The 411,949-nt window shown below is 42.0% G+C and overlaps 2 protein-coding genes across 3 annotated transcripts; both read left to right on the top strand.

Annotated features, from left to right (window-relative positions):
• The first annotated feature begins 22,704 nt into the window (after positions 1-22,704).
• Positions 22,705-33,672, top strand: LOC116435046 (uncharacterized). The gene is made up of 17 exons (XM_031994143.2): positions 22,705-22,806; positions 25,097-25,160; positions 25,542-25,647; positions 25,720-25,818; positions 25,879-26,062; positions 26,408-26,594; positions 28,029-28,117; positions 28,507-28,780; positions 29,153-29,234; positions 29,636-29,788; positions 30,061-30,256; positions 30,511-30,689; positions 31,089-31,455; positions 31,868-32,214; positions 32,640-32,957; positions 33,148-33,264; positions 33,529-33,672. The coding sequence occupies exons 1-17, from the start codon at positions 22,773-22,775 to the stop codon at positions 33,670-33,672; spliced, it is 2,940 nt and encodes a 979-aa protein (XP_031850003.1). The 5' UTR covers positions 22,705-22,772.
• Positions 33,673-73,814: 40,142 nt separating this feature from the next.
• CARPA (Carbonic anhydrase-related protein A) lies at positions 73,815-322,133 on the top strand. 2 transcript variants are annotated; one of them, XM_031994020.2, is made up of 10 exons: positions 73,815-75,133; positions 211,268-211,315; positions 243,447-243,583; positions 266,481-266,672; positions 293,162-293,257; positions 296,991-297,057; positions 315,139-315,293; positions 316,083-316,208; positions 318,166-318,214; positions 318,319-322,133. In XM_031994020.2, the coding sequence occupies exons 1-10, from the start codon at positions 75,079-75,081 to the stop codon at positions 318,363-318,365; spliced, it is 972 nt and encodes a 323-aa protein (XP_031849880.1). In that variant the 5' UTR covers positions 73,815-75,078; the 3' UTR covers positions 318,366-322,133. The 2 variants fall into 2 exon arrangements, with proteins under 2 accessions (XP_031849880.1, XP_031849879.1); XM_031994019.2 differs by having other exon boundaries at positions 318,301-322,133.
• The last annotated feature ends 89,816 nt before the right edge of the window (positions 322,134-411,949 follow it).

The following is a 411,949-nucleotide window of genomic DNA, read 5'->3' as shown; positions in this document are numbered from 1 at the left end:
GCTGCGTGAATTATTTATCTTTCCTTGTATGCGTATCAGCAAACAGAGATGAATTAATCTATGTACTTAAGACATTATCGGAAAACCGAGGAAATTGTACTTCACCTGCAAAAATTAATCACACATAATTATTCACGAATATCAGATATCTAAAGTCGCTACGAGTATCAACCAACCATTAAATTTAAACTTAAAAATACATTGCCCGTAATAATTGTATGCACATCCGTAATACCAGATATGAATTAACCAAATCCACGAAAAACCACAATTTTATACGTACTATCTGGTCACTCATATATTTTAATCAGCACGTGTGATTACTCTCGAAAGAGCAAAATTATACCAAATCTTATAGTTACTTTTCCAAATATTCTACAAAAGACACCCATTAAAATTAACGAAAATATTTTAATCGAAGCGCCAATAACAAATATTAATAAAGCAAATCAAACCTCTTCATGTTCCCAAAACACGAATCAGGTCAACAACATATTTGCTTATAATTATTTATATCCTTCAAATCATCAACATATAAATCAAATCTGACTTATGTACAAATAAACATACATATTCCCCGGATCGTGAACCGATGCAATTTAATTCGCCGTCCATTTTTTACCAGCAGAACCGAAAGGATTCGATTAAACGAAACAACAATGGCGGACGGGATTTACCTCGGAGCCGGCACTCTTTTTTCCCGGTTCGACAACAAACGCGGTAATCATTTCGCTACGCAAAAACCGCAACTAATTTCCAATGCAAACCGCTCCTACTTGTTATTATTGCTGTGGATTTAGCGACCGGCGAATATAACTGCATCTCTCTCCTCCGTGTTTGCGCACGGCAGAATATTGCGGAGTTTCCCACTGATCCTGTCATTCGTTCCGCGATATGTATCAGGCGTATTGTAAAACCGCGGATCTTTTTAACCGTGAACATTCAATTTTTGTTTTCCCCCTTATCACACATTCACTCGCCCAACCCCTTCGCCCATTCTCCCTCGCCAATGCCCCTCATCCCACGTGACAGTCCTGCACGTGAATTATTAAATATCGATTATGGGAAACTGCAAGCTGCTAATGGAAAAATGCAATATTCAATCGCGACAAAGCGACGTCACCGCGAGTTGAATAAATTAATTACAAATCTCAGTGACTTCACGCTACGCCGGACGATCCATTAGAGGATGGAAATATAAATGTTTTCGGCCCCGATTTTTTGTTCTGCCATTATTTTTGCTCTTCTCCCCCACCCCCACCCCTGCTGGAATAACTGGCTCGAAAATGTAACTTCCGTTCGCCGGTTATGAGCTTCGGTATTGTAACATGGTTAATTGGCTCCTTGGCACGGACTTTATTAAACTCGAAAAGCTCTTTTCGGTATACTCTTGGGATCATTGGGAATTTAATCTGCGAATATTGTTTCGGTTTGTTGCAATATTGTCAATTTCATTCGTATAATGAAATAATTATTAATCATTCAATTTTATATTTGAAATGAGTGAATTATTTTTCTATAGTTTTGATGATTGTTCGAAAAACTGCGTCATCGTGTTTCAATGTATTTGTAAATAAAACATTTAAATGGACCATCTATAATAAAAGGAATTTTATGCGGTAATGTACTTCGCGACGTGAACAATAATTATTTTAGTAATTGGAATCTTAATACTTCAATAATTTATATTCCACTCGAAACGAAATAAATCAATAATCAATTGATGTGCGAATAATTAATTATGGAACGGGGCACACTGCACATAAGCAGAACGATAATAAAGTTCACGTTTAGCTTCTAATCGTCACGTGTAAATTATTCACCCCGTTCCTACCGATTCGAGTATTTCGATTAACGAGGCGCGTTTAATCATTGAGGGCCCCACTTGTTTCGAGTGTTTTAATACCGTCGGATATCTGTCGGCCGATGGACATTCATATTGAATCACGAAGATTAAGTGGAAGGGTCGAAGCGAACTGGGGTAAATGAGGGAGCAACCCTCCACAGAGCCTTCGACCCTCACAGAACAGCGCGTCCACCGGTGAGTTTGATTTAGACGTCTCGAAGGGGGGCTGCGAACGTGGCTCGTTATTCTATCGTTTCCGCTTGATCCGATTGTTTTGCCATTCTCCTCCCTAGATTTCACCGTCAATATTTATGTAACCATAAGGCAAAACTGTGTCGCTCGTATTTTCGATGGAATCTGCTCTCGCCTTAAATTGGCATGTAAAATACAGACTGTGTCCTCTCGCTTATACGCGAGCCACAGAAATTTATACATTTATGGCACGCAATAATTTTACGGAAGAGAATGAAACCAAAGGTTCGCATAGTAGATTTCATGTAGTCTCGTTTTATTTTTCGCTTACCGAGAAGATTCCAGGGTGAAAGGAAACTTTAGAATACACACGAAAAATTTCACTGTCTCCTACAATTTTCATATTTCAGACTCCAAATTTCTTAACACTAAAACTATCACAGATGTCAAGATGATCCATCTTAGACTTTTACTTTCGCGATTTCCGAAAATATACATACTGAGAAACTTTTCGGTGAATGGGTACGCTAATGTACATTATAGAACACAAATCGATCGAAATCGTAATAAATAGAGTTTCCCAGTTTGTCTGAAGACATACATATCAACCGTTAAACGCTCTTTAACTTTCTAACACCACTACAAAACCCCAACATACCAAAACCTTCTCTAAACATTAGAATTTCCCGTTACAATACCCTCCAAACCCAGCAACACATACTACTGGAAATTGCTGATTAAATAATGAAACAGTATATATATTTTCCAGTGTGACTTTGTTATAACGGCACTGAGAAACACGTCTAGCTCGTTCAAGTTCCCGAATGCGAATGATGCGGAGCACCCCCAAAGTAAGTTGTCCTCCGCTTCTCTTTACAATACCGTTTATGGCCTTGCCCGGAAAAGTCTCTTATCTTCGCGTGACAAAATCCAAACACACCTGGTTGCCTTTCTGTCGCCTTTCTTTAGACTAAAGATAAACGAACGTTGGGCATTTTTGCTTCAGCTAGCTCAGTATTGGTAATAATTCAACACACACCTTCATCACTACCAAACAAAACCGGAACGAACTGGAGAATGCCAAGGAATATTCCACAGCATTCTTTGAAAAAAACCGCTCACAGTTTCCACCGCGGTATCAACCGACAGAATTAACAAGCTCGCCGCGTTTCCGTGAAAGTAAGCAACCGGATCTCGTCCGGCGTTGACGCGGCAGCGTATCTCCGTTATTGACACAGTGGCCGATGTCCGCGAGGAGCAGGGGTGTGGGATCGGTTCGAATAGTCGACGGGGAGGCCGCGGTTAAATCCGACGTAAAAATAAAGGCACATTTTACGCTCGTAGGAGAGTAAACCGATGGAAGCCGGTGATGCCCGGAAGCTGTGTCGACCTGGGATTTACGCGTCCAAGGATGGACCGGCGGTCCACGCGAGGAGCCGGGGGTTGGCCGGCGCGTACCAAAGAAACCAACGGGATAGAGCAGAGTGAATCTCCTCGGCTGGCGTTTATGTAGCCCGCGTCTGCACTTAACTCTCTATGAGCCAATGAAGTGGCTAAATCACTTTACCGCGGACGTTTACAACACCATCGACCCCTATTTATTTATTACGCCGGGTCCCGCTCTTAGACCCGCCGCCTCGTGCGTGGAAACGATCCTTCCGGACCCCTGTGTGTCCTGGAGAACGAACTTAACGCACACAGAGGCCACCTAGCTGCTTCTCTCCCGCCGAGGAATTACCGGGATACGCTGTGCTTGTGTTCCTCGGCGGAGCTTCTGGGATTGAATTAGTTAGATTTTGATTTTATGACGGGGTATTATGGTTGGACCTTTCTGGGTTTGATAGTGGGAGCAGCGAATGGGTCAAATGGGAGTGTTCCCGGAGTCTTATGTTGCTGTTGTTGAAAAGATAACGGAGGATTGTTCGAGGGATCGGTAAGGAGATCGAGTCAGCGATGTGCAAGCTAAATTATGAATCAATTGAAATTTTGGCAGACGGAGTCTGAGAGTTGATGTAGGCAAATTTGGAGAAAACGTTATTAGGAGTTCTGGCGGTAGAGATGTTTTCTGGTAATTTCTACTCTTTAAACTTGTAAGAGCTGTTTTCATAAATTGTCGGATAATGCATCGAGGTCTTCAATGTTAGGAAAGAGCAAAAGATCTCTCATTATTCGAACATTTCAGTTATTAAGTTGTACCTCTCGAAGATATTACTGAAATACAAAGTAACCATTACGGTGTTCAATTCCAAACACTTAATTTCTCAAATATTATGATAATACTAACGAATAGTAACCGAGATTCTACTCGAAAAGTAGAAAATAATTTAATCTTTTAATTACCGAGTCATTCCTCATCAAAGCTCCACAAACTAGCACGGAGAACACAGAAAAAGTTAAGATTCCTTTCATTTCTCTCCCGCGTCGTTCAGCCAGCGTTCTTATCCGATATCGCTGAATTGAAGGCCCGTTCGCCGGCGTTAGTTTCAGCGTTTCCCGTTAAAACGGGCCGCGGTCGAGTTTATCGCGACGATACACGATAGAATTAGAGGATCCCCTGAACGCGACACCGGCAGATTACCGGCATCCGCGAGCGTGCCTTTTAATTCCGGCTTCCCGGGAACTTCCGGACGATTTGGTAGCGGCGACCCGCCGAGAACGAGAGACGAAGAGGAAGGGAGAAGAAACGGCCAGATAAGCGGTCAGATTACCAGGGGACTGGCGTTATCATCGGATCCTAGTGGATGGGACAACTTCAACGTCCACGATGGTTCGGAACGCGACGCCGGGACCTTCGGTCGAGCCTGTTTCACGAAAGGGGACTCGTTTCTCCGATTATGCTCCTATCGGGTCCATCTAATTGCTGCTAACTTTCCTTCGGCGCAATGAGTGAAGACCGGCGAACAATCCCTCTCGTTCGGATTAACGGAATCGCATTTCGACCGATCTTTATCGCGGTCGTTTTGTTACGCGACCTCGCGGGGCACGGTGCTCGGTTCCGTTCCACGGGAATAGCGGAAGTTTAATCTTCGACCGGGACGACGGGTCAACAATTTTGCGGAACTCGGTTTCGTACTTCCTGCGTTACCTTTATTCTCCTAGTTCGCCTGGTCACTACTTGGCTGGAGGAATTTAGAGGGTGGGGTTCGGATGTAGGTTTCTTGGATGATGTTTTTAAAAGATTCGGAATTCGGTGTATTTTAATCGCTGATTCGATGATACTCTTTTGCAAAGTTGTTCTTCGGTTTTTGTGGAGATTGAAGCTTTTATGAGACCAGTGGCGCAAATTGGGGTCGAAGAGAAATGTATTTGCGAGGAATAGGTAGATGGAAGTTGTAGTCGACTTGTTAACGGTGAGGGTTGTGTTAATTAGACTAATGTGTGTTACATCTAGCTTAGATCTGAGTAATAACTAGGTATCCATACTTTTGTATAAAAGTTAGAACACATTAGTTTAACAACGTATATTCTAAGTATAAAAACCCAATTTATAGTACTATTTCTCAAAGAACTAAACTTATTTAAAAAGCTTTCAATAGAATATTCCAAACTCTTAAATACCAAAATATTATTTCTACACCCATAACTTCCACAAGAAAATAATAATTCACTGTTCCAAGTATTAAACAATCCAAACAACCTACGCAATATCCCAGAACACCGTATTAGCGCACAGAACAAGACTAGGAAAATCGTTCGGTTTAGACTTCGGTCCACAGTTCGATACCGTCAATATAGGGTCTGATCCATCGGAAGAGATGTTCTTAACAGTAAGAGGGTATGGAAATCGTACAAAGACGATGAAGACGTCAGGGCGGTTTTTCAGGAAGCACGCCGATGCTTAATCGAGCAGATAAATCGTGCCGAGGTACACATCGCGAGACGATGCTCTTGGAATAAGAGTTCTCCATCAGAGTCGGCGAAGCGAGAACGGCGAGGGGGCGACGGGACGCGGCCGGAGCGGAACCTTATGCCGCCACAAAAATATTTGTTTACTCGAATCCTGTGCATAACAACAGGAGAATTTCGTTCGCGAAACCGCCGCGCTCGCTGCCCGTAAAAGCAAGGGCGATGTTCATTCCTTTGATATCGATACTTACGTCGCGCGCGTGTGTCCGTTTACCTCCCGCGTACGTGTGCACGCTGCCTCCGTGTTCTTCCCCTTTTTTGTCAGCGGCGAGCACCATCGCGCGCGCCGTTGCAAATATTCCTCGTACCGAATTCTTCTTCCGCGAATGCAAACGGGACGCAGACCGTCTTGCCATGTTCCCTCCTTTATTTTCCCACTGTTCCCCCCCCCCGATGTTTATGCGAGCACCGGCGATGCACGATCCCTCGCCCACGTATTTACGACTCGGCTCGCGATGGGGGACGAATAAAAAATCATCGTCGCTGCGCCACTGAGATCAATTCCGCGACGATGATGGAGGAGTCTGCGACTGAGTTTCCGTTTTGCGGAAATCGCAGACGGGCTTTTGGAAAAGGCTGATTGATTGGCGTCTGGGGATTTTGCCGGGAGTTTCGAACTTTCGTACATTGTTCCTCTTTTTCTTCAGTTTTTCGTGCTATGGAGTGTTGCAGTATTATTAATTCGATGGCCGAGAGACGGAAAGTTTGAAAGTTTGAAGACTCGAGAGTTGGAAAATTTGAATGTCTGAGGGTTTGATGTTTTTAAAGTTTGAAAATTTGAGAATTTGATGTTACGTTGTTATTTCTTATTTGAGTAACAATCACTTGTTATTGCATTAATATTTAGTTATTACATGTCCAGAGTCTGTAATATTTGATTATGTTCTAAGTAGTAGCGATGAAAATTTGAAGCTGGAAATTTTAAGCACAAACGAACGTCGTTATTGATTCACGAGTTAACATTTAAAAACTTAAACCTTTGAATACACGGGCGAACGATGTTGCAAACTTCGTTGTAACCGGTAACCAAGACGTAACCATTAACCAGAAATCGCTCAAGAAATCGGGCCCCCTACGCGAATCGGGGGCGAGAGCTAGAAGGGAGGATACTTCGAAAGTCCTTGAAAGTAACAGGCGGCCTCTCGGCCTATCCCCGAAGTATCACGAATTAGATCTCGAGATAAGGCCGCTTCGGCACTAATGAATCCAAACTTTCGAACTCCAATTACATCGTCGCGCAACTATACTAAAGTTCCCGTGAGAGAATGAAGGACGAACGGCGTACACCAACGATGAATATTTCTACATAAATTCTCCGGGCCGGTGTTTGCGATGAAATTAAAATTAAGATGAGAGAATTTCGCGACCCGAGTCGCTGCCGCCACCGCGCGCATGAAAATTTCACGTGGTCTCGGTCAACAGTTCCATCGACGCTCGGGGGCCACGTCATTTCCGATTCTTCCGTTAATAGCTGGCGCGGAATATACATATTTATACCGTATGGAACGGCTTTTGTAACACACGTGATTCGTAATAACTTTTCACGAGAAATACAATAATCTTGCTCGGAGTGTATTAAATTATAAAAACTAAATATTTGTAAAGAATTGCTCTATTTATACTATCAAAAGTGGATAAAGTAAGTTTCAACTGTTTAAGAATTGAGAATAATACTTTATCGTGTAGTCGATAATGGTTTTGTTTTTAATAAGATGGTTATATGGATTTTCTTAGAATACAGTAATATTTGAAGGTGTTCTACTGACGTTACGACGGGTGTGTTTTGGTTCGCTAAGGTTCCATTTCGATTATTGTCGATCCATCCACGTGAGTTGTCGAGCACTTGAGAGTGAAGTGCTTCACGGTGGAATCGAAACCCCATTATAATCCATATCCAATCACTTCAACTAGATTATCGACGGCAGCAAGTGGTCCGCGCCTTATTTCCTGACGTCCCTTTGCCTCTGAGCCTGCCATCAATCTCTGATAAACAAACGGCCATCGATTTCCCTGATGCCAGTGACTGATAAAAAAGCAGCCTTCGTAACAGGGGAAGTCGTATAACTTATCTTCCGTTGTCCATAGAATTTTATAGAATCACTGATTGCAGAAGAAAAATGGGAAAGATATTCGTCTAGTTAGATTTTTCCAAATTTCAATAATCGGTAAATAATATTTTAATAAAATCTAGAATTAACAAGAGAGCGTACAAAATAAATCACTATAAAATAGAATATAATAATCTTCTACTACATATCAAAGAAAATTTCTTACTCATCGTTGATGGCACAATAAAAGAAAATAATTTTCCTTTAATTCTAAAAAAATGAACTGTACACAGAGTTTCCTTGGTTAAATAAAGTTTCATTAACGCCGGTGTTCAACGAATTCCCATAAAATCGGGGAACGTAACCAACTGATAATTAAGCATTCCGCTAAGAGGAAAGATGAAACGGGGACTCAGCAGGAAATAAAACTAAGTAATCAGCGATAACAGGTCAAAATACCGATAAAAAGTTCGTCGAACGTCGCCCGGAGTCCCGACGTCCGAATGGCCGGACGGGAACGACGTTGATTTTCCGAAAAACTTGGTCGGTAAGAGGTCCGAGAATGTCACTGGATTCTGAAGTCCTTCGCAGAAATCGGACGGAAGGTTCTTTTTGCGAGCGATAGAACGCGATCAGTGCAAGCAAAGGCTGGTCTCACTCTCGGCTGACCCTAATCGGGCCAACCCACTGCTAAGTCTGACTAGAACTGGGCGTAACCACTGCGAGGAGCTCAGTTATTCGCAGCGACCGTCGATATCCTCTTTTTATTGTCCGCGCTTCCAATGTGTCCTGACAAGAGTTTCGGTTCCCGAGGTCTTTGACGGACATGGTGCGGTCGTCTACTGGGAAGTTCCTAGAATCCTTGAAACATTAGAAAAAGGAATCCATTTTGTAGTTGGTGTTACGCTGGGAGCACTAGAAACAATAGTATTACTAAAATTTTCGTTACTATTAGTTCTGAGTATAATCAAAGACATAAGAAAGGATGATTTTTCAAAAGTATTGGAAACATCGGAAATTTAATATAATCAAATTTAATTAATTGAAGTTTCAATGCTACAATTCTTCAATATTAATTAATAGGAACGAACCTTAAAATTCGCTGAAAAATATATCACACTACTTACACGCTTGATCCTCAAAGCTAAAGTAAACACCCAAAGAAGCATTACTCCAAATTCATTCGCCGATTATTCCAGGGAACAGTAATAAAAGGTTCATTCAGCGAGCGGCGTAATGTCTTGAAAAAATAAACACAAGCTCGTCCCTGCTATTTAATAAAAATAGTACAAATATCGGGAAAAGGGTGTTCGGCGATCGGCGGACCGATCTCCGGAAATTACGAGAAGCGAAATTATTTTTCCATACCGACGCGTCGGTGGTTCTCTGGTGTCGATGCGCGTCACCGCTGGTTATTTTCCATCTGGAAAGAAAACATTTGCCAACAGCTTCACCACTCGACTCGCGGCGGGATCGTTTTACGGCGGGAAATTCGAACTACGCCCACCTATATCGAATTGACTTCTGAAAGTGGAACCGACCAGGTGAAGGGGCAGAGGGCTGGCGGACGGCATCCGGTTACACATCAGACAAGTGATGGATCGCGAATAAATGGGAATATCGGCTGGAAATATTAGAGATATTAAAAAGGAGCTGCCCCCGCTCGTCATCCGCGCCGGCATCCTTTTAGAAAGGCCTCCCCTCCCGCGCTCGTCGAATCGCAGCGACGGCCCACGTCATATCAGTCATCTCGACAGATTGAAATCCGACGCCACCAAATTATTCTTATCGAGCGAGGACCGAGGCGGCGAGCTTTGTCGTCGATCGCGGCCTCTTTCTCGCGCGGATCTGTCGAGATTTCGGTGATATTGCGGCCACCCGCGAAAAAACATTCGAGCACGACGCGATATTTCTGCTGGGATTGAGATTGCTTTCGTTTTAGATCGCTGATACACTTCGGGAAATGGGAGCTTCTAATGCTGTTTTGATCGGGGATCGGTGTGCTGTTCGGTTGGAGATTAAATCTTTGAATTTTCGGGAATAAATGGTGCGACCGATTATTTAAATTTGGGGATAAATGGAATAGTTGATTCTTTGAAATTGAATATACATGGAACGATTGAATCTTCGAATTTTCAAGTATAATGATTAATCTGAGTTTAGAGATAACGGATAATTTCTTGAGTTTAGGTCTATGTATAATGACTAATCCCTTGAAGTTAGGTTTATAAATCCAGGTAACGGTAATTAAGAGATTCTACCTACCCTAAATTACTCCTTAAAAATCTGCATCCACAAAAGCTCCATCCCCGTTATCAATCCCCGCTGTTTTAATCCGCAAAAAATCATTAGTACCCCATTAAAGACAATTCGCGTCCACTGAATCACCACAGAAGGAGCCACTAAAACCCCACTCCCGAACCAGCGTCGATTAACCCATTCCCGACGAATTACACGCCAGGTGTGCAATGATCATAAATTTCTATTACTAGTTAATACTAAGAAAACTATCTGACTTTACTAATTAGCACTAAAAATGGAACCAGACAAATTAAAATTTGCATTGGTTTCAATCTGACATCTATACATGTAGCGATGGGAAACGCGCTATGATGAAAGCGACGACCATCGTCGTCAAAAGGGTCTGTCCATCAGTCGCGACGAAGTACGTCGTGAGGTTGAGTTTCTTAAGGTATGGATGAACGACCGTTTGGGCGTGTGACCGGTATCGCCTTGCGACGAGGTGGTGCCGGTATGTTTAGGGAAAGTATGACTACAGACAGGACGATATCGAGTGGCGCTAGACGGTGTCAAGGGAGAATGTCTGACACCGTGTGCCTGGTCTTTGAGAATAAAGCGATTAGTGAAGCGTACACGCGACTACGAGAGTTTCACGGCTTCCATACAAATTGAAACTCACGGTGAAACATCGCTAAAAATGATAGATTTGAGTTTTCCAAACTTTCATGATACATGAAAAATCTCAAACCCGTCGCATGTAGCGACGCCTGTATCGCCGCATGTTTCAACGCGAATTGGGACCTTTAGCTACAGATGCAAGAGACAGGGTGGAATTAAGAAGGGATGCGCGTGAAAAGAAGGAAAGAGCGATCAGGGATGAATGACAAAAGTGCGTGAAGGTTCAACGGGAGGGTAGTTTAAGACAGCCAAGGGAACAGTCAATGAGAGTCTAAAACGAACGAGTTTTAAGAGTGAATCTTCAGTGAGCGTCAGCGGGTGCACACGGGTTTCCATCTGTTTATCGTCTGTATCTTGTTAATAAACTTTGCGTTAATCGTTGAAGAACCGCTGCATTGTCCCAATTCGACATACATCTCGCGAAAGAGCTACCATCGCGCGTCCGCTCCGTTTCCCCGACAAACCGTCCCGAAGGCGAATTTTATCGCGCGATAGCGGCGATCAAACGGTCGTGTAGGGTCCCGAAAACGGCTTAATTAACGGCGGAACAGCCGAACAGATGCTCCGCAGGAAGCTTGTCGCTTCGCCGGGGCTGGCTCGTAAGTTTCGGCTTAATTTCGGTCGGATTTCCGAGACCCTTACACCTTCCCTCCGTTCTTTCCGGCTCCTTTCCTTTTTTCCTTTCTTTTATGGCTCGTACTAAACCCTCGTGCACACGACGAAACGTCCGCGGAGGGACAGGGGCGGAAGAATGGCTGAAACTGGAGGTGGGAACCGAGTCGCGGGCAAGGAAAAAAGGAAAGACTGGCTGGGTAGAGGGTGGAAGAAACGGGAAAACAGCCAACCCGAGCGAGATTGCCTGTTTTCTAATTTACAACTAGGCAGGGCCTGGCCTTAACAATTTACGTTGCTTCTTACAAGGCCGCCATCCACTTTCCACGTGCGCTCGTTCGTCCCTCTCGCCGCTCGCTCTTCTTACAGCCACCTCCTGTTCGGCCCTGCTTCCGAACGAACGTAAGGGGATGGAAGGGGGGGAGGGCGTCGCGACGACCCTATTGCAACGGCGAACACTTTCACCGAGGCTCCTTCCTGCTTTCCCGTCGCCGTTCGAGAGGAAGAATTACTACCTCGTTAACGGGACGATTGATTCCGATTATAGCCGGGCGTCCTCGATTCCCTCGACAGTGGCGCCCGCGTTATTGCCTCCCATACCACCTGCCGCCCCCGCGAGGAGGTGAAATGATGTAATCTTCCTTCTTCTCGCAGTCCATTGACGAGCCCCCGGAAATCTTCCGACGCGGACTGCATTCGACGAGCAACGGCCGGGGATATTATTTCGTATTATCGCGTGGTCGGTTATTGGCCGATTTTTCAGAGATATTTCAGCCGATGGACTTTGAGTGGGCTTGAACGGTGTCACGGGTGATGGGGTGGGGAATTCGGAAAATCGGAAGTTTCTTTGTGCGATGGACGTAGCTTGGAAGCTGCTTTCAGGTAGTTGGGAGGTTTTGTGAATTTTTTGGAAATCGAATGGGTAAGTTAATTTGGTTTAGTTTTATCTTTTGGGTCTCATTTTTGGTATATCTGGGAGTTTGGGAGCTGAAGTTATCCTATGGTTTGAATTTAAAATGAAGAATATGGAACCTGCGATTATCGATAGCGGTGACATTGGTATTTTATTTATTTCTTCCATAGAAATCTCAATTTGAACATTGGAAAATACTGGAGGAAGAATGTGGAGCATCGAGGGCGTATTTGGCGGAAAATTCGAGGAACTTATTCCGACGTTTAGGGACATTAGAAAAGGGAAGAGTACCGGCGCCCTGCGACCGGCGAATTTGCATTAAACGAAACGGTGCATTGTGATGAATTCGATTAAAACTTTGTTAATAGAGACCTTTGCGCACTTACCGGGCGGAGGGGAAGTTTGAACAGTCGCTATGCGTAAACAGCAACGAAAGTTAGATATGAAAACCGCAAACTTGCTTAGAGTCTAATCTAGTCAGTCGAGTTTCATAAATTTTAAAAGTCAAACACGTTTCCGGATTATCTAACGTTCGTACCCGAAGGAACTTCCGCCCGTTTCCGCCGCAAAACTTGCCCACGCCGAATAAGTAGTACTGACGGTGGATTAATTCTGCCGAAACGAACAAACAACGCCCGCCGCGCCTCCCGCGAAAGGAGAAACGAAAACACACCGAACCATGAATCATTCATTTCCGACGGTTTCGTTCCTAATTTCGCTACTTTCTCCCTTATACTTCATTTTCCCGCCCTAGTTGCTTGATATTCAATCTTACAGCTCAAGCGCAAGCGTTGAAAATATAAACGGAATAAATGGTCTTCAACTTTGGGAATGAAATTTTCGATCTGTTCAAAATATCAGCCAATCATTGGATAATTTTCCTTTTAAAAGAATTTCTTGTTACATGATACTAACTTCGATAATAAGGAAATCTATTTTAAATACAAATAGCTCAGAGTCAATCGGTCGATTCAAGGATAAAACTTGAAAAAATTTTTAATTTGGCCGATCTCGCTAATAAACGTTTCATTTATGTCTAGCAAGTTCCTTTCTTCAATGAAAGCCGAACACATTGATCGGCGTAAAATATTATCATATGTAAGCAGTACAGTTCGACAAAGGCCGTATCTGTAACGAGTTTCGGATTTCCATTAAACAACTTACAGAGCAGCCAACTTGTAACGGTTCGCAACAATAGAAGCCGTGTTTTATGTAGAAAGTTGTGCGATCCTCGAACGCAAAAAGTTTTGAAACCTCGAAAAACCTATAAAGTATCGACGGATGTGGCCGTCGGTGTCCGCGGGAACGCGTACTCATCCCCTGGAACCGGAAGTTCCGAACAATTCTCACCCAGAAAGGCTTTCGCGGTGGATGAATTTTTTAAACGCCTCTCCCGTTATAGTTAACAAACATCTATCCCGACGTCTCGGCTCCTTCATTTTTTCTTTAATTTTTAATAATCCCCCGTTGCACCTCCCGCGATCCTCCTTTCAGCTTTTCGCGGAGTCTCGCAAACGAAAAGGAGAATCTTCATTCTTAATTCAATGAAATGTTCCTCGCGATCCCTTTCGATAATTCTTTTTTAATGTATTCACCGCACTTTCGCGGAGGCCCGGTCAATTTCCTTTGAAATAAGTTACTGGGACTTCCATCGGTGGATGACAATCTACGGAAAGGAGGTTCGTTACGGAAGGTGGACCAGGGACAAGTTAATAACGAAAGTTTTTCAATATTTCATAGATCTTGCTGATCAATGTCTTTCATCCGTGCGGTAACACTTTCTTAGAATACGCGATATCGAAGTGGTAATATCAAGTTCGTTATTTCAGAATATTTTCATCGGTGTTTGTTGTGATTTTGATAAATTGTCAGATGCTGATCATGGATGAATGTTCTTTTGAACGCAGTTAAGAAGCTTGATTGATCGCTTCTCACTGTTGTAATGCTGCAGCTCGCTTATTTTACGAAATTTACAGAAACGAGCGACTGGAAGCTCCTTGAACGTTGAACTCCACGTTTCGGTCCATGGCGCTATTAAGAAAATGAAATTTACAATTCAGATCAGTAAGAAAGCAACTGCATCTCACTGCCGGATTGACGTTTGCCACTTTTCCGATGAAGAAATCGGAATGCGCCACGCAGAACCCGAACCCATTGCCGGGAGAACGAGAATTTCACTTCGTTCCGTCTTTTCCCCTTTACCGCAAATATTCTGTTACGTTTCCGGTAACATATGTGAAGCATTATCTTTCATTTTATTTCATCAGAAATCATGAAATCTTGAAACTTAATCTAGAGTCCTCGAATTGAGAAATCCTAATAACAGAGTAACCTAATATAATAACGAAGTAGAAAAGATCTAATCCATAAATTTCTCGACGTTTAGAATATAAAATACTTAATATTAAATTTTCCACGTGTCTCGAACAGGAATTTCTGCTTAAATGACAGAACCCAGGAAACAATGCCACAAAATGTCCACTCGCGAGAAAGAAGCTTCAGGATAGAACGGGTTGCAGGAGAGAATAATTTCTATCCGGCATCGAATAGTATTTCTCAATTCCTGGTTGCAACTGATAAATTTTCATTGGTCCCGGTAATTTCCATTCGACACTCGAAACACATGTTTCACCGAGGAACACCGTCAACGGTAGCCAATTAACTTTCCAGCCCTTTCAATTGGAAAGCGAGGGGAGCGGATGGACGGACGGACGGATGTGAAACGGTGAGAATTGACTTGGAAATTTTCAAGACTGCTAAATTCATCGAATTTTCCTTTTATTACAGAGGCGCGGCTTCCTGTGACCACGCCGTCGGAGTCGAAGATTTGATAAATAAAACATAGTTGTGCGCGTGGACGATGGGAAAAGGGAAGGAACGGGATCGAACGTCTCCGACAAGGTTCGAGCGGGCGGGAGAATAACGGGAGCGGAGAATAACGCGACGGGATTCGAGCGTGGACGACGATAACTTTCGCGATTAAATCGTCGGACCGTCTTTCTCGCGCCGCCTGTTCTCTGCAGGCTCGAATCAGTTAAAAATTCTTCGACTTTAATAGTCATTACGCGGGCAAGATATATCGCGCGCGATTTCGTTCGAGAATTTCCCTCGCCGCGGCGCCGCGTTCGCCGTAGAATTTTTATCGGGGATTTTTATTGTCTCGTTATCTTGAACGGGACTCGTTATATTAGTCGATCGGGTCGTTATTAAAAGAAAAAAAAAAAGAGAAAGAAAGAGCGGACACGTTTTTAGACGTAACTGTTGGAATCTCGGTTTGTAATCGGATTCGCTTGCAGCTTCCGCGAAAGCTCGCGCTCGCGCTTCCCGGAATACTCAGTTGTTTCATTTGTTTAATGGATAATTCGTATTGTTCCGTTAAGCTCTTCACTGTTCTTGTTACAATTCCTTTTTTCATTTGAAATTCAGATTTTTTGGATCGTCCTCCGCGGCGACGTTTAATACCTCTGTCGGAAGTCTCGGGGGGATTAACGTGAAATGAAAACTTTGTACGTTGTTTCAGCGCACTTTGTACCGGCGAGTGCTTTACGAATGCATAAAATTTGTAATTTACTAATTTCTGCTGCTGCTGCTGCCGCGCCATACGTGATTCCGTTTTTCGCGTTATTCTTCTGGCGCGTTTCATTACTGTTTCTTTAATTGCTAATATTTAGTAATACGCGAACCACAAGGGGATACGCGCTCAATCGAATTTGAATGAAATCCTGATAAATCTACTGATCCATGTAAACCTGTACCATGAAGAACCATTTCGTTGTATACCGCGTGAAAATAACGACGAGCCAAAATATGCTATTACATAAGTATATAATTATATAAATATATTACTAGAATCGTACAGGTAGTACGACTTTATTAGTATCAATGACGAAGATGACGTAAGTATAAGGTATTCTGAGTAGCGAGTCCGACAGAATCCTAAATCTAGGATTCGAATGCGTCGTACTGCTTCCAATTGAGCTACTTATGTACTAAAATATCGAAGGGAAAGAACGAGGGTGACCAAGCCTTAGAGATGATCCTTGACCGTCGAGACTGAGGGTTTCGGAGGTGGAGATAAAATACTGAATCATTAGGACAACGCGGCACGTTGCAGATAACTTGGATCGGTCATCAAAAACTTTATTAAAGGAAATACAGAAAACCAGTGTACAGAAAGGGACCGATAATTCGAACACAAAACAATAATTCCATACTGTTTGGCAGTATAGTAAAGTAAGAACACTTGAATAATAATAAATAAATAAGAAGGAACACTGAAGTCCTTCTGTCGCGAATAAGAAAGATGAGAAATATACTTTCCTATGTAACAAAAACGATCTGTATACTTATTTCTCTCAATCAGTCTGTGATCCAATTCTGCTCGCTCTACAATATCAAATATCCCTCACACAGCATGTACGATCGCAAGGAAAATCGTTCCAAAAAAAAAAATTGTGAAACGCTGCGACGCGCACAGAACTAGGAACAGCGGACAACTAGCGCGGCATTCTTGCAACTCATCTCCCTAATGGAGCGGCGCGTGTGATTTCGTTTTCATTTATTAATTTTCTTAATGGCATAATCTCCAGTTTATATCCGATTGCTGTCGGCGAGCGTAGCGAGCATTTCGAATCAATTTTCCGGGAACCGGGTTTCACCGTCTCCTTCACCTTGCCGCTGCCCCTTTCCGTCTCGACCCCGGCCCTCCTCCTTCAGAATTGCTTGTAAAAAATTAATTTTCTTAATGCAACACTATCTGCGAAATGAGGTGAGTGCCGAGATTGCGAAATAATTAGTGTTTCCCCGAGACTCGCTCGGTCGCACGCTCGGTCGGTCGCTTGTCCGGGGGAATGCAACGCTTAAGCCGCGTCGCGAGATATAACTTTGTAAGTCTCCGGGCTCTTTCGCTCTGGAAATATATTCCCTCTCGAACCGGGATGACCGTACCGCCGCACGCGTAAAATAAGATTCAACGGGCCGTTCACTTTGGCCCCGTGTGTTGTCCCCGTTGCCGTATTTTCCGGTCGAACAGCTCGCAGCATCGGACAACGTCGGAAGCGTTTTATTTCTTTTGGGATTCCCCGCGCGCGCTGTCGATCGAGACTGTGCAGGAACGCTGTTCGCTTTGACGTTTAGTTTCGGGGTTTGCGCGTTGATAAACTCATCCGGTGATTGTTTGACGGGTTTCATTGGTGAATTGGGGATTGGATTTGGTAGCAGTCGTATTAGAGATTAGGTTATGTGTCGAGGGAGATTATAATTGTGTCGAACGGTAGTCGAGATGTTGCTGGAATATTTTGAAGACTGCGGATGTGATTGTTAGGAGATCTATATAATATTTTTGTAATTGTATCTGATGTTAGGAACCAATAAAATTAGCTGAGAAATATAGGGGAAGAAAATTTGGCCTGTGCGACAATGTCACGGAAGGGGACGCGCGTGCCGGGGCGCACAAGCCGGATGTAATCCGATGCCGAAGGATCGGGTGAAATCCAGTCAATGGAAAAGTGCGTCGCTGGTCTTGAAAGCGACAGAGATGCCGTCGCTGCGAGTCGAAATCAAATCGAGGACTACGTCTTTGAGATGGATCCTGTGACGAATCCATGATGGATCCAATGTTTTCCAAAAGAGACGTTAACCATAGCTATAGTTTCGTTTTAATTAAACTACAATCGATTATATAAAAGATATAAATAATTTTCAGTGTTAACGAATATTTATACTACTTCATCCATTGGAATATTTCAAAAAATATTCTTACCATTTTAAGAATTCCTGCTAACAAGAAATATTTCACGCCTAGAATATTAAAAATTTCTATTTTAATTCATTACATTGGATCCTCTGTCCACGAACCACCTACGCAACGCTTCGGAAATCAAAACCAAAAGCACTGAAACAATCGAGATGAGGATTCCTAACGAAATCGGTATGCAATCAATATACACCGAGTGACGGCGAATCGAATAATTTTCTTCTGGAAGCCCTCGCAAGGGGGCAAGGGAATGTATTGCCAGCGAGCCGGGGCCATCTGCTCCCTTCGCAACGATTCCCTTCCGCGTTCCGATCGAAATATGTGCGGCACGTTCCTGTAAGGTAAACTCGAAAGGTACGGGGTGTGGGTGGGTGGTCGACGGAGGTTCGGCGGAGGGACCGGCGCGGCGGTATTTGTCAAGACTCGGGAGACGTGCCCGTTGGCATCCGACGGAGATATTATTCAAGATAGGAGATGGAGCCAGCCAAGACGAAAATGGTCGCTTGGACAGTTGGACAGTTCGTGGTTCGTGTGGGTGTAGACGAGTGTCGTCGCGCCCTCCTCCAGTCCCGCAAGGGTCGACGAGCGGAAACGAAGGAGAATCGGCACTGGTCCACGAAACCTCCGCTGTCTTCTCCCTTCTGCCACAACGAGTTCCGACGTTGTGTCGCGTCGGAGGAGACCGCTCTATCGAGTTACAGCTTTGTTTTTGGGTCGATCGGCTCCGTCGCGCGCCGACCAGGACTTTCTTTGACCCCCTTCGACGTCGTTTCCGGGGTCAACGATAACCATGATATTCCCCCGACCCACGGAAAATTGATTTCCCAAACATCTCGCGGACCACGGGCCGATCGAGGGATACACCGAACTTTCGTAGGTACTCCTAATAATACTTTGTACCGGGGATATATCGATTTCCGGAGATTCACTTTGCGATAGAGATCGGGGCAGTGGCTTTTCCGGCGGAAAATCGTTCCAACAGTGATAGACGGTGTTGGTTATATGTTTACTGACGTTCCGTGAATTGGGAAACTGCTTTTTTTCAATGATTCTTTCAGTCGGTGAATGAAGGATAGAGTTAAAATATTGAGAGAGGCGTTTTTATATTGCAACTTCTTTCAATTGTAACTGAATAACTGTTCTTATAGATCGTGTCTTCGCACCTACGTTGAACTTAGTATTTAATCTAGAATCCGTTTTTCATGGTTGAAGTACTGGAGATTTGGAATTTCGTTCCGATGCGCATCGAGTCATCGATTTATTTTCGCCGATCGTTCCATCGAATTCTAAAAAATACAAATGTCTTGTTAGCATCGTGTTTACCGTCGTACAGATGCGCTGGACTGAATCATTCAGTTTCCCCGTTCCCTTTCAGACGTCAGAAATTCAGATGCCGCGAAAGGGGCGACCTTTTCACCGGGCTAAGGGATTCGATTAGGCGCGTTCATTGTATAAGGGTTACAAGAACGGAACCTCTCTCGGTTTCGGGAGCGAAGGGGGGTCGGAACTCGCTGGTAACCAATAACGAGGGAGAAAGCTTTCTTTATCTGGGTTGCAAAATCAAATTGTCGTCTCTTCGCCCGGCCGCCCCTGCACCCCGAAGATTCCGGCGCCCTTTCACCCGAGGCCCGAGCTCGTGAAAACATTCCGTTCGAACGCCCGACCGCCTCGTCCGCCATTTCGTTGCCACGTAGAAGTTAACGGCTCGTTGCTCAATCGAATTGGATATTCGTCGACAAATATACCGCGAGCGACGAGACATTTTTATTATTTTTATTCCTTGCGCGAACGTTCCGATGAAATAGGCATCAAAATCGTCCTGGTTTTCGTGGATAAATATCCTATGTGTAAGAGAAAACCCTGGATTACATTGGAATTAATTATTGAGAAAAGGAATTTCCAATTTGTGCAGGAGAAATTCAAGCGAATAGAAATTTCCATTGAATCATTCATATCCCACGTTTGTCGAAATGAATTGTACGACTTCACCCAATTACCGACAGGGGGAAGTGATTTTTATCTGGCATTTGCTGAATCCCGATGTTTGCGGGCTTTTCAGACATTTTCTGCTTTCATTGCGTCTCTATATTTGCAAAGATTTTAATAATAAATGTGAATTCTCAATGTAGATTTAATTATTGATTGTCAGGAATGAACACAAAAACTTTGTAGAACTTTGTACTTTCGTTGCTACTAAACAAATCCAGCCCATTTTATCCATATTCATTAATAAATCTAAAGACATATTCACCGAGGAACAACAAACAAATTTACATTGCCACTGATCTCAAAAATCTACTTCCTACCTAAAATTTTCCACAATTTCGTACTTTGATATGACCAGCAACCACATTACGCGCCTCGCCAGGACCCAACAAGATGGCGGCCGCGCGGAGCGAACCCAATGGAGCATCGCACACTGGGGTATTCGCTCAATCTGAACGGCCAAAAGTCCATTTTAAACATTTTTTTTCTTATAACTTTATATCACTTTGAACTTCAGCAATTTTTCAACAGAAATACCGTCTTTCTTTAATTTTGCTCGCTAGTATAGAAAATTTGCAGAAAATCAATAAATTAAACGATTGTATATTATTTAGGATGTATTATTATGTATTATTGTATATTACATCATATAATACATGATATATAAATATACATTTTGTTTACGTAATTATATGAAATTATATACAATTTACTGTTATACGCCATGTAATTGCATATTATTGTATATTATTATATTACATTCTCATATTTTCTAGTAAAAAGTCGATGTAAACCTGTCTTTTACTTTGGCCGCTTAGATCGGGCAAATACCCCACTGTGCATCGCCGTCCTGCAATTGGAAAGTCCGTCGGCAGTCGATCCGCTCGGTCGATCTGTCACGAAGTTTTCCCTCCGATTAAACTCCACTCGTTTTTCCCGCCGTTCGAAACACCTTCCGTCGTTCGTCGAACGATACGCGTCTCCCGCTGGCAAGCCTTATCGGCGTAGTTAGCGTAGACAGAGGGCGAACGCGGGCCACGCTGACTGGAATAGAGAGGAAGGGTCGAGAGGCAACTTAAACAGCGGGTAACAAGAAGTAGCAAGTAATAATTGAGTCAGGCAAGTATGCCGCAGACCATACCGGTGAGCCGGCGGAACAGCGATGTGGATGTACCTGACCGGAATTCGAAAACAGATAGGGGTGGGCAATTCCGGGCGACTTCGACGATGGAAGATGGCTTCGCCGGGCTAGTTCGTCGATCGCGCAGAATTTCGGTGTTTCCTTCGAATATTCACGTGGCCCCCCTCGCCGATTCGGAACCAATCCAGTTCGTATTACAATACGGAGTTACTTTGCCACGGTAACTTGTTAACACTTTGATTGCTGGACAGTTTCCCGGGGATTGGTTGTGCCTTTTAATTAAATTCAGAATTGTAGGAGTTAATGGATGCAACTGTGATTCATGTTGCGTCTTTTCAATGGCTAAAAAAGGTTTTCGTTTAGAATGAAAACGTCGATTAGTTTTGAAGATTCGTATTTTCGAAAAGGTGTGGGACTTTTTAAAATATTCATTTTCAGGTGAGAACGAATTTGCACGTTGCTGCAATGGGGTATGTGTCGGGTGGAAGTTCGAGATAAATAAAGATGTTGCAGGTAAAAGTTTGTCCGCACATATTACGTCATTATCTATCGGGAATGTTGGCGGCGAGACCATTACTGTCAAAGGTAGAAGGTTACCAAAACCTTTGAAATAAAAATGCGCTGTACTACGTGCACCGTTTCCGAAACCAGAATGTCTGGGATCGTGTGCAGGAAACGCGGAAAGAAATTTCGACTTTCATCTTATATCAATTTCCCAAACACGAACCTTGGCGGATCAAAGGTTTATAGATCTTTCGGAATAAAGGATATGGTGCTGAGTCCATCGTTGTCGAGTTTAAAATTTGCCACACCGTGAATGGAGAACGGGAAACCGTACTTCCTGTCATATTGCAGCAATTCCTCAGTTTCAGGCGTTAAACTAGTATGTTAATTGAGTCAGTAGAGTTTTAGAAATGGAAAACTACGATTTACTGAGTACACAATTTTCAAATTTATAATATTTTGTATCACTGGCGAACACAAAATCACGACTAGATGGCTAGAAATAATCTACTTCGCGTCGAAAAGCGCAATTTTACACTTAATAATAATAAATTATCACCAAAAATGACAAATTTGTTAATATAATATCATAAGCTAAAAGATACAACTGTTAAATAATATAAAACATTCAACACGATCCCAATAGTATCCCCAACAAATTTCACTTCGAAAGGAAGATCCTTAAAGCCCACGAAATTCAAGAAATCATCGTCCACGAATTTCCCAAATTGGAGATTCCCGAGGTCAGAGGTCAATAGGGCTTTTGAAATGAGTGACACGGTACTGCACGGATCGTTTCCGAAGTTGCCCGTTTGGCGGCGATATTCGCGAACCGATTTGGGACCGTACCAAACGATTCACCGTCAGCGATCGACGCGAATCAGGCTGCGAGACGTCCACGTGGAAACTCGTTCGGTTTCGGAGGGCGACGCACGGTTCACGTTCGAGAAATGTCCCAAAATAACCTTCTGCAAGGATACAACTGTGAGTAATGGACATCAACAAATAAGAAAATAAAACGATTCCTCCGCGTCGATTTTATTTTTCTCGTTTTTTTCTTCATTTTTCTGTTTACCCTGTTACCCCTGTATCTCGCGAATTTGATAGCGTCGCGCGAGACCGGTTTACGGGTTCCAACGCGATCCGTCACTACCTCCGTTCTGTGAAAAATGAGCTGTGATAATGGCGGCTTTCGTTTATTTGCGAACAGCAGCCGGAAAAAAGGCGAGGGCTGCGGATTTTCTGCCGATCGCGTGCCGAAACTCTCGTCGGTTTGACAGTCTTTTCCTCGCCACCTTTACGATCGTTCTCGTTGGCTTACTGATGAAGCTTGGATTCGATGGCAATGGCTACCGATTCGATCCTGTGTTTCACGCGAAATTTGGATTTAACGAGACGCGCTGTGTACGTTGATAGAGAATGGCTTTTCACTTCGACTGAAATAATTTGTTACCATTTCCCGCATTTCTTGTTGTGACGTGTGCAAGAGTTTGTTAATTTAAGTTATTGAGGATTGTTGGCGAAATACGAGGAATTATTTTTGCAACCAGTCCTGTAATGAATTCGGTGTTGTGGATTTTTATGTGATACGAATTGTGAGTTTATGTAATTGTTGAGGGGATTAGTGATTTGAATACATATTTCGTGGCGGTAGCATTGATTCATGATGTAATTTTCGTGTGCATACGCGTTTGCGGGTAAAATTCGAGTAAACATTTATATTTCTCGATGGAAGTATTAATGTTTAATTTACTTTTAATTAGTCGCTTGATAGAAATGAATTTGTTAATGAACTCCAATAGCTTCTCATTGCGAAAAGAAATTACTCTTTTAACGTTGCCGGTGGAACGAATTCCTCTTTAAAATTATTTAATATTTCCGTTTCGTTTCATGGATATATTTCGCGTTTCCCGTATTCAGCATTTAGGAAAGAGTAAACGAACGAGTTACAGAAATAACCATTCGTCTGGGTGCAACATTGTCTAAGGATCGTCCGTGCTCGATAATCGCGATACATTGTATGAGGAGACATCTGTCCCAACATCGACAGTTCCATTTAAAATCAGTGTCTCTCAATCAGAGGATTTATACATTTTTTCATTAATTTCTTAAAACCTCAAAAACGATCGTCAATTTTTTCTTATTTGTCAAGATATTAATAAATTATAATTTTTTATTTTGGAACGATTCTTCCTTGGATTATTGAACACATCTGTTTTCTGGAAGAAGAAACGAATCAACTGATACACAGTTTTGGCTTGAAATTCATTTTCGGTCGCAACTTTGAACATTTTGATGTTTTTTTTACAGTTGCGTGAAAATGGAACGACCATTAAAGAATCAGAAAGGATTTTATCGGAGTTTAAAATGGAAACAGAAATTGTAACACGAAATTCGGGCGTTTAATCAATATCGAATAAGTAACGTGGTTTATTCATTCGTTCCCATTACGGATTCTTTTAGTTGAGCGCGATCAGATTGCGCAAAGTGCATAAAAGATTTGCTGAAGTAACTGCAGCTCCAGTAGGGAATGGATTATTAAATAAAAAAGGAGCCGAAAGACTGTCATGGCAGGTTTTAAAACACTAGAACGTCGTGCTCCCTTTTTCTCAATGGGAATCTTGAAAGCACCCTATTAGGAACATTGATGATCCTCCTTTTCAAATCTTCTTCTTCAAGATGAAAATGCTATTTTTAATTCATCAGTCGAAGCTTCACTGTCAAATTTTGAATGCATTGATATTATCTCAAAAGCACTCTAGATTAATAAATTGAATAGTTGCTGATGTATCTTAAATTTGTTTACCGGAAGAAAGAAACAAGTAAATGAAAGAAAAAACACGAAAGTATGAATCCTACTTTATGAATACAAGGAGTATATTAATCTATCCAAATTGTTACCGTTATCGTCATTAGTATAATTCAATAGATTCCATTCACTGTGCAAAGTGTTCGAATGAAACTAATTTTTTAAGGAGACTGTTATAGACAAACGATACTTTTCTGAAAACTTTAATCAGTTTTGCTATAAAATATCGAAGAAGGTTAAGAAGGAAATAAGATCCATCAAAGAACAGGATGTTCATAATAAAAGAAATTGCAATGTTCGTAGAATTTCTTCGTTGTTCTCCGAAATATTCTCATTAGAAAAGTTTATCCGCGTGGCAGGCAGTGGCGTAGCTTTTTTCTTAAATTATCCCGTTCAAGAATATTCAAAATGATTACTTCTACGAAAAGACAAGCAATTTTCATGAAGCGCCGTTGCACTTTGCAGGGGAGACCCAGTATGAAGATTCGCAGGAGCAATTCCCTCGTCCTATTCCGGACGAGGTTATCAGGTGAGCTTAAAACATTAACATGCATTCCTGTTAGGGCCGGGCTAGGTCAGGGTTAGACCTAAGTGATTACGGTGTAATCAGGTTTATTCTTGGATTTAATCCTAGATTTCTTTCTGGCGCGGTAAATAAGCTCTGATGTTTATAGATAAACGGAGCAGAGGTTTTTTTGCTTGGGAATTTTAATTTTGCATTCGCTTTTGAATGTTTTTGTTTCGTATGTAAATTGGACAATTTATTTCTTTACTGTTCTCTTTTGTGGTAATTTTTAGACTACCGATTTTAAAATTTTCGAATATTTCGATGTTTGGCAAAATTTTAGAAACATAGTTTGAAATTGCAATTTGATTAATGAGAGATGTTTGTTAATTATTGAATTACTAGTGTTTATGAAGTTTATGTGAAAGAAGAGAATACAGGTTCTGATGGAAGGAACGATGTCACTGTTGTACCTGGTTTGTCTTCTGCCAATGAACATCAGTTGATTCAAGTAATTATCAGTTCGATTCATTAACCAAACTTTCAATGCATCACTGGTTTAAATAATTTTCCCTGTGATTAGAATGATTGCATGAACCTAGACGTTGCCATTGATTCTGAAGTGATCAACATCGACGACAGTGTAACGAAATTTCTAGGGAAAGATGCGTTTAAGTACAAGGTATCCGACGAGATTCATTCACGAAAATTTCCCGGAATATTCACGGAAGACTTTCTTTAGATACTGGACCAAAATATCAATGTGCCGGAAGACAATGTTATGGTGTACTCACATCCAGTGGTCGAAGGTCCATCGTCATCGTCTACTCACATGATCGACAAAGATGATCCAAGATCGAAGCTCCATTTCGTGAAATATCTGAAACGCGATGGGAAGACTTTGAAAATTTGGGAGTGCGGGATCTGTGAGTAACATTAACTTTACGTAAACATTTAAATATTCCAACACTTACATGACTTATAATTGGACAAACTTTGAAAAGAGAAAGAAACAATGTTTACTTACAGAGGATCCCTCTTTCTTCGTTTTCGTTTAGTTTTCGTTTAACCAGCAAACAGTTGAGAACTCTTCCTTTTATTTCTCATAAAAGAAACGTTAAAACTTTTGCAACGACCCAGCAGTTACAGGCATTTACTATTTTTTAATGCGTTAAACGTCGAACGACGGAGCAGCATTCTATCCCCGATACGATCAGCAGTCGGTGGTTAAACACGCCGAAAAGTAACTCGGGGCTTAATATTCGAACTAGGTTCGAAGGAGTTCCGGCATCAGTACACGTTGATGAGGCATTTGCCGACCCACACCGACGAGAGGAACTTTAAATGCGAAGCTTGCGGGAAAGCGTTCCGGCAGCTATCGACACTGAGCCAGCACAAGGCGATACACAGCGACGCTCGGCCGTACGTTTGCGAATTTTGCAAGAAAACTTTCAACAGGTCAGCAAGTGAATCGATACGCAATTTCTTCATGACACTCCTCTCTGCATCCGAATCGGTTTCGCGTAACTTCGCGACCGTATGGAACCGTCAATACCCTGTTTCCCGTTTCCTCTGCCAATCACCTCCACCCCCTCGCCACGATTTCGGTGCTCGTTTAACCTCGTGCGCTGGAAAGACGTATTTACCATGCGCGTCGAGATGTTTTTGTTCCACAATTGCCAATCACGTCTTACGCGCATCGGTAGTTTTGTTGTGTTACGCACACCAGATTATTTTGAACTGTACCGCTCTTTATAAAGTGATGTAGAATCGTGACAATGTAGCGTTTAACAAAACGTTTATTAATAAGATAACAACGACGAAAAGATAAAAAGATAAAACTCTGCAAGTTTTAACATGTATGGGAGCTTTAAAACTCTTGCAGTCAGGTAAATACTCCGCGTCTGAGAAGTGTTGGCTATCGTTCGAGGAGAGAAGTTACACTCACGATGTTGCCACAGTTTTTGACGCGAAGTCGTCTTTAGAGAATTTTGCTTTCTGTAGTTCCATCTTACTCCATTACATTCGGCCTCGCTGCCGTCCTGTGCCATTGCCGCGCACCAATGAGGACTATGCGTCAAAAACCGAGGCAGCCGAAGCATCGTGAGTGGAAGAGTCCCCTCGCCTCGCTAACTTCTCGCTGAGAATAGTCGCCATCGCTTCTCAGCCGGAGTATTTATACGCTTCACCAATACTTTCATTTTCATGGTACAGTTGCTCGGTTCCAAACATTCTTTGACAACTCTCCAGTCACTCGAGATCATTCTGCTTGCAGCCGTACTTTCGTAGATCAGAATTTTCCTCTTGTAATTGTTTTCAAGTAATTTGGACGCGGCGGTCAACGTGTTACTGAACAAAATTAGTCTACACGCTTGTGTAAAATAGGTAAAAACAGAATTATTCGTGCAAGATTTTGCCAAATCTGTGAATGAATTTCCAACGCAAGAGATTAAAGCCGCGTTTCCCGTGTCTCGTTTCAAGCGTTCCAAAAATGCGTATAAAAATTCGGAACTGCAATCCGCCCGACAACGAAGGAAACTAATTATACACGCGTGCACGTGGAGCACGTCGGGTCATTAGCGTTTTGAATCGCGGCGAAATCGCGGACGGACGCGAGCCAGCGATCCTGGAATGGCGGAAGAAATTTTTTAACGAGCCCCACGTCCCTGTCCTTTTGTGAATTAGCGTTAACAAAGCGGTGGTTTTAAATGACCACGTTTAAACGTGGCTGATTCGGCTGAGAGGGCTGAAAAGTCCATTTTATTAAGAGTATTTTTTGAAATCATGATATTGGAATGTTCGTTAACCGAGGAGTTTTGGGGGACATTTGTTACTGATATGTTAATTGCTTTTTAATGGCGAATGTTTAGGTTCGTGTTTTCGATTTTATAGGGTGTCCACGCTGATTTCCCATCGAAAAACGCACTCCGAACATAAGCCGCACAAGTGCCAAGTTTGTGGGAAAGGATTTCATCAAAAAGGTAATTATCCTTTCACGAGAAGGATTATTTTTCATTAATTAAATGATTTGTATCGTCGCGAGAAAAAGTAAAATTTTCTTTTGTATAATTCATCCGATTGCCCACAATTTCAAAAACAATTGTAAAACTCGTCGAACTCACTCGCAATTAATTTCTCAAATTCAATAAAATATAATTTGTATACAAGAAAAATTTCACTAGAAAAATCAGTAGATAATATTGTATTCGTTCATTCTTAAATTCTTGAAGAAATATTTGAGCAGTGTTTAATTTTCCCACGGGACAAAAAGCCGAAATTGTCTGTAATCGGTCTCAGCGTGCGGGCATCAGTCAATATAATGCGGGGGATGATTACAAGCTTTAATGGTTGAACACCGTTTCGTTGCCAGGCAATTTGAGGAACCACGTGTTTACTCATACGAACGAGCGGCCGTACAAATGCGAGCTTTGCGGCAAAGGCTTCAATCAAATGTCGAATTTGGTGTGCCACAAGGTCAAAGCGCATGCACACGCGGAGAAAATGCAGTACGTGTGCGGAATCTGCGGCAAAGAGTTTCCGCGTCGATTCTCTTTGAGATCGCACGAGGAGTACAAGCACGGCATAAAGTATCGACATCCGGCCGCCTCTCAGCCCGAAATGAACGATCCAAACGTCATAAGAAAGTAGGTAGACGTCGCGGCGCGGACGTCGCTTAATTTGCTCCCTGACGGACAGCCTTTTCTCACGGATAAATGAACGCATCCTGAATGTTGATCTTTCTAGCTTTCCCCTGCTTTTATACTCTTTCCTTGTTTTCTTTTCACTTTCGACGTCTTTCTTTTCATCGATCCGAGCAAATCGACCCGTTTCGATCTCTAAAATTCTGGTTAAAGCTGTTGCCGATGGTAATAGAGTTTTGCTATTAAATGGATAGCCATTTTGTGAATATAGATTCTGTTTTACACACGTGAGAATTGAACTTGAATTTGAATCTTCTGTAGGAGACTAGAAATGAAAAAATTATGGAATTATACATTTGGAATATTTATTTTCAGTAAAAATGTTAGGATCGTTCAACTGCCGAACGGCGATCGTAATCAGACCATTGAAATTAGGGACAAGGACCCATTGCTTGCGGTTAGTAGCCCATCTAAGGTATCGATGATCAAATCAACTTTTATTAAAATTATGTTTAATAGGAATATGTTTAAAATAATTGTTAGTAATAGCGTAGCAACAATTTTTAATTAGCGGAATGTAACAAAAATCCAGTGAATCATGTTGCAATGATACAGTGATCATGTGATAAATGATAATACAAATTGATGTAATAATAAGATATATTGAATGAATATTGTTAAAGAAAATCTGTAACAAAGTAACTGTTATCTTCTTTTATTTTGTTAAAGAACTATTAGTGAACTGTTCAAATTAATCACTAGATGAACGCATGATCATTAAGCCTAATTACAATATATTTCATTGCGTAATGTTACAATATAGAAATAAATGTAATAATAAATACTATTTCTTGAAAGTCGGATGTCATGGAGTCCGTCGTGATCGACAAGATCGACACGAAAGCGATGGAGATGGCGTTACTCGAGAACCAAACGCCATTTGCCCTCTTCAAGCCTGCCAAGGGAATTCCTGTCCTTGTGAAAGTCTCACCAACTGGAACCCACAAAAATGTAATACATTTTCTTCTTTTCTTCTCGCCGTCGATTATCTATCAAATTCATTTTTCTACGTGTAACATATTAAGCATTATTTTCAATAATCTTCCCCATAATAATTATATGATTGATTTCTTGATAGACTCAGTTGATGCTTCCATAGAGAACATATTGTTTATTATTATTCATTATAATTTCCAATTTTTAAAATTATTTCCGTACATAACGTTCGCACATGACATTTCCAATTATTTTCTAACTGCAAAAATTCTAAAACATCTTTTTAGATCTTGACTCCAGCGACAGCAGAAGATCTACGAATAACAGGAAAGATGACTCTGAGCCCAACGATCACTTCCGACGTCGACAGGATCAAAGCTGTCCAGATAAAGGTGCCCGTAGTGGCCACTGTCATTCAGAACGTCGATCCCGACGGAAAAATCAATTTCATCGTTGAACCACCTGGTCCGGAAGACGAACACGGTGAGGATTACTTTCGTATGAATAATCGCAAACACAAGCGGCGCTCGGGAATAAGTGATGGCAGAACGTGAAATTCCAAAAAATAGATACTGCACGAAATAATTGAAATAAACCTTGAATCTTGATGCGAACGATTCAATGAAAGTCTCGCGGTTCTAAGTGTTAATGGTTTCATCGGACGCGAAACGTTTCGAGGTGCAATATTTTGAAAAATCTCGCGGCAACGTGGCGTTTATTTGGTGCATTGTCGACAGAGAGCCTAGTCACGGCATTGGATTCCCAGTTCACGTACGGTGAGGCCCCAAGAAACGAGCCGAATCGCCAGAATGGAACCGTTGTATCCTCGACGATGGAGGATTGCAACGAGCTGCTGGAACTAGCCGCCCAGGGCGGGATACAATTCGTGCGAGCCACCGAGGATGGTCGTTACGAGGTGATGAACAGATCGATCATGATTTTCCTGCTTATTTCTGCGCCATCGTTGCCACTTATCCGTTGCTTCTTGAACGGAGGAGTGATTTTTGTTTCCTCTAACTGCTGGCTATTTTTACGTTACACGAGTACGGAGAAAATATCAAAGGGAAAAGCTTGGTCTTAATGATTCGATTATTTCGCTAGTTTAGAACATTAGAGCATTCTCTTCTATTTTAAGGAACTATTTTAGAAATGTCAGAATTGATTGATTTATTTCATCGATTAAAAGATTCGTTAGATGTTGCGTTATTTCACTTTTGTGCCTTTACTACTATTGCTTTGAGTTTTCACGGTTTAGATTGCTTTCATTTTATTGTTCGTTTGCTGCTAGTTCGTTTACATTAATTCACGAACGCAGGTGATGACGAACAGCGAGGCTCGGGACTTGATGGCGCAGAATGCACATGACGTGACGATCCTCGACGGCGACGAAGCGGACGCGATTAATCTGGTGAACACACGCGGCAACGGGGAAGTCATCATCGGGGATTCGGATAATCAGATCATGGTACTTCACTCGACTTCGACGCAGAAACCCATGCCGATGGACGGCATCGAGATTCTCGAGGACAAAGACATTAGGATCCTCGATATCAAGAGCCTCGACGACCGTTTCGTGGACGGCATCAGTTTCCTCTCTCAGCCGAAAATCGATGATTTGATTCTAGGCCCGAAATCATTGTCCATCGACGCTGGACTGAACGTCAGCGAACACGACGACGAAGGTTAAAGTTCAATTGATTATGTCACATTCGTGTTATTCATGTTTCTTTTGAATCTTTCAGGAAATTATATATTTTTGTGCGGAAGGCGTCTGATAAGCGTGATTAGACAAATGGAATCGAATATTAAGTAAAGAAATATTTCATGAGTTTTATATTTGACGATGTTATAAATGATAATATTGATAGTATTCTATATTAAGTGAATTTTCTGTTTTATAATTAGTCGAATTTATAGCGAAGGTTTCGAGTTTAATTAAATAAGCGTTGTCATTTGTATCTGTTATTAATGTTTAATATTAATTTGATGTATAAATAATTCGATCCATTTCGAGATCACTGTGTAAGCGTTGCTATATTCACACTATGATTTAAAGGGTTATTTTAAATACGAATTGGCTGACTTTTATGATAGGTATAGGAGTACCGTCGAGTCAGCAAGAGTTAACAAACATTCTCAGCCATCGAAGCGACATTTCCACTTTATCAACCACCTCCCAACCTTCGATATCCTCCTTGTTATTGAAAAACCATCCCCCATTGTCAATCCTAAGTGAAACGCTTCCGTATTTGAAGAGCAACAATAGTTTAACTGAGGATCTGAACATTCTCGGTAGTTCAACGATGGAGGAACATCATTCGGTCTACGATAGCAAGATGAAATTGTCATCCGTTTTCGACGACACCGAAACCGACGGGAGTCTGATACCAATTAGTCAATCGGACATGAAGATTCTCGGACCGACGCATCATAATGCAAAGGTAATGACATTTTATTCAAAATACTTGAATGTATTTCATTAAATGCTATGCGAAATACTTTTTATCTCGATTCTGCTTTTCAATCTATCGTTTTAAAGCCACAACTATCAGTGTCTACATCAATATTACAAAATTGCCAAATTCATTGTTGATTGTTAGATCTTACGTATAAAAGTGATGATTAATTGTTATTGAGGATATTAATATTTAGAGAGTTGATGGAACTAATTTTTTGAAATTATGCAGTAGTACTTTCCATTCTTGTTCTTTCCATAAACTTCATTTGTTTGTTAAATACGTTTGGCGAATAATATACATTTCTACATAAATGCATTGCACAGCAGAATCGATGAAATATTTTAAACAATTTTCTAAGAGCAATGAGAAATTGTTATTTTAAACGTACGATGAAATTTCACACGAAGGTTCTCGGTAATATAACGAACAGTCTGCCGTCGTCGAAACTGTTCCCCGGCGTGGGCGAGGTGAAAATCTTGGGCCCAAAGCACCATACTCAGGACATGATGGCGTCGCAGTATTCAAACGTGAAATTACTTACCCCGTATGAACAGTTTTTGAAAAACACCGCTGCGAACACGAACGGCTGCGACACAAACGTCATGAACACTTCCAGCGGGTGCAGGAAGGAAGTGAAAATTCTAGGGAAGAAATTGGGAACTGGCATCATCACTAGCACGGAAGGTGGCAACGTTGTTGAAGTTGTCGAGGAGAGAACTAAACTGGTAACAGATTCTACTGTTCAATAAAATATGGTCAATAAAATGTGAACAACATTTTCAATAATTGGTACTGAATAATTCTCTAGTAATCTATAGAATCTATATTTCTGTAATCGTAGATACTTAATTATTTTGCAGTTATATATATAATATTAACTATTACAAAACGAATTTCTATAATTATTCCCAAAAGATGATGGATAGCGAGGGACTGGGGCTTTGCAACAGTGCAGAGAGCACAGTAATCTCGTCACCCCGTTTGGACAGGGAACTCACCGGAAGTAGCGGGCCCGACAGCTTCTTGATTCAAGTAAAACGCTTTCAAACGCACGAAACGAGGATGTTCATGCAACTGAATTTTTCTAGTTACTAATTACCACCGCCTGTATGTCAAAGATCGTTGTTCAAATATCATTTCCCCTCTAACGAAGATACTTTCTAAAAAAAACTCACACACTCTCTAAATACATTCCCAAAGAAATAACCAATGAAAAATGCATAAACATCCACTCTCTAATTAACGATATCCCGGAGATTCCTGGAACAAAGAGAACCTATTTACCAATCAATGCAGGCCTGCAGTCCGTGCGGCTCGGACTTTCTGAATTTCGAGAACCGACTGAAAGACGCTGTCTCACCCGGCAGCCATTTCGAGCGAGCCCAAAAGGATTCCAGAGACAGCTTCAGCTCCAACGGCGGTCTCCCCGATCTCGATTGATGAAGAATCCAATTCCACCCCCCGCCCAATTCCTCTTTTTAGTCTTGCTTCACCTCCGCGAAAGAGTTCCCCGAACGACGTCGAAACTTCGCTGGCGACCGTGGAAATCTTTCCGTGGCTGTGAAGGATTCAATTAGAGCACTTCGGTCGCGCGACTCGCACGTACGAGGAACGGGTCGATCCTGGTTTAAATTCCAACCGAAAGGCACCCTCCCGCCACGTCCCGCGACCCGGCGAATTAGCAAAATTTTGTTTTTACCTTAGAATACGCGCGGAACTCCCGCGTTCGACGATCATTAGAGCCTCCATCGGGGTAACGCTCATCCTCTAGAATGAATTTTTCGCGGTCCTTCCATCGTCAAAGAGAATACTTAGCCGCGGCGCAATGGAAATCGATGGTCCCGATGAAAAGTATTAACCCGTTAGGCCGTCCGAGAGGGTATCGCTCGTGTCAGGGTATTAATTCAAGGATTAAACGGTTTAAAGAAAATTTCGGTCGTCGAAGTGTGTCCTGTTCGACGATCGATGCGGCTTCCGTACCACGAAACGAATTCATTTCTGCACACCGAAAAGATAATAATCGGAGGGGCACGGCGCAATACTTTCTACGACACTCGAATATTTACATTCCGCGAAGGCAAAGCAATTTCGTGGCCTCGGAGCGGAATTTTATTGGAAATTGGATCGACGGGATGAAGTTAGATCGAATTTGTCTTCCCTGTTTTTCTTTTATTTGTACTTCTCCTTTAAAAAAAAAAAACTTAAACCAAATGTATTTTCGTGCATTGAGCGGCGTTTTTTTTGTACATTTGAGATTCGCGGCTCGGAGCTTGCCGAATGAGAATAACGTATAAAAAACCGGCGGAGAATGTAGCGAGGGGTGGGGAAAAGGGGTATCAAAATATCGCGCGGAGTCTCTATGAACCAACGCGCGCATCGGGAATGCAAATGAGGCTCGTAATTCGTGCGGATGCTAATGATTTTATTCATGGTGGAAAAACGTTGTATTTTTGCGTTCTCCTTTCAACCGTCCACCCCCTCCCCCCGAAACCCCACGCAACGCCGAGCGCGACTCGTCGACTGCTTGTAAATTTCGATTCTTGCGCGCGTGCACGCGTCCCGTGTTCAAATACGCGTTGTTGATTATTCCGAGTTACTATTTTAACATGGGCGATTACATTGTGTAAATTCGAGTAGTATTTTATATTTGAATTTCGAGGTTGGAGAATAAATTGTATGCGCAAAATAATCCGGCGACCCGTGCAATTTATTTCCCCATCGAGTCACCCGGCGGCATTAAAGCCCACCGAAGTTTGTTTTACACCCGGCCACGACCGTTTTACAACCTTTTATGGTGGCCCGATGAATGAGCTGAGAATAATTGAGCACGCGATTCCCGCGGCCGTTTCGTTCCTCGTTCGGAAGAATGAAAAGTTACGAGATACGGGATCACGAGGATTATTCAATTCTCGTGTTTCCTACCGCGATTTTATTATTCCCCGCTCTAAGCCTGTTCGACGTAACGCAAAAACAGATTTATTTTTTAATGATTTCTCTCACGGGAGAAACGAATTCCATGTTTATTGCGGGCGAGCGTGTGCGTTCGGCGCGAATATTCGAATATACGTGAACGCGGAACGGTGTTTGCTATTGATCAATATGACTGGAAGGATATTTATAATTACTAATCGTGCAAATATTATAAAGCAACAAGTTCATCGTGTCATTGGAACGGGAATGGTTGATGCTGTGCTGATTCATTTGGCGCGGGAGAGGTTCGAAACGTTTGAACGTGTTTGCTCGCGTGCACGACAGGTGGCGACACTTGCGCTGCTTATTAAGCTTTCCGTTCTATTTGTATAGAAGTCTTTGATTTTCCGGGGTTAATGGTTTGTTCAAACGGCTCTGTGAAATTGGACGAAGGTTTTGTGGGAAATGTGTAAGGTATGGAGGAATTAATTATTTATAGAAAGCTTGAGTTGCTCGCGATTTGTTTTGTTTTAGTTTTTGTACTATAAGTGTCGTGGTTCATCAATGTTTGAGTCGATTTCAAATGTAACGTTTGCCGCTTAGGTCTAGTTGCTGTTAGAGAAGCACATGTTTGATAGCTTGGCGATTATTAATTTGATTAAATATTATTTATTATTATGTATATTCTTGATTTATATAGCGATTAGTTTTTCCTTGGAGCATGCCTATAATTTTGTTACATTCGAGGATGAGTTGCAATGATATTTCATGAAAAATACTCTTTCCTTGTAGTTGGCCAAAGTTCAATCTCCCTCCATCTTAACAAACGAGTGATGAAAAGGAGAACCATTTTGAAGGCATCAATGTAAGTGTTCACCGATCAAAGTAGAAAAGTCAATTATTTGTACATTGCATGAAACCTTCTTTTATGTGAATTAATTTAACCCTCTATGGGCCGAATTTTTGTTCATGATTATAACAAAATCTATGCAGTACAAAATTAATAAATATCCACATATGAATACGAATTAACAATGTATTCAATAGTTTCAATAATACCATCAAACAAATATATTTTGTAACTTTCAAGTTATAGTAGTTAACTTTAACGAAAGAAAGTTTAAGTTAACTGGTTACTTAATTTTATTCACCACTTTGAGTGCAAAATGAAATAAATCAAAAAGATGCCAATATACTGATATGTAAATTCGAAGTCACATAGGCCTACAGAGGGTTAACATGTTCTACCGTTGCTAAATTTTTAACAATAATGCAATCCTTTTGTACCTATTCACAGAATAAGTCTTAAGGCAAAGAGACAATCTTACCAATATAAACTGAGAATGTTCTATATCAAGAGAAATTACTGTTTACCAAATTCGATGGTATTAAGAAATTTCATTGTCAACGTCGAAATGGAATCTTGAATCCGCCGTTGATTTCATGTAACACGTCTCTCGCTCCGTTTTCCGGTTGTCTCCGCGTAGCGCGCCAGGTAATACATATTACGGTTCCCTGTCACCGTTCCCAGCGTGGCTGAGGGATCACCGAATTCGATAAAATTTACTCGGCAGAAGGTAATGGCGTATGTTTGCCGCGCGAACTTCCCAGCTACCTTCATTTCCGGCCTGGTATCCTCCGTTCTTTCGCTCTTACACGGTCTATGAAGCAGACTTGAATCAAGTTCAGCCCGGGTTAGGTTCATGTCTCGCGCCTCGTCCAAGACAAAAGGAATCGCTATGGGAAAATTTCTCCCCAGTCCTCGGGAACCGTCTTTGCACACCTATCGCCATCTTGGACTCTTTCTTTGTATCGTTCCTCCTCGTTCCTATTTCTCCTCTGATACCGTTGAAGCGTGTAGAATTTCATTGCGTCGCTTGAACTGGGTTTAATAGATTTAACTGGATAGCTGCTGTGCCAGATTCTTGGAGGTTTGTTCGGGAATGATGCACTTGTAATAGGTACTTGAGATGTTTCTAATAATTGAATAATCAGTAGTATTTATGAATTTCATATGATTCATTTGGGTTTTTGAAGGAGTTCAATTATCATTTTACAGCTTCTGCGCATTAGAAGATGAATCTTTGTTTAGTACCTTTAGTACCACTTTGGTACCTTTGTTTATAATAGCTTATATCTAATAATTCCCTAGCAGTAAATGCACTGTCTCCTATAAAAGTTAGACATCCGTTAGAAAATAGTATTTATACTTATTCAATTCACAGTTTAAACTCGTTATTATGTGGATTTAACGATTCAACAAGATTCAATAAGTTTCATCGAGATTCAACATTCGAAGACACATATAGAAGTCAATCTAGTCTAACCAAGACACATAGATGGAGGATGGCATTTGTAAGATGTTCGTGTTAACTTGTTTCTGTAGCTATGGAATAGGGTACATTCGAAACAGGTCTAGCAAAGAATAGTAGAAAATCGTAGGATCCATTGGTAGGTTTTCAAAGGAAAGCCTGGCAACTTGTCGCGACGGAATCGGCGGCCCACCTATTTTAGGGTGGAATTCACTTTGAATTTCGTCCCCCGGCAACTTTTTCCGTTCTGCCTTCCGCAGGACGTCAGTCTGCGTCCTTCTCCGCCCGGCCACCCGCCCACTCCTCCCCTCGCGAATTACCTCGTCAGAAATTCAACCCTCGTGCACAGCCATTTCGCAAATTCGATCTCCGTCCGCGCACGGTGGATGCGAAACGTCTCTGCGTACCTCGCCGCTGGGAAGTAAGGCGAAACGAAGAAGTCAATGGCATTATGTCAAATCGTTGACGCAATTTTGGCGAATAAAAGTTCCAACGTGTGGCTGTCGTACTGTCACGACTGCGGGTTGAGACTCGACAACGGGTAATTTGTTAAACGAGTAGAAATCTGAAGGAGGAAATTTCTTGGAGGTTTTCGGTTGGCTATTTATTAATGAGGGTTCTTTAAACTAGTACACATCCGAAGGAGAATATTTTTAAAAGTATTTTGATCGATTTTTTTAATAATTAATGCTAATATGTAACCGTTAGAATCTTCAGTTGTTGATGGTCTAGAATCTTCAGAATAGGATCAATTACATTGGCGGACATTTAATGGATTGCAAATGTTGGCGTGAACGACATTTGTAGATTATTTAGTGAAAATGGGATTTAGATTGAAATTTAGTTCTCACGTGAACGGTTGAAGGGTTACAAATACGCTAAAAGCATGCTACATAGAATTCGGGGTGTGGACGGTAATGTAATTTCATTTGAACTTTATTTGCATTGTTGTACCATGGATTGTTTAAATTCATGCATTATAGATAAAGTTCACAAGGTGAACTATAAACGTAATAAATACCACCGACAATTGAGATGATAATTTCGAATGAAGTAATCGTACAAAGGGAATATTGCGATGTCCAAACGGAGGCGCTTTATTTTCAGAGAAAATATTAAAAATATCCCAGCAGAATCTCATTTTGAAATTTTAATAAATCACCCCATAGACGCCCATACTGCGTCTATTTGCGAAAAATCTTGATCGAGTTTCATTGTCAACGGGCGTGACGTTAATATTGCACACATTCAGAATTTTGCGCGATAGAATTTGAATTGAATCGTGGCGAAAACGCAATTACCAAAATTTAATTGTGCAGCCCCGTCGCGGATGTAAATTGCAGTCGCAATGACATTTAAAGGTGTTACAAAGTGTCCACTTTTACCAATTCAATCATCACGAACGTGAAATTACAGATTTCCTAGTGGAATATCTAATCCTTTCCTACGATCGAAATATTACACATCGAACTATCTACCGATCGAATTAGTATTACCGCGAACATTGATATTGCACACTGAAATTTATTATACTTGTACCTCGTTTCGAGTGATCGAGTGATCAAGTGATCAAAATGTAAAACAATCACGCGAATTTCCAATACATTACCAATATATCAGCATTATTAAAATGTTCATTTTTCGAAACGGAAATTCTGGAAATGCAGGCTTGGCAGCGTAGAATTTAATTGACATCCGAAACTCGACTATAATTCGTTTTTTACGGGAGAAAAAAAAGCTTCGTCTCGCAGCTCCTGTGCCTGACGGAGGAACAATTTTGAAAAATGGTCGAACCTTTATCCCCGGTTCCCATTGAGCGTAGCCTCATTTGCATGCGATCCGAATCTATGACGCGTGTCATGTTAATTAGGTTACATGCATTAAGTCGCCCTCGATTATTTAAAATTCATTGGCCGATCGATCGACCTTGTTTCCTAGGTGTCGGCAGCTGGTGTCGCACGCCGCGTCATTAACATATCCGTGGACAATATTCGTAAATAAGTCACTCGATACTCGTTTAATTAAATCAATCCGGTGGGACTTCGTTGCCACACTTGACCCGTTATCTTACTCTTGTTAATCATATCAGATTTCTTGACACGGAATTACTGACACGACAACATTGTATTTTCATTCGGAATCGTTAAACAAATTAATTGATTTGTTTATAAGAACAACAATCAATACCTCATATACTATACTAAAAATCTATTACATCTCTCATCTAAAAAAAAAGTATAAAATTATCTTTTATAGGAACATCGACTGTTTTGATCGCGTTGTAGTTTTATTAATATTTGCTGGTTACTATATACTAATATTGTTCAATATAAATGTAAATAATTAGAATATTAATGATGATTATGGTACTTGGTAATTAATTACATTCACGATTCACGTAGGCACAGAGGTGAATTTAGAGTGGTTCGCATTTTTTAAGGAACTATTAAAAGAGAACGGGTGGGGCAGCGATTATGGTAGCGAAAGGGAGGGGACGAAGAAAAGGGAGAGCAACGGTAGAAGCAGCAGCGTCGCGGTTTTCTTTCGCAAAAAGGAAAGGAGAATTTGTAGGGAAGAAACTCGGCGCTAATTAAGGCTGTTTCATCAGAGATTCCCTTTTTCGAGGGGCCAGGCTCGGCTTTTAAATAAATTATACCGCGTTAAAAGGCTCTTCGCACTTCCGCGGATAATCCGCGGGTCCGTTTCGCCCCGGAAGTTACACTCAGGGGTAGTATTTTCACAAGTAGGGAACTACGTAAGCCTTCTGATTATAAGTATGCCGTAATATTGTACGCCGCGTTATAGAAAATTACTTTCTGTATCAATTTGGAAGCTGAATAGCGTTTCGTGGGAAAATTCGAAATTACTTCAAGCGTTCGAAAATTATCGAAACCTTCGAGACTTATCAAAAGAAATTATTCAGATTTTCAAAAATCTCACATCTTCAATAAATTAAAATCTAGACAATATACATTCTTCTGGCATTCTTATTTTGATCCCGAATTTTCGAAACTTTCCGTGGAACATGGAAGTGTTTGATTGCATTTTTAATAATATAATTCAGTTTCCGAGGATGTTTAATTATTAAAATTAACTAATAAATATGTTAATGCGCTTTAATTATAAAACGAGCTACATTTGCGGTGATCGCGGAGTTTTAATATTAATAACGATTACTAAAGGATAGAACAGTGAATAATGAGATGATGGAAAACAGTGATAACGAGGTAAATAAAGGATAATAATTAAATATCGATCGATCGCAAGCTGAAGGTACGATATTTCCGTATTTTTCAAATTGTTTCGTTTGTGTCGCGCACGGTGGCTCGAAGGGAAGGCAACGTTCTTGTCAGTACGTAACCAAGAGAAATACGAAGAACGGCGAACGACAATGTTGCTGCTCGTAGAATTGTAAATTAGTTTTACGATTCGCGAGCCGCACGGTTAAAGTAACAGAGGCGCAGCCGGGTTACTGTTAACCGTTATGTTTGTACATAAATATAAAGCAAGTCCCTTGAACACGAGTCGACTACCAAGAAGCAAGGATGGATGCCAAGTCGATCCGCGAAATATTGCGGCGTATACTAGACTCGCCGTTGTGAATAAATTTATAAGCGTTGCTATTCTATTGCTCCAATCCGACGGGTAAATAGGTCTCGCTCCTTTGCTCCTTCGTTTGGAATAATTGCCTCTCGCGTATCAATGAATTTTCGGAACGCGAAAATTGTCTTGGAATGATTTGCTCTTTGAACAGAATTTATTTTACATAGAGATCAAGAGACGAACAGTTTAAGTAACATGAATTATTATTTGCTATCTCGCAACGATTACGTGATATAATGTTCTTTAACTCATCAATTTGATGAATTGTGTCAATATTTTTCGAAAGAAAAGGAGTGAAAAATGAGTAAACAAATATTTCAAAATTTGGAGTTTTTCTTGAAAATATTTCTGTAGAAGATATCATTGGTCTACATTTTCAAATCACTTTCTCATTTTGATTCTCCTTTTATCGTTTATAATATAAAAATCTACAAAAGTTTTATTGTCGTTTTTAATAGGTACTATTGGAACAGTTCTAGAAGTAGAATTTCTCAAAATTCGATTGCTATTTGTACCGTTCGAGGGCCAAGAAGGTGATCGATGCAGTGCCGTGATAGAGGGATCGCGAAAAAAGCGGATGAGAGTTAGGATTACTGTATGGGCCGCGGTATAAGACGAAGCTTTCGAATGGAAGCTGACTATCAAGTAGCGAGGATGGATGCCAGGGCAGATGGTATTAACCACTCCGCCTATTGGTATTGGCACATGCACCCGTGGAATATATCGGTGGGTCGAGGATTCACGAATAAATCTAAATAGCCTTTCACATACGACCGCAGTCTTTCGTATCTGTTCTCTTCATATTCCTTAATTCTTCGCACGCTGAATTATTCTAGATATCTGCTTTAAGGTTACATATAAATATTTACTACAATTACTAGAACCCAAATTTATATAGCGGTTAGATTAGTTTACATTAAATTTTATAAAATATGTAAACAAATATACTTCGTGGCGATATTTTAATGAATATAGTACCTTTCAGTGACATCAGTGTGTTCAAAATTCAAAACTGAGTTCTCATGTGTCGCTATACGTTGACTTTTACTACTCACACTTTGCTAGCGATTTATTTCTATAATCGAATTAATCAATTAATTTTTAATCCAATCCGATATAATTTTATCCAACCTATCACTGAATCGATCTCTCTGGTTATTACATTTCTCTTCAGCAATCAACTGATTCACAGAGAGTATTAAATTTTGCGAAGACTTCTACGATTATATACCGAGTGAACGGCATAGTTTCAAGGGGAAAAAAGTAATACATCAAAACATACGATGTAATCGAACACTCCTTGATAAATGACGCCTCTATCATTTTTTTCAGCGCGTTGTAAGCACGAATAGATTCACTCCAGGCTTCGTGATTGATGTTTTTTTTTTCGACAGTGTTTGCTACGGAAATCGTTCTTCACGTTCAGAAGAATTGTTTTCTAGCATTAGAAAAATTCATCGGTAATTTTGAGCGAGTATGTTCGTGAAACGATTGGTATTCGGAATCGATATTTGCTTTGGCGCAGTTCGCGCGCAATATTGATATTCGAGGCCCGGTAGAACTTCAATTTCGCGCGCAAAGTTTCTTCGTTGATCCCAGTTCGGCTGACCACAGGAATTTCTTGTTGCAATGGCGGGATCGCGGAGTGGTCCTACTTATTGACGACACTAAGCTCGATTTTGCGGGATATCCGGTTATTCGGTGGCCCCTTATTGATGTGTTCACTTACGTCATCGGGTTTAGAGAGTCCTACGTAGAGATTCATGATTTATACGAATTTCGAAGGCGTACTTTACATTGAAATGTTCCTTCGATATAAATGTTCAACGATTTTCAATATTGTTAGACAATTTTCCGATGAAACAATCAATTTATAACTTCTATTATTATATCACAGCACAGATCCATCGTTCAATGAGAAATAATAAGACTTTTCCGCTGAACCAATACGAACAAGCCATGAATGGCTTGAAAATATTATTCACTAACAATAGTTGGCTATTAAACAACGTTCAACAGTATCTATACTACAATGTCATAGAACATATATAACTTTTATGGAAAACCACTTTTTCCTCGCAAATTGCAACCACAGCGGACGCCACCCGTTACAACAGAATATAATTGAACAACTATCCATTCTCCAATAACAGCCTCCCAATTTTTGTAGAGCGAGGATTCCGTATGCCGAATTAATTAATAAATCTCAGTGGAACCGCTTAGGATGGTCCCAGATTTGAAAGTCAAATGAATCGGGGATCCTTGTTTAATTCTATATCTCCTGCTATATCTCTGAAATTAGGGATCTCGAACACGTCGCGCGGAGGATAGAAATCAGGACCAACGAGCTAGCGCAGTCCCTCGGTTCGGCGTCGAAGAAAAAGCAACGCGCACCGCCGCTCCGAGTGACAAAACCGTCGTAGCCGGAAGTCGGCGTTGCACAATCGTGCCAGACGATTAAGGCGGCAAAAAGGACGGCGGAAAGAGGGGTGCAGGGGGGGTGGACGAACGGAGGGCCAGGGAGGGGAAGAGTCAAGGTGTATAAAGTGCGGCGTAATCAGTATTCGGTCGGCACCGACCGGAAATTCAATTCCATCTTGGGGTTATAAATTTTTTGCACCGCTCGTAAAGGCGTGCTCGCGGAGAATCATCGTGATATACAGGGTGTCCTGCACAAAAGGGGGTTACGTCGGTCGAAGACAGCCCCGGATGCAAATTTTCCTGGCATCCTCGTGTATTTTCGCGTTGTAAAATTTCACCGATTGTATTTTTAATTCAACTTCAAGTGCAGGGTAAATTCGTATTTGTACCTTCCTCGGTTAGCTCCTGTCGGTTGTTCCTTGTAGGTACATTCAAATATGATTTCAGGCTTACTTTATTTCTATAACATTATCTCTATGAAATTACTACATATTTATAGACACGATCAATTACGAATTGATTAGGACGTTTATTAGAATTGATTAATCTCTGCGGTTTGTCTAATATGTAATTTTGTACGAAGATCTTACTAAGACATTCATTTTTAATATCATAATGTACCTGTTAATTATTCATTACTCATGTTACAGTAATTATATGCAACCTTTTATTTCACCCACTCTCGATGACCTAGTTACAAACTATCTCACTAATAATTCCGCGCCGAATGAAAAATTCAGATTTACAACCCTTTCCTGAGAAGCCCGCGTCTCGGCTCCCGAAGTTGCCGGCGATTATAGGTGGCCATTTTGTAATCATGCTCCCGACCCCTTCCACCCGGTTCCTGAGGCGACCCGATTTTACATCGCTAGTGAAATCAGGGGACGGGCATTAACGGCGATCTAGCATGACGCATCAAAAGTGAGATTCCTCGTTCCGCTCGCTCTTTGTCCAATTACCAATTAGTTAATGAACAGAGTGTGTTATTAATTAACCGGGCCCTCCCTGTGCCGGCCACGGCGATACAGGGTCTTTATGGCGACCGTCCGGCACGATAATGTCCCCGGGAATATTATATCGCTTTTCTAAATTTAACCCGGTCGATGGTGTCCCGATGGACCACGCCAATATTCAAGATCTTCGGCCGGCCAGTAAGGCTAGTCCATAGTTAGAGACAATTGAATTGTGCGCGAGTCAAAGCGAGCAACCTCGTTTCTTCAGGGTTTCCAAATTTTTGTACCAACACGTTAATCGATTCTTTCTTTCTGCAATAAATCATCCTCAACCCTTAAATTTTCATTCTCATTTATTTTCAATGATTCAAACTTTAATATTCACGAATGCGTTTACAGTTGTAATGGTTTCTTCTCAGGACATCAAAGTTGCAGTAAGTTACAATAGTGATCATTTATAATATCGATGCTACATTTTTATTTGAATGTTCACTTAATTTTAATATTCCATTTTTATTTCAATAGTAACGTTGAATTCTTCAATGTTAATAATTTATTGCCACGGAACGTGAATTCTTGATAAAACCAACAGATGTTAATAATTTTCCAATTGCTCTCCGAAATATTTAAATTGCCTCTCTATAAATTTTGAAAGACGCTACTGTAAACACACCATAGACGAAGTTCGTTAGTCTGGATTAGCATTTATGCTTTTGGAACAACCGATATTCGCGCGGATCATACAAATCCACTTTCAGTATTTCATCACGGATCACTGGGCGACGAAAATTCCAGCGCCTCGCAGCTAATGATGAATTATGGCCGTACGAAAAGGCTGGCCAGTTTTAAAGAGCCGGCTATTAATTGCGCCGCGAGGCTGGCGATGTTGGAAGAGCCGCGTAATATCGGCCGCACAGATGCAGGAAACATTCGCGAATTATACATGCATCTGTAGCTCTGATTTTGTCAAGCGAGGCTTGAGAGCTAATTATTCTGTGGCACTTTGAAAAGGGAGCTTTAGAATACTGAAAAACGAGACATCGTTCGTTGGGTTTTCTTGGAAGATTTGCTATCAGAAAATGCGATCGGTTATTTGTTCCTATTATCAAGCAATAAGTAGCATCTTGTAATTAGTAATTGTGCTGTAAGTTCAAGTAGAGCAGCTTCGTTTGATAATTAACATAAAAAGTTACGAATGTAACAAGCGAAAAAGGAAAACGTCTGACCTTCGAGCAAACGTGTCTTAAAATGATCGTCATAAGCTTTTTTCGTTGCATTGAATGAACAATTTTGATTCTCGTTTTCTGCATACTTTCCTCGATTCACTAATGTCTACCATTCTCGTGTTCTGCATTTTCTTTTCTGTAACAGAATTCGCTAATCCTATGAAATGATTTTTAGAAACCTTAGATGCTAAATAGATCTTAAATTAATTACACTTACAACATTCATTCTCGAAAATTCGACTTGTCAGTGTTCCATCCCCACTCATCGTGTGTATTTATTATTAATCGACGACAATAAGACCTATTTTTTCTTCGAACAATGTTATTATTAAATAGTACTAAATCCAACGTGGCCGAACATTTTTCTTTCGTCTCAGCCTCCCCATTACTCTGGACTTTGGGAAGTACTTATTTCACGTAGTTTTAGAGTTAAAATAATATTCGACGTTCCCGCTCGTTCATTTTGATATCTCGGCAACGGGAATTTAAAATTAATTAAAGATGCAGTATGGTCAGTTTGAAACAATTGCACAGAGAACACCTCTGTTAGATATCCGGCTCTATATCGGCGTTGTAGCAAACCAGTTCACAGCTGTTCCGACACAGACTCATAGAAAATTCCTGATATAATATTCAAAATCCTCGGGCATCGCTTGGAGAGCACGGCTCTTCTTAATCCAGTTTAATTTGACTTATTAAACTCACCATCTGGCGGTCTACATGCACCCTCCAGATTATCGCCATTAATTATTTTCAGAGTTTGTTTAAACCCGAGGCATATTATATATGTACACCTCTATACGTATATATTATAGATATACGCGCGCGCGTGTGTGTGTATACATTAACATCGGCCATCGGTTTCCGTGGGAAGCTTAAGCGTGTTATTCTTTTTGTTTCCTTTCAGCGCGAGGTAAAATTTCTATCCGCCGCACGTCAGAGATATCAGCATGAATTATAAAGCGTACAAGGTGTTTCGTTAGCTTGCATTATTTTTCACGTTACTGAAATTTACGTTGGGGAAAGAGGCTTTGCTTCGGTAGAATCGTTATTGTAATTAACGATTTTTCAAGGTTTTATCGTCAATGTTTTTCGCAGTTGACAAGAAACCGACGTTTAAGGCTCATTACTATTTATTTTAACTTCTGCACGTCACTTTTAATTGCAATGGAATTTTGTTGGTATCAATGTAATTATCATTGGAACAGTCGACGAAGATTAATGAACTTCAAGACCAATAGAATTACAATTACCACTGAAACAAAGCTATTCATTATTAACCATTCTGACAACGTTCAAGATTATAATCCAATTCATCAATTTCACAAAATAATCTCGTGAAACCTTAACATATCCAAAAATTCGTCATTCAGTATCTAGCAACTGATTCACTACATCTAGTTTATCTATAAAACTTTAAACATTGTTACCTATGAAACAACAAAAAGCAATTCAAAATCGCGTGTACGTGTCGCTATTCGCAGCATCAGCAACTGTAGCCACGTGCAAGCAGCCCAACGTCATCCGCACAACTGTCACTGATAAAAGAAAAATTTCTTCGTCGGTCAACTTTCCTCCTACTCTTTCTTCCGCCGCAAAATTTTTCATTTTTTCCCCATTCCTCGCGCGGGAGACAGTTTCACCCTCTAGTCGCGATCCCCAACAGTCAAAAACTTCCTCATCTAGTCGCCCCTGCGTCTTCATCGATACATCCCGCCCCTTCAGCTTCTCGCCTCCATCGACTTCGACGTTCTCCGGCCCCTCCCCCGGCCCGTCGCGTCTGACTTCCCGACTTTCCGGCTTTTCCACTATCTTACTTGTTTCTAAAGCGTATCAAACTTTTGTGCGCTGCTTTCAGTCCCTCCCCTTGCTCCGGCGACCTCACCCACCGCCAGGATTTTTCGTCTTCATCGTATTAACTTCCGTCGTTCTTGTTTTCTTGTTGACCTGCCGGCTGAGGCTTCGCCCTTTCCTTGAGCCCGTTCGGCCATCGAATCGATCATTGTTGTCCCCTGTCTCTGAATACTCGCGCTGTCCCCTCGGGGCTGCGGTTCTTTTATTATTTGGCCGAGGTACGGTGGCTCGCGATGCGGTAAGTTTCGTTTGCGCGGTACATTTGCGAATAAATAATCTAGGTAAGTGGGATTTTTCGTCGTTGCGGCTGTTGGTAGCGTTAAGTAGTGTTAAGTCACTAACTTTCACTAAATTTTTGTATAATGTTAGAGTATTCTTTGGTGGAAATTACACATTCAAAAGCAAACCATTGTTTTCACGATAGTAAAATTCTTTGATAGTTCTCCTTTCTAATTGCAAATAGTTGGGACGGATGACGAGTAAAGTCGTGGAAGAAATTGGGCAATTGAAAACTTATTAATCACAAAATTTAGTCCAAACGATAGCACCGTGTAGTAGAAATTTGATGAAAGTCGAAGTTTCCTTCTACCGTATGAAAGAATAGCACTATCTTAAAATGTAATACACACCATTTAACAAAGTCACAGTGGTGTCACAATTAAATGAAGTAATAAAAGAATCCCAACGCACAGTCTATTAGAAATTAACAAGATATCTGATAAAGATTGCGCGAAAGCGCGTTTAAACCGCGTCGCTCTCTCATTCCGCTCGGGTTTCCTCCAGCCGCCATTAGCCGCGTGCCCGTTGCCTCTTCGTCCCCTGTCTCTTCTGCTCCGCCGGAAGAAAGCCCGCAGAATCCAAGTGTGCAGTCGCGGGACAAGTAGTGCCGTCGTTTCTGAATTCTTCACGGTCTGAAGCGAGTTATAACAACACGCGAAATAAAATATTTCTCCCGCTGTCGGCTCTCACGATCGATAAATTATTGACGAGCCGCGCCTTCGCTCGATGCCGTAGCGAAGAAAAAAGAAATGAAGGGAAAAGGAGGGAAAATAAGGGCGACGGGGCTGGGAATACGGGAAAAGGAGGAAGATACAGGGAAAAGGTTGGATGAAGGCGCGGAATATAGACGGTGAAAAAAATGGCGAACGAGGGAACGGTACGGAACCGGCTGGCTTGGCTGGTTGGCTGCTTGGTATACCGCGCGCATCGGATAAATTTTCAATCGGACAAATTCTGAAGGAGAGGTCTTCTTCTCCCTTTCCCTTCCGCACGCGAGCGAACGAATTTAAAAATCGATGCAGTCCCGGCGAACATTTTTCCTTTCCGGTTTTCCCCTCGCTTTTGCGAATTGCTGGGCGAACGGGCCCGCGCCACGGGGGGGGGGGGGGGGGCGGGTGCTCGTGTAGATTGGGGGATAAAAAACGCGATGTAACTTGATGGGGTAAGTGAATTAGCGAATGGAACTTCACATGGGTAGTTTGCGTTGTTGATTGATTATAAAAATGTAGAGTAGGTAATGTTGATTGCTGGTTGATGTGTTGATCGTGATAATATTGATTATAACAGTGCAAAGTAGATAATTATCGAATAATACATTGATTATTAAAGAGTAAAGCAGATGACATTGATTATTGAATGGTAAATTTATAATAAAAGCGCCAAGTAATTCGGATTCTCTATTTCCCATTTTCATGGAAAATTAGTTGAATTAAGTTCAACTAATTAGTCAATTACATTTGTAGGAAGGCACTGAATTAAGTTTAGCTACTTTAACAATCCACAGAATTCAACTGACAAAATCCCCATAAAATTCTCCAAAATCCTGCATTTGTAAACCTAATTGGATTAGAAGCAAGATGATATAAATGTCCCCAGAATTTCATTCTTCCTTCAAGAACGGTTAATTCCATAAAGTGAGTACACTGCGCGGGGTGTCGTTCAAGGGGAACAGCATTAAATTAAAAGGTTCCCTCGCATTTTTCGGCGTAAATCTTATTTCTGTAGAGTGTACCGTCCCGATCCTCGTGTATTGGAATAGGGTTTGGGGCTTTGATATTTCGAATGCGGTCCACGTAGACGCTAAAACGCCCCCATGATTCAATTCGCATCAGCCATCCGCCAGTATTCTCCCCTTTGCCACCCCCTCCCCGTTCCCGCCTCTATTTCGCCGTCTCTTTTCGCTGCACATCCACGTCGCGAGCTTTCCACAGCGTGTCAAGCTGCACCCCTGCGAGCCTCGGACGATTGTCTACTTTTTGCGTATCGTTTGTGATCTTTTTCACCGGGGGATCGATGCAGTGACCGTTTTCACGTTCCAGCCGGTCATTCGTTTCGGCCCCGGTCACCGAATGCCCCGGCTAAAAATGTGTATGGTCCGCTGCTGCTTGTACATGCGGCCCCAGTGTCCGGATTTGTCCCGATAAATCGATCCTGTTTTCGAGTTCCACTTCGGAACTGCGCGCCGGACACTGAATACGCTCGGAGAGGGATTCTAGATAAACAGCGTTCGTTGTTTAATGAAATTATCGAGATTAGCTTGAATTTTTGTTACGTTTTGGTGGAACATTAAAGCCGAGAGTCTGTAGTTGGTAAAGTTCTTTAATATACTCTCGGTCTATTAGAATATTATCCCTTCCCCTTCGCAGTTTCATTAAGCTTCACATTAATTGTGTTACATATTCATCAATGTTTTACCCTTCTTGCATTCCAACGATTAGATAAATCATGTAAACAGAGTATAATATAATTCAATTGTTGTAGAAGGATGAATTCAATGAACAACATCGAAAGTGTTAACGAATTCATTGACCGAAAGAAAGATGAAAATGTTTCAATCCGTTATAGATTATTTGTCTTATTTTATTCTGGGGATTTGCATACGCCACGGATACCGAGAGCTCGCGGTCCAGGCGTGATTAACGAATACATTATAAAATTTCTTCGAGCTGAGGCCGCGCTTTTCCGAAACCGCAGTACAAGCGCTAGATTCGCAGCAGTATCCAAGATAAAGTTATTAAAAGTTGCCGACATACTCGACCAGAAGAGCATAGCAAAGAGAGAGGCAGAGAGACAGAGAGAGAGAGAGAGAGAGAGAGAGAGAGAGAGAGAGAGAGAGAGAGAGAGAGTGGCCCATTGAAATTAATTCCGCACGACTTTAAACTCGCCCCTCTCGCGTCCGCTTGATTTGCCAGCCGATTACCCGGCTCGCGAAGTTACGTTTAAAATCAACCTCTTATTTTTCCCCGTGACGAGGCAGACACACTTTTCGAGAAGAGTTCTCTCCTGATTTTTTCCTCTGACTCTGACGGTTCCGAACGTCGCCGCTAAACCCGCAAAGAGTATTTACTGTTTACAGCTCGAGCTGATGAACAGTTGTTAACGCGCGTTCCGCAAATAGTTTTTTTCTTTATTTCTGTGCAGTTCGACGCTGAGTACGATGAATTTGCATTTGCAACCCCCCAGTGGATGGAATCGATCATTAAAACGGAATTAAAGGTTAGCGAGTATACTTAGAGAAATTCTCTGACGATGAAAAGAGAGGTGTGTAAATAACTGTGTTATGTTTCCGTGGTACAGATTCATGATTATTCTTTGACAAAACGGAAACGTTCACCCATGCTGTTTATTATCCTCGCTACCCATAGGATATAACAGAGAATAATCCAGTGGCTATGAAATCAATGGAAAGAATTATTGAAAGAAATATTGTACAGAATATCGAAACGCGAGATCAAATAACGTTCAATGAGAATAAAATCTATTGCAACGTTGTGGATTATATATGGATTAAATATGATAACTATATAACATAACCTATAAAAAAATCTCACGATATTTCATCTTTATAAAGTAATTTACGACAATAAGATAAGTAATCTCCGAATAAAATCGTTTCACAAACATCCTCTAACTAAGCAGCTATTTCTAAACCTCGTATACGCCACTTACAAATCGATTATCCATATTTCCATAAAGTAATCTACGAATGAAATCATTTTACGAACATACTCAAATTAAGCAGCTATTTCTACACATCGGATGCACCATTCCCAAATCAATTATCTAGATCTCCATAAAATAATCTACAGCTTGGTATGAATCATTTCTGAATAACGTCTCTATATAAACATCGGTAGACTACTTATAAATGTCGGCGCGATGAAAGGGGCTAGCTAGAAACACGGGGGTTGCTTTGCGGCGGGATTCTGGGACGCTTGGTGCTTCTCGCGGGTCGGAAGGGTGAGAACTTGGCTGCGCCGGGCTTGATTCGAATTGATTCGCGGAACCGGTGAAAGACCAGCGGCGGGGTTTCCTGAAAAGGATGAAACGCAAACTTTTCAACCGGCGCTCGGGTGCGATTTTTTCATTCCCGTCCACCCCCTTTCTCCCGCGCGTCCGGTCTCCTCCTTTCTCCGTCGACGCTTCAAGCCCTTTCTCCGTGAATCACCGTTCCCCGGGTTACTTGAAACGGCCAACTATATTCTTCGCCCTCTTTCGCCCCGCGGATTCAGGAGAATTAAACATTGTTGCTGCGCGTTCCCCTTAATAAGTATGAAGACACTTACCCCGTCCCCGGTTTACCGTGGAAATTTACCACGCGGTTATCGCCGGGACTGAAACAATCGCAATGTTCGGAAGAGAACTGTTCTCACTGCTTCGAGTGACTTGTTGAATTCAGCTTGCAGGAAATGCAACGAAGTTCGCGGTGTTTTTGAGCTAACTTTGGTCGAGGGTTGCCGATGGCTAGGGGGTCTCGATGGTTCGGGCTGAGGAAAGTTGTGCTGTGGGAATTGATGTTTAAAAAATATTTTTGATTTGATTGTGATGTTTTAATTGGAGTATTCTGTTTATCGTTAGTAGTGATTGTTAGTAGTTTGTATTTATTCTTATCAGGAATCATTAGTAATTTTAAATATTGTTAGTTTTCGGAAAGTAACTCAAGAATATTGAATAACCTATGTTTTACAGTGTATCTCCAAAATTTCCATTTCGATGTTTGCTCGACCAAGCCTACCGAAAACGTACGTCGTTCAGAACGTTGGTGCGTTTTTCCGGCAAAGTTCACCCGCTAACGCTTCGTATAAGGTCGAAACATTGCGGTGCTATAATTAGCAGGCTTCCTCGCATTAATGAGAGTTGCCGAAAGCGGATTAAGTAATATTTCAATGGGTTCGTTCGTAGAAATTCTAATGATCAGATGATTTGGATGGTGGGTGCCCGACGCCGTTTTGAATTCGCCGGCTAATTGATCGACGTTTGCCGGTGCCTCGCGACTTCCTGTGAAAACATGAACTGCTCGCGTGTCGTGGCCGCGCTCGTAGGAAACAACGCCGGCAGCTGCTCATCAACGGAGTTGATTCAGCTTTGCATAGCACAAGTGATTCGCCCCGTTGTCGTGGAATTTCGGTTTCAAGCCTGTGATCATTAAGGCGCCATGTACAGACACTGTCTCTTTGACGATGCTCCGCGGAATGCCTGTAAGTTGGTACAAACGATCGTCCTAATCTTACACGGAACTTAGACATTCTGGATGTACAAAGGCGACAAGCTAACGTTCCTGTTCCATCGAGATTTTTAATGTTCCCGTCGTTTAGTCGATTCCTTGTCACTTTATATTAATTTCTGTTGATTTAAATTGCGATACAACCTTTGCTCTTCTTTTTTTTATGAATTCCAGTTTTGGTTTTTAAGATTAGACATCTTATCATTCGATTAACGAAGTAATCGATGTGTAGGTTTATAAAACTAATTTTTCGAATTGTTAGCTTCATACAATTGAAATTGGCAAATGGAAGATTATCCATGGAATTAAATTAGCGAATTGCAGATTGTCTATAGAATTATATCAGCAATCTGAATATTATCTATGGAATTGAATTAGCAAACTGAACATTATATATAGGATTAAATTAATAGTTTGAAGATTATCTATAGAATTTCTTTAGATTTCCATAACTCGCAATATCGATATTAAAAACAGCTGAGTTTCCTAGTGCATCTTCCTGTGTCCCAAAAAAGCTCTGTTACCCCAAGGATCGAAATCCAAAAATAGAAAACTCTCTATCTCGGAAAATCCAATTCTAGCAAGACCATCTAGAAATCCTCCACATTTCAATGATCTCGAACGTTTGATCAACACAAAACGAATGACTCCATCGAACGTCATCGAAGCGTCCATTTTATCGCGTTCCCCGTGTATTCGGATACATTATAAATACATAAAATCCACGGTCCGGCTTGTGTTTGCACGTATATACATATCGCGCGCCATCGATCGGCTAATGCATTGTTTGGCAAAGCACGAAGGAGCGGGAGATGCTGCACGTGAAGCCGAATGGAACATGGACGAGCCAGGCGAGCGCGGGCTGCCTGCATCCTTCGATGGGTCACGATTTTGGTACAGCATTACCGTTGGTATATATTGTAACCCGTTGTAACTGGTAATTCGAACTCGCGCTTCGGTATAGTCAATCAAGACCCCGTGCCGGACCGGCCACAGTAAATTGAAGCGATTCTGCGGGATACCGTTGTCGTGATTCCATTTCTTCCTCGGGATTGCGAATTCGATCATTTGATCGGCGCGCGCGGATGCAAAGGATCGGCGTTATCGATGGATACTTTGATTATACGATGAATTTGAACTTCTCTTTATATCGGGAATGAGATTTCAATCTGTTGACAGTGAAAAAGTGGATAATTGGTATTTTTGTTTTTATAATTGATATTTTTTATTTGGAGATGACGAAGGAAATCAATGGGAATATGGACGTTTTTTAGTTTTTCTCCCATTTGATTGCTTGCTGTGTATTTTTAGTGTGGTTTTTATGATCGTTGGAATATTTATTTTGTTGTTTAATTGGAAGAAGTAGTGCATTAAATTATATGACAATGTAATTTTTATTAATTCATTTGTTTCAGTGTTTGTCTAGGAGACGAGAGAAGACAGAGCTTCTTCACGAACGGCGACTCAGGGTGAACTTGTAAGTTTTCGAGACGTTTACGATTGTTCGCTGGTGTTCTCCATTTTTTGTCCCTTATTGGCGATATTCAGCGACTTTCGGTTCTATTTGCTAACGGTCCCCGCTATTCTTACTCTTGGATATTGAACTATTGGAGAAATGTAATGAATTTTACTGGGTTTTACAGCTGCGAAATGGACTAGTTACTTAATCTTACTCATACAGATTTTTCGGAACACCTATGGTTACCTGCGCGTTCGTAATACGAGTCGTGACCGCCGAGCTTATCAAGTTCCTCATCCTTATCGAATTAACCGACAATGGGTCGGAATCTGGTGCTAGATTTAGTTCACTAATTCAACTCATATGTTAATTTAATATTGAACGTCCACAGATGTTCATCGTTGTGCTCTGAAATATTCAGATTAGAATGGAAAACAGAATACTATTTCTGAAAATTTAAACAGAGAATTAAACTGAATTAATTCATTAGGAACTTGTATAGTCTCATGAACACGCGCGGTGAGTGATTAGAGCAAAGCGTTTCGAAAATAGCTGAGAATCAGCCCGCGGTGTGTGTAGGTGAACAATTCGCAAACAGTTGCAAACAATATAGGCGGTCGTATAATGGCGGAGCGTATTTAAACGCAACGATAACTCACCGAATGTCCCCGACATGCCTGATTTCGCGGAAACGGTGAAAGGGCAACGAGCAATGGCGCTCGAAAACGAGGTTAATCGTGGTAAGTTTCCGTTGTAACTTTATGCCGTTCCGTTAGTCCGGTATAGTTCACTGTTCCGCTGCTATATACCATATCGTCGCAAATGGGCTGATTTATTGGCAATTATGGATCGACGACAAATGCCAGCCGTTTGCGGCCCCGCCGCGGGTAAACCCGCTACGAAGTAATAATTACTGGAAAGATCTATGAACGGAGGCGCTTGACGCGGGAACACCATGGCCACAGGACGCTTTAACACGCGTATAAACACGACATCGTCGAATACGCGTCGAAGTATCCATTTTATGGAGCGTGGACATTGGATTTTCATTTTTCATATGATCTGAAGTCAAGTAACTAGTTACAAGATAAAGGTGAATTTTTGTTAGAAACGGAAACTCAAGGGAAGACGACAATTGAAACATTGATTAATCGAGTAATATAGGAATTGATGTAATGTTAAATGAACAAACGAAAACGCAGAATTTTAAATCAAATACAATTGGTCATTTGACAAGGTTCAGTGTCAATGTTCTTTTATATTTTCTTATAGGAGGTAGATGTATAGGGAATTAAGTTTCTTTCTGAAGAACTTCTTTTTGAACAAATAGACTTTACCTCACTGTTCATCAATTTCGAAAGGTTTCGACCATGATTGTTTCAGGTTTCATTGACGATAGCTTTCAAGAATTAATAGCTTCAGTGGACGAAAAACGATACGAAAAGTAACAAAATCTTTTGAAACTTCTCGTCTTAATATTTTCCGTACGTCTGAACAAACTTCTCCATCCATTAACAGCAATTTTAACATTGATCTGTCGACAATACCATATAATCCAGTTTAAAACTGCTAATTCTCAAACCAAACTCACATAATCCCTATTCAATTCCATTTTTCTACTACATAAGTATTCGCTAGAAAATCTTCGACCTTCCACTAACGCACAACCAACGACGTATAACAAAATTTACCACTAGCTTCACGGACGTCTATTGTACAATTTATTCTATTCCTAGAAAAATTGACGTTCGTTTAGATCTTAATAATTAGCGTTTTAAAAATAGACTATCAGGATACCTATTCGTCTATAATTCCATCAAACAAAATCGACGAAAAGATTGATCAAGTAACACTTATAATAATATAATTATAAATTCGATAGGCGTGAAATCTAGTGTTAAGATTCCAAATTTGTAATTCCTAATTTCACCGTACCAGAAACATCAGCGAGCAGCTTCGAAGTATAACCGTTACCGAAACGTCCATTATTATCGTCGTTACGAACCGTGGGGTGCGTAGAAATTCACCAGCAAAATTTCAATACCGCTCCCAGGGACCAAAGGGTGCGGGGCTGGGTTACAAAGGGTGGCGAGTGTGCGAGATGGAGGGCAGAGGAGGGAGAACTGTGTGTCGCGGCGCACGTGCGGCGCTTGCGAACGTGGACGAGGCTTAATAACGGTGGAAGCTCGCGGCCTAACATTCCAACGTGACCGCCGGCATACGCGGTTAGCACACCTGAGGGATTTTGAGTTATGGCCGGAAGCGGCAGTAGAAGGTTCAGCTGGCGGCGGAGGTGAAATGGAAGGAGAGCGCCCTCGCGGTGCAGTGGCGGAGGGGACGGGCTGCGCGCCGGGTCAGCTAATGTGGTAACGCGTAACGTCCGTCTCGTTCGCAGAGCCGCATTAATTATTTCGTATCCAAAACTTCATTTCCCGCGCAGACTGCCAAAGACAGCCGTCCCCCGCTCGCCCCCAGCCTGTTTCGTTGCACCCTTTCAATTATCTGCACTGGCCTCTTTGTCTAATGGCCACTTTGTCTAATGGCCACTTTGGGGATGATGTTTGGAGATCAGGAATATTTGGATTAGGACAAATTTTGGGGATTAGGGAAGTGAGATTGATGTTTGGATTGTGACGTCTGTAATGATGATAGATGATAATGATTTTTCGCGATTAAGAGGAAACGGGTCTTTAAGGGAGGAGTTGGGAATGTGTATGGAATGCTTTGGAAAATAGGGGATGTAAAAAGGAAACGTCTTATTTGAGTCGTGTCACGGGGAATTTAATCGCGTGGTTAGTTAACGAAGAAAGTCCTTCGTTTAAATAATACATTTACAGATTGAACTATTGAAATCTTGTCAAATTGTCTGCGATTTTAATTAGAATACAATTGAAATTGTTTATTGCTGTAATCAAGATAGTTTGTTATATTTTTTCCATGGATAATACTGGTAGTACTGGAAAAATGAAGTTCTAAGAAGTCCATTCTTCCCCCGAAATAACCGATCCCAAGACAAGATTCGTTCAGAGGGCTAAACGGTAGTCCTTTCGTAGGGTTATCCAAGCGTTTGACAAACGTTTTCTTGCGACGACTTGTCGGATTCGAGTCCGACAAATTGGCTGGACTAGCAAAAAGCCTCGCAGAGCTTTCGCCGTCTCGGGTGTCCCCCTACGTCCCGTTACACCAAAGCTCGTCCCAATCCGAGCCTTTTTGTTGTTCGAACTTTCGTGCCTTACGCAAGATTTCTCTATTCAGCCTTAATGAAATATCTCGAGCGGGTGAATGGTAAAAATGAAAGTCCCCGAGTCTGCGTCGTGTTATTTGAAACTAGATGGCTGTGCCGGGACGAGGGCAAATCCTCGACGAGATTACCGCTCGACCGAGCGGCCATTTGTCCGCAAGATGGCGGCCGATATTAAGCCGAACGTATAATTTTTCGAACGCCCGTGATAGGTCTTGATGATCGCCGTCGCCGTCGCCGAGTTTACGTCTACCCGCTTCTGTGTTTTATTTAGGCGGCCGTTCCAGGCTAATGTTGATTTATTCAACTACCGCACTCCCAGTGTACGTTCGCGTTTATTATTGTTCGCAAAGTAAATGTTTCAATTATGAACGGAAACCTAAATCACTTAGCAACCCTTCTGCACGGGAACCTAGGAATTTATTCGTGCAATTGTTACGTATCCCGTGCATTTCGCGTATGTTTTGAAGACAACGAGATGCCCCGACCTTTCGCGTAATCTATTAATAAACAAAGATATCGCGCGAATAACCGTAAATACGGTGGCACGGCGATGTTTATATTTTCCCGCGTGGACTTCGAACCAAATTTCTCGCTCGCGCCGTTGACGAATATTTAAGGGACAGTTATGCAAAACTGCGCGGCCGAAAAAAAACACATTTCGATTTTTAACGTCGCCGCTGTCGACGACACTGTCCGCCATGAATAAATTCATTAGAGGGCTTTTTTTCACGGAAAAAGAAGGGAAAATTGGAAGGAAAACCGAAAAATGTGGTGATCGTTGGCCGCTGCGCACTTCGCGAGCCGTTTTTTCTGGTTTCCGATCGAATTTATCGTCGTTTAAATTCACGAAGCAGCAATCGTATTAAACCGGTTGGCCGGCGGTCTAATCGAAAGTTAAATTTTACGAGACGCCGAATGAATCAAATTTAACGGGCCGGTAAAGGGATTAGTCTGCGTGTAACAACGCTGTTCAATATTTAATCGACGTCTGATGTAACGCCCTCGCAGCCACTAATATTTGACGACGTGGCTGAAACTCCTACGCTTGATTCTATATCATTATTATTATTATCATTAGCCGACGACGCAATTGTCGGCAAATTGCTGCGATTATCGGCCGCCACTTCGCGTTACAGTCGTTCACGCGTTTCAATTACTCCCACGTAATTGATGCTCGAAGTTCCCTCTACCAAAAATTTCGATTTACCCGTTCGCCGCGACTTCATGAGAACGAAAACCGCGGTTCAAACTGAAATTAATGAAAGTAGAATTGATAGAGCAATTCTCGAATCTACTGTTGATATCGAAGTTTAATTATGGTAATTAACTTGTGTCGATTCTGTCTTTCGGATACCGTTTCGTAGAAATCACGAGTAATGAATTCATTTTATTAATTAAATAGAGGCATCAATAAATACTAGTCTAAATCTATTGGAGTTTATCAGAGTATAGTCGTAAATAATTTGAACTATTGATTCACTGAAAATAAACACAAAAATAATGTAATATTGATTCAATTAATATAACCTTCCGGCGAAGTATCTGTCTCGTATTTCTTCATTTGAAAATATAAACTAGAATAAACTTCCACGATTTCATGATAAATCAAAATGTTTAATGAATAAATGGAAAGAAGGAAGCGACAAAGTAACTAAATTGAATTTAACGAATACAGTTCAACGAATTTTATAAATATATTTTGGAAATTTGCACAGCATGCACACGAAAGGAAAAAAACTTTCAGTATCCAAAGTCCAGAACTTATAACGTCTATTAGGAAAAAGCGTTTTCTATCGTAATTCTGTTTTCCTGACTACATCCCAAAAAAACTTGAGTTTGCATGAAGATCCGTAGTTTAGTTGCCGCGATCCGCGTTCCGCGCAAGGATGAAAGGATAACCGAGATCAGAAGCGTTCGTCGAGTGTTCCCCGTCGGTCGACCGATGGCAAAGAAGCTACGAAACGGGCGAAAACGATTCCGTTAATTGATCGATCCCCTCGATTAACACGCCGATACGAAATTCCCGCGGAACGACAGGAAATGCCGTGTACCGGTAATTCAGCCGGTGCCTCCTGACGAAATTGAAATGTAGAAGCACCGTCGATGCAATTACATCTGGTGCCGATATATCGAGCGTCGACGAATATTGCCGGCCGAAGCCATCTACGTGGACCACAACAATTACCGGATCCGTGCGCGAGTACCTTCAACTTCGAGGATAATTGAATCGCCTCTGGAATATCGTTGTTCGCTAACAATTTAAGGAAAAAAATAGAAAGGAATGCGATAAGACGACTTCCTCCTCGTTTTCCTCTGCGACGGTTCTTTTGTCGTTGAATTCGTTTCTCTGTCGTTAAAATTCTTTCAACGGCCAACGATAGATGACAGGGGAATATATTCAGTTTTCCAAGAGGTGGCTCGTTAATTTCGCGACAATTTTTTAGGTATTTTCTATACGAGTATAAATCGAGCACGGATCCGCGGATTCATAGTTTGATTATACAAAACGCGTCGAAGCCGAGACTTCATGAACGTTTAATTGAGAAATTAGCGCAGTTTCGATGAAATTGAATCCTTCAAGAGGAAAATTTGTTTAAGCTAATTCTGCCGATTCGGGAATTCATCTGTGAAGACTCGTATTTCGATAAACATCAGTGGACTAATTATAATGCGTCCTTTGCCATCGAAAATCAATTTTTATTTCGTTATGAATGTTTCAGCTCTGACATTAATATACGCCAGTATGATAACCGTGTTCAGCCACCATTCTAAATTAAATTAATCCATGAATCTGCTTGCAAATTACATCTAACAATCTTCGAAACGATTACCTTTCAAAAAGAACCGTAACAGAAGAACTGCCGCCGCTTTCAAAATCCCATTTGCCAGATTTCCGATCCCAGACTTACGGAAAGAGCCACGTTTCAAACAACTCCCATCACAAATTCACTCAAACAAATTAAAAGAGAATCAAGATTCTCTTTCCCGGAAGTATCCGACGCAAACGAGGGCCGAGTAAGAGCATCAAAGTGTTCCAAGATTAGCAAGGATCACGGATCCTTTTTCAGCGTTCAATTTCATCGTCGTCCCCTTCGGAAGCGGATGAACCGCGCTCGCCCTGACACTTGGAAGGTTCCGGCCGAACTACGGCCACGTTGGGGTCTAACGTTTCGATCGGGCAGATCGTCGCGCGGCCAATCAGCCAATGTAACGCCTCCATCAGCCAATACGACGGTTCGATTCCCGGCCAACCTCTGCGGCGTCTTTCCCGGTCCCGCTGACGCCGAGCGACGTCGCTCGTATATCGGAAACGACGTCGCGACGCCATTTTCCGCCGGCCGCCCGCAACTTAGCTAATCGGGACGAATGCTCGGTATCACGTTCGATCGGACAACTCGGCCTCGCGTTGCTAGCGGATTGTCGATTGCTGGCGAATGTTTCGTCGGATGATTGACGAGAATACGGGGATAGTGGAAAGTTGGGGCGATTTATTGCTGCTGCTAGTTTACAGTGTTTTTGGGCCGTTTTCGAGAGGATGGTAGACGATGAAGAGTGTGGGTTTTTTATGGCATGTGCGATGAGGGTTTCGAGTTTTGGACGATGATTTCGTTTAATAGCTGCAGTAGGGGAGTGATTAGATTGTAGTTGGCAAGAGTGTGGTAGCACTGAATGTAGGGCAGGGGAGCATCTGTGAGTGGTGTACAAACTTGGATTATTAAGAGTGATAGTTATAAAATCACAGCGTTAATGACTAGAGTCCTAGAGTATTAGAGTCCTACAGTCGTAGAGCCATAAAGTTATAAAGTCACAGAATCATAAATTCGCAGGGTTCTAGAGTCCTAGAGTCCTAGTGTTTCAGAATCCTAGACTCTTCAAAGCCTAGGGTCCTAGAGTCTCAGTGTTTTACAGTCTTAGACTCTTAAAAGCCTAGAGTGTTAGAGACTTAGTGTCCCAGTGTCCCATACACAGAGTCACAAAAGCATAGAGGTTAAATATCAAAAGCCTCTAAGTTGAATCTCAAACAATCAACAATCTACAACAATTAATTCATCACTTTTCCACCACCAATAAAATACTCTATTAACGAAACATCGAACACAACAACCCACAGCAGTCTTCCTTAACTCCTCCGGGATTAAAAATCGATGGAAAGGTCGTCGAGCGCACCCGGCCGGGCATCGGATCAGTAAGTCCACCGGCGGACGCTAAATAAAGCATGAACTTGGGACGAATTCGGTACGAATTTAATGGCAAACCGCCGGACTCTCCGGTATGTGGCGCCGGCCACTTGGCAATCCGCTTGAATACGCCGCATCCTCATCCAGTAGCCGATCGGCCTGCCTATCTTCTGTTCCATCTCACAATCTCGACCCTCGTTCCTCGTTCCACCCCATCCGCACACCAACCCCCACGCTTTCGGTGTGTCCTCCCGCGATGGTCGTGGGAAACCACGTCCTGGCGTGACTCCAAATTGCGTGCAAAACCATCAGTGGTAAATGTGAGCGACGAATGGGCCATTCGAGTGGCGGCGCGGTACCTACGACCGGCAGAGAGGTATCCGCCGATCACGATCGATCGTCGCCGACGACGCCGCGCCGAAAAGTGGCCACTCGTTAATGAATCCTTCGGCGAGGCGCATCGAAATGTTACCACCAGACCTCGTGGGATTATCTGCGACGACTCGCTTCCGCGTTTTTCGCCTCATGTCTCGGGAGAATTGGATCGATGCGTTGATAGAGGTGTCTGGATCTTGTGCGAGATCGTGGGGGTTGTTCATGATATTCTTTTGGAAGATGGAAGTGAGATTTGGCAGGCTTTTGTGGAATTTTTGTTGGAGGGAACTTAGATGATATTGTCGGTTATTAAGGACATTGTTTTGTTTAGGTAATGTTCGGTGCTTTATATGATTTTTAATGAAAGGGTGGATCTTTTATCTTTTGAGGTAGTTGGAATGGCGATTTGATGGAGTGGAAGATTTTTTGAAAATTATTATAACAGGACTGGAACTGATTTTTGTTTTATTTCTTTTTAATCATTATCACTTTATACGGCAATAATTTGTATTAGTAGACTTTAAGTTACTTGAAAATATTTCATATAAAAGAATGATTGATATGATAAGCGACAAAATAAGAAAATTCTCAAGGCGTAATTAATATAATATTAAGCCCATCACCAAATTACGGACGCATGAATCTCCACGTTGCTGAAATACCGAACGGCAAATAACATTAAGGGATATATTCAAGAAAATGATTGTGTTTAAATCTGTAAGCCGATCGGTTAGAATCGAAAAGGCAGATTTACAGTGGAATTCAATTTGTGAAGCTCGCGATGCGAGAGTGTGTCGGCAGTTGGTCACGTTTCGCTTCGTTCCATGCTTTTTTGCGGACGTGTTTAGCGTTGTTCGGCACCTAGCAAGCGTAACGGGACATTCGGGACGAAAATTTATTGAATACTATTCACGCGGACTGCGAAAGCAATGCGTACACCGCGCGGGAAATAATCAGCAAAAATTTTAAAGTCGGCCAGGACGCTTTTTTTCCACCGCGGACAAAAATACGCGCGCCCCGTTTGAAAGGGTGCACACAGATTCCTGTTTCATTCAACCGAAACGCCATTGCCCGTGTAAAATGGTGGGAAAAACGTCGAAAAATTACGGATTGTATTGACGAAACACGACCGGCTCGGCAATACCTTAAATTGTTCTTCACAGTAGCCTCGATCGCGTTGAATTTGACAAACAGATCCGTTCTGTTCACGCAGAATGACGAGAACAATAATAATTCCATTTAAAATTATGAAAAGAAATATACGGATGAATTACAAGATTTATTAATCCTTTGCACTCGAAAGTTATTCATTCGACGTATTCAACATTCTCCATATTCATTTGTTATACGAATGTTAATATTGTACACAAGACTTTATAATTGTGCAAGGTGTGAAATAAGTTAATAACAGCAAAATATATTATACTTCTATTTAATATTTTTTCGAATTTCGTAGACGGAGGATTTGTACGAAATAGCTACGTGGATAATTTTCTGAGATACGTAGGTTTATAAAAATATCGAAATCTATTTTCCTATTCATTTCAAATGAAATTCGTTAGTAGAAAAATGAAGCTAGGTAATTGCTAGTAGAGGGTAATATAATGCCCGGCAGAAACGAGGCGTGTGCCGCCATGAAATTCGCGCGTCCGAGCCGAGACCGATACTCTCGGCGTGTTCCATGCGCGTCCCCTTCGCGGTTCGCTTTAAATTGAATCAGTACCGTGTGCGACCGGCTTTTTTTATTCACCTTCCCGCGTTTCCGTTTCCATCGGTGTGTCTGTTTTCGCAAACGGCCGTCCGCCGCGCCATTTAAACTTGTCGCTTCCCCCGGATCGTACGTTTATTAACACTTCTCCCGCCGCGGGTCTGTCAAGCCTCATCTGGCCAATATCTTCGAGTATTTCGTGCAGTGACAATGGCTGCATTGTTAAATGTACGAAATTTATTTTATAAAATTTGTCGTGGAATAATGAAGTGAGAAATATCAATTTTTTTTTGGATATATTCTACATTCCCATAGATTAAGAACATAAAAATTGAAAAATATAATATTTAATTGCAATTTAAAGAATTAATAGAATATTTAAATTCTTTGAACTCAATTTAAAAATTTCATCTCGATTCAGATGAAATATTTGTATATTATTCAGCAAAGGGTTAATATCTTCATAACCAGTTTCAAGATCTGCAACAAATGAAAGACATATCGATCGATGTATTCTCACAAATTTTCACTTATCATAATTTATCATGATTCCTCTCAAACGCGACACAAAAATCGTGTCTCGAATGCATCGAAATATTCGTGGCGGATCAAGCCGGTATCGCATCCCCGAGTCGCCATTAAAAGATCCGCCTTTCAAGAATTAATTATATCTGACGTTGTGTGTCAGGAATCATTAATCCTTTCAGAGCAACATCTCGAATCGCGGACCGGTTTCATCGTACCGTGGCGCGTTTCTATGCGAGGCCACTGAGAAATGTTGTAAGCCAGTGCAAAAAGTGAGAGAGCGAGAGACAGGGGAAAAAAGAGACAGCGCCGAAAGATGAAGCATGAAAGGGAGGTCGAAATATTTCAAATAAAGACGAAGTGAAACAATTTCGCGTGTCGACGAAGTGGCGAAGTTCTGGGTCACCGGACCTCTATCGGCATTAATTGAATTGAAAGTTGGCCACGCGATAATTTAGCATTTCCGCTCGCCTCCTGATCCCAGGCTCTGCCAGAAGCTAAGCTACCATCTTTCCCTTTTATTTCACGTTCCTTCTGAATTTTTGTATGATATCTCAGTGATTTGTCGCAGTGAACTTGAATATACAAAGAGTTGTACGATATACTAGAATTTGAAGATTAAAAGGTACTGTAATCTTCGTTTATTACCCCTCAGTTCAAACGTTGACTTTCATGACTAAAGTAATTATTTTATTGTTACCAGAACATTTGTATTCGTACGTATAGAAGTTGTCAACGATGTTAACAGGTGGATATTTTTATTCGATACGGGTTGATTTGCTGGGTATTTCCTCTATTAATATATTTCAGTTGTGTACGGTTCTCTATAGAGGTTCGATTTTGCCCGGAAATATTCATATATTAAAAAATTTCTCTTATTCACAAATAAACCCGCGCGCTTCCATCGCAATGACTTTTTCCCCCGGAACATTCCGTCGAGGCACGCATACATTTGAATAGGAATAACTCGGCGAGTTGCAAATATCCGAATTATTCATTCGAATTGTCCCGCCCACCCAGGTATCAATAAGCAGAACTTGAAAAATGTACCCCTGCAACATTTGGCTCGAGCACCGGTCAGCAACGTGTAATCCGATCGCGGTGAATAATTAATAACTATACTTGTTTAAAACCGTGGCGGCTGGAACGTGATTTTATATAAAAACTCCTGGAATTTATTAGCCCGCGTTTCCCACGATTTTCATTGATTCCCGCTGCGATACGCGAACGAATGCATTGATCAATTCATTAATTCACGTTCCACTGTAGAATCGATCGATAATATTTAGAAACAATACGTGTTTCGTATGTAAATGCGATATTCGACTAAAATCCAGTTAATTAGCCAGCTCGCATAATTCACGTGAAAATCTAAAAATTCAGTGATTCAAAAGACCACGCAGCTTAAATATCAAATTTCACCATACTCTTTGGTAATCCTTTATTTCACAGATTCCAATGAGTTTTGTTGTAATACAAACGTAAACTCATTGATCGGTTCATTAACTCTCGTTTTGTCAAAGAATTGATTCGTAATTATTATACATATTATTATATACGATATATATGATTGATTGACTCATACGTAATCACGGTATTCGACTAAAACAACCGTCACAATTCACCGACAGATCCTCGAAACCGAATCGAATTGAATTCAACCGAACTCCTTCAGATGCCAAAAGTCAAACTATCAATCCCGCCGAGAAACGATCCGGAAGTAAGCGTTTGAAAGAAGGATCCTGCGATCCTTCACCCTCGTCGAAGCGTCAGTAGAACAGGGTTCGAATCGACTGGGTTGTCCCATAAGTAAGCTCGCAGCAGCCATCGGCCGAATAAATATTCCCGTGGCGCGCGGGTCCATGCGCTAAGGGTGCGACGGGCCGGTATAATGACGACGAGGAAAGGTAAGGGGCGACGATAAAGGTAAACGACGGTCTTGTCGCATCATTCACCCTCCCTCACCCTCTCAACCCGGTTCCCTATATATTTTTTCGTCGCTGTTCGTCGGCCGGTCCCGGTGATCTGTGCAGCGTCGCCGCCACGGTCGCTCGATTCCCCGACGAAATGGAATATCGATACGCGGCAACGTCCCGCGGGAAGTGTGGCGAATATTGAAAAGTTCTTCGCTGAAAGATTAAAAAAAGGAGGGAAAAAATCGAGAGGGAACCTGTGACGCGGGGAATCGCGAGTGTGGGGGTGATCGGCGGATTGTTTGCGGTTTTCGGAGAGTACGAGGATCATTCGATTTGTCGAGAGACGGATTATTGGTTTTGTAGTGTCCATTTGATGGGCGTTGGGATTTTGTTTTTATTTTTAATGTGGTCTGCTCGTTGTGATTATAGTTAAGCATAGCATTATTGTGATTCGATGGATAAGTTATTTGCGAGATACACTGTTTTGGATACTTGAAGTTGAAGTGTGGGAACATTTTAAATATTACTGTTGAAGTTACTTGTAGGTATAGGAATATTTGAAATATCAAAGTTGGAGTTACATAGAAATATTTTAAATACCACAGCCTGGAGCTGCCAAATGCAATTTCTATCGCTATGCGCTTCGATTCGTATACGCTAAGTTGGAATAGACTCAATTAAGAAATTATACACAGTTCACTAATCCACATTTAATTTGGTAAAATGTAATACAGTAGTTTTATAGCTGATGCTATACTTTCGTGAGTAACTATACACTTGATTCATTGCTCTACGTTTTTCTTTATACTGTGAACTGTAATGACCACCGATTATTGATCAAATAAAAGGTAGAAGGACGATTTTCCGCGGAAACTTTTTGTTACGAATTTTTTGTCGGTCGAGTAACTAGTACCGGGAAATCAGACCGATCGCGAGTTCATTCTCACAGCAGCGCGTTGTTCGTTATCAAAACCGACCACTGATAGTCAATCAAAGCGCAACACGCGATACTGTATGTGTACGGGCATGTGTTTGCGTGTGTGTGTGTGTATTTTTTTTCTAGCGAACGATCATTGTCCGCGTGACGAACCGACGAACGATTCCGACGGCACGCGTAACGGATAGATTTCTCCGCGATTAACCGAGGAACAGGATCGATGGATTATGGTAATCGACGCCCGCTACTCGGCTGATAAGCCAGGCTACGTGTTTCGCCGGTTCATTTTTCGTTTGTTTAGACGAACGCCGCGTAATCGTTCGGAATTGAATAGAGGACTGATCTCATAGAAAATATTAATGAATTAGAAGATATGAACTATCGTGGCAGCGACAATTTAGTATTGATTAATGCATAGTTTGTAGATAGTTCATTTGTAACGATAGAATAATTTTTGCATTAGTAATGATAACACAGAATAATATATTACGAAATAAATCACTCGCAGATCCTAAATCTCATCTTTGGAACTTCAAATTTCAAATTCCAATATCAAAGCATCAATCGATTCTTAATGCCAATTTCATTAAACTTCTCTTTTCCTCACTTATCTAATTAATTACGTTGACGAAGGAAACACTCAAACATTACTTACAAAACCATCAAACAACACCAGCCCTAAACCATCATATCAAAATACCAAACACCAGCGCAACATAAAGAATCACCATCTCATAATACAACTACAATCCTGAAGGAACTCCCCAAACAATACTGATAATAACATTCAAACGTCCAAGCACCCCCGAAAAATCGTTTCGGAGCACTTTTCCAGCGGAGCACGTATCCATGGATCACCCGGTGCCAATCAGGCTGAGTGAATACCTCCGCGCCGCCGAAACAAATCCGTAAGTCGCAGTAAATCCTCGATCCGAAACGCAACCTGCTCTATATATTTCTCCTTTCTCTTTTTTCCCCCCCCCCCCCTTCCGTTGTTCCGCAGCGAATTCGAAAGTGCGCGTTCCTGGAGAACGGCGAGGCGGAGTTGTAGGAGGAACCGGGGGTGAAAGGGGCACAGTAGGGGTCAACGGACAGCGCGGAGCGTGGCTCATCCGAAATTTCGATTAAATGGGATTTCGATATGCGCGAAACATGTCCCGAAGGGAAATTTACCGAGCGCTGTAGCCCGGGCCGCGCGTTGTAGCCGGACCTCTCTCATGGCGCGCGCTGCGCGGGAACGAGGTAGTTTTCACCGATAGAGTCATTGGCCGTTCGGCTGGATAATGCGAAATGAAATTGTCACAATAATCGTTGGCGAACGTATACGTCGCGGCTGGATAAACTTGGACAGTTATACGGGGTGGCTCGTTCATCCGCGCCCCTCGCCTGGTAATTCGAGCGATTCCGGCCGCGCAATAATATTCGCGGAACGATGTTGAACACATCGTGTCGGTGATTATTAAATGATAAGATGGTTGGAAGCTTCCTGTGATATGTTTCTATTGATTGTTGCTGGTAATTCGTGTTCTTTTTGTGTCGGGCGACTGTGCTGCGAGATTTTTCGAGGCGTTCCGTTAAAGGATGGATGATCGAGGGTAGCGGTTAGCGTCGACTATTTTGGAAATGTCCTGTGATCGAGCGCGGTGTATGGAAAATAATTAATTATCGTTGAATGGAGGGAGTGTGAGAGTGATTACTGAAACGACGAGTGCGTTGTTACGTTAAATTACTTTTGATGGAATAAAATTGACGTGACGTGGAATGATGTTCCTTTGAATGCTGGATCAATTCACGAATCGGGTGTGAGTGGTTTCGATTAAGCTCGCGACTGTCTATTTTGGAAACATTTTCTTGATTAACTATTAACTATTCGTAAACTAAATTTCTATTCGATGAATAAAATGAAATCTGGAATATCGTATGTGAATGGTTTCATTGGAAAACGTGTAATTATTATCGTAAATGTATTTAATAGAGTTTTCTAGAAATATATAGTAGAGAGAAATCAATTTCCAACAAATTTGTTCGATTAAAAGTAATTCGAAATGTTGGATTCTTTGATGTTCGGGCTTCCCGTTTCCCGCGGGTCATCGATCGAAATTTATGCCGTTGTAAATTTACGATGGTGTCGCGTCACTCAACCGGGCCGCGGCCATATTTAAATTTTTACTGGGGTCCGTTATTCCGTCGCCCATTCGGCTAGTGTGTAAATTTTTTAATTATATGGATTATCCGGCGGGCACAAGAGTGCATTTGTTTTTCCGCGCGCGGAAGCGCCTGGAATCGACGAACAGCCGGCCCGGGCCGGGCGTTAAAACATTAATTTTGTTCACGACTCGGAACAGTGTTAACGCGTCCCGTTAATTATTAACGGGTCTGCTTTCGAACAATCTCTTTACCCGGGGAAATCCGCGGCACGGCGTGATTCAATATCCCACCTGAACGTTCCTTCTTTATTAGGCCAGTAAACAGATCGTGGACGGTTTACTTGCGAACATATCGTTAACGCGTTACGACCCACTTGTAAATATTATCAATTCTGTCGGATCAATTATAATTGCGTCCATCGGCTTGCGTGCGATTATACTCGTTGTAAACTTCTGACAGATTCTCCGATTTTATGAAGAATTTTATTCGGAATCGTGACATCAGGGAATCGGAAAATTAAACTTTATTGCAGGCTTTCGAGACATTTTTTACTTTTATTAAAAACATTTTTTTGGGAGTTTTGAAATTGGAAAATATCCCCAATTTTCAATCACCTCATTGTAGATTTTTGATAAATTTCCTGTTTGCACGGGGAATTTCATGGAGAGTTGTGAAATTTGGACCGAATCAATTTTATTTTTCGTATTGATAGGTACTTTCAGTACTTTCCAAGGGATATAAAAAGACCGAAACTTCGTGAAAGGGAATTTTTGTTTTATTGAATGTTCGGTGAATTTATCTTAATTTCCCCGGGCTGTAAATAATTTCATTTTAAAAAATCGAGATCCTCTTAATACGAAACTCGATGTTATATGTTTGGAAAGCATTTTGTGTAACGTATTTGCAGGAATTTCGTGATTCGCTTTCGATCAAAGCGATAAATGTAGCATTCAGTTGCATTAAGTGGACGTTGCCTGAAGTATAATTGAGAAATCGGATAACGGAACTGGTTTAACTACAGTTGCACAACTTTTTAACTTGGCGAGTGTTCTTAAATTCGCTTTCTGGTCCGAAGAGTTTTAATATTGTTCGGGCTATACGGCTCAGAGGCAGTTTTATCGAGCAATTTTGTAATTTATTCCGTCAATATACATGCAAATGAATAATCTGCAATAATATGTGACCCTTGCGGAACAGCAAACATGTCCTCTGTCAACCTTTAGAAATATTGGCCGACAATGTGTGTATCGGACACAATAGACCGTTTCGCATAGTTAGCCTGTATCGCTGCCTTGTGTTTGGCTTAGTTGATAGAATCAGCGATTGTCTAAAACAAATTTGTCCTTGTCCAATTTCAGCTTAACGAGATTGTAATTCCTCAGAGCTTCGAAAGTAACGATATATGTTAGAAAATTCTCGTAATTGTGCATAAAAAATATCCAACAGAGAACACTGGAGTGCCGTAAGTAGTAACGGTCTTTATATAATCAGACATCTTCACTTCCGAACAACTTACGCTGTAATTCATTCTATTACACATTCCCAAGCATAATAATTATACCTGAAGTTATATTTTATTGTTAAATAGAAAAAACAAATCATACTAATAATTATATTAATAACAATTACACTTACCAATTGAAATAACGACTTCATCAAATCCATTTTTTCCATACCCCATTACCAATAAAACCTCCAACAGCATCAAAAACGAAACACTTTCACTCTCTTAGTCTCTCAATCTTAAAATAAAACGAATTCAATTCCCCCGCTAAGTTTAACCATTTTTTATTACAACCCCAGCGCGGCGCAATCACGCTTTTCCCTGCAGATCGATTCACCGCGATAACATTCAACGTCTAACCGTTCCGCGAAAGGAAATTTCACGCCCTTTAGCCCGTAACTTCCTCCATAACGGTACCAGCACCGGTTAATGAGAGATCGAAACGTCGCGTTCCCCTCTTTTTTCGTCCATCCCTTCGCGCGCGCACGTTCGCCACGAGAGGCCGAAAATTGGTCGGCGCGTCGAAGGCGCGAATAAAGAGGTGGGCGGAGAATAAAGCACGGGGGTGGGATATCGATATGCGGGCGAGCTAAAACAGAATCGGAATGAGACAGGGGGCCGACGCTTTGAGAGGCCGCCGATCAAAGCACGGCCCGAGAGGCACGGGAAACTCTTTTTTTTTCAACCCTCCTATCGCCGGCCCGTCTCCAGCATCGTTCCCTGCCGGGTTATTGCTGGGACTTGCTAAATCGCTGCACGGAAAACTGCTCGCCCCGTAAAAGCAACCGGGGAGAAGAACCTGGATGAAAATGGTCTCTCATTGATTACATCGGTGTGTTTCGGTAGTCGTGTCTTTAAACGTGGAGACGTAGGAATGGGCTTTTAAATGGCACGAGAGACGGAGTAGTATCTTTGCGAATGTGGTTGTTATGAAATATTCGTTTTCATTGGTCTGTTTGATAGTTCTTTTAGGTGGAGTGTTTGGGATGACGGAAATAGAATTGGGGAGATTTTTATGGGAACTGGGAAGGGTAATGGAATTTCTTAAGAAAGGTGATATTAAGTTTGAAACTGTATTGTGTTTGTAGTCGAGATATTTTGCTTTGAGATATTCGATAGGGGAAAGTTATATTTAGTCTAGATTAATAGTAATTATTAGGTTATATAAGTACTGTTCTGTTTCGAAAGTTAATTTCGATATAATACAGCTCATCGTAATTATCATATGTTTATTACACCTAAGCATTAAACATTCGAGAAATTCACAAGTCTAGCAATAGCAGTATCCACCGCAAATCGCACCAATCAAATCGTTAATATTCTCCGTTTAATCGGTACATCAGAATCCTGCATTAGCGAAAATATGGGGCAAGCACACCGCAGATCGCGGTAGCGTTCCTCGGGATCCTGTTCCTGTTTCGTAAGTCGCGTCAGAATCGTCCCTTTGTCGTCAGCGTCCGTGACAGGACGCGTCGTTGATTATCGGTCGCACACTGACCCGGCTATCGGATAATTATTTACGTCTCTGGAGATAGCAGAGTTCACGGAGTGTCGCTTTGATACGGCGGAATTAATTATTAATTACATTGATCGTGTGTGACGCGGCGGCTCGTTAGTACACGGCCGGCGCGCAGCTTGTATCGCTCTCGACGCGCGAACGCGTTATAGAGATTAATTAACGATCGCGATGAGTAGCGGGTCTCGCAGACCTTTTTTTTTTCGCGGAAACCGCCGCGACTGCTTGGCCGTCGATACAGCGTCGATGGAACGTGCGTGCGTTGGCAACGCTCGACGCGCCGCGTCGCGCCGTGTTTTCGTTTCAGTTGGTAATAAAAAGGGGAAACGCCGGCGCGAGGAGCGAAATTGCGCTTTTCAATACGGCAGCGATGTTTATTGAAACGTGACTGGTAATAAGTTGAGAAAATAATTAATACTCGTGCACGCTGGGTGATAAAATGTAGCGCGAACTGTACGATCTTGTTCTGTTTACTTTACATGTACCGCTGCCACCGGTGGGAAGTTTATTTTCATTCGATCGGAAGGATCGAAGGAATTAATGAAAGCAGTTGCGATAATAAAAGGTGAAATTATTCGCGTGCAAGGCACGAGTGTAATAACGAATACTTTTTGTCTCCCCGTCTAATGAACTAGATAGATTATGCTAAGATACTTAACTAGTAGGCAAGATACTCGACTAATACTAGATAATTAAATTTACCAATTCACTGTCATCATCTTCACTTTCGCATACGAAAGTTCGCCAACGTTTCACATATTAATTCATTATACAAAGCGTCATATTGCATACAAGACTCTAACTTTACCATATCAAATCAAGCGATGGCTGAGTCAGCTCTGAAACGCAAAGGGTCAACAAGCATCAACACTAGAGCTATCAAACAGGTCCAAATAACAAACTTCCTATCACACGGTTTAAACTCCGGTTCGAACATTTCCTCCCGAAAGCAGCGAAATCGAAAAGAACCTCCTAATCAAAATCTACCCTAGCACTCAGTATGAAAAAACAATCGGCCAGCAAACGAACGCCATAAAACCCAGCCCATCGCAAGAACACCAACCGGAGTCTAGGCGCAGAAGTAGAACCGGCGTTATACTAATTTGGCGGGCGCTCGTTAACGAGCCCTTTGAGGTCATAACTTTTGCCGCAAGTCGTACCCATCGTCGACCGTGTGTGCGTGCACACGCCCGGTGGCTGCGCTTTACGCGGCCCCAGCCCTCTTTGTCTCGCGGCCGGCGTCGGAGGGTGGCCGCCTTGACCGTTGCTCAGTCAGTCCGGCCGCTCGACGTGGAAGCGTCGCGACGCTTTTCAGACCGCGCCGTAGCCCGGAGCCGAGGGAGCGCGGTTGCTGCGCATGTTCGTCGGATCAGCGCGCGGCCCCTCGTGTGGCGGTCAGCCCGGCCCCTGGTGGGGGTGAGAAACGTGCTCGTCACCCTCGAGGATCGCCTCGAGAGACTCAGTAAGCGCCGCGAGTTCGACGTGGCCGGAAGCGTCTCGTGGCTTCCTCGATCCCAGTGTCTGATCAGCTTCCCGTCGCGCGCTATCCTCCTGCATACCCTAACCCAGTGATAAATCCTCGAATTTCGGAAGATACAAACGTGCAACCGATTCTGAAGGCAGTTCGAGGTAGACGGATAGTCTGCGGGAGCTAGACGAAGCCGGAGTGAATAGATCGATCGCATTTCAAGAGGATCTGTTTCCTACGGTGACCACTGATTGGAGAATAACCGGTAATGCGTGCTGCGAGGGACAAGCCGCTGGAGCGCGTCTGCTCCCCGGGATCATCGGTCCGCTTCGATTGGCTCCTTTGATCATTAAAATCGGACGAGCTCGGGACAGTCCGACGGGAGAAGTAATTACGTTAAAAGGACTTCGGGGTTTCGCGAAGCCGCCGGTCCCCCTTTCGCTCTCTACTCCGTTGGGGGATCAACTCTCATCCCTCGGTCTTGGGGTGGACCGAGCCGGGCAGCTGCCACGCTGAAGGATCGCGGAGGTTACTGGCTAGCTGACGTCATCAGGAACAAACAAGCGGATCAAGCCGGCGGGAAGGATATTATATATCCTCGGAGAAGGACGGAAGGGCAAGGGAAAGAGGCTACAGAGAAAGTAGTAATAGTCTCGGTGGAAAGGTGAAAAGAAGACGATTCGCGGGGTCGAACGACGGCCGACAGTTTAAGGGTGAAAATCGGATTCCGATCGGCCCTCTTTGATCGCGCTCAATCAACCGAGTTCCTCCTAATTAGCTGTCGTTCGAGAGTCTACCAGCTGACGTCGATCCTCCTTCGATCCTCGATCGGTGAACCCTCGGTAAGCACGATCCCCCGGTGTACCCTCGCGGCGATGACAACTGCCGTCGAGATGAATCTTCCTGCCGGGATGGCCGACTGATATTCCCGGGGATCGTCCAGTGAATAGAACAAGAGAGAATAGAGGAGCAGTTTCAAACAGCGAGATCCGAAAAACGATGTTCGACAGGAGCAAGTGAGGATCCCCCTCTCCTTTTACGCGTGTTACCCTCTTTTTTTCTGTGCTCCATTCGACCCCACCGAAGATGGGCCTGCGACACTTGCCGCTCTGCCTGATAGGCGTCATCATCGTCATCAACGGTGAGTTCTTGCGTCGGTCTCTTTTTCTAACCGCCTAGCCTGACAGCATATCGGCTCCTCGACCCGCGCGCCGAGTCAATGGGACGGATCGGTTTTACCTTCAACCCCCGGGTGACTGATGGTCGCTTTGACCCGCGACGGAATTCTTTCGTTGCGCCCCAGGCTTTCGGGAGTTTCACGTGAAATTTTATTTTGCATATTTTCGAGATTCGCGGCCGGTTGGGGGCTGGACATTGCTTTTTCAGTGTTCTACGAATATTTGAATTTCTTGAGATAGAATTGCTATGTTATTGCTGTTTGCTTTGAGAATTTCAAAAGAATTGAGTATCAAAAGCAGACAGATCTATCCTCGCTATCCAAAATAAAAAGTTGTAACAATTTTGAAAATATTTATCTCTACGTTTATTAACGCATTTTTTTATTATCAAGTACCAACTAACGTCTAAATTTTCAACATTTTTCTACCATTTTGCATACCACAGTTAATCACGAGTAACTTACTGTCGTGTCAAAATGATCTCGTACAGAGGCGAGAAGAATTTATTCGAAATTCACTTATTACCCGGCAAAGTGTGTCGTCGGTTTTTGGTCGGGCTAGGTGTCTTGTTGCCACCTGGTCTTGTACCAGCAGTACGGGCGGTTTTGTTCGGTGTGATTTACTGGGCAACTTTCGTGGATATTTCGCGAGCACCGCGATAATTCAGGAAAGCTGCGCGCGGCCGAATTGTTTGAACGTTGTGGTACTTGGACCGGTTCGTTCCTCCGTTTGCGGAAAGTGGTTCTGTACGATTGTAGTGCATGTACACCGCTTTTAATACTCTTTGTCTCCTGAACTCGCTAATTCCATTTTTCCTCATTATCTTCTTAATACTTTGATTCTTCAGAGAACTCTTAATTTACCACTGACACGATTGAATCTAAATATTTGCATAAACACTCGTGAAATTAAATGAATCTTTCAGGAACCCGATACGTATTTAATTTATAGCAGCGTTTTAATGAAAAGCAACGCCCAAGTATTTCCAGGATACGAACGGTGAAAGGAGCGTAGAATATTGGATAATATAAGTGCATTTCAGGAAATATTATAGACGTAAAATCATGTTGCAAAATTGCTGGTTTAAAAATATACAGAGCAAAAGGTATTGGAATATGTTTAAAAATACGAGTGCCACTTCAAGTCCTTTCTTCCATGTTAATAACTTTCTTTGAAATGCTAAACAGAAAGAAATTTTCTTTCTTCGCTCACTAAAGCTCGGAAAATCGTGAACCATAGAACAAATTTTCTCGTTACAGATTAGTCGTTATCGAATTCTAGCTGGGCCACGAAGTGGTTAATTATCGCACTCGCGCGAGATCGAAATTGCGAAGTGGCGTGACGTTTTGTTCACGCAGAAAGGATACCCTGAGCTGAAACGATAGAATTTAAACCGCGGGTGTTTATTATGTCGCGTTCGCACGGTGATGTCTGCGCGCACGCGAAAATTGTTGTTCGGCCACTGTGCCTTTTTGTTTTCGCAAATTGCTTTTCGCATTTTCAGCCGAACTTTCGGTGCGGAATCGCGCGCCATTCTTCGCGACTATTTTTGCGACTGCAATTGAATGTTCCAATTACCGAATGAATTTCCCCTTTTTTCCCTCCCTTGAACGGAGTAATTAAAGGGCCTCGTTTTCAGCGGCGGGAATAATGAACACGCGTGTTTTCTCGCCCGTTCGGATCCTGTGGTATGTCCGGTGAATCGGACTTTTTGGGAAGAGAACCGGGCCGAACGAGGAGGGGAAATATTTATTTCACGCGGCGGAGAGGAAACTCGGAACTGCCGTAAAGTGCCAGAAAAGTTTGAGCTTAACTAGCTTTCGAATGAAACTTTCCCCCGCGGACTACTTTTTTCGTGCTTAAGGAACTAAAAGGTTTCACGATCATTCCTTTCTTTCCGAACGCCGCGGAGGGATCGTTCGTTTGTGGGGCATCGATGGACGAGCGCTGATCGAGAGCTGAAGATGTCGACTGACACGAAGTGCGCGATAATTGATTTTAATAAGAAATATTTGTAATTGCTCGAACTTTGGAACCAGAGTTTTAACTGTAACGTTTATTCTGGAGAAATGAAACTGTACAACTAGAATAGTTTCAAGTTTAAAAAGATTAGAAGCTTGATTCTTTTACGGTGATTGAATTCAAAAAAATTGAAAGTTCGATTTCCTTAAAATTCGAAGCTAATATATTGGTAAAGTTGCCAATTATCAAATTTAAACGTTCAATTCTTCTGAAATTCAATGTTAATTCATCGACAAACTTAATTACAAAACCTGGGCTCTGAATTATCGACCTGAACCACTAGAAATACACTCAAAATCACGCGAAATACTCCTAAATATCGAGTTCACAATATTTTCAGAAACAACATCTCTAACTCAATCCTTTCCTTCCCCAAAGTTAACGCGATACCATCTTCCATTAAAAATCTCCCATTAAAACAACTAGCATTTTATTCTTCTCATCTCCGCAAAACTGAAGCTCTTCCCGTTCCAAAGCTGCAAACGCCAAAAAACAGTTGCCCGGGTCCGCGCGTAATCGCGCGAGAAATCATAAGGCGGCCGCGGTTAATCGCGGTTTTTCATCGGCGGTTAGAATAACTCGCGAGAAATTACCCCCGGCCGAGCTCGGACCGTAACAGCTGTTCTCGATGCGTGCTCTCGCGTGGAAACGCGGCATAATGGCCGTCAAGTCTCGGTGGACGTCGAAGCGTTTATGCCCCGAGATTTTTCGGTGCGCGCGGAGCGGCGCAGCGGTCGGCCGGCCGGCCGGTCGGTTTACAGCAAATAGTAACAAGGAAAATAAAACAAGAATGGCCGCGGGCTAACGCGAGTCGTTTTTACACGCGTCGGCAGATTTTACGGCGTGCCGACCCTCTCGTAATCTACGCGCCCGCTAGAAGAGACACGGCCGAGAAGCGAGAAACTGCCGGGAAAAAGAGAGCGAACCGGTAGGACTCGCAATGTACGAAGAAAAGGGGGATTGTAAAAAAAGAGAGAAAGAGAGAGAGAGAGAGAGAGTGTGGCGTTGCGCATTGTGGGGTGTTAACGCTCGCATTAACGGAGCTTTCGTCGGGGGAAATAAAAAACGATATGCATGGATGGACGCCGGTGAATTTCGACCCTAAAAAATGTGCAAGGTGAAAAGGTACGGGAGCCCGTGAGAGTGAATCAAAACGCGTCGTTTCTCTTCCCTCGATTTTTTCTACCCCTTTCTTCCTTTTCTGGCCTCTTTTTTCCCTACTCGCTCTTTCCCTGCTCTTTTTTCCGTTTCCCACTGGCCCCCTTCTTTTTCATTAAATCGATAGAGTGGACAGGCGATGTCCATTCGGTTTCGGGAACGAGAAAGTTTATCGCGTTTGACGAGTGAATATTCATTTCTTTGGTTGAGTGTCTCTTTCTTATTGATTCTAGGGCAGTAGGGGATGTCGGGTGATCGTGGGTTTGTGTGATTTTTGAGGGGAGGGATACTTTATTCGAATGGTTTGTGCACTTATTCAGTGCACTGTGGGAAACTTTAAGTTTGAGTTTAGCGGATTTTGGATTTCTTAAGTGTTACATGCTGGTGAGATATTCTTAGTTCCGTTGGAAGTTAGAATTGTGTAATAATTAACTTTCTGAAAGCAGTTCCTTTGAAAGTTTTGTACTTTGCAGTTTTCAAACTTTTGAGTGACGAACTTTGTACTAAAAATTCATTCTTTTGTCATAGAATTTATGATTTGACGAAATAACAGATTAATATCTTAATATAATATTTATCACAAATCTCGATATCGACGTTGTTTTTTCTCTTTTTGTATCCCTTTTTCCCCTAAAGGACGTTTCTGCCTAGAACATTTTGCATGGAATCGATCAGATTCTAAAGAAATATGAGTACAAGAACGGACACCCGGGAAATTGCTCTGTTTACATTCAATTACTTACGAGCGCACCTTGAAATAAACAAGATTATACATCTAATGAAATATGCGCTCGCGCTTCGTGTCTCGATTTCATTTGGCCGCGTCTTCATGCCGGCTCGTTTTCCGCCGAGGTCGTAATCGCCGTAATTTTAGTGCTACATATAAATTTTCTCCCGTTTACGTTCGGGCATCGAGCAGATTCGTATAATTCCTCCGAATGAAAATGTTATTACACCGGTTTAAACGCGCGTCACGTTTTCGCAATGAAACATTATTTTTTAATTAATTGGACGCTTCAGTTGTTTCGACCGCTCGTTTACGGTTGTCTTTCGTGTCAATGGTTTCAATGTACATATCATTTAAACGGACGTCAGTGACATAAAAAGAGTTAATATCTTAATAAATGTATTATCGCGTCAACTTTGCAATCCGTTGAACTTTACTCTCTAACTCTCTAACCTTTTGGAAATGTACTCATACGTGAACGTTATGTTATTTCTAATTATATTTGCAGCAAATAGTTCTCTGAACTCATAAAACAATATACGATTGTCTACATTTAAATAACAATATAAAATAAATAACAAGTTACAATCAGATATATTTCCTATTTCGCGAATCAAGATTTACGCCTGACCATTCATCGATCAATTCTACTCGCACTGTCATTTGAAGTTCCCTAAAATGTTGAAACGACGAAACGTAGAGCTAACAAAGGTGAATAAAACAGCAGAAAAACGAAACACGAGAACACATTGACATTTCATATCGTCATATCACTATATTAAAGTCCGTCAACTTTTAATTCTTCCAATTGAATGGTTCGATCGAAGATCATTTTGCGAAAAACAGGATTATTCCCGGGCGCGCATTCCGAACAGCACGGCGCATTTGATTTGTCGCCATGGAAACGCGTTTTTTTTATCGACCAACCTAAATCGACTCGTTCCGCGGATAGATGCGAGCGTAATCAATGGTCAACGTATCGGTTCATTTCTTGTCAGCGGAGATATATGATTAGCTGTTCCGCTCGCGGGGGAAGAACGATCGGGAAAAAAGGGTGAACGGTGAACGGCGGTTGAAATCAATCTAGATAAAACGAGGTGTTGCCAACGGTAATCTCAGATTTATTTTTATTAATCCGGCGCGATCGACCTGGTTGCTAGCCGAGCCGTGGCTACTTTTCAGTAAAATTTACGGAAATATTGCGCGCCGTTACGGTGTTTTCGAATATCTCTTGGCGTGCAAATATTTATAGTGGTTCTAAAACTGTACACCGGATCCGTTTCACACCGGGGAAGTATATTTTCACGTATTTTCCGGTATTCGATCTCCCGTACGCGTTCTCCAGCGCCGTTTTATTACTTCCTTTAATTCTCCCGGAACAACAAATTTCGGCTCTATCTTCTTTCGTTCAATTTCATCCTATGTAATTAAGCGTTGGTTTATGGCCTGAAAAATACAAACGGTTGATAGGTAAATCTAATCGGTTAGTTTATTTTAACGGAATTCCGTTTTGATAGTAAGTATTTCGATAGTATTATTTCTATAAAAATATTGATCTAATAATAAATTACTAACATTAAATTTCCATAATAGTATTATACTAATAAATATTTCAATAGTATTCAACTTCCATAAAAATAGTATTCTACTAATGAATATTTCAATAACACTAAATTTCTGCTTAATCACAATTACCCAAATGAATGGTAAACCTGGAGAAAGACAGAAGCTAACTTGAACTATTTTATTGAATATCTTGAATATCCTGTAAAACGATGTCTAACAGTCAGAAATCGACTGCAGACGGTCGATATCATTGTTCACGAAGATATATTATTATAGATGGCGACAGTAAAACGCTTTCGAATTATGTGATAACAAGGTAAGCTTTCAGCCGTCATAAACGACTCTAGGGTCATCCGAAATGTATGCATAATAGATCCGAGCAGTTTAAAAAGGAACCGCGCGTTGAAGTGCATGCAATTATCCGTGACAAACGTATCCTTCCGCCGACGAGCGTCCCGTTTAAGTACATTAATATTTAGGATGTTATATTTGCGTTTAAAAAAGCGAACTAACCGCGAGGCGGCCACTTTAAGAAGCATTATCCATAATCTCCCGTCACTTTTCATGCAACATAAACCAGGGACGCTAACCTGCCCGTTAATGCGATTGCTGCCTTACATCGTGACCCATTCGTACATGTCCATCTAATGAATCACCCGGGGATCTGATTTTAATATCAGGGTACATTAACTGTAAACGATCTCTGTAACTGCAAGCATTTTAAGCGGAATTTTATTATGGTAATCACCAGCGGAGAATGTTTTAACATTCCTTCATTTACTCGGATTCATTACCTGGAAAATTAATTTGCCCGATGCGTAGCGCTACGTAGCGCTAATCTTGCAACATCGGATGGAAGGGAAATTCGGCGATTTAATTAAGAAGTTTGATTAGTCATGAATGAAATATTAGCTTTTTAAATTTTTTATTTTCCACTGACGAATCTCCCAAATTTTCGATGAGGAAATTCCTCATTTATTAACGGTAAAACATTAAAATTTCCACTGATGACATTTCTAAATTTCCAATAACGAAGCTTTAAATATTTCCGTGGCGAAACTAAGCTTTTCAACAATGAGCTACCCAAAGTTAGAACCGAAACAAGTACTCCATTAACTTTCGCACACTAGAAATCCCTAATTCATTAATTCTCAATTCAATAATCGATCCAAACACCAGTCCAAATTTTCACGGATTAGCTTGTAATACACAATTTCGAACGCGAATTAAATACAAACCCATCTCCACGATAAAAAAGGGAACTTTACGTTGCATTTATTACATACACGATTCTCTTGTCAACGATAGAGCAACGTTGTATAATGAAAAGGGAACGTTTTTCATCCGGCGCCATCACTTTGTTCGATTCCGAAACGGTCGGGCCATAAAGGGAGACGGAATAAGTCCAAGATTTTTATTTTACTGTAACGGTGACCGTCGAAGTCGTTCCCGGGAAACTTTCCCGCTCCCCGTCAGACTCAAAGAAACGCGTCTCCCGAATTTATTAGACGGACGAATTGCACGCATTCCACGGCGTCGTGGCAACCGAGAGTCGCGGACCCGTTCCCTACGCTATGTGCGCGCTCCTCATTCAAGCGGCGTACAGATTACGCAGGCACCGTGCCGAGACAAAGCTGTTCCGCATTACGGAGGGCTGTGCAACGTTCGGTTGTTTGTTTGATTGCGTTTCAATGTATAAAACCCCGACGCGCGTTTCCTTTCGCAGACAGGCCGGCGCCGCGTCCTCGTTCCCATTCGCAGCTCGGCTCCAAAGATTCGTCGAGACGCAACTTCGACAAATGAATTGGGAAGATTGTTGTCTCATAACGTATTTTTCCGTAATATTTCAAGAATAAGACGGGGGAGTTCTGTTCGATGCGAATGAAATTGGCGCGTTAATGTCTGAGTTTAAAAAATGGGAATTTTAGTATACTGTTCTCGATGCGAATGATTTATTAATGTCTTCGAAGGCTTTCTATAAGTCGTTTCTCATCGTTATTTCAAAAATAAGAAGGGAGGTTTAGTTGCGAATGAAATGGTTAATGTTGCACATCAATAAGGAAAATTTGAGGATGTTTTTCGTATAGCCGATTCATTGTTTTCAAAGGTTTATTATGTTTTTTTCCTATCAAAAGCTCCATAAGAAGGAGCAATTTTTATAGAACTGATTAGCACAGTTTTATGTATGCCTCAATTGAAAAATGGAAATTTCATTATATTTGTTACAGGTGATTTATTAACGTTGAATGTTACTGAATAGGATTCAGAACATTTATGACTTCCTACTTTAATTTATTGTACCATAAAATATCAAAAATGTTCTGTATAATATAACAACAAAATTATTAAAAGAGATACAACGTAGATAACATCAGTCCAGTTCATTTTTGTGTAATAAAGGTACTTGAAAAATTGGTTCTTCAAAGGCTTCGTTGCTTATCATTTCGAATTATATTGAAGAAAATGAGAGTGTAGTCGAAAATATAAAATTCATTTATATCAGTTAAGGGAAACCGTCGGAGCGTACGCGTCGTCGGAGTCTCGTAATTTTCCATCTGACCCGATGGTACCTCTGGGACAGCAGCGTTCCAGCCTGCATCTAATCGCTCGCATTATCGCGTAAGCGTACTCCTTCGATCGAATCTCGTCGACTGTTATCGTCGTTATTGACGGGAACCACCTCGTAATTACGTGAGAACCTCGATAAAACGACCCGCCGGCGTCCCCAGCGCGAACTGTCTTGTCTAAATATTTCAACTACTCCCGTTCGACGAGTATCGCCATCCCATTCAATCTTATTTCTGACGTTCACGGTATTCGATATAATTATTCTCTCAACCTAAAATCGTTATGTTCAAATTATAATTCGATATTAAATCTGGCACGTTGAATATTACATCACTTTTAGACAAGAGAGTTTCTTTTAATATAATTCGACTTATTCACTCGATTAAGAACGGAAAATGGATTCCGCACTCCTTCCTGACAATTCGAATGTCGAGAATCGGAAAATGATAGACACGAAAGATATTTCGAGGAGAATCAAAATTGAATTTTACATTCATCTGATCGACTACTGCCGATAGACCCGTCAATTAATTGAACAACTAGGTCGAACTGTACTAATTTCTTTAGTCCTCCAATTGACAATTGAATACTCAAATATCTAATGATCAAACATGTATTGTTTGATTAATTACTGTTAGGCGACCCATCAGTTCACCTAATCAGAGTAAATATACTAGTATATACTAGAACATCCGACAGACAAACGTAAATCAAAACCGAGCCGTTTCTAATCCATAGTAAAGCATCTTACGAAACTTCAATAGTTAATCTATTCTTTCCGATTGTATCTCAACATAGTGAAAATAGTCGCAAATAAACAACGGTGAACCATCTTTTGTTCAAAAGAATAATATCGTTTAATCACCGGCGGTGATCTTCGTCCTCGCGAAAGTATCTCGAGGCCATTTCCTCGGGATCTTCTTCGTGGTGTCTGACCAACTCGAAACTGCCGTACGCAGGCCTGAACAGCTTCGCCAATTTGAAATGATAATGCCGCAGGAGGGTGGCCGGAGATAAATAGCGGTTGCATCAGCGTTCTTCTCCCCTTCGAGGCTCTCACGAGCCACTGGAGCCCACTCGAGGCGTAGCGTTGCCATTCTCAGGCCTCCGCGATGCGCGGCAATTGCTGCGGATTTCTGACCGGGATCGCTGATTACGCCAATAGGCGGACGACGGAGTCGTCGTTAACGACAGTTCCTTGAGACTAATGGGTAAGTTGTCCACGACACACGATGTGGTCAAATAAAAACCTTGATTGGTGTGAAGGTGACTTGTCTTCGTGAAAGGGGTGAAAGTTTAATGCGTTTAACTTAGATGTTATCGCGTCGAGTCATAGGTAGATTGTAGATTTTAATTATTTATTGAGATGATAGGAAAAAAGTTTGATTAATATTTAGTAGAGTTTTTATTTTACTTCGGTCTACTATAGTTTGAAGTTATTATATACAATTGACGATTCGATCACAATTTTGAAATGACAATCTTCAAAGGTGTTTTAAAATATTCTTTATCTAAAACTAATTAGAAGCTTGAAATTTATATAACTGTTTCATTTTATTTTACAATGTTATGATTAATAGAAAATAGAAAATAAAAGCTCAGCTACATTCTGCGGAAATTCGTACACTGCTTTATTCCTGTCGAACGTATCTGTTACGAGTGTATGGAAATTGCAGTCTTTTCGGGATTAAACGTAAGAAGTATCAGTCGGAACTCTATAATAATGGAAAACGGCGACTTGTTTCGACCGACACATAATTTTTCCGAAAAGGGGGGGAAAAAGTGTGCTCGATACCAGAGGAAGTGAAATTCCTCGCTCTCGATTCCACGTTAGCCGGCAAAGAAAGTCGGTCTCTGGTGAATGTTCGGCTACATATGCGGCATCGTATCGTTTCCGTCGTCTTCCTCCGCGTTTCTCGCAACACTCATGTGCAATACTCGTGTGCAATGCTCGCATGATTCCCGCGAATGTCTTTCGTGGAAGCGTACATTTCCGCACGGATGGGCGCGCTTATAGTCCGCCGGGTGGAAAGACGCTTTCGTCGCGTACACCGCAACCGAGAGCTGCACACGTTTCTATGACTCGCAGTCAAGTCCTTTCCGTGATTAGTGGAACCGATATATTATTTCCTGCCATTTGCTGATCTTTCCTTTTCTGCAAATCTGTCCGTACCAGAGAAACGATTATGTATGGATGCATGTAAATCAATACTGAGAATTAGATTTTTAGGTTTTAAAACTCAGGAATCACACGCACAATGTTTTAGGACTTTGGGATATTGGGACTTTAGAGCGTTGAAACTTTGGAACTTTGAGACTTAAGAACTTGGGAACTTGGGAACTTGAAAACTTGGGAACTGTGAAACTTTTGAAATTTGAAGCTTTGGACCTCTAAGACTCTAAAACTCCAAAATCTTGAAAACCTTACACTTTCACAAAGCTTTTAACGGTCGGCTAGAACACTTTATCACCCAAAATGATTACCAACACAGCAAACATCTACTTCCGCCATTCTCTCCCCTAAATAAATAACAGATAATCCCCATCCCTTCATGGAAACGTAATTTTTGGTGTTCGCACCTCTAGCTTACGGCGCGACAATCATTTCTCCTTTTCGCGGGTTCGCACGCCTTTGAATCCGCCGGTTTTGAATCGCGCCGCTATGAATTACGAATACGGGAGCCCTTCCGGCTCTATTCGGTTACCAGAGTTGCATATTGCACGGTGCATATTACATGCTGCTGCATTACACCGAAGGCATCCCTCCCTACCCGGTGTAAAGAATTCGTTCTGATCCCATTGCTTATGAAACCCTCGCCTCTCGTCGCAAATACACTTTCCCTCTCCCTTTCTCTCGTTCACTCTATCCTCGTTCCGCTTCGTAATTCAGCGCGGAATTAAAGTCTCACGGTGAATCTGTTCAGAGCCTTGTTCCCTGTGCACGTCACAGCTAAACAGTCGCGCCACTCCCGTATTCCCTGTGACGTGCCGTTTCGACCATTCCGAAATCTCTCGACGTTTTATAAACGCCAGAAAGAGCGTAACGGCGTCCCCATATCGGCGAATCTGGGCGTCGACGGTTTTAATCAAATATTTATATTCTACGAGATGTATAAACACTGAATTTTGATCAACCCCTGCTGAAATATTCATTTATTTGCAATATTTCGATGGGAACGAAGCTCCTTTTGACGAACACGTGTTTCCGAGTTAACAAAAGTGCCGTTAAATTATATGAAATATTGGATTGGCTGGAAGCCTCGCTTTTTCTCTTTGCATTGAAATATTTGTGACGAGTAACCGGCTGTCGGGCGAAACGGGCGACACGTAATTTAATGAAACTTACATTAATGAAGAGGAATTTGCTTTCGAACTTCTTCGGGAACTATGGCGAGTCTTGCCGGACAACGTAATGAAATTAATGGAAAACTCCACTTCTGGGTACATTGTTGTTGAATCTTCTTTGAAGTCGCTCGGGGAAACGATGATCAATTTCGCTGAGCAAAGGAGTTTATCAAATTTTTCAGCTCGTTTTCGAGATTGCTATTTAACCGAGCGAAATTCATCTTCGATCTTCCCTGGAAAATGTTGCGAGACCTTTCGACCAACTTAATGGAATTAATCGACATTTCTTCTAAGTTTCTTTAATCCGTTTACAACCACTACAACTATATAAATATAATTATGAAATATTTATTATATTTCACAATTAAAAAATATACCAAATGTCCAACTGTCTTTACAAAATGTTTCACAAGATTGCTTTTTCCCGACACAGCAAGAATACTCTCTCGAAACTGCAAATTCAGATCGAAATATTTCCAAACATACAAACTTCCATTCATCAGCCACACTAAAAACGTTCTCTCAATTTCCAAATCCAGTCGATTCAAATATTTCCAAACTTATTCACAAACTTCTCTTCATCAGCCACACTAAAAACTCTCTTTCAATTTCCAAATTCTGTCGATTCAGATATTTCCAAAATTACTCACCAGGTTCTATTTATGAACCGCGCCATAAATATTCTCTGTAAATTCCAAATCAAGACAATGCAAAGCTGACGCGTGTTACACGCAGTCCTGATCAATGCAATTCTATTCAGGGCATCGGTCGAGCACGTTAGGAGAATTCCTTCGTTGGAATTTTATGATAAAACCCACGGACTCTCCTTCCGCTCAGGTGAAAACGCTCAGGCGAGCATCGCGCGAATATTGGCAAGTAACGTACCGTAAAACAACGGAGGAGACGCATAAATACGGTCGCGCATTCGGATCAAGCGCCCCGGCGAATTTTTCCACGGACGTACGCGACGATCAAACGACGCGTGCGAGAACTGCGCTGGAAATTAAGAGCCCCTTTGTCAGCTTTTTCCGCAGATATTACGACCGGAACGAATGAGGATATTTACCGTTGCCTGAATTATTGGACGTTTATTTCAGAAATGTTGTTTGCGCGGCTCCATTTTTCTTTGATTTTCGAAGCTCGTTGAGTGACTAGTGACTTGTCTCGATTGAGTGCATGGAAAAGTGAATTTTTTGTAAAATTCATAATTTGGTAAAAGAAAATGTACCAGAGACGGTAATATGATTGACTAAGCTGTAATTATGACTATGAAACACGAGTTTTTAGTTACTTTATGCATTCGATTATTGCTTTAATCGCGTTTATTTACTGTGCGAAACGACGTTTTGTCTCTTTGCTTTATAATTCAGAGAAGAAGCTGGCGACAAAGATTTTAAATTTGATTTAACAAGTGTGAATATTGTTAATTTTTGTGCAGTAGAAATGCAGATATTTCCTTGTCATTATTAAATGATCAGAAGAAGTGTAGACCGAGGTGAAAGTAGAATTTCCTTTAATTCTAACAACTTTTTAACGAGAAAATAATTCCAGTGAATGCAGTTGCATCGTAAATCTTAAAGTAGGAGGTTGAAGGATGTTATGAACGAAATTTCACCTCATGAGAATTCCGTTTCTACACTTGCTCGCTGCTCAGAGAATTGTTACGCGAATATTTCGCGAATTAAATTGGACCACGCGTGATATACATTTTGCGGGAGAAAATGTAACTGCAACTTGATTGTACTATTTGTGAACTGGTGTTAATTGTATGTATTTATATGTGTATTAATGTGGAATAATATTTCGTACGATGATGTAATCATTTATTGTAGCCGCATTAAATCTAATTTATATGTTCGTCGAGGCGAAGAAGGGTCTAACGACTGGCTTGAATCGAGCCCGACCTGAATCGATATAGTGAGGTGGAAATGTAGGTATTTATGATGCGGAGGAAGTTGGAAATTCAAGCATGTCAGAATTTAGAAATTCGTGAATTCGAGGAGTCGAGAATTTCGGAAGAGGAACTTGAAAATGCCGAGTCTGCGAACTTCCGGAAGATGAGAGTTTGGGGATGTGCGAATTTGAGAAGAGGATAAGTTTCTGGTTTCGGGGAAAGAAGGTTCGATGAAGTGGCAGGATGATGGAATGAGAATCCGAGCAATGAAACTTTGACAATTTGAATGTTCGGATATTTAGAAATTTCTTATTTTAAGGGTTTCGACATTTCGATGCCTTTAACTTTAAGCTTAGGGATATTTCAACATTCTTCACTTTAAGCCTCTGAAAATTTTAAACTCTGGACCTTCAGAAATTTAAACATTAAAAATATTGAACCATTAGGAACTTAAACATTTGAAACTTCGAATCTTTGAAAATTTTAAAATCTTACGCTTTGAATCTTTGAAAATTTTTAAATTTGCTACTTTGAAAATTTGTATCTTCGAATCTTCGAACATATTCAAATTCAAAAGTATTCAGATTTAAAAATTTGAAGGTTCAAACACTCGAAACATCGAGAATCCACAGCTACCGATTCCCAAAACTCGCACCCCCAATTAGTAATCCAACATCCTCGTGTTCTCGCCTAACTTCTCATTAAACCCACCACTTATTTCTCCCTACCAACGCAAAAAGAACCTCATTTTTCCCTACAAACCGCGACCATCTCCAAATTTGTTCCCGCGTGCCGCGCGTGGCAAAAAAATTATCGACGCGCCGCAAGCAACAATGTATGTACTTCCACGGGACCGATGCACCGACGAGTTTCCATTTCGAATAAATCAAGTTCCCGGTTCGAGCGGTATATACCGGGTAGCCAACAGCTCGGTCGGCGGTTCGAGCCTCTCGAAAAAGCAGCAGAGCTCTCATCCTGGGGCCGGCTATCTCGTATTTTTCAATTTGCGACGCGTTCCCCTATTGCGGCTTAGCCACCGTTGCTTTTTCCCCTTTTACAAAATCCCTTTCATTTTCGTGCGTGTTCACACGTTAACGAGGAGGAAAGGGACAGGGGAGGCTGCGTACAGCGGCATCCATACTACACCTGTGTATCGGGTCCCGTTCAAACGGTTCTGCTCGTTTTGCCTCCTAATATGGCCGACTGCCTCTCTAAATAACGCGGCCGCGCGGACGCCAGCGGCAAAAACGCTCGCAGGACTTCGTTCCGGGCATCTAGCTTCTTTCCGATCCCTGTGGCGGTGTAACAATTCGACATCGGAGCAATTCCGCCGCGATAATTTCGCTTTTTTCGCGGGACGGCGACGGTTTTTCGCGATCCACGGACGAGATAGAGCCGGGAATTTCGCGGACGTCGCGGGCTCGAGCTCGTTAAACAGCAAACACGCGCACCAGATAAAATTAGATCGTTCTTTGCCGCGGGTACAAGCTGTGTTAATGCCTCGTAAATTCTTCTGTGCTACTGTCTGCGGAATATTTTCTGTGTGACAATGGTGTTTCCGTGTATTGCTGAGGTATTTTTGAGGATACGGAGAAAAGAAGGCTAGGGAGGTTTTAGTGGGCGATTCTGGAAGAATGTTGCAGTAATGGGGTTATAAGAGATACAGATCGGATTAATGTTTGGTCGATATGAATTGTCTGCATCGGAATTTTGTGTGTTTTTTGTCATTCGATGTGTATAGTATTCAATCTACATAGATGAATATTATAGAAGGATTGAATTATTTCATTAGCTCCGTTTTGTACTGTTAATTGAATATTTTTGATCATGTTTAGAATTGTCTAACCCCAATTAATATAATAATTCAGGAATTATAATTCGGATATTTGTATAATGATCGTTTATGCATGTTTCGCCAATCTAATTCTAATTGCTCACGATAATAGATATTTTGTGGTGGTAATGTAACGATTTAGGAATCGAAATTTCTCGGTTATTGTATTTGATGTTTACCGGCCGCGCGTAATCTATAATTCCGAATTAAATTAATATATATGCGCGACACTCGGCGTCCCTAATGATAACAATGTAACCGGCGATATTTGTTAATCGATTCTGCCGTATTTCCCGTAATTTCTCTTTCGAGATAGCCGTTGTATCGACCAGTATGCAATATTTAATTTTTAAAAGAAAAATAACTTTGAACAATTATTGTCAGAGGTACACTTTTTAATTTACATTTCAGCGACGCTAATCAAATGTTGTTAACATCGGTTCATAATTAACGAATCACCCGATAGAACGAACCATGTAGTTATTAAATTTTAATTTCAGAGATCGGCGCTAGGTACTTTAACCGGAAACACGGAGAAAATGGGGAAAGTATGTTACGGCAAATTGTAATGCGAGTGACACTGTGTCTCCTATAACATTAATTCCTTGTCACGCTGCAACGACCGCTATTACGGTCGCAATTTGCGGTTAAAATTCGCACGCAGACCCCGACGGTGTTCATCTTTGTTTTGCCATCGTCGCGGCTCAGTTTCATGTTTTGCGTGTTGTTAATAATAGCAGGGGACACGGTGTGACCACAGACCGTTCGAAACCTGTCGTTTCAGATAAACTGAAGGAACCGGGGTTTCAAACATCTGTGATTTGCAACGCAATTCTACATCTGATCCACGATTTACGCAGACCACTTTTACGGGAGTATCTCCATTACACAGCAAACTAGAACACCGTTCACGCAGCGGTTTTAATTATGCGCGATCTTAATTTACACGATCCGAATTTACTAACACCGAGTAAAATGTACTTCTGTTTTCTGAAACGTCATTATTATTATTTCTTTTCTATATTTTTGTTTCTCTTGCACCAACAGATTCTATTTACGCGATTTTCATATGCGTAACACGAATCTATGTAGAACGGATTTTCTAAATCGAGGGTCAGGTGTATCTCTGATTCCACGTGAAATCAGGCCACCGCGTTTTCAGCTGGATTTCTAGAAATCCATCGAATCGAACAGTACCGCTGCTAAAAAATAACTCTTTATTCAACTCCCACTCTTTCCGGTTACTATTTCCTTACACAGCTAATTTCAATTGCAACTTCCAGCTGTCTACGAATCGCGATTTTAACGGAAATATAATTTTCAATTGGAGCGGAATATTTAGTGTAAACAGCGGTCGTATTTACAAAATCATTGAATTTTAAGCGCGACAGAATCACGGGAGAGCTCCGACAACATTCAGTCTACATTATAAAAATATCGGTCCCCAACTCTCGCGTCCCTCTGTTATTCCCTGGTTTTTGAATTATTAACCGACCTAACTTGATTATCGCCTACCAGAAATTTGTTTTAACTCCGGCACTGTCTGACGGACGAATGTGACCCATTTCAGAACCTTCATTTTGGGAATGTTCGTGTTACGAAGACATTTCTGTAAACAATTCAATGAATGTAACAATGAAACAAGTCGCTCCGAGGTTCAAACCGGTAATATTCTAATTTTTCCAAGCAATGTTGAACGATTATAAACGAGTAATTACTTCAGTGTTAAATTCATTTTTCATAAAGAGTCGCAGTATGAAAATCACGAAAAAACCGGCGAAAGACTCGCAGATCGAACCCGGCGACTTCGTTTCAATCCCCACTCGGGAAGCCCGAAATCTACCGCGGAGAAACCGAGCGCGTCGGCGTTCCATAAAAATCTTTCAATCTAAATTCCGCGCCGTGGAAGTTGTCTAAGTCCAAAGCTTCCCGTGAAATTCATTAAATTACACGAATTCACCGCGGCGAAAGGAAACTCGCTGACTACCGCAGATTTTATATATCGTTCCCTCGTTCCGCTGGGCAAAGGGTGGGAGGGAAAGCGGGGGGGCGGTAGACTAAAAGCGGGGGTGGAGGTACATATCGTTTCTACCCGAGATTCCTCGCACTCGAAACGATTAACTGGATTCCTTGGAATCGCCGTGCACGTAGCAAGATCCCGGCCAGCCGGGGGTTTCGGGGGTGGAAAATAGCAGGAAAGAAGGAAACCTGTTTTCGCAATCTTTCTTCTTGCCCCGTCCATTGAATCCCGTTCCGTCCTGTCCTTAGCTGTGGTTTCCGGTTCAGTTTACACGACTCCCCGTCACGGCGACTAATTAATTTTCCTCGAGGAGCGTACGAGCGAAGGGGGACAGAACGATCGTTAGGCAACTGGTCGTCCCGCCATCAAAGATGATTAAAACGTGAAGGCGTTATTACGACGATTTCACGGCTCGGTCGAGGTCATTCGACGAGCGGCCGGGATTATGGTCACGGATATAGGATAATAAGGATCCAAGGAGGTAAAGACGAGAAGTTGCCTGCTACGTGACTGGAATCGACCCGGGACGCGAAGAAGACTCGAATTACTTTGACAAACTCCGCACGGCATACGTGCCTCTCTAGTTTGTCTTGCGGGGGCGTTTCGCTTGTTTCAAGGTGGCTTTTCTTTTCTGATGCGTCGGGCCTTTTAGGAATCAACGACTGCGAACGTGTCGCGGCACGGAAACAGGGTTAACGTCTGTCGTTAAGGGACTGTTCGTTGGTACACGTGGTCGCTTTATTGGCTGATGATTGTTGCCGGGTCTCTTGGGGATGATTAAGTTTGTTGTTACAGGACGCTTGCTTCTGGAACGAGACTGTTGGTTGATATTGGAGTCGTTTGAAAATTGCTTTGCGATTTATTCATAGACTCGAATTACAGCGGAGTTATTTTTGTATTTACCAAATGGAGTTTGACGGTCTGAGTATAGGGTATTTGGCTGGTCGAAATGCAATGGAGACTAGTGAATTTGATATTTGTCATTTATTCATTTGAATACTTATAATTCGTTACTCTTGTGTACAAACACGGGTTCAATAAGATCACGATAACTAAATAGCCTTGAATAAACAAATAATAATTATTCTTAGCGAAAGAACCATTGAAACAACATCCAAATCACTACCCCCGCAATCGTTACGCAGTCCCTTATGCCGGCCCATCAGAATAATCCCATATTCCATTAAAAACCTCCATCGCACGGTAGAATGGGTAGAGCCCTTAGCAGTATTCTCCAAGAAACGGTAAGTCAGTTGATTATATCGCGTTCGCGAACTTTCCTGATATCGGACCGGTCGAATTGATATCGACATCCCTGATCCGGAGGCTGCAGTGTCTCCCGGTGTCCCGGTCGAACGGTTTAAGACCGGATTTCCAGGAAAGAACAGAGAACTCAGCGGGGAAAAAGCGGAGGAAAGAGGATGGGTCTGTCGAGTAAGTCGTAAGTCGCCAGACAAAACGCGAAAAGGTTAGAAGAGTTACGACGCGAATAGGACGGGCGGGAAAGTAGTCGCGGCAAGAATAAAAGTAACCTTACGGCTGGTGTGGGGGTCGGCCGGGGGGAGGGGGGTGGAACACTTCGAACTATCGCCTTGGATGTAAACTTGCTATCGGCGACAGACAACCAGCCAGACGCTGCTCTCCCTTCTCTGTCGCATTTCCATCGGATGGTAGGGAGCGCGGTGTCTGGAGAGGGGACCGACAGAATGGCGGCTGCGGCGGTGGCAGGGTTCCTTCATTGTTTCAGCGAACTTTTCGGCGGGAAAAGTTGGTCCGAGCCGATACAGCGTCGGCAACGACAACCCTGTTTAAAAGTTACACGCATTTTCCTCGGAATTCCTATCCGGTTATAGGCGGCGCCTTTTAACGCTTCAATGGAAGGTATTATCGGAGGATTCTGTGTTCAAAGAGGATGGGGTACTTTGGGAATCATGTAGGGTTTAACTGGGATTTTGGATTCTTTGATGTTGTCGCGGGGACTGTTTTTATGAGACGGAGAAATGAGAATGAATGGAAAGTGATTGGTGTAATTATGTAAGTATGTTTTGGAATTTGCGAGCTTATGGGAATGTTTGAATATTTGTTTGGAGCTTGGAGAAGTTTTGTGTTTGGCACAGCGAAGTTGCGTGGATTTTTTATATAATTTCTATGGAAGATATTTCTTTGGGTGGTGTTGAGAAGTTGATTCTTGGAACTTGTCGTTAGATTCTTTATATGTTCATATTGAGAGAATTTTTCGTCTGTGAATGTTCAGAAGATCTTCATTTCAATTTTAATTTCAAGTTGTTAGCCAACGTTTGCTCTCGGAGCGTGTCGATAACAGTACAAGATCGGTTTTAATGATTCTCCGATAAATATTCATAGCGCATTCTGCGTTTTTTTCGCGAGGGGCATTTGCATTCTGTCGCTGGCAAAGAGAACTGAAAATCATTAGTGTTCTTTTGAAGATCGATGCCCATTAAATCAGTGACCCGAAGGATTACTCGCAGAACGGTTCCGCGACTTCCATTCCGTTCTGCGCCTTTTTCTTAAAGCGGACACGTTTTTGATTTAGATTCTACTTTGAGTAGCCGCTCTCTTCTTTCCCCGCCGATGGAACGCGGGACGAATCTTCTCTCATCCCGAAATAAAAAGCTTAAACCCCGTCTTGGAAATTCATACGTGAGATTTTTCTGAACGATTCCTTGCGATTGACTATTGAAACATTGATACCGCTAGCGACGTATACGTGATCTACACAGCTTCGCGGAATAAAGAATTCTTCAATCATATGCGTTTGTTAAGGCTTCCGGCTACCGAACTCGATCGAAATCTTCGAATTCACTATAAATTTTCATCTCTAATGTACTGTGATATAATTTTCGATCACATTTCGAAAAATTTGAAATTATCAAAATAATTCTCTTCGGTAGCATTCTCTTTCTGTTATGCTTCGTTTACTGTTACTAAAATTATGTTATTTACTGTACATTACAAAATATTGGAGAAACATTCGATTCAATATATTTTCCTCATTCTTGTCGCAATAATTGCATCACTCTCGTACAAAGCCGAAACATTCCATAATTCAGGCTGCGCGATGAGAACGCGAGACACGAGGTTCATCGGAAAATGCATTATCAGAACGAAGGGTCTCAATTTACGCGTGCGAACCAGGCTCCCTTTGTTGTTATTATTATTACGATAAATCTTATGAGCTCCATGAAAGTCTATAATTTCTCTGGTGGCCTTTTGTTGCAACTTCGCCCCCGGTTCGCTGTTAACCCACCCTCAGCCCTCCATCCCGCTCTCATCGTTTCCTCATTCTCCGTTAGTCGACTTACGACTTATCCCCAAATCCCATTTCTCCCTATTCAGCAGGAAACAGGAAAAGCTACAGTTTCGCAGACGTTCATAGCCGGATGTCCTATCGCGGGAAGTAGACGGAATAAAGTTCCAAAGGCGTGGAGTATACTGCTGACCCGACTGTGAAACATCTCGTTTCAATGGGAATAATCGGGACGCTTTAATTAATATCTCATCTAGCGGTGGTTATTTAAACATTTTTCAAAGAAAACGATTAATAGATTAAATCTTTTCGGTTGAGTGCCGCCATAACTTCGAGCTTTGATATCTACATTCGAAAGCTGCAAATGAATAATTTAATTATTCGTATCACGAGAGATTGATATGATTATTTTTCCTAGTATTTAAGATATTAATGAATAATGTAGCTGTTTTATGAGAAAGGTTCTCGAAAGTTTAACAAATTCTCGTCCGTAAAGGGTGATTGATTAATTTTTCAATAAAAATAACAATTGTAAGTGCGTGTCAGTATCTCGTGTAACATAATACAGTGATTTCATTCAGGATTATTATGTAGAAATTGCAGTTAATGAGTCAAGAAGTTAAAAAAAATGTCTATGGTAAGAGCTAACAAACGGCGGGGCAGAAGAATTTTATTAATGGGGACAAGAAATCGATATAAATAACTGCGATGAATTTCAATTCAGCGAATTTTAATAGGCACTGAATGAAAATTGGTTGGAGCATCGGGATGAAATGAAAAATTATTGATTATTGATTATTATTCATTAAGTTCAACTCCGAGCTGGTTTATGTAGTTCGAGGAACTTCGTCATTGTCGAACTTCATTTCATCTAGATTTACTTCCGACTGGTTGTAGACGCGATGTGGGGAAGTTTTGAGAAATATTAATAACCTTGTTTCGAATTCCATTAGAATTTAACGTGTCTCGTCGTTGATTAAGTCTTCGCTGTTCGGTTCTGGGGACTTGTGTTACCGGAATCGTGAGAAAATAATGGTGGTTTCGTGTTTCCTTCGTTCTGATCTTTCTACATTACTCGAGGCTGTTCTTCTTATTAATTTTTATGAATAATAAATTCCAAAATGTATCGGTACCGGAGAAACAAATTTAACTAAAATTGTTTCGAAGAGATTCAATAGAAAATTGATGAAACAAGTCACAAAGGATTGATTCATAAAAAAATATGTTAAAGCAACAGTAAATGATCTTCATCGAAGTTCTTGTTTCCACGCCGTTGCGTGTAAGCGTGTAATACCGTAAATGTGTCAATCGAGGAAAGAACGTCATGAAGTCTTTTCACACGTAAATGTTATTACCCGGCTGTATGTTTAAGAAAATAATTGAAAGAAGTTTACTATCGACTATGTGTCAGTCTGTGATTGCCGGCGGCGGCGTTAATGGGACCGGGAAAACGAAGGTGGAATTAACCAAAGAACTTTTAGAATCGATGGACCTTTAAAACGAAGTTTGCGGTTATAACCCAAGTTCGGCAATAGAATTCCTGAGTTATGGCTTGTTCACACACGCGAGAGACCCGCGTTGCGCTGAAAGGCGGAAAGAAAATGGGACGTAGATCGAACAGTTTCGTCGTTCTGATTGCACCTCTGCAATTTCTGCTATACCTTCGATAAATCCTAGAAAACCGTGTTCGTTCATTTATAATAGAATATCTTCCTTTATTTATTTTATTCATCTTACGTTGTTCTCCGGAACAGATATTCTTTATACAACAAATAGGCATTAAATAATATTTTGTGTTCACAATGTAGATTACATTGCGATATAAATTATTTTGTGAATTTTGAAGAAGTTAAATAGCTTTATAAATTTTTTATTACAACAGTTCAGTATATTATAGTAAAATGTTAAGTTTTGAAAATTATTAGACACGCGATGATATAGTTTTCAGTACATTCGTAAAGAATAGGGGGACATTTATCGCTTTCCGCATGAACCACTTTTATAAGGCGTTCAGCAAATCCTTTTTCACGGGTAATAAATAAATAATGTAAACTTATTGGACAGCGCCGTTCAAATCGACCTTGGAATAATCGGATACTAAAAATTTATCGTATATTTGATACGGGAAGCCGCACGACACCGACATTACCCGTCGATATTGCTAGTTAAATTCGAACGACACTTCCGAACGTGTCCCCTTGAAATGCTCTACATCCTTTCCCATCCGATTCTTCAATTCCCAATATTCTAAAACGAAAATCACCTCACGTTCCTCTATAAATCGAAATGGATACGAATTGCAATTGCTCACTTACTTAAGTTGCAGCTGAAAACACTTTTCATATACACTCTAAGAATACAAAAGAGTAAATATATATTTCCCCCAACCTTCATTTATTATCGCAAGTCTTTACTCAAAAGAAACTATCTTTAGTTTCTTATGAAACTGGATCTGAATACCCGTAAAAGAACATTTCTACTTTACAAATTCACAAATTAACATTTTCAATAACCAATACCAAATATTATCAAATTTACTATGCAAGACGTAACCAATACCAAAAATCCCCTTTACTAAGAAACATCCTAAAATTAATTAAATCTACCAAGAAACGACTAACACAAAAAACCACTAAATTTGCCAAAGAACAATCCTCCAATATCCTAAAAAATATTCACATTTCCTATCAGCGCCGGAAGGAATCAAACTTATACGACACCCTTCGAAAACGGGTCATCCCTTGATTTCTCTCCATCTCGCGAAGATGGCGGACACCTTTGAGCGGCGGTAGGAGGCGTCGTTCGAAGGATTATGCGAGGCGCGCGGCAAACGTAACCTCGGGCGCGTAAAAAATCTCATCGGGCAAGGGAAAAAAGGGAAGGTTCGGTTTAATTTCGAAGGAACTGCGGGCAGGAGTGTGACGCTCGGGCGAGGAGGTCCGTAAAGATGGCGGCCGGACGCCGCGGGAGCGAACGACGAGTTAAGGCAGCTGGGATGAGTGACAATAACGGCGGGGAAACCATAACGCGGTAACACCAATAAAACCGTACCGCTTCCCGCCGCCGGAAATGAAATGAGCCGGCAGTAAAAAGCTCCGGGAATGCGGCCCGATGCATATAAGTTCCCATTTGTTTCAATTTGCGTCGCTTAGCGCACGCGGCCTTCGCTCTCGACTGGGATCACCTCGTGCCTCACCTTTGACTTCCTATTACTCGCGGTTTTTGCCACGCGCTGACGAGAATTCGATGCATCGCTATCGCGCCTCAATGGGCCACGATTCTACCGAGGGATTCGGTGGATAAAAGTGATGGCTGTTTGATAGTTAGGAGGACTCTTGAGTAACGTCTTTGGTTTTGTTGGCTGGTACTAAGATGGATAACTGTTGAGATAGCGAAGTGTATGGGAGTTTAGGTATTTCTAGATAAGACATGGATGATACTTGTTGAGAATGTATTTTGAAAATGGAAATATTATAAATTTGTTTTTATTGCTTGGGACGTTGATATTGGATGATGTACTTTGGAATTGTGGTAGATTGAAATGGTACAAGTTGTGGATATTTTGAATGTTATAATAATATGAGTTAATAAAGGCTTGGAAGAGGAAATATTTCTAAATACAGCTATGGAATTGTCAGTAGTAATACATTAGAATTTGAAATTTTAGTCTCACTTTAAATTGAAGAATTGTCGAGTTTAAAAATATAAAATTCTGCAATGGAATAACGTATGAAGGTACCACGAAGAGTCTTCAAAAATGGGACTATTTAGATCAATCGCAGCGAGAGCTTACACGTGTACCTTGATTATCCTCGGTGTACTGTGCTAATTTGCAGCGCACCGATGGCGGAATTTCTAATAAAATAGATATCGTGATTCGCCCGGCGTTTCCTAGCTCACGAAGTAATAAGAAAGCTTTGACTCGGCGAGGAGTATTGTTCGTTGCACGGGGTAGGATAGGTTTCCGATCGACAGAATTATTTTCCAATTATTTTTCTACGCCTGATCGCACCCGGTGTGCATTACCTCGAGAAGGATATTGGTTATGGATCAAACGAATTCGTTTTTGTCCTATAAAGAAATGCCCCTTTGTATCCGTCTCTCTGGAAAATTATTTTTCTTGGGAAAAAGCGCTCTCAACCGGCTGGATTGCCGTGTTCCGTTTCATCGGTGTTTTTGTGACTCGCTGATTGTCGTTTGAAAACTTCTAGGTAGGTAACTGAAGAAACCGTAATTCATAATAATTGATAGCGATTGATACGAAGCATAGGCACCCCTTTTTAACCATCGCATTTCAATTTCACGTAAAATTTGAGAATGTAAAAATACATTTGGCAAATGAATTCATCGGAAGACCAATTAGAAAGATGGGAGTGAATAATTTTGTTGTTTCAATAGTAATAATAATAAGTTAGTCACTTTAAGAAAATAATTATTACTTTTGAAAGCACTCGAAGAACATTCTTCACTGAATGCATATTGTTTCTGATGTTTTATAAATAGTTTCATTAGCGTGCTGACCACGATAAAAAATATTTCAAATTATGGACGCGATCAAAGTTTTTCCCACTCGCACCAGGTTGTTATATTAATGTAGAACCCAAAGTATTTGCTCGCGAGCAATTTGCGATGTCGGCCACAGAGAAAACTTCGTTGCGTAAACATTCCAAGACCATTGACAAAGCTAATATTACTTTCCCGGCGTAATTTGCAAACTCGATAAATATCTGTTATAGCGATCAAATGTATCTGTTAGCATTTCATCCGACATACGGTGAAACGCAATTTTCTCCAGAGAACGAGAGAATACGTTTCATAAAAGATGTGTTGATTTCACTGGAAAATCTGACCGTTATTAGACCATCTATTATTCATTTCTTTCAGCAGCTAGATACTACTTTCAAATATAACATTGAAATTAAGAAGAATGAACCAAAATTCTAACCAAATCTAAGTTTAGAATTCGCAGAGAATTAGTTTATGAACATCGATGAATCAAGAACAGTTAAATATGTTTCTATCTAGAGTAGGTAAATATCTTTGATTAAATATTGAAAACTTGCATAGAAGTTAAATATTTATTATTAAAATCTACTGAAATTTACAATCTACTGAAAAATCGAAGATAATATTCAAGAATAAAACAAAGCTTAATAACACAAGTTATTCGAAAACAAAATAGAAATGAACCAGTTACCGAACATTTCGAGCACAGAGAAAAATGAAACATCCAATTCCAACAAGGCCACCATCATTCAAGTTCCAAACAATAAAAGAAAAGAAAGAGAAAATGGGTGTGCGATGTGACGTGTAGCGTGAATTCCGCTGCACGACGTCTTCCGGTCACGGGTTAACAATATTAATGCGGTGCTATCGTTGGCCCAGCGCATCGGGTCGGCGGCGTGGCTGGAAGAAAACTGCAAAATTGGCAAGCCGATGCAACCTGATGACATCAGCATCGGTTCGTTCGGATATGGAGTTTAATGGGACAAAATATCATGCCCGGGGAACGGATAAAACGATAGGGGCGGGAGGGAGAGGATCACCGACGGAAGCAAACGGATACGTTGAATCGGCAGCTCTCGCGCATCCGGAAGCACTTGATATTCGTGACCCGTTCAATCACGAGGCTGATTGGATCGTACTTATTAAATCGTATTCGCCGGACGATCGATGAAGTATCGTCTCTCTGTTATTTATTTGCCCCGTTCCAATTAAACTTTCCCCGCGCTCTATCCTTCGCTCGCGGACCGTTTCTCTCTCCTCCCACTCCACCCGTCTTCGGAAAATATTTCGGATAATGTAATTGATGGACTCGAAACGAAACTCGGGCTGGATAGCTTAATGTTTCGAGAAACCGTCCGTTTCTTCCGAACGTTCTTCCATCGAAGTTTTCGAAAGTTCGCACGCCCGGTAACCTAATTTAGCTCGTTCCTTCGAGTCTTCGACGCGTTTATTGATTATACATTTTGTTTTATAATAGCCACTAGGTGGTCCTTATAGAGTTCCTTACCCTAAATACGAATCGGAAAACCAAATTGCTAGGTCACGTTCGGTTTTCGGAAAAAATGGGTTTTCGTGAAAACGGTTGAATTTTTCAGAGAAACGAGTGTTACGTGAAAGCCAAAAACGATCGGCAGTTAAAATTTGTCGTGAAAAGTAGAGGAGAGCTGCTCGGATATGTAGCTATACAAATATTTAATAGGGAGTTACAGAGGGTAATTTATACTATTTTGTAATATGATGTGACATGAATATGTATTGTAGAATTGTTGCAGTGAATTTGTATATTTTTGTTTTCGTTATTTGCTTAAGTTCGCGTTCTAAGTTAATACTATTCAATTTTCGGATTCGATTTTAATTACGAGCTGTTCGAAACATTTCGAAAAAGACAGGCCCGAACTCGGCTTGTTATTTACGTTCTTTCCGGGTGTAATTACGCGCTCGCGTCGCGGAAACCAGTGTAATGTCCGATACGTTAATTTCAGTTTGTTTGTTTTCGTTCTTTTTTTTTTAGCACACAATGGGTTGGAAAATATTGTTATCGAACCCCCAACGCGTGAGAATTCGATTTTAACGAAAACTAATTGATGTTTTGAAATTATTTTTTCGGTCAGATAAATATTGTGTTCGACGAGAGAAATATTTTTCGAAATTTAGTTCCATATTGTTGAATGAAATATAGAACAATTGCACTATATGTCTATGTATATTGTGTAGCAAACAGTAGCACTGGGTTGTTCACATGAATTTAACGAAGCTGGATAGAATAACAAAGTTGAAGCGGGAAGATTAAGCTCTTGCTGTATGATTTATTTTTCAATTGATACAACAAAGTTCCGTTTGAAATCTCCACCATGACCCTGCCACGATATTACAAGGTAACAAATCTTCTCAAAAATATTATTTCACAAATAAATTTCCGAAAATCACATTTCCACGACGCAGCAAGTATTTTCTCATGAGAATGCCCGATAAAGAAAAATAGTCTGCAACCAGGATTTAAAGATTTCTTCGATAAATCTTATCCTAACATATATCGTTGAACGTGTATCACTGGGTATAGAGATAATACCGCGCTGTACGGAGTCGTCACGTGGGGTCGTCGGAATAAGAGTTACTTTGAAGGGGCCATTGGTATCGGCGTCGCCGGAATCAATGCGGAGAATTGTGAGGGAACGTTTAACGGAGGATCGTGGCCTGATCGCCCATACACCGGGTGCTCCGAATATTCATCCAAACCGTTCACATTTAACCGGGCAATAAAGTGACCAAACGAGAGCGTCCACGATGAGCTGCATCATTGATGACCACCGGAAGTCCTTAAAGTATCACCTCCAAATAAAATAGATGCGACTGTTTTAAATATTAAGCAACACCTTCTAACCTTTGAATGTCAGCCGTTTGTACATTTTTCATCGATCTCGTCGAGTCCTTTTTACATCCAATATTCATGCATACTAACTTGAGATGGGTAGACGCAGGGAAGGTAGGCGGAACTTCCGGACATTTAATCCAAATATAATTGAGGCTCAACTGAAAACTAAGAAGTACTTGATGTAGATCTAAGACGGATTTAACGCAAGTAGCAACTGATTTCAAGTAGCTTGTAAGAATTTAGATCAGACAGTAGATGAACCTAATTCGAATCTAGATCAAGTTAATTCTTGATCTAGTTCGAACCTAATGTAAACAGGTATCGACTTGAATTAGTCGTCGGAGACAAATTGGATTTGACTGGATGACTAATTCAAACCTAACTCAAATTTTACATAGACATGTATCAAATGAACTTACAGAATCTAACAAACCATATGAAACTTCCGAAATCCTAGTTGCAAACGGTTTCAAACAATATGAAACTTTGGAAAACCTAGCTCCAAACTATTTCAAACCAGATGAAACATCGATAAACCTAGCTCAAAATGATGTCAAATTTTATCATTGAATGATCAATCTCCGAACTTTCTCCAGAGATTCTGTATTTTTAGTTACAAAGGCAAAGTGTCCGGTGTTCGAAGATTAAATAGAATTATTATTACTCGAATATTGTGTTGACCACTGTACCGATCGCCTCTCCAGCTATACGAGAACTTTCGTTCAGCTGTTTCCTCGCCGGAGTCGAAGAAGTTCTCCAGCGATGTTCGACGTAGACGGTTAACGGGCCACCCTATATTCGCCGGGAGTTGTATCGAAGGCAAACGATCTCTCGAGTGGGCACGCTCGAGTTTCGCAAAGCGGGGGGGCTCTTTGGAGATCACTGATATCGGTTGACCGAGTTGGGGCAGACTGATTGACCGACTCTGGAACGGCTGGTTAGCCAAAGTGGCGGAAAATGAAGAAAACGCGGAATCCGACGATCAGTCTCGGGATTTCGAAGCTGTCCGGCAACTGCTAATTTCGTTCCGAGATCTACAAAGAGATTATGTAAAATGATCTCCCTTTGTACTCGTAGAACCACCTTGTAGTAACGTCATGTTCTTAATCATAGAGGTAACTTTGAATCTCGAAATTGATTAGAACGAAACGATTCACGTCGCGGAGGAAATTCTCCAAAAATAGACGACAGACATTTTCTATAATACCTTTTCCAGCGATCTGAACACTTGTCATTTTTTAGTAATTACGAAGAACAGTTGCTTGTACAAAATTATCCGAAATTTCGCGATTCACGTTGCAAAGGAAATTCTGTAAAAATAGACATTTTCTATAATAATGTTTCTTACCATTGGAACACATTCAATATTTTACTAATAGAGAAGAACAATTTTTCCTATAAAACTAGTATTTAAAATTTCGTCATTTCTCCGTTGAAATTCGAATATTTGTTTGCCATATAGTCCATACAAATTGCATGCTTTATAAAAAATATTTCATCCCAAATATTTAAATCGTATAACAGCTGACGTAGGCTTCATAAAGTGAATCTGCCTTGCGGGGAGAAAGACTTTATACGATTGCGGTTTATTCGGGACGTTTTGTTCGAGGAATAATTAACAATTATACGCTTTTCTCGTCGAATTAATAGGTATAAACGGGCCGTTGCGTAAATTCCATGGCTGGCAAAAGAGATTCTCATCAGAGCCCGGATAAAGTCCCTCCGTCGCACCCTCCGCGACCCCCTCGCTGTGCGGTCCCTCCTGCTACGCTTCCTCCTCCCTTTCAGCTCGTCCGTTTCCTCGAATATCTGCCAGCTGTCATTTGTCTCTCGCGCGAATGACACGCGGCACACGTGTTTCCTAATCTGTCTTTGTGACGTAATGAACGCGTGCCACCCCTTTCCCCCGCGATGACAGCCGGCGGTGAGATGGTACCCGCGACAGGAAGACTTTCGCTGCCGATGTCACTTGTGAAATGTCTGACGTAATTAAACTACTAGATCTCCTTTTATTGTGCTTAGGGAGAAGATGAAACGAAATAAGGTACTTTTTCCTTCTCTGTTAATTGTGAATGTTTCTTGATTTCAGGTGTTAGTTTTCAAGGAAGTTCGATGTGGTTTCGCACTATTCGTTGGGTTGTTAGAAACGATTGAACCTGTTTGATATTCAACGGTTCGATTCTTGAAATTGGACATTTGTTTTGTAACCCTTTGCACTAGAGAGGTGACACTCACTCACCATTTGATTTCGTACAGTACAACTGTAAAACGTGATATTTAATATTATACTTCGTGTAACGCATCAATTCGAGAAATATTGAAGTAAAATAGCTTCGTTCTTCAATGTACGTGCGATTTCTCTTCGAGTTAGTTTCATAAAATGTCCTCTTTATCTCATTAGAAAATGTGAAAATATTTCTAGTGAGAAACGTCTGAATGTAAAGAGTTAATAATCCCATTTGGAATTGGACGTTTGATTTTTGAAATTTCGAATGCTTCATCAATTAACTCTCAAAGTTGGACTGTAATTAATACGGAAGTGACCCTTGGTAATTACCCACTTCGTTATTATGTAATTTATACAACGTTTCAACGTACAAATGTATAAACGTAAACACTTACGAATTTCGAAACATCGTTACGAATTTTCACAGTCTCGATTCAAACATTCTCTTACATATATCTCTTACTGTATCTCTTACCTATTTATCCGCAGTTTCTCTTCGAACGCTACCTTCGACCCGAATCGAATCGCAGAATATTACCGCGAAGATTACCGTATCTCGAGTATAATACGCGCGATTCCCGAGGCTCGTTAAACCGGCGAGTGAGTCGTTTTTTCATATTTGCACTGAAAATATCCTTCTTTGACGGAAATATATCCTTCATTACGGGAACATTAAGGTACGCTCGAGGAGGTTTGTTGTTGCAGGTGTTGATTCCCAGCGAAGTTGCATCGGAGCTGTTCCAAGGTCCCTCCTCCTAGCGCGAGGGGGCCAGGGGAGTGTAATGGTGGAAATAAATTCACGGGCAACCGCTCTCGACCCTCGGCAACAATTTTTACCCCCTGCGCCGCTGATAAAACCTGTCGACCAGCGGAAAAAAAGAAACAATCACGCCGGTTAAGGGAAAACAGAATCGCTAATGCCGGGCAGATAGCGGGCGAATTGCGAGGTCGGAGTTCACCCCACTTCCGTGCTCGTTTCGCGGCTCAGAAAAAAAACGAAAAACCGCCGACGAAGATGAATTTGTAATTCGATACCGCCGAATTAGTGATGACCGGATCCGCGGGCGTTATAATTCATAAAGGGATCGTTACAGCGACAGTTTTGATTCTATTTCACCGGTTGTTAACTTATTCAACGGTTGAGTCGGGGGCGGTTACGTTTTTACGCTATATCGATTTTCAATGTGCCCTTTGAAACGGCCTCTTTAAACGGTGGAAAGACGCTTAAACGTTTTGTCGTTCAGAGGGACGGGGACGTTGTAAACGTCAGCCATTAATTGCCCGATTTTTCTGGAAATAATGGGGCGTTCCGTGCGGTTGATGTGTGTATTAAGAGCCAATACGAAAATCGTTTGAAAGATTCAAAAAAATATTTCTGAATTCTTTCCGTTTTTCGGGAATGCTTGATTCTTTGCCATATGCAAAGAGTTTCCTAGGAGAGACTGTTATCTGTGAAGCATAATTATTGGCAGCAAAAGAATAATATTCAAGTGTTATTCAAATTAATTGAAATTCCAAAAAGTTGAGCGACATTCGTGATTGTTAAACTTTGTTTAAAATCTTCACCACGAGTGTCACGCGTTATGTAATTGTTATTGCAGTTGTTATGGATCTAAAGGTCGATGGAGTTTCGAGTTTTCCGTGTTCATTATTTTCCTGCCAGTGTTCAGAGTACATGTTTCGAGAGTATGAATAATTTCCAACGTCCCACGTCGTATGGAAGAGTGATTTCAACTTCTAACAGTCAACAGTGAACTAACAAAGTGAAATAATTCGTGTTTACGAGTTTCAATAAGAAAATCAAATGTCCTTTCATCGAGTAAGCGACCGTTCGAATTTTTTTTATCGTTTCCACTTGTGGGCGTGAGGTGTTCCCGCTGATCGATTACGATTTCATGGAAATTCGTCTCGCTCTCCTCCCTTTTGTTAATGGTCCATCGACGCTGCCGAGCAACGTGTTGCATTTTTCTTCCCCTGTCAGAGTGATCGGCTTTAAATAATGGTGGTGTTTTAATGACGACTTCGGATCGACCAGGATCGGGAATGTTAGAGCGGAAGACATTAATAAAGTGGATCGACGTATTGTTATCGGATGGAAAAAGTACTTATACTTGCCCCTTTAAATTCCCCTTCCTAAAAAGAAGATTATACATTTATCTATACATATTTATTACGAATTAAATCGATACCATGGTATCATTGCAGCATTTACTTAATTTTCCTACAAGGCTTTTTGAATTAAACTCCCTATACAGGTGGACTTATACCAACAAATCTTGGTAAATTCAAAAACAATTCGCAAAAACAATAAAACATTTCATTCGCAATTCATAATTACACAATCATATTACAAACACCTTTAACATTTGAAAAACAACAAATATTTTAACATTCACATGGTCCACGGAATACATAATTTTTTCATTAACCATAGCATTTACTACGATCGCATTCTCAACGTCACCTCTAATTAGTACACGTCGATTTTTCGCCAGCAGAGGAACCTATCCGTCAGAATACTAAACCGAAAAAAAAGCAAAGGAAAAGGAAATAAATCGATGTCTCGTATTTGCGTGCGCGAAAGTGGAACGCTAAACAAGCGCGGCGCCACGTGACAGCTAACAATCGAACGTTTACCGTGATCGACCGAAATGCGAAATATTATTGTGATAAATCATATCGCATCCCGGGTCGACCGCGATTCCCCATTTATACGAGCCCCGGCACGCGTTATTGAATTTCAAAATATTTCCATCAGCGCGCGCCCGCGCCGCTGCCCTCTCGCGTCCTCCCCCCCCCCCCACTTTCATCCCGGTATCCTCTTTTCGTTTTAAACATGTCAACTTTTCGGGAAAAAATCTGACCGAAAACTCATATTTCTTTTTGATGTTGTTGTCGAGCGAATTTGTCCGCGGCAGGACCGCTGTCACGGGATTTTGTTTTTTTTTTCGATCGGCGAAACAGAAACCTCGGACAAAGCGGCAAAGAAAATGAAGATCGAACGTCCGAATGGAAACGCACCTGTGAAATGATCGAAAATTGGCCGCGATTCCGTTGGATGTTCTGTCGGAAACCGGATACCTCGGACAAAAGACTTTCTTCTGTGTGAGTGGTTGCTCATCTCTGAGATGAAACTTCGGTCTCGTCAAACATTTCATCTGGCACGGTTGCGTCTGTGTTATAGGATTGATTTTGGAAAATGTTTTGTACACTTTGTCGCGTTTCACGGAATTTTTGGGGAACAGGGTGAAAATGTTTCGGACGTGTTGATTGAGATAAAACTTTGATTTTGCAAAATATTTTATCAAACGCAGTTGAATCTGTATTACAATACTGGATCGACAAAGTATTTTGTAACATTTTTGACGGTTTAGAACATGTTTGAAACGTCAAATCTCTAGAAATGGTTTTGAACGAGCTGAGGAAGATAAAGCTTCGATTTTGTAACATGTTTTATCGAATACAGTTGTAATATTGATTGTGTAGAATAGTTGGTAACATTTTTGACAATTTTTGAAACGCGACGTGTCTAGAAATTGTTTTGTACGAGTTGACGGTAATAAACCTGTGATTGTATAAAATCGTTGACGTTTTAGGAAATAGTCGGAGAGTGATGTGTTTAAGAATCATTCGAAGCATGTTGACAATTCGTGATTAATCATTAACAACGTGTGCTCAGCTGGCCAGAGAAACCTGTTTCTGGTGGCACATACGCTAGATTTGATGGTGATCCAAGCCAGCCTGTGTTTGTTACGTTAAAGTGAGATTAGGCGAGCCATATATGCATGAATGCGTTGTCGCATCGTGAGGAACATGACTGTCAACCTGCCGGATGTTCAGACTGTTGACAAGGTTGTCTGGACAAATGAAGCTTCTGAGTGGTTGCGACGAATGGGGCGGTTTCCGATGGTTTCGAGGTTGTTTCGTAAACTAGGAAATTCTTGCGACCTAGAAACTGGATACTTTGCACCGTGACGAACGTGCTTGCATATGTTCCACCTCTAATAAGATTATTTAATAATGCATATAACACGAGAGCAATTTTTCTTCGAATAAATATTCTTAATTAAACACCAGCGAAGATTTACTTCAGCAATTTTTATCTTCAGAAAGAATTCCTCGAACGTTTAATATTAAAAACAAGAATAATTATTTTCCAACTGAATACCTTTAACTACAACTTGACAAACTTTAAGCTATTTGTATCTTTAGAAATATAATTGTTTGAAAATTTTAGTAGCTTGTCATAAGTGTCATTTTTAGTATGATCATTCTGTTCGTTTTTTCAGGAATTCGTAATTACTACTTTCTAGTCGCTGAAAACTTTCCAATCACTCGAATATGATTTTTCGAAAATTAGCAAAACAATCCTTCGAAAGTTTTAGAAGGCTGTTAAGAGTGTTTAACGTTTCCATTATGTCCGTCACATCTACCCCTCGTGCCAGGACTTGTACTCCCAAGATGGCGTGCTCGAGATCTCCGAAATAACCGAGCCAATCTCCATTATCCAACAGCATCATCGAAAGCACTCAAACATTTGCGATCGGACGAGTACACTCTTATTAATCCCCGAAATAACACGGGGATCACAGTCGGAATCCAATCGCAGGCAGCGTCAAACGGCAACATAATTAAACCATAAATATTTGCAAAGTAACCGGTGGCCCGGTCGTTACGGACGAATTAATGAAAATTCTATTTCAACGGGCGCGGATAATTCGCTAATCGTTTATAAGCGGTTTCGCGCGGAGCGGCAAGGGGTCACGGGCCAGCCAGCCGGCCGGCCGACCGGTCGGGTCTTAATTAAAAATATTAATTAATTAAATCTCCGCGTCAACGAGTTATACACGGCCGGCGAATTAAAATCGAATTTGCCGTTAATACCAGCTCGGCGATTATGGGCCCGTGCTTTTCGTACAAATAATTCGTACGGTTCGAGATATTTCCGGTGAAATTCATTTAACGGAGTGGGGGTTGGGAAAGGAAGGCTCGGAGAAGGGTGCAGCGCGATAGAGGCTCTCGATGATCGAATTTCATTTCTCCTATAGGTACCAGCGACCGTGAGGAGCCCTGTTTTCAGACGGTTGTGTTGGTTCGCAATGTGTTTTTAACGCTTCCAGTTAATTACCGAATTACGACATAGTAGAATTCCGCGAAGTAAAAATTTCCTACTCGTTGAAACGGAAAGTGAAAAGGTAAGATTCAATAATTCATCCTGGTAACGACTTTTCTAACTTTCTTAACGTATAATCTAAATTTCAATCCTATTGGGACTTTCACTTTGCTTACAAGCACATTTGAAACACTAACAAAAAGCGTATATAACAATTTAATTCAATAATATAATCTACCAATAATTTTCCTATGACTCTTTCAATTCAATAATTACAGTACTTTGAATTGTACACAATTCTCAAAATTAACATTTCAATTTCGATATTTCAATATTATAATATTTTCAAATTTAAAACCCTGCTCAACTATACATAATCAAATCAAAATATTTAGAACATACGAAACAGTGATACAAAAATAAGAAACAAGTGATACAATTGAACACTTAAAAAACACTAGTTAGACTCAACAAAATTCTCTCCGTTCCTCTTAATTCCATAAAAATTGATTTCCAAGTTAAGTGAAGAAGTAGTGTGAGCCACATTAAAATGAAAGGTTTAGCAGCGGCCAACCTGTTAATTATGTGGAACGGTGTCGATCGTCGCGCGGAGCTTTTAATTAGCGCGGTTCAATCCGTCCGGACGCCGCGCCGGAAATTGCGGAAATAATACTAGGATGATCGGCGCCTGCGTGTCCGAGAGAATCCGTCTTTTTTTCACCATCCTCCATGACTACTCTTTCAAGCTTCCCCCTTCCTCTCGTGCGAGTTTCCGGGGATGCTGAGCTCTGGGCGATGAAAAACGAACGACCGGAAGCTACAAGGCACGCGCGATCGCGCGCACTCGCACCGTTCGATCGTGGGAATAATTCATCATTAGGGAGCCGCTTTCAATCGCAAAGAGAATCCCGGCGCGTTAATCGTGATTGCTTCCAGCGGCCGTAGTGTGTTATTCTTCGCGACACCGTTGCTCGCGTAGGATCGCCAATACAGAGATCTATCTATGAATCTAGGGATATTAAAGGATTCAACGAAAACAAACGTCCAATTGGAAATAGACGGATTTTTTTCATGGAAATAGATACTTCTAAATAATTAACGGAACAGATTTTTACCAGAACAAGTACTTCTTAGGAAAACAATGTTTCCTAAATCCTGACGAAGTGATAATCAATGATTTTCGATTGCTGATTTGAGAACAGTTAATTCGACTTTCGCAAGATTTCGCTGTATGCAGTAGAAGTGATTGTAGTGTTTAAAATTGAATTTTATCGGTATACCTTACTATACAAATAATTGAATCAGATTTGTATGAATAATATTATTCCCATCTTTGATTGTAATACATCAATTTTCACTGTTCCATTAACATAAATTACCTAAACATCCCGTACCAAATTTTCTTCGTACGGAATGCAAAGTCATTCCAAATAAAAGACAGAATTCGAGTATCTCACTTCAAAGTAATATACTTCTGGAAGACTACGATCAAAGGGAACCGATAAGTTTGCCTTCGTTCCCCACGTCTGCGCAAGAAACTCGCGGGCAGGCTAACGCGTTCGAACGCGATACAGTGTCTGAGGCTGTGAAACGATCGCCGGCAGGCGAATAAAAAAATACAGGGGGTGTCGCGTCGGTGCGGTGCGGGTCGGGACGAATTTCTGAAACATTTTTGGCGAGAAAATTTCGGGAATTCCGTGGCGCAGCGCGCCGCGAATTCTTGGAGGAAATTTATGGATCCTCGAGGAAGTCTCGGTCGCGCTTCGTGAGGGGCGGGAGATATAATTACGAAGACGAGCAGATGTGGAGCACGGCGGAGTGAGGCAGGCCCTCTTCCATTCGTTAACCCTTTCGCTCCGAAGAACGTACGTATACGTGCTCGAAAAGTGCGCGACTATATACAAAGAACGTGTAAGGTAACACAGCGATAGATGTACCACGTTTGTTGCAAGAACAAGTTGGATTTGTTCGTTACAAGTATCATCGATAGCTAATAAAATGAAATCTATAAAAATAAATACATACAAGAAGAATAGTTAACACGTTGCGTACTGGTAACGAGGCAACTCGTTTTTATTTTCATTGTAAAAGATATTAGATTTGATTCGAATTGATTATACATTTCAAATATATTTCATAAGAATATGACGTCTGAGTTTTTGTATATATAGTGATATAAGTTAATCTCTCCGGAAATCCGCACAATTCTCTTTTCTGAAAATCAGTCGGTACGCAACGCGTTAAGTAGGCTTCCACGCAAGATTCAATGCATCACTGAAAAGAATTAAAAGTATTGACATATGAGAAACTGGGATCGCGTTACATACGACGCGTACAATCGTATGTGTTCGAGTAATTGTCGTTTGCGTAAAAAGAGCGTATTCCAATTAAACAACGAAGAGTATTTTCGGTGACACTGGACGCAGTGTTTTATGCATCATTACTGTATGTACTGGACAACATTTATTCGAATGTTAATTAGTCAATGTTACGTTTCGTATGTCATAATATCACGTTCTGCTGCAAGCGTACCGGAACCAAGGATTCACACGCGTTGTTTGGAAACAATTGTAATAGGTACGACGTGAAATGATTTAATGGTAAAATAAGTTGGTAACAGTGTAACGCAACGGTTGTACTTCGAAATAATGAATAATTGTTCATATTCGTCTGCGCCACGGAAGAACGAGTGTTACGTAAAACGCTGGAGATTTTCCTGCCGCTGAACGTGTTAATAACGAGCCACGGGAGGGAGGGGGGGGGGGGGAGAGTGCAGAGAGTGGAAAGGGGAAAGATGGAGGAGTTAAAATAACCCCGGGTGAATCGATACAATAAACTCCGCGAGACGGGAGGCGTCGTTTAACTTTTCAGCGATTGCTTGGCCGCAATTACTCCGATAATAGCCCGTTAATAGCGGCTAAGGACGATTCATTATTCGCTTGTAATTCGCCGGGTAATGCGGCGGAATATTTACCTGGAGATCCACGGGATATCGGCCGATTAACGGCCGCGTCTGAAGTTGAATAACACCCGGAACCCGGCCGCGTGAAATTGACTCGGCTCGAAAAATCCTCGGCGATGTGCCGCTTTATTTCCGCCGCCAGGGGGCTGATTAAGCATCGCCAAGCGAAAACTGAAGATCGTCGGAACTACGCGCATCTGTGTTTTTTAATAATCCTTTTTCCTTCGTGGAACACCGTGGAATTTATTGTTGATTCTGTGGATTCCCCGTTGTGAGGTATAAAGTGTGTATATGTACTATGTTTTTGGAGTAACAGTTAATTACAGCTGTTATCGCTGTTCTGAGTAATTACAAGAGTTGACCATTCGAAGTGTTGAATCGAAAAGAAATGAACTTTATCGAATAATAGTATTAATAAAGTTTCTAAATTCAAAGATATAGAAGATCCAAGTGTTCCAAATAGAGAGTAATTATTTTTCTGATATGAATAAGGTCAAGTGTATTTTCAGCCGAATGAAATTAGAGTTCGTAGCATAGGTTAATGAAATATAAATCCATCCTAACTCAGGAGTTCCAAAATTTTTCAAATATACCTTCTGAAATTCCGAAAATAGAAAAGCCAAGTGTGTCCGAGGAATTTTTTTTTTTTTTTTTTTTTATAAAAGTAAGGGGTCAACGGTGGCGGGGCATGCTGGTCGCAGGTACGTGCAGTAATATTTCTGGAATATCTAAAAATATTGCCGGCGAGAGAGCCGTTCGAATAATTCAGGGAAGCGCTTTAAGGCACGCCATTAATTACGAAGAATGTATGTTGGTCGCTTTGTGCATCGACACGGGGCTTTGGTAGTCGATTGTATTTCATCGATCTTTATCGCGACGCGGACGGACTCCTATTGTCGGAATGATTGTTCGTCGATGAATAACACGTTGCGGTTTCCAGAAGATACGGTTCCCCGGGATCCGAAGAAATATCGCTGGGAATTGCGATTCGATAATTTAATAACAGCAGTAAAAGATTTTTACGATGGGGAAAAGGAACGTAAAAAACACTATCGCCTCGACTCCGTTGAAATTCTCGCTGTACGGAGTATAAAATAGATCTAACGATTAGTCTATTAATAACATTACCCACCGCGCCGCGGTAATTGAGGCAAACTATACGCAAACGCTCATTAGGAGTAGTGTAAACAGATATTGGTCGGCCGCGGTTGTAAATAACCAAGTATCGCCGGACACGCGAGTGAATCGTGTATATAAAATAGAATTCGCTGGACGCGAAGAAACGATCTAACAAAAGGGACACGCGGCATTCAGAGACACTCAAGTGAACAATATGTTGTCCGATCATCGATTTCAGTATTATATAATATGTGCGATGCTAATCCATGCGAAACCATCGAATCTTGTTACAATATTTGGAATATTTATCTTAGCGGAATACAGCAGTCTGCATTACGAACGTTGTTGGCGTTAATGATGTTTACAAATATTATTGTTTGCTCGAATTTGAAGCTCTAATTAATTACATCTGCGGCCAACGACGGTCGGCGCGTTGACGTTACCACGGTTCTTATTATTAATATATTATCATAATCATTAGAATCGATATTCCTTTTTATCATTAATTCACTGCCGAATTCGTCAAAATCAATATTCTCAAATATTAACATTACGTTCACCCTTAATTTACTATCGCAGTCATTAAAATCATGTCAAACATGAAAATTATGTTTTCCACCAATTTACAGTCGTTACAATCAACATTATCGAATACCAATGTTACTCTTTCCACTAATTTACCGTCAACATTGTTACAATCAACATTATTGAATGCCAACATTACATGTATCCCTACTTCACCGTCGATCATCGGTGTAATCACTACCAGTTACAAAGTCGCGAAAACTGAAATACGATCTCAACGAATTCTCCGTTACGGTATTTCGGAAACACGTGTTCGACCAATCTACAGATTTTTCCAACGCGGTGCCCATGGCGTTTCCGAAAGTCGAGGAGTTATCGAAGCGTCACGAAGTCCCGACGCAGTTACCAAAATCGTGGAAAAAAGGGGGGAAACGCGATACACTAAACGTCGATTACGGTCCCGCGGAGTCGGGGGAAGTGGGGGGGGCGGCCGGAAATCGCGAACGCATTTGAAGTTTAATGGCAACTGGTTGTTAAATCGGTAGCCGAGCGCAGCTCGATCACTTTTATTTCTGTTTGCCCCGGGGATGTTATTTCGGAACTTGTTTCGCCGATATCTCGTATCGACGTTTCGGGACGCTAAATATATTCGCGGGGGGGTTTCCCACGGTTTGCCGGAGCCTCGATCACACGGTTTCACGGTCGAATATAAATCGGTCTGACATTTAACGACTTATCGGGGAAAGAGGACGTCCACCCGATATAAACTCATTTTAAAGGCGCAGATCGGATCAATAGCGGCCGTCGAGCGGTAATATTACACGAGCGAGCGAATTAAACATTCCCGGTGTAACAGGAAGCTTGGCCGGCCACGCGATACGAATTTTATTTTTATTTTTCCGCGAACGGGGCTGGAACATTTATTTTGAACTCTTTTTTTTTCTCGTCGCGTTACGCGACCGTGTGTCAATTAAGTATTTTATTTATGTTCGTAACGAAAGGGTAATATGAGCGAAACGTTGTAAATGTGAAGGAACAAAGGGGAGGGGGAATGGAATAATTGTTTTGGACAATGGGAACGTTTTGTTCACTGTAGAATGAAATGTCTGGAAAGTAAGTGAAATGTAATTTGTTTGAAAAATACAAAGGCTGGAATGATTTCAATGTATTTTTTTTGTAGCGAGGTTGATGTTTTATTGATTAACATCTGGTACGTTCCTTAATTGGAGGACACTCGACACGCTCATTTTTCAGAGTTTTCTCCGATAATCCCCTGCCCTTATCTTGTCCGGCTAATAACATAAATAGATGGCCAGTTTATGGGGTGATTGCAATTTCACTGAGGGGTGGAGCAACAAAAAAGCTTGATACGCACGAGCGTAATCATATTTAGGGGGTGGAAACTACTTTCCCTAGACAGAGAACGACTTGATAGATTGGCTCTTCGAGATTCTGCCTGACAGTGCTTTTCGCGTAGTCCGATGATCAACGTGCACGGAGAGGAAAGATTACAGCGGACGATGTGTTGTCGTTGCAGAATGAAGTAACGCATAGCGAATGAGTTCTGAAATTATTAATAACTGAAACATTCACCTTCGCGACACGGAAACTTCCAAAATCATGAATTATTCATTATTAACCACAAAAATATTTTCGCGAAATTCCAATTCCTAAAATCATTAACAACCAAAATATTCCTATTCGCAATACGAAAAACTCCAGAATTTCTAACAAATGAAATATCCATACAATCTAAAAACTGCCCTTCGGATCAAAAAGCAACTCAATCAATTCCTCCGAATCTTCCATTCCCCAATCCCCGCCTCGTCTCATTTAACACGGAAAACTACACCGCCAGAAAGAAAAGAAAACAATACAGAATACACAGCAGACATTTCTCCAAACGACCGGTAACATCATTTAGGGGGTGAAAACTGGCTCTTGGCAGGGTTAGAAAACAGCTCAACAGATTCCTCGGAATCCTCCAGGATGCCGTCCCCTCGCCCCCATTTCGTCTGACGAATAACGCAGGCAGACAGGAAAGATTGCAGGGGTCGAGGTGGAGATGACGATGGCGGCGGAGGCGGAAAGGGGCGGTCGTAACAGAAGAGATGACGAGAATCCGGGGGCAAGTTTCATCGTGGGGCCAAACTACGGGACATCGTTCACCGGGACACGCAAGACAGAAAGTAAGGAGCTGCTCGCTGGCGGACTGGAATGCCGCGTCAAAAGGGGTTGGGGTAGGTGGTGGAAGTGGGCAAATGGCCCGGCTGACGGTGCGAGGGTGTACGTTTACACTTGGCCCGTTAAAAGGTCCACGCGATTCGTCCACTTTTATGAGAGTCCAACAAGACGAAACGGAGTCACCAGGCGCGTCCCTTTTCACGACTGCCCGACACGGAGGCTTGCCAAACAAGGGGATCGAACGGGCCGTGATCGGGTCCCGGGCTGCTGCGGACACCTTTCGCCGGCCCCTCGACTGTGTAATCGATCCGCGGTGGGGAACCGGTGCGAATCATCGCTGAACTTGGGGACGTTTCCTCTGTTCTTGGTGGAGTCTTGATCTTTGGCTTTGGGTTCTAGTGAGAGATGGAAGGATTATTGTGGATGCTGGGTAATGTCGGATTTAGGGGATGGTGAACGTTGAATAGTTGAAATAAGTGGAGAAGTATTGTAACGGTACGGTAAATATTGTTTATGGAAGTGTGAAGGTGTTTTGGATATTATTTATAGAAATGTGACGGTGTTTTGGATGTTGTTTGTAGAAATGTTGTGAAGCTTTAAATATTATTTATAGAAATGTGAAGGTGTTTTGGATATTGTTTGTAGAAATGTGAGGGAGTTTTAAATATTATTTATAGAAGTATTGTGGAAGTGTTGTAAATATTATTCAGCGAACTATTGCAAATAACTGCAGTAAATGATGATAGAGAGTTGACAAATAGAATAATAGGTTAGCGAAGTTTAATTTAATGAAGGGAAACTTGTCTTTGAGGTTTGTTTGAAATATGTGTAACATAATTGTTTGGTCTTCTTCCATTTTAGTTATTTTGACTGTTAATTCGTGCTAGCGGTAGAAAGATTAATTGGTGGAAATGTTTGGTATTTAATAACGACGTTACAAGGGTGAAATTCAGGTATCAGTAAAATGGATTCGTTGCAGAAAGCAGACAGTGTACTTTATATAAAATTTCCATAGGAATCATTAGTTATTCAACCAAGGGAAACCCTGTAAATAGTTACAGCGGTTTACATGGACTTTCAGCGGGGTCGAAAGGCGGGAACCTTGAACGCGTTAATAGTCAAAGGAGGGTGAGCGTCATCTGCATGCACGCGAGGAGATTTTCTAATCAGCCGTCTTGGCTCTCGTCTTTTCAATTGCGGTGAAAAGGTTCCCGGATAAAAATGGATTCGTTCAACATGCGCCATCTTCCTCCCCTATTTGCTTAATTGCCGGCTGGAAAATGACTTTTGACGAATTGTAATGAGGCTGGGAGTAATCCAGCCGCAACGTATAAACGCACTTATTTGCAGTGGTATAACTCGAACATTTAACGCTTTCAGTGGAATAAAAATGTATATATTTAGTCGAGACTTTCAAATGCTATTTTTAAATGATTATCATAATCATCAAATATTAAATATAAACTAAATAGTATTTCATAATATCTAGACAACACATAAATAGTTCAATACAAAACAACTTTCATCAAGTTTTAATACCATTTTCAATTACCTCTTCCTCGCACACCAATTTCACTACAATAAAACTTCAATAAATCTCTTACTCCAAGAGTTTCATAATAAAAACACGCAATACTTAACATACAATCCACAACTGTCCATATAACCTCCACAAGCCCGACATATTCGAAAACTTCTCCAATCAAGCCCTTTTTCAATTTCAAGCAAACCCATTCAAGTTCGCTCGTCCGAAACTCATTTTCACCATTCAAACCCGCAGAAATTGACCCGGGTCAAAACGGACCCATCAATACCGTACCCTTCGAATCCAGTTCGCAATAGTAGTCCGTTGTATCGCCTGCCTGGTGGGGATGGATTTAATATCGGCTGGCTCGTTCGATCGATTCGAAGCGCTCGAACCGTCGAAGGAGGAACACGGTTCCACGGAAATTTTTGCGACGCCGAACTTATCGTGCTCGTTAGTCTCCCCGCCCCCTCTCTCCCGGCGCTTGCTCGCGAAGCTACGTTACCCTGTATCGCGGCGGCGTATATTTTTTTCCCCTTTTTCGAAGGAGGGATCGAGAATTTATGGACACAGAGGGTTTATAAAAACGAGAAAAACGCGCAGTTAGCAGAGGTCCGCAAATCGGGCAGGTCCGAGGGCTTTCTGTTTCGATCATTTGGATGATTTATTCACGGGCCGCCGGAGGGTCGCTGCTAAATAAAAATAGAACGGTCCGCGCTCGTCTACGTCAATTTTGATTCGCCGATAAGCGCGCTGATTTCATACCGCTCGTTCCTTTTACCCTTTTCGATATTGTTATCCGTTTATTCTTTTCACCTTTTATCCTTTCAGTCGTTATTGTTATCGGGACAGAGGGCGCCGAGCGTTTTCATGTAAAAGAATTTAATTTTTCCCTCTTTTTCAGAACTTGTTTAACGTCCGTGATGCTGAAAAGTCGGATTCCTCCCCGTTTTTGTCTCTATTCCGGGCGGTGTTCCTCGGGGCAGGGGGGCGGGACGTGACGCGACACGACAGCGTGCGTTCGAATTCGATTCGATTAACGTGACTGTCCATTAATCACGCGTTCACGTTGGCTGTAAATATTGACGGCGGTGTTATTTGTTTCTTCTGTTATTATTTTCTGTCAGTTTATGCCGCGTTATCGCGCGTAAAAAGGACTGCGACCCGCTGCCGCGGGCGACCGGGGTCGTTAGCTGAAACAGATACGCGCTGCATGGACGCGTCGATTTTCGGAAATCCACTTTGTCATCGCGCGTTTTTGGGTGTCGTTCGTCGGAAAGCAATCGACGACAATTACTTTTATTTCTGGGAGTCCGGGCGCGACCCTTTTTTACTCGTCTGAAAGAGTTATTCGTCTGATATTATTTCTAAAGACCACGTAAACGTTTGTGAACGGAATTGAAATTTTAGTGAATTCTCAATTATTATTCTGCTAAAATCGCAAATAAAATTCTACCTAATTTTCGACTAAATTTCCTACTCGACCGTTCGTCCACTTTTCCTCAAAGAAATATTCACTGACCAATTAATCACCGAAGCAATATACAAAAATCTCTTTTCTCGCTTCCCTTACAAAATTGACTCACTCGAAAATAAAATCCCAAGTATATACAACGAATCGCCATTTCCAAGTTTTCCCGATTTTCACGCAACGATTATCCTCGCGGTTGCCACTTCCTGTCCACGGGAAAACCCATTCGCGCCCAGTTATCCTTTTTATTCAGCAATAATAATCGTTCTATTGAAATTGTTTCGGTCGTGGCCGACACCGTGCCGAGAAGTTCATCAGCGTTAGTTCGGTTAACTCTTGGATGGCAATCTCGGCGAAATCTCGAGGCAACTCGGCGTTAAACGTACCGCTTCCTCATATTACTTTCACGGTGGTTTCCGGCGAGCGAGTAAGAGAGAGCAGGCGAGCGAGCGGGAGTGAGCGAGTGAGAGAGAGAGAGATTTTAGCACGACCGGAATAAAAAGGAAATACGAGGCGTTCCGTTTCACGAAGATACGACCGTGGCCGCACTTCAAACCAGAAGCTAACAATGCGCCACTAAACTTCCAGATTAGCATCGCATTAAAACTAACAATACTCCGCCGGGTTATTCGACCACTTCTTGGTTACAGTAAAAACTTTCCTACCGCCCCGTAAAAGATTCGGCGGACTTGTTTTGTCAGGAATCTTTCTCTCCCTCCTTTTTTTCCCGTACTTTTCCGCTGGGCGCCCGGGAAATGTTTTTCCGAGGGAAACTAGCGTCGTTTCGTTGCGGAACCTATTCATACTCACCTTTGCTTGAATCTACGAAGACTTTCTTAAGGAGAAAATATAATTAACTCCTTGAGACTAACGTCTACGTGGTGCTAGTATAAATTATCTTGGAGCTAAGCGAGGAAAGGAAAGATTACTGTTGGGGATGTTTTAAATTCATTATTCGTAACGACGTGTGATCGTATAATTTACTAATGAGATTGATTTTTGGATTCCCTGTTCGGTGATAATTGAAGCCTTCGTTGTAGGGGAATGTAATACTTTTTGACTGAGAATAACTCACGAGCATCGAAACAATCTGGCGTTTGCTCAGCAGGACACCGTGCGCGTGATCGACCAAAAAACGTACGATCCACAAATGAAAAAAAGGGAAGAAGGAGAAAAAAGAACGGTAACTGTGAATTATGACGTTCACAGTTTATCTGAAAAAAGCGTGGACTAGATTCCGTGGAACTCGGTTACGTTGGGTTCGAATTTCGCGTAGTTGCTGATTGCCTAGAAAAGGAAAAGAACGAAGCGCAAGTGAAAAAACGGTAACCGTGAATTATTGCGTTCGCTGTTTGCTTGGCAACACGTGGTGTAGGTTCAATAGTAGTCAGTTGTGTCTAATTCAAATTTCAAGTGATCGTTGATTAATGAAAAAGAGGAGAATGAACTAAAGAACAAAAATGATAAAGAAAATAAACATCAACCACGAATCGATCGAGAACGCTGGGTTCAATACAACTCGATCAGCAGCATTAGCTTCAAAGTTCAAAGTTCAACTAATTTCTGATCAGGAAAAAGAAGAAAAGACACAAAATGAACAAAATAAACGGTAACTCTAAATGATCAAACAGCATTAGCCTCAATAGAACTCGATCAGCATCAACTTCAAACTTTAAATCCTAAACTTCAAACTTCAAACGATACGTGGTCAACGAATAAACCACACGTAGAGGACAGAAAATGACAGAAAAATGGAAGAAGGAAACTAAACACCAGACCGATAAACGTCAGTCAAGCTTATCAGTCAGAGTTCATTAGTCCTGCGACCAGTGTCGCGGACCCAGGGAAAGAGAGTCGGTTGCTGGAGGTCGGCAACAAGAACACCAGAAGAAAAACCGGCGTGAAAAAGCAGTGGATGTATAATGGGGGAGAGAAGCGCGCGAAAACAAACAAGAAAAACACGCGGCACGCCGCAGCGTCGCTGTTCACGCTGTGTCGGCCGCGGCAAGGGTCGCGGGGAGGTCGGTTCGCAGGCGTATCGCCGCTAATGCATGTACAACGGCCGCCGGGAGGAAGAATTGGTTACGTTGGCAGCATCGGTGGATATACCGGCAAAGTAATTGAAAATCTGCTTTCTCGCCTGTGGAAACAGAGGCTCGCCGCGGCCGCGGCCGCAACACCGGCAAATTCTACTGGTCCCTTTTCTGAGGGCGCATCCCGGAATTCGCAGTGAATTCGAAACATTCCTTTTTCCCTTTTATTCGCCTTTCTTCTCTTTGCCGAGCAGATTAAACGCCGGTTTTCTTTCTACGAGGGTTTATCGTTTGTAGAACGGTAGTCCGGGGATGGTAGATTATGGGCTGACTGCGGACATTCGCGGACTCATGGTTTCGGCGGTGGCTCCGCGAATGTAGAATTAAAATTGATTTTCGTTTCTCTTGTTGGCGGTTTGTCGTTTTGAAATTAAATGGTTTCATCGAGGTTGGAAATCAAATTATCTGTTCCTTCCCTTTAATACGTTAAGAGGAGCAGGAAACTTTGGAATTGTTTGAGGATCTTTGCATTGGGAGTTGATATTGAAAGTAACATTATTCGCGGACCCATTCGATGTGTTACATCTTACTGCATCAATATGTTATTTCTACTGAATTTTCCAACACTTGACCTTTTCGCATTTGAAATTTCTCAAGCCGTCAGGAACCACGTTCCACCAAATCTAAAGATCACAGTACAATCTTATTATTCCAAACAAATCACTTCGATAAGTCATTACAATCTCTTCCCACTTACCCAACAACAATTACTCACACAGACTAAAAGATAAAAGGTCGAGACCTCGAACACCCATCTCTACAATTTTCACCCCTTTCTCCATCGTTCCAAAAAATCCAGCTTCACGCCTGTCTGCAACATTCCACGGTTCAGATGAAAATCCGAACAACCGGCTGCACAGGGTCAAAAGGCGAAGGGTCAAGACGCTACTCCCATCAATCAAGCCCTCGGACATCCCTCTCTCCCGCAGTTTGATTCGTTTCGCTCGAATTAATACGTTCGACGAGAGGTTCCGGGCGCGCCGCCAGACACGCCGGCACGGTTTCAATTTGCCCGTCGACTCAAACAGGTTCCCCGAGGCGTAACCACGATGCGTGCGCATACCGATGAGCCCTCGTGCACACCTGGAAGCATCAGGGCTGCGCACGTTTCGTCCCGCGTCACGGAACGGAGGGTGTTACACGAGAAGCGAGGGAGACGGAGGCGAAGGCAGCGTTTCATTATTCCCTGATTTCCTCGCAGTAGTCTATTCCCGGTGTCCTGGCTTCCTTTGGAGAGGAAAAAAAACAATGAGAACAACAACAACAACAACAACAACAACACGTTGGACGCGGCAATTTTTAACCGGCCGCGGCGCAAGAATGCTTTAAAAGGCATCGATCGCGTTCGGTTCGCCTCGGTTTCAATTTCCCGTGTTTTTCTTTCTCCTTTTACCGCGAGTTGTTTGCGCTTGTGGACCGGAATTTGAATTCATTCGGGGGATTAAGCTACCGTCGGATTTTATTAATAGGGGACGCATCGAATGCCTGGGAAAAAGGGACATCTCCCTCGTCCTTTCTCCCTTTTTTCTCCTTTCGGTCGTGTCAAGCTTGGGGAACTGGGCCGACGTTTTTAGGTCGTGTTTGAATGATGAGTATTGTGCTTTTATTGAGTTCGGTGGATCGCGGATCTGGCGATTTAATGGGAATTCAGAATAATTTGATTAATCTGTTGTATCATGTATCATTAATTTTAATTAATCTGTTCGATAGTCTGTCTATTCCAGTTTCATTATTGTCTATCTTTAACCGTCGTTGAATTTGCTTTGAACCAGACCTTCACTATCCCACGAAATTGAAGCAATTCGTTTAATCAATTGGGAACTGGAAATTCGAGATTTATCGTGGCTATTACTTTCTTAATCTTCTTGTATCTTGTAGATTCTAATGAAATTCACTTTGCATGGTTTGTGGATATGAAAACGTTCGAATCTGTTCTTTGTATCTATGATCTTCCGGGTTTTGGATACAAAGTTATGATTGCAATTCAAACAATTAAACGGTTCAAATGTTTCTTCGGAGAAGAGCTGGTTTATACCGCAACCGTTTCGGCGGATCCTCCAGCCTCATCCGTTTTTACGAGGCCAGTAAATCTCGTTTCACCCTCCGCTCGTTAATTACTTCTACTAATTGTCTTTTTATTGCTCGGGTATCTTCCATTCATACTCACATTTATTTTAATTCGCGCGTTTTCGCCTGTGCCGCAGACTTCAATAGTTGAGCCTCGACAAGCGGAGAGCTTCCCTGGTCAAAATGTTCATTGCTTGTTGGCGGAGATACATTCCGCGGTAACTTTGTTTTGTCAGTGAAACCAGTTTTCCTGAAACGAACGCGTCCTTTTTACTTTTTCTATCTAAATCAAGTTTTCACTTTTCGCCTAATACTTGGAACAAATGATCCGTTCTCCGTAATCAATTAACATATTAACTGCCACGTGATTCAGCGAAGAAAATGTTTCACGGGAAATATTTCAGCAGTTTTATGTTTAGGATTATGCTTTTAATATATGAATCTTTTTTAGACATTTAGGACAATTTGCAGTTACTCCACTATTTCAATTGGATTATTGGGAAATATTTTTATATAAAAATACGGAGGAACGCGAAACGTTTTGCTTTCATCGAAGCCTTTACAATCCCCACATTTTCCCATAATCAAATTGAAATATTGGATTAATTGCAAATTATCTTTGATGTTGAAACAAGATTTATACGTAAAAGTCATAGTCCTAAACATAAGACTACTGAAATATAATCTTCAAAATATTTTCATAATTCAAATGTGAATGATGATAAAAGGATTGAAGAAAATATTCAAAACATATCGTGTGTGGAAAATACATTGAAAAATGTGTTCTCGCAATCAAATGATGTCAGTGAGTGGTATAAAGTGAGTTGTACTGCGGAGTTAATATTTTTCGCACAACGATGGCGCTCAGTGCGTGGAAGTGCAATGAAATATTGAACTTTCCCACATTGTTCGGCGAGAATGTAAGAGTACACATCTCGAAGCAGATAAGAAGCATGTTTCACTGGAAATTATGTTATCTCCCGTTGTCCCGTCGGCGTTCATGTAATGCCGCTTTTATTCCGGATGATAATTAAAGTTTCCTAATAAATTAGAGGCGCGTCAGATCGCGAAATTACGCGGCGCATCCCGCATCTCGATGCGAAGGGAGGCCATTCATCCGGCAGAGGGAAAAGTTAGCGACAGCCTTGTAACCAAAGGGAGTTGCCGCGGGTAAAAAGAGACGGACGAGCGGGAGAGCCGGGAGACAACGGAACGGGAAAGTAGAGAATTAATTAAGTAAACAGGCCGGACGCGTTCCCTGCGACTCGCGGCGCTGTCGAAACCACTCGGGGAGCTGTACATTAATTTCCGAGGAGATTATATTAATTTTTGTCATTAATACTCGTGCTCGTTGATGGGGAGAACGATGATTGATAGCCGATATTTTATACCTCGTATAAGATGCTTAGCATTTACACGCGAGGACATTCGGATAATTTCGTCTCCGACATAAAACCAATCAGTTATCATAAAGTATGATACAGTAAGTATAAACACCACTGTTTCTACCAACCTTCCAATCTGTTGAGATAATATTTAAGACTTACATAACATAATCACGTGAAACTCGAACCTTAACTCCTTCCTTAAATAATTTCTACTATCATTTGTAAAACATTCTCTCAAATCTCTGCACCGTCTTCATCTCTAAACCCAACGAAATGTTCAGAAACTACAAACTCTTCGATACCGATAAAAACTATCCCGAAAATTCGAATTCACATAAACAGAATCTCCAATTCCATTCGAACCTGCGTCATTCCCTAACGCACGTAACAGCCCTTAAATCTACATCCGAGATAGCCCGAAGAACACACTGAAACACTCAATCTCATATAAAACCACGGAACGTGGCCTCAAGCATCGCTACATCTCATCAACAGCAAGTAGAGGACGTAAGGTTCTAAAGCACGAGGGCGAAAAAAAAACACAGAAGAAAAGCGAGGCAAGGTGGTAGCGTGTGATCGCCAGCTCGCAGCATGAGGTGTTCGAAAACGTCAGCGTATCGCGCGATGAGATAAAACGACGACGGTGTATGTCCATCAGCGGCAGCGAACCGGCTCGCCGTATCGCGGCCCGGTATCGTCTATCAGCCCCGTATTATCTCGGGCAGCGCTCGCGCAAATGGCGCGAACATCCGCGAGGCGCCTTCCTAACTTATCGTCATAGGAAGTGGCCCGCCCCGTCCTCCTTGTCGACGAGCCACCCCCTTCTCCCCCCCCCTAGACGCAGCCAGCGCCTAGCCGCTCGTCCCGCGTCGGCGAACGTTTTTCCGCTTTATCCGGTCTGCTGCGAGGTAAAAGACCCTCCAGAGGCGCTGGAACCCTCTCTTTGTGAAATACACCGAACCCAACTACCCTGCTCAACCTCACCCTCCCCCGGCATCCTACACCTATATCCCCCGAAAAGGAGAACGGTATTTTTCTCGCGCGTGCTAGCAACTTAGGGGTGAACCGGGGGAGACGAGCGCGCATCAGAATTGCGAGGATTTGGAGTTTTGTTAGCGGTCGATTTCGCGAATCGCTGGGAGTGTAATTTGTGTTGCGATGTTTTTCTGGTGATTCGCCTGGCGGAGTTTGTAGGTTAGGGGTTAGTTGGAAGCGGGATCTTTCATGTTAGCTTCGTGAGAGACGTGGTTTGTATCGTGGAAGTGTATTTTTACTTTGTGCCACTTATACGGTGGATTTGAGTTTGTAGTTGTAAATATAGTATGATGTACGATCGTTAGATATTTGTGATAAGTGCTTCGGAGTTGTAGGTAGAAAATGTTCAGTTTCCAAAATTATTTGAAGGTTCTTTCTCGTAGCAGCGCTGTAATACAATAATAGCTACGTCTAATTAGCACTGAAACTACCGAGCAGTTCAATTGACTTTTTAAAATTTCGCTATAGAAACTCCAAGAGCGCATCTGTTTAGACCTTAATTGGTTTACAATTCAATTTGCGTAGTGATAAATGAATTTCTTGAATAATTTCTCAGAGAAACATTTGTTGCCTTTCTAAAAACATCAGGCATGGGTCATTTGACCAGTCTGGTGGTTTTAGCGTTAATAAAATGATCATCAAATATCATACTCCCCACTTTCTCTGACTACAAGGATCAAACTGAAAAATCAAATACGAAACCCCTACTGCCAACAGTATCGCCGTTTGATTAATCCCAGCAAATTCCTTCCTCGTTCCACCGGAAACGTATGGGCACAAGGCCCGATGGCACCTTTGCGAAGAAATAACGTTCGTCGATTGGCTGTTCGATAAAAGCATTACGAGCTATCGAGAGGCAGCGCTATCGAAATGCACGTTTCCAGGAGTAACGCGCTTAATACCGGTATTATGCTTTATAGGGATCGTGCGAGTATATGGAGGGTGTAAGTCGTGGCTGTGCGCGCGTTCCTTCGGCCCCCGGTTAGCTGCTCGTATTTCTCTAACTTCGTTACCACAAAGAAGCGCGAGATTCTTCTACCTCGTACAATATTTCCCAGATGCCTTCCAGCGCCGGAGGAAATCTCGGCGGCGAAGCACATTCTCGCACGGCGGAACGCCCCGGTCCCTCGCTCCCTCCCTGATAACTCGAAAAAAGGGTTTGATCAGATTACCCGGAATTAATCACGTCCACCCTCTGTTTTCCTCGCCCTTAACAACCCTTTAGTTTCCTTTTAGTGCGGCGTTACTTGTCTTCTAGTTGTTTCTTTCGGGCACTGATTTTCATTGCAGGATTAGAATTCTTCGAAGGATTCTAGAAGCTTGGAAGAAGGAAACTTTATGTTTCGAAATAAAATTATTATACGCGACAAAGTTTTAAGCTAGGTTAGTTTCTATATAACAGTGTAATGTACAATAGTATAATATATAACAATGTTTAGTTTAGAAGTTGCTTATTAATGTTTATTTAAATCATGGTTCATCAACGCGTCGATCTTTGAAGCTTCGAAAGTTTCTTTCTTCGAAAGATATTCAAAGATATAAAGAGAAAAGATTTGTAATCTTCAACCAAGCAAACATTGATTAGAATCAACACTGGCAATAATAATTAGTGGAGAGCTAATGACTAAACACTATGTAAGAACTTCTGAAAATATTTCTAATTCGAGAATCTAGGAACCCAGAACATTCGAAATTCTCTGTTCAAGAATAACATCCGAGTGCGATTAATTTCCCCTAACGGCTATTCCTTAAATTCGCAATTACGAGAGCTGCACAATCCAGCGACAAATCTACAGCATTTAGCGGCAGCTGTAAAAAGAAAGAAGCGAAGTTCGAGGTTCGCAGTGTCTCGCATCGAAATTCAAAGCAGCTCCGGGAATGAAGGCCCTTACGGATCGCGTCCGCGTATTCCCGAAGAATAAATTGGTCAGAGGGCGGTTTAAGCAGTACATTAGCTTCCGGTGAAAACTTAATTCACCGTCGCTGAAGATATCCACTTATCCTGTCTAGCAACCGAATATATAATCTCTCTCTCTCCGGGTCCTCTTCTTCGCTTTGCGATATCCTGCCCCGGCCCTGCTCGTCCTTTTTCCATTCCTGCTCCTTATCCGCTTTAGTGAAGAGCCTTGGAAAGTCTTCCAGTGCTTTCAAGCTTTTCCCCGTTTCCACCGCTCCCCTGGCCACACTTCCATCCTCGATCCCCACCTCAACGGTTCCTTCATTTTTCCCCTCGCCGGCCGTGAATGATTACCGGCGACATTAATTACGACCGATTTCGCCCAAAGAGACATCGCTTTTCGGCTTTTCACGTAACTTCCGTTCAGGCGGAAGAGTTTTTCGCCTTGTTTCTTCCCTTTCTTCGACTGTTTATTGTTGCGCAGTGATTCTCGAGTTTCGCGACGTATTCGTTCGTCGAAGTTTTGCCAATCGAAAATACGTGGAGCGTGGAAGAATGTAGATGGGAGATATGAAGCGAGGAAAATTTGCAGGTCAGTAGTAAACCAGACAAGTGTGATAAGTGACTAGTACTAATCAAACGTTTTCACACTAAATTCGAAAATATTACAAGATCACATCCTTAATTGCATGTAATATTAACCCTTTGCACTCGAAGCTTTTTCTCATTGACATTACCAGCAACTGGATGTAATTTTAATAGAGAAAGCATATTAACATATAAATAAATGATACAGGCACGGAAAGAAAAGTCATAGATGTATTTTATTGTCTTTTATCCATTATAAATATTATAATATATTTAATGACAAAATCTTACACTTTGTAATGACAAATTTTAAATGGCTCTGCTCCGTAGCCCTCGAGTGCAAAGGGTTAAAAGAAATCAACCTGTGAACGACTCATACAACACTCGTTACTCTAAACAAAATAATTTTCTGTATAATTTCGTTCTCTCCTTTTTCCGTTCCATTGATAGTTGACTACTGGTTGCGCTGCCCTATTTTCTTTCTCTCTTTCCTTTCACCTTTCACCACGGTTCCCGACGCTGTCCAGTCTTCCGCGTCCCACACCTCTCGCACTCTTCGGATTATCCGGCTTAGCCGGGACCAGCGAAGTCACCGAAATTCTTGGAAAGTATTTCCATTCCCCATGCAATTGTTTTTTCCCTTTTCCTCCTCCCTTCTTCCCTGTGTCCCCTTCTTCTCCTTTTTTTTGTAGCCGACGGTTTCCCTCGCTCCGTATCCCCGATACGCGGCGCGAAACAGGAGAAGGACGCTAATGAATTCCTGCTCCCTTTTGCATTCTTCTCGCGCCTGCGCGCGATATCCATTTATGGGGGACCGACAATTCGACGCCCGGCGAATGTATAATCTCGCGATTCGACCGATGAAATTCGAGGATTGGCTTCGATCGAGACGAACGAGGAAATTCGTTTTGTTTGCGTGTTAATTAGCGTTTGTTCGGTGATCATACGAACTCCATTCGGGTTTCAGGAAATTTTTGTTCATTTCGATCGTAGCTCTATTATTTGATGCCGGATTGTTGAAGCCTCTGTTTATTTTGGAGTACGAACATTTGTTTGCGGAATAAATAATATATGATTGATCGTGGAATGATTTTATTTGCGTTCGCGTTCCAATGTTTGGATATTTAAGTGTTTTGTTCAGCTGTGAATTGTTTGTTCCTGGCGTGCAACACGGACCATCGCTTAAATGTATGGAAATGTGTGTAGTCGGATATTGTGTAGATAACAAAAATATCCGGGCGTGTTCTAAATATGCAAAAATATCGTTGGAGCTACTCCAGCGTAGCTAGCAGATGGCGAGTAATTAGTAGAATGGTGTAAAATTTACATCAAACTCGCATTACCAGTTTTTTAGGTCGACTGTAGAAACCGGGCTGAGGAAAAAAGTATTATAATATTCTTGAAAAAATGGTTCGCTTCCATTTCAGCTTCGGATTTCGCGCTGAAACGAAGTTGAGGAAATGTGCACTGTGACTTCATTTAGATATAACACACGGGGAATATTGTTCCGTTTAAAGACTGTAAACTTGCCGCAGTTGCTGTAGAAGTATTATTTTTACCGTATCGTTGAAAATGTTAGAAACGTTAGCATTCTTTTGATTAAGAACGTTATGATTAACAAGGATAGAATAATCAATTTTTTCTTTCGGAATTTTCTTGTAGAAGTAAGACTGAATGTGACGGTGTAGTAAATTGTTTAAGGATACGTATAAAACGTATATAGAATGACGGATAGTACACCAACGACATTCTCGTATTGGAAGACATTTTTAACTCGAAAGTAACGTTCGGTAATTTGAGGGGATTTTCGAAACTTTATGGCACGAAGGTTTTTCGAACTTACTCCGAACGTAATTCCGAAGTTAGTGAGTATGTACAGGATGCAGGAATCCGGGAACTAATTGCTTCAAACACTAAAACGAACCAAACTGCGAAAATCTCGAGTATATTCGTATCATAACTCCCCGCTAAGTGTTCGAAAACGTTGGAACTTCTAAATGTCTTGGAAATAATATAATATTAGCGACATCTCACTTCCGCAAGCCTAAATTTAGTTGAAGTCGTTAACCTATTAAAATCTCTCACAAATTTCTTCCATTGTTATTTCTATATAAGCTCTATTCTATAACACACTGTTTTAATATTTAAATCCCTTTACTATAACAGTACTTCGATTCTCAAAACTAGAAATTATAATTAAAAACTTATCATGATCTCGGTATAACTAATTAAACAATTTCTCGTCAAATTTTCCAAGAGACCAATCAACAAAATTGAAATCTAAAGATCTTCAATTTTCTTATATCTTCGATCGCATGAAAATTGACAACACAAAATCCTCTTAAAATATATTAAAATCCTCTTTCGAACAGATAAATCAATTCTCTTCCAATCGAAACTTCAACGAAACCCGCCCATGAAAATCTCGATCAGCATAAAGATCCTCAATCCACTTATCACTGGAACGAGTTACACTTCACCGGAAAAAGGAACATCAAAACGTCCTTATGATTTCGAAACGTGTTCGCCCGGTCGCTTCGAGAATTACTCCATTCAAGGATACAGCACTTGAACTTCCGGCGCCATTAACCGTTCGGACAGCAGCGATTCCATCGCGGCTCTTTGTCACAGTTCAGACGACCCGATAAAACTTCGCCGTCCAAAAGTACATTTATTTCTCGTCGGAGCAAGAGGGGGCGGGGAGGTCGAGGGTCGAGCATTATTCCCGCGGTATTCGTAACAATCTGTCAGCGTGAAAGGGGCGAGAGAGAGTCATTACGAGATAAAGGAAGGACTCGCGAAGTGTGTAGCTGCGGGTGGGGCTGAAAAATTAGAATGTATACCTGGACGCTACAATAGTGCTCCGAATAGATAATTCAAAGCGTATTATACTGGGTGTGTTCGAAGAATGTATTGTACAATCGACCACAGGATAATTTGTAAGAGGCATTTGTCAGTATTAGATACAGTTAGATTTAGTGGCTTTAAGAAAATATTAAGGAAATGATTTGAGAATTACATTTTGTTAACATCTATATAGAATTATATACTAGGTGTTATCTTAATTGCAGAAATTTGTTGTTACATAGTTTATAAATTGTGTTGTTGGTGTTATTTTATTCGGTATACTGTTACGTTGTATAATTTATCAGCTGATTACAATTACACTCTACGTGGTAACGGAACTTCAAATTCTGTTTTTTCGAATAGGAGGTCATAGATGAAACTGTTCTAATGTATATTTTCTTGCTATTTTCTCGCGAGGCATTTATAAATTATTCTTCGAAGCATCCTCCATAACTGGGCCACTTTCCTGAAAGCACAAGTTAACGTCATCGAGCTTCACTTCCGCGACACTGCCGAGAAAAATTCCGCCGGATGCGGAATTCGTTCCTCGATCTTCTCTGTCGGTCACGTGTCCCTCGGAATTGAAAAACCAGCTTAGAACGCTGTCAATTTTTCGATTCGCCGCCGTTGCTCCTAAGATTTCCACGGGATTTCCGCGGAGAGCGGACAACAACGTTTCGTTTTCGACTTTCGGAGAAGGTATCTCGAGACGTTCTATAATAACATTGAAATTTATATTAAAAAATTTCTGCCAATTTTATATAATATTCTCATGACAACAAATATTGTAAATATCTCATCCTTAGAGTATCGCCAAAGTTTCTTTTGAAACTTAAGACTTTTAAGATTTCTTGACATACGTTACAAATATTCCAAAAACGAACAAAAAGTTAACTATTACTTTTATAAAAAAAATACCTGTTACCTATAAATTGATATTCCTCCAACGTTACATGTTAACGCCAACATTACCGCGCATATCGCGCTCGCATTGGTATATTTATCGCAATTTACGCTATACAATTACATTTGTCGCGAACATCGTGTGGTCCCGATCAAGTAGGCCACCCTGTACATTAACACCGTCTCGGAGAAAATTACTCGATCACGTCCTGTGACTGGAACCTATCTCCAGAGCCCGGTATAGGCCGTTTTCTCGTTCGCTCGCCGAACCCGACGAAGGGGGTAGCTATTTAGGAGCTTAGCACCTCAGCGGGCGGTCTCGGGGGTCCGGGGGGCGCCGGCGGCGGGCGTGTAGCCTGGCGGCGTTAGGCGGCTGGTAGCAGGCTCGCAACCACTGTGTCACCTTTATCACCTTTATCACCTGCTGCAAATTGCCGCCATTTGGATGCTAAACCCGGCAGTCTCACCTCGCTGACGATTATTTGTAGGGACGTATCAGGGTTGAGGGCGACTTGTACGCCGGCGAAACCGGTTTATGCGGGGACGATCGAAAGAAACATGATCCTTTGGGACGGGGAAGAAACGGGGAACCAGCAAAGGAAGTGGAAGAAGCTTTGACGCTGAGAATTTCGAGTAAAGGGTTGAGAGGGTGAGAACAGAGGGATGCTAAAGAGAACTGCGAAGTGAATTTTTGATGCTGGGACGGTAGAATAGTTATGTTTTTGGAAAAATAGGGAGGACGTTTAGAAGTTTTCGAAAGTGGAAGTAAGACGGATTGTCAAATGAAAATTGCAGAAGAGTTTTATTGATTTATTCAATTATTCTGATCTCCTTAAAGTGACATTTAACGTTTTCCCTTGAATGCGAATATTTCAATGGACATTCATTTAGAATTTTTCTGCATTTTTCAGTTTGGAAATTACTATTAACCGTTTAACTATCAAATATTCTGTTCGAAGCTTCCGCTTCGTTCAGAGAATTTATCTGAACGACTGAAAGTCTCTTAGAAGAGTCCTTTTTTTTGTACGAGCGCAGTTTCATTAAGGGTGGTAAAGTATCGATTCTGCGGTGGCCGGGCGTCACCCGGTCGCAACACAATTAATCAGAACTGGTTAACGATCAAAGGAATTTAAATTAGTACCTAGTATTATTAACGTCGACCGGGGAGGAGCGCTTCGGCGAGGGCGGCGTGTATCTGTGCAGCTAGTACTCGAGGTGCAAATTGCATCTTCAGAAGGATCTCGGCGATGCGAATTCCTTGAATTTCAGGCCAACTTGGAGACGAGGTCTGCTTATCGCTTAAAGAGAACATTATAGAAACAAGCACCTTATTAGCTCTCTGCTCTTCTATCTCTATCTCTCCCCCCTCTCCCCGTTCTTCCTCCCTCCATCCCTTTGCAATTGAATGTGGTTCAGACAATGACCAGATTACGGAATCAAAAAGAAGATTTAGTAAACACCCGGCAACCTTTGATGTTTCTTGCTGAGATTGCGGAACATTTTGTTAATTACATTCTAATAGAGGGCAGAAATGGTCTCGATAAAATAGTTTTTACTTTGTAAGTGGAATTTCAAAACTCTTCCCACCCTTTTATTTCAATACTGCGTTTTCTACGCGAACTATTAATAATTCTGTATTTCAGCATTAGCGTGACTTTATTAATTTTGTGCAAAACGCAAGAATCTTTTCGAAGATTGAATTATAATTATCTAGTCGCTAGTTGCTCATATAAAAAATGAGTCAGCGTTGCTGAAAGGTCACATTCAAAATTGCTCGGATCGCGAAGGGCTGATATTATCTACAAGATTTGATAATTTCGTTCTATCGAATCAATTGGCGAGTCGCTCGAGAGCGAAAGAACAACATGCATAATACGAACGATTAAACTTCATAATTCCCCGGTATCGAGTGAACCGGTGACAGTCGCCTCCCGACTCGAAAGTGTAACAATCGCCCCATTCCTTCGCCAACATCAAATACCCCGACCCTCCCGCCCGAAACCCCATCGCCGAATACCACCAATTTGTCACCCCGTCGCAGCTATTCCGTCCGCAAGCCGTTCGGCAATCTTCTCGCGAGAGGCAACGCTCGAGATCCTCTTCCGCGGGGGATCGTCAAAGAGCGACGCGAGAAATTCACCGCGAAGGATACAACCGGTAGAACGGATGCACGGCTCGAGCGCGGTTTAAAGCGAAAATTACGTTCGAGAGAGGGAGCGCAGCAGCCAGCTCGCGTCTCGAGCCCTCTGTCCCGACGGTTGGCTTTGATTATCAGTTAAGGAGAAGATTATGGACGCGCGGCTGTCGTTCGGGGTCATTAGGCTTAGCCCGTAATTAGCCCCGGCTAACCCGTTCGGATATTAGGTTCGTACGTCATCAGAGTAGTCGGCTGCCAGCGAGTCTCCCTTGGAAAGAGGGAATCGGAGGATCCTCTAGCCAGGGACACTGTAATTCGCACGCGCGAGACCAACAACTGCGAACAGTCCGATTGTTTTCCGATACTGGCTGGTTCGTTCTCCGTCTCCCTCCAGCTGGCTGTCCATTCGTGCGGCACCTCTTCGTCCGATCGAATCGTTTCCTATCCCTTTTCTTGCCAGAGATACCTTGTGTCCCCGTGTTTACACTTTATCCATTCCCTGTCCCTCGCTTCCGATGCCCCTTATCTCGGCCATTTTATCTCGCGCACATGCTCTATCTCTTCCCTTTCTTCTTTGCCGTTCGCCGCCCCTCCCCGTCGGTGACTTTGTGATTTCGTACCTTTCGACGTGTTGCCGTTGCTTCCTTTTTAACGTTTTCTCCTCTCGCGCCGGAGCTTGTACTAACATTATTCTTCCAACGGGTTTTTCTGTTTTCCTTTCTTTCCGCGGTCCGCTGCTGGCGAGTTCCCCCTGCCGTGCTCACCGGTTTTTGCGGGCTTGTTGTCCTTCCGAGGCGTTTTTTGGCTGATTAACATTTTGATTCGGGCGACGGTCCTTTTTTCCTTCCGAGAGAATATTGGCGGTTGTCGGGGGACGAGGTGGATGCGGTTTGTTTGCGGAGAGAGGCTTGGGAGATTGCGTTTGTGTTATTTTAGGGATTTAGAGCGATTTCGAGGAACTCGAGAGAGTGATTGGATGTGATTTGGCGCTGTCTTTGTGAGGAATTGAAGTTAATAAATACGATTGATAAGTGTATCGATAGGTTGGTATAAATAATTTGGTTCAGTGGTTTTGATTAGTTGAATTCAATAGTAGCGATAAACCTCGAAACAACAGCGAAACTTCAGTATTTACGAGGAGAAACTAATTGGGTTATTATAAAAAAATTCAATCTCCACCTCACCATAGATTCAATGAAATTACCGTAAAAAAGATCCAATGCGATGTTTGGAAACGATTCGAGCAACCAATTACAAAAAAAGATGCAGTCGAATGCCCGCGAAAAATCCAATTAAACGGTACGAAAAGATCTGTTTAACCAATTAAAACAGAAATACAGAATCAACGGTGATAGAAAGAATGATTGTTTGAGACCACTCGACGAGTTAACTCGTCGTGCCCACGATAAATACGCGTATCTATCGCGTTAAAATCTAGTTCCATCACTTTCGAAGTTCCACGAGGAGTTCTCGTTTTACACTCGAAAAACATTTCTTACGGCGAGATCGTTCGTCGCGCACAATTAAAATGTTCAGGAGGAACCTCGCTGCTCGATCGAGAATGTCATCGTCGCGACTAGTACACGTCGTCCGACGTGACGCGAGATGAGAACGGAATACGAAACGTTGAGCGTCGTCAAGGGGTGAATATAGCGCACAGTGCGGGCAGGGAGGCTGAGTTTCGAGGTTCTCGCGCGGATGATCCCGCGGGAACCGAAGTTTCGCGTAGCATCCATTTCCCCGCGGCTCCCGGAAGTGCAAAATGTTTTTTGCGAGGCGGGCGAAGGTCGCGGGAACGTCGCTGGAAAATTTCCTGGGATCCAACGCTACTTTTTTCTATCTCCTCCCATTTTTCTTTTGTTCCTCCGTTTCAACCCTTTGGCAGCGGACTTTCTAATTATGCGATACGTTAATCTATTATTGACAGAAGATGCTAATGTCTTTCGACTTCCAAACCTTCTTCTAAGTTGCACCTTTCACTTCACATTGGCGAGTGGAAAGTTGAATAACTTTTCATCAAAATTTAATTATGAGATCGTTATTGTTCCATAATTTTATCAATTATTATTTATAGTAATTTCAATATTTATCTTTGATAAAATTGTCAACTTTCACTTTGTGTTAATATATTACTAACTGAAGCTATCGATGAATTTTCTATGAATTTTCAAATCTTGTTTAAATGTGTCTTACTTTGTAGAAGTTACATATAAACTGTATATAAATTATTATTCCACGACAAAGTAGTTATAAAACAGTTATACTGTTATGAATACAGGTCTACTGTTAATCAGCAGCGCATTAATTCGTGAGAATTCACAGATGAGAAAGAGGATGAGGAAGGAAGAGGAATGGAATTGGTTACGAGTTCATTTGGTTCGCGGATGAGAACAGCGTGCATAGGCTTGACGACCTTGTCGCCTTGAAACTGCGAGGTTTTCAGCGTTCATTCCGCGACACGGTGACGCGATTGTTCCGCGGCGAAGTGTAAATTTCGGAAGCTTTGGTCCCCTCATTGGCGCCGCGGATGTTAACGTTTTTTGCATTAAGGACACCGCGAGATAAGGAGACAATTGAAACTGATCTTCCTTTCTTCCCTTTTCGTTGAGTATCATTTGGTGTTCGCGATTATTAAACTGGAAAGTGTACACATTTTTGTGGTCGCGATATTAAATAATTCAATGTAATCAAAATCTCCGTGTATTCCCGTGAGTTTCTCACTCCACGTGAGTGAAATTTCAGTCTGGAAATTGTATTAATAATATTCGGGCGAATAATAATACTTCGAAAGTGTTTCGTAATAATTAATCGTACGTCGTATTAATATTTTACGAGACTGTACCTCCTTATTGACTGATAGGATTTATTTAGACAGACGATTTCGCGCAAACTGCATGTTGTTTGAACGAACATAGCGCAACGCGGCTAACTGCCAGTCGAAATTATTTATTTTCGAATGCTTTCTCAAAGTAAACCTCCACTTTCCCGGGAACTTCCGATCGCTAACTTGCGATGTTTGCGTTCGCGATACTTAGTTAACCCTTAGACAAGCGGCATAAGCTTATTATCAGCGAAACAAGACAGGCATAATCGCGTGTACCAACATCGAATTTCTTCTTCAAACAGACCAGCCAAACCAAACAGCACGCATTAATCCATAACTATTGGCCGGAACTTCGCCTGGAACGTTTCAACTTTTTATCTTATCAACTAAGTCTCATTAATGCGTCATTATACTCTGCGCGAATCGCGATTCGGTAACGATCGGATATTTATAGTTTCATCGAAGTATCTTCTTTTCGATCTCATCGATCTGCAAATATATTCCTTCAAATGAGCAAACAATTAAATAAATTGAATATTCAAAAAATTAGAAAGAATTTACATATCTAGTTCTATACTTGATATCTGAACGCACTTCAGTTTCATTTTCACTTTCGTATCGTTCAGACATTGCAAGAATGGATCGTTAATCGCCACGATTAACGATATTCCAATTAATTTCTTGTTAGAGACAAAAACACCATATTCCAAGGTACATCGAAAGAGAAACGCGACATTCGTAAGCGTTGAATCTAGCTCGCGCTCGATTTAAATAAAAATTAATCCATTTCTCGTTGATTTCCTTGGTTCCAACGCATTTCGCTAGTTCCTTTGATTTCTCCCGTAACGGGCCAGGTTTTTTCCTCCGATTGGCTTAGTAATTACCGAGGGAATTCGATCGCCGATTGATTATACGCGATCGTTCTTTAATCGGGCCGGTTTCACCGATTCAATCGCGGTAAAAGGCTTGCCGCGCGCAGGTCGCTTTCATAATTCCGCGGATTTCGTCCGGTCGTATTAATTAGTGCTCTCGGCCTCTGACCGTCGCGTCTCGGCTCTCGTTACGTGTGTGTCGTCGATTTGAAACGCGCGAAGTCGACGCTTGTTTCACTGCATTGCAAATTTACCGATCTACTATAATTTCTTCGTAATTCCCAAGAAATTAAATCAACATTCTTAAAATATCTTCGAAAATACAAGTGAAACGAGTGCTCATGATTATTATCGAACAGATTTAAGCAATTAAATTAACAAGAAACTGTCGTATTTCTATTTTCAATTTAGGCCTATATTAAATAAGAAGTTTTCAAATTACAAACATTATATTTCATTAATTATTATTATATAAATTCTTCTTCTTCTTCTTCTTCTTATTATTATTATTATATAAAATTAGAAATTCTATTTCAAAATTGAACATACATCACGATCACTAGAGAACACAAAAATTCATTTAAATCACAGTTGTTCCTAATTACCGAGCAAACCGCTTGATTTCATTATTATTATATAAAATTAGAAATTCTATTTCAAGATTGAACATACATCACGATCACTAGAGAACACAAAAATTCATTTAGATCACAGTTGTTCCTAATTACCGAGTAAACCGCCTGATTTCATTATTATTATATAAAATTAGAAATTCTATTTCAAAATTGAACATACATCACGATCACTAGAGAACACAAGAATTCATTTAAACCACAGTTGTTCCTAATTACCGAGCAAACCGCCTGATTTCATTAGTAGCAATCAATGCGTCAATACCGCTGTCATATTTATCAGTCCCTTTCCTTTGCGGTGATTGTTTGAACATGTCAGACCGGAACGATTAAGAAGCGCAAAATAGTAATTGAAGGGGGCGGGCTGGTGTGTTCCGAGCTGCGAGTCCGCGCGGATCGCTTTATATTGTAAACACGACCGGCCGGCCGATATTTGCCGTGGCAAATATTGATCGATCGCGATACACGAAAGCGATTGGCGCGAGCGTGATCGATGGGATATGTATTTGGAACTTCCGACCGCCGGGATTTCGGGGGTATCGTCGCCGGCCGCGGGGAACGGTCGGGCGAATTTTCAAAATTCACGGGATTCCTCGACGACGGCCGTCGCGGCTCGACGGGAAAGCCTTTCCGGTCGGTCGGGTATCGATCCTCGTTTTGTTTTCTTTATTACAGTTTATTAGGCACTTCCGCGGGAATCTTCGGCCGGCGTTCTTAATTAATTAACCGAAAACGCCGGGCGGGGAAACTTTTTCCCGCGGATGAAGTTCTCCGGCGCCGCGTAATGGGTCGCGAATAATGCAACTGATGATGCGATTTAATTCACGGAGACGGACTCCCCGCGAAACGCGCTTAAGAGATCTTAATATCGAATTATTTTGTGCTTTATACGGTGGAATTCTGTCGGCAGTTCTGTACTTTCCTTCCGGAAATCTGGTTAATTGTAATTTAGGCTGATTTGTGGCGGGCTTGAGTATTTTTCGTGGAATTTCATTCGGCAATTTGGAATTTTTCGTGATTGGACTGTTGTACTGGGAAATAAATATTAAATAAATGAGAAATGAAAGATTGAGAATAATAATGATAGTAAAGTAATGTATTGTAAAAGAAATATTAACAATTTTGTTAACTCTTGATCAACCCAATTACAATAGATTCAAATAATTTTAAATACTTCAAATATTTGAATATCTATTCTTTAATATCTATTAAATTTCAATAAATCCATAATTATTTCGTTCGAACCATTAAGATCTCGATACAAATGAACTCAACGATCGCCAAGCGAAGTTTCGACGAATAAAAATGGCGGACTTCGACGCGGACGAACTGGAACACAGTGTAAACCTCCGTAATATCATTTTCCCCGTTACTATCCGGAGGAAATGGACTCGCTTAAAAATTTAGGAGATTCCGGCTGAAGCACGGCCAGTGGCGAAACACGTAGCGGGGAATGCGAAAAACGCATTTAAGTAAAACTTTCACGAGAGTTTTTCGAGCACTTTCAGGAGGGCTTCTTTTATTCGGATTCCTCCCGTCGTTCTTCGGTTTCTCTGTTCCTCGCCGCCACTTCTCTCGCCGTTGTCAACTTTAATCGGGATATCGCGTCTGGACGAATCGCGGGATGTCGTTAACACTGGGTTCACGGAACACATCAGTATTGAATTGCATACTGAATTTCATAAATATTATTTAACATCCGCGGGATATCGTAAAACGAAATTATTATTATTGCACGTTCGTCTCGCCGAATATCACCGCATTGGGTAGCATTATTTATAATATAGAAATGTTTTCAAATAATACAGTGAACTATAGTAATTCGATTTGATTAGGGGCCAATTGAATGTATTAATAAATGTTCACGACAATTTTAATTGATTCAATTGTACGAATATGTGTCCTAATTGTCTATGTGTAAACCTTTGCACTCGATGGACGACGTTCAGTCGACATATGTTGATACATAGCCGGCATTAATATTAATATTGAAATGAAATACTAATATTGGTAAAAGGAATAAAATATTAATAAAGTAAAATAGGTTTGTTCCTTATTTTATGTGTGATTTCTCGATAAACTAGTTGTTCGAAGTGCTGTATGTATCTCGCCGGAAAATGTCGAATATTTCTAGTGAAGCAGTTTTATTAAATGAAAAGCTTTTCATTGAATGAACGAAGATGAATTTTTCTAAGGACAATGGAATCAACTGTACAACAAACGTCCGTAGACCTAGTGTTAAATAGTTTATTCCGGCGTGTAACGAGGCGATTGTTCGTGCAGCGAACCGCCATTATCGGTCCACTCAGTATCGAATATTTTCATTGCATAACGAACCGGACGGTAAACCAGTCCGGTATTTTTCGATCATACTAGAATAATATTTTTTTTCAGCCGAGTCACGTGTATCCATGATCGTGCTGACACATGAATTATAGGTATTGTTATTCTGCGGATATTATCCGGGGAATGTTGTTACGGGATCGTAAACAATTTCGCGCGGCCATTGCACGGTCGTTTGTGCAAATAGATCTGTTGCTGATTTCATTGTATTCTGTCAATTTAATCTTCTATAATCTGTGTTTCAATTTTCGTGGAAAATTATCTTTATCGTGTAGATGATAGACGGTTGTCGATCTAAATGTACTAATCACTTTTCAGCTCAGTTTTATCTAGCGATTGGGTAATTAAATTTGAAATGAAATTGACATCTGTTGCTTGACATTAAAATTCTTAATAACCACTTGTCATTGACCCATTTCTGATTTCTTCTCTTCGCAATTATTAAAAAGATGACAGGTGTTTCTGTAAGAAATTTTTAAAGAAATTGATTTACCAGTACGCAGACTGAATTGTTAATCAATTGATGTCTCAATGCACTCTTGGAGTTTCTACATATGATATTCGAGAAGTTAATTTAACTGCTCGATAGTTTTAGTGTTAATTCGTTGAAGCGCTAACACTTCCATTTCTTATTCACTATAACATTGATCATACGATGGTTATTTATCAAAATATTGCTGATATCGTTACAACTATTTATCCAAATAGTAATCTCAACATGATTATTCACCACAATGCAGCTCATATCATTACCACTATTTACCAAACTACTAATCACATCATTATTACCCACAAAATCACTGCTCATACCGTTACTACCATTTACCAACCTACTGTTCACATCATTATTAACCTCGAAAGCACCGATCGCATCGTTACAAACATTCGCAACAAACATCGAACAACCCGAGTACCCGCGACTCATTCAAGCAACCTCGTTCCAACGTAAGGATAACTCAATTCGATGCACAAACCCGTTAAAGCACAGGCTCCCGTGCGCGCGGCGCGGCGCATCGCGTTCCACCATTTTATTTTGCCCATTGAAAGCGATACACTCGCTCGCCCAATTATACGAGACGAAACGAGATGAAGCAAAAAAAAAAGAGAAGGTAAATAAAAGGCCGTTGCCGGATACCGCGTCGACGGTCTATATACGGGCGCGTCAAACAGAGGCCCGGCGAGCAGAAGCAAGCGGGCTGCTGCATCAACTTCCAATACAATTTAGTCGGGGGAACCGTTCCTTTCACGAGCCACGTGAATACATTCCGCGACACTTTGTCGGCCGCGGCGCCGTTCCACGGGTCAGTTTCCGGTGCGCCGGCCCCCTCCGGGACGAGAAATTAATTTTTACCTCTAAAGATTTCGCTGGCAGCTTTCGACTGTGCGCGAGAATCTTTCGTGAATTAATGACGCCGCGCGCGCGTGTGTGTGTATATTTGCCCGTGGGAGCGAGAGAGGGGATCGCGTTGCAAAATTCACCGGAGCTCGATTGAATTTGCATTCAAATACGTAGACTGGCTACACGCCAGAAAGGACCGGAGCCTTTTGCCGGCCCTTTACCAGACCGCGCCCATCCTTTTTGCGTTCGTCCCGCGCACAAAGAACATTCGACGATGCCATTATACATCCGGCCACCCTCTTCCGTCGTTGCAACCCTCTTTCATCCTGCCGTTAGCTCGTACAAACACGCCCGCGACGGGAAAAAGAGCGTGCTTCGTTTTTCCGCGGGCATACCTGCGTGGTACCTGGCCGAGTTTCAAGGTTATGGGTTCGCGGCAATGGGATTTCTTCGGGTGTTTCTTGTTTCCGGGTGGAAGGGGACTGGTTGATTGTAGGTGTGAATGTGTCGAGAGCCTTTGAGTAGAGTTCTGAGGGTTTTTTCGAGCGGTCGTGTTGGTACGCGAGGGGTTTTGTTTCGAAGTTTTGCGAGCGGAGGATTTGGGGATGTAGATTCTTTCGGGGTGGTTTTTTTCAGAGGTGAGAGAGTGTAGAGGAAGGACAGATTATGCTGATTATTGAAGAGGTAATGAATTATTTCGCTAATTAACCCTTCACACTCCAAGAGTTTTCTACCGTACATAACCAACACACGTTCTGATAAAACATACTCGACATTTCTTGAAACCAGCTTAATGAGAAATCATACGTAAATTAAAGAGGCTGTTTTATTTTCATTTTCACGGATTACTGCATCATACGAAAGTTAACATTAAATATTATACTTCGTTGTTTTGCTCTACCGAATCGAGTGGCGACTGAGAGGCGTCTATGGAGTGCGAACGGTTAACACTTTTGAGTTCTTAACAACTGATCCGGATTGAAGCTTCAATTTCTCTGAACACGTCTAAAAAAAAGATCGAGCATGCCATCAAGCGTAATTGATCAATTACAAGAGCTAATCTCTCGAAAGCCGATTAACTCGCGATAAAATCAGTGTCCACGGTTCAAAAATGATTTACGACGTAAAATATTTCTCGTGCGTCAAGGAATCGCTAAAATTACAGTGGAAATAGATGCGGCGGGTACCGCACGCGACAGCGATCCACGCGAATTTCAATGTAAATTCGTAGGCTAACGAACCCTATCCGTTCCCTCGCGGGGCCGGCCTAAGAGGTTTCGAGATGCGATCGCCTGTAATTCACGGTTCTAAACCGTGTAACACGATAAAACCCAATGGCTTTATAGCACTTTGGAAAGAAACCGGCGGCGGGGAATTTGAGGTCGACGCCGGCAGCTGAGGGCAGGGGTTGATCGGGGCCTCGGTGCAAATAGGAAAATCTGCATGAATGCATTTCCGTCGAGTCATTTGGGAACAGTAAGGCACGGTTCCGCGGCCGAACAAATTCGATCGAATCCGTGGGATGTCCCTTTTGCAACCCTTTTTTATCAACGTTCATGCTGTCGTTATTCCTCGATTGTAAAATAGAAGAAAATGTCAATTCTATTAATAACCAAATAGCAACCCGAACGCATTCATAATGTACGCAAGTATATTCGACATTAGGAATTCGAAATTTCACTAGGATCGGTTAATTAGAATTTTACTTAATTTTCGATTTCCCGAGACCACCGATAATAGGAGAATGATATTTTATTCATAACTAATCAGAACTTTATGGAATAGAGAAGAATCTGTATTTGCATAGAAATTCCCAATTGATCGGAATAACGGTGTCCCAGCGTCGATCGGTGGCAAAACAGGTGATCCGACGAATCATGGAATACACCGAACACCGTCAGCTAACTAAAAATACCAAATATCCTCATTGCCAGCCAATTGATCGAGCTCCGATCAATTCGAGGTGAAAAAAATGGGAAACAAGGGTCGGGCACACGGAAGAGATCGAATTATCCCAGAATCGAGCGGGCGCAGATTTCCGGCGGACTTTTAAATAGGGATAAAGCGGGCGGCTCGTTCATTGGCCCACGATTTCAGCGCGGCTCGTAAAAACGATGTCCAATCGCGGCGTTATGGGATCGAGTTAGTCGCGCATTGAACGCCGCGCTAATCACGTCGCGTTCCGCGCCGATTTCGAGCGTCGATTTTAAGAGTGACGTGTTCATAACGGGCCAGAGGCATTTATTCGTGGCGTTGCGACGTCATAATAAATTATTCGCGCGGTGACTTTGCGTTTCGTTCGCGTACACAGCTCCGCGGCGCGCGCGCGCGCGCGCTGGTGACACTCTGTCTCGCGGCTCGTTGCCGAACAATTGGTTATTTATCGGGTGCGTCGACATCGGCACTTCGAGAGTAATTTCAACGGTTATTAGCGGGGCAAGGGCCTTTGTAATTGCATCTGAAATGTTCTAGTTTCCTTGATCGAATTCGCTTTTGGCGTTAAATGGCCTGAGAAATGAATTTGGGGAAATTGAAAGAGGAAAATTATAGTTACTGACGGGCAGTTTAGATTTCGATTTGGAGGTTGTGGGATTTATGATTTTCATGTGAAATTGGTTGTTGATATGGTGCATCGTTTATTTGTTCATCGAAATTTCAGTAAATAGCTATATATTATACTATATTATATCATATGTGTTATTAATAGAAATAAGCATGTTTTATTTAAAAAAGAAACATAGGAATGGTTAGTAGAATAAGGTACATTCAGAATAAGATAGTCCATTATATTATATCATATTATTATTACCTCATTACATTTTATCGTATGAGACAAGATTGAATTCCGCATTCAACTTGAAGTCCCTTAACAAACACTGAAAGAATCAAAATCACAACAGTTTCTGTTAGAATAAAAAAGTGCCAACAGAATAAAGTATTAAACACTGAAAATAAAAGTGTTGAAAGAAACATGGTATTAAGCTACAAAAACAAAACATACTGCAAGAAGCACAATTCGGTCTTTGGAATTCGCAGAATCCCACAGTTTCTTCTCTAACTTCTAAGACGAGGAGTGCTTCGAGTTCTCATGTTAATAAATAGGAACGTCGGTGGTTCTATCGCAATCGATCAGATTCGAGTGTATCGAGTGCGCAGGGATTTCCTTTGAAAGACGAGCGGATAACTAAAAGGCCGTTACACGTTCGATTCCTCGATATCACGTAGCGCGGCGGTCTGCCGATCTTTCATACGTAAGATGCCCGGTTTCCCCTGGACGCCGCGCGTTCGCATAACCGGTCGCTGTCCATCGCTCGGAACGAAATCACACGGTGCAATTTCACGGGTCAGGGATCGCCACGCACGTGAAATTTCCCAGCAATATACAGATCGGCGGAGGAGCGGGAAGATACCGCGGAAAAATGCGGCGCGCACACTGGCCCAAGGAATATCGATAATTGCTCGTGGGGAACCGATCGCAATCCGTTCAAATGGCCGCTGTTCCGCTCCTGCCGAGACTCTACTTCACGCGAACAATAATCGGTCCGCGTGTTTTTACCGATCGACGGAATTATTGAAAGTTAATTGATACGCGGTGGGTCGGGACCGGTTGAAAATGTGACCAACATCGTGTAAGTGAAATTTGTAATTGAAATGTTAGCCGATGATGGAAGTTTTGAGAGTCCGTTGCTTTGACTTTTAGGCGACGCGACGTTACGTTGGGAGTTCGTTGAAATTTAGGGAAAAGTGGCTTTGATTATGGAATTTTTTGGGAAGGATCGAGCCCTTGGATTACGAACGTTCTAATTAGGAAGAATGGGAAGAATTGTTTTCAATTCAGCATTATTCACGGTAAAACGAGCTTAATTACACTTTAATTCACAATAATTGTTTCAATAATAATTATTATTTCGGTAATAATAATTATTTGAACACTGCATAAATCTCCGTTGCAATAATGTGCTACATCATAATTAAGATTTGATGGCCAACAGCGCAAATAAAATCTAAACGAAGTTATCTTTCTTCAAACAACAAGAAATTCAAGGAAGTCAGTGGGGAAAGCCAGCTTAAACCAATCCAAATAAATAATATATTCCATCGTAAGTAATTAAGGGTTGATGGTTAAAAATGCAACAAACTTATCTTTCTCCAATCAATAACAAAATTCAAAGAAGCAGCGAAGGAAGCTATCTCAAACAATACGAATAAAATCGATCAAAGTGTCAATTGGTGCTCAAACACGAAAATCACCCAGACGCATTCGAAGATCGTTTCCCGGACACGTTCCCCGTAAACACCGGCGGGGGTCACGTCGTGCGGGAACGACCCAATCGAGCGTTTCTTCGTTTCGCGACGACAATTCGCTTGATTTATCGGCCGGGCTGACACTCAACCGGATACGGACGGCAATCTCCAGCAATCGATACGCGTCCCGCGGCAAAGAGAATAATCGCATGATCATTCCGCAACTCCTGTTCCTCTGCTCTTCGCTTGCCATCCACCTACTGCGAACCAGAATCACCCTCATCCCCAAAGAATTACGATTCCCGCGTTGCGAAGAAGCGAGACTATTTCTGCATCAATTGAGAGAGTCTGCGTCGACTCGAAAATCAAAACATCTGCATCACGGTAATCAGCAGACGACAACTGAACTTTATGTTAATTCAAATTTTGTAATTTTTTCATTAGAACAAATACGTAATTGGAGAAACAGAACTATTGTAGAAAATATTTATTCCTAAACATCGTGGAAGTGAAAAATCACACGTTGATTATTTTATATATACAGGACCTTTCTCATACAATTTTAACGCAAAATTGCATCAAAATTCGCAACCCACTGATTAACAAGATCAAGGGTGAGTAAAGAAGAAAGAGATGCCAAGAGTCGAGGGACGACTTCAAATTTCATACAAATTTTCAATCACGAAACACCGGAAAAATATTTAAAAGAAAATTCTCATCATGCTTTCAACCCTTTCGTCCCTAATATTCTAGTCGAACCAACTTATTCTCCCTTCTGTTTCCATCTCGTCTTTCTAATTCACCGTTTCGTCGGTCGCATCCGGCGGAAACGGAATCGATCGAGCCCTTCCCACCCTTCCGACCGTTTCCACCGACTGTTTTATAATTCTTTCCCTTCTATTTTTTCCAGTCCTCTGTCCCGGTGTTTTTGTTTGCCGTTGGACGGGCTTAAAGAGGTCCCGGGCGCAGCTTAAAGCGCTCCGCTTAAATCCGACGCCGGCAAACGAAAACACTTGTGGTTCCGCGCCGGTTTTCTCGTTTTGTCCGCTCGTCCGCCTACTGTCCTCCCCTGTGTAATTTATTTCTGAGGTTCGGTGAAACGAAGTCGTCGCTCCCTCGGGGTCGAAACAGGGGTGGAACACGGGGCGGGGATGTGTGTTTCAACCCCTTGCACCGGCAGGATCACGGGAAACGCGTGTCCGGCACGGTTCCGCGTGTTTGCTTTGGTTCGCGACTCGTCAAACACGCGGCGAAACGAGCGATGCGACTCGCGTGAAACGTTGTTCCTCGAAGATCACGTGGACATCCGCCCTCTATGATGTTGTTCTCGTGATTTATAATGAGCCAGGTGCTTCGTGTTCGCGGGAAAGCCGCGGAGAGGTGGTTTCGGCGGGCGTGGGAACCGGGAGACGCGATTTCTACGTGAAAAACCGGTAGAGTACTGTTGAATGAGATTACTGTGGGTATAGGTTTTGTGACTGATGGAAGTTTTGTAAGGATTTTCGGAGAGATTTGTCGCTTTTAATTAGTGATTTTGGCGAAGCAGAAATATTATTTATCATATTTGAAATTTATTATTGTATTATGTAAAGTATGATTGTTATTCTGTCATTTGAATTTGAAATGTTCAGCATTTTCGAATGGAGACGATTGAAATTGGGAGGATTTTGAAGGTTTACCGATGTTTTCAAGGAACAGTTCGTTACCCATTTTATATTTGAGTTATTTCAAGCAATATACGATTACAGGAATCCATCGAAACCTCGTGAAACTTTGAAACGAAGCTTCTTTAGGCCCAGTTATATAAAATTCGATCAATATTTACTTTCTTCCCATTAAACTGAAAATCTCATCGCACTATCGCATATTTTCACGCTGAAGTCTCATATACTCATCAAACTTCTTACAAATCACTTGTTGCAATTTACCGTCGACAACACAGTCCACAATAACCTTAAACATCCCCCTGATCCCGCGTCGCATCGCGAAATTGCGTATCACAGCGTCGAATTAATCAGTCCTTATCGCGACACCAGTTTTCACGTGACGCGCGCGAGGCAGGCAGCGAGCTCGCAATTGCGAAGGAGGAAACGATACCCGAAGCGGCGTATAAAGCGAACTATATCAGACACGCCGGTGAATTTATGCCTGTATAGAATTGCAGTTCAGCGTCTGTCAGCAGTGATTTAGTTTGCATTGCAGGAGAATTTACAGCTGCCCGAAATACCTATTTTCGAAATTGACCTTCAAATCGAGCCGAGTGCTCGCCCGCGTATCGATTGATAAGCAACAACCCCGTAGCCGCGCGCCGCTCGAAACATCCCCAAATATTTGATCGCCTGTTTGCGGAGGTGGGAGTCCGAAAACGGTCGTACGAAAACAAAGCGGCAGGGAATCGATCATTACGTCAAACGGGACCATTTACGTCTCGTGACTCTTTGTCTTAGTTTCAAGTAACCCACAGACATTTGCATATCGTTTTTATAGCACTGATGTACACCATCTGATTAGAAGAGCGACGTTTAATTATAATCAGCTAAGACCAATCTACTTTTTAACGACCTCCCGCCAGTAACTCTATTCAGCGAACTTTAAACATTCGGACATTCAATTAGCTCCAAGTTTCCAAACTCGAAACCACTCGAACACACAATCCCAAATTCACCTGACACAAGAAAAAGTCCAAAGGAACCAATGCATACAAGATAAATCTGTACAAGGCTAAATATATTACAAACTATGCACCTAAAAATACCAGCAACCCGCAAGTATCGACGATGTTAAAAAGAAATCATAAAGATCGAAAATCTAATTTAGAAAGGGACACGTTACTCCACCCTCCGAGAAGAACACTGACAAAACAAATTCCCGAAACCGCGAAATGAATTTCCCCCTCGGTCCCGTGGCCCCCGGCGCACTCCGCCGAAACTGGGAATTTGCATGAACACCCGTAGTCTATTCATTACTCCGGCAACTATCTCTCAACAATCGAATCAACGTCCGAGTGCCGACCCTAAACACGTGGCGCCGCGGAGCCGGGTCCCGTCTATTCCCAGCGTTCGTTCCCGTAAGTCGGGCTAATCAAAATGCCCCATTCGAAACCCGTCGGAAAATTAAATTCAACCGGCGCTGGATGCAATTGGCACCCCGAGCCGGATAGTTAATGCCGTAAAGAGTGGCCGCGCGCGGAGCTCCTGCGAGCTCCCAAGTTCCGCGGTGGCTAAACGTTCTTGTTCAATGAGCTGGGCCGGCGAGGCGAGGTTCACCGTGAGGGGCCAGAGGGCGGAGGGTTGCGAACCGTGCGCTGAGGATACCGGTTTAATTGGAAAAAAGGGGCAAGGGATAATTTCTCTTTTCGGTATTGGGCTGCGGCGCGCTTCTTCCGTCCTCCGGCGTAAACTGTTTGCATCCTTTTCTCTCCGTTTGTGTTTCTCTGTATTTCTAGTTTTCCGAGGATGCACTTGTATCGTTGTCTTTCTAGGTTTCTACGTTTATTTTTTTCGATTTCTGTTCGTGCTTCTTTATTTCATGCACTTCTTTGCCAATTTTTGCTCCCTCATTTTGCTGTGTTTCTCTGATCGTCTCTAGTTTCGTGTCTTCAGTCTTCTGTTGTTTTTCCATTCGTTTCTTTTTGTATTTCACCGACTTTCTTTAGAGATTTGTGTGTCTCTTTCTATTTCTTTGTCTAGCTTCTTGTATTTCGGTGCACTCCTATATATTTCTCCATCTTTCTTTATTTCTCTGTTCCTCTATTTCTCTATACTTTGTCCATCTTCCCCTATTTCTTTACCTTTATTTTCATGTCTACCTTCTTCCCTTTATTTCCCTATTTCTCTATACCTCTTTGTCTATCTACTTCTATTTCCCTCCGTTCACTTCTCTGTCTTCCTCTATTTCCTTACTTTTATTTCCCTGTCCACCTTTTTCCCTTTATTTCTCTCTCACTTTCCCTATCTCTCGATTTTTCTTTTTTTTTATATCTCCATCCTACTCTCTTCGGTTCTGCGTTCTCCTCCCTCTGCATTTCTGTTTCCCTCTCCGTCCCTCGGTGTCCGCCAGCCGTGCTCTGGGGCGTCCGTCGAGGAAGTATTTGCAGGCGACTGTACAGAAACCCAATTTAGTCTGCGGTCGACTAATCCTATCCTACTACATACCATCAGTCGATAGCTCGGGGCTGAACCTTCTCTCGCTTCCGCTGTGTTCTCTCTCCGCCCTTCTTTCGCCTGTTTCGCCCGCCCCACTCCAGTCCTCTCAGTTTGCGCCCCTCGTTTCGACCGTTCCGCGGAACTAACTGTCTAAAACTGTTCGATGGTCTCGGCGCATCTCCTTTTCCTTTTCGGAGAGTCACGGTTTTTCCGATGATTTCATTTATGTGAATATTTCTGTTTGATGTTTCTTTTGAAACTTCGAATAATGTACCATTCTTTGGGAATATTGTGAGACCGGAGGGAGTGCTGCTGAAATTATACTTTGTTTTACGACGTCGAGACGGAAGATCTTCGAAAATGAGTTTAATAATAGAGGTGTTGCTGATTTTAAATAAGTTGAAGGGGACAGCGTTTAGGGGGTATGAATATTTAATTTATAGTTCTTCCACGTGGTCTCTTCGATCGTTTGCGAATTATTAACCGTGAAGGAACTTTTCGGGAATGATCGGACGAATGGTGGAACAGGGAACTGTTGAAGGTGAAATTGCTATTCTTGATGAAACCTGCACTGTTCTCAAGTCTTCTTTCACAAAGAGAAACTTCTCCTTAACCGAATTTTCTTGGATTCAATCAACATTGAATTTAGAACCTTCCCACCAACTCATATACTAATTATTATACTAAAATAATCTCTATCAAAAAAAGTCCTCAATAATCTAAAAATATCTCTTTGCCATTCCAGAAAATAATCTAAGCATCCACCTATACATCCAACTACCAACAATCTCCCACATTTCCAACATCCGTAAAGAAAGATTCAGTTGCCAAGTGATCATTCGCCATCCAACCCTTATTAATGTAAATATCTCTTTCTCATTCCAATTTCACCGAATGATCCAACGAAAGTCACCAGACATCCACAATAAAATTTAAACATCCACCTATACATCCAGCTACCAACAATCTCCCACATTTCCAACATCCCTAAAAGAAAATTCAATCATGGTGATCATTCGCCATCCAACCCTTAATAATGTAAATACTTCTTTCTCATTCCAATTTCACCGAATCATCCAGCAAAAGTCACCGAACACCCACAATAAAATCATCTAAACGTCCAACTATACGTTCAGTTACCGACAGTTCCTCACGTTCCAATATCTACGCCGAAAAAATTCAATTGCCCCGTGATCGTTGACAGCGACGAACCCGCGAGTGCCTCTCCACGCGCGAAGAAACGCCCCGGATCGTTTGCGAGGTGTCGTAACCCTTTTTGTCGTGGATCGTTTGAAGAGTCGCGGAGTGTTACGCACCCGGGGCAAGCTGAGATGGCATAAGGACGTCATCACCGGAATAAACCGACGCCGGCATCGGTTCCGGCGCGCCGGTTCAGACACGTTGATGCGACATAGTTCGCGAGGAAACGCTTGCGAATAGTTTCGCCAACAATTTTGCTCAGTATTTTACGGCCCCACCGCCAGAAACGACGTTGTACGTGCTAGCGGGTAAACCGACGCGGAAACGACGGACCGAGCCGCATTGCGTGTTTCTTCTACGCTCGCGGTTTCTTCCATTTTTTTCTATTTTCATCCGTTCCCTTTTTCTTTTTTTCTCGTAAGGGGAAATGGAAAAAAGTCGCTCCTCGTGTGACCGCGAGAATTTAATGGCGAGACTTGGGGTTTGCGAATTATTCAGACAGTATCGTCGGGAAACGATTTTTTAAGGGTGGTTTTGGATGGTTTTCGAATTTATTGGATTTTACGTGGAATTTCGTAGGTTCACTTCTCTTTAACTTTTTCTTTTTGTTATCTCTGCGGAACGACGTGGATGTTTTTCAAAAATTAAAGATCGCAACTAACTATTGTTGTAACGTGGTTCAATGAATTTACTCTAATGTTCGAACTTTAATACTCTATTATCAAAATAATCTATCCTTTAGTATTTCCTTTTGTCAATTACTATATCCGCCTTAACATTCCTGTATCACCTACTTGTTTCCCTAAATATCTCTTCCCACGCATCATATCAACGTGTACGCTTACCAAGTTCATTTTCAATATTCCCGACTCACGCCGACGAATGCGAAGCGCAGCTAAATTTTATTAATCACCGTCCGCCGAAGGAGAATGAAGATCATCCGCGACTTCAAAGGGAACCGTTCCGAACAAGATCCATCTTAGGATCAAGCGCGACGTGAACAGAGAAATTGCCGGCGATTAATGGGAATTCCGTTGTTAATGAAAGGAACGCGGGCGAACCGTGAGTGGCCGGGTCGCAATTAACACGCGGGGCCGTGCGAATTTCTTAGTGGCAGCGGTGTTTTAGCGGCGGTTACGCAAACCGGGATACCGAAGTTGTTTTGCGCGCGGCGCGCACAGAAGGCCATTATAAATCGATTAACTTATCATAGGCTGTCTTGGTCTCAGGCCCAATCCGGTTCAATTATTCAGCCGGTTAAACTGTAACCGACTAACTCGTCGACATAGTTCGCACGTTGCGTGGTCGGCCCCGCTGTCCCTTCGACCTCTGACCCCTGTCTGGATCGATCGCGTCGCGTAATCGATGAAACTGATTAGCCGCGTCCGGTTAATAGTTATCCGAATAAATCGATCGAGTAATACCATTGGCCCGGCCGATTTGCCCTTATAATATCAGCGGCCGCCGTCCTGTAATTAGTTGATCGCGTCGGACCGATCAATTGACTAATTGATCGGTTTGCTTAACTGGTCAATCACGGCGGCGTATTGGGTCCATTAGCCCCGATCGAAAAACAGAGTTTGATCGATTGATCGGCGATACTAAGTGGCCGGTAAACAGGTAATTATATCCTGCTCGCGGAATGCGTTTGGTTCTGTGCGGCTGCGATGCTTTGACTTGTAATCGTTATTTCGAGACTTGAATATCTGCTCTGTTTCTTCAATAGGAGGATTATACTAGTTTGAAATACTCGAATAATTTTGAAAATTAGATCTTCAGATTAGAAGGGAGGAGTTTCTAAATACTGGCTTGAAATGCTCGGATAATTTTGAGAATGACATGCTCAGATTAAAAGGAAAGAGTTTCCAAGTTGATATTTTCTTCTTCGAAACATGTTATTCTTTTGCTAGTATCTTCTCGGATGATTTTGAATGTAAGAAGGTGATCCTAGTTTCTAGTTGCTTCAGTCTTCTTTCTGGTAACTCATATTTGAACGTTTTCAATATTTTTGAATTTAAGGAAAGTACAAGAAAGTTATTAAGCGCGATTTCAAAGGAAAATATATTCAAAGAAACTATAATACAATGCGTACCGATTCAACGGATAAGGCAAAGTAACGTTTTGTGCTTCGGATTTCTTTTGTTTCCCATTCCCCATCGAATCAGCTTCTGTAAGTTTAATTAGGCAGTGCTTGTCCGAGATGCCCCTCGGTCCCACGCCTCAGTTCGAGAGGAAAAAATGTTCATAAACTTAAAAGACTTTGCCCGGTTGTCTGTAGGTTACACGATATTTAAAGCACGGACTCTTTAATTAGTTCGGCTATACCGAGGAGCGGCGTCGGGCGGCGAAGCTGCGGAAACCGGTAGACCTTTCAGTCGACCCTCTATCGCCGCCAGGAATCCGAGGAGCAGAGTATCCGCACTGCTTTGTGGAAATAACGATGCGCTGAATGACTATTCAAAATTCTGTCTGAGAATTGTGATAGCTAAAACGCTCGAATAGTAAAGCGAAATTGTGAGAACTTTTCAAGTGAGAATTAAGTGTTCCCTTCTATCTCGATGAATTTCAATCGATGTTCAGTAACAAGTTACCAATTAACTACTTCCAGTAATTTTTAAATAAATATAATAATCAAAGTATTACAACGTTACGACGAATGCAATAACTAAGCTACAAATAATTACAGTATAGAACGAAATACTCGAAGTAACTAAAATACAAATTCAAATTCCTTGATCTCAAATAAAAACCAATCAAATCTGTGTACAATCAAGTGACAAATGTTCTTTTTCCAATTTCACGCGATCTTCCGGTAACATCAGAACCTGACCCATCCCTGCTCAAACCAAAATGGCGACAGCAACAGCAATTGCTGTCAATTTAAAGCAAATAACGCGACGGGGACCTTAGTAGAGTTTGTTTATCCCGTAGAAATATAACCCTACAGTCGTATTTCTTCGCTATTCGCGCATACATTACCGCCTTCCGCACTTTCCACATGAATTGTGAAACAACGCAGCAACGTTATCGCCTCGATCGCGATTCGTACCCTGTCCGGAACACGTTTATTCGGTCGGGACCGAGGCAAAAGTTGCACATGTTTCATCGTTCGTCGCGGATCGGCCCGGCGCCGTTTCACAGCCTTCCATTTCCAAGTCAAATGCAGGTTCCACGGAACCGAGGGGGAAGGGGGAGGGACAGTCTGCAGAACTCGCGGGGCGCGCGTTATCCACGAACTCCTGGCGATCGTGTCTCGAGCACCGGGCCCGCGGATCCCGTGGACAGCAGCCATTTTTCAAGCGGACACCGGGACGCGCGAACTTCTTGGAACGTATGCGAGACAAACGCTCCGTGTCATCTTTCTTTCGAGTTGTTTTCCTTATTTTTTCGCCGAGCGGTATGGCGCGGATGACTGGGAACTGGAAATTCGAATGTTCGGCGCGATCGAAGGCTCGAGAATTGGTTGGGGTTCTTGGAAATTGCCTTTTGACGGTGAGAATTGAGGAATCGAGGAGTTGGGAATTTGAGACTTTAAAGTCTTTAATGTTTAAGTGCTTGAATGTTTGAGAGTTTGAGAATTTGGGAATTTGGGAATTTGAGGATTTATGAATTTAAGAATTTAAATGTTTGAATATTTTAATATTTGAGTGTTTGAATGTTTGAAAATTTGAGAACTTATAAATGTTAACACTTCATTGTTTAGAAATTTGATAATTTGGGAACCCGAGAAATCGAAAAATTCCGACACTAAGAAATTGGAGAATCGAGAATTCCCACCGAACTTATTGCCCTCTTTCCTCAATACGTCGAACACTAAACATGTTCTCACGGCGCCAACTCTTTCCTTCCAATTAACACGCAACAGAAGGCAAACCAAGCCACGCATCAGAAACAATCCACGAGCCACTCAATTATACGCGAAAGAATCCTCGAATCAACTCCAGCCGAGCACGCATAAATAAATCCCAGAAACTTGAAATCCGATTCCCCTCGACTGGATGCACACTACAGTCCTCTCGCCGCGAACTTTCGACACAATGGCCCTTTTGAATCCCGGAGTCTCGACTACCACGGTCTGCGGGAGGCGAGTGTAATCTAAAGTTCGAAGTCTCGATTAACGAGTGAAGCATTCGTCGTATCACAAAGACGAGGGGGGACGCCAGAAGAACGCCCTCCTCTACATAAAGAAAACTACTATGCATCGGCATTAAAATCCGCGGGAAAGGGTGAAAGGGAGAGGTTGGACGTGGAAGTATCGGGAAGTCTCGAGACGAAATAATATTCCCAGCCACGACAGAAGAATTCGGCGCGGAATAACCGCGTTTCTCATATCCGTCCCCCCTCCCGCCCCGGTTCGATCCCATTTTGTGTAACCGTCGCCGAATCGCGAGGAGCGGCGGGGTCGCGGAGTTCGAACGAGGATGGCGCAACCATTATCGTCATTATTATCGTTATTATCCTTACTAAGCAGCTCCCGTCGTTGAAACCCTCTTCCCCCGGATTCCCGGGAATCCACGAGGAATTTATCGGGCCGGAATACCGAACGGCAGGAACGGGGGCGGGCCGGCGAGAAAAAGGAAGGACGAAATAACGGTACGCGACCTTATTTCGAAGAGGTATTTGCATGGCTCGCAGGTATTTCTGTAGGGGAAACGAAGCTGCGCGCCGGGACCCCATGGGAGGAGAAAGAAATTGCGTTCCGTGTACGACGGTCACCGTGGCTCGACCCCCATTTTCAACGCCCAACCCCTGCGCCCTTTGTTGAACGAGGAATTATTCTTTTACGTAAACGAAAATTGGTCGGGCTTCGAGCTGTCGCGTTGGATGCTGGTTTTTAGCCGCGATCTTGGGGATGGTTCCGGTGATTTTTCGGAGTTTCGCGTGAACGAAAGTCGGTCGAGCTGTGCATTTCCATTAAACGGCGGTTTTTCCGATGGTTTTGGTTATTTTCTTGTTTATTCCGGCGTTTTAGGGAGAGGAGAGTTGGCTGAGGTAAGATTTAGCGTTAAGTGGCAGGTTTTGGGATCGTGGGGATGGTTCTGGTTAATTTTGTTTAGTTTGGTGTCTTTTGTCTTTGAATTTAGAGAATAGGAACGTAAAGTGCTGAGTATTTAATTATTGAAAGTTATATCTATAGACTATGATTAATGTTTCACTTATTCGTATGTTTATTTTCAGAGTGTTTCCGTGTAGATTGTCTGCCGAGCTACACAGGGATCAATTAAGGGTGCAATATTACTGAGGAGTACCTATCGCGATTGCAATTGTTCAATATTGCAAATGCACAAGTCGTGTACTTTTTTTTTGTACTCGAGTATAATACGCAACCTTGTTTTACCGGTTTAAAATGGGTGAAAAATACTGCGTATTGTGCCGGAGGTTTTTACAGTAACTGCTTGTGCATAGTGTAGTGAGGTTAACCTTTAAATTCGTGACTGTTTTCACGGACGTTGAAATATTAAAAAATGGTTGGTTATCTTTTACGTAAGAAGATTGACGGCAAAAATTGAATAATGTATCAGCTGGTAAGATTGATTGATTTCTTACTTATTTTCTCTAGTTTACAATAAGAATCTTGTTGACGTAGGAACTCCTTTTAGTTTCGCTTTTTCGTTTCGAAATTCAGCTTGTTATTTCAAGATTGCAAAGCGGGAATCCCCGACGAGTGGTAGTTGGATGTCGCAAAAATTCGTTGCCCCACGGGATCCTTTTACAGTCAGAGAAAACTCGGGAATTCCTCGGTGGAGAGGATGTAACAATCTGTTTACTAATAGTTGTTTCATTTTTAATCTTACGTGCATCCATATAAATTAAATGAATTATTCGCTGTAACAAAAACAAAGGAACAAACCCATATAGTAACTTTTATAATTTTCTTAATACACTTATTATAATTTTCTCCTGAAATAAAATATACATTATTCGATATTTTATAAAGGTCAATTTTCATTAAAGGTCGACTATTGTTTATAAGCATTAAAAATAAATACTATTCGCTACAACAAAGACAAAGGAATAAACCCATATAGTAACTTTTATAATTTTTTTAATAAACTTATTATAATCTTCTCTTGAAATAAAATATATATAATAATATATTCAATATTTTATAAAGGTCAAATACTGTTTATAAGCATTAAAAATAAATATTTATCGAAGAGCTTGGACCGAAGCAAAATTTAAAAAGGAATTGTATGAATATTCGATTCGCAGTAGGGTCTTAATTGGCGTTTTGAAATATTAGCTAGATATTAAAATTCATCAACAAGCGTAGCACGGAACGCAACTAAAAATAAAATTCTACAGGAAACTAGGCTAAGTTCCGTCACGATTTAACGACAGCTAATTAAATCCTACGCCAGCTGTACAGAATAAAAGGCTCCCGGAGCCGATAAGCGTTTTATATTCGAATCTCATTCATATTTCATTAACGTGCCATTCGATTATCAGTTACGTTTCACATATGATCCAATTCTGTTCACTTTACGGCTTAAATTAAATCGCGTTCAGAGCCGCAAAGCTTAATATTCTACGTCGTGTTCTGTCACATTACATTCATCTGAAACAACCGAACAAGACAAAAATTCATTACAATTTACAACCCGTGTCAGTAAGCAGTATAAATGTTTCCTTAGGGAATCATTGCTGATCGAAGTTGTCTCACTGAAGAAGAAAACTTCCTAGTGAACCGTATGAAACATCTGTTACACCACTTATACCCATTAGTATCGAAAAAGAACCGCAACAGTTTTGTTCTATGTTATATAGTCATAGTTGAAAACATACTGCTTGACATTTTAATTTTCTTAACTGACTTCTAGTTCAAAAATTGTGATTGAAGAATATTTGCACTCGTTGCATTAAAATCTATATCATTACACCTATATTATTAAATCCAAACTACCACGACATTTTCCATCGCAGAACTCCCCCGCCAACCCACCCAAAATTCATAAACAACAGAACCAAGATCCTTGCTGCTCGAATCTACCAAAAACCATCAAACCCAAGGAAACCCAACCAATTCGAACGCCAAGATCCAACGCAGCATGCTCGTCGATATGAATCAAGGGAACAGCACCATTCCCGTCCCCCCACAAATCACCGATTTACCGGAGCAAGGAGTATCAGAAGTGCAGGATATCCGTATCATTCCGCAGCGAAATGGAGGCGGAACGCACCGGGATCGCGCGTAATCCACCGGCTCGCTATACCCTTGCGTTTCATTGGCGCGATAATAATTATCCGACGAGCTGGTGCGTTTCGTCGCTCGAAAATATGGCGCCCCTCCCTCCGCCCGGGACCGTTTCATCCGTTCGGAACTGCCTCGCGTTACGGGATTGCCTAGGTGTCCCGCGATCGCTGCTGCCCGGCCGTTCCGTTCGCGCGCAAGTCGGGGGACAAGGTCCTGCTGGAAATTATCCGGCATTTCGAAACCCTTGGATTATCCTTATCGCGCGCGACCCAAATTCAAGTCCTTCCATTCCCGAGCGGATTACCAGCCCTCCCAACCGGCGCCGCGTCGCCTGCTGTTGCTGTTGGTGCCGTTGCCGCTGCGCGCGCTAGCGCTCCTAGAAATCCCGAACTGAAACATCCTGCGAGGGTTATGGATACACAACGGGCGGAACACGATCCTCCTACTCTGGGCTATCGCGCGCTCGCGAGCGATCATCGTTCACGGGGACCAGCGATTTCGGGGAGCGAGGTGTTGCGTTACGCGTGAAATGCGCCGGGCTGTCGGATCGGTGTATACTGGGTGGAGCGATAGATTTTCGCTGTTCGAAGCCACTTTCGTTGGGATTCTTTCGGTGCGAGGACTTTGATGGAGGGAGATGGCTTACAGCTGACTTCCTTCGATCTGTTTTTTTGCGATTGGAGAATTTTGGTGTTCTCTCGAGAAATTAGGGAAACAGTTGATTCAGCCCTTCGCGCTCGTCGAGAAGTTAGGGAAGTTCACTGGAGAAATTAGGGAAACAGTTAGCCGCTTTGCACTCGAACAGTTTTTCGCTGGAAATATTCAAGATTTCCCAATAAGATGTGGATGGCGTTTTTTAACTCGTGAGAAGGTACACTGAAACTAATTAACCAAGCTATTTGATTTCAGTATTTCGCGTATTGGTGCGTTACACTATGCTTAATGTTCTGTATAAGACTATAATTTCGCTATATCGGATCAAGTGGCGAATGAGAATCACCTGTCAAGTGTAAAAGGTTGATTATTCGGAATCTTGCACTTTTGTTATTTGCAGGGTGAAATGGCGAACGGGTCAATTTCATAGCTTTATAGAATACTGGAGTAACAGAAAGTTGCGCTTATAGATTGAAGATTTCTTCGCGATGCTATCAAAGTATAGACACCGCTGATATTCAGAATTATAAAGATTTCATCTTTCATTTCATCTGCCAATGCTGTACACGAATACTTCCTCCAAACAGCCTGCTTATTAAAGAACCACAGTAAAACAACCTATCCGCCCAAAAACAGCGTAGGTCTCAGCCAAAAAGAAACATCCCCGTTCTGAAAGGAGAGAAAGGCGAACGAGAAATACTCCCTGGCAAATGTATAAACCGTAACCCCGAAATTCCAACGGGAAGAAAGGACCTCCGACGTTTCGTGTCCCCTTTAATACGATTCACTGCGTAAAAGTTTTTTAATTAGTTTATGGAAAGTGGCTCGGGGGCCGAAGGCAGCCGTAGACTACCGGCGCGGCGAGAGAGAATGTATGGAAATTGGGACACCGTGTACAGCGGGGAGGATCGGTAATAGGTGAGAGCGTACACATGTAAAATGGGTCGGTGTGCGGGGGCTGGGGGATAGGGCGGAACGGCGCGCACACTCGGGACAGACGGAACCGCTCGTACGCACTCGTAAGCGGCCGGCCGGCGAAGGGGAAACGGAAATAGAGGCATATGCAAACGCGCGCGACGTCAACGAGGGTATTGTCGCCGGTCCCGTTGGCATTATTGGATTAAATACACTCGAGTATCCGAACGCGGAGACAAACGACCGGCCGCAAACGAAACCGCGCTTGTCATTCGTAATTGGCCCGATGAGCAATAATGATTTTCGGTCCGCTTGTTGTAATTTAGCCGGCGGCCTCAAAGCGGACGATAAAATCCCTGTCCTTCGGTGTATCCCGCGAGCACGGGAACCGTCGCGTCGCATCCCATCGCTCGCCATGCGAACGCCAATTGACTGGCGGTTGTCGGTCGGCGGCGCCTGCGTTCGGCAACGTTTTATCGCCGGTGTAATGTAGCATGTTGCCATGGAATTTCCATTGAATTCCTGGGCACGGGGATTTCGATGTTTTCGAATGTGCTCATGGGAATTTTTTAGGTTCGCTTATGGAAAGGGAATTTATGTGGACATTTTTGGGCACTGTTCGTGGGAATGGGTGAATAGACGTGGAAGTATTTGGAAATGTATGCGGGAATCATTGAGGTTTGTGTTCGAGGTTTCGGATTGGTTGAAATGTGGAAGTAGTTGTGTGTTTGTTCTGGTGGTAACGAAGCGAATTAAGTTGATCAGGTGTTCGGGGTAGCAGTTCCTGTGGAGAGCTAAATTTTTCGTGGGAGTTTTTGTGTTTTATGATAATGAAGAATCAAGTGGATTAGGTGGAGCACTAATCAGACATTCTGTTCACCATTGTTTGTAGTGATCTAATTTTTAGATAGAAATTTTACGTTTGCTTTCATTACGAGAAACTGCTAACTGGAATTAGTATCTTTACAGAACTCGTTCATACATGGTATATTTATGCATTTCTCATTAAGACAGAAATAATAAACGAAGCACGAAATGAAGAAATTACAATAGTGAATACAAATCAGGCATTTATGGAACATCCACTTTCCCATTGACAAAAAGGATTGTCTTACAAGCATGCCTACCCAGTGCCCTAGTTTTTTAATAACTGGACATTATTATACGTCCAACCGTCGTCTGTCGTATTAACCAGATCAGTTCCCACAGTCACAATCTTAACATGCCAAGTGCAGCGTGTGGCCTTTGGAATGTCACGGCTGAAATGTTAAAGGGCCTACAGGCGAGTCACGCGTACCCACGTGACACGTTAAGTGATAATAAAGTCTGCGATTTCGTCCTTTGTTACTCGAACAACACACAAAAATGATTTTTAATACAAGAATCTTATGTAACAATCTGAAAGTTACAATTTCATAAAATTATATCTTAATGTAATTAGATTTTTAGATTAAAATTCTTTGGTAATAGATCTTGCTGACTATCATTTAAAAGGATCATTTAGAGAGGCATTCTTAATACAAGAATCTTGTTTAACAAGTTGAAACTTACAATTTTATTCAATTATAGTATCCATCTATCCCTCTTAATAGAACTAGATTTTTAAATTAAAATTCTTTGGTAATAGATCTCGCTGATTATCACTTAAAAGGATCATTTAGAAAGGCATTCTTAATACAAGAATCTTGTCTAACAAGTTGAAACTTACAATTTTATTCAATTATAGTATCCATCTATTCCTCTTAATAAAATTAGATTTTTAGATTAAAATTCTTTGATAATAGAGGATCTTGTTAATTATCATTTGAAAAAGATCTTTAGATGGCGCAACGGTGTATGCGGGAGGCTTCAAAGACGACGAGGGCAAAAGCTTAAGTTAATAATCACGTATTCAACGGAGGCACGCGTGTGTAACTTCCAGCGTCGGTAAATGCAATACGTACATCGTTGATTAAGTAGTATGCGGCCATATAAGCCAGACATACTGACTGCGGCATTAAGGTTGATTCACACATTACGTTTAACTGAAAGCTGCCGGGAGGAAGTTCCCTCTGCGCGATACACGCACGGTATCCTGTTTAGAATTCATCCGACACCGTGCAAATTTCAACATTTTTCTACTTACCCGCATTAAGCGCGAAAAGTGTACAGTGTCGGATGCGTTTCTATGCCCTCCTTTAAATTCAAAGGTTTCCTCCATACCGTGTGTATTTTTGCTTTCACATGGGGAACTCCTTTTAGAGCTACTCCGTTCCTTCGACATCGGGTGCATTGATAATTTACGCGGAACTCTTCTAGAATATTACAAATATTGTATTAGTTCCATAGAAATTAATATTTCAACGATAATGCATCACTGTCAGAGAACAACTGACATCGGTGAGCTATTTTCGACGCTCCCCTAAAAGAGTCTCCTATGAAACGAAATAAAAATCTCATTAAAATCTCATTCCGCTTCAAATTACCTTTACCCATTACTAATGCAACAAATCAAATTCTGTTCTTAGCATCTTTGAAAATAAAACTCTCCTCGCTTCTATCATACATCGAGCGTCAACCGTTCTCTAGAATGTTTAAATTCATAAATATATTCCACGCAAGTCCCAAATAAGGAACTCTTTCGCCTTAATATTCGCACTGCATGCATCTCTCGCTTGTCTAACATTCAATATCATTCCGATTCCAGTGTTGCGACAAAAATTCCTTCCACGAAATTAAATCCCATTATTCCCAGGCATTCACGGTGCCTCCTAAATTCTCGAGAATAGATTCCAACGTTAGAATCTTCAAACGGAACGCTCGCATTTTCATGCGCATCCCGCTTATTTATCTATTATTCGGTTGCACTTCGATCCGAGCATCCTCGCAGCGATAAAAATTCTTTCCGCGATGTTAGATCCCGTTATTCCCCGCGCGTTTACCAACTACGCGGCTCGAGATTACGGTAGCGTGGAAAACAGGCGAACAAAAGAGTCCTAAGGATCCGTCTTTACATCTCATTTCCCGTCGACAATCGAGCACACGCGGGCGCGCGCGCGCGCGCGAGCGCTGTGAATGAACCCTACGAGCATCGCAGCCCTCGACGCTCGGATACACACGCATGCATGGAAGGCGGCCGGATGCACGTGTACATAAACACGCGTTGAATACGTAAACTCATCCCCAAACAGCTGCGCCTGTCCCAAGTGAGCTCGCGCGCGCCCCCGCCGACCGGAAATGGATGCATGCGCGTGCAAACGAGTGAATTGCCGCCGGTCCAGTTGGCATTATTGGATTAAACACGCTCGCTAATATCGACGACCGTCTAAACATAGAATAATCTGAAAGATGAATTTTGTTCGGATCGGTCACGCGATCGTTTCGCTCCGATTTTCTTCGATCCTCTTTTCCCTTATTATTTGATTTCCTATTTTTCTTCGCAAATTTCTTCCACTGTTCGACTATTTCTTCGTATATTATTTCTTCGTTCCTCTACTTCATTTTTTATCTGTTTTCCGTCTATTCTTGTGTTCTTGTTATTCATTGTTCATTTGTTTCTGTGATTTTTATTTTGTCAACTATTTACCTACGTTCTTTATCCGTTTCGTTCTTTATTCTTTTGTACTTGTGTTTTGTTCTACATATACTTCCTTAAATTCTTTCCTTCCATTTGTTTTTATCCACTGCGTCATCTCGCTTTTCTTGTTTCCTTGTTTCCTTTCTGTCGTGTTTTTATATTCCTCCTCTCTCGTTCGAATCGTTCGCCGCCGTTCGAACTGAAATTCCCGGAATTAGAACTTCCCTGGAGTTCTCGCAACCTGTACCTACGTAAGATTCACGCTGCGGAAACTTTTTTTATTAAAGTTCGAATTGTTTATGTTTACTCTGCGTAATGATCTCCGTTTGCCGGAAGTGGGCCGAGCGTGTGGCGGTTTCTCTTTCGGAAGTGGAACGACTTTGAAGATAGATTCGGTTCATCGGGGATTTTCATATTCCGGGTAACGTTCAGTTTGCCTTTTTTGCTTTCGGGTGTTGGTTTAGATGATTCGGGGAACTTTCTGGCTAGACGCTGACTCGTTTCACTGAAAGGTTTTCGCTTGAATATTTTATCGCGCAGAGAAGAAGAGTTCATGTATCGTTTAACGAGAAGTACACTGACTACACTTCAACATAACAGCGACATTTTAATTTCAGTCATTTAAATAATATTTAAATTAATGACTCACCAATATATCCAAACCAGAACTATCGCAACTAGAATAAATTCATCACACCACTGTTCCATAACCTACAAACGTAATACACAAAATGAACAATAAAAATTACCCCATACAAACGCGTTTCAACCTCTTCAAAACAAACACAGCGTCCAACAGACCCTTCTATACATCATCAAACCCTTTCAAACGTCCCTAAACATCTTCAAACCTCACACAACAGACTCAAACATCCTCATACCTTCTACAACCTCCCCAAACATTCGCAAACCGATCTCATCGATCCAATATACAACTAAAATGCCAACCGAATCCCAGTCTCTAATCAGATCAACACACACACACACACACACACGCACACACACGCACACACAAGCGCGTAACGCTCAAAGCAGCCATTTCGCGCACGAATCGGTCGTAATTCAATCTCAGACGAAAGCCGTCGCGCAAAACAAACCCCAGCCCGTGGATAGGCAGCGGCGCCGCGTCGCGCCGTGGCCCAGCGACAAAGTGAATACGTTACCATGCTCCGGAGCCGGCAGTAATAACAAAGACGCGTGACTAGTCGCGTAACGAATACGATTTCCAGCGGATGCTCGTCCGTTGATGGCTTATTCGAGTGTACGGTACCCAATAACACTAACGGGACCAACAATTCCCTTGTCGACGGCGCACGTACCAGCCTGTGCGCCACCCCTTACACCCCTTACACCTCTTCTACCCCGCCGATGTACACGAATCGTTTCGATTCGAGTCGCGTTCACCTGCTCTTAACAGTGCACTCACGGACCGTGACTATTCATACGGTGCGTTATGTTTTTCTGTACACTGCGCCTCTGTTTCCCCCGTGCCCCCTTTCGACTCTCTTTTTTTTCGCACACCCCCTATTATTTTCCCCCTCTGTTTTCAAACCTTTCTTTCTCAAACTCCCTCGCTTCTTTGCTCTCTTTATTTTCCTACTACTCTTACTTACGCTCTTCTCTTTCTATATATTTTCCTACCTTTCTCAAACTCTCTCTCTCTCTCTCTCTCTCTCTCTGTTTCTCACTCTCTTCACTCTCCTCTTTCCTCTCTTTATTTTCCTACCACTTTTACTTACACTCTTCTATTTCTGTAGATTTTCGTACCACTCTTACTCGCACACTCTCGCTCCTCTCTATATTTTCTGCCTCTCTTTCGCTCCGTTTCTCGTTTTCACACTTCTTTCTCTTTTTCCCTCCGCCGGTCTCTGTTCAGCCGTGAATCCGGTCCCGTTACAGAACCATACGGAAAATCTCCGCGCGTTTCCGTGTGAATAGCCGCGCGTAACGCTCGGTGTTCAGCGTTCTCTCTCTTTCTCTTTGAGTACAGAGGAGAAGGGAGAGGGGAAAAAAGGAATACAAACAAGAGAGAAACAGGTTCGAATAACAATTTTCCCGCGGAATTTCTATATCACCGGTCGTCTATTCTGGGTCGTCGGACGCTTAGCCTGTATTGAAATGCATCGCTCGATCCGGCTCGCGAGAGGAATGGCGGAAATATGAAGCGGAGCGACGCCGAAAAATATCGATGGCCTTCGATTATGGCTGATAGATTCTGTCTAGGTTTATTAGGATTGTTTATTAATTATTTTTATTAGCATTATTGGTTACCTTTATTCGTATATTTTGTTGACAACTGCTTTGTCGATGGAGCTAATCAAATTAATGGATGGTGGAACATTTAGAAAATTAAATAACATTTAAATCTTGGTAAGTTTGTTTTGCAAACATAACCGAATCGCTAGCTCGTATTATGAAAATTTAGAAATTTTTATTTTCCACAGAAAAATCTTCATTACTTCTATATAATGTAATTTAAACAATTTCAATATTACTCCACGTTACAAAATGTTTCAACGATAGCTTCAATTACTCTTCATTTACTGAAAGTCAAATAACAATGCAATTTCCACAGCCTCTGCGAAGCTCCCCGGTTTAAATGTTAATCCGTTTCGTTCCCCGAATGACTTTTTCGGGTGGCCAGCGAAGGGATCATCGAATTTAGAAAATAAATAACCCGCCACGAATTCCGAGTGTACGTATCACATTAATGGCGGACAAGCCGCGGCGCGCTGCGTTATTGGATCAACAGCACGTAACTGATCGAGTAGGCGCGAAACGCTCAGCGCAGATTATTATCTGCAAATAATCACGGGGATTCCGATTGTCACTGACTTCGCGTCGGGGTATTATGTTTATCGAGCCGAAGCCGGGCTCGCCGCCGCTGTTTACAATGAAACGCGAATAACGCCGAAGTTGAAGACCGCTGCTGCCCGGCTTCGCGCGATATTACTTTAATTTCACCGAGGATTGAAAATAATGGTAATCGTATATTCGATCAAAGGTGGAATTCCTAAAATGACGTAATTTCACTTTAATGCGAGCATAACGATGCAATTATGCCAAGTATAATGGCGCATGAATTGAGAATAACGGCGGCGTAAAGGTGTAAAACAAAACAAAATGGAACGTTCGAGATCGGTGAACGGAGAAGCGAATTGTTCAAAAACAATACGTGAATTTCGAATATTTTCTTATAAAATATTCTTCGTTAATTTCCTATCGTTTGGTTTATTAATAAATTTCATTCGCCGGTTACGCGATAATTCTTGGTTAAACGCTGTTGTTAATACCGATGCAACGGCGTGCTATAGTATTTTCGGTAATTGAGGAATTATTTGGCGGTCTGGCCATAAACTGTCCCATTTCATGTACAGTATTTCGAATATTTATTTCGCTGGAACGTTCTCGACGTGCTGTGCTGCACGTTGCAGGCCAGATGCACTGTCGCGTTAAGGCGCACGTCAGTAAGAGAATAATCGTCGTTTCCGTCGGGTTATTGGATTTAATGCACTCCAGTAACCGATCGTGTAGACGACAAACATTAACGCTCCTCGCTGGGACGGGGTCCGTCATCCGCAAATAGTCACGCGACCTGGCTGTCATGATAACTCAAACACGGTGATAAAGCGGAGACAAGCGTGCTTAAGATACACTTGACGAAATGTTCGTCGCACTTGCCGTGAATAAACGTTGAGAGTGGAGGGTGTATTCGTGCTCGAGCAGACGGTGAAACTGAGACTGTTTCTTAATTGAAAAAACATTATGATCTATAATTTATAATTGATCGATTTTTTGGGAAGCCAATGTTTTGGAGTATCTTTGAAAACGGATACATTTCTTGTCGAATTGGTGAATGAGAAATTTTAGGTCATTTTTTGGTAGTTTCTGTGTTTTCAGTAGTATAAGTAAATAATATTGGAAACATCTGACGTCGCATGCGTACGAATCGAGCCTTTAAAATAAAATTTCTTTATTTATAGTAAATACAAGTGCATGGTATCATAGGAAGTACTAAGAATAAGAAATTAATTTTTTCTAATACGAAGATATAGTAATTTTTCATTTCATAGAAACATAGTCTCAGTAATACAGATCAAGGTTATCTACTACCGTATCCCACAAAATCCGCAAACCTCTGAACCTACGAAATTGACACCAAAAGACAATCAAAACACACCCATAACATTGATAAAATACTTACAAAAATACTATCTCCGAATTGCTCAAAGATTACAAAATTCACTGAAAACTCTTTGTCAATATTTTCCATCGAAATTAACCCCTTGCTTTATAATAACGTGCGAGACTCGTGGTGAAGGTTTCACCAAAACGTAACAAACATAAATATTACTCAATTGTGAATACAAATGAAACATTATCCTTATCAATTATCATAATTTAAAGCAAACATAGGCGTAGAATATACCTAAAGTTCGTCTCTCTTTTCAATAAATTATCAATGGCAAAGTAGTTGTGTCATAGTTGAAAAATAAATCGTACGGCGAGGGGTTGAAACGACTACTATCCGACCGAAACAGCACAAGAAATTAAGACAGAATCCCTTCGTTAACCCCACAAGCAAATATCATTCAACTTTTCCAATTTATTCAACAACAAGAACAGCATATTACAAGCAAACTCAGGCGCAACTCCGGTGAAAGTTTTTCGGTGCAAACTCGCCTCTTGAATATCACGCTTAACAGTCGCACCAGAGGCTCTCGAATGCATGCGTCGGTATATCGAAACCGCCGATTGCCGGGCGCGGTGACCTGCCAATTAGCGCCTCCCGGGTTCGCGAAAACCCGACGACCAAAACGGCCGCCGCCGGGCCCTGTATTTAGGGATTATCGCGTTCTCGATTACCGAGGTGCATCGGCAAACATTGCGTTACTTCTTCCGCGGTCGAGCCAGCGGAGGGTGCGTTCCAGCCCTCTCTATCCCGTTAATAAACATGGCCGCAGAAAGGGTCTGGCGTGTCGCGAATGTTAATTAACCGGTCCCCGAGTGAAAATAAAACGGGTTAACGTCGCTTCCCTTGCTCGTTTTTCGACTGGGTGCTTCCTAAACGATTCGAACGAGCGAAGGTTGCCATTTTGTCCGTAACATCTTGGTGCTACGGAGGAACTGGCGAAGGCGAACAAAATGAATTATAGAAATACTTTCCTCGACACTGTTTATTGACGTCGGTGTCGCGGAGATTCGTGATGTAAGTAACGTGCGCTGAAGAATGAGAGCTCCTAAACTCTCGTCGGAAAATATGTACTGGCGCGAAGAAGGATCGAGAGGAAGAGAAGATTCAAAAGATAGTGTGATAAAAAGTGAAAGTTTCCAGGCCTGAAAGGGCCTGCCCGTCGAACTGGGCAGTTCCGAGCGAGGCCTGGAAAACCTGTGGGAAATCGCGCGGGTCCGATCGCCAAATCTGCGATTGTACGGAGCAGACTCGCGCGGAGGAACAGTTATAACGGTAGGAAGTGAAAAGGAAAAAACCAGTGGCGTAAGGCAGCTTTTCGGCCACAGTACCTTTAACCACTTGCGCTGGAAAGACGTGGCACGCACGACGAGACGATTCTGTTGCAAAATTCTCGATTATGTCTTTCACATTGACAATCTTGTTGCATTACGTCTATTAGATTGCTTCGAAATGTATTACTCTATACGAAATTATTAACGAACATATTGGCGTACATGTCAGTGTGAAATAGGTATAAATAAAATTCATCGTGACATTGCCAAATCTCTGAATTCATTTCCAGCGCAAGTGGTTAACTTGATGCAACTTCCCTAATTACCACAGCATTGAAAAAAATGTAAAATTTAATTCGAATTGATTATCTGTTTAAAATATATTACATAACAATATGATATCTGAGTTTTTCTATGTATAGTGATATAAGTTGACCTCAGTGAAAACTGCCATCCGTACGATTCAGTTTTCTGAAAATTAGGCGGTACGCAATGTGTTAACACTGCAACTACTGGACTGGTTAAGTTCACCCACTTCAGAATGCTTATTTTGCAAGCATGTCAACTTTGAAGGCGTTTTCCTACATTTTAAATGAAATTTGTGTATTTGTACGAGATTAGGAGACCCTTCAATCTCGAGTAGGATTGTTCTAATTTTTATCAAAAATTGAAGATAAGTCACTCTAGTTGCTTGGTAGATTTGGAGAAGTTAATTCGTCGTCAATCACTCGGTAGAATCAGACATTTGATAATAAATATTAATTTAAACATTAAATATTCACATATAGAAAATAGTATTTTCTATCAAGCTTCTTCAAAGTTTAATATTTCTGCGAATATAATCAATATAACTTTCCAATCCCATTTCGTATGATTTCGCTTTTTTCTCCAAACCTAGATAATTATTACCATACAATGATTACAACTACGAAAGATCTATAACCCAATCACGATACATTTATCAATCTTCCAAATTCCTATTCACCGGCGAAACAATCGCACGCAAGAATTGGGTCACCGCTAACTCGTCCGCCGCGGTCGGTCACCGGCTCAAAATCATCTAAACAACCTCTTCGTTAATAAACATGGTCGCGGTAACGGATCGACGCGTCGCGAATGTTAATTAACCGGCCCCCGGCCGTTGGGACGAGGCGCGGCCGGGCGGATGCCGGGCCATTAGGCTCTTTTACGGTCAGGTACTTTCCATACGATTCACGGGAACAGATGGTGCCCTTAACTCGGCTCGTTTGCGTGCCCTCCAATTGTTCCCTTATCTTAATTGTTTAAAGTAAATTCGCCGAGGTCGGATTTTACACTGTCCGACGCTTCGTAATTGCCGGCCTCCGCCCCCCGTTCCACCCCCTTCCCAGTTACCGAATGGACGTTTCGTTTTATGCTGTACTCTCGCGGCACTGTTTAAGCGAAACTGTCGCCCAAGATTTTTACGGAGTTAGTGAATCGTGGCCGGTCGAACTGAACCACTCCCGGCTCCACCGTGGCGTATTAATGGATCCCTTAAATTCATTACGCACGCCGGAAGAGATTCCCGAGAAATTCTTTTTTCCTTCGTCCCGGGCGAACGCGGGGGGATGGGAACTCGAAAGTGTCCTCTTTGTAGCGTTATAAGAAAGTTCGGACGCCTGTCGCCGACAGTATCGGGAAACGGATAAACGTTTTCTAATTCGATTCCTCGATTGTTTCAGCCGCTCGGTATACTCCGGGAGATCCCTCTTTTTTGCCGGCAGTCTGATTTATATTAGGAGTTTGTTAGTGGTGTTTGATCGATAATCGTTTTGTAGAGGTTCATCTGATAATTTCTTCGGAATTCCTTTGGATCGATGATTTCAATTGAATCGGAGATTTTGAGAATATCGTGTGACGCATTTATTTCATTGGTAACACATTACATAGTAAATCGATTAATATATAAGATTCACTTTAATTCAATAATCTTTGCTGCGATGTAAATGCTTGCTAATTATCACTCTACATCGCGAAACTGTTAATCCTTTCTACAAATATAGTAATCTCCTTCCTAATAGTAATGATTCCCCTGGAATAATAGATTTCCCATATTTTACATACTTTGCAAACGAGCCTCTCCAGCAGTAGCGTCCAACGAAGAAACATAAGAAGTACGTGCGAAACATATACTTTATTCATGCGCAATGAATTCCACAGTAGATCGAGCATGCTCTCGTTCGATCCCGGGGTTTTGTAAAGTAACCCATGAAAATAGAAATTCGCTCGTTCCCATCTCTCATCTTGGAACGTTCGCCGAATAACAACCCCGGGAGCTCGAACTCGCGGGCGGCAAACACTTCTGCCTCTGTTTTCTTCGGCACGCTTCCGTTATTCCGGGAATAGTGCGCTTGTTCGAATCGAAGGTAAACGGTCCCGCCTACATTGCGCCGTATCCCGTGTCATAAAAATCGAACGGGCCGAAGGGTGAGGGTGGTTGTCGTTTCGACGGGGCTCCGCGAAAGGTTAACAGCCGAGATATGGATTCGCGGAGTTAGAAGCGACCGGTATACTTGATAGAACCAGCCCGCCATGCTCGCTGGAAGAGATATAGCGGAGCCGTAAAATTAGCCCCCTAAGAGCCTGGCACATACCGATGCGTCAGGATCTAAGCAGGTACTTACATATAGCGATCATCCCGGGAAACGCTCGCGTCTTCATGCGAATTATGGGAATGCCGATTTTCACGGTGTTATTTCGGTTTTAGTGTTCTCGGTGGATATTCGTCGAGATGGTTTTTAAGGCTTTGTGTGGCGCATGAAGCTTTGGATTTCTTTGGGGATTAGTGTTTAGAAATTTTGGTACGATGAGTGGATTGAGAATGATTGGGAAGAGTTCGCAGTGGTTTTCGTTGTGAGGCATGCGTTGGAAAGTGGGATTTGAGGTTTGAGGTCTGAAGCTTGAAAATTAAAAATTTGAACTTTTACGTATGAGGTTTGAGGCTTGAGATTTCAGATTTAAAGTTTGAAGTTTGAAGTTTGAGGTTTGAAGTTGAAAGCTTCAAAACTTAAAATTTGGAACCTTGAAGTTTGAAGCTTGAGGTTTGAGATTTGAAGTTTGAAGTTGGAAGCTTCAAAACTAAAAATTTGAAACTTTGTAGTTTGAGGCTTGAGATTTCAGATTTAAAGTTTGAAGTTGAAAGCTTCAAAACTTAAAATTTGGAACCTTGAAGTTTGAAGCTTGAGGTTTGAGATTTGAAGTTTGAAGTTGGAAGCTTCAAAACTAAAAATTTGAAACTTTGTAGTTTGAAGTTTGAGGTTTGAGATTTGAGGTTTGAAGTTGGAAGCTTCAAAACTAAAAATTTGAAACTTTGTAGTTTGAAGTTTGAGGTTTGAGGTTTTAGGTTTGAAGTTGGAAGCTTCAAAACTAAAAATTTGAAACTTTGAGGTTTGAAGTTTGAAGTTGAAAGCTTCAAAACTAAAAATTTGGAACTTCGAAGTCTGAAACTTGAAGTTTGAAGTTTGAGGTTTCAGATTTAGAGTTTAAAATTTAAGAAATTTCTGATTTAAAGTTATCACTTGCCAAGTTTCAAATACAGTAACACAAAACTTACTACCACAACATCAACCTAACTAACATACTATCCAAAGTAAAACTTAAAATCAAGAACTCCCTTGCTCAAGTATAAACCAATTCTCAGAACCGAAAGAAAACATCTGAATAAACCCCACAAAACCCTGCACCCTTCAGTTACAATTGTCTGCCTGCCGTGGTTACACCCCCAAAATAACCAAGAAACCAGCGAATCAACACGAAGGACATCCTTCACTCCTAGCGGAAACAGGTTTCCGCGTTCCTTCGCGGTGGCACGCGCTTGCGTCCACTATGCGTGCAGCCTGGTCGGCCGAGGTTGCTCGAGAGGACGTGGCTAACTTCGTTCGGGTTAGCGGTGATTCGATTTACCTGGAAGGCTAGCCAGGGCCAAGTGTACAACACGCGGCAAGCCGGGACAGCAATATGTAATCCACTTTAACCACACACAGTGCACAGCCCTCACTCCTGCGTCACTCTGTGTCTATGTTTGTGCGTTTGCGCGGGCGTGTGTTGGTACATCACTTCCCACCGCAGGTCTCTTCCACTTTTCCCACCCTCTGGCTCCTCTCTTGACCTAACACGGCTTAAGCAGCGTGCTACCTTCGCCATATTACCGTACCGGAAATCGATTTTCACGGGAACCGATCTCGAAGGAATCGAGAAGGTGTCGTAGACTGCTGGTTTCGAAATTTACCGAACTTTCGACTGTGTTGGGTAATTTTCGAGATCGGAGAAAATGCTTGAATATTCGGCTGGTAATGTAATTATATGAATTTTCCAGGGACTTGTTTCGACTTGTAATTGATTTGTTAGTTGAATGCTTCACAGGTAAACTGTTGAAGGCTGTATGTATGGTATACATTTTTGCATCGTCTATAGAATTGCTATTTATATTTGTTTATTACACAAGTAGATACTATAGGATTTATCGAATTTTCCAATTTAGGTTAGAGCTTCGTAACGTCGTGGCATTGTTTAATTATTAGAAAAATAAATAGATCGATATAATTGCATATAAAATTATTTTAGATACTTCTAGATGACTTACTGGAAATAAACAGATATCAATTTTTATTGTAATACATACTATAATAGTGTGAAGATATTAATTTATTCCTCGAAATCTTTAAGAACTGTATTCGAGCAAGCGAGAATAGGTTTAGATTCGAATCGTGGAACGTTCCCGTTCGTTTTTCGGTAATGTTCCGCGCGGGAAAGTGTTTAGGGGTCGCATTTAGTTTGAATCTCGCCGTTCCACGGATTTCAGGTGCCGGCATTACGGGCAATTGGTATTGCCGCGGCCGTATCTACGGATCCGTAGTTCCAGAAACGCATAAGACGGGCACGTGATTGAAATTTTCATTTCCTTCTTGCAGGCTGCAATTCCGGCGTGCACGCACTGCGTCTAGATTTTTTATTTCACGCGATAGGAACACGAAGGTGGAAAACGAACAGCTTAGGAAAAATAGGAAAGCAGGGTCGGAGGGGTTAGGGCTATAGAACACACTGTGGAAAAGCAATTGTAATCTTCTAGTAACTGCAATGTTGCGGGATCTTGTCGCAATGTAAACACGATTCAATTTAGAAAATACTGATAGAAAAAGATTCGGTCGAACCGTTTCTTTATTTGTCGCATTCAAAAAATGTGGAATGTACGATAATATTTATTCTTCTTTGAAAGTTGCATAGATTTTCCTTTTTTCTTTATCTCTGGAATTTTATATGAAAACAAATGGAGAACGTTAATCTCTATCATACTTGAGATAGAAACGATAGAAACGATACATTTTCTAATAACATTTCATAGTCATAATTTTCACATTAACAATATGTAACAATAAATAATTCTCACATTAACAATATTTCGCAGCAACAATTTTCACATTAATAATACTTCATATTAACAATATTTCACGCAATAGTTCACAATTCCCTCGGTGAGAATTGCATCTTCCCAGCGCAAAGATTAAATGCCCGAAAATCCCGACGAGCCAAAAGACAAGATTCCATCTACCGGAGATCAATTAATATAATAGATCTCCCCGGAACGTTCCGAAGAAGCAGTATTCCATAAATTCCCCGACGAATCTTCCCCGGTTGCCCCGAGAGCGAAGGGAACGAATGAAATTTTCGCGAGGCGGCGGGGCAGCGGATAGAGTCTCCTTTAATTTTCGTAGATCACCGGGATTCGAGAGTATAATTCCGTTTGGGTTAGGAGCTATTCGATTTATTCGGAACGCCGGCGGGGTCAAGTGTGCGCTGTCCGTTGCAAGCTCCGGGACAGCAATATGTAATCCATTTTAGCCCGGTCCCGCTTCCGCGCCGTAGGCTTGAAAGAACCACCTGCGAGCAGTTTCATTTATAATGCCCGGATCAGCGAGGGAGGAACGCCCCCGCTCGCGGACAATTCGTGCTTAATCCCCGCCGATAGGAATAATTGCAATGAATTTGTCGTCTCCTTCGTTGGAACAACGTTCCCGCCGGATAATTGAAAACTTATCATTTTTCTAAATTCAAGACCGACGTTGAATTTTCGATAATACGGCCGGATTAACCGAGAATGAAAAGCAAACGATCCGATTTTCTTAGCTCTTGCAGATTTTTCGATCCGCTTCATTCTTCCCCTTTCGTCTCGGACGCGGGACTTTATTTCTTATTCCTCGGCGTCGAACGCTCCGAGTGGCTTTTAACCGGTTAACTGTGGAATTTAGTTGGAAAAACCTCTCTGTCTGCGCCGCGATGAAATAAAAAAATGGAGCGTGCGCTCATCGAACGCAGGACGAATGCACGTAGAGTATATTTTAATGAAAGATCAAAGCGAAACGAAGAACTACGTGTTTACGTGGAAAAGTAAAGAATTCATCGCTGAAAGAATTAGTATGGTGTCAGGCTTTATTACATGTATACTCGTCAAACACAGTTAATGGGTCTTGTAAATATGTTTCACGAGAGATAGTTTTTGTAATCGTTGATTTTTAATTCAGCAATTCAATTGAGAAGTTAATAAAGCTGAAGTATTCAATTACGAGGTATGCAAATGTAACTTTCGAATTGAATCTCGTGGAGAATCGTTGGAATCTTATTCCACTGAGACATGGGAGAATGATTTATGTTTAAAATACGATGTTACAGAATGTATAAAGCGTATACTCGTTCGATACGATGAATTTGCGGTATAACCTTCCGTCTAATAACGGGGCAATCGAACGCGGGATTCACCGAACATTGTCAAGGAAATGAATTCATGGGGAACGATGCAACAAGATCACCGTAGTGGACAGTATTGCAGCATCCGTATTCAGCGAACAGGTTAAAAGCTAGAATCTAAACGATCGATGCAGAATCGAGCGTAACGGATACCGTACGGCAGTGAGGTACGCATTGATGTCACGGCTCGTATCGGACACCCTTATCGTTGGTCTTACAGATAAATCGAATTGTTGGTAACGCGAACGACGTTATCCACTTTGTCCACGTCAATCACTCCGCTCTAGTGCATTGTATTTTACAGCCGTGATTCGTGAACATCGGGATTATGGCCGGCCGATCCACAAGCGGAACCGTAACAACCGGTAATCGGTATTATGAATAGGAAATGCTAATTCGTGACGGTTTGTTCGACACTGGATCACGTTTATCGGTGGAAAAGTTGAAACAATGCAGTTTCAGAAGTGTTTCTAAATTGAAATTCATTGGATCCATTGGTGATATTGTTAGCAATTTTAATTGACTATAATACCATGATACATATAGTCAAATTCATGTAGTTCTTAATATTATTTCTAGTACATTGTTAATTTGAAATAGAAGGTAATGTAGATTAACAGGTAGCAATAATTTGGAATCATCGCTCATTCGACCATTTACATTATTACCTAACTCGCTAATTAACTTTATTATTATACCAATCGTATTATACGTTGAGAATGTATTAATAACAATGAAATATTAAGCAAGAGATAAATTGTTTATAACACCTCCATATAAGAGGAATAAAATCGTGCTCAAAACGAAGGGAATCGTAACGATCAGTAGCGCCCCAATTTTTCTAAACGGCGGGATTCCTGGCGCCCGCGAAAATCCATTCAGACGAGATCCCGTCGCGAAACTTTTTACGCTTAATATTCATTGCACCGCCTTTCTTCGATTACTATTCAAATGATAATCTACCGCGCGATTCTTAATGGGATGGAAATTCATGAGACGAGCGGCCGTAGCCGCGAAGTAAAGTTCACGATGAGGGTGAATGAGAGGGGAACCGGAAGTGAGCCGACACTCGCTGCCTAACTCGTAAATTCTAAGCAGCTTAGTCGTGCTACTCGATCCTTAGCTAAGTTCCCGTCTCGAGAAACTGAACCGCGATTCACTTAGCTGTAGTTACGCTTATTCTTCTAATTAACGATCAAGCTACCGCCAACGGAGTGTTAATCGTTTTCAAATAAAAATGTCTGGTTTGGAAGTATCGAAAAGATTTTTAAACACTCCTGTGGGTTTAAGTTTGCGAAGCAATTGTTTATTCGTTTGGAATTTGACGATTTGAAGATTTCCGGATTTGAAGACTTGAGGATTTGAGGATTTGAGGACTTGAACAGTTGGAAGTTTGAAAATTTGCAGACGTGAATATTTGAAAATTTCAAATTTGGGAGCTTGTAAGTTTGGAAGTTTGAAAATTTGAACGTGAATGTTTGAAAACTTCAAATTTGGAAGTTTGACAGCTTGAAAGCTTGAAAACTTGAAAATTTTAAAACTTGAAAAATTGAAAACTTGAAAACTTGAAGATTTGAACATTTTCAAATTTGAAAACTTGAAAACTTGAAGATTTGAAGATTTGATAATGTCAAGCTTAAGAGTTTAAAAGTTTGAAACTTGAAGATTTGATAATTTCAAATTTAAGAGTTTCAAAGTTTGAACATTTGAAGACGTGAATGTTTGAAAATTTCAAATTTGGAAGTTTGTAAGTTTGGAAGCTTGAAAATTTGAACCTCTGAAAACTTGAAAACTTGGAGATTTGAAAGTTTGACGATCTGAAGATTTGATAATTTCAAATTTGAAAGCTTCAAAGCTTGAACATTTGAAATTTCGAAGATCTGAATATTAGAAAATTTCAGAGAAACGGTACTTTATGTTTCTTCCAAGAGAACTATGAAACTATGGTTAGTTCATCTAGTTCAAATAATTGATTACGTTTTCTACATTTTAGATAATTTCGATTCAGTATAATAACTGAAGAATAGAGTTCACAACCACGTTGTCTTGAAGTTTTCAAGCGTGGCCGATTGTTACTTGTAGGCTTCACTTCTAGTAGAAGTTCTATCGCAAGGTCTACAAATAGATTACTTCGTTGGTCGTTTAACAACAACTTCCCGCGTGGTTCGAACTCCTCGCGAAGTTGAATTCCTTTGCTCGCGGATATTCCTGATTGCAATCGATCATCTCGTATCCTTTACTCGTCCAGCACGACGATCTGATCCTGTTTCAAGTTTCAAAGCGGAGATTGTTGATACAGTTAATTGACACGATGAAACCATGACGTTTGGATTTAACATTTTGACGATGAAATAATTCAATAATTTATTAAAACATAAATCTCGTCACAAATGAACCACAGATTGCCAGTAGTAAAAATATTTCTATTATAATCGTGATAAAATATTAAATTCACTTGCTATTCTCTGTCTTCACTGAAATTTCTAAATATACATTCTTAAAATATTAAACAAAAAATAAAATAGTCATACTACGTGAAGTCCACAAGTATATTCATTTTTAATAACAATTTCGTCACTCTGTCTGAGAAATGCACTAAAAATTATTAAGTCTAATTTTGTACGTGGTCGATTATTTCGTGTTAATGATTTTGATTTAAATAACTCGAATATAACTTTCTTTCCTTTAATTCAATATTAAATACCGATGAATAATGACGAGAAAACGCAGGTCTGACGCACGGAAAACATTGTCGCGGCGTTAAAGCAGACAAATATTATTACTCGCGCCGTCTATACAGTAATTTTCGCTCGATATTAGTTTTCAAACAGTTGTGCACCGTAGTTTGTCGCCGCGGCATGAAGTTCTCACTGTGTCCGGACTTGTTACAGAAACTTTGAGTGGTACATAACGAAGGGAATCAGCGAGTGATTTCCTTTGTCTAAGACTTGCTTCTTAATGCAAAGTGGGACCGTCTCTGATTAAGTCATGGTTACACCGTGAATTATTGTCGTCGGCTGTACTTTCTCGCGACCCCTCGTGCATTCCAAGTAATAGATGTTTTCCAATCTTTTCTTCGGCTAACAACTATCACAGTTATTTAATGAAAAACACTTTCCTACTATCTTTTCTTTATTGTAAAATTAACCAAAACTATCCGATCTTTTGTTCAAGTAATAACTATCACTATTACTGAACAGAAAATATTTTTCTATTATTTTCCCTTCATCGTAAAATTAACTAGAACTATCCAATCTTTTATCCAAACAATCACTGTAGCTTAAGAATAAAATATTTTCCTATTACTCTTTCTTTATGGTAGAAACAACTAAAACTATTTTTTGCATCGTTAGTAATTTATTGAAGAAAATATTTTATAAACAAATAGTGAACAGACACTTTTTAAAGTAGATTTTACGAATTGGTAGAATGAAATAAACTGATTGAATACCGCCATGTTTTCCAATAATTAAATAAACATTCATCGTTAGACATAGATTGAAACAGAGAGAGTATTTCAGTTATATACAATCGGTCAACCAGACTTTATTGTCCCGTCTACCGCAGAACAGCGCAATGATCGTAATAAACGCGATTTTTCCATAAATTTTCTGTAGCCCGGTGATACATAATTTTTCTCGCGCCGCCGAACAACCGAAATCAAAGCCGTTCGTCACCGATTTCCGGTGGTTTTCATTTAACCCATAAATCGGCGCCAGCGCCGGGATTAAATTACTCGACATTAGAATCACGCGCCGCGCGTATTATTTTGTGGATAATTTCGGAGTGACCTACGAGTGCAATGTCCGCCGCGCGAAAATAATCGTCCATATGTTTAAACCCGGTTGCCCTGTTTGAGGGAAATGAAACAGCGGCGTAGCGCACGTTCATCGGGACCTTCGTTAGCCGTATATTGTGTAACAGCGAAATAATAATTCAATACTATTCAATTCCATCTAATATCTGCTGTTGACAATTATTACAATTAGTAGAGTAAGGAATTTCGACAATTTTACACAATGAACTTCGATTTCATGGATCAAATGGATCCAATTCCAGGTTTAACCTAGAACTTAGATCCTAAGGACCTAGGATTTAAATCCTAACATACACCTTACCAAAAGACATAGATCAATCGCTTTTAATCAAGAATCCTATATCTAACTTGAAATAAATTGCCTAATTCCAATATTATTCAAAATCCGCAACCAAACCACTCATCCAGTCGTCATAACCTTAAAATTCCAAAGACTCGTCTACAGCTTCATCATACATAGCAAACATTAAACAATTATACTAAGATTCCTCGGTTACATATTCAATCGAATTGAACTTCCAATCTATATAAAGCAATCAATTAACGTCTCAATAATGTCTATCGACGAAAGAATAGTTTTGACGGAACATAATCGTATATGAACTTCCAAGAATGTCAAATGAATTTTGAAAATCCGAATCTTTCGCGCAACCGATACTGAATCTATTTTAAAGCAAGCACTGTCCCCATTGTTCCCGTTCGATCGGCCTGAGCGTTCCAAAACGAGATTTCGGGTCAGCGTCGCATCGCGTCGCGGTTCTACGCCACTGAGTTAGGTTTGCGCCGGGAGAAAACGAGGATCAGGCGGAGTGGCGTGCAGTGTACACCCGTAAATATAGTCCCCCCCTGCCCCCGTCCCATAAACACGTGCTGGTGCGGTGACATTAGGACACGAAAATGAACTAATATCGCGTCCCCGTCGTGTCTCTCACCCTCTCGACGACAAGTGCTTTCTGGGCGTCGCCCTAATTACAGCTGTATAATGAACTCGTGGTCGCCGGCCAGACGCACGATCATTCCGTTTCGACGAATGGCGAGCCACGGTTTTCGGGATGTCCGCGGCGCGAAGCCAATGCCAATTTACGGGATTGTTCCGGGCAAGAGGAGACCGAGAGTAACATAATCAGGACAGACGGTGGAGTTAAATACGCTAGATCGCTCGATTAATTGAAGTTTTAAACCCTTTGCATTCGAGAGGTGACTCTCATTCACCGCCTGATTTCGCACAGTAAAACTATAAAATTTGATTGTTAACCCCTTGCGCTCCAGAAGTTTTTCATTAGAAATACTCAACATTTTTTAATGAAATACCAACGACATTCTTTCAAATTGACTTAACGAGAAATCGTACATAAATTAGAGAAAGAGGCTGTTTTATTTTAATATTTCCATGCATTGTACAAAGTGTAATATTAAATGTCAGACTCTATAATTTTGCTGTGCCAAATCAATTGGCGACTGAGAGGCGCCTACGGAGTGCAAAGGGTTAACCCCTTGGCTTACAATATCGTGTGAGACACTTAATGAAGATTTTAAATAGAATTTAGCAGAAGTAAAAGTTACTCGAGCCTCGTGAATGCAAATGAAATATCATGTTTCCGTTATCAATTGTTATATTTTCGAGCAAAGATGGACATAGAATGTGCATACAATTTTTCTCGTTTTCCGATGCATTATTAATGACAAAGTTATTGTATTGATCACAGTTGAGAAATAAATCGTAAGGCAAGGGGTTAATATTATACCTCGTATAACGCATCGATTTGAGAAATATTGGAATAAAATAGCATCGTTCCTCAATGCACGTATGATTCCTTTTCCAGTTGGTTCCACAAAATGTCGTCTTTATCTCATCGGAAAATGTTAAAATATTCCTAGTGAGAAACTTCCGAGTGCGATGTATTTTAGTATTCATAAATGTTCAACATTGGTTAAAATGCACGGGTCTCGTGGAAATTTTATTTTACATTTATAGGATCTAGAACGTAAGCTTATCAAATTTTCAGTTTAATAAGCTGTTTATGTCTAGAATGGTAGAATAATATTTATCGACGTTCGGGAGGATAGAAGTTTAACTACTTCCGCAGGAAATTAATTAAGGATTTGGCAGAGCGTTGCGCAAAGAATTCTGTTTTTACCTATTTTACGCTGATGTGCACACTAATTTCGTTTATATAATCAGTTTCCATAGAGTTCTACGGTTCAAAATGATCCAGCGTGCGCAACATAACGAGACTATCGATGCGCAGAAGACGTCAATGGTAATTTTCGAACGAAACTGTCTCGACGTGCGTCTTTACAGCGCAAAACCTTGAAGAAAAAAGATCGAAGGTCGTAAACATGATTATTCTATTAACGTTTACTATGATAAGACACATTTGTTAAAATTCAATGGCCGTTCGCGTCCCGAGGAAAAGACAAAATGCAAAGCAGAGAGGTGGATATTTCCATCGATCTTTGCTCAAAGGAACCCACGAACTTCAAAAAGAAAAATCGAAATTTTTGAGTTATCGAAATTTCTTGCGAGCAATGATTGCTTATCGATTTTCACTGCGCGCACAGCGGGAGCTCGCTTGTTCTAAGAACAGGGAGATTTATGAAGTGACCTAACAAGAACGTTAGCCGCGGGATTCAATAAATAACGAGCGATATTAACGTCACGAGGGTCAGGGATTTGTTTAACTTGCGCTCGTCAGTCGACCACGTGAATGTTTTCGCTGTCCTTTCATGACCCTATGTCGCTCTAATTTCTGAAAAGGAGAAATCTGATGCACGACCACGAAATAAATGTCACATATAGGTCAGTCTCAACGAATTTGTACGTAAAAAAAGCGCCTGTCACGAGTAACATTGGCCAAGAATGGCTGTTACGAGTTTCGAGAAACTGGGTAGCTGGCTATTACTAAATTTTAACGTCTCCATTATCTTGCGTTACGGTCAAATTGACAGTCGTTCCCGTCTGCTGTGTCTTAACGAATAATTACGAGCTAACAGTGGGAATCACCGAAGCTTTTAAAATTATGAACTCTTATTCTATTGCAATCGAGATATTATCCTTGTTATCTATTTATTCAGATGATTTCTTTCTTTGTGAACACAGTACAATATAAATTATGTAATAATTATGAAAATACTCTTTCATCGTTTTTGTAGGAGATCGAAGAATCGAGTATATCAATTTCTTAAAAATATATATTTTGAGAACATTCTTCAATGTCAATTAATTTCATTTTTCTGGATACTCTATGGATACAGCGTAGTTACGTTGTTCAATTAGTTTGTGTCTATAATGATATTTATTGTTCCATTTTCGTGAAGATTCGATATAATCAGCAACTTCATGATATTGCGCTTGAAACATAGTTTCGCGGAGGGATCATAAAACGAAGCACCATATTAACGGATTAATCATGAAGTAATAGTCTTTGTCCGATAATACCAAGAAAAATTCCGTCCGGGCCTCGGCTTGTCACAAATTTTTTTAATTTAGAAGTTTCTGAACACCTCGCTGCCATTACTGGGACGATAGATGTAGTCCGCCGCTCTTCTTGCTAGCGAAATTTTCCCGATTAATACGCGGAACGCCGGAACTTTCGACATGTTTAGAAACTTTCCGTTGTGCTTGACGGATTTGTATACAAATACGAATGAATGGCGCTCGCAAAATACCATGGATTGGAACTTGAGAAAGTTTTGCATCTCTGATATTCTCAACTCGTCTACATGAAAATGATAATAACGAAAATATTATAATTCTATTGCGTACAAATATTACTACATCTATATGAGAAATAATAACGGTAAAAATATTATAACATCGTTGTTTAATAATATTGCCAGATCAATGTCAGAAACGACAATAAGGAAAACAACAAAATATTATTATCTGTAACTATTAATGCAATATTGTTTATTCCAACAACGCGTTGAAAACGGCGAGCATATTTTAAACGAAATTTTCGAAGCGTGCCGAGACACTTCGCATTTTTATTGAAACTTTGCGGAACGTTCTGCTCGCGAGCAAGTGTGAACAAAATCGAACCAGCATAAATATTAAACTCCGTTCACAACGAAGGCGCGGGGCTTTATTTACAGCGTTCTCGTCTCTGACGAGGACGTCGTCACAGTACAGCGGTATATTGGCGGAAAACATTTTACAACGCCCTCCGATATTCTCCACGTGATTGCTTCCCCGACGAAGAAAGCGCGGCACGATTAAAATTTCATGATCGCCCTCCCCACTGAACGTGGAAAAGTTGGCTTTCCATGGTGAACTTCGTATCGACAAACATCGGGCGGCCGATGTAAATTTTATTGCAACTTTCGTCGCGCTCCCGCGACAGCCAATGCGACGTTCCCCATCATTGTGGTGGTATAAATAAGTAATGAGGCGGAATCGCTGCTTAAATATAACAATGCCCTGTATCGTGATCAGTTGCGTTGCTAGATCGCGTTATTATTGTACGGAGTCTCTGACGATCCGTTTTAAGAAAAATAAATTGTTACTTTCAACAATATAAGATAAAGATAACGAGAAAAATATATTGATACTTATCGGACAATATAATTGGATTTTACGTTATCCGATCAATGGAAACGTGAATATTCATGTGTTCTCGTTCGTTGAATTCGCGTTTAGAAGAATAGGGTGGTAAAAGTGTGAAAAATTTAATTGTTATTTAGTAACGGACAAAATGGAGAGAAAAATTTGCAATTTCTCCTTCAGCTTTTATTTCTTTTCACGATTTCGGATATCCCCGAATGATGGCAACCCGCTAGCAACGGTGAACGTGGCCGCCGGTAGGGACACGGGACTTGCCAGAAGATTCATACCCATTTCAGAGTTATAGTTCTCGTGAATAAATGCATACATTAGCATTCTTATTATGATATTAGACGATAGTGTAATATTCCCTCGGAATTATTCGTAATACATGATTAACCGTGTGTACACGGTGTCTACGAAGAAACGACATCTTCATTGAGGTCTGTTGGCTGTTTGTCATCAAGCATTTACCCGTCAACCGGTCTACATCTGTTCGACGCTTATGAAACTTTATTTGAGTTCCGTGCAATTCTGAAATTTTCATGCATACGTTTCGTTGGCCGGGCTGGGAAAGTTCAGTTCAGCCATAAATGTAGATCTGCTACTTCATGCAAATGAATCATCTAAGTTTACTGCCTTGTATAACTTTCGCTAAGTATGGGAATCTCTAGCAGCCGGGTTTTTGAAATTTATAGGTCACGCCGCTTTTTCCGCGGCATTTACGCAACTGTCCGCGATCCGCCAGTATCGTGTTACATAATTAAAATTCAAAAACGCATCCCGCCGCGTATTTTACAGGCGCGTTAACGATATCATCCTTGAAGGGCTCCTTCGGAACAATGTGCTCTAATTACGAAACTCGATACAAATTTTACGCCAAGCAAAATATTCATTCGACCCCTTCTCAAGGGTCGAGGTTAAACATTCTTTAAAGATTATTCTGCGTAAACTTAAAATTTAAAAAAAAACATTCTAATACCTCGATGAACGTTTTAAATCAAATATCGCGCGACGAAACACAATAAAACAATGAGTATAGTACAAATGATGAATTTTCTGATATTAGATAACTTCTCAAATTCTTCGTTCACGGAATAATTATTTTCCGCGCTCCAATTTTCCAAAAATAATTCTTGAAAACTAATTTCCACGAAGCTTTCGAATCCGCTAATTCCCTTCGACGTGTGCGATAAAACTTTTCATAATGCTGCTTGATTGAGTCGAAGCATCACGGATCGAACAAACAGGCGCCACGTCACGTCACCGAATCGCGTATGATGCGTTCCTGTTGGGCTGGAACAAACATAATCGCGAATTTCGCGTGTGAAACACGATAGCGCGCGTCCCGATCCAAGCACATTTGGACAAGGCCACTTGTGACTGCGGTTTGACCTCTCAAACTTTGCGCATTGTGACCCGGTGGGCGAGGACCCGAATTGAGCCGTTGTTTCAACTATCAACCCCGATACCTAACGTGAACGGAACCGGAGCATAATAAACAACAGATCTGATTCTCCGGGTAGCAGCGTGCCTCCTAGGGGACGAGCTCTGCCCACTGCCAACTATTCTAGAAATAGTTCGCTTGCGCGGAATAGTGTTTGGCGACGATTACCCGCGATCGTTCAAACATTCAGGATCTCCTCGAATAACAGACATCGTTTGTCTATTCCGTTGGCCACGATGCGTCCCAACTTCTTGTCTTGTAATTAAACTGTGGATCGGTGTGTGTGTTTCCATTTTCATTGATATACTTTGTATAAATACACTGCGATGGGAGAAATATTCATTTTTGAAGATTGGAAGTTCTCCGATCTATTGAAATGAGAGGAAAATTTATTTATATATTTATAGAAAATTTATTTGTGTACCTATAGAAACTTCCGACCTTCAAACGTGAAGTTTCTTCATGTATTGCGATGAGAGCTTGCAAAAAATTTATGAGAAATAGAATTTAGTTCGAATTGAATGCTACTGAGGTCACCGATGATCTCCAACCAAATTGAATTATTACAGTTCACTCAATTAAGCGACGATTACTTGGAAACATTTCCATATTATAAACAATGCTACCTGACGTGATGATATTCAGATAAATGAACATGTAACAATAGTAACGCGATTCGATCGAATGATTTAATATTATATTTTTTCCGTTTTGTGTATTTTGCTTTATAAAGTCGCGCGACGTTTAAAGCGTTAATAACTGCAATACAAATAAAAAATTCATCCCTTCCGACGACAAAGGGGAGTCAAAACAGTTGAGAATAAAGACGATCACCCCATAGGTCGCGACATCCAAATTTTCGCCCCCGGACCCGATCATCCCCTAATCTCATTACCCGTACACAAGGGAGGCGCTCTCGCGCGGGGCCTCCGTACTATTTGTTTCGTTCGTGAGTTAACCGGGGTCGAGGAAAGCCCAAGGAAACGTTCGGAAGAAAAGGAAAAGCTAATACAATCTCCAGTGGGGAGGAAACAGAGCAGGAAGATACGGGAGGGAGAGCCCTCGAGTAAACAAAGGAGGAAATGGAGTAAATAAAAGGCAGCCACGATGGGAAGGCTCGAGATTCGCGCGCCCTTGTTTCGGTCCACGTGTATGGTGCGTTAAGGAGAGCTAACTAGCGAGGGAGGGAAAGAAAGGCGAAGAAGATAGTAAGATGGACAAAGATAACGAGAAAGAGGAAGCAAAAGGGGCAGAAAGAGAAAGAACTAGAAGAAGAGAGTAAAATAAGTAGAAAGAGAAATGTTAGAAGACATCAAAAGAAACCGAAAGAGAAAGAAGTAGAAGAAGAGAGTAAAATAAGCCGGAAGAGAAATGTTAGAAGACATCAAAAGAAACCGAAAGAGAAAGAAGTAGAAGAAGAGAGTTAGAAAAAGAGTTAGAAAAAGAAGTAGCAAGAGCAAAGAATAAAAGAGTCAGTGAACGAGGGAAAGAAGAAGAAAATTAGATGGTAAACGATTAATAGAGACTTCCGTTTTGTTCCTATGCGAAGAAAGCGGAACAAGAAACGGAAACAGCAAGGAAAATCTAAACCAGGCAAAGAAGTGCCACGAAGAAGAGACTAAAATCGCCAGAGACAGAGTAAGAGGGAAGCTCATGGAAAGCGTACGGTTCGTCACACACCAATGCGACACGTAAACCACCCACCCCACCGGAAGCTGGGTAGAAACAAGGATGAAAGAGAGGCGAGCTAAGAAGGGGCTAAGAAAGGAAGAGGAGCCGGGCGCTTTAGAGACGGGGAACAGCGGAACGGTAAAGATTGCTAGGAAAGGGGAAATATGGCGGGCGAAGTCCGCGGCGAAGGAGGAAAATAGGGGTGGCTGGGAGAGGAAACGGAGGATGCGGCACTAGGAAAGAGGGTTGGTCAATGGTGAGAGGAGGCGGCAGTCGGAAACTTGTGGAAAAGTAATCCGAACCGCGAGCTTTATAGTTTTGTTTATTCCCTCGCATACAATTACGCTGATGACGCGGAGTAAACCCGGCTCAGACCTTTTACCCCCTCCTTTCCGCGTTCCGCCCCGCGACCGCCGTTGCGTCCTCGCGCCCCGCGAACCTTTCTCCACCTACTTTCCACGGTTCACCAGCGGCGGTTACGCTGAAATGTTTATACCGGGCGCCGCTGAAGATGAGGATTCCGGAACGAGACGCCGCCGCCGCGGAGGCGATAAATTCCGAGGTAACTGCGGGGCTTGGTTCGATGGGGATTAAGAACAACGTGTTACCGGGGACCCCCGTCCAATTGGAGCTTCTTACTGGGGGGCAGGTTTCGGTGGTTCGAGACGCCGAGTAATTGAATCCGGTGATTCGAGTGATGAACGTCTTGATGGGAGGAGGTGTCTTCGGGGAGAATTGATGTTTCGTTTACTGGTCCTCGGTGTTCCGTCGGGTCAGTGGTTTTTGAATATTTAAATGCTTTTTGTAATCAGTTTAGATCGTTGATATTGTAGATGGTAACTACTTGCTTGATAGGATTCTTTGTTGAAACGGATTTGTTAAATTAGCTTTCTATTAGAGATTCCTGACTACTGCAAAGAATGGGGTTAAACAGTATTTCTGCTAATGATTTTAATATATTAGCGACGAAATTTTTACTTCGCATTCGATCGTATTCCTCAATCACGCAGAAACCGTGATACTTCATGTTCCGCCGAAAACTTCCGTATTTAAATAATCCAATCCGAAGAAATGATCCGCAAACATTGTAAAACGTCTGGTGCAGTTTGTTCGAGCGATTGACAAAAATAAAAGTGAATATCTCTGGGAAGCTGGCTCTCGACCCTGCGAGCGCGGGGGCAAAGGGTGGCACGGCGCGTCGGTGGGGAAATAACGCGATGCCGGAAGCAATTCGGCTAACTTTTAGCGTCGCAACTGCGGGACTTGGTCGGAATAGTTGGCTGGTACGATTATTCGCGTAATGAATATCGTTTAATTCATGGCGTACGCGCGCCGCGGGAAATTGTATTCCGCGGCAAGATGTAATGCGCCAGTGCGATTATGTTAAGCGCGAGCTGCCGCCAAGCCGCGCGACCCGGCTTTTTAAAACCACTCGGAAATACTGTTCGCCGTTTCACCTCCCGCGACCTCGATGTCGGGGGCAATCGTTTTTCTGCAGTTTGAGCGATAAGTGGATTTATCGTGAACGTTCGTGGGTATTCTGAAGTTCTAAGCCGCACGGAATTGCGTCCGTAAGACGGATGCAATTTTCGAGCTGCATCGGAGATAAGATAGTCGAGGTGTAACGAATTGTTGGTTGTTCGGTGGAATTTTGTGCTGTGATCTGCTTTTAAAGGTGGATGCATATATCTTGAATCTTCACGCGACTGTCGGTTTCTTTTGATAAATTCATTGAAGATGATGGAAAAATTAATTCCCTTTCAGGTAACAAAAATTTCGAACTCTCTCGAGTTCAATAAATAAGAGAGTTCGCATGAAAGAGTTCCTAATACTCAAACAATTTTTCATGATTTATTTCATCCCGTACGAGGTCCTATAATGCAAATACCACTTTGTCTTGTTACCGCGCAGACTGTTAATGTAACTTCAACCTATTTACCCCAATCTCGCGAACAACTCATCTCATCAGGACTCTAAGGGAAAGCGCGCGCTAAATTCCCGAAGATCGCGTCGCGAATACCGGCATCAACAATCGGTCGACCTCGACGCCAACGAGACTACCCTATATTCTACACTCTCGACGTTCGCATCCCTCGATAAAGGGTTAGCGATGAATCACGGCATCTCCGAGGACCCGCAAGAAGGTCTCCGAATCAAAAGAGTCGAATGTCACTGGTTTCCGATAATCGATCACGCGGTCGCAAAGAGCCAACCGAAAAAAAAGGGAGAAACGGGAAAATATAAGAACCAAAGGGCGGGGAGTTGTAATATTCGCGGATCGATGGCTCGTTACGGGCGTCGAGCATTGTGTGTGTGTGTGTGCGTGTGTGTATGCGTGCGTGTGCCGGATGGTGCAGGGACGCGTACCACGCCTAAGTTCACAAAGTCAAATAGAAGGGGTTAAGGCGAGGGCTGGCGGAGGTGATAGAGGGTTAGTCAGAAAAGGGTGCGGAAGAGTTGCCTTATGCGGGCTGAATTGTAAACCAGCCTGAACTTTCTGCCTTCTTTTCTGGTCGTTGCCCGAGGATAGGTTGAAGTGGGGTCGAAGGGCGGCGGGAAAGGCTTCCTTCTTTAAATTACATTTGACCACTCGTTTGGACACCCTCCTGCTTCACTATCCTTTCGCCTTTCTTCTGCTCGCTCTCCCCAGTTTTTTTCTCGTCCTTTTTCTCGGTGCTTCTCAATTTCATCTCTCTTTCCTCCTTGGTCTCCTCCAATTTTCTCTCTCTTTCTTCGACTCTATCGTTTTTTCGTCTGACGCTTTTTAAATTTTCTCTCTTTCTCTTTCTACGTTCTACCTTCCTCTCTGATCTCGCATTTTTTCAATATCCTCGTTTTCTTTTCCTTGAACCCTATCGTTTTATCTCCTATTTCTCCTCGTGATAATTTCTTAATCTCCTTTCTTCTCCTGGCGCTTCTTTAATTTTTTTCCCCTTTTCCTTGTCACATTTTTAGAATCTTCTCTTCGATTTTTCTTCTGCTCAGCCTTTATCGTTTCCACCCTACGATCTCCTCGTTCCTTTCCAATTTTCCCTTCTCCTTCTCCTCGGAATCGCTCGTTTCTCCTGTTCATTCTTTTGCCTGCCCGCGCATCTCTTCGTGCCTGCACCGGCTCCCGGCTCTTCCATTCCACGCGGACCGAGGCAGAGAATTCGTTTACAACCACCCCCTTCGCGCGTCTTCCCGGGTCGGTTGCAGCGTGCATTCGCGCTGGATTGTTTCGGCCTGAAGCACCAATTGTATTAAGAAATAGAAGTGTAATATTAGCTCTCCGCCCGGCGGAGTTCGTCTGTGCGCGTATAGTAATGGATTGAAGATGCGAAATAAAATTGGGTTTAATTGCACTGTGGCCGAGAGGGTTTATCGCGAGTCCGGCGGCGTGGCATCGGGATGGAATTAATGTTCTCCTTAAGGGAGCATGGGAATATTGCTGTATCCTATCACAGTGCTGCATTGTTTTATCCGAGGTAACGCGGAGTTGTTTAAATTGCACTTTGAACGGAGTGAACATCGACAATTTTGAATGTACACACATTGCATTAAGATTTCGATAAAAACATTAACAGATTACCTACTTATCTGTCCAACAACAGAATTTAATAGAAGATAATACGACGGAAACAAATTCCTCGAATATTTCAAATTTCTCATAGAATACCTCACCGACTGCGCTATCGAATCATTCGAATAAGAATTCGAAAACTTACTCCATATTTTCGATCAAAATTCTTCATAACTCCATATTTGAAATTAAGAGTAAAATGACTGAAACTTCTCCTAAACTAGAGGAACAATTATTTCTAATTCGAAAGTGCCCATACTCTAAACTTTCGTCCCCACGTTCAACCCCAAAGAATCAATTTATCCTTGACGGTTCGCCGCGAAGCCACTCAACCCCAAATACTGTCAATTCTCCCGACAACGGTTGTTTCGATGGAGCCGATAACTTACACCGGGGAAAGGAAATCGGACTAGCGAAGGCCGTGTTCAACGAGGCTCGGGCCACGCGAACGATCCGCCGCATTATCGAATCGTTACGAACACCTCGGTAATTTCTGTCCGAGTCGATGGGGCGGGATGTGCATCAGCCTCCAATTAATATCACGAAAATGTTTCGTGCGGCCCATAAGTCCGAGCATGTCCGAGGCATCGCCACGGTCGGTTAGTTATAGACTGATTTGATATGCCCGTTGATAAAAGAAAGGCAGCGCCGATATTATCTACACCGTTATTTGCCCGGCCTTATCTGCTAGAGCAGAACGTAGTCGGCGAGGCGGACTGTAATTTCGTACGTACGACCGGTCGATATTATGTTTAAACAGTATCAAGCCCTTCCTCCCCTTTTCTCTAACTTTCTGTTCCCCCCTCGCGCGCCGTGCATTTGTATCGGGAAATATTTACTCGCCTTATCAGGCGGAGTTACTTTAATTCGCGCGGCTTCGTTTATCGAGGCGAAGGGGCTTGAATTTTGATCGAGCCTCTTCCGGAGGCTTCCGATACGCGTGATTCAATTTTCCCTCCCACGTGCTCACTTTCCCTTCGGTGAAATTAATTTTCGAGACTATGGCACATCTGATTTCGTGTTCACCGTTGTGGCGAGTTAGATTCCTTTCCATGGTCCCGGTTACGTCTGGTTTTCAATTTAGAGTTTCTTGAGATGGTTTCGTTCAGTTTAGAATCCATGAAGTGTTCCTATGTTTGTTTCATTTGAAATCATTGATCCCTGCGGTATGAGAGATTATATTCGCAGAGTGATGTTTTTCGTAAATAGTAATCGTTAGTGTTCCGTCGTGGAACAAGGGGCCTTTCGGGATACCGAGGACCGCGGCACGTCGATACACGGTTCTGGTTTATGACACGGGCGCAAACACGATCGAGCGTTCGGGACAGTTGATCCGGGGCCCGGCTTCGGCCATTGTGCAAGTCAGCCTCGCATTTTCTGTCCCGTACAAAAATCGCCCCTGTCATAAACCAGACAAATTCTCGCGCAGCGGCGAGGATTACCCGCGGCCATGGGTACGTGCCCGTACTTAGGTGGGCACGTGCACATGGGCCCACGTAACGGGGTTTTCGTCGCTGACTAACCGAACGTGCGCGCAACAGCGAGGACTACCTGCGGACAAGGGTGCGTACTCACATCGGGGTACACCCTTGCACGTTCGTCAAGGTAGCGGTATTTTCTCGCTGTTGCCAAATGTATTTTTTACTCGAGACTTCGTCGATCTCTTGTTCCCACTCCGTCAGCATCCCCTTCCGTACATCCGAAGGAGGGGTAAGAAAGTTGACTTGTGGGTGCAAGAGTTCCGACGAAGGTCAGTCATACATCCGCATTCGACAAGTCAGTCATCCATCCGCATTCGACAAGTTAGTCATACATCCGCATTCGACAAGTCAGTTAGACATCCGCATTCGTCAAGACAGTCATACACACGCATTCGACAAAACTGTTCTTTCCATAGTTCACGACACGCGTTCGACAAATAGAGTTCTCGTACAACATTCGGAAAACTCAATCACGCATCATCTTCGAGTCTATCACACGACAGACTCGTACAAAATTCTCGATTCGAACAAAACGTAACGCGAACACGCGACCACTGCTCTACCGACGGATCCAGGTGCCCAAGATTAATTTGGCGGGCATCACACGTCGATCGTAGCGTAACATTTTTGGTCCTTCGAGCCGGATTTGCTACCTACGATCCCACATAACATTTTGGTCCTTCGAGCCGGATCCTCGGCCTACGGAAGCAGTGCGTGGAACACGAACGAGCCGGAAACAAGCATCGAGACTACATCAAGGGAACCAGGAGGAATCCAGGCTACACCTACAAGGCAATTCGGGAGAAAATCGTCGAGGTAAGCTCGTTTCGAATTGTCGATCTCTCAAATATCCTTTCACAATCCTCGCTTCTATTAAAATGGCAACGAACGTAGAAGCCAATAGCAACGAACGCATCCGGATGCTCAAGTATAAACAACGGGCATTCAAAGGCCAGGTGACGGTATTTAAAGATTTTATTCACAAGCTACAACCTTCCGAAAACGCGCCGTTCAAACTTCGCGAGCGCATTGAGCGTATACGCAGTCTCTTCGACTCCTTCAACAGGGACCAAGATGAATTGGGGTACCTTGAAAATCTGGAGGGTTTAGACCCCGAACGCATAACAATTACGGACAATTACGACGATGCCCTCGCGGACGCCCGCCGTTTGTTAGATAGCCTTGAGAAACCGGCCCGAAACAGCACACCGGTCAACGCTTCCGACTCCTCCTTGATCGGGTCTCCGTCGCACCCGATCACCATCAATTTGCCAAAAATAGATTTGCCAAAATTCGACGGGAAGCTCGAAAACTGGACGACGTACAAAGACGCGTTTCTTACGATGATAGACGCCCATCCAGGTCTTGCAAACAACCAAAAATTAAATTATCTGCGTCTATCATTATTGGGCCAAGCCGCGGACGCGATCGGTGCATTCGCGATCACAGAGGATAACTATAAAACCGCGTGGACTCACCTCTGTGAAATCTATGACAACAAACGCGTGTTAATTCTCCGTCATGCCGCGTTGCTTATTGATACGCCGACGATGCAGAACGACTCTCCGGAATCCATTCGAGCCCTACGAAACCATTTACAGCTGCACATTAGGTCATTGCAGGCTCTCGGTCGGACGCCAGAAGATATCGGCAATGACCTATTGTGTAGCCTCGCGATTTCGAAAATGGGAAAGGGCACCCTGAAATCGTGGGAACGTACCCTGACCGATACAGAGGCGCCAAAAATCGAGGAGGTGTTCAAACACCTCCACATTGCGGCGCATCAAACGGAAAGCTACGTTTCCACGACCTCGACGCGAACCACGTTACGGAACCATCACGAGGTTCCAAACAAGGAGCCGAAAGGGTCGGGCAGGCATCAGAAGCATTCGAAACCAAGCCCGACGTACTCTCAAGTCACGCGACATCGGACGTACGTCACGAAGGAACGGACGCCACCGTCGTCACCGCGTTCGACATCAATCGCGCGTTCGACCTCATCGCGGGCGTCTACACCGCGGTCGACACCACCCTCGTCGCCTTCAACGCAACGACGACGAATCTCGCGCCCCTCTTCACCGCGACAGGAGGAAAACACGCCGCGTTGCCACCTTTGCAAGGGAGTCCACGCGATGTATCATTGCGCGAAATTTGCCGCGATGACGATAGCCGAGCGAACCGAAGCGGCTCGAAAGGCAGGGTTGTGCCTTAACTGTCTCCGAGACGGTCACAAAACTGAGAACTGTCGATCCGGGACCTGTCGTGTGTGCCACGGACGACACAACACGAAGCTTCACCGTCATAACGAGACAGCTAAGGCATGACTAAGGGTACCTACACAAACCACGTCACGTCCGACGGCTACACAAACCACGTCACGTCCAACGGCTACACAAACCACGTCACGTCCAACGGCTATACAAACCACGTCACAACCAACGGCAACACGAACCGCGACACGAACCGCGACACGAACCGCGACACGAACCGCGACACGATCGTCTCCGACACGAACCGCGACACGAACCGCGACACGAACCGCGACACGAACCGCGACACGACCGACTCCGACACGAACCGCGACACGACCGACTCCGACACGAACCGCGACACGACCGACTCCGACACGAACCAAGACACGAAAGGTACAACACGTTTGTACGGCCTCCGCGATCGACGTCCCTGCGAATAATCTGCTCGCCACGGCAGTCGTCAACGTTCTCGACCGCGACGGAAGGGCAGTAGAGTGTCGCACGCTGATAGACACGTGCTCCACCGCCAACTTCATGACCGAAAATCTCGCCGCGAAATTAAAACTACCGGCTCAAAAGAGCGCGACAACGATTGAAGCGCTCAATCAAATGAGCACGGTAGCTACGAAATTAATCACGGCAACGATAAAATCTAGAATGGCGAACTATCAGCGTGTGTTAACATTCTACACCATTCCAAAAATCTCGGGTCCAACACCGGATCAACAGATCGACCGCGCAAACATTCCCATTCCTCCGAACATCAGACTCGCGGATCCGCAGTTCCATCGTCCGGGAACCGTGGACATGCTCATCGGCACCGGACCTGCGTTGTCGTGCCTGAGCATCGGGCAACGGAGTCTCTCCCCCCGAAACGGACCGGACATGATTCTCCAAAAAACACAGTTTGGATGGATCATCGGGGGGAGCGTTCCGACCGCGAAATCACGTATCAAGGCCCAGACTTTCCTTACAAGTCTACAGTTCGACTTAAGGAAATTCTGGGAATTGGAGGACGGTCCTCATATACAACATCTGACTTCGGAGGAACGGGAATGTGAAGAACACTTCAAGGATAACGTTACACGCGACAGCACCGGCCGTTACGTCGTAGCGTTACCCTTCAACGAAAAGAAACGGGACATCGCGGAATCGCGATCGCGCGCACTAAACCGTCTAGCAGCACTCGAGCGGAAACTGAAAAGGGACTCGTCGCTCAAACGCGAGTATTCCAACGTTATGAAGGAATACCTCGACTTAGGGCACATGAGCCAGGAGGAAACCCCCGGCACGCACGGTTTCTACCTGCCTCATCACGCGGTCCTAAAAGAGTCGAGCGAAACCACGAAGGTCCGCGTAGTGTTTGACGGTTCCGCGAAATCGAACAGTGGAGTCTCCCTCAACGATGCCTTGATCACCGGACCGACGATTCAGGACGATCTGCTGGCGTTGCTTTTGCGATTTCGTATGCATGCATACGTCATCACAGGCGATATCGAGAAAATGTACCGCCAGTTTATCATACGTCCTGAGGATCGGCCGTATCAACGCATCTTGTGGCGAGACGAACACAACAACATAAAGACATACACGTTGAACACGGTCACATTCGGTTTGACCTCTGCTCCGTACCTCGCGATCCGGTGTTTGCATCAACTCGCGCAAGATGAACAGAACAACTATCCCGTGGCGGCAGATGTTCTTCGACGCGACTTGTACGTGGACGATCTCATAACGGGAGCAAATACATACACGGAAGCATTGAACATTCGCGATCAAATGCTCGGGTTATTAAAACGCGGCGGACTCAATATCAGACAGTGGGTCTCCAACCATCCGCGACTTCTCGGCGGACTCTCCACGTCGCAAATTCACCCGAAGGTTTTTGGCGACACAATGGTAAAAACCCTCGGCGTGTCTTGGGACTCGCGCCGCGACAACATCATTTACGTAGTCGACTCGAACCATAACCAGCGGGTCACGAAACGCAACATTCTTTCCGCGATCGCGAAAATTTTCGACCCCTTGGGCTTACTCGCGCCGGTCATCGTCACCGCAAAAATCCTGATGCAGCGATTGTGGCAACTGCAGTTAGACTGGGACGAGTCACTCCCAGCTCTTTTTCATACGGAGTGGACTACGTACGTCAAGGAATTGCCACGGTTGGAGCACGTTCGGTTTGAACGACACGTGTCTCAACGCGCGGCTAGACGTATCGAGCTCCATGGGTTCTGCGACGCGAGCGAGCGAGCCTATGGAGCTTGCATTTACATCCGCACGATAGATTCCGCGGAGAACATCAAATCTCAATTGTTGTGCGCAAAGTCTCGAGTCGCACCATTGAAGACCGCCACTCTCGCTCGTCTAGAATTATGCGGTGCCGTCCTCCTCGCATCCCTCTACACGACCGTACGCGACGCACTGACTTACCGACTCGACAAGACATACTTCTGGACGGACTCGACAATCGTACTAAATTGGTTACAAAAGGAACCAAACACGCTAAAAACATTTGTGGCCAATCGCGTGGCAGAAATACAGAAAAGGACCGACATTGCCGCGTGGAATCACGTACGCTCGAACGACAATCCGGCGGACTTAGTTTCACGAGGACAGACCCCCTCGGAGTTCGCTCGTGCCTCGATCTGGTACCATGGCCCACAATGGCTCAGCCACGACCGTTCGAGGTGGCCTGAGTCAAGGTTCGCGCCCTCCACGGAGGTACCGGAATCGCGGCCGGTGATGTGTCTCGCCACGTCCGTCGTTCGAGACGACGGAATTCTGCGACGGTTTTCATGCATAAAGAGACTTCAGCGTATCGTGGCCTACTGTTTACGGTTCAAAAAGGACTATCGCGCGAACGGACCACCGTCGGTTGAGGAGATTCGCCGCGCTAACGAACGCGTTGTTTTACTCGCGCAGGCTTCCGCGTTCGCGACTGACTTGCACCGCCTCGACACTGAGCGCGAACTCAGTCCCAAAAGTAAGTTGCTCCCGTTGCACCCGTTCCGCGACAAAAAGGGAATACTTCGCGTCGGAGGCCGACTACAAAACTCCGACCTACCGTTCGACCAAAAACATCCGATATTACTGCCCAAGGGACACTACATAACCGAACTGATCATTCGACAAACACATATCGACAACCACCACGCAGGACTGAACACGACGTTACACAACATACGACAACGGTACTGGCCCATCGACGGCAAAAATTCGGTGCGTAAAATCATACGACAATGTATCCGTTGCTTCCGCGTCAGCCCACCGAGCACCGAATATGTAATGGGTCGTCTACCCATTACCCGCGTCACCCAGTCTCGACCCTTCCAGAATTGCGGCATCGACTATTGTGGACCATTTTCCGTTAAGGAGAAGAAATATCGAAACCGGGCTCGCGTTAAGGTTTACGTTGCCGTCTTTGTCTGCTTCGCTACGAAGGCCGTCCATCTCGAGGTTGTCAGCGACATGACGACAGAAGCGTTTATCGCCGCGTTGAAACGCTTCATTTCGCGAAGGGGCATATGTCGTAACATCTACTCGGATAATGGCACCAATTTTGTGGGTGCCAATAACGAACTCACCCGGCTCTACCAAGATTTGCAAGGGGATGATGTGTTACGGCATTTCCTTACCGATAAGGAGATGTCATGGCACTTCATTCCCTCAATTTCCCCCAATTTCGGTGGTCTCTGGGAGGCTGCGGTAAAATCTTTTAAACACCATCTCCGACGGGTAATGGGTGACAATTTATACACGTTCGAACATTTCAATACCATAGTAATCGAAATAGAAGCGATCCTAAATTCCCGTCCGCTGACACCACTTTCGTCAGATCCTAATGATCCTTCTGCTCTCACTCCCGCCCATTTTTTAATCGGCAATTCGTTGACGGGCATGCCCGAGACGAGTTTTCACGATGTGCCGAGCAATCGCCTGTCATCCTGGCAACATGCCCAGAAGGTGAAACAGGACTTTTGGACTAGGTGGCACAAGGAATATATCCACCACCTCAACGTGCGACAAAAATGGACCCGAGGATCGCACGAAATCAAAACGGGATCTCTCGTGGTCCTCAAGAACGACCATCTTCCGCCGCTGCAGTGGGACCTCGGACGCATCGAAGCCGTACACCCCGGCTCAGATGGCGTCATCAGGGCGGTGACAGTTCGTACGGCAAACGGCACGTTCAAGCGGAATGTCAAGCAACTCGCGCTTCTTCCGACGGAAGACAACGCTTGACATCCCAGGGTGGACTGGAGCATCCACGCAGTCCACGGCCTCCACGAGAAGAAGATCATCCTCTCGGATCCTCACACGAATTTAGGATTAAGTCTTCGTCGTCTACACGACCCCGTATCGCAACATTGTATATTACATTCGCACATTGTCAACACTCGTACGCAAATTGATCGACAGGGTCTCTCAACGGGGGGAGCATGTTCCGTCGTGGAACAAGGGGCCTTTCGGGATACCGAGGACCGCGGCACGTCGATACACGGTTCTGGTTTATGACACGGGCGCAAACACGATCGAGCGTTCGGGACAGTTGATCCGGGGCCCGGCTTCGGCCATTGTGCAAGTCAGCCTCGCATTTTCTGTCCCGTACAAAAATCGCCCCTGTCATAAACCAGACAAATTCTCGCGCAGCGGCGAGGATTACCCGCGGCCATGGGTACGTGCCCGTACTTAGGTGGGCACGTGCACATGGGCCCACGTAACGGGGTTTTCGTCGCTGACTAACCGAACGTGCGCGCAACAGCGAGGACTACCTGCGGACAAGGGTGCGTACTCACATCGGGGTACACCCTTGCACGTTCGTCAAGGTAGCGGTATTTTCTCGCTGTTGCCAAATGTATTTTTTACTCGAGACTTCGTCGATCTCTTGTTCCCACTCCGTCAGCATCCCCTTCCGTACATCCGAAGGAGGGGTAAGAAAGTTGACTTGTGGGTGCAAGAGTTCCGACGAAGGTCAGTCATACATCCGCATTCGACAAGTCAGTCATCCATCCGCATTCGACAAGTTAGTCATACATCCGCATTCGACAAGTCAGTTAGACATCCGCATTCGTCAAGACAGTCATACACACGCATTCGACAAAACTGTTCTTTCCATAGTTCACGACACGCGTTCGACAAATAGAGTTCTCGTACAACATTCGGAAAACTCAATCACGCATCATCTTCGAGTCTATCACACGACAGACTCGTACAAAATTCTCGATTCGAACAAAACGTAACGCGAACACGCGACCACTGCTCTACCGACGGATCCAGGTGCCCAAGATTAATTTGGCGGGCATCACACGTCGATCGTAGCGTAACATTTTTGGTCCTTCGAGCCGGATTTGCTACCTACGATCCCACATAACAGTTAGATTTAATTCAACCCTTGTGTCCTGTTCCTTGATAGTTACATTCGTCATCCCTGTACAAAGTGATATATAAAAATTACAATAATCCAAAATCATTGTAAATTATTATATATGATATATAATCGTAAACTCCATTCCCCATCCATCACAGTTGCTTCAAACGTAATACACCGATAGCCCGAAAACATCCCTCCATTCCGAGGCAACATTAATTTTAATTAAATGGACCCAGCGATCCACCCAACTACCTCGTCACTCCCCGAATTGAATATTAAAATGTATTACCCTGAATTCTTCCAGAGCCCTTAAACCACCCCCATCCCCCGGCGATAATTCTAAAGTGATAATAGAATTCACGAGGCGCGGGATCTAAATTCCTTCTTCCCGGATCATTAGATCCTCTTCCGGGGCTCGAAACTTCCCATCGGCCGAACTTGCGTACCGGCGCGGATTATTATTAAACTGCGAGCCGTCGACCTCTCCGCCCCTGTTATCCCCCCGGTCATGGTAATCCGACACCTCGGGCATTGGGAAGCGCCACCATGAATTATTGAAAACTTTCGCCCGGAGAAATTATGCCGATCGAGCCTTACGGTAAACATGTTCCGCCGGTGTGCGGTACAAATGCGCGCGGAGAAAGGGGCGAGAAAAAAAGGAAACGGCGACGGGGGAAGGGGTACGGATAGGAGAAGAGGGGAAAGTTTTTTCCGCCCGCGGCAAACGTGTTCGAGGAAGCGGGATAATGGCCGGCGCCAGACGAAAATTGCCGTTTCCATGGGTTCGTAACAAGGTTAACGATTTGACGAACGGGAAGGTGTCGTACCGGTGATTGCGTAAGTGCACTCGCTGCAAACGTTGCAATTTCTCGATTTGCCGATCGAAGGGTGCGTCGATTTTTCATAGTTTTTTCGTAGTTCTCGATATTTGTTGCGCGAATGTTGCTGTTTCCTGTTTGAAATGGCGGAAGACGGGAATTGTTTAGTCTTGTTGTCTTAGTTTAGTGAACTTTGAACGGTGCAGGTGGTTTTAGATGTTAGAGGAATATAATTGACACTGAAACTGGCGGACGGGTCAAAATTATGCATTTCCGACGTCTTCTTATTACAGTTGTTAAGAAAGTGATGAATGTTTCTTTGAGGAATTATTAAAGAAATTGATATAGTAACACGTGAACTGAACTGTATCAATAAAAGTCTCAATAGATGCACCCTTGGAGTTTCCATAGAGGAATTTCAAAAAATTTTACTGCTTGGTAGTTTTAGCGTTAACGGAAGTGTAAGTGAATTGTAAGTAATGTGAATGAAGTAGAACTGTTATATTAAGAGAAAGTTCAATTTGATGACGAATTAAGATACGATTAAAACGATCGAGAGCCAACTAACTTCACCACTCATTGCTATTCTCGTTTTAAGTCTGTGTCTGTCTGTCTGTGTTCTTCGTCTTTGGAAGAATTCCCAGCAATTCCCTGGACCTTGCGACCCATTTCTCGATGGGCCTGTGTTATTGCTGTTGGCACTTTGCAGGCTGCTTCCTGGCAGCTACATATTTTATTGCTATTTATTAGAATCATCTAATAACTACTGAGAATGAAAATTCTAGATAAAATTTTACAAGCTCAAAAATGGCACAACTGTCTAAAACCTTTTGAATAATTCTTATACTACAGTATCCTAAATGTACCTTCTGTCTAACTAGATCTCTCTTAACCCTAATCAGACCTAGATGTGACTTCGAGTCACATTTGAACTTTTTACTTAAATTTTTCCTTATTTCATATTGCATTCCCAAAAGTTTTGTTGAGCTCTTAAAATTTGGGCCCTATTAACAAAAACAGTAACGTTTTAATCATTCCTTTTATTCTCATAAGGGACCGAGAGTCACATCATAGTATGATTCGTTATAAAAACACGTGGTACGATTAAGGTTAATACGATATCATCTATCTAACTTTCTGATCTTCTACAATCATCTTCCATATTCTATCAGAATAAGTCATCTCCTAAGATCTTTCATCGCCACATGCTCTACCAGAAGAATGACCAACATTCCCAAACCGAACGCACGAGCACACAGAAAACTCGATAATACCCCGGGGATACCTGAAACACTCGAAAAGCTACTTCCCTCCTTTCCAAAAGATCAACTATCCGCCAAATCGGCCGGACCGTCCCCCTCACAATTTCATTCGCAGCCGTAATACGATTTCCCTTCCCGCGCGCATTTTTCACGTTCCGCTTAAACGAATACCCTCTGAATAGCGTCGTTGCCGCGAGCCACTTAACGTGCCGGTTTGCCCGGCGTTCCGTCGGTCTTCCGGTTACGGGCGTAATCAACGGAAAGCATAACCGCCGCGGCCGGACCGTGAACCTTTTTCGGTACGCCGCGCTGCGCGGGCCTACGCGGGCATCGACGGGGAAACCCGCGGCGAACGCAGCTGCGCCGAAAAAAAAGGAACGGAAGAAAAAGGGAACCGGGGAAAAGGGAAAATGGAATTGAAGAGAACCGAGGGAAAGAAGCGAGACGAGGAGGGGAGGGGAAAAAATGAAAATAATTCCGGGACGAGAGCCACTCGTATATTACCCTCGCAATATCCGGCGAGTTTTCTTAATCTGGACTTTATCTTAGCCGCGTCCCGTCTGCGAATTAAACCGTGTTCATCCCCCACCGCGCGCCACCTTTTTCTGCTCCTCTTAACCTGTGTTCTCTGCGGCTCGGGAGAGGATTAATCTGACAGGGGAACGCGATATATTTCGCGTTGGCTGGCTTAATCGGAATGCGCGGGGTTTCGGGCTGGACGGAGGATCAGCCGAGCATTTTGGTGTTTAACAGCGGGTCAGTGAATTATAAGAGGTTGTTTTGCGGATGTGAGCGGAGAGGGATGTGTTTTGATGGGAGATTGGAGACGATTGGATGCGCAGAGGTGTGGGATTGTTAGATTTTTGGAGATCAAGGATGAGGTTATTAAGGGTCAGAGATGTTTCGGTTTTTAGAGGTCAGAGGTGTTTTTTAGAGATCTGGGATGTTTAGGTGTGTAGAGGTCTGGAATCTTCGGATCTTTGATGATTTGGGGTCTTTCAATATTTGGGGTTTTTCGAGGTTTAAGGTTCTTAGAAGTTTGGGAGCTATAGAAATTTGAGCTCGTTAGAGGCTAGAATTGAGGGATGTTTGATTTCGGTTTCATGTTGAGAGGTTGTATTTTGAAAATTAATATTTGTTTTTAATTCAAATATATTCCATTGATGTTAAAATAATGGCGAATGTGTCTATTGAGAATCGGACACGAATTGTCCAACATCGCATTCATTGTGTCTACATATTTACAGAATACTGTACTTCGATAATTACTTAGAGTGTCCCTTAATTCAACTGTTAAATTTAATTATACGCGAAAAGCTCCGTGAAATGCTCGAGCACGTTACAGTATCTGAAAGTAAGATGTTCATCAAATTATACTGGAAAGGATTGATCGAAGCGTTCCCGATGTTTTGAAAGTTGGAGAAGTCATCCATCGGGCGGTAATTATTTCTGACCGATACGCCATTAACGAAACCACAGGCAACAGAAGCTACTCCCCCGATTCCGTGCACCGTAAAATGTGGAAAAGTCACGCGATGGAACGTACCTACGTACGGCGGGCCCGAGTTGAATCGAATCGGTAGTTAACAGGTTCGACGCGTTCGTCGGATAATTTATGCGATTGCGTGTACTTGTTTTCGACTCGGCAACCGCTGCATGGCCTGTGTAACCAAGAAATTTGTGTAACCGACGCGACCCTTCGCAAATTCACTGTGGAACAAATAAACAATACGTAGAACCGTTCTGACAAAAACATAATCTAATTCCAACAAAAATCAATTATAATTTCCAATTTCCATCTTCCTAACGATTAAAAACTTATTTCTCACAGAATCTAGTGTTCCAACGTCTCTACACAAAACTTCGTTACTCCCTCATTAGTTAAAATACTAATAACACTTCAACCTATCCTCTATTTCAATCATTCCTCATTTCGATCATTCCTTACACTAATCCCTATACCAACTACTCTTCACCATACCAAAACCATCAACACATACTAACCTCTAAGTACTCGCTAACACGATAATCCCCAACCAAAGAAAACCACAGTCCGCGGCCTCAAAAAATCGAGAACAACATTCCCCAGCAAACTGCTTACTCCATCTTCCCAACAACAAATGACAAAAGAAGAATCCCTTAACCGGTCAATCCGATTCTCCACATGAAACGCTAACTGGAAGCCCGCCGCGTCTCCTAGACGGCGCGACGCGGCGACAACAGGTGCGGCAATTTCGCAATTACCGGCTTATCGCGGTTAAACGAATAATACTCGAATTACAATGCGGCCGGCGGAACCCGGCCGCGGCGCGTAAAACGCCGCGCGGAAAATTGTGGCGCGGGTACGCCGCCCGGGGGTTGGGAAACGGGGTTGCCGGATGGGACAGGGAGAGAACGGCTGGTCGGCGGAAGTTTGAAGGAGTTACGGGGCTAATAAACCTCTTTACTGCGTTACGAAGGAAGCCATCCACTTTATTCCGCCGCGGCGCGGAATTGCCGTTTTAATAAAAAGTATCGCGGAGGGCTGGCAACGGGGCGGGAGGTGCGAAGCGCAGCGGCAGCTGGCCCGGCGACCGCCGCCGCGCCCCCCCATGACGCTGCTCCGGGGAGGAGTTCACGCTTAATCCGACCATAATTTTGCTATTAAAGTTAACAACGTCTCCCGCGGCCCCTGGCTGTTACTTCACGGGCTGTCGTTGAATATAGAAATTTCGGTTAACCATAATTATACCGCCGCGCCCCGGTAACAATCCTCTCCGCGCGCGAATTATTAATTCCCGACCCCGATCCCGCGCCATTACTGGACGTTTATTTTGTTTCTGATTCGGCAGAGGTATTCCGGGGCCGGGCAGATTCGTTCTTTTTTATTTAACTCGGCTCTTTTTACTGGTTTTTTGGAATTTTGTCGTGGGGTTGGCGGGGGAGTTTACGAATTGCTTGAAAAAGATTGTAATGAGGGATATGTATTATTATATTAATATGTGTATGAATATAATGAAATGTTTGATGGAATGTGTGATCTGATAATAATATGGTATTGTAACAATTAATAATATGAGTATTGTTATACTGGGTTAACAATGATTGTTTTCAATACCGTTTGCCTTTGTTATGGAGGGATATGGATCATTATAACGAAAACTTGGAATTATTGTGGCAGTGAACGCGCTGCTGTGGGTTGTGCTTGTAATTTTTGTTGGTGTAAGTTTGTTGTTTGGTGAGTTTGAAGGTAATAATTAGACCGTTTGTGGTAATGAGATTAGATTCATTTTTTTCAATTGTTCATGTTGAAACGTTTTATTGATTCTTTATATTAATATAATAGGTATATTCTATAGTGTCTTAATCAAATTTTTCTACTTTTCATTTCGAGGGATTAATCACCTTGATAAATGAATGGCTTCGTTATTCATTTAACCATGCTGTACACGGCTACTCGATAGTTCTATTAATACAGTCGATTTAACGAAGATTGATAACGTGTTTCTTTATTTGTCAATTCGTGGATACGTCGATCGAATGTGCTATTGCACAATATGCGAATAATCGTGCAAAAATGGCTTCCTTCGTGTCATTCCGTGGTAATTTCGCTGCTGCAACGCGTTCCGGCGTTATTATGGAAACGATTTCTTTTCTGACAGCTGCTCTAGAATATTTCTGGCTCCCCAGAGGCGACACTCGCTGCGAAATAATGGAGAGAAGTTCCTCATTGGAGGGCCGTGAATCGACTTCCGTCGGATTGTTTAGGGCCCGATTAACGAGGTTCCGAATCCAAGGGATTCTTTCGAGTTTAAGAGCAATTTCGAATGAGATCGGGGAACGTTATCACTCGTGGGATTCCGGGATGCATTCACTGACATTAACCTCTTTCAAACTTCACTAATGAGAATATAACACACGTGTATTCTTTATCAATTCGTTAAACACTCTCTGAAAATAACCAAGACAATTGACGCTTACGAGTTGGGACCTTGAAAGAAAAACCTTGAGATTTTCTTCTCCTTTCTCCTTTATAAGTACTCTATCTTAACACATTGCATACTGGTAACGAGAAATCTCGTTTTTATGTGAAGACACTCAGCTGTGTAACTTCAAATATATCACACAACAATATGATACTTGAGCTTTTCTGTAGATAGCGATATAAGTTGGTCTCACTGAAAATCGCCATCCGCGGAATTCAATTTTCTGAAAATTAGCCGGCACGCAATGTGTTAATTTTTATTCTCAAACAACTGAATTTTCCTAAGTTCAGTCTCATACTCATACACCAAACTCTTCTTTAAAGAAGAAAACAATCACAAAGCTACCATAACCAAATAACAAAACTCCGCCACCAACCACCCATGTAAAGTAAAACACTCATAACTTACTCCTTCGGGCTCAAGAATCTTTTCCTCGCCGAATATTCATCATTTGGCTCAAATTGAATCGCGACTGAAACGTCTTCTCACGCGCGAAGGTGCAAGAACTCAAGCGCTCCAAAGCGGAAAGAAACGGAGAGCAAGATAGAGTCAACGCTCCATCGATCCTGCCAAATGTAAAGATGAGAACAGGTATCAGAGACGTTCCGAAGAAACGAAAAAAATTTTATCGAGAATCAGCGAGGCACGCTCGTCCTTCCCGTGCATCAAGATAGCACGTATCGTAGGAGCTAGGTGGATTGACAACGAGCTCGGCGGGGAGGGGGTGCAGCGAGGGCGGGACAGGTAGGAGCCGAGAAAGTTTTCCAATTTGAGGCAATTAGTTTGCCGTACGGGACTGGATGGCATGCATCCAGATAATCGAATATGGGTCACCGGCCTGAGTTGGGATGGGCCGCGCTTTGGTCAGACTCGTCGGGTCCGACGAGCACGGCCGGCGAAAGGGGGGAGGGATAGTTTGACACGGACGCGTGAACGACGCGGCTCAACTAAGGGAAAGAGAGAGGGAGAGGAGAGAGAAAGTCCGGCTGGAAGCAATAATTGTTCACGGTCCGGACGAACGGCGGCGGGGGAGGGCGGATGGAATCTCGAACTGTCCGATACGCTTAGAGCATTGAAAAAAAAACGACCGCTGCGACGAGGCCCGGCCGCGGCGGGAATTTGCATATAGAAAAACGACTAGAGCAGCAGGCGTGAGTCGATTGAAAAAGTAATGAATATTGAAGGAGACGTAATGCGCCGGATGAAGCGCCTCGGGGAGGAATTCTTTTTTCGAAGCGTTGATACTTGGAAATCGACGGACACTGAGAATGTTTGACGAGTTTCCGGAGACGTTTGTATTTTATTCGTTGTTTTGTGGTTGGTTGAGTATCGTTGAGCATTTCATCTGCGGAGTATTAGAGTATTTCGATCATTTTTCTATGTTTCCGTATTGAAGAGTTTGTAGTTTCGTGAAAATGGTAGTTCGTTTGAATTGCCGTTATTTGAGGATCGAAGGATTCGGTGGCAAATCGTATATGGTTTATCTGTAAATTTGTAAGAGATGGAAGAATTGATATATGCAGTTTAAATGAAGAGACTGAATACCTATGTATCGAAGCAATGTAGAGATTATTCGTTTATATTGTCGAGTCTTGATTGAGTGCCATTCGATCTATATTTCCTAATAATTCAAGATCTACATACTCCGGGACGTTTCTAAATAAATATTTCCAACGCCCAATCAACGGAATCCATTCGAAAATTTCCCGCGAACACCCACGAAGCCCAACACATTCTTATTCCCCCGGAAACCAATCAAGTCTCCCCGACTCCCTGAACTTTCTCATTTTCTTCTCTGAACTCGCGGCACACGTGCATTTCCACATACCGCACGACAAAATTCATCTTGTTTCGCGGTCGTTACTCGTTTCCCGTCTCGCATTCCCGTCGAATTCCGCGTCCGCGGAATCATTTTCTAATAATCGACTGATCGATCACTGGATACCGCGGCCGGGCCGGGGGTAAAGTTCGATTGATCGATGTCCGCGACTCGTTCGGGCAACGGTGATGGAGCTTTAAAGTTTCGCCCCCGGAAGTTGGGGGAAGATATGCGAGCCAAGGAACTGGCAAATTGCTAATATAACGGTGCGTCGGTTTACCGGACAAGAGTTCACGACCGGGGAAAAGTGTTTCCCGTTACGCTCGGGGAAATTGAAAATTGCCCGGCAAGACGCGACGCGTAAAACGTGGAAGCATCGCCGGACCGGCTGACACCTTTTTTTCGACGACTTTACCAGCATAGCGGATTTGCCACTTTCACCTGGTACATAGGTTATAGTCGCTCGGGGCTTTCTCGTGAGAGTTCGGTTCAAGAAGAATATTTTCTCAGTGTTCTATCTTTATAAAGTCACCGGATGTCGCTTTGCTAGTTCAAAAACACAGCGATACTGGAGTGCATTTTCTGGCTGTTGTTACTTTATTTATTGTACTGGCTCTCGGATTGAGACAACTTATTAATTTGATCTGAATATATGCTGTTAACTAAGTTTTCAATTTTTAATTTTCACTGAGGTCAACTTATATTACTATACGTAGAACAACTCAGATATCATATTGTTATGTAATATATTTTAAGTAGATAATCAATTCGAATTAAATTTTATATTTTTTTCAATGCTGTGGTAGCGAAGTTGCATAGCTAAGTGTTTTTATATAAAAACGAGATTTCTCGTTACCGGTACGCAATGTGTTAAGAATATTAATGTTCACATGAATATTGATATGTTGATAACTTAATAGTGATATTAATATTAATATTGCTATTGTAGTCATTGATGCGTGCCGTTCGAAGAAATGACACTTGTGGAAGATACTACAGAATGTAGTAGCTAAGAAGTTGTACAGCTGGATAATTGGAAACCCAATCGACAATCACTGATTCGCAACATGAACAAGGCTGCCATATAGTATCTCACTGAATGCATTGTAGTATCCTAACGATGCATTTTTCAAGGATTCTTGCTTTTCGCACAAATAATATACTCAAACACAAGTCATAGCAACACTTTACTTTCACACAGACTGATAAATTGATCAAGGCCAACAGGTCCAGCAAGCTGAATCGGTTAAAATAAAATAAAACAGAGGATGCAGTCTAGCGTCAGTTGATCTCTTAATGAAACCAGATGCGACGATGTCGAAATGTTAAGAAAAATATTCCTACCAGACAAGAGTCTCACCCGAAGGCCTCGAACGACTATGAGTTTACTCGCGTTGTTACGCTCTCCAGCTCCCAGACGTCGGCCAACCCCGGTTTAACGACGCCAGCCGCTGCGACGGGGGTTCTCGCGAATTTTTCAGATACCGTGCCGACGACGATTACGGGCTTTCGTATTTTATTCGCGGCCGTAAAGCGTTATTACGATTTCTACGATCCTTCGGAACGCCGCGCTTATTTATCGGCCCTCCTCCGCGATACGCCGCTCCTTCCTGCTTTAACGAGGCTGCGCTCTGTCCCCTTAAAGGCTCCGGGTTCGCCCGGTTTAATTAAAACAATCGTCGCGTTCGCGGGGTTTCGCGCAAAAGAGAAGTTGTGATTTTGAGGAGATTAATGGAGACGATCGTCGAACCTTTTTGTTGATCCGTGACTCTTTAGAGACATTCGTTGGGTACCATGGTTGAAGGGATTTCAAGTTTCGTTCGCGTGATTTCACGGGCAAAATGGCATATGAGATTATTGTATTAGTATATTTTGTAAGATCATGTAATTCACTTGGGAAAGTTGAAATGAAGTTTGAACGACGAACGACGAAACATTAATCGATCGCGTCGATTTTCTGAAAGTTTAAACTGTATGATTATTGAATGCTTTTCAATTTTTGAAAAGTAACTTATATAGTGTAATATTATTATTGAGATTCGAAAGTAACGTATTAACAATATATCTTACCATTTTACAGGATCCGAGGCCGATTGGAACAATTGGTGGACCTACGACGGAATCTCGGGTACGTTCCAACATCATTCCTTCACTTTTAAATATTAAATGAAACTGAGCATTAAATGACATTATCAAACCACCGACAAATCCCTCCAATCGAACATACCTGAAAATGTGGATAAATTCCATTGTGCTGTTCACATCCAAACAACGAGACGACTTAACCCTTTGCAGTCGAGAGGTGACTCTCAGTCACCACTTGATTTGATGCAGAAAAATTATAAAATTTGACATTTAACATTGAACCGTGTATAATGCATCGGCGCGTGCAATATTGGGATAAAAAAGCTTTGTTTCTCAATTTACTTGTGATCCCTCTTCGAGTTCATTTAAAAGAATGTCATCTTCTGTCTAGTTAGAAAATGTTAAGTATTTCTGACGAAATACTTCCGAGCGCAAAGGGTTAATACCGAGTTGCTCGCGAATTACCGAATAATCCGCGTCGGTCCGGGGTCGTTCGGGGTCGACGTGTAAAGGAATTTTCATCAATTTTCCAAGTTAGCGGGCGAAGTAATCGGCCGTGTAATCGGGGCTGGAAGCCGTCTGCAGAAAGAGAAACTAATCGGCGCGCGAGTTAATTTCCATTAATATTCGAGGATTTCACGATCGATTGCGTTAAGTTAGACGGAGCAACTCCGTGTCTTCGACACCGCCGCCGCGCCGCTTCGCGGAATAATGAGATATCGGGACGGACTTCTTCGCCGAGAATAAATCTTTGTCGCGCCTTTGCCGCTGAATTGCGGCCCAGACGGCACGGACGGACGGCTAAGCGGGGGAGGTTAATATTGGAAAAGTTTCGCCGGGAGATGATATTCCGGGACGATTATAGAAATTCGTTACACCCTGGCCTTGATGGCTTAGAATCTCGTTCGTACCTGGCCTATATTCGTTGAAGAATTAGCAAACGCGTTGAACAGCTACTCGTAAATAGTTCATGACACCATGAGTAGAATCGATTATTGAATTAATCTTTGCTTGAATTGTGTATAGTTGAAACGATGCTTAGTATCTTCAGATCAATTAGTTGAGTCAGATTAGTTGAGTTCTCCGCGCTTGTTTTACTAATCCTACCCTGCTTCTTGCGTTATCTTCGTGATTGGAACATTGAAACGAAGGAAGTTTGTACCATAACGGCAATCTTTCATGTTTTCCAAGTTTCCTAAGATATCCTTGAGAAATTGAGAACTTGAGTAACTAGAAAGAAGATAAAGAAACTTAATAATACTAAGAAAATGCGTGTTCGAAGCTCGCGTAAGAATTATCGAGAAGAGAATCATTCGTTCCTCGTTCTAACATTCTCCTTTCTAATTTACTTCATTTCGCTAACTAACCTCTTCCCTAGGATTCCCACTTCGTAAACCTCGCAGAACCATTTCGAAAATAATTTTCCTATCTAATTTATTTTACGCTATTGCCGTCTTTTCTACGTTTCTACCTCGCAAGCCTCGCGAAACCATTTCGGAAATAATAAACCCCAGTCCCCGATCGACGATAGTTCACCCGAGATCCCCGAAAATCGAATTTCGAATCGGCGGGGGTGAAATTCAACGCGTGAGAACGAATTCGAACGGTGAGCAGAAAATTCCGACCGCTTCCGACGAACGCCGGTTCTTAACCGAGGTATATACGGCACTGTTTCTCTTGTGGCAGCTGGCTCGCATGGCGGGGCCGACGGTGAACTTAAGACTCTCCGGGCTCGCACGACCGTATCGGCGCCACGGCTTATTTTTAATAAAAACTGCGACCCCGTTCCCGCCCGGGGCAGGCGAGATTAAAAAATTCGTGCCGGCGCCACGAGCCACTCGATTGCCTCGTAACTTAAAATTAAGAAAATTAGGAGGCTCTCCGCGCAGCCACCGACCCGCCATCACGGGAACTGATCAACGTCCCCGTCCTCGGCGATTTATGTCCCGGCTAGAGTCGTCACGAGCGGAATCATCCGACGCGGGGTGAGGATGATGTGGAAGAATTTTCATTCGCATTCGTTTCGACGAAATTTTAACACAAACCATCGGACGAGTCAAATTGACCGACTTCATAATTTGATGAAGTATCTTGCAAGTATTCAAGCCACGAAGGCGTTTTAGCGAAAGATTTTCAATTAAATTCGCGCATTTGCACAGATACAAGAGACCATTCGAATCTCAAGAAACGGATTGTTCTAATTTTGACAAAAGCTTGGAAATAAATCACTCTAATTGCTCGGCAGCTTTAGCGTTAAGTGAAACTGTAAAACTATCGACCAGTTAAATTGACTTTTCGAAAATCCTGCATAGAAACTCCAAGAGTGCGTCTGTTCAAGCTTTAATTGGTTTGCAATTTAGTTCGCGTATTGCTAAATTAGTTTCTTTAATTAGAATCTTTCTTTTAATTAGAATTAGAATTGATCCCTAGAGAAACATCTGTTATCTTTCTAATAATCAATAATTAAAGCATTACTATAATACAGTAACGTTTTCAAATGATCATCGTTCAACCGAGTGAACTAGTAATTCAGTTTGGTTGGGAATCACCGGTGACCCCCATGGCGCTCAACGTGTTAATTTCAAGAAGAGAAAAACCAGAAATGGGTCATTTTAACCGTCTGTTAGTTTCATTATTAACATCTCTAGAGATTTAACATAAAACACACCTTTATTACAACATTCAACAAAACACTCTCCCTCGTTCTCAAACTTTCTCAGAAAACAACCTCAAAATTCCATAAATTCGCTTATTTACCCAAGAGAATCCCTCGCGTCCTCCAAAGTGCATAGAATCGACGAGGTCAGAAGGATCATCATAAATCCTCTTCATTCGGAATTTTTCTGTCAGCTGGTACACTGGTGCAACGACCGCTGTGACTTATTACCCCCCATCGATGGGGGAGGTCAGGAGTGGATTTTTGGGGTGCACCGAGGTTTCATATCAAGGACAGATGGCCCGGCCGTTTTACAACCAATAACTGACTCCCTTCGCGGAGATATATGTCTGTAGCCATCTTCCGTCGTCTATCCATACGTATACTGCATATCCTTGATTTCAGCTCGAGGCTGGTCTCGAGAAAAATATCGCTTTAGACTTCGCCGCCGTTCTCCTCTCTCTCTCTATATCTTTCCCACTTTCGGCCCGACTACATCGCTATCTATCCATCTTTCTTTCTCTTGTCGGGTATATGTATGTACACGTGTATATACGCGATACAATGTATATAAACGGGAAACTGGAATGGAAGATATGAAGCGGAGGCACGGCATTCGACGCAGGAATATAATTTGTTGCAGAGTCAATATTGCCGGGGGTAAATAAGACGAGGGAAGAATGGATGTTGATGTAGCCTGGTCGTAGGTACGTGACTGATGTAACGGAGAATGCGAATGAAATTAATGTTTTAGACGGAGGCTGCGGTCGGGGAGCGACCTACGCCGAAAACGAGCGTTTCGGTGTTTGCGATGGTTGGATGGTTAGGGAATGTTCGATACTATCGTTTGGACGTTTTATGAAATGTTAACACTGGTTACGAGAAATCTGGTTTTTATATGAAGACAGTTAGCTGTGGAACTTTGCTAATTACCACAGTATTTCAGAGAATATTAACACGTTGCGTACGGGAAACGGGAAATCTCGTTTTTATTTAAACCTTCGTATCATTTCTAACTACCACACCATTTAAAAGGGTATTAAATGTTATTAGAAGTGATTACTTGTTTGACACTTATGAGAAAATAATAAGATATTTGAATATTTTGCATAGTGATATATCACGAACTTATAAGTTGATCACATTGAAAAATCGGCCATTTTTCTAAGAATTAACCCATACGCGATGTGTTCAATTTGATTCGAATTGATTATCTATTTAAGATATATTACATAGCGATACGATATCTGAGTTTCTGTATGTATAGTGGTATAAATTGATCTCAGTGGAAATCGCCATTCGCACAGTTCAGTTTTCTGAAAATTAGCCAGTACACAATGTGTTAACTACGGCGGATCCATAGGAAAAAGGTGATAGCGAATTGGGGACGTTTCATTTGAAATTAATGTAGTCAATCGAGAAGACGATTATTTTTGCTTGCAACGTCATTTCAAGCAATCCGCACAGTTCAGTTGACAGACAACTCGAATGTGATCTCTTACATAAAGTTCAAAATTCTTACAGAAACAACTTGTCTCGACTTTTTGAAATTATTGACGAACTCGATATCTTCGTAATTGAAAAGAAACTAACTAATCTTTTATGTCCCTTGGAATCGTACTTCGAAATTACATCTTAACTCGTTGATTACTTCCGAGTTCTAATTATATTTCAGTTGCCAATCCTTCTAAGAACTGTATAATTCAATATACTCTATAACATTGTTCTCTATTGCTTCTAGAACAGATGAAAACCCCAGTCGAAGTGTAAAGAATAGCAGATCCTCGAACAGGTTCGATCCACCAGTGGAGCAAACCGTGAAAGGGAAGAATATTTTCGGGTGTGGGTTAGGACGGTAGATTGGGGAGGACGGAGTCGATGGGAATATTCGACGAAGTGAGAACGAAAAAGCTTCAATACCACGGAACTTTTCCAGCGGCCGGATTAAGTCGGTCTTCGGGAAGCTTCTCGTCTTTTCGCCTTGGTTGTACGCAACTGGTAGCATTGCCAGGCCTGCTCCAGTACTTGGAGAGCACTTTTCCAGCCCGTGGAAGCACTATTCCGAAGTGAAAATGAAATTTCTGCCGCGAGAAGAGCGCGGCGACAGCCTCCGGGGCTCTTCCCTCCCTGACATATCCGGCGGGACTTAATGATACACTTGTTAAATGCGCCACGAACGACCCGACTAAGTGGGGATTTTACTTAGCCCGTAAATAAGGGAGTTAATTAAAAATATTTTCATTTAAGGGCGCGCCACTTTAGACGCCTCGCGCGAGTTATTCGAATCGATGAACGCTCTCGCGTGTAGTAGTTTTTTTCCATGAGGGGCGAACTTCCAAGGTTGAATGGGAAATTGAGGAAGATAGACGATGGCACTTGTTAATGGTATTTAATGTTTGCTGTCTTTAATTATGTTTCGTATAAAAATTGAAGTTACAGCGAGACAGAATAATTGCAATTCGTAAATTGTAATTATCAAATGGATTTCATGTATTTATAATTGATTCGGACCTCTGAGGAATATTAATTATTGTATTTTTATATTATCGAATTTTCAATTCAAGTTTTTTAATAAACGAACACGAGATTCTGTAGAAGTATTAGAAATATTATGGTTGTCTGGATTAGAATAGATTATAAGTTTGATTCCGAACCCGTTGTTTCTAATTAACAAATTTGAGATTAGCGAAATGATATTTTCACGATTGTACGAGAATAATATCCTTATTGTCGCGCGGGAACTCCCGCTCGAGCATAAATTTCAGGCGTCACGACTTGATGAACAAATGGAATTTCGAAATGCGCGGAGGTATTCGATTTTAATAACAGACCCGTCGAGCACAAAGTCAGTGAAATCGTTGATCGAATGGACACGAGTTTCCCGCGCACGAAAAAGATTACCAGTGTCGAATATTTCAGAAATAGCCTGGTGAATCGGTTAACATCGAGCAACGCTCTATCCGCGTAACCGTCGACTGCGAAAGACGGCAAAAAATGTTTCATCGACGATGCACCGGGACGCCGTCAATTGCATAATCCCGATGCGAAACGAACGACGGAGAGGAGCCGTAATAAAATCACCTCCTCGACGAACGTTAACATTGAAATCGACAATTAACGTTACGGGCGAGCGAGAAAAATAGGAGGAAAGGGAGGCGGAGGGAAAAAGAAGAAGAGATTAACGAACAAGGGACAGACAATAATTAAAAGTAATTGCATGTAAATAACATCGGTACTCGGAACTCTCTCGTCGAGCGTGTTTTCGATATTTCCTCGATGTAATCCTGTGATACCGTGCAAGTCCCCTTTGACGGCTTCATCGCTTTTACGTTGGTAAATTAACGATTAATACGAACAGTCTCTTTGTATAAAACAGTTCGTTTCCTACGTGGAAAATCGACGCTGATACTATATCCATTGTATTATATCTGATTCAGTAAGTGCTATGTTATAGACAATGCAATTAGTAAATTTCAAGTGCCGCGACGGGAAGAATATTTGATTGACTTTTCGTTTCACGGAAATAACCTTGTTATATTATATTAGATATTGTGTTATACGTACTATTTTAGCTAGCAATCTCAACGTTTCAATCTTGTTCCATGGTTATCGAGTCGACTTTATTGTAGCTGAAGATTCGCAGGTCTAAGATTTCGTTCAGAAGATCGAAAATTGTTAACAGTAGAAGCTTTAGAAATCAAACATTCGGTATTAGGAGCTTCAAAGGTCAAAAATTTGTCGACAGAAGTTCCAACGGTGGAAAGTTTAACACTGCAAGATTCAAAAATTTAATAATGCTTCAAAGATCAAGAATTTACCAGTAGAATCTCCAAAAATCGAAACTTCCCCAGTGAAGACTTCGAAGATCAAAAATATAACGACGAAGAGCTGAAAAAATCAAAAACTCAATCATCACCTCACATCATCACCTCCTCAATTAATATAAACCACCGAAACCTATCACTGCGCCTACATAATTTACGCCACGCCCCTATCGCGACCCTCAAGGCAACGGAAAACAACATTCTCTGAAGTCAAGTAGTCAGCGTTATTTTCTCGAAGCAACAATGAAGCTTAATCTCATTGTGCACCGCGGAGCCGATGCAACCGGGATATAAATAAAGAAGAGGCCAGGCCCTTCAAACAGAATGCGATGTTCTTTTTCCCTCAACGGTGCATAATGGGATTGTCTTGTCCGTGTCACTACCCCCATTCACCGGTCCGGCGAAAATGAATTTTTCAGACAGGTGTGCCGGGGGTGGGGGGGGGATATGTATGTAGGTTTCGAAAGACCGGCTCGTTTCGAACTTATTAACCGCGTTCTTCGCGAGCGAAGCAGTTCTCGTTGCGCGATGAAAGGGGGTTTATTCTATAAATCCCTGAATGAGATGCAACAATCGCGGCTCCGTTATCCGCCGGAACAAATAAATGCCGGCTGGCCTGGTTTCGGGGAAGAACGGACAAGACCGTCACGCTTTATAATCCTTCCAGTTGTCTTCACCGCGATCCCCGGGTTCTAATATTATAATCGTTTGTTCTATTAATTTTCCTCCTCCCCTTTTGTTCCGTTCGCCTCTTTCTTTTTGCTTGAATGTGGACCACTCGGACCACTCGCCGCTGCTCCTGTTTTCGTGGATACAGTTGACGAGGGGGACGAAGATGGGGATCTATTAATCTTGTTTACGGAGATATTGTGCGAGTTGCTATTGTGCAATTGTTTCGGTTAATGGTATTAATGTGAAACGAGAATATAGCCATTTTTTGTCGTTCCCTTTTGATGGCGTGGAATCTGTGAGTTGTTGATATTGCGAGATGTTAGTTAGTTCGAGGTTAATTGTAATCTCGAGTTCGAGCCGGTGTTGGAAATTTCATTAAAACCGAAATCAGATTCGATCGGTTAATTTGGAGATTATTGTAAAGGTGGAGTGGATTCTAAGACAAAAAAGAGCATTAAATTCTCTTTAGCTCTTGCGGTCCGTGTTTGTCTACAGTTTATTAATTAGTTGTGCGCTAAGTGGATGAAAATACGAGAGGCCGAGGGGGAAGCGGAGAATAATTGCTCGCGTTTGGAGCACACGTTATCGTGTCGTGAGCGGATGTGTCTGCGACAACAATTGGAATCACAAAAGAATATATAGAGCGTTGGGGGAGATTACAAACAGAATGCGTGAGATAGAGAAATATTCTGTATGCCATTGTTGAGTGAATAGAGACGGAACGAAGCAGAAATTTTCCAAGCAGCGTTAACATTTCACTGGCATTTCAGATTATTTACGTCTGTTTCCAGGGTGCGCTATTATATCTTCCGGCGCGCGTTATGACGCCATCAGACCTTTCGCTCGAACCTGTGTTCTCGAAGAAGAAATACGAACGCGCAAATCGGGTCGGGAAAGAATGTCACTAGAGCATTTTAGAATATTCACAGCCTATATTAACATGTTCGCCCGCGACACGGCGAGACGTGCGTGCTCTATATTTCGCGTTCGCGTGCGCCGGCCGTATTACTTTGAACTTTACTTTGAACGCTCGACGATGGAACTTTCGCAATTATTTAATGAACGCCGGAGCTGAGTTAATAATGAGACGTACAATGGTGCGTTGGTATCTTCGAGTTAAACTTCAATCTGTAATTCAAATTTAATTGAATCTTTCGTTTGAATTTCATGTTGCACTCGGAAGTGATTCTAAACGGTCTAATATCAATAACAAGAAGATACTTTTACGAGAAACAATGACAATAGCAATCATCAATCGATCTTCAATAAATATATATCAAATTATATAGACAAAGTTTAATTCTAGCATTAATTATTTATTCGTTATCTAGAAATGAATTTTAACTCCCTGCACTCCAAAAGTATTTCACTAGAAATATTCAACATTTTCTGATAAGATACAAACATGTTATGAAAAGAACTTGACGACGAATCGTACACAGAGTAAAGAGAACAGTTTTCTTTGTTTCAATATTTCAGGTATTGATCCATTATACAAAGCTCAATATTAAATATTAAATCTTATAATGCATCGATGTGGCCATTGGAGTGTAAAAGGTTGAGAATAAAAAAGTATTTCTGCATTCTATAAATTTAGAATTCGAACTTACAAAAATATTCTTATTGAATAAGAGATATTGAAGAACGATGCATCACCGCTGCATGAATGTTAAAAGTATTTTAGAAATTCTTCGTGAAAGCATTGTGTTACAATGTCGGTAGTAGTTCCTTACCGTTAACTATGTCGACGCAACGATGCACTCGACTCGTAAACTCCGAGGCTATCAGATGGCCGGTTCATCTGGAATCCGGTAGTGATATACGTGGAATCATGATCGTGTGTCGTCACGTCTGAAAACAGATCCCCTTTACGAACTCAGGAGCACTCTCTCCGGAACGCAGTTGACCATGACAAAATTCGCACGGTTATGCGAACTATGCGTTCCTAAACGCCGTTTCGGGGTAGAATTTCGAGAATGTTACCAATTTGCCAAACAGAGTGAGACCTGACCACGTGCCTCGCGACGACGCTGTTATGCAGATAAATAATTGAATTTAGTCGAGCGTGTTACACGAGATTCGTGGGATCGCATGAATCTGGATCCACTCAATCGTTATTGGCCGAATCGTTACAGATCTTGCTGGAACCTATTCATTAATCGATTAATTCTTCGTTCGAACATGCAGTTGAAATATTGACACAAGATACTCGCGACAGAAGATACACGAAACATTGAAATAAATTACAGTTCATTATACATTTCAAAAATGCCTAATTTAGAAATAATCGAAGAAGACACGTCTATACTTCGAACCTTGATTTACTAATTAATCCATACCTTAATACAAGCTCCACGAATTACTCAAACTCAACGTTTACCCTCGCGAATTTCATTCACAAGTTCCGTTTCGTCAAAGAACTTCGCCCCTGCATCAACGTCGAACGGCGAACCATCGAATATACCCTTTCCCTTCGAGTGAAAGTGGCGCATTATAGAAATAATCGAAATATTTCCGTGTTAATATCGGGGATTCCGAATTCGTTCGAACACGGATACAAATATTCCGTTCGGTGTTTGGGAATGCATGCGATCCGCGGCCGAGTCCGTCGCGCTGGATGTAACAAGAGTTCGGAAAAGTGAGAAAGTAGGGCGAGCCCATGAATAATAGAAGCAAATGAATATTCGAGCAGCGCGAGGAATATTCGTGGACCGTGGATGCATGAAATAAGGTGAACGCTTTTCGAATGATCCCGGTGAATCTGAACGCGGCACGGCCGCCATATTTAATTCGACGGAGCGAACAACGTTACCGTCCGCTCAACCCCCTGTCGTAGACATTTCTTTTGTTTTTTCTAAGAAATGAAAATGCACTTCTTTTACGAGCATCGTAAACTTCGTGCGCATAGATTACGAAAGGGAATTTGTTCCGTTGCGGGGAAACGGAAAATTCCGTGATGTTTCGGCGTAGCTTCCGTCGAATTGTGAAACATGTACATACAGTGGCTTCTCCCGTTTATCGTTCATGAATGTTTAGCGACGCCGACTGTTCCTTTAGTGGGCCATTGTTTAATATTTTGCGAGGTGCATTGCAATTTTAAGAGATCCAAAGAGAGTAGCGAGTGTAAGCTTCAATATGAAGAAACGAATTGGAGGACTAGGAAAATGATAATTATGCTTCGGACGAATAGAATTACCTTGGATCGATTCGTATTCAAATCGAAATGGAAATATTCGCGTGGAAGCTTTGAACAATATAGTTCGACTATGATCGAATTTTCGTGTGTGAAGGGCGTTAATGTAATTCATCATTCTGACCGTCAATATCGACACAAAGGAGAGGATAGAATAATTGGAAAGACTAGATGGAACTCGTTTATTTTTCCAATATTTACAGAAATTCATGTTTCTGTAAATGAATCCTTAACCCTTTGCACTTTAAATGTAACTCTAAATCACCATTCGATTTGATGTACCGAAATTGTGAAGCCTTATACAGAATATTGAATTCTACATAATCCATAGACACGTGAAATATAGTAACAGTTACTTTGTTTCTTAACTTACGTATGTTCTAACACTCAGTTCGTCTCAAAGAATGTCGCTTATAACTTATCGGAAGATGTTGAATATTTCTAGCCAAAGACTCCCGAGCGCAAAGTATTAAATAAACCTTAGATGCGATCATTTATACAAAACACTTTCTAATGTCTCTGGAAATGCAACATTAAATCCAACAAATCCTAACGAAATGTCACGAATGAAATTCTTCGAGTCACAAAGAATATCGTTACACATAAACGATTAGCGCCCGAAGAATTATTATGATCCGTGTTCGACGTCTACGGTATTTCTCCGTTCCGGTTCCGGTTCCGGTTGCCGAGCTGTTGCTCGCTAATTTTCACATGCAAAACGGCGCTGCAATATCCCGAATCTCTCGCGTCGGAATTGCAGGGAGTAAAGCAGATGGTGACCAACATTCGGATGGCGAAAGAACGGAGAGAGAAAACCGTCGGCGGGGTTGCGCAGGAGGTGGGAGAGGAACGGCGAAACGAGCCAAGGGGGAGGGTTTCTCTTTCGTATATATTTTCCGGATGGAAACGGCGCAGTCGACTCTCACCGTGAGGCCGGTTGGAATTAAAGAAGTGGAATAAACATGCAAATGCCGGCCACTTTCCATCTTTATCACTTCGCGCTGAATGCAAGTGTGCTGACTTAAGGCTCGGCACGGTTTCCAGGGAAGGCGATGGTCGGCGGGGGTCCCGCGGGACGAGGCGTCGGAGAGGATGATCGGGAATTTTTAAGTGTTACCCTTTCGCGCGATAATGGCGGAAACGGGAAACATCGGTCTCCTTCGGTGAAAAGGGTTGTGTGTTGGGGATTGGTTTGCGTTTGGAATTGGAGAGTGGAATATAGGTTAATATTCGCGATTGGTGTGTGGGTAATTGAAAATTAAGTGCTGAAGAGTCAAGGAATACTAGAATTGATTAGAAAAATGATTGTAATATTGAATATAATATTTAATATTATTTTCTTATTAAGTCCTGAGTTTAAGGATCACAAATATTATGTTTAGTATTGTAAATAGTATTAACTAAATATTAAGTGAACATTGGGCGTCGGTATTGATGTATTTAAAAAATGATCGATACTAGACTATTATCAACGACAGAAAGTGACACTGTCAAGTATCAAAGCATTATAGCACCAGGAAATTGTTTTATCTTCACGAATTACCAGCTCAACTCTTAAGCACATGCGAAAAGTTCTTCGTCGTCCATTATCCAGCCGAAAAATTTCATCAGCCGCTTTTTCCGAGCAGCCGCTCGTCGAACACCTATAAGACCTAGCGAGGAGGTGGGTCGCTCGCAATCGGGAGCCGACCAACATCGCGGGGCGCCGCGCCGGGACTTCGGAATTCCGGCCATTTTTCCGATCCATCGCCAGGCAGAGGGAAAATCGGCTTGCCGGCTAATCCCCGTGAAACGAGCCAAGTAACGAACGCGGAAAGGTGTTTCCACGGCCGTCGTCCCGTAGTTTCCATCGTTACCCCGGCCGACCGCGAAATTACACGGTGAAAATATTTCGGCCGTCGAACTGGAATCGCCAAGAACGTGGCCGGTCCGGGAACGGATGGAACTGGGAAAGAGGGAATGGCGAGTGACGAAGAGTGGAAAGAGAGGGCAAGGGAGATCGACGGAGGAGGAAGATAGAGAACGAAACGCAGAAAGAGAGGAAACGAGGAATGAAATGTGGGGAGAACAGAGTGGGCAGACGTGGAACGGTAGAGAGAATATAGGTAATGGAGGAGGGGAACGTGAAAGAATGTAGAGTTTACGAGGAAGAGAGGGGGGAACGGAGAAAATATGAATGAACGGTACAGGGAGAGAGAGGGCATAAAAGTCGGTAGAAGGTTGAATGTAAAGGAAAGTACGAGGAGGGAGTTCGAGGGAAAAAGAGAGGGAGATATATGATAGGATGTAGAATAAGCGTTAAGCAGAGGAAGAAAGACATGGAGAGATATAAAAAGAGCAACAGAGAACCAGGATACAGAGAAAATATTATAAAGAGCAAACGAGATACAAGAGAAATTAATATACCGTACAAAAGAACGACAAAACAAACAAAATAATGGAGAGTGAGAGATCACCGTGACAAAAGATAGCGCAAACAGCAAGAGATACAAGGTACAGAGAAGACAATAATAGGACGAGTAATAAAGAGAGACAACACGCACAAAGATAGAAAAAGACACAGGGTTTGACCAAGCAACGACGAGAGGAACGCGAGCGTATAGGCAAGTCACAGGGCTGGAAGAGGGATGGTATGGGCAAAGATTAAATGAAATTATTTAAATGCCGTAATTTCACATCCTGGCCGGACGGTGCTCGGTGCTTCGCAGGTGTTGAACATGCATGTATGCATAGAATATGTTTCCGGAAAACCAACTCTCTCTCCCGGTGGTGCCGGTTCATCCAGCGGCGGCCCGGTCTGGCCAGCCGGCCGGATTGCGCGCATACATTACCGTGGCGACGTCGGCGGCGGCGGCGGCGGCGGCGGCGGCGGCTTGGAGAGGGCGAATACGCGGCCGCACGGATTTCGAACAAGCTTGCCGAGGACTTTTCTAATTTCGCTGCCGTCCCACATCGCCGTCGCTGGCCACCCTTCTGTTTCCCTTCTTCGTCGTGCGCCGTCATGGTGGAATCAGCTCGGAGACGGTGCACGGTCTACGGTGGGTGGAGCTTGATGCGGTTTGATAGGGTAAATTGGAGGATCAACGAGGAAACTTGTTACCGCGTGGCTACTAATGGAGAAGGTTCTGGTTTTCGACTTTAATTCGAGGCTTTTGTTATGGTCTTTAATGGAGAGAGAGCATCTTTAATGGTAGCAATGTGATTAGTTGTGTATCTTTGGATCGATGGAATTGTATTAGAGGGTGGAGCGGTAAGATGGAATTGTTGGAAAAAGTTTAATGACTTGTGAATGAAGGATTGATGATGGATGTTGATATTGTTGAGTAGAATTCTTCACTCTCTTCTTGTAGTGTTGAGAGATGGAAGTGACCTTTTACGAGAAATGATTGTTTTCTTTCTCAAATTTTGACATCTATTCTACTGATTGTTTTCTTTCAAATTTGTATACCTGTTACTCAATTGAAGGATATAGAATATTTTCAAAATGCATCTGTAGAACATGAACGGTTCCTTCCGATTGAAATACTCGAAGCTTATATACCCGTGAAACTTCTGATAATTCCAAATTATCTACTATTCTTATTTACCTTTGTTGGCGATCGTTCGACAAACTCTTGCCCCGATAATCTGTTTTGGTAGCCTTTGATGGTATCTACCTCAGAAGTTCCTCGTCCGCCAACTCTTTGGCAACTACCGCCTTAATGAAGTTTTTACGCTCGGCGCGGTGGTTAATGGGGAACGTAAATTCGAAGTTCGCGGAACAATGTAACGGCGCATGACAAAAGGACCGCGTTTTGGGACAAATAAAATTACAGGAATTAATCAAGGAAAGTTGTTTGGGGAGGTGGCACGGCGCGGCGCGGCGGCGGCCCGCCTCTGGAAACTGGTGGTGTTCGGTCGTCGAAAAGTTTCGCCGGGTTTCGGTCGCGTTCGAGCGAAAGGGCCCCGTTCCGCCTAAAACGGAAAGAAAAGTCAACTGTCCTGCGGCGGAGCGCGGGTCTAATTAAACTGGTATTATTGTTAACCGTTACTCGGCTCCCCGGTAAACACTTAAAGTGCTCCCGAAAATTAAGAATCGCGTTCTGAACGTCGTTACCCCGGGGAAGAACGATTAGCCGACAATCGAATTGTCATGATTGTCCATTCTTTCCGCGGTTTAATTGTTCCCTGAATATTTAAATGGCCTGATTGTCCGCGTCGACTGAAGCTCCGCAATAATAGCATGCAAACTGAAATTCTTTAATTAACCCCAGACCAAACATGTCTCCGCAAGTGTCCGATTTTAACTAAATTCGAAACAACATCTATATACCAAAGTTCAGCATTCCAACCTTTGAATATTAAATTAGTCAATACTGTTTCCTTATTGATCTTCTAACAATAGAGAATTCAATGTTTAATTATAAATCTCGTTAACACAAGAATGCCAAAGAACTATATTTAATAGTTTCAAAACAATACTAAATATTAATATCACTTCTACAGAAAATCCCACACTAACTTCTATATTAGAATAATATAATAAACAGCCTGTATAAATCACAAAGAAATATTATACTTAACAAATCCCAAATACTCCATTAGTAAAGCTATTACCTAACAGTACACATTGATTAAAACGATCCACTTTGATACTGCCAAAAACGAGACAGCGCGACACCTTGGTACCGATGATTTCCGACACTCGTTTCAGCCGGAATCCGATGTCGTTCGTGAAAGTTGATGAAAGTTACGCAGGAAATTCACGGATAAAGAATTCAATATCGAGACGAAGGTGGTTCCGGGAGCCACCGCTATCAGCCGGAGGATTAGCTGTCCGTGGGAGTCTATTTTTCATCGAAAGTTCGCGGAACTGCATTCCCCGTTCGCCTTGTATTTCCCTTTCCGCCGCGAACTTGCCGCGTTTCTTAGCCACCGCTCTATTAATTAATAATTCACGGGCCATTTTGGCTCTGCCCGTCCGGCCTCGCAAGCCCCTCAACCACGGGCCGACAGCGTCCGATCAATATTTTCCGCGCGAAACTTCTGACGCGCGGCTGTAAATTTTCTTTTATAGCTTCTAAATTTTCCTGCTAAGGCATCCGCCCGCGGTCGATCGGCGAAACCGTTGAGCGAGCGTGTTGCAACTTTCTCGTCGTCCACCGGCCGGACCGAAAAGAAACGAGACGTCCGTCTTCCGCCGGAAAAGTTTTCGTAATTAATTGGACACAAAGCAGATCCGGGAATTCCTCGAACTCGGTTAATTTAATCGGCCGGATGCTGCGTCGACATTGTTCCTTTGTGCAGTCAGGGTTTCCCAGTGTTCCGCCGTGTCCGGCGATTAATGAATCGGAAGTCGTGAATTTTAGGAAATCGGAATCGAAAAGTTACTTGGGGTAGTGTGTAATTTAGTTGTATTGCGTTTCGAGAATTTTCGGGTGGCAATGAGAGCTTGATGTTAAATATATAAGCCGTACACTCCCGTGCAATATAGATTCTTGCCCGCCATCCAACGAAACGCTGCCGGACGAAATAATAGAAATCCCACGAAACACGTTAGCTACTTAACACTAAAGCTACCGAGCAATCGGAGTGACTTATTTCCAGCTTTTCATAAAAATTAGGACACGTGTCCTGAGATTCGAAGGGCTAGTCTTGTATCTGCGCAGATACGTGGATTTAATAGAAAATCTTTCTAACGCAATGTCGTTCAAGTCCTTTCAAAATGAAAGTTCTGAGGTGAGTTGATTCGACCCATCCGGTAGTTTTAGTGTTAATAAATACAATCCTGCGTGTACGTAGCAATGACAGCCAAGGAACTGAGCCACTACAGTAGCGAACCGTTCGAAAAGATATTTACAAAAGCCAGTATAGTGACTTATAATATCTAAACGGTTTATTATGTAATAATAATAAATCATAAATAAGATAATAAATAGATCATTTATCCGTCGAACGATAAACATACAACGCTCACAAGAATATTTGCTTAAACTGAAACGTTACTCGCCTGAACGGACAGTATAAATGCACCCCGACGCGTGTCGCAGGCCGTTCGATGCCGAACGCATTACCGAGCTACAGGGGCAATTACCTTAGTTAATTAACGAATTTACAACTGCGACAGCGACGTCGTGTAAATCGGCGTGTCGGCAGCGCCGGGTATCGGCGCCGATATCGTTATCGCGCGCGCGGGACGTGTAAGCTTTCGAAAGCTCGTTCGCGTTGTTTGTACACAGCTTTTCGAATTGCTCGTAATTCCAGCTGTTACTATTAATTGCCTCTCTACCGCTCGCAGTTTTTCGCTCGCTTCCTTTTTTTTCCGTTTTTGTTTCCTCTTTTTTTTCGACTCTGTCTTTCTCCGTTCAGCGGTTCTTCTCGCTTTTTCCAGACGCGCCGCGTACCGAATCTCGAAACGGCTGCCTTCGCACGGGAATATCGACCTCCCGCGTCTCCGCGAATAATATGCAATTCGATTTTCCATCGAGCAGTCGGAACGGAACGCTGAGATTGATAATAAAGCTTTTTGCCGGTGTTTTGGGAAATTCCAGCGCCTCGGACACGGTTTCCGCGCCTTTTATTCGGGGAGAATTCGATTCGAATTGCGTTCAATTTCGTTCTCTTTTTTATAATATTGGTAGGAATTATTGGGCGGAAAATGTTTGAACAATGAATTTCTAATTGAAATTTTTGAAGATTTGTGAATCTTGAGTAGCATGTGTACGTAGTTGATTTTTAGGAAATTCTGATTATAAGTGTGGAAATAAGATTATGGAAGGTGATAATCATTATTATAACATTGAACTTCACTTTGGGAATTTTATATATTCCTTTGTGTCGTGTGCATTCTATGCGGCCACGCACTTTCGAATTTTTCACGAATGCATGGAAATTTGGAAATCAGTGTTTAGTGGAGAGGTTCGATGGGATAAGCGAAGGTTCGTTGATTTAATATTGAATGTTTGGTTAACTGGCGTTGACGTGGGTCTTCGTTATTCCGGGATTTGCATCAATAATTCGAATCGACTGTGTTTTAATCCCTCACCTTATTATTCATTCATATCCTCTTGAATGTTTGATGTTGCGTCAGTTTTGCTGTTTATTTTCATATATGCGCGAAATCCACCTGAACGTTCGGTTCCTTGTGCACCTCTCGCCAGAACGCTCTATGAAAATCAAAAAGGAAGTATTGGAAAGTATTCAGAATGTTTCCTCAGAGCAATACGGAAGAAGTTCCATTTCCTGTATTCGATTAATTCTTACACGTTGAAAATAAAACCTGATGCATGCTGCATTGAATTGATCTTGAAATAATTGAATCGAGGATATCAAACTCTCCATAAATTCTCTCACTCTTTCTATAACAGAGATGGAAGAACGCAAACATCCATATTTCAATATCAACGCTAGATTTACAGACACTTATTTTACATTTTATTCTATCGTTCCCAAAAAACTACATGTTTGTTCATATAGATCGCGGAATTTAGTGCGTCAAGAACAGAAAATTACAATGTGAATTCGCATAATTGCATCAATGAAAGCCGACTTAAATTGTTACGAAATTGTGTTTAAAGTATTCAATCTCCGTCCAATATCGAGTTTCATAAATCTAATGTTAAAAGTCCACTATCGCCTGGATTTACGAAACAAGATTATGAATATACGTTCTCTTTCAATCTCGTTAATTTAATTATCTTCGACGAACTCTCAAGATTCCGAGTGATGAATATATAATTCAATTTCTAAAACAAACCACACTATTCATTTACGAAACTTCTATTTTCTCCTGCTTAAAATAGTTTGCCCAAATGTCAGTCATTCCGTTTGCCGCAAGCCATGTAAAATCATGTATTCAATGATATTGTCATTTAGAATGTCGTCGGATTCGGCTCTCGCGCGGGCTACAGGCGACGTTGATTAATTAGACCGCGGTAATTAATTCGAAGCTCGACAACCTAAACGGCGCGCAAAGACTCGAGACGTAATCCGCGGACGTCGCGCGGGCTTTTCGAAGTACGGTAGAATCTCCGTTAACTGGATCAATATTTTTCGCCATCTGGATCGTTCAGGATATTAACGCTAAAACTACTAGACGGGTCAAAATGACTCATTACAGATTCCTTTTCTTCGCAATATTAACCCTTTGCACTCAAAAAATTTGTCACTAGAAATATTCAATTTATTTTTATGAGATATAGATGACATTTTTTTAAAATTAACTTAACGAGGAATCTATTCACAAAATAAGGGAAACAATGGTATTTTATTTCCACATTTCACGTAACGACAGATTACTCAAGACTTAATGTTAAATACGAAATTTTACAATTTTGATGCACCAATCGAGTGGTGAATTAAACGATGATTCATTGAAAACATTACTGTATTATAAATAATACTATCTAATGCGGTCACATTCGACTAGATGAACGTGCAATAATCACAGTGCAATTCAATGAAACGATTCAATATTATATTTTTTCCATTTTGTGTATTCTACTCTTTAAAATTGTGCTGCATTCAACGTTATAAAGAATTTGATTTAGCAATATGCAAACTGAATTGTAAATCAATTAGTCTCGATAGATACACTCTTCGGATTCCCATAGAGAAATTTCAAAAAGTCAATGTAACTGCTCGGTACTTTTAGTGTAAAATAAAATATAATTTATTTGTTTGTTAATTACCTTCCAATGTTTATTATTTAATTTCTGAGAACAATGTACGAAGGAAGAATTTTGAGTAAGAGATGCATGTGACCTTAAGAAAGTCGTCTAACTAACCTTTCACACCCGAGAAAATTTTTCCCAAGTAACATTCATTCATTATTTTCTGATGAAATATTAATGCAGCTTTTTGCAACTGACATAAGGAACTATTTTATTTTTATTCTTTCCAAATTTAATATCAAATTTTATAATTTTACTGGGTCAAGGTAAATGACAACTGAAAGTTTGCCTCCCGGGGGCAAACAGTTAACTCGACAGCCGAGTGTTCTACTGTATTTCATTTCTGTTGTCCGTAATCTCCGGGTTTAACCATTGACAGATAAGGTTCGACCACCAACGACGACGCGCGTCCCGAGTTTGAAGCGGCCGTGAAACTTTTATCACGTGCTCCGGAATTTTTCAAGGCTCTCCTTGGGGCGATCCGTTCGGAAATGAATGTGATTTCGCCCAGTTTGCATCCGAGAAACGGCTCTGGTCCTTATTATAGTATTCCACGTCAATAAATTTAATCTTCCGATTCGTCCTGAGTTACTCGTTCGATTTACAACAACTATGGCTGTTGTAACGAAACATTTGGTAAAAGACTGTTTTATATTTTAAAAATTCATAAATGAATCATTTAGTATTCATAACTCGACAAATTTAACTTTCTCTAATAAAATATTTCACGAAAAGTGCTTCAGATTTTCAGTACTGGAGGAGAACCAAAAATCTAGAAATGATTTACTCGAAAAATTGGATCGAGACTTCACTAGAAATTTCGCTGGAAGTCGGTAAATTTGAAAAACCTTTTATCAACGTTTTCCTTGAACTCATAAATTTTAAACCAACATTTAAATTCAAATTTGAGTCGTGATTTGAATGCACGGAAATTGCTCATTTAGATTTTCACTTCAGAGGTGAAACTTTGCAGGGTATTTGTAGAAATAAATTCTCCGCTGCTGGAGGAGTGTTATTTTTATCCGTTTGATAGGGAGTTTCGATACGAAGAAGTAACAGGCGTAATATTTCCCAGCGAGCCAGCTCCGCGTGAAGCTTTATCGGAATTAACGATTGACACTCTGCCACGGCCCCTTGTAAGGAGTCCTCAACGAGTTTTAACAGGAAGTTCCGCAGAAATCAGAACAGCGCGAAGTTTAAAATTATTTCGAATGTTATCCGAGCCGTGATGGCCTGGGAAACACGAAAGTCTCGGGAGCGCTGCAAATCTTGGAAGCCCTGAATGTATTACCAAACTTCTTGTTGCCTGACAGTCACAAAAATTTCGTAAATCTAAATGATCCTGAAAGTTACTCACGTCTCTCCTACGAAACAAGGATAAAAACACCAAAACATCACCGCAATCTCCGTAAATAAAAATTACAATTACAATTCCCGATGCACATCCCCTAATAATTAAAACAAACCTTCAAACTCAAATTCTCTATTTCACCAAACACAAAACAGAATATTCGAAAATAAAACTAAAATATAAATTTCCTTTCACTCGTTAAAGATTTCATTGCTGGGGCGAAAACAATTCTCTCGACACTAGAACTACCGAGCATTTAATACGATTAATATGTAATAATAAAAACGGTATCAATAGATTACTCTCGGTTTCTTCGGATATTCATTCTCATATTCAAGTGGAACTATTTATTTTCAAGATCATTTCGAATATTAGATACTTCCAAGATATTCATAATTGCGAAGCAAATCGAAACCGGTCATGTTGACTGGTAGTTCTAGCGTGAAATTCCCCGAAATCTAATTTAAACTTTTATCTATAAATCCTAACAATCCTAACTCGTCTAACTTCTGATTAAAGTTTCGAGCCGGTAACACGAAAAGTGTCGATACGGCGATTGGATTTTCCGAAATGTTATAAAATTCCGGGTAACTTTCATAATTGTTTTAATAATAAATAGTCCAGCTGGCGGAAGTTTACAGAAGGCAGCCTTAATTAAATCACCTTGGCTGCTAATAAATTGCCGGGCCCTTGGACTTCTTTCTTTCCTCATTAATATCCCCGATTAATTTATTTTGACAGCGAGTCGTCTTCCGGCGATCTTCGAACGTCCGTGTAAAGGGAAAGGGCCGAAGGAGAGAGAGACAATCGGCGGATCGATGAGTTCCACGGGCTCGGAAAAGTCTTTCGACCCTTTGCGACCCCTCGCGTCCATTCCGTGCGAACCAGAAGCTCGTTGATCGGCTGCGACACTTTCCGTGTTCTCGCGAAGCCGATAAATCTTTTTCTCCCGTGAAAACGAGAGTTTCCCCGGGATCGAGGGACCGGAGGTGGCGCGACGATATTCCGGCCGGGGAAGAGAGAGAGGAAAAAAAAGAAGGATTGTTCGCAGCTTTTCCTGCCTTTCGACGTTTTCGACGTTAATCCGCTCGTCGCCGCACGATTCGATTAGAAGCAATTTAGGAAAATCGAAGTTAAACGTGAATTTCATTCCGCTCGAGCGTAATTCTTTGGCGTGATCGATAAATCATTATATGTATATTAGAGGAATGCTTTGTGGATATTGATTCTTCGTGGATTAGATGTTTCTTTTAATAATGCTTCTGATTTGTGCAATTTGTTACTTGCTCGTTCGGGTAGTTACTTGATATTTGTAAATGTCGATTCTGTCGTTTGTATTTCAACGTATCTTTTGTGTTTCCAAGTGTAACGAAATATGTGTTTTTTAGTGACTTGAATATAACTCTCAGTACGATGGATAAATTTTAATTATAAGACTATAGAAATATGAGTCTTATTTCCATTTTGTAGATATTCATTTCCTATGGTTTCAGATATTTTTAAATAATACCTTCGATTTGAATTGTTTTTCATACTTTCGCAGTGGAGAACTCGTTATTCGATATTTTTTAATGTTATTCGACTCCTCGCCGGTTTTTATTTAAATATATTCTTCGTGCTTCCAAACGTAACGAAACACTCATTTTCCAGTTGCGATAACATTTTGGTTTCGGTCAATTATTCGAAATTACGAATTCCAGCATTTTATTACAATCGGTCCGATGAATCGTCGGTGGGGTACCTAGAATTCTTTATCGGCCGGCGCACTTCATCCGGCGCGCGCGCCACAGGGTGAACTAACAATGATTAATTATTATCAGAAATTACATTCGCCGGATGTATAGGATCCACATCGTCATCGTGTTTTAACCTCCTCGTAAAATGTTATTCGAGAAAATATTTTCCTCCCCCGCGGTGCTTTCAAGCCATCTTATATTCATGCTTTTGTTTCGCGTCTACTTCCGGCCGTCGGGGGCCACCCCTCGTTATTTTTCTTCCGATAGCTTCCACTTGCATCGACGCTTTTAAGGTGTAATCATTTTGTTTTTGAATATTTCATGCATATCGAGATTGATCCGGAAAGGATCGGGAAATTTTATGGAAATAGGTCTCTCAGCTTTCCATGCTTTAACGTAAGTAATCCTTCCGCCATCGTATTTGCATACATTCCGGCTACGTTTCCGGAATGCCTCGGCCCATTTCCGACCCTTTCTTTTTATTATCCTTCCACCGCTCTACCATCGACCGATGCGTCTCCCGATCTCCCCCATGTAAAAATGGGAATTACAAATAAGGGACACGAATTCAATAGCTTCGCCGCGACATCTTCGCGCCGCAGACATTGTTGAAACTTTATCGACGGCTCTTTTTACGATTTATTGTATCTGCTTCTGTTTCTCCTTTTGTCTCAATATCTTTCTTAATTGCGTCTGCGATTACTTTTATCCAAGAATGTAAGTTGTGAACTGTTTTGTCAATGTTCCACCGTTTCGGAGGTCCGATATCGAAGCCAAGTACGAAATTTAGCTTTGAAATTTCAATGTTGAAACTCGATTTAGAATTAGATTTCGACAGCCCTGTTTTAAACCGAATTTTGAAACTCTAATGTTGCATCCTCATTCGAAATTAAATTTCGACATTCTTAACGCTGAAACTAAATGTCAAACTAAACCTTGAAACTTCAATTTCCAAACACCCTACTTTAACCCTTTGACTGCCACGACGGTCACCGATGACCGGAGCTTTCAAACGACAGGAAAATAATTATGACTTGGAAGATAACTGATTTCGAATACAAATTTTCCGTAACGTAAATAACTAGATAATAGGGTAATATACGAATTTTCATATCAAAGAATTAATAACTTATTTTCTATCCTTGCTATAGAAAGGATAAGTGACACGTAAAACGCTGATGCTCTTCGTGGCAGTCAACGTGTTGAACATTAGATGTACAAAATCACGCATTCACTCGAATGATTCGAAATTCGAAAAGAACATCTGAGTCATACATTAAACCGACGCATAACCAATCAAACTCAACAAGAACTAAGGTCAAATCCTAGCAACCTCCTCTCGCGAAAGCACTTTCCCTCTCCCAAAGCTGATTCTACTAATGAAAACTGGCCGGAAACGCGGCCGGCTCGTCGCTCCCGGTGCGCCAGACTTGACGAACGACACCCTTGATGGATGGGGATATTTATACGCGGCGTCGGCGTCGCGCGGCTGGCAATCGGTCCTTTCGGAGACCCGAAGTAGGGTGGGAAGCTGCGAAGTTGAGCGTTGTTTGAGCTGTTCTCGCGGGAAGGTTGGTGTTAGGTTACGTCCTTTGTATTTTTATTTTATTCGTTCTGCGGTTTTTGGAATTATATCATTAGGGTTGGAGAGTTTTGTTGGAATTCTTGGCAATACATCGGTTTTAACTGGGTAAAAATTGTTTGGTCGAATTTTTATTCGATTTGTTTTGTAGTTTTTGCATTAGATTAGTAGGATTAAGTGAGTTTGCTTGCTTATTTTATTAACTCGGTATGTTTGATTGCAGATGATTGAAATTTGAGAAATTTGTGAGAATTCTCCTCAACGGGTAATGAAATAATTGGCTGTTTCTTTCAGGAGAATTATTCTATCTATTTATTCAAATCGAACTTCATCGTTTGGTTGGATAACAGGGGTTGTATCACTTGGGTCGCGATGTTGATTTTACCAGAATAAAGTTTTGTGCAACATTGACAGAGGAGAATCGTAGTTTGGTTTTTCGTGTTCTCGGTAGTATGGCATTGGAGACGGTTCAGCAGAAAATAATGTCTAGCTCGGGGGAATGTCGAATTATGGTAATTGCGCTGTTTGAAAGTTTCTTCTTTCTCGGCTATCATTAGTTTTTTCCCGGAATCCTGCGTGCTTGTTACCTCGCCCTTGTTCGCTTTGCTTCGCCTGATGATCGATCGTTCCTTCGATAATTACGCGCAATTTGTCGGTAATTTTCGGAATCCAGTATATGCGAACGCTATCACTGGAATTCTATATCTCGCACGTCACAAGCGAATGAAGGAAATGAAATACTTTTCCTTTCATTTGGATTTTCACAAAAATTGTAAAAATGAAATGATCATAAAAATTGCGTTTCGATTATTAGAATTCTTTTGACATTTATTTAATCACAAACAGCTGCGCGAAGGTTGATAAATACTTACGTAAACAAATATTTTATAACAGTTTGGTTAACGGTGCAAATATACAAGGATTTCAGATAGAAATGACAGCACAGTTAAGGTCTATTTTCAACCAGATTCTTATATAAATACTCGGAACCTTTCTATACGCTTTGAAAATTGAACCTTATCGATAAGCAGACAGAAGACAATATTCCTCTGGATAAGATGGCTACGAATATCTCGAGAGAGGAAATACCTTTCTTAAAGCAGATATAACCGAGTCATGTTTTCGATAGCTGCGCCGAGGAAATTCGTGCGCTCCGCTTGTTGACAGAGGAAACTCTACGGTTACCGTGAGGTGGAGCCAGAAAAATGACAATTTATAAAACATAACATTCCATTAATGTTTATCTTCGTTCTGATTTCTCGTCTTTCTTCCGTATAAGTATAAAATCTTCAAAGTTCCATCAACATTGAATTCACGAATAAAACTAACACACTAAGTGTCCCTAAAATTCGTTTACGCACGTGCAGATTTGTAAAGTGATTCATCAATAAACAAAGAAGAGTCTACATATAAATTCAACATTTACTAATATTTCCGAACCGTCATTTTTTCAGTCTATCAATATCACTCTTTCATTCGTATCCATTCCATTCTCTCATCTATCATTCAATTAACCCCACAACAAAGAAATAAAAAAGGAAAATGATAAAACACCCTTTTACATATTCATTTGTGTATATTGTTTATATATATATTTTCATTAAAACACATTTCGTCCTCAAAGCAATTCACTCTAAAAAAATCGAACCGAAACAAAAACCCGTAATTCCACCGTGTGACAATATTCACCGTACCCTCAGCCGACAAAAGTCACACTCACCCTGGTATTAACCTAATTCAAGGCCATCTCACCTCCGCCGGCTCATTTCCACCATACTTTCCTGCGGCGACGCGCGATTTATAGCATCTCGGTGGCGTATCGCGTCCGTGCGGCCCGCTATTCATCAACCCACGCAACATTAACTCGATATTTATAACATCCCCCCCTCCACCGGGGAAAATTTCATTTTCAACCGGTGCCGTGCACCGTCTGGCCGTCTCTTACCTCTCTCTCTCCCCGTTATAATTGCATAATTAGCACCAGAGCTGACCGTCGGGTCTCGGAGCCTGCGGTGGCTCCGCATTAGGGGTGCGAGAGGGTTGGAGTAGGTGGGGGGTTGGAACGGTGTCCGCTCGAGGTAATGGAATAACGGGAGGCCAGATGGAATGATTACTTTCTTATCACCCGAAGGCAGGTAGACTATTATGGCATTCATCAGCCGCCTACCTGAGAAGGCCGGGAAAGGTCTAGGGGTGAAGGGTGAGGGTCGTGTGAACGGTACGAAGTAAGAGGGGCGAAAGGCGGTAGATAACAGGAGAAAGGGTGATAACTGGAGAGCCTTACCCGGTGTATAACCAGCTACGGAGAGCCAGCTCTCTCCGGAGGGGTGTAACAACCCCATTATTGAAACTTCAAGCGCGGAGCAATCATTCTGCAATTAGCAAAAGTGATTAAGTGTAGAAGCCAACACGACCTTCTGTCTTTCTCTCCATTCCTCTATCCTCCCTGTATATTACTTCCTCTCCTCTTTCATCCCTTCAACCCCCCTTTTCGTCCATACCGCAGGGGCTTCATGTTTCTCACCCTTTTCGCCACCCTTTTCACGCAGCGAACGCAGTCGACGATCTCTCTCTCGCATTCCCTGTATCTTTCTCGCCCCCTTGGTTTGCATCTACCTGCATTGCCACCCCAACGCTCGCGGTCCGCTTCACCGACACCTGTTTTAATTATCCACCTGTCCACTAGCGGGACTCCATCCAGGGGACGCCTAATAATTCATAATGAGCGGGCAACTAGCTGCTGGAGGGGATGAAAGGAAAGTGGATACACACCCCCGCGCCCTGTATTCCGCTCGCCATCGTTAACCGACGTAATTACAGGTTACCCGGCGGCAGGAATAATTGTCGGTGCTTTCTTTTTTCTTCTTTACTCGGTCGCTTTTTCTTTCTATCTTCGGTGGGAAGTTGGCTTTAGCCGCTCTTTATCTCTGTTTTCCTCCTTCGTCCGGCTAGATGGAGGCAGCCACGGCTGCCCCGTCAGATTCCGACCGATAAGAAGGACGTTTAAGACGATAAGACCGAATTAATCGAGATTGGATCAGCCTCGGTCGGATTTTTCCTCGATAAAAACAATTAATCGGCAGATGGCGACGCTCCAGGAGTACCGTAGGAGCCTTCCGGCCGGACGAGATAGCCGGACTTTTAGATTTTCAGGGAAGTGAACGCGTGAAATATTTCGGTAGCTGCTCGAGGATGCTCGGGGGTGGTTGTTTTTGCTCGCGGCCGGATCTATCGGGACATCGCGTTTGTAGGGGTTGCTTCATAACAATAGGGAACTCGATATTTGGATGCGCTTGGGTTACAACGTTGTAAAACGCGATATTATTAGCCGGCATTGGATGTCATTATGGTTTTCGTATCCTAATTGTTTATTCTGATTGGGGATGATTGATCAGGGTGAAATTGATTCTTTGTATTTCGCATTTTAAATAGGATTTGTATCTTTTCGGCAGATTTTGATCATTTGTATTTCTTATACTTGAAATTTTCTGTTTTTTAATTATGTATTGCTCGAAAATTTCGGAGATATTCTTATAAATGATGAAATTAGGTTGAAATTTTGTAACTTTTTTGTATATTAATTTTTAATTTTGTTTTATAGGATTATATGTTCGATAATGTGAAACTTAAGATATAATATTTTTCATTCAAATTGAATCGGAAGTATAGTCCCTTGGGAATAAGGATATTCTGAATTTGTAACTCGTATACATTGTGAAATGTTAATTTCACAAATTAAAAATTAGACGGTCCCTGTACGATCGTGAATCGAAATGTAAATTTTTCGGAGTAACGCTTGAATATTATGCATCGATGCGACGTATCAGAGATATAGAATTAAAACAAAGCAACGAATAACAAGTGTCATTATATGCACGCGGAAGTAGAACGCGTTAGCCCGTTTCCGGAAAAGTAAAACTCATATAATTGAATTGCAAATTTACCAAATACGCAATGTGTTGCCGGGAATTTTTCATTAACGTGGAAACCATTTTGAAACCCGCCTGTCGACTGCGAAACGTTTCATGACTTCTTTCCCTACGTTATAATATTTAATAATTTAATGAAATGTGCATTCGATGGAACAATATTCATCAAATTATGCCATGACCATTGATTATTCTGTATAAAATTCAATAATGTTCGTTTAAAAATAACGAAAAATCCATGTTACTCCAATGATACTTACCGCTGCTCTGTAGACGCCATTTTTACGGCGAAAGCGCGGGAAACACTTCGAGTTCAAACTGCACGAAGCATGTACTTTGAAACAGAACGGATTATTCAGCGCTGTGTCACCATAGATTTTGATTGCTAACAGTAACAGTCTTTCGAAAACGTTCCCCTCAGAAAATACTGCGCGTATGCTGAAATTAATTCAAAACACGATGAGTTTTGGAAGTCCAAACTAGCCTGTAGAGTCAACATTACTATTGCAGATTACTTTGCTGCTCTATCATGCAGTGCAGTTCGTTTCGCCTAGTTATTTACCCCCGTATAAATATGTACATTGCGGAAATGGTGAACACGGTGCACTGTTACCGCTTAATAACAACTTTACATTCTGCTCGTGTTGAAGTCGCAGCTTTGGAACACAAAAGAATTAACATTTCTCGCGTTACCTTTCAGCATCCGCAACCCGGCTGTACTGAACAGGTAACGAAACTGCTTGATGAACCTACAATATTCAGTTCTTTGAATAATAAATAAATTATCTCATCAATATTTTTATAATATTTTTATAAGTATCAAAATGATAAATCATATGTAAATAACTAACTTTTACGTTAACAACCTACCCTGATTTTTATCTTTAATCGTCCTCACAATTAAAACAACAATAAATAATTCGAAAATTGTAACATCAATTTCTACTTCGAAACTAAAAAGTCTATCCAACAATATTTACAAAAATTTATTTTTTAAAATCCGTATTTCAATAAGCAAAATTATTTAGTCATCCAAATACTTTTAATCCCTTCATTAATCGCTTTCACAAGGCACCCACCCCTAGACAAATCATCGAGATCCACTTAACACTTTGATATTAACGCCGCCGAAGGTAACATCGTTTTCCAGTGGCCGCATGTACAACATCCGACAGATCGACTGTTTTACGTGTCAACGAGATGGAGATCATCGTTGTTCCGCAACGTAACAACAAGCCGGCACGCGAGTGTAATTAAAAATTACAGCGGCCGATAAGCGTGCGTACGTGGTCAATGCTGTCCCGCATTCTTCGCACATGCATGTCGCGTGTGGGGCCCGCACGCACGGGCGCCCCGTCTCTTTATTGTCACAATATCGACGCAATTAACCCCATTCATACCTGTGCGAATCTCGCCGTCCCCGTGACACTCTGTCGGAACGCTTCCTTTGTAAACGTTCGCCGCGCTTTCCCTCGTTTCCTTTGAATCGGGAAAAACACCGCGTTGACGCAGCCGCGCGAAATATGTTTCTCATTTTTCTTCTTTTTTTCGTTTGTCTTTGTATTTTTTATTTTATTCGTTTTTAATTCGTTGGAGTTCCACCTTGCGGCCTCGTAAATTTTCATGAAGATAACGAACGATCCGATGAACGCGTTGCTGTGCATTACCGGGCAGATAGCGGCTGTTAACACCGGGGAAGAGGGAAATTAATGAACCCCGGGGTCCGAGGGGTTATTAACGTTTCCACCGGATCGATTTTATTGACTAATTCTTCCGGCCGGGAACCTGCGGGCTGTGGGCTCGTGATTTTTGGACTTGACAGATCCCGTCAATTTTGTTGGTAAATGGGCCTGATTTTCAGAGTACCTTGTAATTGAAAATTTGTCCCCATATCACTGTTTCCATCGATTTTACGTATCTGTATTTTTCTGTGATATTCATAACTTGTGGGACACTTTCCCGTACGACGATTAGTTTACTAATATCTTTGGATAGCAGAGTTAGGTGATTCACTCTTTTAAAAACCTTTAAACCAGATCTCACAATTTTAAATTATTACGACACAATATCGTTACGTCGCGAAGAAAATCACAAAAATGTTTAATACCACGATGGAATAAAAATTTGATATTACATTTTAACTTTGAAAATTACTAAAATCCACGAACTTAAAGGCAATATAGTTCTTCGTTCGATGAATTAAAGTATTGAAATGCTGCTAAGACATTTTGACTTTCATTATTCCGAGGAAGCAGAATTTTCCGGGCCTCGCGTTGAGCGAGGCGATAGCTTCAGATGAATGTATATCTGGTGTCCCGTAAGTTGACGAATATAGGGCGACGCATTCCGAAGGGAATTATTAGAATACTTCCTGATGCGTCTATGGTAGCATCCTTTCGCATGGACGCAATACAATTCCGTCGCGTTCTCCATCTTCCCCAACTGACGTCCATGATATTAACGATCCTTCGCGTCGTGGGAGTAAGTAATAAATTATTGCTCGTATAAACAACTCGTATAACCGACGCGGCAGGCACGTCAGCACGGAAATTTGCCACCGTGACGGCACGCGACGTTGTACACAAAGGGACGACCGTACGAACGAACCATGCACGTTGCGGTTTTCCGCCGAAGTATTCCGTAATACACACCACCGTCTTCATCCGAAACGATCCGCGGTATTCCGCGAAGCGTCTAGCAATCGGGCGAGGAAAGTAACACGTGATCGCCGATCAGTGATCCCCTATCTTAATAAGGAGGTTCAGTAATTTGAATTCGGCGAATGTTCCCGCCATTTAGATTGACCAAGATGGCGCAGGGTACTTAAGATTTTAGGTATTTAATAACTTATATTTTTGAAAATAGATGTTGAATTTGATGGAAATGTAATTATTCTCATTATTCGATAGAACATCTAAATGAATTATTCAGTACAAAATCTTATAGCTACTAATTATTCAGTAGTGAATAATTAGTAGATATAATCATTCAGTAGTGAATGTTTAAAATACATTTATCACATTTCGGTGAGTAACTTGTGTCAATAATTGTATCATAGAAAACAATTCAATTCTATTAAAGAAATTTCTCATTTCAGACAAGCTTCAACATCTAATTTACCCACTAAAAACATACAGAAGAAGTAACACACAACAAAACAAAATTTTAACAACATTCACCCTCCGAAACTCGCGAAAACGCACTTAAAAATCTCCGTCTCTGTTTCTTCTCCCACAAAAAGTAAAGAAACAAAACAATTTGCCCGCTATCGGTGTCCTGGCCCGAATTTCCCAAGCAAAGTCGGCGAAGTTCGCGAGTAAACCGCGAACAAGACTATTCCCCTCGGACCACCGTCCTCCGACGAATCGTCTTGTCGTCTGTCAGCCGTTTGGAAATTTGAAATTTCTATAATTTCAACTTTTCCGGCTGGCCGCCGCGCCGTCTTGCCGCTTCTAGCCCCTCCGCCCCCCGTTCTTCTACACCGCCGTCCATTCAACCCGGCAACCTTGGCTCACGTCAACTTTTATTCGGTAAAAGGGGTTTCGAACTCGTTTCACCGGCGACGGGGACCGCTGCCGCCCCTCCGCCAATCTAGTTCCGCTCGCGTTTTCCGGCGTCCCTCTGAGAAATTTAACTTTCTTCGCGGCTTGGCCGCATGGAATCGATACCGAGGAACGCCACGGCCGAGCGGGCCGAGCCTTTCTTCCCGTGGAATTTATATGTCGACGAAACCTGGGCCGCGATCTTCTACTTGCTCAGCGTTTTCGGTACTCTGTACTGGGTTAATGTTACCCGCGACTTTTTATTCCCTTTCTTACCGCCGACCATGCATTTCGAAATCGTACCGTTAGGAATCATAGGTGAACGTCACTTTAACGGTTTCCGCTGGTCTCGGGGTAATATTGTACTCCAATGTTTTGTTATTTAACCCTTTGCGGACGAGAATTTTTCGAAGCTTTAATAGCTCGTTCCATACAAAATTTAACTATGTCTCGAAATCTTAAATATCAGAAAAAAACTACGTATCAATCTCTTATTGTTTGAATAATTAAATTATTCATTCGCAGCTTTCGATTTTAGACATAAAACCTCGAAGTCGTCATTGGCACGACGTTCGACTACAAAGGGTTAACACTGTTTTTCAAAATATTCAAGTTTCCAAGTTTTCACATTTTTTCATTCTCGCGTGGAAATAGTCGACTTTACGTGTAAAAGAATCTGTTCAGGTTTTTATTAATTAAAGGCGCTATTCACAATGAATAGAAATTAATAACAGCAACATTCTCAGACATTGTTTAGCTATTCATTTTTAAAGCTAGTCACATTTAGTTTCAAATGTTTCTCATATCGTAGAAAATATACGAGATACATAGGTGTTCGATACACCCGATGAATTGCAATGTTTCTTCCATTCATTTTATTAGGTTTTTTATTAGGGTTATAGAACCAACAGAAGTTTATAAAGTTTGAATGAGATGGTAAGCTGAGATGGTAATCCCGTTAGAATACAATTGAACGATTCACATTTGGGATCAGTCCAGAGAGAAATGTTAACGTGTCCGTTTTCAATTCGTTTCCAGGTACTTCATATTGGGGACTGATAAATCCCCAGTGGTCTCTGTGCAACAAAGGAAGGAGACAGAGCCCCATCAACATCGAACCTGACAAGCTCCTCTTCGACCGCCACTTGAGAGCCGTGTCGGTCGACAAACACAAGGTAATTTATCGAGTGTTTCCGTTTTTTTCTTTCTTCTCTGTTTCTTAATTCTTCTCCGTTGTACTTCAACTGCGGAATCTCCCCTTGCAATAAAAACAAAGAGGTGTTGAATGGGCGGCGTTACGATGAAGAACACAACGGGGAGATTACGTGAAAATGCGCGGCACACCGCTGTCTTAATCAATGTGAAACGCCACGTATTAATTAAGTAAATCGTTAACCTTCGATGGAACGTGTCTTCAAACGAACGACAGGTTTTTCAAGTATTTTGTCCTTTTTTATTGTAATATCAAATCATCGGAAAAACTTAAAGTTTCTTGTGACATTCAGCAAACTAGGGATCGTTGCAGAAATAAAATTAATAACGATAATAAAGAAACTGAAAATGATATTATATGAAAATATAAATTTTCATAATATCAATGGCCAGTCTACCAAATTATTATTATAAACACCTCAAGAACCGTATCCTCCATTTAATTATGGCATTCAGATTTTTTTACGATTGCAGTACCCGTTATCGGCGAGATCGATGCCGATTTCCTAGGATCGGTGAACTCTCATTACGAGAGACAGAAAGAGAGAGAGAGAGAGAATGAGAGACAGAGAGAGAAGTGAAAGGGTGGATTGGTCGGGATGAATAAATGTTTACTTAATGGAAGATTAGTGTTTCTGCAGCCTTAGGGGTATTACCAGGGTAGGCGGGCGGAGGTGGGCCGAGCGGGCAGGATGGACGTTAAATAGGAAGACTGGTAATTAATGGATTTATTATCGAATTAACGAACTCGGCTGGTGAAAAATGGACAGAGAGAACGTGGAGAGAGAGATGGAGAGAGAGAGGGAGAGAGAGGGACTGAAGGAGAGAGGGAGAGAGAGAGAGAGAGAGAGAGAGAGAGCAGCCCGCAGTGAATTCGAAATCCATTACTAGACGGCGACAGCTCTGGGAATACCCTTCGCGGGAGAGAGCCACTGGTTGCCCGAGTTGAATGCGCTTTTGCCTCGATAGAAAGTCTCCGCGCGAAATAAATCATCCGAAAAATGTTAATTTTCACTTTAACGCGGCCGTCTCCTGTCTCCGGCGTCGATAGTGACGATACCTTTCACGAGTTCAACGTCTTCCTCTCTTTATTCGCGTTGTCCACTTCGATTCGAGTTATTTCCGAACGGTTCGGCGAGAGATTCCACTGTATTTAAGAAAATGGAATAATGTATGCGTTGGGGAATGAGGATTGATGTGTAATGGATAGACTGTTTAGCGGAAATTGCTTTATTAGATAGGTACTTGGGAATTGGTAACAGGGTTTGATGAGGTTTTCAGTTTACTTTGGATCTGATTGATGTCTTTAATCAGTTGAGGAGGGTTCTCTTCTGTTCTCTGTGGTATCATTTAATTAACTAGGTGTTGGTTAATAGCGTTTTAAAAATTCAACGCGAACCCTGATTGTGTTCGAGATTTAACTTTAAATGTGGAGTTTGGAACATTGGAAGTTTGGAAGTTTGGAACTTTGGAACATTGGAAGTTTGGAAGTTTGGAACTTTGGAACTTTGGAACTTTAGAACTTTGGAACTTTGGAACTTTGGAACTTTGGAACATTGGAACTTTGGAACTTTGGAACTTTGGAACTTTGGAACTTTGGAACTTTGGAACTTTAGAACTTCGGAACATTGAAACGTTGGTACATTGAAATTTTAAAACTTTGGAACATTGGGACTTGGTATTCTTCAACTTTAGAACTTTTAATATTTTAGAACTTGGCAACCTGTGGAAATCGAAAAAGGAATACCTTTTAAACAACCATATTACAACTATTAGACTTCCGCAGGCACTAAATTGCGAGCGCGCTGCTACCAAACGGGAAGTAATGGAAAAAAGATGGATCATTGATTTCAATTCAGAATCACCGGGAACAAACGGCACCGTCAGAGATCGATTCTGCTTTCGTTCGCTTCCACGGTGGTCCAGCGTTTCGTGCGGCGTTTTATCGAGCCGCGTTACGCGGAAATTAACGCGGCCGCGCCGATTTACGCGTCGCCATTTTCCCCCTGGCTCGGCGCGTGAAATTGATGCGCGTCGACGGGCCGCCTCCTCGCCGCCGAAGAGCCGCGTAAATATTGTAAATCTCGTCGATGGCGACACCGCGAACAGTAATGCCCTCCTCCTCCTCCTCGTCGTTTGATTAATCGTCGAAGGATAATTAATACGAACCGGTTGAACGGCTCGGTCGAACGCACAGTTTTATACAGACGAATTTTAAACCTTTTACCGTCCAATAGCCAAAATTTCAATATAACACATCTTCCGCTATAGATTAAATTGTACCCATTCATACATACAGTTCTCATTTTTCTATAAATGTTAAAAATACCGATACTATAAATACTAATCCAATTATATTATACACTTCTATAGTATTCAAATATTCTGTCACCATATAACTCCGAAACGTAAACATTTCGAAACTTCCTATAATAATTTATTAATACCATTTATCGTAGGAAATACCTGGTGCTAACTTCTTTCAAAATTAAACCGTATACGATAAAGTCTCTTTTTTATAAAAATGAGCTTCCCCTGCAATGAGTAATACTACGGTTAAAGGATGTATAAATACATTTGTCCAAATTATCATAATTTTCAGTTGAAACGTTGTTAACTTTAATAATATAATCATCCACCTTCTTCTCTAAGCTTGTATTCAACGGTATCTCTAAATATTATCCAGAAAAGAAATGACAGAACATTTAGGAGTTTAATATTGTTTACTCGCGTATCCGCGAGACGCGAGCCCGAACACTCGCGAATCGCCTCTCATCCTCTTCCGCCGTGAATATTCATCGAAGAAGATTGGAGTTCCACTTTTCAGGCACTCGGCCGGCCCCGTGTGTATTTGCCGGAATCCTTGGAACGGTTTAGTTCCATCTGCCTTCAGATGAAGGCGGAGAGGGGCCCGGGCAATTTGTTTGACGGTTCAACAACGATCGCCGAGACTGAAATGATAATTTTCCGAAGCCTGGGCCCGCTCTCTGTAAAAGCAGTCGGTCCGCAAATATTTAGTCTTCAACCGGCGTGTTTTTCTTTCATACGGGATTGATTAATCCGTCGAACAAGCCGGCCCCGTGTTGAACCTACTTCTGTGTTTCGTACGTAATCGTGTTTGCGAGACGAGCGTTCGATAACATTAACCCTGGAATTACCGGAACCTTTTCTTTCCACTTTGAATCCACGCTTCGCTTCGATAACTTCGAATTATACGCGTTCCCTCGTGTGCGTAAGTTATAAATTCCTTAATAAATCTGTAAACTTTGCTTTACGATCAAAAGGGAATGTATTATTAATATTGAAAACCGTAGATTCGATGCTGGTTGAGATTTCTATATAAAAACATTGTATTGGTCAACTTGCAGTGGATCGACATCACGTAACACTTTTAACACTAGAACTACCAAGCACTGAAATTCACTTTTTGAAACTTCTCTATAGAAACTTCAAGAGTGCATCTATTGAGACTTTAATTGATTCAATATTCAATCTGCATATTGCCATATCAATTTCTTTAATAACTCCCAGAGGAGCATCTGCTATTTCTTTAATAATCCCGAAAAAAAGAAATTTGGAATGGGTCATTTTGATCCGTTTGGTAGTTCTAGTGTTAACAACAAATTTCCTAAACAGTAGAATAATTTCCTAAACAGTAGTTACACTTCATTAAACGACATTACCAAATCAACCATTTCCATTTCCAAAAACAATTAACCGATCTATCTCATCAACGATATTTATCTCGCCGAAAAAACACTCCGCCATTCTTCCCATTAAAAAGAAAAACTCAAACCGGTACAAAAATTCAAATTGTACGGAATCGAATGAAACGGTTTCGGGAGCAGAAACAGCAAAAAAAAAGGCTAGGAAGAGGGACAGAGGGAAAGGAAATTCCGTATCGTTTTAATGGAATGGCGGACCGTGCGTTTCCGGCAATTTAAAGAATTTCCGGATCCCGTGGGCGAACCAGCCGGATAATCCTATAGGTTAGTTGTCCCTGAATATTCCTAGGCTCGCGTCGAAACGTATCGGCAAGAACACACGGTGGGGTGGGGTTGGTCGATTTGCATAAAACAATTTCCGCAGGTGCAGTTCCGCATCCGCGGGCTCTGGAACAAACGTAAAATTCTCGTGTCGCGTTATGTCGTCACGCGAGTACGCGATAAGAACACGCGTGCACCTCGCAGCCCCGCCGGCGCGGCGTAACGTACTGAATAACGTTGTTCCGTGAACACCGGCCCTAATTGCGTCGCGGAATGGAGATTATGTGTCGATCTAGCATCGATTTTGCTGCCGACGGGGGGCAAAAAACGGCGAGATAAGCGATATTTACGGGCGGCGGGTTCGCCGCGAATATTCATTCACGCTTTCGGCTTATCGGAATCTTCAGAATTCCACGGGTGTGCGGGAAATTCTTTGGAAAATGGAGATGTCTAGATACAACTGTATTTTCCATTGTTTTCGTTTCTGTGGATGTTGCAACAGTTTTATGGAAACTGACTGTTTCTGAGAAGTGCTTCTTTTCTGAGTTTTTTGTTATTTAAGTATGATTGATGTACCATTTTCAGTGTGTTGGAGCGTTAATGGCCACGGTGGTTGATGGTAGAAGCTTTTAACGTGTTTGACTATACGGTGCTTTATGGATCTTTATGCTTTCTTATTTCATAGTATTTTGATATAAATTAGACAATTAATTTCTTCGGTTACCTCCAGCATATATTTTCCACGTCTCCCCGTAACGATATAAATTAACACATTCGAGTCTTTAGCAGCGCAATCGTTTTTCTTATGGATGTAAATCATTGAAAAACAAAAATCGCTTGTGAATCGAGCAACGCGGGTATTTCGCATTTCGTCAGGAAACTGGATCGCGGAAGACGTAGAAAATTCCGAAATGTTGGAGCCGATATTTAGAAACTCGGCGCATCGAAATATTCGCGGTGCTTCGAATGTTTTGTGCGTCGCGCGCGCTCGTAAATACCGGAGAATATCAGATTACAATTCGAAAAAATGGCGATGTAACGGTTGCATTCCGGCGAATCTTTTCCACCCTTGAAAGCGAATATATTGAAAATTGGATGGTATTTAACGGTAAGGTAGTAAAATACCCCCGCGCCCGAAACGCTTTACGAGCACGCCGCGTGCCCACTTTTAATCATGACGTCGGCATGATCGTCCGATTGGTGTAACCATTACCGCGAATGGAAAACCCGTGGAATTCCGATGATTTCGTAAAGCGTACGGTTTCCGATGAAATTGACTGATTAAATATAACCGGCCAACGTACCGGAATCATCCAGTTCGATCTACAGCAATTATGTATCATCATACGTTCACTCATATATTCTCTGTATAATTGCTATAAGTATCCATACGAAGTGTGTACAATAAATAATACTAATGTTTACTTCTACCTGCGACATGATTCGGTATGACATGATTTAATATAATTTATTCAGCGTTAATAAAGTCCACGCTAATAGTATTATAATAGTTGTAATAGTTACATGTAATAATTAATATTATCGTTAATCCCGTTAACATTACCAGTCACACGAATAAATTACTAAATAACATACAAACAACTTAACGTTAATGGGAACATCATTACAAAAAATATTAATATTATTACAATAATTTTAATATTCAATATATAATATTGCCGATTAATTCTATCACAATAACATCTTAGTTACACGAACAAGCTAACGAATATACATATAAACGCATCAACATGTACCGTCGGTTCAAACTAGACCCAACATTCGCCAATCGAGGTTTAAATCACATTCTAACGTTTCTAATATCCAGATACAATAATTAATGCCACCGTCAACTCTGTCACGATCGCATCTCAATTACACAAACAAGCTAATAAATAAGAAAATACACATAGAAACATATCAACATCTACCATCGGATCAACGAAGACCCAGCGTTCGTCGCCCGAGGTTCAAACCGCGAGTATGATTTATTACGAGTCCTCGCGGAAACATTATCTAATCGTCCGGCAAGTCGATTAATCATATTTCTCGTGAAAGAAACGCACGATAAAGGCGAACTTCCGGCGGACCACGGTCGCGATCGTGGGTTCCGTTCACGTGTCGGCGATCATACGGTAACAGCTGATACGGCCACGTGATCCGTTTCTATCCGCGTTCTCGCGTCCGACGTAACAAACGATGGCTTCCGCCTTTGAGGCCGAGCCGTTTCGCGCGCCTTTTACGAAAACCGGACAAAGCGCACGTGCCCGAGCCGCGACGCGACCGACCGTCTGCTGCCTCTCAAAAGAGACAGCCGGCTGTTCCGCGTGCTTGCCGCGGCGAAACGCTTCGCCCCGCGACCTTTCCAGGGGAAACTTCCTTTTGAACGTCTCGCGGGGAGAAAAGAAACGCTCAGACCCGCCGGGAAATGGAAAGCTTCGCAAAATTGTTGTTTCTCGAGCTTTCCTTTTTGTCCCTTTTTTCCTTTTAGTTTCGGAGAGCGGTCGCGCGCATGGAGGTTTTCGCGTTGCGGAGATAGTGTTTAAATGAGGGTTGAAATTGGTGATTTATTCAGATCTGGGAATGTATATAGAAAGAAATGATACTGTTAGGAAATGGAAAACTTCGCAAAATTGTTGTTTCTCGAGCTTTCCTTTCGTCCCTTTTTTCTTCTAGTTTCGGAGAGCGTCGCGTACGTCGAGGTTTTCGTGTTGCGGAGATAGTGTTTAAATGAGTGTTGAAATTGGTGCTTTATTCAGATGTGGGAATGTATATAGAAATAAATAATATTGTTGGCGGTTATTTCAAACGGTTTCTAAAGCTTCGGTATCAATGTTCTAATGGAATTTCAATCGAAATTTTCATATAGAAACACTGATCGAATCTTCGTCTGTAATTTCTCCACAACTTCCAGCAACACCAACCTATTAAAACTAATTTCACGTTCCTTATAATGACAATTGAATAATAATCATTTCAATCTTCCTGTTTCCGAAAAATCAAAATTGAATAGACTCCTCGAATCAAAACCATAATAGAATATTTCAAACGCGACGAACTTCAATGTCACATACTTCCTTTTACACCATTCCGAAGACCCTATAAGTGTGACGAAAGTAGCTCACATCGGAAGTTTCGCTGAAGGCAACAATGCTGCCGCAGAACGTTCCATGCCCGACTAATTAAACAATCCCGCCGTTCACCTTCCCCAACTCGTGAATCCCGCACGCGAAAGCAACGTGGCAAACGGCAACGGCAAACGACTTGGAACCGTGTCATTTTTCGAGTTTATCAAATAATACCGACCCGCGAAGTAGCTTTCGCGCAAACACTCGTCGCCGGCGCTCGTTTACATTTCCGGCCTTTTCTTCGCTACCCCGCGCCCCCGACTCTTTCATTTCTGCCCGCCGCGCTCCATCGTTCGCGGCTGAGAATACCGCTCACGCTGTTCCACGGCCTCTGCGATACATTCCAAGGGAAGGAGGGACTTTTGTTTCTTCTCATTGCCATCTCGAGTTCGTCGCAGCGGAACCACTTGTTAGGGCTGCTCGAAGACCGAGCTCGCGGCGGTCTCAAACGGAGGCAGGAGTTTTCTGGGACATCTGCGGGGGAGAAAGTTTCAGAAACGTCTTGGGCGGAGCTGGATAAAGAGCAAGGTCCCCGACGGAGTTGATTTATTAACGGGAAACTTTACCCGCGGTTCCCGGCGAATTTTTTAGCGATAAATAATGACGCAGGATCCGCGGCTCGCTGTCTCCGCGCTGATTAAAGTTTCGGGATTGGTCGTTCGATATGATATCTTGGTCTGCGGGAGGACTCGGGAACGTTGGACATTGGAATTAAGGATTGTGGAAGATTGGAAGTTGGTTAGTTTGAATTTTTGGTCGGAAGTTCGGTATAATTGAAAGAGGTGAACGATTGATTTACTTGACAAAGGAATTTGTTTAACACTATTTCTACCAGAGAAAGACAGCTTTTGAAATTTTAACTTAAAATGATTTTCTCAGTGCAATTATTCTTTCTCGATTGAATTTTGGGCATTTCCTGCAGTCGATTTTATAATCGTTATTGGAAAAGTCGAGAAGTCAATTCGGAATTAATCGCTGAACTTGGAAGATAACTTCAAGTGAAAAATTCAAGTCTTTTGACACCTTCGGTGGAAATAGTGTTAACTCACTATTTGGTAATTTAGTCATTCACACTTCGACATGATCAGTAATCAATTGAAAATTACCAAAATTACTTTCTCCATTTTCTACTACTAGTTCTTACATTGCTCATTTGTATACTCGTCCATAATTCTATCAATCTTTCTACTATCTCATCAGCTAAATACTCAATCAACCAATTCCTCCTCGCACCGCACACAATTACCAACTCTCCCAATAAAACCACCCTTCCCATCTCATTCCGGTCCGTTCAAAAAATTCTTCGCTAATGCTACTCGGAATCGGTCTCCGAAACTCCAGAATCGCCTCGTTAACCCCGTTAACGAGATCAACGCGTCGTGTCGGCAATTTTTCCCGAAACTCGGGGACCCGGTCGCAAAGTCGATAAACCGCGGCCGCCGTTATACATCAAAACGTTTCCCGTGTTCCGCTGACGCACGTAGCCTCGCCGGAAGTCCAGACAGGCCGGAGGATTCTCCCTTGAAACAACGCGCGGCCGTTCGATCGCGAAATTACGCCCCGCCCCGGCGATCTCCGGCGATGTTCGACCGGTGGACATTTTCTGGAAAATTCCGGTGACCGATCTGTACCAGAAAATCGAACCGAACCGCCGGTCGCGCGGAAAGGGATGGAAATATCGTGGAAAATGGGTTGAGAGAGAGACAGAGACAGAGACGGTGGCTCAGCTCAGCCGAAGACGTACGTTCGACTCGATGCGGCGAGGTTCGTTCTATTGTTTAATTTAAGTGCCAAAGTTTAAACCGGGTTAAACGTCGTATAAATTCACGGGCCAGCCCCCTCCGTCCACGGCACGATTCCGGCGTGGATACGGAACGGTCCGACGGCGCTGTTTAAGCAGCGCGAGAACCAGATGTGACGTCATCGCGGTTTCCGGGCCGCGGTCTCGGCTGACGATGTCCATCCACGCGTTTTTCTCGCTGGCCCGGACCTTGTCGTGAGTTACTTCTGCCGACTGCGATTGTTCGGAACTAATTTCGGCTGGATGATCGAGGCAGACTGAGATTTTTTATTTTTTTTATTTTCGGCTTGGGGTGAATTGTTGTTTCGTGATGTTCCGGTGATTTTGGGGTAGAGGGATTCTATTATTTTGTTGATTTTTGGTTGGTTTCAGATAATAGAGGTTGTACTGTTCTTTTTATTTTCAAGCTTATTTCGGGTTATCCGGGTTGAACGGTTTCCTGCTCTTAAATTGACTTTGAGCAATAGGGATTCTATTTGTTTTTGGTTTTAAGTTGATCTTGAACAATAGATTCTACTCTGTTTTACTTGTAAGTATATTTCAGGTAATAAGGCTTCTATTCTTTTCATTTTTAAGTAGATTTTATATAATAGGGATTCTATTCTCTTTTGCTCGTCAGTTGATTTCAAGGAACAGATTTGGAGGTTATGTTTGAATTTGATTGGACATTTGATTTTCCGGGTATGACATGAATATGACACGAGTTGTTCATCGATAAAAGAATTTTTCTTGCTCGTTCACGATGCGGAGACATATTTTTACCGAATTATTAAAATTCCTTTTCGCTATAGGATCAAATTTAAACCGCTAATAATGCTTTTCGCCGTGGTAAACTTCTCTTTTGCATTTTTAGGTAGATTTTATAAAAGAAATACAGAAATACCTTTCACGCTTGATTGATGTTTTATTTTGGCTTTATTATATAAATATAATATGGATTATAAATTTGAAATGGTTTTCAAGGATAAAACGGGTATTGTGCGTGGTACGGTGTATTAAATTCCACTGTTAATTGCACGTTCGCTACGTCTATTTTAAAGTAGAAATGAAATGTAAATATTCGCGCAAAATTAATATTTCCGGCTGCTGTAATATTTAAACGCAATCCCGGCCATATTGTTTTTGACATGATAAAATCGCTTTAATATTCATGCGAGTACATATCATTCCAGATCACTTCAAAAACGCCAAAATTTTATTTGATATATCGCATTTATGAATAACTCCAGTCGACTGATAATAAACAATTCATTTCAATAATACCTTCGACGTTCTCGAGAAAAACAGCTTTTATCAAATACTCTAATTATTAATAATTAATAATTAATAATTAATAATAATAATAATAATAATAATATTACTAATATCATTCTAATACCAGTATTCAATTAATCCACAATCATTTCGCACAAGCTTCTCTTCTTCGTCAACTCAAAAATAAAGGTTAGACCACTATTATTCCGAGCCACCAATATCAATCTTTCATTACCTGAATAATTCAATCACACGTCTGTAGCTGCCACTTTTAGATATCGAAGCTCAAAGTATCACGACAACATTCTTAACCTTAAACGGTTTGAAGGCAGCGGATTAATACAGGAAACATATTAATATTCTATTTATTTTCGCTGTCTCTCTTCATTCGACCGGTTCCAGGCTACGGTCGAACCTCCACGGATAAGGGATAGCGACTGAATTGTTAAAAGGAGATCTGGAAAAAGAATAGGAAGAGGAAAAACAGAGGGAAACAGCGCCGAACGATCTCCTGGCGCGCGTTTCAAACCTTTCCGCGGGCATTTCCGCGGAAGGCACTTTGTGCCCCGCCCGAGAAATTCGAACTGTGCGCGCGTTTCTTCTCGCGGATCGTCCCGGAAGACCCAGCGCGAAGATGAAACGGCCGCGGTCCGCGAAATTGCGAAAGAATCCAACCTTCTCGTTGGCCTCTACCTCGCGAATTTCTTTTTTCACGCTGTCAGCTGGAAATGAGGCGATTAAACGCGACGGTCGCACCTCGCCGCGTTTGTAATCTTCCTTCCGGGGCGGTTGCGACTTTAACCGTGATTTATAATGATAATTGTAATTAGAGGCGCGCGAGTGTTTATGCGAAGTTAGGCTTGCCGGCGTGAGCGATCCCTTTTTGGGGTTGTTTCGGTGAACCGGGACTTGTTCTCGTGGAAATGTGGAAGAGGTACTGTTAAAGGAAAGCATGCTAACGCCGGCACTGTTACATTCGTGAATATATGTTCATAAATATGTTCATTAACATAAGGAAAAGAATCAGATATTTGATATATTTTTAACAACCTTGTCGCAAGTAGTTTTTTCAATGAATAAATGTAGAAAAGATTAGCCACACGTTAGTTAAGAAATAAATGTGCAAAGATTGATGTAAATTTGATCTATTGATTAGTAGAATCTGAAGGGTTTGCGAGTGGAAATTTGTTGAAGTTTCCATTGAAATTGCTAGTCTACAGGTAGGAATTGTAACAACAACTGAATACTCCAACTGTGGAAAACCATGTTTCCTTAGGGTTATACAGCTAGACATGGGAGTTAGAATTATAATAATAGATAAATATCCGTACAGTTGCCGAACTTTGAAAACTGGTGCAACATTATTATTATTATTAGGGTATAGAACACGAATGGATATTATATAATTATCGTTATAATCATATTCTTGTTATATTCTTGAAGTTCATATTTCCAGTTACTCGTTACTCATCACGACGAAGCGACGAAAAACTTTCAGCTCGCTTAAAAGTGGCAATCTAAATTAGTTGAACGTCGTGTGTAGTTCGTTATCGACCGACGAAACAACCGTCGTTATCACTGCAGAGCAAGGTATAAGGGTAGAAACGGAGCAGAGGCAAAATACGGGGAGACAAGTTAGCAGCATCAAGGTTTTGTCCTTTGTATCCGTGGTTCCTAGTTACATGCACGCTTATACCCGGAAGATTAATAGTTACATTACCGGAATACGTCAGGCCAGATCCATTTGGCCCCGCATCGCGATGCTTCCTTAGAAATTAATATTCAAAACGGCGCATTAATTCCGCGGACACGCGAGACTTGACCCATTAATAATCCACGGATAATTTGCCACTCGGAGCGAATATAGTCGCGAAGAGCGAAGATTTGATTAGTGGAATTGAAAGGGCAATTCCTAATGAGAACATCCCCTAAATTGTACAGTAAACGATGATTTACAAGGTATTCGAAAGAAAAGTTTAATGAAATATAATTGTTACGTATAATATAGTAATCTCGCGATGATACGGCTTGGTAAATTCTGTAAAAGTATTGTGGGAATATTGTGATAATATAATCTTGTTAACTTTGTGAAAGTAATGTAGTAACTTGGTGTGAAAAATTTGCGAATTTTGTAAAGATAATACAATTCCAATGCAAGGAGATAATAGAATTTGGATTACTGGTTTCAATTTTCTTCTGTCACTTTTTAATTTGCTCTTACAGGTGAAATTTCTTCATTCCTGTCGGATCATACAAACTTAATAAGAACATCCTCTAATTATACAGTAAAGGATGATTTACATGGTATTCGAAAGAAAGGTATAATGAAATATAATTGTTACATATAATATAGTAATCTCGCGATGATACGGCTTGGTAAATTTTGTAAAAGTATTGTGGGAATATTGTGATAATATAATCTTGTTAATTTTGTGAAAGTAACGTAGTAATTTGGTGATAACATGCTTTTGCGAATTTTGTAAAGATAATGTAGCAATCTTGTGATAATATAATTCCAATGGAAGAAGATAATAGAATTTGGATTACTAATTTCAATTTTCTTTTGTTACTTTTTAATTTGCTCTTTCAGCTGAAATTTCTTTATTCCTGTCGGATTATACAAAGGTACATTCTACTTCCGTTCGTCGAGCCGTGTGCGATTTCATTCTACTCGCTCACGCGGAATACACGACCGCGGTTGCTTCTCCTTATGTCTGACAATACGCAGCCCTGTTCTACTGAATGTTTATCCAAGCATACGCAGACCCTCTCTGCTTTCTGTAACCTGTTTGAATTTAAATTTCCCATTATGCAGGATATTTGCTAAACAATTCACGTAAAACTCCGTATCATAGACGATATTAATATTATCACGGAAAATATTAAACGTACATGTAGCGGAAGTAGTAGCGCACACGTTGGACATTTAGAAATGATCATAAATCGGTTCAAAATTCATCTGCCTTCAACTATTCCTTCATTTAAAAAACATTGAATCAATCTACCTCTTATCAAACTTCTATATGAAACTCCTACTATAAAATTTTCAATTTTTAATATCAATCTTCTGCTATTAAATTTGTAATTTCTAATATGAAATTTTTACTACTACATTTCTAGCATTAAATCTGTAATTTCTAATATTAAATTCCTATTGCTACGTTTCTACAATTAAATTTATCATTCCCAATGTTAGGTTTCTACCGTTCAATCTTCAATTTCTAATATACAAACGATTATTAATCACACCGGCGCAGAAATAATTCCTACATCTATCATCTCTAGAATCAGATCTCCAATACCTTTTTTTACATCTTTCATCTAACCCACGTTTTTTAATTCCCCTGTGATTCTTGCAATCTCATAGGAATTCTGCATCACTTACACTATAAGCGCACGTTACTCTCGCTTTAGAATTCCCTGGTATAAATTCCCTTCAATGCTTACCATAATAGAAGTTGCAATAAGCGCAACGGTCCGCGCGGTCCAATGCAATCCAGCAGGCATTCTTTATCAGTCGGGGTAATTGAAGCCGTGCGTTTCGATAAACCCGGGACTCGAGGAACCGTCGGTGGAAACCGTTGCTTATAAATCGTCGTAACCGCCATATAAACAGAAACGGTTGTTAGTTAGCTCGCGTGCGCCATTGTTCCGTCGGATCGAAACCGGTTACAAGGAGCGCAGCGTTTCCTATTTGAACGCCGCGCGCGGAAACGGACGAATAAAATATTAATTGTCAAACAGCGCTGTGTGTACAGGCTCGCTTAGCTCGAGAATTAGTTGGCGGGGCTGAGTTGATAATCGTTGCACGGTGATTACGTGATCGAATGCGTTCTCTTGGACAACGTTCCGTGCGAGTTTTACTAGAATTGGTATTGGTATTTGCTGCGATGTCGGAGCTTATGCTTTGTACCCGACGGAAGTGTAAACGTTAGGAGTATGTTTGTGACTAATCAATGGAACATATGTTTTTTTGAAAATTTGTATTTACATTGTGAGTAATATAATAGTTGAGGGAAGAAGTAGTTAATGAAAGAAATAGAAAGGAAATTTTGGGAGATTTTGCGTTAGACTTTAAATCTCCAAATATTGAAATATCGGAGCATTAAAATCTTAAAGCATAGAAATCCCGAAATATTGAAATCTCAAAATGCTAAAGTCTCAACGCATAGAAATCCCAAAATATTAAAATCTCGAAGTACTAAAATCTCAAAGCATAGAAATCGCAAAATACTGAAATCTTAAAGCATAGAAATCCCGAAATATTGAAGTCTCAAACTACTAAAATCTCAAAGCATTGAAATCTCAAAATGCTAAAATCTCAACGCATAGAAATCCCAAAATATTAAAATCTCAAAGTACTAAAATCTCAAAGCATAGAAATCGCAAAATACTGAAATCTTAAAGCATAGAAATCCCGAAATATTGAAGTCTCAAACTACTAAAATCTCAAAGCATAGAAATCTCAAAATACTGAAATCTCAACGCATTGAAATCCCGAAATATTAAAATCTCAAAGTACTAAAATCTCAAAGCATAGAAATCGCAAAATACTGAAATCTTAAAGCATAGAAATCCCGAAATATTGAAGTCTCAAACTACTAAAATCTCAAAGCACAGAACCGCAAATTATTGAAATCTCAAAGCATTGAAATCCCGAAATATTAAAATCTCAAAGCATTGAAATCCCGAAATATTAAAATCTCAAAGCATTGAAATCCCGAAATATTAAAATCTCAAAGCATTGAAATCCCGAAATATTAAAATCTCGAAGTACTAAAATCTCAAAGCATAGAAATCGCAAAATACTGAAATCTTAAAGCATAGAAATCCCGAAATATTGAAGTCTCAAACTACTAAAATCTCAAAGCATAGAAATCTCAAAATACTGAAATCTCAACGCATTGAAATCCCGAAATATTAAAATCTCAAAGTACTAAAATCTCAAAGCATAGAAATCGCAAAATACTGAAATCTCAACGCATAGAAATCCCGAAATATTGAAGTCTCAAACTACTAAAATCTCAAAGCACAGAACCGCAAATTATTGAAATCTCAAAGCATTGAAATCCCGAAATATTAAAATCTCAAAGCATTGAAATCCCGAAATATTAAAATCTCAAAGCATTGAAATCCCGAAATATTAAAATCTCAAAGCATTGAAATCCCGAAATATTAAAATCTCAAAGCATTGAAATCCCGAAATATTAAAATCTCAAAGTACTAAAATCTCAAAGCATAGAAATCGCAAAATATTGAAATCACAAACTGCTGAAATCAAAGCACAAAAATACAGATTGCCGATCTGTATCTCGCGGCGTCTCGTCCAATCAAGAACCTAATAGAGTAAATACATTGTACCCAGAAAAATCCTTCCCCGTCTCATTGAGGGGAGCACGATGAGCAGCTCCGCTGTGCCACAGCGCGCGGTGCATCCCCGCGCGATCTACCCCAAGTATCTACTATATTTGCTCTTCATTCGGTTCCCAAAGTAGTCTACCTCGATAAACATTTGCCGTCCGCGTCGCGGCTCCACCAATGTTCGGATCCCGTGGCTTGATTCCCGGAGCCGTAGCCACGGGGACAAACAATCCCTTTCGTCGCGTTCGATTCTTTTCGGCCGGGGTGAGCCCAATTGCGACTCGGCAAAGCGGAATCCCTCTTCCCCAGCAACGGAGGGAGCGTCCCTGCGTCGATCGCGCGAAACTTTCCTTTGATCGGCCGAAAGTTCACCAGGAACGTCGTCTACGTTCTCGAAAAGAAACTTGCCAGTCGCATTAATCACCGACGCGCCGATGAACTTTGCCAGGAACATTTGCTGCGAATGGTGCAGACGATAGAGGACGGATGAATGAGTTTGACAGTAAAATAAAAACTAGTTCCTATCTTTTTCAATAGATGAAATCACAAGATTATAGTGTTGAATCCATTACGCTGGATAATTTTCATTTAGAACTGTAAGAAGATGATAATATTCGTTAACGTCGCCTTTTGCTACGATTGTTGCTTCAATTTCTTTCAGTAGATGTACTTTCAATACACTTTGGGAAATTTATTCATATCATCATGCCTTTGTCATACTACTGTCAAACGTTCCATTAACGTTCATTACGAATCCCTCCAAAATATCCTTCAGCAGCTACCATATCTTCTCAATGGAGACCCAAATGATTTCCAACCCATTCAAAGATAATTCATCTTTTCTTAAAAAGATAGTAAACGTTTTTATACACCCTATTCGCAAAGAATAAATTAGAATCCTCCTAAACCGTCAAACCATTAAGAACCGATCATTGAATTATAGAATTATCAATTCACCCAAGTATCTCTAATACATAATTCGACTATCCATTCTTTCCTTTGATCGGCCAGAAGTTCAGCAAAGCGAAGGGTGGTCCAGGTTCCCGAAAAGAAACTTGCCAGTCGCATTAATCACCGACGCGCCGATGAACTTCGCGAGGAATATTCGCGGCGAATGGTATAGAGGTTAGGGAACGAAGGATGGAGAGAGGCTCGGGTTTTCGCGCGGACCTAACCTGTGTATCAGGTTCCTCTTTCCCTTTCTACCGAGACCTTTGGCGAATTCCTCGGTTCCTGCGGGAACGAGCCGCCAGAATCCGTGATGACGATTGTTCGACCCGGCAACGACTTCCTCGAGGGGGATGATCCGTGCCTTACCCTCTTTCGGCCTTCCTCCGGCTCCCTCACTCCATCGAAGGCTGAACTTTGAGCTTCCCCCGAAAGAACGACGCCCTTTGTACGGAGATTCTGTCTCGCGGAACTGCCTCGTGAGTCTTCTTCCGGCGGCCCCATTGATCCGAGTTCGGAGTCGGTCCTCCACAGGGAAAAACGAATGGGATCTTGTTTCGACGAGGGTGCGGGTGGATATCATTGTTCGATGGAGTTTTATTTTCGGGACTGAATGATGTAAATGATGAGGTACGTTTGATGTTTGAACGAAGTTTTGAAGTCGATCAAGGGTTATCTCTTGAGTTATGATCGTTTCGTCGTTAGCTTTTAGATGGTGACTACTCTTTTACTATTGTTCGGTTGTTACGGTTATTTTTATAGATTACGATTATTTCTTTATCGTTACCTTTTAGTTTACGATCATTCTTTTATTGTTATGTTGCAAATTGTTTACCTAGTTTCATGGCGGGTGTAGAGAATTTCGGATTGGTCAAGGTTCTCTTCCTCTTATTATTATTTCCAGTGAAGGAACGTGGTTTCGACAGAACTGCGATGAAAATTTATGGTAAATAATGTACGCGGGAGGAATGAAACGTTAACGTTTTATCAACATTCTCTCCTCTCCTCGATTAACCAAAAGATTCCGCTTGATCGCCGTTTCATCGAGGGTTAACATGTCCCGGCGAGAGTACAAATTACAGCAGACAAAAAGGGAGTTGCATCGCGGCAGAGGAAGCAGAAGTTAGGGGAGTGGAAGCTGAAGGATAAACAGGAATAATCCGACGCTTTTTAGGAGCCGGAATTCGACGTCGCCGGGACGAAAAAGTGGAAATGCTCGGCGGCCGTTTATCAGAAAAATGCTCCGCAAATTTTCTGCCTGTGGGCCAATATTTCAGCCGGCACGCTCGGTACGGAGGTCCTTCGAAATTCACCGGCGGAAACGTCAGGAATGGATAACTGTTTCGTGCTGCGTAGTCACAGTTTGCGAAACCTGCCGCAGCAACGGGACCGAATGCATCAGAAGCTCTGAGGTGCATTAAAAATGCAATAACAATGACGAGATGGAAATAGCCGAGAGGTGGTCTCGTTCATTTTTCAATACGTCGTTCAGATTGCAACGTACGAATAAACATTAGAAACGTCACGCACATCGAAACTCGGAATTTAACTTATAAAAATGAATACACCTTAGGAACATTATAAATTTCTCAAAAGAAATATTCAAAACAAAATTGCTCACGCCATGATAATTTCAGAATTATTCACATATTCCAAACCTAACAACCTCTATTAACAGCTCTTTCCATATTACCACGAAGGCATCCTTTCATTTACTTCGCCACAACTCTAATAAACATTCTCTCAATAATCTAACCTCAATCCACTCCCCCAACGAATCATCGACAATAAACTATCTTCATCAAGCGCAGCACTGAAAGAAACCATAAAACAACGGGTTAAAGTAGTTTCGCCGAGCACAGCCGCGGAAGGAGTCATAGGGCAAGAGGTTAATGGGTCGCCGGGACGTAAGGAGTGGATAAAGGCGACCGGTAGTTCCATGAAAACGGGACGGAAAGTGAGAAAGGCGCGGAAAGGTGGCACAGAAAAGATACAGGACACGAGGAAGATGGAGAAAGACGAAAGACGGCGAGAGCGACAGGGAAACGGGGGGAGAGAAAGAGAGAAGGGGAATCTATTGCAAAATAATAAGTCATCTCCGGGCGACTTTTGCCGACGCCCCGTCCGCGGGACTGGCTTCTCCCCGAGGTTACCTCATTATTTCTAACTGATGACGCCATAATTCAGCTTCCCCGCGACGTACAAGAAAATGGACTTCCCGGCCTCGTCTTGCGCCCGGCCGCGCCGCGCGACACGGCGCAACGGTGTCTGGCCTTGCTATTCCGTCCAATTAAATGCCTAATCAATTATCCGGCCCGGGGACCGAGTTCACGCCCTTTCTTGCTCCCGGCTACCGAAACACGCTCGCCTTCCTGCTCGAACGCCGCTGCGACGCGTTTTCGAGACCCCGGACGGAATTATCGCGGCATTGAAGCCCGGGAACGGCATTTTCCGTGTCTGCGGGCTGCTTTTCCGCGCGAGATTGATTTTATACGCGGAGATTTGTCGCCGAGGGCACTGTGATTCGGGGAATGTCGGGGAATTCGCGGAGAAGTCGATTGGAACGCGTTGGGAAGATTTTCTGACGGTTTGTGTATTGTATTCAGAGGTTTGGAGTTCTTCTGAAGACGGCGTACGGCACGATCATTGATTTCCTTGAGCTTTGAATGATCGCGGGTGAATTTTTAGTGGGCACTGAGAGTCTCGATGTGTTCAATCCGGTGAACTTCGATAGGTATCGGTAACAGGCGTTTTTGCTAGTATTTATAAATTGTAAATTATGAACTCTACTATTAATTCTATTATTCACAGCAATAGTCTATACTTGCACAAATTACTGATTTCCAAACGCTGTTACCTCAGAAACAAAGTCTAACAAAGAAGCTAAAATTATTCTACACCTACAACTCGTGTTTTTCATATAGAATCAGTTTCTCATAGTTCCACCCCAATTTCGACACCTCGCACACCTTTATCTTCTATTCAAGAGTTACGCAGTTGAACTGAATACATCGTTTCAACGCGATTCCATTTCTTTATTAATGCTTCGCGATTAATCACGACAACCAACGGCTTCAGTTCTCCGGGACAAAAAAGGGATGAAAGAAGTTGAACGACAATGGCAAATATTATCGGACCGCCTGCTTTTTATTTCCCCCGGAGTCAAATATTAAATTCGATAAAAAGCGGCCAGTGTATCGATTATCGATGCGCCTAACAATTTCAATAAATTGTGGGAAGTGTTCCACCTCGTTAAAATCTCCTTTTTTTCCCGGCCGCTGATCGTCAATGCGCAAATTCCTGTCGCGCGGCGCGGCCGCGATGTATTTTACTTAGGCCGACACCCGATTTTCATATTCCGGCGTTCCGTTTCGATCCGCGCCGCGCGTACCGCCCTTCCGCGAGCGGATTCCATTTACGGCGACGATTCTTCGGATTCGCGGCACGTCTTCGTGAAATTTTCATGCCTCCCGAGCCGGGTAACGAGCACTGAAATCACAACAACACCGGTCGCCTCTCTTTTTCGGCGCACGACCGACTCGATCGTTTGCCCGAACATGGCTAATACTAATTCACCGATCGAATCTAATATTCGAATTGGATGGAAGCTCGAGTTGCTCTGAATTAGTTGATTCAATCATGCCGTGCTTCAAAGTTTATAGTATTGTTTAAAAAATGGAAATACGTAGACTGGCGACAGATTGTTTGTAATAAGATTTTTATCAACTCTTGTTATTTTATTAGTCATTCTCTAAGAAACGAGATGACGCTAAGAAAATAGATCGATCGGTTAATATGTAATTATTTGTGAAACATTGAGGTACTGTTCGATTGTTTCATATTGTTTTAATTCTAATTTCGATAATTATTGAAGTCTTTTATGTAGACGTAATAAAAGATTAATGTATGTTTTTCGATTGTTCGTTTAGTATATTGTTCATCGTATCACGATTGCGATGGCCGATAAATTGCTACCTAATATTATATCAAAGTGATTTAATGCGTCCCTTTGTTTCGGCCGCGTTAATTATCGCATTCTCTTCTGCGCAAATAGTAAGCAACTGATTTACTACTTTTAATTATTAACCGAATATGTCACTAATTACCCTGGCATAATTGGGTAACTAATCAATCATTTTGCCGGTGTTATCAGATTTATCATATGGCTCTATGTGATTACTAATTAATAAGTTACTGCAGATTATGTATTATTACTGTTACTAGTTCAAAATCCTCTACCAACGAATAATACCCGTTTAATCAATTCACCAGTGCGCGCATTATCTCAGATTTTATGAAATCGTGATCCCCTTAATCTCCAGTTTAATATTGCGCAGATATAAATCTTCTAAAAATTCGAACTTTATTAATTTCGCATATTCGCGCAGCGCCACCCACAACATTTTTCTCGAAATTGTTCTCGTCACTCGCATATCCGAGGTCTTAATAATTCGACCGTTGCCTAAATGAAAATAAAATTCCTGCCGCGTGAAATTTCATCGTGTTCGACGATTCAATCCGGCGCGTCTCTATGAGGCGTTAATTAGAAGCTTAGCGACGGGAAAAGGCCGAAAATGAGAACCGCAGAATCCAAGGTAGAGAGTCACAGGGGGGGTAATTTAGGGAATGGGGTGAAATTTCGTAAAGCCTTGACCGTGTACAGACTCATCTCCCGGACTTGCGACCCAGACGCGAGATTAACGCTTTGTACGCAGCCCCGTGACTCTGAAGCACTGTCGCGAAGCGTTTGGCAAAGTTTCTTGCAATCAATATATTTTTCCAGTTAATATAGTCGCTTAGAAAAAATCACTCATCGCTTATCGTCTATTGAAATACTTACAATAACATATAAAAACGATCACATTGCAAAATTTAGATTTTATAGCGTGAAATTATTCATTAGAAGTATATTTCTTATAAAAATTATATAAATCAAAGAGTCTAACATTTAATTATGAAAATAGGTAAAGCGATATTCGCAAAATTTCAATAATGAGTTTTATTTTCTGCGTAAGAATTCTAAAAGTTGGTACGTTTGATAAATTATTAATTATAACAATTTATATATTTACATTCATGAAATTTAAGTTCTAAGCAATTCAACGCTGTTAGATATTTATTCTACATGGAAGTAGCATAAAACAAATTCAAATCTCCCAGATCCGGTTCCTTTTGTTTCAAATATCGACGAATCTCCGGAAAAAATCTTATGAATAATCTCCTATGCGTACTCCCGAATAATAATCACAACTATCCAACTTATAATACACACCCTCCACTCGAGTAATCCTCTTACAACTATTACAACTATTTTCTTAGCGAAGTACTTGAAATTCCGCGGATCGTCCCGAAGTTCAGGCCGAATGTATTATTTTACAAAATGAAGCGTGCACTTAGGGTTGAATAATTCATGGATCCATTACTTCGTAACGCGCTGCTGGAGCAAAATTAGCCGGAGATACGGTTGTCAACTTTTAAAAAGCAAGAGTGGCCCTCGATCGATCGGAGACAGCCCGTCGTTATAATGGACTTTAATCCCTTGCGCTGGAAAGACGTACCGCGCGCGTCGAAACGTTTCTATTCCCAAATTGCCAATGAAGTTTATAATAATGCAAAAATATTAAGGAAAAATACTTTCTGAATGAACAGTCGTCCGACATCTTCCACGGGACACCGTGATGCAACGGGCGACCGTGGGCTGAAGTTTCCCGGGGCATAACGGTGATTTAAATGAAAATGATTCGCTCGGACTCGTAATACGGGATAATTGCGTTTCGCGTGCGACATAACAGAATTACGCCGTTTTAGTTATAACTCGACCGCTGCATCGCGCCGCCTTCTCCTTTCCCGCGTATCGCCTCACCTGTTTCTCGGTGCTTCTTTTTATTCGCCTAACTTTCCACCGCCGCTTGCGAAAGAACGACGGAAAAGCGAGAAGTAAACGAACACGGATGAAAAGAACTGTGAACCATTTTTAAGATTCATTGAAGAAACTCGGCAATGGGGATTTATATCTTATGATTCTTCAGAACTGTTAGAATCTGTGGGATTATCTTGTTCTTTAGGATTTTATATGATCATTGAATGGTATAAGGGAGATGACTATGAACTAGGGAAAACACACTCCAAGAAAAATAATTATATTCTTTGTTAAAGTTGTTCGAAGTGTCCGTTCAATATATAATTTATTTGCTGCTTGAAATGTGGTTTTAATGGTTTTCGTACTTGGATATGTTTTTTTTGTTGTGGTTATGTTAGTTCTGTAAGCTCTATTGGTTTTCAAATTTATGGAAGTATGAAGTAAGAAGGAATTTGTGAAATTTCGATGAATTCTTGATTTCTGTGTTTTGAACAGAATTTAAAGACCTCGATCAATTTCCAGGTTTCCGGGCAGTTGCACAATACCGGTCAAGTCCTGCTATTCAGAGCGGACCGAGATGCGAAGGTTCATGTCAATATAACGGGTGGACCGTTGGCGTATCACTATCAATTCGAAGAAATCTATATTCACTACGGGATGGATAACGATCACGGCTCGGAGCATCGTATCGATAACTACGCTTTTCCCGCTGAGGTGAGTGCGAACGCCAATAAAGCGCATCTTTTATATCTACCAACATTATCATCGTTATTACGTGTCGTTTCGCGCGAGTAATCTGCAAATCCGTGTCTGTAGATTTTATACATTATATCATACATTCCTCTATTTGGGAAAAAATATTAAACAGTTGAGGTATTAAAAAGACGAAATTTTCAGAAAATCGTAATATTCGTGATAAAAAAAGGTAAATAGATTTATTGTAAATATGAAAAAATAATACCTTAATTAATAGGACGAAATAAATGAAACATTTTCGCACGAAGAGTTCGAAAATCCCTTTGTAAATGCTTGAACGACTCTCAGGAGACCTGAATATTCATAAAAACTAAACAAGCATCTTTCAAATGTACCGACATGTTACGAATAATTCTATTCTTTTATATTTCTCCGTTTGAAAAAGAAATATTGAATAATGCAGTAACACGAAACACTAGAAAAAACAGTCCAAGGTTTACGTTCGTGGTTTCAAAAAATATTACAAGAAAAGCGCGGTCCACAAAGGACGAGGAGGCGGAGGTGGGAGGCTGGGGTTCGCAGGAAAGGTTATATGCGCGACACGCAAATTTCATCATTGCGGGAATGCTACAGGAAATTTCGGGCTCGTCCGTATTCGGCTGCGAGATTTAATATCGTTGATCCACGGTCCGACAAAACCCGGTACAATTCACTTACGAAATTGGAAAAGTGATTTCGCGTCGCTTAGATAACGAAACGAATTCTATTACCCCGGTCGCCGCGGAAATTCGCCCCGCAAAAACCGAAAACAGCGCGGCCGAAGCCGGCGGAGGAGGAGGAAAAATTCGGACGGACAGGAGAAAGAGGAAGAAATGAAGATGAATAAACATAGGAAACCGGCGGGATGAACGGGGAAACCTGACAGAATTAACAATAGGTTCCTATATTCGTGATTCCCGATCCGGCTACATCGGGAATCGGACGCAATGATACCTGTCATTGATTGTCAATTAACGGGAGCTTTGAATGGGATAGCTTCCCGTCACCTTTACACGACGAAAACAGACACATCGTTCCCCTTATATATTTCGATCATCCCCGTTCCACGGGTGAAAAGTAAATTTAATCTACTGTTAGTTTCATTTTCGAACGCGGACAGTTGCCTCCGGCGAGCGTGTTACCCGGGAAAGACTTCTCTCTGTCTTTTTACGTTTCACTTTTATCATATTGATCTTTCCTCGGTTTGTTCTGGTCGACAGAAATGGAATTCAGTCCGCGGATGATTGTAAAATAAATTCGTGGCTTCGGTGTGCTTTGGATTTATTGGCTGCGGTGTTTCTCTTTTAACGGTTTTTCGGCGGTTTTTAATGTGAGCTTATTTGTTGCTCGAGGCACTTCGCTGGCGCGTTTGTCGAGGATGAAATGCAGATGGAAGTTTAACGTGGCTGAGCAGTGGTGCACTGTTACTACTCGCTGTTGGTGTATTTTTCTTTGGATAATTTTTATATTGTATCGTGAATCGTGTGAATTTCGGGGTTCTGCAATCGATACTGGACCACGTTTTAGTTTCATTTTGTATTGAGTATCATTGTGTCTGACCATTGATATACCATCACTACTTGTAATCCATTGATTTCTTTTTTAGATTGCTTAGATTACTCAGATTTCTATAAATGATATATTAACTCGCAATATCTTCCCTAAAAAATTAAATAACTTTTAAAAAACTGTTAAATCAATTTTTTAAACAGTTGTCTTCTCAAACATATTAAATAGTTACATGAAATCCATTAATCTTCTAAATTTCTTCCCACAGTTCTCAAACTTCTCAGACAATTGCATGAAATCTACTAATTCCCTTCTCAATGATCTCAGTTACAACTTTCCACCGTTCAATACAGTAGAAACTTATTCGATTTCCTACAGCCTCCGATAATGTTACAAGTCGAACACGTAATACAATATTTGAATGGCTTAATCGCCGTTCGCAGCCAAGAAGTATCGACGGCCAACCGTCATATCGTCGAAAGCAAAATTACCGAACGCTGTCCTAACGAGGCCGGCGCGCGCGGCAGAGGTCCACCATCGCTGTTAATCGAAATTAATCACGAGCCGGCTTCGTAACGAGACAAATTAAACATTCGTTAAACGCGACGCGACGATGACCCAATTAACTGCGGCCTGCTCATCCTCCCGGCGAACGAATCCTCTCTACATACGACCCAATTTTCGCGGACGTCAACGGGCCGCGAAAGAATGTCGCGCGACTCACGGTGTGTTCGCGACGATTTCAATTTTAATTAGAGTCAAGAGCGATAAGGTCGATGCACAGGAATTTCCCTTTTCGCCGGACCTGCGTCAGGGACCATCGAGCTGCGCAACCTAACAAAGAATAAATAAAATGGAGGATTTTTCCGTCATTTGGAAGATTCTTTTACGTAGAAATAAACGGAAATGTCTCGTTGCAGGTGAATGTGAGAATTATAATTGGTGTCAGAAATGATTTGGCTATTCGAATGCGTAAATTATTCATTGCTTGCGATAGCCATGGTCATTAATATTGGCAGCTAGTAATGATATCTTGAATAAATTAGATACAGTCTAACCTTGAAATAGATACGGCAGAATTACATGTAACTCGGTGCTGATTTGCGTGTGACTCGTAGTTATTTAACACCAGATTTACGAAACCTGTCAATTTGACAGATACTGAATGTTCTAAACATTATCTAGTAACAGTTTGTCAATTTCAATTCGTATAATTATGTGAATACACATTGTAATACTCTATCTTTGAAGCTTCAATTTTCGCGATCTATATAAACGAACACGTAGTTTTATATATATGAGATAATTAAATATAAATAGTGGAAAAATTGAAATTCTATAAAAATCAGACACTTTTCACTCGAAAGTCAAACATATAGTTTTTACGAATCCTAAACACTAAATTATACAAATCATTAAACCGATTCCACGCGTAATGTCTAGAGTTTCAAAATCATGTATCAATCGTTTAATAAATAGAAACGCAACACACGAAAAAACATTCGACAAGTAAAAGCGGATAACTAACTTCTGTTCGAGTCACGTTCCCTCGATTTCGAGTCTTTCACTGAAACTCGCCGCATTCATACGGAGCAAATCGAATAATTGGCCGGGCAATTAAAACTTACGTTCCTCTAATTACCAACATATTTCGAGCCGGTGTATTCCGCGTAACAAACTGGCCGGCCGCCGATTCTAGGTATCGCTAGCCATCCGGGGGATTACATTCTTCGTTACGCGGACACGTCGGCCGGCGAAGGGCCGGAAATAGTTTCCAATTTTCAATTTCGAAACAGTTCATTAAACCGCCGCTGCGATCCGGGCCGCGGGAATATCGGGGAATTTTTACCGGAGTCATTTTATCACGCGACACTATTCCTGCTTCCGGCCGTTATTAATTTTATCGGAATGGATGCCGCGGTTTTCGCTCTCCGCCCGTCACGTAGCCGTGTTGATGCGCCGCGACATTATTTTTTAGAGGAATTTTTTCGGAGCTTCTCGCCGCGTTCTATTTTCACTCCGTTGCAGCGAATGAATGTTCCTTTTTCGGAGTTTATTATCGCCGTCAATCGTTTCTGTTTCGCGAAAATACGCAAGCGCTGTCGAGTGGCAGACGAACAAGGGAAAAAATGCACGCGAAAGATTAGGAGGTAATCTTAACAGTGTTTCAACATGATATCTACATTTACATACGTACCTATAGATATATCCTATGATTACTTTTCCCACATTCTTCTAGGTAACTTTCAACTTGAAGAAACAGTGTAACCAGAAAAATGATATCAAATAAATTTACATCATAAATTTTTCGAGGAACTGGTGCTCCTATCACGAGTATATCAATTAAACACGACAGAAGATCCCTTATCAAAATAAAAAGACTCCCACCTTAAACGTTTAATTCTAAAATTCCATTTTCCAAAGAACAACATATCCAAGCCAACGAAAGCCTCGAAAAGGCGTCATCGGTACCCACCGAATTAAAATACCTCTCCGCCGTCAAACGAAAACCCCACAACAGACTTCTCAACACTATCAACTTCGTTAAGTCAAATCCATCGTTATCACCTCCTTCACACACATACTCCTCTTCAGCTATCACGCGTCACTCACTCCTTCACAACAAAGATAAACAGAAACAACTACCAATCACCTAGTACCAAAATCCTTGAGTCGCACAATTCCAACCACGTACCCTCTAAAATATCCTCGAAATCGATCATTGTACACATTGTAATCATTCTTAACTCTTTCGCGACGGCGCACCTGTACCATACTTCGCCACTTTCCGCGATTGACCGTACCTTGTCGCCAGTGTTCGCTAAATTGTGCATCTCATTTCCTGTGTTGCCTAATGCCTGGTACTAGCTTTATGTCGAGTTATTGAAGTAAAACAATAATATAATTTTATAGTGTTACTATAGTATAAATAACGAAAGGATGGATCTCAAGTAATCGAGAGCTAGGAATAAATATAAGTATCCAATAAAATAAAGCTAAAACTGATCAAAATATAAAATATGGAAACAACACGGACAACACGTAAAAAGTACAACTCAATGCCACGGGGGCCAACACACGACTCCTCCCGCAACTCTCTTACAGGCATTCTCTCCAAAAAATCATTCTCTCCCCTACAAGCATTCTTCTCACTCATCACAAACACTCGGATGCACCCCTGGAAAGCTGGCTCTGCAATCTTGGGTCCGCGACGTTGCAGGCCACTTTCTCCCGACCGTTTTACAACCTGTCCTTCACTCACACTCATTCTTACATCCACTCTTCTCAAAAATACCTTAACCTACGCTACGAATTCTACACTATAGTCATCAATTCTTCTCGCCAAACACTAACGCTACTATAATTATGATTCACCAAGTGAACCGTACCTAGACGGCGTCAGCCGCTGTAAACTAATAAAATTCACCAACAAGTGACCGCCGTATATACGCGGCACCGGTCGCGAAAGGGTTAAGCAATTCCGGAGCGCCGGTGATCGGTGACCACCGCGGCGGACGAAAAAGGAACAGCTCCTATCTTCCCAGCAGCCAGCCCCTGACCGGGTATCGTCATTTCCTCGAACCAAGTCGCGTCGCGTCGCGCCGGTTGCATCGACGTCGGGTCCGAAATCGATTCGAGGTTAATCGAGCACATAATTCAGCGGCGACGCGGGCGGTCGAAACGTGCGTGTTCACGCGGCCCGAAATCCGCAGCCCGCACGCGAGCAGGTGCGAGGCTCGACGTGCCGCAATCAGCGGCCGTGCTTGCGGCCCGGCAGCTGCATCCATTTTCGCCCAGTGTTCTTCTTTCACTGCCGTGTCCCTCGCTTCCTCCTCCCCCCCCCCCCCCTCCGCCGCCGCACTCTTCGTGCACACACGCTAGCTTTCCCACCCTTTTTCCGCGGCGTTTTTAGGTGTATCAGTTCCCTCTGTCTTTCACTCGTCCTCTCTCTCTCTCTCTCTCTCTCTCGCTCTTTCTGTCTGCTCCGGCCGGCCTAGGTGTAACTCTCGCTGACGAATGAACCCGCGAACGCGCGCTCGCCGGAATGATAAATCCCGAATGCTCGTTGTCCGCGCTAGTTGGAAGTCTGTATATCACGCCCGGATACCCTTCTCTTGGAGAGGAATGGAGGGAGGGCTTCTGCGGATAGGGTTAATCGATTTCTGGATGGTATCGAGTGGAGTAAGGGACGTTTCTTTCGAGTGTGTCTTTAGGGGACGAATGTTGGTACGAAGTGAATGGAAGATGAACGAGGAATGCTTCGGTTGAGAGCAAGCATTAACGCTGATTTCATTTTTTCCAGTTGTTCAACGGATAACAGATGCTTCTCTGAAAAAGTACTGGAGAAACTGATTTAGCAGTACACGAACTGAATTGCGAACCAACTGAAGTCTCAGTAATTGCACTGTTGAGGTGTCTACAGAATTTCGAAAAGGCAATTTAACTGCTCGGTAGTTCTAGCGTTAAATATATTTTTAACGGTAAGGAAAGTGCATCCGTTGGTACAGTCCCCTCCCTGGCAAGGGTCAGTTTAACCTTCACAGTAACAGTACAAGCAACGAACAGCGTTCCTGTTCAGTTTTGTGAATCACCTTCTTGAAATACATATTAACAAGTATGTACTTAGTTTCAAACTCTGTAGTATTTTATTTAGCAAATAAATATCCAACAGCTTCGTTGGATGTTTGTGGTTCGGATATCCTTAGCTTGGAGAGAGAAAGAGATTATGTTAAACGATTTCGCGTGAATTATGAAAATGGTGGACAAGAGATTAGTTTTCGAGAGGAGGCTTGGGGTGTTTGTGTTCATTTGCTTTCTTGCCCCTTTGGAATTTTTGAAATTCCATATGTAAAGGTTTCTATGAAAAGTGGAAATCTTGGATATAATAATATACAATTGATCGTTGAAATAATTGAAAATCACTGGCACAAGTCAACTTAATATAGTTGACTAGACAAATAGAATCAATAAAAGGCACATAAGTAATCTAGATTCGTCTAAAGCTCAATCCCACATGACCCACGGAATTCACAAAAATAATCTCACCGAACAATCGGTTACAATTCGCGGAACTCACGCCACGATAATCACGTACATCGTTCCCTCCAACGGGAGTCAACCATCCGCTCGTTTTCGAGTCCGAAGTGAATAATTCCTGTGGAACAGATCAATCATAACCGACCGGCACGTTTCATCCGACATGAATAAATATTACTCCATTAATTTTCTAATTGTACACGTCATTGTTCGCCGGTCAGTGTTAATACACCCCCCTCAACCCCTCCCCACCTAAACCAATACAAGTTAATAAATATTGAACCATTAATGATTCCGGTAACGCGAGCCAATCGAGATCCGCCCGATCGTTGATAGTAACGGAAAGGGTAAATATGAAGAGGGCGCGTGGCGGCATAATCCGACAGCGGTTATCTTCCGCCGCCATTTTTTTCCCCTCTCGAAACTTTTTCCCCCTTTTACGGCCGCCGTCTTACGCTTGATGCATCGCCCGGCCAATTTTATGCACGAAAATTGATTCAGATTATCCGGCCGGGCGTTACGTAGAGAAAACCCGCACGAAACCTCGCTGTTAATCATCCGCGCCGTTAATTTCGCGACGGGCCCCCGCGCGTTCCCGTGAAAAATATCGAGCCATTTCCATACGTCCGTCCGTGGACTCGGTGTTTGACGCGGCAGGCTACTTTTTAACGAGACCCCCGGCGATAAATCAGCTCGGCGACGAGAGACTATCGCGAGGGTCGATTGTGCGCGCGATTGATGCGTCCAGTGTCGTTTTGGAGAAGGAATTATTAAGTTTTTTTCAAGGAGGTGCTGTATGGTGACTTGAGAGATGGGGAACTTGATATTTTGCAATTGAATTGCAGGGGAGTCTCTTTTGGCACTTGGGGATTATAGAATTTTAGAGATATAGATTCATTGAGTCATAGAATCATAGAATTATAGAATCATAGGATTATAAAGTCATAAAATCATACAATCATATAGTCATACAATCATAGAATCATATAATCATAGAGTTATAGAATCATAGAATCATCAAGTTATAAAGTTATAGAATTACAGAATCATAGAATTATAAAGTCATAAAATCATGGAATCATGGAATCATGGAATAGAGTCATAGAATCATAAAGTCATAGAGTCATAGAATCACAGAATCACAGAATCAAGGAAACACGGAATCACGGAATTATAGAATCATAGAACCATAGAGTTATAGAATCATAGAATCATCAAGTTATAAAGTTATAGAATTACAGAATCATAGAATTATAAAGTCATAAAATCATGGAATCATGGAATCATGGAATAGAGTCATAGAATCACAGAGTCATAGAATCACAGAATCATAGAATCACGGAATCACGGAATCATAGAATCATAGAACCATAAAGTCACACAATTATAGAACATTTAAAGAAAATAAGTAAAACTATTTTACTTTACAACTGTTACCATTTCACAAGAAAAAAACAATAGGTCTTTCTTAGATGCTCTTAACCGTAAGACGTCAGAACGAACCATCTTCCAACAATGCACATTACAGTTCTACAATATCGAACAAACAACTGAATCAATTAATCGGCGAAATTTGTCCGTTCTCCACTATTTCGTTTCCACGTTTAACAGACCATGCGTGCGCGCAAGTGATCATGAGGTTATTCATTAGCATCGGGCACAAGGGCAAAGTAATTTCACTGTCCGCAAACTTCGTTCCTCCGCGGGAATTATTTATTTACGGACACGCATCACGCCAATTGGAATAATGAGCGGCGAAGTTTTCGAGTAATCGTTACGGATAAGTTAGTCACGAGCTTCTTACATATGCAACGAACAGCAAAACCTGACCGTGGATAATTAACTCGCGCCACACATCCGAAGGTGGATAGCCAGACGAAAAACGTCAGCCGGCGTCGCTTAATTGGAAATAAAATTTTAATCCGCAAAAGGACCGCGTTGATTCGTCCCGTAAACTGTCCCGTAATTTCCATTTTTATTTGACCCCGGCCCGACATGCGCGTATCTGCACGCAAATCGAATACTGCTCGAATTCGAGGGGAAAAAATGGTCGTCGATATTTTCGCTCACAACGTGAAGTGTAATAGTAATTTAAAGGCCAGGTCCTAAGTAGCTCAATCGAACTCTACTTCAACTCTAATTTCTCCGAAGCTTTTCTACGACCCTCCAGATCTTACGTTTACTCTGTGCTTAGGCTCGCCTTAATGTAGCAATACTTCCGATTCAATTCATTAGAAAGATGAAATGGTCTCTACTGATTTCCTGAACAGTAGACGCTACAATTAAAACAGAATCATTTTATATTATCAAAAGAAACTAACACTAAGCAATATCTTAGCAACACAAATACATTTAATAATCACAATATCTCGAGAACTCCAAATCCCCAGGATACACAATTATACATACAATTTCCACGTAAAACTCAAACGTTGCGTCGAACACGCGAGCATTAAAACAATTACGCATCCAAACCTTCACCCAAAAATTCCATTTCCTCAAACAAACTCTACCTCTCGAAACCTCTTCGAAAGCCTATTCCAGCAAGCGTGTAAACGCCGCGGAGACAATGTTAGAACACTTCGAAGCACGCCCAAACTTCTTCATTTATCACGTTCCACTTTCCCCTCTCAATCCCCTAACAACGAGCACCCCTGTGAATCCAGTGGCGCATTCGGCTCAGAAAAGAAACTTACACGAAGACGTCCAGGCTAATCCACAGTCTCGGTTCCCTTTTGCCATCCGTCTCCGCGGGCAGCCAAGGGACGGATAGAGAAAGAAAGCGATCGGCGTTCCCTTAAAGGGGGAGCGAGACGTTGGAGGGGTGGGCAGGTCACGGGGAGGTGAAAGGTCTGTTTGAAAGCTCTACGCGGAGGACAAGGGGATTCCCAGAACCACGGTACTCGAGCGAGTCTGAACCATTACCGGCATGTTTGAGCGACGAGCCGCTTTGATGCCGAAAGCCTACTCGAGAAGGAGCTGATGGAGTGGCTCGAGTGCCTCCTCGAATGGCCCATCCTTGTCCCCGCACCTGAACCGGATGTCCACACACAGGCCTGCCGGGGCGGTTCACAAATTTATGGGCCGCACGGCTAAATTGGGCTCGCCTCGCACCTCGCATTATTGCCCATTAATTATTGATCATACCGATGCTGGTTAGCCGACGTCTCCGCGATGATGCCTGCCCCGCGGCTATTCCATCAATCGAATTGGTCGTGACACGAATCATTGCGTTTGACCTTGAAAAAATGCCCTTTGCTGATTCTTCTTGGATCTGAATGGTTTCGAGGGTTTTTTATGATTGCGTTTGATTGCGTTTGATTGATGTCTGTTTGATTAACACGTTGAATGCCGCGCGATTTTAAACTGCAAAAGACGCAAAATAAAAGAAATAGAATATTAACTCTTCTCGAAAGTTTTTCACTAGAAATATTCAATATTCTCCGATGAGATACAGACGATGTTCTTTGAAATTAATTAATGAGAAATCTTGTGTAAATTAAGAAGGAAAGTTATGTTATTTCAATATTCCATGTAATGATGTATCATACAAAGCTTAATATTATATATAAGACTTTATAATTTTGCAAATCAAATCAAGTGGTGACTGAGAGTCATCTCTCGAGTGCAAAGAGTTAAATTATTGAATTGAATCGTGTTGTTATCATGGCACGTTTGCCTTGCTGAATGTCACTGCATTAGGTAACGTTATTTACAATATAGAACTGTTTTCAAGTAACCACTGTTTGGTGGAAGGAATTGTAGTAATTGAATTTGGGGGTCATCGGTGACCACCATGGCATTGAACGTGTTAAGAAGTTAAGTGCCATGAGAATGTTGAGAGTTTTGTGGATCATTTGTCTTTCTGAGAAGACAAGAAGAAACAATTATTGACTATTTGGTGTTAGTATTGTTTGGTTACATTGTTGTGTAGGTATTAATGCTAATACCCTTTGTAATCGAAAGTTTTGCACTAGAAATATTCAATGTTTTCCAATGAGATGCAATGTCAAATATTGATTCATTACACGAAGATTAATATTATATACAAGACTTTATTATTTTACTGTAGTTAATCAAGTGACTATAATATTAATGATAAAATAAAAAATATTTTCTAATTGTTAGAAACTGTACTACCGTCGCATAGAATAATCTTGAATCTTGTATTTCCTAAGCTTTCAAAGATTTTTATACGCTGCAAAAGCATAAAGTTCCGCGCCGCTGCCGACCCTAAAAGTGTCATTTTTACGACCTCTCTGTATCATACCCATGAGACTAAGGGTGAACCCATCGAACACCTGTATCTTAGGATATCAAAACTCCATGAGCATCCCGAAGAGCCAGTTCGAGATGCGACTCAATACCTCCAACATTTCTCTTTCCATAAACTATTGAATCAGTTAAAACATTGTTCGCCAATAACCTCAACAACAAACATCTTCGGAACAAAGAAAATATCAAAAAAAAATATCAATCGAATTAACTCTTTACGATCGAATGTCGACTTTCAGCTTTAAAGTCTAAATTCGAAAGCTTCAAGTGAATAATTTAATTATTTAAATACCGAGAAATTAATCTACAACCTTTTTCTTAGCACTAAACACTTCGATCCGTAAATCAACTGTATAGAAAACATTTCTAAAGGCCAAACAACTTTCTGCAAAGCGTCAAGTGAATAATATAAATATTTACATTAATCAAGTTTCAGTTCGATCGATAGTTTCTCTTAAGATAGACAATGACATCTACATTGAAACTGATCCAAGCAATACCCTCGCCCTATTTCGATAATTAGATCACGTCTAGGTCCGAAGATCCATTCTAATTCGTAATCGCGGCCCATCGATTCAATTTTACGGCCGGCCCGATCGAATAAAATTAATTCCGCCGCGTTATTAGAAGCATACAGAAATCCGCTGGCCCCTGCGGTCGGCGTCGAACCGAATTTCGTTTGCGTTATACCGCCGTCTAATTTAACGACCGTATTCTTTTACGAGGCTGGGTCTAGCGGTTCGTATAACTTGCGGTATGTAAATAACGTTCACGGGGAATCGCGTTTCGGCCTGGCCGCGTCGGGCCCGCCGAAACAAAAAGCGGATGGCCACGGTCGACCGCAGTTCGCGATCGAAGATCTAAACTATTAAATAAACTATTAAATGTATGCAGCGGACCGTCGGCCAGATTTCAGATTATTCCTTTTCCCCTCTGTTCTGTGAGGGACTTCGTACGGATCCTGGATTATTATATGACGCTTTTTATTAAGACAATAAAAGCGGAAGTATATTTGGAAGTACGGTCTTCAAACGATGCAAAGTTCGCTGAGGATGGAGATAGAAAAATTCGTTGTTGTTTGGAAAGAATTTAGTTATCAAAATAAGTGCTGTATAGTTAATCTTGTGGGAGAAAAATAAATTTGGTTATAGAACAGGATTTTTAAATGCATCTCTCTGTTTACGTTATTCTTGTTTTTTTTTTTATTGTTTTTAGTGTTTTCTCAATGTTCAGAGGGTTGCTGTATTGAAAATATTCTTAAAAGTTTTGTAATAATTTATATATTAAAATTAATACATGGGGGTTGATCTTATAGAGAAGAAAATAAAATAGATCGTGGATCAGGATTTCTAAATAGTTTCTTCGGATTCTATGCAAAGAGTGAAGTTGTTCCTTTTTTATTTTAGCAGTGTTTCCTTAGTATTTAGAGAGAAGCTGTTTGAAAATATTCTCGAACGTTTTGTAATAATTTATATGTGAAAATGAATGCATAGGGGTTGATCTTATAGAGAAGAAAATAAAATAGATTATGGATCAGGATTTCTAAATAGTTTCTTCGGATTCTATGCAAAGAGTGAAGCTGTTCCTTTTTTATTTTAGCAGTGTTTCTTTAGTATTTAGAGAGAAGCTGTTTAAAAATATTCGCGCCGTTTTTTGGGAAAGGGAAACGGGTTTCAATTCGGATTTTCACGTCGTAGAGGGATGAATGTATATCGGGTGTACCCGGAGCGAAACGCGAGAGGACTCGCTCGAATTCGAAAGTCGGTTCTTTCGGGCACGCAAGTAGGTCAAAGAACTTGAGCCAGGCCAGGCTGTGTGTGTGTGTGTGTGTGTATGGTTGGGCGCGAATGAAAAGCTTCCACGGCTATTCTCAAGGAAATTCCATCAGACACTCGAAATCCACGGCTCAAGACGCTACGAGGTACCGCGAGGTTCGTCTTGGATTCTAGTTCTTTGAAGCTGTCTGGCCAAATGTATCGTTCCTCTTTCATCGAATTAAATAATTCGATGGGTTCGACAATGGACTCCGAATCCGCGTTAAAAGATCACGATATGAGAGATTCGATCAGTCTTTTACGTCGCATTCCAGTCATCTTTGGAAAATGGACATTATTCCGATCATTTTGGAAAAAGAAAATAAAGAAAACAGAATTTTTTTCTGGAGAACACTTTTGAAGAAAGGGGTCAATTTTTTTCGATGATTGAGAATTATCAGGAAATTTGTAATTTGAATTCAGATGCAATTGAATTTTTATTTCAGCTACAAAGTTCTATTATTCTGAAGGTTTCTCTGCTGCCTAAATAAGGAAATAGTCACTTTCATTCATTATGTAAAATACTGTAATGGAGATCAATAAGTAATTCCAAAAATATGTTGACAGCATTCCGTTCGGACATCATGATCCATGAAATGACGGATACACCGGACTAACAAAAGAAACTTCAAATTAAAGTCTATCTTGTTCGGACTGGCATCGGTCCAAGAGAACACCAGTTTTCTAAAGTCCTTTCATCACTGTATTTCATTGTTAAAAGCGGAGAGGCTATCAAAAGTATCCTCCTCTACTCTAACATTATTAAGGGCCGTTTCATATACTTTCAGATATTTTTCTCTTAACAATTACAGTAGTTCGTCGCAAACAGATTCATCGGATCGATCAAATATCTAAATTCCTTTCAAGAAGATTAGATTGAAACGAACTTGAGTAGACTCACGAATCTATCAAAATAATGAAAAGAACAAAATGGCGAACCATTAATATTGCTGTGACTTCATAATCCTTATTAATTCACGAGCAATAATAGCAATCGCCAATCTGCTCGTATAAATCTCTATGTTCAATTCCAATATATATTTCGCGCAGATCAAACAATACTTGAAAATTCTGCCACAATGTTAAAATTGTAATGAAATGAGGTTATGTCTGCCATGCAGTCAACGAATATAATCTACATTCTTGTAACTCCTGAATCTTTATTAACTCTGATGATAGAATAAGCGTAATTCTGATCACTCTCGATCAGTGATGTATTCTTAATCCTAACCAAACTTAGCATATAGGTCAAACGAATGTTCAAAATCCGATCTTAACCTTAGAATTTCTATTCAAGATAAATGAGATTATATTCCTAGAACGTGCAAACACCATAATCGCAGAATTTCATATTCCCACTACCCAGTTTCAACTTTCTATCATTCGTTTCTCCGCTATATTTATGAACCCAATAATAAATAATAATAATGAAACAAAGTGAAAGGAAAGGATTGACAAACAAGTTTCTTAAACTAAAATAAAATATAGATCCACATTTGAGGAATAAGCTGGAAACATTTTGGCCAATCCACTACTCACAACCCGCAGTTTAATAGGTGTTCTATTTCAGGCCAGGCGTCCTAAGTCTTGCTAGTAATGAAACAGTAACGGACGAATGAAGGAGGTTACGTCTGTGAAGGCTGGCATAGTCCATAGTTGATCGTGTTCCGGAATCGCTCGGCAAAATCCAGGATGTTCAATCGATCGGTTAATTCTAGCACCAGTCAAAATAGATCAATTGCTATGGAAATCGCCGCTGTGGGATCCTGAGGACCCTTTTGATGGGCGCAGGTATTCGTGAGAATCCCGGTATGCCCTCTAATGGTCAAACAGCGACCAGCCCTAGATTCGAGTGCTGTTATTATGGCACCGGGGAGGACACAAATTAACAAGCATACTTGCTTTAGCTCCGGCTTAAACTTAGTCTGGCCCCCGACCAATCGCTTGAACATCATTAAAACCTTGTCCAAATGTCGCTCGGCTTAGACGATTTCCTCTTCCGTCAAATTCAAATTCCAACCTACGAATTCAGGAGAAGAAGAAGTGAGTTTATAAAGTAAATAAATATTACTTCTTACGCAACAATATCAGACAATAACTCAGTTTACATAATAAGTCGTTTACAGGAAAATTCTAATGATTCGTTCCTCCGCTTCCCCTGTTCCAGGATATACCTATAATAACAGTAGGAAATGTAGCCGAAGGAATGAATGAATGAACAAATATTCTAATTTAATTAGCAGAGCGCAGGTGCGCGCAAATATTCATTTTTATGGAGATGTTTGATGAAGCTTTCACGATTACATTTGAATTTCTTAATTATCATCCCATTCATTCCAGCTAAATCCCCAGCGTCGATCACTAAAAATCAAAGTTTAATCAAAGCACCGGTTTATAAGTCTCCAGTTGCAGAATACGCAACTATGATTCAGTGTGTTATTAATATTTTGAACATTTTGCATTTTCGTACTCCAGTGTCACCGACTACTCTCAGAAAAATGTTTTTCCAGTTCTGCCCGAATTCGATCGCGCCTCGCAGCGGTACTCGCGACTCTAACATTATTGCCTGTATTTCCAGCAGAAAGATTAAACCGTGATGTTAAATTACATAGAGGCGGCCGCATTGAAATCAGAATGCTCTCGATAGCACGGCCCGCGCACGATAATGTATATTGCAATGATAAATTGCCGACCGCGCCTTTCTCCGCGTGGAATACCTTTCTACAAACAGTTGATTACTCGACAAGCCATTCGCCGCGCGGCATCATGGTCGCGCCGCCGCTCATTACTCGCGAGTAGATTGGAAAGTATCGCCGCGAAAATTTATGCGGGACGCTAGATCGAGCGTCCGCGATCCCATCGCTGTTCGCTCACTCAAAATCCCTCGCATCTCTGACTTTTTTCTTTCGCCGGCCCTGTTGGCCGTGCAAACGTTGCTCGCCCGGTTCTTTTAATTAACACTTCGCCCAGTGGAAGCTTGCGTAGGCTTCTCATTAGAAAGGGGCTCGATAATTTCCTTTTTAACACGTGAATCGCCGTGTATTATTTTGAGCAACTTTCCTCGTACGATAAGCCTGTGGATTTTGTTTCTTTGAGAATGGAGAATTTAGTTTATGAATTTTGGAAGAGGTAAAAGTTTATTGTTGAATTACTAGTGATTGTCGTAGGCAATATTTGATATCAAAGGACTCTAGTAATTTTTTTAGCAGTTTAGTGGTTTAGTGGTTTAGTAGATTAGTAATTTAGTAGTATGGTAATTTGGTGGTTTGGTAGTTTGGTAATGTGCTAATTTGATAACTTGGTAATTTAGTATTTTAGTAGTTTAGTAGTTTAGTAATTTCAAAGTTTCCTAGTTTGATTTAATTTACTAATTTACCAGCTTGATTTAGTAATCGATTCGTAACAATTTAGTAAGAAATGATCAGTTATAAGGTATTGACTTCTAAATATATTATACTCTTAATATAAGACTCTTATCAACTACCAGCCGATAAAGTGTTAATTACAGTCGCGAATATCCCCGCGAATTCAAATTTTTCTACAGCGTTCCGCGGAGATGAGAATTAAACGATGAGATTCGCTCGTCCCATAAAAGACTTTGGCGCGGTGTAAATAAACTAAACCTTACGAAATTAAATGTATGTATTTCAATGTGCTCCGTCCGCAGACACGCGCGCCCGCTTCATAAATGTGTATGTACGACAGAAAGCGTTTACGAATGGGGGAAAAATGGAAAAACCGAGAAAGAAAAATCTCCTCTTCCGTTGCTCTCAAAGTACCGAGCTCAAAGGAAAAAAAATTTACTTTACTAATTAAAGGATTATTCAGTTGAGGGCGAAATAAAACATAGACGTCAAAGTGTTAGTTTAATTGTATTTTACGCATATACATATGCAACGGATGCATGAAATCCATTAAAGTGCGCTCTTTAAAAGTTTCCTGAATTCCGGTTACGTTTTTTCGACTGACGACTGAAAGCTGCGGCGTCGGTTTGAAATACGCGGTTAACGTGGCCGTGTAGAAGAATTATCGAATTTCTTTCTCCGCCGTTCCGTTCCAACGAGTCCGAGATATGAGTATAATTACGTAACTTTCAGGAAACCTATTAAATCTACCAATTAAGTAACATCGTATAAACCTGTTAAATCTACTTACTTCAGTGTAATATGAAAATAATATATAATATGATTTACAAGTAATCTATTTACTTCACAATAATTCATAGATGGTTGATAAAGAACAAATTCACGTGACTTAACATCGAGTAACGCGCGAACTATCAATCAAAGCGATTGTGTTCAATTTCCTTATTTCCCAATTATTGACTTCTCGAAACTATTAAATATTCCACAAGATTTTCAAAATAAATCCCTCTGCTTGAATACTATGTCAAATACTTAACAAAACTCAAAAAAGAAAGATCTTACAACTTGTGTAAGTCTCGCGTAACAATCACGTTACACTCTGAGTACTTTTGCCGTTAAATAACCCAATATTCAAGTAGCTCTATCCCCAATCAACTCCAGCATCTCCAAACTGTTCCATTTTAACACTAAAACTATCGGATGGGTCAAATGGTCCCATCTCAAAATTTCTGTTTTGCAAACACTTAAATGACGAAAGCGTTTCTGCGAAAGATTTTCAATTAATTCTGTGCATTTGCACAGATACGTGACTAAGAGACTTCGAATCTCAAGAAACGTATTATTCTAATTTTTATAAAAAATTCAAAATATATCACTCTAGTTGCTCGGCAGGTTTAGTGTCAATTACACTTTAATTCTCTGTTTTACGCAGCTGTATCTGATCCATCAGCCATTTTTACGCAGGCAGACGTAACATCGATCGATCAGTCGCGCGAGGAGCCTCCCAGAAGAAGAGGCTCCCTAACAAAAACAAGTTAATACTCATCCAAGACGTCTCGCGAAATACCGATCCATTCGATGGCGAGCCGAACGCCGTTAATCCGACGTTGACGCGCTGACAATCAGCATTCCGGTCCGCTCCCCTAATTCTTGCCGCCACCACCGCCGCCGCCGCCGCCGCCGGTCCACGAGAAAGGGGAATTTCGCACGCGCGCCGCTGGAAGAAGTTAAATCCGAAATGGCGGCGCAAATTTGCTTAATTATTCCGCGTTGAGCGTTAACCAGTCTGGAAAGAGAGGCCCCGAGAGAAAGAGAGAGAGAGAGAGAGAGAGGGAGGGGGAACGAGAGAAAAGCCGTCCCGCGTTTCCGTAATTGTAGTGGTCGTTTATAGTTGAACGACTCTCGTCGCGTTGCGATTGTCTGTTGTCAGAAGTGGCACTCCTACTTCCGGTCAGTGTTAAACGGCTATCAACTGGAGAACGCCGGAATTTTTTCCTCCGCGCTTCAAACGAAGCAAGGCGGTTGGCTTGTTTCGCGCTGGGTTTAGTTTGCCGAGGACTCGTCTACGTTGAACACCGTTTCGGAAGAATATAACAAAAATCGATTGGACCCCTTTCGAAAGTATACTGTAAACATTATAGGTGTATCGGTGTATTGAGTTTCCTTCGGACTTATCATTTTCTTGGAATCCATTTGCGGAAACATGAGTTCCAACGCGACTTTTCGATTAATATATCTTTCAGTGAACTCGAATAATGATATTCATTGTAGCGATAGGAACATATTGAAAATATCTGGAATGTAAATGGAAAACGACTTCGTACAAAGACTTTCCATTGAGGAAAAGCAATCGATTTTCCATTACAAGTTGCCAAAGCCACGCTATGGTAAATAGATTACTACATACCGTAATCGTGGCAAGTCGAAATTAAAAATGATTCCGGTTACATTCACCCTTAGAGGGGCAGACAATTTTGAAAAGCTTCTTAGTTTAATAACAGAAAATGCTCCAAATATTATATAAATCAATTTCACATTTACAGACCCCGTCAGTTTGACGATTATTCGTTTTCATGAACATTGTTTAATAGAGCTTTATATCAATTTTGACTGTTGCAATTATAGGAACACGTGTCCTAACCCTCTTCTGAAATCTCTAGCTTCCAAAATATCCATATAATTATCCAAGGAAAAACATAATACAATCTACAATATTACAGTATATAATAATAACATAATAACGTCAATGAAAATGCATGTAAAATTATAAATAACATTTAATATTAACCGTTTGAGTACTCAGAGGCGCTATAGCACTCTTGTATCAGTATCAATTATAACATTCTTACTGTTTTTCAAGAACTAATTCAAAGCAAAATTTATTCGAACAAATGTTATTTCTTTTGTAATAATTCAATATTCGTGATCCAATTAGATAACTGCTCTTATTAATATTTTTCACGCACGCCCAATCACGTCCGCATTTTCGGTGTATGTCCACGAAATTTGTTCAACATAGAAACGGTTGAACCGAACAATAAATGACCGTAAATCCAGCGTTAATCCGGCAGAAATATTGCAAGGAAATTACAGTGCTGCCTACGGTACGTATCGCGCGGCGAGAAGCCATCAGCTTCTCCAGGAAGCCTCGCGGTGTTTGAAGGATAATTCGAGCGTCGTAGGCGGCGCGTCACGACGTTCCTTGCGGCCTATGGGCATGCCATCAGGATTTCTGGCACAATGCTGTATTCCAGCGAGTGATAGATATACAGCTGTAATCCCGCGCCACCCTCTCCGGCTAGCAGCTATATTAACGCACGAGTGCCGGCATGCACCGGAGCCACCGGCACCACCTATGCATCTACCGGAGACGCGACAATGAGAGTCAGTCGTCGGGGTGCGTGTGCATTAATATGTAGATGCGCGTGTAGTTGTGCCCATTGGGATTTCGTCGTTCGTACCGTGCCACCGCCCCGCATAATTCTATCCGCGGAAAAAATCACTGTAAAATTAACTGTAAAACTGTCTCTTGATACTCTAACTGCTTCCTGTTGTATGTTCCGGATTTTATCATAAATTAGAGAATTGTGGATCTCGAGGATAGCACGAGGTTCGAGAGATAGAAATATGTTGTTTCGAACGTGTACGGTATTTATCATGAAAACTGTTTATCTTTCGTATTTGTAGATCGGCGTTGAACTGTTTTAGGAAAGTTTCTAAACGGGCCTTCGTTATATCAATATCAATATAGACTAATAATAGAAATTGAATAGCAAGCTTACACAACTTCCGTCGTCTATCGATATATTAACAAAACCTTCTCTAACCCCACAAGACAAAGCTACAAAATCCCTTCGACGTATCCCTAACTCTCCCAAATACCTCTTCCAAATCACACGAGACCCGTTCTCGAAACGGGGCCAAGCCAAAAGAAAAACAACAACCCTAAACCACCGCACGAACCGCCGGAGAATCTCAAAAATCGCTGGGCCGCTATCCAAGAATCCCCAATCCGGGAATCACCTGTTTTTCCAACAACTTTCCCGTGCATCGATCAGATTCGGCGCTGGCTGACATCGAGATTCGTTATCGTCTGGGAACAAGATTTCGCCGGGCCATCGGGGGTAAGTCGTGCCGGGGGGCAGGGGGTTGTCTCAAATTCGCCACGTCTCGGAAATTCAGGATTCAGTCCGGGTACGTGAAGTGCAGACTCGGTGCGGTGTGGCCCCCACTCTTCCGAGTATCTTCGCCCGGTGAACCATCGGATCTTCTCGCGCCATCCGCACCCTATCTCCCTCTATCCCCTCTCTCTCTCTCTCTCTCTCTCTTGGTCCCTTGCTCTCCATCTTTCTCTCGCCGTGTGCCTCTTACCCCCAGCCTATTCCGAGCCCTTGTGCTTTACCCGCTACTTTGCCCTCCACTAGAGCATAATCACCGGGGCTGAAACACCGCTGGAAATCCGCAAGCACAGCCCCCGACTGCCGCCGCGGAATGTATTAAGGGGCCGCTTGAAACACTTCCCTTGATCACTTTGAAAGGAAAAGTGCCCGGTGAAATTACGAGTGCACGCGCCACTCCGGCTGCAGCCGGGGTCTACAGCTTCGATGGGGATCCGCGTGCACTTACCGGAGCGTGTCTCAGCGATTTCGGGATCATTGATGGACTCGCCTTGGTGACGCTGGGGTGGGTCACTTCTGACCCCACGGAATGTGAGCGTCGAGTGGCGGGATGCGAGAGATGAAACGGATTTGGTGGGGTGGTTTCGAGAGAATGGAACCGTGGGAACTTGTTAGCGGGAAGTCAATTAGTTCATTGGAGACCGAAAATTGTATTTTTGTGAGGTGATATTCTAATTTTTATATTTTCGTTTGTTCGAGATCGAAGCTTTTGTTTTTACGAGTTCGTATTGTAGTTGGTGTATTTTTATAGGTTGAACACGAAAATCGTGTTTTTATGAGGTATAATCGTGTTTCTATGTTTAATGTAAATCGATCGGAGGAAGACGTAGCATTAAATCGAAATTCTATTTCTTTTATTTCCTATTATATTTGCATTGCTTCTATATATTCTTTATCATTGTCTCTTACCGCTGACGATGAAAACCGGCGTTTATTGAATTTCACGTTAACTAAATTTCCTTTCGACCGAATCAACCGACCGAGTGTTTCAATAATTCGACGATTCCCAGAAAGAGCGAATTTTCTTTGGCTTCCCGTTAAAATGATATTTTTCGTTCGATGTTTTATTTGTCGCGGGCAGCGGTTCGTTAAAATTTTATTGTTCACTGTTAGCGGCCGGGCAAAATTACGCGGTGCTCGATATCAATAAATTAGCCGCGCCGCAGGATGTTCTAAATTGCATTTACTATTTCCCTGCAGGGCATTAAACATAGAACGACTTCCGTAATCGCAGTTGTACTAGGATTCGATTACACACGGCTACCTAAAATTTAATTAAATCCACACACTCCTCGGGACCCACGGTTTTCGATGGCCGTTCCCCGGCCGTGATGGAAAATTATAAAATTCAATTTACACCCGGGGAAATTTTGTCGCCGCCGTTTTAAATCGATGTCCCGGGCGAAATGTTTTTTCTCCCCCTTCCTCCCCCTCCTCCTCCTCCTCCTCCTGCGCCCCCATCTGCCCTCGGCCATTCATTCCCGTTAAAGTATCAACGTAACGAAATAATAGAACGCGGAACGAATTTAACGAACTTTTCCGCCACTACGATTTTCAATTGCCGTGGAGAGAAAAAAAAACGCTCGTTCCGATTTTAATAACGCAATTAATCAGTAACCGAAGTTAATCCTCGTCACAATTATAACGAACTCTTATAAAAATAATAAACCGCCCCTTACACAATTCCACATACTCCATCGTATTCACCAGTATTTCCAAGCATTTAATAAAGTTAAATGAAACTTCTCGCCGTTAAAATTCCCTCGGCGTTGCCGCATGTGAAAAATCCAAGCAAAAAGTCAACCTCGTTTCACTTACACTTATTAGAAATATAACCAAAAAGTCAACTCCAATTCATCTTTGCTTATTAAAAATTCAATGAAAAGGTCACCTCCGATTCATTCCTATTTGGAGATAGATTAGGTAGATTAAGTAGGTTAGGTAGGTTAGATAGGTTAGATAGGTTAGGTAGGTTTAGTAGGTAGGTTAGGTAGGTTAGGTGGGTTAGGTAGGTTAGGTAGGTTAGGTAGGTTAGGTAGATTAGGTAGATTAGGCAGCTACCCACTCCACCAGTGATCGGAGCTTCGAAATTACTTAAATACAATTACAATAAGAAAACTGATGTCGATTAAAAATACTTAGTAACACAAACAGCTAGATGATAGTGTAACACGTGTACTGTGATACCAAGTCATAAATAAATATTTCTAATACCATTTGTCTTTGTTATGAAAGCATATGTACCGTTACGCAAAACATTCGAAATTCTCGTGGCAGTCAACGTGTTAACGAAAAAGTCAAGCCCGTATACATTTTCATCGGAAATCCAATACAAGAAATCAACAATATTCGTAACATCGCGATCTCTGCAACATTAACACGTTGAATGCCATGGGTGGGTCACCGGTGACACCCAACCAAATCGAATTACCATAGTTCATTTCAATTAAACGACGATTATTCGACAATATTTCCGTATTATAAACAATGCTTCCGAGTGCGGTGATATTGAGCAAGCTCAGTGTGCAATAATACTAACGCGTTTCAATTAAATGATTTAATATTATATTTTCCCCATTTTGTGTACTTTGCTCTATGAAATCGTGCGGCGTTCCACGTGTTAATATCAAAAAATCATTTTTCCTTGAGAAGCGCAATATTCCAGGAAAACCACGATTAAAGATCAGCAACTTAACAAGCAAATGACTCAACCGAGTCCTCGGTCCTTCAAGGGTTGTTTAAAAGTCCTCTCCGAAGGATCAGGAACAACGTAGCACCGTGAACTTAATTCTCCTTCTATCTGGTCGCGTCGAGTCTGGCGGTGAGCGGGCTGCCCGAGCAAAAGTCCGCATTTCCCCCTCGCGTATCGCGCGAACGGCGCAGAGAAAAACGGAAGGATAATTCCGAGGGGAGGGTTCGAGGCAGTCGAAGAGAATCCGACGTCACGGCGAAGGGTTAGAAGTAAAAAGAAAAAGGAAAATGGAGGAACGGTTCGTGTAGGATGCGGGGAATCTTGCAAGTAGTGCTGGTCCTACTTTGATCAGACGCAGTGGATTTACGCTCATCCCCGGCAATCTGGTATCTCTTTCCCTCTGTGTCTCTCTTTTCCTCTTTGCACCTCTAACCATCTGTTTATCTCTCTCGTTTTACACCTGTATCTCTCTGTATTTGTTTCTCTCTGTTTTATTTTTCTGTGCATTTCACCTTTTCTTATTTCCTATCTCTATCTTTGACTCTTGTCTTTTCTATCTTCTCCACACTTCTTTCTTTTCTATACTTTCTCTCATTTCCTCTCTGCTTATTTCTCTACTTCTCTACTGTCTCTGTTGCACTCCGTTTCTCACTCTTTCCTTCACTATCTCTTTCTCCTTGTTTTTCTGCTTTCTCCATCCTTCTTCAGCTTGTTCTCTGTCTCTTCAATCCTACCTCTTCTTCCCTCTTTCCATCCGTTTTACACCCTTACGAGCGATCGCGCCCTCTACGTCGTACCCGTTCACAGAGTCGTGTTGCTACAGCCGCTCCTCGCGGCGTCTTTGAAGCACGACTCGTCGCGTCGTAGGCATTTCAAGGAGCACGAAGCATCGGCGGAAGCGCCGTGGCAATGCCATTACCAACAGACCGAGGGGTCGAGGGAACGTAACAGTGGTTAAAAGTTGCCTCTTCGTTTCGTTCGTATTGTTTCCCATTAGGCCGTGCAATATTAAAGGTCGGATTTCTTCTCGAAACGCAACCGTTTATCATTCACCGGTGTGCAGAGTGTAATGGTAACATTGAAAGATTGAAGCTGTATAATTCCAACTGTCGAGAACGTCCTTTATTTTCGATTCCTCGATTAAAAAATTCCTCTTTTAGAAGGTAATTTGAAAAGCGTTTATTATCGATAAATTCAATTAACCTGGTCAGCGTTCACCGGTGTGCGGAGTGTAATGGTAACTTCGAAAGATTGATGCTATATAATTCCAACTGTCGAGAACGTTCTTTATTTTCGATTCCTCGATTAAAAAATTTCTCTTTTCAAAGAAAACGTGAAAACGGTTTATTATCGCTGATAAATGTAATTAACGCGACTGAAAAAACTTCGATATAAACTAAAGCAGAATGAAATTCTGAAACGTGAAAGCCGGAAGAGATTTTATTCTACTTCGATTAAAAGAAAATTCGGTTTAACTTCTCCCTTCCTCCGTACACTGTTGTTATAATCGCGAAGATCTCTCCGCTTTTGTTCGCTTTATTCGCCTCCCAACTGCGTTCCTCTTCCTCCGATTTCTTCGGAAAAGATTTGTTTCGCCGCACCGCTCCGCCTGTTCGCGGCTTATTTAAAAATTCTAACCGGGTACCCGAGTTGCCCGGGCCGCGCCGCGGCGGAACACGAAATAAGAACGAAAGACGAATTGCTTCGCTTTGAAGACGCGAGATGTACAGAGGCTAGTTGGAATTTATGACGACGAATACGAGGCGGATGCTTTTGAAGGGGATAGAGGGAAATCGAAAAGATTTAGGGGAACGTGAATGTGACGATATGCTCCGTGAATTTACGAATGCATCTCGCGCGGTCGTCGAGCATTTGCAAAGGATAATTTTGATTTTTATGAAAGCCCGGGGACTTGAATTACCGTTCCCAATTTCAACAAAGCTTTGTACAGCTTTGATCAAGGATATTACTATTGTATTATTTATTATATAGAAATAAAATTTAAAATTGTGGAATAAAGTAATTATAAATGGGGTAATAGAATAAATGAGAGAAGATACAAAGTTTGTAATAATGTTATGGGGTTGTTGAATTTTTTTAGAAATTTCTCTTGAATACTGTTTCTTCCGCTTGTTTCATTAGATTTCGCCCGGGAGAATACTTCAACCCCGACCATGCGAATAAATTTCATGGAAAAAAGGGTTGAGCGTTAACTTTTCGTTTTACTGGGGAAAAACATGGGTTCAAGAATGCATGGAAGAATCCTTATCGATCCACTACCTATAAAATGGGAAGAAGGCAAAAGGTAGCGTCTTCGTTTTATCGAAATAAAGTTCTTAATAAAGGATCACGGTATATCGCAGAAAAAGTAACAGCCCTTGGAATGTCCTCGAAGAATTTTTCATTATTGTCGATGTAGAGTACCATAAACCGATAATAGAATCTTGGATTAATATGCATGTATACATCGATTTTTGTTCGTTTCTGTTGGCTGGGAATAAAACAATATTCCACGGGAAACGCTTTGACGTTTATCAATTTCCAATCGTGGCTGCAGTATTTAATTTATACAAATTTAAACAAAATTCATATACTCTTCGGAATTTAATAAAATCGTTAACAGGAAAAGTAAGTTTCATCTTTTGATCTTCAGCGTGAAGCTTTCATATCAAACGTGAAAGTGATAAAACGTTTCAACCTTCAATCACTGAAATACTTTGAATATTGCAAATTTCAATTCAAATTCGTATTCAAATTTTCAAACTCACAAATTCAGATTCAGATGCGTATTCAAATATAAATTCAAATTTTCAAATCTTCAAACTTTTAAATTTTTAAATCTTCAAATTTGAATGTTCAAACTTTGAAATTCATATTTTCAAGCATTTAAACTTTCAATGTTTCAAACTTTCAAATTTTCAAATTTTCGAACTTTCAAACTTTCAAACTTTCAAACTTTCAAATTTTCAAATTTTCAAATTTTCAAACTTTCAAACTTTTAAATTTCAAAATTTTCAAAGCCTCAAATTTAAGTGTTCAAGCATTGAAATTCATATTTTCAAGTATTTAAATTTTCAATGTTTCAAACTTTCAAACGTTCAAACGTTCAAACGGTCAAACTTTCAAATTCAAACTTTCAAACTTTCAAACATTCAACCCCCGACGAAAAACATTTCAAATCAGCATACCTCCTTACAACAAACCCGAAAATCACTACTTATGATACCCGCGAACCAACGATCAACTACAATGATCTACGAGACGGTCGCGTCTATTGAGCCGAGGGCCCTTTTGAAATCTGTCGACGGTTAATTCATTCGAAAGCCTGCAACACGCACGAAAACGCTACCGGCTCCGCTCGGCGGGGTAACACAATTTCGGGAAGACGATCCACGACGGGTATTATATATTATCGGGGCACACAAAGCATCCCTTCCGGTAGCCGGTATTCGTTCGTGCGAAGACGAAATTTGTCGACGTAATTACGCGGCCGGGAAATACGAGCATGACGTTAAGGCTTGCAGCGACGGCGGGGGAGAGGAGGAGGACGTGATTACACGTGGAAATAATCCGGACTTGGTCTGATATTCTGTTTCAGATACAAGTATACGGCTTCAACGCGGAATTGTATCACAACATGAGCGAGGCGCAGCACAAGAGTCAAGGTCTGGTCGCGATCTCGTTAATGGTCCAGGTAAGACGACCGAATTGTTTACCACCTAGGCCGTTCGAACCACTTTACTGGCTACATTCGGACGTTTGTGTCGTTACTATTGCGAGTTTCGCGACGAAATCCGTTGGTACACCGTATAGTCGATCGTGGAAGTTTCTTGGGTTACCTGAAAAAATAATGGAGAAAGTTTCGACGATTCTTTTTTAATTGATTATCGATTGTGAAAGGATAGGTCTGTTTATGTTTCTCTGTAAGAGAGGAGATAGCGTTTACATTTGTAGATGAAGTAAGACGTCTTTATTGTAGCTTCTCGAAATTTGTGGGCGATTGTACTTGAGAATACTACTGAATGCAGTTTTTGAAGTCTTAGTTGAAGTTCGGTTTGAAGTCTTGTACGACATGTTAACATCCTTTTAAGATTTCCAGATATACATGGGACAATTTGAAAAGATTCATATGTAAAGGTTCTTTTTTAAATAGAAACGTTAATAAATTGAATATTTATAGAATATTTATAGAATAAATTACTACGTTTCAATCGATTATAGAAAATATCAATATTTATAGAATAAATTACTACATTTCAATTCATTTTAGAAAATATCAGTATATCCTTTTTAAATACAACCTATGAATTGAAATTACTACATTTCAATCGATTTTAGAAAACCTTGTTATATAAAGATTCTTCCTTAAATTCATATTCTTACATTCCATTAGACCACTAATTCCTTGGCTCGAGAAAACGGAAAAAACGAAGATCAGTGCCGTGCATAATTCATTGAAGTTCAAGCGAGCACTAAGGAGTAACACTTTATTCCCAGCTTCATTTTCAGCCCGAGTACTTTTCACTTATTTAACGGGATTTTCGTCGGCGACGGTGTTTTCTTGTTTCCCTTGTTATTTACTTTCTCTTCACGGCCGCGCGTCCCGCTAAAGACCGCGCGGGGAGGGACGAACGGAGGATGTGGAACGGTGGAACCGGAAGACGCGCGAACGGACGCGCCGCCTTCGGAACTTCGAAATTTATTCCGAAAGTAAACACCGTCGCGCCCCTCGCAAAAACCTATTGCATGTTTTATGGAGGCGAAATCTCTGTCGCGTGACGGGGACCGGTTTTCCCCGGTTTCCCCCGGTGCCCGGTTTTTCGCCGCGGTTCGTTCGTTTCGCGTCGTTAATTTCGCGGCGCGCGACGAGTGATTTTGGTTAATGATTTGGAAACGATCGCTGGAGACGCTTCTTTGACGCGGGACGCCTGCGTTACCCCTTTTTGCATCATTAGTGGGTGAAAATTAGTGGGTTCGTTGTTCTGTATTTCACGGTTACAACAATGATGAGACGCCTTTGTTACAACATATATTAGAAAGAACGAAAAGAAACGAATGTGACAGTTGAGTTTGCGGTTCATTTAAATGGAATTTGTGGATCAAGAAAATAACAGAAATATCAATCACTTCGATTTATTGAACTTCACGCATTAAATTTCCTAAAATTCAATCGGTTGTTAGGAACATATTTTCCTCTGTCGAAGATGAAAAAGTAGACTGTCGCCAAATATCAAACTAAAAATCATTATTATTGCTCTTATTGTCGTCACTGTTATCATTATTCAATATCTATTATTACAAATTTCCACAGACGATACGAGCTAAACACCGAGATCCTCAAATTACAAGCTTCCGTTCATACGAAACCACCACGCTTCCACACAAAAGAAAATCATCTCACTATCCAAAGAATCTTCTCAAAAGTCCTGAAAACCAAGAGACATCCTCAAGTCCGAATAATATCCGATCCCCGCTACGAAACAGCGAAACGAAACACTAGCACGGTTGACGGGCGAACGAATTAATTAACAGAGGGGTCCGCGTGGCCGGAATAAATTAACAAACGAAGCTACCTGTGGTGAATTATCGAACCAATGGGGTCGCGGCCGTTGCTCTATAAATTAACGAATGCGCGGCCAAGCGCGCGGTTAAAAGCGCGAACGAAGAATTCCGTGGGACGATCCCAAAGCGACCGCAAAACGCGCGCGCGCGCGAGCGAGCGACGTGTCCCGTTGAACCTTTAACAGGTGCTCGATCTCTCTCCGGCGCCGTGGCCGCATCGTAAAAGTGTGTCGCGACGGTGGGCCCGTGTTGACGGCTGTAATTCAAACGGATTATACCCTGGGGGTTGTCTGAGGGATGAGATCCAAATGAGTTGGTAGCACTGCTCGGTGTCGCTGCTCGAACAATCTAGGAACCTAAATGAGCTCCCGGTTATTTTCACTCGTCGCGTCGCGTCGTTCCGCCAACCCCCTCGCTCCCCAACCCCCTTTCACCGTAGACGAGCACCCTTTGCGGGGTGCAGCGCGATAGTCGTTTTTGCGACGCCAGTTAGGGTTGATCTTCGTGGTTTCTAATCACAAATATTGGTGCTCGGGGAATTAGTGGCGAGCAAATGGTGCTTTTTGTGGTTTCGGGATATAATTTGATGTCGGAGGGAATAAGGGATAGAAACTGAAAGGTTTTGTGTTTATTTTTGTTACTGGGTTTCGGATGTTTATTAGAATTTTGTAAGGTTTTAGTGTGAATTGCTTGTGAATTTTGTGGACACGTTCGCGATCGGGGAACGGCGGAAATGGATGGAAAGTTGATAATTGCATTTATCATGTTAGACTTTGATAGTCGTTTACGGCCTCTGTAGTTTCGGTACGGAATTTCCGCGGGAATTTTCCGAGCACGGATTTTTCCCCGTTCTTTTCCCAGATTTCATCGGTTACAGATTCGAAAATTTTCAATAAAGTAACAGCTGGTATTGTATCCTGGAGCTATCGGCAGCCGCACGATTGAATTTGATTTCTATTTTATTTAAAAACCGCTCTCTTACGGCGCGCACATTTTTTACTCTCAATTTGATTACGATCAAATCCGGCGAAATATTTTGTTAATAAAAACCTTTGTGTAAAGGTTCGCAGAGTGCTATTATTGTAAATGTGCAGCTGCAATGCAATTGTTGCTATGGCCGCTAAAAATAAATAATAAAACAAATAATAATTCTCAATCCCAATCACGAAAAATACCTAACGAAACGAATGGCGATACTCAATCCTCGTGAAACAAATGCGAAATTCGAATGTCCAATATTCCCTTCGATGTTCAAATTCAACGCTCGGCTCGTAGGAGCCCATAGCAAACTACCGTAAATTCATAAACACCGATGCGGGAGTCCCAGTCGCGAAGAAGGGATCGGAGTTCGAGAGTACAAGATCTTCGGCCGTAAACAGGTGGTAAGGGTTGGAGAACAGCTCGGACGTAGCGGTGACGTGAAAAGGGACGAGGACGCGGGGGAACGAGGTCGGGAAAGATGGCTCCGCGTCGTTAAAGCTGGTTTCGCGTGATCAGTTACCGGGCCGTTCCATCAGTGCGAAACAGGGGAAACTCTTGATCTCGACGCGATGCCCAGATGAGCTTTTATTATTTATCGTTACTTTAGAGTTACCGGTCCCGGTTTAGCCCGGGGTTTTACGGTTACCTTTAATGGCGGCCAGTGTAGAAGTTCCGAAACGACTCTTCGCCTTCGCCTCTTTATGCCGGCGCACTTAGCAGCGCGGAACGGCCCCCTTTTCATGGGAAATCGATGGAAAACGTATTAGGGTATAGAATGAACGCGAAGAAGGGGGCGGTTCGTGGTTTCCGCGAGACCGATACGCTTCCTGTGTGTTCGTGTCCCTACGTGTGCACTCAAAGAAGCCTTGTTCCGTCTGTTTCAGCTGGGGGAGACGCTGAATGCGGAATTGCAGGTGTTAACCAGTGTATTCAATAAAGTTATGTACAAAGGTGAGTACGAACTCGACGGCTGTTTGGTAACACTTTGCGCTCGACCACACTTTTCTACTGTAAACACTTCGTATCCTTCGATGTTTGTGATTAAGAGACAGAACTATTCTGCTTCTATGTTTCGTACGTTGATACCTCGTCCAATGTTTAGCATTGAATTTTCAATTATATAATTACGATATGTCGTTGGATACGACTGACAGTCGGTCGAGTGTAAAATGTTAATTTTTATCATCGCTTGTGTACGCAATCGTATGAAACTCGGCGATATTTCTTTATTCCAAGTACGAATCTTCTTGTAAAATAAGTATCAAATCTCCATTAATAACCAATTAATCCGATTCTCGGAGATATTATCGACGATTCCGACGAAAACACTTCGAGAAATTTCTCCCGAGAAGCTCCCACTCGAAAACCCATCAGCGATCCCCTTCGAAACTCTCGAAAAATCACGCTCCAAGTATCAACGAGACAACGGCCCCCTATCCTCAATCTATTATCCGAATAAACTTCTACCAGCCGCCTTTCATCCCCCGTCGGACAGCTCCTCGGGGTACAATTCAGCCGCGACGTCGTGTACATTAAAAACTTAATCGCCCCGGCCCATTCTTTTTTCACTCCGACCTCCGCGTGCCTCCTACCCTTGAAGGCCCGAGGCGTCCTACAATATCGAGTCCCGTGACGAGATAAACTCGCCCTTTCGAGAAACCTGGCACGGATATTCGCCGCGGCGAAGTGACTCGTTACCTTAAGAGAGTCATTTTCCCTGCCCCCTTTCCAGCCTCCGCCCCGCCGTCGCCCCACCGCCGCCGCTTCTTTTTTCCGACCCTCGACTTTTCACCCTCTCGAGTCAGCGACTCGAGCCACCTCCCCCCTCCCCGCCGGTTCGCTCTTCACCGTGAACGACGAGGTCGCCGAGGGAACGTCGCCGCGCTCCCTTTTCCCGGTACCATTTTATTTATTATCCGGGGTTATCCCAGCGACAGACCGCGGCCAACTTTCCGCGACCAGCTCGCTGAACCGGCCCGCACGGTATTTGGTGCGTGAACCGGCCGCGCATTCATCGCTCCTCTTTTCATCCTTCCAACCCTTATCTCGTTTGTTTCGTCTCCCCAGACACTGTGTCGCGGCGGGCTTTTTTCGTCCGCTAAACGCCTTCGCGCGGGTCTGCCAGCCTTTTGACGGCCCACTAATTGCGGCCCGGCCTCTGAAAGACGCCGGGCTGAATAATCAACCGACGTGTAGTTACATGCACGCGTTACATGCCTCGTTCGCGGGATTTTTTCGTTTGGACGGCTCACTGGGAGGCTAGGTGTGCGGAACGAGTTATTTAGGTTGAGCCGGAGTTGGGCCGCCTTGAATGGACGGCTTGCGAATGATCAGTTTTCCTCGCGAGTTTTCGAGACGCTCGAGGAATGCGGCGGTAATGGGGCTTGGTTTTCGAATATTTGGAGAGGGCATTTAGGCGTCGTTTTAATGGGTTAGTGGGATGTCGGGTTTCGTTGAGATCGCGAGTCGTTTGAGGTCGAATTGGGGGTTGCCAGTGCGTTGTGGTTCGGTTTGATTGTGTAATGGAATTTTTGTGATTTTCGACGGTAATAGATGTATATATATTATTATTGTATTGAAATATTACGTATTTTGATTGAAAGAATTTATTGGATTAGGTTTCAAGTGTGAATTCGGAAGTACTTTTTATTGTGTTAGTGTTAGGCTGCGAAACTTTATGGAAATTTATGTTTCCGCGGAAGAATTCATGGTTATGTTTATTGAGATGAATAGACATAGAATGAATAGAATTGTTTATTATAATTATTCTAGTAGAATAATGTCTTCGGTCATTGTAGCTCGAGTTGGCGGGAGATTTCCAAATACCAATGGGATTGGTTCGTTCTTCAACTGAATTACAGTACTTACCTGCACAGAGATTTCAGCTGTAACCTGGAGCAAACCGAAATGCGAGGCCACGGTCCCTAATAAGCTCGCAAGGCAACGGAAGATAAATCGTGATCATTATAGAACACGGCGCGAACGAAACTATTAATATCCCATCGTGGCCGCAGACGTTAACGGTATCGAGTTGAAAGCCTATAACGCACGGGGCATTCTGAGGCAGCGCTAATGCGCAAATGTGTATTGATAGTCCGCGGCGGCGGAAGTGCCGAAAGACACGCGCATTAAGCGTGAAATTACGGTCGATTATGGGCTGAAAGTCACGCGAATTCTGTATTTAATATTCTATGCCATGTATTATTGCTGTTCTCATTTTTCAGTGACATCTGTAACCCACGAGAACTTCCGAGAAACATAAAATTTCATTAAATACGAGGCAATATTTGATTGCTCTTCCTCTGAAGAAATGATTACCATAGAAAATAAAGTATCTTTCAATACAATACCCTTAACGATTTCTCACAAAAATATGAATTTGCTCAGTTCTTCTCGAATAAAAGAAATCAGTTCCCAGATCGGTTGAAAAACAGTTTACTCAGTTTTCTATGAGCAATTTCTTGAATTTCACAAACATCTTAACTAAAAGTATCAGCATTCTAGAACACTGCAGAATATTTGATTGCTCTTCCTTTGAAAAAACGATTAGCATAGAAAATAAAGTATCTTTCAATGCAATACCCTTAACGATTTCTCACAAAAATATAAATTTGCTCAGTTCTTCTCGAATAAAAGAAATCAGTTCCCAGATCGGTTGAGAAACAGTTTACTCAGTTCTCTATGGGCAATTTCTCAAATTTCGTGAACATCTTAGCTGAAAGTATCAGCATTCTAGAACACTGCAAGGGGATGCATATCGCGGGATCGCCGAAAACGATAAAATATCGACGAAAATTCCGCGGTGTCTGTGTAGAACGAAGAAGTAGAAAGTGGGAGATTGTACTGCGCATTCAGTTAAAGTGGACAGCAATCTGCAACGGGATTCCGCGCGAGATTCCGCAGGACAGGGAAACAAGAACACAATGAAATCATAACACGAAGCGGCGGGTGGTAAACACGTCCGAGGAATTCCCTGGGAAAGCATGAGGGAGTCGAGAGAGCGAGAGAAAGAGAGAGAGGAGTAGTTAAACTCGTGGAAAGAATTCAGGCTGACTGAGGACTGCGTCGATGGTCTAAAATATGTTTTCACGATGAAACTATTATGAGACTTTTTATTAACGATAATTAATGAGCGACGTTTGGATCTATATTCACCCTAGATCATTAGCGATTTCGTTCGTCTTTTTCCGAAGGCTAACATAATTGATCAACGCACAATGAAATTTCGTACAATGTTAGCTTCATTAATGAATTATTCTAAATTCATTGATTTCCTATAATAATAGAAAAGATGAAGATCAATTCAGAAAAGGCTCAACTACGACATTAATAAAAACTAATTTACTAGTAGCAAAATGTCCAGCAAAGGTCGATTGGAGATGGTATTATGTATAAAAGTAAAATCTAACACCCAAATTTCCAACCGATATCAATCGAAGAAAGCGCTAACCACAAATCTACCAAAAACCAATTTACCATCACCCAAAATTCCAATAGAAATCACTTCGAGAAGGTACTAACCTCAAGATCAACAAGACCTAATTCCCTAGTACCCAAATTCCCATCAAGCTTCTTAAGAACCGTCACGCCAAAACGCAAACACCTCGTCTACCCCAAAAGCGGCTGAATCCAAAACAGACTTACAATTAATCAATCCCGAAATCCCCAAATTAATTCACCTACTACAAAGCGCTGCTACATAGCACAGGCTAGCAGGATTCATGCGACCTTGCCATCCCATAGTCCTCAAAAAAACATTCTCGAAAAGCTTTAAACGCTCGAGCCGAACATTCGGGCAGCTTTTTATCCCGCGAAACATGATCAACAGAGTTGGCGGAGGGTGTGGGGGTTCGATTTACAAGGGACAACGATGTCACATAGCCGGGGCAAGGCGTCGGGCTGTGCGCTGAAATCCGCGTGCACACGCCAGCACTTCTCTCTCTCTCTCTCTCTCTCTCCTCCTTTCTCTATGTGTGTATGTGTGTGTGAGTGTGTGTGTGCATTTTAATCAATACCCTGTTGACATCGCGACCACGGCACATAAATCATGAGACAATGGGGAATGGGCGCGTTGGACGGGCCGGTATAGGAGAACGGGGGAGGGATCTAAGTATTCCATTGTCGTGTAGGCACCGGCGTGTTTACCTACGAACCCTGACGCGCACAATAGCCCCCCTCGCGAAAAGTTTCCAGGTATTTATTGCGAAATTTCGCGAGCGCAAGATTGTATCACGCCACTTCCGGCTACGGGGATGGGACGGGCAACGGGTTGCTGGATCTTCGACCGTGGCGCCGCCATTTTGCTGTGGGCTCTCGAGGCTGAAAGGAAAGGAAGGATCCGAAGGAATGGTCTTTTAATGTTTTGTTTGTAGATTTGTGGATTTTTGAATTTTCGAATTGCAATTGAGTTTTGGAATTTTTTATTATGGGTGACTGGTGATGTATTGCGATATATTTATGCATTTTTTGGTTTTTGGAAAGGTACTGCGGTTAGAAAGAATTGAGTGAAAGTTTGTCGAAAAGAAAGTTTGAGGATCAAATTCGGACTGTGAGGTTTTGCGATTTTTCGATTGTATTGAACCGATTATGTTGTAATGTTTTGTTAATTTTATTGAATAGATTTTTGGTGGATTGTGGATATTTATGTAAATATTGGTGCGTAAAAGGGAATTGGGAAAGGAGGATTGGATAAAGGTTTTTAAAGAGGATTCTTAAAGCTCTGAAAGAGGGTATTTCGAATTTTTTATACTTTCAGGTGGTATTGTGCTTTCTTAACGGTCATTGGATACGCAACAATTCCAAATAAATCCGAGCGCTTCCATTGTGGAGTCTCACCTTGCATTTACAGATGAAATCAGCCAAAGAGAATTTAATTAACACTTCCAGATGAAACGAAAATAGAATTAAATGCTGTTGTTTCCGAACCGGCCGCCATCGGTTTGTATACTACCGCTGAAAAGATTGGATACGCTTGCCGCGTTCACACGCAAATTACCAAATATAATCGGATTCTTTTCCCGTAAAAATTCAATTGCTATAAACTGATTCCGTTAAATCCCTAATTAAATACGCGAATCTGACAAACGTAAAATTCATTCTATAATAAAAATGAATAATCAATGTCCAAAATAGAAAAGAAACCTCGAGTCCGCCATTTTCCAACAAATAGAACCATACAATCTCTATCCTGTACGTTACATTTATTATCACCTCTCTTCTTATTATTACAAAATCATTACCTTATATTATCATTCATATATTTCATTCCAAAATAATTTTCATTTTCATTGCCTCGGCGAAATCAAACTAATTAACGTAATAACTCCGATGGAAGGAGCTCGAAATCAATAAGCCCGCCGATTTCCGTCGGGATTTTTGTAATTACAATTAGAGTACAGTTACGAGATCCCATAAGAAAACATTTACCCGGCTGCACGTTACCGCGTGTATGGTGTTTGCATCATTGTCAGGAGATTACGTCGCGGCCGCGGGATACACGCGCGTTCCGGATCGAATATAAGCGTCCCCGGTGTATCGTCCGCCGCAATGTAAACACCGGCTGTTAATATTTATGAATCAGTTTAATTCAAACGTTGAGTACGGAGCGGGTAACACGCGTACACGCAATAAATTCGTCTCGCTTCTAGGCGACCGAGGTAGACGAACGCTTTTTTTTTCATTTTCATTGACCCGTTCGAACGGTTATAAAACCTTCTGACGGACGAATCTTTTCAATAGCCCTCCAGCATGCCGACGAACAATTAAAACAAGGGTTTCGTCTAGATGCTCCAGTATGGATGTAACTTTCTCGACGTTCGTTCATATTTTGCTAACGGTAGCATCATTATAGTATGATGGAGATTTTTGTTTATTCGCTCTACGTGCAAAGTAATATTATTGTAATTTTTTAGTCAAGTAGCGGATTAATATACGGGGTGTTTTTCAAGTAGAGTTTCAAAGGGGAAAGTATGGATCCACGTGAGAAAATTAATTTAATAAAGAATAGGTATGTATACTTTTTTTGGAGAGAATGGAGCTTTAATGAATAAAGTTTTATAAAGGAGAAGTTAGTCTACTTTGTATCAATCTTTTAATTTGAATTCGTCCGTACAGTACAATTAATTATTAATCCTAATCATTACACTAAATATCTCTATTTCAAAATACGGAGCGAACCAAATTCTTACGCGCCAGGTTTTTAAAATTCCACTACGTTATCACTGAACATAGATTATAACCTACTAGTAGCTAACAGTAATAATTGCTGATTATCACAGCATTGAAAAAAATATTAAATTTGATTGTCTATTTAAAATACATTACATAACAATTTGATACTTGAGTTTTTCCATATATATCCATACAATTCAGTTTTCTGGAAATTATTCGCTACTCAATTCGTTAAAATTACAATTTCAATCGCCAAAGATCCAATCAAATGTTAATTGTCATAAAATCCATGAAAACTGCGGCCGTCCTTCAAATAAGAACAAAATGCTTCGATATTGAATTCCCGATTGAATTTTGATCGTCTTATTAAACATTTTTATATCGAGCATTCTTTCCGCGAATATGAAGCGAGTTATGGGTTAATTTAGAAGACCCGGCAGAAGAGCACACTGAAGTCGATGACGGATGAAAAACGGCGGGCCAGTTTCAAGATGCTTTTCCGCGCGTTCGCGACAAGGACGACTAGAATCTTGCGTTATCTTTCATCGTAAACGGCCCGGAAATATATAGGTGCAATGAAACACTGCGCGAGATGAAATAAGACAGGGCCCCGGCGAGACGAAACATGAATACGGGCGCGTGTCTATGGCGCGCATTTTCCAAAGTGAAATGAAAAATACGGCGCATTACTTGTCGTCGCCGGAAAGCAAATATAAAATTCTTTATACCCTCTTGCCCCGTTTCGTATGCCACGCGAATTCGCTTCACGCCTAACGCCGTGAGCATTTTTATCAACGCTTCACCTGTTTCGCGCTTATTAATCTTCCCTGAATCTTAATCACTCCGGACAATCGCGGCCATTCTAATCGCCATTAATCCGAACGACGTTCTTCGAGGTTGAAGGTTCGTATTCGAATTCGAATAAAAGATATTTATATTTCTGTTTGATTCACAATGTTCCATTGATATTTGTCTCAATCTTAATTGTGCTTAATTACTCGGATAATGCCTGTCTAATTAAGCATCAAGCGTTCTAGATGCGATTTTGAATGTAACAGTTATCACAATGTCAATTAGCAATTTTAATTAATATCGTGAAACTGTCTCCGTTCAGTTGAAAGTAACTTCTGCCCTAGTGTCAATAAGTATCAATCACTAACCGTCTTATAATTTTGAAATTATTCTAAAATACTTCTATATTTTCAAATACAGACATAAGTCAAATAATTGTAATTCAAATTACTCTCAAAGTCTGTTACAAGCTGAACCAGCAGAAAATATCATTCTCGAGATCTACTGCGGAACAAGTGAAATACTTGTGAAGCAAATAAAATACCTATGGATCGCATGAAACTGTGACACGATACAATAAAACGCGTCGCGGAACGCGCAAGCCACTTCGAATGCTCGCGTCAAGCCCGGAAGACAATGGTGAAGCGCGGTAACGGCGATTGTATGAGTAACCGCGTGGTATTCGGGCCAGCGAGACGCATCTGAACCAGAAAAATCCGTCCCTCGTCTTTCCGAGCCACTTTGCGTTGAAAAGGGACCGTGCCAGTATTATCTGCGAACGCGAGAGTCAGAGATGCCACGCGGAGAGCATGCACGCAGCGTGTATTTCCACTTTGTTTCGCCTAACTAATGGCGAGCTTTTGTCTCCCGTGCTCCTGGTCGTTTTCTTACACCGTGGCCCTTTCACGGCAAGGGAACAGACCGCGCACGATGAATTGAAACCCACTGATTTACGCGAGAACCGACACGTCTCGGTGCGAACCAGTACGACTGGATGTCTTGGGTGTTGCTAATAACATTAATTCGACACCCTTTGCTTTCAAATTGTTGCCATCGTTTAAGGTGTCTTAGGTTTCCTTTACATTAAAATCGCTGCTATCGTTTAAGGTATCTTCGATTTTTCTGCATTGAAATTTTTGCTACCGTTTAAGGCGTCCTTAATTTTCCTTTGCTTTAAAACTGCTACTATCGTTTAAAATGCCTTTGATTTAAGGAGCGTGTAAATGACATGATATTTCCTTCGATTTTTCTGAAATTGTGTTCTGTATTAAATTCAGTATTTTTTAAAATGTAAAAGAAAGGATTATGCTTTCAATATTTTTCGGATATAATTCGGACAATTAATTCATGCACACCGCGGCTGGAAAGTTCGAAGCAAGTTACGATATCAAAACTAATGAAGTGTCCCTTTATGCAATCGCAGCCACTGAGGTAATTTCGCATCATTTAGAAATCTGTAAGTTTCCACCGACATAATTTCACGTCTATTTAATATTTATAGAGAACCGGATAGCTTCATGATTCATATTTACTATCACAAAACGATACATTTTTCATTTTCATTCCCATTTAAACGACCAAACATTGCAATCACGATAGTAAAACCAACGCAGTTTCGTTAAGAAAACATACGAAAAGAAAATAAGTAAAACTAACAAATAGACACCCACAACCCGCACGAACACACGCAATACTAAAGTCTCAATCCCAAGATTCAATATCCTAGAATAATTTCACATAATTTCGTCTACACAAGATGGAATTATAGACAACCATCGAAATCCCCAAACCGGAACACATGCTCAACTCTCTCGAATACCTTGCATAATCCTGCTCGCACAATCCCCATAATCTCGTCGGTCCAAAGCCTGAAAACCGAAGCGAAGGGAAAAAAATACGAAACTCTCGATCCACGAATCCATTAAGCAGCTAAATCCAGTCGCTAATTACGATCGCATTAATCGTTCGATGATGGCCTGAAAGCGAGTGAACGGGTCTTATTTCTCGAATGCTCGCCATCTATACGGCAGGAACAAAGCCCTTGAAACGGCGGGGCCGCGCCCCCTTCGTTATCCGTGCCGCCCAACAATGACCGCTCGACGCTTTGAGAAACACTGGGAGCCCAGGGCCGGGCGTTGCATCGCGTCGCGCTGCGCCACGTCAACCGTTCGCTCACGGGGCACCGTCCCGCAACGCTGGGCGGATGCCTGCATGCCTACGAAATGCGGATAATAGATGAAATATTCACCAGGTATGCGCGGTATTAAACCGACACACCGCTGCCCCTCGCCTACCCGACGAAATTGTATTTTATAGTCGCGCCACAGACAACTGTTACACCGCCTATAGGCTCCGTCTGCGACCCCAGTTTCGCTAACAAACGCTAAGACCATTCAACGCGCCCGTTTCTCTCTCATGGAGGGATTCACGGTGGTGTGAATAAGTACGTACCTTGTCCTCGCTGGCTATCGAAGTTTAACACCTTGGCGAACTGTGTCGTTAAGCTAGGGGATGGGAAATATTTATTGCGACCTTCCGAGGGCTTCAATTAGGGGATCACGGCTTTGGAGTTATTCTATGGGTTTAAGTAATTGATATTTTGTTAGTTTTAATGCAGCGTTGCGTTTATGATCGTTGATTGCTAAGTAATGGTGGATGATGTTTTAATATTGGATTTCAATTTGGACGATCTCCTTGTAGAACTACTTCGCATATTTTAGATTTATAGATGTATAATTTTGGAACGGATTGATGAAGATTGTTTGTGACTGTATAGATGATTATTGGCAAAATACTTGAGAATAGAATGATTTAGTAATTCTCTTCTCGTAGTTGTTTAATTCCTTTTTATTCGTCGCTTTTTCTCATTTCTGCTGTGTTGTTCTTTTTCCTCGAGTTTCCTTAACGCGGCTCGAGTCGATAGAAATATTCTCCTAGGTAGCGAGGGGTTGGGGTGAGAATTTATCACAGTGACAGACCAACCGTGTCGACCGGAAACGATTCTTTCTTCAATATTTCATTCGGGATGGCGAGTGAGAGAGGAGCACTACCGTGAAAGTATTGAATACACGAAATTATTTTTCTTTTAATCTCCACGTGCTGTAACGCCGCTTTATTCCGGGTACGACCTCTCCTCGTTCTTCGCCCCTCGCCTTTCACCTACTCCTCCAGCCACTTCTTGTTCTCCTCGAGGAAGAGCTTCAAACTTTTCAACAATCAGATTTCGCCCACGGCCCGGCGAGCAAGTTTTTCGAGCGAAAGTTCCGACGGCACGTTGCTTCGCGAGGAAACACACTTGTCGAACGGAGGACTTCATTGAAGAATGCCAGCCGATTCTTTGGAATGCTTCGATTAGTATATCATATTCCGGTGATATCGATACACAGCGATTGTTTGACGTAACTGGTGATCGTTAAGATAGCTGGTCGCACTTCTGAGCTTCTTAATGTTTCAAAATTTATAGCAGATAATAAAGTTGAGATGAAGAAACTTTATTCTTTGATGATTCAGGATGGAAATTTTAATAAGAGTAATAGTTGAATCCAAACGGGTTTAATGTAGGAATTAATATTGATACTAATATTAGTTTCTATATTAAAAGCCAAATGTCTATGAAATTTAATATTAATATTAACATTAAAAGGCAAGTGTCTACAAAATTTCTAGAACTACAGACTGTTATTTAATTATATATCCTAATAGAAGCTCACGGGATGATCTGATTAAAGTACCGAAGATCTCTCTTGATCAATACTTAATTAACGCTTCAACACATAATCTGCTCTCCGACATTCATCTTTCTTCATCGAAGCGATCAATATATTTGTGCAAAATATTATCAATTCATCCAATACGTGATAACCAAGCCTGATTCCATCAGACGGTATGAATGATTCATCCTCTTATTAGTAGGTCCACTGTTAAAATGATATTAAAATCGAGTGCCTCGCGAAATCTCCGGTGATCATCGATCCAGAATTAAATAATTAATCCTTCGATGGAACGCGTGGTAAGTGGATATAGCTGTTCCCTTATCTATTATCAGATTGACTCGTGACTATCGCCGATATTTCCGGTTTGTGTCGAGGGTTCTTTGCAGCGTGTATGTGTGCGGGCTGTTTGCGTGGAAGTCGAGCGCCATCCGGAACAACGCGAAGGGCTCTTAGGAAAATTGACCGACCCTAATGGTCCGGGCACACACCTAGGATAATGATGATGACAGCGGCGATAATCGCAATATATGAACGTCACCGGCGCCCGCTACTATATGTACCATCCTCTACCGCCGTCAAACTGAACTTCGCGCCCGGTTTTACGAACCACGCCGCTCGAGGTGACGGAATGTAAACGAATCTTCTAACGTGCCGTCACCTAACCTCTGAGTGTTCTTTTATTAAACAAGACAACTTTGGAATCGGCCTCTTTTTTATAAGTGCACGAGATGATTAAATGATAAATGTTTCTAAGTTTCCGAGTCCCCAGGTTTCTGAGTTCCTAAATTTTAAATTCCTAAGGTTCTATGTTTTTAAGTTTCTATATTTCTGAGTCTATAAATCTTTGGTTTTATAAGTTCTAAACTTCCCAAGTTTCCAGCTTTCCATTTTTCCTAGTTTACACATTTCCAATTTTCCAATTTTCCCAGTTTGCGCGTTTCCAATTTTCCAAGGTACCTCTTTCAAATTTTCCAGTATTCCAAGCTCCAAAATTTCTAATTTTCCAAAGTCCCCTTCCCTCAAGTTTTCCAATTTCCCGATTTCCCATTTCTTTCAGTACCTAATTCCGAAAGTTCCCAAGTTCCCACCCTAATTTTCGGAATTCCCAAATTTCTACCTCTCCAGGCATCCAACGCCCCAAATTACGAACCCAACCGCACAGTAATCACGAGTTAAGTGACACCGCAATAAGTCTCGCTCGCTCCAAAAAAAGTTACAGCCTGCCATTATTCCAAACAATGTTTACCTTATCTTCAAAGCTCGCTCGGCGTTATTAGTATTCAGCGTGACGCGTGGAGCCCGCGTTACATGGTTATAAATCCGTTTCACAGCGTGCCCCACGATGCTAATTCACAACACGCATTTCCCGGCTTCTTCACAGCCGAAGTCGCTCCACGAAATTGTCCTTCCCTCGCAATTTTCAACGGAGCCCTTTCCCGCTCGCGATATTATTTAACATCGCTTCCGAAAAGAATCTCCGATGCATGGAAACGCGTTATGAGAAAACCTTTGGGGACTCGCGGATGCGTATGGTACCGGAATTTAAAAAATTCAAGTTAGCGCGAGACACATCGGAAGTCAATGTACTATTTTCCCGCTGTAAATATTAACCATTCCTCTTTACATTGCGCTACGACGCGAATGCGCGCTGGATATTACAAAAACGCTTTATCCTGATTAAAGTTCAACATTCTGTAACGTTAATTTTTTCAGTTGCGATTGAAAACTGCTTTCGTACTCTGAGCTTATGATGCTCTGGAGAATTAAAGACGAAATGTATCCTTTGAATATGCGCGCGACAAAATTATTATAATCGCTGGGACTTGAGAAAATAATAGTCAATCTCTTTCGTTATCTCAGAACCCTTTAACGCTTAATAAACCTTGACTACATCTCAACCTACTTCCTCAAGAAATTACAAAAACCTTTCACCCTATCCATTCCAAAAACTAAAGCGATTACCTAAATTTCCTCATACTTTGTTACATCTCTAAAACAATCAACCTACGAATTACCGAAAACCAGTTCCAACAACCTAGTCCATCCCAATTACCAAGCGTCCCATATCCCGAGCATCCATTCACAATTCCTAAAACATACATTTCTCAAACAACAATATTCAAGTGTGCTCGATCAGAAGAATCCGAGCAGAACGCAATACGTTTCCCCGTTCCTCCATTTTTCCTCTTTCCCCGTGCAGCGGTTAATACATTTCATTAATCACAAGAGCGATAGACCGTCCGAGCTCTCTGTCCCGCTCGATTCCGCTCCGCGCTGGATACTTTTCCATCCTCGACACCTCTTTATTATTATTTGTCATCTCCTGCCCCGGTCCGAGCCCCACTCCACCCTCCGTTCCTCTTCCGCTTTCTCCTGCGTCCATACAGTGCCCTTTCTTCCCCGTTGTTTGATGGAAACTCGGCAGCAGCTATCAATACAAATAAAATATGACGGCGCTTCCACTCGTCGAGCTTTTCGTATTTGCGGAGAGCGGCGACGGGCGGGGGATGTTTGCCGAAGGGCGGGGAATAGGTGACTCGGCCCGGATGAGACGCAACCAGCAGTGAAAGTATTGGGGACGCGGATTTCTACGCCGGCTAGACGCGGATCGCGAATATTTCGATGGGATTTCTGTGTACTTAGCACAGAATTAGATGTTACTCGGAACATTCTCGAATATTCCGTGACGTAGTTTGAATTTTTGAAGGGTCCTTTGATATTCCTATTCGTCGCTTGTCTTGGAATTTGTGTAAAGACGAAGATCGCGAGGGATGTTGCTTAATTTTCCAGCGAAGAAGGGAGTTGCTTAGTTATCGATTCTGATTGAATACTATTATAGTATATTTGATAACATCAATTATTTTAAGAAGAATATAACGATTTTAAATAACAAAAATATGAGGTCACCTTACATGAAACATCTACGCCATCGTATCTACTTAATCCATAATACCATTCCAATTAACAATGACTAAAGCCTATACATACTCCTACTATAAACGTTCACCGTATATAATCCACTAACATCAACCACCTCCGTCACATTTTCTACACGCTTCCGAGAAAGAATAAAGTACATTTACCATCGCTACCGCCAAGAAAATTCCATAATCTCGCGAAAGGCTCTTTCATCGTTCCTCCAACGTCTCAAGCGAAACCGATTCGAATGATCAGCGTCGGGTTCATCGGACGCTGAAAGGGCGGCCGGCTCCGTCGCGTCATTAATCGAGGCTTAATAAAAATCAACGAAAGATGGGCACTCGAGCGTCAACGGGCGCCATAAAAAGCTTCCTTCCCCGTAAGTGGGTGTATCCGTCGCGATGTCGCGACGCGAGCCGACTATTTCTCGTATCGAGTCCGTGACATTAAGGAGAAGCGAGCGTGCCAGCAAATGGTGGCCTGACACAGGGGATAAATGCGCCGTCCCTCACCCTTCCAGCTTGTTCTCGTCTCCCGTCGCGAACCCGCGCCGCCGTGGGTGGGGGCTGAACATTTTTAGGACAGCATTCAAGCCACTTAGAGGGCAGAAAGTAGGAGGACCCGTCAACCTTTTATCCGCGAGTCCGCGCGCTTTCCTTTTTACCCGTCTTTTCCCTTCGTCCCGGACCGCTCCGCGCCGCTCGTACGCGACACCCTCGTCCCCTTTATTTTTATTTATCGTCCGTCCGTCCCGGTGCTCCACTCTTTCACCCGTGACCGACGAGAATCCGACGACAGGGGATGATTAATGCCGGCTAACCAAATAAGTCCGCCGCGGTTTTCTGCTGATTTTTGTTACCTCGATCGGGTTTAATCGTCGCTCGCCGGGGTGGAGAGTTTTTCTTCGTTTAATGCTGGGAATACGTGGCACTTAAATTACCGACGCTTAATTATCGTGATTATGGAGATTTTGTTGAGCTTCTCCGATGATTCTGTTAAGATTCGATTAATATTTGAGACTTTAACACGTTGACGGTTAGTTTGGAATCTGTGGACAACGAAAGGATTGTTCCTTTTTTATTATTTGGTTGGTTCTTTGAGAGTTCGATCAAGATTTCATACTTTCAGAATAGAATTATTATAGTTTTTGGTTTATCGTACTAAGAATGTAACAACGTGTCATGATTTTAGTTGACTTGTATGTCAGCTTGGATATTACTTGATCAACTTCTTCAGTATTTATGACGGTAAGAATCAAAGTAAATGGATCATTTTGAATATTTCTAGTATTGATATGCCTTGTATAATCTTCTGTGAAGTTCTCTTAAATATCTATTGAATTATGCGAAGTGATTTAATAGCAGATGCACACGAGAGGGGCGCTAAGTTTCTAAACTAAATTAACCCGCGCTGGTTTATATATTATTCTGACTCGTCGAATCATCGGTGAATAATTGTAACCTATCCTCCTTGCTTATTCTCAATCTCGAAACAGGACAGATTCGTCGAAGCATCTGCATGAAATTTTCATCGTAACAACTTATCGATCCGTCACATTCTCGGAGTTCCAGTTCTCAATTCTAATTCCTCGTCCGTTTCGTGACACCTGTACAACCTTCACCAGCTCTTCATTTTCTGACATCAAACCATGTAAAGAAGACTCTGAAAAGAAACTTACTACTCTAAATTCCTTTCCCAAATTAAACCGAAATAACAATTCTATTACAGTTTCACTATAGTGTAAATAATGAAAGGGTGGATCTTCAGTAATCGAGAGTTAGGAATAAATATATGTATTTAATAAAATAAAGCTAAAACTATGGTCAAAATATAAAATATGAAAACAACACGGACAACACGTAAAAAGTACAACTCAATGCCACGGTGGCCAACACACGACTCCTCCCGCAACTCTCTTACAGGCATTCTCTCCCAAAAATCATTCTCTCCCCCACAAGCATTCTTCTCACTCGCACTCGTCACAAACACTCAAATGCACCCCTGGAAAGCTGGCCCTGCAATATTGGGTCCGCGACGTTGCAGGCCACTTTCCCTCGACTGTTTCACAACCTGTCCTTCCACTCTTCTTAAAAATACCTTAACCTATGCTAAGAATTCTAGATACTACACTATAGTCATCAATTCTTCTCGCCAAACACTAACGCAAACAACAACAGACATAAAACTCTATCCTCTTCCAGTAACCACGAAAAACGTCAATGAAAAGAGATTCGAACATTCGGAAAGCCTGTCCGGAGCGTTTCTGGACGCGGTAACCCAGTTTCAATGGTAAATTACGGTTCGCGGGACGTTAGGAATCATGAGCTGCCTGGAATATCGTGGCGGATACACTCTTTCCGAGCGTCGTCTCCGTGGGACGTGTCCAATACGTCGTTCATAACTGCCGCGCGTCTATGGATGATTTGTGTCCGCCGCGCGTAACCCGCGTGGGAAGGAAACGGCGCCGTGCGCGTAGGGCCATAATTCCGCGAGGTCGCGTCGGAATATAAATCTCGATCGGCCGCGTCGCGTCGCGCCCCGGGCCAATAACAAATCGTCGGCGCTTGTCGAACGGCTGTAAACACGGCCTGTTATTATTCCGTCGACTTAACTGATTCAGAGGGGGGGCAATAACCGCCGTGAAACAGCTTTCGGGGGGTCTATTATTGGCCTAGTTGCGCGAATGGACTGTGGACTGAATGGTGAATGGCGAAGGAGTTCGCTAGACACGTGTCCTCGCGTTTCAGGGAGTTATGGGCACTTTGGATCGAATAAAATTTCATTTAGTTTGGAAGGGGAGATGGAATTGAAATTAACCTGACAGGAGGAGACGAAGTTGCGATTAGTTTGAAGGGATTGAATGACATTTTCGTTGGACCTTGAATCTTTCGAAAAATTGGAGCGGCGTATTGGAGAGTTTATTTTGAAACCATTCTCTTGCTTCGTCGGCTGAAGCAATTGAAACTTAATATATTAATTTAATATATTTCAAATATAATATTTAATTGATTCAATAACTAATAGAACTCGTCGTTAAATTTTAATACTATCAAGCATCTCAGCATAAACATTCCTGTCCGTTGAAATCAACGTTGCACTACCTTTACAAAAAGTTCAGTAATCAGAAATTCACCTAATCAACGGATCGCTTTAAAGAGAAACTCGTAACGAATCGCGGGAACAATTGATTCGATGAAACTAACCGTTCCTCGAGAATTTCCATCAAAATTCTGGTCGGAATAGTTAATTTCCCGGCGCCGAAAAGTTTGGCCCCCGTATTCGTCCCAGGACGCCGAGTGTCGCGACGTGTCGCGAGCACAACGGTAACCAGATTTCGGATAAATATAACGGAATGTCTGAAGTTTCCAGCGTGCGTGTCACGTGTATTTATACAGATCCAATCAGAGCCCGCGTCACCCACCTTTCAACGCCCCTGCCCCCCGCGGCCCCTTCGTCGCGACCTCTACTTCCACGGCCGGCACGGACGGGTTCCATCCCCCGTTTTTCCGAGCTGCCTGTTCCGCGACTCGAAAGTTCAAAGAGTATCCCGGAATATCGAGTAATTTCGTCGCGTTCGAAATAACGCCGCTGAATATGCAACGCAACGTGCGACGAGCGAGCGGCGTAAGGGACACTGTGGATTTTCATCGTTTAGCATGCAAATAACCACCGAAGCGCGGACGACACGTCTTCTCTTTAATCTCAGGCCGACTTAGCTGCGATCGCCGATCGTGGAATCAACGGTGATGTCTTCGTTTAGCCGTGTCCTCTTTGCGCTGCCTTACAGTTCTTGTAACTCTGAAAATTTGTAGAAGAATAAGATCTAGCCTTAGGTTTCGTTAGTAGAATTGATATTTTGCTGCTCCATCGGTTGTCGATTACCGGATGACGATTATCATTGAATGGAAATTGAGTGATTATTAACACTAAATTTACGGACGTTTATTCTAAACTTTATCCTATTGTTTCTAGAAAATTACGTGTTCGTCTATATAAATCGCGAAAATTACAACTTCAAAACCAGACTATTGCAATGCGTATTCGCGTAATTGCACGAATCAAAATCGACTTAAACTGATACTAAATAATTGAGAAATGCAATATCCGTCGAATTGGTTCCGTAAATCTAGTGTTAAATAAGTATACAGAAACGGAAGTGTAACAAATTTTTCAGAAGCTACCTTCTCTAGAACAGAAGTTTAAATAATGTATGTTTTTAGTTAACAGTTTAATGAGTAATAATTCTGTCGGGTAATAATTTAGTTAATAATTGCGTCCTTGTTATTGAATTATTATTTATTACTCAAATTACTGCAGCGATGAGATTTTCATGTGTCCTCGACATCAATCTCAACTCGTTCGATTTTCGAACGTGTTTTATGGTAATATATATCGGAAAATAAACATTCTGACGGAAGAAATCGTTTCCCCTGCGCAGGTAGCGCAGCGCCAGTTCGCCATCTATCCTTGAAGAATCTGCTCCCGGACACGGACGGCTACATGACCTACGAGGGTAGCGCGACTCACCCCGGCTGTTGGGAAACGGCAGTATGGTTGATCCTCAACAAACCCATCTACATTACCGTGCGAGAAGTAAGTGGTTAATCCCCTTTCTACAGGCCTGAACAATTTGTTCCCCGCGTCCCTTGACTTTTTATGCTTCCCGGCTTCGCCCTGCCGATTTGTCCGACCCCTAGCGCGTTCATCAACGCGAAACAACCCTTGTGCGTCGAGTACAATGCACACACCGCGCGACGCGTTTGAAAATTCTAACGGAACGAACGTATAACGCGTGTTTATAATTCATAGAGTATGGTATTTATATTATTTTGATTGAAGCTGTAATAGCCTCTGAATATTTGATGTCTTAATAAAATGACAATGGAAGACCGTTTGATTAACTGTTGAATTGGTAATGGATTCGGTGTACGAAAGAGTATATTAGAATACAAAATATAAAATTAGAATTCAGAATATCAGAATATAAAGGTGTAAAATCCATTATTTTCTTTGCTTAAGCTCAGTTTATAAATTTGTTTAAATGTGAACTTCGAAGATAAATCATTGAATGCGAGCCTGTAGCGAGAGAAAGAAGAAAATTATATTCTATTGACACTGAGGGTAATGGATTTTTCAGAATCGCTTAATAAAAAAATTGATTAATAGACGCACACGCATATAGAAAATGAATTTTTAATTTGACTTCCTGAGCCGGAGGTATATCAAACATTGAAGCCTTAAGTACATTATTCGACAATCCAATTACTCGGTAACCCAGTCCTCTATTTACCCCTCGCCATTACTTAACAAGCTCTAGTTTATGGTTAAATATTGAACAAGGGAAACGGTATTGTTACAACGTAATCCTAATCCCATTTCTAGCTTTACGCACTAAGGAAAGTAATGCAAGGTTCGGAGAACGCTCCGAAGGCACCCTTGGGAAACAATACGAGGCCGCTGCAGGATCTTAATCACAGGACTATACGGACGAACATCGATTTCCGCAAGGTGAATTGCTGTTCTATTATCCCCTCTCTATTTCTAACCGCGCGAATTTCTTTCTCCGCGAAACGAAATTGTAAACAATTGGAGAGTTCCCGTAGGAAACGCTGCAAGCAACGAAACTGAAAAAATCTCCTCTTTTTCTTTATTATTCTTCTGTGGAACAGAATCTAAGTTACAATTTTCCTTTTGCAAATAGTCATCGGTAATATCAGTTATCTGTAATACTGGTGATATTGAAAGATAACATCATTACGATGTAACTTTTGAAGTAATATTAGTTAATCTTTTCCAACGATAATCTCCAATTCTTTCTTGTTTCACTGGTACATTCGAATGACAAGCAATTTAAATTTGAATGTGAATTTAAATACAGTAAAGGATTACGCAGTTGTTAATGTTATAGAGAGTTTATATTATAACATGCAACTTCGCAAGTATTCAAGAATTTCATTGTACTTGGATAATAGTTGAATTGCCTGAGGAAATTAATTGCGTACTTTGTTTATTCTTGGAATACAGAAGTTGTAATTTAATATGTGCTCAGAATCAACTCTCTACAAACGATTTTCATTTTCCCCTTAAACGTTGCGAATGTTCATACAAGCGAACAATGAATGTTTCATTGGAATTCAACATCGTATTATGCTGCTGTGTGCTAAAACCATACACATGAGAATTAAAATTTCAAACATTCTCGCTGCGTGCAACATTTTCTTGAATTTATTCTTCACTCGCGGAAATTAAAACCTTCTTTAAATATTTCTCCGTATAATATTAACGTAGCGCGGAGGACGTTTCCCTTCCTGTTATTTTTTTATATAGCGGGAGTAACAGTGTTTACAGAATAATGGCGGCTGCCAGGCTCCGTTGCAAACTTGAGATTAAAATTATTTTCTATTGTGTCATTTCTTGATGGAATTGTTTAATAATTTTAAATGATTCAAACAAGTGACATTGCCAAACGTTTGAATTTTTCAAACACTCAGATCAGAATAAATTATATTAGTAGAAGAACGATTTATCGGTTACAGGTAATAAGGGAAGTACATTTTGAAAAAATATTTTCGCTCCAGGAAGCTAGTGCGTTTCCAATCTTCCCAGAAAAGCCGATTATCTTGGGAAAAGGGGGAAAACAAATCTGCAGGATTCCCTTTTAAGCGAAAGGTGCAATTGTGCATTGCAATTGTGTGCGCATCAGTGAATCCACGACAAAGCGAGATCGCGGGATGATAAACTTTGTTTCGCAGTTCAACTTTTCTCTCCGCCTTCAGCACACGGTACAAAGTGTTCGTTCCAGTTGCGTGACCCGGCGCGTATAGGGTTGTTTAAGGGGGTTGTTTTTTCCCTGCTGCAGATTCATGGACAAACAGAAATATCAGGAAGCGGGACGTAGTGAGCTGCAACCGACTATAAAGTTAACCCTTCTCGCGAAAATTACGGGTTACACGAAATCCGAAATTTAAGGAGAATTTCTAATGACCTATGAAATTTTTCATTAATCCTAGAACCTGTTACCTTTCGAACAATAGTTAGACATATGAAAATGGCAAATGCATGTATCAATAGAAAATAATTTTGAAAACCCTTTTAACATTCCAATATATTTTTCTATTCTTTGGGATTTACTAATTCACCAGAATTTATCGAAATTTACCAAAATCGGATTTTATTTTACAAACGGTTCTACGATGAAGTAAAACGAACAAACGAGATACCTAATATTCAAGGTTAAACTCGGGATTTAGAATAAAATCAAGTATTTATTACTTATCATTTAATTATAATAATTAAGCCAACCTTAGTCTTTACGAATGATCCAAGACAACTTAAAACTCTAGATTTGTAGAGGGTTGATCACAGTAAATCGATCGAACGTGTCTATCAATCGACTATTTCACCAAACAATTAACATTGATTAATCAACAATCAATCTGATTCTTTTTTCCTTTGTTCCCCGCAGCGGCCGAACGCGAAGTGTCCGACGATGGTGCAGGACATGCATTATAAAGGTAACCCATGCCATTATCCATGCTCAGTCGTCCCCTGAACAACTGGCCACTTTGCGAAGGGATCGTGTCGATGAGAATTTGAAAAGATGACTTTTTCTTTCCAGCCAACACGTGGCAGTACGATGGCACCCTCTCGCAGAACATCGTCTGAACGGAGGTAACCGGCCGCGGCCCGCCGATCGCGCACGTTTTCGTTTCCCTCGTTTGTTTCTCTCTCCTCCTGAAAACGCAACGGGCGACGGGGTCGCGTCTGCCGCCGAGACGAAATCAGAACTCGACGAAACGGCCGAGGATCGCGAACTGAACGAACGAAACCGGCTTAAAAGCGTGCGGAGGGTCGCGCGCGTGCACATACGGTTCAGGGAACTCGATTCGTCCAATGGCAGCCGCTTTACATAACGTAAACTAGAGACCAGGTCGTTTCCCCTTGCTCTCCGGTGATCAGAGGACAATTTCGCGGGGCAAAGGAATCAACGAAGGAAGTAATTCAATGGAAAAAAGAGAAACAATGAGAAAAACTGTCGACCATCGTCAATGACTTATTTAGGACACAGAGGATCGAGCTTTCGTGTGCTCCCATGTGACGCCAATTTTCGTTTGATCTCATGTATACAATATGATATACAATAATGAAAACAGGAAGAAATGATAAGGATGCTGTTGAGAATCACTGGTGAACTAATTTAGAACACGAGGAATCCGCTTTATGTGTTTTAACGTTACGCCGTGTACAACAATAAGACGAGAAAAGAAATGAAACAGTTTCTATCGAAAACTACCAGTGAATTCATTTAGAAGACAGAGAATTAACAGCTTTATGTGTTCTAACGTAACGTCAATTTACGTTTGATCTTAAGTGTTCTATAATATGATATACAATGATAAAAATGAAGAAAGGAGAAATGAAGAAGTTTCTACTGAAAATTACCGGTGAACTTATTTAGAAGACAAAGAATCGACAGCTTTATGCGTTCCACCTTGACACGAGTTTACGTTTGATTCGATGCGGCGTAAACTACGATGCACGAGATAATAAAATAAAGAAATGAAAACGAGGAACATTTCCGTTGAGAATTAATAAAGGACCGATACACTTGTCGCGTGTTTCGAGATGACGCCGATTTACGGTTGATCCCGCGCGGCGCCAAGATGGCGGCGGAAGATTCACGAGATGGCGGGGTACGCGACGCGACGAACCGATTGTCACCGGGATGATAAGTGTGTTCCCGAGCGACGGGAATTTGTATTTGCCGCGAGAATGCGTTTAGGAAATCGTTCCCGTCGTTCCGACGGTCCTAGCCGCGATCCGTGGATGAAGTTGCAGCAAACCTACCGTTCAGCGCAATTTCCAGTAGGATCTTTGGGAACGTTCAAGGTGGCAATCTTATATTTAACCCTTTGACATGCAGAATTTCCAAGGGAAATCTCGTTTCGACCCTTTTTACGCGTGACATTTTAAAATAACATGTATGGTTGGAATATTCCTACGAACGATATTACGATATCACTTCGGTTCTTCTTTCGAATTTAATTAGTTTGAAACACTGCATGCAATCGTAACGTGGTAATTTCATTTATTTAATCGTATTTATATTCAATATACCTCTTGTTTCTTTCGCGTATTATACTCATATAATGGGTTATGCAGTTTGTGCTTCTGTTTCTTATTGAATTTTAATTTAAATTCATTTGGAGAACTTCTTTGGGATAATAAAATGCTGGGTGTTGAATGTGGATTTTAAGTTGAATCGGCGAGAACAGTACTCGAGAGTTAAACAACCCTAAAATATCTGGAACGAAGACAGTAATGAAAAGTAAGAATCATGATCCGGGGTATAAAGGGTTAAGCACCGAATAAAACCCCCGTGTAAATGTATAAATGAAAGTTTTAGACGCACTGAATCATGTTTCGCTGATGGGTATACGGTTACCCGAAAATGTATGCGCATGAAGATTCATGTTCGCTTTTTAATTATCTTGTGTATACCGTGCCATCGTAAATTCTTTGAAAGGGCGGTAATTTAAAATTGAAAATGAATGCGTCGCTACGGAAGAATACTGCTTTACAAATTAACAAACTCGAAAGCTAGTGAAATTCATCAAAAAAAAAGGGAATTTCCCACTCAGTGTACGATAAAAATTTATTTCATTCTCTTTTTAATATTGTTTACGTGATACCGTTCTTCTCGAGAACAGAATTTTTCTCTATTAAGAATCTCTCTATTGTCTTCGGTTTTCTCGATGTTTCGGAAAATCTGGTGTTCACTAATGAACGCTCTGTGATCTTCGCTTTTTTTTATAGAAGAAAGTTGCCAGTATTATAATATAGTAATTAACCTCGACTCGCGTTCTTTTCGATAATCCTATCTTCTCTTGTTTTATGCACCGAGTTCACCGTACGCTGTTCTCATAGCCCGAAGGCGTAGCAAAGAATTTTTTTCCATTTTCGGTACTGTTTATCCGCCAAGCTTTTCGCAAACATTCGTACGCGTATTCAATTTCCATAATGTTTTCTGAAGTTCATATTCAACCAGCGTGAACCTCCAATGAGAATCCTATTCTCGACATTTGGACAGAGAAGCTTCAAAGGGTTAAATATAAATTCAAACATAAATTATAAAGTGAGGTTGCTAAGTTGTAAGTGCGATTAAGTTTTCAGCAATACGTTGACTGCTACCTGACATGCTAGAAGCTTGAAAATTCCGGAGTACCATGAACGAAATGCCAAATTAATTGGACAAGTTAATTGTCAACTAATCCGGTGGCAGTCAACGATTACACATTAAACGAATCGACGAACTTCAGCGTTCCACTTCTGAAATATTCAATTTTGAACTAAACTACTAAGGAAGTGGGACAACATCCATTAAACAGACCGACACGATTCAAGGTTCACGAAATTTCACTGAAATTATAAAGTATCGTTGTTCACGAGAAAGCTGTTCATCTTTAGAACACGTTACTTCGGTATTCAATGTCGAATGCAAAACACGAACACAACTACTTAATGTTAATGGAAAATATTCTACGATATTATTAAGGATCGAAAACAAATTATATTTTCGCAATTGTCCAGGCCAGCAGCTCTCGCAAAGAATTCATCAAAGAAAGCACCGTGTCTCATTTCCACCGTCTGCATTAGAATAATTAGCTCTCTGAATCGCGCGCGAAAAGAAAAACAAGCGCGTGCCCGGGCAGCGCTCGTTTCGCTTCCTCAAGTATCAAGAATCCGCCCCTAGCGCTCCTTGGCAAAACAATGGTGTCAGAGACGAGGGGAGGATAGGGGGAAAAAAATTGTCGAATTACTTGACAGATTTTTGTCAATTATTTTGTAGCCAATATACGTAAAGGAAAACGCTGAAAAATATGAAAACGACGAACGATGACCTGTGACAGTGAAGCCGAACGATCGAAATTCAAGCGAAAAGAAAACGAAAATACAGAAGGGAACTGAAAAGAGAAATGAAGAAGGGAGAAATGAGGGCGTCGATGGTTATTGAATGGAAAGAGAAAGAGAAAAGACGATCGATTCCCACGAACGGTTCCCAGAAGGACAGAGTGATTCGATGGGAAACAGCCCGAGTGTTTAGGGGATGAAGAAAAGAGTCGACGACGTGGGGGAGATGAATAAATAAAGAAAAAAGAACCGGAAAATAAACACTGGTGTCCGCTAGACCAACCGATCGCGAAAAAATATTGGGATTGTTTGTAGCTTAGCCGACGGACGAATAATCCAGCGCTTTTGTATATAAACACAAGAAAACAAAGAAAACACTAACAGAAACAGTAAAGGAACTACTGCCGATTAGCCGTAAGCAGATTGTAAGAGTACATCTAGGGAGAAAACCGAGCAGAGTGTGTATAGAGACTAACGTTGTATCATACGAAAGTGAACGTTTAACGATTGTGGTTAACGAGTAACGATAATAATAAACGCAACGTTATATTGTACAACGGTGGTGTTCGTTTTCTTCTTTCTGTTGTACGATCCTTGTACGCTGTTTCTGTTTGAATGTTGCACCATTGATTGTCATTTGTAACACGTGAATTCGTTAGTTTAATATCGATGATTTATACTGCATATTATTGTACAATTTTTATATATGTTATTTATACGCATCGTTTGTATTATTCATTCTTAAACTGCGTACAAGGATTAGTCTACAATGTTTCTTCAAATAATTGTACTGTCATTCAGACTTTTCCAAATTTTCAAACGTTCCACTCTAATATCGTAACGAAAAGTAATGTATTATATAAATAATTTATTCTAGGCGGATTCGCGAGACATTTAAATGATTATTAGAAGAAACAGATGATCCTGTGTTTATCCTAACCAAGGACGAAGCCCGCGGGGACGAGGGATCGGTCAAGCGTCATCGAAAAATCAGAGTACATTGACAAATTGTCCGGACGAAATTGGGTCGGCCGATACTCACGAAGTTCGAGCTTCGTCCTGAGACCGCGTCTCATCCTTCATTAATTATCCCCTCCTTTCTCCGCGATAACTTTCGATGATGGCCTCCTGGGATCAAGGTAAGTGAATTTCGTTCTATGAATATCCGGCGGAAAAACTGCTCGATCACCCGACTTCTCGGTGTTCGTTCTGTATTTTCCTGGTAGAACTTGACCTTGGATATTAATAAAAGTGATCAGAAGAAATAAATAACTTTGATATATCCAAATTATCGTAATATAATCATTCTATCAATTACTATTCTATTAATAAACATAAAGATAATAAATATAGAGATAAGACTTACCCTCTTACATCATAAATACAATAAACTCAAATTCGATTAGAATCAAAGATCCCTAGAAATCTAACACAGAAGCTTCAAGAATTCCAAGCTATCGTTCTATGTTCAACGCACCAACATCAAACACACCTTATCTAACCAATAATTCTTCCAAACCCTCGAATCCCCAAAAATCTGAAAACAGAATCTTCGGTGATTCCAACCATTCATTCCATCCTCAACCCACTGACGCCAAAGACACTAAAACCTTAGTTAACCAATGCTTCTTAAAATCATTCTTTCCTAATGATTCCACAAGAATCCACATTCACACATAATCCAGTTATTAACATACATCATTCCCACGAGAACCATTCCGATCCTCTATCCCCTATCCCCGCTGTCGCTCGGCTAGCCTCGGCAAACGGTCGCCGGGAAATAAAGGAAACGCCACTCGCCGGCGTATGATAACGGAGAAACAGGTATCCGCGATACTCTGAAAACGTTCGCCGGTGTCGGTCGATACGTTCGGGATGGGAACAATTAGCCGGGGTACCGGAAACGGCTAATTGACAGACGGGGAGATAAAACGTTGGGGATCCGATCGCGCGGCGAACGGGTTCGAATCCGTTCAGCAGCACGGCTCCGAGCACGTTAATACCCTGCGTCAGACGTTGTCCACGTACCGATAAGTCTGTCGGGGCCTGTCCCGGCGTTAACTATTCTCCCCGGATTCGTCGCAGGCGCAAATTGAATATTTGGCTGTTTCGTTTGTCACAACTGTCGGAGGTAAACTCGGGCGGCGGCGTTTCAGCAGACGTCGCGTCGACCGACGACGACGTCATTCCAGTTGCCGTTTCCAGGACCATTTATCGCGGGACGGGGACGTTTATACGGCCGCTGTAATGTCGATTGACTTCCCGTTTCCACAGCACGCTGACAGTATTCCATTATATCCCCCGTTCGGCTGATAGCTAAGAATTTGATTAAGATGCGCCTGTCGGACCTGTTCTGGCTAAGCAATCCCTGGCGGTTTGTTGCGCCACGAAAACGACCACGGACCCCGGGGACTGTCAAAAGCGACCTGGTTTCGGGTTAATCGATTCCGACTTGGAATATGTCCTGGTTTTTCGATGCCCCGATGCATCGCGTTGCGTATGTCTCGCTGCGCGTGTTTGAGGAATCGGTATAGAAGGGGTTGTCGGCTTGAGGGGTTGTGATATGAGGTTTGTCACTATAAGGAAGAGGCGATGTAGAATTGGAGGAATCGGAGCATTGATTTTTTAATATTTTAATGTTTTTAAACGTTAGAAATATTAATACTAGTTTTCTAGATAGTTTTTCTCAGCTTTAGTGGCTACATTTATCTTTCCTCTTTTAAAACCGAAAGATCTAAATTACTAAATCCGATAACACTACCGTATCATTAATCAATCTCCACCTTCAAAATCACTAATATTCCCAGTTTCCCAGTACAAGCACCATTAAAATTCTCTCCCCAATTCGAAGGGCCAACACACATCATAACGAACCACTAACGAATCGAACTCCACAAAACCACAGAACCTTCCCAAAAATTCTGACCACTACACTCGCGAAACAATCTCAAACACGATCGAGCATCGCAACGCAATCCAGTATTGAAAGCATCCTCCGAACGTGCACCGAATCTCCATCGCGCTGGTCGGGGCCACGAGTATCAATTTACAATTTACCAGATCGACGGCGGCGAGCGGAGTGCCCTATAAAAAATGGCGGGAACAGGCCTCAAAGGCACGGTCGAAGTGGAACGGATCGGATGGAGCTTGTTCTCGCGGGAACCGAAATCACATCCTTAATTTCCATAAAGGAGTGCGAAGAGACCTGTCTCTCTCGGTCCTCCATTTCCTTATCGTTCCTCCCTCCTTCCCTCCCTCTTTTTCCATCCCTTTTTCGCCCGGCAACCCTTTTCTACCGTCGCTATATCCGATCCTATCCACGGCAGAGACATAGCGGCGTCTCCGTTCCGCCGAAGGCTTTAAGCTTCGTAAGCATATCTCGTTCATCCTTTTACCTTCAGCGAGACTTCGCCACTCAGCACATATTCGACCTTCCATCCCCTTCGATGTTTTCACCGCCCCACCCCTCCGCCTTGGTTCTCTTCCGCTTCGGAACTCTTTCTTCCGAGATCAACATAATTAGCGAAGAGAGATCCAAGGCTCGTCCCTTGTTTCGCTGATGTTCAACGATGCCGGAACGGCGGCGCCGAAGCGGCGGATCACTTTCGTGGATGGCTAATGAGCCATCTTTGAAGTCCATTAATCTGCGAGCTGCCTGTGACCGCTATTCAGGGATTCAGAGTGTTTAACCTGTTAACCCGGTGATACGATATGTACGACGACGAGGATCTTGGTTAAGCAATTTGTATCGCGGGGATTCGGAAAATGGGCAATTTGGCCAGATTTAGGGAATTTCATGGGGTTTAATAATATTCTTTACTAATCGTGTTTCCGAAGTTTCTCGGTATATTAGTTGTCGCTTTGTTTCAGGGACAATCTAAGCGATCAAAGGCAATCGTTTTTAAGAATCACTTTAGAAGAGAAGTTAATCCGAATGAAATTAATAAACATAGTGAAGTAAATATAATGAAATTTCGAAAAGTTGCTCGCTCGAATAGAATCCTCTATGAGGTAGCCGAAAATATTTCTCACCGAGTTTTTCAAGCTATCCCTGAAAACATTAAATGAAACGACTACCTATGTATTACCTGTTTATCTTTAATGGCCGGTTAATCGAATGTGATACCGTGAAACGGATCGCAACGACGTTATCCACAACAGCAACGGTTTATCCGCGATGTTCTATCTCGTAGACGAGTACACTGTTTAATTCGCGGCGCGGCCGGGCAACTCCTCCACGTCCGATACGCAAATTAAGCGTTATCAAACACTTGCTACGGCCTTTTTCTACCGTTATCGCGGACGCGCCGCGGGGAAATTTAGTGTCCCGACGAAGAATATATCGCGAACACGCCACTGCATCACCGTGATATTTCAGTCGGGCCGCGTGCTCGTACCTTAGCGTCCCAGCCGCCGTATTTCCCGCGCGGGTGGAGTTTAACTTTCGTAAAAATTAGTGGGTACCGCGGCTGATCGTTGAACAATGACCAGGGGACTGAACGTCGGTGCTCGGGCTCTGATCTATGACCCGTGGAATTGGCGAGCTGCGTGCAATCTTTGAATAGAAGGACATTTAACAACAACTTAACGTTGATGCCAGGTTCACTTTGATATATATAAAATACTCCTTTCGTATGTAAATGGTAGGGATGCTTTGGTGTTTTTGACAGATAGTTGGGAAGCGTGGTACTTTGTGAAGTTTTAATTATTGAATTGAGAATTTGATTTTTGGGCGAGGATGGTACAAATTGTCGTTTCTAGCAACTTTCCTTGTTGACGCGGCATTCAATTTCTGCATGAAAGAGGAGGTGGATAAGTAGGAAATGTGGGATCCTAGAAAAGCTGGAAAAGCTAGAAAAGATAAAGTGCTAGGAACGCTAGAAAAGCTAGAAAATAAAAATGCTAGGAAAGCTAGAAAAGCTAGGCAACCTAGAAAACCTCAAAAAGCTAAAAAAGCTAAAAAAATCTGGAAAATCCAAACAAATTTTTCAAACTCCTAAAATTCCTAATTACGCTTCTCAACAAGTTCCACCAACAATTACCACTAAAACTCACACTGTCCAATACGAAACCACTTCTCGTGCGAAACATAAATGGCCAAGTAATTGATCCCCGTACGAAATTTATCGCAAATAATCCCCGAAGAGTTAGTCAGCGTAATCAAACTCGCCCGTTCCATCTCGTCCGATTAATCAGTCGGTAAATAGAACAATGAGACCGTTTGAAGCTCGTCGGCACGCGGGAATTCTGATTCGGCGATGTATTCCCGCGGCAGGCTGTCGCGATCGACGCATAATGAGTCCCCGTCGTTATCCGTTCACTTTCTTCGAACGATCGGGAAGTCCGCGCGATGACACGCGGCGTATCGAGCGAAGGGCCGCCGAATGAAAAGCAGGGAACAAAGCTTTTCAAAAGCCGCGCGCGCCGGCTTCGAATTGTTCGGCTGCGTGGTAAGTCTGTTATAGCCGGGGAGGTGAAGGGCGAGGGCTCGGCCCTTTTCACCGCCGCTGGAAAATCGTTTTCCACGCGGCCATTGTGGCGGGTAAGCCGATTCCTCGACGTTCAATGAAAACGATTTGGTGTCCCGGTGTATATACACGAGTCGTGTATCGCTGCCTCGCGAGACTTAAACCACTTCTTGCATCGTGCCCACCGTCGTATCGATACGTGAAACAAAAAACTACCCCCTCCTCCGGCCATTGTGCCCGTACACGGTTCGTAGACAGTATTGTTACGATCGAGTCCTGCTTCTTCGGAGCTTCCGATGACTCGGTAATGAGAGGACGTTGTCTGTTGTTTTGTGGTCTCGTTTTCTTGCCCGGCATACGCGTGATTAATTGGACCGTTCATTTTGAAAGTGGTGTAAGTCCATTTGCAGCCCGTAAGTATACATCGGTTTAGTAAAATACGCCTAAAACAAATTTATATGAACAAATTACATATTGATAAAACAGTAGAAACATTGCCAGACTTCATATAATTTGCCTAAATTTTTTAATTGACAGATATGTTAACCTTTCATTTTCTCGAAACAAGAGAAAATGGACTTACGCTACTTTCAAAATAAACGGTCCAATTAATCCGCGTTTTCGTTACTGTCTGGGGGGTCGGTATAGATGCTTCGACGCGAGATCAGAGAAATTCGGAAACGAGGAACAGTGTAATTGATAATTTAGAAATACTTTTTCACGAATTGTTTCTTGGTTCTCTTTTGTGGTTAAGTGATTGTTGAGATGTTTATTTTAATATCGAAATAAGAACATTCATATTGGAAATTGTAGAAAGAAGTCACTATTGGGAAAAGGTTCTATATTCTGGATATCTATAATTTTCGAATATTTTCAAATTCCTATTCACCTAGGAATAGGTAATTCCGATTTATCTTCCTATTTATCTCTACGCTTTACATTTCTTTATTCAAATCCCCCTTCGACCCCTTGACTAAATCCTATTTTCAAACGTATAATCCTTTCTGTTTTGTGAATTATTCACGACGGAATAACTCCAACTAGAGTGGTTGTCGAAGAAAATCATAGAACAAGGGGTTAAAGTTAGGTACCGACTGCACCAGCCATCCGATACGATCCGGTCGAGGCACAATTTGTGTCGGGCCGATTCCCTGTGTGCAGGGCCCCGTACGTGTGAAATGAGGTAATAAAAATATTACGAGAACCTCTAATCTTTCCCCGTATAATGGTATCCATAATTCCTAGCCGCGTTGTGGAGTCATGATCGGCGATCCCCTTCCATTGAACCGGCGGCGATCCCCCTGATCCTCCATCGTGTTCTCGCGCACCCTCCCCCTCTGTCCCTAGAGTTCGTCTATCGGGTGTAAAAGACGAAGACGATAAGTTTAACCGTTGCTCGTACACCCGCGGGATAACCCTCTTCTTGCGGACATTTCATCGTTCCGGCTCCACCCCCAGACCACCGGCAGATATTTGACAGGAACTAAAATCGTGATTATATTGGAAGTCGATCGATGCACCCGTTACCACTGATATATACGGTATTTTACGGGTGAGATTTCTTATTAGGCCGGTCCTTCGTGGAAATAAATTGTTTGGATCTGGTTTTAGATGGAAAATAATTGTTGGAAAAGGCGGAGTTTTTTTTTTAGCAACTCTGCAGATATATTCGATGAGGGTTTAGTTATTGAGGAGGTTATTCGTGGAAATGAATTATCTGGATCTGATCTTGGGTGGAAATATTTGTTGTAAAAATTGGTGAATAGCTTTTAATATCGTTGGGGTATGAAGGGTTAAATTTTTAAAGAGTAGGGTGAAGAATGATTATGAACAGTGGAGAGTTTTTTTTTTATTAAGTAGTAGTTTGTTATATTATTGGGACATGAAGGGTTACAGTGGTAGAGAGTAGTTTTTCAGTGGAATTATAATAAAATTATAATGAGATTTTCTGACGAGATATCGTGGTATTTTACAGGACCAGCGTGAAGAGAAATAATGCACGGATCAGAGAGCAGAACGATTTTATTCCAATATTTCGTGTCATTGCATTCGACAAAATTTCATATTGAATATCTAATTTCAGAATGTCCAGTGCAAAGGGTAAATTATACAGTTGAATTAAAAGTGATGACGATGGAAGTTCTGAAATGAATGATCGGAGCTCGTTGATTAACGATTATTTATTAACGCGGGTGGATAGATAATTATGTGAAGTGAATAATGGAGGACAGAAGATTGATTTTTGTATGTAACTATGCCGGATACTGTACCGATTCGCTAAAATCAATTAAACTTCGATAAATATTAAACAAGTACCGTGGCCCGCTTGAACTGAGCTGAAGTGTAACTTTTAATCTGTAATTCGTTGTAGCAAAGACGAGTTCGACGTACTTTCGCTTAGGGATTATCCTAGTGCTCGTAAAATAATCCTCGAAAATGAGTGAGCAACTATCCGGCGAGCGGCTGAGACTGAACTTCTGATGGGATTTTATTATGAGCGTATCAAACGTGTTATTCCATGAAAAATAATTTCATCAATCATTTGGACACGCTTCTTTCGTTTTAAAAATTCCATGCAAAATTTTGATTGGAACTTTAAAGTGATTTCAATTAAATATACCCTCGGACGAATTCGACTTGAAATAACTTTTTACTAGAGTCGACTTGTAATTAAATAAAAAAATATTTCTGCAGGGAATATTCGAGTAGAACGAAGGGTTTCAATTTGAGCACATAAAAAAATGCTTTCCCCGGGGGAAAGGGTGGCCCGTTGCTGATGGAAAACAGCAATCGGGCAGGACCGATTGTTTAAGCGATTACCATTAACGGCGCACCATCGATATACCTATCTTTAATCCATTTTCATTCATACGTCAATTAACCCATCTGTCTCCATATTCGACGGGACGTTGGGCCAATTAAATAAATTGCACGGGGCACCGTAACGAAATGGAAAAACGCGGCGTGCCAATTCCGAGTAATACGATGTATTAGCGCCGGGGAATGATCGAGAAAGTGCTCCCGCAGATGCGATGGGATGGGAATACAGAAAAAAAAAGATAAAAAATAAAAAATGCGGCACGCGGGAGACGAAAAATTGGACGCGATCGAAAATGGCGCCGAGGGCCTCGATTTAATATAGGCTTACATTATTTCTTGTCGTTCTATTTTTCAATACGACGTTTGTATTATTTACGTGTGAATAAGTATTACGAATAAGGATACTTAAAAATGGAAAGTCGATGAACAAAATTGGTAACACGGAGAATTTAGTGAAATTTAATTTTTACAAATGAAGCTTCTCATTTTACATTTCATTTAGGAAGATGGGAAGATTTGTATGTTAACCTAATAAGCTACTGCTAATTTATTTGATCAGTTTATTGCATCTTCTATTTTAGATCGTGAAATTTCATTGAAGAAATTAAAATTATTTTTGCAATCTTCATTCAAGGTAATGATTAAATTTCTCAGTTAACTTAATGAACTACTGCTAGTTTTTAGCACGAAATTATATCATCCATATTCGTCAGTGACAAGGTTAACACGCGAGATATCACTGCATAATAATAGTACAGGTGTTCGTAGCAATCGTTTCTTGTTTCTTCTCCCTACAAAATATTCAAGAAACTGCGAGTTATATACTGGGAAACGCTGGCAACCTCGAAAGTTTCGTCGATAGGAAAAAGAAGGGACCCAGAAAAGGGAACACCCTTTGTCGATCGCAAGTGGCGAAGTGAATTGAAAACTTTCTCCCTTAAGCTTCTTCATCTTTTCCTTCCTCCACTCCCACACTCCCCCCCTCCCCGCCCACAACTCGTATTTTACACATCTCTATCGGCCAAGTTCTGTTTTGCGGAAGTTTTAAGTACTTTCAAGGAGCCGCCACGAGAATGTTCCACGAGGACCCCTTGTTGCTGTTTAATCCATTCTCCTCGTATCCCCATACGTTCATGCAACCCTTATAGGAATAAAGAATTTTATAACAGAAAATTAACCCCTCGACCGGATTAAATTCATTCTTTATGTTATTAACTACCTGACCTACCTAACCTACCTAACCTACCTAACCTACAGAATTTCCTCTAAACGGGCAGTATATACAACCCTGAAATATAAAATAAGATTTATCCTTATTAAAATTTGTATAAGCTCTTTATTATTCTTGTTCAATAAAACATATTAAAGAGAATTTACAAATTTCTACAAATTATATACTCTCCTTCTTCAATTTAATAATATTTTGAAAATAGTGCTCAAGAAATAGAATAAATGTTTATTTTACACATGTTGTACCAGTGATATAAAGTAGAGCAAGTAGAGATTTCTTCTGTTGATCTGATTCTGGGAAGATCCTGAAGAATATTTTAAAGCGTTATATAAGCGATCATCTATGATAATGTATTTTCTAATAAAACATGTAGTTTTTCGAGAAGAACCTAATCTTAGTATTCCAATGAATTTCAAAATCGACCTGTCATTGCTAAAAATAAGGATAATTATTTATCTTTGAGCCTCGAATATGATTAACAGCAGTCTTTAAAAGTAGGGAAGGTAGGTCTTCTAATAATATTGCTTTCTCGAAAAATGGTTAAGCAAGGATAACTTCAGAATTATGTCAACCCTGGTATTGAATTACAGTTTATATCTGGAATAACCATTTTACAACATTCCGGTGCACACGTAAAAAGAAGATGAACAAATCGAAAGCTTCACGGTCTACCTTTCTTTCACAATCCATTCAGTTCGCTTCCCCGAATGAAACATTATCGAGTTACACGAAATGAAAGAGCGGTGGACAGAAAGCAATTGTACTCTACAGAATTTTCATTCCAACGATTGATTCTTTTTTTTACAGTCGAACTTCGGTTATTTCTGTTTTGACTGACGAGTTAAATGAGCTGTGGTCGTATGCTTTAAAATACAGGTAGGAGAGGGAATTCGACTTCGTATGGAATAACAAAAAGCCACGCAGACCGTTCTGTAAAAATCGTCCGGGCCGCTGTGATCGATCTTGCGATCAATGCGTTTCGAAGCTTCGATAAATTTTCTTTCATTGTTCATCGCTGTCCCGCGTATCTCTATGAACTTTTCCTAGCATCCTTCACTATAATAAACAGAAATAACCTCCGCATGCACGAATTTCTGAATGAAATTCAGAAAGAAAGTAACATAATATTAAGAGTATACGATGATGAATTCACTTGTAACACGATTTATATAGTTCTGTTAATCAACGAAGTATTCGTGGATCGAAATACGATTTAATTTAACCCCGAGCTCCAGCGAATCCGAGGTTCCCTCTCCTCCTAACAAAATGGTGGAACGCGAGCAACGAAAATGGCGGACATTCATGCACGGTTCATGGCCAGCTGCGTTAGTTTGATAATGGAATGGTGTATCCCCTTGTACGTTCTAATTCACGCGATAATTGAACTGCATATCAGACGTGAATTGTACATATTATTATTACATTTAATCACCGTATTATATAATACTTTATTGACACGCGTACGATTGATATTCACATTTTCATGGCGCTACAATCCCGAACATTTCACGATTTAATTAAAACAATTTTCGTCGGAATATTCAACGAAACCAGTTGAAGGAATCGCACTTCCAAAGTTATCATTGTAACAACCGTTTCATGATATAAATGTAACGCAATATAATAATACCTATGATATAATATACTTTCATAAAGTATACAACAATAACAGAATATTAATAACCGCACCAAAATTTCAATCTAGAAGCAGATATTTCATAAGATCTGAGTAGTTGAAGAATTCCTTATTAAATATCGATATCCGCTTTACGGATTCCGGACAACCGAAAACACGGCGAAGATCGTCCGCGAATAAAATTCACCGAATCGCTGATCAAATGCACTGTTCAGCTTTATGCAGTTCAAAGGGAACGCGCGAAATAACATTACAGAATATTCAGAACTCCGCGGAACTGGAAAAGAGGCGGGGTGGGGGGGCAGGGTACGTTTGACGAAGGGGGTAGGGGATTGCATACCTTAACGAGTCGTCGATCAACAATTTCACGGATTCGACACAACGGGAGGGGAAACTAATTTCCGCGGAATTTACAGATCGTTAGCGTGCACAAATGAATGTTGACGTGAATTTTCATACAGACGTCTCGAGTGCTTTTAGCCAACAAATCGCGGTGAATTTGTAACGACTGACGGGGCTCGCGTGCACGCGCCCGTGCACTTCCAATAATTAATTCGCTAAACGTTGGGAACCGTTCGGCCGTTACGACGCGAAATATTTGACTCGGAGGAATTCCTTCGGACGCCGGTATCCGGGGTTCGACGAAAAAAAAAATAGAGTGAGAGAGAGCGAGGACGAGGGAAAAGAGTAGTAAAAAGGGGACCGTGCCGAGGAAAACTGATTGAAATCCTTGCAACCGGGACACGAATGCTCCCCGTGACAACGAAACCGTTCCGAGCTCCCTTCCGGCAGCGAAATTGCCTGGTACAATTTGTTTAACCCTTTGTGACCTCGATTATTATTCTTTGCTCGACTCCGATTCACTCTATTACAGATATTTTACTGCAATTTAGCACTGTTGTCCCGCGATACGATTCAATAATCTGAGAACGAAGTAACAGAAATTGGAATATTTCGTGGAATATTCGGTATTCGAATAACTCATCCTAAAAGTTTTATAAGCCGAAGGTTCGGTAGGGATCGATTCGCCCGGAAAAAATATAGATATTGCTTCGGAAAAATGTGCACTTGCATTTTTTGAGCGCATTGTTGGCTTTATGGGAAAGCGAAGTAACGAGAGAATGGATCTTCCAGCTTTCGAGTCCCTTCAATCAAAATCAAAGTCTAAATTGGAATTTTTCAATCCGAATCTTTTGAATATCTCTTCTATCTGCGAACTCGAAAAAACATCTCAATTGTTCAATTCGCTCCGTATAGGATATAGAATATTCCCGAAGAATATTCCCTTTCGATTTGTCCGGATCGCCCCGGGATCGCGTCCCGTCGGATCGTCGCGAAAATATTCGGCTCCATTCATGTTCACGAATCCATATCGAAGACGGCCGCCATGACTGGCGCAACCGCGCCGAAGAAAAATACCGCGAAGGGTCCCGGAGGCACTCGGAAACCAGCTCATCCAAATATCCACCGTGATATTCAAATCGTGTCTGGTTTATTCCCAAGGTCGGGCTGGATATTCGAAGCCCGGGATCAAAATAGGAGGGGAAAAAATAGAATTCTCAGCCGTATTTCGATGCACCGCTGTTTACTCTTCGTCGAAATTCCGCGTCGCAGCTTTCTTGCGCCGGGGAGAACGAACTCCATTTACTCTTCATTACGAAGTAATAAAAGGTGAATTAATAAACGGGATTGTCGACAACTCAGAACGAGACGATAGATCGAGCAGGGGAGGAAAAGAAAAAATTTCAATTTGTGATCCGGCGAACGCTTGTTCGCGATAGCATCGATGAATGCATTAAGTCGTTGCGTGCTGAGTGACCGATTCCCCTAGTTGGAATATTTTATAACACTTCATTCGAATGGCAATCACCGTAAGAGGAATTATTCGTCATTCGTATCGACGAGTAATCTTTATTTACTCCGTGAGGCGATAGTACAGTTTGAGTCCGCGCGTTTTCCCGCCTTCGCGCGTAAAAATGGCGCCTACCGGTGCGAAGTAATACAGAGCATTACCAAAGAAATATTCAAAGTTTCATAAATATTATTGATTTTGTTGCTAGTAACTATGTTCGATTCGTATCTAATAGCCTTTTACAACTAAAAATCTTTATATTTCGCTTTCACTATTTTATTCATAATTTGAGAATCTTCAGTAAAAGTGACTGCCATTTGCAAGCGCCATCTTGATATGCAGCCGAAGCACCCTAATGCTTGAAAACTGCCATAAAATACGTACGAAACGCATTCATCCCCCTGAGTTCCCCTAATCCCCCTTGTCGCTGATGGCTTTCGACATTAGAAACCTCTAAAACGTCAAATGTCCCGCGAGGCGCGAATACAGTCGGGGGTAAAATGGCGTCTCCGCTATCGAAATTCTCGCGACTCGCGATTCCGCGTTTATCTCCAGAAAAAAGGGGAGAGGAGGCCTTAACAAGAGCTCGCGTAGATAGTTCGTGGCTCGATCGTCGCGCTCAAAGCCCTCGAATCGGCGTCGCGCGTAAATTACGCAACGCGGCCCTTGATTTGCCGGCGTTCAGGGCGGGTAATGGAAATTTAATGCACGCTCCCCGCGGTAATAATAAATAACCCCCGAAGATAAGGCAACCGATAACGCCGCCAATGACTCGAACTCGTCCCCCGCGCGCCGTCGCCGTCGCCGTTTCTTGTTCAGCCCCGTTGAACGGATGAAGAGGACCGAAATGGCGGCGCCGATAGAGCCCGCGACTTTCAAGCTCGGCCATCGGTGCGCAGGCGGAATCTTTGCTCCGGGCGAACGACAAACGAAGATAACTCGAACAAATGTAAAGAGGGACCGTTGACTTTTCTCTAAGTGAAAATCGATGGAGTCGAAGGGGGAACAGGCGAAAACATCCCTCGGTAACTTTCACCTACACGATTCTTCCTCCTATCATCGGTCTCATTCGATTCCCAGCTGCCTTTTGATTAAGGTTCAGCAATACTTCGAGAGAAACGCTGTAAAGGCTGTTTGGATTATTAGTTATTACGGAGCTGCGAGGGAATAATATTTTAAATCGGAAACGAAATTAATTGGAACTTAATAACAGTCTCATTCGAGTTTCCCACTCGCTGCAGTCATTCATGGAGAAAATATAATTTCATTTTAATCTTCGTTTTCTGGCGCTTGTCGATGGGATTGCTAATTTACGTGGAACTCTGTGGTCTGTGATTATACGATTATGTAATAGCGATCGTAAGATGATTGCAGTGGCGAATGAAAATTTGGATCGTCTACAGTACTCGGAATATTGAACGGAGAAAAGTAATAGATTTCGATGATCTATTGATATTTTGCCAGTTTCATCTTCCCGGTTCTATTAAGCTGAAGGATCCGTTATTTCCCTAAGAAATCGAATTATATTCGTCGCACGATCAAATATCGCGCCTACCGTCAGGAATAAATACGAGAATAAGATTGTCAGGGAAGGTTCGGTGAATTTCAACGCGGCGACATCGAAAGAACAGATTTGATTCAATCCCCTTGCAAGACGCGACGTCGTCGAATAATTCGAGCTTTTTAGCTTCCGGCCGAGGACGCGGTAGTTTGATCTCGCAACACGGGCAATATTCATGCCGCGACTGGTGCGTGAATTTTACATTTCAATCGAAGTGCTTGGCAATCCGTTCGCTGAAGCCGAGAAACGCGGTTCTCCAAGGAGGAACGACTTTATCATCGGGCAACGCATCGAAAATATTACCTGGAATTTATGCTAACTAGCTGAGCAATTAGCGCTGGCGGAATCAACTCCCGTCGTCGTCCCGATTGAACAGTTGAAAACGCACGCCGCCGCGCCGGTATACACGGAGCACGCAACTTCGATAAAGTATTACGCCCGGATATAACTAATTAACGAACTAAAACAGAACAGGGTATAAAGCGGACCAAATTTAATGAAATTCAGATTTAATACTTCGCTCGGAGTGCGCGAATCAATTATGGAGTTCGGGGAATATTTACACATCAGATGTTTATTATTCCGCGTTTCACCTCTTGCGGGTTCAACATGAGGATCGACTCTGTATTTCCGGTGCTTTATGCATTTACGGAAGGTGCATCATCTTTTTTAAACATCTTCTTTCGGCGGATACTGTCGATAGAAAAGAATTTACGTATGTCTAATTTCGATTATTTGAGAAAATGAAGATTTCAATTTTTACAATTAAGTTAATATTCAATGGTACAGTTCTCAAGATTATATAAAAGAGATACAATATTCATTGTTAGAAATGTAATAATGAAAATTATATTTTCGGTGATGTTCCTATGAACAAATGTAGAAAACACCGCTGTTTTTCGAAAATAATCTATCTTTAATTGACGAACGAACATCAGTGAGGTGGCGAAAGATCTTGATCAGAAGTTTGAAATCTCAGAAGTATCCTAGATGTACATATGTAAACATCCTGTGGCCAGCCGTGATCATTTAAGAACGAAAGAGATTCCGAGGTATTTTTAACAAGAGTTATGGGACCGTAAACAGTCTCATTTAACATCGTATTTAATAACGCAAGCAAGCGGCGTGAGTTCCGCGGGAAACGGAAACTCGGAGGGGGACAACGGAACTTTATTATCAGAAGACGATCAGCTGGCCGAAACATCAGAACTGCTGGATACTTCCACGAGGCAGGAGAGTTTATAAAGAAAAAAAAAGGGCTCCTTTCGAGGCTGTAAAAATTTTACGATGGCCACGTTATTTCGTGCAGTGGTCTTTATTTACCCGTAAAAGTTTCATGGTGTTATCACACTTCGCTGCTTGCACCAGAGGGACGAATTGTTTCATTGCTCGGCCATTTTTACGGGCCGGCTAGAGCTTGCTCCTCGTCTCTCACTTTCTCGCCCCCTTTCCCTCCTTTTCTTTCTATTTCTTTCTTCGTTTCCATCTATTTTCTCGCGAGCAACGAAAAAAAAAACGAGAAGACGACACGTGAGACTTCAATACTTTGGAGACTCTTAGCAAACTGTTTGTCATGTTTAGAACTCTATAAAGAAAGAAGAATTATCTCTTCGAAAAAGCTCTGTATACGTTTGAATATGAAATATTTTTGAGGTTATGTTTTACGAATTCTTTAGTTGACTCCGTCGACATTGATTTCGATCGGGTCTTTTTAAGGTATCCGTAGCCGGGGCAAAAAAATTGTGAAGGTTTGTAACAAAGTTTGCTCAGATTGCCGCTGCGATCCGCCGCCGTTTGTACAAAGCAGTCTGACTACAAGAATTTAGATTGTTCGGGGCATTCGAACCATACTTGGCATTGACATCCGTGTTATGTCAGGACCTCTCAATTCCATTTAGCGTCGTGCGATCCCGGTATCCGAAATTTCCGAAGCATTTTGTGGCGTGAGTCGTCGGGCACGACTAGGAAACAATATCAACTGCGAAACAACAGCTTTTAGTCAGCAAACTGAAACGTGGAAATCCCTTTAATCTGGTTGTAAAAAAAAAACAGGGGAAAATTCAAATGAACCGTGTGAACGTCATCGACTATTTCTGGGAACAAAATTAAACAAGTCTTTAAATTTTTGTAGATTATATCATTGAACTGTATCGTTTTCATTAACACTTTGTAATATTATATCGAAAATAGTCGAGGAAAGTTATTAAAAAAGAATCTAGGATTAGAATGGCGCACGAGCGTCGAAATTCGTTAATTGTTTTATTATTTTCATTAGAAGGAGCGATGAAATTGAAAGTTCTTTTGAAATAATCATTGCTGGTATTTTAACGAAAGGAACAAAAGAACTCGGTCCATTGAAACAATATCTCTTCAGTCCCGTGAAACTGAAAGAAGTAAATCATTCGTCTTGCCGTTTCATTATTCACAGTTAATTGCACGCGTTCACGGTGCGCGCCAGCTAATTTTTATTACAAACGAATTGCACGGCGCGCGGACATCTGCGACCTTCTATAAATTCGGTTACAATTACTTCGATTCGCAGCCGTATTTCGAGGCGCGGAGCGAAAACAACTGGGGACAAAGCTCGAAACAACAAAATCCAGCGCGCCTCGAATTTCTGCAGCTCGATTGCATCCGCCGCTGTCCCGAGGGTTCGTAGGAGCTTGACGATCGGTTGACAAAAAGTCTGCTTGTTCAGCTGGATTCGTTTTATTTATTTTTTTTCACCTCGTTTTCGCTGTGCTCAGCCTGGCGACAATAATGGCGACAGTTAATTTTTCTCGCCGCTGATTGCGTCAACAATTATTTCTATGCTACACCATACCTCGTTTGTACTGTAATTAATTACGTACAAAGAAGTTATAAAATCATTGTAAAAAAGGATAAATCGTACTTAAGTTTACAGCTGCAACTAATTCTGAAGTGACGAGGAAAAGAAGGAAAAACTTCGAGCTGCGTTAATATTATTGTACAGCGACGATATCGATTTATATTTAAGTTAACAAAAAACATATGTATAATAGACTGAATGTACCGTCATAAATGAATAATAAATTACCTTAAATATTTAAACTTATTTAATAAATTGTAACAAATTTACATTTATATTCTTTTTGCTTAGTCTTCACTAAGTAAATTAATTTTCATAATTTTATAATCTCATAATTTTATAATTTCATAATTTCATAATTTCGTAATTTCATAATTTTATAATTTTATAATTTCATAATTTCATAATTTCATAATTTCATAATTTTATAATTTTATAATTCAAACATGTTTCTTCCTACAATATCATACAACTTCACACTAAACACCTCTCCGAAATCCAATACCGCTATTTTTCAAAAATCGCTGGAACAGCAGACCAACTCACCCCTGACAAAACAAAGATAAGTCAAATAATGTCAACCTTCACTTCAACCAACCACAGCCAAGCATAGAGTCCCTATTCCACCCTCTAATCTTTTAATCGCGGAAAAGTAATCGAGCAACCCCAATTCGTGGCGTCGCTAATAGCGACCCCTAACGTTCACCGGTGAACATTTTCAAGCTCCTCATAATTATTTCGTCGGAAAACTCGGCGAACAATTAAGCGTGCGGTAATAAGCGACGCTTCGTTATCTGTCTAGGAAACGTGACTTTTTGGATTTTCGAAACTGCGGCCGGCCGCCGCGTGCTCTAACCGGAAAACGGACGAAAGAGGGGAAACTGCGCGAGAGTAGATGGAAAACGGGACGCGGAGAGGGCAGGTAAGGGTAACGAGGGTTAAAGCGCGAATACTCGTCAATTATGAAACGCTTCTCTCCATCGGGAGAAATTGCGGCCCATTAAGGGAAGTACTACGTGTCCGAACGAAATTTTCCGACCGACCGTCGCGTCGGTCGTTGAACGCAAAAACAGCTGCGGATTGAAATTTGCGAAATTTGCGGAGCGAACGGTGGGCAGAAAAAAACTTCGATACCGTTTCGGACACTGGAATCTTTTATGAGTAGTTTTCAATCAATCCTCTTCTTTTCATTCTTCAGCAGTATTACATGAACGATCTTGATTACCTAAATTTTATTTTATTTTTATCGCTATCCTGTAATTAATTTCGGTACATGGAAATATCGCTTTTAGAAATTGATTTGATTACAATAACTTCGATAACTTGTTGAATGTCGTGTCAACGAGAATGCGAGTTGCCAAATACTGCGAATTGCAAATAGTTCACTCGTCAATATAACAACTGAAACAAGTAATCGATAGAAATACCAGAGCAAAATTTCAAGTCACTACTCAACAAAATATAAAACCTCGAACAAACCACTCAAAATCCAAACCTCCAGAATCCATGATCGATACAATCCAAAATCCAAGGAAACCAACTCATGAAACGCAATAATACACTTCACACGCGAGCAAATACACAAAACGAAAGCGTACCAAAGCGAAGTATACTCTTTCCAAGAAGAAGAATCACCGAAGATTCTTTCGATAATGCTACACCGTATGGGAACGCGTGGTGAAGTGTAGACACGAGAGATCCATGGGGCCACGTAGCCGTTGTATTTCACGGAGAACAATCGTGGACGCATTAGGGCGGCTGTCCTGCGTGCCGGTACACAACGGTACAACGATTCAACAGCTTGCCCGTTCATAATTCAGAAATATCCGTCCGTCGGACCGGCCCGGGGTCTACGGCAGAGGAGTCCGGGACCAGTGGAAGTCCCGTGCATCTTTCAGGAGGCCCGTTGCGAGGGCTACGGGCACGCCAATGGGCAAAGCGGAGGACCAGACACGGGCGGAAAGCTGCGGAGTGTATCGGTTCATTTATTTAATGTGCGCTGCCGGCCTCTTTGCATGTCGAGACATCGGACACCGAGCGGAAATGCTCGAAATTTTATTTTCAAAGTGTACTTCGATGGGAATGATAGGTTTTTTTCGGGTGCCTTGTAGTAAAAATGATGCCAGATGGATTCTCTTGGATGGCGAAGAGTGGGGAAGCTGTGAGATGTACGAATAAAGAGTTTCGTTAATGTGGTGTGTTGATGTTTGATGGAATTGGAGTCTAGTAGGCGAAATTGTAATTGAACTGTCGTCTGGAGATTTGCTGGTGGATTTACTTGGGGCACTTTGTTGCTGTTAATTTAATGAAGGGAGAAGGTATTCCTGTGTATTATATATTATATTATTTTATATTAGTTGGTATTAAACTGTGCTTTATAGTATCTTGTTGTATTATACGATTAAAGTATTTCGATACAGCAACAACAAATTCAAATTTGATCCTCCCATATTTACCTTTTTCATAAAATGTCGGGTCAATGGGGAATTTAATTGTATTATTTTAATACAAAATACATTGAAGCACGCAGCAATTATTTTTTCGTTGACCAATCGTCAGTTTGGTTTCATATTCAATTTTCAATATTGTTATGTTGGAGTAAATAAACATTCTCGCGCAGCTTTGTTGTGTTCCTGTAATAATTGTCTTCTGCAATTACAGTGAGCGCTGGGTAAAATATTGGCCCGCGTTCCGTGTCTTTTTTCGTGTGATAGATAAAAAGGAAGAGCGGCGCGATACGAGGAAGTATTTAATGGAAACGCTTGTTCCCCTTAAATTAAACATTCTTCTCCGCTTTGCGAGTTCCATTTTGCTGATGGAGCTTGTCTCACTTCGCGAAGATATTAAAGGCTTGCGAGATAAGTTCTAATATTTCTTCTAGTTACCGTTTCCTACCCTCCATCAATTATTACAAAATGAATACTCAGCAATCTGAGTTCTCTTAATCTGTTCCTGGCAAAATTCAAACAATCGACGTTACTAGCGATTAAAAAACTATCAAAAATACTAAGGTATCAAAACGCGCTAAATACATGAACAACTTAAATTCAATTGAACGTTCCCACAATTCACCGCGTAAATAATAATACACGCAAAATCTAAAACATCTCACTCTTATTAAAACTCGTAGACTAGTTTTATTAAATATTTCTCCCGACGATGCTTAATTAAACCTATCGAAAACCCAATACCTGTATTCCTATGTACATTTCGTCCGTGCGGAACAACTAAATGTACCGTATAAAAACATTCGCAACTCAGGGTAGTTAAACCGACAGTGGCAAAGCAGAACGTTGCCGGTTAAAATTGCCAGAGGTACGCAAACAACGCAAACAACGATAACTCTTCGAGCATGATTCCCGATTCTCCGTTTCCCGTGTTGGGTCGCCCTCTAAAACCCAGATATAGATTTAATAAAGAGTCGCACGGCGGAGCGCGCATCGAAGAAGGGTAGTTTCAGGAAAGATCGAGTGGAAGGGAGCGCGTCGTAAACGCGGCGCCAAATACTTTATATCCACTCGCTTTATACTCGTCGTAGAGACGTCGGAGTGCGCCGGAAACACGGCCGAACGATTCGTCCCGGGGAAATACAAAGAGGAGCGCAGTTCATTTCGTTCGGTTGGATTCCTTTCTCTCTGATTGAATGATCGCCTCGTTATGACCATTTAATTTCACGCCTTCTTTTACAAGACTTCAGACAGCGCACCCGTTCCAGCATAATTAACATCGTACAATTGGCTTGTTTGCAAGGTTTTATAAAAATCACAGCAATACCATAATCCAGTTTTCAACCTAATTCATTATTCTCTCTCCCCTATAGATCAACCTGGATGTTAGTCCGCATGGTCCACAATTTCTCTACACACTTGAACTATAAACATTCATTTACAAAATTACTATATATAAAGTATTATAATCACAATTCCTTAAATTCGAATAATACTATCGTAACATCAACGAATGCCAAGAAACTGCAGTCCCCAGAAAACGAATACACTAAAACCTAAAGAAACAAGATGAAAAGGTAGTTGATGCTTCCGTTGGAAAAAACCGACTTCCCAAGAACCGTATCAGAAACGAACGAACCCGAAGACGAGTCGCATAATCCGGAGTCCCCCATCCAGCTTTAATGCTCAATAACAAAGACGACCGTAGCGTTGTTCCCGTGCCAGTCAAGCCAAGAACATTAATATCCCCGGAACTGGCGGAATTTCCGCGCCCTAAAAACCGTCGGGATCGCCGTTCGCCGTAAAACTATTCGAACAGCAGTTTTCGTGGCGGACGGGGCTGCAATCCCCTAGCGGGTCGCCGAAGCAGCGAGCCGCTTGCCGCCGTGGGTGGGAGCGAACATCCGAGATAGAACGGCGCGGTACATATCTGGCGCCAGGGTAACGGGACGCGCGGCGCCTTCCAGTCTGCGTCTAGCTGTAACCGGCGCCAACCAGGCTCCCCGTGGATCGGATGGAAGCTGGGGGTGGCTCTCACGCCCGTCCTCCCCAAGGGAGACCTCCAGCGGGAGCACAACATTCGGATCTTCCTTTCTCCGCGTTCTCCTCGGCTCTTCGTTCAGCACGCTTCGAAACCATCCCCTAACGAAACTATGCGCACGAACACATCCAGTCAGCCAGACTGAAGCAGCTACTCCCGGCGAAACAAAATCTCGAACTTCGAACTATGATCCCTTCTGTGCTGCACCCTTGGCGCTGCTGGTGGTGTCTTTTATACACCTCCGCGTACGGGCTTCCTCTGCTGCTCTTAGACTCTTTCGACAGCTCTAGCGTTAGTCTACTTACAAATTTAGCGTACCTTCGTCTTTGGTGAGTCTATTTCGATCAGGATTTCGGAGACTGATCGCTTTGAGCGTTTGGAATTCGCTTGTGGGAACTGTATGAAGATAGAGGACTATGACGATAACTTCTCAGAGAAGGATCTTGTTACTATAAAGAAATCGAGAGTTCTTTTGATTCATCTACTAGTTAGACTTCTCGGTTTCTTGTAATCAACTCGAAGCATTTCTCAACTTCATCTTCAGAAATATCCATCGAAATTGTTGAACGAGAAACTAGCATACCCTAGCACTACCTCGGCCATAAAGAAGTCCGGCTCTAAGACTAACCTCTGCTGAAACCGCAGCGAAACTCATGATACACCATCGTTTTTCCGACGATCAGTCCATCTTTCCTCAAGAAAAAGCATTGTTTACCGTACAGCGTCTTGGCGAGCAGCACATACGCACGAGGAAGATTGAAAATCACTTCTCCACGGTGACGCGTAGGTCCGTCTTCGTTTAGCCTCCGCGACTAGCGAACCCCTTACACCGTATCACAACGGGCTAGCTCGTCTCCCTTCGATATTCGACTGGTCGCCGGCAATGAAAACGGGGCGAGCGCGGCGTCTATTGATCGAGCGAATTCCGCACGGAGAATCTGTTTACCCGAATTTCGCGCGTCGCGTCGGCCAGAAGGAAATATTCCGTATACGTGAGAGAGCGTCTGGGTCTCCTCGTTCTGCGGTCCGACCCCCATCCCCTAACGGTCTCGTCCTCCAGCCACCTCGACCCCGTGGACCGTCACTTTCGAAACCGTGGCTCTTTTTCACCCGATGGGAGCCCTTCTACTTGGCCGACCCGCTCTTTCTCTTGCCTGGCAGTTTCTGATGCCAAGTTTCTTCCTATCGGGGAATGATGAATTCGGCGCTAGCTGGGAGATGATATTCGGGACGGGCCGACGCGACGCGACGCGACGCGACGCCGCACGGGCTGGCTGCGCTTCTTTTTCGTGGCTCCGTCCGCGATGTTAATGGATTTGGGACAATCGAACTGTGGAGCTTTTGGAACGGAGTTTCAAGATCTGTAGCCTTGGTCGGGCTTTTAGCGTGTTCCCTTACTGTGTTTTTGTGGAATGTTCGATGAGATGGAAGTTTGTTTTGCAGCTTTCATGTCTGAGATTGCTTTATGAGTAGTAATCGGTAAGTAATGCTTTTCGAAGGTTAACCTTGACGTTCACAATTCTTTGGCACGTTTGGGAAGGTATTAGTGATGTTTATTTAGAGAAATTATATAGAGTTCTTGTTGTAAATGGTTTCGTTTTGTTAGATTTTTGGAAGATTCATGTCTGTGGATTTTAGCGAACAGTGAGTCACGCGAGTGGATTGTAGAAAATGGAGTTTATTTGCGTTTCGATTTTCACGTAAAATATGAGGTAGTTATTTTGTTGAATTTGTTTGTCTTTTTCGAAGTGCAAAGAGAAAGTTAGGTGTAGATCGGTTTCGTGTTGAACAATGTATTGTTTGGGACATGTTCCCTGCGTCCGTCGCGATTCATTCGTCACCCGGGTGTTACAATTTTTCACGAAATTTACTGCCTTAATTAACACACGAACGAGTCCCGAGGCGGGCGTACCTCTGAAAGTAATGAACATTGCTCGCGGTTTACAAGAAATGGAAATTCTTCATAAAATGAAGTGACGCGGTTCGTAATTACGCTTCGAGCTCAAAGCCTAAACTAATTTCGTATTAAATTTCTCTCGTAATTGTAATTAAAGTCTAAATCATATTTGTAGGAAGATGACGGGAAGATATCTCGGGAATGTCCTTTTACAGAAGTTCTCGCACTGCTCGAATGTTGTTACATAAAAACATTACAGTCAGTCGTACATGGTCTACACAACTCTTCGCCCAGACGGGAGGAATAATTTAAAAGGAATATATCATCATAATGAATAATTAATACAATGTACATTATTCCAGTATAAAAATTTAATACCACACAATATAAAAATCCGAATATTCTTGATACATTACAAAAATAATACAAACATTAATAACTTGAATTACAAATAAATCAAATATAAATCTCCAATTTCTACTGCTTCCATTCCCAACCACAATCAAAACCGAATACGAGCACTAAAAAAGCATCAAAATAAACCTTCAACCCTCCCACCCCCAATTCCATTAACACTATCGAGCAGTTAAATTGACTTGTAAAAATTCCTCTATAGAAACTTCAAGATTGCATATATCGAGACTTTAATTGATTTACCATTCAGCTCGCGTATTTCCAAATTAATTTCTTTAATAATTCCTCAAAGAAACATCTGTTATCTGTTTAACAATTAACGAAGAAATCCGGAATGGGTCAGTTTCACGATCCGGTAGTTTCAGTGTTAAACAAACCGCTGGAATTTCATAAAAAGAATTTCACAGCAATCCGACGATCAACTCGTTGAACAATTCCCCTCGCCACACGTGTCCCCGTCCTCCAACCCCATTACTCTCCGCGGCCGATTCAAATCCATCCCACCCCCCACAGACAAGACAATCCCAGCTCCTCCGTTCTCCCCCTGAAAAGTGAAGGGCCGCGTGTCGAAGATTAAAGTATCAAGGAGACCTAGATCGCATGGTCGCGACGCAAGGTTAATCTAGCGTTTAATCGGCGAACGGAGCCAACTCATGCGGACCCAACGGGATATCCTCGGCCTGCGCCTGCGCCAGAGGGTGTGTTTGTCGAGGTAGTTGCCGCGACAAGTTTCGGTGGCAAAACCAGCCGCGGCGAGAACATACGCGTTTTCACCCTCTCCCTTTCTCTCTTACCTTCGTTTATTCCATCCCGCTTCTTACCCCGCGACCGTTATGGTGATGCGTGTGCCCCATAGTTGCAATGCAGGGATTGCGGTCCAAGTCGACGGGAATAGGGAACACGGGGTACGCATGGTGGCGGCGGGATTTAGTATTCGCGACTCGGGGCTGGTTTATACTAATGCCTTGGAGAAGTTGAGGCTACATGACCGTGGAATTAGGATAATTCACCGGGCCGACTATTTTGCGGGTGAAAATGTGACATAAGAAAGGGGACAGGTGATAACACATTTTATCAACGGTGAATGAGAAAAGTTCGGTAATTAGAGAATCTTCGAACAGAATGTTCTGTTATTACGATGTTGATAATGTTAATTCGATATGAATTTTAGTATTGAAAAATTGATTTAGCATTGAAATTTAATCCTTAGCGCTCCAGGTTGTTTTTCAATCTATCAGCAACTGCAATTTTTATAGTATTCCTAGAGAAAATTAGAAATGCTATAACATTTCTTCGATCTTTTATTTTCCTTAGCACAAAATTTGGATGTGTGGAAGATCGAATAATTTTAGGATAGTTTCTTTAAGATTCATTGGAATATTTAATATTATAACTGGTGCAATATTGCAGCCTACAGAGTTCAAAGGGTTAATATAAATTTAACGTTGAACTATTTTTATTCAATATCACACGTGGAATTTGATTATTGAAATTAATGTAGTTTCGTCGCTCTTTTGCTATTTAATAAGTCCGAGTTTGTCGTATTTAAAGGGTTGAGGAGTTCATGTTCAATTTCTCCAAGATTTCAATACACTGTACAAACGTATAATCGTCGTTTATACGAAATACTATCGAAGAATCTACATTCAGGCAGTCTATCTGCTCCAGTCACCTCGCCGACATAATAGGATTACACAACTCATCGCACAAACAATCAGAACCCAATTTCCTCCGTCCCATCTCCCTATTGTATTTGTTTATCGTGATCACCGGTCATTTTAATGTACACAGAATTATCGCACTAACCAATAAGCTTCCAAAAAATATCACCTACTATCATAAAAAAATATTCAATACTTCCGCTGAAAAAAAAATAGACTAAAGTACAAATTTTCACAAGAGTTCACAATTTCTCATACTAAATACGAAATCGATATCAAGGAAACATTGTTATCCACCCGAAAAAAAACCTCTTACACCTAGTTCTTTCTGGCTATTGAATATTTCCATTCAAAAACCTGAAAGTCGAACGATTTACAAATCCCCGCTCCAAATACGAGACCCGATATCATCAACGCAACACCGTTATCCACCCGAAAGAAAAAAGGAAAACCTCTTACACCTTTTACGTACTCCTTTACAGCAGCAACCGTTGCCGAAATAAATGGTGGCCAGTCGCTGAAAGAATTACCGCGTTTCGTTAACCGCGCGCCGAATAAAGAGGAAACCAAAGGCGAAGAGGATAAGAGGTGCGGCGAAAGCGAGGCTCGGCCCCGACGATAATATTCCTCGGGCGAATTCCCACGGAACTCGAGCCCCCCTTATTCGCTTTAGTGAGATGTCAGACTCGAAAACAATGCGGCCCACGTACCGAAGCCGAGGAATCAAATGGCGCCGGAATACTAAACACGCTGGAATACTTACCCTCCACTTCGTTCCGCCCCCTGCAAGCAAACGCCACCCCCTCCGCAACCCTCTACGTCTCGCCTCTCGCACGTACCGCCACGTGACCCACTGTTTTTCGACCGTACGGCCACTCTACGTGGATTACAGTGTCATCGTGTTACATGAAACAGAGCCGAATTTGATTCCTCGGGCGTCCGTTTTCAGGACTGATTTGCTGCTCCCTGGATGTTCATGGGAATTCGGGTTTCTAGTGAGCTGCTCGGTGGGGATGATGACAACTGGCCGAATATATGCGGAGAAAAGAGATGGAAATGAGACTTTTTCTGCGGGTACTGGCCTCTTTGAATACTTAAGTTTAAAGGTGTTGATTGTGAGGTAGGGCTTTCTGTTGAACCACATAGATATTGGACTAATTTTTGAGTAACATTATCTCGAGAATGAGGAAATTATTGGATGACGTTATACGATGAAATTTTGTTCGATATATTTTATTCACTTTTTGCGTAGCATATGATGATACGGATAATTTTATTTTGATTATTAGTAGTAATTCGAACTTCGAGATAATGCTTTATTTGAAGATTAAATACAAATATCGAATACACGTGAAATAGAGCATCATTCTTGTGTTTAATGGAAAATAGAAGTTACTTTTTCATTAGGAGTGTCTTTGGAATGACAAATAATTTACACAGTATCAGTGTGAATGTTGAAGTAGCCTTTGCAAAGTGGCTTGTTGTTCGGAAAGCAAAAATTTATTCAGAAACTGCACGTATCCAGGGAACAGGAATTCCCAAATCGAAAGGGCGGGTTTCTGTCGTTGTTCGAGGATTCCCCGAAAGTGGTTACATTTTAGTGAGGCTCTTTGTCGGCAATTGTTTTCGGGGTGCTCCTCCGGAAGCAGATTTCCTCGCAGAACGCGAGCCCGTGCGCGAGGTACATCTCGCTTTTGTCCAAGGAATAGCGGGGAATTCTACGCGGGACAACAGGAAAATATTAATTTCGCCTTAATTAAATTTTTCGCCTTGCAGAACGCCTTCTTCCTTTTTCAAGACGCGTGCAAACAGAAGGGTTGGATTCCTTAACAGTGGAAATTATTAAAACGAACGTAGCACGCGTAAGAATTTTTTGAATTAATTCAAACGACACTGTCATCCCCTGAATAATATTATACCATTATCATTTTTCCATTCTACCCCCATTAATCCTTTAAACTACCGTGATACCATTTTCCGAAATACTCCGGACACCAATATTTAATTATACTGATCCGTACCAACCATATTTACAATATTCTACAATTTACAATAACCAGTGTAATAAATAAAACAGTTGTTCACAATTTTCTATCCAACTTAATACTTCGCTGTAAACAATTTTTTGGTGTTTCATGTTTTTCTGAATGAAAAGAAAGTAAAAAAATATTTTTAGGGGATGAAACTGCCAAAAAACGAACCACAACCCTTCCCAACCCCCCTTGCCCAGTCGTTACCACCGTTGACAGCTGATCGAATACGACGATGGGGTCTTGTTTGATTTCGGTCACTGTCATGTTTGTCGAAGAACGAACAGACGTCCGCAACCCCTGCACGCTCCATTAATTCCCGTTGCGCGGGCGTGCGCCGTTCTCTGCCTCCAAGCTTCGTCACTTGTCAGATAAAAAATGATGGATTCCCCGTTGCAGCCTCGACTAATTACAGCGGATGCGTCATCGTCTTCCTTTTTTTCTTCCGGGGTCCTTCGGTTCCCTTCTTTGATCATCGTTCAACCATCCATTGTTCCTCGCCCCCACGAACAGTTTGCTTTGTGAAAAAAAAGATTCTCGAGATAACAGACGCCCCGTGTATTAATTGTTTCCGAGTTCCTGTTTTTACTTATGATTCCCTTCTATTTAGATCAACTTACTTTTTATCGTGCTTTATGATTGTTCGCCTTTTGATGTGAGAGAATCTACTGTAGATATTTCTACCTCAAACTTTGTTTGGAATTTTCAAAAAATTGTTCACGTATTATTAACAGTGAAAAAGCGAAAAGATTGCGAGAGAAATAATGTTTTTATTCAGGAAAAGAGCAATGAAGATATTCCGAGCAGAATTATTTCCTTATTTTTTGCTACCTCTCTTGCAACTTCTTTAGATCAAACTTCATACATAGTAGATTTTCACTGCAAACAACGGTCCTGCTATGTAAACGATCCTCGAACGCGAGTCTAATTGAATTCTGAAAACTCAACAATTTTTACTTGTCCGAATATTCCTGAAATTCTAACATCCACGCTTGCTAGTTCATTCAGCTCTTTACTCCAAACCCAACTCCAAATTTAATCAACACAATCATCGCCAAAATCTCGTGCGAACCTGAATACTCTCAATTTTACTCGGACGCTGCAGCCATAACCCGAAGTCTTGGGGCAGGACACGTTTATTCGAATATCCGACTCACACGGACCATAAGGAAACAAGAGAACAGCCCGTCCTACACAACGAGGAACATGGAGCAAGTTAACCCCTTCTCCTATAATATCGTGTCAGGCTCATGATGAAAATTTGAAAATTAATTCAACAAATTAAAATGTTATTCATTTATTTTCAATAAATTGAATGTTACTATTACCAATCTTTAACCTTTAGAGTTAAAGGTCATTAATATTATTAACATTTAGAATTAAAGATTATTATTATTATTATTAACCTTTAGAGTTAAAGATTATTATTATTACTATTATTAACCTTTAGAGTTAAAGATTATTATTATTATTATTATTACTAACCTTTAAAGTAAAAGACATTAACTCTAAAGCTTAGTAATAACAATAATATATTCACACAGAACAAATATAAAATTCATTTCTTTCTCCACCAAATTATTAATCCTCTAACCGGGGATGACGAGTAACACGTCATTCAAGTACAGCTTCAATTCGTGATAGTAGCTGTTCATTTTCGTATTCACTCGATACACGTTCGTCCTCCACCGAACCACAATTTTCGTGCTAATTCGACCCACGCGATATTGAAGTGGACAGTTGTTCAATACTCGCTAGATTAATTGACTGAATCTCGAGTCATTTGGATAATTGGACAAGTTGAAAGGTTAACGACGAAGTTTCGTCGAGCACAATTCTGTAAGAGATCATAGGAAAATCGGTAAACAACAAGCGAACGCGTTGGAACGCTATTCCGAGGAGCGGAGAATCCAGTGCCGGCCGAATGACCGAACAGTTCGTTAATTTATTTTCTTAATTGCGGCTGGAATAAACGAACACCGGGGTCCCAGTAAGCTTGTCGGCGTCTTTTTTCGCATTGCCCGGAATAGGATGCGCGGGGCGGGAAAGGGGCGAGGGTGGTTCGGTGAAGGATAAGAGAAAAGAATTGGGGCGGACGGTGTACCAAAGTGAATTCACGGCGAAATGAAGACGTAAAAACAGTGGCCGCGTGCGCCTTCGCAGTAACGCCCGAGCCCGGACCGCTCCACCTTTAATTAGCACTTTGTGGGAACGAAAAGCGTTGTCTTGGAAAATGTATGCACTCGTTATATCCCACGAATAATTTAGCTTGCGCAACGCGGTCGCGGGTGGGGGACGCCCAACGTCCGAGCCGCTCAGAGGAGGAGCCCTTCCTTTTTTCTTTTCTCCCTTTTCGCCGCGAAACACACGGTTTAATGTTATCGCTCGTTATCATCAAAAGCTTAATCCTACCGGCGTTGTAATTCTTTTGCGAAAGGTGTTCCGTCTTTGCGGGGCCGCTCGCTCAATTTCTTTGAGACGGCTGTAGTGCGCTGAACTTTTCTTGTTTTTAGTTAATCTTCCTCTATTAACTGCTTCTGCTTCCTTTCCTTTATTTTATATAGATTTATATTTTGTTATTCGTTATTTGGTAATTATTTTGTTGATTATTTTGTCGTGATGGATAATTCTTTCTTTGCTTTTGTATCCAAGGTGTCCACGTGATGATAATTTTGAATTTTGTTATTTGTTCGCTGCTATTTGCTTGAATAGGAGGTAATTTATAGGGAGATTTATAGGTTTGAGTAAGATAGATTAAATTTTTGAGTTTAATAGATTTAGAAGTTCGCGAATTTCATGTTGATTCGCAAGATAACGAATGAAAAGATAATAAGTTTCTATTTCTTTTGTTATAATAGAACATTTCTGTAGCTTTTGTGGGGACTAGTAGCATCAAATGGTCACGAAGGAGTAGGTATAATATAGAGAGGAAACGAGAACATTTCTACATGAAAAACACGGCCACTTTCCGTTCTCAAAGTGCAATCGCAATGAGATCATCTTTTATTAGGGGTATCTTCCAGCGCAGACGTAATCAGAACGTTTAATATATTAGCAGCGGTGTTAAGTTTTAGCAGGAGCACCGGAACAGAATTAAAGTTTCTCTTACAGAATGTACGAAATTTTAAAAGTTCATTTAAGCCGCCATATTCCTGGCAAGAACCGGTAAAACTTTCCCTTTTTCCATCCCCCACCCCCGCCTTCGCTCTATTCATTTACTCAAAGACTGCCCGGCGAGTAATAACGCGAACACTTTCGCTAAAGTGCCTTCCTTATTAGTCTCTTTAATATAGTCTCGAAAGGTTAAACACCCTCCTCGATATATGTACGTGCACGTTCGTGAGTATTAACATCCACTTTTCTTTTAAAGAAAATCGCGATTGAGGCGAGGTGAATCCAAAGTATCCTTAGAAAAACTTCCCCCCTATCATTTAACGATGAATGTTCGAATAAAAAATTACACGTGCTAGCACTGTTAACATAGAAAAATCACCCTTCTGTCATTTAACGATGAATGTTCGAATAAATAACTGTTAATCGATTCACCTTAATTAATAGCATTATCATTGCCAAATAGCCTTCAAAAAATAAACTTCACAAGATCTAAATACAATACATTAAACATGCATATTTCTATTCGGTGCAATAAATCAACACCTATAATATCCCAAACATAGTATACACTTTGACTCTATAATACATGTTTCCATTCTGTTGCAATAAATCAACAATACATATAATACCGAAAACATAATGTACACTTTGATTCTACAATACGACACAACGAAACTCCCAATCACCATAAACAGCCTGAGCAACCGTTCCCACCAGTAAACACCCTCGCTCGATTAAAACGCAGAGCCCATCGAAAGAATCCACGCCGTCCTTTCTTCAACAGAAAGAAATCCCGATTTCCATTTCAACGATCTGTTCAAATCCCCCGCCGCCCACCCCTATCGATCGATAATTATCGCGAGGGTGGCCCGTTCGCATAACAATCGTCGACCTCCTTCTCACAAAAGGGTATATATCCAGGATCGCGAACGGGCGACTCGTTACGAATACATTAACCAAATCGCGAGCCCCCGGAGTGGACGGCCGGCGACATTATTATTCGCAGGGTGGATGCAGGTGCGCACCCCCCACCCGCCGCCCCTCTCGTCGACGACCGGTCCCGCGGCAGAAGCGTCTTTCAGCAGGGTCTCCGGCTGAATTCCCGGTGGCACGCCGGCGTCTGGGGTCTTAACAAATCTAATTCCGTTTCTCGAGACGCGCCAGCCAGATATCTCTCTCTCTCTTTCTCTTTCTCTCTTGAGCCTGGTGCTTCTATCTCTCACCAGCCAAATGTTCGCTTTCTCTCGTCAACCGAGTGGTTCTGTCTCTTGCCAGCCAAGTGTCTCTCTTGTCAACCAGATGTTTCTTTTTCTCTCTTGCCTATCGTTTCTTTCTATCCATCGCAAACAAGATACTTTTCTCCCTTAAAACACGTATGTTTCTCTGTCTGTCGTTAGGAAAATACCTCTCTTCCTCTCTTGACAAGTAAATGTCTTTCTGTGTTCTTCGCTAGCGAGATACTCGTCTCTTTCTCCTGCCAACCAAATATTTCTTTTTCCTTCTCTCGTCAACCAGATATCTCCGTCTCTTTCTAACCAAATATCTCTCTTTTGCATTCGCCAGCGAGATACTTCTCCTTCTCTTACCAAGCAAATATCTCCTTCCTTCTCTCGTCAACCGGATATTTCTATCTACCTCTTTCCCCGCCAAGATATTCCCTCTCCGCCTAGCACCCCTATCGCCACACTTTCTCCCGACCGATCCCGCTCCTCCTTCCAGTCCTCGCACTTAGAGAGGCTGCTCGACATTCTTGCTTCGCCCCGCGCCGCTCCTCCAACCGGCTTCTTCGTTCAACCCGCGGCACGGTCTTATCCGTTGCCACATCGAGATTTCAAAGCATTGATAAAGACGCCATTCACCCCGCAAGGTGGGGCCGGGGAGGTCGCCGGAGGGGGGAGTAAAGTGGAAAGCCGATCCACGGGGCTCGAGACGCGGAAGAAGAAGAAAAAGACACAAAGAGCCTGGAAGGGTACCCGGGGGTAGATTCTAATGATGCCTATGTACCCCACGGCGTATACCTTTAACACCGATAGCTCGAAAGGTAGATACTAACCCCCGGCCCCACGCCCCGCCGCGAGGACCTTTGTATCCTTTTATATTCCGATACGTTCTCGCTCTCTCCGCGGATGTCTTTGTTCTTCGTCGGGCTCTCTTGCGGGTGTGGGTTTGTCCTTGTCTTTGTTGACGGGTCTCTCTGTTCGTCTTAATACAGTACCCTCTCCTGACGTTCTTATACTCTCTTTCGCCGACTTTCTCTGTTTCATTGAGGTTATGTTTCCTTTTCATCTCGAGAGATGGATAGGGTTAAGGGTTTCTCATTGCGGCAGAAGTGGCAAGGGTCTAGTAATGCGCTTTTGAGGAGTCTTATTGTCGTTGTTGGACGTAGATTTGGAGTTTGATCGAAGAGACGCGTAGAGTATCGTCGTAATTGCATCGTTCTGATTCGCGCACGCGTTAATCTTCGGCGTTGAACGCTTAGCGATTCTCAGCTTTGCCTTCGTCGTTGCAGTAGCCTCTCATCTCGCAATTAAATTAACAATACCAGTAACGGTATCAATGAATTCCATAAAAATCTGCGATCCGCCCAGTATGTGCGTTTGTTAAATGAAACAACGCGGATGTCAATGAAGAATTGCTGTCAATACGCGGCGAATCCATAAACCAATTGCGTCGTTAGCCGCGCGATGGAAATTGGCACTTTCCCGGTATACGAAAGCGAGACGAAAGCAAAAACGAAAGGCGGAAAAGGGAACAAACAGAAAAGATTGCGGTGTTCGTGTCGAAGTAACGCCGCGCGCGGCCGCTGTAACGTTGTTCGCTTTAATGGTTTCTGATTTAATGGGCAGCGGATGGCGTGCGTCGGCGTGCCAGCCTGGTTCGGTCCTTACAAGAGAGCGGCTGTCGCATTGCATGCGACGCGCGAAACGATGTGCGTTTTCGTTGTTACGCCGTGCCGGAACTTCGTTTGTAATTAGAACGCTGCGAATAGTAATCGGTTTATTTAAAAAGCCTTTTAGCAGGACGCACTCTGTCCCGGCGGCGGGCGCCATTGCGATTGTAACTCGTATCGAAACGCGTCTCGCGATTATGCTTTCCGCGTGACGCAGCGGGAACGCCGAATACGGTTGTTGGCAAGCTCGGAGAACCTTCCGTCGAATGCGTGCAACTCGAGAGTGCACTATTTAGAATAAATTAACGCGCTCATTAATAATCACTTCTAGTGACTACGATCTATTTAAAGAGTTCGCGTGTAAAAAAGGTCTATGTAACACTGTACAGATTTCCCTTGGAAGTCAACAGATGATTTCAATGTTGAATTTCTACATATTTCAAGAACATTTTAATATTCTATTATATTAATATTCCAATACAATACCTTGTATATTCCACAATCAAGGTATCTACACAGGAAAACACAATTATAAGGAGAAGATTCATTTCATCTATCGGTCCAAAGGCGAAACCCAAACGTTCCAGCCCGAACTTCACAATTTCTACAAATCCTTCCTCGCAAAAATTACGAGGTAAGTTAACTATTCAACAATCGGATTTGCCAATATACAAACTCAAAGGCCGCGAGGCGATTAAAAAGATCCGCTCGGTTCCCGTGGACTTAAACGTGCAGACGAAAGAAGAAATCGAGAGGTCCGAGGGGACGGCGTCGCTCGCCGCTGTGAATTTTAAGGAAGGAATAGAATTTTAATTCTCTTGGAAGAAAGAAGACAGCTGCCGTGGGTGTGGGGAAGTGGGAGCACGTATCAAGAACGATTGCTCCGAATCGCCTTTCCCTGGGAAGCCGATTTCTCTCTGACGCGTTGCGTCTGGTCTCCTTGGGAAGACATCCACGTAGGAAAGGAGGTCGAGGGAAATATCTTTCGGTGGGTTAAACGCGGGGCGTTTTCCCAGCTCGATCGGTCGGAAGACGAGGAATCACGCGTCACGCCGGCTGACACCACCATGAAAATCGGCACGTGCCGCGAGATTTTTGCGACCGCCGCGACGAGCTCGTGTCTTCCGTTTTCTGGGAGACAAGGCGCTGCGCTGACGGACCGGGAACTTTCTGCAGCTAACTTGTGTTCTGGCTCGGGAGGCATTGGTTTACTTTTGATAACGTCAGTGGTACGACGCGTGTGCTTCTGATTGGAGCTTCGTAGAATTTGGGAAACGATAGGTTTAATATACAGAATTGCACTTGGAATATTGAATGTTGTGTAGCTCGTGTAAACTTTGCAGCTTGCTTGTCTTCTGAGTCGAGGTAACGTGCGTTGTACGATGCGTGTGATAGAGTGATTGTAACTTTATAGGATATGGGAAACGATAAGTGGAATATATATGTAGTATTATATTTAGAATATTGAATGTTGTAATGTTTGAGTAATTTTTGGTAGGTAGGATGTATTCTGTTCGGAGGAATTGATTGTTTTTTTGGTACCGTGAGTCGATTATGCGTTTAGAGTGATTAGAGTTTTTAAGGTTTGGAAAAGAGTGGTTGAAATAATAGTATTCGAAGTATTGAATATTGTATTCCTCGAGTGAAGCAATATTTTGCACACGGAGCGAAATGATAGACGATATGCTTTCAAGCTTGCGACCTTTTTTGCTGAGTAGAATCATAACATAACTTAATTGAAAGTATTAATAACATTTTCCTATTTCCTAGCACAAGGAAGTTTATATTTCGCCTGTGAAACTTAAGAAAGTATCGTCTTGAAGGCAGTCAAAGCAGATAAAACGTATCACCGAAGAAAACATTTTTCATTTGAAAAACTACAAATTTCAATTTCGTGTAACAAACCAATCAATCTCACCTATCGATCCTACATTCGTATTATCATACAGCTTACACGCATATGTTCCCCGAATATTCCGAGAAACGCGTTTAACCGAAGAAAAATGGCGCGAGCAGCGATCGCTGGATGCTGTTTCCATTGTCGCGGAACCTCTCGGAAAAGCGTGCTCGTTCTCGTTCGCGGGTTAACGGAAAAATCAATGGGCGCCTTTCGTCTTCGCCGGCATTGATTGAAGTTTGTCTTCCGTCAGGGAATCAAGATCGTCACGCCACTTCCGTTCTCGCCGGGCCCGTTATTCCATTACGCACGTCGCGTGTCAACTGTCAAATAAAGGGCAAACAAAAAGACGCGGCGGCGGGAAAGGCGACGCGAGATGAAGCGGGGGGGATGCAGATGCGACACGGCGCGAGACACAGGCTTGACTTTATATCCGGTGTCTTTGCAAATAGTTCCGTTCTGTCGCGCGAAACCATCGAATCTCGGTTAAAACATGGACACACAAGGCAATTGCTTAGAGAATCAATGAAATCACGATGAAATCTAACTGTTTCAGGTAATTAGATTCGTTCAGAAATTTTGTAAAATTTTGGAGCTTAGATTTTATTGTGTACAGGTTAGAACTTGTGCTTTATTCAGACTGGAAATGGACTTTTGTGAAAATTAATGTTATTCATTGCGGAATGCTTGATGTATAGGAACATTGAATTTTTAAAGAATTTTCTTGCAACAGTTCGTATAGAAGTTTCCGTGGTTTTCGTTACAAAGATTCTTTAATGCGTGTTTTGACTCGTTCCCCGTTTCCAGAAGAGAATCGATTTCTAACTGACATAAATAGGTACCTCCCGTTATCCATTCGGAGGATACCTGACGCGCCCGCCATTTGTAATTCACGTCTTAACGGTAATCAACGATTCGACGATGAAACTTTTAATCCGATTAGCTTCCAGCCGGAAGTGGCTTCGTCCCTTAAAATTGATCTCCGAACTTCTTATCTCGAGAGCCGGACTGCCCCTACAATGAAAAACTATCCGCGGACTTCCGCAAACGGGAAATTTATTTGACAGGCTCGAGCGAAGCGCTATTACAATAATACACGTAGAACGACAGTCACTACGAAAGTCAATAGAAAATCTTAACTAACCCAAAATTCCTGTAACTTCATCTCGAAGCCCAACGGACCCACGAAAGCCCATTAAAGAAATCACTCTGGAAATGTGAAAACCCTGCAGATCCTACAAAACCGAACGAAAGAATCCCCCTGGAATCCTGGAAACCCCAGAAAGCCTAATAAAAAAGTCATACCGGGACACGCGCCCTCCAAGTCAAGAAATTCACGCAGACTCCTCGCGCCGCGCGGCTGGTCGCAGAGAAAAAAGAAAAGATTCTGTCGCCATGCAAGTATCGTCGTTCGTTTCGATTTCAGTTCGAGTAAGGAGGACGTGGGTGAGAAAAAGGGGGAGAGCGAGGCTCGGGGGTCTTTGAACTCATTCCGCGCGCACAGCCGCGCCGCGTATCCTCTAATACGAATTCGCGACATTCCCTTTCAGAAACGAACATCCATACACCGCCCCCCCCTCAACCCCCTCGTGCCATCCGGGCCCGGTTCTTACCGCCAGGCCGTGCGCATACATGCGACCGGCTGCCTCCTTCTCCCCCGCCCCTCTTCCCGGGCTGTCGCGTGCGAGACGCCGTCGAAATATGAAAGCGCGTATCCTGACGTTTCCTTTAATATTCTTTTCCGAGCCCCTCGTCGCTCCCGGTTTTCTATGCAGCCGCGGAAACGCGGAACGAGCGTGACCGAGGGGTGGGGGGTTGGACCGGGCTTGGCGAAAAGCAAGTCGGCGAGAAAAAGGGAGAGGAAGCCGGGCCGCTCGGTGCTCGCGGAAAGTGAATGGGGAGGAAGATTTCGGGATTCCCTTTTCTTAATGCTCCGCGGCTGGGGGCGGGTATGTTTATTATTATTGTGGGGGCTGAAGTTAATGCACGGTCTGGTCGAAAGGATTTGGAATTCGGTTTGACTTGTTTGTAGCGGGAGTTTGCGGATGATTAGGGGTTGACGAGTGGGGGATTCGACGAAAGGTGGAGAATGTTTGGGGATGATGATTTGGGAGGGTTGTTTGGATGGTATGATGACGAGGTGATTATGAGATGGCGATAAGATTATGATAAGATTATCATAGAATTATGACGAACATTTTCAAAGAAAATAACGAACAATGATGACTAAAGTGGGATACAGAGATGAAGAACACAAGTCCGACTAGTTAATAAAATAAATAGAGTGCTATGATTCGGTAAACATAAATGGCGATATGAAGCACCGGTTTACATAAAGTGGGGACCGCAGGTTTCACGTGAAAGCGTTTCAATATAAATTCTAAGTGAATTAAGGATTTTAAAATGTAGATTTAAAATGTAGAATTATCCGGGCCGCGGGGCTCACTGTAATTAGACGAGTATTTAGTTGCGAAAAAAAGACAGGATGAGAGAAAAAAGAGCGCAGGGGAACGAGGAAGATTGTATGCGATGCAAAGAAAGTGCTGTTAATGTAATAAAAGTGCGCGCGTGTAAGGACGGCGAGGCGAGTGTATTCCCAGGAAATGCGGGCGCTGTGAAAAGGGAACGTAACAAGTAGCGTTATAAGAAGATTTGAGGGGAAATCTGAAACGCGGGATTTAAAGAAAATAACACGGGAAAGAAGCGGCCAGAAGAATAACGAGATATGACTGAAAGAAGCCTGGGCGAACGCGAACGGCAGAGACCAGGAAGAAGTCCAACCTGGTTGGAGTGATAAACAGTCGAAGAATTGTAAAAAAAAATTACGTTAGCAAAATGGAAAAGTAACGGAGGATTTAAAAAAAAGGAGGAAAAAATCGAAATGAGGAAATTCTGTGTGGAAGCGAAGCTAAAAGGAAATGAACGGGAAGAGTGAATGAGCAGAAAAGAAGTTCAACGTGGTCAAAGTGATAAAGTGAAGAAGAATCGAATAAAAAATGACGTTACAAAATAGAAAACCAACGAAAAGATTGAAAACAAGGAAAGGGAGAATTAAAATAAGAAAATTCTGCATCGAAGTACAGCGAAAAAGCAACGAACGCGTGAATCTTGAAACGAAATGAATCCAAAATGGCGGAGTAATGAATGAAAGATCGCGAGAGATTAAAAAGAAGTCGAATAAGAAAAAAACGATTATCGCGCTGTCTAGTGTTGTTGTGAGAAAAAGAATGGAAGGAAAGTTGAAAAGAAATTTTCGAGTGTGCTTGTGGAAGCAAATAGAAACGAAAGGTCGAGGACGACTGTAATACTGTTCACGCGCGTTCTTGCATCTGGCAAAATGAAAAAGAGAACGCGGCGCAAGAGAATATGTCTAAAGAGAAGATGACACGGAATAAGAAGACAAAACGTTGAATGGAAAACGTTGTAAAAGAGAGAGAGAGAGAGAGAGAGAGAGAGAGAAGGAGGAAGTTTATCAGTCTGCAACGAAATGAAAGAGGGCACAATGCAAGAAAGAAGGTGAAACGGAAAGCTTAAAAATTACAAGACGGCGAGGCTGACTGTAAAAGTCTCTGGTTAACGGAGAATTCTGGTTCGTGTGGCCGTGGTATATTAGATTTGTGTCATTATTTGGATTCTACAAGGTATTTCTGAAATAATAACGTAACCCCCGAGGAAATGAATAATTATGAAGAAACGTAGAATAAATTCTGGTTTATAATTTATCATTTCCATTTAGTACAGATATTAATCTATATTTTTCAAATAAACAATTTCATTCGAAACCCTCGAACAATTATGAATAATTTCACTATACGTTTAAATGAACCTAATCAAGGGACGGTTTGAAATTTTCGATTAATTTATTTTGGGGATGATTCTAAATGCAAAATTAAACGGAGGGTATTAAGTAAAATATTTTCATTCAAGGTTTTATTGCCACTATAATCGACTGCGAAAGATTGTCCGTCAAATGTAGATCGATATTTACATACGGTAGAAATGGTAAGTCACAAACAAACCTGTCAACCGATTTCTATTCCACAGCACGCGCGTCGAGGAAATTTTCGAAATCGTTTACCCCGTAAACGAGGCTTCACTTAACCGCCCTATGAATTTAATTTTATTTTTATCCGGCGGTACACGTGTTTCCACGCGTTATTTCCCTTTTCCTACTCGCGACAATGAAAGGCTTTCAAATGCCATTCGGCGGGTAAGCTGATTAAAAGCTCGCCGAGCACTGCGCTCCGGGCTTATAACGATAATAACAATATGGCGGCGCTTCTGGGCGACGGATATTGTTTCCCTTGGAAGTATGAAGGAACGGGAAGAAAGGTTAACGGTGTAATCTACAATTTAGCGGATGTCGGGGTGACAAACGGGGTAGTTTACTTCTGTCAGACTTTGCAGTTGATTATGTTAATTGACTTGCAGAGTGAGCAGGATTCACGGAGATTAAAGTTTCTTAGCAAGTTTTCTGGTGGACTTGAACACCTCTCGGCCGTCTGAATTTTGTTTACCTAAAAATTATTTTGTAAACCCATGCTCATTAACTTTCTCTAGAACCACTTCAGATATAATTACTTTCTTTATCGCCGGGTAAATAAATAACGAAATTATTAATCCTGCATTCCAGAGTCTCACAGTCGTCATTTTATTTGATACATTAAGATTACAAAATTTGATATTCAATATTAAATTTCGTGTAATCTAATTAGACACGCAGTATTGAAATCAAATATAATAATCCCTCGATTCGAGTATTACTTACATTACTTTAATTATAGCTTCATTTAAATCCCTCGTACGTTACAAGTACACTAAAAAATATAATCGATATTTCGAAGATTATGAATGTACATCTAAAGAAAGTCTTCCCAGTGAAAACAGTTGAAATTATCATTCAGCAGTTCCTCCAAACTATCCATAAACCTGCAACAGAATAAAAATCGGAACATTCCAAAGATCCCCATAATCCCCGAACGCGAGATTTCAAACGTTTAATTGTCTTCTGAAAGCAGGTAACCAAAGAATTCCCCTGAACGTGTTTAATGGCGCAAAGTTTAAGTTCCCGAGATTCCAAGCCCGAGCCGGTAACGTTAATTTCGAAATCCAATCGCGCCGGATTACAATTTGTATCGCGGGGAATCGTCCTTCCGTAGATTTTCTGAATGACCCGTGCATTCACCGCCATTTTCCTTTCTCCCTCGGTTCTATCGTCGGCCGGATGATAGAGGGGAAAGAACGCCGGCAGAGAGAGAGTCGGAAAAAATCGGATTGTCCAGTTTGTTGGACCGGCAGCGCTGACTCCGCAGGCTCAGCCAGTAATACATCAGGAGCTTACCGACCCCTCAAACGTAAAATTCCCATCTAACCCTGCCCAACCCCTCCGCCGCCTTCCCCGACCACCGAAAAGCCGGCCGCCCCGCTTTTCTTCGTGTATTTTGTACACAATCGCGCGAAGAATTCCCAGATCCCCCGCAACCTGAAAAAACTGTTCACGTTGCGAGCACAGCTTTAGACTTACGCTCATCCCTCCATTTACGCGAAGTAGCTCTTTCGCGTGCGTTCGTTTTACGCGGACGAAAATCGCGTGAATAAGGTTATTCGGTACGAAAGAAACTAATCCTTTGATCGTGGATTCGAGGAGCGCGAAGGGGTGATACGTTAGTGTTGGAGAATTATGGAAATGTATTTTTATGAGTTCCTCGTAATGGACAATGTTGGTTTGAACCATTTATTAGGGAGACTTGGATTAATTGTAGATTTTTGAATGCAGAGTCTTGCGTGGGGGAGAATTTTGTGAGAACTGTAGAGACGACTTAGTAAATTGAAGAATTTGATTTTTGCGTTGATACGAGGAGAGTAGATTTTTTGGAATTTTTGTGACGAAATTACTATCTTTCTATGTTTCAATAAATCTACCTTGAAACTGTTATATTGCAATTCTTATAATTCTATGGTATATTTATTACAAATACCACAGAGAACATAGTAGTTCGCTAAAGAAATATTGATCACTTTGAAGAACCTACCAATTAAAAGTAACATATATTCTCAAACAATTTTAAGCCAAAGTTCTTCTCAGCTAAAAAGTACCCAAACCAATAAAATACAATCACACGAACATTCCCTTTACCCCTTTGGCCTATGATTTCTTCCTCAACTCTGATCGATACGGCTACTTTGTCATTAATAATTTATTGGAAAAAGAGAAAAATTCTGAACATATATTATGCCTATATTTCCTTTTAAGTATAATAGTTGATTACAGAGGAATAATATTTACTTTGAATTCGAATGAACTGAGTAATATATATATTTGTTGAATCACGTTGAAAATCTTCACGTAACGAGAAATCTCGTTTTTATATAAAGACACTTAGCTATGCAACTTCGCTAATTACCACAGCATTGAAAAAAATATAAAATTTAATTCGAATTGATTATCTATTTAAAATATGTTACATAACAATATGACATCTGAGTTTTTCTATCTATATTGATATAAGTTGACCTCAGTAAAAATTGCAATCCGCAAAATTCAGTTTTCTGAAAATTAGCCGGTACGCAATGTGTTAATTCACATGATACTCCGTTACTGATTACCAGGACAAGAAACTATTGTCGAAGTAACTTAAAGCACGCCTCGTTTCAGATAACGTTTGACACATACAAGAACGCCTGAATCATTCATGAAGTTCAATCAGATTTAGCTGACTTACAGAGCCCGATATGCCGTTAAGAGAATATCTGGCTTTCGCCCAGCAAATCCGCCGGCTCCTGGACAACTGAAGCGATAGCAAACAGGACACTCCCGGTAATCGTCCACGGGAAGGATCGTGGGAACGTTGATTTGCCCAGCGAGACTTGACCGATGCAACTGATAACCCCTTTCCCGTTTCGACGGACGGTGAAGTTTCGGGCGCGGGTTGGCTGAAAGTGGCCAAACTTCCTTTTCCGCGGAGGAAGTTCGACGACCCGGTCCTACGCTGCCATTGGATGACAATCAGTCCAAGGTAACCGCGAACGCCACTGTGTTGCTGTTGTTACCCGGCCCCGGGAGTTGGATGACGTCTGACCTCGGTTTCCGTGACTCATAGAGCCACCCTAACCCGGGCTAACCTCGCCTTTGAAGGGGAGCACACAGTCTGACTGCATAATGAGTCTTTCTACTTACATGACATCCACATCCTTTCACGAACCGCCGGGGATCCTTGTGTTACGCCGAGCTGCCTCCTAGCTCGACAATTGTATTTCGTAACGGAGAAACGTTAGATATTTTTCGAAAACCTGTGAGCGTAATTGAATACGGATTTATCGAGACGTTCATTTGAAATGTTTCTATGCTGGCTTATTCTTTGATTTCGATGAACGGTTACTGAGGTATTTTGAAATGATTCGAAGTCTTGAATATTATGAAATGACGATTTCTTAAGACAGAAGTGGAAAATTAAATTTTGAAACCTGTATCACTCTTCCGAAGCTTTATTGAAGTATTTTCAAATGATTTGAAGTCTTGAATATTCTGAAATGACGATTTCTTAAGAGAGAAGTGGAAAATTAAATTTTGAAATCTGTGTCACTCTTCCGAAGCTTTTTAATCATTTAATGTTTAACTTTTTTTGTTCTCTGCTTGATTGATGAGTTGTGCAACTTTTTATCTCATATTTTGTGTTTCTTTGGTTCCTACGAATACGTAGACCTGCAGTAAAAGTTTTAAATTGATAATTAATATTACAACTTGAAAGTTAAAGTGAAGCAACTTATTATGATTCTACAAATAAGTACAATTTCCTTCTGCAACTTCTTCGAAACGAAAATCAGTTCACCGATCCAGCAGAAGTCAGTTTATTTTTCGAACTGCTTCAACGCTCTTTATTATCGCACTTTAAAATAAAATAGTTCCGAGTGTTTGCTCTCCGTCATCCACTGAAGAGCTCGCAACACCCCGCTCCGCCCATCCCTCTCGTATTCTGATCCTCTGTATCGGTGTCGAGTCGCTCCTGATGAAGTAAACTACGATGTTTGCGCAACACCGGCAACAAAATCTAAGTATATAGACGTAGACCGACATCGTCGCGCGACGGCAAAAACTTAAAACCCTTGGGACCCAATTTCCCGTGAGACAGCTGCTCCCGCGGGAAAATTCGTCCCCCTTCGTCGACTTAAATCACACCCCCTGATGCTAAATCGAACTCTTATATCTTCGACAACTCCTCGCCATTCCGTTCCCAAAAAAATGAAACTCTAACGTGTTAACTCTAAAACTACCAAACAACTCTAAACAACTCAGTCCTATTATTGTAATCATTCTATCAACATTTACTCTTATTATTCTAATATCACAGAACTCGCAAAGACCCACAAAAAGAGTCATTCCACGATAAAAACCACATCTAAATAAACATACCCCATTTCTCAGAGAATTGAAAACCACCTCTATTACCGGACACTGCAGACTCCTCCGGCGCTGTCACGTCCAATCCAATTACAATACCCGGTGCCATCCAGCCGCACGCAACTCGAAGAATTAAACACCCGAAGAAATATGTAGATCACAAAGGGCAGCTCCAAAGACGACGGTGAGCCGCGGAGCATTCACAGACGCCGGGACCATTAACGGTAGTTCCGGTCCGGCTATAAATCCATCAGGAAAAACCCTCCCCAGTTTGGTTCCATTCAGGGAAACAAGACAGGGGTCGCGCAAACTCCTTTCAATTTGCCAACAACAAATACATAAATCACCGGGGGGCTGCGCGAGGGGCGTCGCGTCGGTATCTCGGTCCGGGATCGACTTTCCGCCGCTGGGATGGGCGCGCGGCACGGACCCGCTTTAAAAAGTCCTCGCCCGGAAGCCTTTCGGCGTCCGGGGACCTCGAACTTCCTGCCAGCCCGGAAAGATCCGGGCCGCCGCCGCCGCGGAACTCCGAGTCCGCCGATAAGCGCGCCGGATAATGAGTAATAGGCTGCTTATTTTCGAAGTTCCTTTCGCTGTGGGGGTGGTCGGAAAATGACGGCGGCGAGAGTTAGCCCAGGGGTCGCCGGTGAACGCCGTGGGAGGACGAAAAGGGACGGGGGTGGGTGTGTAAGGAGGAGCGGAGGTACCGGCAGATAATACTATTAATTTACTTCCAAGAATCGTAAAATTACGATGAAACTTTAAATTGGATATTTTATCTGAGAATCTCACGGCGAAGCTCCGCTCGCGTTCGTCCTTTTGCCTTCTCCCTTTTTAGCTTTCCGTCTTAGTCTGAGACTTCTCTGTCCTTCACTCTTTCTGGTTTACCGGGTTTCCCTTCGTCTATTCCTGTTGGTTTCTGTCTGCTCTAGTGTGTCGCTCTTTCTGACTACTGTCGGCCTTTCTCTCTTTATATTTTACAACGTCTTTTATAATTCTGCTTCTCTTTCTCAGTTTCTGTCTTTCTTTGTGTCCATCTCTTTTTCTAGTAGTAACGTTTCTGTCTTTCTTTGCTCTTCTTAGCTTCGTCTCTCTTTCCCTCTTCGCCTTTCGTAACATCTTTGTTGCCATTTCTTTATCTCTCTTTTCTTCCTTCGTATCTCTCTTTCTCTATCTCTCCTTCTGTCTCCAAATATCTCTCTTCCTCTATGTCCTCTTTTTCCGTTCCCCGGCATCTGATTCTCTTTCCCTCTCACTGAATTTTTTCCTTCGTTCCCTGTGCCCTTCCGTCTCTTTCTCATTTGTAACTTCTGATCCTCGTCGTCCGCCATTCCGTTTCCCTGTCTCCTCCGTTTCCCTCGATTTTTGGTGCCCCCGGTTCATCTTCCCCCCGGTCCCGGTTCCGCGGTGCCATTCAAGGGAACAACGTTTCTATTGAACGAGCTGTCTAATCGGTCTTATCGGAAGAATATTCCTCGCGAGCTTTTTAATGGCGGTCTATCAAAGCACGGGAGAAGGGAAGCACGCAATCAGGGAAGCTATTAAGCCGACCCGGACCGGTTCCGTTTGGGGTTCGAGCAGTAGGTTGCCAGCGGCGATGGTTGGGAGCAGTTTCTCCGGGGATTATGCGAGATCCATGCGACAGTGCGCCTTGTACGTGTTTGTATTCTTTCACAGTACAGTTGTGTTTCAGTTTTCTTGGGAAAAATGTATCTCCTTATGGATCATTGAGAAATTAACAGGCCAGTTAGTAGGATTTACTTCACTGTTAAAATAGTTCTCATCGTTAAAATATTAATACTCGTAAATATTATAAAATAATATATTTAATTCATTTTAACACGTTGAATGCCATGGAGGTCACCGGTGACCCCTAAGTAAATCGAATTACTATAATTCACTCAATTAAACGATGATTATTCGCAAACATTTCTATATTATAAATATAGAATATTATAAACATAGAAATAGCAAAATGATTTAATAGTCAAATGATTTAATATTGTATTTCTTCCATTTTCTGTACTTCGCTCTATGAAATCGTGCGGCGTTCAACGTGTTAATATAATATTTTATAATTGCATTTCATTCATTTTAATATAATATTTCATGATTGTATTTAACTCATTTTAATATTGTTACATTTCGAAGGAACTGTAACTACAAGTGTTCTATCTTAATGAAATGATTATGAGCTTTTCACCTAAATACATAAAGCATCGGAGTATCCAAAATACAAGGTTCAAATGTTTAAAAACATTGTTCAACGTTTGCATAAAACGGCTCTTTCCATTCTTAAAAAGTTTCCATCCTCACGAAATTTCCGTTGTTCCCGCGGGGAGAATGCACGCGCGCGCCCCACGATTTTTCGCCGGACGATACGGCCTGTTCAAAATTCAATATCGCAGAAACACGTCGCCGATATTATGATATTTCTAAACTCATAATACCCGGCGGATAACATCGCGTGGTATGACGTGAGAACGATGTGGAAGGGGGGTCGATGTTGGTCGTCGGTACGGCGGCTGAGAAACGGGGTAGGGGGATGAACGAGACAGGGGTTAAGGGTCAGAAGTCTAGAGGATGGTCCCATATTGGAAAACCTCTAATACAAAGTCACTGCATCGAGACTCACCCCATAGCCGGTGAAAACATTCTGAATACGTTTAATATCCACATAGCTGTTATTATAACGGGTGGATTGAAAGTCGCGTACTCAGCTGATTCCCTCCATCGCGTCTCTCGCCAAACGTATCACATAACATTCATATAAATTTCAATCTTCCTAAACTTCCTCGCAGAAGATCGAATTTAAAAAGATGTTTGATCGCAAATTGAAAGATTCCTCGAACTATAAATTCAACGCCTCCTTATATATCACAGAATAATCAAACTTCGATAAATAATCTCAAAAACAATGAAAACTATCACACAATTACCCTATAATCATAAGCGAGAGAAAGAAAATAGAGATGAATCCTCGATAACACTTAAACCACGTGGCTACCATCCCCCTTCTGTTCCATCAGAAGCCACCCTCTACTCGATTATACAAACCATCCAGTATAAACCCCGCCATCTAAATTTCGCTACGGCGAATCCTCAATAAAATTGCCTTCAGAGGCGCGGCGTGTTACGGTCGCATTAGCGTATCGAATATACGTCACATAATTACCAGCGTCGGGTCCTCTAAGGGAGGACCGTGGAAAAAAAGAAGGAAAACTGGCGAGTGGGGGGTGCGGTTAAAGAGTCGGGACACGTCCCCTTTCCCTGGAGCAGTTAAATTCAATTTACACGTCGTCGTACACAGAACCGTGGGGGGCTGGGAACGCAAGAATGGCGGCGGCCATTCCACCTGAGGGATGCCTTTAAGCCGAAACGTGCCGCGATAATGTAACGCAGCTCGGATAATGGAACTTATGATATATCATGGCGACGGTATGGATAGGATGATCCTGGCGCATCGCCGCCGCCGTTGCACCTCTCTGCATGTTGTAATATCTCCTTATGAAGAGGTGCGAGAGGCTTTTACTCGACGAACCCGGCCGGGGATTAAAATTTATCTGGCCGGGAAACAAAAGTTCCGCGTTGATATATATTTCGCGGGAGATTGCCCGGGAATTTCTTGTATTTATTGTGCGGTACCTTCGTTCGCCGGGATTTAGGTGGACATTGAAGTTTTCTTTATTACGCGGGAGACTGAATTAATATTAGTCTTGAATTACTGGCTACGGGATTATAGGGGCGAGTTGATTTAAATGTTTCGCTTGAGGAGTTTGTCGCGATTGATAATGATGCGGTATTTGGGCTTCGAGTTTTTCCTAGATCGAAGTGGTTAGGTGTTTTGGCTTAATGTCTTCAAATTTTACTGCTGAAGGCTCAGTGTATATATGATATTATTTGATTCTTCAACCTCTACTTCGTAGACTGAATCGCTTGGCAAATGTATAATTGATTAATAATATCAAGAAAATAACTAAGGATACATTAGCTAAGCGAAAATGCTAACACAAATCCTCAAGAAATTCAGGTATTCCTACATTCCGAGGGTCGTAAGATTCGCTGGAAACTCACCGTTTGCAATCACCCAGCCACCATTCAATTCGACACGGTAGGATTAGAAATTCTACTATTTAATATCAAACTTTGCGTAACGCATCAATACGCGAAATATTCAAATAAAATAGCTTAATCCCCTTTAAACCGAATTTAAGAAAATATCACCTGTACCTCGTTGGAAAGTATTGATTATCTATTTCCAGTTACCTATCTACAATTATTTATTTCCAACGAAACACTCGAGTGCAGAGGATCAACGATCCAAAAAATAATCCGTAAATCCCTATTCGCAGTTCCACTCCTGCGGGAATCAAATGCTGCGTCGAGGCGACCTAGAAAAAGGGCCTGGAGGGGTCGCAGCCACGGTGGCGGCCGATTATCAGTGAATTAACCTTTCAAATCGACGGCAAACGAACACGCGTACAAATCGCACGGCCGCAGAGTTAAGCTCCATTCATCCGTCGTCGGACGCCGGGCGTTCCGCGTTCTCCTCCGCCATGGCTACGTGAGATCCGGCGTCACCGCAGGGCTTAAACGGCTTTAAGGATTTCTCTGGAGGAGCGGAACGTGCCCCTCGCCCCCTGCAGCGATTCTCTCTTTTTATATACAATGTAAATTCCCAGCCGGCGCTGTCTACGCTCCGCTTCGGTACGTAATAACGAAATTTGTCGGACGTATTAACGCCTTCCACCGTACCAGCTACCTTGCACCTTCGAATCCACGGACAGAGGACGGGACCAGGGGATTTCATCGTTTTTTCCCTACGGATCCGTGCGCTTGAAGGGAATTAACTTAGAATTTTAGAAATTCGAACTTCGCATTCCGGTTTTCAAACATACTGCGACTTTTCCCTTTGTTCGTCAACACGAACTGTAACAACAACACTTTGTTTGAACAGAATTATTATTACTGCACGTTCATCTAACTGAACGTCACCGCATTAGGTTGCAGTATTTATAATATAGAAATGTTTTCAAGTAATCGTCGTTTAATTGAGCGAACTATGGTAATTCGATTTAGTCGTCAGTGACCCTCGTGACATTTAACGTGTTAATTTAATGATTTAAAGGGGATGAGGATTTTGTAAATACTCTCTTTCCGATTCTAAATGGAGTCGAAAGAGAGGGTTTTGTTGTTATCGATATTCAATATTTATTGTTACGCGCCAAGCAGTGACGTTAGGGCACTCATCGTCGCGTGAGCAACAACTTAACCCAGTATCAGCAATCGTAGAAACAACAATCGTACAAACAACAATGTAGAAACAGCATCAACCAAAATCGTCTTTGTGTTGATGAAATTATCCAATATACATATTATCGACCAGAGAACGACGAAACAAAAGAAACACGGGAGTAAACACGTGCGAGACGATTTAGTTTGTCGGTGGAGTTGTCCGAGTCACTGTTTTACTTCAACATTTTGTAATTTAAATTGTGAAATTATATTTTTCGTTAAAACAAACGAACTAGTTGAACACCCTTACTAACCCTATCACTGTAAAACGTCGTAGGGTCCGAGCGTGAATCGCAACGTCGAAGACCGAAATAACGAATACTCGTCGCGGACGCGTTTCCGAACATTTCTAGTAAAGTAGATTTCTGATAATGGACTCCTTCGTCAACAGAGAAACTTGTGGACTTCTGTTTGAAGTATTTACTCGTGAAATTTCATTTATCTAATGTCATCTTTGACGTTCTTCTGTATTAAACATTCGATCATCGCTATATTAACCCTAATCGTACCACGATGTGACTCTCAGTCACTTATGAGAATAAAAGGAATGATTACAATGTTATTGTTTCTATTTAAAGGGCCCAAATTCTGAAAGCCCAAAGAAACTTTTGGGAATGCAATATGAAACAATCGAAAAATTTAAGTAAAATATTCAAACGTGACTCAAAATCACATCGTGGTCCGATTAGGGTTAATCCCTTGTCCTACAACAAGTGAAACTCGCAGTGAAGATTTCCAACATGATTCAACAAATATATATATCACTTAGATAATTCGAATTCAAAATAAATATTCCTCTATAATCAACTATTATACTTAAAAGGAAATATAGGCATAACATGCTTAGAATCTTTCTCTTTTTCGAATAAATTATTAACCAGTTAACTGTGTTTGACATGGAGAAGTTGCAGAATTTTGTGGCATGACGAGTATACTCGTAAAACACAGTTAACTGATTAATGACAAAGTAGTCGTATCGATGAGAGTTGAGAAAGAAATCATAGGCCAAGGGGTTAAAGCTGTACAAGCAACCACGAGATATTTGTCGCAACGAATTTCCATTCCCGCCGGCTTCCGAAACAGTATCAATCATTCGAGATCTTAATCCCGCCCTTAAAACCGCATGCCCGCAACGTAGATCACGCGCGGCCCTCAGTTTTGACAGTTCCATAAACCCGTCGGGTCCCATCCGAGCCGCGCGAACCTCTTCCGCGGGCGGATCTTAAGCTTCCCTCTCGGGCTATCTTCTTTCTAACCCTTCGAGACGCCTGCCCCGCCAATCGAAACCTTGAAACGAAAATTCTCCCGGTGCCGGGGGAGGGAACCTTAACTGGCCGTAAAACCCAAGTCAGCCGTAAAGTCAAGAGAGTGTCGCGAAACACGACACGATGCGAAACTCTTAACGCCGCGGCGACCTCCGCCGGAAACCATCGAGCTGCGGCAAACGCTGTCTCCGGGGATCGTTCCGGCGGGCCCATTGTTTCTTTCGACGCGCACGCCCGTATCGGACGGTGTGTAACAAACCATGATGCGACGTGATCTTAGCCGAACGGGGGAGGATTTGCTGTAAGGTTCTAACTGAACCGCTAGCCATGGAAACACCCTAGTAGAAAATTGTTGGTTCAACTACCGTGGTCTGGAAGACTTCGTTAGGTTTTCTCTGAGTTTAAAAGGACGTTTAAAAAGAAGAAAGATGAATATTCATAATGCTACGTCGGCTGTAGAATTAAGAATTATTTAATATCGAATATTTATGTATATTAACCCTTAGCACTCCAGGTTGCTTTGTAATCTATCAGCAACTTCAACTAATTTTTATAATATTCGTAGCGGAAATGAGAAATGCTATAACATCTCTTCGATCTTTTATTCTCCTTCTCAGTGGAAAATTTGGATGTGTGGAGAATCGAATGATTTTAGGGTAGTTTCTTTAAGATTCATTGGAATATTTAATTCATTCATTTTCTCAAATACACAAGCGTCTAAGGGAAAATGATTTAATATTGAATATTTAATTATATTAATATATAAATAATATTCTCAAACCCATAAGTGTCTCTAAAGAGATCAGGCCACGACCAGATAAAGAAAGCCGAATAATTTCCGTTAAAAGGAAACGCGAATCGAAGAAGTCATTAGTGTCTGCATAAAGACACTAACCGGATAACCACTCTAACGGGATCATAAAAACCTAAGTGAATTCTCTTCGAAATATAGATCCGACGTCAACTAGAGCCACATTATTCCCGCTCAAATAATTTCATATCTCGTTCCTGAAAAATCGTAAAGTCTTAGTTTTCAACAGTTCAACTGTCCCGGGGGTAGTCGTCGTATCAAGACCCCACTCGCACACCCCCGAAAATGAACCGCGAACAACCGGGCCACCGCTCCGCGCCGCTTTCATGCCATCCCCCTCGTCTTCTCGCGGCGCATTAACCTTAACGACCTTTTAGTCAGTTCTTTTTTTGAAGCGCGCGAACGGGCGCCGCTCCGCTCGGATTTTTTCCTGCCAGTTCCTGAGATTGCCGTGTCGCCAGCTCAGCGCCTCTTAATGTTGGCTTTTTCCTGTCTCTCGCCACCCTGACCCCCGCCCCCTCATTTTTCCTGCGACAGCTTAACCCGGCGTGCCCGCGACCCGAGTTTTGATGTACTATTAGCGCTTTTTGTTGTCACCTTCCGCCGCCGTCGTATTACTCGACGATGTTACCGTGAGTTCCGCCATTCAGACATCCGTCAGGAGGCGAGGGGTGGCAGCGGAAAGGTAAGCGAGAGATTGCGACTCGTCCTTCGCCGGTTTTTCAATGTTTTCCTTTACCTTCGTTTCTATTAGCACTAAGAAATATTTATCGTCTAACTTGTCTACATTTGGCGTTAACCCTCTGCACTCGAGAGGTGACTCTCACTCACCACCTGATTTCACACTGTGAAACTATAAAATTTGATGTTCAATATTGTGCCTTGTATAACGCATCAGTTTGAGAAATATCGAAATAAAACAGCTTTGTTCCTCAATGTACGTATGACTTCTCTGCGAGTTAGTTCGACAAAATATCGTCTTTATCTCATCGGAATATGTTAAAATATTTCTAGTGAAAAACTTCCGAGTGCAAAGGGTTAAACCGACGAAGATGCCGTCATTGTTCGACCCTTTAAAGTTATTGCATTTTTGTTCAACTATGTGCGATGAATGAAACTCTAATAAAAGAACGAAGATATATTTTTCGAGGAACTTTCTCTTCAACGATATTTATAGTTCTTCAAATCATGGATTTGATTGGGTAACAGGGTTCAAAACAATAGCATTTTATCCGAAACAACATATTTTTATTTCTATTCCTTCTTATTCGTACCTCGAAGTATCATCCGATGCCTCAGGATACTTAGCAAACAATTTCCAGAAAGTAAACTTCACATTTCTTATAAGAAACACGAAAAACAGGGAGCGTTATGAATACGTGACGTTAATAGTCGTTAAGGAAACGAGTAAACTTCCACTTGGTCTCCGTTGTTGCAAAACGAACCGCGAACAAATCTATGCTTCGGCATGCAACGACTATCTTCCCGAGGGTGCGTGACAGGGAAGCGATTACGCGGGCGGAAAAGTCCGACGAAAAGAAGCCCCGTTGAATATTATGCAAAAGTTAATACCCCCTGATCGTAGGAAGGATACTTGGTATCCGCGCTTCCTGGTCTCGGACAAAAAAACGTCGATGGCTCGGAGGGGGAGGGGAAGAGGAAGGATTTCCAGGCGGCGTGTCTTGGCCAGGGTACCGAGCCTAATGGGAAGTGGAGGCTTAATTACAGGTTGCGGCGGATATTAAGGGTATGCACGGCAGCTCAGTATAAACGTTGCAGCTGTCGTGTGTGTCTATCGGCCAAAATTGGCTGAGACGCGGGGCTGGCTTTGCCGGGGGACCGATGGAAACCCCGAAGATGCCGGGAAATGGTGTGCAGCGAGGGGAAGAAGAACTGGCGAATAAGCAACGAGGGGAAAAAAAACTGCGATTGATGGGGTGAATAATTTCTGCGGAATTGATCTCGATTGATATGGTCATTTAATTTTCAAAGGTGTTGATTATGAATTACCAAAAGTGGGAGTTCGTTGATTGGAACTATGAGTTGTTTAGTGTATAATGATGTAAAATTTTGAAATTACAGAGTTACTGTTGTTTAGAGAATCAGCAACGAATTGTTCAGGAGTCGAACATTCGTCGAACGATTGCGATTACTTGTGAGAGCAGTTACACGTTGACAGAGGTAGAATACTGACGTATTGAACTGTTATGAATTATTGCAAATCGTTGCAAACCATCGCACTTACTGCTCCTAACAACTGCATATTATTGCGAACAACTACCACAACATTCGCCATTTTCTCGATACTGAATCACCACGATATTCACAGAAATTCGATTCATAAATCAAAATTAAAATATCTTTCAACGTTTACTAAACACATTTTCCAGGGAACAAAGGCATTGATAAATCAAAGGACAGACGCTCAGGATTTTGCACAAAAGATGCTCACCGCGTAGGTTCCTAGGGTGCATTAAATGACCATAACTCAAATCTCCGGGCAGGTCTAAAATAAACCGAAAGCAGATAAGAGGTTTCCGCGATGTTATCGTGACTCGGCCCTGGTGGTCTCCTGGTCCACATCGATGGGTCCACGGTGTAGTTTTACACACGTGCTACGTCACGTGCCACCGGGACGTACAAACAAACGCGGCAAACATTATCGCGATATTGGACACATAGTTGTACGGACGCGCGCGGCGGGTAAACCTCTTTAGCACAAAGCAAATGGGAATGCTGATTCAACACGGCACTCGGCTAGTTGCAGAAACGTTTCACGACACCCTCCGCCACGCACCGGTGAGAGTAATTTTCGCCTTGTACCCTTGCTCTTTCGATGATTCGTTTGCTCCTCGGAACTTTTCCCTTGCGCGTTCAATTGCTAGAATTAATACAATAGACAACTCGATCGTTCTTACGTCTTGCAAAAGTAAATGGCTAACCAGGTAGCCTCTCGTCTTACTTCTTTTACAGAACAAGTCGTGTTCTTGCGAAAATTTGATGACGCCGCTTTGAGTCTTTTTTAACGCTGTCATATCGATTAGGGTCTTGAAGATAAAATAATCCGTGCAAAAGTATTGAGACAGTGAGGTTTGAAGAAAACTTTGGTAGCTGAAAATTTTGTTGGTCTTGTAATTTGGTATACCTTGTAAATCATTATAATTAACATGGCAGATTGGTTATTTTGAAATCTTCTTCGTTCTGTAATTTGGCACGTTGTTTTACATAGAATATAAGTGAAGCCGAGGTAAAATAATGTTAATAATATAATGGGACAACACTAACGAAAAATAGATTTATATTATTTTTCCAACTTCGCCGGTGCGTCAGTTGATGAAGTAATGCATGAATGGTATCTGCGAATCGTATCTAAAGATCGTCTTCGGTCACGCGAAAAGCTCTTCGGCCATTACGGTAACGCTTGTCGGAGATAGGGACCATGGCATGGCATCCGTTTTATTGTAGATTCAAGAGGTTGGAAGCGTAATTGTTCGTCATGCGATGATACGTTCTTCCCTTGGAAGTTCGTTTGAAATTCCATGCATTCGGTAAATGGGATGAATATTCAGCCGAGCCTCAAGATGGCGCAGGACACACGAATCGCCAGCTTAATAATTATTAATTACCGTGCCGAGGTAAATATGTGCGTTACGTTTCGTAATTTGATGAAACATTCATGTCCATTAATTACCAAGATCCATAATCATTACCGCAACAAATTCGAATGATCTTTAAACACGTCCAATTGCTTCAAATGGAATTCCATTGAACCTAATATTCTATCTTTTTTCATCAATTCGTGCTAATATTTAGTGGGCAAATCATTTCCAGTAACTCTTGAGCGTCACGTTGAACGCGACTGTAATGAAGATTTAATACGAAGGCGTGGATATATAATATTGCCAATAACTTATGTCATTGGTATCTATAATTACGTTATCACGGTGACATTAATTTAACCGGCCTCTATATCCCCTTCCCGAACTCCATTTTACTTCTCGTAAATAGTGAATCCATCCCGTAGATAAGCCGCTGTAACGACGTTGCAGAAATTGTATATGAAGCGATGATATCGGTATAAAAATTTTATCGGATAATATTATTTAGTGCCGTATCCAGATTTTTATCCGACCCAGATGCCACATTATCACCTGCGAAACTTCGCTCACGGATACTCTTGGATTAAATGCTGTCACGGATCGTACACCCCGCTGATTAAGTGTTGGATTAAACTATAATACAATGAGTAATAAGTGTCCTATATTAATTCTATCGTAATCACCCCATCGTCACACTCCATTTCTAACCATTATACAAAGGGAATTTATCGTCGTAACGTGTTGGTAATCTCCGTGTTCAATTGTTTCGCGATAATCCATGATTTATTTACAAGAATTTATAATTGATCGCGAGATCTTCATTGTTCAACGTGAGTAATAGTTTTATATAGAATTACATAAAAATAATATAATTATAATCTCACGTTCACTTTGCAATATTTTATAATATAAATTTACAATCAGCCTGCAAATAATTATTCAATTATTTATATTAAGTATTCAATTACCTCGAGTGAATGATAATTTTATCTAAAATTATATAAAAGTACTATGAAAATTATCTTAACGTTGAACTATCCCGATGTAAATTTACAACAGCGGCAAGACAATTATTTCCAACAGTCGAGGCCAGGCTCTAATCACTTTATCGGATCTGCATAAAGTTAAAAGGTGGATCCATAGTATTTACTATCTGAAATTTGAATGAATTATTGGTTTCCACATCCAATAGCCGGCTTGTGACCGAATTCTCTGGTGTCCTTTGATACTGGAATCGCAGCTGGCCAGGGACTTGACTCACAATGGGTCTTATTACGATTCACTATTAAATCTGTCCGCTCAAGTGAGAAGTTATATACCCGCTGGCCGCGAGAGGCCGCGAGGAAGAAAAAATATACGGATAGCAGAAGCATCGGAGAATAAAAATGCGGACACAGATAAAAATTACAGATCCCGGCCATATATTCGCCGTGAAGATGCTCTGCCACTGACTTCCCCTGCTAGGCTTGCCAACGCCTTTCGTATATAATGGCCACATAAGTCTGCCGGGTCAACACGCGACGAATTGCCGGCATATATGTGACCCTGGGACGCTTGATTGTCTCTACGCCACGTTCGGAGAAGTACCTCGGCGAGTAAACTGCTCATCTTTCGAACGGCACCTTAGAAATATACTCTGGACCCCTTGTAGTTAATTAATTTATTGAGAACTTTGAAACTTTATTATGAGTGCATTGAACAATATTTGAAAGTATCTTCATTGAAATTTTTACGAATTAAGGGATAGTTTCGACTGTAATTGAGAATTTTGTTACGTTAGACAGACGTCAGAGTTCGAATGACAATTAACCCTTTGAACTCTGTAGGCTGCAATATTGCACCAGTTATAATATTAAATATTCCAATGAATCTTAAAGAAACTACCCTAAAATCATTCCATTTTCCACACATCCAAATTTTGTGCTAACAAGGAAAATAAAATATCGAAGAAATGTTATATCATTTCTCACTTTCGCTAGGAGTACTATAAAAATTAGTTGCAGTTGCTGATAGATTACAAAACAACCTGGAGTACTAAGGGTTAAAAATTGATGATAATGTTAACGAAATGTAAAGTTTAACATCAGTGTTGATTTTTTTATTTGCGAGTGTTCTTATTTGTCATTTTTATTTTCACTAGAAGCGAATAGAATAATAGGAACTTAAGAGAGTCTCGTCAAGTTGAGAGCCACTGTCTGAAGTCCCCGAGGTGCAACTTCACCCCTTAAGAAAAATTAGTGACTGGTGCACGTGTAATACGTCCCTCGGAGTATTCACTTAGCAGCTCGACTGTAAGGACGAAATTATCGAGGATCTCTCGGAGAAATCGCCAGAGGGTTGTCTTCCAGGGACGCTGTCGAAGCGAGGCGTTCTCCCGCCTCATTTTCTGTCAATATAAAGAAAAAGTTCGATAGACCGTCTCCCCCTGTATCTAGGTCGATTCACGCTGTTAGAACGAATGACACAGCATGCTTCATTAAATACGAAAACGAGAATGCTCGTGAAAAATTCAGCTACTTGGTCCACCGGTAATTATCATTGCCACTAACAAAAATTCCATAGAATCGAGCAACGATCAAAAATCTACACCGCCAAATCATCACTGGGTCCCCGCGCATAATTCGATCTTGCTGACGCGCATATCAAATTTATATTTCATTATTTTACTACTCTTTCCGATTTCCAAACGTTACATCAACAATTGAGCAACGCAAAGCTTTCAACGCTAACAGACGGGTCAGAACGACCCATTCCTGATTTCTTCTTTTTGCAATTATTAAAACGACAACGGATATTTCTCTGAGAAATTATTCAAGAAACTGATTTAGCAATACGCAATCCGAATTGTAAATCGATTAAAGTCTCGATACATCCTTCAAATTGCTACAGAGGAATTTCAAAAAGACAATTTAACTGCTCGCTAGGTTTACCGTTGAATAAGAACAGTCATCCGCTCATTGCCCGAACGAATACACCGAGGATTAATTGCAAACCATTTCCAAAAACCATCACAAGCGAACCTCCCTATTCCACAGAACCAATCCCCCGATCCTCCCTAACAATTCCTTCCCTCCACGAATGCTAGGGGCGCGGTTATCCGCGCAAATTCAAGGGAAGATCCTCGCGTCTATCGGCGCGCCGGTTCCTCTGTCGCTTTCAGCGCGCCGCGGACGTCCGACACTTGAAAAGCGGCGCCCTTTGAGCGACTGGAAAAGTTGCGGGAAGTTGAAAAGCCTCTCGGTTCGTTTCCCCCCACCCCGGAGCCAGCCCTTCCGCACACGGCGGCGTCGCCGGCGCCGCGGCCACGCGGAGAATCGTCCCGATCTACTTTATATAAGTTCGCCGGGAGCCGGGTAGCCGCGTGTAAATCAAAGGATGCAATTAATCGGAGCCTGATTGCAATACTTGGCGGACTTTCAATATCCAATTTCTGCCGGGAAAGGCTCCGTTGGCCCGTGTCCGCGTCCACCCCCACGAGTTTCACCTCTTTCAAGTGTCCCGGGGGCTATCGCGTTATCTTCTTGCTGGACACCGTTCGGCCGGCTCCTTTGTGCCGACCCCAAACACCCCCGCCTCTATCCCTGCTGAGAAGTTTTCAGCGAGTTTCAATTTCTGGGGGCTCGAATCGAAAAATTGCTTTCGTTTCGGTCCGATCGGCGACGGTTCACCGGAAGGCTGGACTCCCTTTTGGGGATCTGCTTAATGCGCGATCCGCCGCTGTTCATGTATACTGTCGAGGTAGCGATTCTTTTAATTGGAAAAAGCCGACGCGCCGAGTTGTCCGAGGTTTCGATTTATCTGGAGCCTGCGGGTAGCTTGTCCGCTTTTTTTTTGCGGATTTCGGAGTCTTGGGATTGCTGATGATTGTGGATTGCTTTGGGCGACGGTCTTCGGAAAGGTATCGAATACGTTATTAAATGACTGTTAGTTCTGTTTTATGTGGGATGATGGAGGATGTGGATAATGCTAGTGGGTAATTAATTAATAGTTGATGTAAATTGATTACAGGTAAAGAATTATTTAAGAAAAAAAGTATTTTTGAGGTGATTTCGATTGTAAGAAAAGGAAGCTAAGCGAATTGTTTTATAGGACAGTACAGTTTAAGGTACGATTTTTTATAGGAGGAAAGAGTGATTAAGTCAGGAGTCTTTTCGTTTGCGAGGGAATAGTAAGAAAAATTGCGGAGAATATGTTCAACGATCGCTCCAGAGATTTCCGCGTTGTTTCCACCGATTCCCAGAACCGTGCGACTTTTTGACTCGTTTAAGGGGCGACCGATAATGATGCAAATCGGACCGGCAGCTACTGACACGTTCGTTCAGAATGTCCTAAGATAGTTTGCAGTACGTGTAACGTCCGTCTTTACGACGTTTCACGAGCCAGCTGAAAATTTTTCCTATTCCCGCCTCTGGTCGGAATCTCGTTTGCAAAGAACGCGCGCGGAATATCGAGGAACGGCGGGGACAGACTTTCCTTCGGCTCTTTCACCGGGTTAACTCAAAATACCCAGCAACATAGTCCGTGGCTGAACTCTCAAAAATGATATTTCCATCGATCACGACGTCTGTCAGTCATAAAAACGTATTTGAAGTTCGATCTTCGAGGATCGTAACATTTTTAACTCTTTTTAACGGCTTTAATATGGATATTGAGATTCCAGCGTGTTTCCTCCCTGAATAATCCATTTTAACGGACATAAAGGGTAAGTGAAACGCATCATCTCGATAGTTGATCAGCTGTTAGTTGGATAATACTATTTTAAAGAAAAATTTCATTCGAAGCAATTGCTTAAGAAATTATCGGAACTCTGAAAATAGGGGATAGAACAATCCTAATAACTTTTAAAGAAATTGGAGATTTGAACAGTTAAAATTTTAGAAACTCGAACACCTGAAGGTTCGGATATTTGAAACTTTACAATAGGGAAACTCGAAGATTTGAAAACTCGAAGATCCAAACATTCGAAACTTCAGAAGCTTTAAGATCCGAGAACTCCGCGTTTCGCGTACTCAAACATTCGAAATCTCGGGAAGTTTGAACATTCGAGTACGCAACAATGTTTAACTTCGAAAACTTAAAACACGGCAATTCGAATAAAACGAAACAGAACAATTTGCCGGTCCGAACGACGCGCAAAATAAAAATCCCAAAGATAACGCACGCATGACTAATTGTAAAGAAGATTTAACAGTGGCCGATTCGCGGAGAGTGGAGGCCGCTGCCGAAAATGAACGTCCGTTGCAGATGTTCGCAAAAATTTCCATCAAGAACGGATCCCGCCCCTCTTTCCCCTCTGTTTAGCCGGCGCGCGGGTCGTTGGTGGCTCACGTGCGCGCGGAGGGCAGGGCGGGGGCGAGATTAAGAGTGAAAAATCGCCGCCGACTTCGCAGTACCTTTAAAACGGCCAAACAAAGCCGCGTCGGTTAAAAAGGGGACCGGAAATTCCGCGGAGTCGGCGTGTTCGCCGGTATCTGCGCGTGGCCCCCCCATTTCCCTGTAAATTTTCCGTGTGACCGCGGACCGCGTAAACCCGCGCACGAATAAATTCATTTGTTATGAGAGCGCACCCGCCGTCAGACGTTATCGGACGAAACACGTCGGAATTGCTTAACGAAACGGAATTGCTGCTCGCCTACGTTTACACCCGCCCCTACCATCCCGCCCCCCTCCACACCAACACACCCTCGTCTCGTTCCATAAAGCTATTAAATGTCCGACCTCTCGCTCCCTGACCCCTCGCCGTCCCCTTTTTCTTATTATTCCACCTTTCGTCGTCAATGGATTGTTCCCTTCCCCTTTTTTTCGAATAACCTGCTGGTCTTTTCCGTTCTTTTTCTTCCTCTTTTTGGTTTTAATTGAGAAGCGAATGGAGTGCTGCGTACATTAAGGAGTTGGTAGTAGTTCTTTTCTTTTGTTCTCTGGTGGCTCGGTTGTGGGAGCGATTTTGAAAACAAAGTTGGGCGATTGTGGCTTCGGGAGGAGGAATGTGCAACGAGGAATTGTGGACTTGGATTGGTCTTCGAAATGAATGTTGAAAGTCGAGAAAGGTCAATTGGTGATTTGTGGCATTTGGAGCGTTTTGTTAGTTGGTGGATATTTATAGAATGTTTATGAAATGTTCGTTTGTAATGAAACGTAAGAAATTTAGGGGAAAGGATTGCGATTGGTGGTGTAAATTTTTGATGAATCGTTTCAGATATAATTGTAACTATAAGGGGATTTCACTGGTTTTTATATTCTGATTATTCTAGCAATTAGTTACGAGCTAGCCGTATCTAACGTCCTTTCAATATCCGCTATGTCTGCCAGACGTTATCGCGATCGGGCGGTATCGCGTATTCATTTCGCAAGATTGGAGCGCGTTATCATGATTCCCCAACAAATTTTAATTATCATACCATCGTTGAGTCCTCGCTCAGTTGAAATTAATCGGGCTGGCCAACTAACGGGAAATCGATTGCGCGACCAGCAGAATTTTCGGAAATTCGATTGCGCGATAGGTGCATAGCTCGAGGGAGCCGGTATCTCGGTCTCGATGATGAAATGCATGAGCAATCTCCGTCGGAGATCGCCTCAAAGGCACGCCGAAGCGGCGGCGGAAAGTTTCCAAGTATTTATTGAATAAAATAATGAAATAATAATGAAGAATGAATCATAGATTATGAACAAAGTGCAACGAAATGAAGAATTTCAGGAAACAAGGATCTAAAGTTAAGCTCTTTAGCTACCAGTTCAAAGTAGGCAATCAATTTCGTTAAATCTTTTAAAGTAAACATAAAAAGGAATAGCAATGCGTTTCTAGGGAATCCATTTGAACATCTAAAAGTCTATTTCTCAAATCTATACAAACAAAAAACATCCATCTTCCGAAATTCACCAACGACAAGCAAATGTCCAAAAAGTTCTCTTCCCAAACAAAGAAACAACAATGCAAAGTAACACATCTTTGCACGTTCCCATCGAGTCTACGCGAATAAATGGCACAACGTCCAAAGTCCACCTGCGACAGGCAATATTTCTATGACCAATTTTAAATGCCACAGGTGTTTCGCAAGGAGTTAGCTTCATCGGGAGAGTAGCGACTTCCGAAACGTGAAGATCGGGATGACAAAAAATTCAAACGGACACGAAACTCTGAAGTTCCGGCGGGACTTGCGGTCGGCAAAAATCAAGGTGCAAGTTGTAACTTCCGCCCGACATGATTCCAAGAATACGAAGCCGTCGCGAGCGTTGCAGGTGTTATTATTCATGGCGCCTGCGTCGCATTAGAAGTAGAACGGACGTATTTCTACGTCGTTGAGCGTCTACCAGAATCCTATCAGCGGACGTATGTCGTCGGATAAGGGAAATTATTAGAGGCAGAAGCCGCCGGCTGCGGGAAGACAAGACGGAAGGACGGAAGGAAGGAAGGAAGGAAGGAAGGAAGGAAGGAAGGAAGGATAGAGGTGGAAGAGAAAGGGGGGAAAAAAGCGTATAAGGAAACCGTCGCGGAATAAAACTCCGCCTGGCTAAATCAAATCACTCGCAGTCACCCCTCGCGTCTATTCTGGCGTGTCGACATTTTGCACGTGATTTGCAAACGGAAGCCTGCGAGATTTAATTTGCCGTGTATTTATGAGGCGACGTGTTCGCGCGATAACAGGTTAGCTTGATAAAGACGCGTCTGCTGGTTGAAGATAGGGGTAGTTTCGTCGGGACTAATGAATCGGCGAGGCGGGAAACGTTCTCGGTTGATTTTTTGTTTAATTGAGACGCTGGTGGGGTTTTTGAAGTGATTCTAGCGTGGTTGTGGAGTCGTGAGTGATTAAGGCGGGTATTGATTTATATTTGGATTACTTGCTGAGTTGTAGAATTGCAAAGCTAAAGACTTATACAATTGCAAAAATAATTCCACTCGTATAATACACATAACAGCAGATTTATACGTGCAATTCAGTTCCACAAGTAACACCACAAACTTTCAAAGAACCAATTAAAATTAATCTTTGTTCGTTTAAAAGGAATTACAATTAAAAATGAAAGAAAAGTTTGATTGTCCTGAATGAAATCTCTTTAAATCACTGCCAAGAAGAGAACTCGAAAGTTGCGTGCGCGAATAACCAAACGCAGTTCGCAATTAGCCACGTCTTCGTCCGCGGAAGTAATATTTGTAAGAAATACGTACCTTTCCGATCGTGGTTCTTGGACGTCCAATGCAAATAACCGTGGAACGGAGTAATCAAAGAGGGAACGGAAGAAAAACCGCACCGCTCGAAAAGCGGAACCGCGAGAGCGGAAGAATCGACGCGTGGCCCATCGGAGAAACTTTAATGGCATTTCTTATTTTCCGTGGTTTCACGGGATCTCATCTACGCCTAACCCCGACCCCCATCGCGCCCTTATTCCTCTTCATCATCATCGCGGAAGTAATTTTCCAACGCGGGACGGGTCTCGCGTTACTTTATTTGCTTTTCCAAACTTTATACGCCCTCTTCCCCTGATTAACGACGTTTCCGGCCTCGGGGATGGATGCGCTCGGAGGACAGGCGATTTCGAACGTCACATTAGCCCGCGGCTTGAATTATTTATCGGCGTCCCTATTTTAAACGCTGACTTCCGGTAACTGACGCTTTCCGCGCTAGCTGGGAATAAGGGCCGAATTTTTTGTGGTATTACGTAGGATGTTTTAATATTTCTATTCTTCATGTAATTCAATCGGTGCGTTTTTGTTTCTGTAAATTTAATCAGTTTGCAATAAATGTATCATATCGTATCTACTTAGATTTTTAGATTAACCGAGTGCCACAACACAGATATTGATTTAAAGGAAACGAGAAAATTTGTTCGAGGAACTTCAATACTCGAGAATATAATTTTTTCATTAATATACACGAAGAATAATAATGAAATAAATAAATTACAAGTCGTAGGAAAGATACTATCGTAAATGTACAAGATCACAAACCACTTTCGCAGCACTCTGTTCCCAACATTTCCCGCCTGTGCCGCTAAATATCAAGCACAGAAGCTGACAGATTAATACCTTTTAATTTACTAGACAAGAACAGTGATATTCAGTCTCTTCAATCTGCCTAATTGCAAAAATGGATGAACCCGCGTTTAATCCGTCCATCCTCTTATCATCCCCTTTCTTTTTCCCCTGTGCCGGGAAGCTTCTAACTGAATACGAGGCGGACAGAGGCAGAAGTGAATTAGCCAAGGACAATTTTCCCGAAAAACAAGGAGAAGGTAGGAAAATAGAAGCTCCCAGGTGCCCTACGCCGAGATTCCCTCCGGCCACGAGTACTGACCGATCAAGATTCACCGTTTATTTCGACACGAGCGTTCCCGGTCGGAGGGTATTTACTTCTTAGTCTTCTCTTCGCGCTTACGGAGCCGGAACGGGAGAGGCGGAGAGGAGACGAGGATCCTCGAGCTACTTCCAAGCAGTCGTGCATCGACGCTTGAAACAAATTGCGTCTGTAATTATAGCGCCCTACTTCACCTGATTACGAGACTACAGAGCAAGGCTGGATTAAGGGCCGAATTTTAAGGAAGGAAAAAAGAATGTCGGAGAATTGAACGCATTCAAAGTTGCTCATGAATTTTTTCATAACGTTCTACCAGCTTAATTTTGTTGTTCGGCTGTGTGAACGTATTGGAATTTCACTCTTAACCTTATATTATTGTGAAGTCCGGAAAATGATATGAGTATGGAAGTATAGAGAATTTGGTGAAGTTGTCGATGTAGCCCGCTCCGACTTTGATGATTTTCAAATATGTTTTTGGAGACATGATTTTGAGCAACTTCTTCCTTTATATATTATTTCCTTTATATATTGTTAACGGAAGGCTTTAGTTTCGGTGGTAATCGCGATAAATTAGAAGTGTAGAAGTATAGAAGTATAGAAGTATAGAAGTATAGAAGTATAGAAGTATAGAAGTATAGAAGTATAGAAGTATAGAAGTATAGAAGTATAGAAGTATAGAAGTATAGAAGTATAGAAGTATAGAAGTATAGAAGTATAGAAGTATAGAAGTATAGAAGTATAGAAGTATAGAAGTATAGAAGTATAGAAGTATAGAAGTATAGAAGTATAGAAGTATAGAAGTATAGAAGTATATAAATATAGTAATATAGAAATACAGGAATATAGAAATTTCAATAATCACAACTTCCAAATAATAAACTTTACTCAAACTGCACTATATCAGCACTAACAACCAAAAATTGAAGACAATTTCCATCCCCAAATCAGGTGTCTTCTAAATCAAAGAAACCCTCTATCAACTGAAAGATTTCTCATGCCACAAAACAAATGAAACTACCACTAATTCCATCTTATTACCTCTAAAAAATGGTAACATTACATTACTATTAATCCTTATTTATTAACCTTCTATTACGCAAAAGCCCAAATTCCACACAAAAATCTCCAGTGGACTGATTCCAGCAATAACTTCAGATCGCTAAGAACATTCTCGGCCAGCAAAGAAAATATCGCACTTTTAAAGGACAGTGCCACGAAACCGGAGTTAGAGACAGACGCGGAAGGGACGCGGAGATCTACAAAGATATCTTAATTGATTCGTTTGGTGGGCAAACCTTCGATCCTTTGTCCCGTCTCCAGTGTATCACGGCTCGTCCTCCCGTCCCGCAAAGGACGAGACAATCCCGATCGTTCGCACTTTCTCAAAACGTCTCTGCCGAGCAGCCGAGGGTTGAAACTGTCCCGCAGGAGTTCGAAGGATCGTTCTGCCGCTGTTCCCCCGGGGGGGGGGAAGGGAAAAAGGGGTAAATGAATAGCGACAAGTCGTGCCGACGCTCCCGGCGAGAATAAAGATGGAGGAAGCGTCCGGGGAGCGAAAGGAATGAATGCTAAGAGCCGATACAGAAATTCGATGCCTCAACCGTTCGGTGGACAAATGCGCCCGCCATACGGGAATTTTGGATTCTGCCGAGAATTTGCCGGCGAATGGATCCGGTGACTTGAAATGTGTGGATTGTGATTTCGCGAATGATTCCGCGGGAGAATAAAGAGCATTTGGGACTTGGATTGTGTTCGATTCGTTAATGGGAAATTCGGAAGTGCAATGGTGCGCTAAACGCATGGCACAGAATAAAGTAAAAATAGACGTATAATGGTTTTTGTAACCTGTATTGGGGAAAATATTTTTCTACCGTAATTACACGTTTCCGATTAGCGTTTTCGAATTTGGGTTTGTGCGAAGATTTGCAAGTTTGAGGTTAAGTGAAATGGAAAGAAACGGTGATTTGGTTATTTCGTGTAACTTTCGAATTTCATGTATATTGGAAATTCCATATATTGGAGATTGCAGCTATTATAAAGCATGTTTCTCATATTCTAATTTTAATTTCATCCGTTTTGCACTAATTACTTTTTTCTATTTCTCTGTGGAAGATAATAATTTTCACTTCACAGAGCACCTGGACCACTTAAATATACTGCGCGCCTGCAATAATAATATTTGTTGAATTTGTAAGAAGGTTCTTTGTGTTTCACTGTCAGCACAATGTTTTTCAGCGGGGGCAAGATTATACCTCGGTGTTATTTACGTCACTCGCGCCTTTATTAATCGTGAAAATTCAGAGAATTCATTTTGCATTTGTTGAAGAGGGAGGGAACAGCACGGGAGAAGTTCATGTGAACAGAAACATTTTAAACGTAGTCGTTTGTAAGCAGGAAACAGAAACGAGGCACAGGATACTGACGAAAGAAAGGGAGAGAAAGCGAAAGAGAGAGAGAGAGAGAGAGAGAAAGAGAGAAAAAAAGAAGATGATTGCGAGACAGGTAGAAAAGAAGTTGTGGAAGGAGATAGAAGTGGATTCAAATTAAGGGCCGCGAAGATGACCTTTATATAAGAGGAATCGAGATTAAAACGAAAGATGGAAGCTGATGAGACCGGATCATTAAGGAACCGGGCTCCGGGACTCGGCATCGTGCAAACAATGCTCGAAAGGGATGGGGCTTTTCGATCATAAGAAATTACAGAAATGTGGAATAAGCTGTAACAAAAGCGGAAGAAGTACTTACGCAAATTGAGCAAAAAAGGATAATGAGCATGGGGCCGAAACGTTTGTTTCTTCGACTGTATTTTTAATCATTTGCAAAAACTTCAAATGGCAATTACGATTATTTCTTCATTTAATACAATCATTTTCATACGTTCAATTTCAGTTTTCTGGAAGATTGAAGATGGAGGAACATTGTAATAATTAATTTATCGTATTATTCGTATCATTACTTAAAGCGATTGTAATATAACATCTATTAATATTTTAAATACTATTAATAACTCCAATTAATTCAAACATATAACGAACAGATTTCCAACGGCAAAGTAATTTCCTATTTGAACAAGTAACAAGTCCGTAGTACAAGCTTCTCTTTTTTTACAACGGAAACGTGAACAGAATTTAATTCTCTGCGCTTCAATTACCATCGAAATATATTCCCACATTAAAATACAATCAGCGTATGAGTTTCCCAGCCGGATTTCCTCTGCTAGGAAGTGGACGAGCCGAATTGTTAACTCTACCTCCCTTTAATGTTATTAAAAAGAATGTAACGACCCGAATGGAGGAGGACTCGGCGCGGAGAGAAATTAACAGCTGATAACCGGTTGCAAAACCGGCGCGGCGCGCGCGCGGCGATTTTACGAAAGCACCGCCAACTGTGAAAACAAGCCTGAAACCGTCTTTCAGGTGCCACTCCAGGTATAGTTCGCAGAGATTTCTGAACAACTACCGCGGAAAGGTCAATATTTTCCTTCAGAGTTGCGCCTACCCGAGCCGTGCCGTGCTGCCGCGCTGGAATCGTGTTTTATCTCGGCCACCGACGAACGGGGTTCGTATGGGGCGAATGAGATAATGAAAAGGGAAAAATCGCGTGTATTGGGCGGCTATAGAGAGCGAACGCGGAAAGGAAACATTGGAAAAAAGAGGTAACGAGGAATAGTCGGACGATCGATACCGAACGAGAAATCAAATTTGGTTCTCGTGACTTGGATTCCTCGATTCTTCGTGTAGTTTTGTGTATCGATCGAGCAGTAATGTTTCAGATAGATTTTAAATAGTTTGACATAGAAACTGTGATAATATTAAAGTGATAGTGTGGGTAGTAACGTGGCTTACATACGATGAGTAATATTTATGGGATAAGACAGACATCTTCGCTGCAAGTTCCATTTGTTACTGCAAGACAAATGTGTAAAGTAGTCTCTCGTCTGTAACAGGAACATATAAAATTTTGTTTTTCAAGGTAGTCTTAACCAAATGAATGATCAAAGCAATCGGAGCACCGACCACCAAGAAGATCCCAGCATTACATTTCGTTGCGCCTCGTGAATTCAGAATTCTCTTAGTACATCGCTATAAAAGTTCACTTTCAAATTTTAACAAACATTTATATGCATAACGTTGATGTGTTAAATTCGAAACGAAGCAGAAAAGAGTTCATCGCCCCGAATTCATCAAGCCCGACGGAAGCGGTCAGCGGGAAAATGTTGAAGGACCTTCCCGAATCAGTGGGATGACCTTGAACCCTTGAACAATCCAAAAGCACGGTACAATAAGAAAACACTCCGTGTGAACTATCCGAAGTCCCAAAAATCCACAGAACCGCATTCCAATATATCTCACGAATTCTAATAAAATCCGATTCTTTCGATGAATCATTAAAAATAATGAACCCTCGCATCAATGAAAAGCTGTGTCATTCGTGAATGAATAACCCAGGTGTCAACCTGTTAAATTCGAAACGAAGCAGAGAAGAGTTCATCGCCCCGAATTCATCAAGCCCGACGGAAACGGTCAGCAGAAAAATGTTGAAGGACCTTCCCGGACCAGTGGGATGACCTTGAGCCGTTGAACAGTCCAAAAGTACAGCATAATAAGAGAGTTCTCCGTTTCCAGGGGCCTAGAAAACCACGGGATTATATTTCGATGGTATCGTCCGGTTGGATAACCCCGGCAGCGAGGGAAGGATCAAGCGCGGAAGGACTCTATCGGCGCCGAAGTGGTCTCGAGTCAATCGGGCCGAGATTTGAATCTCGGCGGAACGACCGGGAAAAGAAAGGGCATCAGACAGAAACTGGATTCTCCGAGGAATCGAATTCACTTCCATCCACCGGGAGGGGGGATCCGGCGGAAAACGTTCTCGAGAACTCGAAGGCATCCTCGACTAACCGGCCATTAGACTTCCGCGGGCCGGGGTGGAGAAATACGGCCGGCAGCGGATCTTGATACGCGGCACGAATCTATTAAACGCGGTTTTCAAGCCCCGGACGGACGGTAAAAACTGATTGATTGCCGATTCTACTTACGGAACTGTTTCACGTAATTAATTGATCGCGGGATTTCACGTGTTCGCCCGGAGCCGGTCCTTATTGTTCGCGGTGATGAATCGGCGATACGCGGCAGCGGAAGGAAATAAATCCGATGGAAAGAGGATTTTGCTTATTAGTTTGTTATAGGTGTCTTTTATCATTCGGTTGTAGAGTTTCGCAGATAACAAGGCGTACACGGTCGTTGGAGATCGTCGATCTGAAGATCTGCCGAGTCTCTTGACAGATTGTCTTTTGACTTCCAGTACTTCACCGTTTTTCTATCTGTTTTTTGTTTATAGTTAGGTTGTAGACAATAAAGTGTCGCCGCTGTTGAATCATTGTTTGTCGTTTCAATCCTCTTCTGTGCTTTATGAGAAATTTAATTTGGCGATGTTACTATCTTACGAAATACGCTGTCGATAATATGTTAAAGTCCTTATAATCAGACACTAGACATAGGCTACAATTGAGCGCGAATCACTAACAAACCCGATAGCAAACATTTCGGAATCACATTTCACTTCATTGAATATTGTCAACCAACCGATCGATCCTCGCAATCAACATCCAATTTCCTCCTCTGATCAATGATCCTCTCATCGACAATCTTCGATTTCCTCGATATGCAAACGTCAACATCCAAGACGAACGCCCCACAAAAAGTTCTGTTTACATCCTTACAGTCCATCAATCGACACGAGCCCCCTCGATTGAACTTGATCTACGTCCGAAGCAAACGTTCCACAAAAACTTCTGTTTACTCTATGTCCTTACAGTTCTTACATCAATCGACGCGGATCCCAGCGATTTGCTGATTAGCCAAAAGCCGCGGCGCGAGTGGGAAATCGCGGGAACGATCTCCGCTCGGTAACCGTATCGGGCTCGAGCACCGAAAGAAAAAGAGGGGGTTTCACGGATCGTTCGCTCGGAAATCCCTTTCTTTCGTCGATTCCTCGCTCGCCGGGTCCCCGGTGGTGTGTCCTCGGCTAACCACCGCTACCAAGCAGAAGAGGTCTCGACACATAATCGATATTCAATCACGTACGGGCGACATCTTCGCCGCTGTCCCAGTTCCGAAACAGGCGGCGGCTGCCGACGGTGGTTTTTGCCATTCGTAAAACCGTGTCTGAAGGAGTCGGGCGGTCGCGTGGGTGGGCCGGGGGGGAAATCCGGAATTCCAATATGTCTCATAGCTACCCGACGCGTCGCGGCTTCTCAATTTCCACGGCGAGGCCGGTGAGCGCGGGAAGCCGCCGCTCGGAAAGACTTTTCAAAGGAGGCGGGAACGAAATCAAAAACGACGACCCCCGGGAATCGGCCAGGGCCGTAATGCTCGATGAATAACGAAAACGCCTTTAACCTTTCCGCTGGCCCACTATTTTCACTCGCCACGGGTTTATTTCTTGTAATTCGGGCTGGGATTTGTGTCAAGTTCGGGGTTGTTTGATTTTCGCGAACGGATTTATGTAGATTTCAATTTTTTTTTTGTGAATTTTCTTAGGTATTTGATCGTTATTGTTGCTTACTCGACATTAGTTTGTAACGTTTCGTTTTGGGACACCGTTGCAAGGAATGTATCCTAATGCAATTGGTATTTGGCGTGCAAAGGGTGAACACTTTTTGATCTGCTATACTTATTGTGTACGCTTATTGTTGATTCTTGGTTGATAAACGTTTATAAGGGTTCACAATGTTTTACATGTAGAAGAGATAAAGCTATTTCGGTAGCCACTGCAGACTAAGTACGATCCCTCGATGGGAAGCAACTTCGTTTCCACAGTCTTCCTGAAAGAAGAAACTAGACCTTTCGCGATTATTATAGGGAAAATGATAAATCGTCGGGCTATTCTTTATTGAAAAGAGACGTGAATGGCGTGAAAATTTGAAGCTATTAGAAAATAAACACAACCCTTCCTGATAATTCCCAAAGCAACTTGAAACTCCGCTAAAAATAAAACGAATGAAAATTCGGTGAAAAGAGACGATCACCGCCATGTTAATTTTGTAATACCCCGAAGATCCAATTTTCTGTAATTTAAAAATAATCGTATACGATATTCCGTCCCCAGTTTCATTATAAAATAATACATCAGACTGCAAATCGATTTCTCGTATCTTCAAAGACGCGAAGCTCCTTTAAGAGATTTTTTTGTCTCTCCGCCGTCGAGGGGAAACCGCGCGAAAATTACGTCTGCATAGAATTCGAGATCCTCAATGGCTCGTTTCCCGGATGACGAACGGGAGGCGGCGCGAAGCTTCTGATTGTATCTTCTGTTACAAAGAGAAGTAACCGTCCCCAACTATAATACGAACGAACAGCGCGGAATCTATCGAGGAGAAATTTTTCTAGCGAGACAACGGTCGGTCCTCCGTGTCTTCGGGCGCCGCTCCGCGTCTTTCGCGGAACGAATTCTATCCGTTTTTAAGATCCAGCTCACCGCCGGAAGCTGTCGCGAATGTAGGAAACCTTAGTTTCCGCTTTGCCTCGCCGCGGGACGACACCATTAACCGTTAATTGCGAATTAATCCTCGGTCGACCGGTATCACGCGCGCGTTTTATTCCGCGCGGGATCGTAATTAATTTATACGACGCGTTATTAGTTACTAATTGTATTATAATCGAGGATTGTTCGGTTTTAACGCGCGCCGGACTGCGCCATCGATGAAATTAATTACGTTTCCGTTACATCGGGAACCGGCGCAGCTTGCGGACCCTTCATTAACCTGAAACATTGAGAAAATGCTTGGGTGGAACCTTCGATGAAACAATACACTTTAACATTCACGTGAATAATTCTTCGTGAAACGTTATTTCGAAGTTCCATCGGTGTAACAAATGGAATCGTGGTAATTCAATTGTTTGCGTTCTTATTCGTAATATTGTAACTTCTTTGTAATAAATTATACAACACGCTAATCGTTTTACATAATTTTTCTTTTCATAGAATTACAGTTACCTAATTTTTATTTTCACAACATTAGAATTTAGTCTTCTCTTTGTAATATGACGTCGACACAACTTTACAGTACAACGTATCGCATTATTCAATCCCAATATTTCTAATACGTCCGGAACGACCATCGAAAATAGCAAAATCGTTTCCCAAAAGCCGCACTTCCCCAGCGGATTCCTTTCATAGATCCTTCCTCTTTAATCAACGCGATCCTCTTCACGAACCGACCAATAGGATCTCGTTACTTAAAAACGGAGTCGCCTACGCTCAGCCTAGATTCCTTAACCAAGACCCGTTCATTTAGCCCGTTTCCTTTTTACGCCGAGATTTCGTTGTCCGGGAATAGCAACAATGCCCACGGAAAACTAAAATTGAAACAAGAATCTATGATATGGAAGCGTCGGAAAAGAGCTACAGTATTTTCTCTCGGCGTCCTGTAACGCAGCGCTTTCTCTCTCCCTCTCTGTCCCCCTCTCTTTCTCTGTCCCTTCCCCCCCCCCCACCACTACGTTTACGTTAAATCAAGCAATCAGCTAAAGTGCACCGTGCCGGCGGTTTCCACGAGAATGCCGATTCGACCGGATTAACTTTAATCCGAAGACGTCGATACCACTATTCTTCGGCCGGCTACAGTAACGCGTCCGCTTCCTAAGAGTTATAATGTTTGCGGATGGAATCCGGGATAGCCGTTGCGCCTTAAAATTCCGATATCGCGTAACTGTCTTCCGCTCCGCGGGAAATGGATACACTTGGACGGAATGATATAGCAGTGACCTCACTCTGCCCGCTAAACTGTCTTCCTTCTATGGTTTTTGTCGAGTTTATTTGCGGGCATTTTGTTACCCTTTTGCTACAGGAATAATGGGAATTGAGAAGAATATGCTGTTTGTTTTAATTTAGCGAACAGGACCAGTTGAGGAGGTGAATCGATTCGATAAGGAATACTTTGGGAATTACAGACAATGATTATTCTAAGGGGTCGATGTAGAGGATAGTGTGGAGGATAGGATTAGAGGTTATTGAATATTCTAATATTGAAGATTTCAATGTTCATTCATTTCGAAAGTCGTTATTAAGTGTTTCATTTGTTCAAAATATCCGATATTTGATACTCAACAATTTCAACCTATGCATTCGAAATATACCGAACATTGATTTACTTAATTAAAAACAGGAGCGTACATTCTGAACTGGAACGTCCACAGGTTTACGCGATTAACTTCAATTTCGAAACTTCCGAATCTCACTGATATGCACGTTTTTCGTCGGACTCTACCTTCTCATTTTGTGAAATTAATCACTTTAGTAAATGAATGATTCAATTACCGACGCCTTGGACGGCGAACACTTCCATGGACACGAAACGTAAAATTACAAAATGATGTCGCCATCGGCGCTCGTCTTCCCTGATCCCATCATCCGGCGCACACTAATAATTCTGTGTATTAAAATTAGTCGCATCTTAGGAGTTCGCCGAACGATGTCCATCGTCCCATAACAATTTTCACGAAACGTTAAGCACCGAGTTTCCGAAACTCTTGATCCTATCCCGAAACTCCTGCGGGACGCGGGGCCGGGAGGGACGGGCGGAGGGGCCGAGGGGAAATTCGGGGCCGATATAACCAGAACGTCGATTCCTACCACGAACGAGTATAGATGGATATCAGGCCGGCGGATTTAATATATGTCGGGGGGCCGATTCACCCGGAATTAATTAAGACTGTTCCGCAAACGTCGATTACCATCGTTTAGGAATGCCCGATAAGGAATTACCTTGCCAATTTACGTGGAATATCGCGAGATTTACTCGATCCTTTCTTACCGGTCCTTGCGAAGGCGGCCGTTCCAGGTTCGAGCGGGACTCAATTGTAAAAGAGCAATTAATTCGCGCATCGATCCCGCTCGGCGAACGCATCTCGATAATTATTCCTCGTTAATCAATGCCTTACAATGTCTATACGCCGCGTGTTTGCCGAGCTAAACATTCGACGAACAATGTTGCAGTTCATTTCGTTGCTTCAATAGTTAATTTGCTTTTGTAATGAAGCAGCGGGAAATTAATTGAAAATTTAGTGAAACGCGCATTTGAAATATTTAACATTCGACGAAATGGTTTCTCGAAAATGATGTAGGGGATAATCGTAAAATGTCGCGAGATTCCGAGATGTCGAGCAACGCGGAGATTCTCGAGTCGCAGAGAGAATGGACGAAATTTTCTGTTTACTTCAAAGAAATATTACTTAAAACATTATAAAAATTCCAAGAACATTCGCATGAGATTAGAAACGATCGTGTAAAACAACGTTGGAAACAGCATAATTCGAAAACACTCGCAAGATTGAAAAAGCCTCCCATAAAATGCCATTGGAATCACGACAATTCCAGGAACAGTCGCGCGAGATTAAAAAGCTCCGTATAAAATAACTTTAAAATCACCATAACTCCAGAGGCAGTCGCGTAAGATTACAAAATGGCGTCGGCCGGAGTATCCGCACTCCGGTAGCGGAAGAGGGTCCTCTTGGCGCGAACGGTTGCCCAAGAGAAAGTTATCAAAGCGGCAGGACAGGCGAATTTTCCAGTGGCAGAGTAACCGGAGGGATTCGAAAACGGGCCGGCCAATAAATCCCGGCCCTAGTGTCAACTCTAACAACGATCCGTCCTGACCGGTGAGCGCGCGGCCAGCGCGGCGGCCGAGCGAGAGTCGAGTAGGGGACCGCCGGGGCTCAATGGGGAGGAAAGAAACGACAGGGATAAAAAGAAGGGGTGGCAATAGCATCGGCAAAGCTGCGGTTTCCAATTTAGTAGCGCCACTTTATATACAGTTCGGTACGGCTCAAAGAGGGCCGTAGGAAGACCGAGGGCCGGAAAAAGAGGGCGACGCGAGAAAGGGTGGTCCGCGCAAGGAAAAGAGGAACGGACAGACAGCGGAAAGGCGGCCGGAGGCGGGGGATGGCGGAAAAGTGGAGGAACTTGTAAGGCGACGATGAAAGCCCGCAACTTGAATGGTTCCCCGTGCTTCAGCCTGATTGCCGTACGAATGTCTCGCCGCTTTCCACGGGTCATTGCTGTTTCCGGTGCCGGCTTTCACGATGACGCGACCCTTTGCTGATCCTTTCCCACGAATACGCCCCCGCCGGCTTGCTAAACGTTACACGTTTTTCGAGATCTCGACGCACTGGGACGGCCATTCGTGAATCGGCGATAGGACTCCGCGGAGAATGAAAATGGCTGTTGTTCTGTGTGTTTAATGATGGAGCTACTGAGTATTTAATAATACTGATACACGATTCCTGTGGAAATCGTGGCGATAGATTTCCTTCGGTCTCTTTGGGTATTCGTTATAGTGTTCGAGTGGAAATATTTATTCTGTATATGATTTTGGATGTTTAACGGTTTTCGGATATTGATTGTTGCGAGATGAGGGAAGTAAAACCAGTTTTCACTGATACGTACTGTTCAAATGTTGTATCTTAGAGGATTGTTGAGAACTGAGAATTTCTTGGAGGGATATTTTGCTTTATCGATTAGTGGTATTAGTTAGTAGAAAGTGTTTAAGATCAAATAAAATTATACTAAAGTAATTGAGATTTTAAGCATAGGTTTAACATTATCCAAATAACGTTTCATGTAAACGTTTCGAATGAAATTTCACTTGAATAAAGTTTCAAACGAAAAATACGACACGTTATACAGGTAATGTTCGTATTATAATATTATAGAATTACTTGTGGTGATACAGTAATTTTTAATTTCTATTAATGAAGCGCAGATAAGAAAGCTTTCCAACAATGTGTCCGAAGTAATATTATTCCAGTCGCGGCTGCGAAAAATCCGCGATATTTGAGTTCCCTCCGCAAATATAATTATGCGACGACGTTAATTCCTCAAAAGGATATTAAAACGCGACAAATGGCGCGCGCTGCGCGTAACGGGATCCTCCCTTTTATGCGCTCGGCGACGAAATTTTCATTTCGCGCGTACCGCCCGCAATTTCCTAGTAGTATAATGAAACCCGTCACTATTCGTCCCAAGCATCCGCAGATATTTTTAGTGGTACCCCTATGTCTATCCGATCGATCGTTATTTTTCCCGTCAATCGAAATCTATCGGAAATATATTCCATTTACACGCGTTTCGGGCGGCAAAAATGGCGGACGGACGCGTTCCATCATGATCACGCTCGGAACCAGTTTTCGTAAACAAATGACGGAATTTTTTTTTACTCCCGTGTGCGTGCGCGTGCATCTCGTGACGTCAAATCGCGAAAATCGATTACACCCTGTCGCGGTGTCCGATGGCGCCCGACACTCGACGGGCTTTCAAATGAGAGTTTACAATGTGTCCCGTCCGCGTTGGAATTGACAAAACGATGAAGACATCCCGCCCGCAGAAACGGCAGAAAACCTCGGCCTTTACGTAAGAAGGGCGGAGAGATCACCTAATTCGCCGCTTCCATCATGGAGAACATCTACGCCGTAATATGCTCCTTGATACTGATGCTGCCCCTCGTCGTCCAGTTCTACATGCTAATTGTATGTAATTCAAAACCTTACATTCGTTTCTTCGTAGATTTCAGGTGTTCTTAATTCGTGAACTTTCGCCTGGAGATCCGCTATGCTCGATTATTTGGTTATGGCGGTAACCTAATTGTAAACAGTAACCTTAACCTACACTATGCTTCTCATTCATTACTTTATACTAATATAAAACAATGATTTTTATCATTTCCACTGTTTCCTTAATACTCGTATACATATTTGCAACATTACTTCCTCTTTCTATTCCCATCTTCCGACATCCTTCAACTCCCAACGTCTCTTCTCTCCCATCTTTCTCACCCAAGCATAACCTCCATTCTTCCCCATCTCCACGCATTCCTCCACGATCCACCTATCTCATCGCACACACGTCCATCCTTCCAAAAATCAGTCAAACCCATAACCACCGAAATACTCACCAGACGGATCCAAAGAAGCTGTTCACCATCTTCCACTACTACGCGACCGACGACGAAGCAAACAAAACTCCTCCGCCAAAGCTGCTCGAGCACTACACGAAAGAGCCGTCAACGTTCCAAGCGGAGTCCGACTCGAAGATGCTGTTAACCAACTTGCGAGCCGTCTCCTCTTCGCCAGCCCTGGCCAGACCGTCGGCCAGCAGGCGGACCGACGCCTCGTCACCGGAGGCGAAACACTCGTTCACGTTCGTCGAGACGGGCGAGACGCTACCAGTGGTGGACATCGGTTGCACGTACAGCTCGTGCCGCTACAAAGCGTTCGAAGCGTGCCTGCGTGACCATTACGGGGCCAGGTACCCGCCAGCGGAGGTGGTGCTGAACTCGATGCAACTACATCTGGCGGACTCCGGGGCGGGGGTGGCGGCGAACGCGGCCGGTCTCTTTGACTTCATCAAAGAGAGCGAGCCGGCGCTGAACGACCGAGAGGTACCAAGGAAGCTAGAAATTGAGTATCTTAATCCGTTGGATCACTTTGTGACCAGACGGATCCGCAGACCCTCCACGGAGGACAGATCCACCGAAACGTGCGGCGAGCGAGGCCGCGAGACGTTATCCGACGCCGCGAGTTGCCCGGACTCCATCAAAGACGTAATCAACGCTAGCGGAAAGAATACCCGGATCGATCGGAGACTGGCGAAGACCTCCGGCTTGCAGGTATGATTCGTGGATTGGGGGTTTTATGATGAATTGATTGCTTCTGGAGGATTGAGGTGTTGGAGCTTGATGGAGATTGAGACTTCAGCTACGCGGGCATTGATGATAGGCTGATATTCGCGATATCTTGGAGAGTTTGGTTTTCCTTGCGGTTTCCTCTGAGGATTTGTACGATTTCTAAAGAATTGTTTGTGCAAAGGAGCGAATTATGCATCTAAGCCTTAGATGTCAGAAAGAGGAAGCCGTGTATCGGTTTCTCGTTGTTTGAATAACTGAATTATTCATTTGGAGATTCCAGCTTTAGGTAGTAAAGCGTCGATTACGATAGCATTTTATCGCGAGGGGTTAATAAATTACGAATGAAACGGTATTCTTCTTGAATTCTCCCGGAAACTTGTCTGTTTTACATCGTGGACGGTTGTGTGTTTGAGAAATGCGTAAATTCCGATGATGTGTCTTGTCTTAGGCGCGTCCAGGAATGAAACTCGTCAAACGAGGCAAGGAACGAAAATTGGACTCGAACCGAGTCACTTTCAAAAAGATTGGAAGCGAGGATATCGATTAGGACAGGGGCGCGATCGGTCGAAGGACGTCTGGCTTGGAGAAGAGGAGTATTTTTCTTAAGAAATTAGGGGAGCTTCATTTTTTTCTGCTAAGTGTGATTGAATCAGGATGAAGAGAAAAGAGGAGGAATAAATAGGTTAGGATGATGAATGGAGACGATACCTTCAGCATTCTGGGGAAAGACAGGAGGGCTGGATAACGGATAAGAATTATTTTGTTTGCTTCGAATATTATTTTCAAAGTGCATTCCTATGGAAACAAAGATTTATTGTATAATATGAAATTGTCCTTTTATGAAGTATTCTAATGTACTGTACCGTCACTGACACTTTATATATTAATCTAATAAACGATAACCCAAGCATTTTATGAATCGCAGATTTATTAGTTGCAAATAAATTAGAAACCCTGCTATAATGAGCAACAAATTCCAACTCAATGCTAAGTAACATTCGTATATTTTTATCGACATTCCCCGCTTAATGGTCCATTAAAAGAAATAAGAATACTTATATATTCATCAACAGTGGACAAGAATTTTCGAATCTTTCTCTCGCAAATGAAAAACAAGAAACATAATTATAACAATAATTAATACAACTAATCTAATTATAACTCTAATTAATACAATTAATACAATTATAATAATTAATATAATTAATACAATTGTAATAATAAGAAATATAATTCCCGATATACCAAATGTCGACTGGACTCCTATTCCAATCTCATTCACCCCGCGAATCCGATTCGACTCGGTTCACCCCATATAGCTCTAAAAAGGAGTGTGCCAATAATGAACATCAGATTTAATTGAATCCTCCGCGGTCGGTTCGCGGTGGACGTAAAACAAACTATCGCCATGCGGGCCACGTGGGAGCGCGTTCGTTGCTGGATCCCTATAAATCCTTTTCTCTCCTCGTACGGTCCGCCCTCCATCTTCCGACGCTCTCCTCGGCCGGGTTTTTTCGCCGGCTGCGACTGCCGGCATCCGGTCTGGAATTTCCGGCTTAGCTTAAGAGCTAATAGCGCAGCCGGGAGAGCTTCACTTTTCCCTGCTGCCGGAGGACCGATCTGTATCGGCCCTTTCCCTCCGATTCCTCCAACGCGATTAATTCCCGTCCTCGATTCCCACCGACGAACAGGAGAAAGAACGTGGAATCGTTGGAACACAATGTGCCCGTCGGAATTAGATATTGACCGCGGTGAAAAAATATTGACCGCGTTACTTCGTTTCTTTCATCGTTGCGTTCGACACGTTTAACGCTAGAATTATGGAGTAGCTCAAGCGGCCTCCTTGGAATTCTTGTCTGGACATTATAACGAACTTTGAAACGCTTATACTTCAGTTTGGGTATTATTGAATCGAGTTTAGTGATTTGTAGGAGAAATATGTGTGTCTTCGATATTCATGAATGTAGGAATCTGGGATCATTTTGTCCCATCTGGTAGATGGGGGATTTGTAATAGCGAGGCAGCAATAAAATTATATATTGTAGAGTGTAAGGTGTGTATATTTACAGGTATACGAATGCAGATATTTATTAATTATTATCATTTCTAAGCTACAGAGCACGTAACACAAGATATAGATTCTAGATGTATGTATATGAATTTATAATAAATCAGAAGCGTCCATTTGTTGTTCGAATAATGTCTCCAGTCGTTTAAGTATTTTAACAGAATTATAAAGATACGCGAAATAAATATATTTTTCATAATTATCGAGTGCATAAGGTGGTCACATCGAATAGAACTAGATACTATCAAAATTTTCATCATATTCCATTAATGAATATGAATAACGTACTAGCAGTTCGTCTTTTCATACCTTGAATTATGGTAGTCCAGCTTCTAATGTCAATTTCATGGAATATTCTAATAGTTCGTTAGATTCTGGCGAAGTATATTTCATCTGCACGGTCGTACCCAACTCTCGGCTATCTGTCTCCCAGCCGTTGCATTATCAAAGCCCGTCGTCATTGAGAAAATGGAGGCAATCGTATCCAAAGACGAGGATCATGCAAAGGTAGGCTGAAGGTGGATGGAGGCCAAGGTTCGACTGAATATTCCAGTGCAGCGAACGATCAATAAATAGACGCAATTCCTAGGAAGCTATCCTGTGGGAACTCTCCCTTCTATCCGGCTCCTTCTATCCATTACTAGCTGCTCCTATTTAAAACGTCGTCTACTAGTCTTCTCAGGCGACGTACCAAATGCATACGCGTGCTCGACGTGCAGCATGCAATTAACTTCATAGCACAGCAGTCTGATGTCGACAAGTGGAACCGAAGAGACAACACGTGTCTTCGTGATGTCGATTCATTCGAGTGCCATTCGGAATTAGACCACGAGGAATTTCATTTTTCCAAATGTAAAATAAATCAGGAAGACCGTCGTCCAAAGAATATAACAAACGGACTGTTTAAGGTTTTCATGAATTACGTTCTGCTCGTTTTCTATTTTTAATGCTGTGCAATTTATTCTGTTTCACTTAATTCGCTTTCCATTAATGCGACGAAGTTCAGAGCAACGAGCGGAAATTTTGCATTTTCCATTTCGTAGGAAAGATTCTGCAATTAACACGTTGACTGCCATAAAAATCATCAGTGTTTTACGTATCACTTATTCTTTCTATAGCGAAGAAACGAACCAAGAATTATTAATTCTTTGATATGAAAATTCTTATATTACCCTATTATCTAGTTATTAACGTTACAAAAAATTTGTACTTGAAATCAATTGTCTTCCAAGTCATCATTATTTTCTTGTAATTTGAAAGCTCCGGTAATCGGTGACCGCCGTGGCAGTCGAAGTGTTAACGTCTCCTCGTATTCAGTTTAACTGTGAAATACTTTTACTTCGTGTTGTAACATATATTGTAGGTAGTATTATGGCGGTGATGTTGGAGGTAACACAATGGAATTTCGTGGATTGACGCTTGCTGTGTGGATTTGTGGCAGATACAGATAAAAACGTAGTACGTAACTATACAAGTGGCCGAAGCAGGTTTTATTAGAATTGATTATTTTCTACGTCACGTTACTATGAATTATGCATTTACTTTAAGTCTATACTGGCAAATCGTTCGTCACTCTCGATAAACACGGCCTTTTCATCTAAACTTTCACAAACTGAAATTTTAATGTCATTCATACGCAATTCGCGAATTCTGTACGAAAAATCACGTCTCTGTTTTAATCCTTTTTATCCGCGACGCTGTCATTCCTAGTGTCATGTGAACGCAGCCACGCCGCAATATCCCCGGGACACATAACGCAGAGGATCAACACCTATGAATTTTCATCGCGAAATTTCATGAAAACCCATGCGTTCTACATATTTCCTTTCTTCCTTCGTCGGAATGTATCTCGTTACACGCGTCTTGAATTAATGAAATGCAATACGTACGACCTTCTTCTGTTATTCATCTTCTCCGAACGTCTGAAGCTTCGGAACACTTCATAATTAATACGTGAAATCGTTCATGGTAAGTAGATTGCGGATTTTGAACGTTTTATAGGAAATCTAAACATTACACGGTGAAAACTCAATACGAAAACCATATAAAATATCCAAAATGTAGCTGTTTTTGTAACATCTGTCGAAGTAAAGACCATTTTCAATCATAATTCTATATTTCTTCATTTTGTATAACATTCTATTCCCTTCTATTACTTCTATATTACCGAACGCACGTGTTTATTGTCGGAAATCCGATTGCCAGGTGAGCATCGCGGGGGACTAAGCGTCTCGAAAATTTGAGCACGGCGTCGAACGAGGTTTTATCGGGTTTCACGGCGGAAAAACGAGAAGAACGGCTGGAAACATGCAGAAGGCAGCAATAGGATTTTGCGACAAGTCGATTTGCCATAGAGCAAAGTTCTCGGATTCGACGCGCGCCTAGCCGAGCGTCCTCGTGCCTTCACGCGTGCTTTCACGTTTTCGCCCCGACAATGTCTGCGGCCGGGAAATTTCAGACGTTCGATCGCCGGAAAATGGAATTGCGATAATCGGACAGTTACGCTGGGAACACCGGCTTATTTGTCGTGAAATATGGCCTCGTACCACTTTTTCCTGCTTCTCGTTGCCCGATTCGCTCGGCCACTTAACTCACAACACGGATCACTAGCTTGTATTTTAATCCTCTGAGAATGTCGGCATTATGGAAACATCGAAACCCCACATTCGAGATACTAAATTAGTAACGTATAATTTAATTACTCGAATAAAAACGGATCGATGCGTATTTCTGTTCTGTGTGTAATTCAATTACCCCTGTTGGAAATTCCGAATATTTTCGAAAATCCTTGTTCGCAACGGGTTGACGTTTTAGCTTCTTTATTTTGCAATTATTGATATTTCAAAACTGTTGAATATACGAAACGATTTTAAAAATAAATAGTTTCGTTGTGTTGTTGCAATTTTTATGAGGGTTACATATTAATCGTGTTGAACGCTCTGTAGTTCTAGTGTTAACGCTATTGTAGTATCTAGAATATTTGGCGTAGATTAAAGTATTGTAGGATGAATGGTTTGTTGTGCGTGCGTAAGGGCGACCAGGTCGTATTGCGACGGACCGGCATGTTTGGAAAATAGTGTGACTGCGTTTAGAAAATCTCGAGTGGCTGAAAGAATGCGAGGAAGAGTGTCTGGAACTGAGCGACTGGACTGTGAGAAAAGCGTGTACGTGACTGCGTGAATTTTGACTATGGACGAAAGATGCGAGTGAGAAGGGTACAAGAGTGAGAAAGACAGAGCGAATGGGGGTGTGTGTTAAAAGCGAGTGGGAATGCATGCGTGAGGACATTTTGGTGAGAGACAGCGGAGAACATTTTTGTGCGTGATAGAGAGTCGTGTGTGGGCCTTCGTGGTATTAAGTTGTATTTTTACGTATTGTCCATATTGTTTCCTAATTCTCTTTTTACTGAAGATCCACCTTTTCAATATCTATAATAATAGTAGCCCCACTATAAACTTGGGGCTCGCCCGGGATTACTATACTATGTTTACGGAACGCGTCGATTTCATACATATTGAATTTTATAAATACTGTTTGGTAGATTTTTACGTCAATTTTGATTGACTCTGTTGCAGTGTGTATTCTAATCGTCTATTTTTCAACCCCTAACTTCTAAGATCTAAATGAACGAATATCTATTTTACTAGGAACAACAGAATAAACTGTACAATGAACGTCTGTAAACCTAGTATTAAGTATTGTCAACGATTGCACTCTGACTATACCATTTGTTCAGTGTTATTGCGAATAAGAATATTTTAAACTTCGATTTTTGAAAACTGTTATTTTCTCGTGTTTTTATAGAATATATATTTATAGGTGTCATGAATGGCTACTGTATAGAACTTATATTTTGCAATTACGTAAAAGAACGTAACGAAGTGTGTTTTACACTTCAAATTTGCATTTCGCCGTATTTTATTTATCAGGACTGACCGTGGGTACAAAAAGTCGACAGTCAACTAATGTGCTATGTACACATGCTCCCTGTTCCTCAGCATTATGCAAAATGTGCAGCTGAACTGAAGCCAGAAGCAGGATTAAACGCAATCTGCTGTTTGTGCAGCCTTCTTTTCCCCTTGCTCCTCCGTCTGAATCGTTTCAACTCTTTTCCTGTGATCAACTCGCCTCCGCCAAGAAAAAAAAAAACGAAGCGAAGCAAAAACCGAGGAAATGCTAAAGAAAAGAACACGTACCCAAAAAAAAACAAATGCCAAAGGAACAAAAGAACGCCAAAGTATAATTATAACGTCTCCGCCAAGAAAAAGAAATCACCAAAAGGGCAGAAGATCCAGGAAAGACTACAAATGAAAACGTGCACAAATAATAAGTACCGAAGAAACGAAAGAATACCAAAATAGAATCAAATACCTCCACCGAGAAAACAGGAACAGAAAGATAAAAAAATCCAGGAAATACTAAAAACAAAAACGAGTACCGAAACAAAAATTTCAAAAAAAAAACGTAAGAACTCCGGCATGGAATTAAATGCCTTTATCAAGAGTAAAAAAAACAAAAAAGACAGTAAAAAGGAACACTAAAAATGAAAACAAGTACGAAAAAAAAACGAAAGAACGTCAAAATAAAATTAAATGTCCAAAGAGAGAGAGAGAAAGAGAGAGAGAGAGAGAGAGAGAGAAATGGTGGCGAACAGTCACCGCGGATACATGTTCTAAATAAAAGGATGGGAGCGAACTCACGTTTACCCGCTATTTATACCCGACGAAAGCACAGGGCCGCGTTTCGAAGGCACTCGGTGTGCGTATTTATAGCGGACACTGTTCAAGGAGTCCCGCCGCGATATCTCCGGATGATAGAGGATCGGACTCTTCAATTAAATACAGCCAACTGAATCGTTCTTCGCGTAACTCGCGCTCGGTGTGCATGTCCGCGCATAGGGTGTCAAAAAAGAAAGGGTTTCAGCACTTCAAAAACAGACGACACTTGTCAGATAAGTAGAACAAGAAGGTTCTAATCTAACATTCTCGAAACATAATTTAAAAAGTGAATATTCGCAATCGTAAGTAGCTTTTCGTTCAGGTTGAAACTACAGTTACCTAGCTGGCTAGCTTGAAGATATCCTTGCTTCGAAATGGATTGCATTTAATAATATTGTTACAACAAAGACATCAATCATCCAACCAATACTCGTCAGAATTCGGTTCCTCTATTCGACTAAATAGCAGTATATACTCTGGAATCCTGTTTTCGAGCACTCTATATGTGCACGCGTATAGATTGGTTTAAAGCAGGTCGCCCGAAGGTGGCAAGAACTCATTTCGCGGCCGCAACTTTATGGAGATCGATGATTCGGAAATAAAAGCCCGCTATAACCGCGGGCCACTCTGAAGTCCGGCTGCGAGCGCTCGAAGATTTGCCTGTTCCATTGCGCGCCGTCATCCCCTATATCCAGCCAGCCAGCCCCATCTCGCGCCACCCTCTTCCTCCGATATCTTCCGGGGCTTTAGCTTCTGGTCGCGCCGAGGAAATCCATACCGGGGCACAATCAAACTTGCCGATGAATATAAATGCCAAGGGCAAAGCGGCCGGCTTAACGACGCCCCTGGACAGCTCGGCCCGACTTTCTGGTAACCATCGATCTCACTTCTCTCCCCGTCTTCGCTGTGAATTGCGGAACGAGTTCCCGGGAAACGAAATTCGTACCGTGACGCACGAGTGTCTTGGGATTACTGTACAGAGTGTCTCGAACGTAAGTGTCTTCTTCATGTTTAGGCTTTCAAAGCTTAACGCTTTCGTCCTTTGTTATGTAAAGATACCTTTGGTTTCTCATTGCAGAACTTGCATCTAGATCACCTAATTTAGCTGTAACTCAACATAACACTTTGATAGTTTATTCTAAAACATTCGAAACTGGCTAGAATTATATATTCTCTAGATCAATGTTAGCCGGCTACTCGCAAGCTGAAGAGTCCTCTTTTATTACGGACACGATAACTTTCCCAGCGTGAAATTTGTTGCCAATTCACGATCTTAACGTGACTCTGAATCTAGGAAAACTGGAATTTTGAAGGTTCGAATTTAAAACTTGAAACTTCAAATGTTAGGGGGACAGAGATTTTCAAAAAGTGGTGCTTCCGAATCCACGTGATCCTCAAACGTCGTGATCCATCCGGATACCCAGACTCTCGTCTATTCCCTTTTCGCTTCTCCCTTCTTTGCGCTCGGGTGTCTTTTTAATCTTCCGAGGAAGGCGACTCGTGAGATTTATCCCCCGTGATTCGTTGACCGCCTCGAAGCAACGAAGGGTGCCGTCTTCGGGAGCGTCCATGTGCGGCGCCGTTGCACGTTGGTTCCCCGGCACGTTTAAAAGCGAGAGAGAACGGGCACGGGAAAGAACTCTGTCAACCGTCCAGACAAAGGCGTGTCTCGAACGTGACAGCTCCGCTCCATTCGATTCCGTCCCGTTCCGTTTCAATCGGTGTCGTCGGCCATCTTTGCGCAGCGCCGGGACCCGAGCGAACACGCAAAGTGTTCGGCGAATAGACGACAATAGAAGGAACCATGCGTGAGATTTTTTGATCCTGGCCGTGTTTCGAATCGAGACTGATTGCTGGAAGGATTTTATTTAATCTGAGAGAAATTTCGTATTTGTTATTTCGTGTTTTGTTCTTGTTTTTTCATGTCGTTTCTTTCGATGCCGGCTTCTTAAATATTGTGGCTCGGATGACATTGTGAAGTCATTTTTAATTGGTTGAAACGTTTACCTGTATTTTTTAAGGAAATTTGGAGACTTTGAATGTTAATAATATAATTATGAATGATGTTAAATGGCAACTGATTGAATAGTGACAATGTTTATCACTTTAATAAAGAATATTGCCTTTGTAGGCGAGAAAATATAATTCCACGGAGAATAATTCTAGCATTTCAACGATTCAAAAATATCGAATAGACAACAGTTGTATCGAATCGTCGAGTTAATCGGTCGACGCACGAATAATAACGACATGGACACTTCAAACGGAGCGTGGATCCGAGTATCGTGCGTCAATACGTCGCCGCGAAATTGATTACTTTCCCCACAACTTAGAAAGCTCGCCGACACTTGAAATTGATGCAGCTAATAATCCAGGGGACGATACATCGCGCGTTAATACACAGCGCCATGTTAAGTCCTCGTCTGATTTCGCCGTGTTGGCGGCGGGTTGAGTCCTCATTGACAGTATGATTTAATACGCCCGGTGATCTAGGGAGTTGATACTCGCGCATTAGCGACGATGTGCCCCGTGGGTGCGACCTCATTTGCGAGCTCTCGTGATCCGGACCTCAAGAACCTATCGATCATTCTTTAATGAACATACAGATCTTATTGTTCCCTGCCTCGTCCTCCGAAGAATCTGCATAAAATCTGTGCATGCTTGTGTATATAATTTTAACTTAATATAATTAAATAATATTTAGTCTTATTTATTTACAGAACGACAATAGTTTACGAACAAGCCAATGCTTTACAACGTCGACATTCCAATGATCTAATTCCAAGTAATTCTAATTATTTTTCTATGAGAATCAATTGCTGACGATTATTTTTCCTTTTCTTCTTTTCAATTTCCTTCGCTATTGTACTAAAAAAACTTCATTTTATTATCAGCAATTTGCCCAGATTTCACTGTTAGAATTTCCTGTTTGCCACGAGATAGATTTACATTGATTCTCACCAAACCGATCGGGAAATCTTCGCAACGAATCACATTGGTCATTACAGATACAATAGTAACCACTAAAACAAAACCTACATATTAAATATTACGCTTTCAAAATAAATACACTCGGATATTTAGAATTTTCCAACTAATCGATCCATGTAAAGAATTAGCTGCGTTCTCACTCCTTTCCGCGGTTCATCGGGGGTTGGAAAAGCCCAAAAGCTGGTCGCAGGGTGCGAAAGCGTACTCAAAGTATCGAGAAGCTGGGCCAGAGTCGAATAAAGAGAACAAGAGGTGTCGCGGGGCGTGAGAAAGAGGAGGGAAAGGGTGGATGAGGGTGAACGGTGGCCACCGCTGATGGAAGCGAACGAAGAGTTTTCCCAGGGAAAAACACGTCTTCGTCTATTTCCCGGGCGGAGGAAATTCGTTGTGTTTTTAAATGAAGTTAGCCCGCGGGAGAGGCGTACACCGAAACTTTTTCTTCTGCCGTCGCTTTTCTTCGGCTTTTCGCATCCTGCCCCCGCGCCGGTTGCCCCTTTTCGCCCTCGCACTGTTCTTCAACTGTACCGCGTTCGTTTCAATGAGAAAGTCTATCGCGATCGTTTAGAAAGGACAGAAGAGAAAAAAACTGCAGGAGTTCTCTGTCCACTTACACTTATTCGGTGCATTCGGTGGTTTGTTGTCCAATGGACCTATGGAGAAAGTATTTAACAAATATGTAGAGCATAATTAATTCGTTTATTGTGATCACCGATGACCAGGGCTTTTGAATTGAAAGCAATTGCTGTTTGGGGGATAACGTAAAATGGAAGAGTTTAATAGGGTAACTGATTAGATAATAGAGTAATATAAAAATTATAATACTAAATAACTAGTAAGTATGTTTATGTACCTTTGCTATGGAAGAATAAGAGATATAAAAGGCTCAGGATTCTCGTGACTATCAATACGGTGACAAGGGTAGTGAAAGAAGAGATAGTCAAAGAAATGAAATCCCTTCTATTGCGTGGAGAATATTAAACAGAATATATAATTTGATTATTCATCAATAACTCAATCGATAAGCAAGTAAAATAGGCAAATAAATAATTAATGAATTACCTAGTATTGTTAGAATCACCGGTAACTCAATAAGTTCCATATTACGTGAATGTATCGTAATAATCACCCAAGCCTGTTCGATCGTACGCACCTCGCCAAGGGGTTGGATTAGCAGGGGATTCGTTTTCTGGGGCAGCACGAGGGCGCAGAACGGTTTTTCGTGTGTGCTTGACGTCGTGTAAACGAAACGATGCTCGTAACGTGACGATACCAGATTCCGAGCTCTTAGGCTCGCGTTCGTTTATATTCAAAGGTCCATTAGCGGGCCGCGTTAATTAATATTTAACTTCCTCCGTCGGAGGCAAAGGGTATTTATTACGCTTTGTATCAGGTGTCTGCAAACTAAACTTGCAGGGATGTGGTCGCGATAGCTTACTTGGGTTAATTTCCAATTTGTATATGGAGCTGATTGAACCGCCTCCGTATTTAGAGCGATGCCTCGCTTAATTTTCCGTCGATCCGGACGGCTCGCGGGGAAAACGTCACCCGTTCAATTATCGATGCGCCCGTCCTTTTTAAACATAAACAGATCACGTTCCGTGTTCCTTGATATCCGAATATCCGTGCGATCGGGGGGATAAATGGATAGTTCGGACACGCGAATTCTAATTCCATATTTATAATTTATGATGACCGTTACCAGTATTTATTATTGAGAATTTATTATTTTTATTACTATTGTTTACTAAATCGACCGAATAATAATATATTTTCAAATCTATTATTACTGTTGTTATTACTATTATTCACTATTGACAATTTATTATTACTATTATTTATTATTGGCAATCTCTTATTATCGTTACCTAAAATTTAAAATTCGCTACTATTCTCATTACAAGTAATTACCACTTAGAATCCACTATTAATCCATTTGGCCAGAATTTTAGTGAAACCACCCTAACCTAGCTACCTCCACCAAGGGTTGGAAGATAAAAAATAATCGGTTCCTCTTGTACTCCTACGTTTTTATCCGTTCCAGCTCGCAAAATCGCAATTTCGTCGATTTATTCGCGAGAGAACCTGTACAATGGAAAAGCGGAAGGCTCCACGAGACAAAAATGGATCCAGGCATCGGATCGGCACCGGTAAACACGTAGAACTTCTTCGCCAGCCGCGGACCTTCAACCTGCTCCCGCAAGTTCCCGGTCGGTTGTTATCTTATCGATTGACTTTATTGCCCAAGTATACTCGGTACGTGAGTAGCTCCGGGGAAAACGAATCGATTCCATGGCAGACATTGAATCGGTCGTTCGAATGGCACGATGTCTAGTCATACCGGCAGATGAATAGCACTTTACGGGGCGGCGGCACGTTTTGTACATTTGCCGCGGCCGGGTAATGGCTCCTCGAACGGAAATTTCTATTAATCGC

Source organism: Nomia melanderi, chromosome 4 (assembly GCF_051020985.1).
Source record: "Nomia melanderi isolate GNS246 chromosome 4, iyNomMela1, whole genome shotgun sequence".
Lineage (NCBI taxonomy): Eukaryota > Metazoa > Arthropoda > Insecta > Hymenoptera > Halictidae > Nomia > Nomia melanderi.
The sequence above is the reverse complement of the archived record's forward strand: the minus strand, read 5'-3'. Positions and strand labels throughout refer to the sequence as shown.

What these genes read in the sequence shown, in the direction of transcription:
- CARPA (XM_031994019.2), top strand. Translation starts at nt 75,079, where the DNA reads ATGGGCCTGCGACACTTGCCGCTCTGCCTGATAGGCGTCATCATCGTC. An exon ending in CAATAAAGTTATGTACAAAG is followed by an intron (nt 297,058 to 315,138) that starts GTGAGTACGAAC and finishes TCCCCTGCGCAG; the next exon opens with GTAGCGCAGCGCCAGTTCGC. An exon ending in TCTACATTACCGTGCGAGAA is followed by an intron (nt 315,294 to 316,082) that starts GTAAGTGGTTAA and finishes TCCCATTTCTAG; the next exon opens with CTTTACGCACTAAGGAAAGT.
- LOC116435046 (XM_031994143.2), top strand. Translation starts at nt 22,773, where the DNA reads ATGTCCCAAAATAACCTTCTGCAAGGATACAACT. An exon ending in ATTCCGGACGAGGTTATCAG is followed by an intron (nt 25,161 to 25,541) that starts GTGAGCTTAAAA and finishes TTGAATTACTAG; the next exon opens with TGTTTATGAAGTTTATGTGA. An exon ending in ATGAACATCAGTTGATTCAA is followed by an intron (nt 25,648 to 25,719) that starts GTAATTATCAGT and finishes CCCTGTGATTAG; the next exon opens with AATGATTGCATGAACCTAGA.